This window comes from Pygocentrus nattereri, chromosome 6 (genome assembly GCF_015220715.1).
Source record: "Pygocentrus nattereri isolate fPygNat1 chromosome 6, fPygNat1.pri, whole genome shotgun sequence".
Classification (NCBI taxonomy): Eukaryota; Metazoa; Chordata; class Actinopteri; order Characiformes; family Serrasalmidae; genus Pygocentrus; species Pygocentrus nattereri.
In genome coordinates this window covers 14,371,104-14,947,819 of record NC_051216.1, presented here as the reverse complement: position 1 = coordinate 14,947,819, position 576,716 = coordinate 14,371,104, and the positions used below count along the sequence as shown (strand labels likewise).

Genomic DNA, 576,716 nt, shown 5'->3' with positions numbered 1-576,716 from the left:
AAGGAAGAATAACATGCAGACTCCAAAAGCATCAGGACATGAAGATTTGAGATATTTTGCCTTCCAGGCTCGCGGAGAAGGATTTCCTTGTTTGGAGTCTGCTAAGTGTGTAATTCCATTATCTAAAGGAGAGCAAGCAAATTAATGTAACCAAAGATGTCCTTGCCATTGATTTTCCTAAACCACTGATCTGGATGGATTTGAGGCAAGCGTTTGTTGAGCCAAAACGTGTTGCAACAGCAGACAAACCAATTTACCCCCACATATAGGAAAGCGCTTTGCTCCACAAATGTGCCTAGCACAACCATCCCAAATCTAATTGAGGTTTTAAGCAATACAACTGTCTATTAACACCAAGCAGGGTTTCCAAATCTAATTGATGTCCCCAACGAAAGCCCTCTAATTTAATAGAGCCCATTCTCTTTTCCTACACCTGGCCCTTAGTAGGTCACAGCAATAAGAGATAAATGTGACACTTTACACTACAACAGTTTAAGTAGACATTACCCTTGGCTAATCTTCAAGCTGGGCTAAGCCACCAATATTCGTCAGCGCTTCTCTTGTTTTCCTTTAGGCCCATCACTGTCTTGTTGGCCTTTTGAGTTCAGCTGTGACCTACAAGAACAAGAGATAGGTTACACTTTATGGGAGATGCAGAGTCTATTAAGTTTGTCATACTGGCACATTCAACTTGACCCTGTGGATGTCCAGAGTGAGGTGTGTGACGGGCAGAGAAGGGCTTTGATAAACATATAATGATGTGTGGCTCAGTCCTCAGCAGGCTATGTCAAGGGATACTGAGAATTCACTACATTTGCAGCTCGGAAAAAAAACCCAACAATGTGATTTTTGTTTTGTTTTGTTTTGTTTGGAGGTGTGTGTATAATGTGACTAAATCATGTGGCTGAGAGATCGACATGGTCTGTAGACTTAAACAGGTTCAATGGTTTAGAGCTTTATGCTCAAAGCCACACATGCATGAATGGCTGATTAAAATGGATGAAGTAGCACAGCCTATTTAATTTCAAGAGCTTTTATTACAATCCTACTTGGGAATTAACCAAGGAGAGCCAGTCAAATATGAGCATGAAAAGAAAGAAAATAAATCCGTTTAATTAAAACATTTTTTTGTTTTTTGTTTAAAAACCTATTGGTTTGTAATGAAACACCTGGGTTTACAATGAAACAGATAGCATTGATGTTCCTTGGCAGAGGTGGAGGAAAAGGGGCTAAAAATAGCCCTGGCGCTATAGTGATTGACCGAGACCAATTGAACTGATGTAGAAGAGGTCATTAGTTGATAAATACGAGGTCAATCAATGGAAGTGTCAAAGCAGCACTTGAGAGTAATCATTGCAATCTGGGAAGAGCAGGAACCCAAAAGGACTGCCCTGGAATTCTTTCTTCCATCTAATATCTTGGGTCACCTTATCTGGCTTTAGTCTGCGTTCTCCTCCTCCTTGCTCTCTCTTCTCCATGCTCGGTTCCTGAGATTTCATTTCTGACAATCAATACTGCATTCCAAATCACAGTGACATTTATGGGACAGAGCGATTTACTTCCTAGCCTGTGCAAACAGAAGAAAAATGCAGTTCCTTCTGGTGCAAAGCAAAGTGGATTCTATAGTCCTTGATTTTGTGCAAATTCCTTCTGCACAGGCTGAGGTCTTATTCCAACAAATCAGGCAATAACATCATGTGTGATGCAATGAAAAATACTCATAACCTGATTGACTACAGTTCAACTGCCAGTGACATTGTTGGAGCTTTAAGATCCCGTCCAGCACACACTGTAAAAGCAGCAGTTCCCTTAGGTTCCCTGCTTGGTTATCTGACCAACAAAAAATGCTTCCTTATGCAAAAAATGGTTAAACACTTGAATGTTTGAAGTGATGTATGTGATGATAATGGATGGAAATAACATTTTTTCCCCCACTTGACAAAATGTTTGTTGATACTTTGAAATGTTGCAAAAAAAGATAGTGGATACATTTTTGACCAGAAATATAATGCAGGCATGCATTATTTATGAATTTATTCTTGATTAAGTGTTGTGTGACAGATTGATAAAGTGCCTGTTCTCCTTTCAGTCTGTTAGTGAATTTGATGTGTTTGACTACTTAGATTGCCTGGTTGCATTGCAGGAGCCTCAAGAGCAGCAGTTCACTAGCTTGTGTGCCCCTTGTGGTTGCCTGAATACCCATAGTCTGGTAACACTTTATTTGGAGTAGTCCTTTGTAGATGATTAATAAACTCCTAAGAGATTATCAGTAACACATCAATGTAAATATCTTGTAGATTTTCTCTTATTATATTTCTTAAATTAAGTAGATGTAGGGGCAGTTCTAAGAGCAGAGCTTAATGGGTGGTGTGCACCCAACCCTAACCTTAACCTCAACCCAAAATCTAACCCTCATATGTTTTTGACATGTTACTGAGTCGGTTGAGTGTCTGTTTCATTTTAAAAAGCGCCACTCAAAATAAAGTGTCACCCCTGGTGTTGCAGGGCAAAACATGATATTGTAAAAACATCTGGGGACAAGTATGAGATTTTTGGGTTAAATTTGGGTGGGAATGTAAACTTATGGGGGGGGGGGGGGTTGACATTTCTAAACCAATCCACCAAGGTTTAATAATGTGGTTGGCAACTTTGTCCCTCAGACAACAAGACTAGCGTTTGCCCAGGATGGAACTTAAATTAGCATGACTGAAAAATCCCCACTATTTAAGCATGTGTGTGAATAATTATATGTGAACACATTACATGCAGGAAATAAAATAATGACCTCTTGCATGGGAAACACAGTTCTGTTAGCTGTTTCACTAGCTAATTGTGCTTGTTTTATTGATTGCAATCCAGAAGAGAACAGACTAGAGAATTTGAGGGTAGGTCTTTAGTTACGGCAGAGGCCACTGGGTTGAAGCTGCATCTGATGGACTGAAAGAACGCAGCCCAAGAGACTATTTTCTGAGTGGTGTGTGACCCATATAAGCTCTCAGTTCCTGTGTTACAATTTCTACACCATTCTACACAATTTTTTAAATTTCTATACAACCTGCAGAATAAAAGCTGTTCACCATCCATGCTTTTTGGTTTATAGCTTATATCTGTTACTGCTTATCATAAGCGCATGGGTGCTTCTTCGGACACACATCATTTGCTCAGCCATTGTGGGATTTGCCTTTAGTGTTAGATTTTGTGGGCTCCATGTTTTCAAGACTTAAATGTGAAACAAAAAAACAAGAACTGGCAATTATTTAATTAACTAAACACGTGGATAAATTAAACAAATAATCTGTGAGCCCCCTTTGCTAGACATGGAATCCAGACCATTCTGGTGTCACATAATTTAGGATTTCTCCCTAATGCACTGGTGTCAAACTGCTGTACAGAGCTTTACAATCCTGCAGACAGTTGCAAAGAGGAATGGCTTGCTAATTAGCTAATGATTTGAATGATTTGTGTGCCCGATCTACCGGTCAATAACCAGTCCTTAGACCCCTCTGCTCTGCACAGTCCTGCTGTAACACACCTGTTTCAGCTCAAGAACGTGTTGATAATTAGCTACAATTGTGTTAGAACAGGTAAAAAATCAACTTTATAAACATTTTTAGAAGTGGTAAAATGTAAATGCAGCCTATCCCAACGGTCATTGGGCGGAGGCAGGATATACCCTAGACAGGTCGCCAGTCCATCGCAGGGCACTGTCATACAACACTAAATTCATTTATAAGTAATGTTTGTTCATTGATACGTCCATCCATGAATCATCAGATATTTCAAAGTGTTCAAACCTTTTCTGTGAGCCTCCTTTGCTGGACATGAAATCCAGACCATTCTGGCATCACAATTTAGAATTTCTCCCTAACGCACTGCTATCAAACTGCTGTACAGAGCTTTACAATCCTGCAGAGTTGCGAAGAGGAATGAATTGCTAATTAGCTAATGATGTGAATGATTTGTGTGCCCGATCTACCGGTCAATAACCAGTCCTTAGACCCCAAGGACTGGTCAATAACCAGTCCTTAGATTTTTACATGAAATCCTTTGAACGGCAGGCTGCCTTATGATCCTTTCTTTTTCCATATCAGAATCCTCCGGAATGTAATGACCATGCAAATCAATAGCAATGTATTGTGTTTCCAAAAAGAACTGCCCTTAGCTGAAACCTACTGGCAGAGATTTAGTGTAACCAATTTGTGCCGAGAGCAAAACATGTTCTCGTTTATCTCATTTCAGAGTTGGCAGCACTAGCATAATGAATAGATGTAGTGTCAGCACGTCCTCACCTAACAAAAGCACAATTGATCCACATATTCTGCATTAAGCTGAACATCCACATTCTAACTGAAAGGGCAAGAAGACACTGAAACATGATCTTTTAAAGACATATCATTGCTTGCTGTGGACGCTTGTCACCATATCTATTGTCATCATCTTGATCAAATCACTAAAAGTCACTCTTTCACTCTGTTAAACATTGCTTCTTTTGAAAGGCATGTTTAGATGAAATCTCATCATCTTGTGCCTTAGAGGCCGCAGAGTGTGAAGCAGACGAGCAGCTAGGTGGTCCTAACAAATCTCTGTGGGACTCTTCAATGGTTAATTTGCATACAGCAAATGGTGGAGCGTGCATGCATCATGGCACTTGATATTAGAAATCTTTTTCACAAGGTCTGTTCTGACTGTTGTAATCAATGCCTCCTCACATCCAAACTTTTCTCTGCTACCAATAGTCCTACAAGGCATGTGTTATTGAGAAGCAACTGTTACAGAGGGTCTGATGGCCATGCTGTCCTACTGCTGCTTTGCTTTGAGGACCAAAGGGATGAAGGGACAGATCTTGTTTTAATCTGCCAAGCTGGAATGCAAAGCAGAGCAGCAATTCCTTGACCAAAGGGACATCACAGAAAACTCATTAACATCTGTGCTATAGAGTTAGTAAATTAGAAAATTAAAACATTGTGAATTGGATTGTTTCGTGGAACAGGGAGGTTAGTCCAACCACTTTTGTTAAAAATGCCATTATGGCACCACTATAAGCTGATTATGTCCCTGGGAATCTAAGCAAGCAGTTTGACTTGGCTCCTGAAACAGGCTGCTAGCTAAGTGCAATATCATGTTCGTTATTTGGCCTAGAGAGCCTCACTGCAGACAGTCATTGAGAAGATGAACTATGAGAGCTTTGACAGCAACAGTGCCAAGTGGGGATAGCAAATATGGTCACTGACTTTCAGAAATCCTTTCAGACATTTTCCCCTATAAGAACATGTCAGTCAAATGCAGCTATAAAATATTTATAACTTGTCATTCCAGTGGCATTTTGGAAAACCATTTTTTGCTTGTGTGCTCCATCTCTGGGACCTAATATTGTTCACAATGGCATAGGAAAAGCTTGAAGTGAAAAAGACAAACATTTTACTGTGAATGTCACCTTTATGCTGTAGTACGACGGCACCTTCACAGTGATATTTACACATTTTTACAGAATGTTAGCCGTTCAAAGAGGAGGTAAAGGTTAGGTTGTCTGCAGATCAAAGGCGCTGTCTATCACTCTGATCTTGTCCTTTCTACATGGATCAAACCCAGCCCATGTGGAGCTTCTCATCAAGCTACATGCTTCACTGAATCTCATCTTGGCTACTTGCAGCGAATAGGCTTGGAAACGGATCGTGTCTAGAGCCAAAAAGTAGCCCTCCTTCTGTCGCAGGGCTGCTGTGAAGGGCAGAATGCTCGTCAGAATGGAGTGGCAAGCTGAGCACTTAGACTGCAGGAGTGGGTGGGGGTGGGGCACTGTGAGAAGAGGGGCAGAAAAGATGGACTTGCATTCACAGGTGATGTGGAGGAGGTTAGGTGGGTGCCGTAATGACATAGCTGTTAGATCAACACCAGATCTCCAAAGTAGGTTTTTTCACAGAGCAAAATGTTTTTGCACATTGCATTATTTAGCGAGAGGGCACATAAACAGACAAAAATGAAATGAAAAAAAAAACTGTAAGGGGGACAGGGAAACATGTCCTTCCCTTTTTTTTGAAAAAGCCTTTTTCGTCTCAGCCTTTCCATACAGCTGTGCACACACCAAGCTGTAGAAAAAAAAGCCAACCCCACTGCCTTTTATCTCTATGAATATTACACAGTTACTGTTGAATTTCTACACACCATCCCCGTTTGGAGGGCTCTTTTTGTCAAAAAGGCCTGTCAATAGGGACTTGTTGCTCCAACTGGCAAAGGACACAGACAAGCTGTGCTGGGGAAATAACAATTTAATGCGCTTTCTCTACTACTCCAAGGCCACACACATAAAACATGACAAATTCAGAGTGCAAAAAATAACTGCATGAATGGTGGGTGAGATTCAGCTTGCTGTATGCTGTTTAGCTAAAAATTGAAACCAAAGAGGGAGTCAACAGTTTCAAATGTTCTCAGAAGGTTACAGCATTCATTAAAGCAATGGTGTGAGTCATGGTGGAGAAGTTTAGTATAGTATATAGTACTCATACAAAGTAGGATAGCCTTGTTTGTTTTATTTTTCCTTACTTTATATTGGGGAGGGGGTATTCAGAGATTTTGATTGAGTACTATGGGAATAGTGGAGGCTTACTGGCTTTTGTCATCATTGCTTTGCAATTGATATATTTTGTGACTGGTTATGTGCTTAAAAAAATTAAAAATTATATATATATATATATATATATATATATATATAAACAAATATTTCACCCACATTAAGTTCTATACGTCTATCCACTTGGAATGTTAATGGTCTAGGGAACCCCATTAATATAAAAAAGGTTTTGACCAGTCTTGGAAGCAATAACTATGATATACTGTTCCTACAAGAAACACATATTTCATCAGAGAAGTCTAAGAAGTCTAATAAACTTTGTTTGGGTTTGGTTAGAGATATGTTTTGCAGTGTGGGTACTAATAAGAAGGTTATTTTATTTATTAGCAAACATCTTTGTATTGTACCAAACAAATTAAAGATAACTTGGGATGAGTTATTATTATGGCTGAAATACATGAGAAAAAAATTATTCTGGCCAATTTTTTTGTACCCAATGAGGATGACCAGGCATTCGTCACAGAAGATTCAGGCTGCTGGGAACTATGACATAGTTGTGGGAGGGGATTTCAATTTGTTAATGGACCCTCTCCTTGACCACAGTGGGGTGACCCAAGACTTCCTCGATATTGAAGATTATATGTAGGTCATTGAACTTAGTTGACATTTGGAGAACTCTAAGCCCTTCTGGGAGGGATTATATGCTTTTTTCACCAGTACATAAGATCTATATTGGCATAGATTTTTACTAAATATCTAAATCACTTATTGCCTCAAGCTGTTGACACTATAATCTTTGCTAGCCCAAAATGAAAGACAATGGTCCTGTTGATGGCAATTTAATTAATCTATTTTACAGAAACCAGCCAACATAGAGTGGTTGAAGACAGAACTAAATGGTCCTCAGTATCATCAGCAGGAATGGCCCTTAAGGCACTTCTTAGGGCCACTTTATCCAACATACATCATTTTGTAAGAGAGTCAAAGCTCAAGAACTGCTAGATTTGGAGAATAGAAGTGTGCAGAAAAAGAGCTGAAGAAACGAATGTCCGATAATAGGCAAAGGAACTGACTTAATTAAAATGTAATATACAGTACTGTGCAAAATCTTGGGCATCTAAGTGCATATTTAAATCCATCCATCCATTCATCCATCCATCCATCCATCCATCCATCCATCCATCCATACATACATATAATGAGCTTCTTGTGAATAAAAAATACTATAAGATACATGCAAACAAGCATAAATATAGTAAAAACTAACTAAAAAAATTTATATGACTGTGTCTGGTCCCAACCTTCTATTTGTTGCCCCCCAGTCATTGTATAGTTCATTAAATTCCATCACCAGTGCATTTGATTTAATGAGGTACTGATGAGTAAAAACAACTATTGGATGACAACTACAATTAGTACTGGGCTACTTCTAGAAATTTGGAAAGGGTTGAACGAACACATTGATACCTGTATTAATGTTATTTGTATTTATTCTAATAGTAGTTTTTGTCTGAGTAGATGCTTACTGACCAGTTAAATACCCTTTTAAATCTAATTTTCTTAGATGTCTAAAACTTTTGCAAAGTACTGTATATAAATATGTATAACATCATATTGTCCCAGAAGGTCAAATTTAAAATACACTTATTTTGAGTCCATGGATAAAGCTGGAAAGCTGCTATCATTTCCGGTTAGATCTTTGTCTGGTAATATAGACCTTGATCAATACAATTTTTAAAGGATTTTACACAGATCTTTCCAGCTCAGCATCTACTTCTACAGATAAAGAGATGTGCATTTTTTAGAGCCATTAAGTCTATTTAAGCTGACGGAAGAGCAAAGACATTTTCTTGGTTCAGACGTAACCATTGAGGAGCACAAAGAAGTAATTAAGGCCCTGCCTGTGGGAAAGGCTCTGGGTCCTGATGGCGAAACTATTTTTAAGTTTGTAAGTGTTTTGAATCAGAACTACCTCTGTATCAGTTACAGATGCACATTAGAGACGAGTGTGCTACCACCAACTATGAGGCAGGTACTCATCAGTTTTGTTCTTAAAAAAAAACAGTAAGGACCCTTGCTAATATAAAAAGGTCCAATGTCTATAATCCAGACAGATGTTAACATAGTTTCTAAGGTCTTGGCAAATCGGCTAAACAAGGTAATCACATCTTTTATTCATACGACTCTGGTGGGGTTTATTCAAGGTCATAGCCTGGCAGATAATATAAGATGATTTATTAATATTATGTGGTCGATGGCTGAAGTTCAGTCCCTGGCAGCTGCTGTTTCCATGGACGGCAAAAAGGCACTCAGTATGGTCAATTGAGGCTATTCATTTAAAATTCAAGTCTGTTTGGGTTTGGTAACACCTTTATAATGTGGATACAGAGGCAGCGGTTCAAACCAATGGGCTCAATTCTGAATGCTTTGAACTTCAGAGGGGAACCAGGCAGACCTTATCCCTCTCTTTTGTTTTGTTTAGCCATAGAGCCTTTAGTGGTGGCGATGAGGAGGAAAACTGATTTCCCAGGGGTTCTGGCAGGTGAGGTAGTACACAAATTTATGCTTTACACAAATTATATATTCAAGATATTCATCACGATTTTCAGTATACAAGGTAAACTAGTCTAATTTAGAAGTGCTCCCACTGCCAGCATATTGCCCTGTTGCAGCTTTTCAACCAGGTGTCTTTAAATGTCCCAAGCAAGGTATTAAAGGTATTAAACCCTCCCACACCCTGACCCAAAGCTGAAAGATCTGGTTAAGGTTAAGTTTGATAAATTATAGCATAATATCTCTTGTGATTTTAATACAACCTTGCTTACAATAAAGTTGAGATGCTGTGCAAAAATTGCAATGCAAATCATTTAAGACTACATATCAAATGCTGAAACCAAGAAATTGTATTTTTTAAAACATATGCCCATTTTAAATTTGATGGCAGCAACACATTTCAAAAATGTCGGGACAGGGACAACAAAAGATTGGTAATGCTAAAAAAACACCTGGTGGAACATCTCACAATGATTGTTAATTGGCAACAGGTTCATAACATGATTAGGTATAAAACGAGCATCTCAGAGAGGCTGAGTCTTTCAGAAGTAAGGATGGGGAGGGGTTCACCACACTGTAAAAGACTGCATGGGCAAACAAGAATTCAAGAACAATGTGTCTCTGTGTAAAATAATCAAAAACTTGGGTATTTCGTCATCTACGGTACTATATAATTCACAGGTTCAGAGAATCTGGAGAAATCTCTGTATACATGAGCTCAGGAACACTTCTGAAAACCATTGTCTGTGAACACAGTTAATCACTGCATCCAGAAATACAAGTTAAAATTAATTTAAGATGAGGCAAAATGAAAAAGTGTTCTGTGGTATGACAAATCAAAATTTGAAATTCTTTTTGGAAATTATGGATACCACTTCCTCCAGCCTAAACAGCAAAAGGACCACCTGGCTTATCAGAGCACAATTCAAAAGCTAGCATCTGTGATGGTATGGGGATGTATTAGAGCACATGACAAGGGTGACTTGGACATCTTTGAAACTACCATCAATACTGAATGATACAGTGGGGCAAAAAAGTATTTAGTCAGCTACTGATTGTGCAAGTTCTCCTACTTAGAAAGATGAGAGAGGTCTGTAATTTTCATCATAGGTACACTTCAACTATGAGAGACAAAATGAGAAAAAAACCCCACTGTATATGCAGGTTTTAGAGTAACTTATGGTGCCATCCAGACAATGTCTTTTTCAGGGAAGGCCTTGTTTATTTCAACAAGACAATGCCAAACCACATTCTGCACATTTTATAACAGCATGGCTCCCTCAGGGTGATAAACTCATCTGCCTGCAGTCCAGTCCTGTCACACACTAAATACATTTGGCACATTCTGAAACAAAAGGTATGACAAAAGGGACCCCAAGATGTTGAGCAGCTAAAATCATATACGCAGCAAGAATGTGAAAACATTTTTTTGAAAACTGTAGCAGTTGATCTCTTCAGTTCCCAAACGCAAATGTGTTGTTGAAAGAAGAGGTGATGTAACACAGTGGCAAACATGACCTTGTTCCAATGAAACATATTGCTTATAAATATGAAAAGGGCATACATTTTTCAAAAAGCAATACAATTTCTTACTTTCAACATTTAATATGTTGTGTTTGTGTTTTCAAGTAAATATAGGGTTTAAATGATTTGCACATCACATTCTGTTTTTCTTTACATTTTGAACAGTGTCCTAATTTTTTTGCAAAGTGTTCTTAAATTGTCTCTGGTCAAGAAGGTTAATGTTATAAAATGAATTGCACTCCCAGCTCAATTATCTCTTCCATTCTCTCCCACTAGAGGCTCCTCTTTTAATATTTCAAATTATTCGAAGGAAAACAATGACATTTTTGTGGGATATTAAATGGCCCTGTCTGAATCTTAGTGAATTACAAGGACAAATTGATAAAGGGGGGCTTGGACTTCCCAAGATGTTTTATTATTACAATTTTCTTATCTCAGACACCTGGCCCACTGGTCACATCCCCCTGAGGAAGCCTCTACTATGTTGAGCAATCAGTTTTTGCCCTAATGTCAACTATGCAAAGTATGTCTATTAAATTGACAAGAGAAGCAAAAGCACAGCCAGTAATCGCCCTCCTAAAATTGTGGATTAAAGCCGCCTGGATGTTTGCTATGGACCCACATCTGAATGTCTCTGAGTATTTGGCTGAATCCAATGTTATGCATAATTAAATCTTTTTGTTGGAAATAATTTATGGTAAAGGGTTACAATGTTGCAATGGGATCTTTCAGGGACCTGGTGCAACAATTTGGAATTTCAGTATTTCATTTCTTTAGATATGTGCAACTTTAACATTTACTATTGGAGGATGTTTAAATCTGATACATTCGTCCCTCAAGCTGCACAGTTGATAGATAACCTGTTAGTGAGCTATGTGAAAGGTCATGTTAAGGGATACAAGGTTATGACTTATTCAATTTAAAATTATGCAGCATTTCCATTGGACTCCTTCTAGATTATTGACCTTATTATTGACATACTGGACATGCAAACCAGAGGAAGGTCATTTTTTTACATGTTTTAAGTTCAAGAATTCCGGACCAGGGTATGCAATAATCTTTCTAAGATTTCAGAAATGCAAATTTCGTTCAGCCCTAGATTATTTGTTTTGGGCAATGGATCAGTTAAGTGACGATGTACACTTATAAAACACATGAATATACATTTGCTTTGTATAAGTTTGTATTTTTTCATATTTTATTGATGTTATTTATGCTTTCCGGAATCTATGTCCAATGCAACGGAAGACAGGTTATTTACTAATAACCAAGCTGTATCTGTATGTGGTGATGGTGACTTGGGGGGTGGGGGGGTCTTGGATGGGTGAGTTATATTTCTATTTGTATTTCTCTTTAGTGATGGATTTTGTAGTATGTGTTGTTTTCAAAATAAAGTGTGTTTTCAAAAGTCCTGTCACTTGAGGCAGTCCATTCAGACATCTCTTATCAGAATGTTACCCAACATTACCTTTTTTTAGTGTAGAAACTATATATAACTTTCACATTCAGAAGGGTGTTGTGAAAAAACTATATTTTTTAAAATGCTTACAGTAAAATTCAGATTATATTTGATTAACTTAGAAAAAATAGAAATAAAATGGTAATTGTGGCATATGCAAGAGTTTGCACGTCCTTCCTGTTATAAAGTCTTAACTTGGTAAGCCTTAATTCACCCAAGACTTGTCAGTAGAAACTGACATATGATGACAATTCTAGAGCCTCTAGCACTCCAGAACCATGGGCTGCTCTAAGCAAGCAGCAGAGGATCTGAAACTGAAACTACTCAATGCCTACAAAGCAGAAGGAGGCTATAAAAACATAGTAAATCATTTCCAGCGGTCAATTTCCAGAAAGATAATGCAAACCCTCATATGACGGCGAAGAACCTGCAGGAAGATTTATCTGACGCTTGAGTGGTGGTGCACCATTCTACTGTCAATAGTGCAATGTGGAGTGGGTGAAAATTTCTAATTTCTATTTGCAAGCTGTCATATCTGCCAAAGGGCATGTTACTGGAAACCGTCTTAGAAGGTTGTGCAAACCTTTGTCAAAATAAACACGCTATTTTACTCTTCTATTTTATTTGATTTTTAAGTGAATAAAATATAAAGTAACTGTGCATTAACATTTGCAGAAAATGCTATTTTCAAAAAATTGTTTGCTGCACAGAACACATTGACTTAGGAAAATATAAGTTTTTCCTTAAATTTGTTCTTGAAAAAAGTCTTCTTGAGGAAAAATGTTCTTAAACTGCAGAATTGTTCACACTTTTGTGCTCTGTAGTGTGTGTAGATTCTGTTCTTACTTAAAATCCCAAATAAGAAAACATTGATGAATTTTAGAATCTTGATAAAATCTACACAAGTGGGTTTTAAGAAGAAATTTCTTCTTAAGAACAGTTTGTGAATGAGGCCCATCATGTTCCCTCAAAAATCAACAAAAGCTAAATTTGACCCAGAGAGAACTTTTGAGTACAGCTGTACCTTTGCTATTTACGCTGAGCAGTTTGACTCCTGCATGTCATGGACAGTAATAATCTAATTGGTGACTGATGCTTGTGACTTTCACTAATAAAGTTAATAAAATTTGCTTTAAATGTAAGTTTATATGCATTAAATGTAATGGAACCCAAAATAAAACAGCACTTATTTACTGCATTTCACTTATTGGTTGTCTTGTGCTAATACATTAATGTACAGTTCTTTTTCTTTCTTCTTGTCAAGTTTTTCATTAACAATATATTTTCTAAAGTATATATATCTCAACATACAGATCAGTGAAATATTCTCCCAGTTGCCAGAAAGAATTTGTGCTCTGGATATACATTTATGGAAAGTTGTAGAAAATTGAATTATGAGGGTTATGCATGACCTGAAGCACATATATAGCACAGAGAATGATTGATTACATGGATCATTCTACCAAATTGGTTCAAAACACTTTGACTTTAGACCGAAATCCTTTTCATTTGAGTGACTTTTTGCATTATATATGTTCATTTAATATATCTTTTTTCTATTTTGTTCACTTTACCAAATGACTGTTGTGGTAATTTTGAGCATAACTCAAACACTGGCCAGTGAAAGACTAGCAAACACAGCTTTGCACCCATTTAAATCATAACATTTTTTATTAAAACACAAAAATGTTTACTTGATTGTAGAAGATATGTGCATCGGTAGTGGTAATTCTTTATGTTCCATACTGATTTCCAGACTTTACTTCCAAACAGTGGGATCTAACTGTTCACTTTATGGCAGTGAGGGACAGGGAAGCGCTCATTTCCTGCTCTAAAATGGCTGAAACAAGCCTCTGCCTATGAATTAAAACTCTGTTTAGGTAATATAATTAAAATATCGGACAGCAACACCAAATATCTTAGATGCTTTTTATATTTTTTTATAAAAATAATTTTTACAGAGCAGATCACTGAAGAGATGCCATCTGTTTATAGTTCATAGCACAGATTTGTGGAAAAATGGGTCGACTTTCAGTAGACAAAAATCACATTAAATTACATTACCTATCTATTTGACTAAAAAGAAGATAGTTACAGCTCTCACATGACACCCACCTTTTCAATACTTTCATATGCTACAATGAAGAATATGATGAAGTGTGTTATGTGGAAACAGAATTCAGATCAGTGCAGATCTGGAACTAGATTGGCTTTAATCTTAGCCAGAGGGAAAACCAGTTGGTGTAGTGGGTAACACCATTGCCTTCTACGCTGTAGACTGGGGTTCAATCCCCTGCCTGGTTAAGCACCCTACACTATACCAATAAGAGTCCTTGGGCAAGACTCCTAACACTACCATCGCCTACCTGTGTAAAACAATCAACAGTACAAAAAGGGCAAGGCAAAGGTCGACAAACACAAGGAAGCAAACATCAACAACTGATCTCAGTAGATCACAATGATGCAATACTTCGCAATGTTACTATTCTAAGGGCTTAAATACTATCTAGTAAGGTCATATGATCTAGTCCACAGGTGATTGTGAATGCTGATAGGAGCGCCGTGCTTGGCACAGTCCCCTGTGACTCCTGGGAAATGGAGTCCAGACTCGTGTCCGCTGACAGTGCATTTTGGAACCACCAGTAATTTAGAGTTTGGGTTTAGGTTTGGGGCAGCCACCTCCCAACAGAAATGAATGCCAATTTTATATTTTAGCCTAAATGATCCACATACAGACATACAGCTAGATACACTACAAGTACAAAATATCCAGACACCTCTTCCACTAAGTGAATTCAGTGCACCCATTGCTCACACAGGTGTTCAACCCTGCACATACAGCTTATGTAACTCTACATGAGCCTAAGGCCACTATGCTCAGTGACAAACATCAACTAGAGGGGTAGCTCTGCAGCACTGGGCTATGGAGCAGTGGAACTGTGTTCTCTGGAGAGCTCCAAAACTCTGGACCTCCATCTAATACCTTCAGGATGATCTAAAACTAATTATCCAGCCTCAGTACCTGACCTGACTAATTCTCTTGTGGTAATGCAATCAAACCCTTACAGCAATGTTCCAACATCTAGTATAAGAAGAGTAGAAACTGTTATTGCAGTAAATTGGACAAACTCTTTATTAATACCCTTGATTTCAGAAGAAATGTTCAATGAAAGTTGTCTATACACTTTTAGACACAGTGTAGCTATAGTAAGCAACCAATATTAAAATAATAAAAAACAAGGGCTTTGTGAGCAGGCTTTTATGTTCTAGCCTGCATGGAATCCTCATTGAGCCTTACTTAGCTTGTAACAGGAGAATGAAAGGATTTAGAATACCAAGATTGTAGATATCATTTTAAAAATATAGGCCACATGTAAAATATAGGTTGTAAAAGAGAGTAAAAGGTGAATGCTTTAATCCCTAAAGCCTCACTAAATGTCTCTCCATTTGTGAAAATGAAGGACACTATTTTAATTAGCCATGCACATAAGGGACTATAGGTTAAAGCAAAGCAAGAAAGAAGAAAGTGCCTTTGTGTAGCAAGCACTATTTTTCAATAGATAGATAGATAGATAGATAGAATAAATTATGTTAATATAGGAATATATTATCTTTCTTTCCTACCTACTATCTATGAACGATTCAGTTAAGTGTGGTTAAGGTGTAACACGGGGGGGTAACACACACTAAAAAGTCTGGTCATTTGTTGTGAACACAATTCATTGAACCAGATAAGCTTTATAACCCGAATGCAAACAATATATGAATCAGGATAAATATGATTAGTGAAAAGAGAGTCAAACATGCCAAATTTATTTTTGACATGAAGAACAAAATTGAAGGGGGAGGAGAAGGGGGAGGTTATTTGTGTGTTATCTGTGAGTTATTTACATGTTTTGAAATGCTGCTTTATTACAGCAACCATAAAGAAGATTAAAATAATAAAGGTGTAAATTCTGTGAGTGTGGTGGCATGACTCTGTAAACACAAGAAAACCTTTGCTAGCACAACACACTTTAGGATGAATCTTGCGAAATATTATTAGAACACAAATTTGTTTAACTACATTAAAAGTATGGAAATATAAGATCATGGCTAAAAGCACATGTAAGTAACATGTTTAAAAAAGAAAACAGCTATATTGAAATGAATCCTGTGTTAGCCTGAGCCCTGCTCTCCAGTGGGATTGCATTTTGTGGACCTCGCTATGTAGTTTACTTTTCAATACACAGGGCCTAAATGTCTGTGCCGTCTCTTTCAGCTATCACAGATCAGTTGCTTCAATTTATTGTCAAGATTGATGAATGTTGTGATATTTGCAGTTAATCAATAAGTTGTTTACACTTGACAAGAGTCTATCAGATGTTTTGCAGCCCAGTACTTTCACACACAATGGACTTGCTATGTTTGCTACACTGAATGCGAGACTCCAATCTGTTCTTATTTTTGGACAACACAGGCAATCGCCCATTAGATCAAATACAAGAGAGTACTACACGCTTAATAGAGACGTGAGTTAGAAAGTCAACAGAGAGCTAGATTCAACATCTAGTCCCTGGAGCAGCTTCAATTAGGTCTGCAATCTCCTCTTCTCAAAATGAACCAGGCTTTGGATGTTTCAAACAGAGAAGCTTTCAGAAACAGCAAATACCACAAGCCAGGTAAGTCAAACGCCCATTTAGAAATTACAATCAACACATACTCTGTATGCAGGTGGTACTGCAGGGGCATGGGTTTCTCAACTCTAACACCAAGCTGAAAGAAATTGCTTTTTACTTAGGACTTCCACAGTGTCTAAAGGTCATGGATTTTAAAATGAGTCTAGGAAAAGGAGACTACAAATTCCTGAGTTTCAAATCAGTTTCACAACCAAGTAGCACGGAGGAGAAAAACAACTTTGTACTGTCACTTTCTTTAATGTATGAGAATCAGCTTTAGAGTGTCATTCTTTATCTCTAGTAATTGATTTAATGAGTGGCAAAACACTCAAATGACACAATTGTTTAATAAATCAATGTGCAGTATGTCAAAACAGACAGAAATGCAGATCTAATGTTTGAACGGTGGAGCACGTTTTCAATTAAGCTGACAACTTGTTTCGATTGATATGACCATTAATTCTGTTCAAATGATGCATAAATGACTGTTAAATTCCTTCTTTTAAACATACAATAACAGCATGTCCACTTCCTTCCCAAAGAGCAGATGGAGAGAAAAAAGAGTGAGCATGTATTTCTTGGTGCCTATCAAGTGACTGACTGTGCCAATTAAATGAATACCACATGTTGGCCTTAGAACCAGCATCTTGGCAGCTCTAATGAAGTATGCTCCTGAGAAGGTGGCCACAATCCTGCAAAGAGAAAAGGGCTTTAGATGTTACCCCATTGCTTCATCTAATGACTAACAGTCCTCAAAGCCCTTTGCATGAATACCACGTTCGTTCCAAAGCCTTCTCTGTAGACACCACATAGACGACTAGAGATTCCACCTAATCAGTCTGCATTGATCAAAACTAAGCTTTGGATAACATGCAGGACTTGTTTAAAACTCTTTAGATGAGTACCTCGGTATACTAATAAGATGAGCTTCTGGTGTATTAATGGTCTATTATGGATATTTCATAGGGAATGGACATGGGTATAGGTTTGAAATTACTAGTATAATGGCATTAAATGGCCATTATATAGTGCAACCATTCTGAGTGAAAGAAGAGATCATTATTTACAAGGTGAAAATAATGTCAGAAAAGCAATACAAAGAGATATAAACGTAATTGCTTGTAAAATCAAGATGGTTTATGATCTCCCAGGGTAGACACTGATAAATGTTTAGAGGTACCGAGGCGGTCCTTACGGCCAAGATTCAGGTTCAAGATAAATAAAAAATTTTTTTCTGTTATTATTCTATTCTAGGACAATAGTTAGCACATATTAAGACATTTTCAGTCAAGATGTTAAAACTTTACTTCAATACAATTGACATTGTTGTGGCTTCCAAGGTGGTTAGAGTTTTGTTGGAAGGACAAAATGGCTCTTCTTAACATTTGGGTTGCTGACCACTGGTCTAGGAGATAAGATGTAAGAACAAACTGAGACAAATAAGAGTAAACAGATCAAAATGTGATTACTTTAGACATTAGGAAAAGCAAAAGCATGACTGTGATACAAATTAAACAGCTAATAAAAAGGCTCAGTGCACATATTCAAGGCTGTACAAATAAAAAAATACAACACTTTGTAGTTTTACAATTACAGACTGTAGTCCATCTGTTTCTCTGCATACTTTGTTAGCACCTTTTTACCCTGTTCTTCAGTGGTCAGGACCCCCATGGACCCTCACAGAGCAGGTACTATTTGGGTGGTGGATCATTCTCAGCACTGCAGTAACACTGATGTGGTGGTGGTGGTGGTGGTGTGTTAGAGTGTGTGGTGCTGGTACGAGTGGATCAGACACAGCAGTGCTACTGGAGTTAAACATTGTTTCCACTCAGTGTCCACTCTAATAGACACACCTGCATTGTTGGTCCACGCTGTAGATGTAAAGCCAGAGACGAAAGCTCATCTCTTGCTGTACAGTATGTGCTAATCATCCTCTAGTCCTTCATCAGTGGTCACAGGATGCTGCCCATAGGACGCTGTTGGCTGGATATGTTTGGTTGGTGGACTAGTCTCAGTCCAGCAGTGACACTGAGGTGTTTAAAAACTCCAGCAGCACTGCTGTGTCTGATCCACTTGTACCAGGACAATGCACACCACCACCACATCAGTGTTACTGCAGTACTGAGAATGATTCATCACCCAAACAGCTCACAAAGTATGCAGAGAAACAGATGGACTACAGTCTGTAATTGTAGACCTACAAAGTGCACGTATACAGTAAGTGGAGCTGATAAAATGGACAATGAGCATAGAAACAAAGACATTATGTTATGCCTGATTGGTCTAAGTTCAAATGTAGAACTAGGTGAAAAGAAAAAACGAACATTTTTATTAACAGGAATAATGTAAAAACATGAAAACATTTCCAGCTATAACAAAATAAATCTGTAATTCAAATTTTACTGTGAGTGCATCTGCAGCTGCATTCTGAATGATGTGTCTACTTTACAAGCTAAGTAAAGGCTACAGAAGGTAGATATATATTCTAATATAAAGTAACTGAAAAGTCTTCTTTAAGTGGAAGATCTTCTCTGGTAAATCAGTGCTCCAAATGTGGACACTGTGTAGTGCAGGTCGGCAGTAATCAAATAATGTTGATAGAAGTATGGGGTAGAGGGATTAGCTGTTAAGCCACCTGAGCACTGCTGTTCTGAGGCTGTTTTTCATACTGCTCAGTTTGCATGCTGTGAATCTCCATTCACTCTGCTTTAGCTCAGTGTGACAGCTCAACATCACGGTTGTGGGAAAAACCATAGATTCCATTTATTGGAAAAGTCACTCTCAAAAATGTGTTATCAGTAGTATAGCTAATGTACCTCTTTCAGACAGTCATCCCAAGACTGCACAAATTTTGTTATATTAATTTCAAAAAAGAGGATTATGCCTAATGATTTCAGATTATTCATAAACATTGCCTAAAAGCACAACAAAAACAAGTAAAACTATACACAGAAAATGCTGGATTTCCACAATAACCTTTAAAATGCTCCAGAAAGTCTGTATCCTTTTTCTGAGAGGTAAATATGTTCTTGTGTGTCTTGTTGTTGGTGGATCTACTGTACATTCAATCCTAAACTGAAGCACCCAATTGCATCCTGTTTTGCTTGACATCACAATGGTTTTCCTATATTCCTGTTGCAGCAAAGACCCTGAAAGTACTGAAAGTACTAGGATACAACACTTGTACATCAGCCAAGTTTTGGAAATGTCAGTGGCACCAGCAGCAGGAGAAGTGCATTCAGGTGAAATCAGCAGAGGCAGTAAATGCCAGAGAAGCATTCTGCATCTCGGTTTAACAGGAAATAGTGGCAAGGATTCATTCTGGAAACATCAGCAGATGACGAGGATGTCTTGCATCCTCATAGTCAGGAAATGTGTTTCTATGGCTAGGACAGGATGCATTTTGGGTGCCTCTCTAAGAGATTTAATGTATAATAGATGCCCAGACAACAGAAAATACAAAAAAAATTCCTCTCCAAAGAACAATTTTTATTGGGCTTGTTTGGCAAATACTACATGATAAAAAACAGCCATAGCACTGGGGTCTTGTTCACTAATCATAGCACATCTGTAATTTCTACATGTTAATTAGACATTACTGTCTTTATTCAGGTATCATTTTGAACTGGCTTCAAATACCGCATGCAGAAATGAATAATTCATAGATTTACTTGAAATTTAGGACCACTGCTTCAAATCTTAATTTTGTGAAATATGAATGTGAAATATTGTGAAGTGAAACATTATTCTTAGTGTTGTATTCATACCTAGTCAATATTTTAATATTTCACTTCTCCATTCCGCGAGCAGTTAAACTCATTATTTGACATGCAATTTAGAAGCTAATGGGGCAAAAAAAATCATAGCTAAAATGTAATTGGATTGGAATTTTGGAATTTTGATGGTTGCATGAAGTTTTTGCTTGAATCCTTTTCTTCGAAATCCGTGACATAACTGGCCATAGGTGAATTGCAGCGCTAAATGGGGACATGGATATTTCATAACAAGCAACTCTTGACATCTGAAAAACACTGCACACTGAATAAACTCCAATCACCTCACTCTCCCTTCAAGATCATTTCACCTCCAATGAAGACTAATGTCCAGGATAATTCTCCATATAATTCTCTGCTCTGTCCTCTCACACTTATGGACCATGGTTCTGCTCCTGAGAATTCCACTTATGCTAAGACACAATGACAAGACACCTTATGGTTAATTCTGCCTGCCAGGATTCAACAATGAGACAACAGCATCTGGCTTTGCTAAACTACAGCATGGCCGATTCTGTCAAATGCCCTTTGGCCACACACCAGACGCTGCTCCAGAAAGATCCCCTTCGAATTGCATTATACTGATAAAATTCAGTGCCAGGCTTCTTTATACAGCTGTCGGAATGTGGCATGGTTGGCTACCTCCTGGCACGGGGCACTTTCGACCACATTTACTGTTGGTAAAAGCTCCTTCTGTTGCTCTGTGAAGAATGTACCTTTCTGTAGCTTGCAATATTGTTTGGAAAATTGGGATGTGTCAAGTTAAGTACATTAAAAGTCCCCTGTTTGATGTACTTTGATGTAGTTAGGGCTCCTGTACTTTTCAGGTACTTAGGTACTACAGGATTTTCCACATGACCTTGACAGATTTGCAACCAGTTAATGAAAAGACATGCACTTGCAGTAAAATCATTGCTCACACTCTGTAGCTGCCACAAATATATAGTAAGTAGACAGTAATAACTTCCTTCTCATGATCCCTCAAATCTCAAAAAAAGAACAAAGAGATGTTTTGCTTTCACTTCATTTAATGCATTTCAGTAATCTCTTATTTCAGAGTCAAACAGTGCGTTGGATTTATAGCTGAATCTCATGATCATTAATTAATAACCTTGTGTAATTATACAACCTCCCACTCCCTGATCTTTACCATCTTTGGGTCAATTCCCAAAATACTGATGTGTTTAAAGCCTATTAACATGCATAGGAGTTTAAGACTTTAATGCATGAACTTTTCGAGCTTGAAGAACACTTAATATGCATTCTTATTACTTTAGGGAACAAAATCAATAGAGCCACTAGGAATAGAATCCCAAAACTTTGCAAGAGTATTTCTAAAAGATATACCAGATGAGAGACTGAACAGGAATCTGTCATTTTCACCATTATACACTGGGCATGAAAGAAGGGGAAAAAACGTGAAGTGCTGAATCACCCAGATGTCTCTGTGCTTGATTGATGTAGCCTGAATTTACTGGCGTCATCAACAACTGAGGACTCTATCAGGGATGGGGGCACAGATGCACTTCCTCATCTAAATATGATTATTAGGTACTGAGGCTTCAGCCTGGATTCCTGGGTACTCTGACTCCCCAGTGTTTGCAGGGGATCAGGGTGTAGGCATAACATGGCCTACAGCAGAAAAACCTGAGCCTAAACAAAGAAGGCAGCACAGTTTAAGAAGCAAAGCCATGTCATAATTAAGGGACAGGTGATGTTGCTCCTATAATGGTGCCTTTTGTGCAATTTTATCTAGCACTCTAATTTAGCAACATAAATGAGGCTGACCTAGTCTCAGCACCACACTTCAAGAACACACAGTGCTCAAAAGTAGTCTTAGAACACCTCTATGATCACCTTATAATACACGATGAAAAGAAAGATGCTGAGTTCTGTCATCACTGTGCCTTTTTTCTTCTTTAAATAAATAAAAAGACAGGTCATCATCAGATTTTAACTGCTGCTGTTACCATGGCAGTGTTTACCTGGCTGCATGCTACCATTGGTTGTGTAGCCAGCTGTCATTGTTTAAAACTAACACTGCAATATGGCACAGAACCATGCTTTTTTCCCCCCTGCATTACCCTGCATAAGCAATAAAAATAAATGTGGTCAGCATAAGAAAAGTTCAATACTGCAAAAAATTACCAGTACATTGAATCTTCAACCATTCTCTCTAGACATCTTTGTGAAATGCTGTAAAAGTTATTTGTATGCTGTCAGTTGTTAGTGTTATATATAGTGTATTAAATACTACAGAATTTTTCTCTCCATGTATGGAAGTAACTAGAATGTAGTAGGCTATTTGGCTAGTTGGTGGTTTGTTATTCCCACTATAGCGATTTCTCTGAGACATAATGCTTCGTAGCAGCCACCTCCCAACCCCCACCCAACTGTAACCAGGAGTTCTGACAAGCTGCTGCTTTACCATATCCAATTTCAACTACTTGAAAACTTTAATCCAAGATGAATTCAACCATCAGAAATATTGTGTCTTGGTATCAAATTGTCTGTGAGAACAATACACTGGCACATACTGAAAATTCCAAAATGAAGTAGGAAAATGTACTGAAGTCATGGAAAAAGACAAGGTTTTCAAAACCTGCCACTCTCTGACCACCTAAGAGAAAGTCGACAAGCCTGCTTGAGCATCTGTTGTGCAAATCCATGTATTTCATGCCTAGAAGACTTCAAACAGTCACCCAGAAGAAGGGATACATGACACAATACTTAAATAAAATATTAGATACTGACATAAGGAAAGAGACATTAATGTTTGAGTACTTTTAATTTAGTCAGTCAAATAATCAATTTTAAAATGTAAACATGGCAAACCAAAAACAGAGAAATGAAACAACCAAATTCAACATTTTCAATTTATTTATGTTAGCAATTAATTGCGGAATCATTTTGAGTTCAGCTATTAAAACTTTTCATCATTGCTGGTTGTTATTTTTCAGATGGATATAAATGAATTTGATAACTTTAGCTTGTAATATAATAAAGAAACAAAATAGAAATTGTAGTCAAAGAGTGTCCCAAGATCAAATTACCCCTGGTCAAATGACATGTTCTGTTGATTTGCTAAGTGAAAATAAGCTAACACATTAAAACATTAAATATAAAATGTGCCATAACTTTTGCACAGTCTACATTTTAAGAGCTATTTTTAGTAATATGTTTATCCGCTGTTTGTGGAGGATGTTGTTCTTTTGGCTACTGGCATCACATGGATGCCTCCAGAGCTCAGTGGAGCAGTTTACAACTTGGTGTGAAGTGGTGTTTATGCGGATCAGCACCTCCGAGTCTGAGTCCATGGTCCTTGCCCACAAAAGGATGGCATGCCCATGCTAGGTAAGGGGAAAGGACCTGCTGCAGGTGGAGGAGTTTAAGTATCTCAAGGTCTTATTCACGAGTGATGGGAGGAGGGATTGTGAGATCGGCCTCAGGCTGGAACAGGCGGTAGCAGTAATGCGGTCGCTGTACCAGACTGTAGTGGTGAAGAGTGAGCTGAGTCACAAGGCAAAGCTCTCTGTTTACCGGTTGGTCTACAACTCAACCCTCAGTGAGATCCAGATACAAGAGGCAGAAATTAGCTTTCTTCACAGAGTGGAGGGCTATGTGCTACTTCATAGGGTGAGGAGCTTGGTTATCCGGGAGGAGCTCAGAAAAAAGCCACTAATCCTCCACATTGAGAGAAGCTAGTTATAGTGGTTCAGGCATCTGATCAGGATGCCCCCTGGCTGCACCTTGGTGGAGGTTTACCAGGCACGGCCTACTGTGACAGGGGCCTGAGGTTGTCCTTGGAACCGCTGGAGGAATTATCTTCAAGGCGGTCTGGGAGCAACTTGGTGTCCCCCAAAATGAGCTCAAGGAAGTTGTGGGGGACAGGGTGGTCTGGGATTTTCTGCTCTCCAAACTGCTACCACAACCCTCTCTGGACCTCTCTGGAGTGGTATAAGATGATGATGATGATGTTGTTCAACAGTAATTGCGCATTAAAATGTGCCGACATCTGTTGTATGTAGCAGATGTGTTAGCTCGATCAGGGCCATGTGTAATTAATTGAGCATGTGTAATTTGACTAGGGGCTCCTAAACTTTTGCATATGACTGTCTCTCGTCTGGTTGGCACATTGCTTATATGTCAGCAAAGAAATCCTTACCCTTAGAATTTTCAGACAGTCCATCTTCAAATAAGGCCCTACAGCAATCAAGTGTTTAGTCACAACAACACATTTACAATGATGGATATTAAAAATGACTTTCCTGGGTGTGTCAGGTTCATTCAGTCATCTCTAGAAGCGGTTCAGCACCTTTGTTTAAGGTGGCTTATATGTAAATAAGAAGTACGTGATGTCTTTACCAATGTGCTACGATAAAAGCTCCATCTATCAGGCAGCTCATGCTGTGATTGTGTTATGACCAAGTAGTTGTCCAATTGGGAGTCATTTACGAAACCCACAGGACTCCTTGTTTGAATCCCCACCTTGTTTGTCGATCATGCCCTAGGTGATGGGAACACGCTGGGAGAAAATTGATTAACATTTCTCAAGAAGGAGGGCTGAGCCCACAGTGGAGGTTCTGTGTATCCAGTCAATATTATACTGTCAAGAATTTGAAGCTAAAGGTGCCTAAATATTCATTAAGACTGCTACATTAATGCACATGAATACAAGTGAATCATAAAAAAAAATTGGCAATAGATTTTTGTTTGTGGTAATTAAGGACTTGATTAATGTGTATGTTTGCAAATACAAAAGCATTTATTCAAAGTGTTCAATTGATTACAGGGATGGAGTGACCATTGTGAGAATCGGGACCACTCCCAGAGGGCTGCTGTGTGTGTCAGCTGATGAGACAAAGTAAAAGGACCTGCAGAGTTGCTTCTAATGTAGTCCTATATAAAAAGGCTACTGATTTTAGCTTAATTAACTAGACAGCTGAATAGCAGTCAGTCCAGTTCTCAGTCAAGCTACAGTGTCTTGGGTGTGTTCACACTCACGTTTTTTGACAAGGAAAAAAAAACTTTATTGTTGCTTAAAAATGTATAACGAAAATATGATTTTTAGGGGTCATGGTAGGAGGGAGGGCACTGTGATTGTGGTGGGCTGAATTTGGTTCCCAGTTCAGACCTGACTGATTGTCCAGCAAAGAAGTGACACTCACTCAAATAGAAAATTTGCCTCTAAAAACTCCTCCAAAAAGAGTTTAGGTGATGACATTTTCCATCATTTCAATATAAATGAACGATTCAGCAAAATCAGACTGAAACTTGTTGATGTAAATGATGTTATGAGGACTTGTTTGATATTGCCATGCAAATAAGACATTTGCCCTTTGTGAAAAAAGCTGACGTGTTTAGTCACGAGTCAGCAGCGTTCCCAAAACTAATTCAAGCTCTTTGCCTCTGATGGATGGAACTTAGAAAAAATACTGCTTTCCAAAATGTTATTGAAAGTTCCTTGTCAAGCTTCAAAAATGTTGCTGTACTGAGCTCATTTACTGCTCATTTATTGCACTGTTGGTTCATGGGGAAATGTTTTATGCATAACCTAACGCAAAACTCAATTTTACCCGATTATCTGTCTGCCAAGTCACACTCTGGCTCATAAATGCTGCTCTAATAATTAGGGGAAGCTCATGTTTTGAAAATTACACCATTCACAATAGGCTGTTATTGAAAATCCATAATTTGCATGCATATAGATTTCAATATACTAGAAAAAGGGCAGAACAGTTATATTTAAGAAATGAGGAATTTGAAAACACGGTGACTCAAAAGGAACGTAACTGGGATATAAACAGAAAACTGATCATGGTTGTAAAAGGCCTCTTAATACTGTATGAAGGTCTACTTTATTATAAACTAGTTACACTGCACAGGCAGAGGAGTAAAGTCTTTGTATGTGAGTTTGAGCTGACATTCAGAGAGCTTGGTTAGCACAAAAAGGAGAGAGGACACCTACAGCACTACATTCAGAAAAGCTGTTTAATTAAACACATTTCAGTCCCATTGGAGGGGTTGTATTGTTGATAGCAAGGCTTTTTCATGAAAACTTCATGAAAAATGTAGAACATGGAGAAAAAAGGGGGGAGGCTGATTGAGCTAAAAATATAAGAATGGAATGAACGTAAGGTTATATAATGGACTAATAGCCAGAGATTATAGCCATCTCAGAATTCACTGATGTGTGAGGTTTTTAAACATGAATGAGGTTTTCAAAGGACTCAGTGACAACGATCACAGCCACTTTGATAGTGTGTGGTAGTCTCAGAAGGGCACTCATTTTCCTACATTTTAAAGCCTGAAACCCCCATGTGGTGTGATTGGATTTCAGAGGCCCAATCAAAGTGCTGAGAGTCAAATTTGAATTAATTACCAGTGACTTTCCCACTAAATACTGTACCAGTGATTGATATGTGGATGACACAGTGAGAATTGTTCCTCTGAAATGTGTAGATACGCCCACAGACACAGCAGTACCTGCATTAGACAGCCATTGGGCAGTGTGTCTGAGAATGAGACTATGACAGTACTGAAAGGTGGTGTATTGTTCAAAGAAGGTCAAATCACTGCTTCTTTTGTACAAGAATGCAACCATTGTCTGTGTCAGACTACCAATTAGCTTTACAATGTATGGCCATTTTAGCTTGTACAAAATAAATAAGTGAAAACTAGCCAGTGAGTTTGATGCTGGACTGTCTGCAGCTTTATCAAACTGTTTGTTTGTGAGAGCAGTTATGTTGTGCAAACCATATTCTACCCATCAGCCACTGAAACACATCATTATGAATAAATAAATAAAATAAATAAGCAAGCATATAGTGCAATGGACACACTGGGGAAAAATAAGAGGACTCAAAGACTGTATGTAAAAGGCAAGCAATAAAACTGTAGTATTTTGCAGATACGTTTAGCATAAATTTGACTCTACTATGGCTTGGAAAATGCTCTCCCTGATGCCCACTTACTTGTAAGGCGCAGTGTGATTTAGGGGATCTATTGGCAGAAATGGAAAACGGTATACAAAATCATGTTTTCATTAGTGTACAATCACCTGTAACCATGAATTGTGTGTTGCAGTTAGCTTACAGTGAGCCCTTCATATCTATATCGGAGCAGATCCTTTTTCAACATGTGCCATCATGTTTCTATGTAACCATACACCAACCCTACGTTGAAGAGACAGCTTAACTTTGGTGGCACTATAGCACCATTTGGAGACATAGAAAGAAAAAGAATCAGTGGTGGCTGCCAGTGTTAGCTAAATGCTTTGTGTTGTGAAGTTTGAGAACCCAAATTTGAACAAATGTAAGATCAGACTTGTTATTTAGCACAAGAAGGAGTGAGGCAGGGTGAATCTTCATTGTAAAAGAACTGAAAACATGAAGAAGCAAAACTAAATCAGGACAGGCGATGACAGAAAACCTCATAACCACCATAGGTGCTACTGCACGCTTAGAAAGGGAGGAATGAGGAAGGTGTATTTAATTGGTTGCAGTCTGCAACCTCACCACTAGATTCCACTAAATCTTACACATTGCACCTTTAAACTAAACCATGTCTGTGCATACATTTAGCATTTACATAGTGATGATGCATAAACCAACACAGTTAGAGAAAGTAAGCTGTAACAGCAGTTTTGCATCAATTTGTCATTTAGGATTTACAGAATGTGTAATTAATGTCAAATCTTTGCATTTATTATAAAATGTGTTATTAATAAAAGTGCAACACAAAAATGCTTTAAAATGAGATTGAGGTATCAAATGTTGTGTTAGTAGTTCTGTGTCACTGTAAGAGCCAATAAGAAAACGGACTTGACTGTCAATGTTGTTAATTAATGAAATTGAAATGAAATTAATGAAGTTTTCTATGATTATATTAGTTATATTGTAATATGTATGCTCTTAACTGTATTATTATTATTATTGTGATTATTGTTGTTGCTGTTGTCTGCATGTCCACATAATCATGTCATTTAAATAAATAGAATTAATCTAAATGTACAAATCTCTTACATACAGTGACAAAATTCATCAACTGATCTTCAAAAGGTTCCATGGGAATAAATCCCAGGAATGCAGTAATTACTTAGATGACAGACATTCAGTAAAAATGTCTAGATTATATCCAGCCCTACTATTTCATCAGGAGCCAAAATAAAGGGGTAGGGGGCATCTTACCATGTGGGCTTCTTGCAACTTTCCATTAAAAATTGTTGCACACCCCACTCCTCTTGATGAACGTATGGATGTAAACAACGCATTGCAGTAATTACAGTGAATAACAAGACCTGCCAAAACAACACCCGGCACAACCAACATACCAGCATGAGCTCCGTTCCTCATCAGAGCAGCTTTAGCCTTTCTGGGAATGTTGTTCAAAACTTATTTTTGAGTAATTTCTTTAAAACAAATGTTGAATGTTGAGCTATTTCAAGAACCGACCCAGCATGTTGAACAGTTAGATATTGTGAGCTGTCTGCCTCCTATTTTCTCCAGACATACAGCACAGTGCAAAACCCCACTCACTTATTCAATTTCCAGTCATTAAGTAAAAAGTTATTTTTCAGGAGATCTTTCTGAGGAAATTAGATATAAGACTGTATAATAATGGACACACTAAAGTAAAATAAGTGAAAAAGGAGTTTGCAAAACTTGAAACTCCAAAAAATCATTGAAAATTACAGAGAAAATGGCACTCCTAACAACCATGCATAACCTGAAAGACTACCAAAATTGTCACCATCAGATAAACAGCACTTAAAGCTTTCATCTTTGAAAAAGAGGAGAAAATCAAGCTCCACTCCTGCTTCAGATACACATGTTCCTGTCTATGTGTGAGAAGACAACTCAAAGTTATGGGTTTGAAATGATGATGTGTAGCTGCCAAACAGTTGTAACTTACAAAAGGAAACAGAGAAAAAAGAAGATGCTGCTTTTTTTTCAGGACAATGGACTGGTCCAGGCCCATGCATAAACATTTTGGAGGGTAGGGGCTCAAGAGGGCAACATAAACATGAATGAAACTTAATTTAATTCACAGCATGTTGCAGACACTTTCTATGAAGAGAGCTAATCTAATCATGTTTTAGAGGAAACCAATCACATTGTAAAGAGTTTTCCCAAAGAACACAAGAACACAAACTGTATTGCTTAAACAGGGGTTTCATTTCCAGACTAAACCATAATACTTAATAAGCCTTGGAATTATGACTCTATTTAACAGCTCCCTAGATCCTTGCATAAACCTGTTTTTTTTTGCAATGGCAAAGTTATTAATGCCCCTTACTGTAGATATTATGCTTTGTTGTTGTTCAAAATAACTAGATTATGCAATGTGATGCCTTTATTGAAAAGATTGGAGAAACTGAAGGGAAAACTGAATGAAGAATCTTGACCAAATAAAACATCATTACTATACACTTGTACAGTCTAAGGGCAAAAAGGCATGGGGTCATGTCCACTTTGGAATCTTTCTTTGTCATTTTCTGTTGAATATATGTTTTTTTCTTGCATTGAAAAATGATTTGCTTCTCTCGATCTTCTAGTAAGACTAACTTTTAGTAAGACTGTAACTGTATTTTCTTTACCAGTGCATCTCCAGATTGCACTCAGATTGCATGAACACACAAAAAAAACTGCAGCTGATACAGTTTGGCACAGACACACAAAATCATGCTGAAAAAATTATAAAGGTGAGTCATTTTTTGGTACATCCTTAGAATTTCACCAGCACTACAGGTCATGTTAATACTCATAAGCATTAACACTACATGGGGCTGTTGATCAAAATGTAAGTGTATGATGGAACAGAAGCAGAGAGCAGTGACATTTTATTTTGAGCTTTTTAACTGAAAATGACGGATAACTGAACTTCGCAATGGTGATATGGATGATTGGAATAGTTGATGTCTGTGGGTCAGGTGGATGTTCCCAAGGATTAACATTTCATGGAGCTGAGACAATTGAAATATTCAGTATGAGTGAAGTTCAGAATAGAGAAGGATTTTGTTTGAATGTAGTAGATCATTATTCTGCATTAGTGATATGGATGATTAGAAAGAACCAAATAATTGGCCAGTTCATGCAATGAGTGAACTCTGGAGGTGCATTTGTGGAAAAAAAAGTATTGCATTTTTATGGGTTTCAGTCTTACTAGAAAATCGAGAGACATAAATTGCTTCACTGCCAGTAGGCACTCAGTCAGAGCCTGGGGCAGGCAGCCAGTGCTGATGACATACATGACAGGTGCTTACCAGCACATATCATATCATCCACCTACTGCTACTGCAAGCACATTAACAGCCATGTGTTTCAGATTGGGGTGACTTGGTGCTCTGACCCCTTCTTCTGTCTGACCATTGACATGAATGCATTTGCATTCAAATAGACCACAGAGTGGGATAAAAGGAGAATTTCAATAGTACACACCAGTAATAACCTGACTACATGGCAGACATTTAGAAAAGTGGCTCGCCTACATGCTAACATGTGAAATTTTCTCCAATACACAAAAGCAGTATGTTAGACAAAGTTTATTCAGAAATGAAAGTCTTAAATTAATTTACATTTTATAATTGCCTTTTATTGTGATTTACAGCATTGTTTTTCTTCATAACATAAATAATCTGAAAATCATCCACAACATCAATATAAGAGTGCAATATTTACCAATGGCTGAGAAGGTGCTCCAACATGAAATAAAGCATGGAACGTACTACTAATACCTGTAATAAACCACCATTAAAAATGCCATGTCCTTTGCTTTATCATACATTCATCACAGACATGCCACACACATCACTATATAATATAATATATAGTGTGGAAACATTTACATTTACAGCATTTACCAGATGATCTTATCCAGAGCAACTTATAAAAAAGTGCTTTGTATATCTAGAGAAAGTATCTTTGCTAGTTAGTTGGGGCAGTCTTGGGCTGCAGGTTAGGGAACTGGCCCTGTGACTGGAAGGTTGCTGGTTCGATCCCCAGTGCCGACAGCACATGACTGAGGTGACCTTGAGCAAGACACCTAACCCCCAGTTGCTCCGTGGGCACCATGGATAGAGCTGCCCACTGCTCCGGGCAAGTGTTTTCACTACCCCCTAGTGTGTGTATTCACTAGTGGGTATGTGGTGTTTCACTTCACAGATGGGTTAAATGCAGAGGTGGAATTTCCCCATTTGTGGGATTAAAAAAATATCACTTAACTTAAATAGGCTAGAGAGAAAGCCATTCCGAGCTCAGATATTGATAGAAACAAAAGCCCATGTTGATACCAGAGGAAAAAGGAACAGAATTAAACACAGAATAGTGTAGCACATTTCAATAAGTGCTGTACAATGCATTAAAATAAATGATATTTAGTTTATTAACCACTCTTATTTATCAAAAGCACAAAAAAATAGAAAACTGGTGTTTTTTTCTCCACATTACACATCACCTTTTGACAAACGTAGCCTAAGTTGCAGCTCTACAGTGAATCCATTAGTAAATATTTCAACTAAAAGCCTAACTCTGAATATTCATGAATTAGTCCATTAGCACCCTGCCGAGCTGATTCTTAAATAAAATGGGGTTCTTAATTGAGGCTGATCTATAGATCTAAAAAAATCTCTGGTGAAACTAGAACTTGTTTGAGTAAAATGCTGTGATTACACTTTAAAGTGTCCATTATAGCATTATGGATAACATGTATGTCACTTTAGATAAAAATATCTGCTAAATACTGTACATATAACATTACTATGTGTTTTTATTATTGCAGGATACTAGCACATGTCTAAGTCATACAGATCAAATGTTTAGCTCTTTGGGCTAGCTGTCTCATCATGACCAGTTTACAAACTGAGAATAAAAAACAGCCACAAAAATGAACTCAACTATCATCTATTGGTATTTTTAAGTGGTGATCTCCCATAGTATGCTTAACTGCTTAAATGGCCAAAGTTTTATACACACTTCAGTATTTAGTAGTAGTCTCTAGTCACTGAATAATAAGCCTTAGTATATAAAATGTCTGGGGTTTTAAGAGGTTAAAGTATTCCAGGATATCTTACATTGTTGTTAGTCCCTGGACTGTTTAAGTGTGCATATTTTTGTCAGCAAGCTTCAACCTTCTGCTACTTTTCTTCTTTCCTCAGGCAATTCTTCTAATGCATATGTCATCTTTTCCCCCTACACTTTTCCTAGAGTTTACTGTTTTAGTGACTGGACCAGAAACCTGACTACTGTGCAGCATAGTGTAGTATTACTAACAAAAACATGCTTTTTACTTTAGGTTGATTCATTTAAAACATTTTTCATGTAGTTTTCTGTTCTGTCAAATGGACATGTAATGTGTAATGATATATTTAATTATTAAGATAATTGGTAAGATTAATAAGATGAATTCTCTATAGGTGACTTAATAAGTATTAAGCATTAGCAATTGTATTAGATAACCTTTTCTCATTTTACACTTGCCAAATAAAGCTAAATTTCTATGCTTATCATGGAAAAGAAAAGATTTATCATGATGAGGTTCACATTAAGTAATTTTGTAAAGATCGATAAATTGTAAGGACTCATTTCATTAACAGTATTGCATAATGTTAGTGATTCAAAGAAAAGAGATCGTATTAAAGAGTTTGATGTAGAATTTAAACATTGCTCAGGTTTCCAAATAGACAACTTACTCTTCATTCCATACAAGAAAAAGCAAAAAAATGACTTCCCTTAATATTCCAGGCTTATTCCATACTAAGGCTTATTATTCAGTAACTACAGGGACTTACATAGGTCACAGGTCAGGACAGGCTATGCCTAGGGTGACCAGATGTCCCGCTTTGTGCGGGACAGTCCCGCAATTTCATTACTTTTCACGTGTCCCGCAAATTGAGACGTTGTCCCGCATTGTTATAGCCTGTCAGGCTCCAGTTTTGAAATGCGTGTTTTTTTTATCAAATGGCTGTGTGTGTGGGAAAAGCAGTGAGGGCTGTCATCAGGGGGTGGGGCGGGCTGAATGCAGGCGAAGGGCGCGCCCACCAACACAAACCAATGCAAATCAGGTCAGAACAGCACCGACATGCAGCACGAGCTATGGAGGACAGGGAGGTAAACACGACTCGATCTAAAAAACGAAAATGCAGCTATAACAGAGACTGGGAAACTATTTACCCCTGGGTGAAACCAGTGCAAGGTGACTCTTGTAAAGTTTTTTGTGGTTTGTTTGAGTCATTTTTCCGTTTCACACGGAGGTGAATACGATGTGAAAAGACACAGACAATGCAAGACTCACAAAAAACGTGTAGCTCAAAAGGAGACTTCCCAGTGTATGCATACGTTCCTGCTAAAACCCAAACTAGATTCAAGCGTAGATAAAGTAACAGCAGCTGAACTAACTAGCGTTTACCACACTGTGAAACACTCCCTATCATACAGGTCAGAAGACTGCGGTAATAAGCTAACATCGACCATGTTTCCAGACTCTGAGATTGCAAAAAAAATGTCATGTGGTCGTACAAAGGCAGCATCCATAGTTACAGATGTGCTTGCACCTGCCTCTGTGGAGAGTTGTTTAAAGGAATTAAAAACGCCTGTGGTTCAAGAACTCACAAGTGATGAAAAAGTCTACACACCATTTTTTTCAGTGGCTTCAGATGCATCTAACCATGGCACCACAAAACTCTTCCCACTGTCTTTGAGATATTGGACACCAGAGCTGGGTTTGAAAAACAAAATCCTTGATTTTGGCTTGGGTTGTGCTGGAGTTGTTGTTGCTCTCTGTTGTTCGAGAAAACTGGAAAGCCATATCCTTTTAAAGCACATTAAAGAACTGTAATGTTCTGTTAAGTTTCTTTCATTTATTTATATATATAAACACATTATTATTTGCAGTTTTATGTGCTAAAGGGGCAGAATAGAGATGTTTAATTTAAAGTTATTTTACCCTATTACACACTATTTTATCTCGATGCATTAGTGTCCCACATTGTCCCACACAAACATAGTTTGTCCCACATCTTTGTCCCACATCTGGTAAATTGGAATCTGGTCACCCTAGCTATGCCTGCCACTGGTAACCATGTAACCTAGTACCACCTGACTCATGCAGAGAAGGAAAACTCTGTCAAAAACCTTGCGGCCACATCTCTTTTGGGGAAAAGGCTTCAGGAGTAAACCTTGAGGAAAAATCTAGAGCTGAAGTCCCATAGGCAGTTCATGGTTGCATGCAATCTTGCTCTGCGACGCCACTGGTCCCAAACTGTATTGGCCCTGCCGCTCCATTGGATCAACCAGCATTGTGGAGAGGGGGGACCTGCTACTTGGGCAACAGCTGGTCCTACACAATACCCTGCCCTGGCTTGCGTCCTGGAGAGGGCACTCCAGCTTTGCTTCACAGCATTGAAACAACACAGGAAGCAGCAGTTTACTTATTATAAGCTACAGTGCTTGATTGGCGTAAAGTATGGCACCAGGGGTTGCTTCCAATGGTGGGAGAGATCTTTGCATCCTATTGGACAGCTACCGCCCACCTCAAGTTGGGCAGTGCCCAGCCAGTAAGGTGCTGTCCTGCCATGGTCTGCCTTCCTCATTGGGCACATGGGGATAAGGAAATCAAGCAGACTGCAACTTCCACACCAGGCAAGAATTCAGTAAGGACAAACACTAAGAAGAGACCAGCTCTTAAACTGGGATGTTGGAACGTTTGCACCATGACAACTGGACTTGACGATCTCCAGAACATTAGTGATGCAAGAAAGACAGCGGTCATCAACAATGAGCTACTGAGACCGAAGTTAGACATAGCCGCTCTGCAAGAAACACGCCTAGCTAAATCGGGATCTATGAAGGAGAAAGACTACACTTTCTTCTGGCAAGGAAAGAGTGCTGAGGGCCGCTTAGAGCACGGAGTAGGGTTTGCAGTCAGGAACACAGATGAACCAGATGACAAGAGATCATAAAGCCTGCTGACTCTCCGACTCCATACCTCTGAGGGACCAGTTACACTTATCGGTGCCTGTACACTAACCTTGACCTCCACACCTGAGGCAAAAGACGAGTTCTAAATCAACCTGAACGACCCACAGCAGCGAACACCTCATCCTCCTTGGCAAACTCAATGCCAGAGTAAGTGGAGATCATGACACTTGGCCTACCTACTTGGGTTCCTTTGGAGTTGGCACGATCAACAGGAATGGTCAGCGCCTGTTGGAGCTCTGCTCTTATCATGGCCTCTACGTGACCAACTCCTATTTCCAGATGAAGCCAAAACACAGAGTGTTATAGTGCCATCCTTGATCCAAGCACTGGCACCAGCTCAACATGGTCATCATCAGACATACAAGCCCAAGCACATGCTTCTCACCCGCTCATCCCACAGCGCTGACTGTGACTCCAACCACTCACTGGTATGCTGCAAGATCAAGCTGCTACCAAAGAAACTTCAAACAAGAAGGGAAGCCATGCACTGACACGACCAAGATGCAACATCCAGGGAAGCTTGAGGAATTCACAAAATCTCTTGAGGATGCTCTGACTGCAGGCTAACCATGCAATACCACTTCCGAGTCATAGAACCACCTGGGTGAGGCAATTTATTCTTGCTATCTTTGGGAGAAAGACCTCCAAGAACTACAAATGGTTTGATGTCAAGTCTGTGGAGTTGACCCCTGTTATTGAATGCTGCCCTTTCTGAATACAAGAACAGCCAGGAGAAAAGTACAACAGACAGCAAGAAGATGCACCAATGAGCACTGGCAGGAGCTTAGTCATGACATTCAGAACACAGCAGCAACAGGCAACATCAGGGGCATGTACGTGGGCATCAAGAAAGTTCTCGGACCAACGCAGAGCAAAACAGCACCTCTGAAAATCAGCAGTGGAAAAGTGATCACAGACAAAGCCAAGCAGATGGAGAGAAGGGTGGAACACTATTCAGAGCTCTACTCCAGAGAGAACATTGTTGTCAAATCAGCACTAGACGCCATCGATCCTCTGCCCACCATGGAGGAGCTAGACGCTGAAACAACATGGGAAGAACTCAGCAAGGCTATCGACAGCTTAGCCTGTGGCAAAGCCTCCGGGAATGATGGTATCCCCCCCCAGACCTGATCAGGCACTGCAAGACCACCCTTTTGCAGCCTCTACATGGCACTCTTTGCCAGTGTTGGAGTGAAGGTGGTGTTCCACACGACAAGAGAGATGCCAAGATCGTCACTCTGTACAAGAATAAAGGTGATAGGAGTGACTGTAACAACTACAGAGGCATCTCCCTCTTGAGCATCGTAGGCAAACTGTATGCCAGTCTTGCTAGTGCATCTTCAATAGCTTGCAGAACACATCTACCCTGAATCTCAATGTGGCTTTCGAGCAGAACGCTATACAGTGGACATGATCTTCTCCCTTCGCCAACTACAGGAGAAGTGCAGGGAACAGAAGCCCCTCTACATTGCCTTCATAGACTTGACCAAGGCCTTCGGTCTGGTTAGCCAGGATGGGCTCTTCAACATCCTTTTGAAGATCCGATGCCCCGAAAGCTTCACAGCATAATCAGATCTTTTCACGATGGTATGAAGGCAACCATCCAGTACGAGGGCAGCATGTCCAAACCATTTTACATCAAAAGTGGCATGAAGCAAGGCTGTGTCCTTGCTCCAAGCCTCTTCAGCATCCTCTTCTCCCTTCTTCTGAAACATGCTTTTGGGAATTCAACTGAAGGGGTGTACTTGCACATAAGATCAGATGGCAGACTCTTCAACACTGCAAGACTCATCATTAGAGACATGATCTTTGATGATGACACAGCAGTCACCTCTCACACTGAGCAAGATCTACAGTGTCTGATGGACAGATTCTCCCAGGCCTGCAAAGACTTTGGTCTAACCATCAGCCTGAAGAAGACCAACGTGCTGGGCCAAGATGTGGACACACCACCTGTCATCACCATCGACAACTATACCTTGGTTCCACCATCAGTGACAACCTGTCCTTAGATGCCAAAATCAACAAACACATCGGCAAGGCTGCAACAACCCTAGGCTGACTGACTACTCGTGTCAGGGAGAACCCCAAGCTGACCACTCCAGCCAAGATGGCAGTGTACAAAGCCTGCATAGTCAGCATCCTCCTGTATGGGAGCGAATCCTGGACAACCTATGCCAAGCAAGAGCAGAAGCTGAACAGTTTCCACATGTGATGTCTTCGCCACATCCTTGGTATCAGCTGGAATGACAAAGTGCCCAATGCCCAGGTTCTTGCCCGTGCCAGCCTCCCCACTATGTACATGCTTCTCAGACAACGCAGACTGCGCTGGCTTGGCCACGTGTGCTGTATGGAAGATGGTCGTATCCCCAAGGACATCTTCTATGGTGAACTCGCATCTGGCAAAAGACCCCAAGGTCGCCCCCAGCTGAGATATAAAGATGTCTGCAAGTGCAACATGAAAGCTCTGGACATCAACACAGAGATCTGGGAGGACACCGCAGCAAACCACAGCAACTGGAGATGCTTGCTCAAGAAACCGCTAAAGACAGGTGAGGAGAAGATCTTGAACCTAGCAGAAGAGAGGAGAGCTACGCGCACGTGGACACTCCCTCACAACCAACAGCAGAGACCGCCACTCCCGCATTGGTCTTACCAGCCACCGACGATGCTGTTCAAGTCGCAACACTCAAACTATTAGGGTGCAGTGTCCATGGTCGACAAATGACTGAAGGAAGCCTACTTATACAGGGACTTCAATGCAAACTGGTTGAGCTATTCTTAACTTATATAAGTATGTAATGAAACTTTGAGCCTGCTGGGAGGCCCTGGCCATTTAAGGGGGTTAACTGTTTTTGTGACGGCTGCCTTTTTATCTTACACCAGTTTAGCCCCACCCACTCATGCTGAAGTTATAAGTTGGGTTTCAACTTGAGCTGCTTTTTAAATGAGCAGGCAATTAGAACAGAGGCCATTTATATATATCAATCTGAAAGTCATGACAATGAAAAAACAACCTGTTTAATACTGAGGGTGAAAATAGTAATGTAAAAGTGAATTATGATTGTTTTTGAGTATATAAATCTATACAAATGTTAGAAGCGAACTTCAGGGAGAAAATGTGTGGTAGGGGCGCTTTGAAAAAAAGTCGGTGAGTCTGAACTTTTCAGAATAACCCTGGTCAGAATAACCCAACAAATGGCTGAACATGAGCTCCAAAGGATTCAGTGCATTGAGGAACAACAGACCTGAATTCAAAATATGTTCCCCATTTCCTGAAAACCGGAGACCATTTCAGCGTGGAATATTCAGACAATATCGACTGTATATCAAATCTAACCCTGATGTGGAAGAGCTCCAGTCGTTCAGCCTCTCAATGGGAAAACAAAAGGTTCAACAAAGATAACACTGTAAATTATATTCTTGACTAAATATAAATGGATGTTTCTGATGTGCTCCTAACCAGCACTCTAATTTATGTGCAGTTATGGTTGCATGAAAGAGGAATCAAATGGCAGCAAAATAGGAAACAAAAATAGCTTTGCTTTAGATGAGGGAGCTGTCGTTTTGAGTGCCACCATTACATTAAGAGAAGCTTTCAAAAGCCAGGTACATGATAAATACACAATAAATACTCACTAGATGTCTTGTGAAAATTATATGGAGTACTGGGACTATTATAACTGGTATATCCATGTTAACATTTTCAGTATGGCAAACAAACAAAAAATAATCTAATTTTTATGATTTTTAATTTTCTTTATAATTTGAACACAGCAGCTACCTTTTTTACGTTGGGTGAATTGGTCAACAGAAATGCTCCAAAATGGCTTCAAATTATTATTATTATTATTATTATCATTATTAATAGTAATAGTAGTAGTTGTTGTAGTAGTAGTAGTAGTAGTAGTAGTAGTAGTAGTAGTAGTTATATTAGTCATATTAGTAGTAGTAATGGTAGTACTACTAGTAGTAGTAGCAGTAGCAGTAGTAACAATACTAATTTTACTAGTAGAAATATTATTGGTAGTATTGATAATGGTTGTGTTAGTATTTCTAGTAGTATTAGTAATAATAATAGTAGCATTGGTACCAGTAATGGTATTAACAGTAATTGTAGTAATATAATAGTAGTAGTAGTTTTCGTAGAAGTAGTAAAACAGTTGCATTAATATTACAAGTAGTTGTATTATTAGTAGTAACAATAGTAATAGTAGTAGTATGATTAACAGTAGTTGTAGTAATGTAGTAGTAGTGATAGCAGTAATAGCAACAGTAGTAGTCTTGCTACTAATATTATTATGAGCAGTAGTTATAGAAGCATTAGTAGTAATAGTAGCAATAGTATTATTTGTAGGCGTAATAGCAGTAGTAATAGTAATAATAGTAGTATTAGTTGTAGTGGTAGTAGTAGTGACAGATGGGGGGCATTTCTCTGGAGGACTTCTTCCCCCATGCTATCCTAATAATACAAATAACAAGCTATTAATTAATTAATTAATTATTATAATTCAGGCTTTCAAAAACCAACACAAATTTTTTCCCCAGAAACTTTATCAGTAAGATGAAAAGAGAGAGAGAAAATAGAGTGAAGAGTGAAACTTGGACAAATCCTTGTATTTATGTTTATGCAACTGGTTCTTTCAAAACAACTTTGCAGGGACAGAGAATTGAGTTTTGGCTCTGAAAGCTGCTCTGCCAATACACTGTGTGTCGTTTTGGGCTAGACAGACCATCATTCATGCCAGCTGACAGAAACTGATGGATAAGGAACGGGAACATCATCAAATAAGTCCATCTCAGTGGAGAGAACTGTGTCAATAATGCTGCCTGGCCAATAGCTATTAATGGTTACCTAGAGAAAATCCACCTTGACTGGAAAAGGAGCCTTGTGCTAATAGGATGCTGGCTGTGTGAAATTTGTCAAATTCAGTTTATTGTAAACATAGGGCTATCTTGGACGTGACTGGCTGAGGTTGGAGTGCTCTGCCAGCTCTGCTGTCATAACGGCTTTTCTGAAAGATATTACTAGAAAATTCTGACGCATGGCCAGCAGAGTGTGTGTATTTATTTTTTATTCCATCTTTTATTTGAAGGCAACATGCCACAGTATGACAGTTAAAATACAGATAATGTGAAAGTTATTAAAGGCATTAGTGTATACATGAAGAACTAAACAATTTATAGCTCGATAGGGAAGTTCGGCTTCCTTGAGTTTAGGTTTGGTGCATCCTAGCTATGGGCCCAGTTTGATAACCCGCCTTTGCAAAACACAGTGCAGCACAGTAGTGATTCACTGAACATTAAAATGCCCCAGATCAAGGCTTCAATGCCAAGATTCTCCAGTGTTCTGCAACACAGCGCCCCCATATCTCCCATATCTCATATCTCGGAAGGACAGGACTGGCATGAACCTGGAGTCCTATTATGCATGAACAAAAGACTGGTTAACATGGATATCATGGGGCATTACTGACATATCAATAGCTTCACATATACATGCAGAAAATGTGTTAATGATAACACGGCTCCACTGAGGTATTTAAGAAAGATTAATTCTTTTTTTTTTAAATAAAGAACAGGAAAGCAATGTTTATTGGGAGCCAGCTACATAATTAATGTGTTATGATTACAATTCATGACCATATAATTTATGCTACCTTGTAATTATTAATATATATATAGTTATTAGTTATTATTTAGTTATTCAGTGCCACTTTGTGCACGTTTTAGGCACGACTTTACTGAAGACCTTTTCTGCAATTTGAGCACTTTAAGATATGTTTTGTGGATGCAATTCCAGAAACGATTTTGGGTGTTTGATTTATAATGATTGTTTCAATGTTAACCTTGTAGCTCCAGCTGAAAACTAAAGAAGAAAAAATTGTACACTAAACATTTCTTGGTTGTTTGACCAAGTAAGTGGGAAATTGTGTAAATTTAAAATTTTCACCAAACCTTTCTTTTTAATCACTTAAATGACCAGGGCCTGCTGGCAGACCCAAAGTTTTATTACAAACTTAAGAACAGCTCAACCAGTTTGCTTTGAAGTCCCTGTAGTTACTGAATAACAAACCTTTGCATGTAACAAACCTTCTATTTTAAGGGGTTAAGAGCACATTCTTTTCCTCTTAAAAGCTGGGAAACAAGGAAGGAGCTGGAAGATTAACATTACCCAGCAACACATTGAAGCTGCTGTTGTATGTGAACCTGTAGAGCTACATATAAAGCTATACAAGTTACTGCAAAACACTGCAAACATCTTTGTTTAACTAGGCAGCCAAAATGATAAAATAATCAAACGAATAAAGGATCTTAAACAAACACACACGACTGAAGGTCAATTAATAACATAAATATAATGAAACAAATTCTTGATGACTTCAAATCTAATAAACTGAAATAAGCTGATCAATTGCTTTTGTAGATTGTTCCACGTTGAGGGGGCTCTATAACTGAAGACTGGCATTCTGGTGGTAAAATCTGATTTTCTGGCAAGACAAAGTAAATGCAATCATAACAGAGCAAATTGTGCATCATGTTGTAACTTTCAATCAGAAAATATGAAAGAACCTGACCAAGAACAACTTCACAAACAAAAATACTACTGTGTATTTGCCTTCAGAGTGAAGAAGGCCAACCAGTCATTTGATAGAGATCACAGTGATGAGTGAATGCCTGACATTTAATATGAATCTCAAATCAGAATAATAAATGGAATCTGAATGAATCCAAAGCTATCTTTGGAGCTTGCATGTTCAAAATATCACTGAGGTCTGAAACAGGTGAAAAAGTAGCTTCCATTGGTCTTTTTCTTGCTGGCTAAGAAAAGCAAAACCCTATCCCAATGCAGTATTACCACCATCACATGTACAGTGATATTCACACCACTGAACTATTTACATCTCGCAGCAAACATACAAACAAGTAGTTCAATGGATGTCGCAGCTAGGCTGCCAAGATTTGACAACTCTGGAGCTCGCTAACCTCTAGAGGTATAACAGGAAAATATGGCAAAAACAGAGCTCCCTGTTAGTGTTGCATGACTTAAGCAATACAGCTTCTTATTTGGAGTGTACAACATGATTGAGTTGATGAAATTAGTGATTTTGTATCCTCTGTGTGTCACAACAGCTGTTTGTTAAACACTTGGCTTATTTTTAGAACGTTGCTTTGCTTTATTCAATACACCAATTTATAAGTCACAGTGTGGTACTGTATAGTACACGTCATCACTCTGAATTTTTACTGTGATTGGTTAAATGGAACTGCTGACTCAGACCACTGGCTGCAATTATATGCTGTGAACATAGAATTTCCTCCTATGCCAGGCTGTCAGTTTCCATCAGGCCTTTCTAGCAATCCACACACTATGAAGCAGCAGCTACCTGCCAGGCATGCTAAACCATAGCTGCCTCATGGATTCTACTGTATACTGTAAATCTTCTGTGAAGAAATCCTAGAAATCCTAAAGATTCTACCATATACTGTAGTCCCAGAACATATTTGGACACTTTACCATTTAAGTATTAATAACCATAATGTTTTGTAGGTTAATTGTCAACAAAAAGATATTTGTTTAAAAGAAAACATCAAACTGATGGTAGACTCTATGTGGAGATGCATGAGGAACAATGTCAACCAGACTGTGCTAAGGTTAAGGTGGACACATCTAAGCCTGGGGCTGTTTTTCTTACAATGGTGTCACTGGCCTGGGTGTTCATTGATGGGAACATGAACCCAGAAGCACAGGAAGACATTTTGGACTCAAACCTCTAGACGTCTGCAAAGAAAATGCTCAAATTATGGCAGTCTTTTGAAGAGAATACCTTGAAAATAAACAACATTACAGTCTTGGAATGGTCTTGTCATTTAGGTTAAACATGGTGAACTTAAAACATTTGATAACACTTAAATGTAGTGCAGCATTCATAAGGCTACATGACATGTACATAAGCCTTTCATAACAAGACATGTACCCATATGAAGACTTATTACAATAAGTGTGAGTTGTCATGAAGGCTGCTTTAGTCAGTTTTCACCAACAAAGTGTTACAACAACTGATGCTTGTAGGAATAACATTTTATCGATGTTTATGTAGGTTTATGTCAGGTGTCAACTAGCCTTATGAATGCAGCCTTACAGTAAGTATGGCAATAATGTCTGATTGCTTTCTGGTGCCACTGTATGTTTCATAAGCCTGGGACACTTTTTGAAATAAGTTACAAAATTGCAAACAAAATACTAAACAGCCACACGTTTTAATTATTTTTGTTTATTTATTTATTTCTTTTTTTCCCCCACTGAAACAGCAAAACATAAAAAAATTACAATTATTAACAAAAATGAAAAGACAAATAACTGACCTAACTTAAAATTAAACACCAAAATGAACACACATTACATTCTTTTCACATGCAATACAGCACAAATAAAATCTATAAAAATATTCTATACAATTTTATACATGTTTGGTTGCTACCCAGCATATTATTACAGTAGAAAATCTGTCAAGAAGGACATGACGAATTTCTAGGCGGCCACATAATGGCTATGATTAATTACTGTACATGACAAGTAAATGACAGATAATTAGTTAATTAGTTCAGGTATTCCAGGCTGCATGTTTAAAAAAAATCTGACATTGTTTGACCGACTGAGCACAAACATTAACATCTTTTAAATCTTGCTTTAGACTAAAGTTCTATGTGGCATTAAAAAGTATCCTTAAACATCCCGTCACACCTGAACTGGATATGGCTCCACGGCATCGACAAAGGACATTCATTGCTAAGACAACAGCGCTCAAGTTTGGAGCAGCAATCCAAACATATCACTATAATGAACCTGTTATCGATCTCTCTGAGCCATATAGCTCCAAAATGGCCAGAATACAAGCCAGCGAGATGAGAAGGCAATCGTGACACATTCTCAGTGGAGCAAACCTCTGTGGAAACCTTGGCGAGTATTGACAAAATGTTTCTGCAAGGTGTACAGCAATACTTTTCTCAGATTAAAAATCCATTATTTATTACGATGCCAACTTTCTCAGCTGCTGTTAGAAAACCTGATCCCAGAAGAGACAGATGAGCAAGTTCAGTTCTGTGCATTGCACATTGTAAGAAATAAATGTATGGCAAGTGGTGTCTATTGAAAACTGTTATTGCAGAAACTGGTATAGATAAATGTGTTATTATCAAACTTCATGTTCAGTAAGCACAAGAAACAGATTGCAAAATGCAGCACTGTTAAATGCATATTAAATCCATTAGTGGTATTTTCTGCACGTGACTGGAACAAATGCATCATTTTTAAATGCATATTCAACCCAGAGCAGTAACTGCCTGTTACTGGTTTTGCACCTTTTTGCAATATCTGCTATGCAGGTCTACACATGGTAAAAAGCTGAAAATCATTAGAAAGGAAGGACTGTGTCTGAGAGCAAGTGAATCACACATGAGCTGCTTGACATAGTGCCTAAAGGGTCCAAAAAACCAAGACAGCCAAAATGTCCTTTGCTAACCTTTATTTCCTAATGCTGATATGATATACATAATTCAGAGGACAACCCAGCCACTGTGAAGAGCAAATGAATACAGCTCTTGGGCAATGGAAGCGACATTTACCAACGAAACACACTTTACAAGAAGAGCCCTTTAAGGTCAAATAACATATGCTGTATGCTTCACTTGCAGATGGTGAAATGACACGTTTAACTTCTTTTGAACTGAGCTACATCCAAGTCATGTTTGAACAACCAAACACAGTAACACTGTGACACAAAGACAACAAATTTTATGTCTCATTGAGCCCATCTTAGGAGCCACAGACACCATACTGACAATGTACAGTACACTGTATATTAAAGGTCTCTTGACAATGGCAGAGGGACTGTAAGGGACTGAGAACAGGCAAGCCCAGAGCACAGTGTTTAGGTATCATAGTACCATCATGTAGGCACTTGGACAGATAAAAGTCAGCCTAAAAAAAGAAAGAACAAGGCAGAGTTTAAATGAACAGTATTTGGCAGTGATGGTTCTCTTCGCGGCTAGAGTAGCTCCTCCTGAGTCTTTTGTGTTGCAACGTAATAGAGACAAGGCAAATAAACAGGCCTATCAATCCCCAGTTCAGTCCTGTCCCCTGTATCAGCACTACATTAGCACAGAAACGGATGAATGAATGCAGGAAATGAAGGGAGTTAAGCACCTGCTGGGAAACACAGGAAGGATGGATTTGCTTCTGTGGAGCTTTTGTATCTCAGATGCAGCAATGCTGGCATAAACTGACAACAGCATCTGCTGGAAGTACAGTGATAATGTGTTTAGTAATGGGTTGAAATAATGAATAGGAACACGGAGAATGCATATTTGACCGCAATTTGAAAAATGCACATGAACCTACAAATTCTGAAAATGACCTGCCTCTTAATAACAAATGAAAAAATAGCATTGGGTATTTATTTAGGAAGGAATGCTCCTTGCTCAGCAGATGTGATGAGCTTTAAGGCTTGCTGTTGTGCCATCGTAACTGTGCCTGATTGGTCAAATACATTCATGGCTAGAGACGTCCAGCGTGCCCGGAACACTGTCCTAGAGGTGCTACAGAACCGTGCTGATTGTGTCAAAGTCTTTACTAATTTGGGAGCTGCTTGGCAGAGACTTGAGGTACTCCAGATGCCGGCGGGCATCCTCCTGGTTGTGCCGCACGTAATAGATGACGTAAGCGATAACCATGGTGAACCAACCGAACATGGTAACGAACATGGCCACGTCGGTGGTCTTGTGGTGGAAGTTGCAGAAGTTGATGCCAGAGTCCAGCACTTGGATGACGGGCTTGCCCGAGTACTCCTCCTGGACGGACGTGTGGCAGCTGACCTCGTTGATAGTCTCTGGGTCAAGCTGGAGCTCTCGGAGCACCTCCTGCAGGGTGCACTCGCAGTGCCATGGGTTGTTAGCCAGACTGATCTTAGCATGGAGACGAGCAAAGGCTTCTTTGGGCACGCCACGGAGATGGTTGTGGGACAAGTCAAGGATGCGAAGACTTTCCGAGATGCCTTGAAAGGCCCCTGCATCCACGCTCTCAATGGCATTCCGCGACAGGTCCAGCTCCTGCAGGCGAGGGAGCTCTTTGAAAGCCTGGCTGGGGATCTTGGTGATATGATTGGAGGAGAGCAGCAGGGACACAGTGTCATGGGGCAGGTCTGAGGGGATGTCCTCCAGGTTTCGGGAAGCACATTGAACCGCCACCAGGCCGCTCCTTTCAGTGCAGAGACAGCTCTTGGGACATGCACGTGTCATAGTGCTGAGGAAAAGCATGGCGAAATGCAATCCCAACACAAGGAAATATGCTGAGGGAAAGAAATGGTCCCTGGACATACGAGTGCCCCCAGGGAAAGTCATGGTTTCCGCCACGCTAGAGTTCAAGGGCACTCATTATTTATCCATGTGATGCAGGAGTAGCATTCAAATGACCTCAGAAGCATTCCCTCAGTCACTTCCCCTCTTTTTAATCCATTAGTTCAGACACAGGAGATTAAGTCAGATTGCCATGTGCTTAATGCAATCATAGTGAGGTTGGGGTTCAGTGATGTGTACACTGTGTTGTATGGTAGTTTGGTGCAAGCAGCCTGGCAAAAATCCAGAAGTGTACCTTGAGCTGTGAAAGGCGGTTAAGAGTTGGAAAGATGCAGATGTGAGAGCCAAGTTTTAAGTACAATCTGAAAGCAGCAGTGGGCTGAGGCGGGGCTGAATGGAGCTGGCATCCTCTTGGAAACTGAAAGAACAAAGAAAAATCTCATTACGTTCACACAAACAGACACATGCATGCACAGGCACACATACAGTCTTGTGCAAAAGTGGGAAACCACCTATAATTTATTTCATTTTCAGTCAAAATAGCCAGGCTATTTAGTTTTTATTTTTTTAGGAGATATTACTAAGGGGATCAGATATTAGGTAATCCACTTGCATAAGGAAGGAAAAGGGGGAAAACCAGGAGTTTCTAAATCTGGAGCTCAAAAAAATTATATACAATTGAGCTCATATTAGAACATGGGACTCCTAATAACCATATAAGATCTGGTAGATCGCCAAAACTGTCCCCATCGAATGAAGAGTGCTTAAAGCTTTCATCTGTGAAACCGGAGAAAATCAAGATCCATTTTTGCTTCAGATCTGAAAAAATCCATCTTTCCAATGTGAGAAGACAACACTATGAGTCTGAAAGGATGGGTAGCTGCCAAGAAGCCCTTATTGAGAAAAGGAATAATGCAAATCAGACAAAGATGCTGCTGGTGTTCTCAGAACAATGGACTGATCACCCTAGAGTCCAGACCTCAACATCACTGAATGTGTTCAGGATCACATGAATTGTGACAAGCCGACAATGCAACCAACTTCTAAGACTGAGTTTTGTTTGGAGGTGTGGAAAAATATCCCTGCATATTTCTTTGAAAAACTGAAAACAAGTCTCCCAGAAAGAAGCTTTAACAAAGGCAAGGAGGAACACACTAAATGCTGAAAAAATATTATATTTAGTTGTTAAGGCTTGTGTGTAATTTACTGTTGAATTCTGCTTTTTCTTAACACTGAACTGAATAGCTCGTATTTAAAGGCTGCTTTGGAAATTAAATAAATGACACACACAGCCATACACACATGTGCAGACACACAAACACATGCAGTCACCACCAGGTGGATGTTAAACAGCCAAGCAGTGTTAAAGATCTCATGTATCTTCAAATACAAGTGGTATTGATTTTACGAGGCAATACCTTTACATTCAGAGAGTCATACTGCCTCAAGACCCTGAACAGAAATAACATTTTCCCTTACAAATTACAGTCTCCTTGGTCTCCTCTAATGTAGCTATACTGATCAAATTAAGTTATCAAAGGCAACCAGAGTAGCTTATAGAAAATGACACTGCACACAACACAGCATTAGAGTAGGTTACATGGTCACAACGCTCGGTCTAATTTAAAAAGTGATTCATAGCAAAAGACTCGACCATTCATCTTTTCTGACGTAAATGCTTCTTGATTATAAATATATTCTTCCGTGAAACAGAGCATAGAGGAAGAATCATCATCCCCGCATAACATGTACATAGATGTTTTTCCTTCCTCAATAAGCAGGACAGATGGTAACACAAATGTGCAATCAGGGCAGACCTATAGGATCCCAGCTCCCCCATGTGGAACACACAGCTCGCACACAGTAACTGCACTCTCACATGCCTTCCTCGGACAGAACTCCAACACATCGTTTAAATTACAATCGAATAGCAGGGTTGTAACTTAAACATGTTCTAACATTCATTGTAGACCTGTTCTTAAACTCTCCTATGGAACAGCACAACAGCAGAACAGAGTCACTGAACACACGTCTGACTATATTCAGAGGCAGAAAGCATCATCAGTAGTTTAATTATGACCCTACATGTCTGAGAATGCAACCGCCCCCAAGCGCTTTAGCATTTTGACTAAGCAGTAGGTAAAAACTGCTAAGGGGTAAAAACAAAGATAAAGTATTTGAGTGACAAAAGGAGAGGCGGCTATAGGGACACATTTTCACTGCTTCTGATTGCCTCAGTATCTGATGGACAATCTCTCAGCACTTCTATCAGTACAGCAGATCATAGTAGCACACTGTCAAGTTTGTATTTCAGCATGTGAGAATTGTCTGAGAACTATTAGAGAGCAAACAGCAACATGCCTAGCAGCAAATGTCCCTTTGATAAGACAGTCTGAGTAAAGCAATGTTTAATATATATATATATATATATATATATATATATATATATATACCACCACCCATTCAAATGCAACCATTCAAATGGTTACAAGGTTCTTTGCCTGATTAAACTGTTCCTCTGTGGTGATGGGGAGTCTGTTCTTTAAGAACCTCTTTAAAATGTATCTATAATTCCACTAAAAACCTTTTTCTTAAGTGGTACCTACCAAAATGTATATCTACCGAATACCTTCTTAACACTGACTGGAAACTGTGCATTAGGTTAGTTGTGTTACAAATAAAACTCACAAGCTGCGCCCAAAAACACACACTGCTATACTACACTAATGAATGGCCTGCAGCACGACTGACATAACAAAAAACTGAATTTAACAGCTTGAGGCGCAATATTAAAAATAATAAGGATGATAACAGAACACGCGTAAGTCAGGAAAATAGGCAAACAGGCAAAAACTACTAGAGCTGAAGTGAACGCAACGGTCAGCGAAAGAAAGCCCTAATCTGGAGGATAAACACTGAACACACCTTCCTAATGTTGTACTCCAGGAATGTCCACGGATATTTCCAAACACTAGAGCCTGAAACGATCTGCTTAACTTTAAACAAAAGAGCGCTTCCAGCAAGAACTAATGAACTCAGAAAAACACACAAACACGTTTTAAAGAAACACTCATGCGATGGAATCTGTCACACAGAAACACAAGCCTGTTACCGTAGCGCGCGCGTGGAACGGACTGCGTTCTCCTCACTTGTTGCTAAGCGACGCCTCTCCGCTCTCACCACGCTTCGAACGTTAGAATGAATGAGGCCGAGGCGGCTCAGCCTTTAATGCGGGAACAGCTCGCTGATTGGGCGCCGAGTCCGCCTGGCCCCGCCCTGAATATGTCTGGGGGCGGAGCTCGAATGAGCGTTTGGGAGGGAAGATGCAGCAAGGATAGAAAGCAGGGGCCTTTTTGGCAAATGTGGCCGACACGCGTCTTTGGTGGCGTTCACAGAGCAGTTTTCCTGAGGAGAGAGTCGGTTTAAAGGACATCTAGGTGGCTTAGTGCTACAGTTGCTGTTACAATCTCATGAAATGGGTGGTGTGACTTCAGGTATAGTGTGATTCTGCATTTGCCCATGACAACAAATATTGCTTAGAGATTAAAGCACGTGTGCTGCAGTAATGTCAAGTGTAGTTGGATTTTTGTGCATGTGTGCTGAATACCCAGATATCAGTCACTGAATGGATGTTAAATCGACTACGTCAGCTTAATTGAATCAAGGTTCTGATCTAATGTTGATTCTTAATCACTTTTTGCCTTCAATTAGTATTGAAACAACATTAAGAGTTTTTGACAAAAGTTCAGCAGAACATCAGTGCAATCATTTTCAAGCCTTAGAAGATCAAAGCCGTCCAGCTTTCTCTACAGCGAGGAGCCAGCTGGCCTAAAACAGACAAGAAAACTCTCCATTTGTTTCTTTATTCTGATTCATTACAACAAGACAACAAGAAAATGCTTTACAAGTACTATTACTTTCCAGTGTTGCAAAATTAGTCACATACTCAAGCTGTAATTCACAAACATCAGATTGAGGGGCTTATGTCATCTGCTCCCCCTTTTCCCTCTGTGATCTGAAAATATTTTTGAGATGACTTTGGCAGTAATTTGACATTTAACCAACATATGTTTAGTGTTTTTTAACCAGCTTATATCAGCTGTTAATAATGGGCTATAGTCAGATCCACTTTAATTAGATGCAGCAATAAACACATTAATGCATTTTAACATAGAAATGCAAATAAGCATCAATTTAAATGAAATTAATATTACTTCAGTTGCAGGTGTGTGGGCTAGCCTGATATTTTCCAAAAAGTGTCCCACTTCTTGTGAGCACATATATAAAGAAAGTCATATTAAATACTAAACATGCTGCAAAATTAGCACAGATTACATCTTTGTACTCAAATAACCTAGAGACATGAAATATTTGGCCAGGTATGGTCTTTTATATGCTAGTACTACTGAGCATTGGACAACAGCTAAAAATTGGCTAAAAATAATGAATAATGAATAAGAACTTTGCGTCAATGTTGCAATGATGCATTTTGCTCAAGAATCTAAAATAGCCTCCTCTGTGGTTTTTGGCAGGTTATGTAATGACTCACCATAGTGAGCGGTCTGTCAGCAACAGCTGACCAGTGAGCGGCATTCAGCAAAGGCTCTGCGTTGTGCAACATTCACACAGAGCTGCATTTTATGCAGGACACCTTTGGTCATCTATGTGGGTGTGTATGAATACACGTCCGCTCTGCTAACAGTATCTACACTTGTCTGCAGTGTTTCATAATGTTTTGCTGCTCAGTATTCAACATTGAGTAGCATACTGTAGTTATGTACAGTAAAGTCAATAATGAGTCCAGGTAGTAAGATGTTGAATTGCCCTTTTGATAAGTGTCCATGATTAAAAGCACTTCAATGGCTCAGATAGTTAATTGACATAGACACTTGGTTGCACATTAGCCACAGAAATTGAATCAGATATGGGACTGACCTTCATCTGTGGCACCAAAATTGACTTTTGAGAAAATCATCAGCATATGGGAGATGGTGGTAATAAGTGAGAACAAAAATGGACCAAAAATAGAATGGCTATTAAAGCCAGCATAACTAGACATACTAACAGCTTTTTCCACAAAACCACTTTGTAGAGCCCTCCCTTACTGTGGCCCACAACTCTGTGCCATAATGCATCATTGCACGAATGTTAATTCAGAAATAGACTGTAAATAATGGTTTCCTCAGATCCAGCACATATGTACGTACTCTCATGTTCATCTCTTTTATCTTTTCTCATGCTGGATCTTTTATATTGGCTCTCTTGTCTCTTTTTATATTTATATTAATCTCTTTTGGCTTCTTTCAAGCTGGATTGTTTATATATCTGCTCTCTTGTGGCTTATTCTATTTATTTTCATCTGTTTATTTAATTTGATCTTCCCTTAGTTAAATCTTCTTTTCTATTTGTTATGGTCTGTGTACTTGTCTGGTCTGTTAAATATTATGCATGTGTGCACTCACCATGATAAATTCCCCTTACACTTGGCACAATAAAGTGATTCTGGTTCTGATAAAACATGAAAGCTTTTTTTTTTCTTTTTTTGGCAGTGTTTTCTTGGGCTGCAGATGGCCAGGAGTGCAAATCCAATCAGCCTCTTATTCTTCTGGTGGACCAGGTGACTTTATTACCTTTCTCAGCTGTTTAAACCAACTGGAAATATTCACTTATGTTTTAAACAGTCAGGCAAACATTACATGCATTTTCTGTGCTTGCATATGAAACTCATTCTTTGGTCAAGAGAATGGAATGGAAGTGTGTCTATGTGGTTGTACATGCACTCTATTAGCTTATTCCAATGCCAGAATGTTTCCTTCAGGTTAAATCTGAAAGCAACCATGTCGTTCTGCTTTTTCAAATGATTCATATATTTTAAATGCTGAGAAATTCTACATTTAAAAACCACCATGCAAGTGTAATGTGTCTATGATGGTGGATGATACAGTATTTTAGTATTTTAGCTGCAGTTTTAGGCCTCGTTTCTTTGTGGGTGTTGCTTTTCCATAATGCTATGAACTGACAGTTTTATGACTATAATGTATATTTTAAGTGTCTTTATATACCAATTGTAAAGATATCCATCCAGGTTTTTAATGTCAGCAGTATACTAAGCTGGAAAGGTTGTGTGTTTTAATGTGCACGAATATAAAGGAAAAAAATGTCTTAGCATAAAATACTGAAAATATGCATAACAAAAATAGCATAAATATTAGCAAGCAAGCACATTTTATTTATATAGCGCCTTTTACAACAGGTGTTGTCACAAAGCAGCTTTACAGAACAGTCAGTATTATAGAAAGAAAAAGAAAAGACCCCCATGAGCAAGCCAGTGGTGACAGTAGCAAGGAAAAACTCCTAAAAACTCCTAAAAACTAAAAGAGAAAGAAACCTTGAGAGGAACCAAGACTCAGAAGGGGAACCCATCCTCCTCTGGTCGACACCGGATAGCAAACATTGTTAGTATAAAGTATTATAGTAGAAAAAGGAGAAAACAGGTGGGCAGTGGATAATTTGATTAGTTTCTGATTATGTTGCAGCAGCAGCAGCAGCATCTGAGGGTGAGGATTGCACAGTGTTGTACAGTAAGAAGCTCAATGGTGGTCAAGCTGGTCTAGAAGGCTGGCAAGCAGTGGGCACCCGATCAAGGCAGAAGAGGCAACAGCATCAGACACACAGGATGGGCAGCTATTCAACTTGGCAAGGAAAGGAAAGAAAAACATGCAGAGTTAGTGCTGTAATGAGTGACTGATCACAGATTACAGTGTTAACAGAGCAGCATGTTAACATGTTATTCCTTCATACGTGATCATTCGTCATGCTGTAAGATAGCATTTTTCAAATTTAGAAATTTCAAATTTCTATTTTCCCAAACTAAACAAAATATACATGACCTTTAGCAGACTGTGTCCCATCAGTGCTCCTCAGGGTGTAGGCACTCCTTATCCTATGATTTTTTAATGTTAAAGGAAAAGCATCTTGTTTAATGATGAGGTTTTCCAATGCTGACATTGTATTTATTTCAATATGTAAAGTGTGATCAAAAATGGCAAATATATGTAGATTTTGCAAAAAAAAAAACAAGTGCCCAGAAATAGACTTCATATTTCATTCATCTTTTGTTGTTACATTTATATAATATACAAAAAGTCTATAGTCGTCTGAATTGCGCACACCCATCCAACAATAAATGCAGCATTGAGCTTCTTTTATATAGTGAGAACACATGATAGCACATGGAAAGCTGTAATTCCACATGCTGATGCCTTTTATTACGTTTAACATGGACATCCCATGTCTGCACCACTCTGAGGGCAGATTTTGATGAGTTAAAGTGGTCCTAGCCAAAGTCTCTGAATGATTTAGGTAAGATAATGGGCATGATGAAGAGTCTGGTAAAACAGATATGAAGTTAGTCACAATTTCAAAATCAAAACCTCTTATTTAATGTGCATTATATTAAAGATGAGTTCATGATTGACAACTTTATTAAAGGACACAATCTAATAATGTAACTGTGCGGTGTGATGAATTGGGGTTTGACCTAGGTGGAAATGAAAAGGCTGTTTAATTTCTGCTCATTTAAAGGCTGGCTGCTCACTCTGTTTCATGAATACATTTGAGCTGATTTTTGTTGATCATTTTGATGCTGAGCTTCAGTTTTTTATAATTAACTTTATGACAGGTTGTACAAGGAAATACTGGCAAATTCATTTGGGAGATCCCTCTGATTTACATAATTATTTTTAAACGTTTTTTTTAGGGGTCCATATCATGTAAAAAAAAGACAAATTTCCCTTGCATTTTAAAGGAGCTTGAAGTAATATGTAAACATTGCTAAAGTTTCAAAAATGTTGAAAATGAATTCTTTGTTTCTGAGATGTCATTAGAACCATATGTCTATACAGCTTACTGCACTTTTACTCCGCCCATTTACACTGAAGTTCTAAGAAGTGTTTCAGCTTAAAGTGCTTTTAGAATAAGGCACAATACAGGGCAGCAAATCAGAACAGTTCTCATTTATCTTATATCAGTCCTGAAGGCACAGCGATGCAAACAATGTGTTTAATTCTAAGGGATGAAGAGAGGTTGGAAAATGGTATAGTAATTATGAATTATGACCATTTTTGGTGCATAAAATGTTATATAAGTGGACCTCACAGGATGATATAAAATATAAGAAAAATGTAGGAAATTGGCTCTTTAAGGTTGTTTGCTTAACTCATGCATTTGTTACTCTGCTATTGGCCTGAGACATTCTACACTCAAAGAGAACAATGTTCCCTCTCCTCCAGAGCCAAGCTCCTCACCCCTTGCATAATTAGTCAGATAAGTGGCCATTTGTTGTGATGGATCAAGAGTCTTAGCTATACTAGCCTGGTAGACATAGAAGGGATTGCTCTAATGTCCTCTACTTTTTTTTCTTCTGGGAAATAAAGGAAATTAATGGTACTTTTTTGCCAATGTAAGCCTAAAAAGCCCAATAAAACAGGAAAGCCTACAGAGCAGTTAGAATATAAGGTGCTCTGGGGTGAATAAGTGCTGTGCATGGTGTAGACATACGTTGTACAGCATGAGTGAACTACCGTCTCAGTAAAGCCTTTCAGCTGCTTAAATGATTTAAATGTGCTGGGCTTGTGAAAGCTCCCCAGAGGGCTCAAGCACATCACTACAATCATGTTCTGCTTGTTGTTTTCTGTTGTTTAGTCTATTTTCATGAGATTATATGAGATCTGCCATAGAAATAAGGTTTGAGTTGACATTGCTGTCAGTAACACATGGCATGATTGCATACATATTATCTGTGAGTACTTTATGTTTTAGTGCTCTAGTGGTTAAGCTCTCTTGTCCTTTTCTGTGTGGAAAAATGTAATACAGGAAGACAGTTGCATATGGCCTGGGTTATCAAACAGCTCAGTAGTGCATAACACAAAGAAATATTAAAACTACATTTCTACCTATATGTTTGACAAAGCATATACAGTATATTTTATTATATCTTTTCATGGGGCAACACTATAAAAATGAAACTTGAATATAACTTAAAGTAGGCAGTGTACAGCTTGTATAGCAGTACAGATTTACTGTCCTCTGAAAATAATTCAACACACAGCAATTAATGTCTAAATAGCTGGCAACACAAGTGAGTACACCTCACAGTGAACATGTCCAAATTGTGCTCAAAGTATCAATATTTTGTGTGACCACTATTTATTATCTAGCACTGCCTTAACCCTCTTGGGCATGGAATTCACCAGAGCTGCACAGGTTGCTACTGGAATCCTCTTCCACTCCTCCATGATGACATCACAGAGCTGGTGGATGTTAGACACTTTGTGCTCCTCCTCCTTCTGCTTGAGGATGCCCCACAGGAGCTCGATTCGGTTCAGGTCTGGAGACATACTTGGCTAGTACATCCTTTACCTTCAGCAAGGCAGTTGTCATCTTAGAGGTGTGTTAGGGGTCATAATCATGTTGGAAAACTGCCATGCGGCACAGTTTCCAAAGGGAGTGGATCATGCTCTGCTTCAGAATGTCACAGTATATGTTGGAATTCATGTTTCCCTAATGAACTGCAGTTCGCCAGTGCTGGCAGCACTCATGCAGCTCCATACCATGATGCTACCACCACCATGCTTGATTGTAGGCAAGAGACAGTTGTCTTGGTACTCCTCACCAGGGCGCCACCACACGTGCTGGACAACATCTGATCCAAAAGTTTATCTTGGTCTCGTCAGACCTCAGGATATGGTTCCGGTTGGGGGACCGAGTTGATGCATTGTGCAGCATATGGTGTGAGCACTGACAGGCTGACCTCCTTCTTCAACCTCTGCAGCAATGCTGGCAGAACTCATGCATCTATTTTTTGAAGCCAACCTCTGGATATGACGCTGAACACATGGACTCAACTGTCTGACCTTGGCCACCATGCTATAGTTCAGTTTCAGGGTGCTAGCAATCTTCTTATAGCCTAGGCAATCAACAATTTTATTGCTCACATCCTCAGAAAGTGCCATGAGGTGCAGTGTTGAATATCCAGTGGCCAGTATAAGCGAATTATACCCAAAACACCTGAGTCACATGACACCAGGGAGGGATAACGACACAAGTGGGCACAATTTGGACTTGTTCACTGTGAGGTGTACTCACTTGTGTTGGCAGCTATTTAGACATTAATGGCTGTGTGTTGAGTTATTTTCAGAGGACAGTAAATCTGTACTGCTATACAAGCTGTACACTGACTACTTTAAGTTACATCCAAGTTTCATTTCTGTAGTGCTGTCCCATGAAAAGATATAATAAAATATCTGCAGAAATGTGAGGGGTGTACTCACTTCTGTCAGATACTGAAGTTTCATAGTTAAAATGTTCTAAGAGATTTAATGACTGTTGGGAACCTGAAACAAAGAAGAGGATTATAATAACATTCTGAGCAAACAGGGAGATCAGATAAAGCAGTAAATTAGGTGTTGTTTTTGTCTTTAATTTCCTGGTAATTTGCATTTGAACAGACACTATTTAATTCATCATCTGTAAATTGTCTCGTAGATACAGATAAAAATAATGGTGAGCTGAGTAACTTTGTATTTGAGAATTGGCCTTTGAAGGTTAGTGATTTAGACCAGAGTCTGACCTTCAAGAAAACCTCTGTTCAACCTTGTGAATGTTTAAATAGATGTGTGTATAGACAAATAGATCACAGTAGATGACTGGTTCTCAGGATTTTTTAGTAGAGAGCAGAATTCATGGTTCCAGCAATTATGGCAAGTCACTCAGGCCCCAGAGTAGCATATATATATATATATATACATAATCTACTTGCATAAGGACATGGAAAGTTGAAGGAATGTAAGTGAAAAAACAGGAGTTTCTAAAACTGGAATTTTGTGGAACGACAGTTAAGCGCTATGGGTGTGAGAGGATGTGTAGCATCACTGAATGTATAACCAACTTCTAAGAACTTTGAAAGTGTAGAAAAATCACTGAAAGCAAATCTCCGAAACAGAATGGAAGCTGTTATAAAGGCAAAGAGTGGACACACCCAAAACTGAACCCCGCCCCCCACAACTGTGTTATATTACAATATTACAATTATATTTAATTGTTAAGTCTTCTGTGAAACTTCGTGTTACATGTTTGTTTCCAGCAAAGATTTTCCACAATCATCTGTGAGTGGTATTATTGAAAAATGGAAGCATTTAAGAATCAGAGCAACTCAACTACAAAATGTCAGATCATGTAAAGTTACAGAGCGGGTCCCCAATTGTTGAGATGGACAGTGTATTAAAGACTTCCAAACCTCCACTGTGTGCCATGGACGAGCAGCTTCATGGGCACCTTACATCACCAAGCACAATGCCAAGCATTGGATGGGGTGGTGTAAAGCATACAGCCACTGGACTTTAAAGTTTAAAGGGAATTCATCACTCCACAGAATATGCTTCTCTGTCTGATGGATGAGTCTGGGTTTGGTAAACGCCAGGAGATAGTTACCTGTCTGACTGCATTCTGTCAACAAAGTTTGGTGGAGGAGGGATTATGCTATGGGGTTGTTTTTCAGGGCTTGGCCTAGACTCCTTAGTTCTAGTGAAGGGAAACCTTAATGCTTTAGCAGACCAAGATATTTTGGACAATGTCCAAAATATGTGCTTCTAACTTTGTGGGAACAGTTTGGGGAAGGCCTTTTTTGTCCATATAGTGCCTATCAATACATTGTTTTATGTTTGACCATCCCAATTTTTTAATAAATAATGGTAGATAAGGATATCCTTCCTATGTACACATTTACTGATATATTAAATAAATAACTAAATAACTACATGCGCTTTTATGAATAACATTTTGTTTAACAACTAAAAGTTGAAAGAAATGTATGTATGGATGAATGGATGACTAGACACATTAAATAGACTAGACTGCAATTGTAGCTGGGTGAGTTAAGTAACCATTTCAGAAATTACAGCCTGTCTGTCATGACTGAGAGTAAAGGACAGAGAAGGCACAGCAGACACACAGCTTTTTCACACAATGGCTGGTTTGACATTTCTCTGGTTTTTTTCACACCCCTGCAACTACACAGACAGGCAGACAACCCACGAAGATAAACTGCGATCAAGACAATGTGAGGATATTTTAGTGGCAGGCTGTCAATTTTTTCTCATTCTTCCTAGAATATGACAAGCCCTAATATTAGATTAATGAGCATTTCATGCACCTCTTCTGCTGTAGCACTCTCAGGAGAGATGGCTGAAGGCAGAGTGATAGATGGAAAGGTGAGCGAAGCTCCAATGCAGGCTGAATAAAACGTTTGTGACGGCATGGCCAACCTTTACCTTAACCCTTCTTCAAACTGTAACTGACACTCAATGGATTTGGACAGTGGTCAAATCAGGCATTCACTGACTTGGCCATTTTAAAGTAAGAAAAACACTTTTGCCATCTTGTGCCATCTCCTGATTAGCGCCAGTATGTGCTCTGCTAGTAGCACCAGTCATACAGATCTCTTTTTAGTGCATACTGCCGACTGTGAGATATGCAATGATTGAAAAGAATATTTGATTCACACTGTAATACAGAAGTTCTATAGCCCACCCTGTGATTAGAGGTGCTCTGATTAGTCAGTTAATTACATCAGCAGGAAGCTTCAAGCAAAATTCCAATATAAAATCCTACTTTAAAAATCTGAAAGGAAGATGGTCTTTTTACTGTAAAGCATTATGGACTGAAAAATAATGATCTCTTTCAAATGTTCTTCCCCAGAGGGCTGCAGAGTGCTCCTTCTCATGCAGTCTCTTTTAAAAATCCACTTGTCTGGCTCTTTCACAAGCCTAGAAAAGGGGCCTAAAGTGGAAAAGCAGTGTCGATACACAAGACCAATCCTGAAACACTTTCTAGCCATGCCTGATATGAAGAGAGAGATTGATTAAGGCTTCATCGATTGATTCTTTTCAGGTAATCACTGTGGCTCCGTCCCACACATGCTCGCTTTTTCTGTGTTTTGTTGCACACTAAATACAGCAAAGCCTGATGGAGGGTACCTGTACTCTGAGCATATCTGTGTTTCCAAGGTCTTATGTTCTCATGCTATACATTCTCTCAGCTCGTCATATGAAAAAATAAACCTAATATGACGCATTTAGGAAACCTATAAGCCCATGGGTAGGCTGGTGGGGTCACCACGGTCATACAGTGGGCATAAAGGTGAGCAGCGCTCTGATACAGACTGAATAAAAGGTTCATGACCAGATGGCTGACCTTTACCTAAATCCTTCTTCAAGCTGTAACTGGAGTGGATTTTTCAAAAGGTATGCGCTTGCAATCGACTAAGCTACCCTCTCTGAGCAAATTAACTAATCAAGCAAAGTTTGTAACACAGACTGTTTTTTGAGAAGTCAGAGCGTAGTATACAGTTGTATGCACAAGTTTGACCACCCCAGGCCAAAAAGAAGTTAACACATCCACATAACACAGCGTTCTGAAAATTTCCATGCACAACTTGTGTTTACTTAATCATTCTGTTTGTTAATTTTAACATATTTCTAAAAAAACAATAGTTTTTTCCATTTGCCAATATATATGCCACCTGGCCAAACACCTCAATGGTTAATTGTTACCACTTCAATCAAGAAGTAAGCACTATAAAAAGACCACAGGTGAGCACCTTTTTTTACAACAGTGGAAGACGTTGCAGAGAGAGGAAGATGGAGGGTGAGAATGAGAGGGGCAGAAAGAGTGAGAGGTAGGGGTAGAACTGGTAGAAGAGTTCATGGCCAAAGAAGACAACAACTTTCAACTGAAATCAGAGCAACCTTAGTTGATCATGTCATCAACCATGGGCTGACAATGCAAGAGCCTGGACAGAGAGTGCAGCCCAACTTGAGCCGTTGTACTGTCACCTCTGTCATCAGGACATATAGACTGGAGGACAGGTATGTAACCAAAATTTCTTTCACACTATGCACTACACCCCATGTCATAGTGTATCAGTTGGGTGACACCTGTTTACATCATGAATGGCTGATGTCATACACTAACTGTACAGGTTTCCTGTATAATTTATTCTACTGTGAGGGAAATATCTTTAGGCTGCTTTGTCCACTGAGAGATGCAACCATGGTGGAGGAAGGGGCCAAATGTTCACCGGAGTACAGGAATCTGCCATTGTAAACTTGGTTTGGGAAAATAATAAAATCAGACTACGAGAAATTCAAAGCCACATCATCCAAGATAATTCCATATTCAACAACATTTAACAAGTTAGTCTGTCCACATTGGCTCGCATTCTCAAGCGAAACCAAATCAGAATGAAACGACTTTATAAGGTGCCTTTTGAGAGAAACTCTGAATGAAACAAAGAGCTCAGCTGAGCATATGTGGGTGTAAGTACAATATTGACTACAGTACACACATACAGTGTGCTGGATAACACCATATTGACTGATTTTTGTTCTTTGTTTTCAGGGAGTACTGGAAATGGATGCTCATGCAATCTCACATGAGTTCATCTTTATAGATGAGGCTGGGTTCAACCTAGCAAAGACCAGAAGAAGGGGAAGAATCATCATTGGCCACAGAGAGAACATCACAATGTGCCCTGCCATCTCCAATACGTATGGTGTCCTCCACCATCATGCCAACCTTAGACCATATAACACAGCCCGTATTCTCACATTTCTGGACAGACTCCACAACATTCTCATACCAGAGCGTATGAATAATGCAGACCATCAAAGAAACAGGTACGTTGTAGTTTGGGACAACATGAGCTTTCATCGTGCAGCCCCAGTCCAAAACTGGTTTGCTGACCACCCTCCATTTCTTGTGCAATATCTCCCACCATACTCACCATTTCTGAACCACATAGAAGAGTTCTTTTCGGCATGGTGGTGGAAGGTATACAGCCGGCAGCCCTTTGTGTGCATGCCTCTTGTGCAGGCTATGGAAGAGGCATGTGATGAAATTGATGTGTGTGTGATTCAGGGATGGATAAGGCACTCAAGGTGCTTCTTCCCTCGATGTCTGGCAAGGGAAGATATTGCCTGTGATGTGGACGAGGCGTTGTGGCCAGATCCAGCTGTGCAGTAAGATGCTGCCTAATTATTTTTCTTGCCTCATTTTTTTCTATAGATTTTTTCTGCACATTTTTTCTGTAATTTTCCTTTTCAGTTTAGTGCTTTTTGTGAGCATATTTTGTTCACTCCAATGTAAATATATCTGCTGTGCATATGTTGCACTAACTTGTTTGGTGGAAAATAAAAAAATAACAGTAGTGCGTTTGTGTATCTGCAAATATTTCTGTGCTTGTGAACAATCTGAAGAATTTTCTATAATTTGGACTATTTTAGTATTATGGCAAAGCTTACTAAAGATGAGAGTGCTTTTCATTATGCCCAAAAGTTTGTAGTTGGTTAGACAAAAATCTGGTAATATGGATGAAGTGTGTGCCATGTGGTGCAAAAGTTTGATTCTGATAATGCTATATGTACTTTTGGCTTCATTTTGCAGGATATATGAAGTATTTTGCTGTTTGGTTGTGTGGTTTTGTGAATTGTGTTACGTATTTTGATAAAAGCAGCCTAGTTTCCAAAATTGTGTTTTAGCAATTGGAAAAAAACTGTAAAAAGATAATATAAAAGATGGCATAACTTTTGCACAGGCCACATTTTTATTTTTTATTTATTAATATTTTTTGCAAATATGTTAAATTCACCAATTTGTGAAAAAAAAGTGTTCTCTGTAGAGCATGTGTTAACTTATTTTCACTTAAAAAAATCAACATACTGTAATTTTTGCATATCTGTACATAAACTGTCTGAATAAGAGCTTTGTGTGGTTTAAGTGTTGTGCACTGCCCTTTTTTGTTGTTGCTAGTTGTGTAGCCTTTAGTTTCCTAACCAGCACACAGCTGGGTAAAGTAACAAACACCAGCAGAGATGTAAAACAGATGGAGCACTTTACTACATGTACTACTTTACAACACTGCAAATCGAATGGAAGCTTTGAAATATTAAGTAACGGACAAAAATAGCAATGAATTCTAGGTACGTTTTTTCTCCTAAATATTTATTTATATTGGCTTAATTTCTCGCTGCTCCAAGGGGATTAAACTTGAGCCATGGGAACACAGAGTTGTTTCCTAGAAAGTTTCAGTGATGGTACACAGGGCCTTTGAAGTACAGGGATGCTTCCTTGAAATTTCAATGAACAAATAATGGTCCCTGGAAAACACAGGCATGACCAGACTGCATTCACTAATCAGGCATTGGCAGAAAACGTCTAAAAAATGAATCTTTCTGATATTGCATTGAAATGGGTCTTACTGTTTATGACCTGGACCTCTGAAGCTTCATGAAGCTTTCTCAGAGAAGGAGTGCTGATCTAGAACCTGTTCCAGGCCAAGTTTCCCAAAAGCATCATCTTAACTGGTAAAGAGAGTGTTGTATGGCATTGATGAGAGTGTAATGCTCACTCTACCACTGAAGAATCAGCTTTGTCCTTAGATGCTTTTGGTAAACCCAGCCTGTGTCACTTAAGACATACTAAATAAGAGCGAAATCTGATCCTGCGTCACTACTACTGCCAGAAACTTTGAGAATATGGGCTCTGGATTACAGTCTAACATTTGAACCTAAGGTGCATACAGTGTGGAGCAAGTGGAGGATGTAGAAGTATTGCTGTGTGTATGTTTGTGAGAGAGAGAGAGAGAGAGAGAGAGAGAGAGAGAGAGAGAGAGAGAGAGAGAGAGAGAGAGAGAGAGAGAGAGAGGGAGGGAGGGAGGGAGGGAGGGAGGGAGGGAGGGAGGGAGGGAGGGAGGGAGTGAGTGAGTGAGTGAGTGAGGGAGTGAGTGAGTGAGTGAGTGAGTGAGTGAGTGAGTGAGTGAGTGAGTGAGTGAGTGAGTGAGTGAGTGAGTGAGTGAGTGAGTGAGTGAGGGAGTGAGGGAGTGAGGGAGTGAGGGAGTGAGGGAGTGAGGGAGTGAGTATACGTTTAAAAAGGTCTTCCTGACCTTTCTGTTGCGCTCTATGGTTTGTGTTATACATTATTAATAGTTAAACCCAGGCCAAGGACCCAGTTATGAAAAGATAGAGAACAATAGGCTGCAGACACTGGCTTATGAGAGAAACTAGGCCAGGAGGGTCATATTATATCCAGCCAGGAGTTCCACATGGGCTTGCTCTGTGAAGCCTAACTTATAAGTTTTCCAGTTGAGTGCAAAAGCTTGCTACTTAGATTTGTGTTAGCTCTTGTCTAAACAAAAGCACAGAGGGGTGAGGACAAGCAAGTTTCAGACAGAGACATACTCCGCATTCATTCATTACAAATAGGAATCCACAGATATACATATCTGCCTATGCCAATACATAAGCATTCATAAAACAGCAATTGGGATTACATGTGGATTGGCATTACAGAGAAACATACCAATTATTTCTAAAGGGTTACAAATGCTGTAAAATGAAAAAAAGCACATTAGCATCCCCTAAACGCTCTTCTTTTCTGGAGGACAATCATCAATTTTTTATGTCCAATGCTGGTCATTTTTAAAGCAATTATCTGCTGATACCGTTATGATTTTGATATCATTGTGCACCCTTGCTTAGAAATTAGCAACACTGCCCATTCATACAGTACCGTGGCCACACTACATTTATTTACCTTCTAGTCGAAACAGTCATTAAGTACAAATGATTCTTATTTGTTTTTTAGCATCAGGGAAAAAAAGCTGAAAATATACATTTAATAGAAAATTACACAGAAGCCTCAAAAATGAAATATAAAATAAAATATTTCAGTATTTAGTGTGTTTATTGCATTCTTTTTAGGAGATTTGCTTTCAGTTTTTCAGAGAAATCTGCAGGGATGATTTATTCACAACTCAAGCATTTTCTGCTTCTCACGATCCAAATAATCCCAAACACATTGAAAGATGTAGGTCTGGACTTTGGGGTGGTCAGTATATTGTTCTTAGTTCTATCTTTGTTTGATTTGCAAGTTTTTTTTTTTTTTTTACTTTTGATCTATTTCTGTTTCTCAGTTACAGCTTCTTGGGCTGCATATCCTTTCAGACTCAGTGTTGAGTTGTCTTCTCCCAGTGGAAGGATGGACAGAAACACCTGTGGATTTTTTCAGAACTGAAGCAAAAGTGCAGCTTGATTTTCTGTTTTCTGTACCTTTGAAGGGATGGTAACAGTGTTGGGGGTCTGCCAGGTCTTGCCTGGTTGTTAGGAGTCCTGGTTTCTCTATAACTTTTAATCATATTTTCTTCTCCAGTTTTGGAAACTCTTGTTTTTTCACTTATTTTCCTTTGACTTTCCCCAAGTGAATTATCTTTTATCTAATTATGTCTAATCTCCTTAGAAATATTCTCTGATCAATAGCTTGTACTTGTAAGGTGGTTCTGACATTTGCACAGTACTGTATCTTTAAAACAAGACCAACAAAATGGCTTTTATTTGGCTGTAAAGCATTACAGTTTTGCTTTAGTAAGGTTTTGCAGTTTGAACCCATCAGTCACAGTTATTTTTAATGTACTTATTTTTGGCCTGTAGCAGTCTGAGCTTTCACCTGTGGAACCTTTTTGTTTCTCTGAAAGCACGTCTGTCACCATGCCTGTTCACCTCAACTGCAGCTCTAGCTGTGTGTGACTCCATAGCTTCCCAAAGTGACGCTCGATATGGACCATGAAAATGATGCACATTGTCCTGCCTAACCAAGCAAAGGTGGAGTGACCATGTAAAATGCCAGTAGCTGGCTGTCCACAGGCAGAAGGGGAGGCAGGGGGCCAGCACAGTGTGGGACGGTCATTAACTATGGGCAAACTGTGCCTAATTGCTCATCAAGGTTGCTCATTTTCTCTCTCGGTACACCTAGACCTTAATGAATCCCCTCTGCTCGAGTGTCTTTAATAGACAAATTACATGTGTCAAGTGCCAGGAGTGAATTCTGCCTCTGTATCCATTTCCCTAACTAGGCGAAGCGGCGCCATGACAAAGCAAATCCATCTCCTCTGATGGGTTGGATCCTGATCAGAAACACGTTTGGTCCCAGCAGATTCATCACAATTACTGGCACTCCTGTGCAAAGGGTCTGAACAGGCCAAGCTTACCACCGTCACCAATCTGCTGAGCAAGTCCTGACTCTTTTGAACTTCCGACTGGGTGTTGATTTTCAAATCCTGCTCCGTTTTGTGCTAAATCAATAAACACAGCAGAATCAAAATTGAAACAAATGTTCATTAAACTAGAATAGAGTGACTCACCTCTTCTGTGATGTGGAGGAAAATGTAGCGAAGCATAAGAAGAGAGGTTTTTGTGCAGAGAGGAATCAGCCAAGCAGAGAGCTGATAGTGGCAAGGTGCCCAGACATTTCTGCCAAGTCATTAGAAAATTAAATTATGATTCGTCGGGCCTCCAAATGAATCTATCAAGCATGGATGTAGCATACTAAGCAGCTTGCTTCAAGAGTGGCTCAGGATGGGGTAAGAAAGTAATCCAAAGCCGACAATGATGTTAGCTTTTAAGTAGCCTGTATGTGCTGCGTTCTACAAGTTGTATGTCGAAGTGAGAATGAAACTTTCTCCCCATGCTTTGACACCCTGGAACAGCTGCCGTCAGCGAATCTGAGCCTTATCTTGTAAATACACATGGAAGGCTTCTGGGCCTGCTTAGCCCTGTACCTATGAATAATACATGAGGAATAATGCCTAATTAGTTTACATGCACTGTTTCACCAAACATAAAAAAAACAATCTTTCCCATAATGAACTGGTCCTTAAACGTCATAAGCCACCTAAGGGAATTGTGTCCTGTGCTGTTATGCTACATTCCTTTCAGTCGTGGTTGTAGCAGCAGCCGCATGAGTGGCAGCCCGATACGATCCTATCTGTACACTAAATTCATAAACAAAGGTAATTATATGGCTTTTTACTGACCTCATTCTGCAGGCAGCACAAATATGTCTGTAGCACTAGTTACCTGTAATGAAATTCACCTTTACAATGGCAATCTGTCAAGCTGCGGTCTCCACTGCTGCGTCTCGGAGGACATGTAGGTATAATAATTTCTCATCAGATACAGGCAGGGCCAATATGATGCCTTTGCCTTTGCTGAGAGTATCTCCCCTGTCTCCATGTTCATAGGGAGCACTTTCTTCATGTCATTGCACCTTCCAGTGAGACCTTTTTCTGTGACGAAGGCTGAATCACTACACATAGGCCTGGCAGTGCAGGCGGGAATTCGGGCACGTCGAGTTTAATAACTGCACTGAAGTCAGTTCTCAGTGGGACAGTTTTAATTTAATTGTCTACTTTTTGTCAAAAGTGTCAAAAGGGAACTGGAAGACATCAAGTTAGCTGGGAATTTTAACAATCCCAATCAGAGAGAAGAAGAAAAGAACCACAGTGGGCTCAAGACAACACTTTCCTAATATGCAGTATTGGAAGCCTTTGTAACAATCTGAAGTAAAGAAAAAGTCTCTTAAAGTCCAAATAAGGCAAGATCTTACATTTACAATCCTACTGGACTTGCCATTCCAGACTAAGCATGTCAACTAACATGTCAGCATGGGGCATTATACTAATGCTCAGAACCTTGTAATTGGCCTTCAGCTTTAGCTTTAGTTATATATGTTATTTTCAGTGTTTACAAAGCAGTAGCTGTATTAGTTGAGTGTGTATGCAGAGCTGGGCATAATGCCTTGAAGGAGTAGTGATGGCTGCACACTGAATACACTGTCCTAAATGTGTTCAGTAGTGTATTTCATTAGTTTTTATGTATTTTAATATATTCAGAATCTATGTAGAACATATTCAGAATACATTTTGTCCATTGTCCATGTGCAAAACTCTGCTGTAAGTCACACTGTTCCTCATGGAAAAATCCCTGAATCCATAATCCCTGACCTCAATTCACCATATCCCAATAACAAAATCTCCAAAATGTGTGATGTGTGCCTTGCAACGCATACAGAAGTCCAATATAACACCAAAGCTTTTGATGCCTCAAAAGTTTCCTCAAACTCAGAACAATGACTCATCTCAGAGATTTATCAGTCTATTCAGGCATTAGCTGGGTCTTCAGTGTTTGTAAAGAAGCCATATTTAAGTTCTTCTATAGAGTGCCTTTACATGCTGTGCGCTGATTTCAAAATACTTAACAAGTAATTGTGTTGTTTCTGTAAAAACAGTACATATTTTTAAATTTATGGATAAGTATTCTAAAAGTTTTTTCTTAAAAATATAAAAGTAACTGCATTCTGAATACTGACTTTACAAAATATAACTTGGACTAAATACAGATACCTATTTTTTTGTATTCCCACTATTCCATTACATCCCAACCCTGTGTAAGTGATATGGATGACATTTAGGGTGTGGTATGGTAAGCCTATATTTTTTCGACCATAAAGCCACACTAATAATCTAACTAAGGGTTTGCCAATGCAGAAACAGTAAAGTATTACCAGTTTACCAAATTACCAGTTAAGATGCACTTTAGTTTTGTATACATTTATACACTCTAGTTTCCTGTGCAAAAGTAAAAAGCAGTCAAAACATCCATTGAGCACAAGTTGTTCATTTTTCAAGCGATATTACTGAGGAGATAAAATAGATATAAGGAAATCCACTTGCATTAAGAATGACAAAGACAAAGGAAAAAAAGTTTCCATAACTTATTATACAGAAAAACTGGGACTCTGGTAGACCACCTGGTAGACCACCAAACCTGTTACTATCAGATAAACAGTACTTAAAGCATTGGTGCTTAATCCTAGTTCTGAAGATTTACCACTCTGGACAGTTCAGATCCAACACCTGGCTCTAATGTTTAGATGCTTCTGAAGGTCTTCATTACCTGAATCAGGTGTTTGATTAGAGGTGTAGTTAAGCTGTGCAGAGTGGTAGATCTCCAGGACCAGGATTTGGCATCCCTGACTTAAAGCTGTCCTCTTTGAGAGAGAGAGAGGAGAAAATCACGCTCCACTCTTGATTCAGATCTGAAAAAATCCACAGGTTATTCTGTTCATCCTTCCACTGTGAGATAATAACTGAGTGCTGAGTCTGAAAGAATGTGTAGCTGTAAAGAAGCCCTTACTGAGAAAAGGAAACACATCAAGCAAAGAAGCTGCTGGTGTTCTCAGAACAAGTCCAGACCTCATCACTGAATGTGTTTGGAATTACAGGAGAAATCACAAGCAACTTCTAAGCCTGCACTTTGGAAATGTTTCTACATCTCTACAGATTTCTTGAAAAGAATGAAAGATATACTAAAGGCGAAAGGTGGACATACTAAATACCTGCTAAATAACTCTGATATTATATTTAGTCATTTAGACTTCTGTGTAATTCAGTTCCTTAAATATGTTTCCTGCTTTTTTTTCCTGCTGCTAAAATGAACAACTTTCACTAAATGGCTGCTTCAACCATTCAATTGATTGGAAGATTCTGTTCCACTTGAACTGGAATTCATATCTGTCTGGCTTGTGCTTATAGTGGAAAAGCAAAGGTAAACATTATGGTAATACTGCACAATTACTTTAGGACCACTAAAGATTTAATTTATTGCACTTTGTTAGCTTTCTAGTCTAGGAGAACATCCCACTTAAGTGCTTTCTCTGCTCCTACACACCTGACTCTGGTCATCAGTTAATCACTAAATTGAATTAGGTGTGTTAGAGCATGGGAAACAGTCAATTGTGGAGTGCAACTGCCTTCAGGGCTCCTTATAGGTCTTAACATTCTTCTAATTATCTCCAGAATGAGTTCTGTGCCTGCTCACAAGGAATTTGTTATGTATGTAATAAAAAGCGGAATCTGAATGACATTTAAACGCTGTCCAGTATGTGTGTGTAGTTTGATGCTGTGCTTATCTTGCTTACCACAACCTGCAGCTTCACACTGGAAAGAACTGTCTATATTGAACACAGTTCAGTAATAAACATGTACTCTAAATACCACACCCCACCTGTGAAGCCTTATTATGTTGGTCCACAGAATTCTGAGCATTGCTCCCAGATTGTAAATGCCCTTGATGTATGTGTCTTGTGAGTGCTGTGTCCTTAAAACACAGCAATTTTACTTAATTTGAGCATGATTTGAGTCCTGAGGTGTTACAGTGTAGTTCATTTCATTTTGTTGCTTATGCTCCTGAACTACGTCTCTCAAAAATGAATATGTTAAGGTATAAGATCTTACATTTTGCTTATTCTTCAGTTTGAAACTCATTGTGAAAGAGCTTAGTGGCTGGGCCATCAGCCATGATCGAACTACCCATATTATTTCACTTGTGGAAAAAAAAATTCCACACTTTTTTTTAATTAAAGAGTTGGAGTTAAGAGTTCAAAGCACAGTTCATACATGGAAATGTATACATGGAAGACATTTACTTATATCCATTTATTCAGGCTACAGCATTCACACTGAAGTTATAAGAACTGTTTCAAACCTAATTGCTTATTGAATGATGCATATAAGGCAGTCAGTTATTTACATATATTAGTTTTAAAGGTAGACAAGTCAAGACAGCCTGATTTAATTCTAAGGGTAAAAGAGAGGTGGGAAAGTGGTTATGTAAGACAGAATTTTGTCCATGTTACCAGACCTGATTATTCACCTTAATGTGACACATTTGTGTGGACACGCAAATCTTAGCCACTTTCTTATGTGGTCCTAGATCAGATACATATCCGCTTTGTGAGCTAAAATGAGAACGCTTAGATAGGAATTTCTGTTTTTTTCTTCCCACTGTGCATTCGCCAACGTCCAGTGTCAACGTGGCAGCAGTTATGTTAAAGTGGCCCAAATCTGATTTTGTCACCAAATCAGATTTTTTATTATCCTGTTCTTTTAAATGTGAATCTGACATTACTCTGAACGGATCACACTCCCAAACTGACCCACATGGTGTTCCTCAGCCATGGCCACTTCATTGGTTTGGACTTTTTATGGCCACATTCAGCCATTTCCTCAAACATCTCTTCAAATACATAGCGGTTATAATAAGTGCCCTCTAATTTAGTACAAAAATATTTATGAGGTCTCAGCAGTGTGAAACTTTTATGATTGTTGAGTTGAATTGACGTAAATTCTGCATTCAGAATTCTGGCTGTTCAGACTGAGTTGCTGCATATCAGATATGTATCAGATTTCAGTGCCACATATGAAAGGCTTTAGAATGCCAGCCCAGATCTGATTTCTGGCATTTCCAGATCGTGTCCAGATTTATTTTTTATAGTCTGGACAGAAGAAAACACAACAAACAGCAACAATGTCAAATCCAGAGCGATGGGGGTGCTGGGATTTAAGAAGAGCACCAAAGCTTCACGCTTATGCCATTGAATTTTGAAGTTTGGAGAGCGAGATGATGCCTCCATCTCTCCCGCATCTGTGCTTGAAATCCGCATCTCCTTACCACAGCAGCCTGTGCGGATAGGCTGAACACAGTGTCTGGACACAGAAATCCAATCTGATCACTTGTGAATAACAGTGAGGACAGTTGTCTTGAAAGAACTGATTTAGGAAACAAATCTGATTTGCCTGCAGTCTAACTGCAGCCATAGAAATGTCAGATTGAATATTTTTGCTGTTCACTTTGCCACACAGAACGCATCTGTGACATATGTGACATATGAAGAAAAAGATCAGATTTGAGCCACTTTTACCTGCTGTGTGAACGTATGGCTACATCTTAATAACGCTGTGTGAATGAATCATGTGCGTCATGAACAGCAGACAAACAAGCAAGCAAAACAAGCCTTCATCACTGATAATTTGCTCTGAACAGCTCTTAGGTGGTCAGATGCTTTTGATCGAGGACCATATGAAAGTAACTCAGGTTGGATTTTAAAATACCGTATTTGTGTGTCCACATAGCTCTGAAAAAATCAGAGCTGTTTCACATTTGGGCAGAAAACAACCTGTGAACGTATCGAAGCATCTGACTGTTTTGCCTTTGTTTTGCTGTAATAAGATCTAATAATATCTTTGCGATAAAGCCTCATTCTGCTGGTTTGTTTGTTGTTCATCATGATTAGGAGGTTTGTTAACAAAGATAGTTTGATGTCTTACCTACATGAATGTGAACAATCAAGTTAGATCAGACCTGAGCAAAAAATCTGAACTGAGCAATAAGGCTTGTAATGTAAACATAGCCTATGACAACACAATATAAATATTATTAGGAGACTTTATTAATATACAAGAAAATGTAAGATATTGAGGAATTTCATAAACCCGGGAGTGTGTATGAGTTTTGTGTGTCTGCTGTCCTGCTGCCAGGTTCATACAATAAATGGAAAGTCAAATGTCAGATTAGTGCCCAAGCCCACTGCCAACGATAACACACAGAACTCTGCCACACCGGCGTGTTTATCTTCTGGCTTGCTTTTTCAATTAATTCATTTATTTTTCTTGGGAGGGGGTGGTGGGGCGTGATTTGGAGAGCCAAAATGTATTCAGGGACTTTGGGAGAGCAATAAGGAAGTACATTAATTTGATCTGATTTCCAGACGAAAGTAAACTTTGGGAGCAGTGACAGTGGCAGGCTAGAGGTGACCTCACATCTCCCTGGAGTGATGGTGCTAATTTGGAAACGCAGTGGTGGACTGGGACTGGTGCTCTGACACTGCTTATCCCTGGTGCTTTGAGCCTGGGCCAGAGTGTAAACCACAACTCAACTCAATTAAACCAATTGACCTTCTAAATTTAGGAATCTAACAGTTATACAATAATAGAATTCCTGGTTTTAAGTAAGAACAGATACTGGTGAATTGATGTCACACTTACAGCATTTATATCCTAGTAAAATGTGTTTCTTAGCCATCAGAGGATGCTGCTAGTTTCCTATACCCAGCGAGAAAGAAAGTATATGACTGTTCAGGTGTAACCTTGACTCTGGCTGTATTTGGGTAAACTTGGGTAACACCACCAGAGCTCATCCCATCCCCACCCTGCAGAATTCCAGCACACCACATGACCTACAAACAAAAAAACAGCAGGTCAGAGTGACCTACAGACAATGGCAGCTATTTAGTCACATTTAGGCTGGCCCAGAAAAACAATGCCCTCAGCCTGACAATTAACTACCCATCTGTGCGGAAGTAAGCCAAAGTTTGTCAATACAATAATGCACTTCAAGGAGATGCAATTATCTAATATTATGAGGTAATTATTCCAATATGATTACAGTGTTGAAAAACACAGCCACATTAGATGAAGTTCATTAAGCGTCTTTGCAACGTTCAGAGCCCTCTAGTGGTAGGACCGTGCTGGTAACCTCTGATATGAATTTGCTGATCACAGCGACTATAGACTGAAGGGAGTGATGATGAGGAATAATGCTAAACAACCACAACACTGATATCAAGGGAAAAAGAAACTTTATTTTTCTCCTTTTACAAAACAGTTCAAATGTAACCTAACCTCAGTAATTTAAAACTAATACAGACCTGCAAGCAGCAAATTATCCAATGTTAAATAATTACTTTGTTACATTTCCAAACAGCATAATTTACAGAAGCACAAACAGGAAAAGGGCCCTTGGTTTTTTTTGCTGCTCTAGTACAATGAAAAAGCTATAAGTGAACAAAGAAAATAACATGAATAAAAATGGATTTGTATGCAATTAGATGTCAGCAACAGTAAATGTCTGCAAATGAGTTACTGAAGTTACATGTGCAAATACAGTATGTGACTTGAATGAAAACAAGCAAATGCAGTGTAGTGATGGACAAAGATGATGAATGAAAGCAAAAAAGCAGTTTGAAGAAAAAACAACTCTGAACCATGTTTGCATTTGAGTTTTGATCATTGCATCGTCGCACTCCTAACTGATTTTATTGCATTTGTAGTAGTAATAATATTAATAATAATAATAATAATAATTAAAACAAAAAAATGGTATACTGCCTCCCTTCGCAAAGCCCTAAGCTTCTTGGAAGTGTCACAGTTATGAAGCATGCTGTGAGAATATTATGCTTCTGTACAATGAGCTACAGTACTGCACATTATAGACCAAAACATAACAGAACATTCCATACAAATAGTAACAAGACACAGTCTTGTTGAAACATACAATCTAACTGAATGATTAAAAACAGCCTAAGACACTGACACAAAGTCCTACAGTGCAAAACATAATGTAACTGAGATAAAAGAAAAGAATCTCTAGCAGATTACTGATGCTCAAACACAAACAAAAAAACTAGAATCTCAGTTTACTTAGCCTTTTCAAAGCCGTTTACGCGACAGTATTATATCATCTCAGTCATGTGCGCCACTTTCCTAAGATGATTGTGTGCATACTTCTTTTTCCCCAAAGTTACAAAAGAGCTCACAGCTGAAAATAATTCACGAATAAACTTCAGTTCAATTACCTCAGAAAATATTGTGTGGTGGATTAACATTCAGTTGCATATCTTTAATTTGTTCCACAGTGTGGTAGGGCTGCTATGATCTCCAGCAGACACCATATACAGCATCTGAGTAGCTTTTATCTGGATTTCTACAAACGAATACATTTAGTCAAGTGCATGTAAAGAATTTAAGGAGTGGGTATTCAAGACACAGATTAATCCCAGTCTCAATAGCTAATCTCTACTGTTTGAATTAGCTCAAGACTGTCTCAAGTCTGAGTCTAGAAAACCAGAAACTGATCCTTCTTTGGAGCACTAAATAGACATTTTGCAGCCAAATCTGGAGCAGTGCTATCATGAAGAGAGCTAGAAACTGTGAAGATCAGTTTAAAGACTGAATAGTCAGCGCTGAAGAAATTACATTCAACTCTCAGCCTCAGTATCAAATCTCATCAGATTTAAATGTTGAGGATGAACACAGCTAGTTTATTAACACTGATAAGGTCTAGTTACTTGGATCGGGGGAGGCAATGTGCTCTTAAAAGGACTGACGGTTGGAATGCCACCTTCAGGAGGAATGCAAACGGCCAGAGCTAAAGCCTGGGGCTTTGATGGCTATACCGAATCAAACCATCAAATAAATGCTACACATGGCTCTGAAAGGGTCTCACCATGAAACGTTAACACCAGATTAAAAACCTAAAGGTCCTGGGAAGTACAAGTGATTGCATGGAACAGCGAGACGATGGGCTGTATCTCTGTAGATGTTGCCTGGTGGGTCTAAATACAGACAGCGAGTCTAGTCACACACTGCTTAGTATACTACTAAAGCTGTGCGTGGCGAAAGACCTGTTCAGTAATGGTGAGTTCAGCACAGCCATCACACAAAGAAAACTATATCAGCTGGAGATTTGGACTGCACAACAAGGATCAAAAGTGAAGTAAATATGTCAAAAAACAATCATGATTACCAGGGAGACAGACTGGGGTCCAGGGTACCTAACAGCACTGTAGGATTCAGCTCACAGAACGTAATGCATTAGAAAGAGATAAAAGTGATCCTCTCCCCACTATTGTCTGTGGATCTCTGTGCTATGATTCTCATCTGAACTTATGGCCCTAAAGCAGAGTTCATGAACACTGCTCCAGGAGATCTACCTTCCTGCAGACTTTAGCTCCATTCTAATCAACCCCGCCTGATCCTTCTAATTATTGCCTTCAGAGGTCCTTGAGTAGGTGAATGAGGTGTATCACATTTGGACTCTCATGAAACGTACAGAAAGACAGATCTCCAGGAGTGTTAGTGAACACTGCCCTAAGGCAATGGTCAAAAATCAAGCTGATCCTATGTTGATGGATGTGGTGCCATATGGACGACTGAGAAACATATTGCCATGCTGAAGAGATGTGATCATTGGCACTTTCGCTGGCTGTGTTCATTTACATGTGCAAAAAGCTGTCAACCTTTCGTCTGCATGTGAAGTATGCTGGCACATGCGCGTCTCGCTCGTTCTCGTCTAATGGATGGAGTTTTGGTGGAACGTCTGGAGAACAATATGTGAAATAAAAGTAATAATGTGCTGGGCGGTATGCATGTATGACACACGTCCATACATGTCTCAATGGGAAGAGAAAAGGGGCAGGTTTTATTATCAGCCTGTCTTTTTTCACTTTCAAAGACACCAGCAACCTTTAATTTTTCAGTTTTTTTTTTTTTAACTTTGTAAGATATTACCAACTATTACAAAGATATTGTGTATGAAAATAGACTACAAACAAATTCTGTCATATTCAGCTTACATTTGTGGTGTGGATCTTTGACCATGCTGTAACACAGTGAACACAAAATACAGGATATAAGCTATTTTTGTATTTATGTTTTTTTCTTGTTTGTTTGTTTTTTTGTGGTCAGCAGCTCTGAAAGTGAATGCAGAATGCAGGCTGATAATGATGATGTTGTGTCATGCAGCAAAAACAGTGGTGTAAAAAATGCAAGAGTGCAACAACCCACCAATCTCTGGGGCAATTCAGGTGTGAGATACACTGCTGTCTCTGATACCTGCTGTAAAAGGTAAAAGCCTTCAGTTTCGAGCTTCACTTGCTTTACTAATTACCAATTTGATTTTTGAAGAAATCAGCAGTAGTGATTGGTCTTCTGATAGCAGCCGTGCAGATCTCACAGGAGAATATGGATTGGATGACAAACAAACAACGAAAAAGTACAATGAAAGATGTGAATTCACAGTGAAAATCTATGGCAAACAAGAGCGCCAGAGAGTGACATGAAAGGTACTAGAGTGTCAAAAAAGTAAAGTGTCCTTCAAAATCAAGAGGTTAGGAGAAATTAGGGAGCATCAAGATAACAACGCAGGACCAGTAGGAACGACACTGAACTGGAGACTTTTAAATATGTAGAGATCATAGAATATAAATGAGCTATAATCACTTAAAATACAGGATAATCAAGTACAGAGAAAGAGAAAACAAACTAGGTGCAATGCCATTGGCTCAGGGGTCATGTGATGCAGTGAAGGATGATGGGTAGAAATTAGAGAGTGCCCATTCCAGTGACTTCAGACGTCAGCCTAGAACAGTCAGGGGAAGACGGGAGGGGAAACAGGGGTGGGGAAGGTAAGGGGTGAGGAAGGTAGGGGGTGGGGGTTGGGTTGTGGGGTTGGGGGGGAGAGATAGAAAAAATAGAGAAAATAAAATAATTCTGAAAACATTTGTAGAAAATCGACAGCTCTATTCAGCTAGTAAGCTCCATGTTTTTCATACAGTCCTGCATAATGATCATGCATTTGTATTCACTGATGCAGTCGAGAAGAAAACAGTCAAGCACCTGGCAAACTTGAAATCAAATCCCTTTCACAAAAACACAAACAATTCAGAACAAGTTAAAAGAATACAGTCATTACTGCAGTCATATAATTGTACAAACATAATCATTCAAACCATCTGCACTCTGTCAGGCGTATTCATTTGCTCTGATTAAAATAACCCCCCCCCCCCATTACAACATCCCCATGTGGATGTTATCACATCACTCTTCCCTGGCCAAAAGCATTGTTCCCTAGCAGTCAAATTTGCTTATTTTTCTTTTTTTTCTTGTTTTGCATTTTTTATATATATTTTTAAAGCTTTCCTGGCACGGAACTATGCAAATGAATCAGCAACCATACGCAACTACTCTATCAAAGAGAAAATAATAAATGGAGACACAGCAGGATCCTGATCATTCAGCATGCTGAGACACTGTATTCAAACAATACATAACATGATGAAAATTAAACCACAGTTTTTCCTCATGTATATTTTTTTCTTTTCTTTTACAGTAGCCCACCTATACACATTTAGCTACCGTTGGAGGATTCACGATAAGGAGAGCAGGCTTGGGGGAGTCGGAAGATTTAAGGGAGTTTGGTACATAAGGTTAATAGGGAAACAGCTGCTGTTAGCTTCAGATAATGAGAGCAGTTTCAGGGCTTCAGGATGTAGTCATTGATGAGGGGTCATTCCACATGGCTGCCACGTCTCTGAACCTGCCAGCGGAATTGTGGGAAAGCAATATCCATTAGTATGTCCCCCGCTGCTGGTCTGCAAGCCTCACCGTCTCACAAACACATACAAACACATTCACACCTCACAGGCATGCGGCTCCAGTTCATTCACCTCTCTGCAAAAATTACTATATAACCACGTCTATAATATACATATATATGAAATTTTACATTTCATAGGTGCTGCTTTTATCTTAATGACAGAACTGAATGTTCTTGTGCACTTTAGAACTAAAATAGACAATACACATCATCTGTCTAAGGCCTCTGTAGGTTAGCTTAGCTTCAACCAAGCATTTTACAATAGCAAGACCCCTGTAACAGGTGCTGTTTGATAAAGAGTTTCACGCAAATGCTTGTTTCTGAAGGCTGAGGCAAAGCCAGGTGTTTTTCCTCTGTGCTGGTTTGGAGCCAGCACATTCCTTACCTTGCGTTGATGAGGTACTGGGCAAGGCTGATGTTGGCGGGGGTTCCTGTGATGGTGATCTGGCGCTCTGATGACCCTTCCATGGCATTAGCGATTTTGATCTGTGCTCCAGACATCTGACGGATCTCGTTGATTTTGGTTCCCTGGCGCCCGATTATGCAGCCTATTAGCTGGGAAGAAATTGCAAAGGCTCTTAAAAAGCAAAATCATGCTCTGGGGAAAAGAGAGATGGACAGGTCTCTGGCAGAAGAAATGAATCACAGTTTCCTACTTGCCCTTAACCTAGTACAGCTGTTAATTTTCTATATATTTAAATGTCATTACACTATTAATAAGAACAGCGTTTCCAAAAATGTTGGGGTACTGTGTAGAATGTAAATAAAAACGATGGAATGGTGTGCAAATCATTTAAACCTGATATTTTTATTTGAAAATAGCACCAAGACAACACATCAAGGGTTGAAATTGAGAATTTTAATTAATTTATTTATTTTTATAAATATATGCCCATTTTTAATGTTGCCAGCAACACATTTCAGAAAAGTTGGGATGGGGGTACTGTGTTACTGTGTAGTTTAGCACCCAGAGTCTTTTACGGTGGAGTCATGGCTGTTGTAATATGCAAAGAATGTGGTTTAGCATTGTCTTACTGAAATAATTAAGGCCTTCCCTGAAAAAGACATCGCCTGGATGACGCCATATTTCTCCAGATTATCTGAATCTTTTAACTATATTATGGACAGTACATAATAAAATCCCCAAGTTTTTTGCTATTTTTACCTTGCGAAACATTATTTGCCTGCACAGCCTTTCACACAGTGATGAACCCCTACCTATCTTTACTTCTAAAAGTCTCAGTCTCTCTGGGATGCTTTTTATCAATCATGAATTGTGTTGCTGACATCAAATTCAAAATGGGCATATATTTAAAAAAAAAAAAAAATTCTCAGTTTCAACACATGTTGTCTTTGTACTATTCTCAATTAAATACATGATTTAAATGATTTGCACATCATTGCATTTTGTTTTTATTTTCACTTTGCAGCGTCCCAACCTTTTTACAAACAGGTTTGTACGCAATGAGTAACATTCAATTCGAATCTATTAAATTTAGCATAATTCCTGTATAGACAGGTTCAAGACTGCCCTAATGTAGACGGTATCAAATTCAAATCATAAATTATCTCCCCTCCTTCTTACAAAAGCAAATTTGCTATTAATTTAATATTTTGAAACAGCACTTTCAACTACTGCGATGGACTGGCGACCTGTCCAGGGTGTATCCTGCCTTCCGCCCGAAGACTGCTGGGATAGGCTCCAGCACCCCCCCGCGACCCTGATGGAGAAGCGGCTTAGAAAATGGATGGATGGATGGACTTTCAACTAAATATTTTTGCCTGTTTCAAAGAGCTGTGACTGAGAAATAATTCATATTAAATTACATGTTTGTGTTATTGCCAGTGACTCCTCACAGTTTCTATATGTTAAAAGACTGTAAAACAACTCATTTTAGATAGATCAACCTCCCTTAGCCATTCCTTGTGATTATTTTAAACCTCCCATATTCGGTATGCTAGGGATAGACAATCAAAATCGACAGAATTTTGCTCCAAACATGCAATCAGCAATCAGTCAACTGATTATTTTGACTTTGGTTGATCTGTGTTGCTGTTTATGACATAAATATTGTGAGGCGAGTAAGTTCCCTCCTGCTGTATTTGAATGCTGCCGCTACACCGATACTGCAATCATTGTACACTTCAAGTAGCCAGCAGCCTCTTAGTGTAGCACTTTATTTAATCCATGTTATTAAAATAGGAAATTGATTTATCATTCATGAATTTAAAACATCAGTTTGGCGCACTAAAGAGCAAATAATGTCACTTATATTGGAAATTTGGCTAATAAAGTACTAGAACTGTGCTAGAGCATTTTATATGTTTATTTTGCCCACATATAATGTGGCCAGACCCTACAGCGCTGAAAATACGGTGCACTTGTCTGTACTCACATCATTGGGAATGGTGAGTTCATGAGTACTGGCCGGGGGACTGGCATCCAGACCTGGGTCAGAGAGCAGATGAGGGTGGGGAGGAAGACCATGATAAACAGCACAGTATACACACACACACACACACACACACACACACACACACACACCCACACACACACACACACACCCACACACACCCACACACACCCACACACACCCACACACACACTACAACAGGACCACCAATTTATCCAGCCTGTGTAGAACAGGCATAAAATATCAAGCAAACAAACCGCTTTTAAGATGCTTTTATTTGCTTTTGCTTTTACTGCTTAATTTATTTATTTGATAAGTACGAAAGTCCTTTTTCCTACATCATCATCGCTGACATGCGAAAGCAATGCACTGAGCATGTCCATGCATGCAGTAAACACTTCATTCACATTCATTAGTTTGAACTGAGCATGCCAAACTCACCACAAGCGCGTGTGGCTGAGAAAGAAATCTACTCGTTAAGCACGCCTGCAGTGCGTAATTAAGATGGATGCATAATTAATAGACTGATGTTTATTTATATCATCTCTCTATGACTGGTTGAAGAGACATTCCAAAATTAGCATACTGAAGTATCTGTCTCCAGAGCTGACAGATGAAGGACTCAATCAGTCAATCATGTCAATGTAAAAGAGTAAGCCTTCAATACCCTTGCAGGGAAAGGAGGAGCCAGCAATCACTGTCTTTATTCAAGACAGCTTGCTTGCTTTTTACAAGATACTGATATAAGAGTCTAATAAGAATTATATTCCCAACTTTATATACAATTTTATGTTCTTTATGTCCCTGTTCTTTATAACCAAGTACACAAACACATATTTATTTTTTAATGAAGTCTCTTCTTCCTCTTCTTTGAAGTATCAGTGGGCATTTGTGATATTCTACACTTCTGAATTTTTCTCTGAATAATTGAGTCATTTCTTTTCAGTCCTTTGTATTTAACCTCTGTGTTTTCTTTCTGCATGTATTCTCCTCAATCCACTTATGTATTTAAATAGCCATGCTTACAGGCTGTAATATGGCTTATTTATTAATTAAGCATAATGCTACAGTCTATTTAGAAAGCTATTGTATGGCTCTTGTCTCTTAAGTTATAGATACTTGTAGTACGTCCAGGTACTCTTTTGTATCACTTCCTACTGTTTGCAGGTTTTTAAGATGTTCTGGATCTACCAAAGTGTACCAAATGACTAAATATAAATTGAAGTGTTCTGTTATCTTTTCTCAAACTACCTACCAGTGCTGACTATTCAAGCAGATGCAAAAAATAAATAAATGAAATATTAAAAAAAAAAAAAAACAATTCAAAAACGTTCAAAAGAACCAAAAGGCCACAGTAAAGTGAAGAGCAACCACCAGGGGCATGTCATGAAGCGTGACACAGAGAGAAAAGGAAAGAGAGAAAGAGAGAGAAAGACAAAACAGTGTTTCTAGAGGTACAAAGAGAAGGACACTTTAAAGGGCTCGTGGGTACGTACCGGGGAAAGCAGGGGTGGTCTGTCCAAGGGGGGTAAAGGGGGTTTGCTGCATAGCCAACTGGTGGAGCTTGGTCAACTGCTGAAGGGGTAGGAGGGACAGTAAAACTAAGAGGTTATTGTTATAACACACAGGTCACACCAAGAAATCAAGAAACTAAAACTAGAATAAAGAGTAGACGAGGAGAAGAAGCCATGACACACAGTGGTGGAAGAACAGTAGAGAGAAGAAGAGTAAAAGAGAGAGAGAGCAAAAGATAAACTTGAGTAGGACTTGGCCTGACTTTGTGAGCGAAAGTGTTCCGGTGCGTGCTGTCGGAGAGACCTCACTGAGCTCTAGTCGTCTGACACCAGTAGGGTTGCTTATGTATAAATGAAGAGGTGAGTCTAGTCTGTTTATGTAACCCTGCAATATGACAATGTTTGTAAAGCTGAAGGACTTACTTAAATACGTTCTTGAACCCCACATGAACTGTTTTCCATTGGAACTGTGAACAGAGCTTTTCTCCAATCTCTCAACCACTTTACTCATTCTTATAAAACTGGAGGTTATGATTAGTCCCCTCATCATCCCTCATGGACATGAGCTCTAGCCGAGACGGATGAAGAGGGCTGCGTTTGTCCTCTAAAGCTGAGCATAAACGTGGGTGAAGGGGATGCCCAAGCTCCATTTGAGTGATTGTAATGTCACCCAATGCCTCCCTAAGCATCAATCACTGCCTATCCTGAGCGAGACGAACTGACACGCACTATGTCACCACATGCTCTTATGATTGAGACTGATTCATTCTGATTATTAATGAAGATGATGGTGCTCTCGGTGACCAAGGAGGCGTGTGCCATTTACTTATGTAACCCAACCTGTTTGATCAGGACTATCATATTGTTTACTCATGACCATCATAAACGGTTTGCAAAGCAGTTGTTTGAAAGTTAAAGTGTTAATTTAGCCAGTTAGCTAAGATGGCTAATGCTGAATGGATGCTAGCAGGATATAAAATCTAGTGCTTAGCTATTTCAAATTTACTGTTTTAGAATTTTACTGTCTGCGTTTTAGCCTTCCGCATGACAGCTGGGATAGGCTCCAGGGCCCCCCGTGACCCAGAAGGAGAATCGGCTTAGAAGATGTGTGGGGTATGTGTGTGTATATATATATATATATATATATATATATATATATATGTGTGTGTGTGTGTGTGTGTGTGTGTGTGTGTGTGTGTGTGTGTGTGTGTATGTGTTAGCCTTTTAGCTGAAATACTTCTTTAATTATTCAGCTGGAAGCCTGTGAGAGCACCATATAGAGCCCTGGATAAAAAAAAAAAAAAAAGCCAAACTACTCCCCCAGAAAATGACAGCTACCGCGATGGTGTCATTTTCCAACATAATAGGCCAAGTCCTAAGAAGTCTGGTCCACAACTCGGAGGGCTCAAGTCGAGAAGAATTTCAGATTGTAATGCGACAAAAATCATACATCAGAAATGTCATATTAATATTATTGGCTAATATTAATAGAGGTCCAAGTTGAAAACTACAGAACCATGCAGACGGTGATGGGGGTGGGGGAGGGGGGGGGGGGGTGTCGTGGACAGGGCTGGGAACTCACATCTGGATGTGGAATGGCATATTGTCCCTGAATTGTGTAAGCCTGTGAGTGAGAGAAACAGAGAAAGAAAAAAATGAAATCAACACCTTTGCCAGCAGCCCATTAACACAATCAGCTGAATCATAACCACGAGAGGCTCTTTTAATATTTCATACTTCATCTCAGCACCTCAAACACAGTTAAGTGTGAATAATTCAAAGGCATAACATCAAATTAGACATCCTTCATTAAGAGATCCCATACGACTTATCTGGCAGTGTGTTTTTGTTTTTCTACAGTACTGTAGAGACCACCCTCCACTTATTGAATTTCCAGTCAAAACAGCTACTGAGCAAGTTATTAAGTTATTAATTTTTCAGGATATACTTCAGAGGAGATCAGATAAAAGATCATCGACTTGCATAAGTAAGGGGGAACGCTAAAGGAAACAAAACAGGACTTTCCAAAAGTGGAATTCAAAGGGTTATTAAAAGAAATCGGGAATCTTAACAACTGGTCGACCACCAAAACTGTCTGTGTCAGATAAACAGTACTTAAAGCTTTCATCTTTCAGAGAGAGGAGAAAATCAAGCTCCACTCTTGCTTCAGATCTTAAAAAATCCACGTTTTTGTTCAATTTTCCAATTCAACACTGGGTCTGAAAGCATGTGTAGCAGTCAAGAAGCCCTTACTGAGAAAAGGAAATAAATGAAAAGATGAACATTTGTAAATCAAACAAATAAGCTTCTTGTATTCTCAGAACAATGGAATACCCACTCCAGGCCCATACATCAACACTGTGGAACATGCTTCTGGTTAAATATATTTTCAGTTTTTAAATGATGTTACAAAAAAAAACAAAAAACTTGTTATTAATGGCCTTTTGGACTGGAAAGTCAATAAATAAAATGCACAGTACTGTAAGAAGCTATTTTATTTGTTGTGCTATGTTTTCTATAAAGTGCACTTAAGAAATATGACACTAATGATAATTTTATAAGCTCTGAATTTGTGAGACTCCATTCAAGAGGCCACCTAAAATTAATGGCTGCTTGAAATGGAGTGTGAGAGAGTGGCTAAAGTTGAGTAAGTGGAATGTTAAGAGCAGAAAGGCGGCGTAATTCTTCATCTGTCAGTTAGAGTGTAGAGGACAATATTAGAAGCACACACTGTAGAGTCGTTTTGGTTAATGAATGAGCTGGAATGACTTGCCTGACAAATTCACCAGATACAATATCCCTTTAATATTCCTGCCTATTATTTAATTTTGCGACCACTTCATTTTGGATGCTTTATTGGTCCAATAAACACCCCTGTACACCCCCCCACCCTATGAAACTATTTATAGTGTGGGCTGTTTGCTTTATGCATTTGTTTTAGGCATATTAAAAGGATATGATATCTACTTCAAAGGGGAGAAGAGAGTGCAAATCAGGAGCCTGCATGTCAGACATCACAAAGGTGCATTAGATTGATATCAATATAAACATGAGATGCTACTCTCACCAAAAACAATACATGGTGGAACATGCTGCCTTGATCAGAATGGAAAATACATTTCTAGGGTGTGAATACTATCTCAGCCAATATTGTAGTGTTCACACCTGCCCCAATATCGTCTGAATAGAGAACTACCTTCTCTTACAGGCGGCATCAAAATGATTAATTTTCCACCTGTATAATAGCAGAGGATGTTCTCCAGTCTAATATCAGACACAGGGAAACTCTCCTCAGCATGTGTTGAACAGCAAGCCCCTCTTTTTTTTCCTTCTCCCCTTTTCTGTCCCCGAGCCAAGCAGTTCCTCTGGCTGGGTTGGCACAGTAGCATGCATGTGAAAAGGTGAGAAACCTGAATGCACTAACAGGCAGTGGCTGGTGCTGCAGTAAAAGGCTGAGATTGGCTGCGGACGCCGCCAGCGGGTCGGCTCTTACCTGGCCACCTGAAAAAATGACGGGGGTGGAGGCGGGCTTTGGGCGGTAGGGGATGGTGGCACCTTTCGGTGGGGACTAGCAGAGGGGAAGAGGGAAGAGGCGGACACAAGGTTAGACCCTGAGAATGACAGTGTGTAGACAGGTGTTTGTGTGTCAGTAAGCATGTGATGTGTGTGCTGTGCGAATGTACACAGCACTGTGGCACCTGATTCAACTGTACCGACACAACACCAACTAATGTGCCACTACCATGTATGGGTGGGTGACCTGGTTAATATACAACATCATGATACTTTAAAACAGCTTCTCAGCACAATCTGTACAGTTGTATGCAAATGTTTATACATCCCCTGGTCAAAAGACATGCTTTGTTTTTTTAAAACCTAAATATGACATTTTCCTGCAACCTTTAGTCCTTGGTTTCTATTTATGTGCTGAGTTTAACATGTTGGAAAAAGACAGAAATGAAACATAAAACTCTGAAACTGTAACTTTAAGTTTGAACAGACACAATGGACTAGCAAAACAGTCACATCATGCTTAGAAAAGGCTACAAAAAACTATAATGAGCACAATGATTCTTTTTTATCATTTGAAAAAGTAAACTAAAGAAGAAATACATGATAAAATCTATTAATTGAAATAAAAACGAACAAATTAAAGGGGCATTCTGACCTAAAACTAGTATTTAATTATTTGTTATGGTATGTAACATCGTGTTGTGCAGCACTGCATCCCTCAGCCTCACCAGTTTGAGAGAATTCATAATTTATATCCTTTTTGTGTTTTCATCCTTGAGTAGTTTTCATCCATTTGTGTTTTTGTGATATTCAGCTTCCTAGAAGAAGCTATATAGCTTCTTTCTGCATTATCCAGCTAGAGGGACAAAAAAAAAAATACAAAATCCAATGGCCTGCCCTCAAATATCCACATTTGTAGTTTTTCAGAACTTCCTCCCACTTTCAACATATACCATTGGTGGGTTTTCCTAGTGTTTAAAGCAGAAAATCTCACTCTGGAGACTCTTGTAGTACTGCTGTAAGAGGTGAGAGGGCATGTTTACAACAGATGAAGAAATGGTTACATTTTTCATTTTGGCTGTTTAAAGTGTGTGCCTTTAAATAATGTTCTAACAGCCTGACATCCAATCAATTATTTGTTTCTAGGAAATGCATGCAGCTATTTAACCTATTGTTATATTCATGCTCTCTGTGACTGATCTAAATTTATTATGATACATGCAGCTGTTCAGTGTTCTGAAGTACTTGTTACCTATGATACGATCATGTGATGAAATGACACATCATACTGCTTGCATCTCAGTGTCACTGCTGTGCTAATAATGTTTTACCACCTAAATAATATCCAATCAGTGGTGGTCCCTTTCCATTGATGGACCGAGTAGAATATGGCTGACACTACATCCCACAATAGATGGGCTACAGTCAGTAGCTTTATATCTACAGATTGCATCTATATGGTCAGTGTTTCTGATAAAATGACCAATGAGTGTAGACATAAGGTAGGTGTACTGAAACAACACAGTGCAAATAAAGAAGAAAAAAAAAGAAGGAAAAATCTGAAATGGCTGGCACCAGGCAGTATCCAGCATTGAAATTAAATCTTCAGCTTATGAGACTATGGGATCTAAAAAGGATTAGCACTCACTTCCCCAAGCACAAAAAACACTACTATACTCTCTCTTTCTTGCTTTTTCTTTCCTCTGTCCTTCTCTTCTCCTGATCCATTTCCTCTGTCTATTGTCTACTGCAATTGAATAAACATTGCAAATACGCATTAAACCATGTTTAGTGCCCTACCCAGAGCATCTGCACTGTATGTCTGTCTTAGCACCTCCCTCAGTATTGCTCAATTGCTCCTCTGTATTGTCTGTTATTGTCTGTTTAATGATCGTTCTTGTATCATATAACACCTCAAGAGGGGTATTTTATTTCTTTTCAGATGCACACATGGGCACAGTGGATCTGACAATAGGTGGACCTTGACACTGTCGTGGTCTATCCCTTCCTCTCTCTTTATCCTCTTTACTCACACACCAAAAATATCAATGCGAAATAAAAGGGAAATTAAAGTCTCATGGAGATGTTTAATGGAAGACATCTCCGACAGAGAGAGCTAAAGAATGTGTACATAAAGGAAGCGGCTCTGCCTCTGCCAGCTCATTGATTGGTATGGCAGCATCAGGTCTGAGTTGGAACAAGAGAAAAGAATGAGAGCCATTCAATACTGTCCCGTCAAAGTCCTCAGCTCCCCTAGGCACACCTGTGGCCCTGCATGCCACTGCTGGACCTGAATAACACTGCAATCGATATGCGGAGAGAGAGAACCAGCACAAGGGCCGTGTGTGTCTCAACAGAGCAATGGTAAGCTATACACTCTCTCAACAGGGGGCTGAAGGGGATTGTGTTTTGGTAGGTCTGTCACAATTACTTGACTAAACTCAACAACTCCTCCGTAACTCCTTTGTTGGCAGATTTAAACAAGTTAAATAGGGAACTGCCAAAGTCTTTGACTGTACTGGTGGTGAGACATTTGCTGTGATAGAGCTGAGGTCTTCCTATAAAGTGTTTTGAAAGGCTATGAAAGGTAGGTCCATTTATATTGTTTGCCATTTTTAAAAACTAGATTAGCCATAAAAATGATCAGTAGATCACTCGATTGATAAAATCAACAGTGACTGTCCAAGTGACATTCACAGCAAACATGGCTACTAAAATACTGAATCTGAAGCAGCTAAGTCGGGGAGTGTGGGGTCTCTGTTAGCAAACCTAATAAAGGGATACGAAGGTATATGTGAGGGGCATATGAGAATGAGAGTATGTGTGTTTGAGTTTGAATGTGCTTGTGCATGAGTTGTCTCAAAGGCTTTGTCCGGCCACACTGGCCACCTCACTGTACCTCCAGCATGACCACACATATCTGTTTGACACACTGGATGATGGCTTCAGGGGTGCCCGAGATTGTCACGGCGCGCTCTGTGGAGTTAGGCAGCATGTCTCCAGCAACCTGCACCTGAGCTCCTGTGGACTGGAGAGAGATAAAGAGCATCACATACATGTCAAACACAAACCTGTTAACAGTCCTCCATGGAAACACATCTTCTTACATCTTCTACTAGCTATTTCTCACTCATTGCTCTTTGAAACAAGCGTGGAAATTCTGTTAAACTGCAGATTCTAAATGTTCAATAAAAAAAAACACATTTTAAAGAGGAGATGCTTTAGTATGTGTGTGAACAGTCTTCTGTTGTAAAAAGAGAAAATCTTTTACATTTTTGCAATGTTTTTGTCATTTGCTGATAGCTAAACAAACTAAAAAAAAAAAAACTTGTGACGGCAGTTAATGGATAATGAAAGTAATTTTGGAGCATTTCTGTTGGTCCTTTTTTCATGGAATTTTAACAAAATGCAGAACGTTTTAACAAAGCAGAGCAACTCTTCACACGGTTTAGATATGTCAACATTACAGTTAGAATGGAAGAACAACAGCCTTTTGTTTCGAACATGTAAACCAAAAAAAAAAGAACTATATATATATATATATATATATATATATATATATATATATATATATATATATATATATATATATATGTGTGTGTATGTGTGTATGTGTGTGTGTGTGTGTGTATGTATTTGTATTAGTTTTTTATTTGTAAAAAATGTTTTGATTCATGTATAATTTTCTTTCCACTTCACAATTGTATACCACTTTGTGTTGGTCTTTCACATTAAATTCCAGTGAAATATATTTATGTTTGTGGTTGTAATGTGACAAAATATGGAAAAGTTCAAGGGGTATGAATACTTTTGCAACCCACTGTATATGTATATGTATGAACAAAATTTATCCCATAACAATACTGTCCAGTCTGGGTAGTATTGTTAGTAATACTTTAGGAATCCGATAGAAATACATACAGACCCTATGCAGTAAAGTAGCTGTTTAGTGTCATGTCTTAACACAAAATGCAAAAGGCCCTATACCTCTCTCATCTCTTTGATCTTCGAGCCACCTTTTCCGATGAGAGAGCCACATTGGCTGGCTGGGACCACCAGCCGCAGGGTGACGGGGGGCTTGCTGGTGGCCGGACTGTTGCTCATGGAGTTGATTATATCCTTCAGATGCATGGCAAAAAGGAAAAGGTGTAAAATCTCTCATTTGATCAGGAACTGCAGACATAGTGCTATAGAAACACTGGCTCTTTACATGCTGCGTAATTTTGTGGCACTTTCCCAATTTAAGTTGTAAGCTGATTCTGCCCTGCCAGCTACAATGATTGCTGACTGGTGTTCTAACTGTTGTGAGCCAGTTCATTTCACTCTGACTGGCAGTTCAGGAAAACCACAGCACTGAGCACATTCAGAAACTGCTGCAAAATCAGACTGCTCAGACGATAAACAGGCTTTGTTCCACCTTATGTACCATAAAGCAATTTATTAGATATTCAGGTATGTTACCAAAAAGCAAGAGATTACTATAACTAGTCTGTTCCACTAGTAACTTTGGGACTGATAATATATACCTCTTCAAACTTGTAGGCAATCATGGCAAAAGCCTTAAAAATGGCATCTGTGGGTCCTGTGATGGTGACAATTCTCTCTGGACAGTTCCCCTCCGAGATGTTAATGCGAGCAGCGCTCTGCAGACCACACAAAGTCAGTGATTGGTGACTAATGTATTTAAAACATTCAGTGACAGGTTTAAGATGCTTTCCTTTCCAAATTAATATGTACATTCTATCCTTTGTATATATTATATATATTCACCACAAACAAACACATAGACCAATACATACACAAATAAATTCCACATTTTAAAGGGACAGTATAACAAAAAAAGTCAGATTTTAGCCTCATATCTCCAAAGCAAAACTAAACACTCCAATTTTGGACAATTTTCACAGAACTATTTCTTTAATATATTACTGACTGCATTCCAAGCTCAGGTGACTGAAAGAAACTTGCCCTCAGTTCTTTCTTTCAATATTTTACAATCCACAGTTAGACATTTCCTCTAAAATCCCTGACTGTAGTTTTAATCCCACAACCTTCGCTCACTCACCGCTGAAGGGTAAAGAGACAGAGAGAGTTTACTCACCTCCTCACGCATCTTCTTCACAGTTTCCCCTTTCTGAGAAGCAAAAAGAGTTTTGAGAATTCTTAAAAAGTGAATTTACCTTTAAATGTTCAAACATACACTTTAAAAGATATTTGGGCACCTGCAGGGCAGTTTCATATTTTCCCTACAGTGAAATTGTGCAGTGCAGACAGGCTACAGCACTAGAGCTGGTAAACACCGATTTAAGGTATGTTCTTATAGCAAAGTGTGTAGCTTAACATACCTTTCCAATGATACTTCCAACTTCCTGTAGACGTAAAAGCAAAGAGAGACAAACACATTACTGTAATAGGACAACATATATAACCTCATTAATTATAATGCTTTCATGCGAATTATGACGTCTGTTTTGTGAATAACTTCAGTGACCATTAATTGGCTGATGTTTTTCACCAGCATTCCCCCTCCTTTGATGTAAACTGGGCAGTCCTAATCTTGAGGAAAGCTCATGTAAGTATTACCCTCAACTGCAAGGCTGATGTGGTTTGTCCCAGCTTTAACCAAACTAAGTGTTAATTTATTGTTGCTCTCAGTTTAAATCAGAGAATTGTACTGAGCAAAAGCTAACAACCAAGCGAAAGCTAACCTAGGACACAAAATTGCTCTATAAAGCTACTTCATCTGTATGTCTGTCTGCTTGCCTATTCCTTCGTTAGGTCTGCTTCAGTGGCATAGCAGGCTGTGAGCCCTGGATATTCGAATGTCAATCAAATGTGTTCATTAGAATACTAAGACCATGCACAGACAGTTCTCAGACAAGTCTGATCAGTGTTTTTAAGCTGTGTTATATTTCTGTTTTTTAATCATTTAAAATTTGCTGGATGTTTAATATAACATGATAAATATTTTAAAAATTGTGTGTAACACATGAGAAATATTAATTATTAGTTAGGTAATATTAGATATTAATTACTGCTAAGGTATCTTTTTTACAGTGTGACAGGAGGTAAGCTATATATACAAACTGAGGCTCATCACCTATTCTTTACAAGCCTCTCTCACTATCTCTCTTCCTCAATATTACTCCTTTTCTCCCCCCCCCACCCTCTGTGTGCTTACTTTGCCATGCATGAGGAGGCGGATGGTGAGGGTGACATTAAGCCCGCCCTCTGACTGCACTTTGCTGGGTTCCATTCTGGGATTGGAGGAGAAGCAGGAGTATGGTCACGTGACAGGAAATCCCCAGGAGCAGGAAGAGAGAGATGGTACGGCAGCCAACCAGTCACCTGGAGAGTGTATACGCAGGCAGGTAAATAACATGTAGGAGCATGAAAGTGGGCAATATTTTATCTACTCTCTTAATATTAAAGGGCACATGTCGTGGAAAACTGAATTTTTCTCAGTGTTTTAAAATATAAGAATAAAAGACATGTAACAAAAAAGCCTGTTCAATTCTAACCGAGGTAGAGAGGTTGGAAAATTGTCATTTAAATGTGAATGATTTATCATCATCGTCCAAAGAAAAACATGTATTTCCATTTTTTTTTACACTTTTCTACATCATTTGAGCATGACAGCTGCCCTTTACATTGTTGGAAAATTTCATGATGGACCAACAGAAGTGCTCCCAATTGCTTGGAATAAAATCACCTAAAGTCCTCTCTAGTAAAGTTGCCATTTTATAGAAACTTATTTTTGTTTGAACTGTTTTTGGTATAAAGAGATTTTTGGTATTTGAGAGAAAAAAATAAAAAACAAGAAAAACATATGATATGGGTCTTTTAATGGTAATTTAAGGAGTGCCATGCTTGCTTGATGTGACGTCCATCACTGGTGATATTATAAATGCATACTTTCAACACAAGAGGGAGCAATTCTCATAAACTCAAGTCACAAATTTTGCTGTCATACTGTACATCTTTGGAGTTAAAATCAATATATGATATCACTCTACAATCATTTAACATCTGGCTTTAGAATATTATTGTGGTGAAAAACCCTAAACAGTTACAACAGAAGCACCAAGACAAACGATTTTTGCTAGTGAAAAAAAACCCTCAGCATATCTAAGATCCCATCAATAATATTGCACACATGGCTGCTCGATGCCAAAACAGTTCTGTGACAGAACAGAAAAGTCACTGCACTTAAAAATTAATCCGAGATTCAGAAAGCTTGCACTGACCGCATACAGGGAATAAAGGAATGGAGTGGTCATTTCCTTTCAAAGCAGCATTCAGCAATACACAAAACTCATTTCACCTCGCTAACTAAAACTTCAAACACTCAAATAGTTACAGTTACAACAAAAACAGCTGGCATGCCATCATCCCTTATTATTTATTTATTTATTTATTTTTAGAGTATCCAAAGGTTATAGAAGCAAAGTAAGGAAAGCAGAGAAAAGACAGACACATGCTGACTGTGTTAGTTTAACATGTCTTCTTTTCTTGATCGCATCTACACATGAAGGTCTCCCCACCTCTCTTGCTGTCCACAGTTGTGAGGTCTGCGGATCAGCAGTCACCCAACAGAGATTGAAACATTAAGCTCTTCCAGTGGAACGTAAAGACAGGGAGCAGAGGGGTAGAGGAAAAGACGGAGGGAGTGAGTGATGAAGACTGCAGATGGAGGATGATGGCACAGCAGGAGAAAAATAGTGTTTAAGGATTTTTTCCCCGTTTCTGAATGTGCGTATAGAGGATCTGAGATATGTGTGTAGGAGATAAAAAAGAGAGAGAGATAGAGAGAGAGAGAGAGAGATAGAGAGAGTGCATATGAGTACATGAGAGTGAAATCAGAGAGTGGTAGAATGAGATGGACAGATGAAATCTGCAGCCAGCTGTCCACCAATCTCCCTGCAGAGTACAGATTGCATAAAATCCCTAATCCGCTCTAAGAGGAAGAAGGCCAGGCCACAAACGAACAGAAATCAAACCACTAAGGCTGCTCTAACCACTCGCACTTTCCTTTTATTTGAAGCAGTCAGTGACCAGGTAGAACATGAAAAGATCAGACTCGGCACACGACTGTTGGAGTAATACAGCCTAACAGAGTAATACGCTTTTCTTATCATTTCATTTCATATCATATCCTATCATCTATCACAGCATATCATACCATATCTTTGTTTCCAGAACTACTGATGCATTGACCTGATATACTAGACTAGTGGTCAGCCAGACCTGACCCAACCACACTGCATACTGATTCTTAGTTATGGTCATTACAAAATTCTAGGGCCAGAAAAACAAATCAAAGTCAGCTTTATTGTTATTTCTTCTCATCACAGATGTGTCGAGAGGAACAAAATGTAGTTTCTCCAGGACGTGGTACATTTATCATAGAACAGCAGGCTAAAGTGCAGACAGACAAATACAAACTATATAAACACTATATAATACATTCTTCTCTACAATATCCAGTAACCACAACTACACATTCAGGAGCACAGGACAAAAGAAAACGGAGCACCTGTTGGTCTATTTTGGTATAAATATTGGTCTATACTCAACAATGCACAATGACAAATGACAATGACAAATGACAATGCTTTGCCAACACACGACAATCACAGTCCTGCTGTACAAACTAAAAAAATTAGATAGCAGACATATAAAGTCTGTCAACAGGATCTACTGTTATTCCAATAGCCACAACTGTGCTGCTTGTTCCATTAAAATGAAGAGGCAATGATTTATATAAACATACATCATATGTGCATCCATATTCATATAAGCCAACCAGTTCTGTGTGAGACTCGTCAAACTGCTCATGTATGCTGACAGCTGACCAGACAAAGGCCTGATGGTAATACAAGACAGCTTGGCCAGGCTTGGCTGTCACTGTAACATCCCTTGCTGCAACACTCAGACTGCAGCTTGTGCTTGTATTATGTTATGAATTGTGTCATTACACTTCAGAATGCAGTGACGCACAAAACAACGTTTGCACAGAAGCTTTTGTGTACCTGTAAGAAGTATGTTTCTGACCTAACCTTGCAATTTTATGAACATGTGGCTTGTGAGCCAAACTGTGAGGAAGTTTGATTTGGCTCACCAGAAAATTAGCCTAAACCCATCCCCTCACCCAATGAGAGAACAGTAATGTTTTAATTACTATATAGAAACTGAGTTCATTATTAATTTTCCTTTTGCAATTGTTTTTAAAAGCATTTTAGTGACAAAATATAGTGAAATGTAATATATTTGTAACAATCTGAAATCTACCTATGTTCTTTATTTGTATATTGCTTTGTTTTTTGGCCCACAGCCCACCACAAACATTGCACATTGGCCCCCAAAAAAGTTTAGGCACTGCTGCTCTAGAACAAAGTTATTTAAAACTGCTCAGTCCTAAAAAAATGCTGGTGTTTAAGCCTTTAAAAAATAGAAATTAAAAATATTCTGTGCAAAAATGAAAATTAATAGACTTTTTGTATTGCCAACAACCTTAATTTAGTTATCTGAATCAATATCAGAGAAAATTTATCTGAATCAATATCAGGGAAATTCCATCCACAACAATGACAATTGCATATTTTATTTAAAAGAACAAGAGTTTTTCAGTGGCACAGCTGTTAAAGATTATCAAGAGAATGCAAATTTTAATTTAATGTACTCATAATTTTTGATGGCATTTATAAAACTGTGTCTGTTCCACTATATATACATGTATATATACACACACACACACACATTTTTCTTTGACATATTGCCCACCCCTAGTTCTCACATCCTCTGTTGAGAGTGCAAGCCACTCTAACATCACTAGGTGAAGTGGCAGTAAAAAAAGGCAGGATCTTGTGCTGAAAGTGAGAATGTAGAAATGAAACAGGAGTATTTGAAATCCTATTCACTGAGTCATCCAGTTGCTTCAGTTCATAGAGTATCAGCTTATGCATGTATTAATGGAAGCTCTGAGTCACTGTTAGCCTCAGTGATTTTCATGAAACCATGTTTGCTCTGCTTGATGGCTTCCAAAAAGGTCGCAACATTCACTTACACTCCCTAGCCAATATGATAAAGGTGTAGGAGTGGAAGAAAGCTCTGCACAAAAATGAAGACTTTATTACAATTTTAATTTGCCTATTGCGCTGTGATTGAATTCTTAAGAGTCTGACAAGGGCGTTAGGAAGGAGTTTTGAAAATCTGCAGCAAGAGCCATGGTGATGAATGGTGGCCACTTACTCTCCTACATTACTTCCAACTGATTTGCTCAGACCATTAAATAGTTTTTTGAACATAAATCCCCTGCTCCTTTAAAGCACTTGTTGTCTTCCCTTCAGTCAAACTGCACTGTAAGAATGAAGGAAGCTTGCTTGGCATAAAACCTAATCAATAAAATCAATGCACTGCATTAAAGCCAAACTTCAGAGGTGCCACGCTAGCATGGCAACATAAATATACACCACAGTGTTTGGTTTAAGGAGAGCAGGCCTAGGAAACTGCACCTGGTAAATGTCTGGTATTTTAATGAAGAGTTCTTTGCATTTCATGTGCACAGTCGTGTCATTGTGGTTTCATTAAATCTTTGAGCTCTATTTTGAGAATGTTAAACACGAGGTAACACAAATGGGCAAAAAAACAAAGGAGTAGGCTCTTAAGCATGCTCAAAATTCAGTGCTGCATCTGTGTGCGCTGATTGCGGGAACACGACTGCATGTCTGAACCAGCATTGCATCAAAAGCCATGTGTGCTTTGAACCCACCTCGACTGATGGAGGGGAGCAACGGAGCACAAAAGCAAAGCCACTCCACAGCATCAGAGTTAATTACAGACAGAATTAAACATCAACCTTATAAATACACTTTTGTTCCCCATTTTAATTCTGGTTAATATGAATTATATGTAAATCTGATATCTTCCTGATGGTTATTAAGAGCAGTTTTTGCCGTGTACCATGTGATACAGAAAGTGGGTCAAGCCTTCCTGTAAAGAGCTTCTGGCCCCTTCCTCTATGCTAGCTGCTGAATTAATCACGCTTTACGCTTGGTCAAGCAGTGCACCCAAAAATGCTCTTTTTCTTTTTACCATTTTTTTGTTTCGGAAACGTATTCTAAGCAATGAGATTTATTTAACATTACATGCCTGAAATTATATTAGAAATATATCATCACTGTTCAAAAACATGTATGTCCAAAACAGTACATTTCATCAGATCTTATTTGGTTTATTTTACATAGTATCTGATTTCGAGCCTGGACCTGGAAGGGTGGTTTCCACACCTGGTTTAACTCATCTGTTAATTTAGGTTTATTTAGTGTATTTTTCCAAAGAAATCAGCAAATGTGCTAGACACTGGCCTCACAGGATTGGAATTGAGGAAACATAAAGTAGACATTGTAGAATTTATTCAATAATGAGTCACAAAGAGGATTCAAAGCCCATCAAACTTAAGTCCCACAACTTCTAAAAGCCCATGTTTATAAGTACTTACACATACAGCACTGTGCAAAAGACAGGTAACCCCCATTTATTTCATTTCCAGTCAGAACGGCCATTAAGGACGTGTTATTCATTTTCAGAAGACATTTCTGAGGAGATTAGACACAAAATAATACATTGCATGTAGAAGGGAAAAAATACGTATAAAAATAAGTTTAAAAAACAGAACTTTCCAAAACCGCAGTTCAAAAAAGTAATTAAAGGTTCCAGAGAAAATGTGACTCCTAACAACAATGCAAGACCTGCAATCACCTTCAGATAAACAGCACTTAAAACAGTACTTAAAGCTTATTATGCTTGAGAGAGGAGAAAATCAAGCTCCACTCTTGCTTCAGACAAAAAAAAAAATCTGGAACTGTATTTCTGTTCATCCTTCCACTGTGAGGAGACAACTCAGTGCAATGAGTCTAGAATGATGTGCAGCTGTCAAGACGCTGTTACTGAAAAAATGTCCTCAAAACAATGGACTGACCACCCCAGAATCCAGACCTCTACATCACTGAACCAACCAAGTTCTAAAACTGAACTTTGGAGGTATGGAAAAATATCCCCTGCAAAGTTCTTAAAAAACTGAAATCAAGACTCCTGAAAAGAATGGAATAATAAAGGCAAAGGATGGAGATGTTAATTACTTAAAAGAACTGATGTTTTTTTGTCACTGATGCTTTTTCTGATAAATTAGTTTGCTATTTTTCTCTCTTACACAAAAAAATGAAAAACCCGTCATGGACCGGAAATTAAATAATGAAGAGTGATCTCTGACTTCTGCACAGTACTGCAGGTTCCAGTGATAGTTATAAAATGAAAACAGGGCAGATATAAAGGTAATAAAACAGGCTAATTATTCCAAATCTGATTAAGTAATAGACAGCATCATTTTATTACATGCAGAGTAGAATATTTTAAAGGCAGTGTCCCTGTTTCGTTTTGAACATCAGAACACAGTTTGTTGTCCATCTACACCCAGTCCCTCCAGGCTGATGCTGTGCCTACATGTGGTCATTCTAAGCTAAATGAGGTCACCAGGGTCACTGGAGTCAGCCACCTCGCTTTCCCTTTTCCCATATTCTCCTATGGATAACAGCTTGGGAAAAACTGTTTTGGAGACCCTTTTCGTCCCCAGGAAAAAAAGATATTGCTTACTGTGGTCCGACCTTGTAAAGAGAGCATCACCTTCTAATTCTCAGCCAGACACAACCCGAGGCTACTATCTCACTCCCCAAACAGAAAAACAACACAACAAACCCCTCTTCCTGCTAAACAACCACCTCAATTTAACCAATTGCAAAATGAGAAGATAAATCAAAATGCTTCCTTCCAACCACAGGCTGTTTTTCTAATTAATCTAAAACAGAAACCTCTGCAAGTGCAGGAAAAAAACATTACATTTGAAAATACTGTCAACAACAACTCGTTTATCAGCTGCTCAAATATATTGACCTATCAGGGGCAAAGAAATCATAATCCAATAGAAATGCTTGCAAATTGAAAGCAGTATTGGACCTTTCCTAAGAGAAAATACCTCATTGAAAAAAGTGTGAATATCAGTATTGGAATATTAATAAACTGGTGTTCAACTAAATGTTGTGGCTGATTAGCATCTGTCACTTAAGTGTGAAGGCAGCAGAACACAGCGTGGCTTGACTTTGTCCATCTTCTAAGTTGCTGTGCCCTCACAGCAACTTTGAGTTAAGCTACTAAAGCACAACAAAGTCCAAAACCACTGAGGCCATGCAAAGACGGCTTCTCTTTTTACTGACACTCAGAGGGATTAGGCAGCTACTTCAGCTCTTAATATTTGCTCAGCTGGACCACACATCAAAGAAAGTGTTAGACAAAGTGTATACTGGCCTAATATTCAAGAAAGACTGCACATTTCTCTGGATAAAAGATCCATCAAGGCACGATGCTAGAGAAGCTAGCTGTGCTTTAGCAGACGGTCGGTGTAATAAAAGCCACTGAAGAAGCTGCTGAGTAGATCTGTTCGTTCCCTGCAATCGTCTTAGGCTCCTTTGAGCTCCCTCATGAGAGACACAGATGAGTTCTGTCTGAGATGAAGGCGAGATAATACTAGCTCAGGCTCACATGCCCAAGTACATCCCACCATCACATGGGCAGAAGGGTATATAGAACTGTTATTATGGAAAACGTTATTGCAGTAAAATACAGAAGGAGCAGGCAGGGTGTGGGAGTTGAGATGGGTTGTAAATAGGCCTGGGTGATTGGGAGATGCCACACATTGGTGAAGACTGGAACCTGATGAAGATACTTAAAAATGTTGAAATGTTGTGGAAGGGAACTGAGTCGTTAACTACAAGAAGGATGGATACAATTAGAGGAATCATGAATGAGCCATTTAGAAGCCTGAAAACCCAAACAGATGACAGGATATTCTGGAGAAACACTATCCACATGGTCACCAGGAGTCGGAAATGACATAGCTGGACTTAACAATAGGCTCTATTAGAGTACATTTTTGACTAATTCTGGTGGGGGTACACATCGTAAGTGGCTTGATCATTCAGAGGAGTTATAAAATATGAACTCACACCAGCAGGCTCATGAATAAACATTTGCAGTAACAACTTCAAAATATGACTTCCTCTATGTAGGAGTTCATCAGTATTATAATATTTAACATGGAAATTTCAATTTTGATTTTCAAAATTGGCAGGGCAATACAGTCAATAATCTTCATTTTTGTTTTAACGAGAATGTATTAAGCAAATTATTTTTCAATATTCCCTAGGCTTAGCTGTAAACCTCAGACTTTAGGCCTAATTCTAATTGATTGGATTTTTTTTGAAAACGACGCAACATACAAAATGACACATTTCATCATGATTTGATATAAATGGTATAATTCAGAATTATATATAAATCATACATACATGAACTACAGGAACTATTCACAATAAATATACAGACAATAAAAATTTTAAAATAAATTTCACATTTGAAAACACACCAAATACAGCATTTCACGTGCCTTTAGTTTAGTTTTACTGTTACTTTTCAGTAGTAACTTCTCTCCTTTTGCATTTTAAAACATATACTCTATATTGCTATACTACCAAGTTTATTGTTTTTTTGTATATTGTATTTTGTATTTAGTCCCTCTCTAAAGAAGTTTTAAGAAGCTGCTCTATAAATAAAATGCATTATTATTATAATTATTATTATTATTATTAATTCAATAATTACAAAATCAATGCACTTGAATCACCTCATTCAGACCGATGCATCGCAGTGCATTTTTACACTGCTGGTGTTAAGTGAAGGGCAGGTCAGAAAAGTGAGAGACAAACAGAGAGATAAGAGGACAGAGAGGGAAAGTGGAGGGAGCAGCCCTTGCCCTGGGCTTTGGAGACCTGGCAGAGGAGGGGGGTTGGGGAGTCTTTGGGAGAGAGGGGTGCCAGTCCCTCCCTAACTGGAGCTGCTGTCCCAGACTTGAGCTGGAGGGGAGCTGGCAGAGCGGCCCGCGCAGATCGGGAGCCATGATTTATCGTATTAAACACATCACTAGTCTTGTCAGTGTATCAACGGCCCGAGCGTAACACGAAGCGACAGTGTTTATTGGAGACACTGTGGCTCATACAAGATTTCAGAGCAAATTACTGCCCAGGGCAACACGTCTTTTTCCCCCGCCTCATTCAATTCTCGCTTCATACCGCAGTCGCAGCCCAGTGCATGCAGGGAGACAAAAACTATCCAAGAGAAAGACAAAAAGAAAGGTGACAAAAACAACAGAACCAGAGAAAAGTTAAAAAGAAAAGGTACAAAATAGTTTAGTAAAGGCCAGTTTATCTGCTGTACCTGATGACACTGTTATACTAGATTATTATTATACAAGAAATTCACTAATACAGATATGAAAACATACAATATAGATATAAAAATGACATATGACAAATATATTTATTTACAGCGAGAAACTGGCTGAATTTATTACTATTTTAACCCCTTAAATGGCTTCTATTATTGAACTATAATAACTCAGTTTGAACTGTCTAAATAAGCTGTTTACAAAAAAAAGTTAGGTTAGCCAGTTTAACCTAAAAACGCACTTCATGCTGTCGCAAACAATTTACATAGCTTTATTCTACTTCTATAAATACATTAAATGGAAAAAATACAAAGTAGAAATCTCACTCAGGTTAACAAAAGCAATACTTTTCATAAATTCAATCGACTAGACTATCAAACATACATTAGTGTGAAAGGAGAGGAGTTTTTAACCAGCTTTTTTTTTAAGATGACAAGTTTCATAGATGAGGTTGTAGCCAGTCAAAACAGTAGAGATGTGGTGTCTTAAAAAAAGCTGCGTGGAGGTTATTAGAAGATCTTGTGGAGTAAACGGAAAATATGTTTGAAAGTGGTTAACGTCATACCAGGGGGCTGTCAAAATAAAGTGATTTAAAATAATTAATCACGATTCATTGCATTACTGTGTACTGCATTTTCCATTTAATAAGCAGTGCATTTTGTTTTGTTTTAAACAGGTTCTTCATGTTCACACAATATTTCTGAAAACAGAATGAAAACATTAATTGGAAGTTGCTTTAGGGAACCAAAAATGGGTCTTCAATTTAAGAATGTAGGCTCACTTGAATTGAAGATGAAACTCTTGGGAACATAGTAAAAATCGAGTGAATGCAGTTTCTATTTTTCGTCAACAGTGTTCAGTGACAGCAACAGTGGGTAAATGTTCCAACTGCGCCTCGGTTGTTGTCTCTTGCTCATACTGCACATTGCTGTTTCTTTTGTTAGCTTGCTGTCTGTTGCAGTTGGACATCAGGGAACACCACACGGTTTGAAGGGTCAAACAAGGAAAATGCATTAATCTTGTTAAGAAAGTGGTGTTAATTATATATGACCTTAACATGCTACGTACGTGTTAACTTTGACACCTATTAGTTTCACATCATGGATAGGTTCTGAGACAGTAGACGAAAGCTTGCATAATAAATAGAATGATTAATTTCATGATTAAATCATTCGATGAATGATCACTCACAAACACTTATTAATGATAAACTGTTCATATAATAAAGGTTGAAAAAAGGAGGGGAGCTTTTGTGGGGATACGGATACTGATGTGTTCTGTGCGAGAATATGCTTCACAGTAGTGGCGTCTGAGTCACTGGGCAGAAATGCCTTCACGCACGCAATGCATACAATAGAGTGCAGATGTCTCATCTATCAGACGAATTTATACATTCAGCCAAGACTGCTCCACTTGACTAATGCTGTGAGGAGCTAGCTTTGTCACTCATGCACTTTGCCAAAAATGTTCAGATGCACTAATAATTTTCCGAGTCTGACAGAATGATGCATGATTCAGGACTCAGGAAAAAAGCAGTTGTAGTAAACAGACTGATGGTGAACAGCGCAACGTTACAACAGGAATCAGAGCAATGACTACACAGTGTGACGAAATGTGAAGAGTTCAGTGAAAGGGCTGAGGCTTCTGCATGGTGATCAGAGAGACAGACAGGAAGCTACGTATGAATCTCTCTGTCAGCCCTCGTGGCTGGTACGTCTGTGTGTTATGTGTGTGTGTGTCTCTCACTGGCTGACCTTCCCAGCTGAGAGTCTGTCTGTCACCTCCAGGACATGAATTTGGTTAACTACTGTACATGCAGAAAGCAGCCCCAGCCTCTGCAAATGCACCACTTAATTCTTATATCAACCCCATTATATGTACAATTGATCATACATAAGTGCTCATAAGTGGCCATTCCTAAAACCAGTTAATCATGAAATGACATAATTAAATCACTTCATCTAGCAGTAAGTAGGTCAAGGCTAAAAATATCAAGAAGCACAGTAAGGAATTGATAATGTGGTATTTAGAAGACAGTAGAACTGCATGATATGAACATAAAATGTGATGCTTCATAAAGCAGTTGGAGATCACGATGATATGAAAAGTGACAAGTTTTACTGTGATTAAAATAGTGCACCTGTGACAGGATGTGGAGTAAGTACAAATTCCTTCCCAATTAACCTCTGCCTTATCCTACATTTTTCCATGTATTTTTTTTCCTGAGGTCTGCTTATAACGTTTGTGTCTTGAATCATTTTTGCCTGACCATTTCCATCCTTTCTTTACACCACAGAATTAAACATGCTGTTTTTATTACTTATGCCTTTAGAACTGATGTAAATGACCTCTGTATTATATATATATATATATATATATATATATATATTTATATATATATATATATACACATACATACATATATATATATATATATATATATATATATATATGTTGTTGTGATAGTAGTCACTACTGCTTCAAACATTTAAACATTTAACACACAACTATGGGACTGAGAAGTCATCACATTTAAAGGACTTTTGCAGGCTAGCCAAATACAAATTTCTCAAACTCCATGATTCAAACCTAGCGTACAGAAATGCTTTGCTCTAGCGCCATGTTCCTGTCAATCTAATTATGGTGCTCTGGTGCTGTGCGTGTGAAGAAATTTCATCTCTTTTGTAGCAGCCCAGTCTGTGAGCAAATTCACGGGGCAGAGGTTCCCATTAAAAGTGTCCATCACATTCAAATCCAGTCCTTTTTTTACAGATGTTTAGAGGGTTCTGGGGTTACTGTCTCTTGAGAAAAGATATTCTCCTTTAAAGTGACTAAGTGGGGTCACTGCTCTTACTGTAGAGAGGAATTAGTATAAATCTTCAGAACAAAGGCCTGGATTAGGGTACTCCATCATCTGTCATTCCAGACAGAGAGATTTCTGCAACGATTGCACTGGCTAAACCCGGTCAGCTCATTTAAAGTCATTTATCTACAGACTAAATATTGATTATAAACTTACTGTAAACAGGTGGGTTTACTGAAACAGGTAGGTTCACCAAAAACGTCACAAAAGAAAATTTCTGAGGCGAGACAAATGCCTTCCAAAACTGGCCATTGGCTGACAACTGGGTGAAAGTGAGTAGATTTAATAATTGTGAACACAAGTTAGGCTCCTACCAGACCATTTCCAATTTTACTGCAAGAAGAACAACACTGCAAGAATGATAGCAAGGAAAAATGTGAAATGTAATCCTGGTAGATCTGCTGTTGTCTGGCTTCTCTTAATCCTCCGAGACACAGACCTCTGGACATTACATTCTAATATGAACTAGCAATCAGCATCCTCAATAACATGCTGCCACAGAACACAGAATACCACAGTAACTCTTTAGAGAGAAACAGAGACTGAGAACAGGGAACAGATACAAATATTAATGAAAAAAATGAATAAATAAATAAATGTCACCAAAGCAACATGTGCCAATGGGAAAGAGATGACATGCTTTGTGGGGCAACAATAAATAAGAAGCTTACAGATGCAGTGCATTTAACCAAAGTATTAGCCAAACAATCTATTCTTTTATCCTCTTAAGCAGAGTACTGCTCAACCATGATGTTGGTTCAATCATGCTATCCAACATGACTTCTTAAACGCTACTCTGGTAAAGAAGTTCGCAACAAAATGCATCAGCACATGCATCAGAGCTGATTAACAGAATCATCCTTTCAAAGCTGCCCCTCAGAGGTACCTTTCATTTGTTTCCTTCTCCCATTATGAAACTTCACCTTTAACATGGCAATAAAGTCTCAATCATTTTAAACTTTAAAAAGTTAAGACATTTTACTTTTGCTTACTGTACTAGTCACACGTGAAACTGTCCCCCAAAAGTTATGACAGTAACAATATTTAATCACATAATAGTCTAAGCAATTCATTACAATGACATTTCATTAACATTTTGTCAGAAGTCTGAACTTCTGATTTTTTTATGTTGGTTTTGAGGCCAATAAATGACAAAAACACCTTTCATTTGTTTAATAAGTTTTTCATTAACAGATTACACAGAAGCCTCAACAACTAAATATCATTTGTTTCAAGTATTTAATCCACCACTTTCCCTCTCTTAAAGCTTCCATCCATGTCATGTTATTGAGGATGCTGTTTGCCAGTTCATTAGCTAGTTTTTCAAAGAAAAATCTGCAGGGATATTTTTCCACACCTCCAAAGGTCAGTCTGTTGCATTTTCTGCTTCTCACCATCAAAGTATAAATTATATGATGTTGAGGTCTGGACTTTGTGATGCAAGAGTGGAGCTTGATTTTTTTCCTGTCTCTCAAATATGAAAGCTTTTAGTACCGTTTATGACAGTGACAGTTTTGGTATACGGTTGTTAGGATTCCCATTTTCTGCATTTCTTTTACAAATTCTTTGAACTCTAGTTTTGGAATCTTCTTATTTTCCTCTGATGTTCCCCTTTTTTCTTACACAATTTATATTATATCTAATCTCCTGAAACTATCTCCTGGAAAAAACTGTATCTGATTAGTTTGGAAATTAAATAAATAATGGGCACTGACTGTCTTATGTACACAACTACAACATGATTTGAAAGTTTAGAAAGTCTAGAATTGCATTTATTTCAATAGGCAGCAAGTGAGAAAGAATTAATATAAAATTTCATTATACATTATACATTTTATTTAGGCTGAGAGTAAACAAACAGCCTCATAATATATTTACAATACCTGTATACAATGTAATTTCTGTATGACTTTAGTTTATTTTTATTTTTAAGCCTTTTACATTTTGTCACCTTAATAAAAAAAACATTCATGTCACAGATTTGCTAACAATTCAAAAACCCGTTTTAATTAACATGGGAATAAAAAAATCATAGCACCAATATTTTTATACCACATTGTATTGAAATTCATTGTTGTTGATTGCCTTTAAAATTCAAATCTCCCTCTCCAGCATTTGGGGTGGGATATAAATGGTTAACTGATTAACTGTTAACAAATAACTGTTATGCCTTCAGTTAAAAACATTTTTAATGAGGGTTAGTAATAAGGAGTATATATATAACTTCACAACTTTAGAACATAGAACCCATCAGAATATAAAGCCCCACAGTTGCCCATCATTTATACTCCTGTTTTAATATACTTCAAAAAGTGATGTGTTAAATAACAATACACTAACTCGTGTTACCCATTTTAACACTTTTTGTATCATATTCTTTTCCAATTCAAAACATGGTGTGTTAAATGCAACCCAATGTATGATGACCCACCATCCGTACTACATTCCACCCTCCAAACCTGGAACATTTACAGAGGATTAATACAGTACTGAGTTCAAATATTTTACATAGACTTCATCTGTGGCTTAGCCAATCAAATTTCAGAACCAGAACTACATGTTTTATTATTGATATTTTAAGATAAGATAATCCTTTATTAGTCCCACAGCGAGGAAATTCACAGTATTACAGCAGCAGAGTAATAGAAGTAAGGCACTCAGTAATAGAAATGGGAAAACAGTATAAACATTATAAATAATAAAGATTAAAGTTAAATCTCTAGACTATTTACAACAAAATAAGAATAATAATAAAAAAAAGTTGCTTAAGATCTGTATTGCACTTATGAACATACTGCACAATGAAAAATATTTACATTCTGAATATAAGTGTATATTGTGTGTGTGTGTGTGTGTGTGTGTGTGTGTGTGTGGTCTACTGGGAGCAGTGCTGGTTGAACAGTCTCACAGCAGCAGGAAGGAAGGACCTGCGATAGCGCTCCTTCACACACTTGGGGTGAAGGAGCCGGTCACTGAAGGAACTGCCCAGTACTGCCAGAGTCTCATGCATGGGATGGGAGTCGTTCTCCAGCATGGATGCTAGCTTGTTTAGCATCCTCCTTTCTCCCACCGCCTGCACTGGGTCTAGAGGAGTTCCCAGGACCGAGCCGCCCCCCCCTGATCAGTTTGTCCAGTGATGGGTTGCTTCCAACATTTCAGGCTTATCATTTAACAGTCAAAAGAACTTGCCAAAATTTGCATCCCTGGTTTGGGAGGTGATTCTGGTTTGGTAATGCAATTTATCCAAAAGGTGCTTTTTAAGGTACAGGACAAGTACAGAAAACTTATCTGTAAGCATTTAGATGATGGTTGTCCCCTGATACTGTGTGATTTAAAAGAAAGAGCTGCAAGCTGTTTCAGCTGAATTCACATGTGATGATGGAACAGACCACTGTAGTAGTCTGATGAGCACAATTAAAATGTAGAAAGGAGTCCCTGGCTTTGTTTTTTTATGGCTATGGAAATATCCTGCACTGTCTAAATGGCTGACAGATGCCCACTGGCATCTTATTATTTCTCCAAGCACTCTTCATTCAGGTGTCACTGAAATCAGAACAGTACCTATCTAAAGACAACTAAAAATAGCTCTAAAATAATTCATGGTAAGTTTATTTTCTCTTCACTGAAAACTGAACTCAGTATGTTTTACCACTGGTTGATGAATCAGGAAAAAAATCACTTTTCTTGAACACTTAAGATTGCAGGTCAAAACTAACTCTTTTAAGAAGCTTTAAAACAAAGCAATGTGTTAAGCCTCTATATGTAATGTGCTGCATCTTTGTGTGAGTGAAAGAGATGTCCTGTAGGCATGCGGCATACGCCATGGTCAAGGCCTGGGTGGCTAGGCATTATGCACTGAGGGAGGAGGGGGCTTGTGGATATAGTTTTGCTGCAGCGCGTGTGTCTGCAGGGGCACTCCTGCTCCCCCAACACACTGCCCCCATCAGCCGCCTAGAAGACTGTCAGCCCTGATAAGTCGCCCTTGCCTGGATCTCACCCTAAATTATAATCACAGGCCCAGCCACCCTGCACTGAACGTGCCAGGACTGGCCCAAATCTGGAGACTGTACAGACCCTGACCACTCCCCTGACCCGCTGACCACCATGAGCAGTGACGGCGAAAGGCTGAACTCAATGGAGACGCCTCTGGTCATCAGCCAGCATCACAGTAAAAACAGCGTCTAAAAAACAGAGCCATCGCCATGCTGGTCATGATGACAATGCGGATATCCCTCATACACCGCAGCCTCTATAAATTCAATATGACTGCTTTGCCAGAAACAATATCAGGACAACATCCTCTGCAGTCTTCTAATTGAATAAGAACAAGGAAGCGTAGCCATTCATCGTCAGCTTCGTCCGCGCTAGCAACCATGCTGGAGACTGTGGTGCTACAAAGGCATGTTTGTATCATAAACGCATCTACATCTGTCTACAGCTCCAAATCCAGACCTAAATCTCTTCATACGCTAACAGCCTCAATCGCATCAGAAATTAGAGCAGCACCTCTTTTGTTTGTATGTGGTGGATGCAAAATATTGGCCTGGGGCATTGTTACATGCGCCGACATCCTTTTAATATTGCTGGGTTTCAAAACCTGTATATAGTTATTCAAAAATGTAAAATAATTTTTGAACATGAAATCATTTATAAATGACATATATAACACCAAATGCTACTACGCAGTAGACTGTACCAATTGTTTAGTCGAAAAAACATCCTGTCTGATTCTCTGTGACAGATAATGAAAACATGATGGTAATTGAAGTAATGATGGCGAGGAGGACCATGTAGCTCTGCTGCAGCATTTAGAAGGGGAGTGTGCTCTTCTTAATGTTCCAAACCATTATCAAGGTCAGAACCTCTACCAAGACTGAAAGTCCAGTCACATCGCACTACGCCACTCTGATTTTCTTAGAATCACACAGGGTCCTATTAAAGGCTGTGGAAATGGCTGCATTTGCCACCATCAGAAGCCAAAATAATACAACAAAGTACAACACCGATCAGAAACTACGAAACACTACAGCAGAACCGTCCTGTCACAATGACATCACTCCTCATTCACTGGCCCACATGGCTTTACTCAAGTTTGAGCAAAGCAGTTCCCTCTCTAAACAGAGTACAATTCAATGTATAATTAAGTCCTTGGTCAAGAAGTACAGCTTTATCAAATATATGCTGCATAACCTAATCCAAACTGTGCAGGAAAGCAAACTAGAATGCTAAGACAATATTACAAGCAATGGGATGATCGCAACTGCTTACCTCTTCACTGGATGACTATTACTAAAACGCCATTAGGTTCGTTATAGCTTTTAAACCTGCCAAAGGAGACATAGCTACTGCACATTCGAATATTTAGCCGTCAAACCATTAAAACAAACCAGCAAAAGTAAATTTTAAAAGAAAGGCCTTTACCTTCGTGCAGCTCCTAACAGATGGCCACCACTTTTGACGTTTGGAAGGGACTGAAATTATTTAAAAAAAAAAAAAAAAACGCAGGAGGAAAAGATTTTTCCGTCGTCCTCTCTCTCAGCCTCAGCAGAACGCTGCTGTTTGATTGGCCCCTATATGAGGTCATGTGGGCGAGGCATTGGACACGTGACCTTTGGGGCAAAAGCGGCGCAATGAAAATCCCTAAATCCAAATTCTGTTGCAGCGGGACGCTCATTCACGGATGCTTTTGTCATTGTTTTGGGATGAGGTTCATTTTTGCAGAAGAGGAAGTGAGGTGGTCTCAGTGCGCTCAGTGAGCAGCCTCAGGGGTATTTTCAGGGTGGACGGGAGGGGTGGCGGGCACCCAACACTACGGTCGCCTGGATCTTTCCCCTAGTCGACAGTCTTGTCCATCTCAATATCCTCACTTCTAAAACCTGTCATATCCCCATCCATCTGCTACTTCGGTCATTACAAGCAAAATGTTTGTCTGTTGTGACATTTAGACATCAACCATCATATGGTCCCATGTGCCTAGCCCTTCAACACCCCTCCCCAAGGTGTCCTCATTTTCCAGGCAAAAGACATTTTGGTTTGTGCAAACCAGGGCTTTAAGGGTTTGACGGCTGGCTTCTGATGGCTACCATGATGTCTGATTGGCACAGCACAATCACCGGCCCCCATTTAATCTGGCAGCATGTGGGATTGCGGGCAGTGCCACAGACACGAGTGGGATTATATACCCCACAGGCTAATCCACTTCAGTAGGACAGCAAAATGGGAATTAATCAACAGCGGCTATGGCTTAGCCACTGCCTTTACTGAAATGGGCTGGAGGAACTTCCAGAGAGGTGATTGCCTGATGAAGCCATTACAATAATGTTCAGTAGGTAAGGAAATAATTTGGAAATTCACTTGAGGAAGTTAAGAGTTGCAGCACAGACATCGTCATTAATGCTAGCAGCAAATCCTAAAACCCAAAAAGGGCCTTTCTGTGCATTAAAATTAAATCAAGATCAGGGGCAATCGGTTTCCTATACAAGCATGAACTCCAGAGAACTTACTATAGGCTTGTAACAAGCAACAGATCTTAACCAGAGATGACTAGACAGGAATATCTCACAGTGCTCTTCCTAGGGTGGAGGTAGAACTTTAGCAGAAGTTTAACTACAAAGCAGCAATGCTGATTCAAAGAGGCATGGATCCAAACATTCACATAGAAAAAGTACTGCAACTGCATGTGATGCTCACGAAGATGACTACAAAGAACATTAACCGACACCTCTATGATTAACAATCATAATCACAAGATAAACAAAAACGTTACCATCTTATCTACCAGTCTTACCAGATTCAGGGAAAGTTCCAGAGGTTCAGTTAGGACCAAAGATGGAAGAGAATAGGCACAATGAGAGATGAGAGAGGGTTCCTGGTCCTATAAGTAAACTACACCATGGCCCCCAGCAAGGTCACAAAGCAACCGACCAGCAGGGTGGGGGTTGGAGGGGGATTGTTGGCTTGTTTGGGCACAGCAATGTCTTCTTCGTCCACTTATCAGCTGAGCGAGCTAATCGGCCCAGACGAGCGTGAAGGAGACAGCGATCAGCTACATCAAAGAATCGAGAGTTGTGATTCAGCTGTGAGACGGCAGATGTGAGGGGCTCATTGGATAAAAATGCTAAAAGTGTACTGAACACACTTTTTATGATGCCATTCAAGGATGGGAACCTATTCAACAATGTATTCTTCTCCACGGTGGCATTACTCCTGACTGGCAATGTCACTATGCACTATTCCACGATCAATCAGTTTCACTTTGTCTGCAAGCCTCTAATTGAGCCTCAAGCCTGCAGGCTGTAATCAAGCAGCTCATTATCGGGTACAGGCCTGGACCAGGACATGACAATGGCTACTCTGGCTCAATGGTTGGGACACTGAGTGCAGTGAGAGTCCTGAAAAAATCCATACATCACAGAGTACAGATTGAGTGTGCGAGAAACCCTGACACACACATACTCACACTCAGCACAGCAGTAATAAGGACGGTTACTTTTTTCAAGGCCTAAACCAAGAAATCCCCTTGTCTCAACAAACATCCACTTTTGTAAGAATAACAACTTTTCTGACATTGAAAGGGGACTCTTAAAATTTCTTTCACTACGCCCGTCATTCTCTTTCTGAGATGTGAAAGACAAGAAGAATGCTTAAGCCATGGCTCTGGAGACTTGGTTGGAGGGGGCTTTTGCAGTATATGTAAGTGCATATAAACATGGGAAAAAGTAGAAAATTCTGTAGCTCAAGGACTCAATAGCGCCAGCTCAGGAAGGCATTTGGTTCAGGCTCTTTGAGCTTTTATGCCCCGTTTGCCCAACCAACCCGGTCATAACTCGCTAATGGAAAATTTTGCCTGACCCCCCACTCTGCCACAGTCAGTGCTTTCAATAATGGGAGGCCCTCGCAGCTAAAACCGATAACCAATGAGTCTGAAATGGAACTTCCGGAACAGTTCTGTAATCTTCATGATGCAATACTAATTCACATACACATAGCTTCATGTTGTTGAAAAACAAGTTAACACTCCTAGATCAACTCATTACTACAGAGAAACAGTGAAAAATACAGATATAAACAGTGTTACTGGGTAGGGCATATTCAACATGCCTCGTTCAGGCACTTTACTACCTAGGCTCATGACTTTGGTTTGAAAAGAACTGCACATATACTCTAAAATTATTGCCATCCTCCATGAAAATGAGCTAAATTTAATATAGTAAATAAATGACATATGCAGTGAGTGATATTTTGGGCAAGTAAACTGCTTATGTATTTATTTATTAATTTATTTAGTGTGTATTTTGGAGTAAATTAGGTTTTCTTTAGAAACATTTTTTTGTTTTTGTTTTTTTGAAAACATACTTTTCTAAAATATTGGCACCCCCATTTTTATTATTTGGTGAAGCCTCCACTTGTGAGAATAACAGCACAAAGCCATTATTGAATGCTTAACAATGTTGAAGCTCATTTACGGCATTTGGCTGATGCTCTTTTCCATAGAAACTTACAACTTGATCGTTTTACACAGGTAGGCGAAGGTAGTGTTAGGAATCTTGCCCAAAGACTCTTACTGGTATAGTATAGGGCGCTTACCCAGGCGGGGGATTGAACCCTAGTCTGCAGCATAGAAGGCGGAGGTGTTACCCACTACACTACAGCAACCACTTGTTGAGGGACCTTGGACCACACCTCCATGTAGAATATTTGCAGTTTCTTAATATTCTTAGACCATCGCTTGTGGGCTTCCTTCTGTGCCTTTGACTGAGCTTTAAAATTTGTCACACTATTCTTTCTGCACTTACCCTTGTATAAGCTAATATTAATTAACATTTAAGATGTTTGTCTTTAATTTTTGTTTTATCTTTTTTATTTTGCTTTTAAGTTCTCTGTACTATCTGTCTTTGTTTCTTATTCTTAGGCACTTCTTCATTTTTCCTCTTCATATTTTTTTTGCTTTTATTTATGTTAAGACACACTGAATTGCCTTTGTGTATGAAATGTAGTAGATTAATAAACTTGCCTTCAATTCATACCAGTTTTTCAGCTGGGTTCATATCTGGAGACTGAGAGGGCCATCACAAAACTCAGATTTTCTGTTCCCAACTATTTCTGTGAGGATTTTGATGTGTGTTTAGGGTCATTATCTTGCTGAGAGGTGCACTAGGGCCAAGCGGTAGATGGCTTTCAGGCTAAAATCCCTTGGTATATAGTGGAACTCAATATGCCAATGGTTTTCACAATAGACCCTGGACCACTAGCAGCAAAACAACCCCAAAGAGTAAATTATCCACTACTGTATTGGACAATGGGAACCAGGTTTTTTTCATTGTATGCCGTCCCCCTAGTAATAGTTCCCCATGCATTTCTGAGAGAATACACTTTCTTTAAATGAAAAAACACTCTTGTAGGAATGATGTCTCTTAGATACATTGTAAGCAATTTCTCAACACATTTTCAAAGAACATTTAAATAATTATATATATTGTTTATTTTATATGACTGCGTTTGTCCAGTTTCTTGAGGGGTGCCAATAATTCTGGAGTATGTGAGCAAACACGAGCGATACAGCCTGAAGATGTGTTAGACGGTGCATCTCCATGTTACAGGTTTCCAGGCCACCCTTTTGTGACCATGAATACTCGCCGATGTGCTATTTCCATTAGCTGAGCACGTACAGGGCCAAAGCGCTATCTTATGTCCCTTTTGTTGGACAATGATGAAAGCAGCTTCCTGCGATGCTTTTATCCCACTCCTGCTTTATTTTCTCTCTTTCTCTCTCTCTTTCCTCCAACAGTCCCATGTCATATCTTTTTCTGAGGTCTCCAGAGAGAGTATATTTATGCTCCCCCATCAAGGACAGCAGACTACACAGAACACAATATACACAGTCAACACACACAGGGACCTCCATGTGGCTCCTGTGACTCCACGCCACTGGATTCATTTCTAGTTTTAATCACTTCAAGCATTAATAAATATCAAGCTGGGCCAGGCATTTCTGAACAGCCATATGGGAGAATGTGATTAAGGTCTGAAATTGCTTTGGGAGAATCTGCAAATGTGGCTGTGTACTGCAGTTCAAAAGGCCCTGGTCACCATGGAGAAACTGCACCTCTGACTGTTTAGCAGCTTAAAGTGATGCAGTCAGCAGCACCATTCATTGCATTTCAATACAAACTCCACCAGTAAACCGTGAAGAAAAAAAAAGGTAACATTAGACAAATAGCTACATCAGTGGTTCTCAGTTTCCATTCTAGAGGACCACTGCACTACACAATTTGACTAATCAGCTAATTATCAGACTCTCTTAAACCAAATGAACTGATATTGTGGCATAATAATAATCCTAAAAACTGAATCTTGGATTTGTTTGATGCTGCATTTCAGATTTCTTCAAAATCTGTCTAAAGATCATAATCTTCATCAACTTCCCCTGGGGTGCATCCATCACAGAAGCTTAGCCTAACCGCTTTGCTAAGTAAACAATTACATGATGCCGTTAAGCCCCACAGCTCTACCTTAATACAATGTTTACAGTAGAAAATTACATCTTGATATATGTATGACTGCAACAAGGTCTCACTTTTGGACATGGATGATTAAGCCAAACATGGTGTGAATCCATAACATGCAGAACACACTGTTGGGAGATTAGCTCTTGGAGATAGAGAACTAAAGCTGGAGACTATTTCGGATGTAGCCAGTTATGTTCTGATCCCAGTTTCTTTTTGACGGTGCTTGCAGTGCAGCCACTATCATCTGCTGCAATCTAAACAACTCATCATCCCTCAGGCAACAGCACTTCTGTGTTTAAAAAAGAATTTCGTTGCAAACATGAGCAAAGCATAGCAGTAAGATAGCTGTGCTTTACCGAGCTGCCTTCTAGATAAGAGCCAAAGAGATTTACTACACCAGAGATCAGTGGCTGTGGCTCAGCCATCACCGGTGGGACTCTGAAAGAGACAATCAACTAAAATGTTCAAAGAAAGGCAAATGTCAGCAGGGAAGAAACGTGGGCTGTGTCAAAGAAACAGCAGTACTGCGGCTGTTTCATTTTTCCTGCCTGCTAGTGCTGTCTGCACTATATTGCAATGCCATTACTGTCCAGCAATAGCCCATCGAAATCTCAAAAGAGTCTGACCCCCTCTAGCTTTCAGGGCTGAATCAGACACAATGCGCTTGAGAAACAATGTAGGAAGGATCAGAGCGTAAAGCTCCTGTTTTGTGGCCCAGCTATAGAGAAGATCACAAAGTGACATCAAAATAGATGGAGTAGAAGGATAAACACACCCTCAGTGCAGAAAAATGTGGAACTTAGACAGTGTATGTCTGAAGAGAAACTGAAAATGAAAAGATTAATGAAATGAAGACCAGAGACAAAGATCAGAGACACACAATATGGACATAAAATGTGATGTTCAATAAAGCTGTGGAAAATTGCGGTCATGATACGAGAAGCAATAATTTGAATTAAAACAGTGTGACTGGCAGTGCAGCATTATTTTTTTGTTTTGTTCTGTTTCGGCTGTGTATTTAAACAGAAACATCACCTTCAATCAAACAGCAAAAATGACAAAAGCACCATTCACTATTGTGCAAAGTGTAAAAGTAAAAATAATGAAACACTAATAGCCAACATCATAACTGCAAACACATTTTTTTATGCACTAAAAGGCTTGAAAAACTCATTCATGTTTTGCATTTCCAAAACATCTTTTAATACAATAATTTATCTCATCAAAAAACGTATGGTGATGCAGGTTTGTTGTGACAGAAGACATGACTGCTTCACATACTTTACACGCAAAGTATAATCATTTGGTTCAAAGCATTTTAGAGGCTATCAGATTTCGACATCTGCACTGTGTGTGTGTTTTGCAAATGCTTGTTAGAGTGGGGCACTTCTATCCGTACAATAATGATAAAAATATAATTAACCATGCAGCTGTACTACATTACATTTATGGAATTGGGCAGATGTACTTATCCAAAGTGACTTACAATTTTGACTCTGTTGACATTGCTCAATTCCAATTTTTTGTTTTGAATGCTTTCTTTGTAACTTCATGGTTTCTCAGTAAGTTTGCAGGGCCACAAATTGGATATTTATCAGATCTAGGACGAAGGTTATGTTCACGTTACGAGGCCGAAGTGGCACACATCTGATTTTTTGTCTTCAGAGCTGTGTGGACACATAAATTTGATCTTTTCAAATCAGATCTGAGCAACTTTCATATGTAATCCTAGATCAGATACATATCCTACTCATGGCCCCGTGACCTTAATCAGACTGACAGAATGGAATTAATGTACTTTTTTTTTTCTTACTGCGCATGCAGAGTCATTCAGAGTTTGCCGAAAAACAATTACTGGTATAGCACTGTTTTTCCCTAAGTGTGAAATCAAACCCCAACTGTGTTGATGGCAAACGTATTGTCCACTATGCTATACTACAATTATCTGTGAATGGACAAAGATATTTTGATTACTTAAATATTTTTTTTTTTAATTAAAAAATACTACTAATAATAAACAGATTGGATAATCTTATAATCTGAAATATAAGATTGCTGACTAGATTTAAGATGTTTTCATATAAGTATATCCAAATTTGGAGACAAATATCTAGAAAGCATGTACAAACCGTCTAGATAGTGCGGCCAAGAATAAAAGAGTAGTATTAAAAAAGAAAGCGGAAAACTTTCCAAAGACAAGAACCATGATGAATATAATGTATGATGACAACATCATACGACACTATGCCAGTACAGCCAATGGTTGTATGTGCACAGAACAAAACCCTAAAATAAGGCTGACCTCCAGTTAGACGTCTAGTGAGGTAAGGGGCCTATCACCCCTCAAGAACAGTGAATGATTCAGCGAGATCTTCAGAGTCTTCTGCAGCTCTGCCCCAATTTCTTTTCATGGGCTATTATTCGCTCTATCCTTTTCCTCAAGCAAACAACCCTGACCCCATGGAAAGACACAAGACAAGCCATCCAACAAGACAGTGTGGCCAGCAGCAAGCTGACCCAAAGACTGAGGAAGAAGTGGCAGATGAGGAGGAAGCGTGTGTGTTTGTACATCATGCCCTCCCAATAAATCCAGTCAACCCAGGGACAGAAGAAGTGGCTGAGGAAGGGGATGTCAGAGAAGCTCACAGCTGAAGTTCTCCTGCAGTAATCCTCCTAGACTCCTCCTCCTCTTCCTCCCGGTCTCTGGAGGCTGTTCCAGGCCACACGTCTGACTCAGGCAGCGTGAGGCCGACTGGAAGTGTCAGTCGACCTGAATGTGGCACAAACACAAACCTGCCCACCAGTCTGCCGCCAGAGGAAGAATCTTAATCACTCACGCTTTTCCTGAAAACGTTTCTTAGAAAAAAGCCCATCACCAAGCTGGTAGTTGGTGCTTGATAGTATCTCAATTCCAAACTTTTAACTAAAGTAGTCTGCCATTGCAGAAGCACTAATACGTCATGGAATATAATTGTTAGGAAGTTTCTCTCAGGGAACGAGCATTTTTTTTTTGTTTTTAATTTACTTCTCAATGTTAGTCATAGCCAATTCTCACTTTCCACCTAGGTGTGCCCTAGATACCAGTGTGAAGGGATGAAGTATGATCCTCAGTGAGACATGCATACATCATTTCATGTTGCTTAACAGCAGAACACACTGTGAGCTATAATGTCTAAATTCTGTTTACAACCAAAATAGTTGAGACACAGTGCAGAATATAAGTAAAAATACAATACAAAGATATGCAAATAATTTACTTTTTAAAGGAAAATCTGGGACCCACATGGACTGAGATATAATACCATTTCAAAGACACCACAGCCATTTAGGACAGACAGTCTTGACTGTGTATACAACATGCTTAGCCAGGGGCACCACCACTACAAATAAATATTTTAAGAAAAAAATTACTAACACAAGCACTTGTCCTTTTAGACTTCAAATTTCTTGCACTGGATGTTGTTTACAAAAATCTGAATGTGCATTCTTGCTATGAATATTTATGCACTCTGCATTCTTCCTCATTTATGGAATTATGTGAATACTCAAGATTCACATGTGTATTCATATAGTGATGTACCCACTGGGTTATTTGTGTGTGTTGCCTAATGGGTAAAGCAACTTGAAACACATCAATTTAGACATATTGTATAATTTAAGGGTAATTTAAGGGATTATTTTACAGCCTGTGAGAGACAAAAGCAAATAACATAGCAGTGGAGATCAAAGACAGCAAATAGAATGAACATCTAGCATGACACCGACCACAGTCCAGAAATAAATGCAACGGCAGAGGTACAAAATGTAGGTAGATTGTGTGTGTGTGTGCACAAATATGTAAGGCTGCAACGATTAGTTGACAAAGTCGATGTTTATTATTATTATTATTATTATTATTATTATTATTATTGATGTGCCTGTTTACACAGTGGCAGATATAAATGACCATTCTGGGTATATAAGAAAACTATACACTGCACCTACTAGCCTAATTTTATTATTTCCAACACTGGGAGGATGTGTGTGAGTGGTGCAAGTATGGATGTATGCATGTTTAATGCCCGGCCTATGAATCAGTCAGAGCGAATCAGCATCAAAGTGAATCATTAGTGGTAGTGGAAAGCATCGCAAAGCGACCCTGATCACAAAAACATAGCTCAGCAGTTGAGTCAGCCCTGTTAAACAAGGAGCATTATACTGAGCACAGAGCCACTGTCTGCCAAAGCTCTCATCACTGGAGAATATCCAGACCTTACGCAGGTCCAGCAAAACAAGCAAGGCATTCCTCTAAGCTGCTTTGAGCTTCTAAAGCTCACAGTATAATACATATTAGAATGGCTGTAATGGCAGGCCTAATGGAAACCTATGTTATGCTTAACAGAACAAAATCTTAAGGTGCTGTGGTACTTTTGGCTCTGCCTCCTTTTCACTTTCATTTGCCTTTTCTCCACTCTCGAGGGTGGATCCCCAGCTATTCAGCTCCAGAATGGCAAACGTGGTTTAAAGTTAATGAGGGCAAAGCCAGAAAATGAAACCTTTTTGGGCAAAATGAACGGTGGTGTTTTCAGCATAATAAATCCCACAGGGATCGACTCCACTCACAGAGACAGTCCTGAACTTTAGGAATGGAGAGTATTTTATAAAGAAAGGAGCTGTTCTCCTCCACAGGGGGCTAGTAAAGTGAATGCAGAAAGAAGACGAATGGAGTGTTCTTCTGCCTAAGTGTTATCTCCTTGGTTGACCCTGCCAGACGATGTTGAGTGTGAGGGGTTTCCATTTCTTCTGTGAGCGCTAATCTCTATTAAAGTTTCACTTAATACATTCCTTAGGCTTTTAAGTTGCACTTTATATAGGGCCTGTGAAGAAAAAGACTGGTAAAGTAGAGCTGAGAAAATCTGAAACTAAAAATCTTTTATCATGATTTACAGTATTATCACAATACTGTATTAAAAAGCTACACGTTTAAAGCTTATAAACTACTTTCTCAATATCACTTTTTAAATAGCAGTACCATTAGTTAATAAGCCTCAAATACAAGGTGGCGTAATGACTAATAGCCAGCTAGCTAGCATGCTAATGCCAGCCATTCATTGCGCACTAGGTACCTATATGTAAATGTATCTAATGTAAAAGTAAAATGGGCATTAAGCATTTCTGACAGTTGAGATCACATAATGAAAGGAGTAGTTTAGTATGCCTGAAGCAACAGTAGTTATTTTGAAAAGTTATTGATGATTTGGTTTGTAGTCTGTGCCTTGCTGCATGTTATGTCACTAGTTAAAAATAATTTCAACAAGATAGCCTTTAACCTTTGGGAGGTGTTTTTCTGAGAGCTAAGAAAATGTTATAGCATAAAGTATGGGATATACCAAATATGTCCTAACTTTTCATTTTTTTTAATCATATAATCATAAACATGCATTAGCCATAAAGTGTTCTCTGTCCACCTCTACAAAAGCTTATTTTCTCATGTCAAATTAGCATCAGGTCAGTGGTTAAATACTGCTCAGCTCCAAAGGACATTTGACGTTTTGAACAAGCATTCAGGAAACTTGTTTTTACTTTGTATGTTGCAGTTTTACAGTTGATCTTTCAGTAAAAATTTGAAGCTTGAAGCATTCTAAATATTACTGAATGAAACAAACATGTATTGATGAGATCTTCCATTAAGCTGCGTCTTACAGCTTTGTGGGAGCTTGTGACAAAAAAGAATGGCCACCATCCTGAAATAATACTGGTCAAACTGTAATGTGTTTTGTCATTTGTTAATGTGCAATAACAGCATGTTAAAGTGTCGACCAAATTACTGAATACTGGAACGTGTCTACAAATGGCCCGTTTTACACGATATATTATGTAACGCAATACATGCATATAATTTCATATTTATATACATACTAGCAGTGGTACATACTAAACATTACTCATACTACCATGTGTGCACAGTTTGGATCTGCAGGGACATCCGTGCATGCAGCACATTCATGTGCTTTTGTGTAAGTGTGAAAGCTCCACATACAAAATGAGCAGTCAGGTACAAAAAAAAAAAACATCCTGGCACTATGTATGATCAGGCTGTGATCTATAATAAATACATACAAAAACAAAACAGAAATGTCACATAGCAGACCAGGACAGGTACTCACTCTCTCGGTGCTTATTAAGTCTGCCCCTAACTCCACTTGTGGCAGTAATTGTGGGAAACAGGTGACTGAGTGCAGATGAGTCGATAATGGTGGCGCAGCAATGTTAATGAGAATCATTTGTGTGTCCCACATTCACTCATTTCTCTGGCACAGGCGGTTTCTGCCTCCATCATGTGCCCATCTGACAAGTGCATCACTCAAGCCAAAGTGCTGGAGCAGCAGAAATCGGGCAGCAGAATCACAGGATGCTGAGACAGAGAGGCCTGCAGCATACTAACTACCAAATATGTCCATAGATCTTCTCATGGACCACGTCTCCCTTCCATACATCTTCCCATGCAGCCTTGACTTTTAACACATTGAAATTTCCAGAAATAAGATGGAACACACACTGCGCTTGGAGTGTTCACATCTGTTTTGAGGTTCAGTGCGTCCCTGATGTATCAGTAGAAATATGTTTTCCCAGCACGACGTGGCAACATGATTTATAGATTCCAGAGAGAATGTCACATCACATTGCTGGAGGGGTGGATAATGCTTAGGTGATTGCAAACTGTTACTTCAGTATTATTTTGTTCAAGGACCAGCGCCGACCCTGAGCACAAATGAATGAATGTAATGATCAAATCTAAGCATCTAAATCTAAATCTAAGCATTCTCACATTTTGAAAATAAAAATTGCATGCTGTATAAGATATAGTTCAAAGTATACCAATCAATCACCAGTCTATTTAATGTATGCAATCAGGACTGCTTTTTGAATGAAGCACAATACAATGAAAAAACAAATAAAAGAAGTTACTTACAGATCTTAAGGGCAAAGTAACAAAAGAAAACTGCTTAATTCTAAGGGACAAGGAAAGGTTGAAATATGGGCACATAAAAAAATAACATATGTTTTTGGTATATAAACCCACACAAATATCATGAGTGGACCTTTGAGATAAATAGAGTACATATAAATTGTAGGATATGAGCCCTTCAAGGTAAATCTGCTGGCTTGCTGTGTTTTGCATTCTTTACTAAGGCTTACCTAGCACTAATTGGCTAGCAAGCCATGTTCTAGCTAATGTTGTTCATAAGTTGCCAGAACAGAATAATTTTCTTTATAACTGATTACTCAGCAAACTAGCATGCTGTTGGACAGGTTGTGGCCAGTCCTGTTGAGGAAGATGAGGAGCTGGGTAAGTTGCTGCAGAATAGAAATCAAATGAGAGATAATGCTTTTCAATGTTAGTTATGACTAGTTTTGCCTATCACACTAGGCATGCATGCTCCTGAACTTGAAACTGTATTAACCCTCCTGTCCTCTTCACCTCCCACCCCTTACTTTAGTGTTCCCGGTCAAAACTGACCAGCCTGTTTTAACTGTTCTTAAATTAGCACAAAAAAACTTTTTCACCACCATATTTTTATTCAACATTCTTTAACTGTGAACAATGTCTCAAAGTAATGTTTAACCTGAATTTATAAAAGTAGACATAAAATAACTGCAGTGAAAATACAACTAGAGTGAGTGAGTTGGGGGGTGTGTATGAGGATGTTCTCTGTCTGATGGATGAATATATTCTGGATACCCATTCATTTCCTATGGCGGTCACTTTTGACCAGGAACACTACAGGTGTAACAATTGACTGATTAAACACTCAAAATTCAATGAAAGAGGTGATCATCACTTTTATATGTTCACATGCATAGTGTGGAGGATATCATAAGGCCTTGAGGCAATCAGATGTAAAACACAATATTTATGAGTGTTTTAAGTTGTAAATCGGTCAGAATTGACCTGAACACTACAGGAAGGTTAAAAGCACACACCTAAGGTGACCAACTTGACTGATTAGTCATCTTATAGCTGTTCATACTTAGTAGCGCCAAACAGATGACAGATATAAACAGCCAGTACTCACTACTGCCCTCTAAAAGTATTAATTCACCAGTTAAAAGTTAGAGCTTTTATTGTTTTCATTAGACTAACAATTACATTCTTTTAAATGATTAAATAATTGTGATCAGCTGAAGTAATTGAGACCTGGCAGTTACATAACATCTGTGACTGTACTGAAGTACTGCTTTGAGTCACACTATAAATCATGAAATAGCTTTGCCTCTAAGTCAGAGGCATCCGGTCAGATTTGGCAGGAGTTTTTAAGACAATGACCTATGCATTAACATCAAATACACTGCAATAAAAAGATTTTTAGGTCTGAAATGCAAAATCAATATTATACTGATGAGATATGACTACAATAGTAAATAATTCACTTACATCCTCAAACAAACATTCTTCACCAAAGACTCTCAATGTGCTTGCAATCACTAAATTCATCCGCTGGTGAAAGGGCTCTGAAGCACCACTGACATTACAAAATGTTTTTTTTCGCACATTGCATGCAATTACACATTTCCATCAGAGAGCTCTCCAAATCCCCAAATCCTATATAGTGCAGCTTAAAAAAAAAAAAAAAATCAATAACTTATCAATAACTAAATGTGCATGAAAGTAGATACTTTTTACTATCACTCAGGTATAGTTGACTCCATATGACTAATAAAATAATCCTCAACATTTTTGCTGAGTCTAATCAGAAGAAGGAAGAAATTATGGGAATTTTTGACCGTTCTTCCAGAAGCACATTTGTGAGGTCAGACACTGATGTTGGACGAGAAGGCCTGGCTCACAGTCTCTGCTCTAATTCATCCCAAAGGTGTTCTGTCGGGTTGAAGTCAGGACTCTGTGCAGGCCAGTCAAGTTCTTCACCAAACTCGCTCATCCATGTCTTTATAGGCCTTGCTTTGTGCACTGGTGTGCAGTTATGTTGGAACAGGAAGGGGCCGTCCCCAAACTGTTCCCACACAGTTGGAAGCATGAAACTGGCCAAAATCTCTTGGTGCTGAAACATTAAGAGTTTCTTTCACTGGAACTAAGGGACCGAGCCCAACTCCTGAAAAACAACCCCACACCAAAACCCCCCTTCACCAAACTTTACACTTGGCACAATGCAGTCAGACAAGTACCGTTCTCCTGGCAACCGCCAAACCCAGATTCATCCATCAGATTGCTAGATGGAGAATTATGATTCGTCATTCCAGAGAACACGTCTCCACTGCTCTAGAGTCCAGTGGTGGTGCTTTACACGACTGCATTCGATGCTTTGCATTGCGCTTTGTGATGTAAGGCTTGGATGCAACTGCTCAGCCATGGAAACCCATTCCATGAAGCTCTCTACGCTGTACTTGAGCTAATCTGAGGGTCACATGAAGGCTGGTGGTCTATAGCGATTGACTCTGCAGAAAGTTGGCGACCTCTGTGATGATATTTTACGTGGCTGGTCGTTCGCAGTCGCTTCCACTGACTGTATAATACCACTGACTGTGGAATATTTAGTAGCGAGGAAATTTCATGACTGGGCTTTTTGCACAGGTAGCATCATATCACGGTACCACACTGGAGCTCCTGAGACCCCATTCTTTCACACGTTTGTAGAAGCAGTCTGCAGGCCTAGGTGCTTGGTTTTATACACCTGTGGCCATGGATGTGATTGGAACACCTGAATTCATTGATTTGGATGGGTGAGTGAATACTTTTGGCAATATAGTGTATATGCAGCAACACTGACTGAAATGATCTGATCATATGACCGTTACAAATGATTAAAGATATTATGGCTCCTTGCTCAACTCTCAACTGCTGTGCATGTTTGGTAACCTCAAAATCAGAACGCCCAGTTGCGTGGGTTTGAAAGAAGAGGCCAAGTGTATGTTCTGCCCAAATGTTCATGACCAGGCCCTGGGCTTCCCTTTCTTCCAATGACCCCCCACCCACTCTTCATGCCTAGCGTGTGGAACAAACACCCATGGCTCCATGCGAGTTATTTTTAATGCAGCTTGTGTGTGGATCGCCCTTCAGCTAAAGCTGCCAATGTGACGAAAGCGCTTACGATGACAAAGGACAACAGCTCCCTTGAGAGTTCCCTCTGAGGTGTCTGCGAGACGATGCGCGGTGATGGGGAAGTAATGTGACGCAACAGGCAATGTGGAGAAGAAGGGGTGCAGGAAAACCTCTGGAACTACCTGCAGTGATGCACCTAAGAGCACCACCACACAACAACAACAACACGGATATGCACTACTAAAGTTCCTGCTGTGTGAGTCATGGGGTTTTCACATATTTAATCATATGAGTCACATGTATAGATGCATATTATCATAAAGGATTGTGTTACATCTCACTAATACAACAAGAAAGCACAAACCTGCCAGGACATACTGAGCTAGAACCAGCAAGAGTTTACAAAGCAAAATAAGCCATTAAAATATCTTTGTTTTCTTTCTTCTGTTAGTTTAAGTTATCATCGTTTCACTGTAATTACTTCAGATATCACTACATATCTCAGATGTGCTTTAATGAATGGTGTTTTAAAGTACTATTCATTAAAACACAATACTTCAATACTCAGTACTTCAGCACTTGACTGTAGCTGTACTTATTGCACAACCTTTTACTTGCAGATTGTTTGTGTATTGTCTATTTTATGTTTCTATGTTTCTTTTTCTGTATTTTTTGGATTTAATTATATGTTGACAACTGCACCAAGAGAGGTTCCTTGTACATCTAGTTCTTCGCAAAAAAAAAAATTCAGATTCTTGCAGATCAAGCAAATACGATACAATAAGGCTAATGGGGTATAACAATTTTTAAAAACCATTAGTCATTTTGAAGTGATACAGTGGCATCTTGATTTGATACAGTAAAAATCAGGTTAGCCTTAAACTGTGCCTTATGATAATATGTTAAATTTTCCATTTTCATTTCATCAGACCAAGGCTGGCAAAAGATGGCCCATGAGCATGGTTGATTTGGCCTGACCCTACTCCCTCACTTAATGATAGAACAAATGTACTTTTATATTGCATATTAACTTTTTAAATTCTTATTTCCCTTTTAAAATGGTACTTTAGAAGTAATTTAAAATCCCAGGTTTATTACTTACTTAAGGTTTAGTTTTCAGTAACTACAGAGACTTCAATGCAAACTTGTTATGGTTTTAGAAGTGTGTAACAAAACATGTAGTCCTGTGGGTCCTGGCCATTTAAGGGCTTAAAAAATATGACTGTAACAGACATGGCTGCCAGAACCACAGGGCCAACCAGGCATTTGACCCAGCACTTTTTGAAATACTGGGAGATGCCGTGCCACTTTGTGACTGAGTTCAGGACCCTTACATGGACCCACTCTACCTAAACTGCATAGACTGCTGACCTTTCAGAGAGCCAGTTAAACTCATTAACGGAACCAACCAAAATCTCCATTTTAGATGAGGTGGGACATTTCCCAAACAGTAACGGCGTTGTTATTCTGTGTTTGGTGAGAGGAGCTGCAGCTCACTAATCTGATCTAATGTTCTTTAGAGATGTTAGCAAAGTTTTTTATCTGACACTAAACCTATGAAGCGTAGTTTATAGAAACACGTTATTAGAAGAACATATAGACTATATAGCCAAATTTTGTGGACACCTGACCATCAAAGTCACAAGTTAGACATCCAGTTCCAAAATCTGAGTAGCAGCATTCTTACACCACCACAGCCAACGCCTGACACTGTGCATAGTGATCTTAGGCTTATGTGCTGCAGTTCAGCCATGGAAAGCAATTTCATGGAGCTCCCAAATGCATAGTATTTGTGCTGATGATTCTAGAGGCAGTTTGGAACTCTGTAGTGAATGATACAACAGAGGATGGGTGATTTTTAAGCACTACACACTACAGCACTCAGCAGCCCAACTTCGTGGGCACTTACAGCTGACTTGAGCAGATAGAGCAGGGCAGAAAGTACACAAACTGAATGTGGCAAAGATGGCTTCCTATGACAGTGCCATGTTTAAAGTCACTGAGCTCTTCAGTATGACTCATTCTATTGAAAGTGTTTGTCTGTAGACACTCCATACTGCAAGCTTGATTTTATATACTTGCATGCAATGAATGTAGCTGAAACACCTGAACTCAATAATTGGGAGAGGCGTCCACAAATTTTTGTCCATATAATGTATATCATACTGTTTCTCATTTTTTTCCTGAACCTTCTTTATTTGTATACTGTGTAGTCTTTTTGGTCCATGGCCCAACCCAAAAACTGCACAACCCAAAAATGGCTCAACCAAAAAACCCTCCCCAAATTAAAAAAGTATAGACACCTCTGTATTAGACCATTATACAACACTATTAAAGTATAATGTTTGAAAGAACAACTGAGCTTTAGCGTCCCAATCAAAAGCTCCAGCTCCAGGCTAACACACTAGCCACAAGCTAACATGCCAGTCACAATGCAACAACACAATATGCAATGTAATACATTGTACTTATTGTACATTTAAGTATTGTACATGTAAGTATTGTAACATTCCTAATGGTTAATAATAAAAGATTACTAGTAGAGTGATGCTGAACATCCCATGTTCTCATACTTTACTACCAATTCATTTTTAAGGCCTACAATAAATAAGCACAGTTATCCACAATACTATATAAATGAAGTTAGCTCCTGACCCCTCAACAGTGTTCCCCCAGTCCTAGATCTGCAGCACTGTGCAGTTTAGCAGTAAAGTTTAAAAACTGCTTCAACTGATCAGCAAATAACCAACCCTTTTAACCAACCCCTTTAACCAACAGTGCAGTTCTGTGCCCTGCAGGACTGGAAAAGAGAAATGCTGGTATGAACACATTCCAAATCTCAGCAGAGGGTGGAACAACAGACCTGATGCACGTCTGTGGGAGGCAGTTTAGTGGGGCATCATGCAGGGTACTACAAGAGAGCAGTAAGAACAGAAGTGGGAATGGGGGAACTCACCGGAGTTGCGCACGGTTGCGGCTCTCAGGGCATAAATGGCGAGGGTCAGGCAGACTTTGCGAGGAGGAGGAGAGAGAGCGCGCGCAGCTGTGTCACCGTGCGGATCAGCACATCAGCCTTTAGACTTCTTTCCAGGTTGATAATCGGCCCATTCTACAGTAACACAGGAGCACAACAACAAAAAAATTAAAAAAAAAAAACAAAAAAACACACACTAGTGGCGTCATGCCGATTAACCCTACTGGCCAGTCATGCGAGGCTGCCATACGTCGCATACTGGCCACATCAGGGCCTTCGCTGCAGCCAAAGGGGCTTCACCCCCCCAACAGCACGGGTGAACACACAGGAGCCATATGGGTACCGATTTACTTATGATACGCTCAGCTGAATCGCCTCGTTAGGAAAAGCCCCACAGAAAAAGAGACAAAACAGGAGCATTTGCATGAGCTCTCTAATTAGTGAGTCCTTCTGAAAAGAATGTGCTGCATGTTTGTCTATTTTCTGTTCATATAAAACATTTATTAACATTTATTTACTCTAGAGAAAAACTGAACACGCATTCCTCTACACTCTGACAGACAGAGAGGCGGATATAAAGGGTCTCTAACCAGAGAGGGATCCAAAAGGTCTCTTGGGTTTTCTCTTCCAGGTCATGTGACCAAGTGCTGTCACACTTCCAGAAAACTGGGGAGAGGTCAGTCTGTCCAGTGCAGTTCTACCTGGGGAAAGAAAGAGGGGCACATCACAATTTTTCAGCATATTCAGAAAAAACTGCAATAAAATTAAGAAATCTAATGTATTTACATTAATGGGAAACATTACCTAAACCTTGTTTTTCTTTTAAAGGGGTTTGTGGATATAATCAAAGATTTTCTTCTTCTTCTTATACTGAGGAGATGATTCTGTGAACATAAATGGTAATTCAAGCTATAAATATCCACTCAAAAAAGGTATTAAGCACTGCTACAATGAATACAGCACTCATTTGAGGGGTACAGTATTGTGCAAAAGTCAGACACCACCCTTCATTTATTCCATGTCCAGTCAAAACAGCCATTCGGTACAGGGTTTTATTTTCAGGGCCCAGAAAAAAAGCAGAAATTGTAAATTTAACAGAAAATTACACAGTAGCCCAAATAACTAAATATAACAGCATTTCTTTTCAGCATTATCCAGCCTTTGCCTTTATTACAGCCATTACATTCTTTTCAGGAGACTTGCTTTAGGTTTCTCACAGAAACCTGCAGGGATATTGTTCCACACCTCTAAAGTTCAATCTTAGAAGTGGGTTCTGGTTCTTATGTTTGTCTATTTCTTTTTCTCAGTAACGGCTTCTAGACAACTACACATCCTTTCAGACTCACAGTGTTGAGTTGCCAGAGTGAAAGGATGGACAGAAACACCTTCAGATATTTTTAGATTTGAATCGAGTAGACCTTGACTATCTCCTCTCTCTCAAAGCTTTAAGTACTGATGAAAGCTTTAAGTACTCATAATCTGATGGGAAGAGTTTGTGTGGTCTAAAATGTCTTGCACAGTTGTTTTTGACTCTCATTTTTTCCTATAGTTTATAAGTCTTTGAACTTATTTTGTAAACTCCAGTTTTTTGGGGCTTTTTTTGCTTACTTTCCCCTTCCTTATGTAAGTGAACTTACACATCAACTCCTCAGAAATATCTGCTGAAAAATAAATGAAGGGTGATTTCTGACTTTTGCACAATAATGAAGTTTGGTTGTTATCATTGATTAGGTTAAACAAAAGAAGGGATGTTACAGAAGTTCAACTGGCCCCTCCCCCCCTCCCTGGTTCCTTGGCTCGCTACCTAAAATTTCAATCAAGCAATTTAAACAGGCCTGCGCATTGTGCTGTCTGTCACAGGTACTTGATGGAATTCATTGTGCACCGCAGTGCCTGCACATATTAGCTTTAACTATGCAACAGAACACCTGAATTCAATAATTTGGTTTCCTTCTTTGATAGGTGGGTGAAGTCTGGTGTTGGGGGGGCAGGGTTGGAATAAAAACCTGTAGGACCTGCAGTCTTCACTGAGCACCTAATATAAAATAATGCTATATGAAATATAAAAAAGGCTCAGACTGCAGCCTCTTCTTTAAATTGGATTTTTAATGAGCTACCATAGATGGAGGATCCTTACATCAGAGCCAGCACTGCCAAGTTCAGGCACCGACAGGAAGCAGAAAGAAAGGGGATACTTCATAGAGAAAGCAATAATGAGTCAACACTTTATCAGCTGTGTGAGAGGCACCTCAGTGCTGCCTCTGAGAGCACAGCTCCACCTAATGGTGTTATTTTTTAATGTACAACACAGGGTAACTGAGACAGGCTCAAATTTTTCAGTTGAGGAAATAAGATGCTACTTGCTGTCTCTCTATCTCTCTTAGAAGATACTTTTATTTAGCATTATAAAGCAGCTATAAATACAATTATACACTGTTGAGCAGAGGGAATTTAGAAATAGTACTATCCACCTAAAAATAGCCCAGTCAATACAGACACTACTCCAGTTGTGGGCTGGAGGTTAGGGAACTGGCCCTGTAACCAGAAGGTTGCCGGTCCGATCCCCAGTCCCTGAGCAAGACACCTAACCCTTAATTGCTCCCTGGGCGCTGTGGATAGGGCCGCCCACCGCACCGGGCAAGTGTGCTCACTAGTGTGTGTATGTGGTGTTTCACTTCATGGATGGGTTAAATGCGGAGGTGGAATTTCCCCGTTTGTGGGATTAAAAAAGTATCACTTAAACTTACGTACTGACTAATAAACCCTGTGTTGAAAAGAATAATATTAATTTCCACATAATTAAATAGTTAATATGTAAACATGGTCATTCTGAGTGGTTAGATGTGAAATGCACCATTGCTGAGAAAATTACAGAGTCAGAATTGATTACAGATAGAACCTCTGGAAAATTTGTTTTTGGCGTCTTACAAATCTAAAAACGCTACAGTCAATTATCCTTTAGAAGTAAATTATCCTTAAGAGTTATCACTGCCACTATCGCTAAACTTTTCAAAACTGGTTACATAATGAATTACATTTGCATTCTTTACCAACAGATTTTAATCTGCAGGTTCTACTTTGTTTTGATGTGAATAAACGACAAACATATGTTAAAAATGTACGTTTGTATTTTGCAAAACAATTTTATATATAACTTTTACCCAGACTATTCATCAACTTTCATTAATCAAAAACTGAACACCTCCCTCTGTAACTGGGTCCTGGATTTCCTGACTGAGCGACGTCAGTTAGTCAAAATTGGGAATAACATCTCCAGTCCCACCACACTGAGCACTGGTGCCCCTCAGGGCTGTGTACTTAGTCCGCTGCTGTTCTCTCTACTGACTCATGACTGTACTGCTTGAACCACATCATCAAGTTCGCTGATGACATGACGGTGGCGGGTCTGATCAGCAAGAATAATGAGTCAGTGTACAGAGAGGAGGTGTAGCTCCTAACAGACTGGTGCAGAAGCAAAAACCTGTCTCTGAATGTGGACAAAACTAAGGAGATGGTTGCTGACTTCCGAAGAGTGCGAGGTGACCACCCCCCAATTAACATCACTGGCTCTGCTGTGGAAATTGTCAGGAGAATCAAGTTCCTCTGTGTCCACATCACAGAGAACCTCATTGGGTCTCTCAACACAACCTCCATAGCCAAGAGAGCCCAGCAGCGCCACTACATCCTGTGGAGACTGAAGAAGTCTCATCTTCCCCTCCCATCCTCACCATGTTCTACAGGAGGACTGTGGAGAGCAACCTGAGCAGCTGCATCATCGCCTGGTTTGGGAATTGCACCGCCTCCGACCGCAAGACCCTACAGCGTATAGTGAGGACAACTGAGAAGATCATCGCGGTCTCTCTCCCCTCCATCACGGACATCTACACCACACTGTGCATCCACAAAGCCACCAATATCGTGGACGACCCCATCTATCCCTCACATTGACTTTTCTCACTGCTCCCATCTGGCAGATGGTACCAGAGCATCCATGCCATCACTGCCAGACTCTGCAACAGCTTTGCTCCACAAGTTATACGTTTTTTTTAATTCACAAGGACTGATCTGAATACCCCTTCACTCACATACACACTCATACACCTCTTTTGATGCTCTACTTGTACTTGGAACATTGCTGCTAATACAGTGTTTACTGTTTACTCAAGTACTACCTCATTAACTGCTGTGTTTATGTCTGTCATCTGACTGCGTAACTCACAGATCACAGCATGTTAAATATCTCTGCACCTTATTCCACGACCTCATGTTAAGAAATGAGTGTTGTGTCGGTGCTGCACTGTCCTGTCTGTTTACTGGGTCTAATGTCTGTTTAATTTATCATATTTATTGTTTCTAGTTACATTTTTTGTTTGCACACGATGTCTGCACATTCGCACTTTTTGTTCCTTGTTGCACCGTGTTGTTCCTGGAGGAACAGAATTTCACTCCACTGTGTGCATAGATGGAACGGCAACAAAAGCCTCTTGACTTGACCTGACTTGAAACAGTTAATAATCACACCATGGGGATAGACCGGGGGAAAAAAGATGCTCCTGTAGAAAAGACATCCTGGTTCTCTCAACACCTTAAGACACCTTCATGGCAGAGGGGTGGATGCAGGGTGTTGGAAGGGAAAAGAATTTCCTGAAAGGAATTTACTAGAATTTTCTGATTTCACCATTATCAACATTACATATAAAAACTCCAAAGACATGTAAGTTTTCTTGTTGTTTTACATAATAAATAAAATGGCTATTTTTTGTGTAGACATGGCAACCGTTGGTTCTTATCATCACCACTGTAAGAGTTGGTAAGTGGTGGTTTTCTTCAATGCAATTTCACAGCAAGCCACTTTGAATGACTTTATTTACATCTCAAATATCACTGCCTTCACAGGAAGAAATTCTGAAAAATTGGTGGCTTTTTCCATGGCTTTTTTTTTTAATTTGCTCACACACAAATGTCTATATATATATATATATATATATATATATATATGTTTTTGGTCTATTGACATATGTTTATTAACACATTAAATGAGCATTTGATATTTTCTGAGCAACACAGACTAATGCTGCACACTAATACACTAATTCCTCAATCATACACATAAGAGAGGGTATTTATACATAAAATAACATGTATTTTTTCACAACTATATAAAGACTTACACTATATAAATAGATATATAGTGCATGGCTTGTAACAAAATGTCACATGGCAGGAATTTGTAATGCTGCACCAAACTGAGCAGTCTGAGTGGAGACTGCCCTCTACTGCCACACTAGTGTAACTACCCAACACAGAGCTCATGTATTAGAAAAGATCTACGAAGTGCATGAAGTGCACTGCTGGTACAGTGAGCCAGTGAAAGTTAGACACATTTGTGTGTCATGATAAACAGCATAGCCAAACAAACATGAAACATATAGGCTGGCCATGTTTTATAAGATATTTTATACAAGGTTTTATAAGATACAAGGTATAAGATATAAGATAATCAACACACATCCACCTTGTCACAAACAAAATAAACTGGCTTAAATGGGAGAAAGTTAAATTCGGAGTTTGCTGTATTTACTGTAAACTTGTTGAAGGGCCCATATCCTACATCTTTATTGTTTCCCCTCTTTGGTCCACTTATAAAGCTTGTGTGGGTTTTGTGTACAAAAACAATCCTAATTCATTTTTAACTTGCCATTTTTTAACCTCTGTTTATTCCTTGGAATTTAAGGGCCTACATTATATGAAACTAAATACTGATTGTTTTTTTGGAAATAACAGTGTTTGATGTGAGCTTAACTGAAGTTTCATACTTAAGTTATAAGCACTCTTTCAGCCCAGGCTTTTTTTGACCGAAGCACAGTACAGGGTAGCCACTCAAAGCTGGGATTACTAACATATATCAGTCTTAAAAGTATAGTAGCATAAACAGCCTTTAATTCTAAGGGATAAAGAGGAGACGGAAATAGTCATGTAAAATGAATTATGGGTGTTTGTGGTACATAAAATCACACAAATATCATACTTGGACTTCAGGGGACAAAAATAAAATACAAGAAAAGTTTTGTCACTGTGCCTTTAAGAGGGATATGTAAATGACCTCTGTTCTGATTGACTGGCCTGAAACACTCCTAATAACTTCAGTGTGAATGGCTGGAGCTAAACTACTTTAGGTTCAATTGGCAGATATACATATGTGTTGTCACAAAAACAGTGAATGCAAGACAGGTTATTTTTGCTGCTGAGTTTCTGTATATGGACTGGGGGGAGTGAATGGTATAATGTAATGTAATGTAAAAAATCAGATTTTTATTATATGGACCCTTTAATTTTTGCATAAATGAAGGCTGTAAATAGAACATAATGCACATTAGAGGTGGGAATCTCTAGGCACTATAGGCATGTGATTATCGATGCATCTTGATGCATCTTTTTTTCTACACAGGATTTCTTTTTTTCTGTGAGGACTTGGTACTTTTAATGCAAAATTTTTGTAATGATCCAAAATGAATTTACTTCCAATACCTTTTATTAATAAATCAAACTGAAGTGATGTGGCAAGTGAACAAGAAGGCTCTCATCCATTGCTCTTGTTTGGAGCACATGAGACACTGACTGGCACTCAACTGTAAAATGCGCAGTTATGGTGAAATAAGATCCTGCTGTAATGGGTGTGCACGCATCACGTTACAGCTATTCTACCCGTTTTCTTCATTGATTTCATAACTTCAGTTCTGGTCTCGCGGTAGAAAGGGGGGGGGGGGGGGGGGGGGGGGGGGGGGGGGGGGTCTGCGTCAGTAAAATGTCTTCAAGACGGGACGCTGTATCTCGGCTCCAAAGTATGCAACACAGTGCGAAAGCCCTGGTTCTCAATGACTGACTATCACTTGATCGATGGTCCTCTGGTTGGTAGCAGCAACAACCGGGCAGGAAAAAGGTGGAAACATATAAAATGCTTCATTTAAGCCAAAGTGCTTTCATACACTAACATTAGCTCAGTTAGATTTCTAGGTAAAAATAAAATAATCCTTATTTGCAGTAAAATAAAGCTATAATACTTCTAGTTCACCTAGCTAGTAGCTAGGTGAACAACAAGGCAAGGAGATTTGAACATCCATAATTTGGAGATCAATAGACTTATTTGCATTTATAATCACTCCAGCTGGTTTCCTGACACATTTAATCTATAACAAGAAACTGTCAGAGGATAGTAAGTCTGCATTTTTGTTTGTATTATAATTTTAGACTACACTAGGATATTAGCACGTATGGAGACACATGTACCAAGATGGTAAAACGGACTCAAAATTGTGGCTCCCAAGGTAGTTTGATTTTCGTTGAAAATTAACATTTGGGTTGCAACCCCTACACTACCTTTTAATGTAGTGTGCCAGCACAAACTGTCTGGGCACTGCACTTCTGCACTTTGCACAGTTCCGTCTTTTGCATTCCATCAACATTACATTATCAATTCAAATTTAGAAAATCGATTTTTGACTTTTGCAAATCATTTCAGAATCCCCCCCCATGCCCCCCCCCCCCCCCAAATGCCTATAATGTCCCCTCACACTGTGGCACAGGGTGCACAGGGAGCAGGGAAAGTAAATTGTTTCCTTGTGAACAGCCAGTAAGCTGAGCTCCACATTGACACAGTGCTACTCCAGAGGGTCCCGGAAGTGAAATTCTATTACAACACAGTGGGAAATTCAGCGAAAGGAGGCTCGACACATAAATCAGGCACATTAATATTTAATGATATTTAAAAGCTAATTCTCTTCAGTAAGCTTTCCCTGGCCTTAAGAGGCTAATGTTCACAAGCTCTGACTTCTGACCCCTGCACATGCAGTGGCCACAGCAGGCAGATCAAGAAAAGGCCTGCTGCTGAGATGGAGGTGAGAGGCATCTGCGAGGTGAAATGAAGCCATAAACACACACCTGTGTCTTTAGGAACGTTCTCCTCTACGGCCCACTGAACGACCGGAGACAAGAACCTTGCATCGCTAAGTTCAGGCCAAGACCAAGAAAAAAAAAAATCACGAGAATTCATTAACAATACGCTGCACATAAACCTTGTCACATATTAAATATAAGATCATTTAATGTGACTGTAAAAGTGCAGCTTAAAGAAATCACAACCAAAAAATATTCCTCACAAATACAATATCCATACAGAAGGGAAATCAAAACATACACATGACATTGTGCATTTTTAGGCAGAACTCCTGCCAGCACTACATTAGCCTGAAGACCGACATCAAGTGAACCACTTTCCAAACAGCAGTCACTCAAATCTTTTGCCTAACATTCATGAAATATTAATGGCACCTAAACTATTTATATTGTGAGTATTAATAATGAATTACAGGGCTTTTAACTTTGTGCTTCAAATTATAAACCCAAGATATTTATCTATTTTCATGCAGCTAATGGCTGCACAGTTACTGCTCAGAGGCTACACGCTGCACCCTGTATTACAGTCAAAGATTCAGCTGATTCCACCAGCACTGATTTATGTTTTTGGATTTCACCTCTATCTCCATTGTTTCACATCAGAGAAAACCATCATGCTCTCCTCAGAAGAGCAGAGTGAAGCCTCAGGCCCCAGTAAACTAAAATGAATGATTTTCTCTGAAAGGCTGTAATTTCCAGCAGGGTGATGAGGAAAAAGTTGTCCAGTTTCTACTTACATACTCAGATTTTATTTACAGTGATGGTGAGAAGAACTATGACAGCAACCCTTCATGTCTACAACACAAAGATGGTCATTTGATTTGCTATCCAAAACCAGTGACCTTACATTTGTCTTCTTAGTTTTACAGTCAACCCCAGAATTACTGGCTCGCCGCAAGAAACAGGGCAAAAATATAATATAAAATAACAATACACATGATGACTCAAATGTTCCTTAAAAGTGTTGGTTTATCTAACAGAAATCATTTATGCTAAAGTGTTGTTTTATTTCTAGAATAGTATATTCATATACATGCAGTGGAAGACTATTAGCACTCCTAGAGAATATTTACTGGGTTTTTTTTTTGTCCTAGTCTCCAGGAATGGCACTGCTGTCTATGACCATTTCTGGTTTCCATTGGATATAAATACAAGGTTATACACACATGCAGATTTTTTGTCATCCATCAAAAAAAGGTAAACCCCAAAAAGCTGTCAACTCAAATGAGACAGAATGATGTGAAACTGCCCAGATTAGGAAATGATTATGACAAAACAGTCATCAGCTGAAATTACTACTGAGCACAATCATGGCAATAACAACAACAAAAAAAAACTAAAACAGCATGAAATAGTGGCAAGCATACTGCCCCTCTACACTGAGGACAATGCCAAGAGGCAAAACAGTGAAGTGGAACTCAATCTTAGCATTTTCAAATTTCAAAAACCACCATCAGTGCCACCTCAATGACCAGAAGCTCCCTGAAAGAGCTTCACAAAAGAAGCCTTCTCCTAAGAACAAGCTACAAAATATAGAGCCCAAAACTTTGCAAATATCACTCACTGAGTCAAAATGCAGGGTTTATTTACTCTACTGATTTTAGCTCATTTCTTACAAATGGTGCCAATAATTCTGGAGTTGACTATACATGTAAATGTTTATGTAGCTTTCAGAGGCATTCAACTCTTCAGATGGCACTACCAACATAGTTCTGACCTCGTAAGTGTCTCTACAATGGAGCACTTCACATCAAAACACACGGAATGACTTCACATCTAAACAACTGATTTATGCAGAAAAAAGTGGAATTCTCCCATGAAATAGTGTTGTGTTTACATGTCACCTCATTTTGTACCCCAGTGTAACATGGGCAATCACCTAGTTCTTGAAGATTTAGCTGTTCAGATGTTTAAAAGAGGGAAAATGTGCAATTACGTTTTTAAAAGAGTAGGAGTTCAGAAAACTGGAAGACAAATTCATTTACCTCACCTAAGGGTCATCTTTCTCATTTTTTCACTGTCCAACCAAACTAAAAATAACAAAGGCATTTTCCCCCGTTTTATGGCTCATATCTACTGAGAGTGCTAATAATTCTAGAAGCACAGTGCATGTGGAGTCAGCTCTTTTTTAAATACTGTTAATGCTCATAAACTTTAAATAAATATTTATTTAATGCCCTCAGAGTAATAAAGCCTCTGAAAAGTCAACAGTACAGTCACTTAGCTGTTTCAACACTTAATTGTTGATGTTATAATGAAAGAGACTTGTTTCACCACCAATGGGGATTTAAACTTTAAAATGACACTTTTTGGTTAAGATAAACGGTTGGAGATATAAAACTCCAGTGAGCTTTAAAAAGTAGAGTCTCCCAACACAGACCTGAAAAAAGCCAAGCTAAATCCTCTGGGGGTGTGTGTGTTCTTTAATGTGTAAATTAAAGCAGTCATTGATTTGGGAATGAATCTCCCAGCTGTACAGGCCCTAATCAATCAACCGTTTCCACCGTTTCTTTTTCAATTAGATTAAAACGCAGAAAACAAGTGGCTGACAATGTTGTTTGTGGACAAATGGACCACAATATTTTGCTGATTCAAAATGATTTGTGAGGTGAACTGCATAAGGCTATCAGTGATGCTGAAATGACAAAATATTACAAGCAAATAAATAATCCCCCAAATGTTACAGCTAACTGCGCACTACTTTGACAGAAAGCTTTGATGAAAGCAGATTTTTTTAAAGCAGCATTTTCTACAATCCGCAACGAAAAACGTTCACTGCTGGAGTGTAGCTGTGTTTTGGTTGCTCATGACAAAATTGTTTGAAAATCCTGTTTAAGAAGTTGGGAAGTGTTCAGAAGTGGATATGAGCTTTCAGCAGGCCGGAATGCAAACACAGGGAGCAGAGGGATCACGATCACACACGCATACACAAAACAGCGCAGGAAAGCGTAAGCAGAAAGTCAGCAAAAGTGCTTATGCACAGAAAAAGCCTAGCAGGGCACAGGGGGTCTGTCCCTTTCACACAAAGGCCGACACAGGAGCTTAGCAGCACCCTTTCCAAGGCTTTTAGCAAACAATATTAAAGGACACTGCCACCTTCACTCACACTACACTGAAAAAAACCCACTAATTTTCATGCCTTTGCCAAGCCAGTGAACATACCTTGACCCATCATCAATGAATCATTAATATACTTCCAGTGTGTATATCCATTTCTTTTGACTTTGGACTTATGCATAAGTATGGACAAAGAAGTATGTATTCAAAGCATAACCAAAGGTTTGTTTATCAAAAACTGATATGAGAAAAATATTCAGACACCATAAAGTACTAATATTAGTACATTGCTGCAAAGCCACTGCTGGCAAGTACAGCATATAGATGTCGATGATGAAAAATAATTAGCTTTTTGCTGTTCAGTTTTGTCCTGTTTATCTTGGCCAAACATCTTCAATTCGCTAAGGTTACATGGGTCGCTCTGAGGAACTCTAACATTTAAAATCCTTTATAAATTTTCAATGGGTATAAAGTCAAGAGATGCCATTAGAAACCAGTTATTTTTTCTGTTTGTTTGGGGTCACAATGTCATTGAAACACCCTTTTTGTCCCCAGATTCAACTTCTGGGCAGACGAGATGAAATTCTCCTCCAATATGTTTTCTTTGAGGAATTGTAATCCCTCAGCACCATTTGTAGAGAAGCAGCCCTACACCGTGATGCTCCCATCTCCATACTTCACTGTAGGTATAGTTACCTTGGGATCGGACATGCAACGCTTCTTTCTCCAAACATGAGCTGAATTATGGTTAAAGAGTTCTGTTTTTGTTTTGTCTGACTAGAGCGCATTGTGCCACAAGACTTGTGATTTGTCTAAATGCTCATATGTAAATTTCAGACAAACATCTTTGTTTTTGTTTTTTTTATATTTATTTATATGGTTTATACACATTACATGCTTCCATAATATTAACAATGATTCAGCATTTTTAAAGATAAAAAGAAAAAAAAAATAAAATAAAATAAAATACATCCACAAAACATCCACAGAATCAACTGAGCAGTGGAAATAAATAAGATAGATGAAATAATAGGTAAATAAAGCAGCTACGGTGAAACACCTAGTGGTTATGCACATTGGCTAAGTACTCCAAAAAAGGGTTCCATATTTTAAAAAATTTTCCAGACTACCAGACAACACATATCTGAGCCTCTCAACATGCAACACATTTGCTACTTCTGTCAGCCACATTTTAAACGTAGGTGGGATGGTCGACTTCCACAGCCTTAAAATGATCTTCTTAGCAACTATCATACCATATGTTATAGCAGATTGTATACAATTATCAAAATATTGAAATGCCATGGAAAAACCAAACAAAGCCATTTCAGGGTCAGGAGACAACCTTAGACCATATACTTCCATATAGAATCCGAATATATCACCCCAATAGGCATCAAGTTTAGGACACATCTAGAAAAGATGAGCAAGGGAACCCTCTGCTTCTTTACATCTGTCACCGAATGGCATCACGGAAGGAAAAATACGATGAAGTTTTAGAATAATGGAGTCTATGTATGACTTTGAATTGCAGAAGCTGATGTCTGGCATTGATTGAACAAGTTTGTTTCGTTTTTAACAGGGGAGTAAGGCGAGGCGTGCAGCAACCGAGATGATAACACTGCAATTCACTGTTAACTGTTCTCTGAATAACTATTGTTCCTGTTGCTTTGAAGTCCTATAACTCTTTTCAAGTAACTGCAGGCTTCCCTTTTACTTTCCTTCTCTTTAGTCTGAGAGCACAAATTGTGAAATACTGCATATAATGCTAATAATGTTCCTGTGAAACTCAGGAAGCTCCTTCACCACATTTTGTAAGGCTTTATGGGCCAGATTCATAAAACTCAGCCGTAACAGAACTGTCGCGCATGTCCATCATGGAAAATAAGAGCACTGTGGTGGCGATTAGCGCACCAGTGTCTCTTAGCACAGCCCAATAAAGACCTACATCAAGTGAAGCTTTTTTTTTTTTTTTTAAGAGCAAATGTGTCATTTTCCCATTTGTACATTGTAAATCTGTTTGTAAAATCACAGGATTACATTGGATAACAACATTTAAAGCTAAAACTACTTGAAATAAAAATCAATTTGAACATGAAAATAGAATCTCCACATGTCAAATTACTCACAAATCAACGTCCCATACACAGTAGGAAGGGATTCACAAAACATGGAATTTAATGCAGGAAGAAGAGGCTGTGTCAATCTGAAATCCTGCTGAAGCAGGTCTTTTTTTCTCCTCTGCTCTTGTTTTATGTGCTGCATTTTATGAATCATAAAGTGTGTAAATTTGAAGTGGAGATATGCATCAGATGTACATTAAATAACAAAAATAAAAGAGTCTGAATACTTGCCCTTTCCCATTACCAGTAAAGTGTATCACATCACACACACACACACACACAAAATAAAATCTATGATGTCCTCAAAAATGAACTCAGTTCACACTCGTGTCAAACAACCACTGTCTGTTAAACTCACTTGGCATAATCTGACTCAATCAATTAAGTACAATGCCATAGTGTTAGCAGGCTGGCTGGGCAGTAATCAATAGTGTTCCCCTCGTTGGAGAGGATGCCTGACATATTTTTGGCCTGGCCCAAATATTTGCAAATAGCTGCAAAGGGATGAATACAAATGCACCCAAAGACAACTGAATCTTTAAATTATTGTCCATTACGACAAATTAAGCACATTTTCTGAGAATTACAAGTCAAATGGTCTTTACAGTCATTCCGCAATATAATCTGTATGTATTAGAACGAAATGTCGTTCGTCAAGCCCCACAGTGCAACGGCACATTACACAGAACTACACACAGCACATATAGATGACAGTGTAAAATGAGTGCAGAATACATAATAAATAAACCACACAGTAAATACGGAGATCAATAAATATCAAACAGGACAACAAAACAATATATGTGAATGGGCAGTGAGTCCTTCTGAGCATCACATATATTTATATACACACACACATATCGCTGTTGTTGGGGGAAAAAAAACTTATATCTGCAAAATGTTACCTTCACAGGATAAAAAAAATCCTTCTTTACCTTTAATGTAAATCAATGGAACCAGACGTTTTTGGTCATTTCTTTTGATCCATTCATCATTAACTTATATTCAAAGTAAAGGGCCACAGGCATTTCCAGGTTTTGTCAAGAAAAATGCCAAAAATGGAGATACAAGGTTTTGTCCTGACAACAGCAATAGATAAGTGTGGCATATGAGTGATGAAGGAACTAGTGCAAATATTGTAACTTTAAACTGAGCAGAAATTGATTGAGGTCTCACAGCAGCTTTCAAATAGTTAAAGAATTTAAAGTGCAAGTGTGCAGTGATGATAAAGGGGTGTATGATCAGTCTGTGGTGTCCCAGATAAGGCATCATTTCAGATAAATTCCCTACAGATACTGCATAAGTACAGACTCTTGATTACAGTCACCAATGATGTCTAAGTTCACTGGAGTACAGTTTGATTGAGATAAGGTACTTCAGTCCAATGTTCATCAGTGATTCTGGGTCACACATCTGTAGTTGTATAAAATAGGTTATTATGAGGAAAGCAGGGAGTCATACCTGAAAAAAGGAATATTTCAAATGTCTTGAAATTGCTTTGTACAGGAGATGCTAAATGCCCAAAACAATAAAAAAATTTAATGTTCTCATTGGAAAAATAAATAAGACTGATTAGATAATCCACTTGCATAAGCAAGAGGAAAGTAAAATAAGTGAAAAAAACATGTTTCCAAAACTACAGTTCACAAAATTATTTAAAGAAAATGAGACTCCTAACAATTGTACAAGCCCTGGTAGACCACCAAAACCATCCCAAGCAGATAAACAGCACTTAAAGCTCTCATCTTTGAGAGCGAGGAGAAAATTAAAGTTCCACTTGACTCAATGCTATGGGATTAAAAGGATGTGCAGCCATCAAGAAGCCGTTACTGGCAAGTCAAAGGAAGAAGCTGCTGGTGTTCACAGAGCAAAAGACTGACCACTCCAGAGTCCAGACCTCAACATCACCGAATGCATTTGGGATTACCTGGATTGAGAGAAGCCGAAAATGCAACCAACTTCTATTACTAAACTTTGAAGGTGTAGAAACATATGCTTCCAGATTTGAAAAACTGAAGACAAGTCTGCTGAAAATTATGGAAGCTGTAATAAAGGCAAAGAGTGGACACACTAAATACAAAATAATGTGGTATTATTTTTACTTGTCGAGACTTCTGTGTAATTAAAAATAATGGTGTATTTTGGAACAAAACATATTTTAGTTATTGATTATTGTCATTTGAAAATGGCTGCTGCCTTTTGCATCATGTCAAAATTTCAAGATGACTGGACTAATAAAAATGGTCTAAAACCAATTTAAACAAAATCTTATGTTAACTCACATCAAAAGTTAAGACTTTTTTCCTTCTCCTGTAAAGTTACTGTGCTTTGTTTACAATGATTTTGTTTTGTTTAATAAATGGGACATAAGGGTTGTTTTGACTAGATATTAAATAAATGAAGGGTGGTCTCTGACTTACACACAGTACTCTTTGCAAAAATGGTTTTATTCCCTAGTTCTAGCAGCATTTACCAAAAAAAAAATTCTCAACACTCAACCCTCCCCCAAGACATGCAAATAAGCCTTCAGTCTCCTCTTGAAAAACCTCACACTGGTCCTGAAATTACCCATGATTTAGTCACACCAATTGAAACTTGCCCAGGCTAAATCTGTGAAATATGAAATTAGGATAAAAAATGTGCTGAAGTCTCTGTTGCAGAAAAGAAGTACAATGCCTTCAGAAACAGACAGGGTTTATATCAAACACCTTTAGAAGATTAAAGAATTTATGACACTGACATTCTTGAGCATCATCCATGGAAGACATAATACAATGTGAGCTTAAGAACAGTGGAACACACAACACATTAGAGAACTGAAGGACATTGTTTTCTTCCTTAAATCACATTTCACATGCAGTGCCTTTGTTACATGCAGGTCAAAACATATTTTCTAAGCATATATAAGCAGAGCAATCACAACAAAACGCAGTCTTCTCTAATAACACACAATACTGACAACAAATGCAACCGACTTCCAAGAGCAGAGTCTTATTTTTCTCTAAACAAAAGCAGGTCATTTTCAAATTCCACTTCAGGCCTCATCCTTGCGGGACACTTGCACATTACCCTAAGCAGTCATTGTATTTTACATGCCCTTGGTGTTAATTGAGTGCTAATGGCATTCCATAGATACCCTTGATATGACCCATCTCGTTGTGTTCCTCTGAGTATTGCATGCCATTCAAGGGCTACAGCCTCTCTAATCCCCCTGAGAGGCCCCATCACTCCACATGGATCCTATCTGTCCCACAGGGAGACAGTCTTTGTGCCACACTACCCCCAGCCCTCTTCATGCTCTCTGCATTCAAGTGTAACTCTGAAGTCTTCCATAAATACAAGGGAGCAAGTTCACAGCTAGTTTCTGACAGTCATGGTCAATAATAAGCAAACTAGAAATAGAGAATGACCTGAAATGCCTTAGAAAAATAAAAGTCCTCAGAAAACTACCTTTTAACACAGCATTCTAGAAAATTCAATCCATCCTTTCAATAGTGTGTTTTCTGGACCTGTTATTTCTGGAGAGTGCATATTGGAGTTTAAAAATGTTCAGTTTTGGGAAGTAAGAAGAAGCTTAATTCCAAATTTTGAGACTAAATAAACTGGCTCAAATTTATTTGTGGGTCTGTACTGAATCTCTTTATCTCTGGACTCTTGGTGCTTTTGCTGTGGCCAACGTTTTGCAGCACAGCTTTTTATTTTTGTTATATATTCACAACATGCACCAGCCGTACGGTTTCATATTGAAAACTTCACTAAATAGGCTGTCATATCCAATTACCTGGCCTAACATTATGCTAATTTATATTTGAGTCTCTATGGGATTCACAATATTGCATTAGCATCAAGCTAATGGGGATGCTCACTGACTTTCCCACAAAGGGTTTAATACTTCTTATGGCAACTTTCAACTGACTTATGAAACTTGTAAAGCATGCATGCAACATATGCATACTGTGTATTTTGCAATGCTTCAGTGAATCCATAAATACATACTTAAAGCATAATATCATTGGAGAAGCCTGTTAGCTATTTGCTGAGCCATCTGTTAAGCAAAATCACACTCATTTAAGGGCTGTTCGGTACTTCTAAGATGAGTTTGCATAGCCATGTATTTGCGTAACCAAGAACATCCCTAGTTTGTGATTTACAGGGGATCACCGGACTGTTGCATTTGATGCAGAGGCTGTCACAAACATGGGGGTTAACACCCATGAAATTAAGCAATGGAAAGGGAAGCATAAAACGCTTGTTTTAAGGCAATTATTAGAAAAAAATTGACAATGATTAAAATGTATGAAATTGTTTGCTAAAATATTTTACTGAGATATGAAGAAGTAGTGTTGGGTCATTAATGTTGTCACAATAATCCATAATACCCTTTATCTCAAACACCACTGCATAAACACATTTTAGCTGCCTTCAATATTTGTTTGTCATGTCTATGCTATAATATGCTATCAACCATACAATCCTTCTAGACATCCTCACCAACCTTGGAATCACTGGCTATGCGTGGAAGTGGTTCAAGTACTATCTGGAGAATCGCTCTTATCAGGTAACATGGAGAGGGTTCACATCCTCTCCATGCAGGCTCTCCACTGGTGTCCCACAAGGCTTGGTGCTGGGTCCTCTTCTCTTTTCTCTTTACACTAGCTCTCTTGGTGATGTAATATCTTCTCATGGCTTCTCTTATCATTGTTATGCTGATGACACTCAACTAAGGCTTTCTTTCTCACCCTCTGACACACAGGTTTCCAGTCGCATCTCGGCATGTCTGTCTGACATCTCTTCATGGATGTCAGTTCACCACCTGAAGCTCAATCCCAGCAAGACTGAGCTGATATTCATCTCTGCAACTACAAGTCCTCATCATGATCTTGCCATCTCATTCGAGAACTCTCTGATTGTTCCATCTATAGAGGCAAGAAGTCTTGGTGTGACTCTGGATGGCCAGTTATTGTTCTCAACTCACATCGTGAACCTGACACGGTCATGCAGGTTTCTCCTGTACAACATCCATAGGATCCGACCCTTCCTCATCCGAGAGGCCGCCCATGTGCAGTCTCTTGTCATCTCAAGGCTTGACTACTGCAACTCGCTCTTGGCTGGTCTTCCCATGCAGGCCATCAAGCCTCTGCAAGTCATCCAGAATGCAGCAGCATGGCTCGTCTTCAATCTGCCCGAGTTCAGCCACGTCACCCCACTGCTGCGCTCCCTTCACTGGCTTCCTGTAGCTGCATGTGTCAGATTTAAAACCCTAATGTTTGCCTACAATGCCAAAAATGGACCAGCCCCTACCTACTTGATGGCAGTGGTGAAATCTCGAACTGTACCATGAGCCCTTCGAGCTTCAAGTACAGCTCGACGTGACCCGCCATCCTTCAAGGCACGTGGAAGACAAGCATCGAGAATGTTCTCTGTACTGGCACCCAGGGGATGGAACGAACTCCCACTGGCTGTCCGAACAGCAGAGTCTCTTGCTGTCTTCAAAAGCAGACTGAAGACACATCTCTTTACATAGCACTTAAATGAGCATTGAATTATAAGCTGCACTTATATATTATATTTTATTGTATTGCGCTGTGTATTGTAGTTTATTGTACTGTATTGCATGGCACGGAGTTCTGTGTTCAACTCTGCTCCTTCTCTCTCAGTATCTACAGTGACTTTTTGTTTCTAGCAGTATCTGAGCTCAGGGCTGTCTTTTTCTGTAAGCTATTGGTAACTAGCAAAGATACCTTCTCTAGATAGACAAAGCACTTGTTGTAAGTCGCTCTGGATAAGAGCGTCGGCTAAATGCTGTAAATGTAAATGATGTACCTACTCAGTCAAAAGAGCATTTGTGAGGTCAGGCACTACTGTTTAACGGGAAGGCCTGGCTCACAATTAATGTTCCAATTCATCTCAAAGGTTTTCAGTGAGGTGTTCACTGGGGTTTAGAGTTCAGACTACTATACAGGTCTCTGGAGCTCCTCCACATCAAACCCATCAAACCATGACTTTAAGGTCCTCACTGTGTGCACAGTGTGATTCATTACTCCAGTGAACATGTTTCTACTGCTCCAGACTCTAGTGGGGGTGCTTTACACCACTCCAGTCGATCCTTGGCATTGCTCATAATGATCTTGGCTTGTGTGGAGATGCTTGCCCACAAAAACCCAGTTATTGTGCTGACATTGCTTCCAGAGGTAATCTGGAACTCTGTAGTGAGTGATACACCTGAACTGAATAATTAGGAGGGGTATCCATATACTTTTGGCCATAAAATGTAGTATGTGTCATTGTGTCTATGTATTATTTGTATATGATGTTCAGTGTTTTTGCAATACTAAAATTCCCTTTTGGGGATCAGTAAAGTACATAAACAGTATTTATTTATCTAGGAATATAGAACAGGAGCTGTTTTAAACACGTATACCGTATTTAGTACAAATCTAAAATGAAAGCAAAATCAACATAGCTGTGATCTAATTATGTCCTCTAACAAAACTGTTTACATTTTAACAACCAGGAACTGAAACGTGATCAATTTGTGCACAGTAGACTATGTAATCACATAATATAGATTACTTAATTAGTCATGAATTACAAATGCCCTGGCAGTCTAAGCATCAATTGAAATGCGTCTAGAGAGCATAAAAGTGACTAACTTGTATATTTGTATGCATGGAGGGAGAGGGAGAAGAAAAAAAAAACAGAAAATACAAGCGTGTTCTATCCATTTGAGCACACTGCTCAATGCAGAGGCATATATGAAAGGATGTAAATTAGCCTTTTAAATGAGCATAGCGAAGAAGATATGCTGCAATGTTTAGCAAAACACTTGACACACTCACACCTCAACGGCGGGAAATGCTTCCCCCTTATGGAGCAGTGACATTAAAACACTTTGATGATTGGGAGCCTTTAAAGTCTTAATCCTACAAAAGACTCCTTTACAAAATTCAAAGCCTCGTCCCAGATTTGAATATCGCCCGTACCAACCCCCCCCCCCCCCCCCCACAGCCCCCCAACACACACACACACACACACACACACACCTTTTTTTCCATGCAGGGAAGAATAGACTGCGATATCTTTTGATTTACCTACGCTAGGTTTTAAGAGAAACGAGGAACAGTGTCATGATGTCACCGACGGCTCTTCTTTCTGGGTAATGATGGAGGGGAATTAGCTGGCGGATCAAATTCCGAACCTCGTGGGAGAAATCATGGCACGCTAAGTAATCTGGCACTCAGATTTGCCTGCGGGAAGCAGATTGAGTCTCAAACTTGTGATGTGCTGTTCAGAAGTGTCAGAAATCAAAGAGCGCCTATTAATGACATAGCAGTACGGATTGAGGAACTCGCGATTGCCCACTAGTTCGCTAAGCCTAATCTTTCATCACGTGGAAATCTGATTAATAGAGATTGGTTTGATGTCTCCATCAGGATATATTCTTTAAGTAGTATCAGACGACCCATCTGGGAAGACAACTTCATGAGGCACTGCAGACTAGGGGCATAAAGCAAAAAACATCATCTATATCCGTTGAGTTTAGCACTCGATTCAGTGGGATGATTTAACAAGGAAACTTTAAACTGAAATCGTAGTCAATAACGCTGCAAATAAAAGCATATTTCTTTCAGTAGGTAGCTCGCTCAAGCAGTCTGAGCTAGCAGCTTACATGTGTTTTTAGATGTGCATCTAGTCTATATATTTAAAGAGGAGTCAAAGAAGTCAGAGAGAGGATTAAATGCAAGAAAGAATGTCTCACTGGTTGACCACCACCAGAGAGTAATGTCACTCAGCATGTTACTATTGTTATGCTATATTAAACCCAGCCCTGCACTATAAACCCATAGCAATAAATATAAAGTCAATTGATATATAGTTTGTAGAAGATAAACAAACAGATCTCAATCTGTAATCTGTCTGATTTCAAGTCAGCTAATGTTACTAAACTAGTCACAGGTTATACACTGCCCTCTGGAAGCACATCATGGTTCTTTTAAGAGACTATACAGCAATAGATGGAAGCTAATTTGCATACCAATAGTTCTAGTTATTTTCTTTCTTAAAACCAAGTACAACTAGCAACAAAACTAATGCTAATGCAATGTATACTGACTCCAAACCTGAATATATGACTAAACTGTACATCAGGGGTGTCCAGTTTTAACCATGAAGGGATGCAGGTTTGTCTTCCAAGTTTATGTTCCTGATTCCACTTAATCAGTTGGTCTGAGTCTTCAAACAGTTGATCATGTGAGCTTCTGCTTTGTTGGGATGAATACCTGCAGCCACACTGGTCCTTTGTGGATAAGATTGGACTCTCCTGTTGTACATGCCTAGTTGCCTGGTGTACTTTTCTTAGTTGCTACAAATACAACAATTCCAAGCTAGTGTGATTTTAAGCTCTGTACCTCGCGGCCACACATGCTGTGCATCTCCGCTCGGTGAGCTAATCTGGAGACCGAAGGCTCTGGCTCATAGAACAGCAAACTGTGCTGAGCAGGGAGGAAGTGTTCTCTCCGCCTCCATCTGCTCCCGTGCATGCCGCACTTACTGCTGACTTAGCTGGGCAGATGCTTTGGGAGCGCAAACACAAACGGCTCGGGAAAGTGTGTCAGGCAAGCATATTTGTTACAGAGAGGGCATGCCAAAGAACTACGCAGGAAGAGAGAAAGAGAGAGAGATGAAAAGAGAGATGTGGGAGGGGCCTGACGGGAACATGGTAAAGTTGGAAAAAAAAATCTGTTCCTGTAGCTCAACTGTTGGTGTATAACAGTAGCTACAGCAAGGTCATGGGTTCTATGGGTTGATTTCCCATGGTCTATACATCATGGGACAAAAAAAGTATACCGTGTTTCCTTCCCTGTACTGAACACCACATAAAAGTTCCTGCTAAATAAACAAATGCAATGCAACGTAATGTAGTGGGAGGAGGACAATCTGAGAGTCCATCTCAACATTAGCAGACGCTAACAAGCACTCTTGGGCAGATCACACCTTTCCCCTCTCTCCCTCCCTGTTCTCCTCCACCCCCCTTCCCCATGTCCTGCTGAGGCCAATCTGCCCATCAGTGCACTCCCAGCCCGCCAGGACGGAGGTCCTGCCAGGAAGCAGGTGGGAGCGTAGCGGCAGACCCTGAACGTGAAGAGCCCTGGCCAAAAGCTCTGGAGGCTTCAGCTGCTGGAAGAAGAACACATTTGCTCTGCCATGCCGCCCTCACACTCTTCCTCCACATCACTGACTACGGCTGTCATGGATGAGGGCGTCGGGAAACTGCTCTGTCACCAGCATGCAGGGTGTTCCTTCCCGTCCCACCCGGACCACGTGACCCACTGACTCGCTTGCGCCATTGGGGAGGTTGAGGAACGCGTGTGTGTGTGGTAGGAGGGCAAAGAGAAGCCTCTCACTGTAGTGACACTCAGCGGATTATGTCTAAATAAAGCCTCCGCACTGCGTGATTCACACCGCCACCCATCGCAGCGCAGAGCTGAGACACAGAGCTGCCTCTGCCTAAGAGAGAGAGAGAGAAAGAGACAAAGTGAAAGAGAGAGTGAGAGTAAAGTAGAGCGAGGAAGGAGAAAGAATGCAGAAAGAGCAAGAGGAAGTACAAGGTAGAGAGAGAGAGAGAGAGAGAGGGAGAGGATAAGCAAAAGAGAAACAAAAAGGGCAAGACTGCAAGAGAAAAGGAGAAAGAGGGAAAAATACAGAGGGACGAAAATAGAGGGAGACGGTGAGGGGAAGAGTAAGTGCAAGAGCAAGCACAAGGTGAAGTTACCAAGAGAGAGAAAAGAAAGAGAGAGGGAGAGAAGTGGAGAAGGCGTTCATCACCGAAGTGCCAAGGCTTAGCCTAAGAGCCTTGAATAATCAGTGGTTAAGCTGTCAGCCCTGCGCTTGCACCTACCACGAAGCAGCAAACTCTTGCATGCTTTTTAATCAAGCAAAAAAATTCACAGATCGAGAATGCCAAGAGCAAGCAGGAAGACAGGCCTTCTTTGAGGCTCCTGTGCTCCTTTTCTCACCATTGCAAGGCTGCACCAAAGCACCAGCTCCGTGTGCATACAGACAAAGAACAGCACAAGGTCACAGACTGCGTACTGTCCCAGGCCTGATCTACTGTAAGAACCGTACGAGTAATTACACTGGATCATGGTCAGATTAATACCTGAGAGACTGTACTTAATTACACGGCCGGCACCATCACTTTGGCTTAAGTGACCTAGGAGGCACCTGCGCTGTTTTCCAAGATGGCCCTTGGTGTATCTATCGCATGGAGTCATAAAAATAGCCATACTGACCAGCAGAGACTGCGGGAGGCCAACAGTGGGCTCCTCCCGCATCCCCAACCCCTCAGCTCCCAGGCCCTGATTGATCTCACGCCCCATCGGTGGGTTAAATTACACTGCAGAGTGGCTGTGCACAGAGACAAAGGGCTTACGGATTTCACAGGCCATAATTCTCTCCGGCCTCAAATTCGAAAAGGTGCAGCATTTCAATTTCAGCTCCCTCAGGGCAGCGTTTGCATTCTCTTATGAGTTATGACATGGGCCTGACGCTGTTAACTTACTACATGGCTGAGCGGAGAAAAACCATTCACCAACCAGAGCCGGGGGGGGGGGGGGGGGGGGGGGGGGGGGGGGGGGAAATAATACCCCCTACAGTATCAAGTAAACGTAATACACTAAATAAACCAGGCCTCTCCCCCAGCAAGGAATAAACAGACACATGGAACAAGTGCTAGAAAAGCACATTCCCACACTCTAAACACAATGAAACATCCTGGCACAAAGTGATCTCCATGTATTTTTGACATTAAAATGAATGTGACTCTGAGGTCCGGGCTCCCACTAGAGTTCTGGCAGAGTGAAAGTGAAAAGAAAGCCCGGGGAATGGGACGGTCCATTCATACTGCAAGATCTGCCCATCCAGCAGCTCGGAAGCAGGGACAGCATGGGATCCGGAGGAGAAAAAAAGAAAAAAAGAAATACAGCCACAAGCACAAAACGACCAGCTGCTTCAAGAGCATGGGCGTCAGCAGGAAAAAAAGGCTTGTTAGAGAGAATATAATTGAAGTCATCTGGCAAGTAATAGCTTTCGCCCCAAAACTTTCCTGTCACGCATCACGCATCTGTCTGGAGCTGATGAAAATGTACAGGGTGAGGTAAATATGACTGAAAAAACTGAAACTAATCTGGAGTGGTTTAAGCAGAATTTTAGCCCTCATCGATGACATTTCCAATTTAGCGCAGCTTAAGAATCGGCCCGTATTTTTAAACATACCACATGTGCGATAAGCTGGTTTCATTTTCTACACCCAGCTTTGCGGCATAATTCCACGAGCGCGGGGCTGAAGGAGAAGCACCATTGGAATCAGCCACTGAAATGCAAATCCGCATTGACGGACAGGCAAATTTCACAGGACTCCAGCTTTCTGAAAACAACTTTCCTCTCCGCTAAATAATTTGCTTCTGCAAGAACAGAAAATAAGACTATGTTATAAACTCAAGTGCTCACTCGACTTAACTTATAGCAACAGAGGTCAACATCACTGTATCTGCTAAAAAAGAACAGCAGCTGTGGTGAAGGTCTGAGACTGCATACGTAAAACATGGTCTACAGTCAGATAGTTTGCGTGATGTCATGAAAGGTCCTCGTGATGTCACATGACAGTTTCCAGAGGGCGCAGAAATGCAAGAAAAAAAAGTGGGGGGCAGGGAAAGAGCCTTATAAATTACTCATCCAACATGGGACGTGATATATGCATTAGAAAGATGGCTTTCAGTGAAAGCATTTGTGGGGCCACAATTTTTGACAATAAATATTACATGGCAACACAGTAGAGACAGTGCCCTCATATAAACAACACAGAAAAAAGGAAAAAAAAAAAAAAAAAACGACCTTTATGACTTAATACAGCTGCCCAGCAGTGTGCAACAGAATGATCCTAGGATATGCAGCACAAATCACCACAGTTCCACGAACACTAAACTGATTCAAGTTTTCATCTGTAGGAACACACATTTAACTCAGTGGGATTTTATCCAGCACTGGAGATTTTTTAATGTGTACGTGCTAAAATGCGTCACCCTGCTAAGTTCCAGCTTCCACTTCCTGCCTGCTTCTGTCTCCTGCCTACAATGAAATAGCAGCCTTTTAATTTGAATAATCACTTGTTCTTTATCTCACCGCTGGAAACAAGCCAAGATGGCTGCAAAGGGATATTGGTGTTAATTAAGACACCTGTTCTTCTCTCAGTTTACTTGCCTAATCAATGCCTCCACACTTTCAACATCCCTAGATAATATGAGGACTGTGCTGCAAAACAAGACCAAGGCTATTCAAGCACACAAATGCATGGTCTCAGCATGCACACGATATAAAAAACTACTCATGGCTACACTCAAATTACCCAGTGAATTTCAGCTTTCATTATAAAGTTAAGGCCAGTGAACTCAATCGCTCTTGAGCATGTAAAACTGATAAATTAAAAAACAGGGGTGCCCTAACCTAATTAAAAACACAGAGGTAAAAGGCGATGCTTTAGCCGCCCAGGCATTAACCCAGTGAGCTACAATGCAAGTCCCATTTCCAGTTCAGTGGGACAAAACATCAGGGTGACACAAATACAAGACTGAACAAACTGCAGTTAGCGGTCAGCTAAGGGCTAAAAACAACAAACTCATGTAGAATTTGCCCTTGATGCACTAGTTGTTTTCATGCCACTGTTAAATTAGATGAGTCTTTGCAGGCCAAAACTGGACCAGAGATTACAGTCTGGTCTGGGTAAACTCGCTTCAGTGCAGGAGCCATAGCACAAGAGGAGCTCAGGAAAAAAACACTCACTTGGTATTGACAGCTCCATCACTTCAATCTTCTGGAAAACTCTCATTCCAAGAAAAGTGCTGTGTAGCAGAGATCACAGTGCTAAGCAGCTTTTTTTCTGCTGTGGCCTGCGATGTTTTATAGACCATGTTAATGTTTGAAGTGCACAGTGAAAAGCCTTCATGATTGGATCAGGCCAATAGTTGAGACCTAAAGTAATTACAGTTTCTGCTACGTCATGCTGTTAGTCTTCTAAGTCCTACAAACTTTATCAAGCATTTTGAGAGGAGCTTTTGTTTACCATGCTACAGCCTATATATGGGCATAAAATGATGATTTTTACCAAAGCAACTTTGACTTTGACATAAATGAAAGTACAGGTAAGCAACTTAGAAGCAGGACTGAAAGACTGCTGGAAAATATCCAGTTGCGATTTGTCTGACCAATATTGTAATTACAGTTTACAAACAATGGTACTCTTTAAATTAAGGCCTTTTTTGCCAAGAAGATCAGCATATATTTATTTTTTCATTTTTTCAGGCTTGATGCCTGAATGTAACAACAGAATGCAAGCTCTGCATTATTAAGTTCTCCACCTAAAACTTGTTCATTGTGAAAAATACATAAAACATAATTAACACTGCAACTGCAACACTACTTTAAAATGTGCATTCAAATTGTGATTTCAATATAAAAATGATGAATCTTTCCACCCTACCCTGAAGCTACACTAGGTGCTTTCACAGGGCGGTTGTGAACCCATGTAAACAACATAAATCAATTAGAAAAGTACTGATAGAAATATAAGCAATGCCGCTGTCAGGAACAGCACACAACAACAAAGAGCAGCTTGATTATAAACTTAGTTTACAAGTCATCTGTAGCCTAAGGATGAGCGTGGACAGCTTCTAAAAGTGGTGCAGATAAAGTCACAGATAGAAGTAGAAAGCAACGCTGAGCTTGAGCAGAGTTCAGGCTAGAAAGCGAGAGTGACCTCACAGATACTAATCCCCCCACCTCTCTCTCTACACCTCCCTGGGAGAGGAACTGCCAGAGGGAGAACTTGAAAGGCAGAAAAAAGGGAGGGTGTGAGTGTTAATGCGTGTATATGTGTGCTCTAGTGTGTGAAAGAGAGAAAGAAAGGTACAGGAAGACGGAGAAAGAAAGAATGAAAGACAAGAAAAAAATAGATCGCATGCAAAGAAACAAGAAAGAGTTTTGGACCAAAAAAAAAATAAATCAATAAAAACATAAAGATCAAAAGGAGAGAAAAGCTGTAGTACCTTCGGAGTAGTTGGAGCAGCGCTGCAGCCAGTCATGTTTGTGCGGCTCCTTACCTGCAGTTGACAAGGCGGGACGGTGGAGTGAGGAGAGTCAAAGGGGGTGATGGGTGGAGGGTCCGGGCCGGCGCAGCCGCTGACGGGGTGGTCCGGGAGGGAAGGAAGGACGGAGTGACAGGGAGCAGGGAGACGGGGAGGCCAGAGGGGGGGAGATGAAACGCTGCTCCTCTTTCTCTCTCTCTTTATCTCTCTGTCACAGACACACACATACACACACACGCACGCAGACATACACGCGCATGCGGTGACACGCACGCACGCACGGAGGCAGACACCAATACCTGCAGCCAGTCAAATAATGGGAGAGTAGAGAGTCCCCCTACATGCACACGCGCTTCAGCACCAGGAGGAAAGGGATAGCTCCCCTCCCACTCTCTCCCAGGAGCCAATCGCGCGTGAGCAACCCGTATCGGTGGCAACGAATGGGAGCACAAGCAGCCGGTGCCTCGCACCAGCCAATAAGTGCAATTGCTCATATCCAATCGGAATAATCACACCGAGAGCAGCGTGAAGCTTCTCTCTCTGAAGGACAGACGAACCGGTGCACTTAGCCAATAAGTGTGATTTAAGACCGCAGCTGACATTAGAGTAATTAGATTGTGAGGCACTTAACCCAGCACAATAACACTGCATGCTCCACTGCAGAACTGGTAAAGACTTTGGATCCACAGACGGGCTTCAGCGAAAGTGCAGAGGACTTAATATGGCACAAAATAAAACCGGTACCGGCAAAGGGGGGAAAACAAACCTACTTGAAAATCTGAATACACTATACATAGGCAATTACTGACGTTTGCATACACTCTCTGGCAAAGACCACAGAGACAATGTTTCTCCCTTACATGAGCAAAAGCCAAGAACTACAAACTGAGCTGATTTCATAAAGACGGATTCCATTTTTCAGATCAGTAGCGGGGCTGAGTTCCCGGCTTGATACGTGATCAATGGCGAACTGTCAGAATGATAAATGAAAAGCACATCAAGCAACCCTCCTCCTTTCACTGCAGGAAGGGGCGCTCCAGAGAGTGAAGCAATAATGTCCCATTATTAACAAGGCGTAAAAGACAGGGGTCTCTCTGAGGTATAGGCCCTTTCTCTAGGCTAGTGCTGGAAAAAAGGATCCCTACACCCTCTGAGTGCACAAACTTTTCTCAGCCTTTCCTGCAGCTGACGCCGAACGCCCCCAGGGACCCACAGCATTATTTCAGACTGAGAGCCTCCCGAGCCACTCTGCGCTTCTCAGAAGAGGATGTGCCTCTCCGGGTAAAGCCTGCTCAGTGAATTTTACAAAGCAGCAAAATCAATGCGGGGCCATCAATACCGGAGTGCATTATAACACGGGCCAATAACACACAGCATCGGCGCACGAAACACCCGATCATGACTCAGCAGGGTTGCGGGTTGGGTGTACAGCCTGCCTTCCGCCGCCACCGCCTCCATCTCACAGACTTTTTCCTGTACTTACATGACCTTCCACGACCAGCCGACGACCTCTCGGACAGCCAGTGTTTACCTGGAAAGTTAGTGAGAAGAACAGGACGTCACACAGGTGAAGGTGGGACAGGCGTTCTGAATGGATTTGTGTTTGCTTTACTGTAACAGGGCATGCATGGCTCTCTCTCTGTGTGCTGGGAAGGAGAGGACCCCATAAAAAATTCATGAGAGATGGGAGGAGATGTCACATTGGATATGTTTCCAGCTGCAAAGATATTGGTGCATGGAAAGTGTTGAGAGTGCTAGGCAGGTACCACTGAACTCAAGGCTAAGCTTGGGTGAGTGGAGTAAGCGTTTGTGCATCTATTGGGCCAGGGTTAAGGAGCTTTGAGGATGATGGAAGCACTTAAAGGGGGATTCCACCAAATGTTCTAAATTTCTGCATAATTCTGTCACCAACATGTAAACAAAACTTAACTATTCAAAATATTGTTTTATGTGAAATGGTACATTGCAGAGAACTGTATTTACTAACGAACAGCCAGTTGACCTATATGTCCTCTTGGTATGTAATGTTAATAATAGTAAAAAAGGGTTAAATCTGAAAAAGAAATGTAAACATTTGCAGCTTCCTTTGGTGCAATTTTACCTTAAAAATCTCCTGCATAAATAAATGGACTAAAACATATGCTTTAAGTACAAATTTTATCTCAAAACCATTGAAGAGCAATGTCTTATGCATCAGGCAGTGTGTTTGTAATATCTGTCTGTGAGGGAGGTTTTATAGACATTAAAGGCTTTAGACATCTGGCTCCCATCACCATTAGTTTCTCTGGAATGGAGCATTCCAGATGAATTCACTCTTTAAGTGTGTTTGTTAACATATCACCCTTTTAAATCTTCAGAATTTTTCTTAAAATGGGGGGATTCCCCTTTAAGGGCAGCTAACATTCACATTCAGATTCCTTTATTGATCCCAGGGGGAAATTGCAGTAGTTACAGTTGCAGCCATTTATGTAAAAATAAACACTTTACTAATAACTGTGGTAGAAAAACTGAAGCACTGTGACTGATGTCTGAGAAACAGGTCAAGGTTCAAATACAGCATGATATTATATAGTATACACAGTTCTCACAGGCCTCTCTATAACACTGGCTTGTCCTAAACCACGTTCTCTTCAGCGCACAGAAACTCGTTGCTAGCCGAGGTTAGGGTGCACACGGGTGACTGCTGCCATACTGGAAGATTACAGGAAGGGATCTCATTAAAAATGTATTCAGGCTGAGATGCTGTCAGGATTTAAATGTCATTCCTAGTAGGGAGAAAAAAAACACTTTACCTGATAACTGTGTATTATAATTTTGTCATCATAAACACTGTGGCTGGTCCTTTCCTGTTCAACACATCACAACCTGTTGGACCACTTAAGGTGGACCGGGAAAATTCGACAAAGAAGCTGGTAATAAAGCTGACTTGAGCTTCGTCTCAGGCTTAACGTTAAGACTGGGCTCAACTTCAGCAAACCGAAATGTATTTCTTCTGAGGATTTTATATCCCGTGAGTTTTCCAAGTTTGCCATATAATAATTAATCAGTGCTTTCTGAGGAATTTTGTGAGTAATAGTCCTGTTTAGCTTACCAGGCTGACAAACTGCTACCAGCTTGGCTGGAGGGGGCGGGGATCAACGTCACGACGGTATTGCGGACAGATCATAGAGGGCGGGGCACCTGTCAATCATTTTCGATGCTAGCCAATCACATAACGAATGCGTGTCTTCAACCAAAACCTCGATGCAGCTTCACGAATGGTCCCGTTTCTAGTTTTTAAGTCTCAGACAAAGGAGCTGAAACCACAATGCTCTAAAAATAATTAGAGTATGTGTATTCTAATATTTTCACTGCTGTATAATATCCCTGTAGTATTGTCTTATAATAACAGTGTGCATGAGATATAGTCATTGTCCAATTCTTTCCCAGAGATTTTTATATTAGTACTGTATGTAGAATAGCTGTAGATCTTTTTTTTCCAGAAGGGAAGTAGTAAATAAATAAATAAACAAACAAACAAATAAATAAATAAGTAAATAAATCTCCTCATATGTCTTGTTTGACAGCTGTTGAAGACAGCAGAAAAGGCAGTCAACCAGGCAGCAAGCCTCCTGCGCTTCCACACAAATTCAGCACCTCCATAGTAGCTACACAGAAACATCTCCATTTCAGTGACTCAAAGGGACAACATAAACACAGCACGTCTACCAGACATGGCTTCTACTCCACCACCAATGTAATTAAAGCCCTCATCTTGTCCTGCTATTGTATCATTACTGTCTGTAGACCAGTTGGATGTGCTTACTTATTACTCACCAGATACTAAGTATAGCCTTGCCGTAGCAGCGTGGAGATGGCAGCCAGCTGCAGATTGGCCTCTTGTTCTCAGACTCGGAGACTTATGAGGATACTCTATCACTCAGCAAATTATATTTTGGGTGCTGATTTACAAGCCAGAGACCTCGACCTGGACTGGAAAGTGCATACTACATAATTTGTTTTTGCTTCAGCCACAGTGATGTCAAATGTTAATCTCATTACAATCAATAATAAGACTGGCTTTGTTGGAGAGAGTGAAGCCGGTTACATTTAAAACGTGCCAAGGAACGTAAGAGGCCGTTTTAAAAGCACAGTTTGACTTCAACTCGTAAATTAAAGGTAGTTGTTGTTCTCTGCCAAAAATGTTACAAAATTAAAAGGGACTTTTCTCAACATTTTTCATTAAAAAATTAGAAATGTTTATCCTACTTGATAGAGTGAAAAATGTCATATTGTCATCCACAAGACACAGGACAGTGAAAATTGCTCTTAGAAATCCCAACATACTGTTAATGTGGCTATTGCCCATCAGTTGTGCTGCTATTCCCACCATATGGTGAGGTCTGATGTAGAATATAATGCATAATATAACTTGCCTGGGACTACTTGCTTGCGGTTGTGCAGTTCCAACTCAAACCTGACGCTGGATGGTCTGTAGAAGTGAATTCTTACTTTAGGCCATTTCACACGTTTCATGTTGTAAGAAATAAAAAAGTTTTAGAGCACAATTTCTTGTTTTTTGTTTTTTTTTCCTTGTTTAACATATTAGAAAAATACAACATACAAAAGGTGCCATAACTTTTGCACAGGCCTATTTATTTCTCCCAGTATGTTAAATTCTGCTAAATAACAGTCATTGTGCATTAAAATGTGCAGAAGTGTGTTCTTTGTGGAGGATATGTTAACTTATTTCACTTCATCAACTAAACATATAGTCTGACCAGGGGTGCCAAATTCAACATACATACTGCATTAATATGGAGAAAATAGGTATCATGCAATTTGTGTTTTTTCACCAAACAGGTCTTTTCTTTTAATGGAGCCTGAAGAGGGTCTTTTCCACAAGGCAAGCAGCTTTTTCTCTGTCAGTGTGGCCACTGATTTGTGCCTCAGAGGCCTTCTCAAGGCCACAGAGCTAAATCCTATTGAAGGGACTATAAACCCCTCGAGGCGGACACTGAGCTAGTGCAAAAGGTACAGTGGAGGGGAGTGCTGTCTCATCAGAGGGGCCCGGTGTGCGATTTCGGGACATGCATGAACAGCTTCAGGACTTCTGCCTTAGGGCTAGAGCATAAGCCTGCAGCTCTGCAACGCTTAAACAGCATTTAAGGCCGTTATTCAGTCTGGTGAGTGTCCAGAGGATGGACGGGATTCTGAGAAGTTACATCTAAATGCTGATTTAGGGTTTGCTGTGTTATAACCAAAGGTATGGACTGGCTGTCATTGGTTAGGGTGTAAAACTGTGTCACACAGTGTTTTGTCCTGTTTTACCGTCCTCCACCACTCAATTAGAAATGGAAGCAATGTATAAAACATCTGTCATCAACTGAATTGTCTTGTAGTGCAAATGATCTAGTGCCATCAATCCACACAATGATGGCAGGAAACATTCCCAGATAAATATGTGCCATATTCATGCATGTTGTAGTAATATAATGTGTATGCACAGCAAATCTGTTCTGTAGCATATAGTTATTGACCGTGGCTCTTATATTTAGGAAACAACACTAAGAGGCTTATTGGCAAGATGCCAGAGAAGAACCACATTTGATTCCATAAAAACCTTGCAATAGATGGTTCAGTATGGAATATTTTGTTAAAGCTGCACTATGCAAGATAAATTTAAAAATATAAAAATATAACACTCTGCTGCAAGTCACCCTGTAAAGCCTGAAATGATGTGTTTTTTTGGACCATGTCATGCATGTTTCTGTATTAAGGCTCAAAAAAACGTTTTGGCTTGATGTTTATGTCGCAAACGCAAAATCAACATTATACTGATGAAGATATGACAACAGTGGATAATTCTCTTACGTCCACAGAACACACAACCTTCAACAAATTTATCTTTGAATACTCTTGCAATGCTTTCACAATCATCAGATTCATAATGTTCTATTGATGAACCATAAAAAGACCTTTGTATTATATTAAGGCTAGTGGAAACGGTTCTTCTACACCTCTTTTTTCAAACATTGGGCCTCATTCACCAATATCTTCCTAAGTTCCGCAGAACTGTTCACACTGTTGTGCTCTTGTGTGTGTGTAGACTCTGTTCTTAAGAACAAATCCCAAATAAGAAAACACTACTGAATATCAGAATCTTTATGGAAACTGCATAGCTGCATAATTTCTTCTTAAGAATGGTTGATGAATGAGGCTCAATGTTCTTTTGGGAATCAAAAGCAGTTCTTTTTGGCATCACTTTGTAAGATATGCTTACTTTTAAGCCTGAATGTAAAAAGGCCTGCACAAAAGTTTTCCTATGCAACTGTACAGATAACATGCCTTATTACACAAGAAGCAGCACCACCAGTTATTTTTATGAACGGAGAAAAATCATTTATTCAGTGCCTTGTAAAAATGGTGGTTTACAAAAAGGACTTGAGTTCCACAGGGTCATACTGAATCATCTCCACTACAGCAGGGTCAGCATCTGAACTCTCATAGGTCTAAGATTAAGTGTCTTGATAAACTACATCTCTGAGCTTACTCTCATACAAAACAGCACACAACTGAGCTTAAACATCTTTCGTAACCAGCAGTAAATGACTGGGTTTTTGGAGCTTGTAGCTATTTTTCCTTTAACAGAAAACAAAAAAAAGAACTTTTAACAAACTGTTCTCTGATTTAAACTAGAAAACTTTTGCTTTTTACATATTATTCATCCTCTTTTATATCCTATAAGAAACTTGTCTGGAATGAACAAGAAGGTAATGACATGGAGAAGAATGTCCATAGGAATTGTCCACTGACAAACACATTTCATATACATTTGATCCCATACATACAGCTGAGAAATATTTAAGAATCATGTTTTTTTTTGTTTGTACACAAGTTTTTAGGGGCTAAATATATAAAATATTTCAAGGATTTACACAACAAAAAAAAATGCCATCTTTGCATGTGAAATTGTCTTAAATCTAGTAGGTATGTCTAATATTTCTAATTTGGAGACTGATATAAGCTTATTATTCCATTACTTATCTCCAGACTTTATTACTTGTTTTAGTGATTTTAGTCTGATGAACTTACTATGTCAGCAGATAGTTTTAATTGTTTTAAGAAATAGGCTTTAAGCAAAATGATATGCAAATATCGTGAGATAATTTGTTTGAAATCACAACAAAAATAAATGCTAGGAAATAGGTTAAATAATCTTATTATAAGCTTACAACAACCTCAAAATGAGAATTTCTAGATTTTCTTACTAGATTTAAGAAAATTCCACTGGCTAAGATATTCCACTGGCTAAGAAATAGACGTTTTGCAGTGTATTTTTTTGCCATAAGCCATAAAAAATGCCAACTAAAACAGCATGGAAAAGGTTCAAATTCATGTAGTTATCTTTACTGCAAAATAAATATTTACTCTCTCTGTAAATTCTATTTTTTAGCCTTCTGTGCCCCTCAATATCCACCAATCCTTGGATGAAAACTGAAGCAATAAACAAATCAGTTACACAAAAATATGTAGCTAAAACTGGTTAAATATACCAATTAAGACATTTTATAAAGAAACATTAATAAACAGAAAACATAAAACATAACAACATAAACAACCAACATTTCATATACAATTTTTATATGGATACAGTTAAAAACCCTGCCTTTCTCAGTTGGCCCCTCTTCTCTGGTTCAACTGGAAAATATGTGCCAATGCCCAGAAACAGCCAATGCCACTGTCTCTTTGGCATTACAGAGGGAACCAGAGGACAACGGGCAGCCTCTCTGCCATGCAGACCCAGCTCCTGTCTTTCTTTTTTTTTGTAATTCTTTTCTTTTTTTCATATTTAGAAGCAGGGCGCTTGTGGATAAAAAATGTCCTACTTGGACAGTTAAGATAGTGTTGCCTAGCTCTATGGGACAGGCAGGCTCTTTACTTCTTAGAGGGCGTGATGTAGCTGTTCTCAATGCACAGCACTATGTAAGATCCAGAGCAGCTGCTGGGCGTCTGCTGGAGAAGCTGTCCGGCCTGCAGAGATGAGGCGAGACCCAGCACCGCGTGGTCCGATGTCCGCCATGTCTCACAGTAGTTATCCATCTGGCGGTGACCCTTACCATTAGAGCCATGCCAGATCATCTTCTCTGGCCTAGAATGCAGAAAAAAATAACACATAAAATTCCTGCATTTCACACATACAGTCGAGAAACAATAGAGAGGAAGAGGAACAATGCATGTCCTGCTTGAAGGTGACCCAGGTACAATGTAGCACAGAAATGCTTATGCTTCAGTTTGGGAGCTTCCAAATACAGGCTAAAAGGAAAAAAATACTTTGAACTTAAAGGAGAGTTGAACTGATACGAAATGCTCCATTCCAGAGAAACTTACAGAGTCAGAATTGTTCACAATGTATTTAATGCTACTACAAAAAACAACATTATACTAAATGGTTATGAATACACTGCCTGATGCCAGAGACATTGCTGTACTACAGAGATAAACTTTTGGCCTTAAATGTATTTTTTCCTATAATCATTTAGACATTTAAAGGCCTCTCAAAGAGAAAAAAAGTACCCAATAAAACATAGTTGTCCATTATCAACCATTATCAACTCACAACACACATATACCACCTCTTATGATGTTTAGGTCCACTGGACTTTGTGGATAGTAAAGAAAATGGTTATATTTATTCTGAAGACACTGTGACCCCTGGTTCCTATCACCACCACTATAAAGAAATCTGTGTTAGCAAGTCTGTTCACAATGGACCATTTCACCTAAAATAATTGGGACAGATTTTATTTACATCTCAACAAAATTTTGAAAAATTAATGCAATTCCCCCTTAAATTTGCTAGTGGCAGGTCGCCAGCAGCAGGAGGTTCTTTAAACTTTAAAAGGGTTTTTCATTCTGCTCAAGTTCTGTAAAGAATCATCTACTGTCAAGTCGATTAAGAAACCAAAAGTGGTTCTTCAATGGCATCACTCCACAGAACCCTTTCTGATACCTTTATTTTTAGGAGTGCACCCTTCACTCATTTTACCACGTATAAACATCCTATAGCTGCATTTTGTCGGTATGTGATTACTTACTGTAGCTCAACTATTACTGTGCACAAGTTTATGTAACATGTCGTTGCATGTTGAACTGTCTCACCAAGCACTGTCTCTAAGGATATCTCTGCCATCGAATGAGTAGATGGGAGCATTGCTCTTCATCCTGCCCTCAGAATCACCAAACAGGGACTCCCAGCTGCTGAACAACACTTGGTCCTGAAGAGGAGAACATCAAGTCAGGCATAAGCCATTACATTGGAAAAGTCTCCACTACTACATAGCACAACTGATTCAGCAAGCAAAAGGCTTAAAATGAGCTGATTTGGGCTTGAGGAAAAACACCACACTGCACAGGACAGATATTTAGAATATAAAAAGAAGAAAACGCTAATAAAAAATAACACAATCAAGCTAAACAAATGAATAAAGAACTCACTCTGATAGCTACATAACTACTGAATAATCTAATAATTTATAGTAGTTCCTGAATGTTAAATCTAAACAAATTAATCATTGACAATACAGGGTGAAATATTTTGTGGCATGTTTTAAACTTGAATGCAGATGAAAAAATAAATGATGGTTCTTATTGTTTGCATATTGTTAAGAACAGACGTACTTTGAGGTTGACGATGGGCAGCGTATGTCTGTCAGACTTGCGGACGATGCTGTAGAGATCCTGCAACTTAGAGGACAGGAAGGCCCTGAACGTGCCCTTCAACCCTGCAGCCCGTGCCTGCTGGAAACACAGGAAGTCGGCTCCACGGATGCCCCGCATGTTCCCCACCTGCGGGCTGTTCAGGGCGATCAGGTGCAGCTGAGAAAGGACATAGGATTATAGACAGGCATACCCAGCCAAAATAGAATTACAACAAGCAATTCTACTGAAAACGGTGCTCATTTCAGGACAGGAGATTGAAAACTGACAGGATACTTTCCATCATTTTAATTATGTAATTTTTTTATATTGTTTCCCCAGACCAAGCCAAATTTTATTACATATCTCTATAACCTAGGAAAAGCTCCACTTGTTTGTTTTGAAGTTCCTGTAGTTAATAAGCCTTAGTAATATCCAATAAGCCTGGAATCTTAAAAAGTTAATGATTCTGGGCTTTTTTTTTTTTACTATTTTTGTTTACTGTCTGTCGTGTAACCTGACCAAAACTAAATATCATGACTGTTTCAACCAGCACCATCATCTACCATCGCCAGAGCCTGCTATAGCTGATAAATCAACCACAATCTCTGCTTCCAAGCAAACTGCGGGAAGAGCTGCGCGAACTAGGCCTGCTACGTTCCCCGGCCATGCTTGAGCCTGCTGGCTGAAAGCGATGCATGAGGAGGCAGAAGTGAGGCAAGCGAGTCGGCGTGTGCACTAGGCTAATGGCTAACCCCACATGACCACGTTCCATCGCTCCTTCTCTCTAACCTTTGTTACTTGGAGAATTCAGGGGGCTACCCAGTGTGAGTTCAGAGACTGCTGTGTTTTCGTTTTTACGGAGACGTGGATGACAAGCTCCACTGTTTTAGCTGTTCAGCTCAATGGCCTGTTGTGCTTCCATGTGGACAGAGACGCTGAGCTGTGCGGTAAGACTCGAGGTGGAGGCCTGTGTGTTTACATCAACACTGAATGGTGTAAAAATGCGCCTCTAGTCTCCAGTCACTGCTCACTGCTGGTGGAGTTTGCGATTGTCAATGCCAGGCAATTTTATTTGCTTAGAGAGATAAGTTCGCTGTATATAATAGAAGTGTATAGAGCTCCCAGTGCTAATGCTAACGCCGCACTGAACGACGGACGACTGCAGAGGTGCGCATGCTGCTGAGAACCTGCAACAAGGCTTTCAAGTCAAGGGACAAAGCAAGCCTCAGGGTTGCAAGACATCAGAGAGTGCCTACTCAAAGAAAATCCATGATCATTTTCAAAACACCATTGACACACGGTGCATGTGGCAGGGCATCCAGGCCATCACCAACTACAAGTCACCTCCATCTTCTTGTGACAGTGATGCCTCCCTTCCAGACATGCTTAACAACTTCTACGCTCGGTTTGAGGCACAGAATGGCCCGACGGTGCGGAAAACCACACCTCCTCCAAGTGAACTGGTACTGTGTCTGTCCACTACTGATGTGCAGAGAACCCTACACAGAGTCAACCCATGAAAAGCACCAGGATCCGACAGCATACCAGGCAGAGTGCTCAGAGAATGCGCCGAACAGCTGGCTGATGTTCTCACAGACATATTCAACATCTCTCTGAGCACTGCAGTCGTCCCAACGTGCTTCAAGTCCACCATCCCTCTGCTGAAGAAGTCTCCAGTGTCCTGCCTCAATGACTACCGTCCCATTGCCCTCACTCCCATCATCATGAAGTGCTTCGAGAGGCTTGTCATGAGGCACATTAAAGACCAGCTTCCTCCTTCACTGGACCCACTGCAATTTGCATATCACCCCAACCGCTCAACAGACAACGCCATTTCCACCACACTCCGCCTGGCTCTCTCCCACCTAGACAATAAAGACACCTACGTCAGAATGCTGTTCATAGTCTTCAGTTCAGCATTCAACGCCATCATTCCTCAGCAGCTGATTGAAAAACTGAGCCTGCTGGGCCTGAACACTTCCCTCTGTAACTGGATCCTGGATTTCCTATCTGTGAGACCTCCAGCACCACCACACTGAGCACCAGTGCCTATCAGGGCTGTGTGCTCAGTCTACTGCTGTTTACTCTGCTGACTCATGACTGTACTGCTCAAACCACATCATCAAGTTCGCTGAAGACACGACTGTGGCGGGTCTGATCAGCAAGCACGACGAGTCAGCACACAGAAAGAAGGTGCAGCGGCTAACAGACTGGTGCAGAGCCAATGTCTCTGAATGTAGACAAAACTAAGGAGATGGTTGTTGACTTCCATAGAGTGCGAGGTGACCACCCCCCCAGAGAACATCACTGGCTCTGCTGTGGAAATCGTCAGGAGCACCAAGTTCCTCTGTGTCTACATCAGAGAGAACCTCACCTGGTCCCTCAACACCAACTCCATGTGGCGAGCATCCTGAGCAGTTGCATCATCGCTTGGTTTTGAAATTGCACTGCCTCAGACCGCAAGACTCTACAGCGTATAGTGAGGACAGCTGAGAAGATCATCGTGGTCTCTATCCCCTCCATCATGGACATCTACACCATACGTTGTATCTGGAAAGCCACTAGCATTGTGGACGACCCCATCTATCCCTCACACTGACTTTTTTCACTGCTACCATCTGGCAGAAGGTACCGGAGCATCCGTGGAACATCTGCCAGATTCTGCAACAGCTTTATTCCTCATGCAATCAGGTTTTTAAACTCACAAGGACTGAGCTAACAACCCCCCCCTCACACACATACTCCACACACACAACTCTTTGATGCTCTACTTGCACTATCAGGATCATTGCTGCACCACTGTGTTTTCACTATTTACTCAGGTTTTTCAACCTCAGTAACTGCTGTGTTTATATATGTCATCTGACTGCACGACTCACAGATCACAGCATGTTAATATCTCTGCACCTTGTTCCACGACCTCATGTCCAGAATGAGTGCTGTGTCGGTGCTGCACAGTTCTGTCTGTTTACTGTCTAATGTCTGTTTAATTTATCATATTTATTATTTCTAGTTTAATTTTTTGTTTGCACATTATGTCCTCATCGTTCATACTTTGTACGTTTTGTTCCTTGTTGCACCATGTTGTTCCTGGAGGAATGTAATTTCACTCCACTGTGTACTTGTACATAGATAATAAAATAAAAGCCTCTTGACCTTGACATACTAAACCTTTTGCACCAATTTCAGGCACAAATTGAAAGCATTATGCCAGCATGTTACATACAAAACTGCTGCATGAGCCTATACTCGCAGTTTACAGACCACGTGCAGGGTAGAACAGGCATGACTCTCCCTCTTTCACAACCTCGGGATATGCGTAATATATGAGAAGATGCAGCACAAAATTTGTTATGGTGTGGCTGCAACATGCACATGCAGTCAATGCTCATTTCAAAAGCTCTATTTTCTCAGAGTAAAATTATGCCCCTGTAGAATGTTTTGGAAAGAAACTACTTCTTTTACTGTTCTGCAGTGCCCCCATTCACTGTTCTCGAATATTCTTCTCAATTCACACCATGTTCTGCCTCCATTTACACTGTACCAGAATGTTTTCCCCATTAGACATTATTCCAGAATGTCCTCCAACAATTCACACTGTTCTACAAAAGGTTTCCTTACATTTTATTAGTTCTACAATGTTCTTCCACCATTTACGCTGCTCCAAAATGTTCTCACCCCTTTCACTCTGTTTTAGAATGTGCTCCCGAATCCACACCATTCTAGAATTTTCTGTACCAGAATGTTCTGCCTCCCATTCACACCATTCCAGAATGATTTCAGTCATACCGTTCCAGAATGTTCTCCCCCACTCTGATCTAGAATTCACACCATTCTAGAATGTTCTGCCTCTATTCACACTATCCTGGAAATTAAAGGGTCAAAATAAAAGAAAGCAACTACAGGAAAGCTGTTGTACTATAAGCTCACCCCTGGTCCTGATGTATGTGTGTGACCTTGAGGCTGAACGACAGGTATGCTGGGTCTGCGGGGAGGGCTGATGGGGTGCCTCTCTGGCTGCACAGGGCTGTACCTCTGATCCGTATGGGTTGAGTACCTAGAGTCCGGCTGGGGCTGATACCTAGAGTCCGGCTGGGGCTGATACCTAGGGTCCGGCTGGGGCTGGTACCTGGGATCTGGTTGAAAGGAGTAGCGGGGGTCGTAGCGGGAGTCAGGTGGGTCAGAACCCTCATTTCCTTGCTGAGTTGGCTCCCTCCCAGGCCTCTCTGCTGGATGGCGGGCAGGATGCTCAACAGGCTGAGTGGCAGATCCACCGTGGGATAAGTGCTCTGCACCGTTATTGGCTGAGTGGTCCTGGGAGTATTGGACGACTGGAGGTGGTTGCACTGCTGCCACTTCATTGTTCTGGAGAGAGTGTCACCAAGGCAGAGCTGTAACTTCATATAACATCAAGCTGCTGTTCCTTTGATTCACTGCCAGCTGCATATTTTAATGCTAATGTGGTTTCTTAAGTAATAGCCAAAGGTGACAAATTTAGCACCCTCTTTATTCAGATGTAAAACTACTTACCAAATCTCTGTAGAAGGGGCTATAATCTCCAAGCTGGAAGTGAGGAGAATTTTGTATTTAAATATGTAACAAAGAAAGACTGTTCTGCTTATATGTCAATGTATGAGTTTACAAGACAGTGTTATTTCCGATACACAAAGCCATGCACTTTATGCACAGTACCATGACTTGTCTGACGCCATCTCGCACTCTGATATAGAGATCACTTTTATCCACAATATAGATGAGAGTTCCCTCTGGTTGTCTAGGTGCTGTTGTAAGCAGTGTGTCATATGATCTCAGTATCGTTACCTACAAAATATTACAGAATATTATTGGACAGAAAGTTAACAAACTAGAAAACTAAGAACTGGTTAATGACAAAAAGCTTCAGATTTCTCAGGCATGGTTTTCACTAAGGTCATTACAATATATAAATGAGCTCATCCAGTGTTCTCCTTACCCCAGTGCTTTGGCCAGGTGGGCCAGCTGGACCAGGGGGACCAGGAGGGCCAGGAATGCTAAGTGCTGAATGATGAAAAACATCAAATGTCAAATGTGTGGGAAACACCATACTCTATAGATTGGGCTTAACATGTTAGATTTGCTAGTATAACAGACTTTTGACTCACAGGGTCTGTATGCTCCAGGTAATGAGGGTGAACCAGGTGGTCCAGGAGGTCCAGGGGGTCCTGGGTTTCCTTGTCGTCCTTCATAACCAACACCAGGAGGCCCTGGTGGACCCTGAGGACCAGGGGGGCCTCTGATAGAATCCCCTTTGGGACCCTAAAACAGTTAAATATAATCATCAAATCTGCAGCTTGTCTCTCTTTCTCTAACTGATTTTATTTAGCTAAAGGTTTTCATTATTAAAGGGCATTTTCTTGCATTTCTGTTCTTATTGGCTGCTATGTGATGCACCTAATTCCAAAAGCAGTCCAAGTTCAAGCACCCCTTATAACTTGACTCCTTAACTAAAACAACAAATTCAAAAATGCTTGCAGCTTAGTTTACATATTTAGACCGCAGAGTGAATGGTATGTCTGAAGCTTTAGCAACGTGTTTTTCATCAAATTATTTTATTTAAAAAAAGTCAAAGCTGTTTTTTGCTGATATGGGCCCCTTAAATACATAACTTCAGTCATGCTAATCGAATGGATGGTGTGGTCTGCCTTCTGTGTTGTAGAGTGAGGTTCAATCCCCACCTGGGTAAACACCCTACACTATACTAATAAGAGTCCTTGGGCAAGACTCCTAACACTACCTTCGCCTACCTGTGGAAAATGATCAACTTGTACGTCGCCCATCTTACGAGCATCTGCCAAATGCCGTAAATGTTATGTAGATGATTAATACAGTACCATGTGGTTGCTTAAGCACCCCTCAGTTAGACCATATTATTAAAAAAAATAATTTTTGCTTTTCAACCCCATTGTCATAGTTCTTACAGGAAGTCCAGGGCTTCCGGGAGATCCTGGTTGTCCACTTCCAAAACGAGGATCATAGAAGCTGCCCGGCTCACCCTTCTCTCCTTTCAAACCAGGTTCTCCGCGATCACCCTTCAGTTCACCCTACAAGCGCATTGTACAACACATGCTGTTATTCAGTATGGATATTGTCAGCCAAGTGTTCTCCATAAAGATATACAACAGAGAAAAGTAACTTACCCTTAAAGTGTACATCTCAAAGTTGCCTACAAAAATATAAAAATGTTATGTTGGTACAATTAATATACCTTGATAATTGTGGGTTATTACTAAACTTGACCTGGCTTCACACAAGCATGGCAGTAAAGTCACAACAGAAGTTACAAAAAATGTATTAATAAAAATGTATTGATGCTTTCAGGAAACAAGGGCTTCAATTGTAATTGTGGTCTGTTTAATTAGCATATAACTGTCCAAAAGAAAACTGAGGATTCACCTGGTGGTCCCGGGAGACCAGGTTCTCCACGAACTCCCTTCTCTCCTTTCACAGCTACAGAAAAAAATCAGTCAGTAGACAGTTGATCAGTTACTCTTGGTCATGGGTTCAAGCAGATGGCTGCTGCCACCTTGAGCAAGACATGAAAACCCCAAAATGCTCCAACATAATGTGAATAAACATCTTGAACAGTGACACTAACCAGAAATCAATGTTGGATTAAATGATTGGTTGTATAATCACTGGCTTTATCTCTACCATGACAATTCGTTAGCACAGTAACATTATCTTTTAATTCATCAGATTTGCCACTGGCTTTTTTTTTTTAAACAAAATAAAAATTAGTCCATGGAATGCAAAACAGCTTACCTGGATATGTCCTTCCGCTATCTTCATATCTCTAAAATGAAGAAAAAGATTGGAACTGTACTGCTGCTGCTTTGAAAATTGTTAAGATAATCAATCCCGTACCTCTTCGCTTGTTCAGCACACAAAGCAGTTTTCACGCCTGAATTACAGCTTATCTGATTTAAAATAAGAACTTACACCAAATCTGTCCAGAGGCACAGAGGGGCCTGGGGGACCAGGGGGCCCTGGGGGGCCTGGTGGACCCTTGAAAAGATGCAAAATAACAGTGTTAAGTAAAGCCATTTTCTTAGGAAGCAAATATGAATATTCTACCCTTACTATGGGTTTTGTCCTTACAGGGTAGCCATATCCTGCTCCCGCGCCTGAGCCTGGGTCTCCTTTTTCTCCTTTATATCCATTCACACCTGGACGACCCTGCAGTGACACCACAAGGTTACTTACTCAAAACCCGTGAAGTGTGAAAAATTCAAGCACAAAGTAATGACATCTTTCAATATTCAGCTTTATGACTGAAAGGACTCACAGGCCTGCCTGGCATTCCGATCTCCCCTTTCAAGCCAGGAGGACCATATGGCCCCTGTGGAAAAACACAGCCAGAGAGGAATGTTAATTACAATGTTAGCATTGTCATTTCATCAAACCAGATACCAAAATAATATCAAACTCACAGTAGGCCCTACTGGTCCAGGAGGTCCTCTATCACCCTGAAGAAAAAAAAAAACAGAAAAAAGCATGAAGAAAAATTCACAAATTTTAACCCTTAGAGAATGTAATTAACCTGGCAACAACAAAACATGGCGTGATTTCATCTTCATTATTTCTCACCAGTTTCTCAATGAAACATGTGGAGGAAGTCTAGTGGAAGGAGTGGAATCGGAACCTTCAATCAATACCACATTTGTGTTGGTAAGTAAAAGAGAAAATATTTTATTATGATTTGAATTTGATAAAAGATGTTTTGTTGTTCATACAGTCTTAACATCCTTTACATTTTTCCACATTTTAGCCCATTCTTGACAGTGACACAAATGGAAAAAGGTGAGACTAAAGCCTTTTGTTGCTGAATGTGAATCAAATGTAAATGTAATTCAGTGTGTGCGATTAACTTCATTTTATGATCACATTAGAATAGAGCAGCAAACACTTGACTTATAACTCTAGACCTCTAAAAGGTTTAAAGCAATACTGTACTGCTTCAACATAGTAGCTACAGACTGGTCATTCTACAGACATGTATGTTCACCCTGGGGTCAGAATAGTGTTGAAACATTTCTTCCTTTTAAAATTATCTTGGTGTTGCATACTGAAATGTAGAAATTCGCTGAGCATACATTGGAATATACACTCACCGGCCACTTTATTAGGTACACCTGTTTAGTTGCTTGTTAACACAAATAGCTAATCAGCCAATCATTTGGCTGCAACTGCAAAAAAAAGATGCATTTACACATGTAGAGGTGGACAACTTGCTGAAGTGCAGACCGAGCATCAGAATGGGGAAGAAAGGGGATTTAAGTGACTTTGAACGTGGCGTGGTTGTTGGTGCCAGACCTGTCTGAGTATTTCAGAAACTGCTGATCTACTGGGATTTTCATGCACAACCATCTCTAGGGTTACAGAGAACGGTCCGAAAAAGAGAAAATATCCAGTGAGCGGCAGTTGTGTGGACGAAGATGCCTTGTTGATGTGAGAGGTCAGAGGAGAATGGGCAGACTGGTTCCAGATGATAGAAAGGCAACAGTAACTCAAATAACCAACCAAAATCTCTGAGGAACGTTTCCAACACCTTGTTGAAAGCATGCCACGAAGAATTAAGGCAGTTCTGAAGGCAAAAGGGGGTCCAACCTTTTACTAGCAAGGTACCCAATAAAGTGGCCAGTGAGTGTATTTATGTATATTATTTCAGAATTTTACCTAATTTCAGACATTTCTGTAAATTTGTCAATAGATAGATAGATAGATAGATAGATAGATAGATAGATAGATAGATAGATAGACAGAAAGATAGGTAGAACTTTATTGATCCTGGAGGAAAATTGCAGTGTTACAGTAGCAAGGCATATAATTGCACATAAATTATGCAGAAAAATGCAAAAAATAGAAATAAATCTAGACATAAGTTAATGTACAAGAGAAATAAAATAAAATCTATTTACATATTTACATGGCATATGAGAGGATTTACTGTATTTACAAGACAGCAGGCACCGAGTGGTATGAGGTTGTCTAACAGCACTTATTAGAGACATGACTAACTCAGAGTTGCATCAATACTACAGTGTAAAATGCATAATGAAAAGTGTCATTACAGTAATTATTGTGAGATATTGCACAGTGTGTTGATCAGAGAGGAGATGCAGTGATGTGGTTCAGCACAGTTCAGACAGCAAGAGATCAGTACCATCTCTGCAGTAAGAAGAACTGTTGTAGAGCCTTATAGCAGTAGGTAAGAAAGATCTCACTCTTTAACACAGCACAGCTGTAACAGACGGCCACTGAATGTGCTTCTCTGTTTATCCAGTGTAGCATGCAGAGGGTGAGAGGTGCTGTTCAAGATGGTTAATAGCTTGAGAAGGCTAACAGCTTGAAATATCACATACAATAAGTAATAAAAACTAATAAGAAGATATTTCAAAGTACAGTGAAAAAAATGTGTAGTCCATTCCACTCATGACTTCAAGATTTTGAATATATAATTTCGTTTTAACATTTGCGTTTAACCATAAGGTTTCAGAAGGCTGAAGAACACCTGCTTGAAATAGTAAAAATAAATAAATAAATAAATAAGTGCATATTAGTAGTGTACTAACGGTGACACTCACCAACAATACTCCTGCCATGTTCCTGGAAGAAACCTTGTTCTAGTTGTAAGGTAAATTTAAATTTTTAAGCATTTACCTTTGGACCTGCCAGTGAACCGAGATAAAGAGGACTTCCATCAGGTCCGATAACCATACCAGGTTCTCCTTTCTCACCCTGCAAACAAAAACATGTTCAAACAAAGGAAAAGATCACAAACATTAATGTAGTACTGTACCTATATCTATTTGATGTCCATTCAAAAATGCAGGATTCAAACTGTATGACTGACCTTCAAACCATAACCTGGAGGGCCAGGATCTCCTTGCTCACCCTTCGGTCCTATTGGGCCCTTTAACAAGAAGGATATTAACATTGTAATGGATCCAACATTTCATTTAAAGTCATTGTTTTGTGAGGCAAACAACTAAACAAGTACACTGCACTTACAGGGAATCCTGCTTGACCAGGAAGGCCAGGTACACCCTATAAACACATTAAAAAACAACAAAAATATTTGTGGCCCAGTGAATACATAAAGTAATCTTAGCATTGCACCAAGGCATACAGATACCCCAAAGAACCCCAAAGAATCCTTTCAGGTGGCAATCACAGACAAATGTCATTATAAAAGAAAATGTCTGACTTTCACTGTAGCCAGAGGCAGAGTCAGGCCAGGCCCAGCAGTCATTTATTTTTCTTTTATTCTCTCTTTAATTTGAATGTGCTGTGGTCACTAATGTATTCTGTTTAAGGAAAGGTAATCATTCCTTTCTGCAGCATTTCCCTTCGCTTAGTTCTCTCTCTCTCTCTCTCTCTCTCTCTCTTTCTCTCTCTCTCTCTCTCTCTTTATCTCTCTTTCTCTCACACACACACACACACACACACAGACACACACACACAGACACACACACACACACACACACACACACACACACACACACACACACACACACACACACACACACACACAGCTGGAAGTGGTAACACCTGTTAGAGCTCTTGTTTCCCATGCAGGCATCAGCAATAATAACAAGGTAAAAAATCAAATTAGTAGGTGCTCACTGGAAAAAACTAAGATGGCATTTTGAAATTATTGGTTATAATAATAATAATATGGCCATTGCTAAAGATACATGCAAGACCAACTGTGACAGCAATTATATGCTACAACTGGAAACAGCTGGTGCCACCACTATGAGACAATAAAAATGGCATTATTTTGGCAATAAGTAATAATATTTCCTAAATATATCTAAACCTACTTATTGCAGCAGGTCAGGACATCTTCAAAGTTTCATTTAAAAGATTCTTACCTGGCCGCCAACCACTGTATCATGCTGCAAAACAAACAAACCAACGAAACATTTACTGAGCTATATGTCATTATTATTCAGCATTCAAGTCTTTCTTCATATGCACACTGCAGTGTGTAACAACAACAAGAATAAAAACAACAACAATAATAATAGTTACTTGACTTCAACCCTGCTACATAACATTCACATAACTATTCATAAACATGCCATGAAAGAAGTAATATGCTGTCAAGACAGAATTTGTTCAGGGTCATGTTAACTGTCATGACAGATGACATAATGAAGGATGTTATGACAGCTTATGTCACATGTTAATTTTTGCTACTCTGACATATGCCATGACGAAGATCAGTAATGATGATCAGACAATGATATTTCCATTACTGAACAAAATCCATCATGAAAACTCATGACAGCATATGACTTTATAGCATGGTTATGTCAGTGTTATATAGCAGGGTTACCTCATTATTGATGTTATTCTTATTTTAGTAGTAGTAGTAGTAGTAGTAGTAGTCATAGTCATAGTTGTAACAGTATTTGTGCTGAAATGTACTTACGCCCTCTGAAGACTGATAAATAATTTGTCCTGGAGGTCCCGGAGGGCCAGGTGGGCCTGGAGGACCGTTACCATCCCGACCTGGCTCACCCTATAGCATAAGCACAGCAATCCATTTACAACTTCATCAAATCAAGTTTTCAAATGTTGGAGAAGTCTGTTAACATCCAAAGAAATACTCACTCTCTCTCCTCTGTCTCCTCGATCACCTTTGGATCCCTATCGACAAAACACAAACCACACCAATGTCAGTCTTAGAGTGTCCAGTGTGAAACACTCATTTAATATTAAATTTAAAGCTGTAACAAAATTTTTGTCAGATAAATATAACACAAGTCAAACTGAACTTTGTGATACCAAGATACAAAAACATTTAACATCCCATGACAAAGAGTGCCATGCATCCGGGGCTGCAAGGAGTTATGAACAAACTTGACTATGGAAAAAGTTGTCCACATGTCAACATGTTGTTTACTTAAACACAAAATCGTTATAGAACACTCTGTAATGTTCACGGTCGGTCTAATAGATTGTAGTACACCACAGGAAATAGTGCAGGTGATATGGCTCCCATTTTTACCATAAAAAGAAGCTGTTGTTGAATAGGCAGAACTTTACATGATGGTGAAAGTGTAAAAGGTGCAAAATGACAAGAAACAGGTCATAATAGTTTAATTAGTCAATTCATCAAATAATAGTTGATAGATACATTAAAGAACAAATAATAAGTAACATACATCACTAGTGCATAGACAGAGAACTTCAGGACAGAGCTAGTCATCTTTTGAAGTGTTTCTCTATACCTGTGGTCCTGGAAATCCGTCCAGGCCAGGGCGGCCATCTCTTCCCTGAAGTCCTTCACTGCCTTTCTCTCCTTTCATTCCTGCCAGACCTGGTTTACCCTGTAGGCCATAACAAACACAGAACTATTGCTGAAAACACTACTGTGCAAACGGCACCTGAGAAAACTGCATATAAAAAGCAATTATGGGCAATTTGTGTTTGCTCAGGAAAGCTCTAATATTAGAATAAAATAGCATTATTTTATGTATATTAATGTATTGTTTAACCATTTCCATACATCTCCTTAAGAACGCTCCGTGTCACTTGTAGTTACCATCCAATACCTGGCTTGCCTCTATCAATATGTAAGCCTGTGAATTTGGGGATTAAGAGACCTCTTTGGTGGAAATGTGTAATTGCAGAGAACATGCAGAGAAACATTTTGTGATGCAGCTTGTGCTTCAGACTAAAGAGCGGCACCCACCACAATATCTTTCGGCAGGAACCAGCCCACTGCAGGCTGGAGTGGCCTGAGACACGCATGAGGAGAAATCCCACAAATTAATTAATAGCGTAAATAGCTAAAACATTCGCTTGCATGTGGGAGCAGGAAAAATGATTCAGATTTTCTGGGGAAGTGGGCAGGTGCGGAATGAAATCTTGTGGGAGCGGGAGCAGGACTAAAAATGCAATGCGATACATGTGCACCATATTTCATAGAGTGTTTTTTTTCTGCTGACTCAGTAATGCTTCTTATTTTTAACAAAAATATCTTACAAAGTGTAACTTCATATTAAATCAGTCACGCAGGTGGTGAATTTGAACAAATCCATGTGATTGCTGTGGCATCAAGGTGTTGAGAACCAAACTTTTTTCTTCTAACTAGCTAAAAAGATATAAATGTTTTTGCAAGTAAAACTACAGTTACTGATAATGTTTAAAACAATTTGTTCAAAACTTTTGCGCTATAATATACTTGTTATTAAACAAATATCTCCATTAATTTCTGAATAAGTAGATGAAAGAAAGTCTTACCGGCAGACCAGGAATTCCAGGGGGACCCTGAAGAAGAATTAAAGTGATAACGAAGCGATTAATTTAACTGCAGCAGTGATATCAAAGATATAATGATAATCAAGATTTAAGTGATATCAACACTCACCTGTACTCCTGCTGGTCCTCTGACACCAGGCGTACCGCTGAAAACACTTACACCAGATCCCTCCATGTCATCCTAAACACAGAGTGACACCTCATTCTCTTATCAGTAAACACCTGACTGCCCCAAATCACCACAAAGGTCATGGTTTAGATAGACGTGCTGGGTCAGTGTTGGCTAAGATATGAACAGCTGTCGAAACCCAACCATTTCAGTTGGCTTTCAGTGTAAAGATGATATCACTATTCTAATTTTGGGAAAAGTCAGGCTATTCTCTTCAAAGTGATTCAGAGCAAGTTTGTGTTCTTGTATCGCAACAAAACTGCTGCATTTACCATCAGTGGCAGCTAAAGAGGATTTGATATAATTAGATCTAGTTGTGGGGTAATTTAGTGAATGTTGTCTGTGTTTGTTACATAAGACTATTCTAACATTATAATCACTTCATTGAAGATCAGTCCACATTTTTGGATCAGGTATACACATCTAAAGCATTTCTACAACATCTAGAACATATAAAACATATCAAATATGATTATTGTAATTTCTGATAATTAAGAGTAGACAACCTATTAGATTACCTCCTTTGAAAATCTGCTTGGGACAGTAGTATGAAACGGATACTCACAAAGCCAGCATGGTACCTCGGCCCTGGAGGTCCAGGAGGTCCTGGTGGCCCAACAGGTCCCATTGGGCCAGGAAGTCCAGCAAGCCCAGACTCTCCTGCTCTTCCAGGAGGACCAGGAGGTCCAGGAGCACCCTGAGGGAATGCAGACAATGAGGGAACAATGTGTAAGAATAACAGAATAAGGGTCTTCAGGCACACTTCCATTCAAAAGGTTGGAATCGATGTTTTCAACATTGTAAAACCAATTTGGTGACAGATCAATTTTAAATGTGTAGTTCAGAGAAGACTGCATCACAGCAAGCCTGAAGTGATAATACAATAAATGTAGATAAAATAACAAAAATATAAAAATATGACAAGCAATTCCAAAATTTTTAAGAGCTTTTGGCATATATTGGGTAACCAATGATAAATAATGCATTAAATTTGTTTTTTGTTGTTTTTTTTTTATTTATGTGCAAATATGAATGTAAATATTTGAATGAAGCGAATTTAAAGCAGTACATCATGGCTCGTGCGATAACATACAACAATGCATGCATAACAATAATTTAAAATAATTAAAAACTTTCACAAAATTTTTCCAAATGTCTGCATAATTAAATTAGTTCAGAGTGGTTTGATGTGAAATGGTGCACTGTAGAGAAACCAAATCAAGAATGTTTCATAGTGGTGGTGATAGGAACTAAACATCTGAAGAGTTCAAAAAGTAGTTCAAAGAAAGCTTTGAAATACTCAGGAATTTTTTTATGACAGTGTTGCGATTAAGCTTTGACCTAAGTCAATTTTCTTTTAAAAAGCCTTTAATGGCAAAGAGGAACATGGAGGACATCGTAAGGCAAAATAGTACCTGAAGAGAACTCTTCAGGTGTACCAGGTGTACCACTGTTTTACCATCATCGCAACATCACATCACAACTCCTGGTTTCTATCACCACCGCTGTTCCACTGTTGATGTTCCACTTCAATTTCACATCAAGCCACTCTGAATGACTGACTGAATTATGCACATCTTTCAAAAAAATGGTGGAATTGCCTTAATGGAAAAAGCAGGATACATTGGGAAAGACAAATAATGGTGCAATAAAGTAATAAGAGTCAGAGCAAACAGCAGTTTTAACTATGGAGTATCCAGCCATACCACAAAATGTCAGACATAATAATAATAATTAACAAAGCTGCAATGTAGCAAACAAGGATAAAGGTGATCAGCACTATAACCACAACCACAACCATTTCTCTTTGATCACAATTGACAACACAGCATGACAATATCAAAAGCATTCTCATGAACATCCAAATTGCTATAAGAAAAGCCCCTAGAGTCTTGCTACCTGTCATGCTGAGAGGTTATCAGTGGAGGGTGAAGAAAGAAAGAGAAGAGCCCAAAGAGAGGCCAGAAAGTAGAGGCCTAAGACTAAAGAAAACACAGAAGAAAATCTGGAAAAGCACAATACCAGTCAGGTTAGACAAGAGTGTAGTGAGACTTAGGAATAAAAAAGAATATATTTCAGCCTAGAAGGCTAACAATGTTTAGCAGTATAGCCTGTAAAAAAACTGTTAGCCTTCTAGCCCACCTTCATTTTATTCAATACAGCCATTATGTAAAAGTTATCCATTTTAAGAAACTAATTCTGAGAAGATTAGATATAAAATATGCCTGCATAATGAAGGGCAGAGTCAAAAGAAAACATGGAAATAATAGGAGCTTCCACAACTGGACTTCAAAAATAGTTAAAAGATACAGAGAAAACGAGACTCCTAACAGCCATGCAAGATGTGGAAGACCACCAAAGCAGATACACAGTTCATAAATCTTTGAAGGATAGTAGAAAATCAAGCTCCCCTCTTGCTTCAGATCTGAAAACACCCACAGCTGTTTCTGTCCATCCTTTCACTGTGAGAAGACAACTCAACACTATGAGTCTGAAAGGATGTGTATCTATTAAGAATCTGTTACTGACAAAAGGAAATAGACAAGAAAAAAAATAGCAAAAATGCAAGCTGCTGGTCTTCTCAGAACGATGGATTGACCACTCCAGAGTCCAGACCCCAACATCAATGAATGTGTTTGGCATTACATGGACCACGAGAAGTCCGAAAAACAACCAGCTTTTGACTGAACCAATTGAATTTGAAGGTGTGAAAAAAACATCCTGACAGGTTTCTTTAAAAAACTGAAAGTACATCTACAAAAAAGAATGGACAGTGCAAACAGAAACTGTGGACACACTAAATACTGAAAAAAAATGATATTATATTTAGTTCTTGAGGATACTGTATTGAGACTAAGGAATAACCTGAACTGTGGTCATTGTGACTGGAAATTAGATAAATGAAGGATGGACTTTTGCACATTACCCCACACAGCACAGGGTTTGGTGACACTTCTGTGACTGAACAGTGCACTCTAACGCATCACTAATACATTGTGAATGCACTGCTAGTCTGTGTGTGTGTGTGGGTATCTAAAAGGGTTTCAGGAGTTTGCGTCAGAATGTTTGCATGTGTGCGTGTACTAACCTTTTCTCCCACAGCTCCAGGTAGGCCGAGCTCACCAGCGTCACCCTGCCAAGCGCGACACAAATGTGTTTAATATCACACATATGACTGACACTTCAGTGGCCTCACAGGAGCAGAATTAGGCCTGTCATGCAGTTTCAAATCCCATATAGGATTATCATCACCCAGTCTATTTTTAACATGCAAATTCTTCTTATCCAAAGGAAACTAATGGATGTGAACCCACAGCTCTTCACAAACTAGTAGGGGGCCTGGGGATTAAGGTGTTAATCTACTCCTACCTTCTCTCCTCTGGGGCCAGGCTGGCCTGGTTTGCCGTCAGCACCCGATGGTCCAGGAACCCCCTGTAGAATACAATGTGCAGTCATAATAAACGGAGGATATTGCATCTCATACAAAGGGGCAATGTGCACAATACTAACAACAGAGAGGTAATTCAACCTCTCACACCAGTTCAGGTGTACTGGGAGGTGAAATAAAACAAAAACGTGGACCTATATTCCTTGGAGGAATGGACTTGGAAGCACTATCCCAGTGCAGGATACTGCAAAATGTTATATTTGTGAAAGACGTACTGGTTTTCCAGGAGCTCCGTTCTGTCCAGGGGGACCAGGGGGCCCAAAGCCACCAGTGCCAGTAGACGATGCAGTGCCGATAGGTCCTGCAGGTCCTGGGGGTCCAGGTGGACCAGGTGGGCCAGGGAGGCCAGGTAATCCCTATGGGACATTCAAGAGAAATACAAATGCAACATGAAGTGAAAAAGCAAAACAAACCAATAACTCAAATATTTAAATCTTTTGGAAGAAAAATATTGTCAACTTAGAGTCTCTTAATGTTGTTTAACAAAACTCTGCCAGTGCTTTTAAATGATAAGACAAAGAAAGGATTTCCAAGATTTGGGAATGTGGTTAAAAAACATGTGTTACACCAATTTATAGTAAAAGTAATACATGCAATTCTTAATTATGATATGATGTACTTCTTCTTCTTCTTTCGGCTGCTCCCTTTAGGGGATGCCACAGCGGATCACCTGCCTCCATCTTGCCCTATCCACTGCCTCCGCTACTTTCACACCAACCATCTCCAAACAGCTCCACCTTCACTGTCCCTCTGATCTGCTCATTTCTAATCTTATCCATCCTTGTCACTCCCAACGAAAATCTCAGCATCTTCATCTCCGCCACCTCCAGCTCAGCCTCCTGTCTTTTAGACAGAGCCACAGTCTTACAAACCATACATCATAGCAGGACACACTACTGTCTTGTAAACCTTCCCTTTCACTCTTGCTGCTATCCTTCTGTCACACATCAGCCCTGACACCATCTCCACCCACTCCATCCTGCCTGCACCCTCTTCTTCACCTCTTTTCTACACTGTCCATTGCTCTGGATGGTTGACCCAAGATATTTGAAGTCATCCACCTTTACGACCTCTACTCCTTGCATCTTCACCTTTCCACCTGCCTCCCTCTCATTCACACACATGTATTCCGTCTTGTCTCTACTGACCTTCATTCCTCTCCTCTCCAGTGCAAACCTCCACCTCTCCAGATTCCCTTCCACCTGCTCTCTACTCTCACCACAGATTACAATGTCATCTGCAAACATCATGGTCCATGGAGCCTCCTGTCTGACCTCATCTGTCAACCTTTCCATCACCATTGCAAACAAGAAGGGGCTGAAAGCTGATCCCTGATATAACCCTACCTTCACCTTGAAACCATTTGTCACTCCAACTGCACACCTCACCACTGTCTCACTATCCTCATACATGTCCTGCACCACCCTAACATACTTTTCAGCTACACTTGACTTCCTCATACGGTACCACAGTTCCTGTCTTGGCACCCTATCATATGCCTTCTCTAGATCGACAAAGACACAATGTAGCTCCTTCTGACCTTCTCTATACTTCTCTACCAACACTCTCAACGCAAAAATTGCATCTGTGGTACTCTTTCTGGGCATGAAACCAAACTGCTGCTCACTGATCTGAACCTCTCGCCTTAGCCTTGCAATTATGATATGATGTACAAATAAATAAAACAGGGCATACATACACCAAAAATGTGAACAACTAACAGACAGGAACTCTCAGGGTCAGGCACTCAAGCTCTTTCATTGGTTAGAGCTGAACTGAAGGTTTCCGCAAGATTAACTTTCAACATAAATAGGAGGTAAATGAGTAATTAAGCAATCATATTTTCATTTACATTAGGTAGGACTGACTTTGTGAGGAAAAAAAACTGTAAGCCTTAAGAATGTTCTAGATACACTTTATGGACAAAAGTATTGGGACACCAACACATCACATTTCAAGACAGCCCTTTCTTAATCCACAGGCATTGATATGGAACAGCTTCCACTCTTCTGAGAAGCTTTCTATAAGATTTTGGGGTGTGTCTGTGGGAGTTTGTGCCCATTCATCCAGAAGAGCATTTGTGAGGTTAGACTCTGATGTTAGACGAGAGGACCTAGCTCACAATCGAGTTCACTAATTAAGAAGTGTGTCCCAGTACATTTGTCCATCCAGTGTATGTCCGCACACTGCGAATAAAAGCGGATGTTAAGTTTCAGCTGAATGTTAGCTCTATGCCAGACCTCTTTACTGAAACAGTCTCTGCAAACTGTAAAATACACTGTAAAATACATGTTAACGTCTGTTACAAAATAAAAAAAGATGGTCTTTTATAAGCACTAAATGTTTAAATATATTCATGAATTCATATATAAGGTTGTTGGTGGTAACACTAGACAAAAATATAGAATAAGGATGCAGCAGAAATTAGCATATCATTATCATAAATACACTGTTTTTAATCATTGTTTTTCCTCTACTTTTTTCAAAATTTAGGCCTAGCTCTAACAGTCAGGGATTGCCCCTGTCTATTAATAATGACATGAAACATTTAAATTCTTTGAACAACATGGGAAGTGCTCTTGGTTTCCCAGACAGGGACTAAGGCTAGTCCTAGACAAAATTTTCCTTCCAATTGAGATTCTACATTTAGAATGCTGTGTAGTCCAGGACTGGCCTAAATCCCCATTTGGTAAGCTAACCCTTGGAGTTCAGTTAAGTATGTCTGTGACTGTAAATATCAACATTGCTGCTAACGTTAAATGCTAACATTAACTTACCCGCAGAGTTTCCAGATCACCAAAGCCAGAGCCCTCCATGTCCACAAATGTCTGCAGGTTAAACATAGAAGATTCAGTACTAAAACATTCCTCCAGTTTCTCTAAGTGTGCATGTGTAACAGAAATCCAACACAAGCCACTGAAATATGCAGTCTCTATAACAAACTCACAGGCCGGTCTGAGCGAGATGGTGGTCCTGGGGGTCCTGGTGGTCCCCTGGGTCCTGGCTGGCCCTCGCCCCTGTCGCCCTGAAAATGTGATAGTATTCTGTTATTCAGGTAAAGACTTTTTACACAGCAGATTCACTCCTACATTTTATGTTTCAGTAAACCAATTAGGAATAATTACAACTAGCATTATTAAGATTACTATTAGCATTATTAGCATTATTACTACTAACATTAATAAGAACCACATACTAAAGTGACTACCATGCACTTTTTACCATTTTTGATGGATCCTACTCTGTTTTGGCAACTCTTGACCTTGGCATTAAATCCTCATTTTAATGATGAAAACGTATACTCACTTTTTCTCCTTTAAGTCCAGGGTCTCCTGGGGTTCCTGGGAAACCTGGGGGTCCAGCTGGACCCTAAACATTTATGAAAGAGACTACAGGTCAATGTGACATATTTGCTTTTTTTTGCTTCATTGTAGAAGTGAATGCAGTCCATAATGAAATAATCCCTATATTGTAATGAGAGTAAATATCATTTTGTTTGCCAATGGAAACAGCTTAGTAGGTTAAAAGCAGCACCAAGAAATGCAGTATTATTTTTCTTGATTGTTAATCATGATAGTTTCCCCCACACCATAGATGGACACTAGTGCTGTAGAACCTCAGCACTACCCAAGATGAGATTATCTGTTTTAAGTAGTCATAAGTAAATTATCAAGCCATTATAGTGTCAAATCTACTATGCTACCGCAGTTATTGTGCAGTGCTGTGGTCCTTCAGAGCCAGGAGCCTTTGACTGTATAATGCCTCTTGCCTTATACAGTATAAAGTATAGTCAGGAGGAAAAGAATACATGGAAAATGGATGAGATGGAATAAGAAGATAGCCATTTGAACACAGAGAAATGCACTTGACCCCATGTCCACATTGTATAAGTGTTCCATTATGGAATGCATTACTCAGGAGAACTTACAGCAATTCCATCTTCACCAGGGTCACCCTATAAAAGCACAGAAGGAGGAATATTTATATGGCACATTTGTCCAGATATGACCAACAGTGTCTATGGCTCCCCATGCATTATGCTCCACGTCTCAAGGGCAGAATACAATGTGCCTTCATGACACACACTTACAGTTACATTAATTGGATTCGCTGGGCATGACACCAGGGAGGACTGACATAGGCACTGCCCTCTGTATGGCACTAATAAATGTGCAGCGCATACATTAGTAAATACTACACACATAGTGACCTGCATCACGTTGAGGATGAGGACATTCTTGTCGTGAATAAAGGGCTTCAAGTTCAAGAAGAAACAATAAACAATGGCTATTATTCTCAGCTGGTGTTTTTCACCTCTAGATCAGGAGGCCACAGCAGTTTTCCCCTGACCCAGTGCAACTGATTCAGGCACTGAAGGGCAAGGTAAACGTTAAGCATTGCAGCACTATAAGCATCCACTTTACATTTATGCCATTTGGCAGATGCTCTTACCCAGAGCAGCTTACTGCCTCATTATGTAACAGAGGCAGATGAATGTGACTTGTGAATGTGACAAAAGGACTATTATTTAGAGTGGGGATCAAACCTTGAGTGCCCCATGGATGATAGTGGTGGTATCAACTATGCTGTAACAACTGTCTTTCAATGTTGAAGTTCATTTGGATTCACTTAAGGGACTTTGTTTAGTGTAAAGATTTTTCTTTAGTATTTCATTTTGACAGGTGTGAACACTCCACCCTTACTTGATTGTGCACTAAATGAACCGTGGTCCACCAAATTGTGGGTTTCAGTCCATTTCCAAGTTAACCTGCTTGTGGGAGCTCATTTTTGCAATGATCCACACCAAACCAGGGAATTCAACATCTGATCACGTTTTTCATTTTTTCGGTGCTGTACTGTCCACACAATCTGCCTGTTTTAACATCATATCAGATGCTCAGATCATTCCTGCAGTGTGAACTATAGCTTATAATGGGAGAAAAGCAATAAAATAATAACAAAGGCATGCATTTGTTTTTGGCACATGGACTGTGGGGCACAGCATCAATCAGACTGACGCACTATTAAACCAATCCATAATAAAGAAGCCGAGATCAAGCAAGGCTTATTTTGATTGCTTTCAGTGTGATATATTTACATTTTAAAAAATAAAGGTGCTAAAAAAGGGTTTGTTCAAAGCCACAGAAAACCACTTCTGGTTCTTTAGGGAGCCAAAAGGTTCTTCATCACTCAAAGAATCCTTTATGGCATCTTTTTTGGAAGCATCTTTAGGATAGGGTATTACATTCACATCAAGAATATACATGGCGGAGAGATCTGTACTTTATACAATGATAAGCCAAGAAAAGGTTCAAATAAAGTGACTGATTCCTACAAAATTCCAAGCAAAGAACATCCATATTTTAATTTCAGTTGCTGCAGTGTGAAACTAGTCGAACTAAATGAATAAAATATAAATATAATATATATAAAATACAAAATAACAAAAACTCAAACTCTGGTGATGGTTCTTGAAGGGTAAAGACAGTGGTTCTATATAAATCCATGAACACTCAAAGAACCCTCTGCATGATTTAAGCTTACTATGCATCAAGAAGGGGTTCCTCAAGCTGATGGAGAGCGTGCTGAAGATATAGAACCTTATATAGCACCAAATAGGGTTCTGCTGTTGTTACCAGCTTGACATCATAACAGTAGAAGAACCCTTTTTGGTGCTGTACAGAACCCTTTTCAAGAAGGTTCTATATAGCACCATCTTCAGCACATTCTCCATCAGTCTGAAGAACCCTTTCACAATGCAAAGAACCCTTTAACCATGCAAAAGGTTCTTCAAATGTTCATGGTTCTATATAGAAGCACTTTCTTTGCTAACAAACCCTTGAAGACCCACCTTTTTTAAGTGCGTGTGGTGGTGGGGCATGACACTTCATTGCTCACCATCATTAATGACAGTAATTTATCATAACATTACTGTCATAAGAAAGTCTTGTAACTCCTTGTTTGCTTTTTATGCCATTTTTAAAAAGCCAGCTGGCCTTTCCATAACATGAACACTTCATGATAAAGGAATTGGTAGAAATAACAGTATTTTTTCATTGTCGTATATACTTACTGTTCAGAAATACAAGGTTTCCTTACAACAGTGATGACAGAATGCAGACAGGGCAAGTTCAAAGGACATATGGAGATTATGCAAAACCACAGCCCATATAAAGCTGTAATGATGTAAAGATAAAATTAACTACATATTATTTAGAGTTACTTACAGCTTCTCCATCAGCTCCAGCAGGCCCAGCTGGGCCTGGTGGCCCTTGTGGTCCTGGTGGTCCCCTGGGTCCTGCAACCCTCTGCACTACAGACCCATCTCCTCTCTCCACCACTTCAGCACCAGGTCCAGGAAGGCCGGGAGGGCCTGGTGGGCCAGGTGGTCCTTGGTCACCCTTTGGTCCAGGATAACCAAAACCTGCAACACCCTGAAAGAAAAAATGTCAATCAGGCTTTAGAGACACAAGTGCATGTGGGGCAAAAGAGTAGTGCAAGGTGATGGCTAGTCTTTAGCAAATGGTAATGAGTTTTAAGCATGTATTAAAGCAATATTTGAGGAAACTTTGAGAATTATTTAAGGCAGCGGAAAGGGCCACTAATAATAAAGGCAAAAGAAAGATTTATTAGTGTACATATAGCATGCATACAGCACTGTGTAATAGTCTGAGATCACCTTTTATTTATTTAATTTACACATTAAACTTGCACTTAATCTTCATTCAACATGTTCATTAAGTGCAAGTTATTCATTTTTAAGCATTAGGAAAAAAAAGCAGAAAACATATATTTAAAAGAAAATCATCCCGAAGCCTCAACAACTACATATAATAACAAAATGTTCAGTATTTAGTGTGTCCGTGCTTGTGTCCTTTCTTTGGGAAACTTGCTTTCAGTTTTTCAAAGAAATCTGCAGGGATATTTTTTCCACACGTCCAAATTTCAGTCTCAGAAGTTGGTTATATTTTCTGCTTCTCACCATCCAATAATTCCAAGTTAAATTAGTTGTATTAAGGTCTGGACTCTGGGGTGGTCAGTCCATTGTTCTGAGAACACCAGCAGCTACTTTGTTTCATTTGTAATTTTTATTTTTTCTCAGTAATGGCTTCTTGGCAGCTACACAACCTTTCAAATGGTTGAGTTGTCTTCTCACAGTGCAAGGATGGACAGAAACACCTGTGAACTGTTGCCTAAAGCTGACCATTTCATTGGTCTACCAGGTCTTGTTAGAAGTCCCATTTTCTGTAGATTTTATAATTTAACTCTTTAGGATAAAACTCCAGTGTTGGAAAGTCCTGTTTTTTCCACTTATTTTCTTTTGACTTTTTTCTTCACTATGCAAGCAGATTATCTTATATCTAATCTCTTCAGAAATATCTCATGAAAAATGAATAACTCACACTTAATGGCCATTTTAACCAGAAATTTTAATAAATGAAGGGGGGCTTTGACTTTTGCACAGCACTGTAGATATGAGAAAATGCTACAAAGAAAGCATGAGATACCTTAGAAGATGCACATTGTCTTTTATGATTGTAGAACTGTTTATATTGGGATCATGTAAGATGAGCATCATGACATACCTTCATTCCTTTCTCTCCTGGGCCGCCCTGGGAAAACAGATAGCAAAGATAAATGTCTATCTCCAACAAAGTAGCAGATGCCTAAACATTCTAACATTCCAGCATATTTGAGTTTAATCACAACATTTCTCAGACTAGAGGAATGAAAGCATCAGTACAAGAGCTCTTTCATCCCCTGGCGTGGTCTAACTCACACAGCATTTACTTAATGATGGCTCTATATCAGTTTAAGGTTGAACAAATTAAACTAGCTGTTTTTAGCATACTTTGTCTCCTTTGGGGCCTCCAGATCCTGTCCCGGACCCTGCGTCTCCCTTGGGCCCCTCGGGGCCGCGGTCCCCTTTAGCTCCCTTCTCTCCTTTGTCCCCTTTCTCTCCACGAGCACCGGCTGGGCCTGTAAATCAGCTACAGTTAGTATTACACACGATATGGCCACACAACTATCAATGGATTCAATGCCAAGTGAATAAAAGGAACCCAGCTTGCACATAAACATCTGGGAGAACACCAAAAAGCATGCCCCATCTTCTCAATCTGAACTTCTCATTTTTTAAACTTTTAGCAAAATAAACAGGCCTCCTTCCCATTTAGGCCTAAAGTCAACATATTCCTTAAGGAACCTTTCTGATAAAGATGTTAATGTTGCTAATGATGAATAAAAGCTACACAAAGGTGAATATTTAATATGACCTGAATACAATAAAGCAAACTGGTCTCACTTGGCTTTCATTCATAATTAGAAACATTAACATTTTTGAGTGAAGTATTCCTTGAAGAAATATTCCCAAAGGCAGAAGCTCCTAAGCTGCAGCATCAGCACCTTCTTCAAAATAACAGAAGGGGAATTCCACTGATTCAAAACAGAGTCAAACAGAGTGAACAGAGTTTGATGAGAATATAAACATTAGACTGCCAAAGTGTTTACTGCTTCACAAAGTTACCACCCAGGCTATTATACAAAATGACTATGAATTTGTTGAATGATGCCTGAGACATTGTTTTGCAATAGTTTTTTGCTTAAAATGTACTTTCAGCATAGAGAGGTACAAGCAGGTGCAGGGTGTTCTAAAGAAAAATAATACCCGAAGAAAACAACCACAGTTTTCACTGTTAGGGTCATTCATAATAATATAGTAAACAAAATTGCCATGTTTGTGCTGAAGGTATTGCAACCAATGATTCCTGTCACTGTCAAACCAGTAAACTTCTAAAAACCAACTTTCTTTACATCTCAACTGCAAACTCATGCAGAACTTTTAAAAAACTGGTGGAATTCCCCTTTAATAACATGAAATAGCACAGCAATACTGCATTTACATGCAATATGTAAAACAAAAATCAGTGACTGTCTCTTCTAGAAGCAAGTAACACTCCAGAAGCTCCGAAAGCTTTTTGCCAGCAATTCATGCACAGCATCATGGAGAAAAGTCCGCTGGAGAGCACAGAGCTTTGGAGTTCATGCTCTGTGACCCACCTTGAGGGCCAGAAACCCCAGGCCTGATTTCCACTGAGTAGCGTCCTTCATCAACAGAACCAGAAACTCTTCGGCCATCACTGCCCATGACAGATGTACGGTGAGAGCCACCAGAGCCTGATGCTTTCCCAGAACCAGCAGCTGAGCTTGAAGTTCTTCTTGAATCAATAAACATGGTTGAAGTTCCTCCACTATTGTCAGAGGAACCTGAGGTTCCTATACTCCCTTCAGTTGAAACCAATGTTCGTCTGCCATCAGCCGAGCCAGATATTTGTCGAGAACCATCATACGAGCCAGAAATTCGCAGAGAATCATCATATGAGCCAGATGTACGTCGAGAATCATCAGAGGAGCCAGATGTTTGTCGCGAACCATCATATGAGCCAGATGTTCGTCGAGAACCATCATATGAGCCAGATGTTCGTCGAGAACCATCATATGAGCCAGAAATTCGTCCAGAAGCATCAACTGAGCCTGACGGTCATTAAAGATTATTATCTGAGCCCACTTTAAATCTTCAAAAAATCTTTAAACCTAAACATTTAATTCAGGCTTTGTTCTTTTTACATTCTTTACAGAATGGTTATTTCACTTACTGTCTTTTTGAATACTGGCACTATATACTTTAGTATTAGTATCACACTTTTGTACAACCTAAAGTACCAATACCACCATATTCTTGAATAAATACATTTAAATTTAAAATAATTAAAAAATTTTCAATAATTGTAAAACTATATAAATCATTAGTAAATCTAGTACAATGTCACATTATTACTTTAACACATATTCCCAAGCTATTATAATCTACTATAGGTTAGTCACAGTGAGTTGAGGCTGAGTCTTGTAGTTGAGGCTTGTAGAAGATGCCATTGCCACTAGAGGGAGCTAAATACTGGAAGATGCTCTCCATAAACAGCTGCAGACAGCCTGAGGCTTGGGCTTGCCCATCATTTAAAAACAGCAGCAATGCTGAAGTTTTCATTTCCCTGACGATGCTATAATTACACAGCAATTCTGAGCCGTAGTGTCAAATTTTCACCACATTCAAGTTTCAGCTTGCACTTCTTGCATGCATTTTGCCTTGTAGCATGACTAAATCAAATTTTTCCCATTCTGTATAAGACCTCCAAGTAGTAAAATAAAATTTAAAACGTTTTAAAACTTTTTGGTTTCTCAAAACATTTAAAATATAGCAATTTAAATATAGTACACAACATGGTGGTGATAAGTGGGTTCTTCACAGGCAGGTGGGGACATTTTGGGCTGAATGTTGGGCAGTGAAAACACTTACCTGTCTCTGTCTCTTTCCTCACTGTTTTCACTTCGGTGTGAGTCACTGGCGGCACTTGAATGGGACGGAGAGAGGGGGGTGTGGTCTGTAGGGGAACAAAAAGAGACAGTGATATTTCTGCTGCAGCTTATCCAATACGCATTGAAAAATCATATAAACAGTACTGGTTATTTCAACTGAATGAGTGTTAATGGGCATTTCTTTGTACAGCTATACCTTATCTGTGTCCATCTTTTTGCATATGTGTTTATTGCAGACTTTGTGTTTGTGCTGTGACACTGGCTCTGTGTCTGTGCGCTCATTCTAGCACTGACACCCCACAGGGATGCCGACTTAATAGATAACCTTACTGATAATGATAATGCTGCTTACTGTGAATTAAAGCTGGCAAGAGTCAGTCAGCATTATGCAAAAGATAATTGTTCCTCATTCATTGACTTTCATTGTTAATCCAGTATCACATGAATGCTGTTACAAGTCATAATTGAGGTTTTTTTTTAGCTAACAGACATCAGGCTCTTACAACATAACATCTGCTTAATTACCATATCACCCATATTCTTTTAAACAATTATAGTGTTTTACAAGAGTTTTTACCTACAAAACAAGTTACTTAACGAGTTACTTCTGCTGAAATGATAAGGTGTTCATGCTGTAAAATACTCACTCATTCACTTCTTTCTGCTTTGTTTCTTACTTGCTATGTATTTAAATGGTAAGGCGAAGTGTGATGAACAGACACAGTTACAGGCTGTAATCACAGTGAAACTATATGGTAAATGGTGTAAATCTCACATCATCTAATGACATCTGTTCTTCAAAATAGTGTGAGTAACTGCTGATATTATAACTAAATCAGTGTATTAAAATCTCTCATGGTTGAGATTATACAGAATCAGGGCAGGAAAATGTAACACCACGCGTTCTTTTGTGTTGCCTGCTAACAAAACACAGTTAATCTATTATAAAGCACAGATCTGATGAAAGGCTCAGAAATGAGTTCAGTGATGGAGAAAACCAAACCACACCACCTATTTATTCAGCATGTTTCTCTTTCTTTATCTTATGCTAGACTTACTTATTAATTATTATGAATTTATTATTCTATTTTGTTTGACCAGTTGGTCTCAGTCTTCAAATAATTGAGTGTGTGTTCTTTCTTTGTTGGAATGAAAACTGAGTTGCCTGTTTATCAGATACACCTATCTTGCACCTAAACCCATTGGCCAATTAATAGCACCTATCACATATAGCACTGAATGAAGCCCATCTATTGCTGCACTACAGACCAGCCCCCCACCCCTCAAATAAATTGAAAGGGACCACCATAAGACCACTGTTCAGATATTCTTTGGCACTTGCCTATTGGTGAGGTATTCCTTTAAAAGGCCCATATCTTGCTTTTTTTGTCATATGTTAGTCCCATTTGTAACATTTATGCGTTGAAAATAGTTGTAATTCCTTTTTACATGATTATTTTCCAACCTCACTTCATACAACTTAACAAGATTGTTTCTGTGCCTGTTAATGTATTGATTTTCAATATATCATAAAGACTATTATTTCAAGACAGAGTCACTTTCCATTAGAGGATACAGGCACATGGGAGTGAATGGTGTAGTTTTACATTTTAACCTTGTTTATTTACTACATCAAATGCTTTTCTTTCAAAAAAACATGGAAACATGTTTTTACCATAATATGGGCCCTTTACAGCTGAATCTATCAGAGGGCTTGTGAAGTGCACAGACAGAGAGAGCACAAATTTATTTTAAGGCTGTCATGGGACACGAACAGCTTAGTCCAAACAGCAGAAATGAGTATGGTCTCCTCTGGTGCTCCCACAAGGCCACTGAGGTTGGACTGGAGTGGACTTTAGTGTCCCACTGTGAGGGGATGCTGACGGTATGTATTTTAGCCTACAGAGAGGGATCAGGAGGAGGAATGTGGGCTGGGGGGTCAGCAGGAGATGAGGAATGGCCTGCTGAACATCTGCCATCCCAGTGACTACTCTGTCCTCCTTACTGCTCTGCAAGACACAGATAACTGACAAAGCTCTACTCATACCTCACTCTGGGAGACTATGCAGCGAATGGTAAATGAAGCTCACTGCACCTCAGTTACCAAAAATAAACAAATAAATAAATAAATAGGAACGATTTGCATCGAGCACACTTTCCTTGAATTGTTGCAATGGAGATCCACACTGTGTGGGATTTGGCTCATCTCTTGAAACTGAATAGCTCTTAATTGGTAGGTGTAATAAGGCAAGGCGCCCAAGCATCCATCCATCACTGGGGGACACTTTGGAGTCCCTGACCTCTCAGCAGGCTGATTATTAACTTCAGCACAGAAACACAACCAGACACTGACACAACCTCCTGCTGTTAACTGGCTGCCAGTGAAACATACTGTACTTGTGCTCCTGCAAATTATATTTCGGGTTCACTGAGGTAACGTAATGAGATCAAACTCATGTTCGTTCCACGGTCACAAGATGAAGACTCCCTTTTTTCCCTCCTTTCATTTATTTATAGAAATAAAAAAAAAATCTTGCAATATTAGATTACGTGAAGCAGCAGGCAGATGGCACAGTCATGCTCAGGAGACTACAAGAATTCACACCCATTGGGTGTCTTTGCCGCAGACACGAGTCACCGTATGGCTTAATTCACTGTGAAATGAGCGAGGAAAAGGCCCCAGGGGGAAGAGGCCATTAATCAGGAACTAATTCCAGTGGAAGACAATGGAAAGTTTGCTCTGTGCCATTTATAAATACAACACCTTCTCCCGTTCCTTCAGGAGCTTGCTCAGACTCGTCATATGTAGAAAGCTAATTGGAAAAGAATGAATCCACTGTCTCTGTATTCGGTACCAGCTGTTGAGAGCTTTTAAAGTTGATTTATATAACACTAATAAATATAGTTGTATGTAAAAGTTTGGACACTCCAGTACATATTTGGCTGGTGTTCTAAGTGAAATGCACACTTCATCTACAGTAAACTTAAATACAGAACAACTTCTATTGCTTTGCTGAATTTAACATATTTGATAAAAAAAAAACATGTTACATACATAAAAATAAAACATAGCATATGACATCTGCACAGGCCACATTTTTTTTTGTTCAACTAAGTATATAAACTATAAATGTGCATTAAAATATTAAAATGTGCAGAAGTGTGCTCTCTGTAAAGGATGTGTAACTTATTTTCACTGACCTGAATAGCCAGTTCCTCTTACTTTTGATTTTTTGATACTTTTGTTATTTAAAGAGGCAACTAAAACTGAAAATTTTAAAATGCCAGTTTGGCCCATTAAAGAACAAATAATGTTGTTCATACGGTATGTTTGGTCAGTATAAAGTACTGGAAATGTGCTCGTGTGTTTTATGTGTTATTTTACCCCATGCAGTGTAAGCTTCAGAGCAAACAAGATTTTGAAAATGTAAATTAAAAATTGTCATCAGTCAATTTGGCTGTTAAGAAATCAAAATTGGCCAAAAAAATTCTTGATCAATGCTCCCTTGTGAAAAGGAAAGCCCCCTCCCCCATTATAAGGCTTCACAGTCAGAGCGGTTGGAACCTCTTAGACCTGCTCAATTCAGCACGAGCCAAACCTCCACTTTTCTGAACATACTGTGCTTTTACACTGATGGAGAAACCAGTCTAGTAAAAAAAAAGAAAAAAATACACAAAGCAGATGCTGAAGCAGAGGACTGTTGTCTTCAGTAATAAGGAACCACCTGGTTTTCCTATCCTCTGTAATTGGGCCTGGCGTGTTCAGACAGAAGCCATGAGTATCAGGGGCTGAGGGTTCATTTCAAACCACATATGGTGTAGTATCTCAGTCTGAATGCGTTTAATATCTGAGAAGGATGACAGAGTGTTAGACTGGGATTCCTTCCAGAACAGGGGCAGCACAGTTTAGTGAGTTTCCTGTGAGTTTCAAACACACCTGATTCAACTCATCAGTAAGTGCAGGGAAATCAGCAAATCATGCTCGACTCTGGCCCTCCAGGGCCGGAATAGCCCCCCCAAGGGCCGGAATAGCCCCCTTGCCCTCCCGCTCCCTGAAGATAAGAGTCTGTACAGCTGACAACCCTGCCAAAACTCACACAGCACACACGCTCTGGAAATAGCCCAGAATCTCAGGACGCTGTGCTGTCTGATGATGTTTTGAGTGGAGAGAATATGTAGAGGTTGACTGAGAGGGACTGGGGTCGCAGGGTTACAAATACAAAGGAGTGGTCAAAGGAAAATGAATGAAAATGAAAAACAATACCGAGACTGTGTGAGTGCCTTCGTAACCACTTCCATAATCACCAGAGGCCTGTAGGTGAGGAGAGAGAGAGAGAGGGAGAGAGAGAGAGAGAGACTGAAATTAACTACATTTCTTCATCTTTTTCACAATGAAATGCAAGCATTTAATCAGTGTTATCTTGAAATCTACAGTCCCAGATTTAGGATGTAACATAACACAAGCATTTTAAATACGTACAAATTCAAAATGTAGATATTACACATCTGTATTCAGTCCACATAAAATTCTGAAAAGGCAGTGTTCCCGATATAGCAATTTTTAAGAGAATATTACTTTACATTAGGCTGACGCTCTTATCCAGAGCGACTTACAATTGGATCATTTTACACAATTGGCCTGACTGCATGTCTTTTTGGACTGTGGGAGGAAACCGGAGAACCCGGAGGAAACCCACGCAGACACGGGGAGCACATGCAAACTCCACACAGAGAGGACCCCGGTCGCCCGGCCGGGGAATCAAACCCAGGCCCTCCTTGCTGTGAGGCGACAGCGCTACCCACCACGCCACCGTGCCGCCCAATATTTTAAGAACACTTACCCACTAACTTAATAGAAAGCAGTTCTTATTAATTTATTACAGCCTGTGTACAGTGTGTAACAAACATGCTTCTTGGACAAACTCTGAAGAGGAACTCAACACATGGCTCAACAAATAGCTGGATTTCCTTCGGGATCAATGAAGTGTCTGTCTGTCTGTCTGTCTGACTGACTGTCTGTCTGTCTGTCTGTCTGTCTGTCTGTCTGTCTGTCTGTCTGTCTATCTATCTATCTATCTATCTATCTATCTATCTATCTATCTATCTATCTATGGCTTCTTTGCAAACCCTAAAGTTTCTGCTAGAGCCTGAGTGGACTGATAAATCACTGTGACGATCCAGTTATTTATTTCAACATTACTAAGCTCTTTAAAGGAATGATCAAACGGATAATCTCTTCAGTAGGGGACATGTTTGTGAGTGATAACCTTAGCATCAGTGTTACAGTGGACTCGTAGGATTGTGGGAGCAACAGAGGACTGAATCAGGTGATGCAGAGACATAAACGAGGATTTCAAAACCTTATTCAAATGGTAGGCAGATGTTTCATAAAACATATTAACAGAATAATTACATAAAGCTGACAATATTAACAATGGGGAACAGTGTGAATTTAGGAAAAAAGATCATGTGCTTAACATGTATTCTGAATATGTTATTGAATACATTTATGAATATTCATTCAGTATTTAGCCATCATTACTTTTTCAGTATTTTGCTCAACTCTGTATAGACCATAGATCTTGGCCAGTTTTAAGGGTTCAGTCCATGGAGATTCTGCTGGAGGCAAAGCATTCTTTTAAAATATATGCATAAATTCCACATACTGCCAGCCACAGGGCTGATATATATATGTTTCTTCCCCTTAAAAGACAGGCCTTGCAGAATGTAAACCCTGATAAAACTGCTGGAAGAGCACATTTGGATATTTTTTAATTCACTTTCTTTCGTTCTACAATACTTCCCAAATCCACATTAATATTACACTGACCTGAAATGTCAGGCCTATCACTCTTGTTTGTACTGAACAGATGTGACAGGTTAACTGAAACTGTAAACTTCAGTAGGTGTAGCTGATGGCTCTTTTATAAGGATGGAGGTTTTACACTGAAGATATGTACAATAGTTCTATAATGTTTTATGATTGTAAAATATATTACGGTCATTATAAAATACTAGATTTCTAGGCAGTTGTTTTTATAGGGAAAACTGCACTGCTTCTAAGGAATGTGCATGAACAAATCAGAGCTGAATGCATGTCATGTCCAGCTTACAGCCCATTCAGCCAATGGAAAGTTGTGGTGCAGTAGGGTCAGGCTACTCAGTCTCCACGGTAATTGATTCTGAAGCAGTCTGTTTTGACAATTCATTTGTTTGTTGAAAATTTGTAAGCCAATTTTAAGCATGATAAATTCCCACACTAGCCACTGCAACCCAAAGGGGAAATAATGACTGATACTGAGCTAACTAGCCTACAAATGTCTGCCATTTACGCTGCATTTATGTCTAAAAATATAAGTCCTTTTTCTGCCTTGATGAAAACCTTGGTTGGTAGCATCAGTGAAAGTTACAATAAACTCTAGGTGATGCTTTATATTGTGTTCTTTGTTTAACTTGTAGAAAATGGCTATAGAATTCAGCTATGTTTTTCAAAATATACGTTCATACTGTTCTCAGTAAACGTTCGTACTCTTTCCAACTTTATGTAGGAAAAATAACTCATTTATTTGCACTAATCAATTAAGATTGCCACTGCTGACATGTAGAGTTTAAGCGTTTTTTTTTGTTCTTTCAGTTTTAGTAAAAGATGTCAGAGATCCTAAATGTAGATCCTAGATGTAAAGAAAAGTAAAGCGGCTAAGAATAAATAGTTAAGCATTCATTATAACTTTAACATAAAAACTCATCTATCTTCTATATATTTTGAGTTTAGGACATGCACTATTTGAAAAAGTCGTATGGTATATTTTGATGATGCAACTCCCTCCAACCCCTAAAAAAGAGAAACAAGTGTTCTTTCAGTAAAACCTGATCACTTTCACCCCTGATTATCTATACTGTATAGATCCAAAATGTCCAACACTTCAAATAAGACATCCAAGTTGAGTTTAAGTAGCTTCATGAAGACATGATGTGTAGGGCTGCTTTTCCAGACACACATCGAGTCTCTCACAGAGTCTCTACTGAGCTCTATTTGAGTGCATGATGGAGCTGTAACTGGGCGTAAGAATGCCATAAAGAGTGAGTGATAGTGTGATTACGGGTCTTTCTTGCTGATGCTAGAGGTGCTATTGAACTTACTGCATCTGAGTCATCCTCATCCTCTTCACAGTGCCGTACCGCTGCACGAGGGTCTCCCACAACCTTCAGATCTCCAATAACACCCTGGAATGCACACACGCAAACAGGTGAGCAGGTGCTTTTTGAACTATCAGGTGTGACATCACATGTACCAGTATGTATTAGTGCTGAATTCTCCCTGCTTTCCTCACAAACTCCAGAGTGTGAGGCCACAAGGCATCATAATCAGTCAATAACATGTGTCTGATGTTTCATACTTCAAAAGCATAGCTCCCATTTTCTCCCTGCGGTGGATTCCCCTTCATGGACCTCATCACAATTACTTCCCTAACTGTGATGCCATTCAAGCTAGCATCTCCTGAAGAACATGACACAGCCCATTAAAGCCCCATAAGCCCAACACGCACAGACAGCCACTTCACCATTGTCTCATTAAAACCTTCTCCAAACGAGGGCAAGGACGGGTTGACACTAACAGGAACTTATCTTCAAAAACCAACAGGACTTTTCTCCCACACTGAATGCCCAGGCTTTAGGTCAAAGGTTTAGCCTGGGAATGCAATCAAAGGGGGCTTTATGATGCCTTAATTGAGCCTTTGTTGCGCACCCTGACCCCCGGTGAGAACCCCTTACAGCTCCGATCTCAGCCCAGTTCATACGAAGCCACAGATCTGCCGATTAACACACAGCTCTAATGAGAGCAAGAGTACAGTAATCATATCCGGCCTAATGAAGCCTGTAATTATGACGGTCGACTACTTATGGAGCCATTACTGACATCACTCTACAAGGCCTCCTTAGACCACATGAAACATGGTGAGATCAGAGGAGTCATACAGGGGCGCATCCCATCCATCTGCTCCTGAATGCCTATTGTCAAAGCACCATCCTACACAGAAAGCTGAGCATTCCCGCCAGGCCAGTCGCCTCACTATGGTTATGGGCAGACAGGAGGACAGTGCTGCCATGGCTAATAGGTAGTAGGGAGATAACCATCCAGACTCAGTGTGGTCCAGCTGTCTGACTGAAAGGGCATTTTCGTGCTCAGTGCTTGCTGCAAACAAAGTATTAGTTCTAGTCTTACCTCCATGAAAATGCAAGTCCATGATTGTCATAATTGCAAGCATGTAAGCAGCTAGTTTGAAAAACAAAGACCCAGACTGCCCATAATCTGAGGAAATGCAATGTATATCTACATATATTCAATCACATAGTTCATGTTGATTCATTTTTGTGAAAGAGTCGGTTCAACCCTGGTGATTTTTCTGTGCAAAAGTCTAGTATTAAGAAATAGATTTTCATACCTTGCATTGTTCCTCTTACATTTATAAACAATGCGGACAAATGGAAACTCAAGATGCAGCGACTTGAATGACAACTTATGCAATGGGACAGTAAACCTGAATTTATAGCAGTTTACTAGGAAAAATGACTAATCACTAAGTGCTGTGCTTTTGCTGTAAAATCTACCTTACAGGGGAAAAGACACTGTCACATATTTCCACAGATCAGGAAACCACTGCAGCTTGCAAAGAATCAATCTGACTGAAAGACTGCTGTTGTTCTTGTTCACAGATCAAGAAGGTCAATCAGAACTTTTTCAAATCTAAAGCAGGCCATTTGGAGGCTGGCCCCTCTGGTGCTGTATTTAGAGTAGAGTAGAGCGCAAGTACTCAAAACGAACAGCTTATGGTGTTCTGCATCTCCCCTTTTCAGGACTGTATTGAATTACATGATCTGAAGCAATATTTTTGAGATATATTCATAGCATGCTGGACTTTTTCATGAACAGAACTTCCCGACAATGTTCTACAGATCTCCTGACGTATTAGTGGCTTGGACAAATGCGCGCTGACTCTGGAGAAAAATCACATTAAATAGATATATGAACACCTTATGCACTCAAGGATCCATATTTGAAACCATACTTCATTCCTCACCATCATAACTACATGACTACATGAATTTATGAGTTTAGTAGTAATTACTGAGAAATTCATACTGTACTAGGCAAAGTCAGCAACTACTCTGTCAAAGTAGCCAATAGGTTATTCATTTTTCAGGAGGCAAGGAGACCTTCTGAGGAGAATAAGAAAGTCAAAGAAAATATGAATGAATAAACAGGACTTTCCAAAACTGGAGTTCCAAAAATTATAAAAAATTATAGAGAAAACAACCTCCTAACCTCCTCCTTGTCTCCTAACAACCCTGCAAGACCAAGTAAACCAATAAAACTGTCCCCATCAGATAAACAGCACTTAATGCTTTCATCTTTAAGAAAATCAAGCTGCTTCAGATCTGAAAAAATCCACAGGTGTTTCTGTCCCTCCTTCTACTGTGAGAAGACAACTCAACACTACGAGTCTGAAAGAAGCCTTCACTAAGAAAAGGAAACAGGCACATGAAACAAAGAAGCAGCTGATGTTCTCAGAACAATGGATTGACCACTCCAAAGCTCAACATCACTGAATGTATTTGGAATTACTTGGATTGTGAGAAACAGAAAATGCTAAATCAACTTTCTAAGACTGAACTTTGGATGTGTGCAGAAATGTCCCTGTAGATTTCCTTAAAAAACTGAAAGCTAGTCTCCTGAAAAAAAATGGAAGCTGTAATAAAGATGAAAGGAAGACACACTAAATACTGACCATTTGTTGTTATATTTAGTTGTTGCGTATTATGTATAATTTGCTGTTACATACATGTTTTTATTCTAAAATAATGAATAATTTTTACTTAATGTCTGTTTTGACTGGAAACAAAATAAAGGCAGGGTGGTCTCTGACTTTTGCCCAGCAGTATATGTAAAATCAATATTATTCACTTGGAAATAATTCAAATTAAGATAATTCATTGAGTCACTTTTTTCAGTGATTTTTAAGTTCTCAGGGCCAAACACAAGATTGAGACATGAAGAGCCTGAAGGAGCTAATTACTTCCCTGTGGTTTTGAAAGTGCAATTAACTCCTCTGCTTCCATAAATTCCGGTGATGACCTGACCTGCATGGCCTACAGTATGTAAAGGAGGCCAATTTAAACAATCAAATCAACCAAGAATCATGACAGCGCAGTGGTTTCCGTTTGTTTCGCATGCTTGCCTCGGCTAGAACAAACCGTCTGCTTTCTTGAAAACAAAACTTTAATTACCAGCAACAGTTACACTTCACTATAACAGCTCTACTCAGTCTACCCTGCTAGAATTGGGAGGAGGCACTACTAAAGGGTACACATACCAGAAACTTGTCAGGATCAGCTCCTCCAGCTTGCCCCACAAAGATCCCAGCTCCTGATTCTAGCTCCATCTCATCTGGGGAGCGTTCAAAGCGGAGCACCTGGGGGTCAGAGTCACATTTGAAATAGAGGGACACCTGGTCGTCCAGCACACTGATGGAGAAGCGGGTCCAGGAGTTAAGCATGGCAGGCACACTGAAGCTGGCTGCCTCATAGGAGGTCTGAGAATCTGGCTCTGTGTAGAAGAGCATGATGTTCTGCTTTCCTGCCTTCACGGCTGACAGTTTCACCCCGACATACATGATCTTCTGGGAAGAGTCGGTGATGGAGAAGATGACGCCTGCTTTGGTGGAGACGGGCATCAGGTTGAAGAGAAGTGAAAAGTCACGGAAGAAAGGGTTGGGCAAGTGTGCAAGGGCCAGCTGACCAGTGTTGGAATTTGGGCTGAATACATAGCCAGGGTTGTTATCAGGTCCGTACATCTTGTCAATGCCATCAGGTAGAGGTTCACCAATCAGCTGCAGAAGTGACACTCCACTCTCTTCTGTGGAAGGAGAAGGACTCAGTTAAATAGATATATGACACAAGGAAAGATATGAGGGTAAAGGGAAGGGAAAGACGTGAAGGTAACATTTGGGCTGCCGGGAAGGAACGCAGTTAGAAAAGCATGTTATTAGGATGATGGGGAAACATTGCATTCCAAAGGCTAACATCACCAAGAATGAATGAAACTGGAACCACCAGTTAGAATGGTTTTGCATAATACCCAAAGGGACAGTATTCACTCATTATTAGAAATTGTAGCATTTTTTGGAGAAAATGTTTTTGACATTGTCAGTTTGTTTAGAGAAACAAGGTCATTTGGGGTTTCTTTAAGAACAAGACTTCACATGAGAACAGAAAACACAAAAGCCTCTCCTCATAAAGGCTACAGTGGTATGCGTCATAATATAGGACAATTAAGATTGTGAGCTAACTGTGCAGATACTACACAAGAGACAAAGTTTCTTAGAATATGCCCTTGCTTTTAATATAATACAAGCACTAGTCCAGTACAATATATACTTTGTACACCAACCAAATGAGAGAAAAAAGTTGGAACCTTCTGGGAAAACAACGCTTTGCCTTAAAAGGAAATGACTTTCACCCAACAACACTGATGTCAGCGAATTCTCCTGTTTTATTACAGAGCAGCTTTCAGCTTTTATTTCCCCTAAGAGGATTCAGTGTAGGTCACCTCAAGAGAGAGGTAAAATAAAGCCAGTCCGCCGGCACAGACTGCTCTAAAATAGCAGGACCCCTTATCAAAACATGCCATTTGACCTTTGCAATGCAGACAGAGAAAAACATCTCTCAAGGCCCTGAGACAGAGCTACTAAAATAATATTGTAATGTCTTAAAGCACAAACCCCCAGTGAATAGGAAGACCCCAAAATACAAACTTTCTGTCTAAAGAAGAGGGAGAATTTTGCTCCAGATGTTTGTCACAAACTTGATACTGCCTAAAACTGACTTTTTTTTGTATCAACTAGCCGTAAAGCCTATTTACACCAAGTCTGATTTTTACAGATCAAGTTTTGAAAATGAACACAGGCACACATTATTAACTTGAAAATCAAGGTCGAAAGTTCAAAATGTCTGTGTCAATTTTCTGTGTTGTGTTGTACAGAACTCACCTGTCATGGTTGCAGCACAGATAAATATACATCGTAATGGCAACAGAACTGCTCATCTTGCTTGTGGCAAAGCATTATTTTCAATGCTTCTGCATAATTCAATGTAAACAGATGTAAGCAGTCATACAGAGTGATTTGGTGGGAAATGGTTTATTGCAGAGAAGCTTAGATAGGAACCAGGTTCACAATGTCTACTATACAAACAGAGACTTTTTATTTACTATCCAAGTTACCAGTGAACCCACACAAGTCTTCTACGTTTTTATGTGTAATGTCAATATAATCTGAAAAGATCTGGGAGGGGCGGTTACTTTGGGGTTTATTTTGCCTTATAACTCCTGCAATATATCTCTGTGCCATGGATGGGCTTTGGATTTTAGACCAAAAGCCTCTCAAAACTATCATAAAACAATGTCTCAAGAAATTTATCTAATGATCCCATTCACACATTCATTAGTTTAGCTGGCGTCTGAGAAAATGACAACAGATGTCATTGATAGACACACGCTCTACTGAAGCAGCATCATCTATTAAGGCATGATAAAAACAACAAGCTTACTTGGCTAAAATTCTGACAGGACCACATAGAGGTCTGAGGCTGATGTGAGGCTCTCTCTTCCTCATCCTCAGTGTCCCAAAAGGCCAGTTAACAGTGAGTTTCAGAAGTAGCAATTGAGCAAAAGGCTATGTGTTAACTGTGGCAAAACAAAAGCCCTTCCAGTTTAGGGGCAATACACTATTACTTGTATTCAAATAACACTTAAATGCAGTCATTAAAGTTATGATTTAAGCAAAAATAAAAACATAAGAGCAAGAGTAAATGTAGGTATTCGGTTTGCATCAACCAAGATATGCTAGGTGACATTTACTTCTTTAGTTTTTCACTGGAGCTACAAGGCTAATGTAGCTAACAAATAATAGAATGTAGCTAACAAATTATAGAAGCTAACAGCCACTTCAACTACTCTCATATAGATTCTTTATGTATCTTTTTAAATGACAAAATCAGACAAAATTACAAACAAAATTCAGGCTTCATGATATGTCTGCTAAAACTTTTAGCTATGCTAAGCTCTTTTGTTCATTTTAATAGATAGCGGTATGACATACGGTGTCAGAAACCACATTAGCAAATCTGTCTGAATAGTAATGTGTGATGATTTGGAACAATGCTAAATGACAGCTATTACTTCTCCACTATATTAGCCTCGTAGATCCCGCACAGAACTAAAGGACATGTCTGAGATGATTGACTATATTTGGGGTGAAAGGGGAACACCGTGTACATTATTTGGCTAAACAATCGCTTTAAGTTTCCTGTGATTCAGTAAGAGAATGAGAGTGATGTCAGTGTGAAACAGTTCAGGCATCCTTCACACTGAAAAAATTACTGTTTTGAACAATGAGCTAGCTACTAAACACTACTCAGTTTAGCTTATGAGCACATGGTCTTATTTATCAAACACAGATCAAAGTCCTCTGGGGTTCTCTAAGTTCATTAAGAGCTGCAGATGGTGGTCTTGTTCCAAGTCAAAACATACAAGCTTGACCATGAGGGTGAGGCGATGCCTGTGGTCTGTGCAGCCCATTATGAGATAAAACAGAACCGCTGAAAGACCACTGTCACATCAACATAAGCATCGCAGCTTGCAAGAAGTGTGGCAAGAGGTGTACCGTTTAAACCCCTGGCATGAGTTTCGTTGAAAAGTGTGCAGGGAGGGCAAGCTTAACCAAACTGATGTCAGGATCTGACAGGATAATGATAAACTAGAAGAGAACAATCACTTGGGGCTTTGCATCCTGATCATGACCAGGTGCTGCTGGGTGAAGAGCGGAACTGGAAACTTAGCACCTGTGGAGTGAGCCATATGTACAGCTCTGTCGCTCTGTAAGGGACTATGAGGAACCCCCTACCAGTTGCTAGCTAAGCAAAGATCTACAAAAATCACCTTAGGGCACCCTGAGTCCTTGACTATTACCTTTCAGACAAAAGACGATAAATTTTGACAGAATCCAGATGTTTGTAGGAATAATGTCTGGCTCAGAGAGGCCCTTGAGGCAAGATGGGGATGTTCTAGAGGATGAGCACAAAGCCAGACATTTGACAGTAATAACTCTAGTAAAGACTTCTGGTATTTTTCACTTAAAAATTTGCAGGATTTGACTGTTATTTCATTTGCATATCATCCATGCAACAGGCTCCATACTCAGCAGGCAGCTGAGAAGAAGATCAGGCTGATTAAAAAGACAGATATGGTAATGAACAGGAATGCGTGCTCATCTCAAAAACAGAGTCAAGCTTTTTTGCAAAAGGCAAGTTCTTTCATTGCTTTAATTCTCCGTATGATGTGGTCATCTGATGCCTTGAAGCACCCTGCCAGCCTTAATGCACAAATCTCTGCCCTATTACCAGCACGCAGCATTCCAACAGCAGGCTAAAACGCTGGTATGTAAGTTGTGGGAAAAACGCACATTCTTGCAGGCTCTAATGTTAGCACTTCAGCTCTTATGATGGACACATGTTCTTGGTCAGTTTCACTTAAAATGGCAAGAGCATAGGGACAGGAACAGAATTCCTGAAGTAACGTGATGTGGCAGCATCTGACATTAGCCACTCACTCCAGAAAAACAACAAGCCTTCAGGTAATTATTGCTAGTAACTGAAATTAGATCGTCTTCGCTTAGTATGCTGAACTGAGCCAGAGATTAAGTTAATGAGCTTTCTAAAGGTATGCCTCCCCCTCCCATGTCGCTATGCTCAGAATCATTTACCTAGTTAAAAAGATGCACAGCTGAAAGTCATTAAGCAAACTGAGATAAATGCAAAGCAGTAATCTGTTAACCATGTACAAGTGTAACAGCATCACGAGTTAAAAATTAGCACTTTAATTAGATGGTCTATTCATGCACACAGGCTTCTCTCTTGTCGATAATCTCTGACAGCTAAATTAGTCAGTGCAGTCAGTGAGGCAGAGAAAACCTATGACTCTGAATGAGCCTGTTTGGCTCTCTGTGCCCTCTATCTCAGTCTCTTTGAACCGACAGAAACAAAGGCCATGTCATTCTGTTTACAATCAATTTGTTGGTAGGAAGATGGACTGAGTAAGCACATCCACACAGCTGTAGGTAGCAGAGCTCTCTTTGAATGAACATTGTATTATGGAGGTGTAATCTGAGCACCCATTAGCTTCCCTTTGATTTTGGCGGCTAAGAGAAGAGAGTGGAAGGTTTTGGAAGGGTTGTCCTTGTTGCCAGGCAGCCGGTTATGCTAGATCACAAGTCAAAGCATTAGCTCAGGGGCTCTTGAAACCTCTTGTGACCTTTTTCCATGTTGCTGAAACCTATGCATGTATTACTCCGTCTTCCTCCAAAACTGACATGCTGACATTGCAAACTCTGTTATAAAATATCTAGTGAAATTAAAAATGCTAAATATCACATTAACAAAGTGGAAGGTTTACACAAAATAACAGGACTGAGCATAGAAGGATGATCAAACAGTCAAAGCATCGGTTGCTGACTTTTTAAGATCTTTCTAAGAAGATTAAACGTGGAACAGAACAAAGGACGATTGTGCTTTCTTTGCTTCGGGAAGCGTAAAGGGAACTTGCTGTTTTTGGACGATACTGAGATGTTGGCATTAGACTCCAATCAGTCTTTCATTATCAGTAATAACATTTCATTTTCTGAGGTTGTTGGTAAGGTATCCATGATAATATCTGACCTCAGATGTCTAATTGTTTGGCAAAGAGAAGTATTCTTTATTTAACTCTTTCCACTAACCAAATGCCTAAGCTTATAAAATAACATTGGCATGTATTCACTAAGTTGCACTCTGTCGAATCTGATCGTAAAATGTTTAATTTTTGGCATATCTGTATATTCAAACTAACACCTGTAGGAGTGTGTTGTTAATTTGAGTGTAATACTCCAACAATCTGAAAAAATAGTGGTTAACTAACCAAAATTATTAGCAATATCGCCAAAAATAAGAATAAACATAATAAATAAAGAACAATAATACTAAAAATATGTGCACATGGTAATGCAGTGCAAAAGTGTATGTGCTCATTTTACAAGCACAGTGATATAGACAAATGCTGCAACTATTCTATGTTCCTTTTAAAGACACATTGAACTGTGCATTTGATTTATGGTACTGACTTCACCCACACAAAAAAAACAATAGATAACATAGCTAGTGCAGAAGCGTCTCGTACACTGCAATAATACGGTGTTTCTCAGAAAATCCTGTCTTGTGTTTGGGTCTTTGGGTTAGGATGTCACAATGACAGTTCAGTGCCTTGTGAGTCTGTGCTAATAGCTGTACTCAAACTGTTAGCGCACTGCTCCCCCTCTTGAACAAACTTTATAGTGTTAAAATTACAACAACTGGAAAGAAGATAATGTGACAGCAAAAAACATATTTGCTTATTTAAGACTTTTACAGTGATGTCATTGTGTAGTGTAAAATATCACGTTTGAACACTATATGATTGCCGTCAACATGACGCCACTTAAATAATAATAACCAAAATATCTACAAGAAATAGGGCATGCTTCATGTAAATGACATGTAAATGAAGTGCCAGCAGTGGTGATTTCACACGCTGAAACTGATTCATCACTTGCGCTCAAATCTCTTTGTTTCCATGTTGTATGAAAGTTTCATTAATCAGATAGAAACTAGTTCTTAACATGAACTCCAATCCCCATAAATCCACACACTTTTAGAGAGGGTCACCATAAATGTGACATTAAAACTCGTTCATACTAAACACTCTCATGAGTACCAGTCACTGGAGGAACACACAGTCACTGGAGAAAGTAGGTGGTTCTGTTTTCTGCGTTTAACCATTGCAATAAACAAATGAGTTCAAGGCCTAGATTAGAGATGCACTGTATTTGATTAGAGACATTTCTTTCTTAAACAAGGCCTCAGTAAGCACTGCTGCAAAACATGTTGGTAGTGTTCCAGGGTTCTAACTGTACACTGTGGATTTTTTGCCATTTGTTACGCTTAGAGAAAGTAACCATAGCCTTTCTAAGTCATCCCAGTCTTGAGCTTCTACAGCCTTACAGTCCACAGTCTATTCCCATTGCTCTAATAGGATCTGATAACATTTGTGAGGCATTAGTGAGCAGTGGTAAATTTGAAAGAAACTCCCCATCACAGCAGCATTTTCATTGGCTAACAGAGCTGTTTGGGGAGCCAGCACTGCCTGTTGACATCCAGCACTGACAAACAATGTCAGCAAACACATTTTAATATTTTGTCCGCCACAGTGCAGCACAGCAACCAAATACCAGCAAATACATCATGAGCAAAACTAACCTCGAACCATCCCTCCAGAAACAAAGCTCACACTTTCTGGCTCAGTGTACTGCATCTTGTCTGTGATGTCTATTATCTCATCGACATCTTGACTATTGCATTCAGCAAGTCTTCTCCCTCTGTTGACACATCACACAGAGCAAACTGGGCATTCTGTCTGGTGCCAGTCAGAGACCCTGTTGTTGTAAAGAGGTCATAAGTGGAGCCTCTGATCCAATGGTCCAACTAACTGATACAGTCCCAGTAGTATTTCCCGCTATAATCTTCCCACCACCATCTGCCCTGTTCTCACACACACCAGCTGACCCATCTGTGACACAAAACATCCACAGTGTATGCATTATGATCTGCCCTAGCAGGACAAAAAAAGTCTGTGTTGGAAGATCCTACACCCACACAGCCTCTACTCAACATCTACGCAAATTCCTGCTCCTTGGATAGAACAGATATCATCCACAGAGCGATTTTGAGTGCCTGACAAGGCATAGCATTTAAAGGGATGATAAACTGGAAGAAGAAGGAGCTCTTCTCACACAGCAATGCAGGAAGGACAGATAGTGGAACTGATCACAGACTGCAAGGAAGCAGACTGTGTATTGGGGCCTGAGTATCTAGAGTGTGAGAGACAGAGAGAAAAAGAATAAGATATAGTCAAGGGGCAGGAAAGAGGAATGCAGAGTGCATAAGAGGTGAATGAGGTGGGTGGGAGAAGGAAATGACTAAGTTTAAACTAACAGGTTAATTAACAATACAATCAATAAATCCAGTCGGGCTATATTAGCTTTTCCACTCAAGTATGACCTCAGAACTTCCCCATTTCTCCAAAGGGGATTAGTAAAGTATGTATGAATGCATATATTTGGATATGCATCTACCTCCCTATCAAAGAAAAACACACTGCGCTCCATTAAAAACTGGTAAAACATTGTTGCATGTCCCTGGTGTAAAACACATCTGGAATGATTTTTCAGCAGTCAATGACAATAACTTTGAGTATATTAAATTTTATTTGAAGGCTACCTTCATGGGTACTTCATAACGCATACTTAAGTATTTAAGCATTGAACAATTAATTCATAAAGCAATACTTGAGCATTTGTGAACAGTTCATGCCATGTATGATGTGAATGATATTTTCTTGACAAAGGTGTATACATGATACATGACACACCATGTATTAGTTCTATATAATATTACTTGAGTTAACATGCAAAAGTGTAAGCTCTGTTAAGGAGACTTTAGTGGCTGTGGTGATTAACACCTAATTCTGCTTATATTTAACTAAGGTGCAATTGTACTTTACATAGTTTAGAATCTATATATTATATAGTTATATATTTTATAGTATATACTACAGAGTTTCAGAGGCCTCAGAATCTTTTAAAGGAATGGTAAATGAAACTCTTAATTAGATATTTGTCTCCCATTACTTGGTAACAGTGCCTTATAATATTAAATATATAAATAACGTGTTACCAAGCCTTGTCAATGAATGGGATTACATAAACGGAAAGACATAACTATGTTTTTTTTTTGGAAGCTCAAATGAATGATTCTACAAAAAAGACCAATATGTGATTGATAACTAACAGCAGCTTGAGTCCCCCGTCCCTTCGCTCCCACCCCCCCAAGCAATGAGCAAGTTGGTGGTATCAGCGTACGCTGATTTGGAAAGAGTGATTCCAGATGCTTTCACTGCTAGGACCACTCTGACACAGATGTGTGGTATAAACCGGTTACACAAGTAGCTGCTCTGATGCTGTCTGAAGATGAAACTGAATGGAATGAATAGAAGTCATCTCTCTTCATCATATTTAACATCAGCCATTGTGACAGTGTGACAGTTGCACTCTCTGAATGCGTCTAAGAAAGGCATTTGCTCTGTCCTCTCTGACTGACTTGGCCTGGGATTTCCATTCAGAGATGTCATTAGTGACGTAGAGTGTTTTTAAAAGACACTGCAAGCATTTGGTGGTATTTAAAAGAGGAATTTGTTTACCTATACAGTACAGCACAAATGTCAGAGAGCACTTTTCATTTGTTAAATTTCCAGTTGACTTCCAGCCGTTAAGTACACACTTTTTTACGTTTTTAAGAGATATTTCTGAGTTTTGAAAACTTTTTTTTGAAAAATATGGAACATGGGACTCCTCACAATCACACAAGACCTGCTAAACCACCAACCCCTTCATCATCAGAGAAACAGTACATAAAGCTTTTATCTTCGAGAGAAAGAAGAAAACCAGTCTCCACTTGTGTTACAGATCTAAAAAAAAACACAGATGTTTCTGTCCAGACAACTCAACACTATGACTCTGAAAGGATGTGTGGCTGTCAAGAAGCCCTTACTGAGGAAATGAAATAGACAAATCAAACAAAGAATCCGCTGGTGTTCTCAGAACAATGGACCGCCCATTTCAGAGTCAAGACCTCAACTTTCCTGAATGTGCTCAGGATTACATGGATCAGGAAAAGCAGAACATGCAATCAACTAAGACTGAACTTTGGAGCTGTGGAAAAATATATCCCTGCAGATTTCTTTAAACAACTAAAAGCAAGACTCCTGAAAAGAATGGAAGCTATTATAAGGGCAAAGAGCGGACACATTAAATTACAAGTGCATTTTGAACTGCAGTTCCAATACCTCATTGGTTGGTATTTTCACATACTGCACTATACAATATATAATAGTAATTGGCCCCAGTATTACAACATCAACTCAGATAGAAAGATGCTTTTTATTAGTTTTGTCATGCTCAAAGTGCTTTGTGAATTCTCACAGCAGAACACAGACATATCACAACCATGAGACTCATGAATGCAGTTTAAGTGTCATCATCCTCATCCACTAATATGATGCACATGATTACTGATCAGTGTTATTCAGCTAACAGGGAACATTTTCAGATAGATCAGGGCCCTGGGCTCAGTTACATCCTCTATGAACAATTCTAGTTGTTTTAACCTGTGTATGGAAATCCAAACTACAGGGGTAAGTTTACTTTCAAACTGTTGCATGCATGTTCATACAGTCTACGCACAAACCAAAGCTTAATGTCTGAATCATACCAGCACAAAGACATGACAGAATCTGTTTTGCGTTTGTTTTACATGCTTATTTCATACAAACTCAAAACAGTTTTAAGAGAATTAGAAATGCTTTTGCTGACAGTACTGTGGAAATGTCAGAGACCACCTTCATGTATTCAATTAATTTCAGGCCAAAATGTCCACTACAGATGGAAAAAAAGAAGAAAACTTTCAAATCAAACAAAAAAGCTGCTGGTGTTTTCTAAACAATGAACGGCCCACTCCAGAGTCCAGACCTTAACATCACTGAATGTGTTTGGGATTACTTCAATTGTGAGAACCAGAAAATGCAACCAACTGGACTGTGCAAAATATTCCTGTAGATTTCTTGAAAAAACTGAAAGCAATGGAAGCTGTAATAAAGGCAAAAACTGGACACACTACTGAAAATAAATATATATATATATATATATATATATATATATATATATATAAAACATATTTAATAGAAAATTGTTTGTAGAGATTTCTACATAATATGTTTTCTGGATGCTGAAATATGAATAACTGGCAGCTGTGACTGAAAAATAGGTAATTGAAGTGTAGTCTCTGAATTTTGCTGCATGGAGCAAAATGGAATTAAAGAGGACATACTCCACATTATAATAATAAATGTAAAACGGTGACTAGTTACACCCACATTTTAACTTTGAAGCTTAATTTACACAAGAAATGTGATACTAGTAATAGTCAATTTCCTTTTTACTGCTGCTTGCTATCTTTTACTTGCCTTATGCCTGCAATTATCTAGTAGTAAATATATTTATATATCACTGTATATCTCCTTGCTCCAAAAAAGAACTAAATTAAATGTAAAGATCAAAGGATCCCGATTTTGTACTGGTGGAAATTTGAAGTACTGCTGATTGGGTTATGACCAAAATTGCACTGCAATTTACTGTCACATGTGAACATAAATACATTAACATAAACATGCAAGGGGTCAATAGGTTTGTGCCATGCATCCTCACTCCACCAACATGCAGTGAAGTGGAGCAGAACAAAGTGAATGAGCTGGGCAAAATAAAGCACCCTGTTTCTCTCCCCCTCCCATCCCCACGCACAACTGCCATGCATTTCCACCTGTCTCGAGACCACACAGCACTCGAGACCAAGAACGCACAGACAAACATATAAACAAATAAAAACGCCTTGGAACAAGTGAACAACACATAAGACATAGACAGGTGGCTGCTGGTTCAAAATGCATCTCTCTAATGGGGCTAAAAAGACAGATTGCATTCTAACCCGCTTTTACCTTTCTGAGCACTAACTGACAGGCACTGATAGCCATCGTCGCTCTCCTCGGGGAGAGAGCTGCACTCCACGGGGAGGTGGCGGCCATCCCCCAAGAGTGTCCAGCAGCTGTCGGTCAGGAGCTCACAGAAGCTGCGGCAGGGTAGCTGTGGAGGCAAGCTAGGGGGGCCACAGCGGGGCACTGCCAACAGGCAGAAGAACCACTCAGCACCATGGTGGCAGCCTGAACGCAAGAGCCATGCCCACTCCTGCAATAATTCCTCCACCTCCTCCACACTGCTCTGGTTGAGGAAGTTAGGCACTGCAAAACTCTCCACTCCCATCCTGCTGCAAAACGACAAGTCGGAATCGATGGGCAGGCAGCGCGGGGATTCTGAGGCAGGTGATGGACTCGCTAGGAAAGGGCTAGCTAGGAAAGAATGATTAGTTTCTGTGGTTAGTAAATTGCTTGAGACAGAGTATTCAGGGGAATACTGCGTCATGTTATTACCGTCAACATGCCAACCGGAACTTTTGCTAGAAGGTGTGCTTCTATTTCTATTGTTAACTCTTTCAAAAGAAGCATTTCCGCTAACATTTAACTGACTTTCAATAGAATTGTGAATGATGCTCCCTGTGCTCATGTTGCGCATGTCTATCTGAGACAGGTCCACTCTGGACAGATTTTGTCCAGTCTCTATCTTAACATCTTCTAGCATAACATTTTCCCCAACAACACTAGACAGATTGGTCTGTATACCGTGGACTTGCTGGTGTTCCCAAGAAAGTGACCTAGAGGTGGATTTGTGTGCAAACCCAGACCTGTTCCCAACCCTTGACTCAGAAAGAGATCCTGGAACAGACCCAGAACTGGATCTGACCTCTGCCTCTAGATGACCATTCCAGGCTGAGCCCTCATGACTGTCTCCAGAACCCCCTTCACTCCCCATCTCCTCACCCTCAGTAGGGACCTCCGCTGCAGAAGCATGTGTGACCTCACTCCTCAGGTTCTCTACCCAAGGTACTGTTGTGGGCACACTGGTGCTGGTGGTAGTGACAAAGGCTGGCGTTGGCGTGCCTTTGCCCGTGTCCTTGTCCTTGGAGTCATCGAACCAAAACCATCCATGCACGTGCCCAATGCACAGGCTCCCGAGCATGCCAAGGCCAAGCCACAGTCTGAGCCGAGACATCACGATCACTTCCAATCTTTCAGCAGTAATTCGCACAGGTTCCTGCAGCAGTCATGCCTCAGCCAGTAATCCTCACACACTCTCACCCAGAGTCAACGCACTCAGCTCTCAAAGCGGGCGGAAAAAGTTCAGAGGAGGAGTAACTATTCAGAGAGAACGGGGGTTGGCCTCCTTATTGGACCAAGCTCAGGACTTTTCCTCCCACGACTCCTCCCCCTTTCCTTTGTCTCCACGGTGAAAGAGCGTCTCCGCTGATAGATAATCTTACCAAAAACGCCCGCGAGGCTTCCTTTTGTGTGCACCGGTGCCTCTGAGCAACTGGGACAAATGCCTCTCTAATGGAATTTGTTTTTTTTTTTTTCAACTCACTTTTACAGTCTTCATGGAGGCACATGAATTCCACAATCTGTCCCCTTTCAAGCTTAAATGAACTGTGCAAAATTAGTAGTTAAAATAGCCTTTAAAACTAGGTTCTGTGAGTAGATTATCACCTAAATCTCTGAATGTAGTTTTTTCACCCTGATTAAGACAAGTGATTGGTTATTTTTCTCAGCCAATGGTCTTGTCCACAGTGGCACAGTATATTTAAGCACAAATTCATGGAATTATGACATTTTTACTACCCTTTACAGGATACTATCCCTTTTTTACATCCTTCAATGCATGATTTTGAAACTTGTATTTCTCCTCTGCCATGAAGTGCAACAGATCCTCTCTCAGGTTCTCCACTTCCCTTGAAAAGCATCCATCCAAAAATTCTGGCAGGTAAGACAAAATCCACTTGCATCCAAAATCTGCCTTCTCTGCAACATAAAACAAGTCTTTTCTTTCTCAGAGGTTAAGAACTTATTTAAAAATACTTAAAATAACTAGCCTTCTCAGTCACAGCTCTGGAGGTAGAGGACGATTCTCACCTTCAGCAATGTGAGATATCTAACTCCCTCTTTCTATCTCTCTCTTTCTGGTCACCATAAATTGCTCTGTTTGGCTCTACATCACAATTACTTTTCCACCATGTCCACCCCCAACTCTCCATGTATGGAGTAGCTGCTCACTGATCCAGGATTGTCTTTCTTGCCCAGACAGGCCCATCATAGCAGGTAACAGAGACTATCTAATATGTGTTAATGGGAGCTGTGAGGCGGAGTATTATTACAAAAGAAAGATGTAGCTGTAGTGCAGTTCTGTAAAGGAAATGTTTGAGGGAGAGTGCAGTGTTTGTTCATGTAAAGGCTGCTCGCTTTCCATTTGTTGATAGAGGAGCGTGCATGCATGGTTGCCCATGGCTTTCACTCCTATATCATCTGTCTGACTGCAAAGACCACCTCACACATCAGCCCAACAGAGCACTTGGTCATGGGGGGAGGGAAAAGCAAATGTTTTTTGTTGTGCATTAGAGTGTACCGTGGGACAATAGTGTCATACTAATTCACTGTAAAAATAATAAATGTTTCTCTCACGCAAGTAAGACCACACAGTTAGGAGTAACAGACAACTAAATGAGGTGCAATGACAGCCTTGTGGCTCTCAAGTACGTCCAAAAAGGTACCAGATGAAATGAGGCATTTAGAGCAATAACAGCTTTAAATAAATACATGGACAGGTCCACAACTCAGTTTGGCAACTGTTTGGACTTTTTTTAAACATCCTCCTCAAGCACACAAGGAGGCTCAGTGTGCTAAGCTGCCCTAATTAGCTCACAAATTTAAAGCTGGACATTGGATTAGAGAGCAGTCTTGGTGAGCTTAATCAAACGTAGCTTATTTGACATAAATAGTAAAAAAAAAAAAAAAAAGAACCCACTGACATCTACAGAAGTGTTATAGCTTTGTATCAAACTGAGTAAGAGGGGTGAACAATGAGCAATGCAGAGATTTCAGACAAAAAAACGGAAAAAAAAAAAAAATCGCGCCCCTCATGGGGAGATTGAGATCCTTGACCTCTCCTCGTCACAAGCCATTAGCCAGGAAACATGGCCAAAATGAGTGGGGCTGTCTGTGGTGAATGTGGGAATGACATTAACAAATGCTGAACAGCACTTCGCCCCATGCCAAAACCCACAATGGGAAACACTGTTGTGCCCCAAGCAGGAACATACTTAGGTTATTAGATTTCACGATACTGACGTGTTTTTTTTTTTATATGAATACATTAAATATATATTAAATCTGTTTTGGTAGGCCACTAGAACTGCAGATAAAACTCTAGAATTACACAGCAAATATTAATGACTATAAACTTTAAGCATCATAGACAAGCAAACAGACTGACTGATGCTGATAACCACAGTTTATGCGCTTATACCTGTCAAGTATAGGACATAATGCATGATATCATAACAATTAAGCAGTTTCCAGTAGTTAACGTTTAAAGCTTTCACTTAAAATTTCCCTTTAGTGTCAGAAAAAATGTTTTCAAAAATTAATAAAAAATATTGTATTTAAAAACACACAAAAATATGCGTATCATATACTTAATATTTAATCTCAGTGAACTCATAGGAGATTCACTCTTACATTTTATTCGTAGCAGAAGCCAAATAATTCACTATACTATACTAATACTGATCACTAAATAAGCAACACAGCAGTTAAATCCTAATGTTCAACTCATCCCAGTACAGATAGTTTATTAACATTGTTTGCACATTTATAGTCTATGTTAAAACTATTTCAGTCGCCCACCCATGTACATTTTTTGTCTAATTTCCATTTTGCAACAGTTAACAAATTTTAAAGAAAAAATTATGTTTGTATTGTTGCAAAGCATCGCTCATTTTCCTGTGGTCATTTCAACAACCTAAACATTTAGCCAACCACATTAGCCAAGTCCATAAAGTACTTCCCATCTAAAAATGAAAAACAAGAAAGGTTTCACATTTCCATATTTCAATACCATAATAATAAGTAAATGCTATGAGGAGTTTGGATATAAATATACTAAAAAAAACTCCCACAGCCATTGTTTATTTGTGTGGTTGGTTAGTGTAGTGGTTAACACCTCTGCCTTGTAGACTGGGGTTCAATCCCCACCTGGGTAAACATCCTAAACTATACCAATAAGAGTCCTTGGGCAAGACTCCCAACACTGCCTTGGCCTCCCTGTTTAAAATGACCCAATTGTAAGTTGCGCTGGATAAGAGCGTCAGCCAAATGCCATAAATGTAAATGTTTATTTAGTTTTTTTTAGACTGAGACAGCTTCAGCCATGTTTTTATAGCACACCGGGTCAAAATTTGAAACCAAAAAGCAAAAAAAGCTGACAATAAATAAAAACACAGCAGAAATTCTGTGTTTCATACAAACAGAGAAATAAAAAACATTAAATAATAAAGCTTATGATGTCCTGGGAGCTAGCAAGACACAACATGAATAGTTATTACTTGCATAATATTTTGTGGAAACCATCAAATAGTTCCACATGACCAACATTTTCACTATTGATCTTTCAATTCAAACTGTGTGAACAGGTCTGCACTGAGGAAGCGCAGGAAAGTGGGAGAATAAATAACAATTTAAATACTATTTTCATTACCATTTAATTTATTTGACTGTAAGATTTTGTCATGGGCCTCTGTTTGTCAAAATTCTGGCCTTTTTTGTAATCTGGCCAAAACTGTAAGTGTTTTTGACTAAAACATTGGCTGAAATTACAGTGCATCGCTGTTTTATTTTACAATATTATATGCTTTACAATGTCAAACATGCACAACAGTCCCTCAGAAAAGCCTAGTGAAGTCAACAGCCACTCAGGATTCATGAAAAGTCTGCATGTCAGAGAGCTTTATTTATGACCCCTGAAAAGGAAGTGAAAGCCATGAACCATATCATTATTCACCACCATTCATAACCTCAAACCCCAAAGGACCTGATTCTGAATGCAAACATCATGCAACCAAGCAGGCAACACAATATTAAACCCTGCTGACAAATTACACAGTAAAGGTTCTTATGAGACCTCATCATGGCTGAGATCCTGCATGGGTGGAACCTTCATGGTGTGTGTGTTAAACTTCCCCGTCTGCCCTTTCTCAGTGACCTTTCCCAATAAGCACTCCACCTCTTTCCCACAGCCCGCTCGGGATGGAGGATTTCACTGGGTCATGTTGTACTTTGCCATAATCACAGTCATAACGTGCAGTAATGGCACAACCTGAACACTAAAAACAGCATGGCAGCTTCCGATACTTCTGACAAGGGTGTTTCCTGTGAAAGCACCTCGTCTCCTGCAGGGAGTCCCCCCTTTTCCTCCTTTTCTTATACACACAACTGTAAAAGCCTTCACTCCTTCCAGAGCTTCCGGTGCCAAGCAAAGAAAAGCCGCTGGCTGATTTTGACACTGCACAACAAAAGGCTACAGTATGCCTGGTGGATCTGGCCTTGTTATCAGAGCTGTCAGGATGGGAGTCTGCAATGCTGAAAATTTACGAGAAGTGAGTTGCCAGAATGGATGAGTGGCCAAGACCTTCCCCGCAGGAAAACATGGTCTCTCTCACTCTGGTCCTCCAATCAGGAAACTCGTTCACTCTTGTCCTTTGGTAATAAGAGAGCACCTGATTTGCATTCACTCTAAATTTGGGCAGGTTTAAGTGAAGCTGTTAGAATGGCCTTGATCTAGACAGAACCATGTTTGAGAACACACAACAGTGGGAGTTGCAGTACAACTGCAACATTGTTGGCGCTACCACATAAAAACTGGAGATGGAAAACTATGTTTCGTTTAACTGTCTACTAACAAATTCAGAGTCAAAACATGTGAACACGGTATATATTCTCCACGACATGTATGAAAAAAATGCAATGCCCATCTGTTATCAGGACAACGAGCACCACATGAGTCCAATCAGAGTGAGATGAGCAGCAGAAAGCAGTACTTGCGTTTTTGATTGCATTAAAATGATGGCAGAAAAACATTGAGGGTTTGAGGAAAATGTCACATAAACTGGACCTCAGCAGACCAGCTTCAGCTCAAGCCATGTTGAACATTATAAACTTTTGCTATGATGCAAACACACATGCGCAGAACATACTTATACTTACTAAATGGAAATGTAATCGGATACAAGCGTTTACTCACCTCGATCAATCAGATAGAAATTGTATTCCGAATGGCTTTAATCGGACGAGCCTGTTCCGGCTGAGGTGTATACATGCAAATATTCTTTTCCGATTGAGCTAGTGGTCAGATTAATGGGTTACCAGGCTGCATTTAAACATGGCTACTGTTAACTCGCCTACAGAACAATATCACAAGTGAAATATAACTATATCTAAAAGTGTTTTATTCTTCTGATCTGTTAGTAGCCATATATTCCTTTGGAAGTGTATAAGAATTCTAACAAAAATTCAAACAAAACTAATGCCTCAGCATTTTTTAATGAGTTACTGAATCGTCAAGCCTCATTTGTTGTTCTAGACACTAAAGGAGATTGTGTTTCTTTCATTTCTGCTTCATTTTGAATTTCTTACATGGCTGATATAAAAAATGTAAAAAGTTTGATGTAATACATACACATAGTTAATGATTTAAATACCCAAATTATGCAGCCCATTTTTGGAAACTGAGCCACTAAACAGCCCTTTTGATTTCATAGTTTTTTGTTTCCATAGAAATCATGCATTTATATATAAGCACCAGTTCAGCCTTCAGCAGTTCAGCTCTGCTTGTTCATGCTAAAGTTATAAGGAGCATTTCAGTAAGGACTGCTTTTTGAATGGGGCTCAATACAGAGCATTCAGAATACAGGTCATTTACATACATCAGTTTTAAAGGCAGTATCAAAGTCAGCATCAAAGGCAGCAAGAAAAACAGCCTGTTCTCTTTTCAAACAAGAAACCTACAACAGTGCACTCTTTCATTTATGCAATGCTGCAGTGTTTTTGCATACAGCAGTGTCCTGTATGGCATTTCGAACTAGACTGTAGTTGGTAATTACATGAGAGCTGTGCATGGCTTAGAGGAAAGCAGACTAAGCAGTAATCAAAGAGCCTAAGAAAATTAGAGCCATTATTTCTTTTATAGAGTGGACACAAGTTTTGTAACTTTTCTTGCTGTATGGTTTAACTTGGGAGTCTGAGCTTGCTCTGTGGAGCTCATGAGGCAGCACATGTTTACAGTTCCTCTGAGTAATTAGCAAATTGAGAAAACAAATTACGGACCCCATGCTCCCCTTTAGCCCCACCTCAGGACACATTACTTGTTTCTTGCTACAGACTTCAGTGAGTCTTGGGCTGGAGTTATGATGAAGCTGCCACTGAGTGTGAGTGGGTGAAGCAATAAAATAAATTAAAGGTGCTGTGCGTTTCTCTGCACAACATTCTGTATTTATCCATCAAATGAATTTGCAGCCTGCTTGTAATTAGTATGTCCGTACACAGATAATAACATCTCCAAATATCCAGTTTCCGCTGTCAGAGCGTCTATGGTGGGTTTATAACCCACATTCCAAACAGATATGCGGACATGCCGAGCTGAGATGTTATGAGACGTACAAACAGTCTGTTTGATCCATAATCATGCAGAACCAGATGTGATGTCGTTATTGCTCGTTTTTACTGCCTCTGCTGACAGGACCAGACAGGACAAAACAACACGGTGAGATGCATGGCTTCACACTGGCCTACTTTGTCTCCTTTCTGAATGTGCGTATGCTAATAAAGTAGGAAATGTAGCAGGATTTTAACCATGCAATAAAAAATGTATGCATAATAGTCTAGAGTTATTACTGCCACTTCGCTATACCATTCACAAGTCATTACACAATTAACTACATAGATAATGATAGTGATATACATTTGCATTGTATTTCAACACTTTCGAGTATATTCCTCTAACTGCTTCAGACTATTTTGACGTTCAAAAAAAGCACAGATGAGAAAAGAAATGACAAAAATGTGGCAAGAATGTAAAGGATGTTTTTTTCCACACACAACATTAATGTTTCATCAAATTCAAATCATAATAAACTATCCCCTCTTCCATATATAAAAACAAATTAATCAAAACTGAAAGTTAAGCGGCAACATGTTCAACACATCCAGGGTGTATCCTGCCTTCCGCCCGATGACCGCTGGGATAGGCTCCAGCACCCCCCGCGACCCTGAGGGAAAAGCAGCTTAGAAAATGGATGGATGGATGGATGTTCAACAGAATTCCTCCACTGCTCTCTAAGAGCAATGAATGATAAATAATTAGTGCCATGTTTTGACCCTTTGGGGTCCTTGGACATTTCCTGATCATGTTGAGTTGCACTTTCCATTCCATCTTATCACATGTGATCATATGTGATCGTATCGTGTGTAATTGGTGGATCTACATTTTGTGTGGAATTGACCACTGGACACTCAGGATCACTATACACTGACCCATCACACCGGAAACCCTTCATTCTTTCTTCAGTCGACATCAGACACGTGAAATGACTTGCAAAGAGTTTACATCTGCTGAAATTGCCATAGCGGTTTCTTATTATAGAGCGAGCTGAGATTTATTCTGAACATTTTGATATGAACCATATGGGTATCTGGTCCAAAGGAGTATTTAAGAAGATATGCAAAAATTGAGGAAATGCCATCAGACCCGAGACTTAATTTGGCCGGAACGACTTAAAAAGGTTAACTCTAAGCCTGTTCCTTTATCCATATTAGCCAGACTTCACAGAGTTTGAGCCACATGTCTCACACTTCTCGTCAATCCTGAAGGTCATGTTTACATACGTTCCAGCAAAGGAACCCACAAAGTAAACCTTTTCCCATGATCTCGCCTCCAACATGCCTGATGTGGCCTGTCAGAGCATGTGCAGGCACTCAGCCAAAAACAAACCAGGTAATTAGCCGCAATCAGAATGAGGGCTGTGCTCAGCACAGCCAGGGAAACCCAGCTGATGATGATAGTGCTCATTAAATCCACACTTTGTCCCACTAAAACATCTGGAGGCTGCAGTGTTGATGTGCTGCTGGAAGTGACCAGGCAGCCGCACGTGTGCGTCAGACACTGTTTGTGCAATGATGTAATAATTCCAACAGCAAGTCAAATAGTCAGCTTTAATGCACTACAAAACACAGATGCCTTGGGCGTGTAACAGAAGATGTGAGGCCTTGCTGACATGAGTTTGCTCACTCAGCCTTTGAAGGGAACATTTAATGAAAAAACAAACCACTTGTTTTTTAAAATTAGCTTTCTATAGTTTGTAAGCAGAGTTTAAGTTTCAAACTGTATGTTCACTTCCCCTCCACATATGAACATAAATCTCAAAAAACAGCCCATTTTGAGTCTTGCTGTATATACAAACAGTTTATGCAACTAATCAGCCTGCAGCAGTTTAGCTCCACCCCAGTATAGTTTAATTCCAAAATTGGACTAGTTTTAAAACAGACGTGAGGTCTGGACATAAAACCACACAAACATCATAAGTGGACTGCAGAGAAAAAACAAAATATAACACAAACTGTGCACACAAAATATAATACATGGGCATATACCTATGAGGTTTGTCATTACAGCTGCTTAACTAAGCAGGCAGGAAAATAATACAACTGCCATTACTAAAATGAATTAATAAATAAATATCATACCATACTACCAAGAACCATGGAAACAAGCCGACATTTGACCTGTCATTTTTCAAAATACTGTAGGTTCAGTTCTTACATCAACAAAGATCTCCATGCAAAACTCAGTGGCTGAATCAGTCAAAATCAGTCCATTTTAGCTGAGCTCACTAATCTGGTAACTGCAATGCATAGACTACATTCGGACGTTCTTCAGAGATAATAGCAAAGTTTTCTACATGAACTAAACCCATTAATGCGCAGCATCAAAACAAATACCAATGTTTATGAATGGCTTTATAACTTTATTGGGAGATGTTATTAGTATGTCATTAATATACATAATTTACACACAATGTATCTCCACTTTTATTGTACTACATCATTTGAGTATAGCAGCTGCCCTTTACATTTTCTATAAATTTTATTGATGGATGGACCACTATAAATATTCCAAAACTGCTTGAAAACTGCTTTTTTTTTCAACAGCGATATGCTTTGTGTAATGCTGAAAGTTGAAAGATTAAATCAGTGAGTGACCTAGTTGAGTTATGTCAGTCACTCAGCTGTGGTTCAATTAGCATGCTTTAGGGTTTTTTGCGGTTTACTGTCATCTTCTCTTTCTTTCCGTCAGTTATGCTCACTGTCTTCCTCTCTTAGCATCTGCATATAAAACTAGCAAAACTACTGTATTCATAAGAAAATACATATACTGTATTTCATATACTGTATTTCAAAAGAAAAAAAGTTCAAGTTCTCTCATGACAGTGATGACATAGATTGAAGAGGACTGTCAGGATTAGGTCTATTTTGACCTTTTGACATCAGTAGTGATCTCACACTTCACACTGGAGTGAGGTTTCGCTCACAGATTTACACATTCACCCTGTGGCTCAAACACCTCAAAGAACCAGAGAGTGCCCGACCCTCAGCAAGCACATTTCAGTCAGTCTGTATCCACTCCAGGGTACAAGCCAGACCAGACAACAACAGTTACTGTTAGATTTAACAACCTCTTTGAGACCAGAAAATATAGCATTTCAACAACGCTACTTTATAGACCCACAAAAATCTTTACAGTTCAGAGGCTCACTGCAATGCAATGCTCCATAATGTGCAGCAGGAGCTGTGAGCAGATATAGAACGCAACATGCATAGAAAGTAAATATTGTTGTTTTACAGAATGTGCCTTCTACATTCATTGTCAGTTAGTCAAACACCACACACCTCATGTCTCAGGTTTAACAGGAGGCTTATTTGACCTATCAAAAGCTTAACAAGTGACACGGCAGACAGCCAGTGGGTAAATGACACTGCAATGAAAACCATACAGGGACCTTTCCAAGCTTTGCAGTTTCCTCAGTATCCATTCACCCTATTTTTAGACAGATACCATTACTTGGATGAATAAAACAATAAAATATAATCTAACACCATTCAGCATAATAAAGATATTAAATCTGATATGCAGTGATGCTGACATTGGGTGATTATAGCACAAGCCTTGTGTGGGAAAGGGATAGGTGAGAAGTATCCAGTTGTCCAAAAATGAGAAATGAAAAGAAATTCTGAGTAGAGAGGGGAACATGTTTAGTAGCAGAAAAGTCTGTTGTGGGTCAAGGTGTTCTGGAACAATGAACATGCAAGTTCTGTGCTGCCCTCCCCACTCTCCCCTGGCACACTGTGGATACAATTACAGGACCTCTGTGTCCTCAGTAAACCCTGGGTCACTCTGAACAAACAGGCCAGCAGTGCCTTGCACATGCTGGTCAGATGAGGCCTCCATACTGCTCCCCAAGGCCCTCCATCACAACCCACAAACCCCTTCTGCTGCTGCAGGGCTTGTTCTGAACACTATGCACCAAACAACAACATCCTTATCGTTAATGCACCACATTCGTGATGAAGTCATGTGTGAGGAAAGAAAATATCACTCATCCCAGAGCTCCAGCCTTGGTGTGTGCACTAGAGCTATGAAAACGCATCACGTACCACAATGGTTTGAATGGTTCAACTTTAATTATAAGGTTACATATTACACAGCTTTTTTCTGAATTAAATCAACTTGAGGACACCAGAGTTTAGCTAACTTGTTAGTTTAGTCAAAAGCTCTCCCCTGCTAGCCATAACACAGGCCCACCAGCCATTTTCTCCTCTTAGGCTTCCAGTAATGAGTGTGGCATTGTTGGGGTTGAAACATATTATGTTGTGGGGGAGCATGTAGATAGCTGCACCACTCCCAGATAGTGGGGAAACACATTTTGTGTTGCCTACCTAACTGAACAATCAAAAAAATGTGAGTTCATGTGACTAAACTAAGAAGTTTGAATTGGAAGGACTTCAGTTGACCTAACTCAACTTAACTTGAGTTAACTCGAGAAAAGCTGTGTTATAATATAGGTAACTTATAATAAGTTATCTTACAATTTGAAGTTGATATAACTTTTCATTTTTTACAGTGAAGGTGATGTTTCAACTGTATCAATTTCAGAATGTTAGAAATGACTGCACACAATTACAAGGATAGTAAATAAAGAAGGTCCTAATTTTTTGACCAAAATTAAATTTCTGCTCTCTTTTATAGCATAAAAATGTGAGTTCAGCCAGGTAAGTGTTCTCTTTGTGATCAGGGAATTACAACTTCGATCCGCGTCAATGCCACAGCCACCCACTACCCAAAACAGCATAACTGGCCTCTCCCTGGGTGGGCTGGATATCCCTCCCTCTCCTCCATCACTCAGTAAGCATTAGACAGTACAGGCATCTGTTCATTAATTTAGTTAATTGAATTAGCACTTAGTGTTCTCCTCCAAGCATGTTCAGCTGTCCAATGATATCATGTTACTGACAGTTTGAAATGAAGAGGTGGCTTCATGTGTCTCTGAAGAAGCACGTCTTCACCCTCCTACACTCTCAGAACTCTCTTGTCTCCAAGCTTTTTATTTTATTGATCTGTTTCAAAATGAAAAGTTCTCAATTTGTACCTAACCCCTAAGAGAAATTTACATAAGGTACACAACTGGACCTTCAAATCACTGTTGTTCCTTTAAGGGTACACTACAATTGCTTGTACCTTGATGAAATAAAAATATACACCTTTTTTTATGACAGTGCAGCTTGGCAGCATCATGTAACAGCGGAAACCCAGCTCTGTATCACATGATCCTACTGAGTGAGTGGAACTGGAACTGGATATGAGCAAACTGGGGAGAAATATGGCTAAAAATAAAAATAATTATTTAAAAAAACTACTATGTTTTTATTGTCTTTCTTATTGTCTAAATACACTCTTAAAAGGATTGATTCTCTGAACAACCTTTCATTTGAAAGATTTGAACTGATTTCTTTAAAATTGGCCACATCAATAATAGTTAGGTTCTTTTAGGGAGTAAATAGTGGTTCTTCTATGGTACTGTTTCAATTAACACTTTTGTTACCTTTATTTCTGAGACTGTCTGGTCAGGTTGGTGTATACTGGCAGAAAAAAGCTTCTGTGGAGGTACATTTTTGTACATAAAGGTATAAACAGTACAAATGTTCCCTCAAACGTGCAGATTTATGGTCCAACTGTGTACTTTAAGTACGTTTTTTACCTAGAAAAGATACATATTTGTGCACTTTTATAACCCAATGTTTAAAAAAGAGCAACATAATAAAAAGGCTGGAGATGAGACGGGGTGTGTGGAGCAAATACAACATAGAATATATCATTTCAATTGATTATAGTACAATTATGTTCCCTGTATTACGGTACTGAAGATATACTTTGCAGGGTATAACTCCAGTGACAAGAGGAGCACTACTCCAGTGACAGTTTAGTCCCTTTTTTCTAAGAGTGTATTTGGTGTTTTAATAGTTCTGAATTTGACCAAAATATTGTTTCAAAGCAAATTTAAAATGTCACTAAATAATTTCCTAAAGAATCATAACTTATTGAACTGTATCATTATAAGGTCAGTGATATACATTACTACTATGTACAGTAACAGTGCTGGAGGCATTAGAAAGAGGACACATGTCTGCTGAGGGAAGGTGGAGGGGGCTAAGGACACTCTTCTTAAAACTTCAAAGCTCTGTTGACAATAGCTTGGCATTCGGGGCATGTCTCCCTGAGGCCAGCCGTCTTTTGCATGGGGCTCTCCGTGTGGTCCCCTGCAGGGTGGGGGCAGTCTACAGGGCAGCTGCATGGGGTCTGTTGAGATGCTAAATGCTGCTGGCAGAGGTGGGGGGGCATTAGCCCTATCCTCTCTCTTAGACGACCTGGTCAGAGAGATAGCTGGAGATTCCCTAAACTACTGACATCAGCTTTGGAGCAGCTCCCGAGAGGGGAAAGGCATATCTGAAGCGGTTGTGATGGTTTCTGCTAATCTCTGCGTGATTGTGTGCTGATGACAGACACAGATCTCATCTCAATTCACCGCATCTGTGCCAAACCACTTTCACCAACGTCTAAACTGTAAGCAAACACAAGTCTTTTTTTGTTCAAGGGAACATGAGCATAGAGAGCGGTGGAAATAAATAGCTTTGATGGTTTGAGGACTTCACTGCTGCACAACAGAGGTGATAAGACATCTTAAATGAGCAGTACATACAAATACAAAAAAGCAAAAAACAAATGTACACAATTTGCTCTTTACCTGGAATATAGTTCACTGGCCTAGAAAGGTTTGCTTCTTTAGTTTTGCAGCAGAGCTACAGGAACAAATTAGCTGACAAAAACCGAAGCTTATTCCTCAGTTAGCATTGTCTAAACTGCATGTCTAAAACACACAATTGCCTCAAACCAAGTTAAGTTGTTCAACCCATTTTTCAAAGTCTGCATAAGTCAATTGTTGAGGTGTAAACAGAGTCATACAGAGTGATTTGGGGTAAAATGGTTAATTGTAGAGAAACTTGGTGACTCAAGTTTCTTTATAGTGGAGGTGATAAGAATCAGGGACCATCATGACTATAACTCAAATATAACCATTTTATCAACATTTCAAAGCAACCAGTGAACCTACAGAAGACTTCTGAGTTCTTATATGTAATGTTAATAACAATTAAATAGTTGTAAATCTGAAAAGAAAAGAGTATTCTATTGGGACTATTTGGCCTTTATACACCTTGCATGTATCTCTGCCATGTTTTAGGCCATTCAGAAAGCATATTTATAACCATTTTATGTAATAACCGTCTGTGTGACTTCAAGTTTCTCTAGAATGGTGCATTTCACATAAAACATGACTGATTGACTCTGTTTACATCCTACTCATTCAATTATACAGACAGTTTGAAAATTCAGTAATTCCACCTTCTAATAATTTCAAATGGACTTTAGACATTTCTGATACCATATAAAATACTGTTATCTAAGAGATGGAAGTATGTCACATAGCTATGAGCACTATTCAGAAGTTATCTTAAAGCCTGATTTTTTTTCTGTACTTTTGTCCATTCACAAATATTTTGGCAAACCATTCTTTCAAGTCATTTAACATACTTATCAGTAATCTGCAAAACAGGAAAATCCATAATATGATGCACATGTTTTTAATGCTCTACGTTCTCTGAGCCTTCGAGAGTGGTTGGAGTCCAGTGAACTGATGAGAAATAAGCAGAAGCACAGGAGGTCCTCCACTCCTGCTGACTCCTCCATGGCTGGCTTAACACACTGTCCAGCCCCCTCAGGCTACACTCACAGAGTCCAAAAAAGAAGTGAGAATGAGGCTAATTAAAATGTCTCTCACCTTCCTGCCTTTATTTTACATTCTGTGTCATATGTATGATTAATAATTAGGTTTATAGAAAGATTTCAATTACTTTGATGATTTCCATACATTTTTGAAGTAGGACTATCATCGCTTAATGTTGTATATATTTTCAGCACTTAAACCCCTTAATGATCACAAACATCAACATCCCAAAGTTTAATGATCAGTGACTGCATGGAAAACAATCCAAGACGTTTAAGGTGTTCCTATGTCACATGTCAGTAGTAAAAGTCTGAACCTGTCGACAGGCCCATGAACATAATGGGGGTTAAAAGAAATTGTCTTATACTTTTTAAAGAATATTTTTCAAAAGTTTTTACATGATTAAATAATTCACATGAAAACAAAGTCATTCAGTAGTTTGTTGTGAAATACTGCATTCACCACGGTGATGGTGATTTATTGCACATAAAAAGACCCCTTACAGAAACTTGAAATATGCATGAAATGGCTATGAATATGCTGCCTGATGCCTGAGGCATTCATTTATGAGAGTTTTGAAAGCGGGAAAGAGGCATGTAGGGTGTTAAATGATCCCTAAAGAACATGTATTCCTATCCTTTTACCACTATTTACCTTTATCAACATTACATATAAAACTAAAAATCAAGTAGATCCACTATTTATTTTGCATAGTAAACAGAATGGCTATATTTGCCTTGTAAGCACAGTGACCCCTTCAAACCACTCTCAGTGAGTTAGTTTACATCTCAACTACTGAATTATACAGAAATACTGAAACATCTGTTGAATTCCCCTTCAAAACCTCTTAGATTTTCCTTTCAGTATTAAACAGTCTTTGCACTGCAGGCCTGAAAATCTACAGTCATGAGCTCTCACTCCAAACTGGTACCCACAGGTCTTAAACACTCGATGACCTTCTGCTCCATATAAGGTGGACAGCTGAGGTTAGCCAATCAGCAGCGGAGATCACAGACCTGGCTGGTTCTGACCGGTGCGACATTCAGTGGGGCATGCCTGGACACACTCCAGCAAGAGAAACCACTCCACTCAGGGGGCCCTCAGTGCAACATAGCAGTGTGTGTATCAGTGTATCAGGAGATGACTGAAAGATCCCACTGAGTGTTGTCATGAATGTGTCATGTCTCAGCAGGGTGAATGGATGGGGGACTTCTGCGGACTGTGCTCTAGGGTAAACACCCTCCACCGCAGAATGAGGAGCCTAGAGGGTCTATAGCCCTGCTCAGACACGCTCTGGTCACCTCCCGTTCACTGACACATTCCACTATAATAGAGCTGAACAATATAATTGAAAATTCTATATTGTGACTGTATTACTATATATTGCAATTACAATATAGCTTATATATTTGAATATATTTATATATAAATTTCCAAAAGGATATACATTTGTTGGATCATAAGATGCCTTGATTCATCCAAACACCAACAAAAACTCATCAGAAATGATGCTTGCAGTAACATGCTTAGTGATGGAATAAAGAGCTCACTTGGATATTGTAGTCATTGGTAATATCAGAATTGCTAACAATTAACTGTGAACCATACAGCCCTTCTGGACAAAAGGTCAAAACTGACCACACATACAGCACTGTGAAAGAGTAAGAGACCATTCTTTTCAAGATGCTTGCTTTCAGTTTTACAAAGAAATCTGCAGGGAGGTTTTTTCCACACCTCCAAAGTTCAGTCTTAGAAGCTGGATGCATGTTCTGCTTCTAAAGATCCAAATAATCCCAAACACATTTAATAATGTTGATGTCTGGACTCTGGGGTGGTCAATCCATTGTTCTGAGTCAGCTACACATCCTTCACACTCAAACACCTGCAGATTTTTTTTTTTAGATCTGAGCCAGAGTGGAGCTTGATTTTCTCCTCTATCTTAAAGATGAAAGTTTAAAGTATGTTCATCTGATGATGACAGTTTTGGTGGTCTACCATTTTCCGATTCTCATCTTCTTTCTAATCTGCACAGAAATATATGCTAAAAGATGAGTAACTTGCACTTAATGGCCATTTTGACAGCAAATGAAGGGTGGTCTCTGACTTTTGCACAGTACTGTATGCAGTTCTACACAATACCCATCACTCATTTATGTAACACCCACACCACCTTAAATACTCCACAAATTTATGAAGCAGTTTATATAAGGTTTAAAACACCCACTGATTCTTAAGGATACATATTCAAATTCTAATTAAACCATTTAATTGGTTTAAGCTGGTTCATATTCTGATTGTCAGTTCCTGCATTAATGGCTCAGGCCTGTGAGATTCGGAAAAGGGAGCAGGATTTCATACTATCAGTTCATCTGGTGCTGGCGTAGCCTGCATCAAGACTAGCTAGCATTAGATACATGGTGTAATACAACTGTAGATCAGTTTTTCATGGCTTAACATTGTTTAGATAAGAGTAACTGATATCAGACAAAGCTGCATTGTAACTGCAAGTACAAACTACTGCCAGATGCTGGAAAAATTGCTTATACAGCTTTTTTTTTTGGTGCCATTGGAAACAGAGCTATGCCTGCTTTGAATTACTGTGCACGAGCACACTAAAAATGGTTGCCTGTCATTTCTGAAACGCCGTATAAAAAGAAATGTGTAGTAGTAAACAATATATCTGCAATCCTGCAGCAGACACTGTTCAAACAGGCAGACCAGAGTTCTGTGAGCGAGTGGCTCCTCCTGCTGTAAGATGAAACAGTTTCAGCTTCTTTTTGAGGAAAAAGCGCACTCAGCTGGAGCTGTTTGAGGATTCGCTACTTGACAATGGCTCAAATTAGTTCAATTCCTTCAATATCTTTCCCTACATCCATATTGAACTAATAAGAGCACGCTGGGGGTCCCTCTTCTAAAAACAAAGGCAGAAACTATTTCTGAGCTGGTCAGTTATTACAAATTATATTATACAATACAAACATTATAAAGTTGCAGTGATGGCTACCTATAAAGGCATTAGAAAGGCATCTTTTTTAGTCTTTTTTCTTTAAAAAAGTCATTACCTTAACATTTCCAGTCAGTTACTAGGACACAGCAAATAACAAAGACAATGATTTTACAGGATTTTTAGTGAACAATCAAAATAGACAGAACAAACTGAACTATCATCTGCATTTAGGATGAGTTTAGTACAGCTGAAATGATGAGAATCTGACTAACACTTTGACTATAAACATTTATGTAATTTTGTCATTCAAAATGAATTGAATGGAGAATAATTGCTCCCAATTGCCACTAGAGGGCAGCATACCAGACTTTGCTGAGGAACTGTATGCTGAGACTAAGAGACTGAGTGGAATTAAAAAGTTCTGAGAAACGGCATGAGATCTATTTAAAGCTCTTAAACAAAATACTACCACTACTACTACTTATACTACTAGTACTAGTACTAATAATAATAATAATAAAAATAAGTAAAAAATAAAAAGTGCCTGATTACCTAAATAAACAGACTAAATGTAAAGGCAGTAGACAACTCATGTGCAAAGCATGGGATCTCCGGGACCTAATTTTTTTGGGGACCTCTGTCCAGTACAAGTCCGCATGCATTTCTATCTCTTGTCTATTACAGAAACGAAGGAACAATATTGAACATATCTGGGCCAATAAACATTCTGATGCTGTGTCTTTTTACTGTAGTGTTACACAGAAGCTTACAATGACACTAAAACACAGGCTTTTTAAGGTAACTGTCATCCACACAAGCCAGAAGGTTAGTTTGCTCAATTTCACTAGCAAGCTAGCTAGTTTTGTTATATATATATATATATACACATGTAAGTTCACTGAATACACATGTATCTGACTGAATATCTAATAAAAGCAATTATGTAGAAAACCAGATATTTTCATGATTATGGTCAATTTATGGTTTCAACAAAGAGAAAGAGAGCCTTTATTTCCCCTCACTATCTTCGAAGCCCAGTCTACTGTTGCATGATTGGCTAAATGCAATGTGGCAGTCGGACTAATTTGCTAAACATTTTTGCAGCATTCGTCACACAACATGCTGACAGAGCTGTCCATGCAAAGCATGGTATGAAGTGGCAAAGTTGCAAGTGGAGATCTACCATACATCTTCAGTATTATATCTATCTCACAACAGATTTGCATCTTTTTAGACTTCAATGGAAAAAATAACACAGCACTAATACTGCCTTTATTACTGTGTATCCGTACTGCCCTCACCACACTTGATTGCCTATTCATTGTTTTATCTGGGGCAGATCAAACCCCAAAGCTCCAATGCCACAGAAAGGGAGAGCAAACACAGATATGAAGATTAAGAGTGTCCCTCACAGGCAAAACACACCTGTCCAAACATGCATACACACAGAGGGCCCGTTAATAAGACTTGTCAGCATATAGCGTTGTGTTGGCAGGTCTCTCCGCTGCACAAAGCCTGCGATTAGACAGTAGACAGACAGATGTGGAGGCAGTGGAAAACAGATCAAGGTGCGGTGACGCAATCCTGCACTTCTGGTCACATTACAACCTCTTAACCTGAGGGTGGGCGTCTACGGAACACACAGTTATGGCAGATTGCTGATTGCATTGCAGCTTTATTCTTGGACTTCTATCTATTTGTTACAATCATTATTTCTGCCTGAACAACCAAATGTAATCCAGACAGGTAAAGAAACCAGCCCTGAAAACAGCTTAGACAGTTGTGATCCAGACCAAAGTGCTGTCCAAACCACAGACATATGCTTTTTATTACAACATTTCCTGACTGGCACAAGTAAACAACATGAAACGCAGCATAAATGTCTTTCATCTTTGTTAAAAGGCATTGAGGAACCAAATATCTCCAAAACCAACAAAAAAAGGTGATGCATTCTTGGCTGAAAGGTGTGAAGAGGATCCCTGCAAGATAAGGATCAGACAGGCATTCTTTGGTCCACCAGCTGGAGGAGCTGGCGAGCAGGGCAGTAAAGAGGGGAGCAGGGGGCGATGAGTACAGCCACTGTAGCGCTGACCTCGTTCCAGAGGGCAGCTCAGTCAGAGTGCTGTCATTAGCACAGCTTAAGATCTCCACTGTGCAGAAAGGGCATGCAGGTTGAGTCAGTGGCCGTGGGAGCCAGTCTGCTTGGCTATAGCACACCAGAGATTTAAAACAATGATCAAATGTTTAAAATGTTAAAATGTCTAAAAATCAAATGTTAATCCAAATATGGACAATCAGTCAGTTTAATGTCTGAAGTTTGCTTAGTTCTGCACTAGAGTTATGAGGCTAATGTAGCTAACAAGTAATGAAAGCAGAGATACACTAATATAACATTATGCAATGTGTATGCCTCTATGAGTCGCCTCAAACTGCACTAAGAAAAGTTATGAAATCGCAAACAGACTTGCTTAAGTGCATTCTAATACTGTTTCATATACTGTAATAACAACTGTTATCCAAAAAAATGGACAAAAGTACATTGCATAGCTAAAAACAGAGGAAGCAGCTATCTTGAAGCCTGAATTTTGTCAATTTTTATAGATAATAGTATGTCACATAGTGTTAGAAACCACATATGCAAGTCTATTTGAGATGACCTAATAAATGGACACAATTTATGACAAGTGCATGATAATTTAAACGTGTAGTTTACACAGTGCTAAACTGGCTATTGTTTCCACTGCTTGTAGCTGCATTAGCTTCAAAGCTTCAGTGCAAAAGTAAAAAGAATTTTTACACTTAATTTACTTATTTGCTGGCTAAATATGGAGTAATCCTGGTTGAAATATTGTTTGGAATTTTGAACCCTAATCTACAGCACAACACCTGAGATGTCTACTGAAAGCACCTGTAGAGTTCTCTTGTGTAGAACTGTGCAGAAATCATTGCTTATTTAATTGTCATGGCCATTAAGTCAGTTAATCATTTTTGGTAAAAAAACTGAAAAATACATTTAAGAGAACAATCACACAGAAGCCTCAAGAATGAAATATTATATAATTTGTTTCAGTAGTTAGTGAGTCCAAACTTTGCCTTAACTACAGCTTCCAATCTTTTCAGGAGACTTGCTTTGACACATTTATCCACCTTCAAAGTTCAGTCTCAGAAGGTGCCTACATTTTCTACTTCTCACAATCTGTTATCACGTTTTCAAATTTACATTAATCAGTACATAAAACTTTATTCCACATATCACTTCAGTGTTTTAATGCAGATTTCCATCTTTTTGTGTAAGTTTTTTGTGACTAGCAGCTTCCTGACAGCTTGACAACATCCTTTCAAACCCATAGTGTTGAGTTAGCTTGTTAAAGTGGGAGGATGGACAGAAATCTGTGATTTTTTCAGATATGAAGCAGGATGATTTTCTTCTCTCTTTTGAAGATGAAAGCTTTAAGTGCTGTTTATATGATGGGGGTAGTTGTGGTGGTCTACAAGGTCTTGCATGGTTGTTATGACTCCCAGTTCCACAGAAACATCTCCTGAAAAATGAATAACTTGTACTTCATAGCTGTTCTGATAGGAAATTAAATAAGTGAAGGGTGGTCTTAGCAGGGAGAAAAACTAATGTAAGGGTAAATGTAGGCCCAAATTTGTTGCGGCAGATGGGCTATTGTAGTATGATCTGAGCCTGACAAATATCTGAGAAATAATGTCTCAACTTGACCACGCCCCAACATAAATTCTTGCCAGGTCGTGTGGGGTTCAGACAAATATTTCAAGCTCTGTGTCTTAGCTATGAAGCTTTGCTAATGATTTACCTGAGGCCAATGCTCTGACTCACTCCACCTGAGAGACCCAGACAGTGAGCAGCCTATAAGGCAGGACAGAAGGGTCACCAAATGTTCATAATTAACACATACCACGTTTCTCAAGAGCAAAGACTGAGGTGTGGTTAAATCAAACAGACAGAAAACAGAAACGTTCATTGTGCATATTTGAGCAGGCCAGTAACAGAGGGCAACCTGTGCTTGGTCAACAGACGGAAGCGGAATTGGAATAAACATGCGCATTCACTCTTTGCCTGGCCGAAGAAAAGGTTCATTGAGAAAAGAGTATCAAATGATGAGGTGAAAGTCAAACATTCCTCCGTGGCTGGGCGGTCAGCCCCGCATTGCCCTGTGCCATCGAGAACAAAAGCCACGTTGACCTCAACGCTGCAATCCACACCTTTCAGAGCACAAAGTCTTGTCTTTAAAGCAGGGCTCTCTTTCAGAGCTCTAAATCTCCATTCAGTTGGAGCAGGGGGATGGGCTGTTGGTGACAGCAGCTGTTTGTTGGGAGGCGAAAGGGGCTTTGAAAAGCCTCTGCTTTGAGTTTTGGGGGACAGCGGCTCTGCTTTGAAGCAAGCAGGGTACAAGCTCTCCAGACATACAGCCACATCTCCAAAACATTCCTGCCACAGAGGATGCAGCAGCACTTAGCGCAGACTCCACATAAACCTCCCCGTCTGCACACAACCCTCTGACTCACGTCCAGCGCTAACCAAGACAATGCACTCCAACTCAAGAGAAGGCTTTTGTTGTACTTGTTGATTGAAAATGAAGTGAAAGGACACAACCACAGAAAACAGCTTACATTATTAATCCCTTAAACTGTAAGGACCTCTTCATGGGCAAACAGACTTAAATACCTCAAACTCCTTCACACTGCTTTCATTGTAGTTGCCAAATAATTCATGGTAGTTACAGAAGAATAGATTAGAATACTGAAAATACAACAGTTTAAAGTTCATTTAACAGCAGTGCTGAGTGCTGACGGTGTTTAGCATTGGGGGGCTGGAGGAGAGACGATGTGAGAGTGTGTGGTTGGGTCAGTCTGACTCATACTAGAGGAAGCTGGCTAGAAGTACAGAAGTTTGGATTCCAGATTTTTCCTAAATGCCCCCAGTCATCACACAGACTTGTTAAATTCTACCATCAGCACACATAATTTACTTTAATGACGTGTTGATGAAGCCAAACATGATACTGGATAACAACAAATAATATTGAGGTTCCTCAAGGAGAGGTTTGGACATTCAGTTATATGCAAGTTCAAACATCCCTGGTCACATGTTTTATAGATTTTCTGAGTGAAAGTAAGTTACATATCCTCTAATGAGACACTCTTAAATATGATTTTCTGCCACTTTTTGTGCACAATTTAAATGTATTTGCTGAGTTTAACATACTGGAAAAACAAACAAAACATAAAACGAGTACATATAACCAGTTATTATGCATTAAAATGTGCAGAAGTGTGTTCTCTGTCGAGGAGATAGATAGATAGATGGATAGATAGATAGATAGATAGATAGATAGATAGATAGATAGATAGATAGATAGATAGATAGATAGATAGATGCTTGTTGCCGTACTTTAAGACGGATATATCGTTGCTGTCGGAAGAAAACCTTGTATCTCCATTTTTGGCATTTTTCAGTTTTTGACATAATTTGAAAGTATCTGTTACTCTTTACATTGTTTGTAAATGTTGTGATGAGAGACCTAAAAGAAATTAGCCAAAATGACATGGGAAAAATTCTGGTTTCATTGACTTACATTGAAAGTGAAGTACGTTTTTTCCTTCTCCTGTGAAGTTACTATTTTGGAGATTTTCTTCTGACAGCAGCGATATGTAAATTACCTCTGTTCTGATTGGCTGCCTTGTATTGTGCCTTGTTTAGAAAGCAGTCAGGGAAAAAACACTCCTTATAACTTTAGTAAGAACAGGTAAGGCTAAATGCTGTGGGCTAAATAGAATATAAGTAAATGCACTGATTTTCATGGCTCACATAAACAACAAATTTAAAACAGGTGGTTTTCGCAGCTTAATTTTTGTATATGGACTGAATGAACATGGGATTGAATGGTACATTTTGAGATTTTTTAAATGTGTTTCAAGAGCTTTTATTAAGAAAAAAGGAAAATCTAAAAAACAAAAATGTTGCTTTTTTTTAAATGTGGATTTATCTTGTCAGGACTTTTTTGGTGCTCCTGACAAAGTAGGTTACTCCTGTTTTTAAATGAATTTACATGATTGTAACTGTATATCAATTACACATGAATGTATATGATCTCTTACATTATGCATATAATTACATTGTGTATGAAATATTGCCTTTCATTTATATATATATATATATATATATATATATATATATATATATATACACACACACACACATCACATCTCATTGATGTGGAATCATCATGTGGAAATGATGCACATGTTTTCAATGCATCACTTTTTCATATGGGTGTCCTATATAGTCAGTATATCTTGGCATTTTGGTACAAAATCAACACAAACACCGTCAACCCTGCATCACTCTCACCTCTGTGTGAGGTTGAACGTGGCATGAGGAAGTGCAGAAGAGGAGGCGATGAGTGTAGGGATGAACATCTGGGCTGAAGCCCCCAACCAGCCATGAGCCTCCCAGTCACATCTGCACCGACGCCTCACCGGCGCTGAGCCCTAATTCCACCTCCAACACTACTGTTTTCTTTAACAGGAGTCACTGCATCCGCTCTGTTTACTGGCCTGCACATTCAGTGCCGCCAAAAGCTAGTGTTTGCTCCCTCCGGAAATGGACACAGCACACATTTTGTCCTGAAATCATCTGTTGTCTCCACTCCATTTCCAGGCAGGCGGTGAACGTTTGGGCTATGATCTTAACCTGACATCTCAAGAGCAGTGTGAGAGTGAGGGCTGGCCATGCATTTGTGTGGGGGTTCAAAAGCTGTCCAAAAGGGAGCCAGCAGGATGATGGAAAGGTGGAAAATGGTGTCCACTGTGGCTGAATAGTTGTCCTCCCTATGCTCTTCCAAACAAAAAACAAGCCAGGCCGCTCAGTGGGAGTCCTCATCGCACAGGAACGGGCAAACTGTCGTTTTCTCTCTCCCTCCCATTCGTTTTAACTCTACCTCCAATTCAGTTCTATCCTCCACTCCTTTTTCGATCCACTACCACCAAACCTTGGGCTACTCTGGGTTAGAGCTGCACAACAAATTATTTGTTAATCATTACTGCAATATTGGCTTTCAGAATACTGATAGTTTACCAGAAGGCTGAGACGGAAATGAGCCTCATCCAATCACGCAATGTTTTACTGTGCACTGTGAGCACCTTATCAAAGATGGGGGATTTGACGAATCATCAAATTGTGATCATGATTTTAAACATGATTTTGGTCAAACATAATGCAGGATAGTCTTGAATCAAATCAAAGCAAAGGGGAATTTATTACATAATTTAGTGGCTGAAATGTAAACAAAGTCATTCAGAGTGGTTTGATTGCAATCAGGTGATGGGAACGATATAGTAGTGTTAACAGGAACCAGGGCTTACAATGACTACACCAAAACCCAATCATTTTATTTACTATATTTGCATTTAAGCATCAAACATCACATTTGTGCAAGTCAGCAACCTGACTAAGAACACAATACCCTAAACTCTGATTTATTAGTCATACAGGCACTATAGTGGTCACAGGAAGATTTAACCAAGGTGAATTGGAGCTTTATAGCTGGAAACAGTTAAGCCTGTCACCTCCACATAGCCCGCATACCAGGGGAACACCCACATGAGCATCCATTCTCTTGCTGTCTTACTTTGTTAAAACTTAACTGTGTGTCTTTGGCCTCATCTTTGATGTTGGATGGCTTCCACGGCGCAGTTCACCCTTAGCTTGCTCAACACATCTTTAATTTGGGCATACAGCGTCTTGCTTGACTTAATCTTGCCGTGTTGTTGTCCGTCTGCCCTCATAATTTGCTCTCCTTCAGCTTTTGTGCTTCAACAAAAAGCTTTTGTAGCCTTGAATTTTGTTACTCCCTTCTGAAGGTATCATGGAATAGGCCCATATATAAGACAACATGGCCCTAAACTTGGGAAATTCCACCGAATTTTCAAAAATTCTACATAATTCAATGAATAGTATGTAAAGATAATAATTCTAAGTGGTTTGATGTAAAATGTTCTGTTCTAGAGAAACTTTCCAAGTCAGAATATTTTACAGTGGTGACGATAGGAATCAGACATCTGTCTCTAAATCTCCATCATAGAGAGTTATTGTATGAAATGGTTATGAATATGCTGCTTCACAAAAGTTATGAGATAACATTTGGTGTAAGTTTTACAATATTTTTTTAGCCATTCATGGAGTAGGGGTACATGTACAGTATGTGTTCTAAGGCAAAACAGTCCCCAAAAAGCTTATGTTTTCTTTAGGTTTACAACTATTCTACCATCATTAACATTACATATAAAACTCAGAATACACATAAAATGTTCACTGGTCATTTTGGATAGCAAATGAAATGTCTTTGCACACATGGTGTCCATCTCTGCTGTCCGTCACAGTAAATAAATCCTATTTGGTTTCTCTACAATGAACTCACATCAAACCATTACGAATGACTGCTTACATTTTAATGATTAAATTATGTAGGAATTTTGAATAGTTGGTAGAATCTTTATTCTTTTTTCCAGCACTGGGACTAGCCAGCAGCTGCTGATTTGTTAGGACATGACTTAATGCATGCTGAATTTGGCAGAGCTGTTAGTGACTTTCTGCACTCAGTTTGATTTGTGTTCTCCGTATACATTTCCTTTAACTTTGTATACATGCGTGGCGGATCAACTGAGCTAACTTTCCATCCAAAATAACATGCTCATTGACAAAAATACAGGTTTGCACTAACACTCTTTCTGGCACTGCAAATGCTACTAAACAGTAATCAAGAGGAAAGAAGAAGTGCATAATGGTGTGGTAGGTAACTCTAAAGTCCTCCAAATCTGAAGACATTAAAAAGGATTCCCTAAAGGAAGGCAAATGAGGCCAGTGATATAGGTAACAGACTGTGAGTCAGTACTTTATGAGATGAGTCACACCATTGGTGTCTCTTCCTCCACTCATCTCACACATGGGAAACTCCCAGACACTGTGTGTGTAAATACACCTTCATCTGGCCCTCTGAGCCCCTCTAATGTGTGATATCTGTGGGACAAACATTTATACCTGCGAGAGGAGTTTACACAGTAAAACGCCCACCCTCTATGATTCATTCTGCATCAACAGCATAGAGCAGCCTTCCAAATAAACCCTCACTCTCACAATGTTTTTGAATGCTCTGACACTTCATTCAACAGCAAAAGAGCGTAGATTTACACATTCACGCGGCTACTGCCAGCCAAGACCAAGTAGCGTAGTATCTCTACATCAGAGGCAACCTGGGGTCACGAACTACCAGGAGTTCATTTTGGAGGATTAAAGGATGGTTGTTGGAAAAACGTACATATGCTCATATTTTAATATCAAATTTCTGACATTCCCTTTCACTGTTTCTAGCTCAAAGGTTCTCAAACCAGTCCTCAGGGCCCTTCAGACAGCCTACATTTTGCTCTCTATGCATTGTACATTTATGGCATTTGGTAGATGATTTTATCCATAGCAACTTAGAATATGACCACTTTTACACAGGTATGTGAAGGTAGTGTTGGGAGTCTTGCCCATAGTAAACAATAAAAAATAAACAGCAAAATCTATGGGTAACTAGCATATGATGACTAACATATGATAGCATATGATGCCTTGTAACAAGTAGCAGCACAAGCAGCAATGCAGCTATATAGTATACTGTTACAACATAAATGGACTACAGTCTTTGTCTTCTACTGCTATGAAGTATGCCTCAGAGGGTAAAAATGCAATTAAGGTTGCTGGTTATGTTTCAGGGTGAGCTGAGCTAGAGGGCAGAGCCGCAACCTACATTTTATTTGGTGGGACTGCAAATTTAAAAGGTTGTGTAACTTTACATAACTATGTTTTGAAGAGGGCAAGGACACTGGGTCACTGCCACTGCCTCTTGATGGACAAACCCCGGCAGTCAAGCAGGCTTATCTTCAAAAGCCCCCCACGAGTAAGACACTTGGCTGCATTCTTGGACCTCCCTGCCAGGGAGTAGGACTTGCTTTCAGTAGCTTCTGCAGCTCTTCCAAGTGATAAAAAGCTTGAGTTGGTCTTTCAGGCAGGCTTGAACTTGGCCTGTTCTTTTTTTCCCCCATTGCACTGTAGGCACAGCCATGCAGAGAACAAGATGCTGATGATATATACCCTCTCATCTGAGCTCTGGTGAATGGTCAAATGATCCTTCCAGTGGGATTTCATCAGCTTAATAGAGCTGTTTAATTGAAGAAGCATGAGAGTGTTGTAATATTGCATGAAAAAGCATCAAGCGTCTGGCCGTGGGTGAGCTTTGGGCTTCGTCCGAGGCCTGCTTGGCTGTTTTTCTCTAGCTCGAAGCTTTAATGAAATAAAGGTGACACTGCACAAATAAAAGAACACAAGAGCTCACGGCTCCAAATGCCTTCTCTGGAGGAGGATTAGCCAAGATGACTGACCCATCCTGGCGCCAACTGACCCTGATTTTCAGCTGTCTGCCACCCCCCAGACTGACTCACTTTCCCTGGGGAAACGGACCGGGCCCTTCAACATCCGCCCGGGCTGCTAAAAAGGCATCAACTCCTCCGTACTTCCCCTTATGCAACATATTAAACCTTTTTGAAAGCTTTTTCCCAGATCCAGAGGATAGAATGTCCTGTGACAGCTGACCAGGCAGAGAGTGAAGAGGAGGGGGAAAAAAAAGAGAAAGGCAAAGGATATGTTGTGGTTTTGGCATTCATCGATTCCCCATTAGCATAGCCATCCAGTCATCTACACACACACTGTTAGCTGTGCTGTTTGCTCAGCGAGTGGACTGTAAGAGGGTTTCGGACAATACTCGCTCTCACTCTCCTGATGAGTCAGTGGGGGAACGAAGCACAGGCCAGTGACTGGATGTAAGACACAGACACTTCTGTCTGTTTAAAGAGGCTAGAGAGAGGGGAGAGAGGACTTATTGAGAGAGAACACAGAGAGAGAGATGGTAAGAGAGAAGAGAGAGACAAAGAAAGAGGAGAGAGACTTTGACTTTAAATAGAAAATAAAATAAAAGGTATACATAATAAAGAGAGTAAAAATAGTACATTTGATTAATACTGTAAAACAAACAATTGTGTCTGGGTTTTACAGTCTGTACTAAAGGCTCAGGGGCTGTTTAAAGTGTTACGTGAAAATAAGGCTCATTATGGGTTAGATGAACCCAAACTTTTTTCTCCAACAGGTGTATAGGTTTTAACAAAGCAGGGACAATAAGGACTATGGATCTGATCGACTTAAGGGCGGGGCAACGGCAATCAGGCACAGTATAACTAATACATACATTTTTTTCTTCATAACTAACATCATTGCGTGTTTATTACATATTACAATGGTAGTGCTGTCCAATGTCCAATCACATTGGGTGTATGTTGAGAAAAGCCAATAAAAAAATAATATATTTACACATATGCAGACATTTAGTAACGTCATTTACGGTATGGGCATTGCTACACAGCTCGCCATTGTTCCTCATCAGTTGTGGCAGCCACTCATAATAGTAAGGCAATATAATGAGTCAAGTTGAAAATGTAATAAAAGTTCATTTGGTTCCAGCCATTAGAGCAGAAATTAGAGATTAAATGTTTGGGACACACCAACCAGAAGAGTCCAACATCATTCAGTATGGAAAGCACAAAAACTGCTCCTTCAATCCAGGGAGGTTCAAGAGAAAAACATGGCTAACTGTGGGTGTAGCTAACAACACTATTTTGCTTTCCTTGTCTGCCCTTGTTATGCTATCACTTGAATTAATTTATGGATTGGTGGACTTTTGACAAGTATGCACAGATGAACAATCACTGTGCATCTTTTCTTTTCAAACAGTGAACATCACCGGAGAGCCACTCTTCATTATTACAAGGCATGTTATTCCTAATACCCAGAAAGTGTGTTTCCCTGCTCTGATATGTTGCTTTGGATATGTAATTGCAGACCACAGTGATCATATCATGCTATATAAATTTGGATTTGTAATGTGATGCTGGATAACCAGGTTTTGCGAGATCTAATGCCATATCCCTGTCTCCACCTCCACCAACTTCTGCACCACGTTTCATTCATTTGTGAATTTGTGATTTTATTGATGGTTGCATTTGTGTTTGGATCAGGTTTGTGTGTAGTTTCATTGATGAGTCAGTTGCTGCCTCTTCAGTTAATTGTGCACCGCCAGGCTTGTACCAGAGCTGTGTAAAATCTTTTTTTTTTTTTACCCTAGTGAGCTAAAAGGAAATGTTGATTCTAAATTGAGAGCCAGTCTCACTGTTCCTGAAGACATGCAACCTTCATGGATGCTCCTGCGTAAGGCCCCTCTGGCCAAGCGCTCTGGAGTCCTCCACTGGAGGATCCTACACTTTATAATGCTCAATAATGCCCTTGTCAAAATTTAACTCTGCTGTTTCACCATGTTGCATTTGTCATAACACTGATACAGTTTTTCATGTTTTCTCAGACTGTTCAAGGCTAGTCCCCCTCTTTGAGCTCCTGGGCTGAGCTCTCAGAGCGCTGGGGTTTTTGTTTACCCGTATTCTAGTTATTTTGGGTTGTAAGTACACACAGACTCTGAGTTCCAAATGTACCTTTGTAAATTTCTAAGTGGGATAAACAAAGTGATATGGAAGTGGTTTAGGCTGGTGTCCGGCAGGACACAGATGTTATAAACTGTTACAGGTGTCAGCGGAATCACGCATCAGAGTGGACAATGTGTGGTCGACCAGAGCATCCAGAACGTTTCTGAGTTTGAGACAAAATGGTGGGTCCGTGGAGGATTAGTGTATGTGGATGAGTGTTGTTTTATTTGAATTTCCATTGTTTCAGAGAAAGAGAGAGAGGAGGGGATATGCCTGAGAGAGAAAGACTGAGAGAGAGAGAGAGAGAGAGAGAGCAAGAAAGAGCAGGAGGAGAGGGAGAGATACAAACTGAAAGAGACGGCAAGAGAGAGAAAGGAATAGAGTGAGACAGCCAAAGAAAAGAGAGGTGGCTTAATGAGAAAACTTCAGGGGGAGAGAGGAGAGCATGACAATGAGAAAGATAAAGTAAAAGAGAGAAAGTCTAACAGAGAATAAGAGACAGGGAGAAAGAGGAAGATGCAAAGAGAGAAAGAAAGAAAGAGAAAGAGGGAGAGATAGAGAGAAAGTCAGAACAAAAGAGAGATAAAAGAAATAGAGGGATAGAGAGAAAGAAGACAGGTGACTAAATCAGAAAACACAGGGCCAGAGAGAGAGAGACAGAGGGTAAGAGTGGCAGACACACAGAGAGCAGAGGGGACGCAGACAGACAGGAAGAAAGGCCTTTACTCCCTCTGTTTCTTTCTCCTTGTTTGGCACTCTTTTCACTTCCATCCAAACCAAAAGCCCCCCTGCAGGGAATACATTCCATCTTAATTATCCTGCTGGAACAAAAGACCTCTACTAAAAAGAGAGAGAGAGGGTGAGAGAGAGAGAGAAAAAGGCGAATTCCAATCATGTTGATTCAGGCTGGGCACTACCCACAAGGGAGAGTCCACTCATGAAGACAAGCAAAATTGGAACCCTTCTGAATGCTACAGCCTGGAAAAGGCTGTTTAAGAGCTGCTTGTTTAATATTGTCTATAAATGAAAGTTGTCTTTCTGCTGAGATGGAAATGAGCAGAAAGAGGAGCAGGGAAGTGAGCCTGGCAAACACAGAATAGATAAAGCATCAATTCAAAAGAAAGCAAGACACGAAGAGACTGTAGCTGTGATGTCTATGCTACATAGTCCTGAGACTGAATAATCCATGCATATCAAAGCTTGAAACAGGCAGCTGACTTAAATATTACATTATGCCATGAAAAGTGAATTCAACACAGTGCTGTGCCAATTTCATGTGAGTTCTTGAACACTGTTGCTTTAACCTAAACTCTAAAACCTGCCTTCTCCTCATGTTTAGATATTTAGAATATTCATTTTCCAGGCTTGTTTCAGTCAGATCTTGATAGACTGGTATCACATGTATGTGGAACATCATGAGTTCCAATGTTTCATCCTAAGGGCCCGTATAGCCTTGCAATGTCTTGCATGACTTCTTTACAGCAAGAAATCAATTTCAGTAGGTCACTGACACAAATCCACCCATAACAACTTCCAATCATTTTCACGTGACTGAGTGAAATTACATGGAAACACAAAGGAATTCTAAGGCTGGCTTTACATTTCTTACTTTCCTTCAGCTAATTTCAAGCTAAAAGAGCCACAATGTGTACATACAGTCATGTACAAAAGTTCAAACACACAGTCAAGTTACACATTTTGTTGATTTTCTAGGTGAAAATAAGTTAACAAATCCTCCAGAGAACAAACTTAAATATGGAATTTATCTGTAACTTAGTGCAAAACTCATGAGCTTAACACACCGTGGAAAAAAACAAAACATAAAATATAAAATGTGCCCTAAGTTTTGCACAGGCCACATTTTGTTTTATTTTTTTTCCAGTATGTTAAATTGAGCAAATGAACAGTAATTATGCATTAAATTCTGTTCATTCTCTATAAAGGATGTGTTCATTTATTTTCACTTAGAAAATCAACAAAATATGGGGATGTTCAAACTTTGCAAATGACTGTAACTTGACATTTACATGAAGGAATTTATATTTGATAATTCCACTATAAAGTTATTGATGAATTTTTCATGTATTGTGTGATTCTTTTTAAATAAACAAATCTGTGATTAGTTATTTGCATTTCCATGTCTTTGTGTCTTTGCATAATTTTTTGGAGATACAGAGACAGAAATGTATTTTTATCTGCAGCTGGATCTTTTCAAACAGCTGTTGTTTTACGGTTATCTGGACAGGTGACTGGTTAGCAGCAAATAAGCAAGATACCAAGACCATGAGGTTATTAGAAGGTACATTATGGGAGTTTTTTGCTTTACTGTTTATTATGTTTATATTGTTAATTCATCACCACTCCCAAGTGCAATATAATTAATACGCCATGTACAATATGTTTAATACTCCATGTACAATATGTTTAATACTCCATGTGCAATGTGTGTAAAATATTCCTATAGTGTAAAGATTTTTTAGCTTTTCTATTTACAATGTATTAGAGTTTATTTTTTATTTTTAGTATTATATATATTGTCTATACAGTAATAATTAACAAACTATAACTTTATAACTTTATTATTACCTTGTTTGTTAATTCTCCCCTAGTTACTGTTTTTCTTAGATGCCTTGCTATCCCTTTCCTGCTGTAGCACTGTGGATTTGTGGGACTGATAAAAGATTATCTTATTTCAGCTTATCTCCTATTCTGATTGGCTGTTTCACAAAACCTGTTTTATGAAGTTTAGACAAATGGTACGAGGTGAATCCTGAGGTTTTCATCATGCAAGGTGAGTGAAATTTTGTTTGTAAATTTCAAACAATTGCAAACTTTCAAAGTTGTGTGGAAGATTCAAGACATAAAGCCAGTCTGATATTGTACAAAAGGCTTTTAATATCCATATGAATCGCTGTCCTGGGCTGATTTCAAGCTCTCTCATGAATCCCCTACTCTGTCCCCTTTCTCCAGCGGGTCAGTACGGTGCTGAGGTGAAGCAGGGCTTCATTGTCTGTTCTTCACATTCCTGACCGAGCCAGCGCTTCACTAAGGAGACCTTGCGGGATGTATAGGGCAGACACTGGCCTCTCACGCTGACCTCTGCCTGGATTCCAGACTCCCACTAACTGCCATTTAAAACCACTGGAGAGGAGCACAGATGAATCAGCAGGCAGAGAAAAGGGCTTGTTCAACATGAGCCATGGTGGAAGTAAATCCACACAGTGCAAACCACCAACAGCAGAATTGAGAACAGGGCTGTCGGATGTGAGGAGGCACAGTAGGAGCACTGGTGGAGAGATGCAGGATTAGGAGAGAGAGAGTGCATCTGACAATGAGCCATTCATGATTCATGAAAAAAAAACAAGCAAATCATCAAAACAGACAGAACAAGAGACAATTTGTAACGAGGACATGCAAAGCCAACATTTAATTGGGGCACAATGCAACCGGAAAATGCATCAAAGCATTTTATACATATTTTTTCCCCAAAATGCTTAATTATATGAAAAATGCAGAAGTACAAATGAGAACAAACAGGTAAGTGGGTCATCATAAAAAACAGCTTTGCTGTAGGATAAGACTGATGCCTCCTCAAGAGTAGTTTATTGAGCCTTCAGTTCCAGACTAAAATACTTGAAAAACCTTTGCATAAGTATTTGGACCCATGGGACTATAAATAAAGTCCCAAAACTGTACTTGTTAGAAAACTAAAGACAAGATCAGCTGATGAGGAAGGCTTTGATAAATGAGCAAAACAACAAGTGCATTTTAAATGTCTAATCTAAACAATTATGATTTTAGTTTATTGCTTCCCAGGGATGTTTTCTTTAGCCAAAGTACTGCATATCCACGTTTGTATACAAGTTGAAGCGAAGTATCTGCTCTTTTTATGGACCACTTCTGGTGGTCCAGCACCTCTACATTCTAAACACTGAAGAACAGCAGAGAGCCAAAGATATAGAGTCAGTGAATCCCCAACAGACACTTAACATTCTGATAAAACTCCTTTGATATTTTACCCTGTGCGGAAACTTCAAAGGCTGCCATTCGTGGCTGATTCGCATGTCATAACTACGGTTTTATTACAAGCCACACACTAAGACAGAGTGTCAGAGACTTTTATCTGACAGTGAGGGGTACGCCTTTTTTTATAAACAGGGCTGGCAATCTGTCATCTGAAGATATTTAAGTAAAATAGTACAACACCATGCAGCAACTGCAGTGCAAGCAACACATTTTTAATGCCAAGCTTTCTGTATTAAACATCAGAGCAACTTCTGTGTTTAGCAGTCAGAAAGCCCAGTAAACAGTTACTTTTTAATTTTTGAAAAATTTAAAAATTTTAAAAAGTAAAAACAGAAACCATACACTATTTAAAAGAAACACAATGAGTGCTTGTTTATTAACTCTTCAATAAAATCAGCACACAGTGTGTAGCATGGACACGGATGTACTCTAGTAATATTCTAGAGCAACAAATAGCTTTTTTTGACTTTGTCTGAGTAGACTGATAAATGAATGTGATGATTCAGTTATTAAACTCACTGTCAGTAAAAGTGAGGAATGGTGGGACTTAAATAAAACTTACAACAGCACAGTTTTTCCAATATGCTTTATCAAGATGTATTCAAATTATACTCTGAATATATTTTTAATGTATTGTAGTATGTTATGTACTGAATTCTGCTCAACTCTGAATATAAGGAAAATATGCAGATATACAGCTTTTACTGTTTGCATATATTTACCAAGAGCACATCTTGCTAAGTACATGTAAGAAAGGTCTATGTGCTCATTTATTACAGAGCACACCTTTTGTGAACTGTATAGATCATATTAGAAGCGTTCGTTTTTATCTATGTACTTTTTATTTCCCAGCTTTTTCTGAACACAAGACGTCAAAAACTGTATCGAGAAGTGAATGTGTACACATGCCTATGAAAAGAAGCTGATTCCTCTGATCTGATCATGACTAGACTTGAATGGCTCTCTCGAGGACGTGTAACGTGCATGCTAATCAACATGTGATCATACCCTGAATCCAAAGAGAAGAAACTGTACCCCATGTCTTGGCCCAAACCCCCTGCAAAACATATCATCTTCACTCATGCAAGGAAGTAATTAGTAGAGTCTATTGATTAGGTCTTACGCCATAAAGAATTTTATAAGTGAAAAAATAAATCGCTGAACCACACAGTGTCTGGAACATTTAAATCACACGCATAAACTGTCCACAGACTTCCATTCTAGCTTCCTTAGAAGACATGTGTTTGTGGTAAATTACTCAATACAGATTGAATTACAAACATGACTGCGAGGGGCTAAACAGAGATTTGGTTCAAACAGTCTTTTAAACTATTGCCCTTTAAAACAATATGGCATGAGCTAATGGAGAAATGATGTATATAGAAAATGACTTCACTGGTGCTGAAAAAATGGTCATAGATGTTTTGGCTGCCTCCAGGGCTGTGTCTGAGAACTCTGCTAAATACGTACCCCGGTAAATGTCCGCTGTGCAGTTTAGCACAGATCAGGTGTATTGAATGACATTCTGTAACTGAATAGCGCTGTCTGAGGGGGCAGGCTGGCAGGGGGAATGCATGGCAGGAATGTGGTGGAATACCGCAGACGGCTGAGACAGAGGGGGGTGCACTGCAAGGAGAAACACCTGACAGGACGAGACAGCAAAACGACCCTGCTAAATATGTCCCCCTCCCCTCCTACACTCATACAACTTCTGCAGAAATATCAATACTTCTGATCCTCACGTTCATTTTGAGAATATCGATTCTCACATAAAAGTTTCAAAGCAAAGTATATTTTATATATATATATATATATATATATATATATATATATATATATATATATATATATATATATTTTTTTTTTTTTTTTTTTTTTTTTTTTTAATATATATATATATATATATATATATATATATAGAGAGAGCACCTTGTCTTCTCCCTAAAACTCCTGACATGCAAAATCAGCTTCTGGAGCACAGTGGAGCTTATTAAGGAGTCATTTGTTGCCAGTTCACTTTTGACCTCATTGTAAACTGCTGGGGGATGTCTAAAACCCCTGGAAGTAAGCCAGCTCTCCATGACTCCTCAGAGGGCTCCATATCCTTTGTGCTCATCCTGCTGCAGCAGTTGGCAGCCTGAGGCCCAGTTTACACAGGCTGGGCAGTGCTATCCTCAGGCCATGCATTCTGCAGAGGAGCACGTTCAACATTGTTATCACTGCAGATCTTGTGAAAGGCTCCATCAAATCAGATTAGCAAGGTGCTCCATGGTGGTTTATCTTTCCAAGACTGTAATAACAAAAATATATGCAAACAAAGCAGTGTACTCGCAGAGTGCTGCTGTCATTGCCCTGAGCAGGTAGCAACCCATTGCACAGCTTGGTAACCAACAGAAACAGTATACAGTGCATTCTAGAAAGAAGTGCAACAGTAGTCTTTGCCAATGTAAATGAAGTGGGTTCAACATTTGGTATTTTATGAAGCTTTTTTTTTCTCATTCAACAGACTCTTTCCCATTCTTGAGGACCAAAGCTTCTGACCAATCACAATGACTGATTAAAACTAAGAAGTTTGTGGCTTAGCACTTGCATAAAGGTTTCATGTAACATACTAAAAATAACTCATGCCATGGATTAGAGTTTAGTGCTGTAAAACTATTCACCTCCAATTGTGAAAATGCATCACAGGTGCTATGCAAGAACAATCAAATTTAAACAAAAATCGAGTCATCTGTAAAGGCAAGGTTAATTAGAGATTCTATATTTTCTGTACTTCTTTTCAAAAGTAACAATAGACATCCATCTAAAGCCTCACCAAATACATAAGTGCTATGCTGATGAGAACCGTAGGGGATCTGCAAGACAACATGAAAATATGTGCAAAAGACATGGAGACTTTCAAGTGAAAATTGGCTCTACAAGAAACTTCCTAATGCAGACATATATGTAGTGTCTGTTTCTGGGAGAAGCTTTCTGGGCTTTCAGTGCTGGAATAGAACACACTTGCATTAAAATAAATAGTCAATCTATAAACAAACAAACAAACAAACAAATAAATAAATAAATGTACTAGATAATGCTAGATGTTACTGTAATTACAACTGTCATCATGACTTTAGTTTTGGAACTCTGATTAATCAGAATTATTATACTAAGACAGGTGTAAAAGTCTTTTTAGGAGGTTTGGGATTCAAACGCTGTATCTGTTTCATTCCTGAAGCTATAAAATCTGGGATCACACTGTGTGGAAGACAAAATTCATTAACAGGCAGTCAAAATTCAAAATTAAAGAAGTCAAAATTATTAACAGGCAGTTTTATGCTGGCAGTAAGGTAAGCTAAACTTTATCTAGGTTATTGTTTGCTAACACTGATTTTAATATGACTTCTATTGATATATAATGTCATATACAGTGGGTTGCAAAAGTATTCAGCCCCCTTGAACTTTTCAACCTTTTGCCACATTTCAGGCTTCAAACATAAAGATATGAAATTGACATTTTTTGTGAAGAGTCAACAACAAGTGGGACACAATTGTGAAGTGGAACGAAATTTGTTGGATATTTTAAACTTTTTTTAGAAATAAAAAACTGAAAAGTGGGGCGTGCAATATTATTCAGCCCCCTTGCTTTAATACTTTGTAGCGCCACCTTTTGCTGTGATTACAGCTGCAAGTGGCTTGGGGTACGTCTCTGTCAGTCTTGCACATCGAGAGACTGAAATTTTTGCCCATTCTTCCTTGCAAAACAGCTCGAGCTCAGTGAAGTTGGATGGAGAGCGTTTGTGAACAGCAGTTTTCAGCTCTTTCCACAGATTCTCGATTGGATTCAGGTCTGGACTTTGACTTGGCCATTCTAACACCTGGATACGTTTATTTGTGAACCATTCCATTGTAGATGTTGCTTTATGTTTTGGATCATTGTCTTGTTGGAAGATAAATCTCCGTCCCAGTCTCAGGTCTTTTGCAGACTCCAACAGGTTTTCTTCCAGAATGGTCCTGTATTTGGCTCCATCCATCTTCCCATCAATATTAACCATCTTCCCTGTCCCTGCTGAAGAAAAGCAGGCCCAAACCATGATGCTGCCACCACCATGTTTGACAGTGGGGATGGTGTGTTCAGGGTGATGAGCTGTATTGCTTTTACGCCAAACATAAGTTCGATTTTGGTTTCATCTGACCAGAGCACCTTCTTCCACATGTTTGGTGTGTCTCCCAGGTGGCTTGTGGCAAACATTAAATGAGACTTTTTATGGATATCTTTGAGAAATGGCTTTTTCTTGCCACTCTTCCATAAAGCCCAGATTTGTGCAGTGTACCACTGATCGTTGTCCTATGGACAAAGTCTCCCACCTCAGCTGTAGATCTCTGCAGTTCATCCAGAGTGATCATGGGCCTCTTGGCTGCATCTATGATCAGTCTTCTCCTTGTTTGAGCTGAAAGTTTAGAGGGACGGCCGGGTCTCGGTAGATTTGCAGTGGTCTGATGCTCCTTCCATTTCAATATGATCGCTTGCACAGTGCTCCTTGAGATGTTTAAAGCTTGGGAAATCTTTTTCTTTCCAAATCCGGCTTTAAACTTCTCCACAACGGTATCTCGGACCTGCCTGGTGTGTTCCTTGGTCTTCATGATGCTCTCTGCGCTTTAAACAGAACTCTGAGACTATCACAGAGCAGGTGCATTTATACGGAGACTTGATTACACACAGGTGGATTCTATTTATCATCATCATCAGTCATTTAGGTCAACATTGGATCATTCAGAGATCCTCACTGAACTTCTGGAGTGAGTTTGCTGCACTGAAAGTAAAGGGGCCGAATAATATTGCACGCCCCACTTTTCAGTTTTTTATTTCTAAAAAAAGTTTAAAATATCCAATAAATTTCGTTCCACTTCACAATTGTGTCCCACTTGTTGTTGATTCTTCACAAAAAATTACAATTTCATATCTTTATGTTTGAAGCCTGAAATGTGGCAAAAGGTTGAAAAGTTCAAGGGGGCCGAATACTTTTGCAACCCACTGTAGTAATGTTAAAATCAGTTAGTGAGCTAACCAAATTAGCATTTGCCCTTAGACCATTCTCCACAGTCGTGGGCTGGAGGTTAGGGAACCAACCCTGTGACCAGAAATTTGCCAGTTTGATCCCCTCACCTGACAGCCCCTTGAGCAAGACACCTAACCCCCAATTGCAGCGCCATGGATAGGGCTGCCCACTGCTCCGGGCAAGTGTGCTCACTGCCCCCTAGTGTGTGTGTTCACTAGTGTGCATGTATGTGGGTGTTTCACTGCAGAGCTGGGTTAAATGCAGAGGTCTAATTTCACAGCGTGCAAACACAGTGACAAATGGTTCTAAATTCTATTCTATTCTATTCACTGTTAACATTAGTTCATTTGAAAAAAAGTAAGTTCCTTTGCTCTAACCTTCCTGGTCCTGTGTCTCTAACCTAATAAGACACAGCTTGCTGTGCTCATATATGCGAATAAGTAATGTTAAACCTTGTTACTCCACAATGAGGGCCAGAACATGAGCATGTTGCACCTTGTTAAGGATGTGACTAAGAAGGCAGAGATAAATAGGCCTTCTCACTAACTAGGCTAGCAGCTAGCTAGTTAGCTTGGTCCAGAAACATGTTAGTTAAATCCAGAAACAAATACAATAAAATTCTCTTACAAATAACATGTTGGCACATAGTCCACTGTGGAGGAAAGACCTAGTGTAGAAGACAATGAGCTCTCATTATCATTCAACGTGACACTTGTTAGCTCTGTTAGCTTGTTAGCTCATCTGAAGAGGCAGCTTTTGTTACTCATCCAACATAAAAACCTACCAATGTCCCTTTGGCTGTTTTTGAATAATAAAATGCGTTCCTCTGCATGCTGCTATATTTTTTTGCAATACCACTGATTTTATTTTCCCAGAATACTTTTTTGCTTTGAATTGGCCTACATACATATTCTTAGCTCTTTATGTCTACACCTCATAAAGATGCTATAGATGCTAGTTGGCCTGGGTGGCCTTAGCTGAACGTTTGATGGATGTAGCAACATTAACTGAGGGAGGACATGTCAGAATTCTGCAAACAGTCAACTGTCAACTGCTTTTTAGAATATACATTGCACTCAAGCACAGGACATTTCCTAAAACAGCTTGGCATACAAACATGCTGTATCTGTTTCATTCCTGAAGCTATACATTTTGGAATCAAACTATGTGTCAAAATTACTAACAGGCAGATAAACTAAACTTTATTTAGGTTACTGTTTGCTAACACTGATTTTAATATGGTTTCTAATGACAAATAATGTCATATAGCAATGACAAATTGCATGAACAGGTCAGCTTGTAGCTGTAGCAGAATGAGTTGCTTCATGTAGATTTGGTTAATGCAGAGCAGAGTAAATCCATACTTTTAGACGAGTGGATCTCAGCTGATCCTCTAAGCAGATAGCGCCGGGAACAAACCCTGCCATTGTCACTTTCAGAGGAGTGTACTAATTACACCTAATCCCTGGCACCTGACAAGATGAGGCCACACAACAGCGTGGCCCCAGAATTCCACTAGCAACCGCAGGAAAGGGTTTAGGGGTTTTGTTTCACTGACGCAGCAAATGTCAGCCAGGTTAATGGGTTGAAGTGGATTAAGTAAGAACGAAAATGGACTTGGTTGCCTCATACAAAACACAGTCAAGAAAAAACACCTAAAACCTAAAATGCAAGAAGTAATGTTGTCATTTAAAGTTACCTCCAGGCTTCAGACTTTTGCATTCTTTTACCAAAAGTTGAAAGTCAGAAAGAATTGTGACTGGAGGCACAAGATTGTGCACCATGCCTTTATATATACAGATAAAAGCAGGCAGCGAACAAGCAAATGTGCCATGGATGATGTTTAAAAAAAAACAAAACACAATTATGTAGACAAATAAACAGCAGTGTAAAAGTGTTACATTCCCAATCCGATGAACCAATAAAGTGTGCACTGTTTGCGCTCTTTCTGTCCTATTTTGGTTTTCTAGAGGCAGACAGTGCCTGTTCACATTCCTGAAAGCACTTACATCTAATGAAACAGGGGCCCAGTCCTTTACCGTTCCCTAGCACTCACTGACGAACTGACCAGCTGGCCAGCATTCTTAGCATTCCCTTGTCAATCACTAAGTAAAATTGATTTTGCATCATCACCATAACCATGAAATAACAGTTCTGCTGTTCCGTAAGTACCAGGAAACATATCTGCTTACAGCTTTTTATGATTAATGATAATCCACTTACATCCCTAACCTTGAAAGTACATTCCCAGATCTTTTTTTTTTTGGATCAGAAATGCCAAAATGAAATGTACTCTATATGTTACATCACATAGCTTGATGCTCCAGCCGTAAACAATATAAATTCTGAGGTCTGGGAAAGTTTTGCCAGTAAACAACCAAAACGTCTACTTCCTGGTATGGTCAACACACTAGAGACAGAGCTAAGATTTAGCATCCACTCCTTTTCTCTTCCATTGAAGTCGGCCCCCCAAGAGGAAAACCAAACTGCAAATGGAACATCATAACTTTGTCTTTCTGTCTTTGTAAACAGAGTTTGATTAGTGAAATGTGGAATCTAAGCTACTGCAAAGGCTTAGGTTGAGTCATTTTTTGTGGGTGGTCCCGGGAGGAAGGCTTAATCTGTAACAGTTCACATAAAAGGCTAACGTGGCTAAGGAATGATGTTAAATGGTTCCTACTAGTCATTGTTAACAATATTAAGTAATTCTTTAGAATGTTATTGGCAATATTGAGATATTTCAATCAAACTGCTCAGTACTGCCTACACATAAATCCTCTGAGGGCCTCACAGAACTCTTTATGACATCTGTTATTCATTTTAAGCTAATTCTGAGATTTACGCTATTTTACTGAGTGAATGATGGGATGAAAGGGATGAGGTGGAACGCAGTCAGGCTTTCAGGCCTACACTGTCTATAATTTCCACCTCTACTAATTAGCTTACAGATTAGAGCTCTTTTCCCAGGATAAGTCCCTTTACATGCGTTCTATCCTAATATGATACGATTCCACAAGTCAGAATCAAATATTTGTCTATTACAGTGCATTCCAGCCTAAAAAATGTATATATTTTATGGTTTATTGTAATATGTTATTTCATACGCTATGTACTTTTCTGGATCTGCACTGCATCCCTCAACCTCATTGGTTTTGACACAATTCTATATGCTTTTTGTGTTTTCATCCATCAATGCTTTCTCACTACAATACCCAGCATCCATTCTGAAAAAAGAAATACAGTGATGTACCACTTCTGTAAATGCTAATAAAAAGGGAAAAAATAAAACGGACGGCTCTCATATATTTGGGGTCAAAGTAGTTTTTCAAAAGTTCATTCCACCATTAAGATGCATCATCAGAAAAGGGTTTTCTAGTCTTTGAACTGAAAATCTCACTTTCAGGACTGTTGCAGCTTCACTGTATGAAGTAAAAAGGCATTTTTACAAGAAATGCAGCAATTGGCCAGCTTGTCCCTTAAAAGAATAAAGAAGACACACTTCTGTACTGTACGCCTACCTATAGTGTCAAAAATGGAGAAATACAAGGAAATGTAATGCCTTCTGTTGTAGGCAAAATAGCGATTCATACTGAGAACAGTCTTGTACTGCATGCCTAAACTGGTGAGATTTGCTCATGAAAACTGGCATGAACACAGAGCTAAAGTATGTCAATTTTCCATCATGGTCTCAGCAGTCTGTTCTTGTTCTTGTTGATGACTGATTATTCCCAGATACATGAATCATCTCAAAAGACAAAAACAGACTTCAGCAAAGCTCTTACCAGGGCTCTTAGTGTGTTATATGTTAAATCACTTTATTTAAAATATTGGCAAACATTGTGCCATTTTGTGAAAGTGTTTGAAATGATAACGTTAACTGGCTTTTGATAATACTACGTAAATCAAAATCAATGAAGGGAAGGAGTTACAGGTCAAAGAGTACTGCAGAGTTGGGAGCTCTAGTGAAACCATCTGAATGAAGTCAGAATCCAAGATAAATGTTGATAAAAAGAAAGGACGCTCCTCTTTTTGCAGTTTTGGAATGTCAGCACTTCAAGTAGAAGAAAAAAAACGCAGGACGGATGCAAACTATTCAAGTCAACCCTAAGCATCTGGAGAGCTGCGTTTCAAAGCTGGCATCAAATTCCACGGCAAAGGCCATTCTGCAGAATTAATCCCTGTTGCTTGGTTACTGACAGTCAAAGAAATCTAATACTTGAGGATTATCAGGCAGATATGACCTCTGATTGCTAAAAATTATGAATGGAGTTTTTTTAAATGGAGGACTATTGACAGTGTAAAGGTCTTTAAGCACCTATGAGTGGACATCTATCTTCCCATAAAGGCTAGGTCATCTGCTGTAATGATATAAGAACTGATTTGAGGGATGATGTTCTGCCCGCAGCAACAAGAGAGCTCTTAGGTCCATCAGCACCACACAGTCAGACAAAGAGGTCTTTCATCAGGATTACAGTGTCAGTCCCTCAATTAGTGAGGGTCAGACTGAAAGGGGAGCGCTGACTACATTGTGCTTTGCTAGACATGTTGCAAAGAGGGATTCAGACTCTAAAGCTAAAAAGTATCCTCAGTGACGTGTGAACAAGAGGCATGTGCTCTCCATCAGACACAGAGACGAGGAAGATTAAGTGCATCAGTCAATAACAGTCATAATCCACCCAACCTTTCGGAGCATCCAGGACGCTCCTCCTTTGAAGTAAACAATATCACACCTTCTGTGTGTTCAAATAGAGGCTAAAGAATGGGTGAAATAATAGTTTGATTATGTGCACATTACAATGCTTGTCATGATTTTAGCTTAATTTGTGGTTATCATTATCACTGGTCTCTTATGGGCTGCTTTAGCATGAACGTTCCCTGAGAAAGCTGAGAGATCTGGCAACCCAAAATAGATGACATCAGAAAAACAACCAAATGTTTTACTTGCAAAAAAGCAAGTCATGGCAGTGTAACACTAGCTGGAGAAGCACAAATGTGGAGCTTGCACTTGGCACTGGTTGTTTAGAGAATGTGTTTAAACAAATGGGTTTAAATGAACAGATGAACACAAAAACCTCCAAATAAGACTCCAAATTTTCCCTGTTTTGTCATGCTCAGAGGATTTTCAGGATAAACAACCAGAGGATTTTCGGGATAATCCGTTTCTTTATTATCATCAGACATATTTAATGCAAAGAAGATAAACTACCTCTTGGCAGGATGCTACTTTTATTGTATTGTACAATATTGTGGAACAAAACAGCTACTAAATACAAGTTGTGTTTTTCAGTGTCAGGATTAAAAACAAAACATATTTTACAGAAAATAACTCAGAAGCCTCAACAAGTAAATATAATACCAATATTAGTGTGACCTCTCTTTATCATAGCTTTCATTCTTTTCAGGAAATTTACCTTCAGCGTTTCAAGAAAACTGCAGGGATATTTTTCTACGCCTCCAAAGTTCAGTCTCAGAAATTGGTTACATTTTCTGCTTCTCACAATCCAATTAATACACATTAGGTGATGTTGAGGTCTGGACTCTTGGGTGGTCAGTTCACAGTTATTCTGTGAACATCAACTTCATTTGCGTTTAGTTGCCTTTCCACAGCTGAAGGATGGACAGAAACAGCTGTGGATTATTTCAGACATGAAATAGAGTGGAGTTTACTTTCCTCCTGTGCCGTTTATCTGAGGGGGAAAATTTTGGTGGTCTATCAGGTCTTGCATGGTTGTTAGCACTCCCATTTTCTCTGTATATTTAATCTTTTTTGAGCTCTAGTTCGAAACTCTTATCTTGTCTTATCTACTCTCCTCAGAAAAATGGTGGTTTCTCGCTCAATGTTTAAACAATACTACAGACAGCTCAAATAAATAATTCAATAGCCAGCTTTATTAACAATGGATGTAAATGATTCCAGACAGGATTGCACAAATGAGTTCATGCTAACTGGTCCCCTTTGACTTCCATTCATTTTCTGTCATGCTAGCCTGTTTCCTCATGTAAGAAGGGAAGTCCCTGTCCTTTTCTTTTGCAGGTTTCAATGTGTGGGACAGTCCCCTCAGGGTTGCATCAGCTAAAAGAATAGAGGCGTCCATTCTTTGTCTGAGCCCTGATTTATGGTCAAGACATTACCTGCTTCTGAGTGAGCCCTCACTTTCATGGTAATTGCCAAACTTGAAAATCTACCACCATTCCAAGCCAACCTCCTCAGGCATATTATAACTAGTCTCAACAAAGGCAACAGTGGTTTTATAATAAATAAATCCCTCCAGTGGGATGTCTGCTTTAATACTGACGAAGACGTCTTAAGCTGTTTAAAAACAGCTATCTCCAGGTCAGGACCATATTCATGTTAACCACAAACACCTGATTCTCCTCTCCTGAAACCAGAGAGGCTAAGAGGGAGGAAACATGCTGATATTTGCTTTTATCCCCACATGCAGAAACATGCTTCTGGCTAACATGCAGAACTCCACCAACACCTATGAAACATCCTTGAATGGCTGTTCAGTTCACAAGGCCTCCTATATAAAAAAATGTGTCACTGTGGGAGACAGTGCTTGCACCTGGCTATGGGGACTATTGAGGATGTAAAATCTCTTCTGCTGACAAGCAAAATGCATGAACAGTACCTTCTCCCATATCCAACTCCAGCCCCTGTTGCCATAACTCTCAGGAGATCCAGAATGTGGTAAATCCGTTTTTTGTTCTCGAGCTTGCTGCTCTTGATGCTAATCTCTATTGCCCAAGGGAAGCACGCCTTTCACACCCCTGTGGTGTGAGATTTGTAAGGGCATGAAACAAGAGAACTGTCTATGGAAGCAGTTGCTGGTGAAAAGAAGACGAATGGGGGGAATGCAAAGATCTCCTAAAAAGCCAACGCACCTTGAAAGGCCATCATGAAACAGGATAAGGCAGACATGGAGTGGCAAGTTTGAGTCCAAAACCTATAAAACCCTCACTAACTGTTATCAAGCAAGCCTCAACTTTCCAACCTGCCGTAGGACTGGTCAGATGGAATCTGTATTGGTCTTCATAGATATTCCAGACCTACTAGATGCATTAACTTACTGGCACTTGCCCTTAGAGTCTTATGTGTCATAGAGTGGTGGTCATTCAAATCCCATTTTCGTTCACGAGAATAAAGCCACCAGGATAGATTTCGTGGGAGGCCGTATCTGGTTTCATCCAGGCCTGCGTTCACCAGACTGTTACTCGGCCTGTGTAAGCGCTCCTTAAACTGGGAGGGGGGCCGAAGTGCCAGAGAAGGGGATCTTATTTCCCACATAGAGGCCCAACAATGCTTTGTGTCCTGCAAATCTGCACCTGGTGGCCATGGAAACCACTTTCCAGGCCCATTCTGCCACTGGCAGGCCTTACTGACTGTTGATTGTAGAAATGACCTGATTGTTGAAATTACCTGACTCAAGCTCCAGAATCAAAGCCAGTCATTTTTACACATTCATTAGCAGTCCAGTGCCCAATCTGGAGATGTGAAACTAATGTATTGCAACACAAAAGGTATATAATGATGATATATGCAGGCGCGGTAGGTTTGCAACAGATCAGACAATGAATGAAACTGTTACAACATGACACATCTACAACATGCAAAAATTCATAGCCTTCAGACGTTTAATTGCAGGCAAGACCAGACAGAACATAAATGTTTTGTATAGAACAACGTATCTGTGATGTAGAACAATTATTCTAAACAGTAATCTGTGTAGCATGTCATTTTGGAGATGTGTAGATGCCAAGTGATTGAAGAGAGCAGTAAGTCAATCATTAAATCATTCTAAAGTGTCCCTAATCATCATTAGGGATGTCTGCAATCAGACTAGATTATCTTTAATGGTTTCACTGCAGCTGACTGTTAGTGGCAATGCAAAATTGATTTTTACTGACAATCAGTTTTTGTCTTTCAAGTAGTTGATACTCTGGATTGGTATCAGCACTGACGCTGACTCTATCAAACGGATCAAGTATCAGCCAGACTGATTCACTATCAATATTGTTTCATAGATATAGTCGCACTAAAATGCACCAGTGTCATGCAAAACCTGACTCACTTTGAGTTCTTATTATTGGAACAGAACTACTGACCATTAATGATCACAGACTTCTTTGAGTTTAGAGATAAAGTGAGCGTTTCTATGCTAACGTGACATGTGCCATTGTATTTCTCTACAAAGCTCCACAGATGTCAAAATAAAAGCCCCTCTTAAAAATAGCATGACATGATTTGTCAGACTAAAACAATGTGCATGAGGGCTTTTCTAATTCTGTTGTGCTTCACTCCAGCTTTGTGAGCTAACTACTATTTCAGACTAGAGATATTTTAGCTTTTGAATAGTCTATCAAGTATTATTTAAAAAAATTGTTCATTATATAACAAGAGAAACAGTTACATTTTGAAAACTCTACAGTGAAAAAAAAACATTCTTATTGCTATTCTATTTTTGTACTATTGCATAATTGCTTTTGTTTTGTTTAGGTTTTAAGTAAAACTTAATCAAAACACAACAAAACCATGAAAAAAAAATGAAAACATAATTTTTCATAGCAAGTTGTATTAAAATTCTACCAAATCTGGAAACCCTGATCTACCTCTGGCCAGCAAAGAGTGGTGGCAGAAAAGAGAAACAGCATCTTTTAAACCACTGTCTTAAACATGAAAACGTAGTGGTGAAGGATGGATATCCTCAGGCCATGTATCAGAATCAGCATCACTAAAGAAATTTGGGATCGATGTGTCCCTAATTATGAGAACCATAAAAACTCCTTTCATGCGGAAGGAAAATAATCAAAACGAAGCTTTCTGGACAAATCAAGTTCCAAGTTCACGCTGCTCTCATGAACAACAGCTGTAATCATATCAACTCAATCTCACACAACAGCAGCTGGAAAAACAAGGTGCTATCATATTCATTGAGCCACCACTGTGATCACCCTTTTTTTCTTAACTGAAAGGAATACGCTCTGTCCAGCAGACCATAAATGTCACAAAGTTCACACAGGAATTCCTCAGTGCCTCACCTCTCCCATTTGTATTTGGCGTCTTTTATCCTATGGTGTATTTTCAAGGCACTCTAGGTGTGTACATAGCCTTGTGGCCTGTCATTTGTCACATAGTGCTATATAGGTAAACTATTGTTGAGATCATAGGAAAAGGGAGTAAGTAAGTGACGGTTTCAGCCTGGACAGGAAGTCTTCAGCAGCAGTGAGAGGGCACTCAGTGTCCTATTAGCCCTGGTGATGGTTGAGTGCACATTCTAAAGGCTATTACAAGTCCTCCTTTCATGCTGCTAGAACAGTAATTATAGTTTTCCTATTGTTTTTTGGCACTATGCTCTAGTGCTGGGCTCAGTGTGGGAGAGGGGGAGAGAGAGGGGGGGAGAGAGAGAGAGAGAGAGAGAGAGAGAGAGAGCACACCCCAGACAGCGAGAACAGACAGTATATGAAAAAAATACAAACAGCAGCTGTAAGTGCTTCGTACCTCCCACTGGAAAGAAAGAGGACATGCATCAGCAAATTCAGATCAAACGATGCCAGCGAATGTGTTGATACAGGACAATCTACAAGTTTGGTAGATCCTTCTGAAGAATGTAAATGTTGAGGCAGCGGACTGAGTCGCACAGTTCAGTGTTAAGCCCTGCATTCTCCTGCTCGGAAAAGATGGCCTGTATCTCGAAGAGTAAAGACGACACACTTTTGGGTGATAGTGATTTTACAGTTCTGAGCTAAAATGAGAGGCTGTTGAGGACCACTGACATACAGGGTAAACACTGTACAGCTGCTTACTTTTGAATGAGGCGGTAACAGGGGTACAACAGCTGATAGCACATCCTGCCTCATAAACAGCAAAGCAAACACTGTGATCTTCTGGAGGCACAAGATCCTTTCCAAATCAGTGACCTAGTTGGGAAACCATAGCCTGCAATTCTCCTCTTCATGTGTCTGCTATGGTATTTATGACAGTAGGTGTACATATTACCATTTTATGAGGTTGGCTTAAGTTAACACTGCTGTACAGATGATTAGAGATGATGAAAATACTGAACAAGTGGGTCGCCTGATATTTTCACAAGGAGCATGACCTCAAACTAGGTGTCTTCTGGTAGGCAGAAGGCTTTTGATCATTAATTGATATCATCTTTATGAGCCTGTAAACAGGTAGTTTCATGTAACATTGCATTTGGAATGTTTGTGAGGCCACGAATATTTGAGTAATGTTTTATGACATGATCACTGAACACTGTCTTTTATGTCTGTGAGTCTACATTGAGAAAAAGTTACTGCTCAAAATAAAACCTCCTTTGTAGCTGGTTTAATGGCATGCCATCTTTATTTAGCAGTCAGCCATTCATTAAAGGCCCAAATCATGTAAAATCAAAATTCATTCACTTTTAATCGAAATTCATGTTATGAAAACCAACACACTGTGATAGCAGTTTAGCCCCACCGATTCACACTGAAGTTATAAGGAAGGTTTCAGCCCAGACTGCTTTTTGAGCAAGGCTCAATACAGGGTAGTCTGTCACAACAGAGGTCAATTACATATATCAGTCTGAAAGGCACAGTAACAAAAAGACCTGTTTAATTCTGAAAGAAAAACAGATGCTGGAAAAATATGAAAATGGAAAATGAATAATAAATAATCTATTAGCTTTATGTAACATTGCATTATGTAGTGACTAAAGTATTTGCTCTGCATTTTCCTTTTATGACTATACATCATTAATGTCTATTAGCGTGCACTGCTTTTTTCTAATATTGAGAAAAGTTACTGCACAAAATAAAACCTCCTTTACTGCAGGTCTAATGGCACGCTGCCTTTACTTAGCACTGCCAGCAATTCATTACAGGACATCGTGGAGATTTTTTCTTGTATTTTGAGATAAAAGACTTAGGTGTAGAGAAACAGCCCAATTTCAATATATTTTTGTGATGTCATGAAAACCCAAAACATTTACATAGCAACGCAGCCCCGCCTATTCATGCTGAAGTTATAAGGAGTGTTTCAGCCCATACTGCTTATTGAATAAAGCACAGTATAGTGCTGTAATTTCAGATGGATAAACAGAGATTGGAAACTGGTCATGTAAAAATTTATAATAACTGCTTTTGGTACATAAAACCATGCCAATGTCACAAGTCAATCAGAAAATAAAATACGAGAAAGTATGTAGGATATGGGCTTTTTAAGGCTACTATAATTAACTGGGCTAACATAACTGTTCTCCAAGTATGCTAAAGCTTCAGCCTGGAGGCTCTCAAGCACAACAAAGAGATGTATTATCTTGTCATGGCAAAGTTCCATATGTTTTCCACAAAATTATTTTTATGAATAAATATTTGTTCAGTTTCACAAATATGTCATTTTATACAAATTGCTAAAGTAACACATCACTTTATCACCAAAACGCATGCATGCTTATACTTGCAGACCACTATATAAGAGTCATAAATTTAAAACCGAAGCAGGTGAGGGAAACGCAGCTCCAGGGCTGAGCTTCTTCACAGCTTGCAGCCTGCAGATAGAATGTAACCCACCCATAACCCATCATGCTAAACTACAGCCATTACCCATGTGAACTTTTACCTATGTACCTTTTTCACTTTCTACAAAAACTGCAAGACTCTAAACCCATATGCTCTTCACTAAACACAAATCCTCTTCTTTGTCACTGAATGTTTGCAATGCCTCTGTCCATTAAGTAAAGCTGTGAACACCTTACAGACAGAGTGCACTGCTCTGTGATCAACTGCTAAACGCAGCTCTTTCCGAGTCAGCTCCCATTCATCAGTGGGCTGCAGTCCCCACCCTAGGATCATTTCAGCAGGTTGGATCAAGTTTCATACCTAAGCAGATGAACACTCAGCATTAGCCGTCCATCACTAGCCTGTGCTACTCTGAAAAACTGCCTCAATCTTATGTCTGCTATAAGAGTTAAACCAGCAGTGGACTTCTAAACCTGAAACTAATTGACGTTTTAAAGCAAAACAATATCTTTTTGGCCAAAGGAACAGAGTGTAGTACAGGACAGTGTATGCCATCCGCTAAACTTCTAATCGCAGCATCTTTTGAGCTGAGATCTCCACCTGACTGTGTTTGGTCCACATGTCTCATGGACACCTGCATCACAGCATAAAGCAGGCCCAAATTCTTTTTAATAATACTTCTGACATCATATTCTGCAGTAGCTCGATTTTGTTTAATCCTTTTGTCAATTGATGCATACTACCAACTTTATAACTTTATAATACTTTGAAAAAAAAAGAAAAGTTAAAGGGCTACGCCCTGGGTCAAGGAACTTTATACACGCTGACCAAAAGTAACAAATAAATGACATAATCATAACGTTATGCAACACCTGACCTTTGCTCTGTAGGTGTTCCTAATGTTTATAAAAAGCATTTGCTTGTTATGCCAGTTCACAGCCGGAGCAGACAGCATGGGGCGGGACATGTCAGGTCTGATGTCTCAGGCAAGTTTAAAAAGAGGAAAGAGCCCAGGTGGATCAGATTAAGAAATCAAAGCACGATATGACATCTGCAGATCTACTTAGGTTACATATTTAGCTGAAGAAGTGTTTTACACTGTGCCTCATCATCTCTTCCAAAGCGTTGAGCTTTGAGCTCAAAAATACAGTACTCATCAAATATTTGAGCCAGGAAAATTGACTTGAAAGTGGGTGGCTTCAACTTGGTCCATACATTTGTTATGTGAGGGAACATTGGATCAGATGGAACATTTTGCAACAAGTCGTGTCTGTACACCGATCAGGCATAACATTATGACCACCTCCTTGTTTCTACACTCATTGTCCGTTTTATCAGCTCCACTTATTATATAGGTGCACTTTATACTTCTACAATTACAGACTGTAGTCCACCTGTTTCTCTGATACTTTGTTAGCTCCCTTTTAACCTGTTCTTCAGTCATCAGGACCAACATGGATCCTCACAGAGCATGAACTATTTGGGTGGTGGATCATTCTCAGGTGGTGGTGTGTTACAGTGTGTTGTACTGGTAGGAGTGGATCAGACACAGCAGTGCTGATGGACTACAGTCTGTAATTGTAGAACTACAAAGTGCACCTATATAGTAAGAGGAGCTGATAAAATGGACAATGAGCATAGAAACAAGGAGGTGGTCCTAGTGTTATGCCTAATCGTATATATGCCATAAAACAGTATGCAACAGGAACAACTGTAATAGTGAAGGGTCATGTCCAACCAGACTTTAACAATTAGAAGCACTGGTTGTAAATCCTGTGGAATATCTGAAAAGCACTAGCATCAATAGTGACAAAAGCACACGCTGTCTCGAGTTTAAACGCAGGGGCTTTGAGCTGCTGGGGTTCTCCACACGGAGGCCTCTCTAGTGAAGTAGGTTAAGTATGGCTCATTTTGTTTTCAAGAGGTAGCTTCTATAGGGGTGTCAGTGTGAAAAGGAGGAGCAGGTTTAAGCGAACGTGTGTTTCACGTCCCTAAATCAGCAGTTCTAGGCCGTGCTAGAGGGCCCCCCACTCCAGTCAGCCAGGGCTCTGAGGGGGGTAAAGAAAAAGAAAACTTCAGCCATCGCTGAATCTGTTTATTGACTGGAAAATCCACGGATTACCGACGCCACGGGAACTGCTGAGCCAGAACAGAGGTTAAGCACGACCCTCTCCCTGCTTTTCATGCAAGTCAACTCAGCCATTGACCTAAAGGAACTCCACTATGGGCAAAAAAGCAGAGACTGCATACAAAGAGCTCACTCAAACAGTTAGAGTCGCTGATCTTCTGCTTTAGACATAGACTGAATAGTATAAGGCACCTCTACATGAAAAAATTCTGTGTGCCATTTCCATGATTAAAATTTAAGAGCAAGGTGAGGCAGTCAGAATGTGTGCTTGTCTTCAAAGCAGTTTCTCAAGTCACATCATGTTTAATCCACACCCTTAAAAACTTTCCTCAAGAAGCAATCCCTTACAGTAACTCATTTCATCAAAGTCCAAACGCAACATACTGCACACGACTTCTGTGATTTAGTTATTTGTTCTGTAAAAAGTGGCCACATTCAATAAAAATGTAATTGTGCTGAATTTTAATTATAATAAAAAAAAATTAATAGACTTGACATTCATATCATGAGAAACGCATGGTGTTACACTAAAGAGATTAAATACTTAGAGATGTTGTAGGTCAGCAAAGGTTAAAATTATCCAACAGCAGAGGGTTTATCAATTAGATAGCCCACTAGCTGTATCAGACAGATTGGATATCACAAGTAAGGCAGATGTTTTGAGGTGTCAGAGGTGACAATTACAGGGAGAGCTTTTAATGAGGCAGCAGATGTCTGAGGAGTAGCTCCCTGATCCACTTATCCTGAATTCATTTTCACAATTTACTATTAATAGCTGCAACTGAGAGAGATGCAAAGTAATTCTGACATTTTAGACTTAAAGGAGAATCCCAGTGATTTTTCAAAGCTCAATATATTTCAGTTGTTGACATATAAACAAAGTAATTCAGAACAGTTTAATGTGAAATAGTGAACTGTAGAGAAACATAGTGACAGTGGTGGTGGTGGTAGGACCCAAAATCTCTACAGCACAAATATGGTCATTTTATTTACTACCCAAAATGACCAATCAACCTACAAATCTTCAAAGTTTTTTATTAGAATACTGACATTATGGTAAAATAGACTATTTAGGGAGACTATTTTGCCATACAACAACCTGCATGCACCTCTCTGCTAAAAGCAATAAACTCTTCAGACATCTGGTTCCTATCATCACCACTGTGATCTTACATGTTAACCATTTATTTAATTCTTAACCAGTTAATTATACAGAACAACAGTGAAATTCTCATTTACATCCCCCCTCCACTCACATTCAGTTTCTTCAGTCTACTTAGACTGTATTACCTTGCAACTCTTATAGGTTTTCAAACACACAGGCTAAATGATTTTGACCACAAAGCCATAAAAAAGTCATATGATCTAATAGGAAACCAGGTAGTTTACAAATGTGTCAAAAAGTAGACAAGTTTGGTGAAGTAAATATTCTGTACTGATGGATTGCAACTGTCTGGGATTTAGATTCATCCATGTCTACTTATCCAGTCTTTTTGTTAAATACAAGGCATGACAGTGAACCATCAGTGCAACTTTCCTCTTCTTTTTGATTTTTGAGTGTGGATTTCCTCTCCTTTTTCATTTGAAGGAAACATAGTCAGAATTAAAAAGCAAGCCAAAGACTCAGAAAAGTGAGGAGAATGAAGATGAAGTTTGATGGTGCGCAGGAACAAACACTGCTGGACAAGAGAGGACTGTTAGTGGTGTACACGCAGCTCTCAACAGGACGTTCCTGCCTCCTAGCGCTCAAGCATCCACATGTGGCAGGTGGGGGCCCTTGTTTGCTGTGATTTTTAATGCATCGTCTCATTCAGCTATTAAACGTGCCAGCAGGGTGTCCCCTTACAGCTGTTCTCCTGTGGGTCTGCTCCACTGCCTTGGGCTACACGCACTCAAAGAGGGGGAACTGAGCGCATGACAAAAGGAATTCTACCCAAGGCCAGGGAAGAAGGCAGTGCTTCGGACCCCAGCGGCCACAGTACAATGCCCCTATCTCATACATTTAGATTTGCTATGACTGGGTCAGTCACTCTGGAGAATATTACATCTTTTCCAAATAAATTTTCTTGGAAGATTCATCCTTTTTGAGAAAGCAGTCTGGTTAAGGGAGGTATACTGGTGATATGTTTCATACAACAATTAAAAATGCCTCAGCTGAGTTACTGATATTGCTAATGTTGTGCCTATCATATAACCAGGACTTAACTGTGCGAAAGTCCTGGGAGATCCTGCTGTGGTTATTTAAAGCCTTCGCAAGCCTCCTGCAGTACTGGGCATGATAGGTTTTAAAGTAAAAGCACAGACAGCATACAATCAAATAAAAAATGAAAAGCATCCTACTAACCAGCAATCAGCTGCATGCATATTAAGATGCCTTTACCTGTTATCTAGAGTTTGCCCTCCCACAGATATTTCTCACTAGAGCTGCCTGTGAAATGTACCAGTCGTTCTTACCAAAACTACAGCTATTCACATTAGGGTCAATTAATCTCATCCATAAACTCAGCAGATCACAGTATCTTTCCCACTCTCATCTTAACTACATCTTCACCTTCAGCGCCAATGAACTTCATCTAGCAAATGCCTGTTCTGTACATTTTTGTTGATATACAGTGACGGTAGCCACTCTGATCACTGTCAATCAAATATTTATAAGAGCTTCTCAGTTTCTCTCAGCCTCATACATGACACCTGTACAACCAACAGACAAACCTTCAGCCAAATTGAATGCAGGGTTGCAACAAGAGTTGTAGGTTAATAATTCACACTGCAAGAAGCCAATCCTTTCTAAAGAGCATTTTCGTAGTCTCCTGAACGCGGCTGTTTAACTCTTGGCGTACTGAGCAGCTTATGCCCACTATGCCTACACCTATGCCCACTTTTCATGCCATTGATAAAAACATAGGATGAATAAAAGCTGAAAGATGTCAAACTTATCAACGTAACTAAAAACAAGTTGTATGGGAAACTGGTAGACTAGACCCCCCTCCCATTCCTTTCTTACAAAGCTAGGCATGCCATAAACTGAAACTGACCCTATAAAACGTAGCACATGGGACTAAGCAGTCGGCTCTTAAAATCAGCACCTTTACTGATTTAAATATTGTTGATGTCCAAAAAATAAACACATACTGACCACTTTACAGGAGAACGTGAAAACGGTCTTTACTTTCGAAGTAAAGTTCATGTAAAGAGAATGTATTGAGAGAGTAAAATAGAGAGTGTAAAAAGTTGATGTGCTCAAACGAGGAAAAACAAACTACAAACAAAAATTTTTGAATTTAATTTGATCTTTGGACAGCAATGATACTGAATGACCAAGAGAGCGCCCATTCTCAAACGTCCAGCAGTGTTGGCAGGGATTCTGCCTGATGCACTTGCTCGCACTGCAACATCCCAGCAGGTCTAAATGCAACTTGCACGTGGAAAAACAACCAATCCAACATTTCAAGGACATATACAGAGCTTTTGAGGAATAAATGAATGCCACGTCCACAACCTGCAGTCAGTGTGATGCAGTAAATGCCAATGACTACCATCAAAGGAAAACCTACCAGCATCTAATGCTTAAACATCACGTCCGCGCTTCTTTGTGCACGACTGTAGAACACTGTAGAAGTATTTCAGACCTGTAGCCCTGATTAGACTTCCACAGCTTCCCAGCTTGGGGGACTTTCAGTAAACTTGGCAAGCGAATAAACAACTCAAGAGAGTCACGAGAAGCTTCTTGACTGACTAAAACTTTTTTGGCTGAGTTTCTAATCTAACCTCGTACCAAGCACGGCATCTCGGCGGTTAGCTGGAAGACTCTCGTCTCTCGCAGATAAATAAACATATGAACAAATGAATAAAGCAGCACGTGCAGCAAAGGTTCCTATAAGCGTGGCGCCAGGTGCCGGCCTTACCTGGCCACCGCGCCGCGGCTGACCACAGCGAGATCCACGCGCAGAGAAGCAGCGGCTCCAGCCACGAGAGACACCTGCAACGAGGAGGGACACGATGGGCTCGAGCTGTCGCCAGTGAAGAAAACTGTAATGCCAAACTTTGTGAAGTGAGCGCGTTACCTTCTTTCCATCTCGGTCTCGCCACCGGCTCCGTTCCTGAAGCAGCGCGGAGCGTGCCTGGTCAGAGCAGCTGATGCGCGCGCCGGGACTCTGTGAGGAGGGAGAGAGAGAGAGAGAGAGAGAGAGAGAGAGAGGAGAGGAGAGGAGAGAAAGAGGCTGAGCCAGGCCAGAGTCCCTCCCCGGGTCCTAACGAGGGACAGATCGATCCTATCTAGTCCACCCCTCAACCATGCCCCCACCTCCACCCTCTACTCCTAGCAACCCCCCTCGTGCCTTCCACTTACTCCGGACCTGTTTTCACTCACGTCCTGAACTGGAGAGAAACGACTTCCAAACTCTTCCCTGCACTGAAACACATTATTAGGTTTTGATATTTGAACCTCTGAATTGAAGGTAGAGCAGTTTGGAGATAAAGCCAGAGAGGCTAGGTTGAGATGGTTTGGACATGTGTTGAGGAGGAATAGTGGATATATTGGTCAAAGAATGTTGGAGATGGAGCTGCCGGGTAGAAGGAGAAGAGGTAGACCTCAGAGAAGGGTTATGGATGTAGTGAAGGTGGACATGGAGATGGTTGGTGTAAAAGTAGAGGAGGCAGAGGATAGGGCAAGATGGAGGCAGATGATCCGCTGTGGCAACCCCTAAAGGGAGCAGCCGAAAGAAGAAAAGAAGAAGATATTTGAACCTCTGAATGTTTTCAAATGGTTATGATTTTACAGAAACACAATCACCGGCCAAGCATCCCCTTCCAAAAGCTTTTGCATGCAGTACCAATCTGACTTGGTGAAAGACGTGCTTACATAAGTGGAGACTAGAAACATACAAATAATAAATAAAAATGACTAAATTGCCCACAATACACTGCCATAAAACGTATCACCATTTCTGTTTATTTGCTGGGTTTACCCCCTCCAAACCTCAAGCTTATTGCATACTAAGGCTTATTATTCAGTAAATGCAAGGACATTTGGCCTGCCAGTGGGCCCATGGCTGTGGAAGGGGTTAATATATTAGGGGAAAATTAAACATAAAAAGTGACTTTTATGTAGCACAAAATGTGCCATAACTTGCACAGGCCACATTTTATGCTTTCCCCCCAATATGTTAAAGTCAGAAAGTAAACAGTACCTGTGTAGTAAATGTGCAGGAGTGTGTTCTCTGTAAAGGGTGCGTTAACTTATTTTTCCTACATTTCACCAGGGTGTCCAAACTTTTGCATACAACTGTATTTCTGCAAAATGATGACTCATGTATCTATGCAAAAAAAAAAATTTGAGGGTTCTGTAGTACCAAAAAAGATTCTAGGGCTTGTAACAACAGTAGAACCATTTTTGGTGCTATAGATTCTCTAGAAGTACTTAATGTCATAGAAAAGAAACAATCTTTAAAGGTGTAGTAGCACAAAAGAACAAGCTCGAAAAAACGTACTAAGTAACTTAGAACTGCAATATGGTGCTATCCAGCTATCAGCATGGATAGTGTGTAAGGCTATATTCTTCTCTTCTTCAGACATTCTCAGTCTAAAATGAAACGATAAACCTCAAAATTCTCAAAATCACCCATTCCAAAGTCCAGATTCTTTCATCAACTTGCAGAAATGACGCAGTAAAAAGGACATTAGGAACAAAATGCAATGACTAAAATCCTACCCAGTAAAAACAGATCACTTTACTGATATAAATGCTTAAATAAAAGTATCAAAAACATAAAAATCACTTGTCTGTATGTGGACACATGTATACTATGTAAGTGTAATTAGTTATTAGCCACCTCTGAGCATCACATATCAATACACTTATATCTATGATGTACAGAATGTTCACCACAATATACATAAGCTGTGATATGATGTTCACAGGTGCTATTCAAGGACTTAATAAGCAGATGTTGCTGCATGTTATACATACTATAATATCAATATGTCCAGAAGAAATGTGACAATAGTGTGTGTGTGTGTGTGTGTGTGTGTGTGTGTGTGTGTGTGTATTAATATGAGCTTTAATATTTTATTTTACACCATAAGGACCCATAAAAAGAGAAGAAACGCATGTAATAAACTTCTTGTTCTGATGCTGCTGATAGATGCTGGATGTAGTGAGACATTCCATTGCAGTTCTACAGGGTACTCAGTTCACATGTGCAAACATAAGGATTAAGTTGCCAATCAGTCATTGACATATACTAAATAAGAACCACTCTTGGTTCCCTGATGAACCCTCTAATGAATGGTTCTTCAGATAACCATTTTTGTAAGTGAGATGTGTGAGTGTGAACCTTTTTAAGTTGAAAGAGCTTCAGCATAATATAGAGTTTCCAGGTAGAACCCTTAAATTGGTAAAGAACCTTACATGAGGGTTCGTGAAGGTTCTTTGGGGAACCAAAAGTGGTACTTCTATGGCTGAAAGGTGTTGCAACTGTGTAAGAAAATGGCTATGATACAGTTCATTCTATTTTTAAGACCTATCTGGCTTCATTCTTTGAGGGATCTCTTCTTTTATTACATGCTTCCTCATGTTCTTTCCAGATGAACTTACTCCTGAGAGAGGTGTTGATGGCACTGTTGGTGTCTAAAAACCTCCCAAATCACTTTTTGAGGACATGAATTCAGGCAGTCTGTCCCTCTCAGGTATGTCTGTAAAAATGGGGCTCAACCTCTGAGGAATGCATACTTTTTGATAAGACCCAAGCCACGTGAATGTGAGCTTTGGTTACAGCAATTTCAAAAACTTACCTTCTAGGCAAACATTTCCTCAGAGATAGTATGTGATTAAGTGGAGTGCAGAGAAAGCAGATGAACCTGTGGCTCTCACAAGTGCCCATGAAATATTTCCAGCTTCCCGTGAATCAAAGCAAGAGTGACTATATTTCACACTAGATGAAAAGTCTGACTTAACTGCTGCCCACATTAGCTGCCTGTGTGAATTGGAGTAGGGAGAGTAAACAGTTTGTTCTCCAAGATATTTTCTACAAAGACAGGCACAAGAACACGCATAAACACACAGGATTCTGGAAGAACCAAGTGAGACGGAAATGCTCATTATTCCATATGTATACAGTACCATGCACAAATTGACCACTTTTCACTTATTTGACTTATACTCAAAAAGCTATTAAAAGAAAATTATCAATTTTTTGCATCAGGAAAAAAGAAAACATGTTTACGATAAAATGGCATCAAAAGCTCAATATCACTAATTATTTTTCAGTATTTAGTGTGTGCATTATTTGCATTTCTCCCCTCTCAAGATACTTGCATTCAGATTTTCAAAGACATCTGCAGTGATATTTTCCACACCTTCCAAATAATGCCAAATACAAACATTAATGTTGAGGTCTGGGTCCGTTAGTCCATTATTCTCAGAATACCAGCAGCTTTCTTGCTTGATTTGCAAATGTTCTTCTTTCCTTTTCCCTGTAAAGGCTTCTTGACAGCTCCAGATCCTTTCAGAACTCATAGTGTTGAGCTATGAGAGTGGAAGGATGGACAGAAACGCCTGTGTATTTTTCCAGATTTGAAGCAAGAGTGGAGCTTGATTTTCTCCTTTCTTTCAAAGATGCTTTACATATTGTTTATTTGATTGGAACAGTTTTGGTGGTCTACCAGATCTTGCTTGGTTGTTAGGAGTCCCATAATTAAAAAAGAAATATATATTATTGATTGCACATTAAATAAACAAAGCGCGAGGGGGGTTGGGTCTCTGACTTTTGCACAGTAGGCATATCAAATCAAATCAAATTTATTTGTATAGCGCTTTTTACAACGGATGTTGTCACAAAGCAGCTTTACAGAATTTCGGAAAAGACAAAGTTTCAACAGGACTGTAAGAATGTACAGAAACCCCCTGTTGGGCAAGCCAAGGGCAACAGTGGCAAGGAAAAACTCCCTCAGAACTGAGGAAGAAACCTTGGGAGGAACCAGGCTCACCAGGGGGGACCCATCCTCCTCTTGTCAAACTACCGACAAGTGATTATACTACTAATATTAATAGCAGTATTATTGGTATTAGGAATAACTAGGAGTCTATGAGAATATCAGCGTGGGATGGGCAGCTAGTCCAAGGTAGGTGGTGGTAGCTGGGGCGTGGGCATCTGGTCTGAAGTGGGTAGCAGGAGGGCTCAGCAGTCAGTCGTCCTTCAGTGTCCAGCCAGACATATGGGTGAATTGTATACTCGGAAAGAAAGCAGGTAAATGGAATTAGTTTTGTTCTATCCGTTTGTACATAAACAGGGAATGTAAACATTTACAGAGTGTGGCTAACGACTCCGGCAGATCTGACTATGACAGCTTAACTAAAAGGAGAGAACCAGAAGGACACACAGACACGGCAGCACTCTGAAACAGTTTGGCATCCCTCCGCTCCACCGTCCACAAACTTGAGTGACCGCGTGCAAGCAGCGGGACGACAGCACCAGCGCCTCAGTTTACTATAATTCCCTGTGTCCATGGACCCCTGGATCTGCTGCCTTTATCTAAGGGGGAAGATTAGCTACCAAAAGCTAAACTGAACAAGTGAGTTTTCAGCCTAGTCTTAAAGATTGAGACTGTGTCTGAGTCCCGAACAGTTTCTAGAAGATCATTCCAGAGTTTGGGGGCTTTATAAGAAAAAGCTCTTCCCCCAGCTGAAACCTTCTGAATTCTGGGGACTATTAATAAGCCAGCACTCTGTGATCTGAGTGGTCGTGATGGCTCATAATGAGAAATAAGGTCTTGCAGGTACTCAGGAGCAAGACCATGTAGGGCTTTATAAGTTAATAAAAGGATTTTATAATCAATAGGGAATTTAATAGGTAGCCAATGAAGTGATGATAGCACTGGACTAATATGCTCAAATTTTCTAGTTTTAGTGAGGACCCTGGCTGCGGCGTTTTGGACTAGTTGGAGTTTGTTTAAACTCCTGCTCGTGCATCCTGACAGTCGAGCGTTACAGTAGTCTAGCCTAGAATATACAATACTATACAGTATACAGTAGTCTATACTGTACATTCCTATTATCCTCAACACATACACAGAATCTCAGATAAGCCACCTCTGGTCTACAATGTATTCTTAAGTTTTGCACAGGTTCTTCATTTTAATCCACACTGATCCACTTGTAGAGTTAAAATACTGTATGCTGATGAATCAAGTAAAAGCCAAGAGGCTAATTCTTGGAGCTCTTTACTTGCACACTCTGAGTGGACTTTGTGCCATTGAGTTGGTCCAGTGCACTCAAAGAACCTAAGTACAATGACTGGAAAGCAGTGTGAAAACAGGGAATGGAATGAGGTTATTGCAAAGCTCAGGTGTTGCTGCTGGAACCTGAGCAGATCTAAAGGTGAACAGTAGCCTCTGGCTGCTGTTGGAACACGTCTGCATCCCACGCCAGGCCCTCTCCCAGTGCATTCCTTTGTTGAAGCAGTGGGTACATTTAGGACAAAACAGTGAGAGGTTACAACTGGCTGTCGCCAAATGCCTACTGCCATTGTGAGCTGATTATGGAGATTAAAACATTCTGGCAGGCAAACACTGGCCATGAGAGTCTACTTTGCTGTCAAACCTCCTATTGAGGATAGAGTGGCCTGGAGGCATGATTACAATTCAGACTTTAGCTTAAAGATGCTGAGTTACTTGCAAAAACCAGCCAGACACTATAGATTAACAATAGCCTTAGATCAGTCAATTAATGGCACTGTTTTAGCATTTTGCTACATTTCAAAATACATTTTAGAGCAGTGATGTGAGCATAAATCTTTTTCCTCTCAAATCTAGCAAGTGGCAACCATCTGTATGTGCTACGGTAAAGATAAGCTTGCAGTAGGCTAAAGTAAAGCATATACATGCTTTGAACAGGAAACTTAAAGCCTGTAAACTTTTATATTCTGTCTGTTCTGAACAGAATTCAAATGCATGTGTTTCACAAATTAATAGCTCGTTTGACTTCCTAGACACAAATCTGGTTGCTACGCTTTTCACACAATTTCCAAATTCCCCTCTTGCTTATTAATTTCAGGTCTTTCAGACACTTTCATCGCTAACAGGTGTATAAAGCCAAGCACATAGCCACGCAATGTAGAATGGGTCGTACAGAAGGGCTCAAAGACTTTAAACGTGGAGCTGTCATAGGATGCCACCTTTGCCGTAAGTTATGTTATAAAATTTCTGCCCCGCTAGATCTGCCCCAGTTAACTGTAAGTGCTATTATGGTGAAATGGAAATGTATAACAAAAACAGCTAAGCCACAAAAACGGTAAAATGGATGGTTGCAGAGCAGGGGTTGCTGAGTGCTGCAGCATATAGCTTGTAAAAATCACCTCTCCTGTCCTCTGCTGCAATACTCATTACAGAGCTCCAAGCTCTGAAAGCAACATCAGCACAAGCTCTGTGCATCAGGAGCTCCATGAAATAGATTTCCATAGCCAAGCAGCTGCACACAAGCCTAAGATCCCTACATGCAATGCCAAGCATCCACTAGAATGGTGTAAATCACATCAACTCTGAAGCAGCAGAAATAAACCTTGATAAACCTTTCTTGTGAACCTGGCAGGCTAATGCACAAATACGAGCCTGGTGGATGCCAGGAGAACACTACCAAAATGAATAGTGGCAACAGTTATGTTTAGTGGAGGAGAGATAATGGTCTGGGACTGTTTTTTCAGGGTTCAGGCTCCTTAGTTATAGTGAAGGGTAATGTTAATGCTACGGCATGCAAAGGCATTTTAGACAATTATATGCTTCCAACTTTGTGGTAACATTTTGGGAAGGCCCCTTCCTGTTCCAACATAACAGTGCCGATGTGCAAAAAGTAAGGTCCATATAGACAAGGTTTGATAAGTTTGGTATGAATGAACTCCAATGGCCTGACCTCAACCCTACTAATTGGAACGTTGATTGCAAACCAGGCCTTCTTGTCCAACATCAGTCATTGAAAGGGTTTATTTTAACAACGCTTTCTGAGGTGAAATAACGTCAAGATTGGCTATAACAGATTTTATGAACACTGATGCTCATCAGAATAAGCTTTTATAAAATGTTTTTGTAGGTTCATGTTAGGCTTATGTAAGTGTGTCATGTAGCTTTATGAATGCTGCTCTTCAGTAAAGTGTTACCATGGAGTGTGTACTATGTTAATTAGTAGAACAATTGAAACCTGGTCCAGCCTGAAGGAGCTCAGCTCTGCACATTTCAGTGTTTCTAACACACCAACTTCAGCTAAGAACTTGTGAATTAGAAGATAGTTAAATCAGGTGTGTTGGAGCTGGAGATATATCAGTATCGATGGCAATCGGTATCCAGCAGATCTGATTCAATCCTTGAACAAATCTTTCCTGAAATATCATTCACTCACACTGTGTGAAGCAATATTTCTTCCTATGGGTTAGTAGAGAGTTTGAGTAGACTCAGCATGATAGCCTTCATGTAGATGCTCATCTTCAAGGGCCCTTCTTTGCACTGTATTGCTGTCCTTGGGATCCTCTTAAAATGTTCATGTGGGTTTATACAGACTTAGTTTCTTTGTCTATGACCATTTTCCAATCTCTCTTTGTCCCTCATTCAAAAAGTAGTCTGGGTTAAAACACTCATAACTTCAGTGTAAATGGTGAAAGTGTTTTTTCTGCTCTGTTTCCATATACAGACTATATAAAGACTAGGGAGTGGGGGATGGTATGATTTGACACTTTAACAGTATTTACATCATACTACATTTCTAACTGGAGCAGGAAAAACTCTAAAACATGCAGGACAGGGGGTCTCAAGGGCAAGAGCTGAGTCACCGCCTTGAAATAATTGCACAAACTTCCAAAAGAGGCTTAAAACTGGTCAATTCAAAAATTGCTTTATCTGACCACAAATGTAACAGACAGAGGCTAAAAGCTTTAATGGGGGCTAAAGTACCTGCCACCACTAATTTCTGGGGGCTTTACCCCATCATCAGACAAATACTTCAGCCCTGATTTAGAGCAGGTGCACTTCTAGACTTTGCACTTATAATTCAGTCTTGCCTGAGTTAATAAATGACACTTGAAGAAAAAATTGAAACCTTTCTTGACCTCTTTGGAGAACACCTGTGGTGAGTTCCCATTTGTGGCAATCATGTCACACCTTCTGTATGACCTAGCTTTGGTCAGCCACATGCAATAAAATACAATGAAAAGCTATGATAATGCAGCACTGAGAAGGAGAGCCAAATCTGGCCTTCAAAGTACGTCCATCTTCAGCTAAAAGAAGATTTTAGTGGATGGTAAGAAATTATGCCTGCTGTATGAAAAAAAAGAAATATATATATTCTGGGCACATTTTGAAAAAAGACATTTTATGTCAAAACAAATATTCAGTGGCATGACTTAGATACTTGAGGTCAGCACAGGGTCAATACAAGGTCAGTTGTGTTTAAATTCCATTTAGGACTTGTGGTGAGAAGTGATATTAAACTGACATGTCTTGTCCCCACCAGCACAAGAATGCAAAAGTTTGGGCACCCCTAACAAATTACGTTTTGTTGATTGTCTAAGTGAGAACACATGGTCTACAGAGAACACACTTCTGCACATTTTAATGGACGATTACTGTTTATTTCCTTACTTTAACATAGTAACTTAAAATAAAACCTAACTGTGCAAAAGTGAAAGCACACTTTATATTTGTATATTTTCCAATATGTTTTATTCCGCAAACAAACAGAAACTGTGCACAAAAAATTGCATAAAAGTGTCATATTTAAGTGTGTTCTCTGTACGGAATGTGTAACTTTTTTTATTTTAACTAAACAAAACATACAATTTGACCAAGGGTGTTCAAACTTTTGTATGTATACGTTGAATATTTAGTACTAATACCTGAATTAAATAAAGTGTCATTAGTCATTAACATTAGTCTGCCTCTAATGTGACACATGCATCAATAAAGTCTAGATGTGTCATAAGTGTAATGAGAGATTTAACACATTAAAATATTTGTGAATAGAAATGAAAAGCAATGTTGATGCACCAAAGACTCTGTAAAATATTTCCACTGCAGCTTGCAGACTCTCATCACTAGCATTAACAGGGAAAAATGTAACAAGTTTGAACAGCTAGGCTGAACATATCTGACATTTAATGGAAGCATGCCTTCCAAGAAGGCACTTCTAAAAGGTTACAGAGGGGTTCTCTGATGTCTTTTTAAGTGAAGAATGGTGAATGATTCATTTTTTTGTGATAGAACAACTTTTGTACACAATGCTCTAAAAAAACTTGTTAATGTGGTTCTGTAGCACAAAAAAAGGTTTTATATGTCTTAGTATACAGAACACTTTTTCTAATGGAAATCACTCTAGATCAGTTATATGTCACTTTTATTTCATTTATATTTGTTTCTTCATTTGCACAACATGAACAAGGGAGAAAACAAAACTCTCAACTAAAATTGCGGAGAAAAAAAAGAGCATGTAGACTCTAAAAAGCAGGTGCCTTAAAGGGTTCTGAAGTGCGTGAGTGTGAAGAATTTTTATAGGTTTAAAGACCCTTCACATGATGTAATGGTTCTATACCAATTTAAGGGTTCTTCTTATACAGAGAGGGGTCTTTAAACATTAAACAGGTTCTTCACTCACATATCTCATTTACAAAAATGCACTGAAAAGTTTTTCAGGGAGCCAAAAGTGGTCATTATGGCATTTTGCAAGAAATGGATGGTTCTATACCAATATAAGGGTTCTTCTTAGAACCATTACATTAAATGGCGGCTCCTTAAATGTTAAAACATTCCTCACACTGAAACATCACATTTGCAAAAGTGGTTGTCTAAAGAATCGTCCATTTAAACATTTTTCAGAGAACACAAAGCCAAGGAAGCAAATTATGCAGCTGTCTGACTTTGATGTATAGCTCATGGTGGTGATGGAAGAGGTCTGCAGGAACAAACCAGAGTCAACAGACAGAATCTGGATGTATGAAAGTAAGAGCAGAAGGATGATCTTGCCTTTCATCTGTTAGCTGAACCTTTTGAGATGATATTTTCTGTCATGTCCTCCTGGGTGAAGGTACCATCCACAACAGCTCAATCAGTTCTGAATGCATTTTATTGTATTCAATTTCATCTAAAAGATGATGAAACCCTTTCTTTCTGAACAGACTGTTTCTGGTCTCTTTTTGGTGCACATTCTATATTTCACCCAATAAACATCACTCAAATGTTAATTTTATGGTCTTTGGCAACAATAGATGTTTTTTAAAACACTTTGCAATGGTGACCTTCGTGAAGCCAAAACAACACTACGCTTATAGAGAGGCAGCTTCGTGGGTGACCTGACATTTAAATGGAATTTGGTACAGCTGTACAGTTATAAAGCCCCACTGAAGACATGAAACAATGGATTAAATTGTCTAAAGACAGTTCTCCCCTTGAGTACCAATCAAGAATATCAATTTTTCTCATGAGTCTGAAGAGAGAATAGAAGGATAGAACTGTCCTATGAACTACAACAAATCAGAGACCTCCTTTTCATTTATTAAATGTTCTCTCAAAATGGCCATTGTTCATTTTTCAGGAGATTTCCTGAGATAAGCTAATTCACTTGCACAAGGAAATGCAAGGAAAAAAGCTAAGTAAAATAAGTGGAAAAAATAATGAGTTTCCAAATCTGAACTTCAAAAAATGTAAAAAGAAACAGAGAAAATAGTAATAATCATAACAAGGACCTGGTTGGCTATCAAAAGTGGCACCATCAGATGAACTTTCGTCTGAGAGGAAGGAACAAATCAAGCTCCACTTTTGCTTCAGATCTGAAAACATCCACAGGGGTTACTGTCCATCCTTCCATTCAACACTATGAGCTGAAAGGGTGTGTAGCTGTCAAGATGTCAATATTGAGAAGGAAACACAAAAGCTGCTGGTGTTCTCAGAACAATAGACTGACCACCCCAGAGTCCAGACATCAACATTGGGATTACTTGGATTGTGGGAAGCAAAAATATGCAACTTTCAAGACTGAACTGGAAAAATAACCCTGCAGATTTCTCTGAAAAACAGAAAGCAAGCACCCTGAAAAGAATGGAAGCTGTAAAGGGAAAGAGTGGACACAACAAATACTGAAAATGTGCACGTAACTTTTGTCAAGCAATCCGGCAGGTTTAGACTCGAAAGAAAAAAAAAACAGCTTTGTATACACAGCATGTATAGCACGAGTATGAAAATTGCTGTGAAGAGTCAGGTGGCCCAACAGCAAATAGTGACACGCATGAAAGAATTTTGTTATCTGAGCATGGGTCTCATGCCTGAGGCCAGGCCAGTTACATAAATCTGAGAGCTGTTTTGGAGCAAGAGGCAGTTCTCACCTCATCAGTGAGCTCAAGCCATGCTGGGGTTGCATGAGGTCAGGTGGCTTTCACAGTCTGGATATTTAGGCAATTCCTAATTGTGTTTTCTGCCTATTTACCTCAGTCACCAAAGTGCTATTTAAACTGGTTAGCACAACTGGCTCTCAAATAATAGAGAAAAAAAAACATGCTTTAGTGATTTCATTTAAATCTAGACATCTAGCAGAAACACCAGGACTAGACTAAGCATGACATTCTTTATAAAACCCTTTAATTTGTTATTTGTTTGTAGGTGCTGATTGCAGAGTATGGGCCATTAAGCTTGGTTTCCTACGGCTACTTTCACATAGTCTGAGTGTTCAAGCTGAAGACTTCTCATGAGAAACAGATTGAAGGCTGGAATAATCCCTCAAAGCTCCACTGGTCAAAGGATTGGCCTGCTTCGGATGTTTGCTCAGGACAAGTCAGGACAAAACTTGGCCAAAAGTTTGTCCGTGACCAACCCTCTTGAGCTAGCGTGATGCCTTGAGTGGCCTCATTGAAGTGTCATAATTTTTGAAGCAAATTAATAAAGTTTAATTGCCAAGACGCCTACGAACAAGCAACATTACTAATATTCAATTACACACTGTTCCCTTCTATAATCTTTTGACATTGACAGTTTAATCAAAGTATTACCATGTCAGACCTTTGCATTAGCACAGCACACAAACAGATGCAAGCGCCATTAAACAAGATCACGCATGACCTGAGGTCATGAGAAGATTTCAGTGGGGCTTTCCCAAAGGAAAGAGCATTATAAACCAGTACGGCTTTGTGTCTGTCATTTCTGTAGGAGCTTGAGAGTGGGCTCTGCACAATCTGCTTCCAGGTGCAGCACAGGTTACGTGTTCTGTTCCCATACGCTGGGTTTAAATACACCACACCTTCTTCCACCACCTCTTTCAGCTCTGCAGTGATTTAGCCCAGGGGCAGTTAGTGGTGTCCACATTACACATGTAGCTCTCATCTTATAGTCTTATCTTATTGTAGCTACTTCAAAAGACACAAAAATCCAGCGGCTTCTCTATTGAGCAGGGCTCTTCATACAGCTGTTCAATAACCACAATCAGACTATATCAAGCAATGTAAAAGGATTCTTCATAATGTATTCCATGGATACTATTACTACTACCACTACTACCACTACTACTACCACCACTACTACTATCACTACCACTACTACTACTACTAATAATAATACAGTTATGTGCAAAATCACAAGTTTTGTTGATATTCTATGTGAAACTAAGTCAACAAAACAAACATCTGCACATTATAATGAATAATTACTGTTTATTTGCTGAATTTAACATTAAGGGGGAAAAAAGCAAAGTGTGACCTTATTTCTAATATGTTAATCTCAGCATATAAAGATAAATTGTGCACTAAACCATGCAGAAAAAAATACTTATTTGAACTTGGGGCCTATGATGGTTTTGTTAGATGTTTTCGGAGATTAAGGGTGATTTTTTTTTTTTAGCCAGCACAGCCAAACACTTGAATATACACCATTTTTGCCTTCCAAAGAAATGGCACTGATTTACACATGTATTGTCTTTAAAATTAGTCAGAAGAAAAGGCATTTATAATATGCAAACCTTGAAGAGAAAAGTAGATGGCACTCATCTAGGATCTGGATCAAGAGAAATAAAGAAAAAATATATCAGAGCAAAAAAGATCCCAACTAAAGAGGAAGAACTTTCAGACAGCTGACTGGCTCTTTGTCGCCACCTTGTGGTCTCCTAAAAACTGAAAGCTTGTTACAGATCCCTCAAACTCTATTATTTAAATGGTCTTACACCAGGGGTCATCAATCTTATCCCTAAATGGTTACTTCAGATTTCATTCTAATCCAGCAGAAGCTCACTTTATTCCACTTATTTAATCAGTTGGTCTCAGCCTTGAAGCAGCTGATTTGTTATATAGGTGTGTTTCTGCTTGGTTGGAATAAAATCCTGTGCAGGTAAGACAGGCAATCCCTAATCTTTCTTTTTTCCTTAATCCAAGCCAAAATCTGTTGGCCATTTCCTTCTCTTCCTGGGACAATAACTTTTTTACTTTATTTTATTGTTATCGTCATTCAATTCACAGTTCATAACAAGATATCAGATATCATGCATTACATTAAACTGTATATTGGTGTTTTACAATTATTACTGGTGAACCTGTAAACCTTACACCCTCACCCAAAAGATGGGCTACAGTGCGATAGATGGGGATGCCGAAGCCCAGGATCTCAGATAACATGCCCATGACCTCTGACCAGAAATTATGCATTTGCCACCCCCGATTTAAATTAAGCTCTTAAACTCCTTGAAATCACCGGTGGTTCCAAAACGCACTTCGTCATATTCAAATAAGCTACATTCAAAAAGTGGATGTTGTGCGAGAGCGGTGGCTGTCTTCTTTCCAGTCAAATAGATGGGTAATGTAATTTTTACACTTTATAATAGAAAAATCTGAACTCACAATTTGTTTGTCTACTGAAAGTCGACCCATTTTTCCACAAATCTGGGCTATGAACTATAAACAGATGGCATCTCTTCAGTGATTCACTCTGTAAAAAAATATTTTTATAAAATAATACAAAGAGCATTTAAGATTTTTGAAGCATATAGCAATATGCGTATGATCAGAAAACATATTTTCTTTTCATTTGAGGGGAGCTTTTACAAAAAATACATGAATAAAACAATAATAATTATAAATAAAATTAAAAAAATAAAATAAAAACAAATTAATTCAATAAAAATGTGCACATATTTCATGCAGTTACTGAATAATTTGCCTTACGATTTGTTTGTTTAAATTCAGATGGACAAACCAAAATATACCCTGGAGAATGAGAGGTTAAACATGTCTACAGTATAGATCCTGAACATATGCCATCCTGCTGATTTTAGCTAGGAAAGGGTAAATCTTCAGGATCACTTTGAGCAGCATGATCTCAGTCTATCAGGAGCCTTTAATCTAAAGTGAATGAACATGCAACTCACTAGGTGGCCAAAGTAGGACATTATGCAAATATGTGACTAACCAGCAATGTGTAGTCAAAAATATCCACTGAAAGTTGATGATGTCATAGTATGCCTGATAGTATGTCTGCCACAACATTTCCCTGTCCCTAATTCAGGCCAGCTGAAATGGACTCACAGAGAGAGGCTAGAAGAGCGTTTGGTTTGTTCATTTCATGAGAATGAAAGTGAGATGCACCATACTGAGCCGCCAAGACTGAAAGCCCAGCCCTCATGTTTAGCCGCATGTTAGATTTGACACTGCATAGTTTCCTGGCAAAGCAGTAAGTAGTGGTACTATGCTCAAACATGACCAGCCACCATGAGCATGCATGCATTTTATATGGATCTTTTACTTGCCTATTTTCTTTCAACAGTTTAAATTTAAGAGCTGTATTAATTTTTTTTTTGGTCCCTGTGTGATTTACAGAGGTGGTGAAATCAGCTTGACAGCCTGACCTCACTGTAGATCAGCAGTGCAGTAAGGGCAAATGGGAATAGACTTGCCCTGCTGCTTACACTTGGCTCTGTGTTGAAGCAAATGTAGACTGAAAAACAAACTTGCAAAATATATGGCTTTGTATCTATGGAAACTGGGGGGTCGTGCCAGGTTCGCGTCACTCAGATGGAGTGACAAATGAGTAAATTCTGTCTGTCATTGTGGAGCATTTGTCCTATGATGAGGTGACTCTCTAGGAACTGACATGGATGGATTCAGAACAGCCTGACAAGCAGACAACCCAAGGAATGTCCGTATTAGTGAATCACCAAAGATTGAAAGACTCTTTATGCTTGTCATTTCAGGATACCTTTACTGCATGAAACAACCCAATTAAATATGGAAACAGGGCTTCTAAAACTAGGGTTTCCAAAAATCTCCTCTGACTGTGACCCAGGCACAACGTATTCAAACTCCTCTTAGTCAATATGACACTGTCTTGTACATTATGGATCTATGTTCAATGTATTTGGTTGGTAAGACACAATTATGCACCAGAATCACGACTAATCTATGACTTTAAAGGGCATTCTAGATTGCTTTCAATATTTCCACATCATGAGAGATAGATAGATAGATAGATAGATAGATAGATAGATAGATAGATAGATAGATAGATAGATAGATAGATAGATAGATACATAGATAGATAGATAGATAGATAGATAGATAGATAGATAGATAGATCCGTTTACTAACAACTAAAAATTACCAAAACAAAAACGGTTTAATTGCATTCATGGAGAGGTTCATGCAGGGTGTCCCATAAAACAAAACTTAGAAGACCCATATTGTTGGTTTTGATAATAAATAAAATGGCTCCATTTGCACTGCAGACATTATGACCACTGGTTCTTATCACCACCATTAAGAAAGTTCATCGGAATAAATTACATAGAGAGTTTGAAAAAATCAGTTGAATTTCTCTTTAATAAGTTTATACTTTGCTTGCAGACTTGAAAGAGAACATCTTTGTTTTACTGACAGTTCATCAAGACGATCACCTGAAGTCGTGATGTATTCCACATTCATCATTCGTGTCTCTTCATGTTTCTAGAAGTGATCAGTAAAGTATTTATTACCTGAGGGAACACCCTGTTTTTACATCCCGTTATTAACTCATTTCAGTCAATGAAACTGTCCTGAGCCCTTCATTATTCCCTTTGTTCATGCCCTGATCAGCTAATGTATTACAAATAGAACCATGCATGTCTCATAAAAACTTCCTAATTTTGAAAGAATCATAAAAAGGAAGATCTATTTATGTTTTTTTGTAAACAGGAACTAATTTTGGATTTCTGCAGTGAGATAACAACAACAACAACAACAACAATAATAACAACTATTATTATTATTAATATTAAGAGCATTATATAGTATTATATAGTACTTAAACCTATACAGAACTTAAAACACTTGTTTACAAAATATTTTTACAAAAAGGTTAAAAAGAGCAAAAATACAAACAAAAATACAAGTTAATTTAAATCTGACTGATACATAAAAGACAAATTTAAAAGATAAATTAAGCCTCTGTTATTTTAAAACTACACCATGCAAGCTTTAGGGATTTGGTGCCCTCTCTGATGGAAATGGTTAATCATACACAAGGTACAGAAGAATATTTTGTAACACTGGTTGTGCTTTAAGAATCATTTCCTGAATTAAACAGCCCAATTAAATATGGGCACAGAACTTGTAAAAGTAGAGTTTCCAAAAATCTCATTTGACCATGATGTAGGCATAACATAAACAAAACCATCCTGATTATCTTGCTTCAGTGGATGAATCTGATGATTACAAACATGTTGAAAGAGTATTTAAAGAGAAACCTATTATTGCCATCATGTCTTCATCAGCATTTGCATTTTGAGACATAAACATTGAACTTCTTTTTGAGTTTGTGCATGTGACATTAATATGTGAAGACACATAAAACTCCCACCAAATCGGACCCAATTTCCCTGACTTTTAAATATTATTTCAAGCTTTACAGGGTGACTCGTAATACAGAATGTACACCATATTTGAGCATTTTTTTCCTTCTGATTACTTCTTTTCATTTTAGCAAAAAACGTACAAGGTAAAGCTTTAAATGCAATAATAAATATTAAATACATGTGAAAAAAGGAATCTCTTGCAAATCTGTGTTTTTGATTCTGCGATTAGAAACACTGAAGAAATAGAAAAGCACTGTCAGTCGAATGGAAAACTCTGGAACAGCTGCACTTGGATCTAAGGTCATCATGACCAAATGGCTATAGAGGGGTACAAAGCTCCCCAGCATTTGGCTGCGGAGCAGTGGAACTGTGTTCTCTGGAGTGGTGGAACTCCATGTAGTACCTAATCTGATCTAGAATAAACCCTCTGGGGTATAAGGGCATTTTCTTGATTTCAGCATATCTTTTTCAATTCTTTAACTGTTAAAACTTTAAAGGCACTTGCATATAACATGATACATATGTTTCATACCAAAATACTTTATCAACATCGTTACTTTCCAAAAACTTTAGCTTGCCGTTTCACGTATCTCCAATGTCAACTTAACCCTTGTGAAGTGTTGGGATCTGTGGGACCCATTTTCAATGTTTACCAATATAAAAAAATATATAATTATTTCTTTAAAAAAAAAAATAAATAAATAAAAAATTATTATTTCCCTCTCCATGGATCACCACCTTATCGTGGTGGAGAGGTTTGTGTGCTTGAATGATCCTAGGACCTATGTTGTCTGGAGCAAAAGCTCCTGGTAGGGTCTCCCATGGCAAACTGGTCCTAGGTGACAGGTCAGACAAAGTGTGATCCATAATCACCCCTATGAAAACAAGAAAGCAGGACTTGTGTGCCCTGCCTGGATCAGGGTTACCGGGGCCCCACCCTGGAACCAGGCCTGGGGGAGGGGCTCGCCAGCGAGCGTCTGGTGGCCGGGCATTCACTCGTGGTGCCCGTCCGGGCCCAGCCCGAAGGAGCTACATGAGTCCCCCCTCCCATCGATCCACCACCAATGGGAGGGGCAGTAGTAGGGGTTCGGTGCATTGTGGATCGGGCAGTGTCCGAAGGCGTGGGCCTTGGCGTTCTGATCCTCGGTTGCTGAAACTGGCTTTTGGTACTTGGAACGTTACCTCACTGGTGGGGAAGGAGCCTGAGTTGGTGCGCGAGGTTGAGAGATACCGGCTAGATATAGTCGGGCTCACCTCAACACACAGCTTGGGCTCTGGGTCCAATCTCCTTGAGAGGGGCTGGACTTTTTTCTTCTCTGGAGTTGCCCATGGTGAGAGGCGGCGGGCAGGTGTGGGCTTTCTCATAGCCCCTCGACTCGGCGCCTGTATGTTCGGGTTTTCCCCGGTGGACGAGAGGGTATCTTCCCTACGCCTTCGGGTTGGGGAATGGGTCCTGACTGTTGTCTGTGCTTATGCACCGAACAGCAGTTCAGAATACCCAGCCTTCTTAGAGTCCTTGGGAGGGGTGCTTGAAAGTGCTCCCCCTGGAGACTCGATTGTCCTACTGGGGGACTTCAACGCTCATGTGGGCAATGACAGTAAGACCTGGAGGGGTGTGATTGGGAGGAATGGCCTCTCTGATCTGAACCCGAGTGGTGTTCAGTTTTTGGATTTCTGTGCAAACCACAGTTTGTCCATAACGAACACCATGTTTGAACACAAAGATGTCCATAAGTGTCCACATGGCACCATGACAACCTAGGCCGCAGTTCAATGATTGACTTTGTAGTCGTGTCAGCAGACTTGCGGCCATGTGTATTGGACACTCGGGTAAAGAGAGGAGCTGAGCTGTCAACTGATCACCACCTGGTGGTGAGTTGGATCAGGTGGTGGGGGAAGATGCCGGTCAGACCAGGCAAACCCAAACGTATAGTGAGGGTTTGCTGGGAACGTCTGGCAGAAGAACCTGTCAGATTGATCTTCAACTCACACCTCTGTCAGAACTTTGACCAGATATCGGGGGAGGTCGGGGACATTGACTCAGAATGGGCCATGTTCCGCTCCTCCATTGTTGAAGCGGCTGACTGTAGCTGTGGTCGCAAGGTAGTTGGTGCCTGTCGGGGCGGTAATCCTCGAATCCGGTGGTGGACACCCCAGGTGAGAGATGCCGTCAAGCTGAAGAAGGAGTCCAAGGCAGAGGCAGCTGGCAGGTATCGACAGGCCAAGCGATCTGCGGCTTCAGTCGTTGCCAAGGCAAAAACCTGGGTGTGGGAAGAGTTCGGTGAGGCCGTGGAAAGTGACTTTAAGTCGGCTCCAAAAAGATTCTGGCAAACCGTCAGGCGACTCAGAAGGGGAAAGCAGTGTGCCACTAGCACTGTATATAGTGGAGATGGTGTGCTGCTGACTTCGACTGAAGACGTCATTGGGTGGTGGAAGGAATACTTTGAGGGCCTTCTCAATCCCACCAACATGTTCTCCAGTGAGGAGGCAGAGTCTGGGGACACGGGAATAGGCTTGTCCATTACTGAGGCCGAAGACGCTAAGGTAGTTAAAAAGCTCCTTCCCGAGTTCCTCAAGGCTCTGGATGTTGTGGGGCTGTCTTGGCTGACATGCCTTTTCAACATTGTGTGGACATCGGGGGTGGTGCCACTGGATTGGCAGACTGGGGTGGTGGTGCCTCTTTTTAAAAAGGGGGACCGGAGGGTGTGTTCCAACTACAGGGGAATCACACTCCACAGCCTCCCTGGTAAGGTCTATGCAGGGGTACTGGAGAAGAGAGCCCGGCTTATAGTCAAACCTTGGATTCAGGAGGAGCAGTGCGGGTTCCACCCTGGTCGTGGAACACTGGACCAACTCTTTAGCCTCTCCAGGATTCTGGAGGGTTCATGGGAGTTTGCCCAACCAGTCCACATGTGCTTTGTGGATTTGGAGAAGGCATTCGACTGTGTTCCCCGGGGTATTCTGTGGGAGGTGCTTCGGGAGTACGGGGTACATGGCTCTTTGCTACGAGCCATTCAGGCCCTGTACAAACAAAGCAGGAGCTTGGTTCGCATGGCCGGCAGTAAGTCAGACTTTTTCCCAGTGAGAGTTGGACTCCGTCAGGGCTGCCCTTTGTCACCGAATCTATTCATAATTTTTATGGATAGAATTTCTAGGCACAGTCAGGGGATGGAGGGTGTCTGGTTTGGTGACCTCAGGGTCACATCGCTGCTGTTTGCAGATGATGTGGTCCTATTGGGGACATCAGGCCGTGAACTTCAGCTTTCACTGGATCAGTTTGCGGCCGAGTGTGAAGCGGCCGGGATGAGGATCAGTACCTCCAAATCCAAGGCCATGGTTCTCAGGCAGGAAAGGGTGGAGAGCCCTCTTTGTGTCGGGAATGAGCTCTTGCCTCAAGTGGAGGAGTTCAAGTATCTCAGGGTCTTGTTCACGAGTGATGGTACAAGGGAGCGGGAGATTGACAGGTGGATTGGTGCTGGGTCAGCAGTGATGCGGGCTCTTTACCGGTCTGTTGTGGTAAAGAAAGAGCTGAGCCATAAGGCAAGGCTCTCGATTTACTGGTCGAGCTACGTTCCCACCCTCACCTATGGTCATGAGCTTTGGGTAATGACCGAAAAAACGAGATCGCGAATACAAGCGGCCGAAATGAGTTTCCTCCGCAGGGTGGCTGGACTCTCCCTTAGAGATAGGGTGAGAAGTTCGGTCATCCGGGAGGGACTCAAAGTAGAGCCGCTGCTTCTCCACGTCGAGAGGAGCCAGTTGAGGTGGTTCGGGCATCTTGTTAGGATGCCTCCTGGACGCCTCCCTTGGGAGGTGTCACAGGCAAGTCCACCGGGGAGGAGACCCCGGGGAAGACCCAGGACACGCTGGCGTGACTATATCGCCCAGCTGGCCTGGGAGCGCCTCGGAATCCCTCCCAGGGAGCTAGTGGAAGTGGCTGGGGAAAGGGAGGTCTGGGCCTTATTGGGCCCTACATGATGGATGGATGGATGGATATTATTATTTCAACCTCAGATTTCTTGGCCTTTGTTCATTTTCTTTGAAGACCATATAAAATAAAACATTCTCAGTGACTTGACACTTCACCCCCCTACACATTTATATTACACATGAGTTGTTGGGGTGAACCCATGAGTAAAGTGTGGAGATGCCATGCCCCTCCACTCTGCTGTCCTCTTACATGGCCTTTGTGTGTGTGTGTGTGTGTGTGTGTGTGTGTGTGTGTGTGTGTGTGTGTGTGTGTGTGTGTGTGTGTGTGTGTGTGGACAGGTGGACAACATGGACAGGCTGCTGACTGGCTACAGCTGCTAAAGGAGAACCCTACTCTGGACACTTGTGATATTTTAAGCATCTAGTATTTTTACATAAATTGTTATGGCTGTATTGATTATAAAAACAATAATACAGTGGGTCCCCCAGACCACTGAGTAACAAAAACATGAGTGCCACATAAGGGTTAATAAAGATTGAAGAGTTTCTGATGCAGTTGGTAAGTCCTTAGTGATTTCCTGAGGGTCCATTGCTCAGTTTCACACACAATGTAGATGGATACACAAATCCACCAACTGCACACAGTGCAAGGTAGATGATGTGTATCTCAACCTCTTTTCATAAACTCTCAGAAAAAAGGTAAACAACTGTCACTGGGGCACTGGGTCAAGGGCATATCTCAAGGGTATATCTCAGTGCCTTTAGTCATGGAAGATAATTGCACCAGAATCCATTGAAATTCTATTTTCTAAGCTGTATTGAGTCCACACACCCCATCACGTCTCCAGACTTTTGATTTTATTCTGTTTTAAAACATTAGGTTATGAAAAGATATACTTTTCACCTGGTAAAACCTATTTAAGGTGCACATTTGAACCTTAAAACCACTGCTGTACCTTTGAGGGTATATATACATTGTACCTTGATGAATGAAAAATGTAACTACACAGAAGCTTTATTTCTAGTAGCCAAATCCTCACAGCAATGTTTCAAAAAGTGTAAATCCTTCCCATAAGAGCAGAGGCTGTTATCACAACAAAAGGGGGACAAACCCCCTATTAACACCCTTTATATTGGAAGAAATTTTGGATGAGCAGGTGTCTACAAACCTTTGGACGTATAGTGTAGATCCAAACAACTGCACAGGACTAATCGGCAGCTTCAACAAGCATTTGGTTGATGTTACTGCCAATAAAAGAGGCTCTATTCATTACTAAATATAAGGGCCCACATACTTTTTCCATTTGTTCAGTATGGCATGCGTTTCTTGTTATCTAAGTTGTGAACCCTGAGTGAAACAATGATGGGCATTACTCTTGATTTCCCTGGGAGGCTGTTTAGCAGCAGTGAGTTTTGAAATGGCACTTGCTGAACCGCCATGCTTGACTGCTGACTGCTATTCCCTCTCAGGGGAGCTCAGGGCCAAATCACTTGAGAAAATATGTTAAGTGGAAATGTTCTGCGCATTTTAACCTCTCAGCCATCTGCAGCTCAACATCCCCATCTTTCCACTATATGGATATGAAAGACTCACTCAGCTTTATCTAGCAGTAGGAGGAAACAAAGGCTGCTGCGACTCTTGGCAGGGAAATTGCTATCTCCTGTAAACAAATTGCCCGAGTGGCATTTGGATAGGGTGGCTACAGGAATGTAGCCAAGCCTGGATATTTGGGACATGTCTGGACCAGTCAGAGAGCTAGCTGCTCACGTAAACTGTAGTACCCCTTCTCACTTACTGACGATCCATGATGACAAAATAAAGTTTTTTTAGAGTCCTCTGTGATACTTTAGGTGTACGACATATAAAATAAGACTCAGTGTGCAGTGTACATCTTAAAGATTAGGCCTAACTGCAAATTCAAGGCTTAGCTAAAATTTATCAGTGAGCAAGAAGAACTTGCCTTATTACACTACAACAACAAAAATGATCTTCCAGTTAATACCAGTTAGAAGAGAATAAGGTTACTAAAGTGGGCTCATTCAACTTAACAAATTCCAGTCAGAACAGAAACCATTGAGCTTTGTTAGACCTTCCGTAAAACGCTGTATATTTCAGGCTTCCTGTTTTAAATCTGAGGATAAAAGAGCTGTGCCAAGTTGAGATCCTCCTTTTTTAGCGCTTAGCCACTGTTACTGAAGGAGCTTGAGAAGGAGTTTGATGAATTATAGAAGGTATTTCACTCCGGAATTTAGACTTGTAAAAACTACGGACAGATTCACACTGACTAAAAATCACAGACCTCATTGGTAATCATTGAAAGTTCTCCATCTCACCAGCTAAAATTAGTCAAATACTATTAAGGCCCAAGCCCATTTCACCCCTTGCCCCTAACACTTAACCCTTACCCCTCTGTTTTGCATATGCATGTCTAGGAGTAGGGCGTCCCTATTTTTGTTGAGAAAGAGGGACACAGTTTTTAGAGACACTCCAAACAGAGTTTTATGAGAAAAAAGAAAAACTGGCTAGATGACTACACAAATGACCAAAAAACCCACAAATTTGAGAATTTTCTCAATTGAAAATTACGATAATCATCTAATTGACTTAGTTTAATGTCATTTTAATGTATTTTTGTCTTTTTCTGAACAAGTATAAAAAACTTCTAACAGCATGCTGACGTCTCAGTAGCTGGCGAGCTAAATTTTCCGTTCCACCTTAAAGAGTCCAGCAGTTCTGATGCTTGAGGTGGTTGAATGTAACTGCTGTTCTATTTAAGGTGGAACGGGGCAACTCAACGAGAAGCTGGAGGATAGCTGACTTCAGCTTCATATCACCAAAGAATTAGAGGGGGGTGAAAATAAGTAATTATGTTGAAATATGAAATCATATATCAGTCAAATGTTTGACATTTGATTACACAAGAAAAACAAGAAAGCTCCAAATCTGTCCTAATGGTGAACACATAAAGTAAATATTGTTTATTATTTCAATTAACTACATAAACACTACATGCTGAGCACTACATTTCTTCATTAGGTTGAGTGGAATTTTTTCCAGCTGTTCTTCGAAGCTTGTCCAGCCTCGTTTATGAGCCACAAAAGAGCACATTTGTGGGCATGAAACATGGAAAGGTCAGTTGATATACTTGTTAACCACATTTTAATACAAGAATAGATAGAACTATTAGCACTACACGGAGTTATATTTAACAATAAATCTCTTAGCTGCCATATCACAACTATGTGATATCAGAGAGGTAGTTAAGAGAACTGCAGAATTACCAGATTATTATTATTATTATACCTCTAATTCTAACCCTAATCCTCACCAGAACTACCACATTAGTGATTGTGTAGCCTTGTTGTAATGCATGTAATGTTTACACTAAAGAACTTAAAAGTGGACAAGAGTTTTCAGTGTAAATAAGAATTAAACAAATAAGTAAATAAACATATACAAGGAATAAAATAAAAATAAGTGATAAAGGACAACACAATCTATGTTTTCACAGAATAGTATAGTATAAGTTTACTATGAATATATTCAAGAGGGGAGAAGAAGACTGTAGCGATTATGGTTTTCCTTCCAGCAGGGGGGGTGAAAGAGCTGTTTGGTAATTCTTCAATGTTTAGTGTAAGAATCATATATTTACCACTGTTAAACAACACCCAAACTGAGGCTTTTCACTTTTTACTAAAGGGAGGAAAAGGAACAGCCTACAGTCTCTGAATGTGGCTTAGCCAGCTTCAGGCCAAACCCATATAATTATAATGCAAAAAATGTTTTGTATGTCATAAGCAACATCTCAAATCTAGCTTACCACATAGGCCTATAGGAGTAAATGTGTGTGTATTACTCATTCGCAATTGTATCATGTTGCTTACATGGTCATAGAACACTTAAAAAATGTCCATGCCCGTGCCAAACAGTTGTGTTCCTAGAGAGCTAAAAGTATACCAAAGTGTATATGACTGGTGTGTGTTTGTCGTTGCCAAATGAAACACATGACAAACGATAGTATGTTGTAACTTATTTTACTCTAACCAATATCATTTTAAAGTATATGAGACACCTAACATAAGAAGTGAAAGACAAGAGACAATAGCGGACAAGCAGGGTTAAGAAACATAAGCACAAAGTTGTCAGTGCTGCTTTTTTGCTTTCTACTCTAATTGTAGATTTGAAGGATGATAATCATAATAGCCACAGAGGGCAGTTAACAAAGGCTTAGTTCTGTTATTCTAACAGTACTTTGTGTACACTCCTCGCTTAAAACTGTCCACAATAGATCAAAACAGGATGCGCTTGCTAATGTCTTCTTTAGCAGCTGGAGGAATGTAGATGTTTCAAAAAGAGGACTGTTAATCCCTGTAAGTTCATACAAAGCAACTAGCACAAACTGCTTCATTGCCAGGATGTTAGTCTCAGGGCTCAGGACAAGATCGGATTACTTCCAACGGCTGAAATCAGAGGAGGGAGTGCAAGACTCAGAGACGTGAGCCTCTAAACAGCTGAGGGTCAGTGCACCCTTTGCGCAGTCTCTCACATCACACGTGCATCCAGATCCCCCACAGACTTGACTGTTTCAAAGTTTCATTTCAGTCATTTATCACTTTAATCATATCTAAAACAGCCCTTTCTGTGTTTTGTGGCAGCTCTCTGATGGACGTTTGTGTGGACAACAACAATGCGAGGCCAGCATCAGTCTTGAATGATGAAGACTGGGACCAGGACCACTTCTCAGAAACTGCCTTTGGAAGACCATGAGTGGTAAAAGCTCTGTACCTTAACTCTAATGGTTTTGTAAGTTTCAGGAGGCTGAAGGGCTGCTGCCCTTCTCCTTAGGTTTTATTGCAAGGTCTCAAGTAAGCTAAGCAATCTGCCCTGGACAAGCAATCCAATCTATCTTTAGCCGTTGCGAGCAAGTGAATGGAGAGCCCGACTTATCTTCACTGCTGTCATCGGGACTGCCAGTATTTTTAGGGGACTGCAGCAGCTGCAAAAGCATTTAACAGTCTTCCATGAACAATGACACTCGGGGTGTCTCAGGGCTGAACACCACAGAGGGAGTAGGACCGCTGTAGAGTACGGAAGGACACTGTTGAGAAAGAACGTCATTATTCCAGCGCGGGGCAGGTGGATGCCTGACAAAATGGACAGGTGACGACGACCGGAAACTGTTGTGGAGTAGCTCTGAATACGACTTTTCATCGAAGCAGAAAGGATTTACACTGAGAGCAGGAAAAGACAACAGGAAGTGAGCATCCAGAAGAGCAGGCCTGGGATTTCAGTGGCAGGATTGGAGGCCTGGCAAGGAATGTATGTCAACAATCAATCCTAGAGACCGAGGAGAGGTAGGTCACATTTGGGTTGCAAAGTGCAGCTTCACTAAGGTCAAAGGTCACTCTTATTAAATCAGAATAATGAGGTTAATCTCATCGTAAACCCCCTAAGAGAGAATGACAAATGGATCATTCTCTGTTTATTGGATGATTTATTTTTTGTTAACTGGATGAGATGAGCTCTGATATTAATGCGTCACACTTAAAGCATGCAGGTGTTTTCTTACAAAATGTCGGAAAGCGTCCTTGGGCGTTATTTCAGCGTGTATTCAACAAAATTTGTCTGGTACTGACTTTTTAAAACGAGGGCTTATGCTGTCATGTGTGGGAGATTTGGTTTATACTTCTGCTTAAAAGGTTGGTTATAAAGCATCATGAGTTGGAACATGACCACTGACTAATCGTACTCCGACTAATGATAAGGTGAGATAAGACCAGATAAGAGACTTTATTGCCATTGTAGTTCATACAACTGAATTTTGTATGGCATTTTAAAAAAAGCAACCCAGGCAGTAATCTAATAGGCTACTCTTAATAAAGACAGGGCTTATTGAGAGACTACTCTCACTAAAAATGCTCAGAGAAAGTGACAATTCCAACATGTAAACAACACAGTGTCTGATAGATAAAACGGCTCTTACTCATTATTTAAAGAACTATTAAATAAATAACTAATATATTGAGAGCAGGAAATTGCTGCTGTGAAATAGACAAATAATCACTATCATTTTAAGACTTTAAAAAATCCCCCCCTCACCTTTAATTAACGAAAGCAAGTATTTTAAAGAACACATCACATATTTTGAGCAAGAATTTTTTTTTTCATTTTTCCTTGGTGATCTTAAAAAAATGTAAGCTTTTATTAGTATGTAGTAAGCCATGAATAATGTGTTGCACACTGAAATTCATACATTTCCCTGTCATGTTAGAGGCCTATCAGGGAATCATCTTTGAGGTGATGAATAACAAGTTATATGACTTAGTAGGATTGTGTTCCTTGACAGGAGAGCTGTGTGAAGATCAGTACTGTGTATGTAGTGTACCCAGTAAAGCAGATAAACTAGCTTTGGCTCCTGATCCCCTAGCAAGTAATTTCATGAGGCCAACCTTGCAGCCTGATCAAACTTGAGAAGCCACCCATAAAAAATCAGACGTGGGGGTATATAGACAGACTAGACCAAGATTTAAAGTGCTACAGAAACAGAGTGAAGGATATTTTAGAATAGAGACATCATTTGAATGGTTTTTGTTTCTTCTTCTCTTCTTCTTTTTTAAACAAATGACAAATGAAACTAATTCTGACAATGACATTTAGCAGTGAGTCTGCCAAGAGGGGTGTGATGAAGGCAGAGCATATTTTGACTGCAGGGTCCCTTAGGGTGTGGGCTGCATCTGTGTGCTGGGGTCTGTGAGGTCTGTGTTTGTATGTGCACGCGTGTGTATAGGGTGTGCTTTGTGATACCTGACACATGCCCCCTCGCAGGTCTTTATTTAGGGCAGACTATATAAAGCACTTTCCCATTGAAATACAGCACCAGCTGTGCTTGCTATGTGTTGTGGCCACTGTTGCACAAGGGCTGTTCACCTCCAGACCCTTGGCTTCAGCTCCTCTCACACATATGGCAAATAGAAAGTTCTGGGGAGTAAATACCCCAGCGAAATGCAATCCTGTCCTTTCCCCGTCAAATCTCCCTAGTGCACACATCACCACTCATACTCAAACAGGAGCAAAAAAAAAGAAGGAAATAGAAATTGAACAAAGACCCTCACGTGAATCCAGTAGGTAAGACATGTAAGACCTGTATGCACCTTCGGCAGCAATAATTAGTGCTACGAATAAACAAAGCAGCTTTACAAAGAACCGTAATGGCATGAACAATAGGTGAGAAAAGTGAAAAACAAAAGCACTTACCAAGCATACACTGAGAATATATTAGAGAAAACAGTTTATTGATTAACAGACAGATTATTAAGTAAATCATTTGATCATGTATCTTAACTTTTATCATGGATAAAATCCCTTTATTTTCGTCCCTTCCTGATAATTCTCATGAATGCTTGCAGTTGGAGCTAATAGAGCTTTCCTGGGACAGTAACCACCAGCCTACCAATCAAGCATAATAAGTGTAAATTTGATTTATTTACAAATAGATTTACACATTTATTTTTGTTGTGTATACTTAGTATGCTTAATTAATACCCTTAATTGCTTCTATATTCATGTTACAGTTTTCTCCTGAATTTCTCCATTGGCAGTGCACTCTGTTGCTGTTTTACTCTGGGGCAGTTCTTTACATTGTATTCCAGTTTAACATGAATATGGTCAAATCTACTGTGTCTTGAATTTTGTGTATCTGATATATTACACACTACATTGCAAATTGCAGGAATAACATAATTGCTTTCTATGTTTTTTTAAGATGCACTATAGCGGTGCTGCAGTAGTCTCTGAGATTTTCAATTTAAAGAGAAACTCTCTTCTGGTGTTTCATGTTGAAGAGGAGAGGAATTTAAAACTACAACTGCTTTGGGGTGGATTTTTGGGGGCACACTGTTCTGAAGGAAGCCAGGTAGCTAATGTTACTGTTAGGAAGCCAAGTATCTTATTGCAGTCGTATAGCTGTAGTAACTGTCTTAAAATGGTCACTTCAGTAGAGAGAGTGGATTACTCAAATAACAGAAATGACTCGAGAGATGCCTTACCTCCCTTAGTTTGTTTATTTTCTTTATTCAAAAGGGTAAAGTTTGTCTCTGGCATTCAGTTTTTGTTGAATAAAGACAATCACTGTTTATTTTTACATTTTTTGTTCAACAGCCCAGATAAGAGCTATTCTAATGCTAGCTTGATTATATTTATGAGCCTATAGTTCAGTGGCTAGACTAGCAGTCAGGATTGATTGATCCCACAGGGATTGTATTAAACGTTTTATAGTAGAACGCTCCGGTAAATTTCAAATTCCAGACATTAAAGGTCCCTTTCATTTGCTGTAGTAACATGAACAGAACTCTCATTTTACTATAAATAAAAGATATTTTCTCTGTTTTGATTCAGACACCGGGTTGCTACAGAAACAAACAAAAAATCTGACGTCAGTGATACAGAGACTGAATGCCTGTAGCCCGTTGGGCTGAGGTGAGGCGGGCAAGTGAACAGAGATGGATGTGTTTGGTGGAGCACCACGGTTCCTGGCCTACCCTCGGCCTGTAGTGGTGCAGAGTGGCGCAGATGCTGTCCTGAAATGCCAGATTGGTGGTGATCCCAGACCAGCAGTCATATGGGAGAGAAACAATGAAAAAATCCATCCAGGGGGCAGATATCGTGTGTTTGAGGATGGTAATGTCTATAACCTCATCATTACTCTAGTAACAGCAGAGGACAGTGGCCAGTACATATGCAAGGCCAAGAACAGCATAGGGGAAACATATGCTGCAGCAACGCTGAAAGTAGAGGGTGAGGCTCAAGAGATGGAGCTGAGAGAAGAGAACAAGCCCCGTTTTCTTATCAAACCCCTGTCTACCCGTGTAGGCCGAGGAGAAGATGCCGTTTTCTCATGTAAGCTCTGGGGTAACCCTAGGCCGGAGGTGGTTTGGGAGAAAGATGGAAAGAAGCTGAACGAAATCTTTGAGAGCACACATTTCAGTGTTGGCTATCAGGATGGAGGATGGTTCCAGTTAAAAATTTTTAAGACACGGGCACCTGATGGAGGGGTGTACACATGCAAGGCCAGGAATGAGTTTGGTGAAAGCCTTGCTGGTGCTGTCCTGCTAGTCGATGCAGGCCCAGGACATGAAGATGAGGGGAATCGCAATGGGTATACTAATGGACATTGGAAGGCACATCAGGGAAAGCAGAGAAGTGGAAGGCAGGTTTCAACACGACTAAAAGACGAACCTCTGCCAAACTCAGCCAAAGTGAAAATGTTTGCAGTGACAGAAGGAAAACATGCCAAATTCCGCTGCTATGTGACGGGGAAGCCAAAACCAGAAATCATATGGAGGAAAGATGGAAGACTAATCTTGTCTGGAAGGCGATATCTCTTATATGAAGACAGAGAGGGGTACTTTACACTTAAAGTTCTTTATTGTAAACAACAGGACAATGGGGTATATGTCTGTGCTGCATCCAACACTGCAGGACAAACCCTGAGTGCAGTGCATCTTTCAGTTAAAGGTAAGCTCTCTCAATATGAAATAATGCATACAAAACAAAGCGCTGTGTTCTGTGATATGGGACACTTGATCATATAGTCTAGTGTATGTTCTGGTCAAAAGTGTTTTTTTTCTCATGTATTACATATCCAGAGCTTGGTTCTATATAAGCAGATAGATTTTTTGTATGTTTAACCACATGAAATGCACCAAAGGAGCTTTACTCCAATGCCCAGGCCATACTCATTAAGATAAAACACATTCCATTCTCTCTTAAGTCTGCAAAGTCACTTAGGTCGGGGGCCAGTACACGTGACTGTGATCTCCTGAGGTGGGATCATATCACCTCAGACTCACATGGTCAACTAAACCATCAGAGCAAAATCCTTATATTGCAATACTGTATAAGAACCAGGCAACACCATAAAAATCAAAATGCATCAGACCCCCTATCACGAATAAGACTATTGGGTATTACAGCAAGCTTGAGGAAGAAAAAACACTATAATTAGAGATGATGAATAGGGACATAGTCCCAGGCATCTTGGCATGATGTGACTTACATTGCTAGGTAGATGCACATTACTGCATGTAGTTTTGCCCAGTTCAGTTACTCAATGCCAATCTTGCAGTCCACCTGCACTGGGAATTTTTTTTGTTCCTGCTCTAACATGCTTGATTCAGCTTAAGAAAGACTTGATCATTAATAACTAATAATGTGGCTCAGGTGCAGGGAAAGCTGTGCAGTGCAGATGGGTTTCTAGCACCAAGGTTGGGAAACACTGGTCTACATTCTTTCATTTACTACTGGCTCATGCTGTCTGTTGGTGTCAGTTACTGTTTATTTCCTAGACAACTCAACAATGTGTTAATGGTCTTTCCATTGCAGAGTTAGATGAGTTAGTCTCTTTTTATGGTCTTTTTACAGAGTCTTTTTAACATGTTTGCTGAGGTGGTATTTATTTGACTCAACTTATATCAACATGTATTAAATTAATAATACATTTAATTAAATGTGTGGAGTAAATTTGTTAGCACCACAAATCAGAAACGTTTTTGAAGATTTATTATGAAATATCTGTCCTTTCCAACACCAGAACCACCCATAAGATTCAAGCAACCACTCAGTGACCTTCAGGTCTGGGAGCGGGACCTAGCCATTCTTGAGTGTGAAGTGCCAGAGGACTCTGTGCCCATCACTTGGTATTTGGAAGACAGGCGGTTGCAACCAGGGGCTAAATATGGGATGGAGGAGTGGGGGACAAAACGCCGACTCACAATTCGCGACATCGGAATTGATGACGATGGCATCTATCTCTGTGAGATGGCAGATGGAGGAAGAAGCATAGCTGAGGTAGCCGTCAAAGGTAAATAACTAAGAGCCAGTTTAAAACTTTTTGAGCAGGGAATCAACACAACTTTGATCAAACTTACTGCTGTGTCTGATCAACTCATACCAACACAATACACATTAACATGCCATTACCACATCAATGTCACTGCAGTGCTGAGAATGATCCACCACCCATATAACACCTGCTCTATAGTGATCCTGGGGGGTCCTGACCAGAACAGGTTAAAGGATGCTATCGAAGAATGCAGAGAGACATATGCTGTAATGAGGTCTGTAATTGTAGAACTACAAAGTGCCCCTGTATTGAAAGTGGAGCTGATAAAATGGACAAAGAGTATAGATAGAAGGAGGTGTACTTAATGAAGTGGCTAGTTGGTGTAGAATTTTTAAATTGACTTTTGATTTTGCATTGCGTTTGCACTTTCTCTGTAGGTACCATTGTAAGAAAGCTTCCCAGAAAAGTGGATGTTCTAGAAGGGGAAAATGCAGCTTTCTGTGTGGAGGTGGAAGAGGAAGAAATGGACATTCACTGGTATAAAGATGCAGTAGAGTTAAGGGAGACGCACCAAACTATCCTCAAATCATTTGGCAGAACTCACATTTTGGTCTTTGTCAATACTACACCCCAAGATTCTGGCATGGTCACCTTCTTTGTGGGTAGATCAAAGACATCATCTCAGCTAAGGGTGAAAGGTTAGAAATCATTAAAGTTTGACCATTTCTTTTTAATCTGAATGTCATTCATAACCTTTATAATGTGCATCATTTCACCATTTTCTTTTCTTTATGCTTTCTTAGCTGCAAGGCACTGTCCACCTAGCTGTCCTATAGGAGTGCAGATAAACACAGAGCGTGCAAATGCAGCACTCCTGTCCTGGGTTCCAGCACAGGACTCTCGGAAGAATCCACCCTCGGGCTACATCCTTGAGAGACAGGAAATGGGCTCTCAGGAGTGGCTGCAGTGTCTCACTACTGACTCAGCAACCTCTGTGGAGATTCTTGGTGACAGTGTTCCCTGTGAAGCTGACTACAGATTCCGTATTTGCAGCATTAACAAGTATGGAAGGAGTGGGTATGTGGAGTTCCCTCGAGCGGTACACCTTGGTAAGAATAGTGCATGTTTATTTATATTTCATTGTGTCTGCATTGATGGTTGGCTGGGGTGATTGACTGCAATTAAGAATTTAGTTCCATTTAAACAATTTCATTCCAGCTCTGCTCAACACATGCATATCAACAAAACACTTGTGTCTTTTGCAGTTCCAGTGGCCAAAATACAAGCACCTTTACAAGATGCCTTGGTGCCAGAGGGCCAGGATGCCTCTTTTTCCATGGAGCTGTCTGCATCAGTCATAGGCACTTGGTTTTTAAATGGCAACCAACTTCAGGAAGATGAACGTTTCTCCATCAGGCGGTCTCGTACCCACCAGTCCCTTCGCATTCGTGGTGTACGAGACACTGACAATGGAGCTGAAATCACCTTCATTGCATATGGAATTCGGGATTCAGCAGCTTTGTATATACAAGGTAGGTACCTGTATGTGCTTTACTGGTATTCCTTAAGTATAGGTATGATGAAGAAATAATCAATCAATGCATTGTACACATATTTCTTTCAACATGTAGCTCCATTGGTTAAATTTACTCCACTTTCTGAAATGGACCGAAATAAGTTTGTGGAAGTTGGCAATCCAATAGTGCTCTACTGTGAGCTTTCTGATCCTGAAGCCCAAGTCCGCTGGTATAAGAATGGCATTGAACTGCACTCAGTAGAAGGTCTTCACATCCAGTCGGAAGGAACGATGAGGAGAATCGTCATTCAATCAGCTGAGTTCTCCCATTCAGGAGTTTATACCTGTGATGCCATAGATGATATCATCAGGTTTAATGTGGAAGTTGAAGGTGAGTCTTGTCTGCAATTTAAACTAACAAAATTACTAACCAGAATCATCTGAAGACTGGTTTGAGTTTTACCTGGTTCATATGTGTTGTTTGAATGCCCCAACTTGCATTGAAATATGATACACAACACCAGCAACCACAATAACACTGATCAAAACACCTATAGCTCCACCTGTGAGATTCACAGTGCCTCCTGAGGTTGAGAGAAGCAAGTCCATTGAAGCTGGTTCTCCAATTATACTTCAATGTGAGCTCTCAGATCCAAGTGCCCAGGTCTTCTGGTACAAAGATGGAGCAAAACTCCTGCCACAGAGTGGACTAGACATCCAGTCTGATAGCACTAAGAGAACACTGGTAGTCCAAAAGGCTGAATTTTTCCATTCCGGGGTGTACAGCTGCAAGACAAAGGGTGCTGCAGTCCAGTTCAGTGTGGAAGTCAAAGGTGATTTAGTTTTATTTTGGTCAACATGAAGAAATACTCAATAGTGTTTGGCCAGTATTATGCATTTGTATGCAGATAGTGCGCAACATAACAAAACTTTACTGTTACAAAGTTGTTTAAATCAAATTTGTTCAGTGTTTGAATGAAGAGCTAGTACAAGTGTGATTTCCAAGAAGTGGGCATTTAAAAATACTTTAAAATATCTGTAGCTCCACCAGTGAGGTTCTCAGCTGTCCCAGACAATGAGAGGAGAAAGTACACTGAAGCAGGCTGCGCAGTCATTCTACAGTGCGAGATATCAGACTCAACTGCACAAGTCCACTGGTTCAAGGATGGAAAGCAGATTCTCGTAGAATCTGGAGTAGACTTCCAATCAGAGGGCCGGGTACAGAAATTAATCATTCAGACAGCAGCCCTGTCTCACTCCGGTGTGTACAGGTGCACAACAAAAGATGACGCCGTCGAGTTTCATGTGGAGATCAGAGGTGATTCTGCCATCTTTGTTATTGTTTGTATAACAAATAATAACTTGATGTCCTCTTTCATTAATGCCACTAATATTTAGTCCCTTCTGTGTTGTTGTTCTTCTGCAACATTCCTTAAAGATGTTTCAGAGGTATTTGTTGCACTTCTACTGCTGCCTTCAGATTACCTGGGTAGCTTTTAGACATATCTTTTCAGGCATCATTTGTTAAATGTTGTCTAATCGTCATAGATATTCTTTTTTATTTGTTCATAATGTGGAAAAAAATCCTCTGCTAAAATCTTGATGGTTCTGTCACGAATCATGACCTGTAGCTGTACCAGTGCGGTTCTCAGCTGTTCCTGAAATTGAGAAGAATAAATGCATTGAAGCTGGCAGTCCTTTTGAGCTCTGCTGTGAGGTATCAGACCCTACAGCCCACGCCCGCTGGTACAAGGATGAACTAGAGCTCCTCCCAGAGACTGGCTGGGACACTCAGGCTGAGGGCACACTGAGGATGTTGGTAGTCCAGTCAGCAGATCCCAGTCACTCTGGACTTTACAACTGCAACACATCTGATGACTCTGTCCAGTTCACTGTGGATATCAAAGGTGATTTGTGGCTTTTTGAGAAAACCGGTAACCCAAACTGCACTTTTTAACTATATGCAAACTAACAAAAAAAAACAAAAAGCTTATTGCATTGTCTGTGTCTCATAGCACAACTGTTATGGACATGCCTCTTACCTATGCATCTTGTCTTGTGGGCAACTGTTTAATAATGTTGTTACATGTTTTGCATTACTTTGTTTAACTTGCTTCTTGGCAGAAGGTCTGAGACATCACAGATTAATCAGGATGGGAAATTTTTCTATAAACTGTAAGATATTAATGTTATGTATATTCCACAATCATGTAAAGCTCCACCAGAGTTGTCAGCCTTACCAGAGACTCTGAAGAACCAGCTGTTTGAAGCAGACTACCTCACTGATCTACGCTGTGAGATCTCAGACCCTCCAGCCAAGGTGTGTTGGTATGAGGATGGAGCAGAGCTCATCTCAAAAAGTCAACCTCATACCAAAAAGGAGGACTCCAGAAGGACACTAACTGTCAAGACAGCACAGGCCTCCGAGTCGGGACGGTACGACTGTGTGAGAAAGGATGATGTCATCCAGTTTAATGTACAAGATGAAGGTGATTTTTTGAATATTTGCCTGTAATCTACTAGCTTTTAGAGTGGCAACTAACAACTTTGCGCTCTATGTAGGTTTTCCGCTCTCTTTGCCTATATTTTCACAATGGAACTTGTATATATCATTGGCTTTTAATAGCCATTACACATTTTAGTTAAAATGACTAGTCATCGAAACTGTATAAAGTATTCCTGTATCAATGATCATCTGTAGCTCAACCTTTGAAATTGCTGGATGTTCCTGAAGTTGAGAAGAAAACGTGTATTGAAGAAAGCACACCTGGTGTACCGCAATATAAAATCTTGGATTCCACTGAATGTGGCTATCATTTACAAGATGAGGGAGAGATTCTGCTTCAAGCTGAAATTGAGTCTGAACCTCAGATTAAATTGGAAGGATCCAAAAGTCCTTTAATAATGAAGCCATCTGAGATACCTCACAATGGGACAAACCTGGGACCTAGGACAGCAGATGATCCCATCCAGTTTAATGTGGATAAAGGTGCTTTGCCAGTATTAATTTGTACCCCATTCTGAATTAGGAGCATTGATATGTCAGCTTATTGTGTTCTTTGTGGCTTTCCTAACAGCCGAGCTGTCTTACTCTGAGGTGTACAAGGGTGAGATCTATGATGACTCTGTCCCGTGCACTGTGGATATGAAAGGTGATATAATGCTACTTCACCCTGAGCATACTTAACCCAGTGCCTCTGTGCCACTAACCATGGTGGTGTTTAACCCTTTTTAAGGCTGTTCCTCGAGATGATGAGGCAATGCACCTTGGTTTAGCCATCCCTGAAAATGCTTCCCAAACTAATCCTGCTATCATATCTTAATTCAACATCCAGTTGATCTGCAAACCCTTCTTCCCAGCTAACAATTGTGTAAAATTTTACTTGTAAATCTTCATTCTTGCCACACAACATTACAGTAAACTTTCCATCTGCTTGAGTTATCTTCCCCATGCTGTTCAGAGCCACTATCATTATTTCTTGCAATGACCTTATGAAGTGGGAATGAAAGAACAGATGCTTGAAATAGAATGAGTGAGTGGGTGAATGAAATGCTGAACACAGCAGAGCAGATACTAATTAAAAAGGATCATCATATAACAATGTTTTCTGTTTTTGCTTTACCCAGTGTTTGACTTGTTTCTAGACCACTCTGTGATATGGTCGTCTCTCTTATTTTTCTTTTCTATGTTCTAAAATCTTGACATTAACAATCAATGAGAACAAGTCTTTATCAGCACTTCTGACTAAGAAGATGGAAACATACTGAAAGTTTTCTTTGTGCACATCACACAACCATAGCTGAATCCCTGAGGTTCGCAGCGGTTCCTGAGGTTGCAAACAACAAGATTACTACAGAAGGATGTCCAGATGAAGTCCAGCATGTGATATCGGATTCCTCTGCCCAAGTCTGCAGCCACAAGGAAGAAAATCCACCGGAACCTCAATGTATCCAGCCGCAGCATCAGCTTATCCACCCACAACTCCAACCTTTCAAGCCACAGCCGCAGCCTATCCATCTGCAACCTCAACCTATCCAGCCGCAACCTCAAGTGATCCAGCCAAAACCCCAACCTATCCAACCACAATCCCTACTTATCCAGCCAGAACCCCATCCTGTCCACGCAGAGCTTAAACCTATCCAGCCAGAACCCAAACCTATCCAGCCAGAATCCCAACCTGTCCAGCCAGAACCCCAACCAATCCAGCCACAACCTCAGCCTATCCAGCCACAACCTCAGGCTATCCAGCCAAAACCCCATCCAATCCAGCCACAACCTCAGCCTATCCAGACAGAACCCCAGCCTATCCAGCCACGTCAACCTGTCCAGCCAGAACCCCAAGCTATCCAGCCACAACCCCAAGCTATCCAGCCACAATCCCAATCTATCCAGCTACATCATCCTGTCCAGCCACAACCTCATCCTATCCAGCCACAGCTGCAACCTATCCAGCATCAACCCCAACCTATCAAGCTGGAAACAGAGTACATTTTTGAAGAACACCGAAGTCACTTGAAAGTGCAAGAGATTTGTACGGATGACGATGTTTTAGCATTTAAGGTGGATCGTGAAGGTGATTTAAATAGTTAGCTCCATCATTCAGCAAATAATGATGAGAGCAAAATACATGCCATTTCAACATAACCCTCTAATGCCATTTTCCATTCTGATTCATTAACTGAATCTGAATAACTTAAAAATAAACAACTTGCATGACTTACAAACGTGGTCTGGGGAGGTTTTCACAGGATTCATGAAGTTACTTGAGTTTCAATAAATAAATAAAATAAATCCACTGAGACATATTTATACCTAACAAAGCCCATCTTTCCATGAAAAATGACTAATATAATAGTATTTGAAACCACAATCACCTAAAAAGTAGTGAATAAAATTGTATGTTGTTTTTAATGTACTGAAAACTAGTAATACATATAGAATTAAAGATAGCAATATAATCAACTTTGATGTGGGTTTCAGATTCAATCTCAACCTGTCAGCTTGAGAAATTGTTTTATTTTCCTTAATAATAATACAAATCTCTCTCTATATGGCTTGATACACCTTAGCTCCAAAGATGAATTTCTCAACTCGTCGTGAAGTGCCGGACAACAAGCCTCCTGAAGCAGAATGTCTCAGAGTGCTGAATGAGATCTCTGAGCAGAAGGGCCAAATCTGTGGGCAAGGAGAAATATCGATAGCCCACCAACAAGATGCGACAAACGCCACATCTCATCTCAACTCTGAGAAACAGTTTGCCCAGTTATCAAAGAAGCCTCACAAAGAGGTGTACAGAGCTGAGACAAAGGATCAGCCTGTGATGTACCAAGATGAAGTAAAAGGTGATTCAAGGCTGTGTGTTTAACATACTATTAATTAGTAAAAAGCAACTAACACTGTCTTGTCTTTTGCTCATATGTTCTGCAACGGAGAGAGGTGTCCTCTCCTTAATTAGATAACTCATTTTATGACACAACTTTGTCTCTCCAAAACTGAAGCACCTGCACCTAAACTGGTGAAATTTGCCCCACTACCTGAGACTGCCAGGAACAAGACCATTGAAAGTGGCATGCCTCTAGTACTACAGTGTGAGATAGCAGACCCAGAAGCTCCAGTTTCTTGGTACAAGGATGGAATACAGCTTCAAACTAAAAATGGATTAGTGATCCAGTCAGAGGACCGCATACGGAGGCTGGTTGTTCCAACCGCAGAGCTCTGTCACTCAGGGGTGTACAACTGCGAGGCAATGGATGATGTCATAAAATTTAAGGTGTATGTCAAAGGTGATTTAAAAATTAGTTTAATCCATGTTATAATCCATTGTTAGTATAACGCAAGTCCCGCAAAACATAACAAGCCAATATTGAACCCTTACTCTGAAAATTTTGCAAATAACAATAGATCCACTAAAAAAATAAGCATAACACGTTTGTTTAAGCGTTATATAACTTTGCATAGCTTTCTGTAAGTAAATACATTTTCTTTCCCAGTGCATGAAAACAATTGATCGCAAGTTATTTTATCATACGTAAAACATACTTGTCAAAAATAAAATTAACCACTTTCTTTAAAACATGTTTAATCAAACCCTTTAGCTACACAGCTGAAAAGTCCAACAATCCCTGAGACTGGAAAGAGTGAAATGACGTCAGTTGAAGCAGACACTCTGAGGGTTCCACAAAGCGAGATATTAGATTCCACACAGGTCTGCTGGTACAGAGAAGGAGAAGAGCTCTTTCAAAAAAGTTTACCTGTCAGTGAGTCAGAAGACGCTTTGAGAACTCTTGTCCAATCCGCTGAGCTGTCTGACTCTGGAATATACAGTTGTGAGACAAAGGATACCAACATCCAGTTTACTGTGGATCCACCAGGTGATTTCTTCATCGTCTTTGACAGCTCAGCCCATCTGATTACAATACTAACCCCTTCAATCATGCAATGGTCACTAATAGTCACTGTCTTTAAAACTTTGTTTAAAGTAAAATTCTAGATGCACCATTCAGTACAAACAGGATAGATCTTTCACCAATTGTCCACTGTAAGTAAGCTAGTTAATGTAACTGAGAGGAAACAGTGACAAAAGTCTTGAAAGTAGCTAGGTATTTTCTAAATGTAAGATGGATGCTTGACCACAGATGATTTGCCTTCCAACGATATTAACAGAAAATGTGAAAAAGATTAAGTTTGTTTAAGTTCAGTTTGTTTTGCAGCAACTGTATCTTTAACTTGAAAGGCTACCTGTGCTACTTCTTACTGATATTCACTATGACTATGACAATTTACACCATAACCTTAAACTCACACATCCGTTGCTAACATTCAAAAGGCCTTACAGAACCCAGAGGTGGAATTATGTTACATAAAAATTCCTGTTCTTATTAGATTTATTTCTAATTACACAATGTAATTTATCATTTTAAATCCTCTACTTTCCTGACACGTGAGGGTAATGTGTGTAATAAACTACTAAAAAAACTTTTCCATCAAACTTCTAATTCACTCTTCATATTCTGTTGTCCTTTTGTCCTCATTGTTAAATGTCTGTGGCTTTCAGTAGTCTCAGTCATTTACTCTTGCGCTACTAATTCTACATCATGTCCATGTTACTGTCTAAGCGTGTTTGTTTTTTTATGTCTAAGCTTTTGGCTTGCCTGTATATTCTTATAGGCATTCAAATGTGCCACTGTCTCTCTTATATGACAAAACACCAATTTAAGCAATAATTTGGTGCAACTCTTAAGAATCTCTATAGATACAATACTTTTGAATGTATGTATTTGTTCTGTAAGGACTAACTATATCAATAATTGTATCCTTGTAATGATGCCCATAGTACCACCAGTGAAGTTCTCTGCAATCACTGAAGCTCAGAGGAACAGAAAAGCTGTAGCTGGAGAGCCCTTTGAACTGCAGTGTGAGGTCTTGGATGCTGCTGCACAGGTTTGCTGGTACAAAGATGGGCATGAGTTGCAGACCCAAGCTGGAGTTTTGATTCTGTCTGAGGGTGCAATACGAAAACTTAGAGTGCAGTCAGCTGAACTGGCTCACGGTGGAACATACAGTTGCAAGACAGACACTGATGCCATCACATTCAACGTGGAAATCAAAGGTGATTTGCAGACAACTCCTTAATTCTGGACACAGCATGAGTTTAGTCTTCATCATAGTTAATTCCGACCGAAGCCTAACAGCAAAATAGCTCAGCTAATTTCTTGATTGTCATTATAACATTAGTAAAGCCAAGTTCATGGAAAACACTGATGCTTATGTTTTAAAACAGAAAAACTTAAGCCTTTCCCATTTGTCTATTACATCAACCTGATTTTGTCTCTATGCTACTCATAAATTGTAGTGCCATCGCTGAGGTTCAAACCACTGTCAGAGATGGAGAGGAACATACATGTTGAAGTAGGCTCGCCATTTGTTTTGAAATGTGACATTTCAGACTCTGCAGCCCAAGTTTGCTGGTATAAAGATGGCTCAAAACTCTCCCCCAAAAATGGACTTAATATCCAAAAAGATGAAAATTTGAGGATTTTGAGTGTTCAATCAGCCAAGCTTTCTGACAGTGGACACTACACCTGTGGCATTCCTGATAATGCTCTATCATTCAAAGTGGACGTTCAAGGTGATTTTCACGATTCTGCCACATAAAGTATGCTACTGTTTAGAGCTCTGGCATCACCCTTCATCTATTTAATCAAAACAGTCATTAAGTACAAGTTATTCATTTTGCAGTATCAGGAAAAAAGAGAAAACAACAAAAAGTAGATATATAACTTATTATAACTTCCATTGTTTTTCCATACTTCCCAAGCTAAGGTTTGGTTGCATTTTCACAATCCAGGTGATTTCCTTTCAGATACATAGCAATGACGTCTTCTAACAATGGAAGGATGGACAAAAACACCTGTGGATTTTTTCAGATCTGAAGCAAGAGTGGAGGTTGATTTTCTCTCAAAGATGAAAACTTTAAGTGCTGTTTATCTGATAGTGACAGTTTTGGGGATCTATCAGTTCTTGCACAGTTGTTAGAAGTCCCATTTTCTCTATATCTTTTCATTGTTTTTTGAATTCCTGTTTGGAAGCTCCTATTTTTCACCTATTTTCTTTTTTCTAATCAGAAATATCTCGAAAAAATGAATAATTTTTACATAATGGCCGTTTTGACTGGAAATGAATGAAGAAGGCTCTGACTTTCTACAGTACAGTACATGCATAAAGTGATTCTATCATGATGCTACTCTGCAACTTCACAGATTTCAGCTAATTTAAGGAAAACTAAAAATAAATAAAATAAAATGAGAAAGCATAGCCTAATTAAGATCCAGAATGCCTCATATTTTCAAAGTGGTCTAATTTTTAAACAGATAACAACAAAGATTGTTGTAAACAGATAAGTAGATCATTTTAACCTCTTGGTGTTCCCAATGAAAGTGAAATGCTGAGTACCTATATATCTAGCATACAATAATTGAATAAAATAGCAGCAATAATTAATATGACATGTGATTCTAAACTTAATGTAGTCATATATAGTCATTTGTATCCACAGCCTCTAGGAAAATTGACTATTGACTATATTGAGTATATTGACTTTAATTGATTCTAGGGAATTTGATTGCCTTCTAACATTCTACTATATCTATTTAAATTTCAATTATAACATGATATGTAGTTATGTCTGAGCTCAAGTATGAAAGTATCCTTTGAATAACAAATTGCCAGTAAGATTATCTGAATGGACTATGAGTGTTTTGTAGTAGATGTTCTTTTGTACACTTTTGGTCCCTCATTTATCATGTTTCTAAATCTCAAAAATTTCCATAGCTCCTCCCGTAAGGTTCTCAGCACTTCCAGAGGTTGCAAGGAACAAGTTCATTGAAGCAGGCTGCCCCGTTGTTCTTCAGTGCGAAATCTCTGAACCAACTGCCCAAGTTTCCTGGCTCAAAGATGGAGTGCCACTCCTTCAACAGGCTGGACTTGACATCCAATCAGAGGGCACCATGAGAACAATGATCATTCATTCAGCTGAGCTCAAACACTCGGGAGTGTACAGCTGTGAAGCTAGGGATGATTGCATAGCATTCAAGGTGGATGTTGCAGGTGATTTTGAGTCTATGTACAATTTCTCAAAACCACTAACAGTATGTCAAATAACGCTTCATCCACTAAATGCTGTTTGTCCTTATCAAACTTTAACAAGTAAATGTATGTAACCAAATAGTAAAAACCTCATTATGTGAAAATCCAGACACATCCTTCACCACCAACAAAAAATACATGTCAATATTTACACCAGAGTCATACTACTTTAGTTTACAAAGCATCTGAACATTTTACGTTTCTTTACTGCTCATTTTGGTAACATTTAAACATGTTTTGAGAAACAACGTGTAACATGGTGTACCCTCCACAATGATTAATGATCAGTAAATGTTTCATTCGTACACACCTTTTTGTTGTCTTTTTTCCCCTCATCCATCAGTAAATGGATCCCTAACTTTAAAGAAAAGCATTGGCAGAGAAATTATGTCTACATATCTGGTAATTACATGAATTTCTTTGAATGAATGAAAATACTCCTAGCTCCACCAGTGATGTTCACTGCTGTCCCTGAGATTGAGAAGAACAAGTCCATTGAAGCAGGCTCGTCTATCGTTCTCCAATGTGAGATATCTGACCCCACAGCCCTGGTCCAATGGTACAAGGATGGAATCCAGCTCCTCCCTCAATCTGGAGTTTTCATGCTATCAGAGCACAACATGAGGACACTGATTATCCAGACAGCCAAGTTTTCCCACTCTGGGTTTTACAGTTGTAATGCAGCTGATGATATCAGCGATTTTTATGTGGACATCGAAGGTGACACATAAAGCTTATCTGAAAGACTGTCATATCACTAACAAATACATCATTGTGTACTGTTCTGTTTTTGTTGTTTGAAAGCATTCTTCTTTATCTTTGGACACATCCATTCTGCTGCTTCTGTGAGCTTCTTAACCATTTTGCTAATACAGGATCATTGTTATTTGATCCTGCACAAAGCTATTTGCAATATTTCTGCCCCATTTGCCATCCTTAGTTGCCGTCTACCCAGTGTCTTGGTGCTTTCTGTTTAGGAAAGGAACCATGTAAGGGGATTAGCATGCCAAGTGACAACTATTTCTGTACTTAACTGCACTTCATCCTCACAAAGCTTTCATTAACTATTATTTCTTGGTATTTTTTGGCTTTTAGAGTGGAGACAGATTTCTCCAGAGCTGCCCAAGCCATCATCATCAGTGCCTGACCTTAATGCATGCTTGTTAGGAAAATAGTGCAAAATATGCAGACAGAAAGCGGGATTGTCACCATGTGTTTTTTTTTTTTTTTTTTTTTTTTTCTTTTTCTGCAGCACCTCCTGTGACATTTGTCTATCTGCCAGAGGAAGAGCTCCACAGAAATATTATGGAACAGGACAGTCTCTTCCTTTGTTGTGAGGTGTCTAGGTCTGATGCCACTACACAGTGGTACAAGGATGGAGTTGAAGTACAGCCCAGTGACAAAGTTCTAATAGAGGCAGAAAATACCATGCAGAAACTGATTATCCAGTCTGTTCAGCTATCAGATGCTGGGGTGTACACTTGCCGTGCAGGAGACAATGCCTTAATCTTCAAGGTTAACGTAAGAGGTCAGTGAACTATGCAAGTTTTCATATATTTGATGTGAAGTTGAAGGTGTGTTGCAATGTACATACACATAGAGAAAGAACACACAGCAAAATGACCCATGAAAAAAGACAGAGGAAATCAAACATGAATACATAAAATGGAAATATCTATCTATAAAATAAATAAAACATTAAAACACCATATGTATAACAATGTACTTTTAATAATACTATAATTATAAATAAAAATATATAATTAGTAGGAATAAAATGAGCTTCCCTGTGCTTTGATAATGCAGCTTTTAATTTGATTAAAAATATGATGTATTATGATCATTATTATTATTATTATCATTATTATTGTGTATTTTTGCTCCACAGAGCCTCCAGTAATGATAGTCTATCCCAAGGAAGACGTTCACCTTGATCGCCATGTTCCTGAGGAAATAGTCCTCAGCTGTGAACTTTCCCGCCCCAATGGAAAAGTGACTTGGCTCAAGGATGGACAAAAACTTCAAGAAAGTGAAAACATAAAGCTCAAGACAGAAGGTCCTTACAGGAGGCTAAAGATTCTTCACAGCAGAGTTGAAGATTCTGGAGAATATGTCTGCGACACAGCGGATGACTCAAAGTTCTTTTATCTCAGCATAAAAGGTACCAAAATTATATTTACACAGTTATAGGAACATTTACATTGTAATTGTCAACTGTGGTTGACATGGCAGGAGAAAGACAGAAAAGTGATGTACCAAGTTCTGCAGGCAAAACTTCTCAAAAGGAGATGTGGCCATTTCACCAAGATAATAATTAAGCTACTTTAAAAATGTACACTTTAAAATAGGTCAGTTTCATCTGAATGACATTCTGATTTGTCTGACTGCATCAGGCAGTGAGTTCTTGGTATGTTTTCCTCTAGAACCCCCAGTACGCATAGTTTCTCCAAGTCAATCCCAAATGGAACTTTGCCAGCAAACATCAGAGAGGATGGTGCTGAGCTGTGAAATTTCCAGACCCAACGCTTCTGTGCGCTGGTATCGTGATGGGCTTGAAGTAGAGGAGAACAACAACCTAATACTGGAAGTTGATGGTGTTTACAGAAGACTCATAATACCAGAGACAACAGTCAGTGATTCTGCAGAATACGTGTGTGACACAGCTGATGATTCTGTGACTTTCTTCGTAAATATTGCAGGTGCTCCAATAAACTGCTGAAAACTTGTCCAAAAACAGAACTTTTATGTTCAGTGCTACTAAACGCAGAGATTATAACCTGTTATACACTACTGAAGTTACAGCTAGTCAGAGTTTATTAATTTCTCATACCTGTTTTGAAAAAATAATAAAATCAGAAAAATTCTTAAAAGTTTATTGAAACTTGTTTTACCACTATTTGTTGTAGAACCACCAGTGCGATTTATTCGGCCAAGGAAAATGGCCTACGAAGTAGAAAAATGTGTTGGACAGACAGTAGTCCTTGACTGTGAGGTGTCTAGATCGAATGCTGAAGTCAGCTGGAAGAAGAACAGAGAGGAGATTGACGAGAACAGCAACATAACGATAACTGAAGATGGCAGTAGTCGACAGTTAACAATTCATTCAGCAGTGCTTGAGGATACAGGCCAATACGTCTGTGATGCTAAAGATGATGTAATGGACTTCCATTTGAAAATACTTGTAATGTTCTTTGAAATGTAACATACAGTTTCGTTTTATGCTGAACGCTGACCCAGTTAAAATTGTTTACTTGTTTTCTTTGCAGAGCCACCAATTAAATTTCTGCAGAAAGCTGATATATCAACAGACATACATGTTGTAATATCAGATGCTATTGTACTGAAGTGTGAACTTTCCAGAGCAAATGGTGTAGTCCAGTGGTACAAGGACAATGAGAGAATTGTGGGTAATGAGCATTTTATCTGTGATGAAAAAGGGGCATTCAGATCTCTGATTGTCCTGAATGCTGAGATCAAGGACTCTGGGGAATACATATGTGACACAAAAGATGACAAGGTTGTCTTTAACGTCACGGTGGAAGGTACAACACAAATATTAATGATATGCCTCTGTTAGTACAGACCTACTTGATGGGAATATATTATTATTAACATAGACACTATGCAATGTACTGTGCAGAAGTCACTCTTCATGTATTTCATTTCTAGTCAAAACAGCTATTAAGCACAAGTTATTTCTTTATATGAGATGTTTATGTGGACATTAGAAAGAAGAAGTTAAAAGACAATAAGTAAAAACAAAAACCATGAGTTTCCAAAATGATCTAGATTCAGTAGAAATGTGCAAGACCTAGGAGACCACCAAAACAAAAATGTGAAAATTAAACAAAGAACCTGTTGGGTTCTCAAGACAATGGACTGACCATTAATGGACCTTAACATTATTGAGTGCTTTTGGGATAAGAAGCAGAAAATTCAACCAATGTCTGAGATTTAACTTTTGAGGTGTGCAAACATAGTCATGCAGATTTCTTTAAAAACCTGAAAGCAAGTCTTCTGAAAATTTGATGATGTTTTATTTAGTTATTAAGTCTTGTTTATAATTTTCTGTTAAATGTGTTATGTTTTCTTTACTTGTACCTAATGGGAGCTTTGAATGGAAATGAAATAAATGAAGCGTGGTCTCTTTTGCACAGTACTGCAGATTTGAAGAACTAAAACCAAATTTCCTGTTTTATGTTCAGAAGCGCCAGTCTCTATCCTAGGAAACTCTGGAAATCCGGAACACTACACACTGGTTGCTGGAGATGAGCTGATCCTTGAGTGCGAGGTTTCTCGAGAGAATGCCTTTGTTCAGTGGCTTTGTGATGGTAGAGTGCTGCAAGCAGATTCAAGAACACATATTGAAAGCAGAGGCACAATGAGAAAATTTGTGCTTTCGAGACTTGACATTTTTGACTCAGGAGAATACATCTGTGATGCTAACAATGACAAAATGACAACGATAGTAACAGTTCAAGGCAAGCTTACTTTTAATTCTGTTAATATAGAATATAAAATCAGTATGCTATAAGCTTTCCACTTTATAAGACAACACTAACTTCCAAATGTCATTGTCTCTGTTCAATAGAGCCACCATTCAAGTTCATCAAAAAGGAAGAGAGGACAAATATTACTGCCTATGAAGAAGACAGTGTAACGCTATGTGCTGTGGTGAACAGGGACAATGCCCCTGTGAAGTGGCTTAAGGATGGTGATCAAATTAGGGATGATCACTTTTGTACCACAACTGATAGACGTACTCATTACCTGACCATCAATCCTCTTAAAAGGTCTGATGCCGGAGAATACATGTGTGATGTGGGCACAGATGAGATCCACTTCAGTGTCCATGTGAAAGGTAAGTCAAGTCTCAAAAATAACAAATGTGTGTGTTTTTTTATTTTCTGACCTTAATGGCGAGTTGATCTGCAGTAGCTCTGGAATTAATGTTGGTCTCTGCCTCACAAAAATTGTAAAATATGAATAAATAGCCTAAGAGATGTGCAGAAATGTGAAGACGTTAAGGAATCTCAAGTGTTAATGATGAGAACTTAGATTGCTGTGTTGTTGAATATAATTGTTATGCAGTAGTGGGATTGCAAGGAAACTTTTGTCCATATAGTGAAGTCCAACTCTGAGTGGTCAGATACTTTAGGTCAGTAACTATTTCTTTTGAATAAGCTATGAAGGTGAAATTCTCCAAGCCACTGGAGAACATAGTGGGACTCAAGGACAGTGATGTTGTATTGAGATGTGAACTCTACAAGTCTAAAGGAGATGTCCAGTGGCTAAAGAACAACCAAGAGATCACACCAAACCGGCATTTCACAATCAGGGCAGATGGGCGAGAGAGAAGCCTCACAATACACAGTGTAACAGATGGTGATGCAGGAGAATATGCCTGTGAATCTAAAGATGAGAGAACATCTGCAACAGTAGTAGTTGAATGTAAGTATATTTCACTGAAGCTTTTCAACATGATACCAACTAAAGTTACTGGATGTGTTTCTGCACAGAAAGCTTGGATAAATCATACTACAACATAACAGCAGACCATTAGAGACAATTAACAGAAAATTTCATTACTGTAAGTTTTAGGCACCTGAGAAAATGAGATGTGAAAAGATATTTATCTGATCAGAGAGCACTAATATTACATATACCAATGTGTTTGTTTAACCATTTCCAAACCCCCTTCTCATAGCAGCACAATATCTGGTTTGGCTAATCGATACTTCATTAAGTTAAATCAGGCATATCAGTGGTGGAATTTAATAAATCTATGTAATGGCTCTGGGCATAAAGGAGAAATCCAGAGCCAAACTTTGTTCTTCACACTAACCTATAAGATACCAACTACTTTTTTGAAAACATTACATTTTACTAGATTTAGATTTTTCTGTGTTCAATCACATGACAGTGTTTTTACAAACACAAACACACTTATTGTCAAGATAACTGGCTTTAAATAGTGCTTAGGTGCCTAAAACAGTTGCACCGTTCTCAGCATGCTTAACTTGTCTAAATAAACTAACTGTATCCAACACTATAATTTTCAACACATCTCTTATTTTAATCTGATGTTCTTCTGTGATCTCGCTTTACTCTCAAGCCCCTCGCATTGTGGAGTTTATTGCCGAGTTACACAACGTAACCGTTATGGAAGGAGAAGATGCCACATTTAAGTGTGTAGTGTCCCCAGAAGACGCAGAGCTGGTCTGGAGCATGAATGGCTGGCCTATTAAATCAAATGAAAGGTTTAATATCTCAAGTAATGGACTGTGCCATATGCTACACATCACCAACTGCCAAGTATCAGACAGCTGCAGACTGACAGCCGAAGCTGAAGGCGTGATATCCAAAGCGATCCTTCAGGTTGAAGGTGGGATATCAGCTATCACTACTGCCTCACTTTACACTGAATGAATCAATTATATTCCCTTAGCTTCAACATTTTCTTGCTGCCTGTTAAATCTTCATTCATTTCATGTGATAAGCCAGAACAATTATGAGTGCCTGTTACAAGATAAGGTTGGAGAGCAGTTCTTAAACTTATTGATGTAAATCTCAAACCAAACTTTTCCATAGCAACCATAAAGTGGGGAGCTTTATTAAATTCTTTGAGAGCCTGGACAGGTTTTTAATGTCATGGCGACATATTTAACATAAATAATGACCCCCTCAGACATGTCTGAATTGTTGAAAAGGTGCCTATGATGGTTAGTGCTTAGCGACTTCTCCAGTTAGAATTCCACTGGTAACTGACAGAGACAAGTGGTACTACTACTGTGCACAGCACTATGGTGTTTTACTAAAGCAGGCACACACAGTTAAGTTGTGTCCCTTTTAAACTGTGCGTTTTAACAATGTTTAATGCAGCTTCTAGGAGTGGTGAGCAATCAGAGATTATCTGTGTTTAGAGGCCCAGGTGTTGTTCACAAAGAAAATGGAGCCTGTGTTGGCGGAGGAGTTTGGGGACGCCATTCTCGAGGTGGAGGTAAGCCTGGAAAGCGGGGAAGTTCAGTGGATGAGACAAGGCGTAGTCATACACCCAGGGCCCAAGTTCACCCTGAAGCAGAGTGGCCAAAAACGCTCCCTCACAATCCACAAGCTTGCCCTTTCTGACCGGGGGATGTACAGCTGCGAAACACTCCACGACCGCACGCAAGCCAAGCTCAGTGTGGAACGTGAGTCTGCACGTGCTGCTGCCTTTCTCGCTATGCGCTGTTATTTGTTTACCATGGTTTCTGGTGATGCTGGCCCTCATTGCCACTGTTGTTTTCTTTAAACAAATTCAATTAACTGAGTAAGAGTAATATGAGAGATGAGCAGCTACTTTAGTGACGCTTGATCCAAAGCTTGATGGCTAGGAACAGGTGACTGACAGAGGACCCATAATTCCCAGGGAGCAGATTTCTGTATTGACACAAGATCAGAGGGGTCATGATAATTCAATTAAGCATGTCAAATGAGAACCGGATTGAGAGCTGGGGGAAGGTCTTCATGCTGTGACCTTTTAATTCCTTTTACTTGGCTGTGAAAATGTAGATATTATCAGCAGAAACAGAATACTCTTTGGTTCTTTTCAACGTTCCAGAACAATTGGATCACTCCTCAGCAGCAATGAAACAGCACTGAATGTAACACACCTCTACCCTAATTTATATTTATGTATGTTAGTAAAGAAAATAATAATATGTACAACATACATAAACACTGTCCAATTTGAATGCGTGTATCCATTGGAAGAAAGCGAAAAAGAAGCCTGTAGATAAGTTTGACTGCAAAAGGAAGTAATGTTTTGTAAGCTGGGGCCTTGTTTAAATGAGCATGGGTAGGGGAAAGGCTGTGCTTTGGCTGTTGTTGGCACCTCATATGAATTTGGATCTCTTTTCATTGCAGCTAAATTTATGCACTGGCCTTCAAAATCTAGGGTGGTGTCACCAACTCTCAAAAATAAACCCCCCTTTTCCATGGGGAATGCCTATCTGTGTTGGAATACTTCAGAAAATGTTGGCATCCCCTGGAACACAAGCAAGATATAGTGTAGTGCTGATACTGGGTGGAGGAAATCAAGCAGGCAAACTCAACAACTGTCATTCTACATTATAAATATATTCTGTCCCGAAACCTCAATCTCTATGTTCATCACTCTGTCTGCTACACATCTCTCTATTTGTCTGTCCATAAACGTTTCTCTTCATTGCTTTCTGTAAAATATCCATTTCTCTGTACATTTCACCATGTCAACTATTTCTAGCTTCTCATAACTGCTGTTTCCATGTACACACAGCTCGAAAAATCAAAATACGGAAAGGACTGAGTGAGATCCAAACCTTTGAGCGTGAGACGGCATCCTTTGAGGTGGAGCTGTCACATAGTAACGTGGAGGGGGCGTGGCAGAAGGACGGGAGCCGCCTCAAAAACAACAACCACTGGCGCATGACTGCCAAAGGCCGTGTGCACAGCCTTACCATCTCCAACCTGTCTCTGGAGGACACCGGCACCTACACATTCTCCGCTGAGAATGTAAGGTCATCTGCTAGGCTCATTGTTAAAGGTAAATATGCTGATTACAACAATATATAGAAAGAGATATAGGTCAGTGCAGGAGAGACTAATGATGTTGCTGATCTATTTGAATCTGTCTGGATGGCCTTACCAAGTGCACTCTTGATGGGCCACTGATACTTCACCACATGAAGCATAGCAGGTCCTAATCAAATGCCCAAAATAACATTTTTCAAAGACAATGACTTGGATGAAAAAGGCACTGTTCATTAAAGCAATGGTTCAGAGAAAAATCAACGCAGACCTGTCAGTGTGGTTTAGAGCACTGTGTGCACAGTGTGACTTACTGTAAGCTGTAAAAATCATCAGAACTTCGCTGTGTAGCTGATTGCAACAGTCAATCATTTAAGATAACACCTGTTGTCTAAAGTAAACAAAACTTCACATGTCTTGCCAGCTATACAGTGAAATGGTTTGAAAGAATTTTTGACTATTGATGTCTAGTGCTTGCTTGTAGCCCTAAAACTAATGGAGTTTGTAGTTTAAAACTAATAAAAACTACTGAAGCAAAATTTAGACACCAGACATCAACTACAAGTAGGGTAAGTGGAAAAGTGTGTAAATTTGTTTTTTCACTTCAAATAATATTTGAGAATTTCAGTAACAGTTTAAAGTCTGTGTAAATTCGGAAAGTTGTTTCTAAAGATATTGTACATGTATACATTATAAATACATTATACATGACACTGTTTTTCATCGTTTTTGTGTTCAGGATTTTTGGGTGGGCCTGAAATCATGGCTCGATGACTCATGGGAGCCATATTTAGTATGACCCATCCCCCATCACCCCCCCCCACCCCCAACTGAATAACATATAGAGTAAAATAAGTGTAAAATATAGAGCACATTAACATCAGCGATTCTCCTAGCCCAACTTTATTTGGCTAGGTTGTGCTAGTCAGTAATATCTATTGCTAACTTGCATAAATAGGGGAAAAAATAAACAGTCTGTTGCAAACTGAGAGGAAGGAGCTTAATTCTCGGGTGGGTTGGTGTATGGTCTTACAGTCCAATAAAGTTTCTAGACAGAGTGAATTCTGTGTGTTTGTGTCAGCTGAAGTGCTGCTAGTGGCTTCATTACAACAGAAGAAAGGCTTTGCTGCCTAACCTAGCAAGCGAATGCTAATGGAAGTGCTAACACTTCCTGCTCAATTTTTTTCTGTTCCACCTCAAATTGTGTGGCAAATATGAAGCTGATGAGAAGCTGCACATTTCCTGTGAGTTGGCATGGTTTCAGAGCCTTCAGCAGACATGCCCCCAGCATTACAGAGCTGAGAACTGCTTATTTTTTCATGATTTTGAAACCTAGTTTTATACTGGCCAGTTTTTTCAAATCATTCAAATTTGGCTGGGGGGGGGGGGCGGGGGTTCATACCACATTTTTCTTTGGTGTGACAAACTCAGAACACACATTTAGTACTGCTTTACACGGACTTGAATAACAGACTACTGAATTTGATGCGCTGTGCAACACGCGGAAGAATCTGTGGCGATCATTTATCCACCAACTGTCATGGTGATTTGGCTGTCAGGAGCTCAGCCATGGTAGTTAACAGTCCACCGAGGCATGATGCAAGTCTTTAAAATGATCAAATTTCAGACTTTGATGACCGAACAATGGAATGGATTGATGGCTTTTGCTCTGGCTCTTACTACGTGTCGACTTACACATATAAAAAGACCTGGATCACATGATCAGAGTATAGCTACCAAAACTTTTCAAGCATTCACAAGCATAAGTTCGTAGTGTAAGGTAATCTCTCGTATGCCAGGTCACTCAATAGGGCTTATCTGTTGGAGTCTGGGAGCTGTCAGTGAGGATGACAATAGCTTGAAAATGCCACTACAACAAAGGGATCCTTACGCATACTTTATCAGAGCCAAGCTAAAGTGTAGTTATGTCCAACCCCATTATATTGCCGGCTGGCTTATGGATATCTAGCTATTAAAGACTCAAAGGGAGCAAAGGAGGTCAGCTAAAAGTGATCTGCAGGTCTGCCCTGGTCTGTCTAATAGTTTGTAAACACAGAGACCAGTCTACTTCTTGAAAATGCTCAATACGTTCAGAAACATCACCATCGGATCATTTATGGTAAAATCCACAAGAAAAGGTCCAGTCTTGTTTCAGATCTGAAAAAATCCACAGGTGCTTCTGTTCACCTGTCGACTGTGTGAAAACAACTGACCACTATGAGTCTGAAAATATGCGCAGCAGTCACAAAGCCCTTAATGAGAAAAGGAAATGGATAGATAAAAGAAATTTTGCTCTAGAACATGAAACCAGACATTTGAGATGTGAAGTAAAGTTTTATGGACTGAGTCTAAATTTGTAATCTGGATTACATGGACTATGAGAAAATGCAACCAACTTCTTGAAAAAGTTGCAAAAACTTCTTGGAGAAAAAGAAGAATGAAAGCTGCAATAAGGACAAAAGATAGACACACTAAATCCTGGAAATATAATACAATATTTAGATGTTGAGGCTTCTATTTAATTTTGTTAAATATGTATTTTCTGGTTTTTTTCTGATGCTAAATAATGAAAACCTGTGCTTAATGGCAGTTTTGACCAGAAATTAAATAAATGATGGGCAGTCTCTGACTTTTGCACCGTACTGTAGATGTTACCAAAGTTATTGTACATTTCTACCAACAAACTGGACTGATTCACATCTGAAAATGTTCTCTCCTCAATCTTTACAGAGACACCAGTATCCATTCTGAAAAAGCTAGAGAACAGCAGTTGTCCAGAGGGCACTGGAGCTACACTTGAGTGTGAGCTGTCCAGGCATAATGTTGATGTTAAGTGGACAAAGGTAAAAAAAAAAAGATTTTCTCATTTTCTGCATTTTTATTTATTTTTGTCAACTGCATTAACCCATGTGAACACTTCTGGAAGCGTATAATTAACTAAGAGACACATACTTTTAAAGTACTGTTCAGTAATAGTAATAATTCTAAATATTTTCACCATAAGAATCAATTAGGCTAGACACACATAAGGCATTTTGAAGATGGACTCTATGATGTTTTGAAAGCTTGAAATTCAGGCTACCCATGGTCTTTTTCTGTGACCTAGAATGGAATAGAACTTAAACCAGGCAAGAGCCTTCGCATATACTCCATGGGGAGGAAGCGCTTCCTACAGATCTTGAGATGTGAGCTGGGAGATTCAGGTGTATATGTGTGCGACGCTGGAGATGCCACTACTTCCTGTTCTGTGGAAGTCTTTGGTAATGAAATGAGATTTATAAATAACATTTCCACAGCCCTAAACCTGCTGCATGTCTCCCTCGGTGCAACACTGCCACCAACAGGACAAAAGGATAGTAACACTTTAAAGGAGAATTCCACAGATCTTTAAAAATGTAGGTGTAATTAATTCATTACGCTGAATTAAATAAACCACATGTGTCAGGATCCAGTCCTCGCAGGCCAAAGCACTGCAGACATCAGCACAATGCCTCATTACACACACCAGATTCAGCTCATCAGTTAATTAGCAAGGCCTTCATGAACTGAATTCAGAGCTCTAGATTAAGGTAAATGCTAATCTCTGGACTCAGCACTTTGCAAGTCTTTCAGAGTGGTTTGAATTGAAATGCTTTTTTCTGGAGAAACTTGCCATAGCAATGGTGATAGGAACCAGACTTCTTAAACATGCTGCCTGATATCTGACACATGTTTTATGATAGTTTTGAGCTATGGTTTTGGAGAGGTACATGCAGGGTGATGGAAAGGCATACACCACTCTTTTATCATTATCAAAATTAAATATGTAAATTAAAATGAGTGTTTTACTGGTCAGTTTGGATAGTAAATAAAATGGCTATATTGATACTGTAGACATTCAGACCCCTGGTTCCTATCAGCACCACTGTAAAGAAACCAAGTGTTGGTACGTTTCTCTACAGTGAACAATTTGGCATCAAACTACTCTGAATGACATTGTTTACATCTCAAACATTGAATTTTCCTAAATTTACATAGTAGGAAGATGAAAGCTGTAATTATGTGTAATTGATGTTTACAATTATGTGTAAGAAAACAGTTACTGAAGCCCCTTACAGAATACAACGATATAGTTTAAAATAAGCAATAATGTAAACTCATCCATTACAGGTTACACTCCAATCAGTGTGAATTAACTATAGTCTGCAGAATTTCTTGCAATATTTCCCCCCTTCATTTTGGAGATATCCTGTTCTTCTTTTGAGAATGATGGTCAGGAAAGGTTGCCAGCCAGTCACACAGTGGTCCTAGGTTAAGCTGGTCATATAAAACTGCCTTGACAAAGCTTTGAGAATCTGGTATCAGACTCATATCTCTGACCTGTAGCTTCAGTTTTAAAGAAGTCATGGTTGTAGTTTTGAATTAAAGCATTCACACTCGGTTGAATGCAGATATGCAGTGGCTGCAACTGTGTGATTTGCTTTCGGGACAGAGAGGGAGCTGGAAGTGTTGCAGAGTCTGGAAGATCTGGATATTCAAGAGGACCAGAATGCTGTCTTTATGTGTGAAGTATCGCTGGATGATGTACCTGGAGAGTGGTTCAAGAATGGGGAGAAAATCAAACCCACCAGCACCATCAAGATCCGACAGGAAGGTTAAGTGCACAGTTTTATTTTAAGCTCTACACAAAGCTGGGTTTACAATATTTAATGTCCTCCTTTGTTCCATGATGCTCAGTGGACTAATTCCTTAATTTATATTAATGCTAATCAACATGTCTTTCCCTAATAACATCCACATCCTCAATACGGACTTCAGCAATACTCAATGCAATGTGCTGACAACAACTTATATTTTGCCCTGGTGCACAGGAACCAAGCACTTTCTTCTCATGTGCAATGTTAAAGGAGAAGATTCAGGAGAGATTAAATTTGTTGCCAAGAATGTTGAGTCCATTGCTTACCTAGAGGTGGAGGGTGAGTGTTTCATTTCCTTTGAATCAATTCACTGTGCCTGGCTTGTCTGTGATAGCGATGTATTGCCTTTGCTCTTCTCAGAACTCCCTGTGAGCATAGTGAAGCCGCTGCAAGACAAAACAGCTTTGGAGAAGAGCCGTGTCATACTGGACTGCACGGTGTCCAATCCTCGGTGCAGCATCCGCTGGTATAAAGGCAGGAACGTTATCTTACCCTCGGAGCGCTTTGAGATTTGCAGTGAAGGCTGCTATCGCAAGCTTGTCATTCAGCAGGTGGCCCTGGAGGATGAAGGTACATACAGTGTCCAGGTGGGCGACTACACGTGCTCAGCAAGACTCACTGTGGAAGGTAACTAACTCAACATTAATATTAGTTTAGATCCTAATGCATAGAGGTTCTTATCATGTCAATCCTGCAAGATATCTTGCATATATTGCTAGCTAATAAAAATTCATTTAACAAACAGGGACAATGTAAGAGGTAGACTAGCTACGTAAACCAGCTAACTATACAGTTGACGTGTTTTTTTTATTCATATTACTTTAACATGAGTGCAACATGCCCTTTGAAACAATATAAATATCTCACCATTGTTGATTGTAGCTTATTGGAAAAGGTCAAGGTCAGTCACTTCTTTGTTTGTCCTGTACTGCCCTCTAGTGGCTGAATCCAAGCTGCAGAAGAGGCAAGCTTCCAAATTTAGCCTGGATACTTGAAGACAGACATAAAAGGAACACAAAATTAATGGGGTCTTTGCTTGTCAGTTTTGCCAAATGGCATTATCACAGTAAAATCAATAATTGCTATAGTTGTTGTTATTATGAACCTTTAGAGAGATGCAAAGTGCAGCTTTGTTTCATCATGAAGTTCATTCAAGTTCTGTATGGTCAGATAATTCTAAGGTTATGTTTTCATGTAATATGGATACATAACCATAAAATGTAAAAAACACAAGAACTGGCTGTGGAACCAAATCCAGACAAATGACAAAGGGAAAACATAGTGTTTTTAGTAAGGTGTTGGGCCAACTTGAGCCATCAGAACAGCTTCAGTGCACCTTAGCAAAGATTTTACCATCTCTGAAAATGTACTGAAGGGATTAAACACCTTTCAAAGATATTCTTTCAGTTGGTGTTTTGATGATGATGGAGGAGAACACGTAAGTCCAAAATCTCCCCTAGGGGTCAGTTTGGGTTGAGATCTGGTGACTGCAAAGACCATATGATTTATGTAACTTTCATACCTGTCAAACCATTCAGTGACCCCTCGTGCCCCATGGTTGTCTTCCTGGACCACTCCCATCTATAGAAGTGTTTCATCATAGGATAAATGTGATCACTCAGAATACCTTTGTATTCGTTTGACCCTTTCCTCTAAGGGGACAATTATACCCAACCAGTAAATGCCCCTCCACTGCATAACATAAACACCAGACCCCTTTACTGAAGGGGTTAATCATTCAGGCCTGTACTGCTGTCTTGGTATAAGCCACGCATGCACTCACCCCCGTGTGAAGAGCATGGTGAAGGATGTCTCATCTAACCTTATTACTTTTTTTTGCATATCTGTGTACACCAGTGTCTATGGTTTTTATGACCCTGAACTCTCAAATGTGCATTTTTCTTTGTAATTAGGAGTTTATGCACCACAAGCTGACTATAATATCAGTCTTTGTAATTAGGAGTTTATGCACTGCAACCCTACTATAATATCCCTCCCTGTGTGGACCGTTCTCGCTGATACAGTCTGATCACGTTGTGCCTTGACATTCTCAGTCACCTGAAGAACAGCTGCCTTTTTGTTATTCCTTACATGTTGCAGTAATGCATGAGCGTCATATACTGAATGTGTACTTTTCCTTACAATTTCCAGCTCTATTTACTGATCTCTTTCCCATAGATCTAAATGCAGATGTAATTTTAGGGACTGTTTCAATTGAAACTCAGTCAGTTGAGCAGTTTTTATGACTTAGGAAGTGCCTGCCATCAGTGCCCCAGTAAGGAACCCTCTTTTAAAATCAGTTAAATCAATTAAAATCAATTAGACCCGAACTATTCATCTATTCAAGGAAAACTCAATCTAAAATCATGGTCAACCGGGCCTGCTCAGCATTATACAGATGCTATAGAGCATGGTAGGATGTTAATTGCTTAATTGTATAATGCAGTACACCTCTTTAGAAGCATCTGCACTCGTTATGTTTCTACTCTAATTTATTCAGGTTTTCTTGCAATTTGTCACCCATCTGTATATGATATCGATGCTGAAATGCCTGCTTGTCCGTTCCAACAGCTCAGTCAGTCTTGATGGTACAAGATTTGCAGGACGTGGAGGTGACAGCCTCAGAGGAGGCCTGTTTTGCGTGTGAGGTGTCTGTGCCTGTACTCAAGGCTCCTGTTTGGACTCTGAATGGAGAGGTACTGCAGCCTGGGCCCAGAGTTCTTCTGGAGAAAATGGGAACAGTGCACCGGCTCACCCTGAGGCAGACGTCAGAAGACATGAGTGGTGTGGTGGAATTTGTTTCAGGAAAGGCCAAAAGCACTGCAAAACTGCATGTCAAGAAGTAAGGAATGTTTTGTAGCTCTAAACTTTCCTAAGTGAGAAAATGTCGTGCTTAGACTGAGCAGAAACGTACATTCTGTTGATATTAATCTTATGCTATTTCTAATAATTAGATGGGTAAAACAACTTATCTTCTCACTCCTTTTTAGAATAAAGTGTAAAATGTTCTTGTGTTGAATTGTGTGCAAGTGTACTTTTTTAAAAATGAATACAAATTAGACATAAAGGTAAGTGGAAATGTAATATATTGAATCGATATCAAGCTTAATGCTAAGCTGTAGGAGTAGTAATCACTGCTTTGCTTGTGAAAAAGCCATTTGGAATACCTATTCTAGGACGCAAGAGCCTGAACTTGTAGTATGAACCCAGTTTAGTATGAAATTCAGTTTAGAATAAGAGCTTTTCGAGTCAATGCAGACTGTAAAATGAAGATTTATGGTTTGATCTGTCCTCTCCACTTTTAATCCACAGATAATCCTTGAGACATGGAACCATCTTGACCTTGTGATTACTGAAATGTATGCCTTGAAGCCAGAGAGTGAAGACATATTCTGCTATTCTTTAATGGGTCAGTGAATAAGGAGTCTGTTTAAAAAGATATTCAAGAGAATTTTTTACAGAATGTGCTTACACACACCTGCATCTAAAGTCAATCCAAATGTTTTGCACTGATCAGAAATTTTAGGCCTGCACAAAAAAACTATAACTGTACTTCTTTATTTTCAGTGACAATTTAATATTACAATATTCCCCATATTCTCCAAGGTTACTGTTTGTTATAATACACTTTGTGTTGGCATAGCACTATTGTCAACTTATATACTATGGTTTTGTGCATTGTAAATGTCAGTAGACTTACACTTACAGTGTCAGGATGAACCCGCAGCTCATCCATTACATTAACAAAACTTAAATTGGTTGAAAAGTCGGTATTTAATTCCTTTAAATTTATGTACATTGTCCTTTGTATAGAAACCTTTTTTTCTAAATAAGTGTTGTTTTGTGGAACGCAGGTTAAAAGGATATTGGGAGGCATGAAGTTACATAGGTGTGAAAAAGCACAGGGCCAAAAGGTTATCGTAGGAAGGCTGAGTATGGAGTGCTAGTTTCATCACATGTATGACAGTGAGTCAGAATTATCTGTTAAATCTACTCATTTATCAGAGCAGTAGGGGAATGGTGTCATTGACATTTACATAGAAATGTTTCCTTTAGCAGTTGACCTTTTGCATCATCCATATTTATTTTAATGGGCTTCAGTCGATTCACCTTCTATCTCTAGTAGCCAGTACTGTTGCTTACTTGTGAATTGTTTCCTTGGTTCAGAAAAAGCTGCCAATAAAATACGCTTTACTGAACTGGCCTCTAGTCTTCTTCGTCTTAGCCACGCGCCGCTTGCCAGAATCAACAAACACAAGATCGGTTTTCATACGTTTCATTTATGATATAGCTCATTCAATACAGTAAAATACAATTAATAATTACAAAACGAGTTTCAAAACTAGGTTACAGTTGACTTAATTTAAACCTGGCATTCCTATTCCCAAATCACAAAACAAGAAAGAAAAGAACATCTATCTGTTAATGCCAAATTTTGGTTTGCGCTACGCAAATGAGCAGACAGACAAATTGTGTGGAACAAATGTGCTGTTTGTGGGTTTGTTTAGATGTAGCAAAGGGGCAGTACAGTTAAAAAAAGGCAGAGGTTGTGTGAAAATAATGACAAAGCTATATACATCATACATTACTCATTGGGTATTTCAAAATAAATTCTTTTAAAAATCCACCACGGTTATGTCTAATTACATAATAAAAATGACAGTCATTCAGAGTGGTTTGATGTGATGTGCTCCATTTCACAGAAACTTCCTGAGTCAGAACTGTTCACGGTGGTGATAAGAACCAGATGTCTGGAGAGTTTAGTACCTCTAAAAGCTCCCTCAGAGAAAATTGTTACATGAAATTTATGAAAACAGTGCCTGAGACACTGTTTTACAATAGTTTTGAACAGTTTTAGCCTAAAAACTAATATTTGAAAGCCATTCATGGCAGAGAGGTGCATGTTAGGGTGTTAATCCTTTCGGATTTACCATTTTAGCATTATCGACATTATGACACATACAAACGTGAGACGTGTAGATTTACTGGTCATTTTAGAAAATAAATAAAATGGCTATACCTGTATTTTAGACACTGTAACCTCTGGTTCCTACCACCACTGCTGTATAGTGTCAGTAAGTGTCTCTGTAACGCATCATTTCACATTAAACCACTCTGAATGACTTTGTTTACATCTCAATTAATGAGATATGCAGAAATTTGAAAAATCAGAAGAATAAAACTCCATTCCAGGAATTGCCCAAATGGCATCTATTAGCTCAGAGTTTAAGAGAGAGCATAGTAAACATACACAGTACTACACCTTAATGGGAAGGGGCTCTAAGCTGAATGTCTCTGTTGTTGCTGTACTAGTCAGTGGTGGACATTCCTGACTGGAGCTTTCAGTTGTGAATTCAAAGCTCTTACAAGCTCTTAAATCTCTCTCAAAACAAGTGCCAAAGTCAGAGAGCAAAATTTGGCAGCCACTGGTTTGGCTGCTGATTGTTGACATGGACGTAAGTCCATTTGATTACAAATCGGATTTACTTGCATGGTGCCTTTTATGCTGTCATCTTCAGGCACTGAAACCCTGGATATGACAGCTTTAGGATGCAGGGAAAAAAAAGAAAATGGGAAAAAAAAACAGCAGAGCCCAACGTGAATAGTCATTAAACACAGAACCAAACTCAAGGGTGAGCTCTTTCTCTTAAAAAAATAAAATAAATTAAAAGTAAAAAGGCGCCTCCAAATGTTTGGCATAAAAGTTTTAATCTAGGATCGGGGCTTCTAAAGCACTTCAGAGTGTGGATGCAGGATAAGGTTTCCCAAGGTCAGCGCAGACACAGCAGCAGCCAGATATTAGACCACTGCTTCTACTCCGACACGCTTTATGCACATATGTTGGATACTGTTTTTATATCCAGTGAATCCACTTCCAGGACTGGAGCTGGCTATCCCTGTACTCCCAAAACGTTTTATGTTCAGAAGATCCAGCAGCTCCATTTCATGACGCTAGGGCTGTGCGTAAGACAGTAAGACAGTATCAGGGTGCTGGTGAAGCAGTGGAAATGGTCACTGTAAACTCAGCAGACGCTACTTATTACATTCATTCTACAATGACCTCATGACACAAACAGCATCCAACAGTGACATAAGCAGAGTGTGCAGAGCTGGGTTAAACAATAGGGAAAACAGATGACTCCTGAACGGACAGCACCACGGTCAGAGGAAGCAGTGAAAGACAACTGAGGCTACCCCTTGCTACATTTCCTTTCAGGAGCTCAAAATCAGCACAGATTGCCTTGTAGATTTTTCAGTTAATGCATGGTAAGGTTACGTGCCATTTATCTGTATTTATAAGGAAAATACAAAAGCATAGGCTTATTATTCAATCTGACCAGAGAGACTATTATATAAGTGGAGAAAGAAAAAAAAGCACTGGTCCAGGCCCATGGGTTGCATAAGAGGACCAGTGTGAGAAGTCTTTCTGAGATTGACGAGGCCTCCAAGAATGTACCAAGTCAGACACAGGATAAAGTGACATGTCTGGCATTGCATCAGAGTCAAGAGTGTTCAGAGAGGACTTCACATCCCCGCAAGCTACAACTAACAGAGTTTCACGGAAACATCCAGGTAGCCAGGCTGCTGACTGGAGCGTTAGGCTCACTTAAAATTTACCCCCATATTTTGTTTATCCTATTAAAACTAGAAACTGCTTATCCTGATAGTACCACTGTTTTACGTTTGTAATGTACAGTCAGATAGACAACAAAAATCTAGAGTAATCTGAAGATTTCTAACTGATGTCAGAAATAATGGTAATAATACACATTACTGTACATTTGATGATCTGCATTAATTCAAAGAAAATGGCCACTTTCAAGTACAGATGAAGAGAAAATGAATGGCGCTTGTCAAAAACAAAGCATCTTTCAAACTTTTAGGCCAAAATTATAAATAAGAAATTCTTTCTCTCCCTTGGCACAGTACTATGTTCATTATCAAAAGCAGAGAAAAAGAATCTACCATCATCATCCAGTTAAAAAAAATTAAATGGATGAAACGCCATCATTACAAACAGCTCAACCCCCATTAATCGACATCACCACCATCAAAATCGTTTTCTTTCTCTTTCTTATCCCATCTAAACATCACATCCCACGGCATCAATACTGACACTTGCGAAACAGTCCATCTGATAGTGTTAAACGACATTGGCATCGCTATGCGGTAAAAAGCTGAACGTCCGAAACTAAGGCACCTTGACAGTCATTAGCAGGAGGTCTCACTTCTAAAAGAGTGATCTTTGAATAAAAGGCAATTTAGTGATAAAAACATAGTTAAGGCTCATGGAGAAGTTTGTGCTTCTACTACAACAAACAGGGTTTGATTCCAGAATACTTTACTTTTCTGAGTAATATAAGCTCACCAATGGCACATACAGTACATACAAGACAAAGTGTATTTGACTGAGAGTACTTGTAATATTGCCTCACAAATGTCTTTGCTACAGTAAATCCTTGGCCATACTAGATAAAATGAAAGCATGATGTGTGAATTTTTTTAAAAGGTGCTTTAGCTTGTTTACCCATTAGCCTAAAACTGGGTCCTCAGTAGGTGAGGGACCTTGCCAGTTTCCCTTTCATACATCCATAGCTCTGTGAAACCACAACATGATTGTTTAACTGAAGCCAAGCAATTTTCATTTAAGACAGGGAACCAAAAAAGAAAAAAAAGTTTGTTTTTTTAAGTCCATGTTACATTTTGGTGGGATACAAAAACAGACAACATAGTATTCTATGTGATTGACATTCATTAATTTCCCCCTACTTGGGTGTTCGAGGTATCCTCACATTCAAGAAATGAGGGCTTAAAGGACAGCACTGACATTTAAGCAAATCAGCTCATGTTCAACTGCTTATTGTTTATATTACATGTTAGCAGACACCTGTGAGAATCTTTCTACCTACAACAAAAGAAGCTAAAGCTTCAAATACACAGAATGAGTTTCTAATATTATCAAATTTCTATCATCCCACATTTGTAAAACGTCTTATGCTGGTGACGGCAAATGACAAAATTTTGTCATTTGTCACAATTTGATATTTGGCACACTAGACAGAACGTCTTTCCACTCATGTAAGGAGTTCTATGTACAACACCACACCAACAAAGAGAAACACTTATCAGCTTATAAAAACATCTCACATCTCGTGCCTCAACAAGGCACCCAGGCAAGGAGAAAAGGCTACAACTGTTGCAATACTTTGTACGTAACAGCTTCAAGTTACACTGCACATCTGCTTGTCGATACCACTGAATTCCCACAAGGCCAGAGTTATGTTTTTATTCTCCACCCTGATTTGGAATGGATGTTCAGTTCCCTTGGCTCTTGTTGAGGGCTAGGGAGAAATTCTGCTCTGCCGTCTTCCCCTCAGAAGGACCAAACCAAAAACCTCTGAACGCATTTACTGCATGTGAAACTAGTGAAACATGGTCACTGATCAAAATGTCAGAGCTGTTCTTTAACATGATATTTATATATATATATATATATATATATATATATATATATATATATATATATATATATATATATATATATAAATCTAAGGAGCTGCTGTGCTGAAATCTAGTCATCCAGAAAAGTCTCTCAATTAAAAATCAGAGATACTGAACTGTTAATCCGGACTGTTCATTTAAACAGGGCATCCCTCTACCTTGCCTTTTAAGTGGAAAAATAAAAGAGTTAGAAAAAGAAGGAATAACACACATTCGAGTGTTAAAAATCAATAAAATCTTTTTTTTTTTTTTTTTCTTTTTTAAATGTGTGCATGATAAAGCAGTCCTTCACAGTTCCATCGGCCATACCAGGTTTCATTCAACTCGTTTTCTCTTCTGTCAAACATCCTGCGAATGGAATTCTGGGTAGGTGATGAGGACCGAGCCGGTGGCTGATCCTGTTAGCGGGGAAGTGGCGCTATGAACCCACCAGCCTCCCTGGCCCCATAGTGAAAGCTGCTCCACATATCACGCTAGCTGCTAGTCCTCTGCTGTTTGAGTACAGCATACACGTCATCCACTTTACTCAGTCTCTCAAAAAACGGGATCAGATCCAGCAGCTCGGTGTCGGACATGTCGTCAAACCAGGAGGCTACTGGTACCTACAGGCGATGAAGCAATGGCATGTGTTAAAGACAAGCTAGGGTAAAATGCTTCTGTTAACTAAGCAAGTATATACATGGTCACAAAAATCAGCAAGGAAGGCTAAAGGGTATGTCTACACTGGTCTCGCAGGATCAGATCTTGTACCAAGGACAGCTGGGGACAACCATGAGAAATTGTGGGCGAATAGTGGGACAGAGTCTAGACTTAGGTTGGGGAGAAATCTGTGAAATTTCTAAACCAATTCAACATCTTGTGAAAGTGGACAACAAGAGAAAGACAGACAACAAGCCTAAAGCCTGTCGGATGTAGAGTAAGTTAGCATGGCTGAAAGTACCCAGGGCAAAACAGTTCTGTTAGCTAGTGATAGCATTCCGCTACCTAGCTTGTTATTATTGTGTTATTGGTGGTACTCCAGACATTAGAAGAGCACAGACTAGAGGAATTTGGGGGCAGGTTTGGTTTTAGAGGAGGCAAACCCTGTTGGATGGTGGGGATTTCACAGAATATGAGATCACACCTGGCCCCACAACACTTTGTCCACATTTGTGTCTCTTAGGTTATACATCTCCAGATACTATGTATTGCTTTTCACTTCCACTGGCTGCATGATTTGTTAAGTCATTCTGGATAAAAGCATCTGCCGAATGACTAAATGTTAAACGTAAAAATATGTAAATGTTTTTATAAATATACTACTAATAATCAAATGAAACAAAATGTTTGGGGACGTACAGCATTGTCTGGGTGGAAGATGTATGATGCTGGTGAATTATCCACGATGATGACTTTATTGAGGTCCCTGCCCAAACGGCTTAGATCCTTGACATAGTTTCCACGATGGAACACGCAGGACTCCCGAAAGAGACGGCAGCGGAAGGCACCCCACTTATCCAGCAGGTCTGAGACTGGGTCTGCATACTGCAAACAGAGGAAGAGCCAAAAACAGTAAATACAGAATTCACATCTTTTAGCTTTTGTGCTTAACAAAAATTGTTTTTTTTTGTTGTTGTTTTTTTTTTTTAATAGAACAGTCAGGCTAAAAAAATCCTATTTCCCTGTAACTCCAAAAGTTGTTAATCAGTCTATTTTCATAAACAGCACATGATATTGCTATTGAAGAGTAAGGATATTGGGATGATATTAACAAAAATTGCTGGATCATATATTGGAGGGAACAACAAAAAGAAGCTTTGGCTTCTAATATATAGAAAGGGTTCTCTGCTGATACCAAGTCTCAATCATAGCACATTTAAAAAAAAACTGTTTTACTGGTGACCTAATAATTATGATTCTACTGGGTTAAAAAAGTTGCTAGTTTTCAGTCTGTTGCCAGAGAAGTTCTGCCACATTTATGACCCCACTTAGTAATGCGTGTAGAACTGAAGTTTACTCTGCGCTACTATGTTTCTATCACTGTATAAAACATGCACAATGATTCCTTTATAGTTGGATGCAACATGTTTTCCCTCCAGAGTGAGCACATGATCTCATTCAGAGCACAAAACCAATTGGTACGCAATTATTGATTTGTTTTCCTTGTGTTTCCTGTTCAAAAAGGTAGTTAACACAAACTGAATAAAAATCTAAGAATCATGTTTTCTGCATATCAAATAAATGCAACTATAGCACTAAGAAATCAAGTTGTAAATGAAAGAAAAGATAAACTGGGAGAATTTTTTTTTTGTGTCAGTCTAAAAGACTTAATCCAAGTGTTGAAATTAAAAAAGCTCATATTAAAGGTGCAGTAGTTTTCAAAGGAAAAAAAAAATCAATATTTCAATATCACATAAAAAGTTTTCAAATATTTCAAAAAGTTCACAGAATACCAATTATTATTTACCAATAATTATTTTTAAATCTATTATTTTAATCAAGTTTTTCATTTCCATTTCCCAAGTCTTTTTAACATTAAACTTGAATTATCTTTGCATCTTCTCATTTGTAAAGCACTGTGAATAACCGCAGTGTATGAAAGATGCAATATAAATAAACTTGCTTTGCCTGAATGTAAGCTTCTGTTACATTAGCCTCATCGCTCCAAGTCAAAACTAAATAACATTTAGATGAAACATTTCTTGGTTGATCGTCTACATTCAGGGTAACAGGAAAACAAACAAATCTCACTTTTCAACAAACTATTTCTTTAAAGCTTAACACTCTTACGCAGAACACAGAAGTGTAGAAGTTTAAAATTAGAAGTCTTTACCTTGGCTAAGCTTGCAGTGAATAACACGCATTCAAATAATTCACCCATCCGTTTCAAGAACTCATCAACATGAGGTCGCTTTAGCACATACACCTGGGACCAGGAAGAAACCAAAACATGTGTTAGACAATACGGAAATCTTCATCACCAAACCTCATTACCAAAATCTTTCAGCTAGCAAGACTGAGCCAATTCCAAAGGAAAAACCGGGCATGAAACCAGATCAGTTTAATATGTCCTTAAACACAATTCCTGCGCATAGCAGATGAGCAAATAAACAGGCTGGACGTTACTCTTCATCGTGGTATGGCTCTCCAGTCCAAAAGCCGTTTTATGGACGTGTCAAACGATACACACACATTTAAGATATCTCGTAAAATGGATCGATTTACACAGGCATCTGGGTCAGCAAAACCAACTAATGAAGCCAGTGGTCTCGTTCCTGAACCAAGTCATCCCGAATAGGCTTTCCCGACATCACAAGCCTATCCTGGATTACTTGAACCAGGCCAAAGCCATGGTGAGTAAGACGCCTTCAACGTTGCGTTCGCTGGACTGGGGCTGGATCTGCCCTTTAAAGGGCCCTGATGTTGAGCTGCCAGGGCCGTGAGTGGGGGATGAGCCCACAGACAGATTGATGGGCATGGAGTTCTGAGAAGCCAGTCAGGCTTGCAACGTTTTGTCAGCGCATGGAAATAGCCCCCTGCTGCTCAGAGCCATCAACGGTGACGGCTATGATGCTGTCAGGTAGCGCACCAGTGTGAGACACAGTACATACACACTGCAAAAACTAAACACTGAGGAATGAAGACACACTTCATGGAACACAGCCATTACAAATAAGACAGAGTAACACTAGCATGTGGAACAGTTACGAGAGACAGTGCTACTTTATCTCTGCATATACATATAAAATAAATGCACCAAAACCTGGTAAAGAAACACAGCTTGCTCACCTGGTGTACAGCCCCATCAATTTCCACTGGAATGATAAAATCAGCATTGTTCACTGGCTGTAAAGAGCAAAAATAAAAGGAAATCCAACTCAGAACACGGGTCAAATGAACATAATGTAAACATATAGATTAGGGAACAACTGATGTGACAATTCTATGGCCAATACTGACATTGACATTGAAAAAAAGAATAATATCCAATCCAGTGCAATTTTAGTTGTTAGATTTTAAGGATATGTTATACAGATTATATTATATACTATATTGATTATATTGACTAACATGACCATTATGTGATATAATCAGTATAAATATTGTAGAACTGGGGCTAGAACTATTCATAATCATCTATTTATCAATTTAATTAGTTCTCTTCATAGAACAGGTTTTTTACATTATAACATGTTATTCTCTTGCTAAAGGTTAGTTAAAATTCTAATGTTTCTGTCACTTTAACCACTACAGTGTGTTGTATTCAGATTCTCTTGGCTTTAATCAGCCTACACTGCTGTCATATTGGAGTTGGGCAATATGCCAATATTTACTGTCATTTTAAATTGTCACAGTATATCACAACGTGCCTTTCTGAGCATTTTCTGGATATCACTTGAACAAAAAAGAACAACTGCATGTTTCATTACAAAGAAAGCATAGTTAGCCTTGTTTAACTGAAATCAGTTTAATCATGTATTTGAAATGTCGAATAAAAATCAGTTGTACCCAGCTTTTGACAGTATTTGTGCCACTATGTCTTTTTTAACCTGTACAAATGTATGTCAGAAAAAATACATTTCAAGACATATCGTGTTATGAAACTGTAAGCATCATGATATATTCTGGCCATATCGCCCACCCCTATGCCATGCGGGTAAATAGTCAATGTCTCATATTAGATTCTCCAGTGACACACAATGCTGCAACCGAAGACAGTAGCTCATTTCTGTCATGTTACCAACAACATTTTCACATACAGCGATAAGCCCTTGGGTCACCACGTTTGGGAGATGATATAATCGTAACTATATATTGGTCGGGTCTAAAATAGATATATTTTTAACCAGTGAATACATGTCATCCTTTAAACCAGAAATGAGCCTCAGGCAATTAAACCTGTCCGAGCAGCAAAGACTCTTGTTCAAATCTGGCGATCTACTAATATTAGCCCATATACATTGCATCTAAACAGCTTGCTGGACATTAATATTTGAAGATCAGCCAATCTGTGGATAGATATCTGTGTGAAACCCACACCCTCAATCTGCAGTATATTATGGCCTCGGTAAACACTGAGGTGCGGTGTGTTTATAATATATAGCTGCACGTGAGCACACTGCTGGCTCCACACGAGTCCTCAATCATTTGGAGTTTACTGGACCTGACAGTCTCATAACCAGTCAGATACACTCAGAGCCCTCAAAACGCGCATCTCATATGTTAATCATAAGCCTGTGCTATTGAGAAGGAGTAGGACACCATGACCTACATTCATAGACTGTGAAGTAACATTTAGCGAGCCAGCCTCAAACAAAAAGAGGAAAAAACTCACTGACATCACCCTAAAAAAGACAAACGTACAAGCTAAACGTGAACTGTGGTAAAAGAAGTGTTGCTGGGAAAACTGTCTTGATTGTCATCGGTGACACAATGCTAGTGTGACTGCTGACACTCTGACATTATCCACGAAAAAACAACATTCCACTTCCGTCTGTTTTCCATTATGCCTCACATAACCGCTTGCTGATGTAATGTACTTCAACTCAGCTGAGGGGAAAAAAAATCTCCCATAAACAGACAAATCAGGCTGGCTGGATGTCCAAACTCCATGAATGTTACTATTGATTTATTTAGTTTGGTGTTCTTTATTTATTTATTTATTTATTTATTTTTCAATAAAAATATTAAGGCTGCAACAAATCTTCAATAAATATTGAAAGTTCTACACAAAGTTCCACAGCATAACAAATGTTTATTAGGCTAAGTGCTAACTGGGAGCACACAGTTCCTTTACAACACGATTTACCGCAATTTTGGTTCCTAGCTAGCACTGTCGCTAGCGTGAACGGTTAGCTACCTAGCATGTTGTTAGGATTTATTACTGAGAATAAATAAGAGTCTGCCGGCTAGTTAAGTGTCCAGAGATGTAGGAAAATGATTAAGACCGCAGCAGGTGCTCTGGAATAAAATGGTTTTGAGTGACTTAAAAATGTTCACCCCTCCCCTGTTCACCCTTATAGCAACAGGATACTGGACCGCTGTCGGCTCGCTGATAGCAAAGCTGGCGGTCCACCGGCGGTCTGCTCAGTGGTTTCCGGGCAGCCCACCGGTGTTTAACCAGAGTACTGGACAAAATTTCACTTATCAGTGCTCATTTTCCACTCTAATTTACCTATTCTTTCTTCCTTCCTTTATTTAGTTACACTTAAAGATACTTTAAGATAGACTTAATTTAGTAAATCATTTTAATCCAGCTCAGTATCAGCAACATTTCAACAAAATCATTTTATAGTGAATGTTTTCTCTCAGTTGTTTGTAGTATTTGTCTAAGTTAAGGGGACTGGGTGGTCCAGCAGTGGCATACAGTGAGTGGGGTGCTGACCTTAACCAGCTAGTGGAATGCTTGCGTTCACCAAAAAGTTTTCATTTTTAAGATGATGGCTATTCAATCTTGTATTATTAAGTTTTATTAAAAAGCGAATCAAGTAAATAAACAATATTTGTGCAATACACTGTAAAAAGTGGCTCGTCAGATATACCTAAAACCTACTTCATGTGGAAACAAGTAAATGAACTAGGTTTATTCCATTTGAATAAATACTTAGATTCTTTCCATCAATGTAGTACAGTAAGTTTAATAAAATTAGTTTTTTAGGAAGATCTGATGAGCTACTTTTTATAGTATATAATGCAAAATAATAAGAATAAGAAGAAGAAGAAGAAGACGACAAAAATGAAAGCAACATGAATAATATTTTTTTCAATTATTAAAGTGAAACGTATTGTGCTTTTCTTAAAAATAATATTTCAAGGAATATTCAAAAACTAAAATATAAATGAGCTGCAGCCCAAAGAATATACATATCAACGCATGACACGGAGAGCATGAGCATGAAAATGAGGAGTGAACACATGTCAAACCAATCAGACTTTACTGATTCAGATAATATTGACAATTCCAATTCCAAACATTCTCGTTTAATGAGCAGATGTGTAAACGTCCTTTAAGGTTTGTGACAGATCAAGTATCGCTTGGAACATCATTCATGCACATATGGCGCTGTCCCTACATGCAGCACTTAAATGATCAAGTGTCTGTTATTTGACCAGCACCAAGTCCTTACTGGGGACCTTAGTGATTTTTGAACTGTGCCCTCTGCTGTGCCCCTTGGTCGCCAAATATGCTGTGTTGCTACGCAGGACGTAGCTGGTGTTGCTTCACAAAGTTGCCCATTTGCGTTGTACACGTTCCTCACATTATTTGTTTGCCAAAACAAAATCATATGACTACAGACACAGCAATTATGTAATGCTGTGAAACTGATCAACTCCTTCATGTTTGAATTACGTTTGGCAAACTTTGGTATCGGATGTCTGGACATAACATTCAAGTCAAGTGGATCCCATAGCCATGATGCACGCTTTATTACTTCACCATACTACAAACAAGCCATACTGACTTGTGATCACCTGCTGACACTGATGAGGTATGGCTGGAAAGGAATATCTTCAGCTTACCTTGAATGAACTGTGCACTAGTGTTTCATCCAGATCGATCACTACACAGATCTTTCCTGCATCTTGAGATTTTATCTGCGGTAGAAGCGGCTTGGCTGGCACCTGTGAACCGACAAATCGGATGGCCTGATCAGTGAAGAGATTTATAGGATAACATACCGTCCAACGAACCAATTCTACAGTTTTACCACAAAAATTGGATTGGTGCATGAAATACAATACAAGTAAAAGTCAAGCGGTTAAAAAAATAAACACAGCAAGTTTTCAAAAGCATTAAAGTGAAATTAGGTCATCATCATCATACAGTATAAGTGGAATACAGCAGACCTGCTGTGCCAGAGGAAAAAAATATCTAGTTTTATGAGCGAGTGATTAAGTTATGGAGGTGAGTAACCATGAGGGGGCATATGAGAGCACTTTGACTGGGTGCATTCCGCAGCCAGATCGTGTGACTGTGTGCTGCAGGGGTGGGATTACAAGGCTGTGGGCTAGTCGGCTCTTGATCAAAAAGCACCAAGTGCGTACAGGGCTGATGATTGAAACAAAACACAGGGCCTAAGAATGAAAACGTCTCCTACCAAATATTAGCTCACAGAAAACAGCAGATATTTGTCCAAGGTTAATACTGAGTTGGGATGGGGCAGAGCAGATCATGTCTTTCAAAGCTGCTGACTTAAATAAGAAGCCATATGGCATGGAACAAGAGCCCCGACGTGGGCTGCTGCTTTCCCTATTTAAGTTTTGTTGCTGCTTTCCATATTTACTTTTTGTTGCCATCGAAGTTCAGCTAAAGTCACCACACAGCTGCATCAGAAGTTTAAAGCTGTTTAACAGCAGACCAACAGATTTGAACAAATCAAATACAACTATGAATGCAAACTTTTGTGGTATTACAGGCCAAATCCGTGCATTTGTAGCATCTTTCTTACATAACAAGCTTTGATATCCTAAATGACATCAGTTAAAATGAAGCAGTGCTTTGTAATCACTACCTTGTTTACATGAGACTTCTAAGCAGTGTACCTGATCAACAGACGGCACACAGAATTCACAATCACAGGACTCTGGGAACTCATCGTCAGATGCCTCACTGTCCTCAGAGGGCTCCTCTTCTTCATTGTCTGCCTTTTGCTGACTGGCTGGCTTAAAAGCTGTACTATCCTCACTATGCTCTGTTGTTTCACATCTTGAGACTTGGTGTATTAAGTCTTCTAACTTTTCACTGCATTTGCTTTGTGCTGGGAAATAATCTTCTGTTTCAGTTTCACCACAAGGCTCCATAAGCTCCTCATTTTCATTTGACTGCACCTCAATTCCATTTTCCATTATCAATAGTTCTTGATCTCCATTTTGCACATTCTCCTTCTCATTTAACAAGGTGGGCTCTTCAATGTATATCGCTACTTCTTCAAAGCCAAATATAGAGGCCTCATCATCTTCAGATGTTTCTATCTCTCCACAGCATGGTCCATGAGCCCCTTCCACTTCATCAATGGCTTCATACACTTCACAGTTTTCATTCACTGTGGTTTCGTCAGTCAAATCAAGCTGGTGTGTTTCATTTTCATTTTCTTCACATATTTTTTCAGGAATGGGGTCTTGTGTAACTTCCTCTGTTAAATGTTCAGATACCTTATTTTCTGCAGTATTTATCTTTTCAGAATGTATTTCACAGGTGTCGATTTCATGGTCATGACACATACATTCAAGAGAACATGGATCCAAGGCATCTTCTGACAAAGTCTCATAGGTGTCTTCAACCTTACTGGGAAGTCCATGAGCTTCATCTTCATCTCTACTGCAGTTCTCCAATATAGTGGTATCTCCTGATGAAGCCTTGCAAGTGTCTTCAGCTTCACTGGGAAGTCCATCGGCTTCACCTTCAACTTCCTCATAGGGTTCACTGACCTCTGTTTCTTCAGAGAGTTCACTGCCCCAGCCTTCTACACCATATGGTGTGGTGCCCTCAGCATTAAGATTAAGACTGTAACTCTCACCCTGACCAGCCTCTGTGCATTCAGTGCAGGGTTCATGACCTTCACCGTTCTCTACAGACAGTCCTGAAGACAGAGCTTCTGCGTAAGTTTTATAGACTTCGTTTCCAATTACTTTTTGTTCAGAGCAAGATGTGTGGATTTCTTCATATGTATCTACCATGTCATGTCCATATAGTTCACAAGCATCATGACCATCACACAGCTCATATGACTCTTCACTGTGAACAGTATAATGTTCATAAGCTTCATCTTCCTCACAGAAATTCTGTAAAGCTTTGCTGTCATCAGAATGATCAGGATAGATTTCAAAAGTCTCTGGCTCATCAGCAAAACTTTTAAATGATTCATCTGTTTCAGAGCTGCTTTGGCTTTTGCTATCAATACAGTCAGCATACTCTTCCTCGCTAGATTCATCTAGAGACCCTGCTTTAACAACTGATTCTTTGGCTCTGCTCTCCTCAGAGCCAAGTTCAAGAGCTCCTGCCTTAAAGCCACAAAGTTTGAAGAGCTGAGTGGGTTCATCATAATGAAACTGCCCTTTTTCTCTCCTTTCACACACCCCACAGAGTGTCCTCTGCTCAGCGGAGCCATCTGAGGCTTCAATTACAGGTTCAGAATCATCATTACTCTCACTGGTGATTAACTCGTCATTTGGCTCAGTGATTGCAACACTGAGGTCTGCATGGTTTCCGAAGGTATTTTGTTGACAGTGATCATCAAGAAACTGAGAGAGCCAACGTGCCTCAAAGGTTTCCATCGATCCAAAAAACATGGTATCACAATCTGAGTCTTTTCTAACTTGGTTGTTTTCCATGGGAGGGTTTTCTTTGGGGAGTTCAGAGGTGTGAAATACGGAACACTGTGTTCCAGAACTCTCACACAATTCCAGACACTTTCCGCTTTGTTGTGGGTTCTCAGAAGGGTCAGCAGACTCAGAGGGACTGCACTGTTCAGGAATTTTACATTTCTCAAAGTATCTTCCACAACTTGAGCACTGTACTGGCATAATATTGTTTTCAGACAGCTGGTTGTAGTTGAAAAGCTCTTGTTGAGTATAGTTTTCAGTCTGTTCCAAAGTGTGTTCATCAGAAACCTGGCTTTGAGCTGTGCTCTCAAACAAGTTAGTATAGGATCCTGGGGCAATTTCAGGATTTAACTCGCTGTCATCTATGGTTTCTCTTTGTTCAGCAGGTGGCTGCTGATCAAGGGAGCCAGAGAGCCAGGCAGGCTTGATTTCTCTTGAGGCCTGGCACAGTTCGGACAGTTCAAAATGTGTGGTATGGCATTCAGAGGGCATGTTTTGATTGTTAAGCCTGCACTGTTCAAGGTATCCGCAGGGTTGTGAATCCAGATCAAATTCTGTGTTTTTACTGTGTGTGCTGTACCGTTCATACAAATCTGAAACAGTGATTTCCTCAGAACCATCAGAGGTATAGTACTCTTCTGAAGGCCCCTCAAATTCTGCTTCATGTTCATAAAGCGTGTCAAAGTCTGCGGAGACAAGCTCAGGGATTTCAGTATCTACCTGCTTGCAAAGATCAGGCATGACATCCAACAAGGTAAATGGTTCAGTGTCATGTTCAGCGATCTGAGTTTGCTCACTGATTTGAGACTCTATGCTACATTCAAGACGTTTTTCTTCTAAAGAGACAAAAGCTGTGCTTATTGCAAGGGACTCACTGCGCTCCAAGTCATAGTCAAAGAGACTGCTGTTCTCAGAAGAATCAAATCTGTCTTGCACCTCTACTAGCTCTCCATTGAACTGACCATTTTCAGTATAATCTCCATCAGGCTGCATTAGTCCAGAGATGGTCTGGTGCACCATGAAGTCAACAGATTTCTCTGCAGAAATCATCCTGGATTCAGCCGCAACTTCCAAAGACTCTTTAGGATAGCCTTGCTGCGAGACTTTAGAGGGGTCAAAAAGTTCAGCAGGCATGTTTGCTTCAATGCACTTGCTTCTAAAAAAGGTAGAAGACTCCAAGTATTTAGTGATGTTGCTCCTCACAAAGGACTTGCTCTCCCCAAAAGATTTGCACAGCTCAGAGGCTGTCAAACACTCCAGACATTCTGAAACAGGTTTGTTCTCCTCGCAAAGTCTGCAGAGCCCAGCGGGTGGACAAGGGTCCTGTAGGTCTGCCTGCAGAGGGGACTCGTGGGAGAATGTGGATTTGCTGAGCCCACAGGCTGCCTGAGACGACAGCAGCAGTGCACACGTTGACATGACAGAGCCACACTGAGTCCTGCACTCAGCCCGCCTTCAGGAGACGTACCAATTTATTTTAGGGGCTTCAGAGACGTGACAAATAACTCCTGGAATATCAAATCACTATAAAAAGCTGAAGTAAGGCATAAATCTGAAACTGACACCCGAGAGCGTCTTGACCACCTGATCTGCTAGTAGCTGCTAAGTGCCATGTTGTTTTCCAAGAATGGTTTAATTGAATCCTTGGTGGCTTTGTATTTTGTGAGAAAACGCTAACATACAGCTTAAACTATACATAAAAATTATACAGACCGTCTTCTATTAAACTTATTTTAAAAAGCATGGATTAATTATTTGTTTTATTAATATTTGGGCTGGCAGTGGAAAGAGCAGCATGTTAATTTAGTTCACAAATATGACTGATGACCAGCACTGTGATATTTGTGTTATTGGCCATTGAAAATTAGGAAGTAAACAGGAAAAAGCTTGCGCAAAGCACAAATGAGACTTTTGGTTTCCTCACTGACATCTCTGATCATGTGGCCCTCGACTGTGTTAACCACAGGCTGCCCCGTAGCCTCAGATCTGAGCACAGGGAGGGGTGGGGAGACTAAAGAGGGAGAGAAACTTTTGAATAAAACTTAGGGAAAAAAAAATACTGAGATCAGGTCTTACTTTTGAGATGGTTCCATTCTCTTCCACCAGGAGCGGCGCATTGTTATTGACAGGCAGCTGGTCTGCTTCATCGTGACACAGGCAGCAGAAGAAACTGTGAAAAAAGCCACGACTGCGGGGCTTCTTAGAGGATGACGCAACATGCGCAGGAGTACCTGGAAACAGAGAAGACCACCGGGTCACTCCTGGACTGGCACGCTCCTGCGTACCGACCTACAATACTCATACCAACACCATAAGCACTGATCACTCCATCAGATTTCACATGTCATCTGCATACGTTATCAAGTAAGTACATATATATATATATATATATATATATATATATATATGGAATACCCTTGTATCTCCATTTCCATTGTAAATACCTGCTGACCTTTACATTTCGTGTAACTTTCATGATGAATGGACCAAAAGAAAGAGCCCAAAATTACTTGGACAAAATTCTGTTTACACTGGGTTTTTACACTGGGGAGATGCTGGGAGATTGTTCCAACAGCAACAATATATACTGAGCTGAACGCTGAACAAATAATTACATAATAAATCAAGTCAATTTTAGATAAATAATGTTAAACTGCAAGGCACAGCAAAAATGTGATCTGATCTTTTATATATATATATATATATATATATATATATATATATATATATATATATATATATATATATAAAATCAAAGCTGAGGCTTTGCTTTCTTGGTGAATATTATTCTCAGAATTTCATCTGAGAAATATTTTTATGCTGTGAAAATGAGGAGCGACAACTGTTGGCAATTTCATCGTATGAATGAAAACACCAGCCATGAATTTCAGGAAGGGTGGAGCCATGGAGAGAGGTAATTAATTGGAAACACATGTCTACCACACCCACAAGCTCCCAAACACACACACAGTATTCCCTATACTCACTACATTACCACAGCCACCCCACATTTCATCTCAGGCAAAGTTGCCATTCAAGCAGAGTCTGAGCCACAGGAATCTCACACACCTCAGCACTATCTGCTGTTAAGTAGGATATTTGTCAGTAAGTACAGCAGTGAACACAGGGGTTCAGCAAATAGTGAGACATTACGAGGAGTCCACGCGATTAGTGACTTATGTCCGGCTCACGGGAACAGCAGTGCCCTGATAGCATGCAATCGACAAGAATGGTGATGAGTGCTTGTGTCTGGCAAGACAAAATCCTGTTGACTGCAACCAAGATGGACGAGGTCTTGTCAGCATGAATGGTGAGAAAGCCAGTCAAAATTAAAGCATGAGTCTCTCCCAACAATAACAAATTAGTTTTGACATTTACTTCTTGCAAAATTTCACCAGGGCTCACCAGCACTGCAGGACAGAAAGAAGGCAGTTTAACGAGGTAGTATATTTTGTTTTAAATATAGAACAGCTCTTTAGTGGTGTATTGAATTTATGTCCCTTATGACATGACCTACATAATAAAAGTTGGCCTAATAACCTGACTCGACCTCAACAATACATGTGTCCAGAAAAAGTTCCAAAAGGTGGACAGTATTTTTCCGTGTACACTCAATATTTATTTTAATAGAACAGAAATTATGCAAATAAGACTTCTATAGTGCTGAGAAATGGACAGTCCTCTCCCTGGCTGTAGCCAGACAGTGCCAATCTGAATCATAGCTGGTAGGTGTGGACAGTAACGGGAAAACATGAGCGAAGGAAAGGACAGGAGACAGGGAAGAAACATCACGCACCACTCCATGTTCACTCTTCTGATGTTACACATCACAGAGTTTTAAATAGCAACATGCAGGCAGCTGCTGACAGTAGTTAATGATGGCATTCTCTGTATATATAGAGCGCTCCATCCAGGCCATAAACGGAGGCGCAAAACAAAACTTTGTTGTGTGTCCGGCCTGAGTCTGAGATGGATCGACCTGGACATATGTTTGCTTTATGCCGACTAGATCACCAAACACGATGTCAGAATTTTTAAATAGTCATAACATTTGGAAATAATATCTAAGAATGAATTTGATTTTTTGATTTGTTTCTTTCTTATGTCATACATTCTCATCTCATTTAAGAACCAAGAGATAACAGAAGTCAATGCTCCACCAGAGGGCAGTGTAGAGCATACGTCTCACATTTTGATTATATTTTTAGTCCAAAGAACGAAGCACAGAAAGACTCCTGCAGCCGTCTAATAGCTACCACACACAGGACAAGAAGTGCTGCACTGCACAGCTGTAACACATGAAGTGTCACAGGAAGTTTATTTTACACTCTAAAAATGTAAGGGAATACACCTTTCAGTATAATTGAGCTAATTTATCATGTTTTGAAACACCTAAATAACGATTCTCAAACTCATTGTTTTCAATCTAAACGGTACAGGTGAAACAAGTTACCATGTGACTAGACACGTAAGTTAACCTTAAGGTGAAAACAGGTGCTGCTCATTTTAAACACTTTAATTAGGGCTGCACGATATTGACATAAAATGCGATGTTTGATAAAGCTGTCGGATAACACAATGATGACATGAGAAGCGATAGATTAGATAGTCTCTGGCTGCAGATATTTTTTGGAATATGAAATCTAACTACTAACTGAGAAACAGAGAACAGAGAACCTCAAGTGCTTTTTGTATAAAGGCTACAAAATAAATAAAACAAATAAAAGCAAAATATATATATATATTCATTATTTTTATATAACAAACATATTCTTTCATTTTTTTGTTTAGTTATTGAATATTGTGGCATCAGACATGCTGGGTTGTATTTAGTTATAATGTTGTGGTTGCTTTTGGAGTGCAGTTTGGCAATGCGTTCTTAATTTGTCCAGGACTCTTATGTTGTAGAACTCTGGGGGTTGTAAGGTAGTAAGCTTAAGTAGCCCAGCTGGCTAGTAGAAAAACAGTATTGCCTGAGCTAGGCTGTGTGCTGTGTGTTTTCCTTTTGCTGCAGCTGTTGAATTTTCATGAAAGCTGAGTTTTGGGCCGATATTTTAAGGTTTTCTAAAGTGTGATTTGTAGTTGGCCATTTGGTGGAATGTTTAAGTCTCCCGTCTCCTGTGTGGGACAGCAAGTTCAGTCCCAGAGCAGAGAAGCAGGCTTGTAACAGTTTGTGCTGGTACTGCAATAATGTCTCTCTGGCGCTGCATGTATAAAGTAATTAGATCTGTTCTGTCATCACAGCTCTAATGATGTTTATAATGCAGTAACAATAAAAATACAATTTATTGTGCAGCCCTGCTTTAGACTGATGCTTTTCCCAGCATAAAATGGCATCTACGATGGATGTGTGGGCTGGGTCTGTTGTACAACCAGAGACGAGAATTATCACTCTGCAATGTCTCCCGGGTTTTGTCAAACACTAGAGGGCGCTCCTGAGCGGTTGATATGGAGCATTTGAGCAAAATCATAGTTTAGAAATGCTTTAACATTTTAATCTTAAAAAAAGCAACCATTTCCTGAACACTGAATATCATAAAACATTTTAACACCACTATTATATTTCTAAGAGCTTTTAAACTCGAGTTATAGGAGATTAAAACAGCGCCTCATGTATGTCCATGACGTCAGTGAGCGCAATCAGCCAATGAGCTGCTCCGCTCGCCAATCAATCATCACGCTCTAGTAGTAATGCCCACCTTCTGCTGCCCAAAACCTGTTTGCTGTAGAAAAAAAGGAAACATATAGGTAGGTATTTTTATATTTATATTATATTATTTATATTAATATATTTATATTTTAAACATATAGGTAGTTTTTTAGTGAAATACATGCTTCTACTTTCTAAAATTAAAGAAACGTCCTGGGCGAGTGATTAGAAACTATTGTAACTTTTTGTTTTTAGCCATTGAGCTCCATTTACTCCCATTCATTGAGCCCTCTGCTGATTAGAAGTCCTGTTTTTGACATAATGGGGAGAATAGGAAGTGGCCAGGCTCCTCATAAACTGGCACTGGTACAACTAAGCACAGTAAGTAATAATAGTAACAAAGACATATAATAGTAGAAACAACAGTAAGAATTTGGATTCTGCATGTTATCCACAATCCCATGTGGAAGCGTTTTTTTACACATTTGACTAAAATGCCCATTAAACTGGACACGTCTGTTTTAAACTGCATTAAATCTGACTGGGCAGTCCTGCTTGTCTGGGTGTGGGATGCTGTGATCCTCTATTCTGTGGTGTTGTAGATGCTGTTAACGAGGCTGCAGCTTCTCCTGAATGCTGTGCCACATCACCCAGGTCAGTCAGGCTCAGTCTGTGCAGTTAAAGGTAGCTTATCTGAGTCTGTTTTGGGAGTGTTTCCACTCCTAATGCAGTCCTCACGGCTAGAGGCCACCAAATGTCTGACTTAACGACTGTGACACACGATCTCCTTCTTACAATCTAACAACTTGTTTCACGCCATCCGCTGGGAGTGAGAGAGGTGGCAGCGTTGGTGACATTATGTTTTAAGCCAAGTTCGCATGGATGATTAACTAACAGCAGCTTTAGCTGACGCGGAACAGCGCAAAGACTTTTATCCAGGTAATCACAAAAGCCACAGTTTCTGCTTGCGCTCTGTAAAGTAGGCAGATGTTGTAAAAATATTCAAAAGGTATGAACGTAGGTTAATGTAGAGATTTTGTTCCAAGTAAATTTGGACCATTTCTGTTGGGCTATTCATCATGAACTTTTCACCCAGTGTAAAGGGCAGCTTCTATGTAGAAAATGAAGCGGAAAAATAACCGAAAAAGGGAAATAACTGGACAGCGACACGATTTTGTTTTGTTTTTATTTACATAATTTGAAAGTTTCAGTTAGCCTTTGCATTGTGCATATTATTGCATATACACACACACACACACACACTCACACACATATATGCATGTATAAACACCCCATATATTTTTATTTACTATAACCCTATAATTTTATATACTTAAATGATTATAATTTAAATAAAAAATATTTATAATCTGTAATATATTTGTTTTTTTATTTAGCTTTTTTATGTGTAATTTGTGTAGTTCTTTTAAAATTATCAAAAGTTTTTTTTTTTTTTTAAACAGTTAACTGGGAGTACACATTGTACACAAAACACCAACCTGCTAAATTAGGCCAGATCCATTCCCACTCTGAGTGATTAGAGCCAGAAAAGAAACCCAAGACAATCAGAGTGCAGTATAAAAAGCATTCTGTGGCTCGGATGGAACTCGGAGTGCTAAAGAATCCCTCTGAGGGCCCCTCTAAACCCACTCTCTCCCCCTCTCGCGTACCCTCAGGCTGGAATGCGGCCATATCGCTGGCCCATAACCCTGTGCTGCGCGCTGCTGCCCAAACCAAAATAGGAACAGGAAGTGAAGTAAGGGCTGTGGCGTGGCGAGAGAGCGTGGGCCGCATCTACCAGATCACGTTTCACACAACAAGGCAGGTACAGAGCAGACGAGCCTGGGAACGGCATGCTGACATAAAGCCACAATGCCAGGCCCAAGCGTGCATGATGCACTTTTACCGACAGGCACAGAAAACAACTAATGCTGCAGAACATCACAAGAAATTTGGACAGTGCAATGTGGCCCTGTCTGCACGGCTGACTGAGTCAAACCCAAACATGGAGACTCGACCAAGGGTGAACTCGATGGCCAGGCCTCTCCAAAAATAACCACACAATAACAAAATGAAGAACAGGTGGTTGGATCCTTTGCCCAGAGGGTATCGTATGGTGCTTGACAATGTCTTGGCGTAGTTTTTGAGAGGTCATGCTACAGGCTTAGCTTCTGAAAACAGTCTTCAGTAACACCCCCCTGTCCACGTTAAAACACAAGTGTGTGCAAGCAGCTAATCCAGTTCTAAAGTGTGTTTGGACTCAGAACGCAGGCCCGAGAGCGGAGATTACGCGGTTATGTAAGCCCTCGAGAGTTCTGGGTGACCGGGTGGCCAGATGTAGAGGGTCAGTGGTGGGGTTTAGCCTAGTCGCAGTTCCGGTAGCTGGGAAACAAAAAGGCACAGATTTAATGGGCCGTCTTTCTTCAGCTCTTATGTAACATGGAATTCCACAGGTTTTCCTTCAACAGCCTGGAGGGCAGTTCCAGGATTAACGCCAGAGCTGACGTGAGTTATGTGATACTGCTTCAGCTGAAAGGGTGTTTGTGTTTTATGTGTGTATGAGTGTGCAGTCAGTTCTTATCAAAACATGCAGCTTTTTAAACATCAGACAAGATTACCGCAGACAGATTAGCATTTATCATGCAACTGCTTGTAACTATTTCTTGAATTACTTTTTCCCATAAACGTTAGCAAATCATGCAAGTCACATGAAATTGCAAAAGAGCGTGACCACGTCTGGCTGTGTTTTGGATAATACTATCAATCCAAACATTCCTCATGAGCATGCCAGCAAGCACAGACAAGCTGGTTAAAGAGTGATGCAGCTCCGAGATAAGCCCAAACCACGCTGTGGGACAGAGGAATCAGACATTTAGGGAAAGGTGAGGACAAGGCTTTTATGTAACATCAAGGAACAGAGCTATCAGGACTTTTATGAGGACAATTATAGGACAGCATGTCATTTCTTTATCAAAGCATCACAGATATGCATGTACTGCATTTATGTTGGGGAGGAAGTTACATACACGACACAAGAATCCCATAGATTTTCCAAAATGTATGCATAATTAAAGAATTAAGATGTTTGCAAATGTTTTCAGAGTGGTTTGATGTGAAATTCTCCATTCTGGTGTAACCTGCTGTGTGACAGTGGTGGTGATAGGAATCAGACGTCATAAGAGTTTAAGGCTCTAAGAGATCTCCCAGAAAGTTATTACATGAAACAGTTATGAATATATAACTACATCTGAGACATTGTTTTACGCTCGTTTGGAGATGCTATTTTGGCCAGAAACTTTTTTTTATTTGTCCTTTCCTGGCGGAGAGGTGCATTCAGGGTGCTGCATGGCAAAATAGTCCCCAAAGAAAACAATTTTTTAGATTTACTACCATTCTACCTTTAATACATGGTAGAACTCTACATGTATATGTTCACTGGTCATTTTGGACAGTAAATAAAATGACTATATTGCATCGCCTTGTAGAGACCATGACCCCTGGTTCCTAACAGCACCACTGTGAAGAAGTGTGCGTGTGAGTTTTTCTACAGTTAACCATTTCACACCAAATCTGAATGACTTTGTTCGCGTCTCAATGATTGAATTATGCCGCATTCTCTAAGTAAGCAACGTCCTCCCAAGCACAACTGCAGTACATTCACCTCTGTGCTGTGTTAACACTTCTATCATCGTTTTCACGCATGCTACCTCTGCATGACGTGAGAAAAAATGTGGAACATTTAGTGTTTTATTTCACTGCTCATGGTAACAGGTCAGAAGTTTTACACTGCCTAAGCAAGCAGAGTGACAGAGCGTCCTAGACGCATCACGCAAACGGCACAGTATTTAAAGAAAAGGCGAGGAGCTCATTTTTTCCCCGCTAAGTAAAGCACACTAAGAAAAGCAACAACAGCCAATCAGAAAATATGAATAAATATTCACAAAATGCACACTTTTTAATTATAACCATCATCAGATGAAATACTAGCTGATCATTTTGTGCTGCTTACACATTTCCTGGTAGGTCAACCAGGCTGCAAACGATTGCCCAGTCAGAAAGCTGTTGAAGGTAAACGAAAGTACTTTAGTTTGCTAAATCAAGCTTCTTGCTCGTCTTTGTTGAGAGTTATACTTACATATTTATAATACAGGCTCAAAAAGGGAGGACATGACATTCCATTTTGTAAAGATCTACACATCAACCGATGCTAAATAACACCGTCACAGGGAAAATAGTAAGGAAAAAGTAGAAACCCTAATTGGCCAGAGGGGGAAAAACTAATCCTGCTGTGAAGTATGGAAAAACAGACACCAAGTCATACTGAGCACTGAACACAGTTAAGCTATGGGAGTAAATCACCCCAAATTAGAAACCGCTGCTTTTCAATTCTGGTATAACTGTCTTAAAATGAAACATATAGCCTACATGTTGAATGGGAACCCTGACCGTAGCATGACATATTCATTATTAAAGTCCCCGTTACCCCTGAAGAGCAAACATGCTCCTCTCACGGTCACAGCATACAGTGGTTCAACATAAATAACATTACAACCTTACAAGAAACCTACACACTTCACATTCCATGTTCAAGTAGAGACATTAAGCTTTTCAACATTATGCCTATGTGGTACAGTGTCATACATCCCTGTGAAATGCCAGGTCTGATCTACACTACATCCACAGTCATCCATACTGCCCACTCATTAGATCACCGTGTATGTAGAGCTACGCCAGCCATTTATCTGTATTATTTTTCATTTTGTTGTTGCAGTCATTCATTGCTTTGCAGCCAACCAGAAACCTAATTACACCATCCATCCAACCCAATCAACGTATATATATAAACACATGATCAGCCAGCCGCTTAGGTTTTAAAGGATTGTTTTTTTAATGTCAGTAAACGATGAAACCGAACATAATGACTAAAACACAATTTCCCACACCACAATCAATTTACCTCAGTGAAGGTAAAGTTTAAATTGACACCAGAATTCAAAAAGCTTCTCTGATGAGTCTGATTCAAATGATCAACAGCACATGTTTCTCTCCCATCATTTGGACATGCAGAAATACTGTAATCCAGTGTTTCCAGGGATCCGGAAATGCTTGTTCTTCATGGTAGTGTTTATGGTGTTCCTGCCATAACACATTCACTCAAAACCCCTTGAAACCCAGAGGGCTAAACATCAGATCCCCACTTCGTAACTACGTCATTTATACATTAGCTAGTATACATAGTAGTACCTGAATAATTCATGGTAGTTACTGAATGGTTCATGTTAAGATAACTGAAAAGTATTCAAGAGGTTAAACTCTTGATATTAGGTGTGCTGGTAGAGGAGAAAACAGTGAACTGTGCAACGCAGGAGTAGTTCAGGACGAAGACCAGGACACCTAAAATTAGTGATGAAAAATCGCAGCCAAACTGAAGCTCAAACAGAATTGCGAGACGCAGCGGGCTGAAAACTGAAACCGCAAACCAAAATAAGTTTATTTTACGTTTGCACTTTTTGATAAAATATTAAAAACTAGAATGTAATGAGGATAAAAAAATCTAGAGGCTTGTGACAGTCATTAGAGAATTGGCTTGCAATTATTTGAGCTGAGTTAAATTATTTTCTACAGTCAGTTGTCAGCTTTCCCAATCAAATGTTTACATCAGAACAGACTGGGTTTGGGGCTGAAGCAAATACATGTGAATAAAAGATACTAGAAAACATTTGAGACACGTTACAGTTACTTAAAAACACATCACAAGTTCCCCTGCCTGGTGCTCTACGACCTCTAGAGGGCAGCGTTTTTTTAAGCTGGAGGTGTTTCTGTCCGTAGTTAGAGCTGTTAATCAGTCAAACGGATAGCTAATCAGTCAGTTTTGTCATTTTAGGCGTGTATTTTAATAAATAACACAGAGAACAAAAAAGCCATATTTATATAAACTAAATGTAATGTAATGTAACTAAAATGTAATGACTGTGACAGGCCTAATAGCTATTAAAGCTAGTCTTTTCAAGGCCAAGGATAAAATTAAGCTGACAATGAATAAAGTTAACATAAAATAAACCTTCTAAAGTGATTACAGTAGGCACAGTATATGCCTCTGACATCCAGCATCCTCAACAACGAGTTGACAACAAGAGTGGTTGCTCATCCAAGTCAATGAAATGATTTTTTTTGTTATATTTTGAACTGGCGCTGTTTTTTAACTGAATGCATTTGTGCAGACTGAGTTGTACAGACTGAAAATTAACTAGTGATATTAAAACTAGATGCAGGAGCACTGAAGTGAAACATCACTGGTACTTCAGACTAGCAGAAGTGTCGGTTCTCTGAATGAGTAAATGTGTCTCATATCAGTAAACAGGCAACACTAGCAGCATCAAATGTGCTTAATTAAGACTTCCTTCTGACTTCATAAACTCCCAAAATGAAACTGAAAGAGACCAACAAAACATGCATTTGTGAGATTCTGTTGGCGTGGTTTTATAACAGTTTCCTCTCCTTCAGTTTTGCACACAGTAACTACTAACGGTGTTAATAGTGACACCTTGTGGAGAATCTTCAGACTGTTCAATACGAGTTCATCCGTTTCTAAACTTCACTTATGACTCATTTTTCCTGCTCGACTGAATACGTTTGAGTAATTTTAATCAAATGAACGCTTTTTGTTTTTATGTATTGTACTTTTTTACACACTTTCTTACAGTATAACTGAATAAGAAATAAATGAATAAAATCAAATAAAAAACATGAATGTTAATTTTGAGAAAAACTAACTTTTTTTTGTTTTTTCTGGAGGAGCAACTTTTATAAGGGCCTAATTAATCACATAAACAAATTGACTCCACAGCAAAATCTGTACATCTGAAGTATAAGCAATATGTATATTGTCTCTGTTGGAATAAAATCTCATCTCTCCAATTTGGTCATTTTAACATGTTAAATATTAGCATGCAATGAAAATTAATGAAACTAATTTTATGTATTTAAATTTAATGTAACTAAAATTAAAGTTTTTTTTTCAATATTTTCCAGTAATTCTGGACAATTTCTATCGGTCTGTTCACCATGAAATTTTAACACCATGCAAAGGGTAACAGGGGTAGTTTTCAAATTATGCAAAACATAAACATTTTTTTTTTTGCTGTGAACGACAGATAAACTGGTAAGTGACCTTCTCCAAGAGGGACACTAAAATATATAGCAGTTATATGTCTGAATCCTCTGAATGCTCTGAATCTCTGCCTGTATGTGTAACGCAATGCACTCATGGAACAGTCTCCTTCATTCACCCGGGCAGCCAAGAAAAAGAACAGCATTGTTTCAGCAGGTATGTAAATTTCTTTTAAATGATCTGTTTCCTGCTAAGTGAGCTAATGCAGGCACAGGTTTGCGGCACAGTGACGTATTACAGGCAAAAAATAGCATTCAAGTGACAAAAGCGCTCATCACTGTTCCTAAGCAAATCACAAGATGTGGAAATTAACAGCATGTAATGCTTAATTAAGTGGCTGCTTCAGTTCAGCTCAGGAAAACAAAGAAAAAGCCTTAACAAAGCATAAATGGGAAAAATCCACAGTTTTTTCTACATTTCTGCTTAAATTAACCACAAAGATGTGAAAAAGGTCATTCGGAGTCTGATATGAAATTCACCCTTCTAGAAAAACTCAGAATTGTTCACAGTGACGGTGATGGTAACTACACGTTGGAAGTGTTTAATGCCTCTAAAAGGTACATCACAGAAAGTTATGCCATTAAATTGACATGAATATGCTGCCTGATGACTGACACATTGGTCTATGGTAGTTCCGAGATAAGATTTTGGCCTAAAATGTATTTTTAACATATATGTACAAGTACATACAGCAAAAACAGTCTCCAAAGATTTTTTTTAGTTGTTGTTGATTTACTGTAAATTTACCATTCCCAACATTACAGAGGCAACCTTGACACATCTAGGTTTACTTGTCATTTTGGATACTAAATAAATGATCCCTGTAATCCCTGCTTCCTACCACCACTGTACAGAAATCAGAGCAAGTTTCTCTATAATGAAGTATTTCACACCAATCACTCTGAACGAAATTCTGAAAAACCTGTGGAATTCCACACTAACGATTCTTGTAAAAGACGCACAGGTTCTGCTCACTGAATGCAGAGAGAGTAAAAGCACTCAAGCAACTTTTACGAGAAAGATGTGAACTGAGAATTATTAAAACATGCTAATTCCATCAGGAAACCAATGACCTTGCAGTCAGTCCACAGCAAATCTGCATGCTAGCAGAGAACAAGGAGTGCTATCAAAAACACAGTGGTCAGAACAACAAGCCGGGAGCTCTGTGTGCCATGCTGCTCTCTAGAGCAAAGCTGAACCAGAGAGGAACTCCCCGCAGACCACCACTGCAAAACATAAGCTCTGTCATTCAGTCAACCACACTGTACTTACACTCCTCTGCAAACAGCTGCTCTGAGAACCTTCGGTGCCGCACCTCTTTAGTAGCTTTAAATCAAAAGAAAAACAGGCAAAACTGCAGAGAACACTGGTTTATACTCGCAAAGATAACACACTTAGCATAAATGACCATATTTACATTCAATATTTATTCATCTGGCTCATTCTCTTACACAGACTAAACTGCAGATTCTGCAGGCAGTAGACGAAAACCTAACTCAAGTCCTAGAAGGACTCTGATCTAAAGAGCTTTACCAAACAGGACTGAAGATTCTAGTTTGGTACTTTTGCTTTTCATCAACTAACCTGTTTAAGCAGTTCTTCACAGTCTCGCAAAGTTGATCTTCTGGCTTTCGTCAGAGAGTCTGGTGTTTTTAATTGCTTACTGTAGCCGAGAACAACCTACTTTGACAGGAAGGACCCATTTGCGAAATAATACAACAAAACCAACCACAGGCTGTGCTCTTGTGTGCTGCATAGGAGCTACAGTGGGGCTACAGCAAAATCATACCTGTGAAAAACGCATCGATATCTCACTTAAGGGCTTTAAAGGAAACTGCTGAATAACTTTTAACAATGTGAAGCAGAGTACCTTCCAAACTTTATCAATCCAATGATTACAAGCATACACATCTCTGCAAAGCTCACACTGCCATGGTGCACAGAGCAGGCAACTGCTTGGAAAAGTGTGTTTCCTGCTGGACTGATAAAACCTGTGTGAAAGTGTGTGTGCAGACAGCCAATCAGAACGAAACTGACAAAGTCCCAACAGTGGCAGCCACTGCTTACTATTAAGGGTCTAACAATTACAATACAGTACAGAAAAATCACAGTTTACAGTGTTTTGAAATGGGCTGTGTACCAATAACTGATATTTCCAAATATCATGATAATCTGAATACATATTATTATATATTATACAAACTACCATTCTTTCATTCTCTTTTATGTGCCATGGGATTGTTTATCTGTTGCTTTATTTAGCCTTTCCTTTTGTATAATCATTCTAACTTATGGTTACATACACAATCGAAAAAAGTGCACTTAATTATAGGCCATTCAAGCAGAATATCACCTTCTAACCACATATACATACTTTAATGTACCTGGAAAGATTATAACACAGACTGTCAGTCAGACTGCTGGGCAATATGCAAATGAAATAGATAAGAAGAAGTGTCAACAGTCCTGTTTGGCAATATTTTTAATATTTTCCAACTGTTTGCATGCAGAGAACCTTGTTACGTGGCATTTGTGTAGAATACAGTTATCACTATAAATTATTAGGTGCCATTAATAACTAGCTCAGTTGGTAATTATATGGTAATTATGTTGCCATCAGGGGAAAAAGTGGGCTATAGGATAAGGCTCTGTAATCCTCACATGCGGTACTCCAACTGAATTTGGCTCACAATGATACTGCTTATAACAATAACTCTACAGATGATAATCATTTGGCTAAACGTACACTATCACCCAAGTACAGTTATAAAAGAACTTCTGTTCACCTGAGCTAAAAATATCTGTGTGGAGTATAACGACATCAAGACATGTTCGACGCTCAAAATACTATATTAATACTATATTAATACTAATTAATACTATTAATATATGAACACAGGGCACATATTCAGCTGCTCCATATTGTTGCTGTGTTGAAAAAACGCATTGTATCTAGAGGCCACTGTGTCATATTGATTAGGGCTGTCATGACCATCAAATTCTAGCTGACCGTTCATTAATACTCATATAAATAATTGTGATTAATCATTTAATTGTCTTTTATTGTTTGTAACTATTACAAATACAAGCCTGAATTGGCCAAATAGCCTTACTTGTCTAGAGTTGCAGAGAAACATGTGTAGAGTTCAGCTACACGTTCAATGGAGTGAAATTATAAACTAAAAAAAAAAAAGAACAGAATTAGCTACACAGCTAACAAATAAACAACCATTACTCATTGTTGCCCTTGAAACCTTACAGCACCAAATTAGACGTTACAACTTCGTTTTTTTATCCTATTAAGTCTCTGAACGCATTTACTGCTTTCCTTTATGTACAGTTACAAACCAATAAACCAACATTTTGCTTGTTGCAGCACAATCTGACTGTGAAATCTAACAACTGTGGAAAATAACTGCAGCCTGTGTAAATAATTGCGATTAAATAAGTTATGTGATAAGTTATAAGTAGGTGATTATGTAATAACTGTGAAGGCCTAATATTGATTGAAATCACTGTGTTTTGATACACCTCTGCTTGATTTCAATTTAAGTGCAGTTATTATCTATACATTAATTTCCAGGCCCTTTTTGGGCCAAGAAAACTAGAATTTCAACTTTTTCCAGCTTGAGGCTTAAATGCTGAGTGTGCTGATTACTATTTAGCTGGGGTTGTCGTATTACACTCCCAGCACAGGGTTTAGTCAAACTAATGCAGTTCACAAGCTCTGTATTTACTCATTTAACCCGTTAACCTTCCAGGCTTGTTACATACTAAGGCTTATTCAGGAACGACCAGGACTTCAATGCAAACTTGTTAAGACAATAATGTGTGTGTGTGTGTGTGTGTGTGTGTGTGTGTGTATATATATATATTAGGGGTGTGGGGAAAAATCGATTCTTAGATGCATCGCGATGCGGACGTGAATGATTCTGAATCAACTCACAAATGTCAAAAATCGATTTTCCAAATTTGACCTTATACCGTAATGTTGACGGAACGCAAAGGGTGAAACTTGGAAGTAGGTGAGTGCAGCACCCAGACAGTCGGTGGCAGCACATAACAAAAACACTACTGGATGAGTGAGAAATCCGACCAGCTCTGCATTAAAGCCAGGTCAGATCAGGAGTCACAACCCAAATGTTTACAAGAGACATTTTGTCAGACCACCTCAGAAGCCACAACATTTATGTCCAGTATGTCTCAGTGTGTGCTAATGTCCTAGTATAGGTAAAATAAATATGAATGAAAACGCAGACTTGCTTTGCTCTGCTTTAAGCTTTAGTTAGTTCAGCTATAGCCGCTTTCCTCCCGTCTCCGCCCGAAAACCTTTCCTCAGAAGTAAAGCAGCTTATTGTAAAATGTCTCTCAACGTTCGGCTGTTTTACGAGGTGAAAGTCGCTTCTTATTCTCCAGCTTCTTGTTAGAATTTTTCTGTTCCACCTTAAATTCTGACTGAGGAGCCGAATGTAAATGCGGCACCATTTAAGGTGGAATGGGAAAATTCGAAAGAGAAGCGACTTCAGCTTCACAACTTTTTAGTGTTTGACAGTTATCACAGGACCTTATTTCACTGTAACTGAGCATTTTATCACAGATGATGGCAGCAGCTCATGCACGCCAAACAAAAGCAGTAAATGAGAGTCTTCCGGTTCACTTACCACATCACTTCTATTTGTTTTATTAATAAAAGATATTGGAAATAAATTCATTAAAGATCATTACAAATACCTTGCTTTAAAAGTACCAAGTCGTCACACAGTGAGAAAAAAAGAGATCCTGTATAGAAAAAATGATGCATCAAGATGATAATCACATCGTAGCCCTCTGAATCGTAATCAAATCATGAGGTGCCAAGAGATTCCCAACCCTAATGTTATATATATATATATATATATATATATATATATATATATATATATATATATATATATACACACACACACACACACACACACACACACAACAGACTAAATAATGGAATGCGGGGCCTGGGGAATAAGGGGTTAAGCTCTACTATAATGTGAAGGAAATAGTTCAGCAAGAAGATTTCAATGTGACTTTATCAAGAACAAAAATAGGCTATGAACCAAATGTGTTTATATAGGATGTAGTACTGAGGCCAAGGTCACTAAAAAAGTAGCTTATATTAATCTTCATGTGTTATGAACAATAACTACATAATAAATGTGTAATAATCCAAAAACCAAATGTACCACTGCTATGACAGAACCTGTCTGATGGCATTCAACAGGTACTCTTCTCTTGCAACAACTTAAGACTTTTGCACAGACTTTTTGCAAATGAGCTGTTCACAAACATCGCCACACTGAAATAAAAAAGAGTAGGAAACAGTTAACTATTTACCAGGGGATGTTTAAAGCAGTTTAAAGCATTCCAGCACTTTGTTTACATCACAGACGCCAACCTTGAGCAGATATGGTCAGATAAGAAGAATCCCCCATTTACACCACATCAGCACAGATGATGTGATCAGGGTGAATTTTGAGGTATATAACAAAATGTGGAAAACAGAAAAACTGCAATGCTTGCACCAAAGAAGCCTGTAACCTAGACATCGTGATGCAAAAAAATGACAGTACATCACATGATACACAGCCTTTGACCTGCAGTAAACAATCGGTCTGAACACACATTTTATCAGTGCTGACCAAACCACAGGTCCTTCTTTAGTACCACACTGCTGTTGGAGTCTGGAGCGGGGCACTAATACTAGACCTAAACCTACAATAAAGAGGATTTTCAAGGGTGAATCACCGCTGACATTACAATTCAGTCGCAGAATGGGCTTAATCCACGTCCAGGAAACCGGCCCTGAATGGGGTGACAGTGAGGCCTACTGTCAAGCCAAACCAGCTCAGGCTTAAAGAAACTTTAGAGCTTTTAGGCTGATTTTTTTGTCATTTGATCTTTATAGTTATGGTGAAAATGACCAATCACAGACCTCGAAAGTGATGTTTTATGGGGAAAATGCAGCTTCGGATAATAGAAGTTCAAACAAGAGAGTTCAGAGGGAAAGGCCAAGCCAGAAACTTCATAACAGCTAAATAACTGCTCACCAAGAGTCTCATCATTGCTCTATGATTGATTTATTAAACAGACCAATGCTCTTCTTCTTCTTCAGGTCTCCCAAACAGTAATCTGGATCAGGATTCCTCCCACCAAACATCAACTTTACAAAGTTCTCCAACAAACCAACAACTAGTTTAGGTCACTCTGATGCAATATATGACCACAACTGCTGAAGAGCACGTTAATCCTTCTTAATAAGCAGTCCTGGTCTGGAAGAGTTTGGTTTTCTTTTATTAAACACATGCCTGACAGAACTGGGCACAAAGCTGGACCCAAGCTGGGTTTTGATGGAGCCGAGCGAGAGAGCGAGTGAGACTCTCTCACATGTTCTGCCTCCTTTCCCAAACGAAGCTGAAGTTGCTTTCCTATTCGCCAGCTTCGCGGTCGAATTTGCCCGTTCCACCTTAAATGGTACAGCAGTCGCATTCTGTTGCAGTTGCCTCAGGCGCCAGAATACAACTGCTGCACCATTTAAGGTGGAACGGGCAAATTCGACCAAGACGCTGGCCAATAAGAAACCGTCTTGAGCCTCGTCTTCCCAAAGCCCATTCGGCTCAGCTCACCTTTCTCCCGCAGAGGAGCGCTCGCCTCTTCGTCCCTGCTCACTTGCGTGATGATCGACGAGGACGGGAGGTCCATGAGATCCGCACAAGGGTCCAGAAACGTTAAAGCCGCGTTTTCCTGCTAACAGAGCTCGCTGCGCTTAAACTTCAACACTGCACTAAAGTTACTCCTCCTAGTTACTTCCAGCAGTCCAGGCCAGGCCAGTTACGTGCATAATGCGCGCTCACGCCGGAACGGAGGTGACCCTACACTCTCATTACTGTAACGGAGCGAAAGGAACGCAGTGCAGCTAAAAATGAAAAGTTTCGCGGCTTGATGATAAACTTTGTTACAACATGGAGTTCAGCTCAGCTCTCAATTTCAAGATACAAACATGGAACTCGGCGGTTTCAAGGCACCCCGAGTCTTAAAGCGGCAACGCCTGATCGGGGAGGGTCCGCTCAGGAAGTGAGACAGTAAATGTTCACATTCATATTCATATTCATATTCATACTGGGAAACAGTATTTGTAAAACTATAGTCGTATTAAAGTACATTTTAAATTTTAAAGTACACTTTATCACATAATTTTATCATAAAACTGCTATATATATATATATATATATATATATATGTATGTGTGTGTGTGTGTGTGTGTGTGTGTGTGTGTCGTGCAGACGTCATAACTTTCTGTGAGGGAGCTTTTAGAGGCATTAAACTCCTCAGACGTCTGGTTCCTATCATCACCACACAATTCTGACTAAAAAGGAGCATTTGACACCTAATGCCTTTGTTTACACGTTAACCTTTTTATTATGCAGAACTTTTGATAATTTGGTGGAGCCCCCCTTTAAAGTTTGTGCTAAAGGCAGATAAAATAAATAAATAAATAAAAAAGAATAATAATGAAAAGGTAAAACACTCCAAATACAGTTGCTGCTTTGCTTATTTGCGTATGTGGTTAAAACCCTCTCTGCAAACACGACTACAACTTGTGGCGTTTCCCCTTTAAATTCTGCAAAATCCAACGCGCAAAACAAAGTTGAGCCGATCTCGGCCTCGCCGGAGGAGGATGCGCCTTTTCTCTCAAAACGCCTCGTTGTTGTGTCAACAGCGAACCACAGCGCGGACTAATGCGCGGACGAGACGGGCCTTTAAACTCTCGCTGCCGTCGATCAGCCCACTTTTCTCCCTTTTCCTCGCGTTTTGCCAACTTTGAAAACTTTCTTGTGAACTTTTCGCTGTGGTGGTGCTCAGTGAGCGGGGCGCCTTGAAACAGCCCACAGGAGAATGGAGAATAGGGAGAGTCCTCAAAGTGCCAAACTCGCACTCACGCTCAAGTTCAGCGTATTAGTATTCATAGAGCGCTGCACTCCAGAGCCTTTAGAGCGGGTCTAATTCATTACACAACAAGCCTTATAACCCCACCCCCCTTCGCCTCGCCCCCCACAACACAACACCACAGCACTGGCTCCTGTTATTCCAACTGAACTTTTCCTTAACTTTGTCTTTGATTTGACTGTAAGACTATAGACTGCTGTACAGCTTGGCTTCAAACAAATGAGCTATCCTTCCCTGCTGAAAGATGACCACTGAAACCTGATGGTTTTGCTTTCTAATGGGAATTGTTTCAATGGTTACCGCTACAGACCACTAGTTTTTATATAGGACAATTTTAGAACCCATTAGGTGCATCTGGAATTAGTGTCAGGACACTTGTTAAACCATTTGAGTCCTTTTATAGTCATTTACACTGTGATATTAACCCATCAGATAAACCCAGAATACCATTAGTGACTGTAACATCAGCAACCAAGAGACACTTTTAATGGTCTGTATCTAATGGCAGAGCTATATATATGGCAGGTGCTGGAGCCCATCCCAGTGATCATTGGCCAGAAGGCAGGAAATGCCCTGGGCAGGCCATCAGTCCATCACAGGGCAGACAGACAGACATACATTTTCACCCCCACACACACCCAGGGCCAATTAAGCATCTCCAGTTTGCCTGACTGCAACAACTGAAATGCTGTTAATTAAATTTTGTGGCAGCTTATTTGGAGCATGGATGCCAATACAGTCAGTATTATAAGTGCAAACGTTTTTCTCATTACTTAATCACTCTGGTTACAAAATGCAATTATTACATTTTTGACAAAATATCCAACTGATTTTTCTGCATGGTTTCTTTTTTCCATACTTCTAGCTACACACTGTGAATACGAATGCCAGTGTACAGTCAATTAAATGGTAAATCCTGACACATCTGTGAAAACTTTAAACTTTTTATCACTTCATCTCGCCTGTTATGAGGTGCAGTAATGACAGTTTGGAGTCAGCCCGATTTCCGCTGCGGCAATCACTTCTGAATGTTAAAGTCAGCCTTAAAGTCTTTAGGTTTATGTGGAGATGGGATTTTTACAGATGTGTAACTGACAGAAAGATGGACACATCTGCAAACACAGCCAGAGAAGACCTGAGAGCGTGAGACGCAGCAGGCTGTACATGTAGGTATGAACTATATAAGAAAAAGAACATTTGAAAAAAGCAAATCCTGTGTGTTTATTAATGTGCATTTTGAAAAGTTAAAGCAGAAATATAATATTTACATCTGTCTGTTGAAATATTTGATACCTGTCTTTGCTAAGACAGTCATAATGAACAGACAGCAGTGTTTTCAGGCTGTCTGGTACAAGAACATAATACACTGTTTTACGTATTTTACATGCCAAATAACTCTTCAGTTAAATTTGCACAAACCTCCACACGTCTTCTGTAATGTTGATAACGGAATGCTTCTTATTTTGTCTTATGCCTGTACCTTTCCACCATAAACGGCTTTAAAATATATGTTTCAGGCAAACTATTTATCTGAGTATCATCATAAAACAATCTTTCAGGCATCAGACAATGTTTTCATTTCCATTTCATGTGGTAACTTTCTGTGAGGTGGCTTTTGGAAGCATTAAATGTTTTGGATGTCTGGTTCCTATCACCACTGCTGTGAACAATTCTGACTCTGTACGTTTCTCTAGAAGAGAACATTTCACACCAAACCACTCTGAATGACATAATTTATATCCCAACCATTTACTTATGCAGAAATATGGAAAAATGGGTGGAATTTCCCTCTAAAGTGATACTTCAGCAAACAGACAGCAGTGTTCTCAGACAGCTTAGTACAATAGTTCACCGAAAGTCATCTAGGGGAACATCAAAGCATATAACACGCTTCAAAAAACCTTTCAGTTTAATATTTATTATAGGTTTGTAACAGCTGGAACTCAGCTTGACGCAGAGTGGGAGGAGCCTATAAGGAAGACCAGATGAAAACAGACAGAAAAGGAAAAAACAGAAGAGCTTCACTGAGTCTCTCACAGGATGTCCACTCGAGCGAAAGACTGGTCTGTTCCCAGGTTATTTTCCACAAACACCTCGTACTTTCCTGAGTCTGACGGCCGTGCGTTTTTGATGGTCAGGATGGTGTTCGTGTCTCCCACATCAAAATATACTCTGTGGGGCAACGAAAAATAGATAAAGATACAAAAGTTATGTTCCAGCTATGAAGAGTGTTTTTTAACATCTTAGACTGCAGCCAAAGCTAAAGACGAACAAACAAACAAACAAACATAAGTGGTTTCTTAGTAACGTATTCATTTCTATTTTAATGTGTGTGTTCACATTGTCATTTATATCTCAGCACTCTCACAACTTTTCTAAACTTCTGCACAGTTCAATGTTTGGGTTGTAAATAGACACACACACACACACACACACAAACACACACACACACACACACACACACACACACACACACATTATCTATGCTGCTTATTCTTCTGGGTCATGGGGGAAGCTGGCGCCTATTGGGCGGAAGGAAGGAAACACCCTGGACAGGTCATCAGATCATCACAGGGCACGTAGAGTTGTTCACAGTGGTTTAATGGTGCATTTCTAGAGAAATCAGATTTCTTTACAGTGGTGGTGATCGTGACATCTACAGCACAAATATAGCCATTTTATTTAATATCTGAAACCACTAGTGAACCTACGTGCATCTTCTGAGTTTTCATTTGAAATGTTGAGAATGGTGGTAGTGTGATGTCGTTACCCCTCGAGCAGAGGATTTTGGGTTTAGGTTTGGCTTCCTGGTCAGGTCTGCGGGGGGTAAGGAGACCAATAGGATGGACGAGACCAGAAGTGGAGTGCACTTGCAGGTGGTTTATTTACATGATGTGAAACATGAAACAAAAATGTACAAAGGAAAATAAACGGAAAATAAAGTATTTACATTGGATACTAAGCGTCGGGCTTAGTCTCGGCATGAGAAGCAGCCACAAGGCTGGGTCCCATCTCACCTTACAACTTCACCCGCTCTATTCTCTAAACACTACTGGCAGCTAGTGTTTTCCAGTGGCAGTCATGAGGAGAAGTAGCCTCGCCCTCTTCTTCTTCCCCAGGGTATTAGATGGGGAATAGAAGCCACCACCACCCCCCCCACCTCCCCATTGGTGGATCCTCCCGATAAGGATAAGGTGAGTAGGTCTCCCTGCTGTTCCCCTTTTGCTGTTTCCCCTTCACAGGCAGACACAGGTAAGTATTTTCATATACCCACACACACACACACACACACACACACACACACGCACATGTAGTTTAAGATCTAAGGGATGTTGTTAATTGGTGATGGGGTAGGCCCTGTGACCTGCATGCACCTCTCTGCCACATAAATATCTTATTTCAAAGCTATTGTAAAACCTTGTCTCAGGCATCAGGCAGCGTATTTCTAACCAGTGACTTAAAGCAAGGAGATTTTTAGAGTCATTAAGCTATTCTGGTTCTCTAAAACAAAGTATTTCACAAAACAAAACACTGAATATTTTTTAAATAAGCAGAAATTTGGCTAAATCAGTGGAAAACCCCTTAAAAGCAGTAGTTTGGTGAAAAAAATCCAGTTTTCACAATTATTCTGCATATCCCAAATATAGTCAATTAGCTAAGACACGTTTGGTGTCCTAACTTTACTTATTTAGTTTTACCCTGAAGTTACGAGGCTAATGTAGCCAACAAGTAATGAAAGCTTTTACCCCACCAATTATCTCCATATTTCCTTAAAACTCCATACAAAAACTAACACCACGTCAAACTGACTTGTTAAGCAATCTCAAATAAACATGGGATCATATGCAAATGTTTGAGCTGCGCTGGTCAAATTACATGGTTTGTTAAGATTCTAAATGAAATTCAGTTACACAAATTCAAGTACTGTTTTCTATAACAACTGATGCAAATATGGACAAAATTCAGTCTTCAAGATTCAGCTACTATTATTGCTTAACTATATGACTTTTGTCCATTGTTTTGCTAGGGCGTGAGAGGTTGTGTAAACTAGATTCTATATTAAAATATCTTCACCTTTTTTCCTTTACATGTGCTTCATAATTGCTTTTGGTAATGAGCTAATGAATTGACTTTATATTTGATTTATTGGTTTGTTAAATCAGGTAAAACAGTGTTGTGCTTCATGGTCGTGAACAGCAGTACCTTTCGTCTTCTTCTATATCATCTCCGTCCTTGAGCCAGCCAACATCGGGGGGCGGTTCCCCACTGATATCGGCCTTCAGCACCACCGTGGTCCCTCTCTTGCCTTTTACACTGTCCGGACCCTTATTAACTTTAGCAGGAACTGTGTGCAGAAGAACAGCACAGTGAAGACCTGAACCAACACAGATAAACTACATAACACACACTACATATCCTACACACCCTCCACTGTGATGCAGGCAGAACCGGACGTCTGACCAAAGGGGTTTTTGATAGTAACGGTATATCTGCCCAGATCAGCCAGTTCCCCGTCCCGCACCACAAGTGCTACAACATCAGGGTCCTCAAACACATAGCGATATTTAGGTCCATCTTTTAGCTCTTTCCCGTCCTTCAACCAGACGATGAAGGGGTCAGGGAAAGCGCTGACTCGGCATTCCAGTTTTGCAGCACTTCCTTCCACCAGAAGTACATCCTTCAGCTCCTGCAGAAACTTTGGCGGCCCCCTTTCACGAAGCTCCTTTCTTGACCTATGTGGATAAGAAGAAGGAGTCAACCTGAAGACATCTGTACTACAAGAAAAACCAGGTGTTGATTTTACTCTAACAGGTTATAAAAGCTGACTCTCTATTCTGAGCTGAGTTTATTGTACTCAAGTTTCAATGACAGTCAAGCCATTTGATTACCATAAGCCCTCTGAATGAGAAAGTGCTTTCTCTACACAGAAAACACACCGGATGTGAATACTGTTTAAAAACCGGAAGGCTTCAACTTACAACTTTCCCTGTCTAATTTCTAGCTAACGTCAGGCCTAATACTGTATTTAAATGAATTGTATGTAAAAAACAGGTGCTGTTAGGTGTAGTATATTACCGATGCCCCCGGTATGAAGCCTGGATGCGGATTGCTGCTTCTTGTACTTGAGGGTCATTAATGTTGATCGTGCACCCTGGTGGGGGTGCAGCCTTGACTTTGGACATCTGTTAAAGACATAAAGCAAAAATTATCACTGGCTTGCAAAATAGCTAAAATAGCTCATTCATTTTGATTGATTTATACCTTTATATAACTTTCCTGATGAATGGACCAAAAGAATTGGCCATAAATTACATGAAAAAAGTCTGGTTCCATTGACTTACATTAAAAGCACAGTATGTTTTTTCCTGTTACCTGTTACCCTTTGTATTGTCTGTGTATTTCAAGAAATGACCCAAAAAGTCTGCTTCCACTGACTTACATTAAAAGTCAAGTAGGTTTTTACTTCTTAATTATCATAAAATTATCATTTGGAGGTTTTTTGCGACAACAGTAATATACAGCTGCATGCAAAAATTTGGGTGCCCCTGGTCAAATAGCTTTGTTCCTTTTCTAAGTGAAAATAAGTGAACATGTCCTCTACAGAGATCACACTACTGCACTGTACTTTTATTTACTGACATGTTGAAAAACTGTAAGCATGTAGTTAGGCATGTAAAAAGTAAAGAGCTCTTGTTTCATTAACCTCCTGTTAATGTTAACTTTTTTTCCTTCTGCTGTAAAGTTACCATTTTGTTTTAAATATGTATAACTCTGGCTAGGCCTGCTTCATCATTAATATCATCATGAAAAACAGGAATAACTCACCCCAGACAGGCTTCTGACTCTTTCCTCTTGCTCAGGGCTGCCTGCACCTCAGCTTTATAAGCAGGGCTCCCCTGGGGCAACTGTGGTCTAGTTGGAGGAGGCCTACAAATCCCACACCAGCATTCCTCCTTACTTGGATCCTTCTTTGGAGTGACTTGGCTTGTCAAGGTTGATAAAAGATGGACACCAAGTGTTATAGAGAAGCAAGCTGTGCCTTATATAGTGAATCCATGGCTGAAAGACCCTGGTGGCTACCCAGAATACTGTGCGGGAGACTAGAGGGTAGTGGTGCTGGATGCCGGAGTGATGGACTTGAAACACGTGCTCCCATATGAGAGTATTCACACAGGTGGGCTGCCAGTGGGACCTACAAATTTTGGGCTGGGCTGACTTGACTGCATCCACACATGTGGCTAATGGGCCTCTTTTGGGACTCATCCCAGCTGTCAGGTTTTAGAAATGTCAGTGGAAAGTCTGCGTCATTGTTCAGCCATGACATTTCTGCACGATTACATTGCTAAGATATAAAGCAATTCAGTGGTCTGATGTCATTCTAGAGAGCCTCAATTGTTCACAATAGTGGTGATAGGAGCCAAACGAATTTTCTGCCTTTAAGAGCTAAATAGCAAAACATTATTACATGAAATGGTCACAAATATATTTGGCATTATTTCACACCAAACTTTGCTAACTTAATGACTTTTTAAATGTGGAATTTCCCTTTAAAGGGGAACTCCACTGATTTCATAAAATTACATAATTATTAATTTAGATGTAAACAAAATCATTCACAGTGGCTCAGGGTGTATTTCTAGAGAAATTTACAGTGTCAAAATGTTCACCATTATAGTGCTAGGAACCAGACGTCCGAAGCATTTAATGGCTCTAAACGCTTCATCCTGTTACTATACAAAATGGATGCATTGCTTGATACCTGAGACAATGTTTTGTGACAGTTTTGGTATAATGCTTTGGCTAAAAACGTGTTTTAAATATGAACTATTACTCCAGGATTACGTCTGACATGCAGGTACTAACCTGTAGCTACAGCGGCTCAACACAACTAAAGCCGGCAGCAGCAGCTTTTGTTTACAGTTTATTTTTACCGTATTCTCACCTGTTTTGGAAGAAGGTAGAGTAAGCAGAGGGCTTCTATAAGGTGTGCTTTCAAAAATGTTGTAGAGCCATATCGATTTGAACCAGAACACACAAATGAGATGCAATGACTTAAAGAAGAGAATCAAAAGGCAGTCGTGGGCTGGAGGTCAGGGAACCGGCCCAGGGAACCGGTTCGATCCCCAGAGCCGACTGTACGTGACTGAGGTGCCCTTGAGCAAGGCACCTAACCCCCAACTGCTCCCCAGGCGCTGCGGATAGGGCTGCCCACCGCTCCAGGCAAGTGTGCTCACTGCCCCATACTGTATGTTCACTAGAGTGTATGTGGTGTTTCACTTCACGAATGGGTCAAATGCAGAGGTGAAATTTCCCCGTTGTGGGACTAATAAGGGTCAGTTAATCAAAGTTGATCAAAAGGGGGCAAGATTGAACCCGCCTGCGCTGAATCAGGACAACCCAGGGCGAATGGTAACTGATGGTGTCAACAACAAACTACTCGTGGCTCTGCTTACCAGTCTGTAAGCTAACGGCTAACAGTGATATGCACGGTGGCTAACTGGTCATTTTGTATAGCAGATAAAATAGTGAAATGTGTAGTGTAGACATAAGGACATCTGGTTCCTTACTATGGTAAACTCGGTAAATTTCTCTAGAAAGGTGCATTTCACACCAAACCAGTCTGAATAATTTTGTTTAAATTTTGCTAAATTAATCAAATTTTGCAAAATTAGTGGAGTTCCCCTTTATGCTGTGTATTCACTGATATGGCAACTCCTGTTCATGTTAAGTCCCGTTTAGGAATTACTGAACCTGGTTAACCAGTGTTCACCAGTGTCTGTTTAAAAACAGGAGCTCATCATGTAATTCATTATTAGTGCACCTTCACCAAATTAACAGTGACCCCTGAAGGGTGGGCTAATATGAATCGATACGCATCTGGATGCTTTCCTTGGAGTGTCAGTGGATGTATGGGACAAAACTGCAATTTTTCATGAAGTACTGTTAATAACAGACTTTATTTCATGAATTGTCATGTTTTCCACATATACACACTGATTTCATACTACTGTAAAACATTCATGTCATGTTCATGTTTGTCACTGTTTTAGTGCAACATAATGCATTCCAGAAAAAAAACACTTGGTTTAGTTTCACATTAAAGGGTCGCCCAGCATGATCCAAAGGGAAAGTACACAAATGCTCACACGCCAGTTATTAATACAAAACCTTATTCACAACCACAGACCAGTGTCTGCGGCTCTTTAGCCATGTTTGCTTTATTGTGATTCCATATATCATTGGCCTTAATGATTGTTCCAAACTTGAATCATTCAAAAAGTAATTAACGAAGAGTGGAAATCACTCTTATTTGCTCTTAATTATGCAAATAATAAAGAGATACAAAACTTGAAAATGACAGAAACACAGATAATATTACTATTATTATTATTATCATTATTAATAATAAAATTTGGCAAAAAAAAAACAGTAAGTACTGTAAATAGCAGTAAGTTTAAGCAAATGAGAAATGGAAATAAGTCAGTGTGACAGGGTGTAGCAGGCACAGCAACAAGGTAAACATTCGGCTCACTGCAATGTATAACAGTATTGAAGATTAACATACTTTTGTACCCAGGTTTTGGATACTTTTGCACTTTTGTACCCGAAACACATCCATATGGCCTTTGAAATATTACAAAAGGGCGAGTGGCAGTGCTTAAGCAGGTGTTTCCAAGGTGGTTAGTATATATATGTGAACTATACTTTACATCTGCAGCACAAAGTGTGCTGTAGTAACATTTCCTCTACTCACTCGTGTGATGAGATGATCAACAATATGCAAATCTCCTCTTTAAATTTGACACAATTAACATCATGCCCGGGCAATTACAGGACCAGATCTACATTCATTTGCCTCCTTTAACAAAACGAAGGAAAGAATAAATAAACAGAAGTAAAACCATGATGTTCTGTAATCCTGTGCTTACCAAGTGTGATCAAAAGTCAGATCCATTCTGTCCACAACAAACAAAAAAGTTTAACCTTCATCTCATTACATGACAATAAAAAGTAAGCATCATTTAGATCAACAGCTTGATCACAGTACTCATATCTGTGCCAATCCATTTCCTGTATATTGATTAGGGTTTCTTTTTAATTGATTAGAAAATGACTGTTGACATGTCTTCCATAGCATCAGACCGATCATACGCCTGTCACTGTAGAGCAGAGGTATTTTGTGATCACTGGTAGTTAATTGAACTGTTAATGTTATTTTACCGTCACCCCTGAGGAAAAAAGAAGGAAATCTGCAGTATCTGGACCGCTAGGAATTGAAAGTGAACTGAATACCTCTGACTTGTATGAAGAGCTTAACACCTGTGATGTTTTGGGGAAAACAAACCCATTTTTACATAATCTGAAAATGCCAGATGACCTTTACTTTGTGTGAATCTTTCATGAATGGACTTACAAAAATGGCTCAAAGTACCTTTTTACACGATGTGATTTTCTCCTAACAGAGACGATATTTAAGATCTAAATAAAATAGCCTTGATTTTACTCATCCAATGAAAACAAAATCATACTTCATGTTATTTACTTTCAAAGTAATATTGCAAAGATTCAGCAAACATTCAACATAGCAGCCACTGTGTCTTTGCCACATATTTTTCTCTTCTCTTCTGTAAATTAAGCCATAACAAGAGAAGTGGCACTTCTTATAGATGACACAAACTTTTCTTTGTAAGACACACTACAAGATAAATGGGCAGTGCACTAAGGCTGGTTTTAGTGTAAGTGTGGTTACATTGAAACACAAACAGAAAAAAGGACAGTAAGAAATGTCTGCCTTGAACACCAGCTCATTGAGCACGGTATTGTCCTGCTGGTCTTACATGTCTGTTTAATGGTTTTAGATTCACATATCCACTATATTCTTGGTCAGGACTTGAAAAAGCAATCCCTCCATGTAACCACCAAGACCTAATTAGTTTTAAGCAGACTCCCTTGTACTTTGAGTTGAGGAATAATACCACAATACTTCCTTCTGCTGCCACAGGTAATGAATTTATTCTATAATGAAAATATTTGTATTGATAGCATGCTTGTCACTCCACCAGTGTGCAGATATCAAAAAAAGAAGGTTTTCAGTGCATTCAGAAGACTTCAACAAAGGCAGATACATAAAACCAGTGCAAAGACACCTCTGATGTATAATACATTCTGGATTTTAAATAGAAAGGCAACCTTCAATACCAAAAAAGTTTAATAAATAAAAGAATAAGTGGCACACTTTGAACTTTCCTCAGCTTAGAAGGACAAAATGCTGCATCCTTGTTTCCAAAAAAAGTAGAGATGCTGTGCAAAATGTAAATGAAAACATAATGCAATAACTTGCAAATTATTTAAAGTCTATATTGATTGAAAAAACAGTACAAAGACAATGTACCAAATTTTGCAACTGAGAAATTGTATTGTTTTCTGAAAAATAAATGCCCATTTCAAATTTGATGTCAGTAACAATTTTTGTAAAAGTTGGGACATGGACAACAAAAGACTGGTAAAGGTGTGTGATGTTAAAAATACACCTGGTGGAACATTCATTCATTGAATATCTTACAACTAATTAGGTTAACCGGCAACAGTTCAGTAACAGTAACATGACAAAGGTATAAAAAGAGCATCCCAGAGACTTTCAGAAGTAAAGATGAGGAGGTGTTCACCACTCTGTGAAAGACTGTGTGGACAAATAGTGCAAAAATTGAAGAACAATGTTAGCAAAGCAAAGATCTTGGGAATTTCATCATCGGCAGTACATGATATCATTAAAAGACTCTCTCTGAATCTCTATACGCAAGGGACAAGGTCATGAATCCCCCACTGGATAGCCATGATATTTGAGCCCTTAGGTAGTACATGATTCTGTAGTGGAAATCACTGCATGGGCTCAGCAACACTTCTGAAAATCACCGGTGTGAACATAGTTTGTTGCTGCATCCAAAAATACAAGTGAAAACTCTACCATGCAAAGTAGAAGCCATATATAAACAGGATCCAGAAACACCGCTGCCTTCTCTGGGCCCAAGCTCATTTAAGACTAACTGGGGCGAAGTAGAAAATTGTCCTGTAGACGGACAAATCAAAATTTGAAACTCTTTTTGGAAATCATGGATGCCGCATCCTCTGGGCTAAAGAGGAACAACTCTACTTGTTGATGGTCTATCATGATGGTATGGGGGTGCACTAGTGCACATGGTGCATGCACATCTGTGAAGGCACCATTAATGCTGACTGACGTATACAGGTTTTGGAGCAACATATGCTGCCGTCCAGATGACTTTCAGGGAAGGCCTTCCTTATTCCAGTAAGACAATGCCAAACCACATTCTGTATGTATTACAACAGCATAGCATCATCATAAAACAGTATTGTAAAAGAGTCTGAGTGCTAAACTGGCCTGCCTGCTATCCTGACCTGTCATCCACTAAAGCATTCGGTGCATAATGAAACGAAAAATACAACAAAGCAGACTCAGAACTGTTAAGCAGGTGAAATTGTATATCAAGCAAAAATGTAAAAACATTTCACTTTTAAAACTCTAGCAATTATTTTCCTCAGTTCCCAAATGCTTACAGAGCATTATCAAAAGAAGTGATTGCAGCATAGTGGTAAACATGCCCTGTCCAAACTTTTTTGAAGCATGTTGCTGACACCAAATTTAAAATGGGCATATATAAAAATAAATAAATAAATAAATAAAACTTCTCAGTTTCAACCTTTGATATGTTGTCTTTGTACTATTTTCAGTTAAATATAGGGTTTGTCACATGAGTGGACAACTTTTTCTTTTTTTTTCTTCTTTTTTTTCTTTTCATCAAAAGGCTTCTCTGACGTCACCGGCTGCTAAGTATGACCCAACTTTTTTGCCATGAACGGTAAAAGTTAGTAAAAGACAAAACTCAAAGTCGGTTGTAAAACATCAAGTGGCACTACAGTAAGAATAGCTTGAGTGCTAAATACTCCATATATACTCATGATAACGGTATAACAACTACTTGTAATAAAAGAGTCAATCATAAAAACTAGCAGAAAAAAGGATATACACATTTTATTCCTCCACAATTTCCAAGGCCCCAGGGTCATTATAGGGAAACACCACACATGTTTACATTAACGTGACATTTGGCAAATGATGTCATACACCTTCATGTTAAATTATAAGCTTCTGTGTGAGGACCCCACTGGGTCCATATTTACTGACTCTACAAAATGCAGAAAACAGCTTGCAACACCTTAGTCAAACTGTCACATATATGAAAAGGGATGTGTGGGCAAGGCAAGACAGTGCAGAGGAGGAGCAAGACTGTGCATGGAGACGGGCTTCTAGCAGGACAATGAACTCAACAGCGCTGAGCATGCTGGCCACAGCTGATAGAAGTTAGCGCATTAGGACCTGTTTGATGCAATAGGTAAGTTCTGAAGGAGAGTTTTTTCTTGTCTGTCTGACTAGGGGTGTGTTTGACTCTTCACAGAATGAGGGTAAGTTTGACTGAACAGGTGCCTGATGTGTTCACTCACTGCACAGTAACTGGCCCCCCTTATAAGTCCAGCCAGGTGTCAGCACAGTGACAGTTGGTTGTCCTGAGGCTGGGCCTCTCTGTCCTTCCCCTGGAGCGCTACTCTTGGGTCACATTCCTGCTCTGGCAGAGCCAAGGTGAGGTCACTGGGTGACAGGGGTGGAGGGTGTTGAGGGTATGGAAAGTGTAGAAGGTGTAGACGGTGTGGTGGGTGAGGTGGGAGATTGGGGGGAGCTCTGGTAGGAGCGCAGGAGAACTTTGTGCTTGGTGGCCACCTGGGCTCTAATCTGCTGCTGCTGGCTCAGGAACTCCTTGAGGCGTGTGGTGGTGAAGGTGAGGGTCTGTCGCCGCAGCCGCATTAGGTATGCATCCTGTAGCCAGGAGTTGTTGAAGCAGTCCTTAATCGAGGGACGGGCCCTGGAATGTTACACACGCACAAACACACGCACATGCACACACACAGGTCATATCAGTTACTACTCTGACATTGTGTAAGGTACATTCTTTAGCTGAATGGCAGATTTTATACATTTTATAACAATACAGAAGGTCTTGTACACACCAAGGGTAGCTGCACAGGATCTTCTTAAGGAACAGAGAGGCACTTTGGGACACATTTTGGTAGAGCTTGCTGAGGTCAAACTTGGCTGCCTGGATTCTGGCCTCTGTCTCTGCTGGGTCGTTCTCAGTGAAAGGCAACCTTCCACTGAGCCTGATCATATAAAATACAACACAACACAGGTTATGAGTGGATTAGTTGTGCAAAGGTTAAACCAAATGACTCAGTCTCTATATCTATATGAAAAAACAGTGCTTTAGAATGGTGAAATTTAAAGATTTCTTTACTTCTATGTAAGTAGTAACACACAAGCAAGTACAATGACATACAAACAGAAAGACTACTAGATTGGCAGACAGACAGACAGACAGACAGACAGACAGATAGACAGACAGAATAAGGAGTGCCTGGAAATCTGCCTTATGTTAATCTTTCTCAGTTTATTAGAATATTAAACACTATAAAAGTCCTACATTGTATGTGCCATGGCTACATTGTTAGCCCCAAACTATTATACATTTATGAGTAGCCTGCTTTTCCTTCCAGCCCTTGATTGTGAGGTAAAGAGGAAGCGATCTCTTCAGATGAAGGATAGTCTGCTCTCAGTGTGGGCCTGCTTATTTAATTTTTATTATACTTCATGTAATATAATTAGTATTAAACTAATTAAGTACTTAATTTGAATGAGGGCGTTGAATGTATGGTTCAATACTTGCCTATGCCTGAATTGAGAAGCTGGTACTGAATTATACAATACTGTGTACTGTTGCATTCCTTACAGATACATTGAGAGACAGATAGATAGACAGATAGACAGATAGATAGATACACACACATACAACAGAACTGTCAACAATAAGCAACATGTTAAGCAATGGAGAAAGCATATCGGTCCGTCAGGCTCATTCTCTGTGATGCAACAGAAGATTGTTGTACAGCAGTGACCAGTACTCACATGATGTATGTCATAACACCGACGCTCCAGATGTCAGCTGGAGGACCCACCACGTCTCCTTTCAACATCTCAGGAGCTTTCAGCAATCAGCAGGGATTCAAAAGAAACACAAATTACAGGGCACATAGATGTGCTCAATTACTTCCAAAAAAATTAAGAGAGAAACATGTACTCCAAATAGGTAAGGATGATCTTTTGAGAGGAATAAAATAGAAAGAAAAATAGCCTAGACTGTATGATACATGAGGAAAAAAAATATATCTGTAGAGTGATTTTTCTTAGAAAACATCTAAACCACGCCTGAAACAAAATGTTAATTTTAGGAGGGTTTGAGGTTGAATTCCTCTCTGGAACAGAAGAGACCACAATAGTCATTACTTACACATGTACTCCAGTGTTCCTATAGGAGGGCTAAACTGTTTCAGGAAGAGTGGATTGAAGGTCTGAGCACTGCCAAAGTCAATAATCTTGACTGCATTCATGTAGGTGACTATGATGTTTTCTGGCTTGATGTCCAAATGCAGGATTCTTCTGTTGTGCAGGTAGTCCAGGCCCTGCAATACCTGCACAACGTAGGCCACCACGTCATCCTCAGAGTAACGGAACCTGGAGATGAATGAGAGATCTCAAAAATCTCCACAAACACAAGGGCCCCCAAATTCAATGTCCGTTTTCTCCCTCTACTCCGTCCTGGTACCAACGTGAAGACAAATGAACATGCTGGACTTAATAGCTGAATAAGTATGACTTAATTCAGTGGTACGCAATAATTGGGATATATTATTTGAAATGAGAAGAAATGCAGTTGAAATAATTTACAACAGGATTTGACCAAATGGAAGTGAGTAGAACTTAATTTTTAAAACTACAACAAGGCCAAGATCTTCTTGCCACAGACATTATTAATTCAAGTGAACAAAACAACAGGCACTTGTTCTGCGATACAGCAGAGTTGTTTTCTCCGCAGAAGCAAATGAAGCGCGATCACAGAACATGCAGCATGAGCCTGGAGGCCAAATACACACTGACCTGTCAATCAGGCTGTAGAGGATTTCTTTGCCTGCACAACACTCAGAGATGAGCACAAGGTAGCGTGGAGTGACATAGGCCTCATGGAGGGCCATGATCTTGTCATGATGCAGGGACTTAAGGATCTCGTACTCCTGCAGAACATTCTGCTTGCTCTCAGGCTCATAAGGCACGATTTTGGCCATGAAGAGGCTGCCTGTGGCATTTTCTCTGCATTCACGGATAACACCAAAACGGCCTCTGGAACAAAACAAAGAAAGAAAGATGTTCAAATAATCAAGATAATTAAAAATGTAAGGATACAATATATTTACTTCACTTTTATCTTTTCTGATTTTAATCTGAACAACATTTCTTAACATTTTTTAAAAATCAAAAGTGACCAAACAAGATGTAGACCTACAAAACCATGACAGAAGAAAAAATACACTCAGTAAGGAACCTGTATTCATCTATGTATGTACATAACACATGATATCAGCAAGTTTAGCTAAATTAAACGTAACACCCTGAAGACATTAAAAAAAAAATTATTTGGTCTTTCTTAGGACCAACAGGCATCTCAAATTATTAAATGAAAAAAAATCTGTTGAATCATTTTATAACATGAAATCAAATCAAGTGCTACATTGAAAGCAAGAAACAACCAACTATTGAGCCATGCATAATAATGCTGTGACATTTTGGTATAGGTGTAGCAGCAGCATTAAAATACCGCAGTACTTACCTGTCTCATGTTATTTACATGAAAAAATGCAACAAATACATATATACAAAATGTTTGATTGGCTGACTGCAGATTGTGTGTTTGTGTGTATCCATAATTTGGGATATCCTGTACAGTATATAGCAGAAGACATAGAATCAATAAAATAACAGGTTTGTTACCTGGCCTTCTCATCCATGAAGGTATACGGTTTTTGGGGTACCCCTTGCCGTAGAGTAGAGTCTCCTGGCTTACCCAAGGGAGTCCTGCGCCCAGTTGGTGTCACACGGCCAGATGGGGTCGCCCTCCCACTGGGAGTCATTCTGTTGGGCGTAGCAGCACCCTCCCCAAGAGGACTCAGACTTGTAACCAGCACCACAGGTGGAGAAAGGGCAGGAGAGGGCGTATTTGGGGTTACTGGCATCACATGGGCTGTTGTGGTGGTGGGAACATACATGGGCACGGAGGAGATGGGTTTGCCAATAGAAGGAGGAGGGGAGACTAACGGGGGTGGGGAGACAGGGGGAGTTTGGGCCATGGGTGAAACTACATTCACAGGACTCTGTGGTTTGGGGAGAATGGCAGGAGGAGAGAGTTTGGCTGGGACAGACTGTACTGGAGCAGCAACCGGGGTAGGGGTGGGTTTGGCTACAGTGATATTGAGAGTGGTTTTGGCTTTAGCTGGAGCGGAGGTGCTGGACGAGATGGGAATCTGGAACTCAGGGACATCACGGTGGGTGGGGGATGAATATGAGGGAGCTGTTGCTGGGGTTGGGGTCGCAGTAGAGACAGGAGCAGGGGGAGGCTGGGCAGGAGGGGCAGGCTGGGCAGGTTGGGCAGCAGGGGCCTGTGCTGGGGCTAAAGCAGTGGGTGTAGGTTTACTCCCAGTAGGCTTCATAGGAGGCACGGTCATCGTGGAGGTCACCACTGTAGGACTAGATGCTGGTGGAAGAGTCTTGACAATGACTGTTCCAGTGGCCTTTTGAGGTACTGTGGGACAAGGAATTTTGTATTGAATGAAGTTTTTTTACGAAACTGATAAAGTTACACACAGAAACTGTGTTTATAGAATTTTACTGCCAGGTTGTTCTTTGATTCTTTCCAAAAAAAACCCTGCAAAAGGCTTTCTTTAACACTAAAGAGGCCTTCTTTAAAGCAAAACTCCCACAGTGGATATACTTGCAACTTTTATTTTATCTTTAAAGAGTATCTTGAAGCTATTATTTGTGATATTGACACTTCCACAAATAAAAAAGCAGAAATGACTACTAGGAAAGCACCATAAACTGTACCTGCTGCATCCAAGGTTACTTTCTCAGAGAGATTGCTGTATGGTCCTTGGCCAGCTTTATTCACACAAGCCACTCTGAACCTGTAAGTAGCGCCGGTCGGGACATCTGTGACATTGTAGTAACAATCAGCCACACCAGTGGCGACAATCAGCCAGTTACTTTCACCTAAAGACAAAATCAATAATAAGGTGAAAAAACAAATATACTAATGAAAGAACAAACACCAAAAAAACCCACCAAAAAACCACAGTGTATGTTTTGTTTTTACATTTTACTCTTGTGAGGAAGATCAGATTATAGTGACGATCCCTAAATTAGAAGAGGAAAAAGGAATTTACTGCAATACCCAACTTGTCCAAATGATGGCAGTAAAGAGCTACTTGATGTTTCATGGAGACAAATATGTATCTTAAATATTGCATGGTATAAATAGCACGCTTCAGGAAATAACTAAATAAGAATTGGAATTGACTGTATTAGCCAAAAAAGCTCTTTTACAAGCCATTTTTTTCTTGGCAGTAGCTCACATCAAAACAAAGATAGCAACAGTAAATAAATAGAATATTTAAGGAAAGAAAAACACCCCTTTGTGGTATCAGTGGTATTCTCTACTCTATAGATAATTTTGACATTTAATTATATAATAATGCCAATGATTTAATATTAATGAAATTTCATTACTGACATAAATCCACTGAATTTATTATTTTAACATGACTTACTGATATGTACCATCACTGATGTTGTAACATCAAAAACATGGATAGAAAAAGCAAAACTAAGAGACTGTAGCTTTCACTAAATTGTAGCCATTCTGGTATATTTCCCTACTTGCTTTCATTATTTGTTGGCATGCTAGCTTTTTTCAGCGATATAGTCCTTTAAAGCCACTCACCCTCTGTCCTCCTCTCCAGGGAGTAAGTACATGGAGCCATGGTGTCGGATGGGCGCCACACCACTAATGCTGTGTTCTTGTACTTTTGAGGAACCTCTGGAGTGCCAGGTCGGTTTGGAAGACCTAAAGTTAACCTTAAAGTTAAAAAAAATTCTGCAATACATTATAGCTAAAAGATCTCTAAGACTAGTTGAGTAAATACTTTTTTTGAAGACTTCTCAACAGTTATATTATCTCATTACTACAATGGTTTTGTTCATTTGATCAAAATGATTAAGGTGACTCAATAAAATGTTTCAATAAAAAAATGCTAAATAATCTTCGAAAAACGTAAAAAAATGTCACTGCAGTTTGTAGCAAATCACCAATTATGCAATGCAGTGTCTCATAGTCTCATATGGAAATGTAAACGTTTCCCATATTGTCACACATGAGCATTTATCTAAGTGTGTGAAAAATTACAGCTCTGAGAAAAGAGAATATTTCGCAGACCTGCAAGTGAATGACCTTGCTCAGTTAATCGGCACTGGGGTAGCATTTTGTGGAGGAGATGATTTATGGCCTGCTGTCCTGTGAGTAAATGGCTTTACACATTGATAAGCACCATATTAGCCTCCCCCTCCAATCAGAGAGTGGGCCGATTGTCATAGGAACTGGTGATGACATAGCCAGCAGCACAGCTGCTCTGATGGCAATGGGCTCCTCCTTGAGCCCAGCTGTAGGCTCATAAACAGAAAGTCAGATCATAACCCCTGTCTCACAGACCCACAGAAACACACATCTTCTCTCTATCTGCATTGCTGTCTGTATCTCTGTCCCTTTTTGACTTTCTTACATTTTCTCTTCCACCCATTATCTTCTTCAGATATACAGTGGACATAAAATGTTTATACATCGTTATTAAAATTGCAGGCTTCTGTGACGTGAAACTAGAAATCAACATAAATCAACATAAAATTAACCTTGCAACCAAAAAAAAATCAAAAGAAAAACAAACAGAAAATTATTAGCAAATTTAATTAATAATACAAAATAACAAGACCCTGGTTGCATAAATGTGCACACCTTCACTAATACTATGTTGAAGCACCTTATGCATTTATTACAGCCTTAAGTAATAACTCTTCCTTGTGAAAAAGTTCCAAGTACTTCAGACTGACAGATAATCTCCTGTTCACAGCCTTCTGTGAGATTGAGATCTGGGCTTTGTTTTGGCCATTCTAAGACACTGATTTTCCTTTCTGAAACCATTTCTCATTTCTCATCATTTTACTCAGATGTGGGGTTTTGGTGAGTTTAATCTTCATCTTCAATTTTCTGAACATGGTCAATATGATACTCGATATTTGTTAGTCATTATATCATCTATCTTGACTAGAGGCCCTGTTCAAACTGAAGGAAAGCAGTCCTAATACATGATGCTCCCACCACGCTTCACAGTAGGTACGGTGTTAGTTGATGTGCTTTTTTGTCGTTGCACCAAATAAATCTTTTAGAATCCACCCACAAGCTTCAACTTTTGTCTCATTAGATGGTTTTGGGTGATGCATTTTTTGCTAACTTTGGATGATCTGATGAAAAATAGCTTTTTTTCTGCTTAATCCCATAGCGATAGACATACGCAGAGTATGGAGGGATTGTTGTCACATGCCTCCCTTATACATTTTCTTCTTGTTCTGTTGACCATAGCAGTGTCCCTGTTTTTTTTTACCACCTATTGATGATGGTATTCAAAGTGTTCTGCCTTTGATATTCTTTAACATCATTTTCCTGTTTTGTACCTTTTAAAGGTGCCATAGAATGAACAACTATATTCATTCATTGGCATAGTTGAATAAGAAAAGTTTGACACATGGAACTCACAGTTCATAAACCTCAAACACTGTTCCAAAAGTTCCAAGTTTAAAAATCCTACACTGTTACATGATAGTCTTGACTCATTAATATTTACACACCCAAAATTTACATACATCAGCCCACGCTTTAGCCCAGCAGGAAACAAGGACAACGGTGCAACAGCAATGAAATTGGAGGCTATATACAGAAATGTACTGCTCCAGGCTGTGAAGGGGATTTTTGCACTTTTCATACCTTTTCTAAGGAACGAAACTGTCAATGGGCATGGATGATGTTCACACTTGAAAATGACTTTCTATTCACCAGCTTCTTAACTGAAGGTTCTGTTCCACCTTAAATGCTACACTTTGTACAGCAGCCAGAATGTAACTGCGGTGCAATTTAAGGTGGAATGGAAAATCTGCAGAACAAGCTGGCAAACAGTAAGTCAACTTCAGCTCCCACATGTTTAAAAGGATCTCAAACAACAATAATTCAAAGCTGTTAGTTTGCTCTACACAATCTGGACAGTTTCTCAAACCTCGGACAATGTTGAGCAGGCTCTGCTCAGCGTTTGACACTGAACAGAGGAGCAGTTACAACTTTATTAGCATCACAACCCCAACAGAAACCTGTAAGCATCTAGCCATGCTGTGTGATTTTAAACTTTTTGACAGTTGAAACAAGAAGTTTCATAGTGAGATTTAAACTTGAATTTACTTTGTGTTGTTGTTAAGATGAAAGGCAAGTAGCTAGATAGCATAGGAACCCTTAGCTACTAGCAAGCTCTAAGTAACTAGCATAGCGAACTAAACAGTATGAGGTCCTTGCTTATTTACATGGCAATTCAGTTTATTTTCCTGCTTGAGTCTATTTTCCTGCCTGTGTTGCAGCAAATCGCAGCAAAGCTCATCAAATTATTGATGAGTGCACCATGAAAGGGAAAACAGCTTGTTTTATTCTGGGGACAAATCACAGGGTTGTAAATGGGCGTGTAAAACCACCTTCTATGTAGACAGGGTCACATTAAAGACGTGATTTATCTCAATGTCTGTGTTTACATTACAAAATCCTGCAATTTTGATAATAGTGTGTAGACTTTTTTATATCCATTGTATGTGCATTTATGAGTGCATCCAGTGTTGCATGTGTATGCATGTGTGTAAAACTCACGGGCAAGGGAGAGTTTACAGGAGCTGGTGACAGAGGCTAGTGGGTTTGTGGCCACACATTCATATAGGCCTGCGTCATTCTTGGTGGTCTTCATAATCATCAGCAGTTGTCTCCCATCAGGGCAGGAGATCATGTTCATCCTCGGGTCAATCTCAAGTGGCTTTTTATCTGGGCATGCACAGTCAATCGGTAAGACAATGACGTTATGCAGCTTCTTTTGTCTCATCTAAAATCTTATTCAGTTTGAGAATTTCTAAGTCACAGCTTGGTGAAACATGCTAATGTTCACATTCACTGATTTTTTCTGGCTTATGTCGTAAAGCCTGACTTTGCAGTGATACTGACATTTAGAAAGCCTGCTATAAATAGCTAAAGAGTGAGCAGCTATGGCAATGTCAGCACAGTCTATTCACAGACTACAATTTAGCAAACATAAAACCAGTGAGGTAACACATTTCAGGGGCTGTTCTGAGACAGTTTTGCTCTGACATGATTTGGCTGAATAGATAAGCAAAGACTCACTTGGAGGTACTCATTTTAAGAATAGTGTGGAGTTCATGCTTTAGTGTTTAGTAAATCAATTTAGAAATTGAAAATTTTCTTTTGCTGCTATTACCAGAAGCACATGCAGAGAAATACACAAGCTATTCTGTATGCCGTTTCACAGTCCAAAATAAATTTTCAGTCATGCACATACAATCTAAAAGCTTGATGCATAAGAAATACTAAAATTTACCATAATGATCTGCTAATTCAGTAACCCATTCTAATTCCCAACTGACTCAGTACTCTATGCTTTAGTTATGCTTTCACATTTCTTAATAGATCATAGTAAATCAGTTATAAATCAGTTAAAAATCATCGCAAACCAGATGAACAGTGGCACAATTTAAATAAAATTTCAACACATTTATATTAATTTCATCAGGGTATGTTGCATAATCAGTGAATGAATCATCAGATGATAATGTACTGCATTTGACTTGGTTTCATAAGACTGAACTGTGTAATATCTAGTTTCAGGGTTTGGGAGATCAGACCTTTCATCCATGCGATGTGTGGGTGAGGACTGCCTGCAGGCAGGCAGCTGAGAGTGACTGGATCTCCCTCAAGGAGAACATGGTCCCTCAGTTTGATGTGAAACACTGGAGGAAAGTCTGAGAACAGACAATTTTGGGATGTCTGCATGAATAGTCATTTCAAGAAAATTTTTCATAGTGCCAAAACCAATTTTACATAAATAATTCACATTGATAAATGCAGAATTATGAAAAAGGCCAGCAGCATAAAGCAAGAAAGATCAAAGACAAATCTGGAGTAAGCTAAAAAAACTCAAGTCGTCATGTCTTTTGTACTGTTTGAATTAAATGTTTCATATAGAAAAATAACTGAACATCAGTCGATTAAAAACACAGGCATACCAGAGGCCATACGGGAGTACTGGCGAGAGCGCAGGGAGCCATTTTCTCTAGCAATAGCAGTGGGTATGTCTGGCTGAGAGACAGTCTTGTCCCTCCTGCCTCTGGTCAGGCCCCATCTGTCCCATCGTGACCTGCGCTCAGTCTCTGCACCTGTGAGGGAAAGTTCATAAAGCTCAAAGCCAACAATTACAACAACAATTTATGGCAGTGAAATGTGAACTGTTACATATTTATCCTTGTTTGACAGATGGCAAGCTTTGGTTACAAACAACTGTATCACCAATTGCAAGACATTTCCATTAATCAAGGTCTTTAAATTTATATTTAATTCCCAATCATTACATAAGATGGGGTACTTATCAAAAAGAGCAAAAACTTGGACCCAAACCAGCTCATTCTTCAGAGAGGGCAAACAAACATTCTGACACTTTTTTGTTATTTAATATACTTCCAGTATGCATATCTACCCCAAATTTACAAATGTAATGTATTTTAACTTTGTACTTAAAAGTAAGAACAAAAAGTATGTATTTATAAGCATAAACAAAAATACGTAGAAAATTTTAATTTATAGTATATATATACTATTTTGAGGTTATGTAAAAGTTATGTAATAGGTAAAGGTTATGTCAAATATATCAAGTTTTAAATGTTAATTTAGAGATGAGATAATTTAGAGAATCAGAAATCAAACAGTGTACAAAAGGTCAGATAAAACAAAAACTGTAATTGAAGAAAACATGAATGTAGCAACGTACATATTGGATGACAATTTTATCTCTTCTGAATCTGGGGAGAAGATTTATTGTTTCACAAGACAATGACCCGAAACCAACAGGTAAAAGATCTTAAGAATGGTTTCTAAAAAAGTGAAGGTGCTTGCATGGCCAAGAGAATCTCCTGGTTTGAATCCCACTGAAAATTTGAAAAGATTTTGAAACACTACATATGTCTTGAAGCTGCCAACAACAGTTTTGCAACAAAGTTTTTTAGAACTATCCTTGTTAAAAAAAACATACTTTTTTGTTCATATTCACATGTATATAAAGTAAAAGAAATTGTGTAAATTTGAAGTGGCTATATGTTGTAGAAGTATATTAATTAACAAAAACAAAAGTGTCTGAATACTTGCATCGTCTCACTGTACAATCATGTTCAACATCACAATTAACATCATCACATGCAATCAATTAACTGTCATCTAACATACTTCTGGCAGCTGATTCTGACTGGATGCTAGACATAGAATCCAAAGATTCAGAGGAGGCCCCAGTGCCTGACTGACTGGCTAGCTGATTCTGTGGGATGCCCATTCTCTTTAGACTGCCTCCCTCTGAGGTGGAACGGCGTAGTATGGACAGCAGAGGAGTCCTCTTCGTTTCTGTCTTGCCCTCCTTTTCATCTTTCCTTTCTTCTGAATGACTCCTGATCTTCATGGATAAACCGCTCACAGTGCTGCCAATTTTTCTGCGCATTGCTAGAACAGGGGACTCAGTTGGTTTCTTGGTCTCTGGCTCTGGAGGTGTCTCTAGACCTCCGTCCAGCCTCATCATCTCCACTTCCTTTTTGTCCTGGGACCCTCTTCGTCCCAAAGCCCAAGACAAACGACGCTTTGGGGTAGTGAATTCATCCTCTTTGAGCTTTTCCTCTTTCCTCTCCATTGATGGGGTCCTCCTTAGGCGCATGGACAATCTCCTCATGAAACCTGGGTCTTTCTCAGCCTCACGGAGATCTTGTACAGATTTTGACTTCTCTTCCAGCCTCCTGGGTACAAACTCTAGAGGAGCACCAATTGGTCCTGGACGATACATCTCCTCTGTCACCTCAGGAGCAACTGTAGAGGGCTTTTCATCTGTCTTTTGCCAAGAAAGACGTTTCAGACTACGGGTGAGAGAAGACTCACGCTTCTTAAACCGAGCCTCAAAGACTTCTTCAGAGGCAAGGTCCTCGATGTGGCTACCAGGAGAGGGCTCTTTCTTTGGGGAAACACGAGTGGGAGTCTTAGGTGGACTTGGTTCCTTGGATGGCTGTTCTATTGATGCGACACGAGAGAAAACCGCAGGATGTTCAGTGGTTTGGTGAGCATCCGCCTTGGAAGATGGTGGAGCAGATATGAGAGATGGCTCTGAAATATGTCTGGACATGGATGTATAGACAGGCACAGATGGAGAGGCTGGCACTGAGACATTTGTGGATGTGAGAATGGCTGCTGGCTCGCTTGGTGTTTGCAGTAATGGGACTAGGATGGTCTGCATGACACTTGCATAGGCAGATGTCCTGCCATCCGGAAGTACTGTGCGGGTAGGGGGAGAAGGGGTTACATAAGTTGAGACAACACTTTGAGGGGTCTTGGCAGACACTACAGCTGGGCTCACTATGGAACTAGTGGATATGGTGATCTCTGAAGCATTAACTGGTGCCCTCTCATCTTCTTCAACTTCTCTGACTTTCATCTTAACAACAGAAGGTTCCCTTTCTTTTACATGTTCTTTCACTGGTTCTTTTACTTCCTCTTCCTCCTCTTCAATTCTTTCCTCTAACACATCTTTGGGCACCACAGAAGGTGTTGACCTACTTTGGGGAACATTCACAGGTTCTTTGGCAGTTTCCTGTAACATGAACAAATCATTCTTTTGGACATTACCATCTTCATGTTCCTCTACAGTGGCAGTGTCTGCTTGCTTTATTTCCTCATGCTGACTGTGTCTGACAGGTGAAGGTTCCTTCTCTTCTGCCGGTACCTTTGTTTCATGTCTCTTTGGTTCAGGAGTGAGTGGTTTGGGGGTGACAGGACGGGAATCTTGCTTGACTGGCTCTGCAAGAACAGACATGGACACAGCTTCTTGCAGTCGTCGTTCCTCTATCTGGGCAAGAGGAATCTCTAGAGGAGCCCCAATCCGCCGATGCAGGGGCATTGGCTCAGTGTCACCCTGACTGAAGGATGCACTCTTGCGGAGCACTTTGGTTTTTGGGATGTCATCTCTTGGTGATTCGCTGGATGCAGCCCGAACTAGTGGAGGGTTACCTAAGCGAGTCCCACGCATAAAGCGCTTCTCATCTCCCATGCCTAAAGTCTCTAACAGAGGGCCTCGAAGACCACTCATCTTGTTGTCCACAGAGCCTCCTCTGAGGAGTCTCTGTCTCATCAGTTCCAGTTTCAGAGCATAATCTTCCTGACTCATCTTGGCAGCTCCTGGGCTTGGGCTTCTGCGAGGCAGCTCCATAGATACAGACTTTTTAAGGATTCTTCTACCATCTGTTGGACTCTCCTCCGCACCCTCCTCTGGCTTGATATGGAGTTGCAGGGCACTGTCTGCTGAGCTCCCTCTACGCAGCTCACCTCTACGACGAGCTCCCTCAGGCTTGTCAGACTCCATACTTGAGCCTCTGCAAAGTGGTCTCTTTGTCTGCTCTGCTCGCTTGGCTAGTTCATACGGTTCCTCATCAGAGGAACCTCTTTCATCATCTTGTGTTGTCCTCTTCCTGGCTCGACCTCTTGCAGCACTATCACCAACCTCCTCTGAGGGCTCACACTCCATGGGCTCTGCTTTTTCAGGGCTTGATCCAGACTTCTCAAGGTTGCTGTTGGTTTTGCCCACCATTTCTTCATCCCCAAGAATCTCAGTCAGTGACATTCTGGAGCCAGAGAACTCCATATTGAGAGGCATAGGTATGAAGGGCAGTTCAACAATGTCCTCATCAGAATCTGATGAAGATGAGGGTGGTGGCGAGCCCTCTTTTAGATGCCGTGGGACAGCAATGGAGATATGGCTGGAGGAATCATCCAGCAGCTCAGGAATTGATCTCATCACCATTTTGGATTTATAGCTGATAAGAGATCGCTGTAAAATATTGAATTATTAGTATCATGAAAGAAAGAAAGGAAGTAAGAAAGAAAGAAAGAAGTGATAGAACATTTATTAACATTTCCTTACTTGCCATTTTCTTCTTAACAAAAATTTTTTCAAGGACTCCGTGCTGATGCTCTTTCCTTTGTTCAGAGTCTAGAAGAGACAAACAGCTATTAGCAAAACTGGGCAAAGGGTGTAAAGAATGAAAAACCAGGAATAAAATAACTGCCAGTCACGTCATCAACATGCATCACAGGTTAAATATGTTAGGAACAATGGGCCTCATTCACCAACAGTTCATAAGAAACAATTTCTTGAAAATGCAGGTTTCACAGAGATTCTGACATTCATTCATTTCACCTTACTTGGGACTAGTTCTTAGGTAAAAACAGAATCTTTGCACACTTGAGCACAAACGTGCAAACAATGCTGGGGTTTGAGATCATGTCATGAATCTTACATAGACTTTTGCTTAAGAGCTTTTTTAAGAAGAAATTTAAGAAAACAAATTAGGAGCATATTGGTGAATAAGGCCCAATAATAGCTGAGTTTAAATCTGATGCTTAAGTTTGAATGACTGAGTGTGTTAAAATCAAAAATGTATGTAAATTATATTTTTCTATTAAGTGCTTTATGTGGCAATACATTCTACATACAAATACATAAGGAGCTCCTCCTTAATTTTTATATAAAAAGGATTCTGCTTACCAAACCACTGAATCTGCAAAATTCTCTCTAATCACACTACTGGAAATGCACATTAGTTTAGCCAAAACATGAATCTTTATTCCTCTCTCATTTTGCAGTTTACTATTATTTCTCCACCTCCTACCTTGAACCAAGGATGGCGAAGACACTCACTGGCATCTGGTCTCCTGGAGAAAAAAAAGAAGTACACATGTTTAATAAATAATTAAGAAATACTTCACTGATTACTTCTACTGATGTATTTAACAGCACTTTCAGTTTGCACTTACAATCTGTCAGCCACTAACAATTTGATGACAAATCCCTTTGCTTCATGGCAAAGGTCAGCAAACATGCTCTCTTCAAAGGCCACGTTGTAATTTCTGATGTTAAGCACAGAGCTTCGGTCATTTTCTCCCGCAAATGGAGACACTCCAGTAAGACTGCAGGAAAGAGAAAACTTAGTTTAATAAAAGTAATTTATTGTAGCTTATTTGCAACTGTACACTTAATGGAAGACATCAAAACAATGAACGTATAATTACTGCAAGAACAATTGGATGCTTTCATTTTTACTCAAACCTGTTAACTTGATTTATTGATCACAGGAATTGAAACCTACCATAGATAGGTCAGGACACCAACAGGCCTGAGAAAAGAAAAAAAAGTTTCTAACACATTCATGCCACATCACTATATGCTACATTTTTACACCACTTAGTTGTGAGATGGAGGTACCAGGTCCTTTACCAGATGTCTGTTGCCTTAGAGACTGGTGTCTGGTTAACAATTTCTGGGGCAACAAATTCTGGAGTGCCATATTTGCAGTACTGTGCTTCGTCAGGTGTGAACTTCACTGCATTGCCAAAATCACAGATACGGATCTGGTCGCTGGTGGGGTCAGCCATGAGGATATTGTCAGGCTATGAGCCAAAATGCAGAGGGGTGGGGTTAACAAAACTACAGCATATATAGGGCAAAACATTGCATATATACTGCAATCTGTAAAGTGCAGTGTTCTCCAGGCCTAGTTGTGGCATAACCTTGTGCTGTATAATTTAATAGATTTCTGTTCCCTGACGATTCTGATTCAGCTCACTGAATACTTAGCATGTCATGAGTCACATATACAAGGTGATGAGAATATGAAAACACAAAAACAGACCCACCTTGACATCCAAATGCAAGATGTCATTTTGATGTAGGTAGCTAATTCCCTCCAACAACTGTCTTACACTGGAGCGGATCTGTAAACGGCATAAAAAAAATTCATGCATCTGGAAAACACACATCTCTTCCCAATCTTTTACGATGTCTAGTATGTCCAACCCTGGTCCTAAGAGCTCCAGCCCTGATGTACCAGAACAGCACATATTTGGAGTGATGGAATTAGGACGAACACATCTGATGCAGCCAGTCTTCAGGACCATATGTGGAAAGCGTGTTAGTTTAAGACCAAATTCTACAGGAGAGTACCTCTCCAAAAGTATAACTGAAGACACTAGCACTACATTCATCCAGTGTCCTGCACTACATTAAAGGTAAAGTGGTTAGTGTATGAATGGTCATAGTTGCTCTGTCAAGAGATGATTGAAGGACACGTGGAAGGTCAAGAATTGCCAAGTTGGGGGCAAAATAGGTAGAGGGATGTTACATCACAGTGTGTCACTTAGTGGAGCATGCTAGGGAAGTCAAGTGGGTCTCACCTCAGCCTCCAATACTGTTGATTTCTTTGTCAGCCTTTCCAGAAGCTCCTCGTGACATCTTTGGAAAATCAGTAAGAGCAATCACAATCACTGGCAGTTCTGGTACATGGCTCTTCAGCTAATGACAACAACTTTAAAAATGACATTGTCTGTATATGTGTGTCCGTGTGTGTGTGTGCGTTTGTGTGCATGTCAGAGAAGGAGGGAGGGAAAGAGAGACAGAGAACACTGTATGTATAGGTGTGGGTAAGATTGTGTGTTTTTCAGTTAGATGCTTACAGTTTTCCCATTTACATCATTTACATGCACATTAATGGTTTGATATAGTGTTATTACTGTTAGTCTAAATAAGACAGGACTCTGATCCCCGTGGGCCTGTGCTGAGCAGTTTGGTTATTTCCCAGCTCAAATTCACCTAGTTCAACTTATTCGTTAACTGTCAGATTTTGTGGGTTTGTTTGGATAGAGGTACTAGCAAGCTATGCTGGACACTGACCCTCCAAGCTTAAAACACCCCTGAATTAAGATATGATCGTGTAAATAACCATTCGGTTATCAACCATCCAGACATCTGCCATGGCATGTTTATGGCATAATTATGTCAAACTTATGTATCAAGGTTCAAGTAAATGGACATCATAAGATATTTAGATGTAAGCATGAAAAAAAGAATGCAGACAGTGGGAAACTCATACATGGGTAAACCTACGAAGGTAGCATTTCAACATAAAGTCAGACTATGTTGGCGTGCAAGAAAACAGGACTATAAATGGACTAGTTCAGTGTATCCCAACTAGGTCCTCAGTCCATGTTTTTCCTTGTGCTTGGTTGATGCAAAAATATGAACAATCTGGGGGGCACTTAGGACCCGGTTGGGAACCACTGGACTAGTCCTCTTTACAGCTCATGTCAACATCTTAGTTTGGACAAGTTTTTTAGTCAGGCTGTTGTGTGCATGTAAACATAGTTTTTGTGGAAGTGAGACAATGTTAGAATAATACCAGCCAGCCAAATCAGCCAGGTATGGACAACTGGGGTTATAGGTACCCGTGTCTCTTGGTTATCAATTGTTTTACTGCTGGGCCTTATATGTTTTATATCCTGACTAAAGATGTATTAAGTGAATAATTCTAAATTCACACTGGTATTTTGCCTTAGGCTTCATAGTGAAATAATGAAAATAATTAAAAGTGTACATCTCAGTGATGATGATGACGGCATTCTTCTTCTCGAATGCATCATGGAAGTAAATGATCCTTTCATGGTTGAGGTGAGAAAAGATGTTCATCTCCCTCAGGGCTGAGGCTTTTCTCTTGGCACGTGCTGAGATGAACTTGGCTGCATACTCCATCTTTCCTACCTTGTGTGTCACTCGCTTCACATAAGAGAAGGCTCCTCTGGAACAGAGCAGAGGTAAACAAAAATTAACATACTGCTATATATGTAAGACAACTTAAGACAACACAACTGTCCCAAAGGTGACTGCTGTGGTCACTATCTTTAGTCAAATCACATTGATATGCTTGATATATGGCCAGAAACTAAAATAAATTTTAACTTCAGACCAACTGTAACTGGGCGCACTTGAGGACAAGAGATAGAGAGGGTGAAGATGTGCTTGGGGAATTTGGGACAGGCAACGTGAAAGACCACTGAGGGTAAAAGAGTGAAAAGGAGATGGAGATGGGGAGGGAGTCATTCAATTTTAAAGTGCAAATGGCCTACGATGTCTCAGAAAAGAGAAAGTGCCTCCAGGGAAATCAACAGCTGAAAAGAAATATCATTTAGCAAATGGAAAGAGAAAAGATGATGACATTTCTCACCAGCGATCTATGCATCAGCCACCCTCATTGCTGTCATGAAATACACTGAATACATAAAGTGCTTCTGTTTCTCTGGCAGAAAAATATGTTCATTTTTAGAAATCAGTGTTCATTACTGTACGTAAAGCCAGTCAAGCCAGGCGTGAGGTGTGGCAATTAAACAAATGTATAATTAACAAAAGGCTTGTGCCTATCCCAGCGGTCAATGGGTGGAATGCAGGATACACCCTGGACAGGTCACAAGTCCATCACAGGGCAGATAGACATATACATTCACACACATTCACATCTAGGGTGTGATTTAGCATATCTAATTAGCCTGACTGCATGTCTTTGGACTGTGAGAGGAAACCGGAGTACCCGGAAGCATCGGTACCAGAGTATCCACACAGAGTTCTTGCTGTGAGGCAATTGCACTACCCACTGTGCCACCATGCCGCCCTCCCCCAAACACATTAGACATAATTCAAGGGAGTTTGAAACCAAACATTTGGCATCAGGATGAAACACTACAGGGAGCATTTGAAGCATAAGGGTAAATGTGTGTGTGTGTGTGTGTGTGTGTGTGTGTGTGCGCGCCAGCTGCCTTGCCAGATTTATTAAAACTCTTAGCCAGCATAGCCCAAAAGAATCTCAATCAAATAAACAGAATCTACCAATGAATTATAAGAACTTCACTGGAATGTCACGCTGTGACAGAAGAACACCCAAACAACCTGGAATTAGCCAGAAATTAACCGAATACCATTTGCCAAACAAAATGAGCTGTAAGATGCTTTACAGACTGGCTTGAACAAAACAACATTAATACTGATCTTGTAAAAATGGACAAAACTGAGCTAACACACTCCCTCTCATGTTCTATTGCTTAAATATTTTCCCAATAATGTAATAATCCCAGAAATGTAGCATAATTTTGCATGTAATTCAGTCAAATGTAATAAAACCCAGTAATACAATAACTTGCCTAATAATGTAGTAGAATGTCTTAATCGTTACTGTAGTAACATTTTTATCAATAATGTAATACCTTACACATTTTCAGGTTAATCATTTGTAATACTTTATCATGCTATTGGGAATTTATTATATTATTGGGTTGACAATATTTTTTTAAATGGATGATGTAGTACTTTTGCCTGAGAATGTAACACTGTGTTTATTTTTAATCTACTGTGCATTAAACTTGAAAATTTTGACACGGTACTATAAGCAGGTACCAAAATTACAGAATTCTGCGTATTCTTAAGTATTCTGCACTTCATAAAGCTTGACATTACTAAACTTGTGTTACTAACCCTGAGTACAGTCAGAAGCCATTACCTTTCAATGAGAGGCAGCGATGCTATTAGGAGGTCAGCTTGAGTATTGAAATAAAAAGTTGAATTTACAAAACCCATTTCTAGAAAAGTTGGGATGTTCTGTAAAATGCAATAGAAACAAGAAGCAGTAATTCTCTTAAACCTTTATTTAACTGACAAAAGTCAGTGAGTGTGCTGGAAGGCATCAAATTCTAAATTTGTTTATATTTACAAAATACAACTAAGTTGATCAGTAAAAACACTGGAAATCTTTTCTTAGTACTGTTGTCAGTTCAATGTTTTCTGGAAATGGGGTTTGTAAATAAAATCTGATCTGAGTATTTCTTTATTCTTATAACCTGTTTTTTTATTACCTACCAGTGCAGAATTGAAATGAATAGCTTTGCAAATGTTGATATAATAATTAATAATGAAATCACTATTACTGGTGTGAAATGTCATGCTTAGAAATGTAAAGTCTAGGCTCTTTTTAAAATTTAGAATATAAAATGTATGAAAACGGTGTATTGTTACAAGAAAAAAATGATTTAAACATTCAATTGGGCATTTTAAGTTTGGGCAACATGGCATAAATATAATATCACAACACCTGAATCACACTATTTAGTTTATTCTATAGTTTCATGGAACAGACAAAATGCACCCACAGTGCCATATTTAAACAGACAATAAAAATTATAAGTACATTGATGTTTAACACAAACTGCACTAAATACAGTTAAACAGGACTAACTATGCTCTCTTTTTAATAAAACATGCAGTTGGTTCTGCAAGTATTAATAATGTCCATGCTCAATAAAGCATATTATGGTGCATTTTTTCATTGGATTAGATAAAGAATGCTGAATTTTATTCTGACAGCCCTACAACTCAGTCTGGTAATATTAAAAAATACAAACATGCAAGTCACATTTATGTGCGTTGGTGTGCGTGTATCCTGTGTTGGCAGTAACAGAAGGTGTCTGAGTGCAGCCTTGTATCGTGTGTGTGTGTGTGGAGTAAGCACTATCTGCCATCAAGGATTATAATTACAGGTCCCCACACAGGGAGTGACAGAGTGCAAAGAGAGATACAACTAACAACAGTCCGTACTGTTCTCGACCCATTGGAGCGATCACCTCTCGCTTCCCCATAACAAATAACCCTCTTTCTGCTAATGTAAGCTGCTTTGTAGCATTGTACAGCTTCTAAGCTACTTACATGCCAAACCTGGAGGCAACAGGCAAGGTGTTAAGGGGTGGATCTAAAGCTGACTATAGCATTTAAGATTAGGTGTAAATGGCTGACAAATCATGTAATGAGACAATGCCTATAGATTCTGAATGCTATATGAGGCCACATTAATAATATCTTAGTGTATGTTTCCTAAAGTGAAATTCAGCTTCAGTACATCAAATTCCATGAACTCAAATGACTTATTCAAAAATTCTTCCACATATTTACTGTACACATTTATATAAAATTTTGGGCCATTTAACAAAATCTACAACAATATAATGTATTATATAACAATATAATCTATATATTAAGTACATTAGGATTATTAACATAAGCGAAGTAATTTGATGACAAGTCAACAGTGAGAGACACAGCCATTTACACCTGCCACTTCACTGTGTCTTCAGTATGTCTCCAGCGATCGTTTATGATTGGAGTTTGTGGCTGGAGGAAGGTTGCTGTCCATACTTACATCAGTATATATTTGTTTTCAGTGAAAAATGACAAAAAAGACTCTTACAAATGTTTTGATTGCTAATACAACTTAAGAAGAGACAAAGGAGATGCAGTTGATTAAGGTGGTCTCCCTTTGCTGTTAGTGACATATCGGGGTGCTTTAGTGTTCACACTACAAATGTTATGTGGTCATACGCATCTCTGTCCACCTCTGAAGGTGGTTTAAGTTGCTTTGTGCCACACTGGACTGAGGATGTTTGAACATGTATAGATTGGAATAAACATCCTTTCAACGCTGTTTCAAAGTGTAATTAAATAATAATCTGTTGAAAAATGTCTCACCTCGAAAAAAGGCTTGAATTTTGTTAAGTCTTACACTGAGTCTGATGAGTCACAGAGTTTCAGACCTGTCATCAGTGAGTGCAGATGAGTTGACTCTCTGTGGCTCCAGACTGGTGTGTGCAGTCGTTAGAGGGAAATGGTGTGTGTCCAAGTGTGTCTGCAGGCGGATGACTCACCTCCCAATCTCCTTGTGCACGTCATAGTAATCGGTAAGCCTTCGCATCCTCCTCAGAATAGTCTCCTCATCCTCCATCGGGTCATCCTTCTCCCGTGTAGCTATAAATATATCCGACACAAAATCATGAGCAAACACACATGCGTCCAAAACAAAATAACTGTAATAAAAGAAGAAATTGAAACTGTAGCTCTATATTTAGTTGGTTGTCTCTCGATTGATTATCCAATTTGTTGGGTAGAAAAATCATTTTCTGGGCTATAATGAGGTTTGTATGGAATCTAAAGAAAGGTATCAAAAAATAAACAAAGAAATCTATAACAAATCTATAATTAACTTTCACATACCGGCTTTAACTAAAGGAAAGTAGAAGTTTCCTTAAGTTACTTGTTTTTAAATGTACTGAATATCAAAAGTAAATGTACTGTGTGTTCTTACAAGTTTTGCGTTACTGTGTTATATTATTCTGATTAGCAACTTGTATTTAGGAGATAGGCAGACTTGAACTAAGTTAACTGTTCATATCTGATGCCACACAGGTCTCCTTAATAGAACTGGTTAAAGTATAAATATACTGAAGTAATGCATGGTGTTCTTTACAAGGCCTTAACAGTTTTACTACCTGGGTATGACACAACAGTATTATAAAACGAACAAATAGACATCACTTTTCTGTTTAAAACCCTCATGTCAATACAATGTAATTTACTTAAAATTATAACATTTACTTATAACATTTACTGTACTACATACAGACATAATATGTCGTCTTGCAAATACTTACATAAGCTGTACATAAATATTCATGTATTGCACTATAAATATGCTGTTCAATGCTTATCCATTTGCTATGTCTAAGTCTCCATGAAGGTAGCCTTCCAACAAAGTGTTACAGAAATTTGAATAAAAAACAAAGACTAGTTATTTACTTATTAAGCTTAATACTACAACAGTAACAAATGTAAGCAAGTGTTAGCATAACATGCTTTCCTTCATTATTAGCCACAATCAAATATGTCACGTATGGAAGGACCACATCATTGCACAGTTTAGCATTTTCCCTGGATTAACACACCTGAACGTGATAATTAGCTGCTGTGTTGAAATGGGAAAACCTGCAACTGTGCACTGGTTTTCAGGTGGACAAAAACAAACTGTGCAGCGGCCCCCAGTAAATGTGTAATACAGAAACAAGTCTCGTACTAGTGTGAACGGTGAGCTCAGCCTTGCAGGAAACCGAGCCGGCCAGGTTTTTAGCAGTGCATGTGTAGACCCCAGAGTCATCCGGCTGAGTGTTGAGCACTACCAGAGAACACTCATTATCATCATACACAAAGGTAAAATGGCTGCTCTCAGACAGGAGGACATCGTTCTGAAAAACAACATCAACAACAATTCACAGGACAGTTCTGAGCACTTCAACAACACAGGCTGATGGACAGCATACACTAAAATGTGCTTACATGATGATCTCTGTTACTTAACCCCACTTAGGGCTGTATATGGTTGAACATAATTCTCTGGGTGTTCTCTAAGGTTAGCTCCAGTTTACTGTTTTGCAGCAAAGCATTAAAATTACCCATATTTGCCAGGGTTCTCTGTGTGTATGTTTGGGTTGATTAGGACTGAGTGGTCAAATAGAAAGCAGTAGCCTTGAGGCACATTCTGGAACATCAAGCGGTATATTTAACAGCACAAATTAGCATGCTTAAGAGAGTGTGGGGATTCTCCACGAGTGGTGAGGTGGGTGGAGGGTATATCTGTCACAGAGAAAGAAAGAAAGAAAGAAAGAAGGAAAGCAGCACAGAGAGAAAAAACAGCAAGTGAGGCAGAGAGTTCGAGCAAGAGCAAGAGTAAAAAAGGAAGAAAGAGAAACTGAGTGAGAAACAGAGAGAGAGTGTTAGCTTTAGCACGAGCACAGCAGGGAGGGAAGGCATGGCCTGATCTTTAAAAGCTGAAGGAGTGAGAGAGATGGGAAGAAAGAGCAAACAGGACAACTAAAGAAAGTGCAAGAGTATGAGTGTGTATTAGCCATAGCAAAAGCCCAGCAGGGAGGGGGGGGCTCTGCAGGATCTTCAAGAACAGAAAGTCTCTCTAATGCACAAAGCAAGTCAAGCTGCTCCTGCATGGAACGCATGGAGAATAGAAATGAGCTGAAGCTGTAGCTGCATCTGCAGAGACTGCTCTCAAATACTACCAATAGCAACCAAAAGAAACACTAGCAAACACATAGCCACAGAGCACCTTCCATTTCAGAACAAAGACTACAGACATCGCAAAGAATAACCTGCTTTTCTCACTATGCTTTATAGTTAAGTTCTTAGAGAATGAGCGACTCATTACTGCAAGTCATCCTTAATGAAATTACAGAGGAAACTTAATAAAAACACATCAAATATAGTATAAGCAGAGTATAAACCCAAAGTTGCTAGTTCAGAATGTATTCAGTAAAGATAAACAAGCATATGAACACACCTTGTACCACAGGATGTCTGGAATGGGCTTTCCTTCAACAACTACAGCAAAACGGGGTGTCTCACCAACACTCACATCCAAATCCTCCATAATGGACTCAAATGTTGGGGCCGCTGGAGACAGAGCAGAAGACCGAGAGCAAAAACAAGAGTGAGTGAGAAAAAAATAAATAAATAAAGAGCAAAGGGGATAAAGGATACTAGAAAGACAGACGGACAGACAGTGAGAGAATGTAGAAGTAGAGAAATAAAGAGAAAGACAGAGCAGAAGAAGGGAAAGAAACACATAAATCATCAAGAGAGACTCAGCAGGAAAAACTGTCAAAGCAGAGAGAAGCTGTCAAAGATCAAAGATCATTCTCATCAAAATAATCCAAGTAACATAGTGAAATTTGTTGAGCATGAGTAGATGTGCTATGCTCACCTGCCATCTCCAGGGTTAGGAGACAGGAGTCTGTCCCATACGGGTTGCTAGCAGTGAAAGTGAGTGGACCCACATCACTGCTTTTCACCTTACACAACTTCAGTGTGTGCTGGTCATCATCAGGCATGCTCATCTCAAACAGACCGGGCCTGTTCGACAGGGTAACTCCTCTCCTACAAAAACAGCAAAGCATGGTATAGACACAGCTTGATGCAGAATACTGGAGGGTTTGACACGTGACTAGACTAAAAGCAAAGCCGCTACAAGAGCTCTCTGTTATGAATTTCTGAATGACAAATATGAGCAAATGTGAAAATAGCAAAGGATATTATTCTATCCCAGCTGTTCGAAGCTGCATTCGGAGAACCCACTAAACTGCTGAGTGAGGTAGATCTCTAATAGTAAATTTGGATCCACAGGGTTTGCCTGAATAACTGCATGGACACTCACCTTTTCCAGGTGACTGCTGCATTGACGTGGTTGAGAGTGACCGTAATGCTGACTGGTTGATTCTCCACCATGTATACTACATCTGGTTTGTCAATGACGACTGGGGCCTCCTGAAGATACGGACCTGTAGGCACAGAAACAGGACAAATATAAATCCAATAACTGAACATATTCACGTGTTTGTACAAATGTGTTTAGATCGTACCAATTTTCCTCACTGTAAAACTGAAGTTAAAAACTGTCTAAACTGTAGTTCCTCGGGAAAACTCAAAACTCATTATTTACATAAAACCTCCATACCAAAGAAGATGCTTTGATGAACTTGTTGATGAACAGAAGTGTTGCAAAATATACCCAAAGGTAATTTATGTTAATAAAACATTTGCAGGTACTTTTTCTTAACCAACTCAAAAGTGATCATTTTCAAAAGAAGGCAAGGCCAACTTTGTGTGCAGGTCTACCTCTGTCTACAAGCTGCACTGGGTCTGTGGCGGGAGACGGCTTGCTGAAGGCTTTGCTGGTGATGGACAGGACCCTAAAAGCATAGCGGACACCCTTGGACAGTGAGGTTACAGTGTAGGTGGTCTGCTTTAGGCTGGAAGCAATTATGGTCCACTGGATGGAGCCCAGAGCCTGCTGCTGAACAGCATACATCAAAGTGCTGGGGTCTGTAACCATAAAGCATAAGGGTTGTTTGTATATTAAAACAACACTTCCAGGCTTTGATTAATCACGTTGTTTAATAATATGGCTCCACTCCCTATACATTTTCCAGCTCATACATCAGCCAAGGCAACAAAGTCTGAGTGGTGATATAAAACAAGGACACTATGAGTTTACAGCAGGGAGAGTCACTACACGGCAGTAAATCTAAGCCTGTCTGAGGACAACATGAGTGTAAGAACATAAAACTGCAACTGAAAAGTCATTAACGGAGGACTTTCATTTTTCTCAAAAGTCCTTTCCATGCACAGTCTAACTCAGAGGAGAGGACAAAGGCATAAAATTCAAATCAACTTAACTTTCTTTAGATAGCATTTTTGTTCTTTTTAAGTAACTTTACTTTGGCCGGATACAACTTTACTTAATATAAAGTATGTCCAATATACAGACCGACAACTAAAAATACAATAAAGGGAAGCAAAATATATAAAACTTGAGGTACAAATCAGAGTTTACACTAGGATGTTAGATGCTTTTGTCTTCATTTCTGCTGCCCTAAAGTCCAATGTATCTAAATTTTCACAGAATGTTTACACTCCTATTTCTCTTCCAGTACTCCTGAAGGCAGTTTTAAACCAGGTGTTGCAGCTCGAACAGCAAGACAGCTTTCATCAGTTCACAATACTATCCTTTATACCAATGGGTGACAAGTTTTGTTGACCACCAGATCAGTATAAACATGCGTTAACATTCACAAATAATCAAATAAAGGGTTTGAACAATTAAAAAAATGATTGACAGAAGTAAAACATGCTGACACTGTTTTTTACTTTAATAGCATAGCTTTTGGCTACATTTAATCATCTAAAAATTACTTTTTGAATTTCTTTCAGAATATTCCGACATTCCTGACATGCATTTTTGAAAGAAAAAAAAAACTGTTAAGGAAGCTTTGGCTAAGCTAAATGTCACAGTGCCCAGGCCAGCAGTGGGCTAATGAAGCTAAATTACTTAATTTGAATATATAACTGAGGTGTAGATTGGGGTTGAAAAAAAAAACAGGGTTGTATGATGTATGATTTTAGGACTTCCACAGACAAAACAACATCTTTTCCCTATTTGCAGAATAGCAGAAGCATGTGTAGTCACAATTTTATTTACTTACATTTTTTTATGGATTTTGGGTCAATATTTTTACAAGATATTCAGCAGGGTTTTAGTTTACCCATCTTACCTGCCTAAGTTTTTTAAATACTTAAAAAAAGTGATTAATTGACTAAAATCAATCAAGGAACTATTTATAAATATGAATCTATGAATCCTGTGCCTTAATTAAAAGTCAAGTTTTAGTCTAGATTTAAAAACCTCACATTATCTGAATTTCAAACATTAGTTGGGGCATTGTTGCATAATTTCTAAGCTTTGCAGGCAAACACATTTTCTGCTACTGTAAATTCTGACTTATAGAATCTGTCATCCAATCAGGACTGCATTTCTGCATACTCTCAAAAACAAGGCAGTTTGGTTTGCCCATAATTAAAGAAGAACTACAGTAAAATAATGTAACAATATACTGATATACAAATAATTGTTGGTATACCAATGGACGGGTCCAGCCGTTTGGGTTTCTTCCAACAAAGTGTGATGGTTTTGCCAGTGATGGACTCAATTACTGGAGCTCCATCTGGAGGATCAGGAAGAACGTCTGCGAGAGAAAGGAGACAAAAAAAGCTGAGCAGAACACACTTACGTATGCACATGCACACACGCACACACCCACACCCACACACACACACACACACACACCCACACACACAGAGACATATGCTCGATTCTTTGAACGAACTGACAGCCTTATTATTTTGAGAGAGAGGATGAAGAGAGGATCAAGCACTGATTAGGATCATCTATCTGATTAAAAGACTTGGCTTGAGGATGTTCACCATGCAATACATGGCTGTTCTATTGAGAAATGATAATTAGAGAATCTAAGAGACTTCCAGGAACTAAAAGCATGTTTCCATCTCAAGTACTTTTTGTGCAGAAACCAAATATGGTGAGATGTGAAAAAATAATATTTACAGTGAAGGATATTTTAGGATAAACAAGTAGAAGAGGTGTGCTTTCACCTAGCATAACCTTTCAAAACTCACTTAAAAACACAGTCAACAAGCTCAATGGCAACCACTCCCATCAAAGATTCCTAAAGTTTCAGAATCTTACTTCTAGAAAACATAAACCCAGGGTAGCAGAGTCCCAGTTTCTTTTCTAGTACTGCATCCCCAACTACTGAGCATATACAGTCAGCAATATGTTCTGACAACCCCACCTAACCAATGAGCTACTGTCATACAAATTGTACACGACATGTGAGAGATATAAATACTGCTTAATGTAAACACACTGGCCATTTCATTAGGTACACCCATTGTCCATTTGATCAAGTCCATTTACCATACAGCTGCAGACTGTAGTTCTACAATTAGACTGTAGTCCATCTGATTCTCTAAACAATTTGTTAGCTCCCGTTTACCCAATTCATCAGAAGTCATGACCCCTATGGGACCCCCACTGAGCAGGTATTATCTGGGTGGTGGATCATTCTCAGCTCTGCAGTGGCACCCACATGGTAGTGGTATGTTAGTGAGTGTTGCGCTGGTACAAGTGGATCAGATACAACAGTGATGCTGGAGTTTTAAAGACCTCAGTGTTACTTCTGGACTGAGAATAGTTCACCAACCAGAAATAATGTCACAAGACACTGACCACTGATGAAGGTCTAGAGGACGTACGATCTATGTAGCAACACATGAGCTATCATGAGATTTATCTGCAAAGTAGACCAAGAAGGTAGACGTATCTACTTGAGAGGACTGAAGTGGGACTCAGTGCTTAAAAACACAGAAGGCAGAGGCAGTGCTGCTGTATCACTAACTAATCTAAATAGGTCTAGCTGGAACCAAAAAAATAAAGAATGAACAGATATTTCTGTTCTCAGTGTTACCTTGGCCAGCTAACATGGCACACCATCCACTGAGGAGAAAAAAGTCCATGAGACATCACAGTCTACTACCACTGCACTAATGTTAGCTCATCTAAATGTATGACCTTGTATTACTGAATGTGTGTGTGACTTGATTCAAAAAATATTTTATGCTAAAAAAAAAAAACAAATAATAACTGATATTAGCCTAAAATCTAAGACCATATAGTTTCAAATGTAAAACAATTGTATACTTATTAAATCCTTAAAATGTAATTTCAGACAAAGTAGGACAGTTTAAGGACCTGTGGGCACCCTGATTACCGTGTATGGCATTTGTTGGCTAATAAAAGGCTCAACACACACATAATACTTAAATACATAATACATAATACTAAAAAACGGCACCCATATTCATGTGTCTCAATTGTGTGCTAGGTCAACGGCACGTAACATAATACACAAGTGACCACATATTAGTGTGAGCTGACATGATGTCAAACATTAGGTAGGTTTTAGGTGGTTTTTAAAGAATCAAAGGATTAAGGGAAGACAGTTTAATACTTATTAAGGCCTTTATTCTGTAAAATGTCATTTCAGACAAATTATGACTTTTTAAGGACCCACAGACACAGAAATCCAGATAATCTGAAAGGGTTCACAGACTTTTACTCATAAGTAGTGTTCTATTGCAGGTAGCATTAAAACACTTTGCATTCCAGGCATGTACTGTTGCAGAAGTGATGCTGGTATGATGTTTCTCACCTGTTACATAAAGATGGGCGTAGCAGGTGGCCTTGCCCACCTTGTTGGAAATGACACTCTTGTAGACGCCACCGTGAGCATGGCACACAGAGCGAATAACCAGACTGTGAATGTCTCTGACTGCAGGAGAGAGGGACAAATAAACAGACAAAGAGACAGAGAGAGAGAAAAAAGGGACGTTTAGTGTGATACTGAGACAGCGAGAGGTTCAGAGAGAAAATGAGCTAGAATATATTATGAAGGACACTTGGGCCAGGATATAAACAGCTCTGTATATCTCAGTGATTCTCAGCTCCTGACACCCTCATTTCCACCGAGACTGCAATCTGGGAGCTTCCCTGCCACCCCGGCCTCCATGCAGAGTGCTAAAACACTGCAATGGCTCACACTGTGTCATCTTCCTGTCTTCTGTGCTCTCAATCTTCTTGCCGTTGTGGAACCAGGCGATGGTGGGGTATGGAAGGCCAGCCACCTTGCATTTCAAAATGGCTTCTTTGCCCTCAATCACATCCAGGTCGTAGAGTGGCTTAACGAAGTCAGGCATAGTGAAACGTTCCACCTCACTGTCTGGAACTTCCGGTTCCTCTGGAATGGAGGGCATCTTTTCTAACTTGGCCCTGAATATATGAATAAACGAGAGAGTGAGTGAGCAAGGCAGACTTTGATGGGTACATTTTTAATTACCAGTACAAACAAAGGAACTGATGCCTGTTTGTGTTTGACATGCAGTGTTAAAACAAACAGCAGCAAGCAGACATTTCTATAAGCATATTCTATATCTCTGATTTTGGGAACTATAGGAAGCTATTAAATGGTAAAAACTATAATGTTCTTATTTATTTAATTATCAATCATCTTACCTTATTATCTAACGTTAAAACATTTTTGAAAACACTCTATGATCCTAAACTGAAAGAATTTCCAATGTGTCACCTGTGTCAATAATTGGTGTGCCTTAAAGTAGGTTAATTCACTAATTAGAAGGTTTCTGGATACTCTTGGACACAAGGTGTATGAGGCATTCTGGATATAACTTTTATTATACATTCACAGTCACTGTAGAGTCATCTACGGTTCTATCATTTTGGACACTAAAAATCTAAAATAAGAGCATTACAATAATATTTTAATCATTTTATTCCTATATCTGCAACAAAATTGGTGTTATATTTTTGAAAACATTTATTTCCAACTTTTGAACAATGATTAATACCTTTAAATAGGAGATATTATGAGCCTAAAGAAGAGTGAAAATTCTTACATCTGCAATGAGATCGCTGGCCGGGGTTCCTGCACGTACAGTTCTGCTGAACATTCGGTCTCGCCGTGTGGGTTTCGGGCCACAACTGTGTACAAGCCTTCATCCTCAGTGCTGACATGAGAGATGACAAGAGAGTGTCGACCACCTTCCTTCAGGATATGGATATCCTCACTCTCCACCAGAGGATGGTCTGTGGTAAGAAAGGTACATTGCACATTTATAAAATGACCACATTGCAGGCAGGTGCTCATCTACACAGCTTTATACAGAAAAGCTCTGATAACCATTAGCAATAATAGACAGCCTCCATACAATTTCAATTTGCAAAAACTTCTGAGCATGAGATGTGTAGTATTCTATATTATACAAGTTTCTTGTTGTAAATAGTGTTTGCATTGTGTTGTTGTGTCAGCTGAGGCTATAGTTGATTTTCCTGCACAATTAAGTTCCATTTAGTTTGAGCTGAATGAAACTCATGGGAAAAAAGTCTCTTACCGAAGTGACTCCAGATGACGCGGGGTGGTGGCGTGCCGCTGACCTTGCAGTCAAAGCGAGCATTCCGACCCTCAATCACCTCCAACACATCCAGCTGTCGTGTAAAGAGAGGCCCAATGGATGCAATGACCTTCAGCTTGGCACAGGAGGTCAGCTCCTCTGTAGAAACAAGAAACAGTAATCACTGTGGTTAATGAGAGCAAGTCTATAATGAAGTGCAAGGTCTAAGTGTTTATTAATTATAGATCAGTCACTGCGCAGATAAGCGGTTTCCTTTTTTCTAAAAGACAGATTTAACCGCTATGCTATATGTTTGCTCTTATCTAGTCTGCTAGAGCAAGGAAGACATCATACAATACAGGAGCACAGTGCTGCCCCCCTTTCCCACTAGCTGTCATCCATTTTTGGCCCAAGCAGCAATTTTTGTCCAAAAGTCTTTTAAAAGATAGAGGGTGAGGGATTACAAACCTTTGGCTGTGCTCAATTTGCAAGTGTATGTACCACTGTCATCCTCATGCACGGAGTTGAGCAGCAGCCTGCACCTCTTCCCATCAAAGTGCATCTTACAGTTCAGCAGAGCTGGCTGAATGAGCTTCCCGTCTGACAGCCAATCCACATCCATATCTTGCGGCCCGATCACATGACACTCAAAGACTGCTGTCTCTCCCGCCTTCACCATCACGTCTCTGACTGCTCGAACAATGGCCAGTCCAGGCTCTGCTGGAACAGCTGGAGAAGTGAGGGAAGAGGTAAGTTACATGTTCAGGATGGGTAGAAAATACCCGAAACTGGCACACGGGTGTCATTTGCCTTTATTTAGGGCTGGTTTCCCAAAAACATTCATCTTGTTTATGCGGTAAAGCAGGTAAGATACATTGAATTACACATTCAACACAACTAAATTACAGGTCTAAATCCTGCAAAAAGAAATGTCCCAGCTTTTCAAAAAAGGTTTAATGTATTATATAAACATTATTAATGTTTCAAAAAGTACAGTTCATTTCCCAGAAACAGCTCATTTGAATTCCTGCATGGTTCTGATTTCACTATTATGAACATTCTACAATGTCCAATTCTCAGTCTATTTAATGCAAAAGAATTAACATTAACTAGAGCCTATCCCTCTTGTTTGTACTGCTCGTGGCTTTTTGTTGCTACAGTGGAGGCTCTCAAAGGAAACTGTGATTTTCTACTTTGTTGTTACTTTTGTCAGTTCACTGTGTTGATTTATCTATAGGCACTGTCTAGTATTGTGGTGAAGGTATTTATTCAAAAGCCATTTAAAGGTTGTAATTGAATGAAAAAAACTATCACAGTAACATACACTGTGTGAGCAGTTGGATGCTACCCTGCACTACTATGGATGGTTCATAAGGTTCATAAAAAAGTCTCAGCAACATGTTATTAATGCATTAACCCTAGTAAAAATTAATTACTACTGTTTTTGGCACATAAATCAACACAAACTTTATGAGACGCCATCAGAGAAAATACTAAATATAGGCCATATACAACCTCGTTTCAAAAAAAGTTGTGAAAAATGTAAATAAAATATAATGCAATTATATTAAAATAAAGTAAACCCTGCATTTAACTGAAAATGGTACAAAGACAACAGATCAAATATTGAAACTGAAATATATGCTCATTTTAAATTTGAAGCCAGCAACCTGTTCCAAAACTGTTGGGACAGGGGTACGTTTACCACTGTGCTCCATAACCTCTTCTTTTATCTACAGTCCGTAAGGATTTGGGAACTGAGTGGACTAATTGCTGTAGTTTTAGAAGGGAATGTTTTCTTGTTCTTGCATTTTAAGGATTTCAGTTGCTCAACAGTTTGAAGTCTTGTTTATGGTATTTTTTGTTCCATGTTGTACCAGATGTTTTCAATGGGTGACAGGTCTGGACTGTAGGCAGGCCAGTTTAGCACCCTAACTCTTTTACTATGGATCCATGCTATTTTAATACTCATAGATTATAGTCTGGTACTGTCTTGCTTAAATAAACAAAGCCTTCCCTTAAAAGATGTAATGTGGATGGCACCATATATGTTGTGTGAACCTGTATATATCATTGAAGATTAATGGTGCCTTCACAGATATGCAAGTCACCTATAACTTGTACATTAATGCACCCCATACCATCACAGATGCTGGCTTCTGAACTGTGCACTGGTGACTAGCTCGATGGTCTTTAGCCTGGAGGACGTAGTGTTCATGATTTCCAAAAAGAATTTGATTTGTTGGACCACAGGACACTTTCCCATTTTGTCTTTTTTTGTTCCATGTTGTACCAGATGTTTTCAATGGGTGACAGGTCTGGACTGTAGGCAGGCCAGTTTAGCACCCTAACTCTTTTACTATGGATCCATGCTATTTTAATACTCATAGATTATAGTCTGGTACTGTCTTGCTTAAATAAACAAAGCCTTCCCTTAAAAGATGTAATGTGGATGGCACCATATATGTTGTGTGAACCTGTATATATCATTGAAGATTAATGGTGCCTTCACAGATATGCAAGTCACCTATAACTTGTACATTAATGCACCCCATACCATCACAGATGCTGGCTTCTGAACTGTGCACTGGTGACTAGCTCGATGGTCTTTAGCCTGGAGGACGTAGTGTTCATGATTTCCAAAAAGAATTTGATTTGTTGGACCACAGGACACTTTCCCATTTTGTCTTAGTTTATCTTAAATGAGCTTGGGTCCTGAGAAGGTGGCTGCGTTTTTGGATGCTATTTATATTGTTTCTTCTTTGCATGGTAGAGTTTGGACTTGCATTTGTGGATGTGATGACGAGCTGTGTTCACAGACAATGGTTTAGGTAGCTGTTCTGGAGCCCATGCAGTGATTTCCACCACAAAGTTAGGTCTGCTTTTAATGCAGTGCCACATGAAGACCTAAGCACCACAGCTCACCAATATTGGTTTTCGGCTTTGTCCCTTACATACAAAGACTCCTCCGGATTCTCTGAATATTATGTCCTGTACATGCTTGTAATTGTACAATTGGTGAAACTGGCTTATTTATTAGTACAATCTTTAAAAATAAAAATCCTAGCCATTTAAGGTCGGTCCAGACAGAATTACCAACACACTTTATCCTGGAAATGAGAGCCTGAAAACAGTCCACTGCTGCAGTAGCCATGGCAATTGATGTGCTAATAACTTTTGCATTGCAGAAGCATGGCAATACAGTATTCTACCTGTACTCCAACATTACACTTTAGCAGTTGAAAATGGCCCACTGATATAACCCAGACAAGGCTCACTCACCCTGGCCTTCGCCTTCCTTTTATTCTCTATGTTTTGCTTCAAGATCAATTTGAAACCTTATCGTTTACTGTAAAACATTCAACTTTAAAATCATGTTTTGTTCGTTTTATTGAGTGAAAAAATTTACACATGCTTTGCAACTGGATACAATTTTATATGCTTCATTTACAATAAATATACATTACCTGAATGTACAGCTAGACTGAAGGTTCCTTTAAAAACATCAGAAGCCACAAATAAAGCTTTAAAAATACATCTTTTGGTGTGCATACACCATTAAAAAATATTTGTGGAAACAAACCTATACTTGCTGTAGAACCAGTTACTAGCATTCTGAACACACAGCCCTGTGAGGAAAAACCTCATCAGCTCTTCAGAGGCCCTCCAGTGGAGTTTTGATGAGAAGTGTATGCTGGGGGAAGAGAAGAGGCTCTCCACCCCACTGCATCACAACCCAGAGTGGAATGTGACTGTAATGAGGGTAGACACTGTGACAAGCGTCTCTCCCACGCGTATGCACACATACAGGCACCCAATAAGCTATGCCCAACCGTATTCAACAAATGGAAGGATTGTGATGTGTTTATTCATTTATTCAAATGTTTCAAGCCTTATTTGTGTTTTTAAGCCAGTGACTTGGCATTAAAACAGTACATCAATAACATCCTTAAAGAAAATGTGTTTTATAGTGAATGATCACATGGTCAATATATGTGCCCTCTGTAATTTTGTTTCGTAGAGAGTTGTTTTGTTTTATATTTGTTCAATTTTTTCCTCAAAGTTCTGCCAATTCCACTTAGTAGCTAGGTCTTCCTCTATTTCACAGTGCTACCAAGCTGGGAGGGTTAAGAATAGTAATGCTTCCTCTATTCGAACTGCCACTAATGCAGTGTCACTGAAAAACTCAATTTGCTGGGACGCTAACTGCGTTATATCTGTTATATCAAATAGACGCCTGTGTTGGCTTTCATCATACTGTGTGGCAATTATGAATAGGAAAGATGGCAATTATGAATAGGAAAGATAAATAATAATAATAAAATTTCTCCTTAATATCTGTGTAGTTTGTAGACTTTTGGTTAGGTCTCTCCTGCTGTTCGGATGCTTCTCCTGAGCAAAAGATCTCAATAACCTCATGTGTCTCCTCTTGAGTTTTAATAGAGAGATCTCAGTAAAGTCAAACATTGTGCGTAGCTTTGCCAAAATAATAACACTCATTTTCATCTGCAACTAAACTCTCATTGCTCCTTTGTACCTCCTGTGTCTCATGTCTCTTTTTTGTCTGAAGCTATTTCTCCAAAGGAATTTTAGCAAAATCACCATTACATCTCCTGAATCAAGAGCAACATTTGAGCAGTAACATTTCCTCTAGGTTGTCATCAATGCCATGATTCATTTGAAACAAAAGTCATCGATTTATATATAATTATACCCACCACTGAAAATCACACAGCCAGTGTGTTTCCAAATTTTCAGCAGAAGCGTACTCTCTGAGTTCCCAGTTTTAAGGGTGCTGAAGTTCAATTAAGTTTAGTGTTCAATGTTCAGTGAACCCCTTAAAAGGTCAGGACCCACCAGCAGGCCCAAAGTTTTAGTAAACATTTCTATAAGCTAAGAACAGTTCAATCAGTTTGCATTGCAGTTATAATGAATAATAAGCCTTACTATGCTATGAGCCTGGGATTTTAAGAGGTTAAGCAATAGTCTCACCTTTCACATCCAGTCTGCCCTCACACTGTTTGGTTCCATACTCATTGATGATCTTGCAGGTGTACACACCAGCATCTGACTTCACAGCTGATTTAATTATCATCTCACAGGTACCATCTTCTGTTTCGCGGACAATGTGTCGAGGACCTGTTTTTATGGTCACTCTGTCCCTCAGCCTAGATATGGAGAGGAAGCAAGGACTTATTAATAGCTAATATACTCTGTGTGAGAGAATTCCAAAATAAATTGATGAAAAGAAAACCCAGCTAATGAGGACCTTGTTAATTAGTAAATGAGTTGAACCAGGTGTGCTAGATGAGAAAAAGTAAGACAAAACAAAAATGTGCACAGTATGGGGTCACCAAGGACTGGGATTGGCAACCGTTGCGCCATGTAACCTCAGCATAAACAGATTGGGCTAAGCTAATATAGACTGATTAGGCAGACAGATGCAAATATATTTGTTTCATGATATCACAAAAACACTGAATTCAAAACAAAGTGAATGCAGTCCATTTTCCATTCTATGCTCCCTGCTTTCCACTAAAACCATCATCAGGAAAGTTTTTACATTAACGTAACTAACTATGTCATACTCACAGGTGATTGTCAATAAAACAACTGCAAAGTAAAGAAGAAATTAAAGTCTGTTAAGTTGCTTCTTTATGCCACTTGCTACAGGTTCTTGCATGACTTTTCAGAGAACATGCTTCCACTCTTTCCTTCAAGAGATTTAAATCACTAATCTGGCATCCACTTGGTTGTCCTGAAAGTCAACAAGCACTAGTATGACAATCATCTTTAGAAGTGAGATCCACTGAGGAAGCCTACCAATAAAGCATTGGTTTGGGTTGCCCGCTCATTCGGACAAACATGGTCACTTCTTGTCCTTCAATGACTGTCTGATCTCCAAGAGTAGCCTGTAGAAAAGAAGATGACATGATCATGAAAGGGCCCACTTTCTATCAAAAAACATCATGATCTAAAAGCAAACACAGCAAAATCACCAAATCACCAATGTCACACTGCTGATTTTGTCACATTGGGGATTTTACTGTGCATGATCAATATTATGCTGGACAGATGTGCACTGTAAACTTAAATTAAAACTTAAATTTAAAATGAAACTGCACTTATCACCTTAACAGCAATTAAGCTCTTAAACCCAAAGGGCCTATATGTGGGCTCTCACCTTAGTGCTCACATAGTGACTGATTAATAAGTCTTACGTTAATAAATGATAGTATTATAAGCACCTGAAAGGCAGGTGGCTCCTTGAATCGAGTGTCTATGATTTTCCGTGGTTCAGGGCCACGATAGGAAGTCCCCCCGAAGTCCATACCCTCTTCCAGAGGGCTGAGATACTCCTCATCAGACGTGATGGGGCTGCTGATGTCCATGGGAACTCCAAGGTTCCCCCTTGTGTCTTGGCTGGGCTCTGAGGGGAAAATAGGCATTACATATAAGATGAGCACATGATGCATCAGATGTATTTTGAATTTAATGCAGACATATATATCATTGTAAATATATCATACTTCACACCAGCAACTGTTGACTGACAAGGAAAATATTCACTCCATCAGCAAAACAATACTTCAGCAAGGTTGTGGAGATGACCACACCAGGGGTGCTACAGAAGCCTGGGTGTTCTTGATTTTTTAATATATCTTAATTTAAATGTATACTGCCTGTAAATTCTCATCAAATGTTGCATGACCTTATACTGGTAATCAAGCTGGTAATTCCTAACCACAGATTACACAGGAAAACTCATTTGTGCTAGACAAGCTCACTGAAGTGTGAAATTCACAGACATTGGCGGGCAGTGTGCTGGGTGCTCTCCTGCCTCTGTGAGATAGGCTATTGAGTCTGAATGCAGGGAGGAGGGAAGGCTGGATTAGAGGGAAATTAAAGGTGAAAAGCAGAGGTTAAATAAAAAGGAGCCATTTCGGACCACAGATGGCTATGGACAGAAAAAAATCCCATAATGTCAAATCCAATTCCCCACCAGTCCAATTTGACAATGAGGATATTCAGTTCTGTTGACAATGTAGTTTTGTGGAACATTGTCCTCCTTGGAAATGAAGAGACTGAGGGGATTGACTTTGGGGATGTAAAGACAAACTTCTGAGCTCTTTGTTTAAAGTTCATTCATATCTCAGAATCCAGGAATTCATTCATGTTTCAGAAAGCAGGAATAATAATTCTGGAAGTACACACAATTCAGTAAGTTATAAGCAACACAAATCATATCACAGGCAACTAGTTTCAATAGCTGTTCATTATAAAATGATGACTATAACAGTGTCCCAATCTCTTCTAAATTGCAGCCCACACAACCGAGCCTTCTCATGGCCCATGAGATTTTACTGACATTTACAGTGCAAACAAATATAACAAAATAAGCAATCTAACCTGTCAATTTTGCTTGTTTTTATGCAACACAGTAAACACTAAAAAATAACCCAAAATTTTCTAACTAATCTAATGGGTTAGCTAATGCTTGGAAGCTACCAAGTGCTAAATGACGTGCTGAAGAAATGAAAGTTGTGAAAGAAGATATGGCTCAGTTCAGTAGGTTTAGATACCAATTGTTAGCTTAATTTGTTAGACTTCAAAGCTTCGTATAATTAAGACCTCTGACTATTGAGCGCAGAACAGCGGTATTCTCAGTGAAGCCTAAAGGCATATACGTACTGAACATGATTTATTTGTTCAGTATTTATGGGTGACAGTAAACTAATTTGATCATGCGTATAACTGCTAATATCTTGCACACCTAATGTGATTTTAACAGGATGGTTCGCCCTCTGCTTCATCACAAATTCAAGATTCAAGAGTTTTATTGTCATGTGCACAGAACAGGCAGTTGCACTGTACAATGAAATTCTTACTTTGCTGTTCCTCCATTTTTTTAATCTTAAGAGAATAAAAAAGAAAATATAAGAATAACTCTAAAAACAGAAGTAAAAAGTAAAAGTAAAAAAATGTACAGTATGTGCAAAGTTGAAATAAAATTAAAGTTACACGTGCATATGTGCAAATATGTAGAGCAGCTGTTCAGGTTAGCATCTCAAAAAGAAGCTCATTCAGGATTTGAACTGATTTACAAACATCTGAGCTGAATGTAAAAGCTCACATAAAGCTCCAGCTTCTGAATGGTGAAACTCTCCATGTTCCTCTGTGCTCACTTTTCCAAAATGGAATGAAGCCCACTCATTTTGAGGAGCAAAAGACATCTTTTTCACCTGAAGACATTCTGTCTGTTTTTGTCGCAGTGCGATAAGTCTTGGTACTTGGTTCGCTGTTTCGGTTTATATTTGGTTTCACATGTAGGTGGTCCAGACTCAGGATCTTTCTTTTTGAAATACCCTGTTTGTAACCAATTCCATATAAACAAAAAATGTTTTACTTGCACTGAAACTGTAATGATAGTTAGGATTTTGCCAGACTAATAAATCAGGCAACCTAAATATGTTCTATATTTGCAAATAATTAGTCATATTTAAAATAAGATTTGGTTAAGTGTTTACATAAAAAAATACAATAATATACATAATCTATAAATTTCTGAATCATACTAGAGGACAAAATCATACTATGCGATAAAATTATTCAAGCAAATATAAATGCTGAAAGTGAAAGTCCTTACAAATGGGCTCTGCATCTCAGAGGCCGTGTGCAAGCAGGTTCACAGCGTCTCTTGCATATGCACTGGGGGAATAAATAGACACTGTGTTCTGGGTTCTGATTACCATGTTGCGCACAGTATGCATTTCAGCAGTTCTCACATTCTTACTGTAAAGCAGTGATATTTAGAAAGTGCACCAACCACTTACTAGCAAAAAGGCTGAAAATACTACTTTTAGAAATACATAAATGACAAAAAATAAGTGTAGAGAAAAAGAAAACATGGATTGAATGAGTAGCTTGATACTGTACAATGATCAGATAACATTTTTCTTTAATATAAATTCTACATTTTAGATTTGTCCAAGACTTACCTGACACCCGTGGCCAGATGGAGAAGGTGTATGTAGTTGAGTGTAGGAGCTCTGCTATGGGTTAAATCCTGATTGCATTTGTGATAAACTGTCAACACCCCTCTGACCGCCCCGAGGAATCTGACCACTAACCTTGAGTGGAAAATATCTCTCTCTCTCTTTCACCCCCTCCCTCTTTCTCCCCCTTTTCCCTCTTTCTCTTTCAAAGTCAGAGACACTTGCTGGCATGCAACAGACGCGCACTGTACGCACAGGAGCTTCTCCTGGTTTCCATTAACAACTATATAAGACAGCCATGCCATGATTCTCATGGCAACCATCCTATTTTTACATTATAGGATGTCATTCCATCCTGGTAGAGGTAATACAGTATCATTTCATTAAATGTACAGTAATGTCGACATTTGTCTACAGTCTGCATGTTGCTGCATTTTGATGAAAACCTTTCAGAAAGTGATCCTAATTGCAGACTACACAAGCTAAGCACAGACTATGTAGGGACACTGAGTGCACTTTTAGGTTATGTGAAAAAGTTTAAAACCTGAAGTACAGATGCACCAATCATAGAGCTGGGCAATATGGCAAAAATATAATGTCACAACTCTTCAAGACGTTTTCAAGACGCATAATATTTCACAATATTTATTTTGTGTGACATTTGATTAGTTGCAGGACTAAATATGCTGCCACTGTAGTCAAACATGCAGTTAATTGTTTTTTTTTTAAGTGCTTTTTTAAGTGATGTATGTGAAATAGGTTATCATGATAACATTGAAGATTGTTAGCTCTAACCAATCATTCATTTTTAGGGCCAAATTCGATGTATTTACAGACTTACTGGCTGATTGTCGGACTGATGGAATGCTACAACATACTGGTATAAGTTAGAAGCAGCATGTAACTACACTTATCTGTGGACGTTTCTGAATCGCATTATTTATGTCTTGAAACTGCAACAGAAATTGGCCAAAATAAAAATACAATGCACAACTGGAATTAACCAACATTAGAATTGGCAGATTTTTGCTTTAAACATGCAATCTGCAATCAGTTTATTTACTTTTTTTATATTGGCTGATCTGAGTTGTAATTTTATGAAGTAAACAAAGTAAGTCAGTTAAATCCACTTGTGCTGTATTTAAATGCTGCTGTTGCATCTATACCAAAAAGTCATAGCATAATTAAGCATGACACATGAACAGCCAGTTGCCTCCACTTTTGATGCAGCACTTATTAGATTAATGTTCATGAATATGCAACTGAATTTGTATTTCAGAATTTAAAAATGCAGGTTTGGCAAATTAAATAATATATTTTAAAATAACACTAAATAACAATATAATTTTTAAAATGCAACTTTGATACAAAAGTAGAAATGTGTTAGTGAGTTTCATATGTTCATTTAGTCCACACAGTGTATGCTTCAGATTATAAAAGTCAAATTGGCTGTGAAGAAATCAGAACTGGAATTGGCCATAAAGATTTTGATCATCACTTCTTTAATACACTCTGATTGCATGTTTGGAGCAAAAATCTGCCAATTCTGATTCTGATAATGCATCCCTAATTTCAAGAAAATTTCTAAATACTTACAACAATATTATTAAGTTAAAGGGGTTGATTTCGATTGAATCATCATGTTCAGAAAATCATACATAATCAACATAATCAAGGACAATAGCTAGAACAATTCTGATGTGAGAAATTTGACAGTGACACATCACACTTGCAGTGTGATTTTATGCAAAAGCTCCAGTAAGCTGTTCTTCATAATGGTTTGGGTATACAAACTACCATCACAAAGGATGATAGATTGAATTTTAATGGGCAGATGGTCATGCAGATGGCCAAATTGTACTTACACTCTGGTCAGGCATCAATGCAATGTGCAATTCAAATGAGTTACTGCTGTATTTTCTGGTCATTTGCTGCTCTACTAGGCTACTTTACAATCTACGTATATGTCCAAGATTTAATTCCTTACATTATCTCAAGAGCAGCTATAAGAGCAAGAACTGGAACTGCAACACCTGTAAGTGTCTCCTTTTGTAACACGAAAGAAAAACACAGCAACATGATCCTGTGTTCCTGTAAAAGCTGTTTAATATTTAATTCAGTTGAAATATCCTTGTTGCAATTAATTAATGAGGACTGAGTCTAGGTCTCATTCAAATGATGCTTTCTCTGTAATGATAGCTACTGAAAAGTGCTGTGGCAGCTTGTTTGCATCAGAAGAAGCCTTGGAGCAACTCGCTAAATGTGATTAGAGGCCTTAGTTAGTGTTTCCAGTTCATTCGGCTGGTTGTATGCACAATTCTCTAAAAGCAACAACAAAACAGAGAAAGAAAGGACAAGCACACAACATATATGAAGTACTTGTTTTCTCAAAGTCCACCATGTGTGGCTGTGTGATCTCTAAACAAGTGCCTGCGAATTTGTTTTGAATTTCATCAGGAGGGCAACATGCCGTTAACAATTCATAAGTTCAATTTAGTCTTGGGGTTGCTATGGTAACTATCGCTACAGAGCTGTGGCTGGAGAAATGGAGGGAATGAGAGTCTGAGAGAGAGGGAGAGAACGAATAAAAGCAAAGGAGCAAGAAAGATGGAGAGAAAGCGAGCATAAGTCTAAGAAACCGAAAGCTAATGGAGAGCTTGCATGGAAGGAGGTGGTGGGAAAGTAAACTGGAACACATTCAAGTCACATTATTGACTAACTCACTTGAGGGGTGAGTTTACCACCAGCACCAAACAGCTCACTCAGATCTCGCAATAACGTAGGTTGATGAAATGACTCACTGCCTCATCCTTTGATCCCACTGAAATAACCAGAGGTGCTAAAATTCCCCACTCTTAGTATCTCATATATCACCCTCCAAAAAATGCCTCCCCCTCAGCTGAGAAGGCAGAAAGCACCCAGCTCTGATGCTCAAAGATGTGATGGTATGTCACCTTTTGGCTCCTTTCAAAATACGGTTCTTTGTGTAATTCCACACACCAAAAAAGATATATTCTTAAATTCACTTCTTTGCATGATTCTGTGCACTATTCTGAGCATTTAGACAGTAAGACTGAGAAAGATATCTCCCTTCTGCGGGGTACTTCAGAGTGCTGATAGACATTGTTGGATTTTTAAAATATTTATCAGGATGAGACTTCTGACTCTAGGCTAGTGTCAGAAAAGAGCCTGAAATCATCTAATGATCTGAGTCGCTCCAAAATGAAGAATTTAGCTCTCCTGACATTAGAATAGACTCCACTCCAGTGAGTGACATTAATTTTGCTAGGCCTAGCCGCTGCCCTGAGAGGATACACTCACCTGACTTGATGAAGAGGGTGGCAGTACAACAGGCCTTGCCCACTTCATTACTGGCGGTTACAGTGTATGTCCCAGCATCGCTTGGCTTCGTCCATTTGATGAGAAGAGTGTGCCTCTCGCCCTCCACTTTGACCACATGTGTGGGACTGTTCTTTATTTCCACATTGTCCCTCGTCCATATCACTAGACATGAAGAAACCCCACATGTGTCACTAAGTCTCCATGCCTTTAGTAGTTAACAACCCAGCTAACCTAGCATGCATAACTGCATAATTATCAACCTCTGTCTTTCTGTCTGCCTGTCGTCTACCTGATGGTTCATCCGTTGTACTTTCCATTTGTGCAACTGGCCGGAAATCAGTATTCCCTGAATGCACAACCAGCAGTAAAATTCAATAAGAAACTTACCTTCTTTAAGACATATAAAATCTGGGTAATGTTTTTAATGAGCCATGGAAACAGCAGCTAGGTCTACAACACCACTGTTACATGAAGAGTTTCACTCCAAAATGCTGTATCTCCTGCTGTATATGAGTTTTAAAAAGAATAATGTATGAAAGGAAACATCTTATTTCTGTAACAATGATGGTATTATCATAATATAGATGTGTTAATCCCACCTCCAACACTACAATGCATTCTGGAAAGAAACTTTTTATATACAGCACCCATTTTAGAAATTTCTACCCTCGCATGCTATTGTGTTTAGTTCTGCATCAGCAGCACAGAAGGTTGGGAGCCTTAGACTGAAGCATGTCAATCAAGCACTTTTGTAGAATATTAGGACCATGCCCAAACTTTGCTAATATAATTTAATGTAACAAACCATTTTAGCATCATAAAAATACATATTTTTTTATTTAACTCTCTGTTCCCTATTGGGCTATTCTGCTTCAACATCCCAGCAGAGAGGACCTACCTTCAGGGAGAGGGTTGCCAGCAATGATGCACTTCAACAGCACTTCAGCTCCAGAGGATGCCACCATGTCCTGAAGAGCAAACTCAAACACCGGGGCCTCTAGAGGGTCCTCTCCTGCAGACACGTAGGAGTCGTCTGAAGATTCTACAATGACACAGAGCACAGACTAAGTGCAAGCATTTAACTGCCACAGCAGTATTACAAGGTTTAAAGCACTTTAAAACAAAGGCTACAAGAGACAAGAAATTTCTTTAACACTCTCAGATTTTAACTTGACCTGTGTACTGTCAAAGTTTATAATGCACAGACTCTAAGTCAACTCATATTCAAAGACTAATGATATGTGGGTTTTTCAAGCAAAGTATGTTGTGTGGGTCTATCAAGCAATATATTTACTACTGAACAATTGCTTTAAATTCAAATGTCTCAAGGTTCAAGCACAGTAAGTGATACTCGTTTAGAGAGACACCTTTATTAAAACAGGATTAAATTATTTCAATAGCTTTGGTCAATGCATTTGGAATTTGTTATCTCATTAACAAAATCACTTCTCTGTAGAGAATTAACATTTATATTCAAAAATAAATTTCTGACATTAACCTCATTATTCTGATCACAAATATCTATCATAGATTGACTTAAATTCTTGTGTTATGAATATACCTAATTCTGGAGACATGGGTCTTTGTCTGCGTCCTCTCCCTTTTATTCTCTGCGGTTTTTCCTCTTTGGCACTTTTGCTTGCTTTTTCACTCTGTGGAGCTGTGGAGGCTTCTGTCTCCATTGGTTCTTCTTCAACAATGATTTGAGGGATGGTGAGCTTTGGGGCTGGAGCTGGAGGAATCACATCCACCTCCATCTTCTCTTCCTCAGAGGAAGATAACAAAAGCCTCAGAGGTTTGAGAGGTGCCTGAATGGGATGCTCTTGTATTGCTACTGTCTCACCTTGTACCAGAGGACTTTCAGGCCTTCTCTCCAGCTTGCGCAGTGTGATCTCTATAGGTGTTTTTCTCTGTACAGACTCGTCTTCTGTGTGGACTGGTGTAACTTCCTGGACATGGACTCCCCTCTTTACTAGCGGGCTTGAAGGCCGTGGCTCCACTTTGCGTAATGTCATTTCCAGGACGTTTCTGGATGGAGACTCTGTGCTTGACCTGCCAGGGGACCGTGGGCGCTCCTCAGGCAGGCAAGTGATTTCCGTAGTTGGAGATCTTTGAGGACTCTCTCTAAGCTGATTAAGTCCATGCAATAGCCTTGGAGACCTTTGTCCAGGTAACTCAGATGGTGGCATGGCCTCTGGAGGGGATGCTTGCTCTCCCGCCCATCTGGTCTGTTGTGTTGTTTGCACCTTTGGTGATTTTGGTGGGGAAGTCTCTTTGGCATGTTCTCTCTCTCTCCTCTCTTGCTCCTGTTGAGCACGCTCCCTGTCCTGAAGCTTCTGAAGAACTTGAGGGGGGATGGGTTCCAGTTTTCTCACAGGCTGCCTGCTCCTGTGAAATGTGGAAAGCTGCTCAGTGGAAAAGGACTTCTTCATGTGTGGCTTTCCCACAAGTTTCTTAATGCGTTGGAGCTCCTCTGTGAATTTGTTCTCAATGTCTTGAACTTTCTGGGAGTACCGAGGTTTATCCTCCAGAGAGGCAGCCCTCTGCCTGAACATAGACCTTCTCTGGGCTGCATCTACCTTCAAAGCTTCATGGAGATCTTCTTTGGAGCTCTCCCTGGAGATCCCCAGCCGGCTTCCACCCTCGTCAGAGTCTATGGAAGGGGCTCTGTTAAAACCGGCCCAAGAGCGTCCAGAGATGGAACCCTCAGGGTTGTCGATGCTCCGCCTCCGCTCTTCAAAGACTCGTACCCTTTCAAAGATCTTGGAGCTAGCACGTGTTAGTTTAGGTGAGGGACGTAGGGTCAAGTCTTTCCGTGAGTACTCGCTGACAGGGGTCTGGGGTCGAGAATCCTGTGTACTGCTCTGGGACATGCCTGAGGATTTAGGCTGCTTAATCTTCTCCTCAAACTCCCCAGGTACTGTGTCTTGGTAGTCAGATGGCACGACGGCTTTCTTGCGTGGGGTGAGGGGCGTGGGGGGGCCTGAGCCAGACCGGCCAAGCATGGGAGAGGTGGATGAACGGACAATTTTGGGGGAGGGAGGTGGGAGGACATGTGAGGGAGATTCTCTCAAAACCTCTTCAGACTGGCTCCTGAAAGAAGGCGATTAAGGGAAACGCTCTGTTAGAGTACTGGGTTAATAAGGGGGAGGAGCCCAGCTGTTTGGAAGAGGACAGGGGGCCAGAGAGACGATTTTGTTTCGTCAGGCATTGAATGTATATGAGCAGAATTTGCAGATGCTTGTGCAAAGTCATTTCAGAGTTTCTATGTGTTTGTTTTTCATGAGTGGAAAAAAAAATGAGAGTTTTGAATTGCATCTTTGACCTGGAGGTAGACAGTGTGCAAAAATGGCAAAAGTTTAAATTTTCCAATTATAAGAGGAGTAAACAACCTAAAAAAGATGACAGGAATCTACTAATTTATTTCTTGTTGGCAAAAGTGGGTAAATACTGTGAGATGTTCAAAACATGAAAAAAAACAGAAATGTATTTCAAGCTGGTCTTGAGGTGACAGTCAAGACCAAGTTTCAGTGTGTCACCAAAAATGATTTATCTATTAATTACAGTAGAACCGAATTTTGCATCAGGGCAGATTAAACTGTGAAGCCAGATTAAACGATGCCTACTAGCCTATTCCTTCCAAAAACACTGGACTAAACCACCAGGTATCACTGGATTTCCACACAGTTAAGTCTTGAGTCACCTGTCAGAGCTGAGAAGGTTACAAATTTTGATTCAGAACAAGCACATGAACATTAATGTTGAGTCATCAAGTAGACTACAGCGATGGGACTATTTGAAATTGGCTGCACACTGGAAAACATCCAAAGTGATAAAACATAAATATTGCTCTTGCTTACACAGCACACACTTGACTATATCGAAACAGATTTAGGTACTCTTACTGCATGAAATTCCTTCCCAGCCTGCAGATGATTAGACTTACTTTTGTATGAAACATCCAATGTACAAGACTGCATGAACATCACCCAAGCAGTGTCAGAATCATGCAAAAGAACATGGCCATGCTCAGGTCTGAAAAGAAAAAACAAACAAAAAACTGGGATGCTGCTTAGTAGTGGGTGGTGTTAGTATGCTATGAACAAAAACAGCACTTAGTTATGGCAACCTACACCCTGTAGCTGTCTATGGGAAATTGTACATTTTTTCAAATGCATGTCAATTTGAATGCTCATTCCAATATCACTGCGTAAGGTAATGGAAAATGAAATAGTCATACATTATTAAGGATTCCTTCTACAATTACAACTTTATTTCAGACAAACAAAATGTACATTGTTATAATGACTATAGTATACAATTGTAGTTGAAGATACATGTTTTGCAAATCTTATGTTCATTATTCTGTTGTGTTTGGCTGATAAAGATCTAAAGTCAAATCGTTACATAAAACTGAGGGACAGAATTTGAAACACATGTTCTGAATATAATGCTAATTTGTAGCAACTGAAGTGTCAATGCAACATATCATAATATGTACGTATTAGGTCTGGCATAAAGTGCATGCAAGGACTCATGCTGAAACAGTTCTCCAGAAACAGCATGCGGAGAAACTTGGGAAAACCCAAAGGGGCCAGTGGCACCTCACACAGACAATGTGATGCAAATAACAACAAATTATACATTTTTGCATCCATTGTTGTGTGGGCAAAAAAAACCTAGAAAACTAAAAAAGAAAACTTGCATATGGACAATGGGGGTCAAAGGAAAGTATGAACTGAAGGAAAATAAATCTAGATGAGGCACAAAGAAGGCAGTAACTGTGGGCAGGGGAAGTGGTATATTCTAATCAATTATTCTTAATAAAGCTTTAACCTAACCTAGAATGTAAACATTTTTTTTTTACTTTTTAATTTTGCAACTGGATTTATCTGTGCACTGAGTCAGAATATAATGGTATGGAAATGCTGAAAGTTCCTAAGGTCCTAAGATATTCTTTATTAAATGCTCACCAGATGTTTCACCATCCTGACCTGCCATTACAATGGATGACTAACTTGACGTGCTGTTAAAACGGGTGACTAACAAATGTGTCTTATTCTATCTTTTTCTACAAGTCATAATAATTCTGATTACATGCACAAGTGTGATGATACGACCACGACATATACATGAACAACGCATGAATTTCCACTTTTTACAGTTTACTCTACACATCTGACTGTGGAGCAGAACATTTATCGAAATTTCCCATTTAAAAACACTTACACACTGTAGCATTCAGCTGTAGCACAGTGAGATAAGTGCTGCCCTACAGGAAAGGGCATTGTTCACACAGAACCTCAGCCGGCACATTATGTAACACTGATCTGACATAAGATTATTGGCTGGTAGCCTTAAAGGCCAGGCCAGTACCTGAATGATGACAATGCCCTGTGCCTGCCATCTCAGACACTAAGCCATTAAGGTTACCTAAGCTTCAGACAGGAACAGAACCAGCCTGCAGTCATCAATTCACTTCCTTGCGAGGCCCACACGTTCTATCAACAGCACATCAAATGGACGAACAGATGAAAAGTGTGAGCACAAACACAGGGATGGAGAACTGAAACTAATGGATGATAGTTAAGCTTAAGCTAAACTGCTTAGATCTAAATGTCATACTAAATTGGTGAAGCACTGAATGTGAATATACTGTGACGAAATTGAAATTTGAAAACTTCTAATGAATAATTGTTGGGAAATGACTGGTGAGTGACATTTAGATTTAAAAGAGAGGTGAATGCTGGAGTTAGGAGGCAGTATATGGAAACTTGGGGTGCCGTTGCACAGTTAACCCTGGCTCCAACATGGCTGAAGAAGAGTAACTGAACTGGTGAAGATACAGTCAGAGCCCCTCTTGCTTGTTTTTATTGTATAACAACAAATAAATCAAGCTAACACCATGGAGACCTGCTCACGAATGCGCTACTTTTCCACTTTCTTAGCCACACTTTGAAAATTACATAACTGTGATATTTGTGGTGAAACGAGAAGCACACACACAAAAAAAAAAAAAAAAAAACTGCTGAGGAACAAAACAGGCTTTGTTGTGTTCCCCGGCGCTGATGGCTAGCTTCACTCCAATATCTGCTCATTCCAATGTGTCACTGTTTCAGCTTACTGAACTTCCACCTGCGAGTGAGTCACGTCTAATTGTAATGGGTTTGGCAGATCATGTTGCTCTCTCGCCGTGGGTTGAACTGAACGGTGTCCAAACGCAGAGAACCCACTCACAGTGTCTTCTGTCAGTCCTGTGGTGATGTAAGCTGCCTCAGAGGGGCACTGCTCACCGCTCTTATGTGGAGAGTGAGAAAGAACAAGCAAGAGAGAGAGAGACGTTACACCCTGGCTTCTCCTCACAGTCACCTTCCAACCTCAGCAGCTCCCAACCAAAGACACCATGTTAGAGCTAGGGTCTCCTGTGGCACCAGGACTGGGACAAGGGGCTGTTTTATGTATTTGATGGCAGTCGTTTTTATTTATTGGCCGTTTGTTCTGTTTATACTGCGGGCTGTGAATGTGGCATTTTTACTATTATTATTATTAATATTACTGTTATTATTATTTGAGCTTGGGAATGCTTTTACTTACAGGGGAATAGAAAAAGTCCTTCCTCTATATAGACTGAATGTGCTACCATAGTAATCGCTAGCTAAAGACACACTTTCCTCGGACCCCCACACTGGCCGGGACAGATTGGCGCGGGACGCCCGAATCAGCGGCTCGACCCCTAGGTGCCTGATCTGGGTTCCCGTCGGCTCCCGGCCGATGGCTTGCCTGGCGGGCTGAGGCCCCGGTGCTCTCGATCCCAGAGACAGCGCCTCTTTCTCCACCACTGTGTTCTCGCTGGATGCCCAGTGACCACTCGTGTCTGCTGCCATGTCTATCATCCGCTCACCTGCAGAAGAATAAAATGGGAGAGGTGTGAACGTCCATTTCAAGAAATAGAAACACCTAACGTCTTTAGGCTTGCTCAAACCATAGGTTGCACACATGTGGACCCAGTGGATTTGGAATTGGTAAAAAAATGTACATATTTTAAAAATGTTTTTGATTAAAAATAAATAAATAAATAAATCTGACATCTCAGGTCCACATCACGCCCCTCTTTCAGTCCACAACAAAGGATGGAGAGAGATTATGACTAAAGTCTATAGGGTTATATATTATAACAGAACATACACTGACCTAGTGTTCCCATGCACTCCCATTCTGGAGATAACTGGAGCTTATTGATGCTGCCCTGTTCTGAGTCTCTCTAATATCTCTGACAACACTTAAGATGAAGAGTGTTTTCTTTGTAGCATGGCATCCAATATAATTCAGCAGGACTGTGCCAGATTTAAATAAGTAATTTAGCGCTGAATGCTGACTGAAAGATCTCCTTTAATCATTCTGAAATACCATTAAAACTGTCCTTCAAAGTAACACCCACATTTCAGTCTTTCATCATTAAAGCATAAAAGAAAAATCACAGGATATCATGCACAGCTATTCCAACACTCTATATATAGCTTATTATTGAATGATCCTCTGACTTTTACCTAGTGAAATAAAGCCTGTGATACTTTATCCACTCAAAAGAATGTGAAACCACCTTTTTAAGTGGATAACATTCTGGAGGAATTTGCTTGACTAGGCTCCATCCTTTTATGAAATCTACAGTAAGTGGATTGCATGGATTACATGTTTGAGGAAGGGAAAAAAAAATGAACACCAGGTGCATGACATTTTCAGCAGGCTGAGTAGCAGACAGCGTGCTCTCAGCAGGAGCCAGTGTCTCTCAGAAACCCTTCCATTCCAGTGGGCAGACTCAGCTTGACGCAGGCAGAATAGGAGGCAATATAAACAAGAAGCATCTATCAGCTTCACCGACACCAAGCCTCCACCCACCTAGCCAAAATCTGGGCTTCCTAACGCATCAAATCAATCTGATATGCACCTCTCCATAGGAAATCTTGCTGCTCCTCCACATCCTTGACACATTTATTCCTTCGATTTTTCTTTGTTTGAAGACTGTGGATGCTTCTTATCTCAATGAGCTTCAGAGGTTTTCATAGCAGTGGGTGTTGAATGCCGAAGAAACAATGCATCTTTCATCACTCAATATTGAGCTCATAAGAGGAAACTAATCTCAGAGTAAACCACAATGGCTAATGCGGTTGTTCACTAGACACACAATTGAGAATATATGAGCCAGATGGCTTCAAAAAAATCAATTACTATTTCTATTTCTTATTTTAGAGTTTGGAAGGGGAAATACAATTCACTTTTTTAATTCTTGCTTTACTGTAAAAAATGAATACTGCATTTCCTTCATCTGAACATGTCCCAAATCTGTTCCCACCCCCTCTCCCCAGGGGCTGCTGGGACAGCTTTTGTCATAATACACAATGACAGCAGAAAGTGCCACTGCCGAGATTCTGCAAAGTGTCTCAACAGAATCACAGGAATAAGCCTCTCACGGCTGTCTTTGTAAACAGGAAACATTCTCCCTCTGTCAAGAACAAGGCTATTAGAATCAACAGCATGAAGGTCTTTGAGAATTTGTACAGTGTGTGGTGTAGCTGCATGCCTGTGAACAGGCTTCAGATTTAAAGAAGTGCCAAAAATAGGTACTATTAAATAAGGACAAATGTACATGCCTGTGTACTGTACTCACAGGCTGAACATCAAACAAGCTGAATAAGAAATGTGAAACACAGAATTTCCGATCATCAGTCAAAAGTTTATGAAGCTACACACACAACACTGCAATAAAGTGAAAATATGCAGCAATATGTGGGAGAAAAGTATTGAGAAACCATACTTATGTAAAAGTGTGTGTACTGTGTAAATATATAACCTTTTTACAGCACTTAAGTGAGCCGTGAGATAAATATTTATTTAAATGTATTGTACAGCACTTATTGAAATGTGCTGCTCTATTTTGTGTTTAATTCTGTTCCTTTTTCTCTGGTATCAACATGAGCTTTTATTTCTGGCAATATCTGAGCTCAGCACTGGCTTTCTCTCTAGCCTATTTGTAGCTAGCAAAGATACTTTCTCCAGATAGACAAAGCATTTTTGTAAGGCCCCCTGGAGAGGATGGACTCAGCTAAAGATGATGCATTAAGGACTAAAAATCAAATTCTGATCTCTGTGTGCCTGACCACTGTGATAAGACATTCTTGGATAGAAGGCTCCATGCAGCAAGCAAATCAATAGAGATAAGCACATCTCAACCAAGTAGAAAAAATACACAATTGATGAGATTTTCACCAAAGTCATATTTGTCTGGCACAGAGATAAGCCATCAATGTGGCAAGTAATTGAGGTGACAAATCTTTCTGGTATAGTGTGGACAATCACACCAAACACTGGACAGAATATTAACAAAAATAAATGACACCGATCTTCTCTCACCAAGGAAAAATAAAAATGTAATAACACATGAACATTTCACACTAACCCAAAAAGTAATCATCTGTCCATCTACAGTGAATCGAACAGGTACTGTGATGAGTGTGTGTGGGGGGGTAATGATAACAGGATGATGTGTTATTGAAGAGAGTGTAATTACCTGCAGGCACACGCTGGGAGGCTTCTTCTGAACCACCTCTGCCTCTTTCTTTGGTCTCCATCTGAGGCTCGCCTGCTTCGTCTTCTGTTGTTTCAGAGTCTGCAGACGAGAAGCAAGCCAATCAGGCCAAGACCACAAGCTGTCAGGCTGATATGACTGCAATTAAGTTGGAAAACAGCTCTAACACATGAAATTAAACCACGGGGCTTCACAGCTCAGTCTGCTTTTTGCATTTGTACATGATTTCCACAGATTACCTTTTTATTTCATATTTTCTGATACAAAACATGGGGTGTGACATTTAGCTTAACTGAAGTACATCTTGAAGGTGAAGCAGGAGAGAAGGGGAACTGTCACCGGGCACAGAGTGAAAGGATTAAAGCACAAGATGCACAATGGAATGGAGGGATTAAATAAATAAAAAATACTCTTCAGCAAACTCAAAGTTAGAAACGGTTATTACCATAACTCTGTTTCCTGCATGAGCGGAATACTTCGCTTCCATAGTGGCAGAGGGGAGAGGAAAACAGGAAAGCACCGTTACTATAGAAACCAATCCCACCCCCAGTGAATCAGTCACACAACCCCAACCACTGGTACAAAGTGCTGAGCAGGCATTTTCCCCTGACAGAGTTGGCGCTGATACCCCTGGTGCTGACACATGGTGGCCTCTGAACCACCAAGATACTGAGCATCTTTACTGCATCTGGGGCTTTGTCTGCTTTAGGGAGACTTCAGTGATGGTGTAGAATGACCATGTCCCCGGTGAGAAGATTTCTGCTCATAGGAAGGCCGATAATCAGTTAATCCCTTTCTGTAGGAGTAAACATTTGTTCTTACAAACACTCTTAGGGTCTTTGTTCTGGAACACACAGTACTGTGCAAAAGTGTTCATTAAGTACAAGTTATTAATTTTTCAGGAGATATTTCTGAGTAGATAAGACACAAACCACTTACAGAAGGTAGGGGAATAAAAAAGTGAAAAAAAAAACAGGAGTTACCACAACTGGAGTTATAAAAATGATCAAAAGGTACAGAAAAAACGGGACCTAATAACCGTGCAGGACCTTGTAGACCACCAAATCCATCACCATCAGATGAACAGCACTTTCATCTTTAAGAGATGTGTTTGGCACTACCTGGACTGTGACAAGCAGAAAATTTAAACAACTTTTAAGACTGAACTTTGGAAATGAGGAAAAAATCCCTGTAGTTTTCTTTAAAAATCTTTTTTTGCTAAATACATGATTCCTGATTTATTTCTCTGATTTATAGACTCTGAAAATTGACTAACTTGTACATAATGACCATTGTGGCTAGAGATAAATAGAGGGTGGTCTATAACTTTTGCACAGTACTACAGCTCTGTAAATACAAGGAGTGATCCTCCACTGCAATTTCACTATCCCTAATCAATAAATCTGAGCATGCCTGACGGACAAATTTCCAAAATATTAGACCAAATTTATTCTAAAGGAGAATAAGAAAGAACAAGGTGGAGCTCAATCGACAATAACAGGCAGAGCACATTTGAATTCTTCATTACAAAGGTCTTTATGGTCCCCTCTATAAAGTTTTAAAAGAATCAGATCAATAACATGGCTAGTACATGCATAAAGAAATACTGCTTACTGAAGTATGCTGCCATGTTAAGTAATGTCGTGGTCACTGTACAGCCAGCTCAACAAGATACAGGGGCTACATAAAAGTAGCCTATATTAACGTGGCTCTATCTGCTGAATTATTAAACATGCATTTCATTTATAGTCATTTAATAAGGGAACACGTTACTTCTCTCATCACAAATCGCAAACACATTCTTTCTTGTTACTTAAAGTTACCCACTAAATTGAGGTATTGTCCGTTCCCTCTTAATTAGACCCTCCACTGACAGCCGCAACATAATTTTGGTAAATCTCTCTTGCATGACTACCTGTTCTCCCTCTCACACACACACATACACACACACACACACACGCCACACACACAGAATGAACCACAGATACTAACAAACAAGACAATCTTACATAAATAAGTATAACACAAAAGAAATACAGTGATTAAATCCAACAAAAAACATTTATTATTCAAAAACACATGAAACATCAATCGTGTTTTGCTACAAGTCATGAGGTAACATAATATGGCCAGCTATAAGATTAAGGATGCTGGAGAAACTGCATATATGACTGTGAGTGGTGAGCTGTCTATGCAGTTAATGGTTGGACATGCAAGAAGGGCATATTAAGTCAAATTATCTAATTATCTGATATGAATATGAATATTATCTCCATTAGCAGGGCCTAATAACTTGCTAGAGTAAAGGCCTGTCAGCAGTGGCAGAACAGACCAACACAGAGTGAAGTGAGATAATGATAGTCCCATGATAAAACAGGATGAACTGTTCTCATCATGGTTCTTTAAAGTGAATTGGTGTTTGAGATTAGATTTTAGAAATTCAGAAATTAGATTACTTATTTTAGGATTGCAGAGTAGCGATAACAATCAACTGACTGGCTGTGCTTGTAATGTTTCTCTCTAGAAGTTAGTCATATGGTAAAGGCGCATAGGCTAGAAATGGCTAAACAACCCAAAACTTTGAGGACTGCTTCTTTAAAAAGCCAAAAATTGATGCTGCTGATGAAAAAACTGACTTTGAACAAACACGGGTCACAGAGCCTTCAATTACTTGCCTTACAAGCCTTTCTGCTCCAGTCTAGACACCAGCTAATCAGCATTTTGAAGAGGTTAGCCATATTTCAACTTTCTCAAGATCCAGTTCATGGCATTAAAAATGTATTGAACTTTATTTAGTTGGGCCTATATCAACAATTAGTTTCAAAGTGGCATGCACATTTCTGCTGTGTTGAAGCTGAAAGGACATGAATAATCACATAAAACTGTCAGATCTGTAAGATCAGCTGTGAACATTTAAAACGAGTTGATAAAAAACAGACAGTATCTGAGAAAAATTTGTAAGATTTTGCACTTTTGTTGCTAAGTTGGCATTGCCTTTCGTAGTCACACTGAAACGGATGAGGTAGAAAATCATGCAAAATTTTTGGAGAGCTCCAGATTGAATTGATAAGAGCTACAGAAACCCCACTAATTGACCAGTTATTCAATAAGTGAGAGAGATGATTTAACTGTTTACAGCAAACACCAGGAAACACCTGACTGCCCTTATGTCAAGCTAAAAACCACATTACCTGGCAAGTGCATGACGCTGAGGTTTTAGCTCTCATTGCAGATGAAACACAAGACATTAACAGGCACAAGCAGGTTGCAGGGGTGTTAAGATATCTTAAGGAAAATCTTTCTGTGTGCAAATAATTTGTTGGATTTTACTAGACTGACTGAACAGATGGAAAATCTTTTGCTTTGCTCTTAAACAATGTTCTGGTCTGTCTTGAGCCTGGTATACACAACCTGAGAGCTCATTGGTACAATGGTGTGGCTACCATGTGGTGGGCTTACCGTGGTGCCAATGAGCAGTGTGTGGCCATGCTTCTCCACAGACAAATATGCGCAGTAAAATGGGTCACAGTGAAGAGCTTGGTGACTTCAAATTTACTACCGTCATAGAACATCACATTTGTCATAAGTCAATCTATGAAATTTCTGTCCTGCTAGAACTGTAATTATCGTGAAAAGGAAGCATCTACAAGCAACAACAGCTTAGCCACAAAGCGGCAGATGGAGCAAACTCCAAAGTGAAGCTGCCAAGCGCTGAACTGTGTAGTGCATAAAAATTGCCTATCATCTGTTGTATCACTCACTTCAGACTTCCAAACTGCCTCTGAAAGCAGCATAAGCTCAAGAACTGTCTGTCAGGAGTTTCATGAAACGGATTTCCATGGACAGCAGCTGAACACTATAAGCAATGTCAAGTGTCAACTGGAGTGGTGTAAAGCATGCCTCCACTGGACTCTGGAGGACTTAAATATGTTTTCTTTTCTGGCAATCTATAGGATGAATCTGGAATTGGAGAATGCCAGGAGAACATCACTTACATCAATGCACTGTGCCAACAGCAAAGTTCAGCTAGATCACACTCAAAGTAGATCTGGTGGAGGAAGCATAATGGTCTAGGGCTGTTTCACAGGGTTTGGGATCAGACTCTCCATTCCCGTTAAGAGTAATGATAATGATACTGCATACAAATACATTTTAGACAACTATATATTTCCAATTTTGTTTGCAACAGAAAGGCCCTTTCCTATTCCAGCATAACTGTGAATCTGTGTGCAAAGTAAGGTCCATAAAGACATGGCTTGACAAATTTGGTGTGGAGGAAATCCAGTGGCCTGCATAGAGCCCTTACCTCAATCCCATTAAAACACCTCTGAGATGAACTGGACCGTCAACTGTGAGCCAGGCCTTCTCATCCAACACTAAAGCATGACCTCACAAATGCTCTTTTGACTAAATAGGCACAAATTCCCTCAGAAACACAACAAAATCTTGTGTAACACCTCCCTAGAAGAGTGGAGGCTGTTATAGCAGAAATTTAGTCCAAAATAAATTCCTATAGTTTTGGAATGGGATCTCCAACAAGCTCAAATGGGTGTGATGTTCAGGTGTCCACATGCCTTTGGCCATATGTGTGCCATAAATGTGAGAATTAAATGGATGTCTGTATAGTTGGATGTTTTAAATGCATCCTCAATCTTAAACAGACCAGATACTGACTGACAGACTTGGAAATGGGATTTTAAAATCTCTTTTGTAATAACCTGTTATCTATAAAACCAAACACACCATGGGTAAACCGTCCGAACGTTCGGTTAGAGTGCCCATTTTTCTGAAATAAAGAGAAAGAGAGAAAGCATTTCAGTATATGCATACAGTTCAACAGCATGCTGCATGTAATGACTATAGTCATGCAAAACAAGTTATAGCAAACAACTGTGAAACACACACACACTTGTAGCTGCTAGATAACACTGAAGCCTGCAGTGAAGAGAATGAAAGGGAGACCAAACAGTTCTGTCACTATGACTACGGCCTGTACTTCCTTTCAAACTGGTGCACCAGATTTTTTTTTCTTCCAGAATAGGTGTCGGTCTTTGCTCTGCTAGCCTAGATTAAAATCTGGAAAGTAGGGCAGTTAACAGAGGTACTAAAAATTTGGGCTGTTTGTTTTTTGTTTAGAATTTGCTCTGTTTCCTTTTAAATATCCATACTCTGAGAGACTCAAAGAAGACACTTAAACACCCTCATACTGTGAGGAGTGTGTGATGGCGGTGTTAGAGAACAGAGTGTAGAAATGGACCATCTTGGCTAATCATTATGTGCTCCTATTTCACAACTGCAACTCAGAAAATGCAACACAAGATCTACAACTAAACTAGGATAATCCGGATGGGAAATATTCACTATTCGTTTCAAAATGTCACAGAACATGGTAACAGTTATAGAAACTCAGCAACATTTAAATCGACACCATTACCCCAACCCACCAGCGCACCAAACTTTTACTTACGTGTTCAGTTCGGGGAAAGTGAGGTTATGAGGTCAGTAGACCAATTTTCCATAATCTATAAATGTCTGCAAGTTGTCTAGTCTTATAACAGTGAAACCTGCTTGTCACAGGTTTGTTTATTGTTGAATACTGACCCCTTTAACTTCCATGTTAATTTTCAGAGGTGACACACAAATGCACTTATTTATGCCAAGAAATTTATGGCAGACCACGGCTCAGTTGACAACTATCGCACTAAATGTCCAGCCTCAGGTATGGTCAGTGTGACATATAATTTCTTTTTTTATTTCCTTGTTTATTCTGGTTGGATTGTAGAATTGTATGTCTTGTCTGTTGTGTATCTGTGCCAGCCAAACACTCCCCAATTCTCTCTGCCTATTACCAATTCAAGACAATAAATGAGGCAATATGGAGGCTGTGGCTGAGGCAGGATCCACGATCGGCATGCCTCCTGTCATTTCCAATTCATTAGTTATAGCCAGAGATGCACTCCCAATGGCTATGGCATCAAAGATTTCTGCCCTGCTCCTGGGAATAAGGTTTTCTAACAGCATTAGCCATAGGTAGCATATGTCAAAGTGGCAGTGGATGGATCAAGCAGCAGTGCTGAAAGGCATTAGTAGGGGAAGGAGAGCAAGAAAACCAGGCCATGAGATATGAAGGAGCTTTAAGCACAGGAGTGGCACGCCGACCCAATATTCTACAACAAAAACCCCACAAAAATAGAAGCTCATTTTATGTCCTGTGTCCTACCTTTTTCTTCTCCTTCATTTAAACTGGTTAATTTGCCATTTTCTGAAAATTCTACAACCAAATGCCCAAATTTGTGTTTGCTGGAAAGTACTGAGTTGGTGTAAAGGATAGTTAAAGCCCAGCAAATCTGGTCCATTTGGCTGAAGGAGGCTGCATCTGGTGCTACACCCAACACTTACAGACCTTTAAAAAGCCCTGAATAATTCACACACAGAGCAGGACTCATGTAGATATGATGCCAGTTCATTCGTCATTAACCCCCACATTTGGCATCTTTTACGGATAAAAAGGCAAGTAGTACTCAAGAGAGCAACTGGCATGCATTATACGCGAGAAAGGCGTTATTCTGGTGCCTCGTTTAAACCAATCTGAGAGCAAACAATAATATACCACATACTGCAGGAATGGCAAATGGCAGTGCCTCAGATTGTGATTTAAAATAAAGAGCACAATTACAGAAGCCTTTTAAGAGCTTTTTGCTTGTATTTAAGACAGGATCTTTGTACTCACATATCAGGCTTTTCTTACTTGTATCAGAGTTCTTCCAACCTTGTAACTAAGGCTCTTCAAGGCTAATATCACTGCATTCAATAAAGCCAAAAGGTAGCTCACCTCACTGCATATCTACATGTTATGGCTTCACAAACGTTACTTTTAGTTAATTTTGTGCACAAAGAAATATGCTAAAATGCCTGAGGCAGTGCATGTCACTGTAGCTTTGCAAAAAAATACTTAAATTAAAATCAAATTAAATGAACTTTAAAATGTGTGGATGTGTTTATTTTTAGCATTGTTGGCATGTCATTCACCTGGGAAATGCTGATAAAATTTACTCATCAGTCATCAATGTTCTGATGCTCCTTCTATATTGCTAACATCAAATTTCTTGCAACTATCAATGGAACAATGGTACAGTCAGCATTCAGCAATAATTGAAACTATTCTAAACTTTCCTTTTATACTTTCATCTATTGCTGTCCTTTTAGTGCTTTTCACATTTTGTTCAGATTATCAATATTTCTATTGTTATATTAGGCAAGTTATTACAACTGTCAACCTCTTCTAAAGATACAAAGCACGATAAAAGAGTCAGTGTTCAACAATCATGAATCCTTTCAGATTTCCCTGTTACAGGACCATCAAACTTACAGACATCAAGGAACGGCCAGTTCTTTGTTCAGTGACCTCCGAATGATACTTTTGCATAAGGAAACTGAACACAGGCGCAGATTGATGTGGTAGCACATGGGTGTAAGGGTGAGAGTTTAGAAGTTGGCATGATGTCGGTAACATGTCTCTGATTCGTGGGTTGCTGCAACTGATCACTTGTCCCAGGACATTTTGAAACCTGCAGCTAACAGGGAGTGAACAAGCTCCCATTACATTTTCCAAGCTGACAGCCATCCAGTAAGCGCAGCCAAAGGCTTGTCTCGCTGTGAGCCTGCCACCCAGTGAGGATCTCCAGCCTGCCATCTGTGCTGTGAAGAGCAGAGACATGCTTGCCTTTCTGGGTCAGATATGAGTAAACAGGTCACGTCCACTCTGCGCTGTTGACATTCAGTCACTGAATTAGGGAAAAGAGTGCAAAGATGGGCCAGCTTGGCTAATTATGTGCTACTATCTCATGAACAGAAAATGCAGTAACTACCTACTGCTGAGCTGTATCCATTTGGGGGAAATAAAACATATGGAAGCTTGTTCACTCCCTGTTAGCCACAACTTTGAGGAAGTCATTGGACATAAGAGCAGTTGCAGAAACCCAAGAATCAGAGAGGTGCTTTTGATGTCATAATAACATTCAAACTCTCACCCTTATACTTGTCACTTGCCCACTTCCACAATCTTTGCTAGTATTCAGTTTGCCAGTTATGAGAAACTAAGAACCACAGGTCTATTGACAGGTGTTTGGCCATTCCTATATTGCTGTAAAGTGGTTGACCTTGTAACAGTTCAATCAAGATACACAATTGTTGAATACAGACTCTGTAAACTCCCACTGTAATCTTTAAAAGAGACTGACAATTGCTTAATATATCAATATAAAACCATTAGCAAGTTGAACAAAATGTGAATAGCACTAAATGTACAATAAACAGGTTCTGTGCCAAACAAATACAGTGAAGGTAATTAGGTTTGGGCTGGAGTCGATAAATCAACGGGTCAGGTGGCAGTGGACATGGCAAACTTTAAGACATGATAAGTACCTCCTCATATAATTATTTAGCTGACAGCAGGACAGCGTGCACTTTATTAGAAAAGGTATGGTTTGCAGACTCCTTCTAACTGCATTTTGTTCAATGTATATGTATATGTATCTCTGCTGTGCAGTAATGCATTTGGAAAGCCTATGCCCAGACCCAACCAGTCAGCACCTCGGAGAGCTCAAGTGCCTCTACACCAGGAGAGTTCCTAGTGGATAAATGGAATCCAGTGTGCAAAGCAGAGTGATTTGATGAATCATCATCACTTGTTTAGTTCATTTCATCCCAGCTTGCACACAGATGTGTGCCACAGTCTAGGTCTGACTGTATGAGCTCTGTATGTGCTTTAAAACTGTTTTATAAGCCTTGGGCCAGTAACTCACTTCATTTGCCCTATCCAACTTTCATTACACACAACTGCCATGCAGCAAGTGAATCACTTCACACTTTGGAGAACACATCCCCCACAGTCACACAGCATTTTATTCATTGTGGTCAAGCTCAAGTCAGTAGCTGAAGTTAGTAAAGGGGGATGGCTCCTCCATTGGCAATTATTTACACATACATTGTTTCTGGTCTGGTCAAGTATATTGTTTTAATATTAGATTTATATATAAGGAAGTTAATAGTGATTAAACTTGAGTGGTATGACAAGATATAATAAAACATATTTTGTAATATCTAACATATCTAGGAAATGGCTGGGTAATGTTATAGCCATAATTAACGCTATCAAATTAAAGTCTTATTAACTTTTCAGTTTAAAATCTGCGATTCATTTTATTCTCTAAGCTATGCCTCTGTCTCCTTCTTGTGCTTTTCCACCTGTCTGTCTCAGTCTGGTCTAAAGATCCAATTATCTTTCTTTTTCACCCATCCCCCTCTCATGTCCTCTCCCCTCTGCTCTCCTTCACATCCACTTTCATTTCTTCCTTGCACTTATTTCTATCAGCCTTGAGAGCTGAGGAAAAAAGGGGAATGCAACCCATTCACACATCTTCTCACCTATGAAATGACAGTGTGACATGTTCTCAACAAGAGCTGGACATTTGGAAAGTGAAAAAACACTGACCTTACATTTTTGCCCAATGACAAATGGATTAATTTGTTTGTCATTTCTGTTTTCTTGCAAGTCTTGTCTGGGGGGGTGGAAGTATTGATCTAACAATCAATGTAGATAAGAGTCTTGTTGCATCCTTCCATAAAATAAAAAAAGATTTAGGTAACATTATACACTTGAGCTGATGCTCTGATGCTGGAAAACATTTCAAATCTAACTCCAAACTAAAAAGCCAGCAAGGGAAACATTGCATTTGATTGTATGAGCGCACAATGTTTATGCTGGGCTAAATGACATCAATTCGTTCTTATTCAGTAAATCTAACTAATTAAAATTATACCTTGTGCATCAGAGCTTTAAATGTAAATCAAAATCAAATGCAGTGTTACAGAAAAATATCTGCACCATAAGGGATAATGGGGTTGCTGCTACAAGCAATTTTGCTTTATTACTCTTGGACCTGTAATAAACTACATGCTGCTTTGCCATATGCTTTCCTCCCTCTCAGGAACAGCTCTATTCTAAAGTGCAAAGCATAAGGAATATCCCATGTTTAATCAGTTTCTTGAACAATTGGCAACATTTTCTTGCTGAAAGAAAACAAAAACATGCTGGAAATCAAATTTAAAAATTCTCTGTAATTCTTTGAAGTAATATCCATGATGATGGATATCTGACAGTGTTGCTGTTTACTCTTAGAAAGCAGGCAGAAGACCACTATTTAATAGAATCTCTGTCTCATAGCCTGAAGCAGTTTTCATTGTCCCTCTGGCACTGCACCCCACAACTAGGGTTTCCACCCAGGCGAGAAGCAGCATGCATCAGTAAAACGATGAGGCTAATGAGTGTATTTGTACTCAGTGGTGCAACCATCTCTACGCTGTCACCTAACCGCACTCGCTTTGTTTACAGGAGAAGGGTGGGGCACATCAGTCAGAGAATTGGCTGTGAAAATCCTAGCCAAGGGAGCTGAAACTGGGGCAAGCCTCACGCATGCTGCACACACACTCACTGAATGACATTCACTGCACATATGGGTCAAACTCTGACACAGAAACACCTCTAAGTCAACAAGCAAGGCAGCGGTGGTGAGGTTTGAGGTAAAGGACTGACCTGGAAGCGTTTCTTGGACCAGATCTTCTTCATGGTCTGAAGCAATCCAGGTCTTCTTCTGCGCTTGGGGGAGAGTGGGGTGGCCGGGGCGACCGAGCTTTCTGACACCTGGGATTTCACGGCTGGACCTGGTGCTGACCCGACCGCATCGATAAAAACATGACCGCAATCCAGAGCTGATCTGAGACACTTGTCACTTGCGTGGTGGGAAAAAGTATATAAAAGGAGTCGCTTTCAGTTGGCAAAAGCAAAAGTCATTAGTGGTTGGAAATTGTTCATCTTGTCGAAAGAGTTGCTGTTCTTTTTCGGCAAACTTGCCAGAGTACTTCAGTTAAAACTTAACCACCATATTGCACCAACAGACTGCACCATCACTCACTATAGGGTGAAAGTTAAGCTACTGAGAAGAAAAGATCAACGGTCCTAAAGAGAACAACAACAAAAAAAAAAAGTCTAAGCAAATGGCATCCCCTGCTCTCTCTTAGAGCTCCTGAAAGCGTCAGTGGTCAGGAGTCCCACTCAGGCAGAGCGTCACAGCTGGAACTAAACCATCAGTACGGAAAAACGGAGACGCCAAGAGGAGTACTGGATAATCAGCTCAGGAGCAGAACGTTCAGACAATAGCAGCCCAGAGCGAGTGAGCGAGCGAGCGAGTGAGAGAGTGTGAGAGACAGAGTGAGCACGTATGCGCAACCCTATCCAGCTTGAAAAAGAAAGGGGAGATTCTCAGAGAGTGAGGGAAATAGGAATGGAGCAAGAGAGATAGAGAGCTAGAGGGGGAGAGAGAAAGGAGAAAGAAGAATGAGTCAGCCCTATGGAGAGCGTCACAGAGGGATGCAGGTTGGCAAATCCTTTTTCGTGTTTTTTATTTTACCCCTCCCCTTTCTCTCCCCAGTTCTTCATTACTTATGTGTCTCTGCACATATGTGTTTTGATGTAGCAGTTGGGCAATTGATTTTGAGGATCAATGTCAAAACTACACAGTCTCAAGTAAATATGCAGAAATTGGCCATTTGCTCCTTTGAGCAGAGCATCAGATCTACCTCCTCTCCTCCCCTCCCCCAACAGTACACAGAACCTCCAACCACACGTCCATCAATAACACGCTTTACTCCTCCATCCTTTCTACCTCCACCAAGGCACTACAAATCTGCATTTGAAATTAATGTGACCTAAACTGCACTGCTCTACGTTTCCTTATTGGAATCACAAATAATTAACAAATATAATTACCTTATTAACATCATAAATAATAGGGAAAGGGTGTGTATTTCAGGGCATGACAACAACCAGGACAGATCCAATTTGTACTGCATTCATCTCTGGAACAGAACTAATTACCATATTCACATCCATACTGACATGAAAGACACTTAAAAATCAAACACTAGACTGAATGAAAAAGCCATGGAAACAAATCTCCATTTTTTGAAGATGAGTGAGAGAGAAAGAGAGAAAAAACAGAGCAAAAGAAAAAAGAAACAAAGAGATAGAATGGTCTAAAAAGCATTGTCATCCATCTTCATCATATGTCATTGCTCCCACCCTAATTATGAGCTAGTTGCACACATTCTATCTTCCAGCTTTTACGCTGCTGCCTGCTTGACTGCACCTGTGCACTGTACTGTACAATCCTAATGCAAAGCAGGAGTGAGAAATTACAAGAGTACTACAATACTGAACGTGGACATAGAAGAACTGTACTGCGCAAAAGCCCCAAAGCAAATGGTTTAAAACCATGTATCGGTGTAGTGTGATCTTGCTTGTACAATCATATAACCATGTCCATTATCATTACAATAAGTGCAGACAAACATTAATGCAGTAAAAATTAACAAGAAGTTTTGTTTTAAAAAAGTAGTTAATATCCTCCAAGCTGGTTAGACAAACAAACTTTGGTGTCTGACTTCTCGATGCCACCAGCCATTGGATGGATCAGCTAGCAACTGTGTTAAATTAAAGAAGCATTGCTTAGCCAAACTAGGCATTAGATAATAACTACAATTATAAAAGGGATAGTTTAAAGCCATTGTAAAAATCCACGATACACAACGGCTATGACCGCCTCACAACAACTGAACTCTATATCACTGAGCTACAGCACGAAAAACCCTTCTACTGTTAATTAATCTTTTACTTTAACACTGATCTCATAGAGGACTGAGCGTACTGATGAAGTAAGAACCCGTTTTTTTTGTTTAAATCGAAGGGCTGAAAACTAAAATAGGGTCTATTTTCTTAACTAGAACTAGGCTGGTCAGCTAACCAACAGGCTTAAAGTTAGTAAACATGCTAAACAACTCCACCATTAATATCACAGGCTTGAATTAAAGTACTCCTGATAGGATTCACTGAAAAGCGGCAATACAAAAGCCTAAAGGTCACCTGAATGGTTTACACGCTTTAAATGTTCATGTTTCAGTCAGAAGTAGCATCAAACCCAGGCCCATTTTAGCTTATTTTGAAAAATAATATGTCAAACAAACATCTATGTGATTTCATGCCTTATTCACTTCTCAACTGCCTCTCTTTTTTATAGTTTCTATATGCTCTCTGAAAAATAGGTGTCAAGCTTGGCACATATTTTCAAACTACACATCACTGTGAAGCAGCTAACTGCCTAGTTCTGCTTCATGGTGCAGTAGACACAAATTTTTCCTTAAGCAGGGGAAGACAACCCCTGTTACCCTTCTCATTCAATGAGAGCACAGCTCAGACCTTAGGTCATGGGTGGTGTATGGCAGCAGTACGATTCTCCTCTGCAATGCAGAAGTTCCACTTCACCTTCAAACACATCTGAATCAGACATTCAGGACCTTGAGTATGATGATATAGCCAGCTCGGGTGTATTCAAAGTTAACACAGGACAGAAAAGTTGATGGGCATAGAGGTTCTATGAAGACTGAACCTCGGGATTATCAGCAGGATTTCTACACTGCCAACAGATCACTACTCATCCCTACATATTTCTCTATCCTCTGGCTGTCTCTCGCTTTCTTTCTCTTTCTCTCAGACAGACAGGGATCGATAAGATGGCAGCCAGTGTGGCTTCCCCCCCTCATGCTGTAGCCTGTCTGATATTGATCTGACCCAGGTGCAATCACAACACTCAACTCTATCTGAGCAGGTGCCAGGCAGCTGGGGCTGACACAGAAGTTTATGCTGCCTACATCTGTCACATATTTTCAATAGAGAGACGCAGGGAGAATGCTAAAACGTCCAATCTGGGTCACTGTAGTCAGGACCAGCCCTTCAGTCCCTCAGTCTGGAAAGAGATAACAACTGTTGTCCTTTTGTAAGGGAAGGCTTATTGGGCACAGGCATATGCCAGTGAAAGAACTACTCAACCAACTTTTTTGAACTTTTTTTTTTTGAAGTTTCTTCTTCCTTGTAGCAATAAATATTCTGGAATTTCAGAATAGTCTCACTCCTTAACCAAATGTGCCACTTAAGATTTTTTCATAGCACCCTGATGCTTCTTTCACCTGATGAACCTTCCAAACCTACCTGAAGTATTATTTTTATTATCATTATTATTATTATTATTAGTTGTAGTAGTAGCAGTAGTAGTACTGAACATTTTAAATACCACTAAGCAGGTGTTATGCAGTCTTCATCCTGGTAGTGCTGTTGCACCACAGAGGAGACACTGCACTAAGAATGTGCCCCTGTAAACAGGCTGAGGAAAAATGCCATTCCTAATGGAATTGCCATGAGCTAAGTGTCCCTGGTCTTATGTGTCCAGTGATTAAATAGAGAGAAACTGAATTAAAGAGGGGAGGATAGAGGAAGGGGGATACATACATAGACAGAGAGAGAAAGAAAGGAAGACAGAGTCTGTTTGGAAGATGACTCATTTTTTAGTGCTGGGTCCACATACTGAGCGAAGCATCATAAACTAGAGATGCAACCAATCCAATGCCTAGTCTGAGCATTGGGTTGATACAAGCAATAAACGTAGCATCTGACAAATCTAGCTTGTGAATATCAGAGAAGTGCTTGTAACTAAACATAATGTAAAGAAAGCAAGTCAAATGATAACAGCAGTAACCTACAGCCTAATGTTAACATAAGAATGACTACCTAGTATTATACTACATTTTGCATATATTCACACGTAATTTATATTTTTTATCGAAGAAAAGAGCTACAGTTTTGTTAAATTCCTGTTGGGTAGTAGAGTGTGTTGGTCTGAGCACTTTGAGCATACTGCTTTTTCTTAACTGAAGTGTTTTAATTAACAATAGCTTAGTAGTCTATCATCTTAGTGTCAAATGAAAAGCAATGTCATATTATTAGCCAATGCATGGACATCAGGGGCGGTGCCACTGGATTGGCAGACTGGGGTGGTGGTGCCTCTTTTTAAAAAAGGGGACCGGAGGGTGTGTTCCAACTACAGGGGAATCACACTCCTCAGCCTCCCTGGTAAGGTCTATGCAGGGGTACTGGATAAGAGAGTCCGGCTTATAGGAGGAGCAGTGTGGGTTCCGCCCGGGTTGTGGAACACTGGACCAACTCTTCACCCTCTCCAGGATCCTAGAGGGCTCATGGGAGTTTGCCCAACCAGTCCACATGTGCTTTGTGGATCCATAGAAGACATTCGACTGTGTTCCCCGGGGTATTCTGTGGGAGGTGCTTCGGGAGTATGGGGTACATGGCTCTTTGCTACGAGCCATTCAGGCCCTGTACAAACAAAGCTTGGTTTGCATGGCTGGCAGTAAGTCAGACTCGTTCCCAGTGAGAGTTGGACTCCGTCAGGGCTGCCCTTTGTCACCGATTCTATTCATAATTTTTATGGATAGAATTTCTAGGTGCAGTCAGGGGACGGAGGGTGTCCGGTTTGGTGACCTCAGGGTCACATCACTGCTGTTTGCAGATGATGTGGTCCTATTGGGGACATCAGGCCGTGAACTTCAGCTTTCGCTGGATCGGTTTGCAGCCGAGTGTGAAGCGGCCGGGATGAGAATCAGTACCTCTAAATCCAAGACCATGGTTCTCAGGCGGAAAAGGGTGGAGAGCCCTCTCTGGGTCGGGGATAAGCTCTTGCCTCAAGTGGAGGAGTTTAAGTATCTCGGGGTCTTGTTCACAAGTGATGGTACAAGGGAGTGGGAGATTGACAGGCGGATTGGTGCTGGGTCAGCAGCGATGTGGGCTCTTTACCGGTCTGTTGTGGTAAAGAAAGAGCTGAGCCATAAGGCAAGGCTCTCGATTTACCGGTCGATCTATGTTCCCACCCTCACCTATGGTCATGAGCTTTGGGTAATGACCGAAAGAATAAGATCGCGAATACAAGCGGCCGAAATGAGTTTCCTCCGCAGGTTGTCTGGACTCTCCCTTAGAGATAGGGTGAGAAGTTCGGTCATCTGGGAGGGACTCGGAGTAGAGCCGCTGCTTCTTCACGTCGAGAGGAGACAGCTGAGATGGTTCGGGCATCTGGTTAGGATGCCTCTTTGATGCCTCCCTTGTGAGGTGTCACAGGCAAGTCCACCAGGCACGCTGGCGTGACTATATTGCCCAACAGGCATGGGAGCACATTGGAATCCCCCTGGAGAGCTAGTGGAAGTGGCTGGGGAAAGGGAGGTCTAGGCCTCATTGCTTAAGATGCTGCCCCTGCGTCCCGAACCACAGAGAAGCGGAAGATGATGGATGGATGGATGGATGGATGGATGGATGGACTCAAAATACTGTACAAAATGTGCCAGTATTGGGAAAAAGCAGCATGGTGCTGTTTCTATCATAAACCCTCCGCTGGTAGCTCTGATAGGTCTCCAGAGACTTGTCAATGTTGGTGGTCCACAGATGCAGTGAGACCGCAGGATTGATTACAGAGGTGATTAAAACACTGGCAGGGAGGAGAGAGTCACAGTCCATCAATTGTGACCCTGAGTCAGGCTCTGAGCAGTTGCTGCTCTTTGCCTACCACTCCAGAGCTCAGGGTTCAGCAGGTCTTCCATCCCCTCTCCCCAGGGAGCCATCCAGAGAAATGCACTGCAATCACTATGGTGCTACAAGCATAGTGTAATAACCAAAATGGCTCCATTTAACACAGCCTAGACACATACATCAGAGTGCTGGCATGCTATGTGTGTGTATGTGTGTGTGTGTGTGTGTGTTGTGACTGGAAGAGAGAAATGAAGAGAGGGAATGCGTGTGTGACTCAATATCACACTGTGTGTCAGTGTGTGAGAATGACACGGTATATGTGTTTGTTGCGTATGTGGGTGTCTTATACAGGCTGGTGTGATTGGCTAAGGGTAAGGGTCTGTGGTCAAGCAGAGGCTCCTATGCCTGAGATAGCAGTGTACCTTTTATTTTACTACACACACACACACACACACACACACCTGTATAAATATATATATATATATATATATATATATATATATATATATATATATATATATATATATATATATATATATATATATGTATGTATGTATTTGTTAAATGTGTACTAAATGTGAATTTGTACAAAAGGAAGAATACTAATTCATCCTGAGCATGAACACTTCTTCCCCACTGGCTATAAATAAACACATCAAAAGGAGTGTGACAGTCACTCAGGACTTATTTTCGGCTTTGGAGTTTTACAATTTGTCTTAGATAACTTATACACCTCCTTGGCTAACTACAGCTGTACACAAGTCACCCAAAGTCCATAAACCATGCAAGGTATCTACACTCTTTTGCTACATATCAGTGTGCGGCACTGTGCTGTGGTGAGTATACAGTTATCTTATATATCTCTGTCTCCCCATCTGATATGTTAGAGCTCATTGATCTCTCAGCATCTTTGGGAAGTCCATATAAAGACTTTGGGAAGTCCATGTAAAACAAACCATGTAAAATTTGTTAAAAAAAAAGCAATATTTTGATTAGAATCAATGAACATAATGAATTCTGGTTAATAATGAAATGTAAATAAAGGTGTTTAAATGTAATGAGCAAACAACCGGCAGTGAATGTAGCTCTGCTCACAGCTGCTGAAGTGTTTCGGACTCTGTGGTGTTGAGACGCAAAGTCGGTGGTCATTTTAACCATTCTGCATTGGCATATTCCCACCAGGAGGCCCCTGTGCAATTTTAAAGTTAAAATTATAGAGGTTAATGCAGTGATTTTATAAAAGTGTCTTTGTAAAATAGGCTGTAGGGAGACTGTATTGTCCTACTGTGTATACTTCAGTGCACAGCTGGCTGTAGCAGTTTTTCAGCATGTTTGCTCAGTACTCACATAGTGTGTTGTTTTGAATGAAACAGCTTTACTGGATATTGTTCATAGAAAGAGCTGTCTGTAGAAACTGTGTTTCGCATGACATTAACTGGACCAAGTGTTTTCCTACAGTGTGAGTATATAAATCATAGGCTTTGTCTGTACATGATGGTCTATTGAAACATGCACTGTGGATCACAAGATTTCTAATTTTAATGATTTGATTATTAAGGTATGTTGCACTCATTTACACTAACAACTACTGAATTCTTAGTAGATAAGTCATCATGGTATCAGACTTAGTAAAAGCAAGTAGTGAAATGTGTAAATTATGTACTCGTACTTGTTGTCAGCCTGAAAAAACTTATATTGATGCATCCATACTAATACAAATTTTCACATCCCCCTTCGTCCACCCCCACCTCTCATCGAGTGAAATGCTCAGCTAAGCTCAGAGATCCTTGGAAATGCATCATAGTATGGAAGGAAAAGGCATAATTTCCAACTCAGGCTGATTTTAAGATTTTATAATGCACTGAATTATTTCCTAATGAATCATGAGTTATAATCAAATGGAGTCTCAACACACACACACTACACCACATATACGCTGCACGTGCTCACACACAACTATGCAGCTTCACTCCACACAACTACATGGACACGCACAAATACATCATCATCCAGAGGAGGAAACTTAAATGGCAGTCTGCTTAACTAATATCACTCTGTATTCAGCGCACATCTGCCAGTAAATAGCCAACAGAGAATCACTTGTCACCAATTCAAAGAGCTGCTACTCAAGCTCAGAAACAGGGAAATTGCAATAATATACTGTTGGGGGTTTAGCAGCACTGAGATGAAAAACTAGCACTGAGGGAAACTCAAGCCAGTCTGCAGACACCCATTATGATAAATTAGAGAGTGCTTGCCAGTCAATTTGACAGATTAATACAGCACAGCATAGAAAACAAAGGAAACATTTAAATCTCATGCTGAATGCCCCAAGCTTCAATGCAGCACTTGCTTCAGTGCACAGCTTTCCTTCTCCCTGCTGACACCTCCCATACTACACTAAGCTCTTGTGGTCTTGATGTGCTCTGACAGAAAAAAGAAAAATGATGCAAAAATGAAGCAAATTTTGCTTAATCACTCCTCACAGTAAAACGGGCCAGATGGCTTAGGTAGTAAGAGCAAAGACAATGGGGAAAGAAGTAACCACGTAAGAAATGCTTAGAACAATCCTTAAAGCTTTTGCTATGGCTCATATAGTAATAGTTGGACAAAATATGTCATCTAGTTCAAAACAGTGGTGGCAGTTGTCTGGAATCCTGAATTCTATACAGTCTTATCCATTTATATAGATACAGTGTGTGACACTCTGTGACACAAGCAAATGTATCTGAGATTACTGACCTGTTTGAAATAAATGTAACGGTTTAGGCAATTCACACATGGAAACATCAGATTAAATTCAAACTAAACGAAATATGTTTTGAGCATAGCTAAGAGATTCACCAAGGACGTCTGCTCTGCCTCTTACTGCCAGTCACAGACTACCCATTCAATTAATACACTCCGTAAGGGAAGCAAAGCAAGTTAGACTATTAGTTAGTTGAGAATGCCGCATTCAATCGCTTGGGTGTTTACCAGACTAATCCAAACGATGATTTGTGACTGGTAAACAGACATCATCTTTTGGTGTACACTGCCAGATCTGTTGTGTGGAAATGAAGTCTTGTCTTCCATCAAAGTTGTCCAAGTAATCTAATTTTCACTCCTTTAATTCTCACACCTCATTTCTCTCCTGCTCATTCTTGAATGTTGTCTTGAGTTCCTTCTTGCGTCTTTATCTTTTATACTACTCCTCCTTCTATTCATTCCCAACTACTAAAAAGCCCCATTTTTTATTTCTTTTATCTCCTCAAGTTGGTTATGGCCTTTTTTCTGTCACTCTCTCTGCCTTCCTTTCCCTTCTTCTTTCTCTCTCTCTCTCTCTCTCACACACACACAGACACACCCTCACACACACACCCTCAGCTTCTATCAGGCTCCAGCTATGTTCTTTGCACAGTGTGATGTCTAGTGGTTGCTGCTGGAGAACACTGTCCTCAAGGCCCTAAGACAACAATTCAACCTCTGTTAATATGAAGAGATGAAAATAGTTCATTTTAAAGGGATTTTTAAAGGGGGTTTAGGGGGCTGCTCAAGTTGCCACAGACTGATAGATTAGCACCATTATTCATATTTTAGTGAAGGGGCATTTATCTGGCTCCTGGTAAATTGTCTTCCTGCAGAGTTCAGCTCTGCTATTAAATTGCTGCTTCCACTTAATAAGGTCTTTAGAAGCACAGTGTTATGGATAAATACTGATGTTCTTTTTAAGTTTTGGAAGTGCAGCAAAGAGCAATGTTTGTTGTGACTGAATTGTCGAATTGCCATTACTGTTTCAGCAACTGATTTTCATCTCTAGTTTTTAAACTTTATCCCTATGTTATTGATGTATATCAGAATAGGATAAAGGTAACGTACTTCAGATGTGACTGTATCATTAACTATGGAAGTTAATTACGGATGCATTTACAAAGCAACCAATACAGGCTGGTGGAAAATTATTTTATATATATTTCCAGTATTTTTTCCCCTCTTATCCTCCGTCTGAAATATGATGACACTGAGAAGCTTGCGGGCCTGACTGGCTCTGCAGGCGGCGTTAATGCAGTGAAAGCGAGCTTTTAAAAGCCTCCTCTTGTGCTGAGAGAGCAGCTGGCTGCTCCTCGCTGCTCTCTGATCATCCAACAAGAGAAGTCCTGTCAGATCTTTGCCACATGAGCAGACAAAAACAGGACAGTGATAATGAAATTATGAGCAGGAATTGTGGTCCGTTTCAGCTCTTTGTCTGTCTCTCTCTCTCACACACACACACACACAAACACACACACACACACACACACACACACACACACACACACACACACACACACACACACACACACACAGAGCACATTATATAGCTAGTATCCCCATGACAGCTGATTTTTGATTTTGCATCTACATCATCATCATCATCATCATCATGATCATCACCACCACCACCTCCACATTTTGGTGGGGAGCTGTTAAAATGGATGGTTAAAACAGGTGTTAGGACACCTTTGGGGTTAACATTAGGATAGTTCTCAGGAAATTTCGTCTAGTTAGGATGTTTCTGCAATACTGTTTTCTTGTCTAGAGTTAAAATAAATTGATAAAGTTAGGAACTTTTATTCTGTAACAGCTACTTCTAAATTCAGTCCTAACTGAAGTTGTCATGGTGAGAAAGAAGATAATATTTCAGAGTTAGGATGTCGCTTTAATGCAGCCTCAGAGGTGGAATTATCTTCATTAGGGATGAACAATGTTATCAGCATCATGTGTCTAATCGACACTTGACAGCAGACACGTGCAATGCTGGGTGACTGTGTTAAATGTCTGCATTTTATTCTCTTAACTGCTTTAGCAACCTTCTGTAAAGAAGTGTTACATTTGTCCATAATGTCAATCCAGGTATAATTAGTCCCAATATTTACATAAATTCACATTCCGGTATCAGATATAGTTGGCCCAGAATTCCCATATCCCTGAAGTTAATAATTAACTCTGTTTTATAGCATGCAAACTGAGGTAGTAGTTCTAAAATTTGAGTTGTGGATGTTTGTTTGGGTCTGTCTTGCATGCTTGAAAACCAAGGATCCCTCCAGGCATCAGAGTTCACCAAAATCCGCTATGCCACATCCATCAGTGCCTACAGCTTGGTTCAGCACACATCACACAGATTTAGATGAGGTGCACAGCTGTTTTAACACAATGCTAAGAATATTGTACATCAGTCCTGCAGCCATTTGAAAGTAGGTCAAACAGCACTGAATGTGAACTAGAGGTACTATTAATTACAGTTCAAAATGGAATGACATCTGACCATCTATCCAGCCTGCTTTACCACATGCCGAAGATTTCAGGATGTTCATTGGTTCAGATTTTATTTACCAAGTGACTTCAACAGAACAGACTGCACAAAATACATCCTGAGAAGCTCATATCTGGAGAGATATTAGAGCTGATCCACAGAGGTGCTCAGGTAAGAAAGAAAGAAAACGTGTAATGTGACCAGCATGAAGATGTGTGTGTGTGTGTGTGATGGGTAATACTAATCAAGTTGGGTGTGGGTGTTGCCTTGGCAACATGAGATCCAATCAGCACTGTGTACAGAGAGGTGAAAATGAACATGCACAGAAAATTCCAAGAACCCAGCCCTGAAGAGGAATAAGTATTAAATAAGAAGAAAAAAAAAAAAAAGAGTACGAGAGCTGCCAGTAGTCAAAAGCACATTTGAATGTCCTAATGTTTCATACTTCCATGCAAATTGCTCCATCAAAAAACCCCTCCTAGGGAACACAGAGTAAAATATGAAAAATGTTTGTGTGATATCAGAATTGGTTGTTATATTCAACATCCAACACAGATTGAATGGGGAAAAAGCAAGAAAGAAATACAATAAAACGCTGCTTTAAAAAACGCTGATCAGACTGATTTGAGAACTTTCTGGGAGTGGTCCTTACATTCTAATGAGGGCAGCTGAGTGGCATCCCTCTGACGAAGACTCTCAGCCTCTCTGAAGCAGAACTAAGCATGTTAGTGTGATTAGGGATAAATCAGTGAAAAGGCTGCGTTGTGACTCACTAGAAACATTGTCCAGGTTGTATGTGGTGACGTCTTAAAGAAGGCAAGGTAATAATTCACTTTTACTACACCCTGGATGTGCATCCAGGGACTGCTGGCATGGCCAGCTGGCTGAACAAACAAACAGGCAAACAGACAGATGAGCTAGCTTGACATTCTTGTTATGTTTGCTATGGTAGCTTTTCTCATTCTCTAGAGTCAAAAAGAGAGAGATCATGGGGGAACACAATTTACCAATTCATGTGGGTGGGATAAACCACATCAGCTTGTGATCGGTGAGGGTTTTGCAAGAATTACTCAACATTAGGACTGCCCAGTTCCCATCGAAATGGGAGAAATTTGGCCAAATACACTGGACATGTAGTAGACACTCATAGCGCATACTCTTCGTAAATGTATATCTTTTGCACACAAGTGCACAATTAATTTAATTAGAAAGAAAACATTTAGATCTACGTTACCTGGATATTTAATTCTAATTTCTATAATTCTAATTGCTAATGTGACATCTAATTTCTCTAAAATTAGATGTTAGAAAGCGGTATATTTGGGTGTAGCTGTATAAAAATAAGCATTCTTTGCTGTCGCCCAACATGTTATAGCACGTCAGAATAAACAACAGTGTGTTGTTTATGAGAATGTTTAAAAGTTTAAATAGGACCTTTGATACAAGTCACATTTCCCTCAAACAGTGCCACAATGAGACGCTCAGTAAATATATAACCACATGCTTGAGTGGGTGCTGTTTGAAAGCCTTTGCTGTTGCAGTATCAAAAACTAGCCAGCTGTCAAGATTCCCAAGTAAGGCTTTAATATGTGGCCAGTCTAAACACATCCTAGACAGAATGCAGTCTTCAACATAACAAGTCACGGAGTATTACCAAATACAAGAGATACAGTCATTGGTTAAGAAAGTGTGTTGATTTTAGAATGCAAAGTTTTGCTCGTAACATCATTACAGGGAGCGTGTGTGCAATAGCTGATAACAGCAGTACTCTCCCTCAGGAGTCTGTTCTGTTTTACAGACCCAGCAAAACAATGGCCATGCTTAGTGCCTGTTTATCAGATCTCTACAACCCAAAGCTGAGCCTTGTTGAAGTCAAGGTCAAAATGAAACTGTGAAAATGCATTGTGATCATAATGGCCAGAAAAAGTGAGATGATGGGGGTTGTACCCCTAAAGTAACCTGAGGATGATGAATGTCACATTGGCACAATTGCAGTTCTCTTTAGACAGGACTTGTTTGGTTACTTTAGTTTTTTTTTCCTAGCTACACTGAAAACAGGGCCCAATATTGTACTGAAACATATGAACCCAATAACAACGCCATTTCCAAAAAAGTTGTGATGCTGTGCAAAATGTAAATAATAATAATAATGAAAAAAAACGGAATGCAATGATATGCAAATCATGTAAACCTTATTTTAAAGGAAAATACTACAAAGACAACATATCAAATGCTGGAACTGGGAAGTTTTATTGTTTTTTGAAAAATATATGCACATTTTGAATTTAATGCTACATTCCAAAACAAGGGCATGTTCACCACTGTGTTTCATCACCTCTTCTTTTAACAACACTAAGCGTCTGGGAACTGAGGAGACACTGCTGTAGTTTGGAAGGTGAAATGTTTTTTTTCTTGTTTGATACAGGATTTCAGCTGCTCAACAGTTCAGTTCATATTTAATTTCACATTGTGCCAAATATTTTCAGTGGGTAATAGGTCTGAACAGCAGGCAGGTCAGTTTAACACCCAGACTCTTTCAATACAGAGCAATGCTGTTGTAATACATGCACAATGTGGTTTAGCATTGTCTGGCTAAAATAAGCAAGGCCTTCCTTGAAAAAGACATCATTTGGATAGAAGCATATGTTGCCAAAACATGTATATACTGTTCAGCATTAATGATGCCTTCACAGATGTGCACATCACCCATGCCATGTGCACTAATGCCCCCTATGAATGCTGGCTCTTGAACCGTGCATTATGTCAGATGGGGGAAAACATAAAACATACTGGCTACGTAAGGACCCTTTTTTTTTTCCTCATATCAAGACTGATGCCATCGGGCTTCACCTACAATGGAGGTCCTTAGTGGACAAGGCATGCAACCCACCATGACATTGTCCATATCCCACACAGTCCACCTGGATCAAACCCACAACCCACTACTTAATAGATTTAACTATTGGACTTCAGAATATCATTGTGAAAGCACAGTGTCATCATTGCAGTAACTAAGTCAGTTCTCTATCTTTAGTGTTCATGGCTAGTTTGTCAGCCCCCCTCTTGAAGAGACAGATTGATATGTTTAAAAAAAAAAGTGGGACCGCTGATGCTGCTGATTGAGCGGATGTTGGTGATGTCTACATCTCACTGGCTTAAATTGGGAATCGTCTCCAGCACATGACTTCATTGGCGGTCTACATGTGAGGTGGTCTAGAAAAGCGCACTGAAACAGACACACTGCATAGCCTGTTTACTTGCACACTGAACGGCAGCAGCAACTGCAGCTCCGTCAGGGGAACTCCCACTTTCACTGTGACCCTACACACGCACAGAGGACATGATGAGACTGAAAGAATACCAAAGAAGCCATGTAAGTGACACAGACATGCAGTTCACAAGGCACATGGAAACTATGACAGTATCCAGAGATTTCTAATTTAACGCATATGATGCCATTGCGCAAAGATCACAAAGCACTGCTAAATCTGTCACGATGCAATTTCACTAAGAGAATCTGTGGAACTAGATCATTATTTGGAGAGCTTGCTATAGCGTTCCTTGGCCCTAACTCTTCATTCCATGCTGATGTGCCCTTGACACTGAGTCAGCGCCAGTTCTTGTTCATGTCTTCAGCTTCACTGGTTACGTTTTATCAGTCTGTACTCATTTTGGTGGTTACGAATAACAGATGAACCTGAGCACCTGTGCATTCAAAGCTAGTATGAAACAGAGCTGAGCCTGCAGCACTTCCTTCTGTTCAGATTCCAGCGTTGTACGTTGAAAACTCATTACAGAAGCTTTTTCAGGTTTATAACTGCTTGGATGAGCTTTCTGAGAAGTGAGAAAATACAGCAATCATCATAAGAGTAAAGAGAGTACACCACTGTGAGCATTCTTTTGTTTTTTTAAAGTGATCTTAACAGCAAGAGCCTTTTGGGAAATTTGACCTCTTTTTAAACAAAGGAAACAAAGAACACAGCAAGCTTTAGCAAGGGTGTCAACTTGTTCAGAGATCCACCCAGAAAACCCAATTACCACAGTTTAAACAATTATCCATAGGCACATTCAGGTGAAGTATTTGATTAGGTAGTTTGGATAGAGGACAGCTCTGAGCTAAAAATAAATACCTGCATAAAACAGCCACTATACAGACCCTCATATAGCAAATAACACTCTCCACGTTCTGTTGCGAGGCTCTATGGGACTGAGGCGTCTGACTAGACGCTGTTAAGGAATGATGACAGCAGGGCTGTCACCATTGATTAGGAGTCAAGTAATGTACCAATGATTTTAAAATTATTTATGATTATATGAAATACATGTTATATAGTAGGTCAGGTGGAATCAGAAATCTAATTCAATTTTCCCCTTCTTTGTCAAATTTTCAAATATATTAGAATTTTAAACACATATTTTTAAATCACCATTTACCAAATCACCAAAAAAAGACGATAAATGACTGCAGTAAATGCCACATTTCCAAGTCAATGTCATCTTTCCTATATCCCCCTGGGAGGCATATAAAAGAACAGTGTTCATAAGAAATTTATTTCATAAGTCTCATAAGAAAGTGATATTCAGCCTGGTGGTCACGACGGTCAAAAGATGGTCACCAAAAAAGGTACGTAAACATATTCAAATGTAAATTTAATGTATGATTTTGACTTAAATCTCCTCACCAGTGATATCCCACCATCATTCGAAGCATTTAAGGTCTGTAACTGGGCTGGGTGGGTGCAGTAGCTTTGTAGAACCTTAGTCATGCACATTCACTGCCTATTAAATAGGTGATTATTAGCTTACTATGCTACAAAGTTTAAAAACGTCTGCCATTTGAATCAGACCGCTGGGTTATCTCACTTCAGAAAGGATTTTGCCTTTTACCCCTAAAGTCATTCAGTTGAGATGTTTACATTTTACTTTCTATGGGGTTATATCTTATTTCATTCTAACAAAATTAATTAATTAATTAATTAATTAATAGTTGTTTTGTTTATAGGCAGTAACGGTATGTTCTTCCCTCTGTTTGGTAGTCGTCAGTGACATTGTTAGTAACCCTCTGATTAGTACTGGAGGAGCCTGATAGCCCTCAGCCAACACTCTTAAAGATAGTTCTTCAAGGGTTCTTTAGTAAAGAAAATGTTTTTTGAATGTGTTAAATAAACATTTATTTAATATAAACCTTTCCACTTCAAAACATACATTTCACCTAAATACTTGAAAGCAGCCAATGAAAGCTTGTATGAATAAAAAAATAGCTTTCAGAGAGAAGGAAGAATATTTGAATTTGCAATTTTTACATGTTTTTTTTTTTAAACATTCATTCCAAAGCATTATAACATTTCAGCTCTCAACATGGAAACATACAGCCATCACTGTAAAACCAGAGTTCATCAAAACGGTCAACAGCTGAGTTAGAGCTTAGCTAAGAGAAGTGATGAGCTTAAGATCATTCAAAGACAATTTAGTCCTAAGAAATTTTCAAAAACCTTGAAAATATCACTGCTGCAGAAGTGAAAGTTATGTCAAATGTTTACATGAGGCTCTTCCACAAGTCATTTTTTAAAAAATAATTTCTTCAAGCATCTCAAAGTACAAGTACTGATCTAGAATTGGCTCTGCAGTCCACATAACTGTACTATGTTTAAAAAAAGACCACAGATAACCTGTAAACATTCAAATACAAAACCACAAAAAAACGCAAAAACTTTTCACATTCTGCTCCACAACCAGCTCATCCTCCCAGAGGTTGAAGATATTCCAGAAGCCCCTCAAATGAAAACAGTTATTAAAAACTGTCTCAAAATGAACGTTCTCTGCTTTATGCTCTGTATATACAAAAACAAAAAAACAAAATACATGCAATACACCATTTTCTTGTGGTTACTGGTGAAACAAATACAAACTCCTCTAAAAGAGCTTCAGAACTGGTTCCAGTTTTGATGTAAACCTGGCTTTCAGATAAAAAAAAATCAAGTATTTATTTAAGCTGCTATTTACATATCTCAGTCGCAATTGGAAGCCTGTAGCCACCAAAAATGTTGCAATGTTTGCTAGCAAGGATTGAACATGAGTAAAAAAGCCATGTTAAATGCGTTGGTGTGGCCAGCTGTCAGTCAGCCAACAGCTCTCTGTACAAACTAAAGATAAAACCATAAACAAGCAGCTCTCCTTCATTTACAATGATAGTATTCCAACTGACATGAATCCCTGTACTACAGTCGCTCAGAACACTTTAATGAGGACCAACTGCACTGAAAACAAGTTCAACATAGTGCTGAAACATATTTTGTCTACGTAAATTAGTCAGATAATGATTTTAATCCTCAAGACTTTAAGACTTTACCAAACATGCTGAACTGTGTAATAATGAGGGCTAGAAATTAGGAGGCCAAAAACTTGATATTTCACAGCAAAACTCCAAAATTAGCCTCTTTTTTTGAAAATTACTATCCACAGTCTTCCCATCTGGGAGGTTTCCCTAGACCAAAGATTGGGCTTTGCCATGTTTGCATGTACATGGCAATGAATCTGTTTTAACAAAGCCTGCCCACCATGTATTTCACTTGTAAATATGTTTGCAACAACAAAAAAGAAACATTTTTAGTCTAAGCTTACCAACAGCCAAGACCAGGGGCTGACTTATTTCTTTATTTTTGAAAAACCTTGTCTAGGGATGCATATGGTTATTTGAATATGAGGATATCCAACCTCATCTTAGTTTTCTTACTTATTTATTCATTTACTCTGATATCCAAAAAGGCAGAGAACAGTAAAGAATAAATTTATGTTACAATTCCATGTATACAAATCAAAAACCCTGCAGAAACCATGCCACACCAGCTTGGCAGTTAACAGGGTTGTCAAGTAATAGTCAGAGGTAGGATTTAAGTTGATGAACTTACAAAACAACCTTCATGACAAAAATGCAACATGCATAGTCAGTGTTCAAATGTCAGAGTTCAAGCTGCCGAAAGTGTTGTTAAAAACCAATGTGGATTTAATATTTGTAAATACAAAATGAATTTACACATCAGTTAGCTGCTACTGTTTTGGTGCTAATGCAACATTGCAGATTCCATAGAGGCACCACTGGAGATCAGCTTGGTCACACCAGTGGAAATCAGGCACACAAAGGCTACTTGTAAAATGAATGTTTCTAGTCGTCTGATATTTGATCCGCCGAGGGGCTAAATAATAAACGTTCGCTTTTGGGGGTGGCCTGACACTCTAACCATATGATGAAATGTGTCAGATGTGTTTGGGATGGTGCAATGGAATGGAATTTATAAAGTAAGAGTGGTGGTTAGGAAAAGCACATTGTTCTAATAAATCTAGGCAGGGCAATTTAATCAGGGCTGGCACTGAAACATTCAGGGTTTAAGCCTTGTGAGCTCATCCCTCATGATGGCCACAATTTAAAAGTTAGATCTTGGAGTACTGGCACAATAAGCACCATCACCACCACAAGCATCCATCTCATTCAGTTTTTAATTAAAACTAATTACCAAAGAAGAATGAGAAGTCAAAGTGAAAAAAATTGAATAGAAAAAAGTGAAAGACAAAAGACAAGAAAAAAATCTGAGAATAAACACATGAAGAAACCCTACCTTCATTGTCTTGGTCTAGGGGACCATGCATGATTTCTCTTAGTACTCCTCAAATGACTTCTGCTTCATACACCATATCCAGTTTCATCATTTCAGAACAGAGACAAGTGGAAAAATACAACTCTGGATTCAGCACTGCCAGGTCCTGCACCTCTCAAGCTAACCACCCAGAGCTTTCAGACAGATATGCTATTCAGCACCTTTATCTTTATTTTCAGCCCTTACCATTGGTCTGCAGTTTCAGGGCCCCCCACTCGGTCCTGCTCCTACAGCCAAAAACTGAGTCAAACATTCTATTTCTGGGGCCATATCCTACACATTCATATGACTAGTACACATACGGCAACTGATCATCTTCTGCGTGGAATTACTCAGCAGTTCCATATCTAAAACAAAGCATCTACTGCATCTGTTTTAATTTTGTTCATTCAGCAATGCATGGAACATCTCTGAAAGTTTGCACTTCATTTATGAAGACTTTCTATTGAATATTAAAAGAAAATGTACAAAAATATTGTGTATTTTAAACGAAAATTCCATTGACTTCAAAATCTCGGCATAATTCAATGGTTGAGATGTAAACCCAATCACTCAGAGTGGTTTGACATGAAATGCTCTACTCTAGAGAAACTTATCAAGTCACAATTGTTCACAGTGCTGGTGACAGAAACAAGGTGTACAAAGCATTTAATGTTATTACATGGAATAGTTATGATTAAGCTGCCGGATTTCCGAGACAAACTTCCGAGACAAACTGGTTGGGATAGTGTAGTGGTTAACACCTCTGCCTTCTACACTGTAGACTGGGGTTCAATCCCCACCTGGGCAAACACCCTACACTATACCAATAAGAGTCCTTGGGCAAGACTCCTAACACCGCCTTGACCTGTCTGTGTAAAATGATCAAATTGTAAGTCGCTCTGGATAAGAACGTCAGCCAAATGCCATAAATGTAAGTTGTGTTAGTTTTTTTTATGGTTATGGCCTAAAATGTATTTTTTTAAAGTCATTCATAGAGGAAAGGCACATGCAGGACATTGTAAGGTAAAATAGTCATCGCTATTTTAATATCAGCATTACACATAAAAACGCTGAAGACACGTGCAGGTGCACTGGTGGTTTGGGATAGTAAATAAAATGGCTGTATTTAAACCATTTCACATCAAACCACTCTGAATGACCTTGTTTAGATCTCAACCATCAAATTATCTAGACGTTTTGAAACACTGGCAGATTCTCTCTTAATTCTTAAAGTTAATTTGAATTGCCAATCAAAACCCACCTTCCTTCTGTATCATGATGTATTTTGGAGTGAAAAAGCATCAGAGATGTTACTTGAGCTAGCTTAGTATTTTCATATTTTCACTCGATGACAGGGAGGGTTAGTAGGAGGGGGAGTTAAAACATGATATTATTGGCTATTATTATTTTTCCCTGCTCGGCGCTGCACAGTGATGAAATCAAAATGCAGAAGACATTTTTAAGACAGGGCAAAAGTTGTTTCATTTTTTAATTTAAATGATTGAGTCGTGAACATTGTACAAAAAGGTTGATTTTGATTTCATGTTGACTTTAATGTAAATGACCCAGAGCAGTAAGATTAATAAAGTTCATGATTCTACAACAAATCTGAGGCTGCGCAGTGAATTTGTGAACTACATTCACCTCTGAAAGCTCTAGCTGAAAGAACAGCTTTCACATGACTTTAAAAGTGGCGTGCTGTTTTATATGTTCGTTTCTTTGGTTTAAATAGCAATGAAATGTGCCTGATGTTTTTCAACTCAATTTAGATGCACAACAGAGAAAGTGTGTGGATGAGACTGCGCTAAACAAAAAGCTGGTGTGAGCAATTTTATATGAATTAAAACAAACGTCTGGAAGGCTTTCAGAGAAAGCAGGGTTTAGCATACACCACTCGCTTGTTTGCATGTAAAACGCCAAACGAGCACATCTGAAACACACAGTAAACAAGATGCTTTTAAGGAAATTAAACTCTGGGGGGATTACCATTAAACTGCTAATATAAGCAAGTCTATGGGCTGGGAAATCTTATGGCGTGTGAGGAAACGGATGTATGAGAAATACTTCGTGCCACCACCTCCTGATTGGAAAAGCACTTATTGGTCTTACCACAGACATTCTGCATGAAGGAAGGGTCATATCATCTAAAGTGCTATGCAAACATTACAGTATTGAATGAAGAAAATTATACTGCTCTAACTCAATTGAGTTCACTGCACTGGATCCTTTCTTTTCCTTTTTATTGATTCTTTTCCTTTACGTGTAGTATTTCCTAGCAAAGACACTTAAATACTGATTGACAGAATGATTGACTGAAGAGGCTACAGTTCTCCGAATAGTTATCGTGTAAGGAGATCATTTAGTGATAGATTTTCTGTGTGCATGTGTGTGTGTGTGTGTGTGTGTGTGAGTGTGAGATATGCAGAAAAAGATGATTTACTCTCCCACATAAGAACAGGGGTGTTTAAAAGCAATCTTGTTGTTGATGATTAAAGAAGAGGCTGTAATGCACAGAAAGTGACCGTCATCCAACCAAAGGCAGAAGTTTTGGGAAACATGAAAAACATTCATAGCATCAACAGTTTGAAACAGATTTTATTCTTCACTTGCTGAGACAGTCTGGCACCTGTTTAAACAGGAAAGGAATTTTCTGATTTCTTGTCCTGCTTAAACAAATGTAGTTTGTTTGGCTGTCTGGTTACTTACTATCAATTTACCCCAAAAAATTACGCAGTACATTTGAGTTTGTACTTCACACATACCTAGATTTCAGCTAGAATCTGGTGGGCATTCTGATGTAATTTAACTCACCATGTAATGTAACTACCTTGGAACTCACCATCATTTTACTCAAATGAATAAGATAAGAAAACTTTATTGTCCATTAGATTTGCATAAAATGGAAATTTGTCTTTGACAGTCTGGAACAGAAATACATTCTTAGACACATAAAATACTTAAACACTGACAGCAACAGTGCATATGAACTATGTAGGGTGTTACCTATTATGTCTTTATTCAAAATAAAGAGTAAAATGAACCACGGCAATATTTTTCTTTATCCGTCACCACATCTAAATTCAACCATTTCATTAGGTAATGTTCTACCAAGCTGTGCTTATGGGCAAAAATACAATTCCAGGTAATATTAACTATGGAAGAATCAAGGGTTTTCTATTTGTAATACAGCATTTTACTAATATCATACACCTAAACCAGACTGCATCTCCATGGCTTTCATGAAACTTATGACCATTACATTTTTACTTTCTTCTTTTATTTTAGCATTTTGTGAAACTAATAGGTCACACAAAATAATAATAAAAAAAACAAAAATAAAGAAAATCAAATGTCTCAAGACGATCTGTTTCTAATCTTTCAGTAAATTAAACCTTGTGTATGTCTCAGAGAAAACTGTGCACATAATAAAATAAATAAACACGTTACTGCCAAGAACAGGCAGTGAGATAAACAGGTGGCGGATGTCACAGAACTCACGAAAATGTATCAAAATATCTCCTACACTACTCATCAAAAGTTTCAATCAATGTTATTTTTAATATAAACAACGTTTTGTTGAAGATTATACTTTAATAGTACTTTACAATTTTATAGGCTTTAATTAATTTATAGGAAGCTGTAAAAATACTGAAGACACTTTCGATGTCTCCGGAATAATGAACAGAGCCATAAATGACTATGTTTGGTAAAGCTGTATAACACTGAGAATGAAGTTACAACAAATTGTACATCCACAATGCTTCGTTATTAAAAAGTGGTGATCAAATCTCAAACCAATCAGTACATAAATAAAAAAATGTATCTACTGATTATGTAATTATTTATGTACTGTACCAATGTTATCAATTAAAAATCTAACAAAAAAATATTTCTACACTATAAAAGTTATTATCGTATAAAATTCAACAATTATTATTATGACAAGTGATTTCAAACTTTAAAATGTATTAATCAATGAAAAGTCTAACCCTCAATCAATGGTCACTGTTTACATTCATAACCTCTGTACATCAGAGGATGATCAGCTAGTGAGAGGCTTAAAAGCCTTATCTGTAAACATGGAAATGACAAGGTTTACCAAACATACTGATTAATACTGACGTTAACATACTGACTACACAGACTATACAACAAATTAAAGTCTTACACTGTCTATACACATCCTTCCACTGTCAGCCACTGATTTTGTGATTCTGAGTGTAGCTCATAACATGCTTATGGTGCAGTCTGATCAGTGGTGCACTGCCTGTACATGCATAAATTAATGAACAATAAAAAGGAAACATGAGCCAGCTAATTTAAAAGACACAAGGCTATATCATCCTCATATTACCCTTCTAGGTCTTGCTGATACAGCTCGTTCAAAACAGTAAATCCCCCTGTCAGCGTAGAAGAGCCTTGCAAGTGTTAACCTTGCCTGGGAAAGGAGAAACTTGACTGCGAGTGATTATAGACACAGTAAATTACGCCATGTGATCTGATCAAGGCAAACGACAAGTTTATTAAACTAAAGATGAACAGTCCTGGGGACCCCATATATTGCACACTTCTTGTGCTTTCTCTACTCTAACACACCTGACCCAGCATATGAGGGCAAGTTGAATTAGGTGTACTAGATAAAATCAAATATGCACAGAGGTGGGGCCTCTAGAACAGGGACAAGGAGCTGCTGGATCACAGCCTAAATTTTAACGTGCAAAAGAAAGCCACAACAGCAGTCTTTGGGCAAGAGAATCCACCAACACTTTCACCAACATTTAACGTTCAATCATTACTGTTGTGAATGACTTGGGTAAGAGTGTCTGCTGCATAAAATAATGTAAAGCATTAAATATTTCATTAAAAGTATGTTTTTGGTATTGTTACTGGCCAAAGACACCATAATGGTCATAATAATTCGGGGAAATTTCTTGACTATTCCATGACGACATTTGAAATGATTATGGGAGCACAAATGTTAGGCATAGACAAATAGACATGTTAATAATGTTCTTTTTTTTTGTTGTTTGTTTGCATGAATGTCTATAATGGGTGTGCACAACTCTGGTATTCTGGTGGGCCTGTATCCAGCACAAGTTGGTGGTTTTCCTGCATAACACCCACTAACTCTAGCGATTAACAGATGAGTGTAATTAGGTGCGCTTGAGCGGAGACATTACCAAACTCTGCTGGACATCGGCCCTCCAGGACCAAAGTTGTGCACCCCTGGTCTGTAAGCATGCTTATATGTGATATGAGTTATATTGTGAAAGGTAAAGTTCAATAAAAAGTAAATCATAAACAGTCATAATAAATCATAAAGATTGTGTCATCAGTTACCCATTTGAGCAAATATTTTAAAAATCTCCTTCAGAATGTCTAAAAATGTATGATAGTTACTTCTTAAATGCCATGATCCAGTAGCACTATGCCCCTACAGCCAAGACAGCTCTATGCCAAAGCATGCTACTTTTTACCACACTTGTATTGACAAAACGGTTTAAAGGCAAAGCACACGCAAAACCCTGCTCTAGTCACTCATTCAGACCAGGGTTGGTTGGATAAAGTCTAGTTAGAACCCACACACCAAGAGACTATATATAGGTGTGATGTCTTCCTGTGCAACTGGAGAGTCAGTGGCCTATTAACATCACAAAAATCTGAGACCTGGCACATTCCAGAGACAGAAATAACCTGCTGGGGGGACAGAGATGGGCGCGAAAGAGAGAGACCAAGAAGGAGAGATGTAGGCAATGTATAGTGGAGGACAGGGAACACAGACAAAGTGTGTGAGAGAGAAACAGTGGCTAAGAAAAAGAATGAAAGAAGAGACAGAGGAATGAGAGTAAGAGACAGACAAAGAGAGAGAGAGAGAGGAGAAAATGGAGAGAGAGAGAGAGAGAGAGAGAGAGAGAGAGAGAGAGAGAGAGAGAGAGAGAGAGAGAGAGAGAGAGAGAGAGAGAGAGAGAAAGAGAGTGAGTGAGACAGAGAGAAAGAGAGTAAGCAGCCATGAGTGACGGAACAGGTGTGTGGGGTTAAGGCTGGAAAGCACTGACGCATGCAGGACTGCTTTTTTGGCAGAGACCCTTGCGATACAGAAACAGACATTGCATTACTTACACCACACAGGGCTTCACATAGGAGATAGCAACGCTCAAAAACAATCCCTGATGACCACCTGTACATCAACTGACCCATAAATGGACTTTCACAGACATCTACAGTGTAATGCAAAGCAGTGCAATGTAACTGATCAAGTCTACACCGGGAAGGGAAAAAGGAAAGGACTCTGCTTTTATCACACAAGTAAAGGTGAAAATGTGACAGAGCTAAATCAAAACCTAATGCCCTGTAAACTATTTCTACTGATGTATTGACCCTAAAGGACCTGGACTAGAGCAGTCTGTAAAACACAGCCATTCTGCTGATAGTTTGACACTGAAGGTGGTATGAGTGATACGGTAACTCTGCCAGTACACAGTGTAGCCGAATGAGCAAGGTTCTTGCTATTCTACTAACAAGTACAAGTAATGGGAACAAGAACGAATCACACAAAATGGATCACGCAATTAAATTGTTTCAGCTTTCTGGCGATCAAGCAATGAAAAATCAACACTATAAATAAAATATGCATATTCATACCCCCCCCCCCCACACAACTAAATAATCACATTATTTAATCACATTATCTATAAGTGGGTTTGTGTTTGAATGTTACACCATGTGTAACACACAAACGCACTAAAAACAAAAAAGTATATTTTTCATGGAAGCTCCCAGCTATCACATGACTTTGTTATTCTGTCATCAGCACAATAAATGTAACATAACTGAACACTGATGAACCAAACGTAATAAGTTTTAATATGAAGAAGTACATGTGGCTTTACATATTGAGTCAAGGCTTATAATGATCCTTTTAATCCTAAAACGTAAAACCTAGTAATATAAATTACCCAGTAACTACTATGAAACTGTTATATAATGTATGCCGTATGAAAGTGACCAGCCACACCCACTGACTTTAACGGGTTAAACTAGCACTGGCAACTGGTCATTCAAAGTAGCAGGTAATAAATACACACATGACATGTTCAGGCTTCTGAACCAGGCCTTGAGCTAACGGGCTTGGGTTATTCAACCCTCCAATACATTACTGAGCAGGAAGTGAGCCACTCTCCACTGTAATTTTACAGCTCCACTTTGGGACAGTTTGGGATCACTTTGGGAGCAGTTTCATTCAGCTTTCCAACTGCCACCAAACTAATCCCCTCCACACACACAACTAGACAACTAGAAAAGGGGATCCAGGGAGCTCCATTTTACTTAACTTGTTTGGACGATCCACCATTTTGTGAGACACACACACATCTGAGAGGACAAGCTGCCCATTGGGCAAATTATCTCGTTTGCGCCAAATCATTGTCACTCTGACCCATTAAAGTGAGAACACCAACCTTTTCCCCTCTTTTCTCCCCTCCCAGCGCAATATGTAACAATTAACAGCATGAGCTTCATTAAAGAGCACATTGTATCCCTGCAGGGCACATTTACAGTGTAAGCTATACATTAAAATCTGATTAGAAAATATATTTCAGGGCATCTTCAACCACTTTTGAGTTCACCAAAGAGCTTAAGAGAGACACAATGGTCCCAAAAAGGATGTAGGTTGCATTTCACAAAAGCTATCAACCAGCAGACTGATGAAAGTTATCCCAGGTTACCTTCTCCCAGATCCAAGACTGCGAGGACCGCGCTGCTCTTAGCCTCTCCTAGGTAGCTGGTAGCAATGCAGGTGTATAGGCCTGCATCAGTGGGTTTGCAGTCCCGGATCCACAGGCCTCCATACTCCTGGTTATGCATGCTGAGGAGCTCATCGTTGTGGTACCAGTAAAGTGAGGGTTGTGGGTCCCCAGCCACAGCTACCTTCAGTCGGATGTCACAGCCAGTACCCACGGCAGCGTTCCTCATCTTCCGGATGAAGACAGGGGGTGTTGGTGTAGGATAAACGGAACTCGGGTCAGGCACCAGCTGGTCAGGATTGACTTTAGCCCGTTTTGATGGTATCCGTGGGCTTGGAGGTGCAACCCCTCCAGATCCATCTTCTGCGCCCTTCTTTAGGGTCATCTGCACCTCAGACTTCCTCATGACTCAGTAGAGAGATGCTGGACTTTATGCACAAACGTCAGCACAGGGTCAGCTGCATAAACAGTTTGACTTTATAGTAAAATTACACTTTCTGACTTAATTTCTGTTTCAACTCTCCATTTCATAATGAACTATTTTGATGTAGTCAGTGCTTTAAAGGTTTTACTGGAAATCTTGTAAAAACAGCTCCAATCAAGGCTTCAGTAGATAGTCTCCTTAGATATTTAAAGAGCTTCAAGTGGCATACGAAATCTCCAACTCCATATAAATAAGAAACGCTATCTAGAAAGCCCTGAGGCAAGTGAAGGTCATCAATACGTACAGAGATTATCTTCAGAATGCTTGCAACCAAGAATTTTGGAATATGGTTCTCACATCCTTGAACAAGTCTAATTAGCCCAGAAAAAAAGAAAATGTTTAATCTTTGGCCAATTAAGCAACCACAGTGAGTCCGTGTATTCCTGACGGCTGATATTTTTAGAGCAAGTCCCACAGGATCATGTTGCATTAGCAGCTTCCAGTATGGCCTTTTGGAAGTTTGGCCTGTGCTTTTCACCCTCCCTGGTCAGATCCTGCAGGTCTTAGCGGTGGAACGCGACTGCCCGTTCGTAGGTGTGCCTTTCGGGTGCCGTGTTCTCGGGGTGTTCAGCTCTATAGTCGCGTAGTTCTGCTATGCCCACAGTTGCCTCGTCTTTCTTCCCCCTTTGCCCTGCAAGTTAAGCTCTCCCTCTCTCACTCATAGCTTCGTCCCTCAGCAGTCATGGCCCATGCCGAGGTGACAGAGCAGCCCCCTAAGCCACCCAGTGACAGCTGCACCCTGATAGGTCACGGTTTTTGGACAGCGCGGATGCTCCAGCCCAGCTTGTCACACCCCATAATTTGTCCCTTGGCACTTGTGGCCAATTGCAAACTCCAGAAAGTGTGACACACGGCCTGGAGGAGGAGTTTGGAAAGAAACTGATTCATATGTCAAAGATAGCAGCTAGACTGGAAGCCCATAGTGTCACTAGCAACATATGCCTGCCTTTTTTTCACCTTATCTCTTTGTGGTAATTCAGCATCTATTCAAATGTGCTCTATGGCAAAGTGCTATAAAAAAGAAAGCAGAATGCAGCATTTAGTTATGCTTATGATTTTGGAAAAATGTCACTTGTATGGCGCACTGAAGCTTAAAAATGCAAATACACAAATCACAAAAAAAGTGTACAAAACTATACTTCAATCAACTCTTGAATAAAACATACTGCCATCTGCTGGACACTACCTATGATTACAAGCTTAAAAACAGAAGAATACACTATACTAGTTCACACTAGTACTACACTGTACACTTAGGAGTAGTGCACTGTTCTCAGTCTTGGCTTTGAAGTACTATCTTAACTCTGCGGGCATGTTCGCACTTGAAAATTTGGTTGAATTAAAAACAACTCTAGTGCAATTTCTCCTTTAGTGCAGTTTGATAGGACAAGTGAGAATGCTGCCATGAAATCCCTGGTGCAAACCAAACACATGGACCATGACCCCCTGAGGAGCATTTTCAAACAAAATCTTTTTTTTTTCTCTTCAACCCAATTATCTCCCCAATTTACTCCAGTTCTGCCAGCTAGCTAGGACTCCCCCAATCAAACAATGATATCAACGCTAGGAGGGTGAAGGCACCACAGGCTTCCTCTGAGACCTGTGAAACCAGCCTTCTTTTTGAACTGCTGCTCATGCAACATCATTGGACAGCATGGAGGAAAGCGGCAACCGCCAGATCTGTTACGTCAGCCAACAGATGCCTGAGCTGACCAGCATCGTGTTGAGTGATGGGGGGAGAAGAGTGGGCCATCCTACACATCCAAATAGCAAGGCCAATTTTGCTCTCTTGGACTCCCGGCTACAGATGGCTGTAGCATCACCAGGGATTGAACTCCTGATGAAAGGGCCAACGTTTAGACGGTTGCGTCACTCTTGAGACCCTCATTTGAAGTTTGAAGACAGAATATACCAAAGACACAAAAACAGGCTAAACACAGAACAAACAGTCGTCATCTTTCCACAACATCTTTCTCCGTCTTTGGCACAGGCAAAAGACAAATTTCTGATGCTGTTTTGACACGCTTTATTGTGTGTTCATGAGCTCTGAAGTGGAAATTACAGAATGGACTGTTTCAAAGCTGAGGTACACTCAAAGGCATTATAAAACACATGATACACACACACTTAACTGCATACTTCAACTGTATTACATGTTAAGGCACCGAGTTTCTGTCATTGTATAAAAACAGTACGCCACTTCAGGCTGTATCTTATAGTGGGGTGAGCATTATGATGATATTTTATCACTGCAGTATTACATTATATTATTATGATAGACACGGTGCTTTTCTAAGCACATTGTGATTACCCATACTTAAAGAACATTGACCATGACCATTTTAAAATGTAGTATTACTGGTGCACTATATCTGTGTGTGAAAACACTAATACTTATGTGTTGTGAAAACGTTTTTAAGTATCGTGATATAATATTTTTGCCATATCGCCCACCCCTACGTTATTTAAGCAATAGAACACGAGAGGGAGTGTGTTATTGCAAAATAACATCACAGGTGCAATTAGGTTGCCGTACATCACCACAGTCGAGATGTTATACACGATAACACATGACCTCGAGTGTTCTAATGCTTTTATACAGTTAAACAAATAAAAAATGAATAAATTGGGCAGTAAACATGGCATTTTATATGTTTGAATGTTACCAATTCCTTCTGCCAAATTATAGTTTCTTAAAAAGCAGCTTGTGGCTATGTCACAATTCTGAAACTGTCATCACCACTGAGCGAGCTTATCAGTCAGCAGCTATGGCAGAAGAATAGCTAAAAAAACCTGGTATCAGCCAGAAATGAACTGAATACCATTTGCCAAATGTGCCGTCTCATTTTCAGAGTCTGACCAAATCAGACTGAGTTATAAAACTGCTGCAATATCAAGTGTAGCTCAGTTTTGTCAATTTTTGCTAAATCAATATTAATGTTGTTTTGTTCCAGCCAGTCTGTGAAGCATCTTACAGCCCATTTTGTTTGGCGAATGATACTGGGTTAATTTCTGGCTGATTCCAGGTTGTTTAGATTTTTCGTCTCTCACAGCTGCTGACTGAAAAGCTGCTCAGTGGTAATGACCATTTGGGAATTTAGTGTAGTCTCATCTTCAGAGTCTGACCAAATTGGCTGTCGGTCAAACACGATCTTAAAAGTATCCATTTTCTGTTTGTGCACAAAGAAGTAAGAAGTAAAAACGTTCAAAATGCTTGAGCATCTCCTACAGCTGTCAAACTTGTCGCTTAGTAATGGTGTCTCAGCAGGGTTATACGGTATTTGTGATGTTACGGTGAGATAAAAGCTTGGTTAGATTGCTTCTCAATCAGCTTGTGTGGCCGGAACTAACTGTTGTATGAAGTAATTTCACCCCACTTTGCGTCATGGTAAATTGTAGCAATAGAGGGCATCTCAAGACTTACTGATGTAGAATATTTCACAGGACATACACAAATGTCACAAGTTCAGTTAGGCATGAGAAAAGCTTAATTCAGAAAGTATTGTGAATATTTGAGTGTGAATGTTACACTATGTGTAATTTCCTGTCTTGGTCTGGAGCAAAGGAGTCAACCTACAAATATAAACAGCTCAACTGCTGTGTTAGAGCAACAGTCAAACTGACATAGTCGTGGAGCAAGAACAAGTTTACGAGTGAAAATCAAGCTTTGCTCATTTCGAAAGTAAACCTGGATTCAATGAGAAGCAGCCCAGCAAGTGCTGTGCTTGCTCTTTAGAATAGCAGTTGGGCCAGATTACAATCAGATCATAAAATATTTAAACCAGCAGTCCATTTTTCAGTCAATGTTTCTGTTGTTTTAACAAAAGCACATGACTAAAAAGAGCAAGACTCAATAAAGACTGAAATCGATCCATAGCAATCTACACATCATGCCAAATATGTGCTTCCCTTACTCCTCCTCTGAAACCATAGCTGGACTGCAGTTAGTCCTGTGGGGTTTGTCGCCATGGAAACAGCACCACTCTCTGGCCGAGCGAGAAAAATGTGAGGATGGAGCTAGGCCTAGGAAAGAGTGAGTGGGAGGAGCAGAGGAGACAGATCCACAAGACTTCACTATTCACACAGGGGGAATGATGGAGAAACCACTACCGCACCTCACTGAGAGGCTTTACAATGACGAGAGCATGCATGCATGCATTCAAACACAGAGAAGCTGTTTAACACGGGGCATGAGCATGAAGGAAGGAATGGGGAAGATGAAGAGGAGTTGCACTTACGTCTCAGGATGCACTGTAAGCCTCTCTGCCAGCGTTCTGCAGCAGCTAGTGTGATGTGTTGGAGCAGTGCCCTCTGCTGTTCCAATCAAAACATGACACCAAAGTGTCTCCTGTGACATCACAGCAAAGCACCAATGATAATATGCTCTTGAACGTTTGGGTCAAAATGAATAACTGTACGTACCTGAGCTCTCAATCTTGGACAGAAACCAAGACCTAGTATTTCTACAAACTAGGTTTGCTCTGTATGTGAAGAAACAGAACTTATATTCAGGTTCTCTCTCTGAGATCCTAATAATAAACATCTCAAACACCAAATGACCACCCTCAATTAACCACATTTAAAGATGATGAAGTGCTTTGGATTCATAAAAAACCCTTGGCACTCTTTCAAATTTATAGCCAACGATTGTAAGGGCTTTGGAAAACACTAGCGCGCTATAAACTGCAGGGACATTTTATTTATGAAGTTCAACGAGATTAATTTTAGTGACGCCAATCTCGAGGGCTGCTCAGTCTGGGAAGCAAACCAACAGATTACAGCTTGTTCTAAATACAGCAACACACTGTCAAGCTTCTCAAAAAGATTCCACAGAGATACCAAAGGTTTTATTTAACTAAATAGTACACGCTTTCTGCTATTGTTAGTGTCAAATACAGAAGACCCCTTTTTCAGTGCTATTTAAGACCCTTTTCAAAAAGGTTGCATTCAGAACTAAATACAACACTTTGACTTGCAATCTTTTTATTTATCAGTGGCATCTGTTTAAGACCTTAAATTCCAGATAACTTGGGATGAAGATCTCAGAAGGAGATCAAACAGATTATTCCTTAAGAACTCATTACAGTCTGTAAGAGGAAATAAATAAATAATAAATCAATAAATAATCATTATGAATATACTACTACTAATAGTTATTCTACTGCCAAAATCTGTTTAATACTATATTACAATGATTTTATAAAACACAATTATTAAAAGCAGATTAACATGCTGGTATTTTTTCTACATTAAACAGCACATTTGAAATGTTTTTAAAAGCCATGGTTTGACTTTTTTTGTTTGTTTCATATTTGTTTTATTTGTGACTCAACTTTTAAACTCTGGCACAGGATACACAGGGACTGAAATGTTACAGGCAGGTTTTAATCAAAGGTACATTAGCTGGTGGACAGATTGGCTGGTAGGTAGACAGACATACTTGTCCATGTCCAGTGTAGGTTCAAATGTACCAAAGAAAGTAGCATCTAAGTATAATTAAATAATTCACTGGAGAATAGTTGTCAAGGTATTTATTGAAATATTAACCACTGCTGCAATGTTGCAGAACGTTTTACAATAAAATTACCGTGGTTGAAGTCAGGTGTTGGCAGTATGTGGTACTCTGGTTGGTGGTTTTGCACACCATGGCATCTCTAAACAGGGCAATACAAAATGAAATCGAATTTCCGGTTTTACATGTTTATGAACACAAACATGAGTAAAACCTGGTTAAAACTTTCAGCTGTAAAACGGACACAGTAAAACTGCAGTATTTTTTCATACTGTACTGCAGGTTTTTAATAAAACAGAATATTGTGTCCATTATACGGACAGTATAACTTGGGGCAGCTCTTAATCACAGACTACAATTCACTTCACACTGATAAAATGACACTTAAGGTGTTTTACATGTGCTATTACAATGATATCTGTTTGCTGCATTTAATATATAAAATCTAATAGAGCTCGCCTCACACATTGGTTGGTATTTCAAAACGAGTACCTTAGATCTTGTTTTAAAAATCACTTTTAGAAATATTTGTTTCACAATCAACCATAGTTTTACATATTACTGCAGTTCAAAATATATTCTATACAATCCCAATCTATCTCAGAACAAAAACTTGAAAAAAGGTTAAGTTTACAGAAACTAAAACAGAGAAACTAATATAAATGTAGATAATGATGAGAAAATGAGCCTTCAGGTAATTCTGGCCAGCAAACCATATTTCTAGCTGAGTGCCTTGCAACAAGTTAATCAGTGTAGAGCTTGAGCAACGGTTAAGTAAAAGTACTAACAGTTAGTATGGTAAATTAAATATTTTATACATAACACTGTTGCACCCTTCATGGATCGGGGCCTTGTCGTGCCAGAAGGGCTTGTGTGGTCAAGGGATCTTCAAAGTCGTCGGGAGCAATATGCTCCTGGTAGGGTCTCCCAGGGCGAACAGATCTGGAGCGTGGGGGGACCATGTGGGCCCACCATCCGCAAGATGCAGCATGGGGGAGCGGTGCAGTGATGCACAGGCAGTGGGAGATTGCAGGGGGGCCCTTGACAGCCTAGGCCCTTGCGGCAAAAACTGGCTCTTGGCACATGGAACGCAACCTCACTGAGGGGGAAGAAGCCAGAGCTTGTTGACAGAGATACCAACTAGATAGTTTGGCTCACCTCCACCCACACTGTCGGCTCTGGAACCAAACTCCTTGATCGGGGTTGGTCCCTCTCCTACTCAGGGGTTGCACAGGGTGAGAGGCACCGGGCGGGTGTGGGATACTCACAAGTCCCTGGCTGGCGGCCGTGCAGTTGGAGTTTGTCCCGGTGGACGAGAAGGTTGCCTCAATGTGAATTAAAATCGCAGAGAGGAAACCTCTGACTGTTGTGTGTGCTTATGCACCAAACAACAGGTCGGAGTATTCGGCCTTCTTGGAGCGAGTGGGCAGAGTTCTGGAAAGGGTCCTGCCTACAGACTCCATAGTCTTAATGGGGGACTTCAATGCTCATGTTGGCAATGACTGAGAGACCTGGAGAGGCGTGACTGGGAAGAACGGCCTGCCCAAACTCTATTTGATAGGGTGAGGAGCTTGGCCATCCAGGAGAAGCTCGGAGGCCAAAGGTCACTGCGAGCGACAGAGAGCACCATAGCTTAGAACTTCAGATTGAGCAGCGTTCAAATTTCACTTCAATATTTAACACTTTCAGACCGCTAACCCCTCATGCCTTTTCCCTCTTTTTGTTTTCTCCCTCTCTCTTTCTATTTCTCTTCTCCTACACAGGTTCTCCTCAGCCCTTTCAACATGGCGTCTTCCCCTGACCGAGCTCTCCAGGCCCTGAGCTCTGAGTTGGCCCAGCTGGACCGGCAGATCACTGCCCTCCTGAAGAGGCAGGACGAGCTCCTTCAGCAGAAGTCGCAGCTTGAAGCCTCCCGGGAAGTTTCCCCCTCTGTGGTCGCGCCAGCTTCGACTCTTCGAACACCGGGAGACGCCGTTCTCACGCCAGCCCCAGCCCCACCTGGTCCCTGGGAACGCCAGCGCCGCAGACGGCCTTCCAGACCTTCACCGCCACCCCAGCCGGTCTTCACCTCCTGCAACTGATTTGCCGCCCTCAGCTCACCGCCTACGCCTCGGGCCCCGTCGCCCGCCCCAGCGCCTCGGCGCTCTGCACAGGACTCGGTTTATGTTATTGGTAGTTCTATTGTCCGCCATGTTAGAGCTTTTGTAAAGCTGCTTTGTGACAACACCTGTTGTAAAAAGCGCTATATAAATAAATTTTGCCTGCTTGCTTGCTGGAGTAGAGCTGCTACTCCTCCGCACTGAGAGGAGCCAGCCGAGGTGGTTCGGGCATCTGATTCGGATGCCCCCGGACGCCTCCCGGTGGGGGTGTACCAGGCACGGCCTCCAGGGATAAGGCCCCGGGGTCGTCCTAGGACCCGCTGGAGGGATTACATCTCCAATTTTGCCTGGGATCGGCTTGGGGTCCCTAGGAATGAGCTGGAGGAAGTTGCAGGGGACAGGGTCATCTGGGATTCTCTGCTCTCCCAACTGCGACCGCGACTCTATCTGGATTAAGCGGTCAACGACAATGGTGTTGCATCCAGTGAAAAATATTGTGATTAAAAATAATCACCAAACCCCCCTGCAACAAAATGGCCTAAGGTTAATTATTCTAACAGCTCCCCAACACCACGTCCCCTGCGGTTTAGTAATCCGTACTCTGTTTATAAACAGTACAGACAAGTTTTTAAACGGTAGTCTAGGTTTGCAAAACTGTACCAACGGATTTGTAAACTGCAGCGAAACTGTAGCGAAACGACGCTCATGCACCTGATTTCAACATCGTTTGCTCGCTGGGCTATAAATAGACAGCAATTCTTGCATATTCAGGGTTTAACGTTATTACCTTTAACATGCAACAGGCTCTCCGGGCTGAGACTCCATTCAGTCCTCGCTGACTGCGTGGAGGAATAATGCAGGCAAAAACGAGATTGTGTGCCTCGTTTTAAACAAGTGCATTCGCGTAATACATTTCTACAAAACACTCCAGTTAAGCGGTAAAGTTAAACTCTAACTTAATTTCATGAATGCTAAAGCTTCATGAATGAGTGTGTAAAAGGTACAGAACAATTAGCTAGTTAGCTAACTACATAACCTGTTACCTACTTTATTGTAATGTCCACTTGTCCATATAGGTTAGTTACTTGCTTATATTTATCTTTTCATCACAAAACGTCGACACAGTTCGTTCCGTTGCCTGCCCTCCTCCAGAAATATAAAAAAATTACCCAGTTTCTCAAAATATCTCATAAACGTGGCCTGTAGCGTAGCGTGTGCAGTTATCTAGCGAGCTAGCTGATACCGGCGTCTCACCATGTGTTCGCTGTCTGTTGTTGGCTAGTTAGCGTTAGCTCGTTTTACTCACTAGCCATCCTCTCATTCTTCTGTTGTGGCTGGCTGGCTAACTAACTAACTACCCTGTGGGTACAGTTTTGCTAATCGAGAGTACAGTTTACAAATCCGCCAGCGGTTTATAAACTGAGAGTACGGTTTACTAAACTGCGGTTACAGTTTTTCCTTTTCACCGTTTTTATTTCTCGTTAGTGACCCCTACGGGGCTCTGTACGGCTAGTAAGAAAAACAAGATAACATTAGCCAACAGCCTAGGCAGCGAACACACGGTAAGACAGCGGTGTTAACGAGCGTTAGCTCAGCTAGCGTTAGCTGGACGTAAAAGGTTTTTACACACTCAAAACCACAACAAACTAGTGTCCCAAAACCAAGACACACTTACTTTTAACGGTTTTACTTACGCCAGAGTTCGGTTTGATTTTGAATATTTGAATGTAATAAATGGGTTGTAGGTCGCCAACATCCATTTTACCAAGAAAACGACACATGATCAACTGTACACACGGATGGAGGGCATGAACGAAAGGATTAGAATATCTGAAGGAACGTCCTTGTAGGTATTTGGCCAGTGAACTGTGCATAGACAGATTAACGTTACAGGAAATATTTGAAATACAGCACAGTGAAATGCCAGGCTGATTTCACCCACTTCACATCACTGAATTCAAAGATGTGGTCACTTTGCAGGCTTTCCGCATCTCTTGTACATATTTCAAAATGAGGTTTTGAGAAGTAATGCTCTGCTGTTAAGTTATTAATGCATAATGTGAAGGCATTTTATAAATTTCAGGAACAGTTTCCTACACCAACGTGTTATTCAGTTAACTAAGAAGCAGGGAAATATGCCTGTGGCACACAAGGATTAAAACTGTATAACGTTCAATTCTACATTTTTGCACATGGTCATTCTAAGGTAACCACACTATGAATCACACAGAACACAGAGTCAGTAATAAATCTCCTAAAGACTAAGTGAATAAAATCACAGGCACAAAGCAGTTACAGCACAAGATTTATTCACCAATATACAGATTCATTTCTTTCTGCATCGCAGTGATATTAACTTATCTTTTTGTTTCACTCTTTTGTACAGTTTTATTTACAAGGATTTAAAATAATCTTTTCATTTACATCATCAATGGTACAGCGTTTCACTTCTGAAATTGCTTTGTTACAGCTCCTTTTCTTCTTTAACCTTTTTTTTTTTTTACACCCTTTCCATGTACTCTGTAGGCTTGCATAACAGTGTGCTGCTGCTCGAGGGAATTCTGAAGACCTCAGGCACGCCTCGCATTAAAGAGTCCCACAACCTTGAGAAGTTCCATCTGAGTCAGTCATCACTCACCTTGGTGAGGCTTTCATATTCTCTTACACAGACACAATAACATATAGACTACCATAAAGAAATGCTCATCACCTCTGATCCTACACCTGATTTGAAAACCATATGCGTAAAACAGCAGCAACTCTAATGCAGTTCCTCACCGAAAGACCTGAGGAGGACAAGCAGACCAGCAATCTGAGATCAACAATCTGCCAGTTACCAAATTATCTTAGTTTTAATCCATTATGAGAGGAGGGGAAAAAAAAAAAAACATTGCATAGAATCAATTTGTACTGAAACTGGGCAAACTAACAACTGTTGTCTTGAAGGAGGGAAAAAAAAAATGTTACAGCAGATTTTAACACTTTGAGGCCTGTTCCAGTACAGAGTATTTGGCTTGTGAGGAAAATGAACTATATGTGCTCCATTACAATCATTGCTGAGCAGAATGGGTTCCACTGCAATGATTGCTGAGTAGGCTGTAGCGTGACTTGGCATTCGCATCTGTTGCACCATCCAGAAAGATTTTTTTTCTCTTACATACACAGACACACACGCATATACACATCAGCCACCAATGACACCAAAGACTGGATAAAGTGCATCGTACGAAAACAAGGCCTAAACATACCAAATGCAATATTGTCAAAACGAAACCAGAGGCAAGAGTGAACACACTTCTCTCTCTGGTTGATTGGTTTGGTCAGAGTGGGTCGGAACCAGCAATAACGGTAGTGCAAGTCCACCATATTATCATCAGTAGGCATCAGTCATTTATAGACACTTCAGTAGATGGATACTAATCGGTCTACTGGCAACATCCCATGTTACAGACCTCTGAAGCATCACAAATGTGACAACCGTTGTCCAACTAGATGTCCAGACCCCAAAACAATCCAGCAGGGAGTGCATGAACCAGCAGACCTACTATTCACAGAGAAACAGGTTTTCAACCTTACAGCAAGTCTCACCTTAACATGCATACTATTCTGAGCTCCATTTTACCTTACTCCTGACATAACATGAGAACAGTTAATAAACTTAAGGACCGAGTTTGTCACTGTAGAGTTAAAATAATCCTAAGCCTATCCAGTGCTTGGTTTATCACAAACTTTTTGTGCTATGACACTTCAATGAAACTCAGCCCACCTCAATAACCCACAGAACCAAAAATACAAGACTATTGTAGAGACTATTGCAAAAGACTATTGCAGAGTGATGTTACACCCTACACACATATATAAGGAGCAATGCCTACAGGAACGATGTACATATGCAGATCCACACACCACATTTATAGCATACACAATAGGTACGTGTTCATACACAATCGAGATCTTTATAGCAGCTAGTTACAGCAGAAAAATGTGGAAAAAGGACATAACTTTAGCTGGAGGAGACATGATTAAGAAATGTTCTTGGACACACATTCACCAAATGGCTCAAACCTTCTCTTATCTTAAATATAGTTGGTAAAGCAAAGAGTTGATAATCCAGAGTTGTTCTTAGGATATTGGCACAAGACAAGAGGAATCACAAGGAATCGCAGGCTCAGTGCGATGAAAACTGGCTACCAACATTCAAACTATCCATTTGTGGGGCAACATCAACAGCCAGCCAGCTTAGAACATCTAAAATCACAGTATTAACAAGAAATGTTTTCCAAGAATACGGACTGGCTGTTCCGTTTGACCTCACATAAAACCATATTTAGAACTACTGCCTGCACTCTTATGATTATGGTTACCTGCATAGACCATTTACCTCTATGAAAATGGAGTAGCACACCAGAATCACATCTGAAGGTGTTCTGCTAGAATCTTGAAGACATAAGGTCATAAGAAATGTTTCCCACCTCAGTGGTAGTCAGCTTTTGAGTCACCATTCATTTCACAAGAAAAAAGTACTTTTCTACTTAAATGCACTACAAATAGACCACAAAAGCAACAAGGCTGACAAGGTCTGAATGTGTAAACTATTAATGGATATTCCTTAAGCACTCATGGCCTTTCATGAACTGCTATTGGATAGTAGAACCATGACTACATTTATATAATACCACTGATTTGTATGTGGGTATTTGGAAGTGTGACTGTGCACAAGTCTAGCGTTTGAATGGTCGATGAAAGGAAGACGAGGTAGAACAAATGAAATGTGGATCCTTGTCCGATTTCCTCATTACAGATGCAATACAGCAGCACACAGACTCCTGTTAACAGCTCAACACAAACACAGTACAAGCTCACACCACATCAGACTCATACAGACACAAACTGTGACTTCTGATGGCATTACTAGACAATAAGGGATATTACAGCATCATGTATCTTTAACCATAGAATGTCGATTAACGCACACCAAAATCACACGCTTGAAGGTTCGCCACAAGACTCTTGAAGATATAAGGTCATAAGAAGAAATGTTTGACCACTCATGTACTGAACTTCTGAGGCTCTCTCACTGTGAAGCCAGTCATGTCAGCATTTTATCCTCCTTAGCTTCCGATCCTCAGCAGATACACGTTGGCAACATCCTCAAGTTTCTTGGCCTCTTTTTCTCTGAAGATCCATCTGAGACAGAGAATGCTAAAACAACTATAAACCAACAAAATACATTTTCTGATCAAACATGTTGATTTAAAACAAAAGAAGTCAAACTGTATATTCTCAAACAATATAAATTATTGAATGAAAATCAAGGTCGAAAAGAACAATAAAAACTACACTTGATTTTCTATCTTCAGTGTCTCCATGTTTAGAGATTAAAAACATACTAAATTTTAAATAAAGCCCAGTCTCTGGGACGGAACTTAGCAACGTAAAAAGACTTTAAAAAGAGAGAAAAAAACAAGCAAAAAAAAAAAAAAAAAAAAAAGACAAACTATCAACAGTTTACAATAAAGAAGGTCTTGATAGAGATTGCACATGACCCAAAGGTTCAGCAGGAATGCATATCGAGACACTGCAGTGATTGTTTATAATCTTGTCAGGTGAACAACCCAAAACTTATTGCTTTATTTCCAACTTCTTACGAAATATATTGTATGTGAGTAAACTGATCTCTGAATTCCCAAAATAATATGCCTGGTCTCCACTGCTCATCACATAGCTTATTTGACTTAACCATTCAGCCAAAATGTCTGGCTAACATCTCCACTGCAAATCATTTTATTATTATTTTTTTAGATTTTTTATTAACTTTTTTTTTTTAACTGGTTGCAAAAACTACTGTAATGGTTTTATTAAAGACTATGACAATTCTACCACAGAGATGGTGGCCTTCAGGCTAATCCTCTCCCACTGTTGGTCATCCAGTGTAAATTAGCTAGCATATTATGTTTTTGTTAAGCATTTATAGTGAATGCCTAAGGCAGGACTGACTCAGTTTTACTCCCAATGTCTGACCAGGCATGGATGAGTAGGTGATTGGTTTATAGCCTCACAGTGGAGATGCTGGACTCTGGACCCTTGACCAGTGCAGACCAGGCACAACATCCAACAACAAACCCAGTCACGTGTTGGTCTGCTTCAAGTGGAATGCTTGGTTTGCTCTGAGAGAGAGAAGGAAGGGGAAAAACAGGGAGACAGAAAAGAGAAAGAAAAATAAAGAAAGACACCGTGGACTTAGCCCCATGAACTTTTGTCAGCAGGTAAAAACTTCCATTTCCTCACCATCATAACTACATATGTTACATGGTAGTTTCATAGCAGTTACTGATTAATTCATACAATGAAATGAAAAATAAGCCTTATGCTGCAGTTACACATTGACAAAAATCTTTCCATGCCAAATAGCAGTACATGACTGGCGGTAGAATGCAGCCATGAAAATGTTGCTATAGAAACTGCATTACCAGCGAAACAGGACTGCTGTGAGTGGACAGCTTAAACAGTGATGTCTCATTATTTACAGAGGAAAAAGTCCAGAGGATGATCTGCACTCTTCATTTTTGTTGTATACTATAGATAGCTCCAGAAATATCCAGTTTGCTGTTGAACATCTACCATCATAAAGTAAACCAGTATTAAGATTAATAACTGAATAACCACTAGGCTTATTAGTCATTATTATTATTATTTCTTAGCAATATTCAGTTTCCTCTCCCCAATTTTCTAACCAATTTAGATGTGTCGTGTTTGGGAAGTCCTAACTAGTGGGTGGAATTGAATACATCAGCGCTAGGGGGGCGAAAGCTAGTACAGGCTTCCTCAAAGACCTGTGAAGCGCCAATACAGTTTTTGAACTGCCACTAATACAATGTCATTTGACAGCTGAATGTGCTCAGAGGACAGTGTAACTGCCAGTTCTGTTACATCAACTTACAGACACCTGAGCTGGCTAGCATCTCACTGGATGATAGGGTGAGACATCCTACCCACACAGAGAGTGAAACCAATTGTGCTCTCTTGGATTCTTGGCTATGGATGGCTACAGCATCACCAAGGATCAGACACAATATCCTGATGATAGGGCCAACACTTAGACGGGAGATTTGTTTTTTGACAACTGCTATGAATGACTCAGTAACTACCACAAAACTTATGTTATGTTGTTCTGAGAGTAAGGAACTGAAATGCGGGCCCACATACAGGTCCTAAGGGTTTAAGAGGATAATAAGCATAGAGTTTAAAGGAATACTCCAGTGTTTTTCAACCTAACCTCTATTTGCAGCATCTGCAGTGTACAGTCTATTACCATAGACAATAATCAACTAAGAACGACTGCTAGGTACTTCAGTGTGTCATGCTGCTAGATGGAGATTATTTTAAAAAACTATGTAATCCTTTAAGGAGTTAACACACATCCCTGACAACACCAGAACCATTCAACATGGCTCTAAAAAAAAAAAAAGCCCACAAAAAAGGACTTAAGGAAACAAGATGAAGGCAAGGAGATGGTGATGAGGCGGGCAGCCAGGAGGGCTACACCTGTGATATGATCTGCATGTTGAAACTGGGAGAACGGGACTGTTTGGTTAGAGGGGTTCCAGGAGACAGCAGCTCTTTACCCTCCTCTGGCCGCACCAGGTGCTCTTCCTTTAGGCTGAGATTGGAGTGGCGGTGGGACCCCCCACCGGAGCCTAATCGTCCAGTCAAGGCTGCCCCCTCCTCAAGGTCCAGTGCTCCGGCTCCTGCTCCGTCCCGGGACCTGCTGAGTCTCGCGTGCATGCTGGACGAGGCACTAGCAGTCCGAGTCAGCACGGTCCCCCCCATGGAGAAGCTCTGTGGCTTTTTAATGGGGTTCAGTTCAATAGCATCCAGAGTGATGGTGGGTGGGGGTGACTGTGGCCTCAGTTGCTGTTTCCTCTGAGTAGGCTGGGCATCCACAAGTGGCTCTTTATGTTTCTCTACTGAGGCTTCTCGCTCCCTCTCCCGGGACGTGCGACTAACGCTGCTCTTCTTGGAGCTCTTCTGGCTGCTGGCACGCCCCCCACCGCTGCTAAACACAGGCCTGCCCCCACTGGGCTGGCTGCTGTTGGACGCACCCGATGAGAAGCCTTCATCAGGATCATTTAGGTTGAAGGACTCCTCGCCTCCGCTCATGCCGTCTGCGTCTGAGAGAGAGAGAGAGAGAGAGAGAGAGAGAGAGAGAGAGAGAGAGAGAGAGAGAGAGAGAGAGAGAGAGAGAGAGAGAGAGAGAGAGAGAGAGAGAGACTTCTGGCTTTACAAGTGTCAGCAGAAGAGCAAAATATTAGGCTGTAGTGTGATGCACTATTGGAGCTGGGTTACTTGTACTACTGTAGGGTCTAAGCGTGGCTGACTGAAAATCCTGTTTAACAAGAAAATACTGTGCTAATTATTTTTAGATAGGCATTACAGGTCAGTCACTCTAGAATTATTACTGTCAGCCTTGCAAAAAAACTATGGATACTGCAAATTATCATCTCATTGCTAATCCCTTTTTATATCCCAAATTATAGTACCTCCACAGGTAAAACTAATCCAGCTCAAATAGGGCTTACATCTAATCCACATGAACGCCCTCTGGTAAATTCATATGTGACCCATTATAAATGATTCATCATTATTGAATGAGTTTTATTTACATCATTTTTCAAATCCACTTCGTAATTCAATTGTGGATAGATCTTGCCTACCAACATCAAACAAAAAAAAAAACCCAAAACCTCTCAATAGATGAGCACTGCCCTGACGCTTTGAACTAAATGAGATTGAAGTGGAGTTAAAAATAGGCCTGTTTTCTCTCTCAGTCCGCCAGCACTCATGATGATGTTTGAGGCATGTTCATGCTTTTCCATCAGCTGTTCACCCTGAAGTCCTATTGCAATTACAGCCACTTCACCTAGGCTAACCTTGACATTTGAATCATACTAGGCATAAGGACACTGGAGAGTATTCATCACAAGCTGTCTGGTAGCAGTACATAAATCAATATCAGTATCCTTACACATTGCATTCAACTGTGATTGTGGCTTTAGAGCCTCACGAAAAAACAATGATAAGAGCTTTGTTTTACTGTAATTTAACTAGAGATTTGTAACCTGTTATTTTTTCTAAATCTCCCCATGATTAAATTAAGGTGCAAACAAATTAATTAAGTGTTTAATGCCTCTAAGAGTTACTGTCTGCTGCCTGAGACATGGTTTATTGATAGTTTTAAGAGAAAGCTTCTAGCCTAAAATGTTTTTAAAATGCATGTAGGGCAGCGAAATACATGCAGAGCATTGTATAGAAAAACAGTACCTTTAAAAAAAAAAAAACAAAAAAAAACTGGTCTTTACAAGTTTTACCATAATCAAAATTACATATATAAACCAAGACGATGTGTAGTTTCACGTCATTCCAGCTAAATGTTATTATATTTGAGTCTGTATGTTTCTATACAGTGCACCATTTCAAACCACTCAACAAACTTTTCACAAAAACTTTGTTTACATCTGAATGACTGAATTATGCAGAAATGTTGAAAAATCAGTGTTCACCTTTAAGATTAAGAGATAGAAATAAAATTAGCATGTCTGAGAAATCAAATTACCACTGATGATTGAAACCATTCTCCTGTCTGAACATAAAGTCCTTCTGTGAGACCAACAAAACACATGACAACAAAAACCACAATGCAGATCCGCTCAGTGGCCATCCAGAATGCTAGGACAGCAAGAGAATAGAAGTACATGGATTGAGTGAAAAAGGACTGTTAAACATTCAAAAGACAGATTAAGAAAAATATGACAGAGAAAGACGGATGAGACAGAGAGAAGTAGCATGCAGCATTAGGCAGGCAAAATGTGGGTCTGTAGATTTCTGTTCTCCACAGATGGACAGCGTTCCAAAAGAAAGAAGGAGAAAAGGCCAAAGGAGAGAAAGAGAGTAAGACAAAGGTAAAAGACTAAAGGAAGACATGCAGATGTTGAGACCACCAGCACGCGTGCTCTCCTTTCACTCTCCTGACTTGGACTGCAGCTGATTCGTCGAAGAAATTTTCAATCAAGTGCTGTGTGGATTATCTGTACGTAAATTGTGATGTACATAAATTCTGAGGTACATCAGGAGGGTGTACGATTTGCTGGAAGACTACAGACTCAATATATGAACAAACATGAAGACTAAACCAAGCCCAAACATCAGAGTTCCATAAATATCCACAAGCCAGTATATTTAACATTTTTCAGCCAAACCGGAGAGCATCTGGTTCGCAGCTGCGGCTACAGGACAAGGAGGCTAAGAGGTGCTGGAGCTGAACATGGATTGGAGCATTGGCAGATCCGCCTCTTGGGGCTTGATCCTCTGGGGGCTTGATCTGAAGCTTGTGTCTGCTGTTTAAATCTGCCTCAGCATGCGCATGCTTAGAGGCAAGGCATGAAGGCCGAATGTTCAGGGGAAAGACTCCTCCTCACTAACTGAGCTTGCTCCCAATGTTCTCAAAAGTGCAGATGCATGCAACTCTCCTTTAATCAGAAGAAGCAATAAGTGATCATTGTCATGAAAAAACCTCTTATATCTGAAACTGTCAAAGCCAGAAATGAAAAATGGAACAATCTGCTTACAGCTTTTCACATCTCACAGCAAAGGACAGTCTCTACAGTGAGACTGTTCTGTTTGAAGACTAAGAAACACCTTCTGATTACATATCTTGAAGGTGGAAGGAACTTTGAAGGTGGAAGGAACCAACTATTTTTGTGTTTTGGGGGGCATTTTTGAAGGCAGCCTGTTTTGATTTGGTTTAGTTTTTTTTTTTTTTTTTTTTTTTTTTTTGTTAGCTGGTGAATGCAGAAGCTAACATTACTGCTAGGAATCTGCTGGATATCTTACTGAAACCATATAACTGCATTAACTTTGTATCATTACTACAATGGAGAGACTGAGATACTCAAATATCAGAAATTACTCGGAAAAAACATTTTAAATTTATACCTAAAACCAAGCAAATTACAAAGTTTCTTATGACCGTGAAATTCAATTTAATCTAACTTTGGTTTCATGCCCTTGTATAGTTGTTAATGGGCAGAATAACGATATTGTTAACCCTAACCTGAAAGGGATGCCACAACCTGAAACGTTAACCTGCTTAGCAATGAATGATATTCTACAGGCTCAGTTAGTATGAATCATCCTAACTTGTACAAATAACTTTCATTTGATACTAGCCTTCTGAACATTTATGCCAGACCTACTACCTTGTAACACTGATCCTTTACCTTTAACACTTTACATCAGTACTGCAACTTAAGCAGATGTTGTTTGCATCACTAGAGGCAATGGATGTGATGTCCATATGTTTAGTTACACTGTACTCCAGGAAAAATCCTCTTCCAACAGCCTGCCAACAGCTGTGACGAAGAGGACTCTTAAAGCCACTTCCAGGAGAGGGCATGTTGTCCCAAAACACAGATGGGTCCAGGTAACTCCTTAAAGAAGAAGATATGACTTGCAACAAATCTAATCACTGCTCTTAAGCATTTTACCTATAGCTAATCTTCCTCATTGAGCATGCTCAGTTGGTGACCTATGGGCAGCACCCAAAGAGAGCTGACACAAGACGCAAAGAGGTCGAAGGTTGTTTAGTTTATTTGGGGTTTCATGCATGTACCCAGCACATCTGTATGGTGTTCGAAGTTCAGCAAGACTTTGGGTTTGTTAATATTTAGTTCCGAGCAAGCAACTGGACAGCTAGCAGCGTCTGGGAAAGTTAGGGTACCCAAAAAAGCAGGAACATTACTGGAGCAAATGAAGGAAAGCCCCTCCTCCGTTTGCAGTCTCTTCTCCCTCCTCCCCCCCAACCGCCTACCCTCATTTGTGACTTTGAGTATGCCCCTCTCTCCTCGCACAGGACTGTCTGCCAGATCCTTGGGGTTGTGGTGACCAGATTTGATGGTGAGGTTGAACTCTGCTTCAGTTGAGAAGTCAAAACAATCTGTGATTCAACACAACAGGGTGGAAATGTGCTCCTTAGTGTGGGTCCTGTTATACTCCATCATGAAGCACTCGACAGTGAAGAATTTATCTGCACAGCTTTACAGTGCTGTACATCAACAGATGACATAAGACGCAAAGAAGAAAACAAAGAAAAGACAACAGTAAAAGGAAAGACACCAACAATTTTTACATTAAAAAAAACAACACAAAACTGTTAACATATTGTTTTGGACAGATGATGAAACATTAGCCTGGTATGAGAGCTGTACAGACTCTTGGACTCTATACAGGAGTGTGTCAAACATTGCACAGATGAAAGAATTCTGTATGGATGTCAGAATTCCCATTAGATGTCAGAAACTGATGGACAATTATAAGAAACACACACACACACACACACACACACACACACACACACACACACACACACACACACACACACACACACACACACTCTTCTAAGCCACTGCTCCTTCTGGGTTATGGGAGTGCTGGAGCCTATCCCAGCGGTCATCGGGCGGTAGGCAGGATACACACTGGACAGGTCACCAGTCCATTGCAGGACACAATCACATACAGACTCACACCTAGGGGCAATGTAGCATGTCCAATTGGCCTGACTGCATGTCTTTGGACTGTGGGGGGGAAACTGGAGTACCCGGAGGAAACCCACGCAGACACGGGGAGAACATGCAAACTCCACACAGAAAGGACCCTGGTCACCCAGCTGGGGAATCTTACCCAGGCCCTACTTTGCTGTGAGGCAACAGCACTACCCACCATGCCACTGCGCCGCCCAGATTATAAGAAACACCAATATAAAGTTGTTTCTACTAAAGATATACTTACTTTTTAACAGACAAATATGACATCTATTTTTTTCATTTTAAATAATTGATTGCAAAATCAAACTGCCATTTTTTGTTCTATTACATAACATTTATCTACATACAGTTTAACTGAAGATCAAATAGTGATATGTCCACATATGTCAAAAAAAGAGAAACATTTCATGGGGAGTACTTATTTCTTCACACGACTGAATATGTACCTGGCTTCTAAGAGTGTGACTGGATGATGATAAATCCTAATTGGAAATATGGTATGAAACAGGCCTTGGGGCAATTCAGTCAGCTTGGTATTAATTCATGAGAGGAGTTAAATTTCCAATGTTAAATTAATTTTAAGATTTGAGAGTTTTGCTTAAAAATATACCAGTCAATATCAAACATGAGTTATCTTGCAGGTTGTTAACAGAGCTGGCGGAGCAGAAATTGAATTACGCAGACAGGACTAACTCCAAGCATGCCCATAATTTGTGTGGACAGTAGAGGGAGCTGTTTCTATATCAGTCCTAAAGGTCCCTTACCTTCTCTCTTCCAGCGGAGTCTGCGGATGGACGCGGCTGTGACAGCTGAGCGGGAGATTCTGCTTATGGTGGGCGTCACTTCTACCTGCAGGACCTTCTTTCCACGGGTGCCGTCCGGAGCACTGTCCGGCAACGAGTTCTTCATCGCATTCCCCAACTGAGGAAGAGGAGTATGGGGAGAAACCATGAAGCATACAGGTAAAGACTGCTCAGTACAGGAAAATCAAGCATTTGTAACCACAGTTTGAATATAAAATGAGGATAAACTTAAAAAAAAAAAAAAGAAACACGTTTAAATAATGTCAATTGCCCTTCATACTGTGAGAAAATTTCAGGATGAATAGACCATTAGAAATGGCCCAAAAAACAAACTTGAAAACATGTAAGATCAAATTAATAGAAGTTTAATATTATTTCTCCTTTTCCTGAAAAATAACCATTTTGGAGATACAGAGCTATCGTCTTTGACTTAACATCTACAAGGCGGACCAACAAGGTGGTGTATCTAATATAGTGGACAGAGTCTTTCTTGGACACTTTTTTTTTTTTTTCTCTTTCTAGGAAACATGTACATTGACCCTTACTGAGGCAAGTAAAATTGAACCCAATTGTCAACTGATTGTGGTTAATTGGTTTATTTAGTAGTTAAGGGGTTAACAGCTTTTTTCATATAAAGCCAGGCAGGGCTGAACAGGATTTTTCCTTAAATAAATGAAATCATCATTTAAAAAAAGCATTTTGTGTTTACCTAAGTTATCCTGGTCTAATATTAAAAGGTGTTTGGTGATTTAAGTGTGAGAAATATGCAAAAAATAGAAGAAAGTGGGAAGGGCTTGAATACTTTTCCACAGCAGTGTGTGTGTCCATTTAAAAACAGTTCACAATTGTCTTATGCTGCAACAAGCAAAACATGAATTGTGTGTGGTGGGTTACAAACACGGAGTAAATGGATTTATAAAGGCACATAATGGTGTTGGTGAACACACAAGTTCTAACCTGGTGCTCTAACATGTTTAGAGGGTAGAGGTAAATGCTGTTTAAGTAGTTATGCAGCTAATTCTGAAGTTTTTAGCATGTATAATAGCAGAATTTTCCTCATGTTGTCACTCTCACTTAAAAAAATATCTTTTCTTGACTCTGCACATCATTCTGTGTAATGATAGACGTTCTTGAGAAAATGTGTGCAACAGTGTAGTGTATTATTTCGAAAAGACAACCAGTGTTAGCTACAAAGTAAACATAGCTAGGAGCAAGATAGCTAGTCTTGCTTGGCTGCTTTAGGGGTGTCTTAACAGCTGCATACATATGACGGTTCATGATCATGACAGGCATACCACGTGGGCTGTTTATATAAAAATAGCTGGGTATGAGGTTACAAAAAGCAGAATTGTGGAAAATGTGTGCACATTTTCATTAGTCATGTAATGTGCTGTAGTATCTCACCAGTAGTGGCTCAGAATAGAGCTCCAGCTGGGCTCTGTACAAAAGATCATCCAGTGCTTCTCTCCCCAGGTCCCACTCCCCATTATAACTGGAAGAAACACACACATACATTACCTGTCTAATGCCAGCAAGCTTAATTCATGTTAACTAAATTAGGCCTGTAGGTAATGATCAGAAGCCTTCCAGTGAGGGCTAACAAACCCTGAAATTACTGGTTCAACACAGACAAACGTGCAGCAGTCAGCACAGACGAAATGAAGGATAAAGTGGGTTAAGAAAAAAAAAAGCCATTTGTAAACATCATGACTCTCCTCCTACAGCAAGCATTTCTTTTTCTTTCCCTGCTGAAAACCACCTTAAAGACAGATTCCTGCTGTTTGTCACCTGCTATAGTCAGGTAGACATCTGTTTATACCTTAAAGCTCAGAGATGCATAATCTTCTTTCATCTACAGTCAACCACCAGCACAGCCGCAGTGCGTGACAATTCCCCCTCACCCAAGGAGGAACAGGAGAACCTAAAGCTCACTCTTTGATCTGAAGTTTGTGTTACAGGCACACTCTGGAGACAGCATGATACATGTTTCATTTTGATTCGAACTGACAATGCAGTTGGAGGCGCTACTGTTCTTTGCGCTTTTCTTGCGTCCTCTCAGTGTCTCATGGCAATGCAGTGTTAAAAACACTGTCTCCTCATGAAGATGCTCTCATGTTTGATAGTGTCTCTCTGCAATCAGTACTAGATATGGAATGCTCCATGATTTCCAGAACCTTCTTTAACCTGAGGCTAGCATACTCCAGGAAAATAGAGAAGAGAAATGAGCTATTAAAGAGCAGCACAGTATCTGCAGCAAAGAAAGCAAACTCCAGCACTAGAGGAATGTAATATTACATAGATCAGCGTTCCCCTGCTATAGAAGGCTCCCTACAGTTCATAACGGGTGTGCTAAGATGGTCTGTCAAATGCTAAACTTTGCAGTTTCATGGCCTAAAATAATAGGCTGTTTAACCTTTACCCTGTATTTATATTTATACACATACACAGACACAAACACACGTAAACGTAATTATATGCCGAATCACATAGTTACATAACATTAGCACAGTTACATTCTGCATCAGGGTTGGGTTTGCACTTTTGACCTTTTCCATGTATTTCTACATAAAAAAAGATTAAAACATCAAAAATGTGAAGGCGATTCTTTCAGTAAAACAAGACACTGCACACAACAAATTCAAATCCTCTTCTAATTATGAACACGAATGTGGTTCGTGCAACAGAATTTCTCTGCTTGTTTTAAAAGACCTATACGTGAGAAATAACTAAACACAAAGCGATGTTGCAATGTATAATGGTTTGTTGGCTGTAGACAAAAGAAGGCTGAGCATTTCTGATCTTTAAGGGTCATAATTTTCCAATGAAAACAATGAAAATGTGGGGAAAAAATGCTCTCCTTGTCTCACTCTCTCATATCAGACCAATTGGAGCAGAGACTTCATTATCATCTCCAACACATTTAGCAGTGACTGCCTACAGATTAAATGAAATCGGCTGCTCCCCCGGGCCTAGATAATGGAATGAAGGTAATGCTAATCGAAGGCTGTCGACAGGGGGAGAGAGACCCTAAGCATGTCAGAGCCGCACAGACAGCCTGGTTCCTCATCTGGTTCCACCCTGTCGCGAATGGTTTTAGTTATTGTCTTCATGTATACACATATGCACTGCATCGTCTCTGTTCGATTTCCAAAATACACTGCGTGCACAGTTATTAGGCAAGTGAGTATTTTGACCATATTATCATTTGTAGGCATATTTTCTAACTCCAAGCTGGATAAACTTGAATGCTTAATGGATTTGATCATAGCAGGTGATGTGTATCTGTGTAATGAGGGAAGGTGTGGCCTAAGGAGGTCAACACCCTATATCAAGGTGTGCATAATTATTAGGCAGCTTTTTTCTTTAGGCAAAATGGGCCAAAATTATTGAACTGACTCTAAAAAGTCAAAAATGACCAAAAGTCTCTCAGAGGGATGCAGAACTCTTGAAATTGCTAAGATATTAGGGTGTGATCACAGAACCATCAAACGTTTTGTTGCAAATAGTCAACAGGGTCGCAAGAAACGTGCTGAGAAAAAAAAGACGCAAATTAACTGCCAAGGATTTGAGAAGAATCAAGCGTGAAGCTACCAAGAACCCATTATCTTCCAGTTCTGTCATATTCCAGAACTGCAACCTAGCTGGAGTATCAAGAAGTACAAGATGTTCAGTGCTCAGAGACATGGCCAAGGTAAGGAAGGCTGAAACCCACCACCACTGAACAAGACACATAAGCTGAAGTGTCTAGAGTGGTCCAAGAAGAATCTGAAGACAGATTTTTCAAAGGTTTTATGGACTGATTAAATGAGAGTGACTCTTGATGGACCAGATGGATGGGCCCGTGGCTGGATCAGTAACGGGACAGAGCTCCACTATGAGTCAGACGCCAGCAAGGTGGAGGTGGGGTACTGGTATGGGCTGGTATTATTAAAGATGAGCTGGTTGGACCTTTTCGGGTTGAAGATGGGCTCAAAATCAACTCCCAAGCCTACTGACAGCTTTTAGAAGACATTTTCTTTAAGCAGTGGTACAGGAACAAGTCTGCATCTTTCAAAAAGACAATGATTTTTATGCAGGACAATGCTCCATCACATGCATCCAAGTACTCCTCTGCATGGCTCGCCAGTAAAGGCATTAAAGATGAAAAACTTATGACGTGGCCCCCTTCCTCACCTGACCTGAACCCAATTGAGAACTTGTGGGCAATTCTTAAACGGGAGATTTTCAGTGAAGGAAACAGGACACCTCTCTGAACAGTGTCTGGGAGGCTGTGGCTGCTGCTGCACAAAATGTTGATCGTCAACAGATCAAGAAACTGACAGACTCCATGAATGGAAGGCTTATCACTGTTATTGAAAAGAAGGGTGGCTGTATTGGTCACTGATTTTTTTTTTATTTCTCAGAAATGTTCATTGGAAAGCTTTGAGTTGTTGGTTTATAATTCTCACTTGAACAGATCAAGATAAAAAAGTGAGATGGGAAAATGTGTGTTTTTCATTTAGCTGTGTAATAATTCTGCACCATTATAGTTGCCCAATAAATGTGCACATATAGATATTCTCCTAAGAAAAACAAAACTTCACTTTATTTTTCTTAAACATTCATGTTTGAGGTTTAATAACATTTTGGACTAACCGAGAGCACTGTAGTTGGTCATTAATAAAAATAATCCTCAAAAATAAGACTTGCCTAATAATTGTGCACACAGTGTAATACTGCTTGCATGTCCTATATCCAATGACATACTATGTCACATGGACACATGGTATGTCATTGGATTCTCCCCACCTTCCCCCAAGCCCTATGCAGTCTCAAAACAGAGTGACCGCTCAATGGACTGATCCTGATGAAATATAGATTTCTTTCTTTTATTGTACATGCTGTGTTTTAAGAGTATTTTCTGTCAAAGTAGGGATTATTCTAGTTGATAGTATGTCAGTTTTATAATATGATTAAACAAGTTTCATAAAAGGCAATATAAGTACATACACTATAGAAAAAAGTAAAAGTAGATGAGGCAGTGGATAGGGCAAGATGGAGGCAGATGATCCGCTGTGGTGACCCCTAAAGGGAGCAGCCGAAAGAAGAACAAGAAGAAGACACTACAGAAAAAAGTTCAACATGTATTCATCCCTGATAAGTTTGGATGTTCATAATGTGGCTTGAGAGTATTTGGGGATATTTATGTGAAGGATCCCATGGAGGTGTCTCTCTGCACTATATATCTGTATGAAGAAGGTACAGTCAAACTGCAGTGTGCATAACTGTACCATTAAAATCCTGGTCACACCTACTGATACAAGGTATTGTCCTTGCATTCTCCACATTTTGGGATACTACAGATCACATTAAAGCTATGAAATGATCCTATGGAACTATGTGGTGACCAAAAAAAAAAGTGTTGAACAAATAAAAACTTTTTTCACAGTAGTCCCCTGACCTCGATTAGCTTTGCACACCGCCTCAAGCAGCTTCAAGGGGCTGCCTGGAATGCTTTTTCAACAGACCATACATGCTGTGACCTTGCTGACTACTGACAACTAGTTAGGGGATTTTGCAAAATAACTGCTTGTTAAACTTTTAGAAATAATCATGTAAACAGACATAACATTAATTTGCCCTAGAAAGACAAATGAGTGCAGTGTAACCCTTACATGGCGTGATAGATGGCAGTGAGCATCTGGACCATGAACTCAGCATCCAGGACTACACGGTTACACGGCTCCCGCCACATCTTCTGCTGCTGCCGCGGAAACCCGCACACACACAGCCTAAAACAGACACAGCACTGTTAATACACACAGAAGCCCTGAGGAACAGTACTCATACACACAACTAACACATGGTAGTAACACATAATACACACACAGAAGACACAAGAGTAAAAGCCAGAGGGGTAATGGATGAGACGGTGACACACACAACATCTTTAGCGTCTAAAAGCCTGCAGAGGGCTAATGAGGTACTTTATCACAGCTGACAGAAAGTTTGCGTCTGTGTGTTAACATTATTCAGCATACTGTTAGACAAATAGATTACCAAGAAGCATTTCATTCTGGTGTGACCAAGTTTCCTGTCAGTGAAGTTTTTGTTATAAACATCCCCACTGGGGCAAACTGTAAGTCGCTCAGGATAGGAGCGTCTGTCAAATGCCATAAATGTAAATGTAAACTGGCTGGATGAAAGCATTTATTAAACATGTATGGATAAAGCCATTTTTAATGTTTGTCTACTTCAGAAATAAAAGCATCTACTAAGTATGTAAATATAAGGACATTTTTTTGAATGTTGATTTGTCCAATTCACAATTATGATTAGCTTCAATAAAAAGACTGGCATGAGATGAACAATATGTACAAACTCAATTAATAAAACACTTTTTATTTAAAGGAATAATTCGCATTTAGAAGAAATAAACTGCAATATATTGCCATACTATCATTTCCCAATACTTAAAAGTTAACAAATTAAATATTGCAATAGAATTATATTGGGATAACATCACATTGTGAGGCCTGCAGCAATTCTCATCCCTCATGTTTATTTTGCTGTGTGACATAATGAGTGTCAGTCTTACAAGTTGTGTGTCACTTATCTGTCCATCAAGCTGGACTATTTAAATGTCTGGAAACTCACTGTCTGTGGCTATATGATGGATAAAAAGTATTAATTGTCTCACAATCTGTTTTCCCTTAACAAGTTCTTTTATTAATGCTAGTACATGTCCTGATATCCCTTATATGTTGTCTGGCATTACAATATTCAGTAGTGTGAAAAGAACTTTTTTCCCTTCCACCGTCATGCTGGATAAACTGATAAAGCCGTGCAGCAGCCTTCACACATGAAAATGCTTCCCGCATGAAACATGAACCAGGGCTTAAAAGACATTCATACTGTAATTACAGTTATTGAAAAGGGTAAAAAAGACAACTCACAGCCTTTAGGCTACTTGACATGGTTTAGCAGTTTTAATATTTTAACAAAAATCAATTTATAGGCTGTAAATATGCAGTTTACCACTGCTAACCATAGTACGAATAAAATCAGCTTTTGACAAAGAACAAAGTTTATGGCCATTTTCACAGAGTCTAAGCAGGCATGGCAGGTAATCTTACCAAACAACCGCCAAACAATCTGCGGTGGTGAAATTATTCAGTTTACAGTTTATGCTGTGATATCATGCAACTTACTGATTCTGATTAGTTCAGCTCCTGTTGATTCCCCTGCAGTGTTTTATTACAGCTCTGATTAGATCCACCCAAATCTCACATGGACATGTTTCTGAAAGCTTGATTTACTGAATCAGGTGATTTGTATAGGATTTTGTAAATAATTAAACTGTTCAATGTAATGACTGTGAAGACACTAGAGTAAGAATACAGCACTGTTAACCAATGGAATACTGGTTACACTAGCTGACAGTAAATCAGTGACCTACTGGTTGCTGGCAATTTCACTTAATTGTAAATTATAAACTAATAACAATCACTGTTTCCATACTTTTGCCCTTTACTGTAGCCGCCATCTTTTTTGAACTTTATGTCTCCATTATTTAATGATCAGTTTTTAAAACGATGGTTATTTTGGAATTCTAGTGTTCCTGATCAGTTCTTTACCGTGAGCTCATGCGACACACAGCCTGGTAGGAAGAAGGGGGCATGTATACCACAGCTGAGTTATAACACAGCATCAGGAAACACAGCACCTCGAACCTGAAAACACAGAGGAAACACACTCAGCAGGACAGGACTGCTGTTTCTAAATCTTTGTCATTTTTTCAAATCTACAGTTCTGGAAAGTCTTATTATTCTACTTAAATGTCTTTGACTTTTCATCCTTCATTATGCAAGTAGATTATCTTGTATCTAATTATCTCAGAAATATCTCTGAAACTTAATAGCCATTTTGACAGAAAATTAAATAAATAAAAAGCCGGTAAGTATCTGTTTGCTCATAAAACACAAAACAATAATATAAACCCCTAATATACACACATACATATATAGTAGATTTGTGAGGTTGGTAGATTACTCTATAGAAAAATGTAACTAAATGTAATGTATTCTTACTCAATATAGGAAAAACTATATGGCAACTATATGAAAGATGCAAGCTATCATGGAGTGTAAGCCATCACTGAATTATGCATTATGATGGCACGATGTAACCCAACACTAGCCATGATTTTCAACAGGATTCGAACAGCTTCAGTGTCTGTTGTGTCCACAGGCTCTCCCTTTCTGGATCCTATGCTGGTCCCAGACAAGCCAGTATTGATTATCACACTGCTGCAAGCCACCATTATCAGTCATGCATGCAAAGAGATATTGTATGTAGCCAAGGGTTTCAAGTTCATTATGAACACATACAACTCTCAGAGTCGCAGAAAGTCTTAGGGTAGGGAATGTAGAGACTCCTCATACATTCAATAATTAAAGGCAATCTGAAGTAAGACTGAATGCTAGGTGTAGGCAAGTGCAGGACAGTCTAACTAAAATTAGAGCTGATAAAAATTAACTTCATTTTAATTAATGTGAATTATCCGAAGTGCTTAAACAGTAGACAAGACATAATTTACTTCATACAATTCCAGGAAATACAAAAATCAACTAAATTTTGTTTCATCTACATCGGTTAGGTAAGCTACTGCATTGGTGCAAATGATTCATGATGAAGGAAGAAAATAAGGGTCCTAAAAGAAGATATTTAGCAAAGGTTATGAAAAGAATTGCTCTAGAAAGTAAGTCATTCTGCATGTTAACAACACAGAGCTTCTTTTCAAGTTTCTCTGCAAGAAAACCTAAGTGAAGCCATTTGTGTGTACTGTAAGATAAAGAACTCTTTTTTTTTAAACTACACTTCATTATGCACAAGTCATGGATTCTTAAATAAGATGATGCAATAAATATAGTGAACTGAACGGCTTCACCCTAACATGAACATTTTCAACGTTTTTACACTCCTTTTTTAGCTACAGTATTAATTGTGATTGTGTGATCAACTACCTGAAACGTGATTTTAATAGAAGAAATAGAATAAATCAGACTGCCCTCAGAAACACGTCACACTGATCAATCTGTGATATTTATGAGGAGCAGGTGCTTTGGGGTGCTGTGTGCGTCTCCAAATAGAACCAACCAAAAGCATTTCTGAATGTCGTGTATGTGTGAGGTACCTGTTCTGTGCAGTGAAAGTCTCTCTTTGAGGATGCAGGCCGCTGTACACCACTCTGATTAGATCATGCTGACACAGAGCTCCCTCTGTTAGAGCCATGGAACCAAGACTGGAGGGCTGAGGACAGACAGACAATACAGAACTAAAAAAAGGACACACTTTTCTCTAGCCAAAAGAGAGCATCTTCAAATGCTGCAGCTGTGCCCACTGCCTTTTGTCAGTGCAGCCTGTTTTGCATTTCATGTTTTCGTGATGTCATGTACCAGTGAAATCAGTGCATTTGCATGCCGCATGCTCAGCCAACAGGAGTTTAGCTCAGTTTAGTCAAGTTGAAGTTATAAGGAGTGTTTCAGCATGGACTGCTTTTGAATGAGACATAATAAAGAGCAGCCACTTACATACAGTATAGTGCACCAGTATATAAGAGACATTTAACTGGGCAGTACGTGTTGCTCAAAAAACACTCATATTAGAAAAATGTGTTCATGTAACCATTTCAAATCCTCTCCTCAGGGCAGCCCATTATTGTTTGTAGTTATCATCCAATAGTTTGGCTAATCAATGTATCATTTAAAACTATCTGCTTCTATTCATTCTATGTTGTTTTATCAGCAAATCTCAGTTTTAAACAGTTTATTTAGGTGCCTGAAACTTTACCACAATACTGCATAAAACTCTATACCAGGGGTCGACAAAATGCTAAGAAGAGCCATTTTGTCCTTTCTACAAAAAAAAAAATCTAACCATTTTGGGTGCCTCAGTATTTTATGTCCTTTTTACCATATTAGCTGTAAATATGGCTGTAAAAATATCAACAAAAACACAGACTTGCTTTGCTCTGCTTTAAGGTTTAGCTCTGCTATAACCGCTTTTCTCGCAAAAGTAGAGCAGATCCTTGTAAAATTAACATTCCACTTTTTACGAGGCTGAAGTCAGCTTCTCATTTGACTTTTCCTGTTCCACCTTAAATAGTGCCTGAAGGGCCAGAATGTAGCTACCTGCTGCACCTTTTAAGGTGGAATGGGACAATTTGAACAAGAAGCTAGAGAACGAGAAGCTGATTTTAGTCACAGCTTTTTAGTGTTTGACAGTTTCTCATTATAAATGCAAATAAGTCTGTTCGTCTCTAAAATATCATTGTTCGTCTTAGATCTCTCTCTTTGCCTTGTCATTAGCTACTAGCTAGGCAGAATTATTGTCTGTGTTGCTTTGTGACTAGCAGTCTGCGCGCCAATCTTCAGGGTTAAAGGTCATTGAATAAACAGTTACACATTAATTCTGCCATTTAAGACCATTTGTTGTTAAAGCTGTGTTAAAACAAAGCTTTATTTGACTTCAATCGATGAGTACTATTTGATTATATTTATATATATAATTCAAGAACAGCAATAACAACAGCCTGTTTTAGTTCTAAGGGGTAGGAGAGGTCAGAAAACGGTCATGTTAAAAAATGAATTCTGACTATTTATGGCCCTTTAATATATCCCTGACTATCTATGGCACTTTAATATTATATTATATATAATATATTTCTGGTACAATGAAAATAGTTGACAAAATTCTTGCAGCTTCTGGCATGTAGAACTGTTAATGTTTAAACTGGCCATACAAAGCAGCAGGTAACATTGGACTTCATTAGCAAGTTCACAAGATTAAGTAAAAAAATGTGCTCTTATCGTGGGTATATCGAAAGGCTCACTAAAATATATTTACAGGTGGTACAGTGGTCTTCTTTCCATATGTGAATTAGGTGTAGAACCCACTAGGACTAGGAACTAGGACACGGATCCATTCTGGGAGGTGGCAGATCCAGCACAAATGAAGCCTTATACATGAATTAAGTCTTAATACTCACCAAATATGCTGTATAAATAAAACAGAAAAGAACATTCAAATGGATTTTTTTCCCGATTATGGAGTGGCATACCAGTCATTCAGAAAAGTGCAGCAGATTAACCAGACTTAGTTATTCTGCTGATGTAGCAGTGAGGAGCTCCGTTTTAATAGATTTTTGCTGTCCTACTGCTGTATTGCTATGACTACAGAGAAGACAGAGAGCGGTGACTGCAATAGGAGAGCAGAATGTGGGCTAACACCATACCCACTGCATGCACGCCAGATAAGCAGTATGACGTGAGGAGCTTCAATAGCAGAGGAATTGCTATTGTTCTCACACACTTTCCCCCTGAAGTAACCTCTGACAGTGCAGGGGGTGGAGGCTCTCATGCTTGTAATTACTTTCAATAAATTAGTCATATATACCCAAACCTTTTTAAAAAACTGGTGGAATTCTTTAATGATGGGTGGTTGTGGTAGGAGTGGGACGTGAAACATTCTTCTTTTTTTTTTTTTTTTTCTTCTGCCTGCTGGTGCACTGTGACATTATCAAAATCAGAAAATATTCTACATGGAAGATTACAGGAAAAGAAGTACAACCCCATTTCCAAATTGGGACACTGCAAAATAAATAAAAAATTGCAATGATGTGCAAATCATTTAAACACTGTATTTAACTGAAAAATATTTTTTGAAAAATATTTGCACATTTTGAATTTGATGCCAACAACACATAACAAAAAAGTTGGGACAGGGGCAACAAAAGGCTGGTAAAGTTGTGTGATGCTTAAAAAAAAAAAAAAAAAAAAAAAAAAAAAAAAAAAAAAAAAAAAAAAAAAAAAACACCTGGTGATTGATTGGCAACAGGTCAGTAAGATGACTGGGTAAACAGGACCCAGAAATGCTGCCACCTTCTCTGGTCCCAAGCTCATTTAAAATGGACTGAGGGGGAAGTGGAAAAATGTCCTGTGGGCCGACGAATCAACATTTGAAATTCTTTTTGGAAATCATAGACACTGTGTCCGCTGGGCAAAAGACCACTCAGCTTGTTATCAGTGCACAGTTCTAAAGCCAGTATTCATGATGGTTTAGGGGGACATTAGTGCACATGGTGTGGATGACCATACACATCTGTGAAGGAACCATTAATGCTGAACAACATATACACTGCCATTCAGACGTCTTTTTCAGGGAAGGCTTTGATTATTTCAGCAACACTGAAATAGAAGCCAAACCACATTTTGCATGTATTACAGCAGCATTGCTCTGTATTAAAAGAGCCTGGGTGCTAAACTGACCTGCCTGCAGTCCAAACCTGTAACCACTGAAAATATATGGTGCATTATAAAATGAACAATATGATAAATGAGCCACTGAACTGAGCAGCTGAAATCCTGTATCAAACAAGAACAGGAAAACATTTCACTTTCAGAACTATAGCAACGTCTCCTCAGTTCCCAAACGCTTACAGAGTGCTGTTAAAAGAAGAGCTGATGAGACACACCAGTGAACAGACCCCCATCCTAACTTTTTTGCAACATGTTAGTATCAAATTCAAAATGGGCAAATATTTTTCAAAAAACTATAACATTTATCCTCTCCTTGGATCACCACCTTATCGTGGTGGAGGGGTTTGCATGCTTGAATGATCTTAGGAGCTATGTTGTCTGGAGCAAAAGCTCCTGGTAGGGTCTCCCATGGCAAACTGGTCCTAGGTGACAGGTCAGACAAAGTGTGATCCATAATAACCCCTATGAAGACACAAAAGCAGGACTTGTGTACGCTGCCCGGAACAGGGTTACCGGGGCCCCACCCTGGAGCCAGGCCTGGGGGAGGGGCTCGCCAGCGAGCGTCTGGTGGCCGGGCATATACTCATGGTGCCTGGCCGGGCCCAGCCCGAAGGAGTTACATGAGTCCCCCCTCCCATCGACCCACCACCAATGGGAGGGGCAGTAGTAGGGGTTCGGTGCGTTGTGGATCGGGCAGTGTCCGAAGGCGTGGGCCTTGGCGTTCTGATCCTCGGTTGCTGAAACTGGCTTTTGGAACTTGGAACGTTACCTCACTGGCGGGGAAAGAGCCCGAGTTGGAGCCGAGTTACCGGCTAGATATAGTCGGGCTCACCTCAACACACAGCTTGGGCTCTGGGTCCAATCTCCTTGAGAGGGGCTGGACTTTATTCTTTTCTGGAGTTGCCCATGGTGAGAGGTGGCGGGCAGGTGTGGGCTTTCTCATAGCCCCTCGACTCGGTGCCTGTATGTTGGGGTTTTCTCCGGTGGACGAGAGGGTAGCTTCCCTACGCCTTCGGGTTGGGGAACGGGTCCTGACTGTTGTCTGTGCTTATGCACCGAACAGCAGTTCAGAGTACCCAGCCTTCTTAGAGTCCTTGGGAAGGGTGCTTGAAAGTGCTCCTCCTGGAGACTCTATTGTCCTACTGGGGGACTTCAACGCTCACGTGGGAAATGACAGTGAGACCTGGAGGGGTGTGATTGGGAGGAATGGCCTCTCTGATCTGAACCCGAGTGGTGTTCAGTTTTTGGACTTTGCGCAAACCACAGTTTGTCCATCACGAACACCATGTTCGAACACAAGGATGTCCATAAGTGCACATGGCACCAGGACACCCTAGGCCGCAGTTCAATGATTGACTTTGTAGTCGTGTCATCGGACTTGCGGCCATGTGTTTTGGACACTCGGGTAAAGAGAGGAGCTGAGCTGTCAACTGATCACCACCTGGTGGTGAGTTGGATCAGGTGGTGGGGAAGATGCCGGTCAGACCAGGCAAGCCCAAACGTATAGTGAGGGTTTGCTGGGAACGTCTAGCAGAAGAACCTGTCAGATTGATCTTCAACTCACACCTCCGTCAGAACTTTGACCAGATATCGGGGGAGGTGGGGGACATTGACTCAGAATGGGCCATGTTCCGTTCCTCCATTGCTGAAGCGGCTGACTGTAGCTGTGGCCGTAAGGTAGTTGGTGCCTGTCGGGGCGGTAATCCTCAAACCCGGTGGTGGACACCCCAGGTGAGAGATGCCATCAAGCTGAAGAAGGAGTCCTACCGGGCATGGTTGGCCTGTGGGACACCAGAGGCAGCTGGCAGGTATCGACAGGCCAAGCGATCTGCGGCTTCAATTGTCGCCAAGGCAAAAACCCGTGTATGGGAGGAGTTTGGTGAGGCCTTGGAAAGTGACTAAGTCGGCTCCGAAAAGATTCTGGCAAACCGTCAGGCGACTCAGAAGGGGAAAGCAGTGTGCCACTAGCACTGTATATAGTGGAGATGGTGTGCTGCTGACTTCGACTGAAGACGTCATTGGGCGGTGGAAGGAATACTTTGAGGACCTTCTCAATCCCACCGACACGTTCTCCAGTGAGGAGGCTGAGTCTGGGGACATGGGAATAGGCTTGTCCATTACTGAGGCCGAAGTCGCTAAGGTAGTTAAGAAGCTCCTTGGTGGCAAGGCTCCAGGGGTGGATGAGATCCGCCCTGAGTTCCTCAAGGCTCTGGATGTTGTGGGGCTGTCTTGGCTGACACGCCTTTTCAACATTGCGTGGACATCGGGGGCGGTGCCACTGGATTGGCAGACTGGGGTGGTGGTGCCTCTTTTTAAAAAAGGGGACCGGAGGGTGTGTTCCAACTACAGGGGAATCACACTCCTCAGCCTCCCTGGCAAGGTCTATGCAGGGGTACTGGAGAAGAGAGTCCGGCTTATAGTCGAACCTCGGATCCAGGAGGAACAGTGCGGGTTCCGCCCTGGTCGTGGAACACTGGACCAACTCTTCACCCTCTCCAGGATTCTGGAGGGTTCATGGGAGTTTGCCCAACCAGTCTACATGTGCTTTGTGGATCTGGAGAAGGCATTCGACTGTGTTCCCCGGGGTATTCTGTGGGAGGTGCTTCGGGAGTACGGGGTACATGGCTCTTTGCTACGAGCCATTCAGGCCCTGTACAAACAAAGCTGGAGTTTGGTTCGCATAGCCGGCAGTAAGTCAGACTCGTTCCCAGTGAGAGTTGGACTCCGTCAGGGCTGCCCTTTGTCACCGATTCTATTCATAATTTTTATGGATAGAATTTCTAGGCGCAGTCAAGGGATGGAGGGTGTCCGGTTTGGTGACCTCAGGGTCACATCGCTGCTGTTTGCAGATGATGTGGTCCTATTGGAGACATCAGGCCGCGAACTTCAGCTTTCGCTGGATCGGTTTGCAGCCGAGTGTGAAGCGGCTGGGATGAGAATCAGTACCTCCAAATCCGAGACCATGGTTCTCAGGCGGAAAAGGGTGGAGAGCCCTCTCTGGGTCAGGGATAGGCTCTTGCCTCAAGTGGAGGAGTTCAAGTATCTCGGGGTCTTGTTCACGAGTGATGGTACAAGGGAGCGGGAGATTGACAGGCGGATTGGTGCTGGGTCAGCAGTGATGCGGGCTCTTTACCGGTCTGTTGTGGTAAAGAAAGAGCTGAGCCATAAGGCAAGGCTCTCGATTTACCGGTCGATCTACGTTCCCACCCTCACCTATGGTCATGAGCTTTGGGTAATGTCTGGACTCTCCCTTAGAGATAGGGTGAGAAGTTCAGTCATCCGGGAGGGACTCGGAGTAGAGCCGCTGCTTCTTCACGTCGAGAGGAGCCAGCTGAGGTGGTTCGGGCATCTGGTTAGGATGCCTCCTGTACGCCTCCCTCGGGAGGTGTCACAGGCGAGTCCACCTGGGAGGAGACCCCGGGGAAGACCCAGGACACGCTGGCGCGACTATATCGCCCAGCTGGCCTGGGAGCGCCTCAGAATCCCCCCTTGGAGAGCTGGTGGAAGTGGCTGGGGAAAGGGAGGTCTGGGCTTCATTGCTTAGGATGCTGCCCCCGCGACCCGAACCCCGGAGAAGCGGAAGATAATGGATGGATGGATGGATGGATGGAATAACATTTATCAGTTTCAGCATTTGTTGTCTTTTTAGTACTTTCCTTTAAAAATCTGATGCACATGATTTGCACATCAATGCAACCTGTTTTTATTTACATTCTCCACAGCGTCCCAACTTTTTTGGAAATGGGGTTGTATTTTGTCTTTGAAATGATATGATCAATAATGCTTAATATGAGAGCAACATGAACTAATAAGGCATTTACAGCCAGTTTTCAAACATAGACAGTGAAAGCAAAGGTAAAATCACCTGAAGCTTTGCTTCACAACTTACAGCCAACGGAACCTGTACTTCTCTTGTACTTCTAGTTCACAAGCAGTTAATTTACCAAAGCCAACAGGACAACTAAAAGTTAAACAACCCACAGCAAGCAGAGCCAGCAGTGACCTGACCAGCTCTCATAAAAACAACATAAAAATTCATAGAATCACACAGTTATCTGGGTGAGGGCAGAGATGATTCTGCTCATGATCAGAGAAATCTTGTTAGGGAGGCTTAGAGACTATCAGGATGAATGGAGAGCAAGAAAAAACATGCAAAAAGAAATAGCTACAGACACAAGAGGGAAGAGGAAGATTGAATGGTAGTAAATAAATAGAGAAACCATCTGAGATGTGGCAGTGCAGTAAAACAGTACAACCTCTGAAAAGCCACTGAACTGATATGTTCTAAAGTAAGTGTATGGCTATTGTAATGCTCCAATAGCTGTGCTTAAGGCCAGGAATGAAGGGAATGCATCACAACAAAATCTTCACACGCAATTTCACTATTGAGTGCTCAGGCTACACCGTCTAATCCTAAAATCCTGATGTCTGTGAGAATCATGGATCATTCTAAGCCATGATGAGATTTCTGGTCAACTCAACATCATAGCAGTGCTCACAATCAAAGGAATACGCCAATATTTTTTCACATTTGTGGCACACAGCTGATTACCAAAATCATTTCAATGTTGGCCTGTAAAAGAACAGAAAACCAGGTCAACCAAAACTTTTTGTGGACCCATGGCAATAGACCACTAAAGTTGTGTTGAATCTCCTGAGTCTGTGCTTTTTTTCCTCTAAAGCAAACATGAATGGGATTTTTTGTTGGCTAACAACAGCCCCACATCCCACATCCTTTTTCCTCTGAATGCCACTGTATCCTCTGAATTACAAGGTCGTCAAGGATCTAAAATATGAACTTCACATGAGAGTTAATGCTGCTGCGCACTGAACTGACATCATTAAACAAGCAAATTCACTAAAACACCCCAAAGGAACCAGCAAGCTTCATCAAGTGTAGTAGTTAAATTGCCTTAGCTGTAGTAAAGTGCCTTAAAAGTATCTGGTGTCATTATATAATAGTGTTTAAGTTTAAAAGTAGCACTACATTCATGCAATATCATTTCAGTGTTGCAGGAGTGCATGAGCATGCATATAGCAATATTCCTAAGGACAAAAAAAAATGAGGTCACCTTACGTGTTTAAGGTGGTAGTAACTTCAAGCCCCTGCAGATGCCGTTGCACAAGTATGATTGGGCTATAAATACCTGCGCGGTGTGCGACGGAATTCATAGATTGAGAAGAGGCGGTACAGTGCAGTGATCGTTCGATGTGTGGAAAATGGGTCGCAAAGCAGGTGTTAATGACAGGAGTGATTGCATTTGGGCCACAGTGTGAAGGAAGTAGCTGAATTTATAGAGGTATCGAAGAGTATGGTCATACGGGTCTACCAGCAGTGGCAAAAATGCGTGCAAGGTGTGGCTCAAGCCTACATCTTGAAACTTGTCCAGTCCACGCCAAATCAACTTGCAGTTGTTATTCAAGTTTATGGGGGTATTACTATATAATAATAAGATTTTAGGTACAGTTCAGTCACAGGTGACAATTTTTTTGTCCTTAGCGGCCTCATAATTCAAAGCATCCAAAGACATTCAGTAGAAAAATGTATGTAAAAAGAATTTTATTTTGCAACCTTTTTGTTTACCACAGAGAGTGGTAGAGGCAATTTTCCAAAACCTCAATAATTTTTGACAAACTCACCTTAGACCGCGTGTTGCTAATAAGGGCATGTCACCAGCTTCAGAATGATGCACAAACCCAGAGGTCTATATTTAATATTTTCATGTAAGTATCTGCTGATGCCGATACAGAGGCTGATAAATAAACATTTATAAAATCAGAAACTTGGACTAAATCTCTTTGGCGGAAAATGTATTTTAGCAGCTACCCGGCCTAAATATTCTGTTCTTCCAGAGTCCGTTGGAATACAATTCCAATATCACTGTGCATACCTACTTTTTATCTGGTTTTTACAACGTATAGGGGAACTACAGTCTGCTGTATACTGACTGTATGTTACATGAAGGCATGTGGAGGTTAGGTTAAAAAGGCTGCTTTGTTTCTTTTACACAATCTTTCTAACACTGAAAATAAAAGGCACATCTCAGAAGTGGCAGGTGCTTAGGGTAGCCATCGCCGAACGCCCACTCACACTCACACTCCAACTGCAAATGTGACAAAGGCCTTATGAGCCCCCTGCTGTTCTCAAAACAGACAGCAAAACTCACTGCAATAAGTAACGTCTTTTTATTCTTCGATATATGTGTCCGAAAGCTTGTAGACACCTGTTTATGCAACGTTTCTTCTGAAATTAAGGATATTAATAGGGAGCTTGTCCTGCTTTGCTACAGTAACTGCCTCTGCTCTTCTGGGAAGGCTTTACACTAGATATTGGAAGACTGCTATGAGGATCTGATTGTATTCAGTCACAAGAGCATTAGTGAGGTCAGGGACTGATTTTGGATGATTAGTTTTGGATCAAATGGATGGAGCGCCATCACTCAGAGAATGCTGTTCCACTGCTCCACAGCACAATGCAGGGGGCTTTATATCATTCAGCATTAGACAAGATGGCTGCGTGGCTGCTTCAGAGCATCATATTCGTCTGGCAGTGCTTTTCTATGGACATTATACAATGGGGGTGTCCAATCTTAGCCACAAAGCACCAGTGTAGCTGCACATTTACATTCCAAAGCAGGAGGTCATCTGATCAGCAGTCTGAAGACTGAACCGAACTGATTAAACAAGGGGAACCAGGTATGCTCCAGCTTGTTTTGTGTGAAAATCTGCAGCCTCACCAACCCTTTCTGGAAAGGTTGGACACGCCTGTCACAAAAGCTGCAGGTGCACCTTAAAGGAAATGTATACAACAAACAGAAGGGGTGCCTATATACTTTTTGGACATGTAGTTTGACTTTGAAAATCTTATGTTAGAGCACTACATTTAGAAAAATGTGTGTATTTTTAATCCAGACTGTTAAAGGTGTTGAATATTTTCATGAGGCACCATCTATATACCACCACTGCACAGCATCACCTCATTTCACTAACGAGCTTCACTCCTTTCCAGGGGTGGGAAGCTAATTAGTGAGAGCAGGTGGTGTGGAGCATAACTGGGGGGGGGGGGGGGGAGATACACCTGTATAGACTCTGCAGCACCTAGCAGTCAGATCAGCACAGTCAGAAAAGTCTACACCTTGCATTAATATTCATTTTCAGTGATCACATCACATTCAGTTAACTTGAAAAGCCAGCTGTAAACACTGCCAGAATGCATTGCCATTGGATTACGTTTGGATCAAATGTGTTTTTTATATCCGCTTACAATTATGTAATGCATCTGTGAGTGCTGACTAGCAAGTGAGAGGATAAACAAAGAAGCGCAAAATGTAGGATATATGAGGGTGGAGTTCCTGGAGATCCATCTACCTGCAGGCTTCAGCTCCAATCCCAAGGCAGTAAGCTTTCGCAAGTCCCTGAATAACTGAACAAGCTGTGTTAGATTATAGTTGGAGGTGTAACCTGCAGGAAGGTAGACTTGCAGGAGGAAGGTTGGTGACCATGCGTTAATGCCTAAAGACACAGTACATGGTTCAAATAAATGCCAAATTGTGAAATATTCAGACTTTTTTGCATCAAAACTATATACATGAGAAAGATCAGGAACACCTCCAATGCTTTCACACATAAGCTCTGATGTCCGTAGCACAGTCTGAAATACTAGCACTACATGTGACAGAGCAGAAGGCAAAGTAATATTTATGATGCACGTTAAAAAGTTCTAGATGGTGAGACACAGCAGATGTGGCATCTTTGTTGTTACCATGTCAACATCAGAGACAAATGTAATGGGTGGAGTGAGTTCATTTTGCCTGGGAAAATTGGCAAAAAAAACAATACAAAGCATGAATAAATTACAGCTCACACTTTCACTGTCCGAACACTGTCTTTAAGAAGACAGTATTTGTTAGTTTGTTTGTTTACTATTTGTATTCAAAATAAATAAATTCACATATAGCCATCGACTACACAATTTATTTGTCTTGAAACTGAGCATTTAAGTGCAAGCTTTTAAATCAGAATGTTTCTAAGATTATTAAAAAAAAAAAAAAATCAATCAGGCAAATCCAGATTTTTGAATGGTCTTGTACCGAGACACAGGTATCCTTACCTCATGATAAACAGATGGTTTGGACAGTGAAGGAATCGTGAATGACAGCAGCTTGCTGTTTCCTTCTTTGTCCACAATCTCCTGAAACATAAAAGAAATGCATGTCATCAAAGCATCATTTGTACACAAACTGTGTTTAGTGTGCATGTTTTATCTGACTACATATGACAGCTAAATAAAATTGGTAATTATATGTATTAAAAATATGAGGAATATTACTTTGTGCGTATAATTTCTAAGATCTAAGTGTAATAAGATATGGGTATGCATTTGTCCATGTGTGTGTTTAGTATGTCCTCGGTCCTAAGTCTCTCATGTCTTTGTGTGAGTCACTGCATGCTGCCCTGTGGGTTATAACAGTGTGCATGTTATCCTGCTAATGCTAATCAGTGCAGTCAGCTCCTGTGGTGAGTACCAAACCACACTGCGTTTTCCTCATAACTTCCCACCCATAACCCATAACCCATCATAATGAGCCATGGTTTCAAACATACACAAACAATACATCTTGACTTTGTTTAAACTATCTACTATAGGCATGTCTAACACTCTTCCAGGAAAGATCCAGTTCAGTTATTATATATCTATATCGGGCATGAAAGTCATTTGGACTGGGGAGGGGGTGGGGTAATATTGCAAAAAAAAATACATGATTTGTTTTTCCACAATTTCTTTACATACACAATAACTATCACTATATTTCTGATGTCTGTAAACAAACTGGAAAAGACAAAATGCATAAGGAAAAGTGGCACTGCTACATTTAAACAAATGTAGAAAAATTTCACTCATATCAAGAACAATAGATTGATGTCATCTGTGCCAAATTAAGCCCTGCCCAACTAAAATCTAACAGAAGAAAACAAAAAAGTCACTTCCATAATCAACAACACTCTTTCTCTGCCAGTTCACAGTAAAACGTCACAAAAATTAGATAATAGCAGATAAAGAAGAAAATGATCAAAATAAGTAGACATGGAGTTTCCTTCATATTTCCAAGCAACCATCCATTCCTCGTTTTCTCCCTCATTCTCCACCCAGCCTCCTCTTCTCCTCATCCATTTTCCCCTCATTCTTGCTAGCCGGCCGGCAAATTCCTCTTTTCAAACCTTATTTTCTTCACCTCCTCATCCATCCACTCACCCATCCATCCACCCCTACTTCCTTTCCTAGTCACTCCCGATCCATCCACTATCCACTCATCCATCCATCCATCCATCCATTCTTCCACCCACCCATTCCTACTTGCTTATCCATCCACAGATTCACTCAGCCATCCTTCTTTTTCCACTTACCAGATTGTAGATGCCCAGCAGCAGTGCCTCTATGCAGCCATTGCTCTGGCGGTTCCTGCTGGCCGTCAGACGCAAGTACATCCACACCAGCTCTGGTAGGAACTGCAGGGTGAAGCGCCGCAGACGGTCGTCTGAGTTCCGGTACAGTTCAAACAACTGATGGCACACGGGCTCTAAGAGCTGCAAAAAAAAAAAACAACCAAAACCAAAAAACACCTCATTACACAAAAAATTACACAAAGAGCAAGCTCTGCAATTTCAAGGTCTGAGTGACGTTCAGTCATCAGACCTCCTAAATTAGTGAACAAATTTCATTGCTCAAGGAGATGTTTAACATACTAACCATCAAAAATTTTCAACAATGCATGCCCCAACCCCAAGACATTTTTGTAATACATAGCATCACATTTATTTTTCCTCAGGTTTGCAAATTAACAGAAAAAGCACCAGCAAATCAGTAGTGCCACATTTAAAAATGGTTCTGAAACAGTGTGAGCACAATTAGGGTTTATTAAATATAGCATGGTTTCTAAAAGTGGGATGACCACTGTATTGTGGTTACTCATTCTGAACTTCTGAACTGCTGATACTATTCATAGCATTATTGGTGATGTCACTGAATTACTGCTACTGCTAGAGTCAATAATCTTTTCCTACAACCAGTAGCTAATCAAATACTTATAATTGACATAGCAGACAGAGAGAAGACAAGAATAATAGCGTTCTTCAACATCAGCATCCCATTCATTTTAATGGAGTGTTTTTTCCAACGTTTTACTATGTGCAGGGAAACATCAAAATTATAGTAATAAAGACTGGGTTGAAAAACAATGTATACCTTTATGAAACCAATGAGTAAATGTGACATTTTCTTTAAAGAGTTACATTATGTTCCTCCATTGGCTTCTAGTCTTATTAAGAAATTGCACAACATGTTACCCCCCCAATAAATAAATAAATAAATAAATATTAATTAAAAATAATAATAAAATAAAATCACGAGAATGGCAACATAAATAATCACCCCAATTCATATCAGCACATCCCCACTGAAAGCACTGCTGGCAACAATCCTGCCTTAAATCTGCAAAATGGTATTAGTGATGCAAGCATGTGGAGTCAGTCCTGGAGCGTGGCTTAAGGCGCTATTCTCTCAGTGTGTGGAATATTAATGGTGCAGTCTGCCTTATGTCTGAGTGCAGACAGAGACTCTGATGCATTTCTCCAGACGAGAGGTGGAGGAGGGGAGCAAGGGATGAAGAATGAGTGCAAAGCCATTGCTGGCCAACATTTTCATAGACTCTGTGATTTAACACACCCACACTGTCATCTGGTCTAATCACTCACACTTGCTATGTCACACACACAAACACAACGGCCCTTTTTTTTTTTTTTTTTAAATCAAAGTTGCGTACAGTAAAACCTGATTGTAAAAGGAGCGCACACAAATTTCACTGAGAGCTTTGTTATTCAGCAATTTTGCTCTGGTGGGAGTGAGCGTTGAGCGTAATAGTTTAACATTAACATCTTAAAAAAGGAAAATAACATTAGTGCCAAAACTTGTTCAAAATCATTACAAAAGTGCATGTGTTTATTTTGGATGTACCACCCAAAAAATAAACAATACAAAGCTAGTTAGGTAGCTAGTGCACAAGCATTTTAAATGGAAAATCAAATCATTAATTTCTATCAACCTCGCCAAAAAGAAACTTTTGGTCACTTGAGAATGAAAATAACTGAGTGAAGATGTCTGTAACAGCACAACGCAGAAGATTAGATTAGTGCTTCAGCAGCGCACAGTAGACAGTTAAATTAAGTGTAAACTCTTTGTCTTGTCAATTCCAGTTCCCTGCTTTCATCAGTGAACATTATTTTGCTAACAAGTTATTTAGCCAGTGTGGCATGCACTGGGTCCCGACGATGACGGCCACGAGAGCCGACAGGAAGGCGGGGCCCAAACATCAAGCTTCGGTGAAACCTGCCGAGGATGACAGGAAGAGAGCCGTAAGTGTGGAGGGGGCGGAGCGCAAAGCCCGATCGCCCCCAACGGACACGAGTCACAAGAGTGATGGAGGGAGGAGGAGGACAAGGAGGCTGGTGCCGGCCATGAGAGGCACCAGAGCAAGGAGTCCCAAGCTTCGCCACTCGGGCCCCGTCCCCTGTTACGCAACGAGGCCGTTTCACTACACCTCACGTTTGACCCGGGCGGCGGAGCTGCCAGTCTGGGCGGTAACAAGGAGGCAGAGGGGCAAGCTCTTGTTCCCTCTTGGCTCGGGTGCTTGCCTTTTACAGAGCTGAGAGGGAACAGAGCGAGAGAGAGAGGGACAAGCAGTAGCAGGCAAAGGACTGAAGACCTGAAAAGCTTAGTGAAGAGAAGAACTGAAAAGTCTAGCTGAAATTAAGCCACTCAAAAGTGGCCAGCGTACTTTTAGTTGGGTTGGTTTTGTATTGTTTATTTGGGTGAATTAAAAGATATGGCTGCTGCAACCCTGAATCCTGCCTCCAGCGTCCTCCTTGAGCCCAGAGCAGCACATGCTGTGCTACTTTACACCCCAAATCCTATTTATTCAAACTTTAATAAATTAATCTGACATATATCCAATGACACCCAACATAATTTCTGGGCCGCAGATGTGCAACTTTGCTTGATTTTTGCAAAACTTTGCAGTCAAACTTACTCGACTGGTCAATATTATCCACTGCACTGGCATGGCAACAACCAATGACCAACTCTCAGCTCTCATCTCTCGACAAATGTTAAAATGATTAGATGGTCTTCTGTTTTGTCATGCCTGGAGCTTCATCTCCAAAAACAGCTGAAATTGCATTATGGACATCAAACTTTCTGTGAACGCACTCAAAATTTCAGCTCCATTCTCCTTTCGCTTTCACAAAAACTGATTTCACTCGTGAATGATTTCTTTCCCCCGACTCTGCAGTTTAAAAGTGCTCGTCACTACACTCCCACCGTTCCTTTTTATTACAGTGATAACAGTAAATAATGATGAGAGTGTGCAAATCAACTGAACATGTGGCCGTTTAGGAGGAATAACATTACTGAGGCTTACTGATCTGAAACCAGGAAGCTGTGACGTCCTGATGGTTGAGAGGCGTGGTCGCAACATTCTTAAACTTTTCAAACATCCAGTTCATCACATTAGTTTTGACATTTGTTTCTTTCAATGGTAGCTGTCTAACTAACACCTCACATTTTAATGTTATTTTGATTACGTGTTTACTTTTCAGCTGTGTGCGTATTGTCAGCTTGGTGATGGACATGACCGTTCCTAAATTAAGATTAGACTTGCTTCTCTAATATGAATTATGAACCTTAAAGTCAGATGTTAACTTGGAACAAAAGATAAGCAGTTTTGAAATATGGCCCCATAAGTTTCTTCAGGTTTGTCTATATTAGCTGAACTAGTAATATTCTAACTTGCGATATTTATATCTGTAGAGCACTATTTATCTGAGACACAGAGACAGAATGAAAGACAGACAGAGAACAGAGAGAGTTGAGTAATAAAGCCAAAGTAGCTCTCTCCTTCACTAATAGCACACCATTTCCCTCAGACTAATCAGAGTGAAAGTATTTTGGTGAGTAGGAAAAGCTGAAAGGTGAAACTAGATTACACAGAGCCACTGAGAGTTCTGCTCTGTGTTAAACGCAGAGTCTGAGTGAACGGTCAGATTTTGCACTTTAGCTTGTTAATAAAATACCTGAAAGTCCTTTCATGGTGTCTGTGGGTATACAACAGGGTTATTGCTGGCTCCCTTTAACTTGCTTATTCCAAAATGCAATACATTTTTAAGTGTATTTCTCAAATGAATTGAATTCACCTCTTGAACCAAATTTATTTGCCGAAATGCTGAAACTGACCAAACAGGTCAGATACTGCCCACAGACTGCAGGGATTAAATATGATTTAGGCATATTCAATGTCCACTCCTGCTGATCCACTGCATGGTTTGTGTGTCATGCTTTCTCGTTCCTGCATGTACACAGACATGCTGATCTGGAAATAAGAGGGAACCGTGGAACAGCACACCATTTTAGGATACAAACTACACAACAAAATACTAAGCTCCGTTTTTTAATGTCACTCTTTTGTTGTGGGAAACTGTGCCAATTTGATTGGTTAGTAGGTATCCTGAGAAAAAAAATGTGTTATGATACATATTGTGTACTGTGAAAATGCATTTTATCTGCTTGTTATTGTTGGTGGAAGCTTCCACAGTGAAAAGCTTTACAATTAGTGAAGATGGACTGACACAATGAGACAGACTGGGTAGTTATTCATTTGGCCAAGAAAATGAAGCCCAAAGTGACTGATGAGAAAAAAAAATAACGCCCTCCAGGACTACCCACCCTCCCCAAGCTTACCTCACTGTTGGGGTCCTGGATGACTCTGTAGAGGGCTGGCACCAGATTCTTCTTCTGATAGAGAGTGCTTGCATAGCTAGAGAACTCAGACTCCGGTAACGTCTGAGAGAGAGAGAGAGAGAGAGAGAGAGAGAGAGAGAGAGAGAGAGAGAGAGAGAACGAAAGAAAGAGAGAGAGAGAACGAAAGAAAGAGAGAGAGAGAGAGAGAGAGAGAGAGAACGAAAGAGAGAGAGAGAGAGAGAGAACGAAAGAGAGAGAGAGAGAGAGAGAACGAAAGAGAGAGAGAGAGAGAACGAAAGAGAGAGAGAGAGAGAGAGAGAACGAAAGAGAGAGAGAGAGAGAGAGAGAGAACGAAAGAGAGAGAGAGAGAGAACGAAAGAGAGAGAGAGAGAGAGAGAGAGAGAGAGAGAGAGAGAGAGAGAGAGAGAAAGAGAGAGAGAGAGAGAGAGAGAGAGAGAGATAGATAGAGAGAGAGAGAGAGAGAGACAGAGAGAGAGATAGAGAGAGAGAGAGAGAACGAAAGAGAGAGATAGAGATAGAGAGAGAGAGAGAGAGAGAGAGAGAGAGAGAGAGAGAGAGAGAGAGAGAGAGAGAGAACGAAAGAAAGAGAGAGAGAGAGCGCGAGAGAGAGAGAGAGAGAGAGAGAGAGAGAGAGAGAGAGAGAGAGAGAGAGAGAGAGAGAGAGAGAGAGAGAACGAAAGAAAGAGACAGAGCGAAAGAAAGAGGGAGAGAGGGAGAGAGCACGAAAGAGACAGAGAGAGAGCGAAAGAAAGAGGGAGAGAGAGAGCGAAAGAAAGGGAGAGGGAGAGCGAGCACAAAAGAGAGAGAGAAAAAGAGGGAGATGGAAAAAAATTAGCAGGAAACTGATATTAACAGGCAATTTCACAGATTTTTCAAGATTCTAAATAGCAGTTTTATGCACCTCTCTGCAATGAATTGATTAAAAACAATACAATGTCTTAAGAATCAGGCAAAAAATTCATAAACATTGCATGTAATAGCTTTCTGTGAGGGAGCTTTTAGATGCATTGAACAGTTGTGTGGCTCATTTTTTCTCAAATAGCTTGATATAGTTATTGAGCTGTTTTCTGTCCTGCTGCTGGAATGGGCAATAGCAGTGTTGCTAGAACAAACGGCTAATTTGATAGGTGAATAATCGACTGATTACTGAAACAAATAATCGATTATTTGGATTATGAATTCCTACATTTCCAAATAATTTTTATGTAGCTATTAGCTTTTAGGTTTAGCCTGAGGTTGTTTTATGCATTTGGTAATGAACAGTGAAGACAATAACAATGAATAACATTCAAGAATTCACTGTTTTAATGAAGTTTCCTGCTAATACAAAAGATAAAAAAATAAAACCCCAATATATTTCTCCTGTCAAAATTTAAAACCAAGGATGTGCAAAGTAACAGCAATAAAATATAAAACAATCATTTTTTCTTTAATCAAGTATATAAAAAAAATCTATGTTCATTTTAAACAGTGCAGTCTGAGGTCGGTCTAAACTCTGCTGCAACTCAATTCTACAGTCACGGGTCTTCACTGAAACAGGGGAAAGTCAGCATCTCTACGCGCTGCTGTAAGAGACTCGCTCTCCTCTGGGAGCAGATACTCCCTGCATAGAAGACGCGCTCTAATGGAGCGGATGGCAAAGGGGAGAAAGTTTGTGGAGACCCTCTCTATAAACAGTTAAAGTTGAACGATTTTGTGTAAACACTTCATCGGTAATCCTTTGAAACAGAACAGAAACCTGTTTGCAGTCGCTCTCCTGTGCTCGCCGAACTGGAAGCAGCCGTTTGGTGGTCTCGACGTTGCAGCGTTTAAAACTGTAAACGTTATCTGGAGGGTGAATAGTTATTTGCTTCTCTGCTCCACCTCCATTAACGATTCCAGAGAGCAGCTTTTCGAAAGTACATGAAGTAAGGCGGCTTTTAACATTAACATCAACATTAGCTAACTAGCTGGCAAGCCGCGTCCCAAACCACACACTTCTGTACTTCACATACTACACTAACGAGTGCACCTCCACTGGTATATGCTCTATTTTTACACACCATTTAGTGTGCTAGTACGCAGTTTGGGACGTGACGTATCTTACCACGGTTCTTCTTCATCCAAGTGAGGCGATCTGTTTCCTGTTCAGATGCTCCAGCGTGGAGGATGTGCTCTCATGCCGGCTGAGGTCGGCTTTAAAAATGTCCCAACTGACAACCTTGTTTTCTGAGTTTAGCTCCCACACTTTGCACGATTTTGTTCTTGAGGCTGCCATCGCGCTGCTGTTAACTATCCAGTGAGCAGTAATGTCAAAACATTCCTCATGAGAGCGACAAAGAGGCGTAATGACGTCACCAAACTAATCGACTACGTCGATTGTAGTCGACTAACTCGAATAATCGTTGCACCCCTAATCAGCACTGTCCTTTGTCTGAAACAAGACCCAATAACACATTTCTGGACCAAATGCTATTGTTTTTAGTTTTGTTTTCCATGCACAGAAAGAGCAGTCAGGCTTTTTAGACCATTTGAGATGGCGTGTGTGTGAATCTCTTTGTAGATGCTATGAATTCACTATGAATTCTCTCACAACCACAAAAGCATATTCATTTTACTACACCATTCAGACTGACAGCACTGCACATGGAGTACTATTCTGTGAAAGATGAGTGACGTTCTGGGATGCTTGTTCTCTGTGTTCCACTCATTTCAGAAGAAGCATGAGTCACCATGACGTGTACAGTCACACAAACAAAACGCTGAGAACAGCACTTGAATGCACACTCTAAGCACAGTGTAGGGTTCAGTTCATGGAATGCCTGGGTGCCTCTGTTATTAATTTCTCAAGGCCTGCAGCATCGCAGGCACGTACTGTCTTTGCACAATGAACTAGTTGCAGGAAAGGAGCGAACAGAATATACATGATCTACATCTCACACTGGAAAAAAAGTGGAAAAGGCAATTATTCCACAGACAAGGATTTTCCTTGACATCGACTCAAAACACGCTGATTAGAAAAGCCAATAGGAAGCTGTTTCAGCATGTTCTTCTGCTATAAAGGTGACTTGAGTCAACAGGTTTTCTGTTCACTAATTAATTACAAGGAAATGCTTCAAAATGATTGCCTGTTGCATTCGACCACCTGCTACAGAAGCAGCAGACAGGGATTAGTGTGAAAAACACAAGTATTCCTTTAATAATGGCTAATACAGCTGAACAGGAGGCATGGAAAGAATAGATGGATGAAAGGGAAGGCTGGAAAAACAACTCACCTTGAATTCTGAAAGCCATTCCTCCACTGCTCCTCTCCCCTCCCCCAGCATCCTAGAGAGAAAGAGAGAAATCGTGTTTTAGTTTTAAAACTCTGAGCATCATATTTTCATCAAAGCATTCATAGAACTATTAACTGGTAGAGCTCAGAAAAAAAAAACCTGGCAAGTTGGCGTTTGTTTGGCAAATCATTAAAATAGTGCCAAGAAAGATAAGGTGGTGCACACCTCACACAGACCTACTTCTAATTATGCAAATATCCTCAGGTAATTAGCAGAATCCTTCACAAATAGTAAAATCACACACAAATAGAAACTGAAGTCTGCTTTAACAGCTTAAACTACTAGTACTTCTTGTTCTGTGGGTGCAGCCACATTGAAGTGACATCACAAAACTGCAACTCGGAGAAGTCGGAGCTTTTAAACATTGACTTTGAGTGGGAATTACGAGTTCAATCACATCCCATTTCCAAAAAAGTTGTGACGCTGTGTAAAATGTAAATAAAAACAAAATGCAATTATGTGCAGATTATTTAAACCTTATATTTCATTATAAATAGTATAAAGACATCATATCAAATGTTGAAGCTGACAATTGCATTGTTTTTCAAAAAACAGAGTCACTACATGGGCTCAGAAACACTTCTGAAAACCACTGTCTGTGAAAACAGTTCGTCGCTGCATCCACAAATGCAAGTTTAAGCTCTAAAACATCCACTTAAAATGGATTGAGGGGAAGTGGAAAAGTGTCCTGTGGTCTGACGAATCGACATCTGAAATTCTTTTTGGAAATCATGGACACTGTGTCCTCCGGTATAAAGACCACTCAGCTTGTTATCAGCGCACGGTTCAAAAGTCAGTATTCATGATGGCATAGGGGGGCATTAATGCACATGGCATGGGTGATGTGCACTTCTGTCAAGGCACCATTAATGCTGAATGACATATACATGTTTTGGCAACATATGCTGCCATCCATATGACGTCTTTTCAGGGATGGGTTGAGTCTGGTGAATGCGCACATTCCCTGTGGGGTCAGTGCTCGTTAGCATGTATTAGCTCTGGAATTACCACAGTTATCTGAGTAACATGTAGAACAACCAAGGGAACCATAACTGCTTTAATTAGCCACTGGCAGTTTTACTGCACCGACAATGCACACATGATGATGTGCCTAAGATCACCATGCCCAATGCCAAGTGTCAGCCAGAGGGGTATAAAGTCCCCCCAGCATCAGCCTATGGAGCAGTGGCACAGTGTTCTCTGGACTGATAGAGCTTTAATACTTTCGGGATGAGCTAAAGTAGCATTTGAAATCCAGAACTGATCATCCAACATCGGTACCTGACCTTACTAATGCTCTTGTGATTGCTGTGAGGATTTGATTGCATTCAAATGTTCCAACATCTAGTGTAAATCCTTCCCAGAAGAGCAACAAAGGAGGACAACCCCCTATTAAAATTTCAGAAGAAATGCTGGACGAGCAGGTGTCTATAAACTTTAGGACACACATCACATTGGTCTTCATCCAATTTGGGCAGCGAATCAGCAGCAGCTAACTTGATGCCAAAATGTGCTTACACAGGTCCTTTCAGAGCAGAGGTGTATGTGTGAGTGTGGGAGACAGAAGTGCAACTAGCTTTTACCAGGTCGTGTCCTGAGTTACATAAGGAGCACCATCACTACAGAAACACCACAGGGAACACACGGCTCAGCCTTCACAACACCACGCCGCTGCAACACACATACGGCTCAGCGTTCACAACACCACGCTGCTGCAACACACACATACACACACACACGGCTCAGCCTTCACAACACCACGCCGCTGCAACACACACATACACGGCTCAGCCTTCACAGCACCACGTTGCAGCAACACACACACGGCACAGCCTTCACAACACCACGTTGCAGCAACACACACACGGCACAGCCTTCACAACACCACGCTGCAGCAACACACACACACACACACGGCACAGCCTTCACAGCACCACGCTGCAGCAACACACACACACGGCACAGCCTTCACAGCACCACGCTGCAGCAACACACACACACGGCACAGCCTTCGCAACACCACGCTGCTGCAACACACACACACACACGGCACAGCCGTCACAGCACCACGTTGCAGCAACACACACACACGGCACAGCCGTCACAACACCACGCTGCAGCAACACACACACACACGGCTCAGCCTTCACAGCACCACGCTGCTGCAACACACACACACACACACGGCACAGCCTTCACAGCACCACGCTGCTGCAGCAACACACACACACGGCACAGCCTTCACAGCACCACGCTGCTGCAGCAACACACACACACGGCACAGCCTTCACAGCACCACGCTGCAGCAACACACACACGGCACAGCCTTCACAATACCACGCTGCTGCAACACACACACACGGCACAGCCTTCACAGCACCACGCTGCAGCAACACACACACGGCACAGCCTTCACAGCACCACGCTACTGCAACACACACACACACACGGCACAGCCTTCACAACACCACGCTACTGCAACACACACACACGGCTCAGCCTTCACACCACCACGCTGCTGCAACACACACACACACACGGTTCAGCCTTTACAACAGCACACTTCTGCAACACACACACACACGGTGCAGCCTTCACAACACCATGCTGCTGTAACACACAAATGGCTCAGCCTTCACTTTAACTATTGAGAATAAATGAGTGTGCGCTGGCTAACTAGCTTTCCAGAGCAAAAGATTGATAGATAAAGACTGGCTGAGTTTAGTGCAAGTTCTGGTACACAGTGGTTTTCAGAGGCTTAAAACCTTCATCCCTCCTGGGTCACAAACATTCTTTAAGATGATTTTTAAAAAGATTCTGTTTCCTCTGCTCTTCTTCACCACTGACTGCTGTTCAAACAGTCTGAGCAAACTGATCAGGGTTGCCAGATTGGGCAGGATTTAGCTTTCTATAGCAACTTCTGAAAATAATTATCATTAATATTTTGTCGTAGTATTTCAAATACATTTAATTAAAAAGCAATAATAATAATAATAATAATAATAATAATAATAATAATAATAATAATAATAATAATAATAATAATAATAATAATAATAATAATGGGCACGGTGGCGTGGTGGGTAGCGCTGTCGCCTCACAGCGAGGAGGGCCTGGGTTCGATTCCCCGGCCGGACGACCAGGGTCCTCTCTGTGTGGAGTTTGCATGTTCTCCCTGTGTCTGCGTGGGTTTCCTCCGGGTTCTCCGGTTTCCTCCCACAGTCCAAAGACATGCGGTCAGGCCAATTGGACGTGCTAAATTGCCCCTAGGTGTGAGTGTGTGAGTGACTGTCTGTGTCTGTTTGTCTGCCCTGCGATGGACTGGCGACCTGTCCAGGGTGTATCCTGCCTTCCGCCTGAAGACTGCTGGGATAGGCTCCAGCATCCTTAGCTTAGAAAATGGATGGATGGATGGATAATAATAATAATAAAAACAAGAGCAGTATACACTAAATATAAAGATACAGCGATTTTACTATAATTAAGTAGTATTGTCAGGCACGACCTGAAGCAACGCCCTTAAAAACGGCTCCTTGCTGTTGACATATTTACTGGAAGGGTTGTAAGGATTTTTCCTTTTCCCCATTAATAGATGGTTAATGATTACTCTCCATCTATTTTGAGTGATCGCATTGCATCACATCTGCTCACAGCTGGTATAGACAACTTTGTCGATCATAATGGGAGCATTTTGCTCTTGATGTTGTTGCTCTTAGCATTTCAAGTAACCCACCCTTGAAAAAAATTTAGTTATTCAAAAAAGTTTCTTCTACCTTCAAGATTACATTAAAAGTGTGATTCACTATCCTTTATTCTGCAAAATCTTGCTCTAGAGGCTACTGTGTAGTTTATGAGAAGGTATGTTTACAAAACGGTCTAAAAATGACCAAGAACAGCATAATTTTTTTTTATAACTTGGAGCATTAATACAGAATTCAGTTGATGTGTGAAGACAAACGTGTGTATATCATGGCTTTCATTTATGGATCAAGCATTTTAGAACTGGAATTTAGTTTATTAAACCAGTTTTATGTTGTCCCCTAATCACTCACTCTCTCTGGTCCATTTACCCTCTACAAAATCCAACAACGCACCTTCACTAAAAGGGTTTACTTAAACAGTGCTGTGTGTGTAAGAGTGAGAAAGAGAGAGACAGTCTTGGGCAGAAGTGATGAATGATGAGTATGTTATTGAGGGAATAAACAGAGCTGACATAACCTGCTCTGACCCCTCCCAAAGGAGCAGCCCATAAACTTTCGCTGCCTTTAACCTCTGCATCAGATAACCATCAGTGCTGCTAAACTGATATCTTCATTTATTCCACAGCTCTGAGCCAAGCTGTTCTGAGATCAGTTCAACCTTTTAGAGCACTGTGCCTTAACATTAGCCCAAATAGGGACAGAGAGAAAAAGAAGAGAGATAAAGGAGGTCAGATTGATGCAGTATATTTTTGGTGAGACACCACAGACGACAAATGGTAAACATTTGAGCAGAGACATTTGACAGCGATTGATCCCTTTTGTATAAGAGCTCCATGAGAGAGAAAGAGAAAATAAAAGTATGAGAGAGAATGACAGAGAACAAAAGAGATAAAGGGAACAGAAAAACAAAGAATACAAAAGCAATATGGAAAGGAGAAAGACTAAGGAAAGAAAGAACAAAATAAATGAAGGAAAGAAAGAAAAGAAAGACAGAAAGAAAAAAATGAGTGAGTCCAAACAGATCATTAATGATGGATCTGTTAAGAGCTAATTACACATGTACACAACCCCACCACACACACACACACACACCCTCCCATTCAGATAAAGCAAGGAGGAGCAGCAGCAGCCTAAAGTATTTCATTCAGTCTAAACAACACACAGCTTAAACCATCAATCATAAACTGGTTCTATTAATCATTCACTTAAACCTGGACACATCACCTCCAGACAATATCCAGCCTTTAAAATAGAGGACTGGCGTCAAGCTGCACAAATGCCATTAGTGATTTATTGAAGGCAATGTTATTCAAGTGACTTTCAGAGCCCAGTACACTGCGCTCATCATCTCTGCTGGCTGTGTTTCCCTTTTCTGGCTCTTTTTAGTCTCCTCCATTCAAATGACTGACCAGCAACGCAGATGTGAGAAAAGCTTTCTGTATGCAAACCCAGCAAGAGAGCGCTTTGTCTTCAGCCAGATAAGAACAGCACTGTTGCAACAGACAAGCACTCCAACACAGAGATGTGTTAATGGTGTTTATGTATGGCCTCTTTGTATTAGGTTTATGTCTAGACCACTGAGTGCAGAACAGTGTGAAAACACTGTTTAACTACTGCTTAGGAAGTGGCAGCTCTAGGATAATGACTGCCCAAGGCAAGTAAAATAGAAAGTTGGGACAGCAGTGTTGAAAATCACTCACTCAGACTTTTCACAGCAAGAAGAAAGAACAGAAGCCATATTACCCCTTATGCTTTTTGTAGCGTATTGCAATCTGTCAGAATAACCACGTTTATCTAGGTAATAACATAATTTACTTAGAGTCAAGTATGATGACTTTTCTCCATAATTAACACTGTTGGCACCTAATCAAATCTGTTGACTAATTGCTGTGATGGCAAAAACATAAGACTCTTGCAAAGGGTTTCAACAGAATCTTGAGAATTTAAAGTATTTAAAGAATTTAAAAGTATTTTTTTTTTATCACAGGGTCTCTTAAATAAATGAGCTTGTTTGTATTAGCGTCACTGGCTCACCCACAGGTTTGTGTTTTTTTCCTGATGATAAATAACTGTTCCTGAACTGCTCTGTGCAGACGAGACCATCAGCCTCCTCCTTTATGAAGCTCTTTTGGTGGATCTGCTCAAATACTGTGACTGGGCTTTTTGGCAAATTGTCATGGCAACTGCTGCAAGTCTCAAAGGACAAACAGAGTGGACCTCATTGCTCATAGAACACACAAACGTAGATACACCATCCAAACAGATTCACGAAGGTAACAATCCAAACCGTTTTGGTATTCAGTGCAGATGACAAAAACAACCAACCAGTTAAAGAAGAAACTAAATGATTCAGTTGGGCTAAACTGGAGGGCAGTGGGTCTTCATTAATGACAAAACGGAAAGGCAGTACATTTCATGTGGCTCATCACTTCAAGTTACATATTTCACAATGATGAAGATTAAAATAAAACATCCATTCAAAAAGACTGAAATCAAGGTTTTCAATTTTCAACTGTAAGTATTGTTGGTATAGTCCAGTGGGTAATACCTCTCCCTTCTATGTTGCAGATTGGGGTTCAATCCCCCGGGCAAGCACCCTACTATGTACCAAGAGTCCTTAGGCAAGATGAACGCTACCTTCGCCTACCTGTATAAAAAGCTCAATCTGTAGGTCGCTTTGGATAAGAGTGTCAGTCAAATGCTGTAAATGTAAAATGTAAATGTATAGACTTCACAGTTTTCAAATACTCCGAAACTAGAAGAGTGTATAACACTGAGAATTAAAATAATAGCCAGATTTCAAAACTGGAGATCAAATCTTATGCCACATAAGTTGACAAAAACTATATGTATACAGATACTTACAATATCTGATTACATTTGCAATTTGTAATTGCAATTTTTAACTCTCAGTTCCCATTTAAAGAAAAAAAAAAAGACTGAATAAAATATCTACAAACACCTTTGGTCAATATGGCAAGCCATCCCAAACACCCATTTCTAAAATGCAGAAACTGGGACAAAATCTAATAGGAACAGAATTAAGCAGAAACATACTACTCATCTGTAGAGGGTTATGATTGCAGTAAAATGAAAAAAAAGACATTTTAGCTAAAAATCCAGTGTAACCTAAATGCTCTGCTTTTCCAGAATACAACAAATAGTAAATTATCAATCAGACTTAAGCAAAATGTTCAAAGTCAATTTATTTAAGAATTATATAAAAAATATCAATATGCATCATCCTGCATGCCTGCTATAAATTCCTGTGCTGCAGGAAAAGGGAAAGATTTGCTGAAGTGCAACAGCAGCAAAGGGCATCTTTTTCTGGAATGGATGACATTTTCCTGCTTTTAACAAATCAGAAAATGTTCCAAAAGGAAATCAATTAGCCCTCTGGCTCTCACAACAGCAGGGCAAATATGGACATAACTAAAGTGTGAATATAGAAAAAGAGGCCACAGTTAATGTGATGCGCATAAACAGTTACGTTTGTAACCCTGAAAAACATTGAGACATCATTAAATGCTCACACTGTGTCTCTGAAAGAACACATATGTGCATAGAACCACTGAACACCTCCTAGCACAATTAATCCAACTGATAATCTGTTATTTTTATTTTATTTCCATATGTTTGCTTTCCAGCATATTTTATGAGGAGTAATATAGCGATTTGAATGGAAACATTTGCGTATTACAGTTTAAAAATTACTGTACAGCAGTGACCAGCAATCCAAGATGTAAATGTGTTTTCTCCTGAAAGGTGAGGTTTGCTCAGCAGAGCCTTATTTTGGATTCATTTTGGATACTGCCTTTTTCTGCAAACTCCTCTGATCTGATGGTTCACTGGTTAACCATCTACGGTGGTGCTGGTTTACACTGAAGTTTGACATTTACGGTATCTGGCAGACACTCTTATCAAGAGCAACTTACAATTTGATCATTTTACACCGGTAGGTGAAAGTAGTGTTAGGAGTCTTCACCAAAGACTCTTATTGCTACAGTGTAGGGTGCTTGCCCAGGCTTGGGACTGAACACCAGTCTACAGCGTAGAAGGCAGAGGTGTTACCCAATACACTCTACCAACCACTGGTGTAGTGCTGGTTAAGTTGTAAAAACCGGTAACTGCTTAAAATGTATAAAAAGGAATTTAAAATGTTTGCTAACTGATACTGATGATGGAGCCAACATGCTGCAGAGGCTTTTCATGTATATCACTTCTGTTCATTTTTAGCTTTGTTACTTTTTAATTATTTTATCCATGCCTCTAATAAATTAGGGTCAGTGGACGCTTTCATTCAAAATCAACTTTGTTAATCCTTCTTACCTTAGAAATGTGATAAGGGGCAAATTATAGTTTTTCCAGAACACAGTGCTATATTTAAACAGAAAACTGCCGCCGACAACAGTACAAACAGACAATGAATCCAATAAATACAGACAGTAAACTATACAAAAACTACACAATTAAGTGCTGATCACTACAGACTAAACAGTCAGCAGTAGACAGTGGGGAATGTGAAATGACTCAATAGGGCGGGTTATCCTCAGTAGCAACAATTATTTGTCTATGTACATTACTGTGCAAAAGTCTTAAGAACCTAAGCAAACTGTTCAAAACCATTTAACTGAAAAAGTGTGTTCACCTGATAATACTGAAAGTAGCAGTTAGTGTGCTCAGAATAAAATGTCCTGTGTATATAAAGTGATTTAAATAATGCAGATATCGATTCAATGCAAATTCATTTATATTATGCATGTTTATTTGTCATAACTTCTTGCATTTTAATTTGTTTGGCTGATCATAACTAAAGGTAAACCTGTGACTCCTACAGTGGTGCTGTATTTTTTGCATAATTGATCTGGTTTCGTATTATGTCAGCACCCAGGGATGTACATGCAACACTACTGTCAAATGTGCAAATTAATCTTGTGTGAATACAAAAAGGACCACAGTCCCAGACATTCGTGTGTGTGTGTGTGTGTGTGTGTGTGTACACATCATCTTTCAAATATTCTGTTTGGTCCAACTGCTGCAATTATTAGTGTGGGCAAAATTTCTCCACTGCCCAAGTCATCTGTTCAGCACAGTTCGAAGTGTGTCGCAGGTTAAGTTCTTGTGTTCACTGTAGCTGTAATTCATCAGGTGATACAAACAACAGAGAACAAATCCAAATACTTGTAATCAAAGGGCCTCACGATGAACAAAATGCCCAGAAGTTGTTTAGTTTGAGGCTGTAATGTCATATGTAAAGTCATTAAGGACTGTAAAGATCTTACTGTTTACCTGCAGGAAAAGAATAAGACCTCCGAAACATCTCTGGGTTGGAAGGCTGAGGTACCCCCTGCTGCCTTTGCTATCGTTAGCCTATATACTATTTTTATGTTTTTTTAGATTAAGATTTTAGATTAATTTCAAAACACATTAAATAATACTGTTAGGTAAAAACCTATTTCATTCCTTATGGCTCCGCCTATACATGCAATACTGCTGGTGTGGGTTTCCTTCTGCATGATGCATGAACCTTGTAGGGAACCTGAATTATCTGTACATTTTCTCAAACTGAGAATTAAAATACAAAAATTTTTTTACACACTTCTTAACCCTCAGAGGTTGACACCGTCATATGCGACATCAAAGGACATCGGCCCACATTTATCAAGCACCCCAGTGTAATAACACTGATCTAATCAGTCTTAGGCCTCAATAGTCCATGGAGTCCTATTCATGATATGTAAAAGGAATGAACTGACATCAGACCAGCATTATTAATCTGAGATGGTTGATAAATATGGGTCATCATACATAAGAACAAACAACTTGGGAATGCTACATGCTACAGACTTGCTTTCATTTTTTTCCCAGAAGCCCAGAGTTTTGCTGTTTCAATGAGGGCTCCGCTGCAATTGTATCCCTTTCAGATGCTTTGTAACAAGCCTTGAACTGCTCTATCTTTTCGGAGACTTGGAAATAAATCCATAAAGACAAATGCAACACTATGTCTTGTGATTATTTATTCATTTCTATGTTAAAAAGACTTACTGTTGTCTGCGGGGATGTTGGCCGTACACTAATACCTTGGGTCGACTCTTGACCAATCAGAGGCTGCGCTCCTGACTCATTGACCAATCAGTGGCTGTGTTCCTGACATGTCACCAGAGCAACGCTACCCTTTCGGGCAAAACATTTACATTTACGGTATTTGGCAGACGCTCTTATCCAGAGCGACTTACAATTTGATTATTGTTACACAGGTAGGCAAAGGTGGTGTTAGGAGTCTTTCCCAAGAACCCTTATTGGTATAGTGCAGGGTGTTTGCCCAGGTGGGGATTGAACCCCAGTCTACAGCATAGAAGGCAGAGATGTTACCCACTATACTAAATCAACCACATAAGTGTACCTCGCACATGCAGTGTTTCTGAAATATTTTTTCTTTTATCTACAATGCCCTTTGAAGCTGCATATGACATCATCGATTTTAGAGAGTTAACTGTGCTTTCACTGAACCACATTAGACAAACTTCTGATCAATGCAACAATCGACCTCCTCACAGCATCAACCACACACACATACACCTAAAGCAGCACACATTCGCTTTGTGTATGCTCATTCATCTGCAGGCCACATAACAAAAAGAGTGATTTTCAAGTTCCACTGTCAGTGAGGCCTGGTGAGCAGTTAGTTACGTTTCAGATATCAAACATCTATGGCATCTTACCTCACTCTCTCCTGATGCTCAGATGGTCACAGGGTAAAGAGATCGGGTCTCCATGTAGACGCACATCTGCAGACTGGTCACCTGTAGATAACAGAGGGAAAAGACAATGGGATGATTAGAGTAGGTGAAGGAGATTAAGTCTAAGCACTATTACAGTCGCTGCTTTACATATGATCCAAAAGCTGGCTGAGATCAGGACTCTCTAACGTGCCGATTTTGAACAGTCTCTGGCATTCATGCTGGTATTTAGTGTGTTCCCGAAAGCTTTGTACAGTATTTGGTAAACAAAGATGATTCCTACTCGGACATAATGGTCAATGCAGATGAAAATGCATTTAAAGCACAATGTGTTGACAACAAACTACATCCACTATAAAAAAGGGGACGTTAATGTGTAGTAGAACTGATCCGTGACAGTTTTCAGTTTTCAGAAAAACAAACCCCACAAAGAACGTTATGTGCAATGTCTTTGGATTCTATACTTCTCTTGCAATCCTTCTGATCACTCTCTGCCTTCACTAAGAACATGAAGCCATCCTATTTGAAACTAATTAGCATAAGACTAGTATCAGCATCAGCAGCTGCATGTCAGAGTTTCTACAGAGATGCTGCTAACAGAATTAATGCCGCTTTGCACAACTGGCAAGGTGGCCTTTTTGCCCTTCTGCTGTAATTAGATTAGGAATACAAATCAAGGCAATGTACTGTGATAAGAACTGGTCCACACAGGTGCAACCCTACAGCAGTCAAACCAAATAAGTACATATATAAACTGATGATTCTCTACTTACATGTGTGAATTTTGAATGGCAAGTCTATACATAAAGCATCCACAAAAATAAAAGAGGGAGATCAGAAGAAACCAAACTTCCATAATTTGCGGATTAAGATCTACTACAATGTACAGTACAGTGTGATCTCCACATGCTGTTTCTGCAGTGCTGTACTTCTGCTCAAACTACCGTTACATCACCCTCAAAACAGCACTGGAGTGGGAAACTGGTATCATCTGATTGAGTGGGAGTTAGAGTGGGCTGGCTATATAGATTATCTGCATTATTTTGGTCTTTCTGTGAAACAGATTCTATCACTTTACAAAGAGCAGGACAAGCATCAAGACAAATTTCAGAATGGACCTACAAACAACCTAAGGAACAACTCATACACACATACATAAGCACACACCCTGACACAAATTATAATCATTTGAGAATACTAAAAGTCACAATTATTACATTTATTGCATCTACTGTAGTGTTTACAAACAGGGTGGAGGGGGATGTGGAATAGGTATGTTCACCTGGCCTCTAACTTCACAGCTGCTCTTGGATCAGTTCCTGATCAAGTGAAATTCAACTGTTGGTGAGTGACAACCTCTGGACTACCACCATTCATCATCCCTGCTTTCTAAGAAATCTAAGAAAGCACTAATGCAACTTTTACTATGCCAGTAACAATTCTTATATCAGTGTCAGCGAATACTGTGCACTGAGCCGATTGAAGTGCTCTGTTAAGGCATTTTCGCAGTAGCTAAATATAACAAACATTCAGCAGAAGCTAATGTATCATGTTGGAGACGATCTCTCACCAAAATCCTTGCTCAATTTTTAAAAATTTATTGTATATTGTATAGTGTATATATTATATACACTGTTCAGATTATGCTGTGCTATGTTACATGTAGAGCTGCAGCTAACAATTCATTCTATAATTGGTTATTTATTTATTACCTTTATATAACCACAAAGGAAACTGAGACTAAAAATCTCAGGTCCTGGCCAAGATAGGTAGCAATCTATTGGCTTTTCGTTTTTCAGATTATTTGACTGATCTAATAACTACATTTGTTTCAGTGAGAAATACATTAAAATACTGGCACAAAAAACCTGAATCTGAATAACTCATCATGCCAAATATTGACATTACTGTTAGCTTTCTTTCTCAGGCAAAATTCTTGTACTACCACACTACAGAATCCCCAAAACAATCAGGAGAAACAAAAGAATGACCAAGTCTAAGAAATTATAGAGTTAAAAAGGGAAACTTTTAAAATTATTTATTAAAGTATATTGCCCATTTTTATTTTCCAATTTATAACCTTTCCCATTTCCTCACTTATAGGTGCTAAACATTTAGCTATTTCCCATTTTTACAAGACTGTAAATACTGACAAAATATGGTGCATTTCTGCCTGAGCAACAGCTGATACATCACTAGCTGTGTTAAATATTACTGTGTTCCTGGCTGGTATGAACAACTGGTGTGTTTGTGATTTTATGATGACTGAAGGCACTCTCAAATAAACATTGTCCCACACACTATATTTATCCTCTGAAGCCATGGTACAACAGTGTGAAGAGAGTGTATTGACATATGTCAGAATTAACTCATATATGAACAATATGGTGCTTTTATAAGCAAGTCACATCAACAATAAAAAAAACAAAAAAAACATCTAGTTGACTATGTCAGCAAATTGTTTCAGACCTATTCACAGCTATGACTATGAAGCAGCATTGAGCACAGATCAGTCACATCTGCTAGCTACAACATTGAGCCTCAGAGAACACTTACATTAGCATATTAGCACTTTCCAAAAAAAATAAATAAATAAAAAAAAACCCTTTAAAGCATAAGAGCTGCTACTGTGGAGTGCACTATTCCCCTGGTTTCAAAGCAGTGATATTCATTTTAAAGGCAACAGAGTCATCCAACATGAGTCATCCACTCTTGGAGGGCTCTGCTATTTTCTACCCTGCCTCCTGTTAGTCAGCATAAAGTAGCGATTTAATACATAACAAAGAAAGGAGTAGGAGATGAGAGCTTGCATCTGAACAAGGACACGCTTTGCTAATACCTAAGCACGACTGATCTGGCACTGCAGTATAAGAAGGAGTAAACTCCATTTAAGAGCTTGCTTAGTGGATTGCTGGCAGCTCCTTTCAAAACACTGAATTAAAGTAAGGAGGCTGCAGTGATGCTATACAGTGATTTAAAAATGCCAACTATTTGGCAGGAAAGATGCTAAATGGCTGTGTTGGCTTGGCTCGGTATAAAAAACAATTCACTTTTGAAAAGCAGCAGCAGCCGGCGCCGGGCACGCGATGAGGAGCATGCCAAAGGAGCAAGAAAAATTGTCTGCTTTGAGACGAGCAGTCATATCCAATTTTTCACATATCTGATAAAGCTGAAGCATCGAAAAAATAAATAAAAAACACAGCCAGGCAGTGAATGGAGAGTGAAACTGCAGTGGATGTTTGGGGAAAGGGATGTGGTTTTACAAATACATTCTTCTCTGTGTGAGAGTTAAATTGGACCAGTGAAAAAATGAAGTGAGAATCATCAGCTTTATTTCTGCTGTGTAACCAGAGATATGTCTCCACTTTTTTTTCTGACATAAACCCATTAATACATATGTCCAAAAGTTTGTAGACACCTGGAGCAACAGACTTTTCTACTCCTCTTAGAAGGCTTTACACTAGATATTGGAAGATTGCTGTGAGGAAGCTACTGATGTTGGATGATTAGTTGTGGATCATAAACACAACCCCAGCTCATCCCACAGATAATGGATCAGTCCAGTAGCCGTGGACACGGTGACAGTAGCTTAGGCACGTTTGTGGCTGCTCCAAAGTATTTCATTCTACTGCCAATGCTTTTCTACGTAGATTACACAAGCTGTATGTGCACAGTTGAACATCTGTGTCAGTAATGGGTGTAACCTTAATGCAGTTAAATTCACTAATTAGAGGGAATGGTCTGGACACTTCTGGACATAAAGTGCACTAACCAGGCACCTCAATACAAGAGCCCAAGTCAAGAGCATATTTAACACACAAATCAGATCAGGTAATGAGGAAAACTAAAGCTGATTTGAGAGCTACGGCTTGTAGGCCAAGCTGAGCCTCTAAGGGATCTCACATGCCAAGCAGTCACACTGCAGAGTGAATGAAGGCAGATCAGTGGGGAAATCCTATTATATATCCACTGGTTATCTGATCTACTCAGAGCCCTCTCATTCCTTGAGCCAGAAGAGTAGGACTCCTGCAAAAAGATAGCATTGTTTTCTAAATGCTCAGCATACAGCTGAGGATTTTTTCCCCATGCAGCTTTCAGTCATATATCATAAGCTGGTTTAAAAGATTACCCGACGGCCAATCTACAGGAAACTGCGGCTTTTGCTGCAAAAACATGACCAGCAATCAGCCAATTTATTACTTTTTGGGGCAGTCATAGGCTGGAGGTTAGGGAAAGAGCCTCGTGACCGGAAGGTCGCCAGTTCGATCCCAAGAGCCGACAGCACATGACTGAGGTGTCCTTGAGCAGACACCTAACCCCCAACTGCTCCCCGGGCGCTTCGGACTGGGCTGCCCATCGCTCCGGGCAAGTGTGCTCACTGTCCCCTAGTGTGTGTGTGCTCACTAGAGTGTATGTCGTGTTTTATTTCACGGATGGGTTAAATGTGGAGGTGAAATTTCCCCGGTGTGGGACTAATAAGGGTCACTTCATCTTAATCTTTTATTTTGTCCAATCTGTGTTGTAATTTTATGATAACTGTAAACTACAGGGATGTGCCCAGGACAGGTACTTGAGAATTCAATCAACTGTCCTGGTCGTTGTCTAGGTGTTCTCTAGCAAACCTTTTCTACTTTCACACCTGCCATGAAAAATCAAACTTGCACATACTCTTTCTGATGGTAGATGCAAGTGCTTTCATATTAACTGTGCCAAGAGCTACATGCAAGTCCTGTGATGACATTTTAGGATTGTTGGAGACTTCTTCACGCATCTTGCCATGTGCTCCTTGGCTGAACTTGCTAGGACGGCCTGACTTGGCCATGCTGGCAGTTGTTTTAAATGTTCTCCACCTCAGAGAGCTCTCTGGATCTCATCATGGTGATAACACTCACTTCAACAATCAAGAGCAAAACAAACTGAAAGTTTGAATAAGAGAAGGTCCTCCAAAATCCTCTCTAACAGTCTTCTAATCATTTGAAGCTGGTTGATGCCCCTGATTCTAATTTTAGGCATTTGCAGCAGTAATAAAAATGAGGGTGTACTAACTTTTATTTCACAAGAAAACTGCATATTATATTAATTACATTTTCTAACTTATTTTCCAAAGACATTTAACTTTTGTTCCCTTTTAACATTGTTCCCTTTTAACATTTAGCTCCCTTTCTCAATATTGTTAAAATGAAGATATATATATCCATATTTTTACGTTTAAATATGTTAAAAAAGACAAATGTTTTCATGGGGTGTCCTAATTTTTGTCATGATTATGTATCAAAATTACAGAATTTTATAAGACTCATTGTGCTAAACAGCCAGTGGCTGCTTACTTTTAATGTAGTTTTTCAGTTTTTCACTTGACTCAGATTATTAATTGATTTTTTTTTCCATTTAAAAAGTTTTTTTTTTTTTTTTTTTTTTTACAAATTGAAATTGAACAGTTTGGACCACTAAAAAGCAAAATGTTATTTATATTGCAACGTTGGTGAACAGAAAGTACTGGAAATGTGCTAATGTGTTTGTGTTCATTTAGCTCACACAGTGTGAGCACCGGGTTTAAAAAAAAACAAAAAACAAAAAAAACATTAGTTTAATAAAAACTGCCCAATGACCAGTCTGGCTGTAAATTAATCAAAACTGAAATTGGCTGTAAAAAATTCATGAACATACATCCCTAATAAATAACACAAATTTGCTTACATCAGTGTGGTATGAAAGAGCCAACTTATGCAGACGGCATTAGAAGAAAGGCAGTGAAGGAAGCAAGGCAGCAACAACATCCACTTAAGAGACTCACTCAGGAAAGGCATGACGCACAGCCAGGGGCAATTCTAGGATCAGAGCTTTAGGGGTGCTGAGCACCCAGTAAGACTCTTGAGCACCCGTAAAAAGGGGCTAGACATGCCTATGCTCCCAGTGAGAACCACAACACCAAAACAGACCCCTACTTCACTAATGTCATCCACCAGACCCTCTCAGAGGCCTGTGTCTGCGGAGAAGCAGAGCAAAAACCCAAAATTAGCTCAGTGAAACGCTGCATTTAACATAACAGCCTCTGTGACAGATGATTTTCCTCAAACTTGCTGTTTTCTTGAGTCTTTTTTTCTTGCCAGAACATAAAAGACCAGTGAATCTGTGCTTTGTATAGCATACACCACAAAAATGCACCAGTTTTGAGCATCTGAGCATCAACGTTTCCTTTACATCTTAACAAATTCCAATGACCCAGTAACTTCATTCAGACCTTTTCTACTACACATGCCAGAGTGCGTTAGTGTTTTATGGCTTTGCATATTACAGTAGCTTTAAAAAGATGACACCCACAATATTGCACTGAAGTCCTAAACACACTCAGAGTAATCACCCCCTTAGACGTTTTCATATATTTTAAATCATAGGACATTGAACCACAAGCAAACACAGCCTTGAGTCTGTGGGGAGAGTCAGCTTTGCACATTTGAACACTGCAATTTTACCTTGAAAAACTGAGCGAACAGCGTTTTTCAAGTCCAGCCACTCTCTATTGGACTGAGAACTGGACTCCATTAACATTGTTGTTCTAAGTCATTCTTGTGCAGCTCTGGCTGGGGTCATTGTTGTACTGGAAGACAAATCTTGTCCCATGGCTAGGGTTTCTTCCAGACTGCATGAGGTTTTCCTCCAGGATTTCCCTGCATTTTTCTACCCTCTGTCCACAAGCGTTCCAGGGCCTGCTGCAGAGAAGCTGCCTCACAACATGATGCTGCCACCACTGCGCTTCATGGTGGGGATGGTGGGTTTATGATGTGCAGCAGCATAAATTTAATCAGTTATGGTCACATCAGACCACAGAACCTTCTTGAAATTAAATATAAAATAATTGTCAGGCCTTTATGGTGTTCTACAAACATATGCCCTGAAACTGCACATAGTTTTGGATGGCAGATCTCTCTAAGAATTTCATTCTAAACAACTCTTCAACTCTGTCTTTAAGAATCATACTAGAATTTAATATTTCCTAACAGTGCAATTATGATTTTAATTATAACCTTTTTTATAACCTTAAATATTTAAGAACTTTAAGTTTTCAAAAGGCCTTTTTACAGCTCTGCAGGAGCACAATCATTACTGCTGATACTAAAAATCCACACTGTTGTGTGACATGAAAATTGGTGTACCAATATAGAACATAAATCGTCCAGCACTATACGTAGCTACAAAGGACATTCTTATTTCATACATACTGTGCACCTGAAATTACTTCCCAGAACGCAAGCAGTCTTCTTTCCTGTAAGAAGTGTAGATGTTTGTGATCCATAATTAAAGGTTTTAATTACACAAAACAGAAAGCCAAGGAAAGATAAATTAAATAAATAAATAGATCAGCTATTGTCTACAAGCTCCCCACCCAGCTTTCCACTCTCCGTATATACAAATACTTCTGCAGCTTGTTAGACGCCACTTCCATTGTTGGCTATTTGTGGCTTTGGCTGATGAAGCTCAGAGAACAATGTGCAAACTTTCCAAGGGCCACTTTCCTCTGAAAGTCAGCCCTGTCACAGTACTGGGACACAAGCCACGGCTTCCTGTTTACTACACTTCATTCATCAGCACCGTGTCTAAGCACAATCAGCCAAACGCAAGTGAAGTTATGAAGCAGCCGCATACTTGAGTAATGACAAATTCCTGTTGCAAACACTTAACACGTTGCTACGTTGTCAACTTATGAGTGACGTATGTTAATGTCCTTAAAAGGTTCAGCAAAAGAAATCTCCTCATGAAAGGAAGCCAACTGAGCCATTCTTTCCCAATGGCGTCTACAGTCACATGGACCAGCTAAGGATGGAACAATACAACACGACGTATTGCATCAATTTGTATCGCATATCTATTGCATCACATCATAGTATTGTGATTAGCATGCTGAACTTTGGCTAGTACGTTAGCTTGGGCCTAACATTCGCTTGTAGCCATAGCATTTAATTGGGACAAACAAAGTTCAACTGATGTTTCAAATATTGTACTATTATAATGTTGATTGCTCTAATAAACTAAAAATATTAAAAAGGCATATTTTTATCCACTCTTATTTTTCACTATTTCAAAAAACCGAGACACAATAATACATTTTGTTAAAAATTTGACATCCATGTGTGGCACACAATATACATAACCTATAACTACACCACCCTACCAGACCTACTGGGACACAGCCTCTAACTGCAGATAAAATAAACTTTGCAGAACCTCATTCCCAAACAACGAGGTCTTTTCAAATTCCAGGAAATACGTGCTCAACAGTTTTCAAGCTGGGCCTTGACGAGGCACTGAAACGATGCTAAGCAAGTCATGGCAATAACGAGCATGCCTAAATCTCACAGGGAAGAGCTGTAAAGAAAGAACAGTGGCGGGCACAGTGTAGATCCCTGTGGGACACCAAGCATAAATCACTCTTGACAACCTAGTATTTACATAAGCAAACAATAGCTGCCTGTACACTGGAAAGAATTGAAGACCCTGACATTTATTGCCTATGATCCACCACACAGACCTTCAGTTGACTGATAAATAGCATAAGGAAAAGAGAGAGCAGAGAGTGTTGAGACTAACTACAAAAGAAGTCCATTACAGCAATGGATCTTTTTCCTGTGGGAGATTTCACAGCGTCGATAAAAAAAATGAAGTGGAAAAAAGAAATGCTTTTGACAAACTTGTGTTGTTATAAAGGTTACAAGACCATTTCTGTTCAAGAATCAAGATAGCAAGGCTGTAAGAAGCAGGACTTGTAAAATACTTCTCTTCATTCATCAAAAGACAACATAGCATGACTCTGGCATGTGCTAACAAGACTCTGTAAGGTCTTAGGAATGAGAGACGTGCCTGTAAAGGAGGTAAATATATGTTGTGACAGGTTTATTATTGTATGACAACAGTTTGGTGTTTATGAATCAGCACAAGATTCAGACACCCATATTTAGACTAAGCTGTTTTGTATTAGATCCAACATTCTTACCTGACACTGCAGAGTCAAAAGAGTCCATTCACTTAAAAATAAGACATTTCTATAATGAAGAGGGTGATATGCAGGGATGTGTACTTGGTTAACCACTCGAGTACTGAAATCCTTATTTGGGTGTTCATTAGGTTTCATTGTGGAAAGACAAAAACCATTTAGGCTAATAATTCAGTGAAACTTGATTTTGCTTGTATTTGTAAAATATACATTTGTAAAAATACATGTGTCGTTTTATACTTCACTATTCCGAAACATAATTGCCTAGGCTTAATAGGCTTAACTACTCTAGCTGATTTTAACTAGGTCAAGAACAATGACAATATATTTCTCTTTCGAAATGTCAAGTTTTTGAATAAAACATTATTCTGCATATTTCTATATTTTGTGCAACACCAGTGAACAAGTTGGCCAAAGTGTGTTTTTATCTTTCTTTCATTTTTTTTTTCCTTCCCTGTGGTTAACAGTTATTCATGAACTTTCTGAGATATGAGAATATCAAAATTAGCGGGAATGCAGATTTCTAGCGATATGGCTCCTGTTGTTTCTTTGCACCATAAGAGAAGTTGTTGCACTGATGGAATTCTAAATGGCCATGTTCATATCTGGTATTAACTTCGGTCACAAATGATCTGATCACAAGTGGACAGGCAGATGTGTAGCTGTTTACACCTGGTATTTCAATGGCTCTCAAAAGGTGTCTCCAGTTCTGTTTCTAATGAGATTTTGTGTCAGGAGGAAGGATTTTGTGCACATGTACTATGTCAGCCTCTCCCTGTGTTTGTTAGACAAAAATATACCTTGTTTGTGTAAAAGCACAGGCTGTAATATTTAGACTGCATGTACTGCTAATACAGCTTAAAAATAAATGGGATAGGAGACAAATAAGCAGGTGCTTTCATCTCTGCTGTGATGATGCAGGTGGTTAAGGTGGTCCTTTATTGGCCTATAACGTGCCTCTGAGATGCACCGGACACCTGTACCTCACAATATGCAAGTATACAAGTATTCAAGATATGCATAAATGCCAGGTGGGGACAAAGTGAGGGAAACAGCAGAATGGTTTAATTAGTCAGTTATTTGAATAATAAGCAACAGAACTAAGGCAGACATGAACAGCATTTTACAGACTTCTAATATTCAATTATCCTTTCAAAGGAGTACCTGAAAACTAGCTGTTTCCAGATTATTTGAGTCAGTCTTACAGTAATCAATAATGTTTCAGCCGTAACATAATGTACTACTAATAATACATCATATCAACTGAAGTCTACATTCACTTAATTTCAAGAGAGTTAAAACAGAACAGATCAGTCTCTCTGGGGTAGTGGTTCCCATTCCCACTCCTGGAGACTCCATGCTCTGCTCAGTTATGTTTAACCTGCTCCAACATGCCTGACTCAGCTCATGAAGGGGTTGATAATTAGCCAAGTTCAGCTGAGTCTAGGCTTGTGAAATCATATGCAATACTATCATAGGACTGACCAGTATGACAATATTCATCGCTATTGTGATAAATTACATGACAAAATGTCACAATATGCTTTTCTGAGTATATCATGGGTATCATAAGTATGTTAAAAACACATGAAGTGTTTTATTGGAATTAGTGCACCACAGTACTTTTAAATGTGGCGCTACTTTGTTCCAACTTCCCAGATGCCTGAAAAAAAAAAAAAACATTGTGACAAAAAGTGCATTGTGAAAAACTTCTTGACATATTGTGACACTGTATTTTTACCATTCTACTCAGCTGTACTCTATCGTCCTGTTGCACCCTGTAACCTTCGTCAGTCAACAATAATTCTGGAGGTTAGGGATTCGTGGAGGCAGGAGAGCTAGAGTCATGTTTTCAGGAAAAAAAAAAAAAAAAAAAGAGCTGTGAATACTGACGGAGATGCTTTTGCTAACTAAACTGTGGATCCTCTAAATCAATGCTGGTGACTCCTTTGCCAATGGGCCATTTCACTAAGACAGATAATGTAGTACCAGCACACAGAAGCCCATTTAAAAGGTTTCTGCTCATATTGCAATGGTTTAATAAATCATGTTAATAGCTTGTAAATATATTCTTGTTAAAAATAACATGGCTATAACAAGTCAGACCTTAGATCAGTCAAAGTCCAAACAGTTTGCTGATTTTCCTGCTTTAGCACTCCAGCTAAACCTGGTAATTGCAGATGAGCTGAATCATGTGTACCTGCATAGGAAAACTGCCAAACTGTGCAAGAATCTGGCCCTCCAGGACTAGAGATTTCCACCTCTGCTCTAGATTACTGTTATTGAAGCCCATTAGTCTTATGTTATTAAAAACAACTATTTACACTTTTTTGTTGTTTTTATTAACTTTGACACAACCACAAAGTCAAAATCCATGAGTGACAGCACAGCTTTGTTTTCAAAAAAGCTGCAATTTTCTAAAGCTGTAATTTAATAATGGCTTATATGATCAACAATGATATCAAGTTTTAAGAGAGGAAATGATAAATAGCTTGTGAACTGCCTGCAGATGGGTCAGATCTATCTGAAGCAGCCATGTGCTGTGTACATGAAAACAGGTGCACAGGTATTCCAGTACTCAGTTAACTGTTCGAGGTGCCAGCAGTCTGAAAAAATGAATGCTGAAATCATTATATGGAGTCCATTTCATCACAAGAAGACAATGACACTTACCTAAAAACAACCACAACTAGCTGGCAGTCTGGTTCACAACGTTCATCATTCAGAGAAGTGTATATTCAAGGTCTTTTAGGCCAAAATAACAAGCCTGGACCTTATCTCAGTTTAAATTACAATCACAGTATGGATCACAAAAATCACAATTAGATATCTTCCCTCAAAACATTCAGCCCAACATTACTCTAGAGTAGAGCTACACCGTGTGTGTGTGTTCCTAAGCAAAGAGAATCAATGATGCAACAGCAGGTTTTCATCTCCTCACTCAGCAGACTGGCAGGACTCATCGACCCACGGTCTGTGTTCAGCTCCCTCAAAGAAACACCACGCATATTATGTATTACTACACTTGTGGAGCCTAACACTGATTCTGTGACAAAGTTACACTGATTCAGTAACAGGGTTTGGACTCTTTAAGGCTCAATAAAGTCAAATAAATGTCCCTTTAAGTACCTCATAAGTCAATGACCACATACTAAACGTGCTAGTGAAAATAACAGGTCCTAGCACGTATAGGAATACATTAACACACACACACACACACACACACACACACACACACACACACACACACACACACACACACACACACACACACACACACACACAGAGCTGCCTTAGCATAACTCACAGCCATAAACAAGTCACTGGCTTTTTGACAGATGCCACGTTTGCTCCCTCATTGATTTCCACTTCCACAGGAATGTGTTCAAAAGTCCAATCTGGTCTGGTTCAGTTCAGTTAGATCAGCCCTTCTATCATTACAGGAGAAACACTTTGACTGGAATATGATTTTAATTTAGGTTCTAGTGAGCAATGCACATGGTTGCTTAATGCTCAGCTTATTAGTGCAAAGGTAAGTTCGCCTTACATCTGGAACCTGAAAGCTGAGTGGAGGAGGTAATACTACAATCACAGATTTATAAATCTGCAGCATAAAAAGCCTATTATACTCCATATCCACACATCTTTTGGTCAACAACGCCAATAAGTAAAAGGGGAATGTTTATTATGATGAAGTGTGCTACAGGTGTTTGACAGCCTGCAGTTTTTCAGTATCCTCCCCTTTTTTTATTTTTTTAAAACAACGACTCAAGAACAACATAATTAAGTCAGGTGTGTATGAAAAGTGAGCTGCCCAGCTGCCCATTCCTGACCTGTACCAACATAGGCAGTACCTGCCATGTGACATCTGTCCAGCCCTTATCAGGAACACGCAGCACTGTTATCAGGTCCAGGCTCAGTGTGATTGATCACAGCTGTCAACTGCACCCAAAAGGCCGGTGGTAATTACTGAGGTCAGTGTTCCGGCTCAGCTCGGAGGAAAACTGACAGATGATCGACTATAAGTAGAGGGATCACACCCTTATTTTGCTTAACGTATCAGAGTTACGCATCACATGTGGCATGATGCTATTTTGATAATAAAATCGAAAATATTCGGGACAAAATTCAACAGATAAATAGCACATCTTGTCTGTCATCTGGTGTGGCTGATATAGAACAAAATCCAGCTACCGAAGTCAGGTTGGAAGTTTTTAACCCACTACATCATTTAGAACTGGAGAAAATTATCTCCTCATCAAACTGCACAACCTGTACACTTGATGCAGTTCCCACAAAACTATTAAAACAGGTATTACCAGACATAATTAAACCACTATTAACAATAGTAAACTCATCATTAAACCTGGGGCATGTTCCCAAAGCCTTTAAACTAGCAGTAATTAAACCTTTGATCAAGAAACCAAATCTTGATCCTAGTGTACTATCTAACTATAGACCTATTTCAAATTTACCATTTATTTCTAAGATTTTAGAAAAGGCCGTGGCCCAACAACTTGGCTCTTATCTGCAAAGAAACCAGATCTATGAAAAATTCCAATTCTGGATTTAGGCCTCATCATAGCACTGAGACAGCTCTAGTTAAGATAACAAATGATCTGCTTCTTGCCGCTGACCAAGGCTGCGTTTCTTTACTGGTACTTCTTGATCTGAGCGCAGCTTTTGATACAATAGATCATAATATCCTCCTAGAAAGATTAGAGAAAATGGTCGGTATAACTGGAACTGCCTTATCGTGGTTCAAATCATACTTGACCGATCGTTTTCAGTTTGTGAGGGTAAATAATATACCCTCCAATTATACAAAGGTTAGATATGGAGTTCCACAAGGCTCTATCTTAGGACCGTTATTATTTACGTTATACATGCTCCCCCTGGGCAAAGTTATTAGAAAACATAATGTTAATTTTCATTGTTATGCAGACGACACGCAGCTCTTCATATCAGCCAAACCTGATGACAAACAGAGAATAAAGAAAATGGAGGATTGCGTAAAAGATGTGAAATCATGGATGTCACACAACTTTCTTCTATTAAATAGTGATAAAACAGAAGTTCTTCTATTAGGCCCTAAAGCTGCTAGAAATAAATTATCACACCTAATGTTGAATCTGGCCGACTTCTCAGTCACACCTGGTTCAACAGCTAAAAATCTTGGCGTTATCATAGATTCAGATCTAGCATTTGATAAACACATATCTAATGTTACTAAAACAGCTTTTCTACATCTCCGTAACATCGCCAAGCTAAGAAATGCTTTATCCTTACATGACGCAGAAAAATTAGTACATGCCTTCATTACGTCAAGGCTAGACTACTGTAATGCGCTACTGTCAGGATGTTCTAGCAGTAACTTAAATAAACTTCAGCTAGTTCAAAATGCTGCAGCCAGGGTCCTTACTAAAACTAGAAAATTTGACCATATTAGTCCAGTCCTATCAGCTCTTCACTGGCTTCCAGTCAAATTCCGCATAGACTATAAAATTCTCCTGTTAACGTATAAAGCCCTACATGGGCTCGCTCCTGAGTATCTGAGAGACCTTATCTCCTATTATGAACCACCACGATTACTTAGATCACAGGGTGCTGGCTTCCTAGTAGTTCCCAAAATTCAGAGAAGCTCTGCAGGAGGAAGAGCTTTCTCTTATAAAGCGCCCCAACTCTGGAATAATCTCCCCGATAATGTTCGGGACTCAGACACAGTCTCAATCTTTAAGTCTAGACTAAAAACTTACTTGTTTAGTTTAGCTTTTGGTAGTTAATGTTAATTCCCTTTAGATAAGGCTGCAGATCCAGGGGTTCATGGACATAGTGAATTGTGGGTAAACTGAGATGCTGGTGCTGCTGTCACTCACTACATGCAGTCACTCAGGTTTGTGGACGGTGGAGTGGGTGAATGCCAGTGTCTCAGGGAGCCTCCGTGTCTATGTTACCTTCTGGCTCTCTCCCTTTAGTTAGGCTGTTATATTCAGACCTGCCGGAGTCATTAGTCACACTCTGATAATTTTTTACATTTTCTGTTCTTCATAAATCCAGTCTAAACTAATTCCTAAATCTTTCCTTCCTCCGAGTTACTGACTGTCCACCGGTCCGGCCCAATACTGATGGATGTCCCACCCTCAAGTCCCCCTGTCCCCCTGATTGACCAGACTGATGGAAGTTTCTGGAACGCAGCTTCTCCACTACAGATCACATCCAAATCTATATGAACTCTAATTGTTTCCACTGTTGATTATACACACCTGAATATATTAGAACTGCGTGGATGTAAAATTGACTTTTCAATGTTTAACTTATAAGTTGTCTGACCAGTGGTAGGATGGTCCCCCCTTTAGATGTGAGTCTTGGTCCTCCCGAGGTTTCTTCCTCCTCCAGCTCTGAGGGAGTTTTTCCTTGCCTCAGCGCTCACGGGGGTTCTGTATATTCTGTATATTATGTTCAGTGTTTTGTCTGATTCTCTGTGCTGTGATTCCCATTTTTGTAAAGCTGCTTTGTGACAACATCAGTTGTAAAAAGCGCTATATAAATAAATTTGATTTGATTTGATTTGATTTGATGCCACTTCTTCTTTTCCCATAGTGAAACAGAAATCTATCAGCTGATACCAATAACAATTATTGGACAATGTTGATCATAAAAAAAATATTTCTGCTCACAATTTCTTGTTTATGTTGTCAAAGCAACATCCAACCTACAGTGAGTTATGACAACCTGTAGAAGGCAGCAATGCACTTAGTGTTGTACACAAGTGAGCAGATAGTGAAAGAAAAAGGACAGTTATAGCTGAAAATTTAAACAGTCTGATTTAAGTAAAGGATAAAGGAGTCATATATATATATATATATATATATATATATATATATATATATATATAAAAATTAGTGTGTAATATAAATATATATTTATATTACACACTAGTATATATTTATATTACACACACACACACACACACACACACACACACACATATATAATTGCTGTCAGGACAAAACTTGTCCATTTTTCTCATTTGTTGTAAAATGTTCATAATGAATGTACCACAAAAAATGTCTCAACTTCTCAGCAGTTACAAGGTTGGAAGGTTTTGGATATACAAGGTTTTGTACATACATACGTACGTACATAGGATGTCACCTGCGCAAAGTTTGGCGACAAAGCCGATAGAACACCTTTGGGATGAATTAAAGTGATGTCACTCAAGTACATGTGCACATAAAGGCAGATGAGCGAATACTTTTGGAAATATAGTGTATTATATATATATAGTACACACTGTATTGCAATAAGTGTTCGCTCGTCTGGCTTCACATGCTTATGAAATTGAGTGAGATCACACTCTTAATCCATAGGGTTCAATATGATGTCGGCCCACCCTTTGCAGCTATAACAGCTTCAACTCTTCTGGGGAGGCTTTCCACAAGTGTTAGGTGTATGTTTATGGGAATTTTTGACCGTTCTTCCAAAAGCGCATTTGTGAGGTCAGACACTCATGTTGGACGAGAAGACCTGGCTCGCAGCCTCCGCTGTAATTCATCCTAAAGGTTTTCCACACTAAACTCACTCATTCATGTCCAATCATGTTGGAACAGGAAGTTCAAACTGTTCCCACAAAGTTGGGAGCATGAAATTGTCCAAAACCTCTTGGTCTGCTAAAGCAATAAAAGTTCCTTTCACTGAAACCAAGGAGCCAAGCCCAACTCCTGAGGGGAAAAAAAAAAAAAAAAGAAAAAACCCACACCATAATCCCCCCTCCACCAAACTTTACACTTGGCACAATACAGTCAGACAAGTACTGTTCTCTTGGCAACCGCCAAACCCAGACATGTCCATCAGATTGCCAGATGGAGAAGCATGATTTGTCACTCCAGAGAACACGTCTCCACTGGTCTACAGTCCAGTGGCAGCGCTTTCAACCATGGCATTCAACACTTTGCTTTGCTCTTGGTGATGTAAGGCTTGGATGTAGCTGCTCGGTCATGGAAACCCATTCCATGAAGCTCTCTATGCTGTTCTTGAGCTAATCTGAAGGCCACATGAAGTTTGGAGGTCTTTAGTGATTGACTACAGAAAGTTGGCGACCTCTGTCATTCCCAATCGCTTCCACTTTGTTATAATACCATTGACAGCTGGCTGTGGAATACTTAGTAGCGAGGAAATTTCATGACTTGTTGCACATGTGGCATCCTATCATGGTACCACTGGAATTCACTGAGCTCCTGAGAGCGACCCATTCTTTCATAAATGTTTGTAGAAGCAGTCTGCAGGCCTAGGTGCTTGGTTTTATGCACCTGTGGCGATGGAAGTGATTGGAACACGTGAAATCAATGATTTGGATGGGTGAGTGAATACTTTGGGAAATATAGTGTGTACACACACACACACACACACACACACACACACACACAAATATATATTGATCATACTGTGACATAAATTTGTGACTATACCACCCACTACTACAGTCAACTTTTCTGATGAGCAACACAAAAAGGCATCATGCCACCTCAGCTTTCAATCAATATCAAGAACAGCTTTTCTAAATTCAAACACTGGAGCTGCACAAATGACACAGACTGCAACATAAACATATTTATTATATATGCCAGTTTTGAAACATTCTCGTCTCAGTCACAGTCTCTCATATCTTTGTTGTGCGTTTACCTATTTGTCATTGAAACATCCTGCATCCCGATTCACACTTAAAAAGGTATCGTTTGAACACCCACTAATGCTGCAATGCACTCTGCGCATGCCAGCTTTACAGAGCAATCTCACTTTGGAGGCTAAGTGCTTTTTTCAATTAACACTGCAATCACTGGAAGCATTATTGAACATGCACTAAATTCCCCCCAAAGGATTGGCTTCATACAAAACTGTCATTCTAATTCAGTGTTACCCAGTGATGCGCAGCAATGGCTCAGAATGACTGAAAACCCTAGAACTTCCATGTACACCCCTTCTCTGGTCATTTGTCTGCGGAACTGAATGGAAGTCTGGTTGGTTGACTGCACCAACCATGACCAAAGACGGCAGAAAATCCTGTCATTAAGTATCTTTACTTCTCGATTGATTATTGGCTTGGAATTCATTGTGCTACTTCCCTTTAATTTCAATCAGTAAAGTCATACAGATTTTTACTTCTTGAGACAAAAATGTGATGTTTACCCCAGATCTTTTTGTACACAGAAACACAAAAGCAAGTAATCTAGCCTAGTTCACCAGCATCGACCCATTAGAACTAAGGGTGGAAATCTTTCAAGGTCAGCCGCGGCATCGGCATCCACTCAGCCATGAATTATTGAACCCCGTTCGGGCCATGAGCTCTAGTAAAGCAGTCCCTCTTACTCTCTCTCCCTCAGTCACTCGCTCACCCTCTCCCTCAATGCTGATTCCATTTTTCTTCTCCCTGCTGATTTCAATGTGCTCATCATGGTGAAAATAGCACAGATAGCTGGCCCTGATGAAGGCAGAGCTCAGATGTAGCAGCTGAAGGACAGGGGGGACAGGGGAGCACGTAGTACACAGTTGGGAGAGCATAGTCTGTGGCCCTGCAACACACTGCATACTGTGCAGGTCAGTGCTAAACTAAAAACTGCAGAAAGAACTTGGGTTGAATACGAATTCAAATACGACCCCCAAATTCAAAGTTTTGTTTATTTTCTACATCCTCTAGGGCATATTGGACCATTTTCCCAAATTTCAGCATACGCCAGTTGATAATATATAAACCAAGTCATTCAGAGTGGTTTGATATCAAATGTTCCCTTCTAGAGAAACTTACCAGCTCAGCTTTCTTGATAGGAATCAGTGGCTGCAGTGCCCACAACACACAGTTCAATTAAGGTAAAAATTAAGGGTAAAATTATGTTAAATCTTAAAAGAAAACTTTTTTTTTTTCTTCTACTAGGTACTATTTTGCTTGAAACACCATGCACGTACCTCTGCATTCAGGCTATATTTCACCTCAAAACTTTCATAAAACAATGTCACAGGGGCCTATTTGTAACCATTTAATGTAATAACTGTAAGACAGGTTTTAGAGGCAGATAACAGTTCCCATCACCACCACTGTGAGCAGTTCTGAAACCAAGTTTCTCTAGAACAGAGCATTTCACCTCAGACCACACTGAATGGCTTTGTGTACATCTTAAGCGTTTAATTATGCAGACATTTTGAAAAATTGGCGGAATTCTCCTTTAAATATGAAAATTCTGATAACTGTAGAGCACAATGTATTTATTTTATCAAAAATGAAATATAACAAAAGTTCTTATATGAAATGTGCAGAAGTGTGCTCTCTGTAGAGAATGTGTTTTCACTTCAAAAAAAAAAAAAAACTCAAACATTTGATCAGACTGCACCCAAACTTTTAAGAACAACTGTACATACATACAAACACACACACACACACACACACACACACACACACACACACACACACACACACACACACACACACACACAGGTCTTCAATGACCTGGAACAAACAAGCAACCCCCAACCCACACGCACTCAACATACATAAAATATAAACAAAGAATGTGTGTGCAATTTCGTAATTTGAAAAAGTGCAAATTTAAAAATCACAAGATTTACAAATTTAATTTCTGTCTACTGCAAAAAATTAGTGTTTGATTTGAGATGATACCATCCTACAAAAATCCAGTTACTACAAAAAGAAAGTCAATAATGTGCAGTAAGAATATAGCACAAAAATTAAAAAGAAGAACTTATTAATAAACATGAACTGGAGCACGCTATAGATCAGTGACCACACACGGTCATTTCCACAATGCACACCGTCAGTTTTTCATCACTATCATGATGTCATGATGACAGATCCCTCCATCTAATCAATGAAATCTTCAGAGTGATGCTCTTCCTCCTTCATCACTGCCCCACTGCAGCAACTCAATACTGAAGCTTCCACTTTGCTCACAGACACAACGAGAACCTGATCTGCACACACACACACACACACACACACACACACACACACACACACACACACACACACAGGGTTAATCAGTCCTCAGTGATCTCTCTGGGCCTGAATAAATGAAGCATGCCAAGATTCCTATCCGGTTCTTCTGCACTGTAGCAGACCAGAAAGCCCCGTCCTGAGTTTTACAGAGAAATCCTTCAGAGAACAGAGGAACGTTGAAATAAATACTGGTGCCATATCAAACACTGATAAGAAATACTGAGACAATGACTAACTGTCCTGCCTTGGAGGGCAGAGTGAAAAACAAAAATAGCTAAGAAAATAAAAAGACATCAAACTAGTGTGTGAATTTAAATATAAAAGTAAACGAGACCTCCACATCTTAGCATTTCAGACAGGACAAAAAAGTTACTTAGTTAGCCTTTCCCACATAGCAAGCTGCTGACTCTGTGCCTCTTTCACCTTCCTCTGCAGAAACACAGAGGAAGTGCTGAACCACACCAAATTTTTCAGGACTTTACTTACAATGGACCACCTTGAACTGTAGAACCATCATGAGACCATCAGCTCATAAACTGGACCTGCTTTTGCAAAAAAGTGCTGAACACAAAGAAACGCCTGCCAAAACAAGTCCAGAAACCCCCAGTCCTGAGATATCAATCAGAGGATGGAAGACCTTTTATTCTAATCACATTACTGCTAGTTACAGCATTCCCACCTGGCACCAAACATGGACGCGGAGACACTGAACTCGGAAAATAAATAGTTCCAGGGAAATAACCTGAAATAATATCAGAGGTTATGAGCAACATGCTCTTGGAGAGAGGGCCAGGCAGTGTGAGCAGCAGCCCCCCGTTAGCACTAGCTGTCTGAGTCATGAGTGGAATCATGCAGGGGAGACTAAGACCACAGTCACGCTCCAAGGCCACACTGTCCTACAATGAGAAAAGCTTTATGTTGCAAAAATATCTAAAATCAGATAAAGTTCACATCCAAACTCAAATATCAAATATACTAAGCGATCTGATTATGACAAATTCTGAAGAACCAATTCATTGGAAAAGACCATCATTCTTGGAGTTGTTGAAGGTAAAAAAGGAAGAGGACAAGCAGCAACAAGACGGTGGGATACAATCATAAACCAGCCATTCTGAAGCCTATAGACCAAAACAGAAGACAGGACATTCTGGAGAACCAGTACCCATATGGCCAGGAGTCAAAATAATACCACCACCACCACCACCACCACCACCACCACAACAACAACCACCACAACTGCTCTAAATCTCATAGGTTCATTATAGGGATGTGTATTTTAATCATGTCTGCTATTTGAATTTTAAATGAAGTGTTTGACTTTCAGCAAGAAACTTGTATTATACGTATACTATACAGTATTATACTTGTACTATTCAGAAAATGTATTATACTTACAAATATAATACAAAACGTACAAGAATTTTAGAACTCATTTCCTTTGTGGTTCGCACAGGTTGATTTAGTGATTTATCTTTGTGCTTTAGGCAGATCTGATTTATCATACTACCACTTGAGCTTCAGAAGAGTAACTTGTGTAACTGAAATATTTGTATAGATCCACTCAGACTGCACCAACATTTCCAGTACTTTCTATTATCCACAGGTGCAACATAAATAAGATTATTTGCTCAAACTGGCATTTTAACACTATGTTAAAAATCAAATAAATAACATGAATCAAATTGCTACAAATTAATATGCAACAGACTATTTAGCACAAAGAGTCATGCTTAATTATGCTACTGTATTTTAGTGTAGGTAGTATATTTGCTATATTTGTAGCATGAGCATTTAAATACAGAGCCAGGGCACTGGTTCTCATACAAAAAACACAGGTCTGCCAGAATAAAAATAATAAATTCGCATGTTTGAAGTAAAAATCTGATTCCAACCTTGGGATATATATATATATATATATATATATATATATATATATATATATATATATATATATATATATATATATATATACATACATACCCCAAACTTTTCCATGTCTTTTTGAATACGAGACAAATTAAACTCAGAGAGGTGCAGATATTTGTATATTTGAATAACCAACCCCACTCACTGTTCATAATTTAAATAATCTAAAACATTGTTTATAGGTATAGTATACAGGTAAAGCTATAATGCTATGCAAAGGGTTTCTCTCCTGTAAAAGAATGAGCAAATCAGCCTGGAAACCACTTTCATTTTCCATCATTTTATTTTTGCTCTGTAAATTTTGCACATAACATGACAACATATGCCAGAAGACAGTGAACCATTCAGACCTGTTCTCACTGATGCATTAAGCAGGTCTGTAACATGGCAAGGGAGCAAACATTAAGCCTAATGACACCCACTGGCACAAGGTCCATATGCACAGCTCACAGACTGCCAAAATATATCCTCCCCCTCACAACACCAAGCCAGTTTCTACATCCTATGTGTGTAGCCTACAGAGCTAGCCCTACACAGACATGAACGCAGAGCTTATAGGAACCGTCAGTTTGCCTTCTAAGAAAAAATGTGTTTATGCACTGAACACTAGCTGCTTTTATGGTCAATACAAACCAACAGATCAAGCACCGTGCCATCAGTAGAAATTTGTAAAGGCTTGGCCTGTCACTCTTGCGCTTTAATTCCCCTGCATTGTATTACTCCATATAAAACAATCAATTCATTTTTAAGCTAAAAAGGACTCAAACATTTCCACTTGAGTGTGATAAACTGCCTCGATATCGCAAATCATTTTCTCATTACTGCACTGTTACACCTATGTGGAAGCCTCATGGATTCTCATTACTTTGGAAAGCAGAGAGAAGTGGTAGCACACAGTTTTGTGAGGCATCACTTGTTATACACAGTGGTGAACAGGTTAAAGTTTAATAAGAAGAAGCCTCCTTGCAATGAGGAAGAGCTCTGCCATAGTCAAACAAGAGCAAAGTCCATTCCAATGCACAAACTGAGTCACAAGGGCAATTGATTTTGTCTACTATTGCCCTAAATCAAACAGTGGCCTAGTATCACATCCCCTGGGCAGGTCTGTGAACAAAGTGCCCAGCCCAAGGACAGTCCGTTCAAGTAGCCAAGCATTCAAATCTCAACAAAAGGCCATTGTGGGTTCACTGTAATTCTCCAACTGTGACCCTTAGAGAAGTCTGCTTTGAATGGTGCAAGGCGTCTGTGTAAATTTGATTTCTACTTGAGCTTCTTTAAGACGGGCTGAATTATGCACAGGTCACTTTGGGTTCAACTAAAGGCAACTTTAAAGTGATCCTGTTAGCTACCTAACCAATGAATTACAGTCCATGTATTGTCCAAAATAGCACACAGCTCAAATTATTAGATCAGGAGACAGTAAACAGTGTTAGCTTCGGTAAGCAGATATAACTCGCTTTGCTAGCTTGCAGAGTTTCTCAGATATAAAATGCTCATAAAGTCTTATTCATTCAGATCATTTAGTATAAAGGATCAATCCCATTTGAAATCCAGCCACGTTTAGCACAGCCTTTGTGGCCAGTCCCCCAACAGGGACTACATCAATGCACATGAAGTTTTGAAACTTCTTAAATCTTAAGACAGTGTCTCAGGCATCAGGCAACATATGTTCATAACCATTTCAGGATCACATCAAACCTGAATGACTTGGTTTACACCCTAACCACTTAATTATGCTGAAAATTTGAAAACTCTTCTCTAAGCCAAGCCAAGAAAACCAACATAGCATCTCTAATGGACCAAAACGACAGAAGGTACTGAGAACAACAACAACAAAAAAAAAAGTTATTGTTGAAATCCAAGTGATTTAATTAATGTTGTATTTGTTTAAGAGTTATAAAGCCATACATAAAGAATGGAGAACATATGAGAGAAATAATATGGGGGAGATGGGGGATCTTGTCCATTAGTGGTCTGACATGTCTTTGCAGCTCTGGGCACTGAGACAGTATTTACTAGGCGTGTGCACAGGTAATCCAGCACTCTTAACAATGGTGCCAGTATGTGAATACTGAGACCACAATAATTCAGCACAGGAAGGCAGAGAAAATACATAGAATAACAATACAATGTAGAATATTCCAGTTTTGCATATATTTGAGAGTAAGTGTTTTATATTACAGATGTAGATGTAGCACAGCTTTATTGCTAACTAGGCTAACCACTCTAACTGATGTTGGACACATCCAGAAACACAGTAAATACACCAAGTGCCCATTTCATTAAGTACACCTTATATCCACACTCGTTTTATCAGCTTCATTTACCCAACAGGTGCACTTTTCAGTCCTACAGTTACAGCCTGTAGTCCATCTGTCTCTCTGCATACTTTTTTTAGCCCCACTTTACTCTGTTCTTCAGTGGACCCCTACAGGACGACCACAGAGCAAGTATAATGTAGGTGGTGGATTATTCTCAGTACTGCAGTGACACTGACAGATTTTTTACAGTATGGAAGGATTCCCCGGATATCAGATCTAGCATTTTCCGCTAATATAATATTCATACTAATATACATCTCTAGTTACGTATGTGTCACTAAAAGCATCACTCTTGTCCCTTCTTTTATCAATGACTATAGAAAGAAGGTCGGTCACCTTCGTCTTTCAGGCTAATTACTTGCAGACTGCAGTCAGTCAACTCTCTGTCAAATACTTGAAAAGCACTCAGAGTGTACAGCGGAAAGGAAGTGGTCAGCGAGCGGCTTTCCCTTCAGGCTGCTGAGCTCAGACTTAAAAAGGAAGATGACAGGAAGAAATAAAAAGACATGACGTTGCAGATTCACAGTCAGTAACCACCTCCACGTCAACCCTTATGGATATAATCCCTGCTATAATTGTTGATATGGCAGGCTTACGCCAGCTCCAGTCATATGAGATACATAGTCACATGCCAGAAAGTCACAGGACTACTGTATGACTGCGCACACGTAAGGTCAAAAAGTACCTAGCTAGGTTTCAATGCGGGCAGTCAGAGCAAGAAACCTCTGAACCAGTCAAAGAGCAAACATGAAATTCTATTGCACTCTGAGACGGCACATGTTTGTCTTGGCAGGTGTACACTGTGCAAAGAAGCACGTGCTTGGACCCCAGCGATCACTATTTTCAAACTAATTTGACGGCCACTGAGCTCTCGTGGACAGTAGGGGTGCAACGATTATGTGACTTAGTTGACTAAAACTGACGACCAAATTAGTTGACAACGAATTTGGTAGTCAATTAGTTGGTGACATCATTACGCATGTCCATATAGGAGCATCTGAAGAGGAAACTTGTCGGCTCACTGGATGAAGAAGATTCTTGGTGAGATATGCAGCGTCCTAAACCTTACACTAGCACACAAAATTGTGTGTAAAATAACGCATATTAGTACACCATTAGACGTGCACTCATTAGTGCAGTACGTGAAGTGCAGAAGTGTGTGGTTTGGGACGCAGCGATAGCTGTGCTAGCGAGCTAGTTAGCTAATGATAATGTTAAAAGCCGTCCTACTTCAAAGCTGAGCTGTAACATCTATTTTGAAATGCAAGTTCTCTTCAATCGTTAATGGAGTTAGAATACCAAAACAATAACTGTTATTCACAGAGACCCTGTTCACTTTCCAAATAAAGTTTGACGCATCGTCGTCTTAACATTGAGGCCACCGGTGTGTTCAAATTCCGCGGACATATGAGAGCTTCTACAAACAGTTCTCTGGTTTCCATGAGCATTGGCCCCCACTTGACCATACCTGACAAAAACTTGTGGCAAACTTCTCTATGAACAGTTAAATTTGAATATTTTTTAAAGGTAGTTCTACACAAACATACAGGACAGCTGGACAAAAGGTTCCCGTTGAAATGAAATGTTTCAAAAGTGTTCAAATTTAACTGTTCATAGAGAAGTGTTCACCACTTTGCCATCCGCTCCATCAGAGCGCATCTTCTCTGCTGTGGGTAGGCTCCTCTCAGAGGAGAGTGAAACTCTCACAAGAGCACAGAGAGATGCTGACTTTCTTCCGTTTCATTAAAGATCTGTTATTGTAGAGTTTAGTTTCAGCAGAGGGTGGACAGACCGCAGAATGCACAAAGCACAGCTTGCACCGTGAAAATGAAACCAAGTTTCGCTCACGGAACGTGGCTCTTCTTTAAATGTTGTGGTAATGTTATCCCAGTTCTGACTGACATAACAATTATGATCATTAGCTGCTGCTATGGTGGGTTTAAGGGAGAGGAGTAATTAATCTTCTTAATGAAAAAATGGTGATGAATTTTTATGTACGTACAATGTACATTAAAAAAAAACAGTTAAAATTAAACTACAACAAGCTGACCTACATGGATCTGGACCTAGAAAAAAAAAAAAAAACTGGTTGGCATATTTTTTTTCCACTGGCTAATGTTTGGAATATAAGCCAAAACAAGCAAGTTGTCCAATCTGTGGACACCATATGGTCAAGGAAAGCAGCATCTAGCAAATCAAGAAACGATGATTAGAGAGGCCCCATCATGTAATTCCTCTTTTTTACATTTGCTTAACACAATATTTTAACAAAGCCACAAGCATGCTGACCAAAAATGCTAATCTTCCATTTAAATGGCCACCATTCAGAAAATGTAGACTATAAACAAGTCATTGGAAGATATTATTGTGCTTGCAGTGTCAACAGTCTCAAGGTTAGGTTTAAGTCACAAGAGGGGTCTACAATATGGCAAAAATATCACAATACATGATATTCAGTTTTTCTAAAGTATGATGAGGTTTGAAATAGGAAAAGCTTTAACTGTGCCAGATTTAAAACAGATAGCACAGTCAAAACTAAGAGAATAATTTGGCACTTGCTTTTCCTTCAGGCATCATAGTACAGCATAATCCAGTAAGAAATCAATGATCATGCATTTTGTCAGTACCCAAGCACTTGCTTTGAATTCAGTTACCCTTCTTTCCCAAGGTACCTAGTGCACCAAACCAAGACGAGTGGAGGTAGAAAGAGTGAAGATCTGCTCAAATGCATTGGTTACGCAACTGTCACACTTCCTCACTCGAGTCAGCTGATTCTGCTATTCTTTATAAGCTCTAACCAGCCAGAATCGCTGGACTATACACATAAAGCCAAATGCAGTAAAAGGTAAATCAGAACTCTGTCCCTCCATTGTTGCTACTTTTTGTGTTTACTGTTAACACTAGCGTCGCATGGGAAATCTATTCACCATCACACCTCCAGAGAGCTACTGCTACTTCCACGGGTGGAAAAGTGCCTAAATTCTGCATGCACCAAACCTTTCATGAGTGAGACTCAGGTACAACAGCCAATATCAATGTTTCTAAAATGCAAAAATGAGAGTTTGAAATGGAGGAAAATTCACTGTTAAGGAAATGCTTGGTTTTCAAAGTCTGACGCTGCAGGAAACATCTATGTCCCAGTTAGGTCAAATGACAAAATCTGAGTTGGGCAATATGACAATATTTACCATTATCATGAAAAAAAATTACATCACAGTGTGTCACAACAAGCTTTTCTCAGCATATCGTGATTATCATCAGTACTTAAAAATCACTTCCTAACTGTATGCTTGATTAAAAGAGAGTACAATTAGTCCTGTTTGGATTTGCTATAAAAGGATTCATAGTTTTTCACTGTATTTTTAAAATGTGGCACTTTGTCTGTTCTAACTTATCAGATGTCACAAAAAACAAATATTGTGACATATCGTGTATCCTAAAAAACCTCCTGAAGTATCGGGATATTGTGTCTTGCCATATCATCCACCGCATCTTTCTTGAATATGAATACTATTATCGTGCACAGGGATATTATTTATATTTTTTAAAAATCAACATCTCCCAACCTTAATATAGACATAGCAAAATGCCCTAAATATCACTCATCCTCAAATTCCAGGGTATTTGTGGTGGCTGCTTTAAATAATCTCCCTGCTGACTGAGAGAGACTGACCCGGGTAACAGAGAGGACAATCAGTATAGATAATCCATAAAGAGCTAATTACAGCAGAGGGCCTGCTGGCATAAGTGTCCCAGTGGGCACAGGCGTGATGGCAGGGGGATAAAAAGGGGGATAGGGAGGCTGATCTCGTGAGCCACGCCAAACACTGAACATTCTGATGCAGTCTAGGCTATGATGACACAGTTAAGACAACTCTAGCAGGATTACTGCTGGATAGAGCTGAATGCTATACTTTATACATATGTATGTGCCAGGGCCATCACCACAGGCATGTCAGTATTATTTTCTATTCAATACAGGCATCATAACATGACACACCGTGTATTGAATACATCCTAATTTCATATTAAAGGAGCTGTTCTACTGTTCTATTTAACAGAACTTAAGATGCTCCTAAGAAACTACCCACAGATGTAAAAAAAAAAAAAAAAAAAAAAAAAAAAAAAAAAGGTACTACATTTTGATTAAAGATTACAGAATAACGGGACTATTGTCATTTAGATGGAATGTTATGGTGAATCATGCTTAATAAGACCAGGCACAAGGAGGCAGAAGAGGTCCATTTTGATTTCAGGGTGACTTTTCCACTTTTCTGTGGCAGATACAGGCATAATAACTGATATTTTTATTTATGTGTTTGCATTGTAAAAACACTATGAAAGTGTAAATCAGGTTAAAATTCAACAGATGGTCGTTTATTCATTGTAAATAGCCAATTCTGATATTTTTGTGAGTTACTGTGGACTGTCACACTGTTTTACATACACTTCACATTATGTAGCAGATACTATTATCTAGAGCTTTTCACAACAGTATGTGAACACTTTTATTAGTATAGCAATGTGTGCACTCCTATTACTACTCCTATCACAGTGTTTCTGTGGACAGAGAGCTGAACCTCCTCTGTTCTGTGTGTGGAGTGGTGGTGTTATCCACTATGCTACAAAATAAAGCAAGGAAGTCACCAAACTCTATAGAAATAAGCCCTCTGCTATGCACTTGACCGAGTTGAAAAGAAAGGAAAGGGTCACCACTAGTGACAACATGGATCAATAATTGGTATTATCAAATGTTGTGATAATTTAAATAAATGCTGATTTTATGGGAAAAAAAGTGTACTTTCAGTGCATCAATAGTTCAAATATTTATACAAAAGATTTCACTTAATTACGGGTTAAACAACATCACCAATTAACTCCAATACGAACTACACACAAACTCTGAGCGTCACTTGAGATTATATGTAGATTTTAGGTTGGTATATTAACATCCAGTAAAATGGACGAGCGCGTCCAGAAAAAGAGTGCAAATGTGCCAGTTTGGCAATAGCTCCCAACCAAACAAACTTGGAGAACCACTTGATGTTGATGTTGAGGGTTAAATGCTGTCTGTGCTGAATACAGCTGAATGCATAACATTATGAACGATTAAGTACTACTATAAACCATCTTAGTTGCAAATCATATGTCAATTATACTATCATTAGTAACTGAATTTGGATCTTCTTCATATCATTCATTGCAATAATTATGCAGAAGACAATCATTATCAATGATGCAGTCATCCCAGCACTGGATAAGTGTGTCTGTTAAACGCCACAAACACAAATGATGCCAAATAATTTGTTGTAATTACTGGGCCAATAAGAAAAACACTATTTTTCCCCCATTTTTCAACAAATGATATAATCAGAATTGATATTGTGAATCCATCACTTGACATATTGTGCAAAACCATCAGGTTTAGTAGGTGTATTAGAGCAAGGAAGTCACCAAACTCTACAGAAATAAGCCCTCCAAGCCTGAAAATGGACCGATTTCCACAGGTTCCTCGCATGACTGGACAAACTTGTTAGATCAACTGTTACCAATTTCACATCCAAAAACAACACAAAGCAGATCCTGGGAAGCATTACAGATGGTACTGTGGGGATCAGCTGCAGCCAAGGTTCTGGACCCATAAATATGAATGCTGCCAAAAATAGACAGCGTCTCAGTAGGTAACCATGGGAAGATGAAAGGACAGCTGAAGAGTCCAGCAGGACACGTACCTCAGCTAGATGGTCACTAATAAAACTGGCTTTATGTAATTTACTCTTTTAACTCTATAAGGAAAAACTCTTATGTTAATATTATTGTAAAAATTACATCACAGGATGCTTTTCTCATAATATTACATACATCATAAGCATGTGCAGAATACCGAACAACTGCATATACTGTGTTAGAATTGCCCAAAATTGCTTTGCATAATATATATATATATAATTTTTTTTTTTTTTAACGTGACATTGCTGTTATATAGCTTTAAAGAGATTTATGAATCAGCATATCATGACAAATGTCACAAAACATCTTCAAGTATTGTGATGTTTTTCTTTTATTGCCACAACATTTACAAGGGACAGATACTTCAACTTAACTCTGAAATTAAACAGCTGTGAGAGGAACAGAGTGTGATTGCAGGCTGAATAGAAAAAGAATGAGCAAATGTCTGAGATGAACAGATGGCATGGAGTTATTGCATGAGATTGACTTCTTTTTCCTCAGACTTTGAAGTCTTTCGCCTTTAAAAAGTAAACAGATGGAATTTTGGGAAGATTGAGCTTCATTCCGGGGGCAACACATTACAAACAGCTGACTCTTCTTCTACATTCCCCCTGTAGAGCATTTTCAACTTTTCCACAAAACGCTCTGCATTAGTTGAGAGGAGCATTAAATATTAAAGCAGCGCTGGCTTTCTGAGAGCCCTCGTACTAATGGAGAACGGAAAACAACATGAGCTCCTTTATACAAATCCGCCTGCTTGAACTGAAGGGCTGTGGTGAAGGACTTGCATTGAAAGTGTGGGACATTTGAGAAATATAATTTGTTTGTATGCTTTGTTAAAACATTTAAATCTAATGTGCAGTGTGGTCTTCTCTACTGCTGAAGAATGGACCTGGGGGAAAGCTGACAGAGTTCACGTTTCTTCAGCTTCAAATTCTGTCATAATCTTCAGGCCAATAGGTCCTATGGGTCACCAGTTGTGCTGGGCAACATGACTTTACATCAATATCATGATAATATGAATATTTTGCCCCGATTAGAATTACTGAGCGATTATTTTGCTCACTGAAAAGGTTTGCACTGTAAATATGCTCTGCATATCTTAATATAAATCCTCTCAACAGCCAGATTGGAATTCACGTGGCTTTTATGTCAATCCAACTCGACATTCGTCAATTTCACACTGCTGAGACCTAATAAACATTTGGGGTGATATTTCTGTACAAATATTAGAAGAGACTTATCCAAAACACCTCCGTGTTTGAAGAGATTTTGAAAGACATGGCCAAACGCGGCCACAGGACAGCGAGGCTGTAGCATCAAAGAACAGTTAAAAGTCTGAAAGCAAAGTTTGAAGAACCTGAGGACACAAACCATAGAAGAACCATACACTTTATGGCAAGCTTGAACAGATTCAGAGCGACGAGCCCAGCTGTCAGTCAGTAAAGCTACACGATCGCTCCTGTGATGCTGGTGAAGATAAAGCTGAAAGCTCCAGGAGTGACTGGCATTCGTTGGCAGTCATGATTGTTTACCTCTGGATGTGCCACATGAAGCAAAATGACGTACTGTTCTTTTGCACATGCGAGTCAGTTTAAGAGCTGATCTGTTCAGACTGATGTCGCATACTGACCACATTTAAAAGATAATGTGAACAGCCACACTAAAAATTTGGTGAGAAAATAAGATTTGGGCCACTTTTACCTGCTATGTGAACACAAGCCTTAGCGCCCATGTCGCAGTGTGGACGTGATGGAGTCACGTGACTACACATGCAGTAGGTTTTAAGGGGACAGTACATGAACACACAGAGTGAAGAAAAAATCTAAATAACTGACATGGGCAAGATTACGTAAGTTAGAGGTTCTGAATGTTGGCTTTGATTACTTTTCGATTAACTGCCCAGCCCTAGTCACTAGGTAGTACCAAAGCCTAACAGGTAATTAAGTGAGAGTAATAGATGTTTATTTGATCTTTATTAAAGCTACACTATGTCAGTTTTGGGGATTTGGGGACTTCTCTGGTCAAAATATATAACTGCATGTAACAGTTGTACTTCGGGCTCCCCAAATAGATAAATCTGATGATTCCAATTGCAGCAAAAAAGCTTCCACAGAGAACTCAGTCAAAACTTGATGAAAGACATGTCTTCTGAGCATGGAAGTATCTGTAAATGTCTGTAATTATTACTACAGTCATCATATATCCTTTTTAGGATAATGCTGAAGTTACATCGGAGCCTAAACATCAAGCTAGACTTGATGTTTAGGTGTAGCTTGTGCACATGATGTTAAATCATAAAACGTATGGTGTGGTCTGAAACCCCCACCCCCACACCTCTGCGAAATATGACCCCAATGTCTCTTTGAAATTAATATTTCAGACTCTGCAAGGTGACTTGCAGCAGCGTACGCACACAACGTTTATTTGAGCTCAAACTGTGTCAGTCATCAGTTAGGAGCTTCTGAATATTGACAACAAATCATCAAATATGGCCAATTTAAGCTTGTACTTTAATATAGGCCTGTATTATACAGAAGGACTGGTTACTGGTTTCAATACTGATACCAATACCAACATCCTGCCTTCAATGCAGATATCGATGTCATTCTTTGATTCTCACAGATGCTGATAAGTTACTCCGGTACCGAACAACTGAACTGAAGTTCATTTTTAAGGAATTTTAAAACTCTTTAAAATGCCCAAGGAACTATTCAGTTGAGTCTGCTCTACTTTAGTTTAGAGTATTTAGTGGACTGATTGATGCAGGCATTTGATATCTAAAGCGAATATTTCTGGGCTACTGGATAAAAACTTCTCATATATTACAACCCCAATTCCAATGAAGTTGGGACGTTGTGCAAAACAAATAAAAACAGAATCCGATGATTTGCAAATCCTTTTCAACCTATATTCAACTGAACAAACGACAAAGACAAGATATTTAATGTTCAAATGGATAAACTTCATTGTTTTTTGCAAATATTCACTCATTTTGAATTTGATGCCTCCAACACGTTGGGACAGGGGCAACAAAAGACTGGGAGAGTTGAGGAATGCATCAAAAAACACCTGTTTGGAACATTCCACAGGTGAGCAGGTTAATTGGAAACAGCTGAGTGTCATGATTGGGTATAAAGGGAGCATCCCTGAAAGGCTCAGTCGTTCACAAGCAAGGATGGGGTGAGGTTCACCACTTTGTGAAAACCAGCATGAGCAAATAGTCCAACAGTTTAAGAACAACGTTTCTCAATGTGCAATTGCAAGGAATTTAGGGATTTCATCATCTACAGTCCATCAAAAGATTCAGAGAATCTGGAGAAATCTCTGCAAGTAAGCAGCAAGGCAGAAAACCATCATTGAATGCCCGTTACCTTCGATCCCTCTAGCAGCGCTGCATTAAAAACTGACATCATTCTGTAAGGGATATTATCACATGGGCTCAGGAACACTTCAGAAAACCACTGTCAGTGAACACAGTTCGTCGCTCCATCTACAAGTGCAAGTTAAAACTCATATAGCAACAACACCCAGAAACGTTGCCAGCTTCTCTGGGCCCGAGCTCATCTGAGATGGACTGACACAAAGTGGAAAAGTGTCCTGTGGTCTGACGAGTCCACATTTCAAATTGTTTTTGGAAATCATGGACGTCGTGTCCTCCGGGCCAAAGAGGAAAAGGACTGTCCGGATTGTTATCAGCACAAAGTTCAAAAGCCAGCATCTCTGATGGTGTGGGGGTGTGTTAGTGCCCATGGCATGGGTAACTTGAACATCTGTGAAGGCATCATTAGTGCTGAAAGGTACATACAGGTTTTGGAGCAACATCTGCTGCCATCCAAGCAACGTCTTTTTCAGGGACGTCCTGCTTATTTCAGCAAGACAATGCCAAGCCACATTCTGCACGTGCTACAACAGCGTGGCTTTGCAGTAAAAGAGTGCGGGTACTAGACTGGCCTGCCTGCAGTCCAGACCTGTCTCCCATTGAAAATGTGTGGCGCATTCTGAAGTGCAAAATACGACAACGGAGACCCCGGACTGTTGAGCAACTGAAGTTGTGCATCAAGCATGAATGGGAAAGAATTCCACCTACAAAGGTTCAACAGTTAGTGTCCTCAGTTCCCAAACGTTTACTGAGTGTTGTTAAAAGGAAAGGTGATGTAACACAGTGGTAAACATGCCCCTGTCCCAACTTCTTCGGAACGTGTCGCAGGCATCAAATTCAAAATGAGTGAATATTTGCAAAAAACTACGTTTATCCGTTTGAACATTAAATATCTTGTCTTTGTAGTGTATTCATTTGAATATAGGTTGAAAAGGATTTGCAAATCATCGTATTCTGTTTTTATTTATGTTATGTTAATTTCAAAGTAGCTCAAACCAAACTGTCATAACATGGTACATCAGCAAGTGTTTGAAACATCACCAACAGCAAAAGTGTTGCCTCTGCCAAATAACCAAACTAATGAAAACCCTACTTTGAGTGTCATTTATCTTCAGAAGCTGGACACTCTGGTTTGCAAAAACATTAGGAGCAGTGTTTCGAAACAGTCTGACAAAATGATCAGCAGCAAAAGGACACGCCCACAGGCAAATACTGAGTCGATCAATTTCAATATGAACATCAGGATTATATAACAGCAGATAAGGCAGCACAGATCACTGCCTTAACCCACACACAACTACAGGCTGGTACGGTAAACACTGAGCATACTTCATTCTGAAAGCGATGCCTATAGAGAAATTAACTGGCTACTTGTTTTGGACAAAATATCAAGCAAATGCTTCAAGGGTTCTTTAGTAAGGAAATGGTTTCTTTATAGAACCGTGAACATTCAAAGAACCCTCCGCATGACTAAAGGGTTCATTATATCCTGAATATCATGACCCATTTTCTTACTAAAGAACCACTGAAGCACCATCTTTTTAAAAGTAAAAGTAGCTACCAACTAAATTACACCAGTGCTGAACCCCCTGTAGTACCGTAGTGGGACTAGTGCACCCAACAGCAGCTCAGGGCCTAGCATTACTTAGGGGCTTTTTTGGGAGGCGAGGGGGTCCTATTGGTTTAAAACTACATGTTTTGAAGCTCCAAGGGTCCAAGGTGAGGGTGGAAGCAACAGCAATGCGGTTCAAGTGCTGAGGCAACATTATTGAATCCAAGTGAACACTGAAGACAGAATGTTTTCATGAATCTGAATAAACAGTATGATTTGGAAACACTCATAACAACATAAATCAGATCTTCACTTATGGTCAGATTTGCTGAACAAACTGAGCAGCGCACAAACGCAAAGTGAACATCTCAACCTGCTAAATTAAGCGCACAATCAAAACTACTCTACTACACAGAGGACGGTCATCAGCCTGTACGCTAACACGGTTAACACGCAGCAACACCTCACATCACGCTTCACGCTTCCTCCACGCACATGCTGTCAAACAGCAGGTAAGTAGAAGAACTGATAAAGGTGGTTTCATGTTCGCCAGCTTTTTGCTCTAACTCTCCCGTTCCACCTTAAATAGCGCGACAAGAACGTAACTGCTGCGCCGTTTAAGGTGGAACGGGGGAATTCCACCACGAAGCAGGCGAACAAGATGCTGACTTTCAGCTTCGTGTGCGAAGTAGCAGCCTGTGCTAGTTGTAAACTGACATTGTGGCTTCAGCTTGAGAAAGGAGGCTAATTATACAGACCAGGTCAAGCAGAAAACGCCGGCTGATGTGTGAGCTTCAGTGAAGTATCCGGGGTTCAGGCAGCGCCGCTTCGCCTCTCCAGACCATCCGAACTTAAATCCCAAGTCCCAGCCAGCCGCGCTTTGGCTATGCAAATAGCATCAGCCCAGTCACTGGACCGCTGGAGCTCCCGAACATCTCCGACAGCTCTAACATGCCGCTCTGAGGCGCTGCTAACAGCCACTGGCCCTGACCCAAAACCCTCAGGCCGGTGAAATGACACTGGAGGTCCCAGAGCTGCGGGAATCCGGCCGTGTCGAGCCCGCGGAAGCGCTCATGTCTCCACCGCTGCGGGAAAGCCGACTGCAGCCCCAGCGCCGCGCGCTCTGTCAGAGGTCACAGCGAGCTGTGAGGAAAGCACGAGCTCAACACAGCAAGCAGCGCGAACGCGCCTTCAAAATAAGAGCTTCTGAACCGCCTTAGCGTTGCATTAACACACACACACACACACTTTCCCACACGCAGATTAACCTAAGCCTAGACTAAAAGGGATTTTTGTGGTAAATCGCCATTGGCACCTATTTCTAATCCATTCCCTGGAAATCAGCCATACAACTAAAAGAGACTGTCCTAAATTAATATATATATATATATATATATATATATATATATATATATATATATATATATATATATATATATATATATAAATTTAGGACAGTCTCTTTTATATATATATATATATCTCAAGGTCTATGTACATAGTTATTTATACATCATATATAAATAATATAATAATAATATAATATTTATAAATAATATAATATATATAAATAAATACATGCATATGTATATCTATGATCCATGTTAAAAAGAATGTATGTATGTATAGATAGATAGATAGATAGATAGATGTGTGTGTGTGTGTGTGTGTGTGTGTGTGTGTGTGTGTGTGTGTGTGTGATATAGAATATAGGTAGAGAGATAACACACCATGACTTGTGTAAAACCAGTGTTTCTCTTATAGCGGTGAATCCAGGGAGCCTTACAGCCGTGGTGTGCTCCACCCACCCCTTGGTGAAAGGCAGACATGCTGCTGTTATTATGTTCAGCTAGTTTAAACGTGGTGTATGTTGACTGTGTTACTTTGTGTTATGTTTCGGGGTTAGTTCTCTACCAGAAAGAGAAAGCGCATGGCTGTAAGTCACACCTGCTCCCCGGTGGTGTTTTTTGTGCCTTTTCTGTTGTAAATACAGAGCACTTCCTCACTTCCTATAACAGACAGGACGGCCTCTCCTCATCTCCTTCCACACTGACGCCACAATATGTGTATAGCTCTTAATGCGAGACAGCAGCGTGGCTGTGACCCGCTGCTGTGAGAAGCGCTCTTTATTAAACCCCAGAGAAATAATGCACATACACAACACTGAACTGGTGAGGTGAGCTCACATCTAGCTGTATATATTATGTACTTTTTAAATCAAATAACATGTATTGTCTTAACAAGTATTTAAAAAAATTAAATGAAAAGAAGAAGAGAGAAATTGCGGATGAGGCTGAATTTATATTATGTTAATAAAACGGGTAAAATGAAGGTGTTTGAAATAAGTGTCGTGGCCTGCAGCAAACGACTGCACATACGAGCTTTCAAAATAAGAGCATCTCGTCTTCCTCAGTGTGTGTACGAAAACCATTATTTAAAGGGCCCATATCCCACACTGTTCCTGCAATTTAGTTTTTTCCCTTGATGTCGACGTATAGCATCTTGTGGGTTTAAGCACCAAAAACAGGCATAATTCCTTTTTACCATTCTCTGATTGTCCCTTACAATTAAACAGACCATGTTTGTTATTGTGCCTTTAAGACTATTATATGTAAACGAGCTCTGCTCTAATTGGCTGTTCAGTATCTGTATCTCAATAAAAAGCAATCACAGCTGAAACCGCTTTGCACGAGTGGGTGGAGCTAAACTGCTGTCTGCCAAAGAAGCTGACAGATGTAAATGTATTGGTTTTCATGAAACACCAGAAACAATGAGGGCAAGATTTACTTTTATGGACAGTATAGACTGGGGAGTTTGTGATATTTTGATACTTCAGTAAAGTTTACACACTGTATCAGATTCTGTTTTTGCAGGGCCATAAAAAGGAGCATCTGTATGCTGAAAGCTTTTATTATTATTATTTATAGTTTTTAAAAAGATGTGTTTTGACATGCTGCACTTGTTAAACAGAATAGTATCTATCATAAAATATCATTTGATTCAAATAACCTGACAGGGCTGCACAGCCTTCATACAAAGCTCATTTTCAGCCTCCCTCCCTCTGACGTCCGTATGTTATCTGCGTGCTTTTTAGATAAGGTGGTTAGGTGTGGTAGATCTGAGTTAGAACTAAACTCTGCAGGGTGTGTTGGTCTCCAGGAGCAGAGATAGGCAGCACTGCTAGAGTACACATAAAACACAATAAATAGCTTGAAAACATACATATAATGCATCTGATGGCTCTCTTTCTGGTACAGTTTATACTCAGTTGACTCAGATAGATGATGCAAGGTTTTTATAGTGTAGTGGGTAATACCTCTGCCTTACACACTATAGGCTGGGGTTCAATCCCCCCAGGGTAAACGCCCTACACTATACCAATAAGAGTCCTTGGGCAAGACACCTAACGCTACCTTCGCCTACCTGTGTAAAAATGATCAAATTGTAAGTCACTCTGAATAAGAGTGTCTGCCAAATGCCATAAACAAAATGCCAGGAAATTAGGTTCTCTATAGTTCTAATACAGTCTTTCTAAAATATAATCCACATCTTGGATGACTTGGTTGCTCAAAAGAAGAGATTCTTTCAATTTTTAGATTCTACTTTCCTTAGATATTGTATGTGTTTATGTATATGCACAATTTATGCATATAAATTACAACATAAATGACAAGATCAAACTGCAGTATATGGTAAATAATATGAGGCGCAGGCTGAGCAATAGAAATGGGTAAACTTTTGGGTTTTGAGTAAAGGAATGAAAGACCTCTCTAAGGACCACTGCGGTAAAATGCTCCTGGGTTCAGGGACCATGATGCGCCCCCAAAGGTGGGATTCAGAGATCAAATAGCCCAGTGAAAAATCATATTTACCCAATTTTCCACCAAGATGTAATCAGCCAAGACATGTCCAAATTTTCATTCTGCAGTTTGGAACTGGGAGCACAAGGCCATTGTTGCTAACAAACACTGAAAGTTGCCAATGCAATACACACAGTATGACTTATTGTGGACTACAGAAACGAATAAAACTGCAGGCAGACACTTTAAACAACACTAGGATTGGTACTCATGAATCAGGACTGATCTTGGATCAGCTTCCTCCATACTGTTGATGCTCCTTTTCACAAATGCTGCTTCTGCTTCTACTTCTGTGGTGGTTTGTGAATACAGATCGCTTTGTCTAAAGCGCCTGACTGCAGTTTTGATCATTTTTATGGTTTGGAGTATAATCCTAACCAAATCAACAAGTCTGTAACCATAATAAAGTCCTGAGAACAGTTTGAATGGATTGAGAGAATTTTTGATGCATTTTTCCAGAAACAATTTTGGTGACTATTGAGGTCTAGTGTCTGTTAGCAAAGTTGATTTCATGGCTATAGTTCTGAGCTAAAAAGGCAAAAAAAAACCACACACCAAATCTTGTCTTACTGACTACATCTAGGGTAAGAGGAAAAGTTTGGAAATGAGGTTTCTCACCAAATTATTCTCTTAGGGCAACATTGTGAAGAAGGTAAAGTGCAACTTCAGTGAATGAATTGACTTTAGCACAACTTGACAAAATGAAAGTGGGTCAATAGACATGTACAATGAAACACTGCATGAAGATTTTGAGCCAGTGAAAGCTAGACAAACTTGTCATCAAAGACAGTGAAAATCTTTGATATTCTAGAAAGCAGGGGCAATGAACAAAATTCCTGTTTTTGTCAATATTTCATTTTCATTGAACTTTAAACATGTCACACACAAAACCTCATTGCTATCACCATACTGCATTTCACCATACCTGTTCATCATTCAGAGTGTATAATGAAAGAAGCAGGATTGGAGGAGGATGATCAAGAATTCAGAATTGATGATCGCAGTAAATCACATTCCTACACGGCTCTTTCTTCCTAAGTTAATTTACTAAAGTCTGTCCAATGTATGGATCATACATGCATATACAGCAGCCCAGAAGTGGATATTTGTAATATGTTACTTAGACAAAAATTCAAAGGCAAATTCAAATCACATTTTATGCCTCTTTTCCAGAAGACTGAATGCATTTATACACTGTCTACACTGATCAACGAGACACAGTCAGGACAGAACATGAACAAACAGTCTACTTTCACATTGGCAAGAGGAGACAAGGCTGCATATCATCATATCTGTTCATCCTGCATGTCGCCACAAACAAAGATCAGATTTGTCCAGGCATGGTCTTCTCTGTGGTTCTTTATGGATGTGAAAGCTGGACAAAAAACAAGCAAGAAAAGAAAAATATTGACGCCTTTCAACTTTGGTGTTGGCAAAGACTTTTGAGAGAACCTTGGATGGCAAACATAACCAAATAAGTGGATCCTAGACCAGGCCTCACCTCCCACTTGAATCCCAGGTAACCAAACTAAAACTCTTATTTTGGACGTATTCTGAGAAGAACCAATTCAATGAAAAACTGGATCAGTAAAAGAGGAAAAGGATGACCTGCTACAAGACGGATGGATACAATCAGAGGAATCATGTACCAGCCATCCAGAAGCCTAAAGACCCAAGCAGATGATAGGATATTCTGGAGAAGCTCTAGCCATATGATCAACAGAAGGTGGAATGAACTATTTTTCAGTGCACTTTTACTGCCCTCTATTGGCAAAGAACTACATGGTTAAACGTCACCTAATGTTGTGTATGCCATCAGTGTAACATTAATTCACAGTAATTTCCTGCAACAGTCTGAATGTGTGGAATTAAGATCACTTTGCAAGCTTAATTAATTTTCTATCTGACACGTGTTATAATCTGCATTCATCTGGCTAGTACTGCAGTGTGCATGGCGTATATCCTTGCTGTGTTTGTCACTGTCATGCTCTTTAGTCTTATTCAGTCTTGAATTTAGTCTTGATTCTGATTCAGATTACTATCCCTCTGTCTTGTCCAGTTTTTAGAATTGCAAAGTGATCTTGGTCATTCACTAACTGCAATGCTAACGGCAAATAGCCATCATTTGCAGTTTAGGCACATTCTGGCTGAATCTGGCTCTGGAAAATCAAGCCTTAAACAGGCCCCACTTAAGGTTTGAGTTCAGTGCATTATTTTACAGTCAGCCTGACATTAACAAATGCTGTGATGACTGAACTATTTACACAAAAAAGAATCAGCACATCACTGGGCTGAAATTGTTACGTCTGTAGTAATGAAGCTCTTCTCAAATGAACTCAAAAAGCATTTTTTTGTTATACAGTCGTTCAGCTCCCCTGGAAAATTTGGCTCCCCTAGTTCATGTTCGGTTGATTTTATAAGTGAAAATATTCTACAGAGAACAGAGTTCTGCACATTTTAATAATTGCCCTTTTTATTTGCTGAATTAAAAAATAAAACATAAAATGTGATCTGTGCAGAAATAATGGCATATTTCATATTTTATGTTTTAATTTTTTCCAATGTGTTAAACTTGGCAAACAATAGAAAATGAGAATAGAACATGTGCACTAAGGAAAAGGAAATTTAAGTATGTTCTCTGTAAAGCATGGGACATATTTTCACTAGGAAAATGAACAAAACATATGATTTGGCCAGGGGTGTTCAGACTTTTGCATACTGTATATACACTGTTGAATTCATTAGAAACATCTAGCCTATACCTGTACTCACTGGCCCATTTATGCAGACGACATGCCTCATAAGCCCAGTGTACGCTGTGTGATCTTTACTGTTTAATAAGTGTTTAACTATTTTATAGGTCTCTCATATCTACACACTTCAAATACTTTCTTTAGTAAAGGAAATGGTTCTCTATAGAGCCATGAACACTTAATTAACCCTTTGCATGAATAAAAAGTTCTTTGTATCATTAAATGGTTCTTCAGATTGATGGAGAATGTGCTTTATATGGTTCTATATAGAACCTCTTTGAAAAGAGTTCTATATAGCAACCTAAAAGGCTTCTTCTTTTCTTACAGGTTTCACATAGTAAGAATAGAAGAACCCTTTTTGGTGCCTCATGCAAACATCACTTAATGATGTAAAAAACCCTTTAATCATGTAAAGGGTTTTGTCAGGGTTCATGGTTCTATGTAGAACCATTTTCTTTACTAAAGAACCCTTGAAAAATCATCTTTTTTAAGAGTGTAGATGTTAAGATGTATCCATTATTATTTGTCCATACATTGCCTTCTTTTGAACAATTTTCTCTCTGCTACTCTTCATTTGGGTAAGAAAAAGGACCTGCAAAGTTTTTGGTAACACTATGGGCACATTTTGCAGCTCTTTTGGCCCAAAAGTGTTTCAAAAATAAGAAGTGCTTATGAGTGCTGACTTCACAACAAGAGGCCTGAATATGTTTGGCATTAGGGCAGCATGGGTAGTCCCAGCACTATACACAGCCTAACTGGAATAATAAAGAGGGAGAGATCAAACCTTGAACAATGGGAAGCACCAAATTATAAAACCAAGTTCCAAATATAGCTAAATGCAGCAGAGAGTAAAATATGGATTAGAAACATTCAATAAAGGGATATCTCTGGGAATATGAGACACAGCATGGCTAAGCATGTGTTGTTAAGTGGAGCTGTTATGTCACCACGAAAATATGTCCAACTGCTGACTGTGACGAAGATGAGACCTGTGAACATATGGAAAAAAACAAATAGACACCAAATCTTGTCTTACTGACTACATCTAGGGTAAGAGGAAAAGTTTGGAAATGAGGTTTCTCATCAAATTATTCTCTTAGGGCAACATTGTGAAGAAGGTAAAGTGCAACTTCAGTGAATGAATTGACTTTAGCACAACTTGACAAAATGAAAGTGGGTCAAAAGACATGTACAATGAAACACTGCATGAAGATTTTGAGCCAGTGAAAGCTCGTCATCAAAGACAGTGAAAATCTTTGATATTCTAGAAAGCAGGGGCAATGAACAAAATTCCTGTTTTTGTCAATATTTCATTTTCATTGAACTTTAAACATGTCACACACAAAACCTCATTGCTATCACCATACTGCATTTCACCATACCTGTTCATCATGCAGAGCGTATAATGAAAGAAGCAGGATTGGAGGAGGATGATCAAGAATTCAGAATTGATGATCGCAGTAAATCACATTCCTACACGGCTCTTTCTTCCTAAGTTAATTTACTAAAGTCTGTCCAATGTATGGATCATACATGCATATACAGCAGCCCAGAAGTGGATATTTGTAATATGTTACTTAGACAAAAATTCAAAGGCAAATTCAAATCACATTTTATGCCTCTTTTCCAGAAGACTGAATGCATTTATACACTGTCTACACTGATCAACGAGACACAGTCAGGACAGAACATGAACAAACAGTCTACTTTCACATTGGCAAGAGGAGACAAGGCTGCATATCATCTTATCTGTTCATCCTGCATGTCGCCATGCAGGATGAGACCTGTGAACATATGGAAAAGACTGAAAGTACTAGGTGTAAAGTTTGATAGAAATGTTAAGACTATAATTTTTAGGGAATTTTTGAAAAAAGTAACAAAATAAAGATTTTATTGGTTGACTGTTTGTGTTATTAATTGCAAAAATAGATGCAAAATCTTAATCCAACAGACTCAAATCACTGCGGAAGTTGTAAACAAATAATATGTGAATTGAAATGACTGCAAACTATGGACAGAAGAAACAAATCAAAACATCCTGGACTCTTGTGGATTTATTCTCTCTTCTAAATCAACAGTAAATATGTTTAGAATTCTATTTTAGATGCATGTGTTGTATTGTGGAAAAGTGTAAGTTGCTGTTTATGTAACTTTGCATTGATTGTTTGATACTGTTACTGTTATGTACTTAAAATCTTTAATAAAGTCTTCTTTAAAAAGCAAAACAGTCCCCAAAGACATTTTTAGCTTTTTAGGAAAATGAATGACTTTGAAAAATATTGTTTAGGCCAAAAACTTCACTCATAACTATTATAAAACAGTGTCTCAGACACCAAGCAGTGTTTTATAACCTTCCAAGATGTAACTTTTATAGACATTAAACGCTTAAGATGTCTGGTAACTGGTTCCTATAAAGACCACTGTGAACAATTCTGACTTGGTAAGTTTCTCTAAAATGGAGCATTTCACAGCAAACCACTCTGAATAACTTTGTTTATGTTTTAATCATTTAATCATGGAGAATTTTTGAAAAAGTTGGTGCATTTCCCTTTTAAAGGTTTTATGATGTAGGTTGCTGGTCTGTAGGACACCAGTAGGGGGCAGTCACACACAACAGATCAGAGTTAGGCAGTCCTAACCATGAAGGGCCTGTGTGCATGTGCAGGTTTTGAGAATAAACTCTGATGTGTATCCAATGTCCTAGTTAGTTTATATAAGTGAATAGATAGATAGATAGATAGATAGATAGATAGATAGATAGATAGATAGATAGATAGATAGATAGATAGATAGATAGATAGATAGATAGATAGATAGATAGAAACAGATCACTATTCATAACAGTTAATTGAGTAAATCAGTGAAATAATCCTAGACTACATGTAGATTACACATTTTCTTTTCTATTTCTCATCATGGCTGTAGCACAGCTGTATTAGTACAGTAATGGTGTATTAAAAGTGTCTAAAGCAATGTTGCTGTCTTATTCTAAGCCCTGTGAAGACCTAGTACTGTGTTTTAGAAGCGTTGAGTTCACAAAAAAACACCAAAAACATTAAAACGCTGACAACAAGTTTTTAAAATATACACCTCCTTCAAAAGTCAAAATCTCAGATTTTCTCAGATTTTCTCAGATGTCAAAATTCTCAGTGATTTTATTAGACAGAACCATTGTTCATAGTTTTAGTTCAAATCTTTTCAGTAAGCAGATCAAAGAGTCTTTGAGGACTCTGGCATAGTAATAGAAAGGGAATCACACCAAAGTTTCTGCATAATTAAATTGTAAGCAAGATGTAAACAAAGTCATTGAGTGTGGTTTGATATGAAGTTCACTGTTCTAGAGATTCAGAGTTGTTCACAGTGGTAGTGATAGGAACCAGACCGTCTGAAGCAGTTACTTCTGAAAGCTCCTTCACTGCCTTATACCTGAGACACTGTTTTATAGTAGTTTAGATAGTGAAAAGTCTATTCCTGGTGGAGAGCTACATGCAGGGGCTGTAAGGCAAAACAGACCCAAAACTTCTTTTCTTTGCTTTTTCCTTTTTTTAGATTTAGTGCTATTTTACACCTACATATCGTTGCTGTCGGAAGAAAACCTTGTATCATCAAAATAGTAACTTTACAGGAGAAGGACAAAACCTACTTCACTTTCAATGTAAGTCAATGGAACCAGAATTTTTCCCATGTCATTTTAGGTAATTTCTTTTAGGTCTCTCATCACAAAATTTACAAACAATGTAAAGAGTAACAGATACTTTCAAATTATGTCAAAAACTGAAAAATGCCAAAAATGGAGATACAAGGTTTTCTTCCGACAGCAACGATATGTAGGTTCTCTGGTCATTTTGGATAGTGAATATAATGGCTACAGTCATATGCAAAGGTCTAGGTCAATTTACATGTTTTGTTGGTTGTCTAAGTGAGAATGATAAACACATCCTTCTGCACTTCTGCACATTTTAACACATTATTACTGTTTATTTGCTGAATTTAAATCCCCACACTTGTGAAAAAATAATGTGTAAAAAATGTGACCTGTGTAAAAGTTACAGCCCATTTAATACTTTTATACCTTTTGTTTTTCCCCATATGTATCACCACCACTCTATGTTTCTCTAAAATGCACCATTTCATATCAAACCACTCTGAACAACTTTGTTTACATCTCAGTAATGACTGAATTGTTTGCGCAGCGATATTTAATAAATTGGCAGAATTCCTGCTTAAGATGCTACAGGAAAATGGAGGTTCTCTGTCCACAAGATGTCGCACTAACCTCACTAAACTCAAACACAGAGGAAAAATCCCATTTTTATCCCTGTAAAACTCCTGCACTCTCCACACTTGGCAGGCCCACCGAAGAGCAAGATAGGAGAGAGGTGAGTTATGGCTTATTTGATCTTAATTTATGCATATGTTGCCAGCACTGGTGCTTGAGCGACAATTTCTGAAACTAGAACAGTGACATGAAATACATACAGTTACAGATTATTAGACTGTATATCATTTTCAATAACAATTAGAAAAACAAAAATTAAGAGTTGTAATAAAAAATGTGCTGCAACAACATTCAGTCAAATGGAATTACTGTATGCGCTTTGAAAATTGGAAAAAATACATATACTATAGTTTGTTGCAATGGCCTAGCGATGGGGCCGTGACAGGACGAATACCCAGTTCTTGCAGTGGTACCCTGATACAAATGTGAAATTTAGAAATATACATTTCTTTTAAAAATATTTTTATTGCTTGTCAATATACACTTGTTCTAATTTAAAGGGCGATTCCCTTTATTTCTCAAAATATTAATATATTTATTCATGTGATGAATGATATACTTAAATCGTTAAGATTTCAGTTACTCGGAGTGGTTTGATGTGGTTCATTGCAGAGATACTTACTGACTCTATACAGTGGTGGTGATAGGAACCAGACGTCTCAAGAGTTTAATGCTTGTAGAAGCTCCCTGTCTGAGGCCTGAGCCATTGTTATATGATAGTTTTGCAATAAGGTTTTTTTGGCCTAAAATTGATTTTTAAAATACATGGTGAAAAGGCACCTGCCGGGTGCTGTAAGGCAAAACAGACCCAAATAAAATGCAGCTTTTCAGAATTACCACTATTTTGCCATCATCCACA

General features: G+C 39.7%; 8 protein-coding genes and 2 long non-coding RNA genes across 42 annotated transcripts; 1 reads left to right on the top strand and 9 right to left on the bottom strand.

The window, feature by feature from the left end:
* Nucleotides 1-43,814: 43,814 nt before the first annotated feature.
* lrrc3 (leucine rich repeat containing 3) lies at nucleotides 43,815-50,060 on the bottom strand. Of its 2 annotated transcripts, none has more exons than XM_017691461.2 (2): nucleotides 49,975-50,060; nucleotides 43,815-47,280 (listed from the first exon to the last, which is right to left on the bottom strand). In XM_017691461.2, exon 2 carries the CDS (start codon nucleotides 46,905-46,907, stop codon nucleotides 46,107-46,109), a length of 801 nt encoding a protein of 266 aa, XP_017546950.1. In that variant the 5' UTR covers nucleotides 46,908-47,280; nucleotides 49,975-50,060; the 3' UTR covers nucleotides 43,815-46,106. The 2 variants fall into 2 exon arrangements, with proteins under 2 accessions (XP_017546950.1, XP_037395030.1); XM_037539133.1 differs by lacking the exon at nucleotides 49,975-50,060 and adding an exon at nucleotides 49,788-49,915.
* Nucleotides 50,061-73,212: 23,152 nt separating this feature from the next.
* Nucleotides 73,213-154,581, bottom strand: pcbp3 (poly(rC) binding protein 3). Of its 14 annotated transcripts, none has more exons than XM_017691564.2 (16): nucleotides 154,252-154,578; nucleotides 127,770-127,849; nucleotides 127,556-127,666; nucleotides 126,948-127,100; nucleotides 91,429-91,595; nucleotides 90,593-90,616; nucleotides 90,349-90,381; nucleotides 89,774-89,890; nucleotides 89,235-89,366; nucleotides 88,147-88,275; nucleotides 85,159-85,302; nucleotides 83,317-83,358; nucleotides 81,717-81,792; nucleotides 80,203-80,255; nucleotides 78,192-78,361; nucleotides 73,213-76,789 (listed from the first exon to the last, which is right to left on the bottom strand). In XM_017691564.2, the coding sequence occupies exons 5-16, from the start codon at nucleotides 91,501-91,503 to the stop codon at nucleotides 76,753-76,755; spliced, it is 1,032 nt and encodes a 343-aa protein (XP_017547053.1). In that variant the 5' UTR covers nucleotides 91,504-91,595; nucleotides 126,948-127,100; nucleotides 127,556-127,666; nucleotides 127,770-127,849; nucleotides 154,252-154,578; the 3' UTR covers nucleotides 73,213-76,752. The 14 variants fall into 14 exon arrangements, 12 of the variants coding, with proteins under 12 accessions (XP_017547053.1, XP_017547046.1, XP_017547050.1 ...); XM_017691557.2 differs by having other exon boundaries at nucleotides 81,717-81,795; nucleotides 154,252-154,577; XM_017691561.2 differs by having other exon boundaries at nucleotides 85,228-85,302; nucleotides 154,252-154,576.
* A 6,019-nt stretch (nucleotides 154,582-160,600) lies between these two features.
* col18a1a (collagen type XVIII alpha 1 chain a) lies at nucleotides 160,601-270,794 on the bottom strand. 3 transcript variants are annotated; one of them, XM_017691549.2, is made up of 42 exons: nucleotides 270,648-270,794; nucleotides 270,489-270,562; nucleotides 201,596-202,137; nucleotides 198,363-198,446; nucleotides 195,487-195,534; nucleotides 191,203-191,287; nucleotides 188,701-188,828; nucleotides 188,435-188,461; nucleotides 187,076-187,282; nucleotides 184,777-184,803; nucleotides 184,155-184,217; nucleotides 183,796-183,873; nucleotides 183,626-183,676; nucleotides 181,064-181,204; nucleotides 180,770-180,832; nucleotides 180,489-180,533; nucleotides 177,966-178,097; nucleotides 177,341-177,412; nucleotides 177,214-177,240; nucleotides 176,199-176,297; nucleotides 175,579-175,614; nucleotides 175,397-175,486; nucleotides 174,834-174,857; nucleotides 173,968-174,003; nucleotides 173,810-173,869; nucleotides 173,617-173,694; nucleotides 171,387-171,422; nucleotides 171,242-171,295; nucleotides 171,055-171,132; nucleotides 170,896-170,961; nucleotides 170,719-170,749; nucleotides 170,350-170,403; nucleotides 170,094-170,119; nucleotides 169,875-169,997; nucleotides 169,059-169,212; nucleotides 168,890-168,954; nucleotides 168,610-168,738; nucleotides 168,448-168,480; nucleotides 167,848-168,282; nucleotides 163,897-164,094; nucleotides 163,378-163,493; nucleotides 160,601-162,367 (listed from the first exon to the last, which is right to left on the bottom strand). In XM_017691549.2, the coding sequence occupies exons 1-42, from the start codon at nucleotides 270,656-270,658 to the stop codon at nucleotides 162,154-162,156; spliced, it is 4,140 nt and encodes a 1,379-aa protein (XP_017547038.2). In that variant the 5' UTR covers nucleotides 270,659-270,794; the 3' UTR covers nucleotides 160,601-162,153. The 3 variants fall into 3 exon arrangements, with proteins under 3 accessions (XP_017547038.2, XP_017547036.2, XP_017547037.2); XM_017691547.2 differs by lacking the exons at nucleotides 270,489-270,562; nucleotides 270,648-270,794 and adding an exon at nucleotides 213,889-214,212; XM_017691548.2 differs by lacking the exons at nucleotides 184,777-184,803; nucleotides 270,489-270,562; nucleotides 270,648-270,794 and adding an exon at nucleotides 213,889-214,213.
* A 25,547-nt stretch (nucleotides 270,795-296,341) lies between these two features.
* Nucleotides 296,342-330,768, top strand: obsl1b (obscurin like cytoskeletal adaptor 1b). 9 transcript variants are annotated; one of them, XM_037539372.1, is made up of 38 exons: nucleotides 296,342-296,698; nucleotides 299,739-300,857; nucleotides 301,933-302,202; nucleotides 302,622-302,882; nucleotides 302,988-303,293; nucleotides 303,450-303,716; nucleotides 303,816-304,091; nucleotides 304,258-304,533; nucleotides 304,743-305,018; nucleotides 305,332-305,607; nucleotides 305,917-306,189; nucleotides 306,402-306,689; nucleotides 306,778-306,852; nucleotides 308,771-309,043; nucleotides 309,200-309,484; nucleotides 309,797-310,072; nucleotides 311,035-311,310; nucleotides 311,647-311,829; nucleotides 313,032-313,307; nucleotides 313,791-314,066; nucleotides 314,599-314,874; nucleotides 315,235-315,507; nucleotides 315,770-316,045; nucleotides 316,253-316,527; nucleotides 316,612-316,888; nucleotides 317,552-317,827; nucleotides 317,938-318,207; nucleotides 318,531-318,797; nucleotides 319,462-319,731; nucleotides 320,270-320,536; nucleotides 321,643-321,909; nucleotides 324,624-324,736; nucleotides 325,000-325,153; nucleotides 326,365-326,526; nucleotides 326,744-326,848; nucleotides 326,930-327,196; nucleotides 329,141-329,411; nucleotides 329,882-330,768. In XM_037539372.1, exons 2-38 carry the CDS (start codon nucleotides 299,843-299,845, stop codon nucleotides 329,883-329,885), a joined length of 9,774 nt encoding a protein of 3,257 aa, XP_037395269.1. In that variant the 5' UTR covers nucleotides 296,342-296,698; nucleotides 299,739-299,842; the 3' UTR covers nucleotides 329,886-330,768. The 9 variants fall into 9 exon arrangements, with proteins under 9 accessions (XP_037395269.1, XP_037395268.1, XP_037395271.1 ...); XM_037539371.1 differs by having other exon boundaries at nucleotides 311,554-311,829; XM_037539374.1 differs by lacking the exon at nucleotides 304,258-304,533 and having other exon boundaries at nucleotides 311,554-311,829.
* On the bottom strand, nucleotides 326,028-327,522 carry LOC108423905. Its single transcript, XR_001857590.2, has 4 exons — nucleotides 327,437-327,522; nucleotides 327,062-327,126; nucleotides 326,836-326,955; nucleotides 326,028-326,460 (listed from the first exon to the last, which is right to left on the bottom strand). It is a non-coding gene; the product is annotated as an uncharacterized LOC108423905 (long non-coding RNA).
* A 4,359-nt stretch (nucleotides 330,769-335,127) lies between the features above and the next one.
* On the bottom strand, nucleotides 335,128-365,233 carry ctdsp1 (CTD (carboxy-terminal domain, RNA polymerase II, polypeptide A) small phosphatase 1). Of its 2 annotated transcripts, XM_017691536.2 has the most exons (7): nucleotides 364,851-365,233; nucleotides 347,450-347,604; nucleotides 342,572-342,673; nucleotides 338,840-338,896; nucleotides 337,884-337,976; nucleotides 336,410-336,595; nucleotides 335,128-335,673 (listed from the first exon to the last, which is right to left on the bottom strand). In XM_017691536.2, exons 1-7 carry the CDS (start codon nucleotides 364,924-364,926, stop codon nucleotides 335,545-335,547), a joined length of 798 nt encoding a protein of 265 aa, XP_017547025.1. In that variant the 5' UTR covers nucleotides 364,927-365,233; the 3' UTR covers nucleotides 335,128-335,544. The 2 variants fall into 2 exon arrangements, with proteins under 2 accessions (XP_017547025.1, XP_037394991.1); XM_037539094.1 differs by lacking the exons at nucleotides 347,450-347,604; nucleotides 364,851-365,233 and adding an exon at nucleotides 343,595-346,794.
* A 2,971-nt stretch (nucleotides 365,234-368,204) lies between these two features.
* On the bottom strand, nucleotides 368,205-372,009 carry spegnb (SPEG neighbor). The gene is made up of 5 exons (XM_017691460.1): nucleotides 371,998-372,009; nucleotides 371,248-371,354; nucleotides 370,597-370,904; nucleotides 370,375-370,516; nucleotides 368,205-368,343 (listed from the first exon to the last, which is right to left on the bottom strand). The coding sequence occupies exons 2-5, from the start codon at nucleotides 371,352-371,354 to the stop codon at nucleotides 368,205-368,207; spliced, it is 696 nt and encodes a 231-aa protein (XP_017546949.1). The 5' UTR covers nucleotides 371,998-372,009.
* A 2,101-nt stretch (nucleotides 372,010-374,110) lies between these two features.
* On the bottom strand, nucleotides 374,111-469,889 carry spegb (striated muscle enriched protein kinase b). Of its 6 annotated transcripts, none has more exons than XM_017691532.2 (43): nucleotides 442,169-442,947; nucleotides 436,293-436,360; nucleotides 432,020-432,054; nucleotides 431,557-431,655; nucleotides 428,772-428,892; nucleotides 423,553-425,084; nucleotides 422,890-423,033; nucleotides 421,971-422,153; nucleotides 415,902-416,083; nucleotides 415,477-415,565; nucleotides 414,646-414,821; nucleotides 410,122-410,382; nucleotides 409,654-409,812; nucleotides 409,159-409,348; nucleotides 408,285-408,514; nucleotides 407,898-408,017; nucleotides 405,750-405,854; nucleotides 403,948-404,154; nucleotides 403,487-403,610; nucleotides 403,037-403,209; nucleotides 402,614-402,726; nucleotides 401,342-401,510; nucleotides 400,140-400,239; nucleotides 395,999-396,199; nucleotides 394,803-394,860; nucleotides 394,266-394,343; nucleotides 393,847-394,019; nucleotides 393,719-393,745; nucleotides 393,387-393,539; nucleotides 393,242-393,284; nucleotides 392,494-392,562; nucleotides 389,769-392,400; nucleotides 388,559-388,708; nucleotides 388,178-388,294; nucleotides 387,138-387,305; nucleotides 384,129-384,251; nucleotides 383,234-383,398; nucleotides 382,124-382,931; nucleotides 381,236-381,475; nucleotides 380,589-380,812; nucleotides 380,207-380,282; nucleotides 379,255-379,404; nucleotides 374,111-379,109 (listed from the first exon to the last, which is right to left on the bottom strand). In XM_017691532.2, exons 1-43 carry the CDS (start codon nucleotides 442,199-442,201, stop codon nucleotides 378,836-378,838), a joined length of 10,542 nt encoding a protein of 3,513 aa, XP_017547021.2. In that variant the 5' UTR covers nucleotides 442,202-442,947; the 3' UTR covers nucleotides 374,111-378,835. The 6 variants fall into 6 exon arrangements, with proteins under 6 accessions (XP_017547021.2, XP_017547022.2, XP_017547023.2 ...); XM_017691533.2 differs by having other exon boundaries at nucleotides 432,020-432,049; nucleotides 436,318-436,360; nucleotides 442,169-442,946; XM_017691534.2 differs by having other exon boundaries at nucleotides 436,318-436,360; nucleotides 442,169-442,944.
* A 12,368-nt stretch (nucleotides 469,890-482,257) lies between these two features.
* On the bottom strand, nucleotides 482,258-566,117 carry LOC108423901 (protein FAM126B). 3 transcript variants are annotated; one of them, XM_017691528.2, is made up of 14 exons: nucleotides 565,724-566,117; nucleotides 530,043-530,123; nucleotides 519,560-519,611; nucleotides 516,285-516,386; nucleotides 511,901-512,080; nucleotides 510,606-510,686; nucleotides 499,372-499,487; nucleotides 497,813-497,908; nucleotides 495,851-495,967; nucleotides 491,601-491,688; nucleotides 490,158-490,314; nucleotides 488,661-488,786; nucleotides 484,420-484,965; nucleotides 482,258-482,961 (listed from the first exon to the last, which is right to left on the bottom strand). In XM_017691528.2, the coding sequence occupies exons 3-14, from the start codon at nucleotides 519,608-519,610 to the stop codon at nucleotides 482,939-482,941; spliced, it is 1,683 nt and encodes a 560-aa protein (XP_017547017.1). In that variant the 5' UTR covers nucleotide 519,611; nucleotides 530,043-530,123; nucleotides 565,724-566,117; the 3' UTR covers nucleotides 482,258-482,938. The 3 variants fall into 3 exon arrangements, with proteins under 3 accessions (XP_017547017.1, XP_017547016.1, XP_017547018.1); XM_017691527.2 differs by having other exon boundaries at nucleotides 482,258-484,965; XM_017691529.2 differs by lacking the exon at nucleotides 488,661-488,786 and having other exon boundaries at nucleotides 482,258-484,965; nucleotides 565,724-566,116.
* Nucleotides 566,118-569,852: 3,735 nt separating this feature from the next.
* On the bottom strand, nucleotides 569,853-570,616 carry LOC108423858. Its single transcript, XR_001857583.2, has 2 exons — nucleotides 570,327-570,616; nucleotides 569,853-570,200 (listed from the first exon to the last, which is right to left on the bottom strand). It is a non-coding gene; the product is annotated as an uncharacterized LOC108423858 (long non-coding RNA).
* Nucleotides 570,617-576,716: the final 6,100 nt, after the last annotated feature.

Coding starts and splice junctions, on each gene's coding strand:
- lrrc3 (XM_017691461.2), bottom strand. CDS start 46,907: ATGACTTTCCCTGGGGGCACTCGTATGTCCAGGGACCATTTCTTTCCC.
- pcbp3 (XM_017691551.2), bottom strand. CDS start 91,503: ATGGAACCCAGCAAAGTGCAGTCAGAGGGCGGGCTTAATGTCACCCTC. Junction 89,891..90,348: donor TGAAGAAGATGCGTGAGGAG/GTGAGTAAACTC, acceptor TGTGGTCTGCAG/AGCGCTGCTCGCATTAACAT. Junction 89,367..89,773: donor TTGCCTACAAGTTTGAAGAG/GTATATATTATC, acceptor ATGCATCTGAAG/GATATAATCAACTCCATGAG.
- col18a1a (XM_017691547.2), bottom strand. CDS start 214,120: ATGTCTCGGCTCAGACTGTGGCTTGGCCTTGGCATGCTCGGGAGCCTG. Junction 184,804..187,075: donor CTGGAGCTGATGGAGAAGCT/GTAAGTAACTCT, acceptor GTGCTTTTATAG/GGTGACCCTGGTGAAGATGG. Junction 169,998..170,093: donor TTGAGATGTACACTTTAAGG/GTAAGTTACTTT, acceptor ATGCGCTTGTAG/GGTGAACTGAAGGGTGATCG.
- obsl1b (XM_037539371.1), top strand. CDS start 299,843: ATGGATGTGTTTGGTGGAGCACCACGGTTCCTGGCCTACCCTCGGCCT. Junction 311,830..313,031: donor ATTCAAAGTGGACGTTCAAG/GTGATTTTCACG, acceptor AAATTTCCATAG/CTCCTCCCGTAAGGTTCTCA. Junction 316,046..316,252: donor TTTCTTCGTAAATATTGCAG/GTGCTCCAATAA, acceptor TATTTGTTGTAG/AACCACCAGTGCGATTTATT.
- ctdsp1 (XM_037539094.1), bottom strand. CDS start 346,792: ATGTCAACGTGTGCACTGCTGCTGTCGTCTCAGGCAGCCTGTGGGCTC. Junction 338,897..342,571: donor TAGTGCACAGTTCATTCAAG/GTAAGCTGAAGA, acceptor TGCTCTTTACAG/CCAGTGAACAATGCTGATTT. Junction 335,674..336,409: donor TCTTCCACCCAGACAATGCT/GTACGTCCCCAA, acceptor CATCGCCTGTAG/GTACCAGTAGCCTCCTGGTT.
- spegnb (XM_017691460.1), bottom strand. CDS start 371,354: ATGTCCAAAGTCAAGGCTGCACCCCCACCAGGGTGCACGATCAACATT. Junction 370,905..371,247: donor GCTTCATACCGGGGGCATCG/GTAATATACTAC, acceptor TTATCCACATAG/GTCAAGAAAGGAGCTTCGTG. Junction 370,517..370,596: donor TGCCTGCATCACAGTGGAGG/GTGTGTAGGATA, acceptor TTCTGCACACAG/TTCCTGCTAAAGTTAATAAG.
- spegb (XM_017691531.2), bottom strand. CDS start 469,105: ATGAGGAAGTCTGAGGTGCAGATGACCCTAAAGAAGGGCGCAGAAGAT. Junction 400,240..401,341: donor TGAGCTCACCGTTCACACTA/GTACGAGACTTG, acceptor ATATATTTATAG/CTACACGGGAGAAGGATGAC. Junction 394,020..394,265: donor TCTTGCATTTGGATGTCAAG/GTGGGTCTGTTT, acceptor TTTGGCTCATAG/CCTGACAATATCCTCATGGC.
- LOC108423901 (XM_017691527.2), bottom strand. CDS start 519,610: ATGCTGGGGGAGGGGAGAGGAGCAGTGGAGGAATGGCTTTCAGAATTC. Junction 491,689..495,850: donor ACTGCCATCTATCACGCCAT/GTAAGGGTTACA, acceptor TGTTTCTTCCAG/TTATAATGGGGAGTGGGACC. Junction 484,966..488,660: donor ACTCAAAGTCACAAATGAGG/GTAGGCGGTTGG, acceptor TCTCTCTCTCAG/ACGCAGACGGCATGAGCGGA.